Source organism: Lissotriton helveticus, chromosome 1_1, assembly GCF_964261635.1.
Source record: "Lissotriton helveticus chromosome 1_1, aLisHel1.1, whole genome shotgun sequence".
Classification (NCBI taxonomy): Eukaryota; Metazoa; Chordata; class Amphibia; order Caudata; family Salamandridae; genus Lissotriton; species Lissotriton helveticus.
The window spans coordinates 836,038,580-836,615,295 of record NC_136057.1 but is presented as its reverse complement, the minus strand read 5'-3'; the positions used below and the strand labels follow the sequence as shown (position 1 = coordinate 836,615,295).

General features: G+C 43.8%; 1 protein-coding gene across 1 annotated transcript; it reads left to right on the top strand.

The window, feature by feature from the left end:
• Nucleotides 1-90,933: 90,933 nt before the first annotated feature.
• Nucleotides 90,934-501,153, top strand: LOC144762956 (tyrosine 3-monooxygenase-like). The gene is made up of 12 exons (XM_078648265.1): nucleotides 90,934-91,242; nucleotides 135,943-136,117; nucleotides 169,976-170,064; nucleotides 214,654-214,721; nucleotides 218,892-218,942; nucleotides 310,634-310,779; nucleotides 315,756-315,891; nucleotides 453,865-453,934; nucleotides 469,547-469,603; nucleotides 472,023-472,118; nucleotides 480,749-480,882; nucleotides 500,976-501,153. The coding sequence occupies exons 1-12, from the start codon at nucleotides 90,934-90,936 to the stop codon at nucleotides 501,151-501,153; spliced, it is 1,509 nt and encodes a 502-aa protein (XP_078504391.1).
• The last annotated feature ends 75,563 nt before the right edge of the window (nucleotides 501,154-576,716 follow it).

The window sequence follows — 576,716 nt, the reverse complement described above, 5'->3', positions numbered from 1 at the left end:
TGAAAACTTATACAAAGCAAAAGGCAGCGTTATTAAACCGTGGATAAGCCACGTTGCAGCAGTGGCTTCAGCCACGGAAAAAGGTAAAGATTCTAACCTTTCAATATGTAACTTAGAAAAGGAAGCATCACGCATTGAAAGTAAGCGTTGTTTGTCAGTCAAATTAAACGGTGCAAATAAAGAAGAAACGTTCATGTACCCCCAGGGAACTTTACCCATTTTTAGAGTTTGAAGGGTCCATGCAAACTGCATGATTGATCGTAATTGATTTTGACCATGGTATAATACTGACACTTCATCATGTACAATATCGACGACTGACGACACAATATTATCCAACGTGTAAATTCTAGAGGAAAGCACATTAATGCTATTGTCGACAACTGCAAGCACTTTCTCAAGATTTGCTTGATCAATAGCCCTAAGGCGTGTAGCAGCCTCAATCTGTGATAACTTCCAAATTTCATTGTAAACCCCATATAACCACCTTTTCGACCTGCCACTAGCCGGGCCTTTAATGAAATCATTCAAGTCCACGTCTGCATTTAGTTTAGAAAGGTGATTCTTAACCGCAGGTAAAGTTGAATGTTTCAGCCAGTTTTGACACAATTTGCCTACAGAATACGAAGTGACAGTATGACCTAAGTCAAAACGGGGATCAGATCTAACAGTTTTAAAACCGTCAGTTAAATTCAAAAATCTATGTTGGCAAGAATCAGCACTACGGTGCCAAAGCAGCCAACCCTTAGGATTCACACTGGAAATGTTAAAGGAGGAATTAAGAAGTAGAGTCTGTAATTCTCTAATGGACAACTGAGTAAAATTACTCCAACCATCATATTCCTCCAACTCCGGGAAAGAAGGAGCGTTTAATTTTTTAGAAGTAGCCAATCCAAAGCATGTGGTCTGGGAAATTGTTTCATTCAGAAACAGCATATGATTCGGGATGAGACATGCACGGTGCAAAGCCTCAGTGCCTTGTACCTGCCAGGCCTTTGAACCCCAAACTGATTTAAGGTCTATTGTATCCTTCCATAACTCATAGCCTCCAGTAACTAATTGATCAAGGAAGGACTTCGAATACAACAATTTAGTATCGGTAAGTCTAACCTTGGACATTGGCATTTTTCGAAACTTAAAATAAAAGGACTCGGGATTGGACTGATTAAAGTCAGTGAAGTAAGTATACTTTCTCAGAAATGTTTCAGAACTCCCCTGATGAGGCGCTGGGCAATGTTCCCACTGAGTAAAGTTAACAGTATCCTTTCTGGATGATGTTTTGTGTAAGAAGTGATTGCCATAATGTTGGTAACAGAATAATTCACCATAATTAGCAGATTCTAAATATAAATCCTCGGCATCAAATGCAGCATAGTACTGCAAATCAGAAAATAAACTTTCTACAGCATTGACATCCCAGTCATCAGAACGAATGTTTTGTTTCACCACATCCCCCATATTCACTCTAAGTACATTAGGGACATTAACGACTTCCGTTGGGCCATGAATCTGAAACCGAACTGCATCCCACACGATTCCATCAAGGACAGGCCATGCTGTGATGTTAACTAAAGTCAAGTCTCTTTTAAAACGGTGTGTAGAATGGGACGAGGACAGCGGGGCCAAAGTTCCATTCAGATGAGTAATGCAAGTTCTCTCCTCGACATAGTGTCCATTCATGATTCGAAAAAAATAAAACACAAAACCAATTGACATAAAAAGGTAAACTGAAAAAAGGACCAGCCAAATGTATGTCCAAGGGGGTATCAAAAAATGTTTTTTAAACAGGCTAGCATAAACTGCAATTCGAGAGGGTTTCTTCGAGGCAAGGGAAGCAGAGTCAAATGAAAATCTGGATTCAGTGGCTAAACGTGCTTGCAGGTCAGGCATGGACAAATCAGTGGGGTAGGTATAGTCCATCTCATCAATGTTAGTTCCGGGTAAATTATGTAATAACGGACTGGAAACAGCAGGTAACTCGATGGCCACTTCAGGTTCAATATTAGAAGCAGTGGGCATAACTGAATTTCTCACAATTGAAGGACAGGAAACAGCCGGTGTCATGCTAAGAAGAATCGGCCACTCTGTGTATCTTGACATTGTCAATTGAAATAAACCTGTTTTCCTTACGACCAGGAAGTGGTGGTAAAATGACTGTTCTTGTGCCCTTCACTCCAAGGACAGGAACCGGAGCTCGATAGGAAGGACCAAATTCTTTCTTGTTATCGATCTTCTCTCGAACTAGTTCGCCAACTTGGGGTAGCCAGCCAACTACCGGGATCTGCAACGCATCATCCGACGTGGAAGGCAAATGTTCCTTTGCAAGACTGTCTCTGGTCTTTTGTAGATTCTGTAAAACATTGCAATGTTCATCTGCGTCAAAGCTAGTGGCGCGAACCACACAGTCTAGACCGTCAAGGTCAGGGACCTACATCTTGATGCCAAAGAGCATTTCGTATGGGGTCCGCCCACCCAGAGACCTTCTAGGGAGATTATTAAGAGCACGCTGCACGCCATAGAGGTGAGCCAGCCAGTTTCTGCCAGTGCCTATAACTCGGGCTGTCAAAGATTGCTTTAAATCACGGTTCATTCGCTCAACTACACTGTTACCCTCAGGTCTGTAGGGAGACGAAAACTTGACTTGGACCCCCAACAAAGACATGGCATCCTTATACGCCTTAGAGGCGAAAGCCGGACCCTGATCCGAATGGAAGGTACCACAGGCAAAAATCCCTATAAAGATACGCAAATCTCTAATGACAGTCCGTGAATCAGCGCTGCGATGTGGCCATACCCACACAAAGCGTGTGCATGAGTCAACTGCTACTAAGATGTACTTATACGCAGTATCAGATGAAAAAGGACCGCAGTGATCTAAATAAACACAACCTAGTGGTTTATTAGAAATGTACAACTGAGTCTGTGGTGGACGCGTAGCAGTTGAAGGTTTAATCTGCTGGCATATGTCACAAAGAAGGACATAATCACGCGTCTGTTTGTACAGTCCCCGCCACCAGAAACGTTGTTGTAATTGAGCTACAGTGGCCGAGACGCCCGCATGCGCAGACGCCACACCTTCATGTGCCGCTGTAATCAAGTCTGCTCTGCGATCCGAGTTGGGAATCAGCCGTTCCCCAACGTCAGGAATTGTCACAAAAGGAACCTTTTCGGGACTTAAGTGGTATTTGTACTTCGAAGGGAATCCCGCAGGATGTTTACTTCCCTTCTCAGAGGCAGCAACTGCCGCCAAGATGTCGCTATCAATCTTGGTTTTTGATCTAGTAACCGCTGCAACTAAGTATGTAGATACTGCTGATTTCGCTGCTTCATCAGCAAGCGAATTGCCAACAGCGTGTACTCCCACGCGCTGATGACCGAGAGTATGAATCACATAAACGAGTGGCAACATAGCCTTAAGCTCTGCCACTCGAACCCAGATCATTTTATGTTTTATTGTGCTACCCTTGGAATCATGAAAATCATTTTGAATCCAAAAGAACAAGTTCTCATTGTAAGACTGGACACAGTAGTAAGAATCACTTACAATCAGAGTAGTAACACTTGGATCTGCGTACTCCAACGCTAGTAAAAGAGCACGAAGCTCAGCCAATTGTGCAGTGCAATCGCCAAGGGGCAACGTGTGTACTTCCCTGGAAGTGAACTCATCGTTCAACATAGCACCAACCACAATAGCGCATGCGGAAACGTAGGCATGTTTAGAGCCATGCGCAACCTGCGCCGACCCATCAGTGTAAATGATGCAATGGAAGTCCTCCAAAGGTCGCATAGCCAGAGGAGCAGGATGAACGAACTCATACTGCAAGTACTCTTGCGACCGTAAGGAAGCGTCAAAAATAAACGTGACATCCGTGGATGTCAATGACGCAGCCCACTGAATCCACCGAGGGTGCAAAGCTTTTGAATTCGGTACACTGGCTTTCGTGACTGCCTCCAAATGAGGACAGGGTGTTACCACTAACATGCGCTTCCCCTGCGACAGTGCTCGTTCTTTAAGAATCGCCATCTGTACAGCAGTTAAAACTTTCTCCACAGTGGGAAACCGCAATTCAGCCGAAGTGTACAAGTGTGACTTGTAAGCAATAGGTACTGTGTCACCTTCATTAAAAGTCAGGTACGTGAAACCCACTGCCCCTGGAATTATTCTTATCACCAGGTTGGTGTGGTTATCACGAGTCAGTAAGTATTTAGAAGCGAGCAGATCAGCCTGCAAAGATTGCAAAATGGCCGAATGCTCAGGCAGCCAGCATGATTTTGAAAAAGTTGGTTGTATCAAAGCATACAAAGGCTTGATACGCTGGGCATATTCCGGAACATAAGTTCTGCCGAAATTCAAGAAGCCCAGCAAAGACTGTAATTTTTTCAGTGTTGTAGGAGCGCGCAACTGTGCGCATTTCTCCAGGAAGTGAGGAGCCAATCCTCGTCCTTCATTGTTCAGCTCATAGCCGAGGAACAACACTGTGTGTTCTGCAATGTGCGATTTTGCAAAATTAAACTTGTAACCCATATCTGCAAAGTTACAAATTATTGAATTCACTCGACACAGATGCATCCAAATTTCGTCGTCTGTGAGATATATGTCATCCACATAAGAACATGCATCTGGATCGATACTCTCCAATAGAGTGACTATTCTTGAGGTGAAGACTCCAGGACTATTTTTGTAGCCCATCGGGAGTCGCCGGAAGCGTTTTTGCACACCAGCGGACGTAAAACTTGTCCATTGGGAGCTGAAGCTATCCAGTCTGTGGGCATAAAAACCGTTGGATATGTCAAGCGTTGTCTGAGTATTCTGTACTGCACAGTTACGGCAATGCGAGTTCAAATGCCGGTAATCCAATACCAAACGATATGACCCGTCAGGCTTGGTCACAGTAAAAAGGGGATTATTCATCGGTGACACACACGTTTCAATAACTCCCTGATATTCCAATTGTTCAAGGATTTCTGCGACTGCAGTTTTAGCTTCACGCCGTATAGGATATTGAGGCTGAGGCTGCGGCTCAGACCGCAAAGGAATTTCGTGGCAAGGAGACAATTTATCCCAACCACATTGGTTGCGGTACAGAGCCGGCGCAAGAGCCCGAGCCCACTCTTCTGCAAAATGCTGCGCATGCTCAGTTGAGACAGTGTGCGCGAAACTGGGAAGGATTACCTCCTCTCCTCGCGGCGCTGCGAGCACAAAAGGTGGGGGCCAGTCAGCCTCAGAAAGCAAAATGTCGTACGTAGACGAAAGGTTCTCCCAAAATACCCCTCTGACAGTACGCTGTATGTCACCTTCAATTAACAGGACAATTTCAAAAAGTCTTTCAGGGGGAGCTAGTCTTGTATCGGCTGTTTCTATCACAACGAACACTTCAGTCGCTGGCACCCTCAGTAGTGGACGGAGCGCCTCTCTGACTATGGTTATCTCCGCCGCGCTGTCCAGCAAGGTCAGAGCCCACGTCAGATTCCGAAGCCGCGTTCTCACTATCTGTGGCATATCGATGCGCCGTTAAGGCTGCGACTTTCTTTTTCGCAAACTGCGGTCTCTTTGGCGTAGAATCCTCCTGCTTCCATGCGCCTTCTGTCTGGCGGGGCTGGCCACGTCCCTGTTGGCCACCACGTCCCCGTCCGCCTCCTCCTCCACCGGTCTTCTGGGCCGATGAGTCCTGAAAGGAATGAGGAGAGCGTTGATCAGAAACCTGAAATCGATCAGGTGATTTAATCATCGCGCGATCGCGCAAATCATAAACTTTCTCAGCTGGCGCAGGGACTTGTGTTGTAGGATAAGATTCCTGCATTTGCTGCTGTTGCTTCCCCTGTTTCTGTTTCTGAGGCCAATTTTGTTTTTTGGACTTTGGTTGTACATCTGCCGTAGCAGATTGCACTTGTGGTTGTTTCTTCTCCTTAACCGCGAAGTACTTCAAACCCTTACTTGTGCGACCGATAGTTTTATAAGCGGCCACCACAATCTTCGCCAACTGGCGGGGCTTTTCGGCATCGGGTAACGCTGCCAGTGCATTAAAAACCTGGAAGTTCACAGCATCTCCCTTGATGTTGGAGAGTATGAGATCACTTACAATCTCAAAAGAACCACACAGGCGCATACCCAATTCAACCGCTGCCTCAGGACCGTGATCATCCTGAACACGTTTTATGATCGTAGGCAGTACAGCCATAGATGGGGTGCCGAAACACCTCGCATAAACAGCCGCAAAAGTCTTACCCCAGCTTTCACAGTCAACGAGCTCGGGAGTGATATCCTTAGGTAAAGTAATCGTCAACATTCTATGTTTGTCAGCAGGAGAAGAATTGGGAAACACGGCTTCCAGTTGGTCAAATTTCTCGGCCAGCCAAAAAGGAAAATCATCTTTATTATCAGGGCGTTGACCAAAAACCGAATTTACCATAACTGGATTGAGCCGTAAACCACCACGTTCCGTCTGAGCGGCCGTACCCCCCGGGGGACCACCCGGGAAATGACGACCTATGTATTGCACTAGTGCTCGAATCACGGAAATAGATACAACATGTAACCTGCGAATTTCCTGAAGGGTACAAGCGCCGTGATTCGGGTGCGGGGTAAAACCACCCAACGCAGGCCAGTTAGTACCTGGAATCGAGAGTGGACCTAACCTCGCAGCGGACAAAGAGTGGGGGAGGGCGCCATCAAACCAAACTCGATGCTGCCAATGATCAATAGGTATTTCCAGTGCCCTGTACGGTGTATATTCAGCCGGGACAGCCGAGGCGGTTTAGGAGTGGAACAAACCAGAAGTTGCGTCCACAGCCGGAAACGTAACCCAAGAGTAAAACAACTCGTAAGGGAACGCCGGATCTGCACACACCACGAAAATCACAGCCATCCCATCCACCGGGACTTGGTACGTCTGAAGATGGTTGCGCACCGCCACGCGACTATGCTGCGCAATGGCCACCGCCGCCATGACAACACTGGAAACAAGAAAATACAAAGAATACTTTGTAGCACAACTGGGTAGTAATTCAAAGAAACCGTTTAAGAAAGAATCAAGCTTGAATAAGACCTATTTCAAAAAATAGGTAGGTTTCACCGACACCCCGCTTTCCGGAAACGGAGGTGAAGGGGTTAAGGTTAGAACGATATACTACTCGAGTGTAATGATATAAGACCACCGAAACCGTTGGGCGCCATGTCGCAGGGTTTCTGTTCTCACACAGAACTGTGCACAGAGGAGTGGAACCTCGGCGAATTAGGGTGACCCAAAACACACCTTAGTACCCAACTCACCCCTTACCGAGCTAGCTACAGTGTCTCATTGGACATATCAAACTCCCAATGTTTAGACAAACCAGAACATGAACTTACAGTACCTCAGGGTACGTGGAACTCATGAACACTCTTTCGTTATATTATCATTACAAACCAGAACATGGAGTAAAGAAGACACATGTGCATTTGAAATGTTTATTTACTAATGCCGTCTTCTCAGGCGCAGTATCTTAGATAATACAAGTATACTTATTATCAGTAGCAAAATTACCAGCATAGTTACTAAGACATAAAAGGCGAATGGTGACAGCATGTCAACATACTGTAATGAATAAGAGTTAACAACACTTATATCTCACCCTCCCTAACACATATATTATATTATTAGCTAAGAAGGTCTCTTTGGGTTGTTTTAGGGCGGGCCCATACCTTAGTGTCCTAGCATGAAGGAATCACATCAGCATACACCAGCTCTCTCTGCATGTGCACCGCATCAAGTGTGTTCTATGTGCCTCGTGCAAAGCAATATCAATCCCGCCTGAAGCCAGAGTTGGCAAAGGCTGCACTTGTGTTATGACTATGAAGGCGTGAAGATCAGACCTCATAACAATTCCATATCGTGTTGTTCCTGAAACTTCAGCACTCTTCGTGCAGACATAGTTTATTAAGCAAAGCTGATATCAGAGCAATAACATATTATTCTCACATACACCACGGCAAACTACTAGGTTGAAAGCTAAGTCAACAATTAAGTGTTGTGTGCAGAAGTTGCAAGAAAGAAAAATGGCGTTTAAACCTCAAATGTACCTATGCTAACTTAACACGATATAAGGATATACAGGAGCTATATGACAGACCCTCGAGGCGAATTTTGCAGCAGTTGGCTGGACAAGGGCTGCCCAGGAGGTAGGCAGGGGAAGAAGGGCGGCGGCAAAGATTACATTGAGAGCTGGTGGCGGCCGTGAAAGAGGACTGGAGCACACGCATGACTTGAGTGTTAAAGCAGGAAATAGTAAACCGGCTCCTCTAGGTGAAGATACCAGTAGCACGAAGACGAGGGTCGACTCAGGAAGAGCAACATATGCACTAAGAAGCGCAGGTTTGGCTGTAGTAAGCAAGGTGGGGGCGGGAGATTTGCAGAAGCAGCCAGAAATTCCTAAAGAAAAAAAGGGGCAAACTCGAGGCAGATCATTAAAGCGGCACAATGCAGCTTTGAGTAAGAAAGCGAAGCACAAAGCAGTCCCTTCTCCTTCTCTCAACACATATTTCAAAACAATCCCAAAAACGCTAATTTTGCGACCAAACATTGAAAAGGAGGGTTTTGAGCAAGGCCAGATTCTTCCATTGAGCCCCAATAGGTATCAGGTTTTAGGGGAGGATTCAGGAAGCCGAGTCAGGGAGAGGGAGAGGGATAGGAGAATATGGCTGACGGAGGTGAGGTAGACAAGGCTGAAATAAATATATCAGGTAATGAAGATAAGGAGCCTTCTAGGGTGGCTGTAAGTAGTGTGGAGGTTATAGGGGGGACACAGGAGTCCTCAATACAAGAGGATGATTTGCACTCTGGGGAAAATACAGAGACACCTAAGCAAGATAAGGATACCCCAGAAAACACAGACAACACAGATATGCATATAGTCACCCTTTTGAAGAAATTAGATAGAGACATGAAAGAAGGATTTTATGTTGTGAAGGCAAATCAGGCAAGCATTCAGGCTTCATGTAATAATTTAGAGGCCAAGTTTAGTGAACTAAATCAGCGTACAGAGGCTCTGGAGTTAGAGGCGAAGAAACTTCGAGAAGAGGTTGTGATTAATCAAAAGGAAATTGAGGACATTAAATTTCTTGGTAGAGCACAGGATGAAAGGATGGAGCGCCTAGAAAATATGCAGAGGCGCAATAATTTAAAAATCTTGAAATTACCCGAAAATAGTGAGGGCGCAGATATAAAAAGATATGTGGCGCATCTTTTGAGTACAGAGTTAGAGCTAGAAGAAGATGAGGAGACTATTTTTTCCGATATACAGAGGGTACATCGAGATCCTTTCAGGTTGAATTCGAATAGGACTAAACCTAGAAAAATTTTAATTAATTTTTTGACATATAACCTAAAAGAGAATATCTTATCAGTTGCCTTGAAAAAGAAATTCTTAACAGTTAACGGAGTAAAAGTAGAGATTAGATCAGACCTGTCCCCCGTAACGGCAAACAGGCAATGGGAGATGGCAAAACGAATGGAACCCCTAAGGAATTTGGGAGCCACAGTTCAACTTAAATTCCCAGCATTTCTTAAAGTTATGTGGCGAAATAAGATGCACTCCTTCCGTACTGTTGAAGATGTCGATGATTTTATTGAGAGATGCACAGAGATGTCACGCAATGCATCTGCTCTAAACCAGGGAGTGTAATGGTTCCTTTTTGTAACAGGTCAAAGACAATAAATACATAAACTTATTTGAATCTAGAGAAGCACCACCACCTTATGCACTCATAAGGCCAATGGCCATGGATAGACAGGAAGGGTTTTCCAGAGGGAGGGGGGATGGGGGGATGGGGGGGAGGATAGGGGGTGGGAAGTGGGGAGGGAAATTTTTTTTAAAATAATCCTCAGAGGACAAAGGGCCACCAGCAATGTAATGATCAATTGGTTTTTTTAAAGAGAATGACGGGGGCTAATAAAAAAGAATTAAAGATTTTGTCCTGGAATGTGAATGGACTACGAGTGAAAACCAGGAGAAAGATCATTTTCAAATATTTAGAAGACTCATTGGCTCATATAATTATTTTGCAAGAGACTCATTTAAGTGAGGTAGAAAGCAGGGACTTGTTTGGTACACAGAAGTGGATAGCTTACAAGTATTATAAACCTCAGACTATGGTGACTAAAGGGGTTGCAATTTTAGTTAGGGAAGGAGTGGAATTTTCTTTTGGTGCTATGGCGGCAGATCCTGGGGGGAGGTGGCTCATAGTACAAGCTTTGGTGGCTGGGAAAAATCTTGTTTTGGTTGGATATTATGGGCCAAACATTGATGACTTGGTTCCTTTGGATAAATTAGCAGCCGAATTATTAAGTTTTTCTGGCGACATTGTCATGGCAGGAGATTTTAACACGGTCATGGATAAAGATCTGGATCGTTCAGGGAAGAGAGCGCAGAAGAATGTTAAGATGTCTAACAGAGTAAAAACGCTGTTAAAAGAATATGGATTGTGCGATATTTGGCGTATTAAATCGGGCCAGAGGATGGGTTATACATACTATAACCAAAAGTATAGACATAGGTCGAGGATAGACTTTTTTCTGTTAGATCTAAGGATGGTGGAGTTCGTCACGAATATCAATCATGTAGGTGTACACTTATCAGATCACTCAGCCATCCATTTACATCTGACACTTGGCCAAAAAGCGCACAACTCAGTCTGGAGATTGGATCGTACGATACTGTTAGACCAAGAAGCTATAGAGACTATAGAAGGTGAACTGGATGTCTTTCTGACCGCTAACATAGATTCTGCCAAGATAAATGTGATTTGGGACACGTGCAAGGCCTTCTTGAGGGGGAGGCTGGGAGCTTTAGGTGCAAAGAAGAGAAGATTATATTACAGTAGAATATTTGACTTGGAAGAAGAGATTAGACAAAACGAGGCAAAGATTGCGGGAGAAGAAGAGCAGCAGTTAAGAGATCAGGCCATTTCTGATATTCTAAAATTGAAGGCTGAACTAGTTACAGTTCTCGCAGCTAGAAACAAAGAGAAGTGGGATGCTAGTAGTTTGGCACATTTTAGCTATGGAGAAGGATGTGGCAAACTTTTGGCATGGAAAGCAAAGAAAGACCGGGTTCGAAATTTTATTAAGGAAATAAGAGTAGACGGGTCCGAAGGAGATACAGCCATTATAGATAGTGGAGAGATTGCAGAAGCGTTTTTTGAGCATTTTTCCACGGTTTACAAGGAGGAGTTAGTACCAGACCCACAAGAGATAACAGCATGGGCACAGCTAATAAGTCCACTCCCAATCCAATATAAACAGATTTTGAATTCAGAAATTTCACTGACGGAGGTGGAAAAAGCCATAAAGAAGGGTAAGAGGGGTAAGGCCCCGGGGCCAGATGGCCTTCCTCTGGAGGTCTATAAAACCCTGATTAGTTCAATTGCTCCTTTTCTACATCGAGTCTTTAACAATATTTTCAGAGGAGACATAGCGATGCCGGAGTCATGGAATGAGGCGGTAATAGTCTTGATCCCAAAACCCGGCAAATCACCTAAACACGTAGATGCATACAGGCCAATATCATTATTAAATAATGACTATAAATTGTTTACTAAAATTATGGCTGATAGATTAAGTCTAGTCATTTCACACCTAGTCCAGGACGACCAAAAGGGATTTATGAAGGGTAGATATTTAAAAGAACTCACCTTCTCAGTGGTTGGCGCAATAGACATGGCGACAGTTTTTAATCTTCCTCTTGCCCTTATTGCTCTCGATGCCGCCAAGGCATTTGACCGTGTGAATTGGCTTTATCTGAAGAAACTTATTCAACATCTAGGATTAGGTCCAAACTATACTAACACACTGCTATCACTGTACAGCGCCCCTACTTCTAAGGTGCTGGTAAACGGCATTTTGACACCCTCCTTTAAAGTAATGAGGGGTACACGCCAGGGATGCCCGATTTCTCCTTTATTATTTAATTTATATATAGAGCCGCTTGCGAGTAGGATCAGAGCTATGGATACAATAGCCCCCTTTAGAGCAGGCGAATGGAACAAGAAGATTGGTCTTTATGCGGACGACATTATTATTTTTACTTCAAATTTGAAAGAATCAATGGGAAATATTTTTAAGCTTACTAAAGAATTTGGCAAAGTTTCAGGGTATGAAATTAATGAGAGCAAAACAGAACTAATGGCATGGAACTTGGACACTAAAGACATTAAATGCAAGAAGGAGATGAGATATTTAGGAGTGATAATAACGCAGAACATAGCAGAATTAACAAAAATTAATTTCTCTAGGGTGAAGAAAGAAATAGGGGTGATATTGCGAAGTTGGAGTTATCTACCTCTCACTCTGTTCGGTCGCACCAACCTGATTAAAATGGTGATTTTACCAAAACTTACTTTTCTGTTTGAAACAATTCCCTGGGACTTTGACAAGAAGGGGCTTAAGAGATTACAAAGCGAAATTTGCTCTTTTATTTGGGCCTCGAAAGGATCTCGCTTATCCTGGAAGAAAATTAGAAGAAGATGGGACAAGAGTGGGTTATCAGCCCCAGATTTTTTGTTATATGACTGGGCCTTTCGTTTAAAAAATTTGAGAGAGTTTATGGGAGTACCGAAGGATACAACTATCGGGCGTATTTTCTTGGCTATGTTAGGTTTGAGCAACTATGATGAAGACGGATTTATGTATAAATTTTCTGACCCAAAATTCTTCAAAAAGGTGAAATTAAAAACTCTACGGGAAACAGCAGAGCTCTGGTATAAAATCAGAAAACTAGCAAAGCTGAGCTATTTTGGATGTAGGTCGTCTATTTGGGACACACCAGGATCACCGTCGTGGGCTGAGGATGCATTGGCTGTCCCATTGAGAACGGCAGGATTAAAAACTTGGGGAGACCTATTTCCAGAGGGAATATTGATTGGATGGATAGAAGGGGCACAGGTGTGGGGCAAAGGGTTATCTAAGTTCAAATACTTGCAGATGCAAAGCTGGGCAAATAAGTCGGATACTGTTATCGGTCTCCAAAATTACTTTGAAGACAAAATATTTTCTTCACAACTATTCAAGAAGGAAGTTGCGATGCGGTATTGGAAAATGGTGGAGATGGAAGATGGCCCGTTCATACTGCCGGAACTGTTGTGGAGAGAATGCTTGCCGGACATCGCTACAGAAAATCAATGGCAAGTAATGATGACTATTCTTTATAAAACAGTAAAATCTGCAAATTTAAGGCGAAATGTTCTGTTTACCATCCATAGAGCCTATTGGACCCCCCGCAGATTATCGAAATTTAAAGCTGGAGGACGGATTGAGTGCCCAAAATGCGGAAAAATAAATGTGGACGACCTGCATATGTTTGTGGAATGCTTAAACATCAGGGAATTTTGGGAGGCGGTAAGCAACTGTCTATCACAATCAATTGACTGCATGATAGAGGTAAGCCCTGAACTAATCATTACCGGGAGATACGATTTACATGATAACAGAATGAATGATAAAGTAAAGTTAGTATTTTATGGGGTTCTGCTAGCTCGTAGGCAAATTTGCAAAGTATGGGTAGAAGCTACGACACCGACACTTATGGATTGGTTAAAAAGCATGAGATACTTTGCGACATTAGACTCCAAAGGTCGGAAGAATAGGAAACATAGATTTTAGTTAATTTTTATGCAACATTTTGGGTAATAAGTGGGTCTTCGCCTTGGTATATTGTAAGAGATTAGGACATAAATGAAAAATCCTATGATTAAGGCCTTGGCCTATCTTGCAGGCATGTGAAATAGGTCCGTCCTTCGTGAAGGCGGAGTAGTGGCCTCCGGCGTGGCTGGGCCGTCATCCACATAGGGTGGCACAGAGGGTGGTGGCCAGGTCCGGGCCGGAGAGCCGCACACACTTGAATTCATAGCCAGCATATGAGATAAAAGCCCAGGGCGGAAACTATCGAACATGGGTGGCGTAAAGGCTAATGAGGATTAAAAAAAAAAAAAGACTGGCGCTGCAATGTCTGACATGAGAAAATCTCTCCATCTGGCGCAGGTATATCGACGATATCCTGATACTATGGAAGGGGGACACAGACACATGTCAAGCATTCTACCAATGGATTAATGCGCAGAACCCCTTCCTCAGGTACCATCTCAGACACCAACAATCCCTTCTTGGACCTCAGGATCTGGCTCTCTGACAGTGGGTTGAGCATGAACTTACACAGAAAAGAGACAGACAGGAATAGTCTTCTTCTTTATAACAGACACCACCCCAAATCCTTGAGGGACAACCTACCCTTCGGGCAGTTTCTCCGAATTCGGAGGAATTGTTCAACCATGGTTGATTTAAAAAAAGAAGCGAAACTACTTCAACACAAGCTTCTTGATAGGGGTTACCCTCACAGACAAATTAACAACTCATACAAAAGGGCGATGAAAAATCCCAGAGAGACTCTCCTTGAAACAAGAACCAAGGAACAGTCTGAGATGGATGTATGACGTTACAACGCATACTTTTACCACGCCTACCATTACCACGCAATTTTTACAACGCAGGATCCATTACAACGAATACCATTACCACGCATGTATTTACAACGCAGATACCTTTACAACGCATACAATTACAACGTAAGTATTGGTAAGTATATAATATTTTTTTAAATGTGATTTAATTAAAATTAATATAATGTAATTTAATTTAATTTAAATAATTTAATTTAATTTAATTTAATGTAATTTAATTTAATTAATTTAATTTAATTTAATTTAATATTTTTTAAAATGTAATTTAATTAAAATTAATATAATGTAATTTAATTTAATTTAATTAATTTAATTTATACCCTGTACCTTTTTACCCAAAACTGACCCTGAACCCAAAAAATACCCCTTTACCCAAAAACCCAAAACTGACCCTGAACCCTAAAAATACCCCTTTACCGAAAAACTCAAAACTGACCCTAAACCCTAAAAATACCCCTTTACCCAAAAACCCAAAACTGACCCTGAACCCTAAAAATACCCCTTTACCCAAAAACCCAAAACTGACCCTAAACCCTAAAAATACCCCTTTAACCAAAAACTGAAAACTGACCCTAAACCCTTAAAATACCCCTTTACCCAAAAACTGAAAACTGACCCTGAACCCTAAAAATACCCCTTTACCCAAAAACTGAAAACTGACCTGAACCCTAAAAATACCCCTTTACCCAAAAACTGAAAACTGACCCTGAACCCTAAAAATACCCCTTTACCCAAAAACTGAAAACTGACCCTGAACCCTAAAAATACCCCTTTACCCAAAAACTGAAAACTGACCCTGAACCCTAAAAATACCCCTTTACCCAAAAACTGAAAACTGACCCTGAACCCTTAAAAATACCTCTTTACCCAAAAACCCAAAACTGACCCTGAACCCTAAAAATACCCCTTTACCCAAAAACCCAAAACTGACCCTGAACCCTAAAAATACCCCTTTACCCAAAAACGCAAACTTATAATATTTTTAATAAAATAATATACTTACCAATACTTACGTTGTAATGGTATGCGTTGTAAAGGTACCTGCGTTGTAAATACATGCGTGGTAATGGTATGCGTTGTAATGGATCCTGCGTTGTAAAAAATGCGTGGTAATGGTAGGTCGTTGTAAAAGTTGCGTGGTAAAGGTTGTATACCGTCTGAGATCATCACCTCTGTGACATCCTTCACTAGAAACTCCACATACATTAAGAAGACCATAATCAAACATTGGGACATCATCAACTCGGGTGACCTTTCACTTCCCCGCCCCAAGTTTGCTTTCAATCGTTCAGCTAATCTTAAAGATCAGCTGATACACACCAGACCTAGGAATAAGGAAGCGGTCACTCAGAGAACCCTCTGGAATCTGCCCCCAGTGACAGGTCACTTTCCCTGTGGCGGGTGCGCCATCTGCAATCAAACTAGCCCTAGCAAGAAGCTAAAACTCACTGAGACCTTCACGTGGAAACAGAAGCGACACACAAATTGTAACACCCCTAGGTGCATCTACCTCCTTACCTGCCGCTGTGGAAAGAGATATGTAGGCATGACCATGAGACAGGTCAAGCTGCGTATCACTGAGCATAGGAGCAACATCTGATGCCACAAAACACACACAAGACTTTACAGCCTCTACATGGAAATGAATCACCCAGCGGACAGCCTTCGGTGGACAATTCTGGAAGCACAGCAGCAGATTACTCATCAGGCTCTCTTCAGGAAAGAGCAGAGGTGGGTCCACCGTCTAGGTACTGATTCCAATGGCCTTAATGACTCCATTCCTTGGGGGAGGAGGCCAACTCTTCCCAGCCTGGGAGGCAAGATGGCCGCGGGCGGGTTGTGGTGAGCAGTCGCACCAAAACCTCTCTCCCATCCGGACGCTATAACATGGAATAGCTGGGCGCTATAATGATAGTGCGAGACCCTCCGGATGGAATTTGCCGGTGAATTTGCTTTTATGAGAGCCGGGTTCAGTACTGAGGAGTGCATGGTACCCGATCCTGGTTTGGTTCCTGGTCAGTCGATTACTAGTCAGTTTAGAAGTGAACTGCTGACTGAATTTGGCAGGCTTACACAGAACTTGAGAGCTCTCGCGGGCAGTCTGCTGAAGCAAATTAAGTACATATCAGTACTTGGACTCAAGGATCTAAACGATTCGTGGCGCGCAAAAATGTCAATAAGATCCCTGAAGGCTGACAAGATGAAGTCTAGAGAAGGGGTGGAAATCGATAAATCAATCCCTATTGCACCGGAGACACCCGTTACACTGAAGGCACAAATGCCGGCGAAGAAACCGGGTGCTATTAAGAAAACGACGGCGCCCCCTACAAAAAAGAGACCGGATCAAAAAGGAAAACCACTGGGCGGAGAGGAGAGCGCCACGGTAAAAGGGCGCACCAAAGGAGTGGAAAAGCCAGCGATTCTTAAGAAGAACAAAGGAACCCCCCTTAGGCAGCCCACCTTACCGGAATCATTTACTCGTCCGGTTTGTGCGGAGACAGCGGCCTTGGCAGCAGGACCCCCCGGTGATGCAGAATCGGACCCGGGAGCTAGTCAGAGGAGCGTCCTCGTGGACGCAGCGGCAGCAGCAGCGACGGGAGCTGGAGACGTTACAGGCGCTGTGACAGACGCCGAGCCGGCTGTTGCTAAGCAACTGCTTTCTGAGAGCCTCGAACAGAACGCTGACAGGAGCATAGAAGAGAAGGCTCATGAGAATGTGGGACAGAGGGTTGTCAGAACTGCCGAGCAGAAAGGGGTGGAGGAAACTCTGCAGAGGACGATTACTCTGGACAAGGAAAGTGGTAAGGGGGAGCCAAGGGGGCAAGAAAATGCAGATATGTTGCAGGCAATCATGCAGGTGGAAGCAGAACTATTGACTAATTCCTCTAACCCCACATGGGGAAGTTCGATAAGCCTAGTATCAGAAAAAGCAGAAGCTGGACACCCCAGGGAAAAAGAAGATGTAGGCTCTCTGGAGGGGGAGCATTTCTACTCAGTAAACGAGGATTCCGATGTTATACAACAAGAGGGAGAGACAACAGATGAAGAGGAGGAAGAAGAGGCAGAGAATGAGGAGGATGAAGACGAAGATGAAGAAGGTTTATTATCAGCATCTACCTCCTCAGGAACTGACCTAGGCAAAGACACTACACAAAGAAGGAAGCAGATAAGGCGCTGCAGGTATGAAAAATCACCCACAAGAGGTGCTGAGAGGAAACTGGACTGGGACTATTCGGCAACATCGCAGACATATCAGGAGGAGCACGAAATAAATCCAAGGCAAGACGATGCATTAGGAATGGTATTTAACATGTTGAAACAAATACAATCTGAAGCGAGATCTACAAGTCGTAAAACAAGACAAGACTTTAAGAAGATTCAAATGACGCTCCGGAAAACAAATGACTCCATTCCTTGGGGTTGTCTGACTAGGGCCTAAATCCCGCTGTCCCATGTTAACCACACTGCCATATATCTACCTTACTCCTTAGTCTCATCATGGAGGGTTATGCAGTCCTGTGATACCATACTGGAGGTCACTTTTAGGGGGGTTGGATAACCACTATGCCCTCGAATACTGCCCCACTGGCCTTCTACATCCCTGACTATTTGCGGTCCCAATAGTCTTTGCCTGAGACAATTTATAAAACCATTATTGGGCACATAACACACATGGGAATCGTTGCCCCATATCATTAACATCCTTCCACGCCCATTCTATGAGTGAGTTGTGACATAGCGCAACCAGGCGGGTTGCAGTGATCAGCATTCACACACACTACAACATGGCTGCCACTGTGACAAGGGGCATCCACGGGCCTTACTTAGGAGCGACGCCCCCTTGGGCCACGCCCCGACATTGACGTAACCCCCATTGACCCTGCCCCCCACGTGACACGGGGTCACGAGCGTCCCGGTACAACGAGCTAAAAAGTAACGTTCCAGTGTGCCACAGTGCCCCGGCTTCTCTCTGACCCCAACGTATGGGTAGGTGATTCCTCATGTTCCGTACTTCGGACAAGTAAGAGGCCCCTCCAGGGCCGATCCAATTAAATTACCTTCTTTGCCGCCAGCCCGCAGCCTCCCAGTATTGAGGTGACGCTGTGGTTGCCTCGTGGGTGCGGGATACTTTATCTCCTTGATACCGCATGGACCAGGGAGCAATTGTCTACTGTGTTGTGCTGTGGGTATGCGTCTTCTACGGTGGTCCGTCGTCTCCTCTTCGTTGACCCTCTGGGTTGATGGGGGTGTGAGGTGCGGGGCCTCCAAGGTGGTGCGCTGCTTTCTGCCCACAAGGTCTACCAACGGTCCCCGCTGTCTCACCGTGAGCGGCTTGTGAGAGTGGTATGTCCGCCTTTCTGGCTTCCGCGGTGTACCCCCGGTGTGTGGGTCTGTTTACGACTATGCTTAGGGGGGCCTGTAGGAAGGTGGATATCTGACTATGGTTACCCCCAAACTTTTTGCCTGGTGTTTAGCTGGTTTTTGACGTTAGTTAGCCTGGGATCCTGCTATCCAGGGCCCCAGGCTAATTGCTCTCTCCTTAAAATGGACTCCATGTACCTTAGGTACATACACAATTGGAATTGGCACACCTTATTGGCCCCTGTAACAGTGTACCCAGGTACCCAGGGCATAGGTGCTTCCAAGGCCTACCAGGGGCTGCAGCATGTATTGTGCCACCCCTGGCCTGGCCTCCATATTTGACACAACTGGCTGATCACTCAGCTGGGGTAAGTCGGTGTAACCACCCCTTACTTGTAAATGTAAATGTACAGGAATTTATATAGCGCAAATCACCAAGCGGTTTCTAAGCGCTTGCTTAGGGAACCCGTCCTGGTATTCCCCTGTGAGATAACCCCGGCAGGGTATCCGCAAGGTGAAAGCCAGGCATCCCGCCGCGAGGGGCCGTTGTGGAGATTAAGCAAGCTATTGCCCAGAGTCGCAGAGTGTGAACCCATGAATCGAGTAGGCACCGGAGCGAGAATTGTCGAGTCCATGGACATTTTAGGACTCAAGACCCCGCCGAGCCGGGAATTGAACCCTGGTCCCGGGCTGACCTCTGCTTCCAGGTCTGCCTCCTCTAACCAGTGAGCCACACTTCTCCAGTGTAGTATGCCTATACCTAACCTAAAATGGACACATATGTTCCTATCAGCCACTCCTATGGAAGGCCTCATCAATCCTGGAGGCAGAGTGCTTGGACATATGTGAGATGGTGCTCTGGCATGAGCTGAGCCTGTCTGCAGCTTTCGGAACCATGTCCTTTAGCTGTTCCATGATATTGCCACACCATATACTCTTAAGTGCATTATAATCCTCGCGGTTAAATGCTATCTTAGGTTTGGCTTTATCAAAACATGTCGAGTAAGGTGTCATACGAATTGGAATACTACCCCCTCGCCAGTTCTGGCGACGGGGGTAGCATTCCACCCTTCTAGAGGGACACGACATGTACCTAGCCTGAACCCCGGTTAAAGTTAAACAGAGCCTTAGCATCACAAAATGGATGCTGCCACCACAGACACAAGTCTGACCTCCTGCTGCTGGGAGTCCTTCCAGCGAGGGCAGCTTTGACAAAGGGTTTCCTGCCTGGGGAGGTGCTAGCACCACCCCAGACAGGATTTTGTGTATTAGGTAGGACAGGGCTGAATAGAATCAGACATGCCTGGGGCACACAAGGTGTCCCTGTGCATAGGCCAGTTCAAACCGGTGCTGGGGCTTTCCAGCCCCAGTCCTGGCGCGAAACTGGACAAAGGAAAGGGGGTGTAACCACCCCCCTTCCTGGTTCCACCCAGAGGAGGGACCTAGTAGGTGATCCGGCCCCCCAGATTCGAATAAGAGTGGGAGCTGTGTCCTGAGACTTCAGATCATCCTGAATCAACTTGAAATAAAGAAGAAGACTGGACTTCGACATTCTGCTGCACAGAAGACGGAAGAGAATCTCCCTTGTGGCCAAGGAGTGACCACCCTGTGAACACAGGCACCAACCAGCAACTCGACGTCTGCTTTGCCGCCGCCTCCCGCCGGAGCCCCAGCCCAGAGCCTGGCAAGACCCAGACTCCCAGACTTCCCACAGTCCGATCCACAGTCCCTGCAAAGAAGGGACCCGTGGAGGCATCGAGAGACGTGGGACCGGACCTCTTGGAAGACCCCGAGACGCTGACTGTGCAGCATCAGAGGTACCCTCGACGCTGTGCTTTGGGGTTTGAGAAGCCCCAACCTCGAGCAGCCGTTGCACCGAAGATCAGCCGCCCAGCATCTCCACGATCTGCGTGGGGCCCTTTTGCATTGTGCCACTCGACGCGCCTTTCCGTCCACTTGCCACGTGGCTAGTGGCCATCTTGGCGACGAAACCTACAACTTTTACTGCGGGTCTGGTTGCTCCAGACTTGCCCCTGCTCCTGTAAAAAGGAGCCCCTGCTCTGACCTTGCTGGTCCGAGTAACAAGCCTTTTTCGATTCCTGCGTGGCTTGCATTAGCCAAGGCCTGTTTGCTTCAATCAAGTTGCCGACACTGCCAACCACGAGAAGCCTGCGTGGGACAGCTCGTGACCGACTCCTGGACGTCTTCGACCCCTCGTGTCTACGTGGCTGCAGAGAGAAGCTACACCTTGACGCCTGTTTGCACCCGACATCGCCTGGTTCCACTCTGGTTCCACGGTAGTCACTGGCTAGTGACTTTGAACACTGTCCCCTCTGCTTTCAGGTCTTCACCTCTTCAGATCCACCCTTGGATCCACCGGAACTCTTCACATCGAGCCGCCTGCAGCATCTTCAGCTCCAAGCACCATCGACCTGCGTGACGAAACCCGACACTAGTTCGACCCTATGCACCCGCTTCCTGTGGGTGAGGTAACTCAGCTCCGCCAGGGTTCCGACACTGGTACACACCTCTAGTGTCTGTGTCTGAAGTTTCATCCTTCTAGGTCACTCGGAAGGTTCCTTTCTAACTAACTTTGTACTTTTTACGCACCATAGACATTGCATTGGTAAAGCGTGCACTTTCCACACTGCACCCGAGTCCCGCGGGCCTATCCTGACTTCTTCACTGCTAGTCCCGAACAGCTCCAGCGATTCCCCAGGCCCTAGGCCTCTTCACTTTCCCCATAGTGGTTCTTATACCACTATTTTAGTATATGGTTTAGGTGGCCCCTAGGGCTCATCCAAAATTGTGCAACTTTTGTGTATTTAAACTGTGTTTTGTTTTAACGCATTTGCTTCTGTGCTCATAAAGAGTATCAGGGTTATTTGTAGAAATAAATCTATATATATTTTCAATATATATCTGTGTGGTGTCCTTTCATTTGGTATTCAAGGGATTGTGTATGGTAAAACAGCTTGCTTCACATGCCTTTACAGAGTTTAGCCTAAGACTGCTTAGTCCATTCTACCCCTAGGATAGCTTGTCTATAAGGTTGACTTTACAACCTGCACCATAAGGGTTGCTTGGCATGGTACAAGGTGATCACTAGAACTAGTGAGCATCATATACCAGGCCAACTTCTCACATTGGTGAGCAGCGGATTGGGATTTGAGCTTGCTGTTGTTTTACCATTACAATCTTTGAAAATATCATTTGAAAGATCATACAGGTACCTGATAGGTACACTAAAACAAGACTAGATATACTTAAGTTCTACTGAACTTAGTTGTTGTAGGGGATAGGGAGTAGCACACCCTGACTACAACTACTAGATAGGTTTTGTAGGAAAACACCAGTGTAGGTAGATTGCAACACATACACCACACTAGAGCAATGTCTGGAGCAGAGGGATCCACTGGACCCATCTCTGTTGAGAGTGACCCTCCAAGGGCACCATCCAAATTTGCTACTTTTCCATTTAAGGAACTGAGGCAACTGTGTTCCATGAGAGGAATCAAAACAGGTCCTTCTCCTACATCAGGACACCTCAGAGAGCTGTTAGACCAGTCTGAAGCTCTAAGGAACTCCAAACCAGGCCCCTCAGGGACTGGAGATGGAGGATCTCCCACTGAAGATGATAACCCTGATGCCCCTGCCCCTGTCGTCCAGATAGATGAGGAAAACCAGACCACTGGGAATACTCAGCCTGAGGAAGAAGAAGAGGGGGAGGAGGTAGACGAAAGTGAGTCTGATGATGATAGAGATAGCCAGGTGTTAGTCAGCAGGCTTAACCAGGCTAACCTAAGCTTATTTGGGACTGAAGGTGGGTCCAACCCATTCAGACCCCCAAATGGACTTAACAAGGAGCATAGGAGGAGGAGGAATCACTCAGGTGAGTCCAATACTTCCCATGTTTCTAAAGGTTCTCATGGCAACTCCAGAAGGGAGTTGACTAGCCCTCAGAGAAGGGAACATGAGGCCAAAATGAGAGAGGCTGAACTTAGGATTCAGAGGCAAGAGTTAGAAGTTGCCCTGGCCAAAGAGAAACTTGCTAGAGCAAGGCAGCCTAGAGAGAGTGGATTAGAATCCACTGGTGGCAGCACTATCCCTAAGGATAAAGACAGGTCCTATGACAATAGAAACCTGAGTAAGATTGTGCCCCCCTACAAAGTTGGGGATGATATCCACAAATGGATGACTGCACTTGAGAGAGCTTGCAAAGTACAGCAGGTCCCTCAGGAGCAGTGGGCAGCAATCTTGTGGCTCTCCTTTGAAGGTAGAGGCAGAGACAGACTCCTCACAGTTAGTGATGGGGATTCTAGAAACTACCTGGTCCTGAAGAGTGCTCTGATTGATGGGTTAGGCTTAACCACTGAACAGTACAGGTTAATGTTCAGAGACACCCAGAAGACACAGACTCAGGACTGGTCTGAATTTGTTGAATGTGCCACTAAGGCTCTGGAGGGCTGGTTGCTGGGAAGTAAGGTTACTGACTATACAGGATTGTATAATTTAATTATGAGAGAGCAAATCTTAAGTAATTGTCAAAATCAGCTTCTACATCAGCACCTGGTTGACTCTGATCTGACCTCCCCACAAGAATTGGGTAGGAGGGCAGACAAATGGGTCAGAACCAGGATCAGGCCTAAGAACCAGGGTGGTGACCAAAAGAAAGAGACTACCAAGCCTCAAGAGAAGGGTGGGGATAAAAGTAAGGAAAAGACTTCCCCAGGGCCCCAAAACTCCAAGGATGGGGGTGGGTCCCAAGACACTTCTTCAACCCAGAAAAAGCCTTATTGTCATGTCTGTAAACAGGTTGGGCATTACAAAACAGCCAGCTGTTGTCCCAAGAATGGCAATAAAGAGAATATACCTCCAAAGCCAGCTCCAACACCTCCTGTTACTGTCAGCAGTAATCCCCCAGGAAGTGGGAGCACACCCAGGAATCTGGGTGGGTTTACTTTTGGAGGACAGGTGGATTCTGGCCTAACCAGGTCCCCTACCTCAGATACTCTTGTCTATGAGACTGGCATGGGGTTTGCCAATTTCACTGCTTGCCCAAACACTTTGAGCAAGTATAGACAGGAGCCCCTCATCAATGGCTTGAAAGTTGAGGCCTTTAGAGACACAGGGGCTAGCATCACCATGTTGGCTGAATGTCTAGTCCCCTCAAGGCAACTTTTACCTGATGCCACATATCAGGTGACAAACATTGATGGAATAGAAACCAATCACCCCATGTCAGTAGTAAATCTTAGCTGGGGAGGTGTCACTGGCCCAAAGAGAGTGGCAGTGTCATCAAACTTGCCTGTAGATTGTCTACTGGGGAATGATTTAGAAATCTCAGCCTGGGCTGAGGTGGAACAAGAAACCCATTCTAGAATGGTAAATCTCCATGGAAAGGTTAGTGGGGCTGTGATGGCTACAGCTCCAATACAAGATGTCCTTCCTGAAAAGGTTGGTAGGGCTGAGCAAACCTCAGCCCCATCTTTAGCTAACTTCCCTCCTGAAAAGATTAGCAGGGCTGTGATGGTAACAGCCCATACCCAAACTGAGTCTCCTCCTGAAAAGGTTGGTGGGGCTGTGATGGCCACAGCCCAGACTCAAACTGATACATGTGTTGTGAAGCCTGAAAAGATGGATCACTCCACACAAACAGAGAGCATTGGGGAGGAAGAGAAATCTCCCTCCCACCAGACTTTAGGAAAGGATCAGCCTCCTCAGGGAACTGATCTTACCCCTGATGAAGGAACTGTCCCAGAGGTTGTTAGGCCGGCCTGACAGAGCCTCTGATGACAGTGGACCCTTCTCAGGTGGGACCCAGTCTGGAGCAGGTATCCTGCCCCTCTCTACCTTGCCTTACTCAGCCCAGGGCTGCAGAGGACAAGAAGGACAGTGCGCCCCAAAGGGCCCCCTGTCAAATAAAGCACCCCCATCAACAGATTAGTAGCCCTAGTGGGGTGAAAACTTTAAAAACTCCTGAGGGAGCCCCCTTAAAAGTAGTTAGGGACCTCCCACAGATGGATTCTGTTGGGCACAGCCAAACCTGGGGCCCCAAGGCCCCAAACCTGACCTGTCCCTCCAGTAAGCCAACAAGAGGGACCCAGCCTCCAGCTTTAGGTAGCCAGAGGTTGACCCTGAGAGCACAGTGCAACTCAGTCAAAGAAAGAAAGGCACACATGGTGGAGAGTGATTGGAGGAAGCTGAGTCCTACAGAGGGATCTCACTTCAGTACTCCATCCCAACACCAGCCTTTAACTTTGCAAAGACACACCACAGGTAGAGATTCCCTATGGTGGAGACCCTCAGATACCCTTAGGGTGAGGGATTGCTTAGTGGACCATGAGACAGGGGGTAACCAAGCCAGAGCTGGTACTTCCTTATATGGCTACTTGGGCAATATAGGCTTACCTGGTCAAGGATAGCCTTATCTCCTTTCGTTTGGGGGGGGTTATGTAGGAAGGTGGATATCTGACTATGGTTACCCCCAAACTTTTTGCCTGGTGTTTAGCTGGTTTTTGACTTTAGTTGGCCTGGGATCCTGCTATCCAGGGCCCCAGGCTAATTGCTCTCTCCTTAAAATGGACTCCATGTACCTTAGGTACATACACAATTGGAATTGGCACACCTTATTGGCCCCTGTAACAGTGTACCCAGGTACCCAGGGCATAGGTGCTTCCAAGGCCTACCAGGGGCTGCAGCATGTATTGTGCCACCCCTGGCCTGGCCTCCATATTTGACACAACTGGCTGATCACTCAGCTGGGGTAAGTCGGTGTAACCACCCCTTACTTAGGTGTAGTATGCCTATACCTAACCTAAAATGGACACATATGTTCCTATCAGCCACTCCTATGGAAGGCCTCATCAATCCTGGAGGCAGAGTGCTTGGAAATATGTGAGATGGTGCTCTGGCATGAGCTGAGCCTGTCTGCAGCTTTCGGAACCATGTCCTTTAGCTGTTCCATGATATTGCCATACCATATACTCTTAAGTGCATTATAATCCTCGCGGTTAAATGCTATCTTAGGTTTGGCTTTATCAAAACATGTCGAGTAAGGTGTCATACGAATTGGAATACTACCCCCTCGCCAGTTCTGGCGACGGGGGTAGCATTCCACCCTTCTAGAGGGACACGACATGTACTTAGCCTGAACCCCGGTTAAAGTTAAACAGAGCCTTAGCATCACAAAATGGATGCTGCCACCACAGACACAAGTCTGACCTCCTGCTGCTGGGAGTCCTTCCAGCGAGGGCAGCTTGGACAAAGGGTTTCCTGCCTGGGGAGGTGCTAGCACCACCCCAGACAGGATTTTGTGTATTGGGTAGGACAGGGCTGAATAGAATCAGACATGACTGGGGCACACAAGGTGTCCCTGTGCATAGGCCAGTTCAAACCGGTGCTGGGGCTTTCCAGCCCCAGTCCTGGCGCGAAACTGGACAAAGGAAAGGGGGTGTAACCACCCCCCTTCCTGGTTCCACCCAGAGGAGGGACCTAGTAGGTGATCCGGCCCCCCAGATTCGAATAAGAGTGGGAGCTGTGTCCTGAGACTTCAGATCATCCTGAATCAACTTGAAATAAAGAAGAAGACTGGACTTCGACATTCTGCTGCACAGAAGATGGAAGAGAATCTCCCTTGTGGCCAAGGAGTGACCACCCTGTGAACACAGGCACCAACCAGCAACTCGACGTCTGCTTTGCCGCTGCCTCCCACCGGAGCCCGAGCCCAGAGCCTGACAAGACCCAGACTCCCAGACTTTCCACAGTCCGATCCACAGTCTCTGCAAAGAAGGGACCCGTGGAGGCATCGAGAGACGTGGGACCGGACCTCTTGGAAGACCCCCGAGACGCTGACTGTGCAGCATCAGAGGTACCCTCGACGCTGTGCTTTGGGGTTTGAGAAGCCCCAACCTCGAGCAGCCCTTGCACCGAAGATCAGCCCCCCAGCATCTCCACGATCTGCGTGGGGCCCTTTTGCATTGTGCCACTTGATGCGCCTTTCCGTCCACTTGCCACGCGGCTAGTGGCCATCTTGGCGACGAAACCTACAACTTTCACTGCGGGTCTGGTTGCTCCAGAATTGCCCCTGCTCCTGTAAAAAGGAGCCCCTGCTCTGACCTTGCTGGTCCGAGTAACAAGCCTTTTTCGATTCCTGCGTGGCTTGCATTAGCCAAGGCCTGTTTGCTTCAATCAAGTTGTCGACACCGCCAACAGCGAGAAACCTGCGTGGGACAGCTCATGACCGACTCCTGGACGTCTTCGACCCCTCGTGTTCACGTGGCTGCAGAGAGAAGCTACACCTCGACGCCTGTTTGCACCCGACATCGCCTGGTTCCACTCTGGTTCCACGGTAGTCACTGGCTAGTGACTTTGAACACTGTCCCCTCTGCTTTCAGGTCTTCACCTCTTCAGATCCACCCTTGGATCCACCGGAACTCTTCACATCGAGCCGCCTGCAGCATCTTCAGCTCCAAGCACCATCGACCTGCGTGACGAAACCCGACACTACTTCGACCCTATGCACCCGCTTCCTGTGGGTGAGGTACCTCAGCTCCGCCGGGGTTCCCACACTGGTACACACCTCTAGTGTCTGTGTCTGAAGTTTCATCCTTCTAGGTCACTCGGAAGGTTCCTTTCTAACTAACTTTGTACTTTTTACGCACCATAGACATTGCATTGGTAAAGCGTGCACTTTCCGCACTGCACCCGAGTCCCGCGGGCCTATCCCGACTTCTTCACTGCTAGTCCCGAACAGCTCCAGCGATTCCCCAGGCCCTAGGCCTCTTCACTTTCCCCATAGTGGTTCTTATACCACTATTTTAGTATATGGTTTAGGTGGCCCCTAGGGCTCATCCAAAATTGTGCAACTTTTGTGTATTTAAACTGTGTTTTGTTTTAACGCATTTGCTTCTGTGCTCATAAAGAGTATCAGGGTTATTTTTAGAAATAAATTTATATATATTTTCAATATATATCTGTGTGGTGTCCTTTCATTTGGTATTCAAGGGATTGTGTATGGTAAAACAGCTTGCTTCACATGCCTTTACAGAGTTTAGCCTAAGACTGCTTAGTCCATTCTACCCCTAGGATAGCTTGTCTATAAGGTTGACTTTACAACCTGCACCATAAGGGTTGCTTGGCATGGTACAAGGTGATCACTAGAACTAGTGAGCATCATATACCAGGCCAACTTCTCACAGGGCCCATTACCTTTTCCCTGACGATGTCTCCCCTTTCCCTCCAAGGTAACAACCACTCTGGTGCCATGCTTTACAGAGAAGACCGGAGACGCCCATGTCGGTCTTAGTAGGGTGAGACATCCGAACAATGTGTGACACTTTTTATTGTTCACAATTGAGTCATTGTATTATTCACAATTGAGGCATAGTAATCCATAGTCTCACTGATTGCCACTGCTTATGTCTCCCTTTTATTAGATTGTTTAATACAACCACTGTGTACTTTGAACCTCATGGTAAAGGATGGGTAACCCCACGCTCCTTACCCACTGCCATAAACACTGTAACCGAGCTGTGGCGACCGGCACCAACTATAGAGCCTATTGAAGGTTAACTCTTTTCCCCTTATGTCACACTTTCTTCGGTCCCACTTAGACTGAGCAGGACCATCTGGCCTGCAGTCCTACTTCTAGAGGAAGGTAGTATTTTCCCTTCCTGTTTGTGTAGCACTTTTTTATTTTATATTGTAGGTCCTGACGAATTGCTCTCAAAGCATGAAACATGTCCATGTCGACCTTTAGGTAAGATAGACACTACTGGATCCTTGCACCAGCGTGTGCTGTCGCCTCACTGTTTTTAAGAAGGTGGTGTACCACACCAATAAATATTGCCGTGGATTCACTAACCTTTTTTAATCGTCACCACTCTCACTCACGTCTACACTTTTCCTGCAGCCCTCATACCCACATGCACCAACTGGCAGGAACAAAAGATCTCTGATAAAGAGCCCCTTTATGGGTGCCCGTCAGACATTGCAGCACCAGTCTGATGAGGAGCAAAACCCATATAATGAAGCATGACACCTAGCTTGCTGGGTGTGTGAGGGTATCAGTTCCGAAAGGGGAATTTCCCCCTTTTTCTCTTCCCCCTGCACGCTGCCTTTTTTCCGCTTGGTTATGCCGTTTCAGTACCTTCTCCTGGGGACCAGTGTATTTCTTATGTTTGTTGTTATGGTTCAAGGGCATATACACTGGACCCCGTAAAATATTGCCCTTCTAACTCCCTCCTTTGTTGATACATTTTAAGATTGGTGATATGATGAGAATTAAGACTCACAGCTCTATAAACAAGCATTTGCAATGCATTAGGTCTCGCATTAGGAAAGTTTGAGCTATTGGTATTGTAAATGACAATTTTTGTATATATATGTTGGTTTTTTTTAAAATGGCTAAATTAAAAGCTTTGTCATTTACAATTCCAATAGTTTTAACTTTCGCAAATGTGACACCTATAGCATTTGTAATGCAATATGTGTTGTATTTAGGTGACTTAGATGTATTGATATTACAAATAACAATGGCTTTTAATTTTTTTAAATAATTAATACTTAAATAAAAGTTATTGTAATTTATATTGGCAATAGCTTAAACTTTTGTAAATAGCTTTTGTGAAGATTATGTTCAGTGTATTTTATTGTGACGAAAACCCAAGACCGAAGTGAAATATTAACATCTTTTTGTGACATTTGTAATAAAGCTTGAAACATTGAGAGAACATGTTTGAACCAGTTGTTGTTGATTGGTTGCACAGATTGATGCTGTAGTGGCGCTGAGTGATGTTGTAGTGGCGACGAGTGATGCTGAGGCATTCAGTGATGCTGTGGTAGCGCATAGTGATGTTGTTGTGCCCATGAGTGAAGCTGTGGTGGTGCTGAGTGATGCTGTGGTGATGTGATAGATAGAGTGAGTGCGATAGATAGAGTGAGGGCGATAGAGAGAGGGCGATGGATAGATAGAGGAAGGGCGATAGATAGAGGGAGGGAGGGTGATAGATAGAGGGAGGAAGGGCGATAGATAGAGTGAGGGAGGGTGATAGATAGAATGAGGGAGGGCGATAGATAGATAGAGGGAGGGCGATAGATAGAGAGAGGAGGGAGGGTGATAGATAGATAGATAGAGTGAGGGAGGGCGATAGATAGATAGAGTGAGGGAGGGCGGTAGATAGAGTGAGGGAGGGCGATAGATAGATAGATAGATAGAATGAGGGAGGGCAATAGATAGATAGATAGATAGATAGATAGATAGATAGATAGATAGATAGATAGATAGATAGATAGATAGATAGATAGATAGATAGATAGATAGATAGATAGATAGATAGATAGATAGATAGATAGATAGATAGATAGATAGATAGATAAATAGAGTGAGGGCGATAGAGTGAGTGAGGGCAATAGGGTGAGTGAGGGTTAAAGAGTGAGTGAGGGCAGTAGAGTGAGGGCGTTAGAGTGAGGGCAGTAGAGTGGTAGAGTGAGGGCAGTAGAGTGGTAGAGTGGTAGAGTGAGGGCAGTAGAGTGAGGGTGGTAGAGTGGTAGAGTGAGGGCGGTAGAGTGGTAGAGTGAGGGCAGTAGAGTGGTAGAGTGAGGGCAGTAGGGTGAGGGTGGTAGAGTGCTAGAGTGAGGGCGGTTGAGCGGTAGAGTGAGGGCGGTAGAGTGAGGGCGGTAGAGCGGTAGAGTAAGGGCAGTAGAGTGAGGCGGTAGAGTGGTAGAGTGAGGCAGTAGAGTGGTAGAGTAAGGGCGGTAGAGTGAGGCGGTAGAGTGGTAGAGTGAGGGCGGTAGAGTGGGGGAGGTAGAGTGAGGGCGGTAGAGTGGTAGAGTGAGGGCGGTAGAGTGAGGGTGGTAGAGTAAGGGCAGTAGAGTGAGTGCGGTAGAGCGGTAGAGTGAGGCAGTAGAGTGGTAGAGTAAGGGCGGTAGAGTGAGGCAGTAGAGTGGTAGAGTGAGGGCGGTAGAGTGGGGGAGGTAGAGTGAGGGCGGTAGAGTGGTAGAGTGAGGGTGGTAGAGCGGTAGAGTGAGAGCGGTAGAGTGAGGGCAGTAGAGTGAGTGCGGTAGAGCGGTAGAGTGAGGGCGGTAAAGTGAGGCGGTAGAGTGGTAGAGTGAGGGCGGTAGAGTGAGTGTAGTAGAGTGAGGGCAGTAGAGTGAGGGCGGTATAGTGGTAGAGTGAGGGCGGTAGAGTGAGGGCGGTAGAGTGGTAGAGTGAGGGCGGTAGAGTGGTAGAGTGAGGGCAGTAGAGTGAGGGCGGTAGAGTGGTAGAGTGAGGGCAGTAGTGTAAGGGCATGAGGGCCGTAGAGTGGTAGATTGAGGGGGTAGAGTGAGGGCAGTAGAGTGGTAGAGTGAGGGTGGTAGAGTGGTAGAGTGAGGGTGGTTGAGTGAGGGTGGTAGAGTGGTAGAGTGAGGGCAGTAGAGTGGTAGAGTGAGCGCGGTTGAGTGGTAGAGTGAGGGTGGTAGAGTGAGGGTGTTGGAGTGGTAGAGTGAGGGCGGTAGAGTGGTAGAGTGAGGGAATTAGAGTGGTCGAGTGAGGGCCGTAGAGTGAGGGCGGTAGAGTGGTAGAGTGAGGGCGGTAGAGTGAGGGCGGTAGAGCGGTAGAGTGAGGGCGGTAGAGCGAGGGCAATAGAGTGGTAGAGTGAGGGTGGTAGAGTGAGGGTGGTAGAGTGAGGGCGGTAGAGTGAGGGCGGTAGAGTGGTAGAGTGAGGGCGGTAGAGTGGTAGAGTGAGGGCAGTAGAGTGAGGGCGGTAGAGTGGTAGAGTGAGGGCAGTAGTGTAAGGGCATGAGGGCAGTAGAGTGGTAGAGTGAGGGGGTAGAGTGAGGGCAGTAGAGTGGTAGAGTGAGGGTGGTAGAGTGGTAGAGTGAGGGTGGTTGAGTGAGGGTGGTAGAGTGGTAGAGTGAGGGCGGTAGAGTGGTAGAGTGAGCGCGGTTGAGTGGTAGAGTGAGGGTGGTAGAGTGAGGGTGTTGGAGTGGTAGAGTGAGGGCGGTAGAGTGGTAGAGTGAGGGAATTAGAGTGGTCGAGTGAGGGCCGTAGAGTGAGGGCGGTAGAGTGGTAGAGTGAGGGCGGTAGAGTGAGGGCGGTGGAGCGGTAGAGTGAGGGCGGTAGAGCGAGGGCAATAGAGTGTTAGAGTGAGGGTGGTAGAGTGAGGGTGGTAGAGTGAGGGCGGTAGAGTGAGGGTGGTAGAGTGGTAGAGTGAGGGCGGTAGAATGAGGGCAGTAGAGTGGTAGAGTGAGGGCAGTAGAGTGGTAGAATGAGGGCGGTAGAGTGAGGGCGGTAGAGTGGAAGAATGAGGGTGGGCGAGTGAGGGCGGTATAGTGGTAGAGTGAGGGTGGTAGAGTGGTAGAGTGAGGGCGGTAGAGTGAGGGCGGTAGAGTGGTAGAGTGAGGGTGGTACAGTGGTAGAGTGAGGGCAGTAGAATGAGGGCGGTAGAGTGAAGGCGGTAGAGTGGTAGAATGAGAGCGGTAGAGTGAGGGTGGTAGAGTGGTAGAGTGAGGGCAGTAGAATGGTAGAGTGAGGGCGGTAGAGTGAGTGTAGTAGAGTGAGGGCGGTAGAGTGAGGGCGTTAGAGTGGTAGAGTGAGGGCGGTAGAGTGAGTGCGGTAGAGTTGTAGAGTGAGGGCGGTAGAGCGGTAGAGTGAGGGCGGTAGAGAGGTAGAGTAGTAAAGTAAGGGCAGCAGAGTGAGGGCATGAGGGCAGTAGAGTGGTAGAGTGAGGGCGGTAAATTGGTAGAGTGAGGGCGGTAGAGTGAGGGCGGTAGAGTGGTAGAGTGAGGGCGGTAGAGTGGTAGACTGAGGGCAGTAGTGTGAGGGCATGAGGGCAGTAGAGTGGTAGAGTGAGGGGCGTAGAGTGAGGGCAGTAGAGTGGTAGAGTGAGGGCGGTAGAGTGGTAGAGTGAGAGCATTAGAGTGAGGGCGGTAGAGTGGTAGAGTGAGGGCGGTAGAGTGAGGGTGTTGGAGTGGTAGAGTGAGGGCAGTAGAGTGAGGGCGGTAGAGTGGTAGAGTGAGGGCGGTAGAGTGAGGGCGGTAGAGCTGTAGAGTGAGGGCGGTAGAGTGAGGGCAGTAGAGTGGTAGAGTGAGGGCGGTAAAGTGAGGGCGATAGAGTGGTAGAGTGAGGGTGGTAGAGTGAGGGCAGTAGAGTGGTAGAGTGAGGGCAGTAGAGTGAGGGCATGAGGGCAGTAGAGTGGTAGAGTGAGGGCAGTAAATTGGTAGAGTGAGGGCGGTAGAGTGAGGGCGGTAGAGTGGTAGAGTGAGGGTGGTAGAGTGAGGGCGGTAGAGTGAGGGCAGCAGAGTGAGGGCATGAGGGCAGTAGAGTGGTAGAGTGAGGGCGGTAAATTGGTAGAGTGAGGGCGGTAGAGTGAGGGCGGTAGAGTGGTAGAGTGAGGGCGGTAGAGTGGTAGAGTGAGGGCGGTAGAGTGGTAGACTGAGGGCAGTAGTGTGAGGGCATGAGGGCAGTAGAGTGGTAGAGTGAGGGGCGTAGAGTGAGGGCAGTAGAGTGGTAGAGTGAGGGCGGTAGAGTGGTAGAGTGAGAGCATTAGAGTGAGGGCGGTAGAGTGGTAGAGTGAGGGCGGTAGAGTGAGGGTGTTGGAGTGGTAGAGTGAGGGCAGTAGAGTGAGGGCGGTAGAGTGGTAGAGTGAGGGCGGTAGAGTGAGGGCGGTAGAGCTGTAGAGTGAGGGCGGTAGAGTGAGGGCAGTAGAGTGGTAGAGTGAGGGCGGTAGAGTGAGGGCGATAGAGTGGTAGAGTGAGGGTGGTAGAGTGAGGGCAGTAGAGTGGTAGAGTGAGGGCAGTAGAGTGAGGGCATGAGGGCAGTAGAGTGGTAGAGTGAGGGCAGTAAATTGGTAGAGTGAGGGCGGTAGAGTGAGGGCGGTAGAGTGGTAGAGTGAGGGCGGTAGAGTGGTAGAGTGAGGGCGGTAGAGTGAGGGCGGTAGAGTGGTAGACTGAGGGCAGTAGTGTGAGGGCATGAGGGCAGTAAAGTGGTAGAGTGAGGGGGTAGAGTGAGGGCGGTAGAGTGGTAGAGTGAGGGTGGTAGAGTGGTAGAGTAAGAGCATTAGAGTGAGGGTGTTGGAGTGGTAGAGTGAGGGCGGTAGAGTGGTAGAGTGAGGGAATTAGAGTGGTCAAGTGAGGGCCGTAGAGTGAGGGCGGTAGAGTGGTAGAGTGAGGGCAGTAGAGTGAGGGCAGTAGAGCGGTAGAGTGAGGGCGGTAGAGTGAGGGCAGTAGAGTGGTAGAGTGAGGGCGGTAGAGTGAGGGCGATAGAGTGGTAGAGTGAGGGTGGTAGAGTGAGGGTGGTAGAGTGAGGGCGGTAGAGTGAGGGCGGTAGAGTGGTAGAGTGAGGGCGGTAGAATGAGGGCAGTAGAGTGGTAGAGTGAGGGCAGTAGAGTGGTAGAATGAGGGCGGTAGAGTGAGGGCGGTAGAGTGATAGATAGAGGGCGGTAGAGTGAGGGCGGTATAGTGGTAGAGTGAGGGTGGTAGAGTGGTAGAGTGAGGGCGGTAGAGTGAGGGCGGTAGAGTGGTAGAGTGAGGGCAGTACAGTGGTAGAGTGAGGGCAGTAGAATGAGGGCGGTAGAGTGAAGGCGGTAGAGTGGTAGAATGAAAGCGGTAGAGTGAGGGTGGTAGAGTGGTAGAGGGAGGGCAGTAGAATGGTAGAGTGAGGGCGGTAGAGTGAGTGTAGTAGAGTGAGGGCGGTAGAGTGAGGGCGTTAGAGTGGTAGAGTGAGGGCGGTAGAGTGAGTGCAGTAGAGTGGTAGAGTGAGGGCGGTAGAGCGGTAGAGTGAGGGCGGTAGAGTGGTAGAGTGGTAGAGTGAGGGCAGTAGAGTGAGGGCATGAGGGCAGTAGAGTGGTAGAGTGAGGGCGGTAAATTGGTAGAGTGAGGGCGGTAGAGTGAGGGCGGTAGAGTGGTAGAGTTAGGGCGGTAGAGTGGTAGAGTGAGGGTGGTAGAGTGGTAGACTGAGGGCAGTAGTGTGAGGGCATGAGGGCAGTAGAGTGGTAGAGTGAGGGGGGTAGAGTGAGGGCAGTAGAGTGGTAGAGTGAGAGCATTAGAGTGAGGGCGGTAGAGTGGTAGAGTGAGGGCGATATAGTGGTAGAGTGAGGGCGGTTGAGTGTTAGAGTGAGGGCAGTAGAGTGAGGGTGTTGGAGTGGTAGAGTGAGGGCAGTAGAGTGGTAGAGTGAGGGCCTTAGAGTGGTAGAGTGAGGGCCGTAGAGTGAGGGCGGTAGAGCTGTAGAGTGAGGGCGGTAGAGTGAGGGCAGTAGAGTGGTAGAGTGAGGGCGGTAGAGTGAGGGTGATAGAGTGGTAGAGTGAAGGTGGTAGAGTGAGGGTGGTAGAGTGAGGGCGGTAGAGTGAGGGCGGTAGAGTGGTAGAGTGAGGGCGGTGGAATGACGGCAGTAGAGTGGTAGAATAAGGGCGGTAGAGTGGTAGAATGAGGGCAGTAGAGTGAGGGCGGTAGAGTGGTAGAATGAGGGCGGTAGAGTGAGGGCGGTAGAGTGGTAGAGTGAGGGTGGTAGAGTGGTAGAGTGAGGGCGGTAGAGTGAGGGCGGTAGAGTGGTAGAGTGAGCGCGGTACAGTGGTAGAGTGAGGGCAGTAGAATAAGGGCATTAGAGTGAGGGCGGTAGAGCAGTAGAATGAGAGCGGTAGAGTGAGGGTGGTAGAGTGGTAGAGTGAGGGCAGTAGAATGGTAGAGTGAGGGCGGTAGAGTGAGTGTAGTAGAGTGAGGGCGGTAGAGTGAGGGCGTTAGAGTGGTAGAGTGAGGGCGGTAGAGTGAGGGCGGTAGAGCGGTAGAGTGAGGGCAGTAGAGCGGTAGAGTGGTAGAGTGAGGGCAGTAGAGTGAGGACATGAGGGCAGTAGAGTGGTAGAGTGAGGGAATTAGAGTGGTCGAGTGAGGGCCGTAGAGTGAGGGCGGTAGAGTGGTAGAGTGAGGGCGGTAGAGTGAGGGCGGTAGAGCGGTAGAGTGAGGGCGGTAGAGCGAGGGCAATAGAGTGGTAGAGTGAGGGTGGTAGAGTGAGGGTGGTAGAGTGAGGGCGGTAGAGTGAGGGCGGTAGAGTGGTAGAGTGAGGGCGGTAGAGTGGTAGAGTGAGGGCAGTAGAGTGAGGGCGGTAGAGTGGTAGAGTGAGGGCAGTAGTGTAAGGGCATGAGGGCAGTAGAGTGGTAGAGTGAGGGGGTAGAGTGAGGGCAGTAGAGTGGTAGAGTGAGGGTGGTAGAGTGGTAGAGTGAGGGTGGTTGAGTGAGGGTGGTAGAGTGGTAGAGTGAGGGCGGTAGAGTGGTAGAGTGAGCGCGGTTGAGTGGTAGAGTGAGGGTGGTAGAGTGAGGGTGTTGGAGTGGTAGAGTGAGGGCGGTAGAGTGGTAAGTGAGGGAATTAGAGTGGTCGAGTGAGGGCCGTAGAGTGAGGGCGGTAGAGTGGTAGAGTGAGGGCGGTAGAGTGAGGGCGGTGGAGCGGTAGAGTGAGGGCGGTAGAGCGAGGGCAATAGAGTGTTAGAGTGAGGGTGGTAGAGTGAGGGTGGTAGAGTGAGGGCGGTAGAGTGAGGACGGTAGAGTGGTAGAGTGAGGGCGGTAGAATGAGGGCAGTAGAGTGGTAGAGTGAGGGCAGTAGAGTGGTAGAATGAGGGCGGTAGAGTGAGGGCGGTAGAGTGGAAGAATGAGGGCGGGCGAGTGAGGGCGGTATAGTGGTAGAGTGAGGGTGGTAGAGTGGTAGAGTGAGGGCGGTAGAGTGGTAGAGTGAGGGTGGTACAGTGGTAGAGTGAGGGCAGTAGAATGAGGGCGGTAGAGTGAAGGCGGTAGAGTGGTAGAATGAGAGCGGTAGAGTGAGGGCAGTAGAATGGTAGAGTGAGGGCGGTAGAGTGAGTGTAGTAGAGTGAGGGCGGTAGAGTGAGGGCGTTAGAGTGGTAGAGTGAGGGCGGTAGAGTGAGTGCGGTAGAGTGGTAGAGTGAGGGCGGTAGAGCGGTAGAGTGAGGGCGGTAGAGAGGTAGAGTAGTAAAGTAAGGGCAGTAGAGTGAGGGCATGAGGGCAGTAGAGTGGTAGAGTGAGGGCGGTAAATTGGTAGAGTGAGGGCGGTAGAGTGAGGGCGGTAGAGTGGTAGAGTGAGGGTGGTAGAGTGGTAGAGTGAGGGCGGTAGAGTGGTAGACTGAGGGCAGTAGTGTGAGGGCGTGAGGGCAGTAGAGTGGTAGAGTGAGGGGCGTAGAGTGAGGGCAGTAGAGTGGTAGAGTGAGGGCGGTAGAGTGGTAGAGTGAGAGCATTAGAGTGAGGGCGGTAGAGTGGTAGAGTGAGGGCGGTAGAGTGAGGGTGTTGGAGTGGTAGAGTGAGGGCAGTAGAGTGAGGGCGGTAGAGTGGTAGAGTGAGGGCGGTAGAGTGAGGGCGGTAGAGCTGTAGAGTGAGGGCGGTAGAGTGAGGGCAGTAGAGTGGTAGAGTGAGGGCGGTAGAGTGAGGGCGATAGAGTGGTAGAGTGAGGGTGGTAGAGTGAGGGCAGTAGAGTGGTAGAGTGAGGGCAGTAGAGTGAAGGCATGAGGGCAGTAGAGTGGTAGAGTGAGGGCAGTAAATTGGTAGAGTGAGGGCGGTAGAGTGAGGGCGGTAGAGTGGTAGAGTGAGGGCGGTAGAGTGGTAGAGTGAGGGCGGTAGAGTGAGGGCGGTAGAGTGGTAGACTGAGGGCAGTAGTGTGAGGGCATGAGGGCAGTAAAGTGGTAGAGTGAGGGGGGTAGAGTGAGGGCGGTAGAGTGGTAGAGTGAGGGCGGTAGAGTGGTAGAGTAAGAGCATTAGAGTGAGGGTGTTGGAGTGGTAGAGTGAGGGAATTAGAGTGGTCGAGTGAGGGCCGTAGAGTGAGGGCGGTAGAGTGGTAGAGTGAGGGCAGTAGAGTGAGGGCGGTAGAGCGGTAGAGTGAGGGCGGTAGAGTGAGGGCAGTAGAGTGGTAGAGTGAGGGCGGTAGAGTGAGGGCGATAGAGTGGTAGAGTGAGGGTGGTAGAGTGAGGGTGGTAGAGTGAGGGCGGTAGAGTGAGGGCGGTAGAGTGGTAGAGTGAGTGCGGTAGAATGAGGGCAGTAGAGTGGTAGAGTGAGGGCAGTAGAGTGGTAGAATGAGGGCGGTAGAGTGAGGGCGGTAGAGTGATAGATAGAGGGCGGTAGAGTGAGGGCGGTATAGTGGTAGAGTGAGGGTGGTAGAGTGGTAGAGTGAGGGCGGTAGAGTGGTAGAGTGAGGGCAGTACAGTGGTAGAGTGAGGGCAGTAGAATGAGGGCGGTAGAGTGAAGGCGGTAGAGTGGTAGAATGAAAGCGGTAGAGTGAGGGTGGTAGAGTGGTAGAGTGAGGGCAGTAGAATGGTAGAGTGAGGGCGGTAGAGTGAGTGTAGTAGAGTGAGGGCGGTAGAGTGAGGGCGTTAGAGTGGTAGAGTGAGGGCGGTAGAGTGAGTGCAGTAGAGTGGTAGAGTGAGGGCGGTAGAGCGGTAGAGTGAGGGCGGTAGAGTGGTAGAGTGGTAGAGTGAGGGCAGTAGAGTGAGGGCATGAGGGCAGTAGAGTGGTAGAGTGAGGGCGGTAAATTGGTAGAGTGAGGGCGGTAGAGTGAGGGCGGTAGAGTGGTAGAGTTAGGGCGGTAGAGTGGTAGAGTGAGGGCGGTAGAGTGAGGGTGGTAGAGTGGTAGACTGAGGGCAGTAGTGTGAGGGCATGAGGGCAGTAGAGTGGTAGAGTGAGGGGGGTAGAGTGAGGGCAGTAGAGTGGTAGAGTGAGAGCATTAGAGTGAGGGCGGTAGAGTGGTAGAGTGAGGGCGATATAGTGGTAGAGTGAGGGCGGTTGAGTGTTAGAGTGAGGGCAGTAGAGTGAGGGTGTTGGAGTGGTAGAGTGAGGGCAGTAGAGTGGTAGAGTGAGGGCCTTAGAGTGGTAGAGTGAGGGCCGTAGAGTGAGGGCGGTAGAGCTGTAGAGTGAGGGCGGTAGAGTGAGGGCAGTAGAGTGGTAGAGTGAGGGCGGTAGAGTGAGGGTGATAGAGTGGTAGAGTGAGGGTGGTAGAGTGAGGGTGGTAGAGTGAGGGCGGTAAAGTGAGGGCGGTAGAGTGGTAGAGTGAGGGCGGTGGAATGACGGCAGTAGAGTGGTAGAATAAGGGCGGTAGAGTGGTAGAATGAGGGCAGTAGAGTGAGGGCGGTAGAGTGGTAGAATGAGGGCGGTAGAGTGAGGGCGGTAGAGTGGTAGAGTGAGGGTGGTAGAGTGGTAGAGTGAGGGCGGTAGAGTGAGGGCGGTAGAGTGGTAGAGTGAGGGCGGTACAGTGGTAGAGTGAGGGCAGTAGAATAAGGGCATTAGAGTGAGGGCGGTAGAGCAGTAGAATGAGAGCGGTAGAGTGAGGGTGGTAGAGTGGTAGAGTGAGGGCAGTAGAATGGTAGAGTGAGGGCGGTAGAGTGAGTGTAGTAGAGTGAGGGCGGTAGAGTGAGGGCGTTAGAGTGGTAGAGTGAGGGCGGTAGAGTGAGTGCGGTAGAGTGGTAGAGTGAGGGCGGTAGAGCGGTAGAGTGAGGGCAGTAGAGCGGTAGAGTGGTAGAGTGAGGGCAGTAGAGTGAGGACATGAGGGCAGTAGAGTGGTAGAGTGAGGGCGGTAAATTGGTAGAGTGAGGGCGGTACAGTGAGGGCGGTACAGTGGTAGAGTGAGGGCAGTAGAATGAGGGCGGTAGAGTGAGGGCGGTAGAGCGGTAGTATGAGAGCGGTAGAGTGAGGGTGGTAGAGTGGTAGAGTGAGGGCAGTAGAATTGTAGAGTGAGGGCGGTAGAGTGAGTGTAGTAGAGTGAGGGCGGTAGAGTGAGGGCGTTAGAGTGGTAGAGTGAGGGCGGTAGAGTGAGTACGGTAGAGTGGTAGAGTGAGGGCGGTAGAGCGGTAGAGTGAGGGCGGTAGAGTGGTAGAGTGGTAGAGTGAGGGCAGTAGAGTGAGGGCATGAGGGTAGTAGAGTGGTAGAGTGAGGGCGGTAAATTGGTAGAGTGAGGGCGGTAGAGTGAGGGCGGTAGAGTGGTAGAGTGAGGGCGGTAGAGTGGTAGAGTGAGGGCGGTAGAGTGAGGGCGGTAGAGTGGTAGACTGAGGGCAGTAGTGTGAGGGCATGAGGGCTGTAGAGTGGTAGAGTGAGGGGGGTAGAGTAAGGGCGGTAGAGTGGTAGAGTGAGGGCGGTAGAGTGGTAGAGTGAGAGCATTAGAGTGAGGGCGGTAGAGTGGTAGAGTGAGGGCGATATAGTGGTAGAGTGAGGGCGGTTGAGTGGTAGAGTGAGGGCGGTAGAGTGAGGGTGTTGGAGTGGTAGAGTGAGGGCAGTAGAGTGGTAGAGTGAGGGCCTTAGAGTGGTAGAGTGAGGGCCGTAGAGGGAGGGCGGTAGAGTGGTAGAGTGAGGGCGGTAGAGTGAGGGCGGTAGAGCGGTTGAGTGAGGGTGTGTGAGAGCGAGGCAGAGAGAGGGAGAGAGAGAGAGCACGAGAAATACAGAACACGTAGTTATTGACACTACTCTAGCCTCAATAAGCCATATACCAATAACGAGCAGGTTATAAAAAGCTGAAAAACTTTGACTTCTAAACTCATAAGTCACGCCAGTAATGCATTATTGAACTGAATTAATTGATTACGAGAAGACGTGAAACATGGAAGAGACAGAGGACAAAATAAAAAGAGAGATGGCAAATGAAAAGCGCATGCGAAAACAGGAAACTAAGGAAACAACGAAAAGGGATAGAGGACAAAAAAGATTAAAAAAATAAAGAGCGCGAGGAAAAAGATCAGGGCCGAAAGCGAGGTGAGGTGTATGGTGCTCGAGATATGGTAATCAGAACTGATTCGTTTTGCTTGTTTGCTGTGTTCAGTTTTCTTTGGTGCCGCTGGATCAACTTATCATATGAAAGGAATACGAATCAGAATATCATCCAGAAAATCAAGAAATGCAATGAGAAGGGAAAGAAAAGCGGGGAGCCAGGGACAGAAAGCAGGAGAAAGACAGCTGCGCAGGAACGAAGGAGCGTAAGTAATTAAATGAAGTCTGATGGGGGGGCGGGGGAGAGGATTCCTTTGAAGTCTTATGCCGAGGCTCAGACAAATGGTGTGGGATGTGGCTGGCAATGGTGTGGGATGTGGCGGGCGATGTGCACGCGCCTGGCTCACATGAACTGTATCCGATCCGCAGCAGTTGAGGTAGACTTTTGAAAGCCTAACTATAATCTCGACAAACAAGCATTGCTAAAGCAATGCTGTAGGTCGAGGCATAAAAAAGGGATTTTTTAAATACAGTGATCCTAAAAGGGGCAAAATGGTGGACTAAGAGCCTGCTTTAGATCCCTAGGGACGGGTTACTCTGCCACAATGGTGACGGATATCCTATCCTCCGAAATACAAATCCCATTGGATATAATGGAATATATGCTAGACCAGACGGGATATCCATCCCCGTTGTGTTGGAGTATCCCGTCCAACAATCTCTAAATCAGGCTCTAAGTCATTTGAAGCACCCATTCATTCAAATGTTGGTTTTGATTAAAGGCTGAGAACGTTGGATAAGACAAGACAAAGTGCTACTGATTCTTCTCTGCATTTTAACAAAGAAGAGACCATTCCTACATCTAATTTCAAACGGTTTTTTTCCATCAGGATTCACCTAGGCATGACAGAAGCAGTGAGTCACTTAACACGTATAGAGCAAAAGATCACAAAGGAATATTGCCTTACTGGATGAAAGATTATGTATAACATTATAACAGTTTTTTAATATTATAATTTTTCATTTCAATGTTTTGAATGACATGGGCATACACTGCCTCACATCCCAGCACTCAGTTCCCCCCAATGCATCACAGTAAATGAAGTGCATGATAACACTTACTTCAGTAACAGTTTTTAGTTTTTCTCCCTTGTTGGTGCAGTCAGTGCTGTGTGTCTCTAGACATGTTTTTCAGGATAGTTATCCTTCTTCAGTAGAGAGCAACACATTGTTTGGGGGTGCTGGAAATGCGGACTAACCTCTTCTCAGGCATCTGTACCACTTATGGGTACCGGTGTATCAGGCAGAGTTTGACAGCTTATTAGCTCAAGGGAGCCTTTTCAAACAAAAAGAGGATTGGAGCACACTGCCTCACAACCCACCACTCAGTTTGCCCCAGTACATCATTGTAAATTCAGTGCATGATAACATTTAGTTCAATGACAGTCTTCAATTTCTCACCCTTGTTGTGCACCCAGTTTGGGTATCTCTAGACATGTGTTTCAAGATAGTTGTCCTTTTTCAGTAGAGAGCAGCTGTACATTTTGTGGGTACTGTAAATGTTGCCATATGTCTTCTCAGGTCTCTGTGCCACTCACTGGTCACAGGTGCATCAGCCAGAGCTTGTCAGATCATTAACTCAAGGGGGCCTTTTCAAAGTAAAAGAGGGTGGGAGCACACTGCCTCACATACAAGCACTCAGTTCTCCCCTATGCATCATGGCATATGCAGTACATAATCACACTTTCTTCAGTGGCAATCTTTAGTCTTTAGCAGCATTGCCAGCACCCCACAATTTCACTTGTTACTCTCTGCTGAAGAAGGACAGCCATGCTGAAACATATGTCTAGAAATAAACAGCAGTGACGTCACCAGCAAGGGTGAAGACTAAAGACTTTCAACTGAAGTAAGTGTTATCATGTACTGCATTTACTACAATGTGTAAGAAATAGGTTCTTTGTTTGACTAGGGTGTGAGCTCCGGTCAAGCAGCAACTACAATCCTTGTCAGACTTAACTTACAGCCAATTTGAAAAGTATTTGTGCAACACTTAAAACAGTAATATAGTAACAACACAACATAAAAAAGATCCCACACCAACTTACGAATTAGAGTCCACTTTAATAAATTAAACAAGGCAAAAATAACAAAAATCCAATCAGTAGAACTGGAGATGCGCAATTTTAACGATTTCAGTAAAAATAGCACATAAAAGTACTGTGGATATCTGGTTACGCCAGACAAAGTCACAAGTTAGGTTGACCGCAATGGAGCATGGGCCGGGCTGCAGGGACCAGGTTAGGCCCGCTGAACAAAGTACCATCAGTCCTTGTGCATGGTCTGTGCAGCATTGCGTTACGTGGCTCTGCATCGTCTTTCATCAGTTCTGAGGAAGCTGAGCTGTGAAGCTTTGCAGGGCTTGAAAACACTTTGCATTGGTCCAAAGGGCTGTGTGGCAAAGCTTGGCAGGGCTCTGGGTTGCTTGTCATTTGGTCCTATGGTGCTGGCAGCTGGGCAGTGAGGTTTTGCAGGACTTTGCATTGCTCTGTGTAGATCCCGGTGAGGCTAGCAGCTGTTCAACGATGCTTTTAGGGCCTTTGCATCTCTTGAACAAATAGGGGGACTGGGGCGGGGCTAATGTTTAACGGGGTCCAGTGTATAAGCCCCTGAAGTAGTCAGACAAAAAGAATACACTGTTCCCCAAAGGGTGGAGAGAGAGAAAAGAACCAAGAGAGGTGAAAGAGGGGGAGGCCCCCTTTCGGAACTAAAACCCTCACACACCCAGCAAGCTAGGTGTCATGCTTCATCATCTGGGTTTTGCTCCTCGTCAGACTGGCGCTGCAATGTCTAACGGGCACACGCGAAGGGGCTCTTTATCGGGGATATTTTGTTCCTGCCAATGGGTGCATGTGGGTATGAGGGTATTAGGTGAAGTGTAGGCGTGGAAAGTGGTGCAGTGGTGCAAATTTAAAAAAGGTTAGATAATCCACAGGGAATTTTTCATAATGTGGTTGGCTACCGTGTTAAAAACAAAACAGGAAGGCACACACACCGTTACAAAGATGCGGTAGGGTGTGCTTTACCTAGTGGTCGACATGTTTCATGCTAAAACTAGCAATTCATCAGGACCTAGACAAACTGTCCTACACTTGTGCGGAAAGGGCAAGTATTACCTTCCTCACGCAACTGATGGCAGGCCAATTGGTCCTGCCGTATGTCAGTGGAATCCTACTGATGGAATGTATGGCGTCACCGGACTTCTCCCGGGCGTAGGCACCCCTGTTGTTGGTACCTGGCCGATGGACGGACTCTCGTTAGACCTACCCACATGCTGGCAGGAAGGAGAAGAAGCCGGAGCATTGCATCTCTTGGCATAGATTCCAATGGGAACCATAGCTGTTCTTGGGGGAGGCACCTTCATGCCCACTTCCAAGGGTCCAGGAGTGGTGATGACTCCACTTGAAAGGGCAGGACTTGCAGATGGCAGAGCCCAGGTGCTGGGTTCCAGGTTGTTGGAAGCCTGCTATGTCCCTGAGGCTAATGATCAGGAGACCAGCCAATTAGCCCTTGGAGTCAATCTAGGTTCTGGGTTCAAGAGTTGGAGGTCCAGTCCTTCTCACCTAGGTAAGAGGGCAGTGGGCCAATACAGCAGGCAGCTGTTCCTTCAGAGCCACAGAAGTGTACTGAAGATTTGGTGTCTGAGGTCCAGTATTTATACCGAGTTGTTCCTTTGAAGTGGTTAGAGAATCTTCTAGAGGCATGCCTTTGGAGTGTACAGGTACCCTGCCTTCCTGGCACTTGCTCCAGACTAATTACAGATGGTATGCTGCCCTCTGTGTGTAGACAGGACATGGCCTATTTAAGTGGAAGTGGACCTGGGCCCAGCTCCTCCCTCCTATCCTGCCAGTGATGGTCTATCTAGTCACACCTAAGCTCCCCATTGTATGTGGCTGTCTAGGATATAATACACAAAGCCCAAGAGTTACCCACACACAGTCATGTGACCTAGAGATAGGCTGCAGGCACCAAGGGCCAGATGTAGGTAGCCCTTTACCGGTCGGTAACGGCCGAAAATCGATATTTTCGGCCGTTACCGACTGGTATTGAGCATTTGGGATGTAGCAGACCGAAAATCGTCCGATTCGGTAAATTTACCGAATCGGTAAAGTTACCGAATCGGTAAACATTCCGAATCGGTAAAATTACCGAATCGGTAAATTTACCAAATCGCAACGGTTTGCGAATCGGTAAATTTACCGAATCGGTATTTTTACCGAATCGGTAAAGTTACCGAATCGGTAAAATACCGAATCGGTAAATAAGAAGTGGTAAAATTGAACATTGAGATGTAGGTAAGCTCTTAAATACCGAATTTGCTTGAAATTCGGTATTTAAGAGTCGGTATATACCATGGATTGTAATCAGGTGGTAACCAGGTGCAGCCTATAAAAAAGGACCCAAAATGCAATTCTTTTTGCACAATGGCGGCATTTTATGTCATTGCAAGACTGCTACGGCTACAGGAGGAAGGAGAGAGGGAATGGCAGAGAGAGGAGCAGGTCTACAGACAGAGGATCACCTTGTTCATGCTCACTGAGGCAGAGATACTCCAGAGGTACAGTTTGGCCCCAGACACCATCTTGGACCTCATCAGGGACCTCCAACCACAGTTGGAGCACACTACCCCAAGGGCACACGCTATTCCACCCCACGTGCAGGTGCTGTGCAGCCTACACCTGCTTGCGTCTGGGAGCTACCAGAGCGTGGTTGCTGCAGTAGGTGGGGTGACCCAGAGCAGCCTGTCACACTTTTTCCACAAATTCCTTGACACCATGTTACAGAGGATGGAGCATTCTATAACTTTTCCTGCTACCCATGCTGAACTGGTCCAAACCAAATCTGACTTTTACCAGATGGCGCAATTCCCGAATGTCATTGGCTGCATTGATAGCACGCACATTTCCATTTGTCCCCCTGCTGCCACTGAATATATATACAGGAATAGGAAGTCCACCCACACCATCAAAGTGCAGGTGATTTGCAATGCCAAGTGCACCATCACTGACCTTGTGGTAAAATTTCCTGGGAGTACCCACGACTCCTACATATTTCAAAACTGCGGTATATATGCATGGCTGACAGCAGGGGAATTTGGTGAAGGATACCTGCTAGGTAAGACACAGTGTACGACACCATTCACACCTATTGCTGAAAGATGTACATGTATGCATGTGAGTAATGTACTTCCATTTCCTTTTAGGAGACAGTGCATATGCCCTACGCTCCTTCATACTCACCCCCTACCTCAACCCTTCAACACCCAGCCAAAGGAGATATAACAGGGCCCACAAGAGCACAAGAAATATTGTGGAGCGTACCTTTGGTATATGGAAGAGCAGGTTCAGGTGCCTGCATAAGAGCGGAGGTGCACGGCAGTATACCCCCATCACCTGCTGTAAAATCATTGCTGCCTGTGCCATGTTGCATAACCTTGCTGTTAAGAAGGGCACAGAGGTGGAGTTGTCAGACTATGAGGATCATGACGACAAGGTTGCTGTGCCTGAAACACAACCTGCTGGAGTGTCAACACCAAGTGATGGCAGATACAGACGTGAGGAGATTACACGCAACTATTTCTAAGTAAGTAATGAGACTGAGACCTATGTTGAAAGCACAAAAATATGTTTAATTTCTTATATATATAGGTATGTTAAAGAACAAAAGTGCACCACTAAGCATTTCAATGCAATGCTCACAGTGAGTAAACACACACAGACAGGTGTTGAATGCACCCACCGTAGTTGTATATTGTCACTACACAGGTTTCAAAGGCACAAATGTGCAACACAAACTTTCTAATTTGTAAATTGTTTGTGCAATGGCAGTAGCCCATACTATTAACTGTTCATTTGCGGCCACGCTTCGCGCTGCCAGATGTATGTGGCTCACTCTGTTCACTGGGTGTTTGGCCTGTAGCCTCACCTTGTCGCCTGCTGCTCCTCCTTGTCTCTACAACAAGGGGGCTTGCCATGCTGCTCCTACTGGTGCTACCTTCACTCTCCAGCACGTCAATAGCAGCAGTTTGTGCAGTTTGAGCATTAATTAGAGCCTCTAGCGCACCGGCCATTCCGGCTATGCCCCTTGTCAGGTGATTGCTGTTTTGAGTCAAGACCTCCTGACTGTTCATGCTACGCCTGCATAGCAGGAATGTGGCTGTTGCCAGGCGGTGAATTGCTTGTCAGCTGCTTCTCCCTGCGCCTTGATGTTATATCTGAGTCTAGTTTTGTGCACAGTTGCTGCATGGATAGGGTCATGTCACGTATCCCTGTAGACATGCTCTTGTTTACTTCCACCAGTTCCCTGATGCCCTTATCAATTTCCTTCATGTTGATATTGAGGTTGCGCATTTGTCGTTGACAGGACATGATGCCCTTACCCTGCATCCTCTGAATCTTGACCATGGATCCCTCCAGGCCTTGGAAGACACTGGACCACTCCCCATGTGCACCTACACTCCTTCCTTATACTGTGCGGCGTCTAGTGGTACTAGGGACTGGCTCTGCGCTGGGCTGCAGTGTGGCAGAGATGTCATCTCCAGGCAAGTTGTGTGAGTCTTCACCCACCATTTCACCAGCAGCTGTCTCCATTTCCATCAGTGGGGGAACAACATGCCTCCTGCTAGGTTGTGCTGCAGGTGTTTCAATATCCAGTGATGCTGGCATTTCTGGTGACGATATCAATAGTGGGGACTTCGAAGGTCTTGGGGATGCTTGCATTTCTTCAGTGATGTCAGGTTCTTGGGAAGGTGGCTGCCCACTCGGTACACCTGTGTCCTGTGATGCACTGGGACCTGGCTCATGACTTTCATCCCTCTCGGGTGCCGTGCCTTCTGCCTCCTGTGACTGCCTTCTGGATGTGTGACCTGTGGACATATGAGCGCATATCAGCTAGGTGCAAATGTCTCACAGCCACTACAATTAAAACTTTGGAAATTGCAATTATTACATGCTGCCTGCCCTTCTTTATGTCTGAAATCATTTGCCAAACATGGTGGTTACTGTGCTGTATGACATGGTTTTTCATTAACTGACTACATGTACCATGATGCATTGCTACTGTTTGGCGCAGACACACTGGGACTGGGGTAACTTAGCTTAAAGGGGTGAGGGATGGATGAGGGTGTGAGGGGGATTGCTGTGCATGCATCTTACCTTTTCTACTTGCAGCTTTCGCCGAGCTGTCCACTTCTCCCAGTCCGCAGACGCGTTCAGGCTCCAAGGTTGTGGCCACCATCTCCTCCAGGTCAGTGAGGGGGGTGCTGTGTTCTTTCCTCCACCTGTTTGTGAGGCCTGTTTGTGATGGTCTGCTAATTTATTTTTTGCGAGGCTCCTCAGGTCATAGAACCTATTTTTTAAATCTTCTGTGACTCTGGTGGTCACTCCCACTGCATTGACTTTGTCAAGGATATCATGCCAAATCTTCCTTTTTGCTGATTCAAGCACAGAGAGGGACTGCCTTCCAAAAGGTTTGTGGTGCACCTTTACCACCTCCTCCACAAGGACCTGGAGCTCCAAACTGCTGAATTTGAGCTTTCTTTTTCTTTCTGTCTGCTCTGTGTCCTTGCTGCTTGCCATGTTTAAGGTTTAAAACTGCACAAACTCTGTCTGCTGCTGCTCCCAGTCTCTCTGCTCCAACTGCCTCTCCAGAACCTTCTAATTAGTTGCAGCTGCCTCTGTAGCCACTTCCTGGTAGGGAGGGGGAGAGTGTTTGCACCTGATTGGCTGTTGTCTTAAGTTTTACTTTTGCTTGCTTTCCGATTCGGTATTTACCGAATCGGTATTTACCGATTCGGTATTTCCCATTCATTCCTATGGGCCTTTTGGTCCATAGGGATGAATGGGAAATACCGATTCGGTAATTTCCGAAAGTCCGATACCGGATTTTACCGATTCGGTAATAAATACCGATTTTTTCCCTACATCTCATTTAGCGATTTTTTAATACCGAATCGGTAAAATTCGGTATTTAAGAATCGGTAAATGACATTTACTTACATCTGGCCCCAAGTGCCTAGGGAAAGAAAATGCCAACTTTCTAAAAGTGGCATTTTCAAGATTGTAATTTAGAATCTGACTTCACTCCAAATTAGGGTTTTAAATTCCAATTGCAGAGACACCAAACATGAACTGGTTACCTATAAATATAATAGGGTAACTCCAATGTTATCCTTCCGGGGAGGTAGACCTTGCAATAGTGAAGAATTAGGTTTAGAGTTTTTCACTACCAGAACATTTAAAACTTATAAGTATATATCCTACTTTTTAAATATGTTGCACCTTGTCCAGGGTCTATCCTAGAGGCGCCTTATGTGTATTAAAAAGGAAGGTTTGGGCTTGGTAAATGGTTTACTGTGCCAGATCGACATGGCAATTCAAAACTGCACACATACAGGCTGGAGTGGCACCTCTGAGACATGTTTACAGTTCTATTTAAGATGGTGGCAAATTCAGCACTGCAGACCCAGTAGTAGCATTTAATTTACAGGCCCTGGGCACAGGCAGTTGCACAAAATCCAGGGGCTTACAAGTGCCAATTGGGTACAAGTTGATGTAACATGTTTAGGGAGAGAGCACAGGCACTTTAGCACTGATTTGAAATGGTAACGTATGCAGAGCCCTAAGACCAACAAAAACAAAGTCAGCAAAAACAGGAGGTCTGAAAGCAAAACAAAGTTAGGGGGAAACTACTCCAAGGATGGCAGGTCTTTCACATTGCATCTGGGCTATGTGTGTGCTGGTATGTCAGGCAGTGTGCTCCCTCCTTCTTTTGTGATTGGCTCCTTTCTGAGTTAGTGGGCTGATGAGCTCTCTGATGCACTTGTGCTCTGGGAGTGATACTAAACCTGAGAAGACTGTGAGCATCTTTGCCAGCACACCCACATTTCATATATGGGTATATGGGATACCACTGTACAAGGGACTTATGGTTAAATTAAATATGCCAAACAGGTGAAGGCCAATCTTACCACATTTACAGGAGAGAGCACATGCGCTTTAGCACTGATCAGCAGTGTAAAGTGCCCAGAGTCATAAAACCAACAAATACAGGTCAAAGAAATGCAGGAGAAAGGTATAAAATGCTGGGATAACCCTGCTAAAAGGCCCAGGTCCAACAGTAACTAATGATGTGTGTTAATACAGATGAACTAGAAACTTTAAGAATTCCAAACTAGATCAGTCACCCAGTTGCCCCTTGCTTTATGAGATAATATCTGACATAATCACAGCTACCCTGCTTGGCCTCACAGTGTGGTCTTGCGCAATTCACTTATCTTTACTGTTCCACACTTTTTTTATTTGTCAAAGCTAGAAGCTGCTGCTGTCTGATTTGCCAGTTATGGTCTAAATACATGCTGGTCCCTCACAAGCACTTCTGCACTTGTCCAAAGTGTACAGGGCTTTGTGGGGGTTTCTAGTGTGCCAATTGTCTTACGCAATGTCTGCCTGGATTTTCTGTCTCCCGGACTCTTTCAAACTTCAGAAGCACCTGTGTGGGTCAGTGGTTGTTCACCTGTACAACCTCTGACCCTCACAGATGCTTCTGAAGTTGTTCACTGTTTGCTGGGCCGCCTTGTGGCCAGTGCTATGTGCCCATCCGGGTCATAATGGAATAATTATTATGAGGTCAAAAGCACTCCATCAACTTCTGTGGACTGACGTGCGGAAACGGCCATTGGTGGTTCTTTGGAGTAAGTGTGACTACATCACAACGTTCCCACGAAGGTCCCGGGATAAGAGAAGTGCTTTTGAACTCATAATAAGGATTCCTCTCTGCAATTATTGGAGAGCGTGTAACTGGATAATTTTCTTTTTTTAATTGATGTTAACAGCGAGTGGGGGTGAAGACCAGAAAGACAAGGGATCCATACCCTGACAAATGCCATTGTGACCCGGATGGGCACATAGCACTGGCCGAAACATGTTGCTTCCTGCAGTGGGGATATAAGGGCATTCATCTCCCCCAAATATCCCAATTCTAATTTTGTAATCCTATCAATGGGACATAGGAATAAAGGTAAATTGTGGTTATCCCCTTAGTCTTAACCACACACAACTGCACCTTCTGATCCCTTCTTGAGGGAATACTTTTTTCTCTGAATTGTTTCTTTTATCCTTTCTCACTTACTTCCCTCACCACTCTTCTTCATAAAAAATATCGCGCTCCGTCCAGTGTGTTGGTCTGCGCCTGGACATTTGATGCGGCCCTATGATGAAGCATGATACTGCAAAGTGTGTGAGGGCAGTATTAAGAAAAGCTATATCTTTTCCTTCCCCTTTTGTCTCTTGCATTTAATTTTGGAATTATCCTATTGGAGGGTATGACAGCGGATGACCCCCACCACTTTTTTGGTGGGTACTAGTTTGTTTTGTTATTTTCAGTCCTTCTTTCCTGAGTGAGTTTGTAGTTTTGGTTGGGGTGTCAGAGAAGGCTCATTCCCTTGTCTCTTTCTTTTGTGATATACAGCTAAATTACATGTCATGACCATACATACACATTCCAATTATTGTCCTGTGATATAATAAGTTGCATACAAGTTAAAAGCAACACTACACCAATTCAGCCCTGACATAAGTGCAACCAGAATTCCAAAGTAGTAACCATTTATTATTAAATTAAAAAAAGACCCTGACTAAACACTTAGCACTAATGCAACTAACCTAATCTAAACTAACTAGACAAAATTGAATAGATAACTAAACTTAAACACGCAACAGCATGTCTAAGACATGAACCCCTCTCCCACCCTTAAATCACATCAAGAGACAGGACAAAGACATCAAAGCTATACATAAGCTAACTATACAGTTATCCTACACAAATACATATTCTTTTATTTTTTATTTTTTATATGACAACAAAGACGTCAACCCCAACCCAAAGGAAACGTATCCCCAAAACTCTAGAAGAATAAATGTCTAAAACTACCTTAAAATCTAACACTAAATATACCTACCCTACACATACACTACCTAACACTTTAAATACTTACCTAACACTAACTAAGAACAATAAAGAACATTGGGGGAAGGGAGAAGAGGGGGATGGGGCTCAATATGTCCAGTCAACATGGGAGACCCAGGGCTGCCTTCATACCCTGCAGGTGCCGGGCATGCTACGCTATTTCCCTCCGAATTTCTGCCAACAAAACATTGTTGTGCATGATTGAGCGCCGGTCCTGCACAGTGAACGGCACCACTTGATCTGTTGGGGCAGGTGGCATTGTCCCTTGTGTGCATGGTGTTGAAGGGGGATGTGTTGCTGCCTGTCCATTCCAGGAGCCACGCCTGTCACCAGAGGGGCCAGGGATGGCCTGTATGACACTCTGCCTACTAGTGGGGGGCAATACTTTGGGCACTGACTTCCAAAGCCCAGATGCCCGAGCTTCTTGGTACCTCCGTACCATGTTGCGATATCCCTTGGCAATCTTGCGGATATGGAGGTACCGGCCCTTCCACACCTTGAAGGGGTGTGACCCCTCTGGCGAAATGTTATCTGTCAAATAAGACAAAATGTGAGTCATTATGACTATGTAAATGTTCTCCATTGAACTCAGAAACACAAGGCCAGTGAAACATGGAAGCCTACACTCTAACGTAACATTGTGAAGTGAGAAAGAGACCTGGTCAATGAAATGTTGAATACAAGATCAGTAACGACATGCAGGGGAGACTGACGTGACAGTGCATGGCAAGTGACATGTAGTGTCACAAGCAAATGACACTGTCATTGTCAAATGATGGTGCTGTGACATACCTTGTCTGAGGGTGATAAGTACAAGGAATTTGAGGAGTGAGACATTGGCCCTCCTGGTGTAGCACCTCGCTCATCATCTTCTGTAACACACTGCTGCATCATATGTAGTATAATCATGTGCAGCCCTGCCTGTCCGCCAGCGACGGCGTGAGGTTCATCAACTCAGCGCCAACACAGGCACCCTTGTACAAGAGTTCCAGGCATGTCTGTGTGCATGGAAGGCTTATTTATGTGTATGAAGGTTACTCTTCCTGCACATGAGCCATCCTGGAACTGTCCTACTTATACTTACATTTGTGCTGCAACAAGCAGCACATGTGGAAATATGTTAGGTGGTTGAACACTGACTTGTACATGAGGTGTGGTCCCTCTCTCCAACACAACTTCACAAAAGAGCTGGCAAGAGGGGGAAACCAACTTTACTCACATTTTTTTAATCTTCATGTCTTTGATCAACCATTTTTACTTAACTGGCAATTTTACAACGCAGGGCTTCACAGCGTAAACTGTTACAATGCATTCCCCAAAGTAACGGGCCCCTGGAGTCATAATGGTAATTGTGTTAGAATGTGGAATGCGTTTTAACGGATACTGTTGGCGAGGCCTGCGCTGTAAAATATATTGTGCAGAAATGCCTGCAGAGCAAAAGCCTGTGTGGTAAATTTATGCGGAGTAATGTCACAAATTTGTCGAGAGTGGCTTGTACATTTGCCCCTGAGTCTACCAGGGTAATGACCCCAAAGAGATAGCTTGGCGACACCGTTGAATGGGTAAAACATGCCAATGAGATACATAGGGCCATCTTAGCTAGGTGTATGTGGAGAATAGGACACGTTACAACGCAAACTTTTACAATGCATACCTTTATAAAGTGTTTTTATATCGCAACATCCATAACAATGAATGATTTTATAACGCATGCCATCACAACGCATTTTTTGAAATTACACTTACAACGCAACGCATTCCATTGCAACGCATATCATTACAATGCGTAATACAGTAGTGTAAGTGTTGGATAGTGTAGGGGTAAAAATTACTATTCCCACTCCAGTAAGTGCAACAGTAGGGTAAGTTTCGGATAGTGTTGTGGTAAAAATTATTATTTCCCATTACTTATCTTAAAATGCGTTGTAATGGCATGTGTTGTAGTGGCATGCGTTGTAATAGCATGCCTTGTAGTGACATGCGTTGTACTGACATGCGTTGTAATCACTGTTCCCAATAAGCCGCGCGGGTGGGCGCGCGCGCACGGACGTCACCCCAAGCGCGCAGTGTGCTGAATTTAGCGCGCACAGAAGGACATCTAATCCTTCAAGACCGCCGTATTCATGTTAATTTCGGCGCCCGTGTGCGCAGCAATTAACATGAATTCTACCTCAAAGGGCTCACAATCAGACCCGCAGCTTGCACTGTTAAGAAAGGAAAAACAGTGTCTCCAAAACGACGTGTGCTTTAGCACACGCTGTGTTGGAGACTCTGCTTTTCTTTTCTTAATTGTACAGCCTCCCGCCGGAGCGAGACTGCTGGAGTGCAATCGATTCAGAGACACTGCAGAGGAATTCGACGCTGAGAGACCTCCGGGAGGTCGCTGCGCACAAAAGACCGGGAGTATTGCAAACACCAAAAGAGACGACAACTGTCAACAAGCATTGAAAATGCAATAGGTCTCGCAATAGAAGAGTTTGACATTTTTCGTTTTGCATATAGATGAGTGGCGTTGCGTGGATGAGTGGCGTTGCGTGGATGAGTGGCGTTGCGTGGGTGAGTGGCGTTGCGTGGGTGAGTGGCGTTGCGTGGGTGAGTGGCGTCGCGTGGGTGAGCGGCGTTGCGTGGCTGAGCGGCGTTGCGTGGCTGAGCGGCGTTGCGTGGCTGAGCGGCGTTGCGTGGCTGAGTGGCGTTGCGTGGCTGAGTGGCGTTGCGTGGGTGAGTGGCGTTGCGTGGGTGAGTGGCGTTGCGTGGGTGAGTGGCGTTGCGTGGGTGAGTGGCGTTGCGTGGGTGAGTGGCGTTGCGTGTGTGTGTGGCGTTGCGTGTGTGTGTGGCGTTGCGTGTGTGTGTGGCGTTGCGTGTGTGTGTGGCGTTGCGTGGGTGAGTGGCGTTGCGTGGGTGAGTGGCGTTGCGTGGGTGAGTGGCGTTGCGTGGGTGAGTGGCGTTGCGTGGGTGAGTGGCGTTGCGTGGGTGAGTGGCGTTGCGTGGGTGAGTGGCGTTGCGTGTGTGAGTGGCGTTGCGTGTGTGAGTGGCGTTGCGTGTGTGAGTGGCGTTGCGTGTGTGAGTAGCGTTGCATGTGTGAGTGGCGTTGCATGTGTGAGTGGCGTTGCATGTGTGTGTGGCGTTGCGTGTGTGTGTGTGGCGTTGCGTGTGTGTGTGGCGTTGCGTGGGTGAGTGGCGTTGCGTGGGTGAGTGGCGTTGCGTGGGTGAGTGGCGTTGCGTGGGTGAGTGGCGTTGCGTGGGTGAGTGGCGTTGCGTGGGTGAGTGGCGTTGCGTGGGTGAGTGGCGTTGCGTGGGTGAGTGGCGTTGCGTGGGTGAGTGGCGTTGCGTGGTTGAGTGGCGTTGCGTGTGTGAGTGGCGTTGCATGTGTGAGTGGCGTTGCATGTGTGAGTGGCGTTGCATGTGTGAGTGGCGTTGCATGTGTGAGTGGCGTTGCATGTGTGTGTGGCGTTGCGTGTGTGAGTGGCGTTGCGTGTGTGTGTGGCGTTGCGTGTGTGTGTGGCGTTGCGTGTGTGAGTGGCGTTGCGTGTGTGAGTGGCGTTGCGTGTGTGAGTGGCGTTGCGTGTGTGAGTGGCGTTGCGTGGCTGAGTGGCGTTGCGTGGCTGAGTGGCGTTGCGTGGCTGAGTGGCGTTGCGTGGGTGAGTGGCGTTGCGTGGTTGAGTGGCGTTGCGTGTGTGAGTGGCGTTGCGTGGTTGAGTGGCGTTGCATGTGTGAGTGGCGTTGCATGTGTGAGTGGCGTTGCATGTGTGAGTGGCGTTGCATGTGTGTGTGGCGTTGCATGTGTGTGTGGCGTTGCGTGTGTGTGTGGCGTTGCGTGTGTGGCGTTGCGTGTGTGAGTGGCGTTGCGTGTGTGAGTGGCGTTGCATGTGTGAGTGGCGTTGCGTGTGTGAGTGGTGTTGCGTGGGTGAGTGGCGTTGCGTGGGTGAGTGGCGTTGCGTGGGTGAGTGGCGTTGCGTGGGTGAGTGGCGTTGCATGGGTGAGTGGCGTTGCGTGGGTGAGTGAATGGTTAGCTGTTGCTTATGCGACGTATAGCACTTAATACTAAAGTAGGCAGACCTTCTTAGCCTTTGTGAGAATAATAGCAAAATAAAAATAAAAACCAGATCAAGTCAAGGACGCAAACGGCACCATGCTATTGTTTATTTACTCAGATGATTTGCATAAAAATGTAACTTGTGAGCACGTTTCTCTAACTCTCCAATAATCCCATTACAACACTTTGTACAAATGAGATTGGGACTCATCCTTCCGAAGTCGAGAAAAATGTGCAACGCTGTGTTGAAGTTAATTTTTTTAATTAACAAAATGCAAATAATGTGGAGAGATTTCAAGTGATTCAGGAATGGGCGCCCTTGTAAAGAGAAAGTACGGCCGGCCTGGGCAGTGATAGGGGAGGAGGGAGGAGAAATGCGAGTCACGGCAGCAGCAGCCTTTGATGTGCCTGCCGGCCGGCCGTGAATAATTAGGGGGTGAGAAATGCGCTCGGAGGGCTGCCTTTGATGTGGTAATGCGAGGCAGGCAGGCAGGCGGCTGGTGGCATTGTGCACGCGCTTTTTAGGGCTTGCGCAAGCGCAATGACCTAAAAAGCACATGCACTTGAAGGAATCGCCAGTGGAATCGCCAGTGGATAAACACTGGATAAGCCCCTATAGAGCTTCGCCAGCTATGCGCTGAAGCGCATCAGCAGGCGAGCCCTAAAAATTGGAACATAGCTGAACAGGAGTAACTTCAAAGCTGCAGACAGCAGGGAGGCCGGAGCTTCGAACACCAGCCCTTTACTGGCGTCTGCTAGACTGCGCCTTACCATTGTCAGAGAGACTTAGGCGCCTGGAGCTAAGCGCCTCCAATAGTGGGCGTCGGGAGAGACAGGTTCACACTGACGGAGAAAGACTTTTCACAAGAGTTCTGAGAGTTTTCACACAATCCTGATGAGCTGTGACTACTACCACGTGCGGGAACAGTCAGTAGTATCATAGCAAGTGCACGACTATAAAAGTGTTGTTAAAATGCTGAGGTCGAAACACATGTGGAATTGAACTGAGGGGATGCAGGGTTATTGGTGAATATATCTGCACCAGGAAAGGGCAAAGGTGCAAAAAGAGAGTCCGTGCATGATTTCACTAGAGAAAACAGTTGCCGAAGGGGAGAAGTCTCGCATATGTTGTTAGAGGCAAAAAAGGCGCTCAACTCATGGAAATAACCTTTAATTTCTGAGTCCCCTGAGAACTTTGGGAAATTCACACATCTCCTTCACACCTCCAGCACTGAATCACCTCCACAGGTGCGTACCTTTACCATGCAAATACATTTATTGTAGTGATGGCATTATGATTTACAGGAAAATGATTAGTTTGTATGTAGCGCCAAATACTGCATCTAGAGAGCCGATGCCGAGACCCTGCCCCGCCCACACATCATTGCCATTGAGCATGAAGCAGAGAAGGGAGAGGATGTGGCTTTACGGCTAGGGCAGCCGATTTTGTAGCTGGGAAACCAGAGGTTCAAGCCTCGGCGATTGCTTATCTGTGCCATTTGCAGCTAAGATCGGGCATCAAACCTCACGTAGCTCTTCTCTATTGAAATATGTGAACCGGGATTAGAGGGAAACCAGAATTAGTTTGCTATCATTGGTCCGCACTCAATTTGTGTTTGATAAAGAACGGACAACAGCCAGGCTTGATATTTGAGATTGCGTGAAACTGCTAGTTTAACAGTTTCCTCTCTGGTCCGTAAATAATGATTGGGTGTAACCGTAAACTGCAAAAAAGTTTGGGATTTAAGGCTTTCATTATCTAGCTTTATTTATTTGTTGTCGATCTGGAATAAATACATTTGATTTATTTAAATTACCACATTGAGGCTTGTTATTAGATGGTGTTCTTGTCTAATGAGAGTGCCTACTTTCCGGTACTCTCTCTGGTCCGTACAGAGTAATTGATTGCATTATAAATGTTGATACAGGGGTACGGACTGGTGGGTTCTAATTTTTGGATGCAATAATTGATCACATGGCTCAATAAATACTTTGGTAACAGCACTTTGGCGGTACAAGAAGAACACGTGTGGATGGAATTTTGCATCCTTCGACATAGTTGTAGTATTGAGAGTTTGAGCTAAAGTTCTCAACTTTAACAAATGATTGTACTTGGAGTTTTATAGATACATCACTATGCTGCAATGGTATATGCATTGAATTGGAGGTAATAGCTCTGTTTTTGTACAAATGTTGTGCCTTAAGGGCTAGAGCTGCCGACTTTGTAGCTAGGGAACCATCTTCGAGTTCAGTGGGAAGCTCAAACACCCTGTGATTCTGTGCAAATACTTAATCTCCCCGTGCCTAAAGATGAATGTGTCCGTCTGTAATGCAACTGGTGCTCATGTAAAGCGCTCTGATACCCTTGCGTCGAGATAGCGCTATATAAAACTGCAAAAATAGACTTTCTGCATCTGTCCACTCCTATTTGTCATCATCAGCCTCCCCTCCTACGCTCCTCCTCCAGCCTCATTTGCTCCAGAGTATGTTTTCATGTGATGTTTACTTTTAGTTTTCTATATAGCCTTGACTCGACCGGAATGTATTGGAGCGTTCAGCACTTTAAAGAAACACCACTTACATTGTACAAACGCACGTTCGTTTTGCTTTAGGCACTGGGAGAATAAGTGACTTGCCCAAAATGACAGGGTGATTGTACTGTTTTTTTATACACGCCTATCCATGCGCAGTGCCTGTCGGCTGACCAGACAGCCGGCTTTGTCTCCGGCGCTCTCCTCCTGTCTGCCCTCATTGAAGCAGCCGGCTGTGCACAGAGCATAGAAGCACAGGCTGCCTCTATGCACCCCCTGGCACTGCACTCCTTGCGGCAGACACTTGTTGCAAGCTGGCTACGCGCCACACTTTATTAGGTTAAAAAAATCAAGAAATCAGCCCGACTGATGACTGAAAAGAAGATTCCGAAATTATCAAGTATTATTGGAGGTATGAAGTTGTCCTTGCTGTATGGTACTTTTTTATTGGCTTTCGTCCAGGGGGGGGATGCTTTTGGGCACCTATCTTATGCAACAAAAATGGGCCTGATAATTTTAAACTTATGCTGCCAGCGTGAATAATGTCTGAAAAAATCGACATTTAGACCTAATTCCCTTTATGAGGAAACTTGGAAATGAAAAGTTATAGCCCCATCATTAACTCAAGACAGCTGACTGACAGGCGTGGGAGCTCCTTGTGATGCTGTGCAGTCTCGTTAGTAGATACCGGCTTAGGGAAACACAATGACGGCCTACCCCGCATGCAGACATTGCTTGGAGACATTCATTGATTAATGATGGACTTCAGCAAATTCCATAGAAAGTCACAAACTCAACCTGCTACATAAAATGCACATCTCGCGCCCAAGGGCACAGTCTTATTCCAGTAGTCTGTAGTGATTTCTGTAACTTTGAGACAGAGAGCTTCCTCCTCACACATTAGCTTTTGGTCCACAGCCCACAAATATCACACATGTGGCTCTTGTGCCTCAAGTTCTTCGTGACAGTGAAAAGAAGCTTCTGCTCTAAGTGGGCCAGGACCTGCCTACTATGTACAGTGGAAAATAAACAACTATTTGCAATGCAACAGGTCTCGCATTTGCAGGAGTTTGAGCTATTGGCATTGTAAATGGCAATGCCTTTTATTTAAGTGTTTTGAAAACCTGCAAGCTGTGCGTGAACACGCACTTTGTAGTTATAGTCCTTGCTTACGAGAAGCAAGACTGGCAGTAAGAGCCGAGCAGTTACTGCCAGCCTTGCTCCTGGTACACAAGAACTAGAAGTACAAAGTGCGTGTTCACGCACAGCTTGCAGGTTTTCAAAACACTTAAATAAAAGGCATTGCCATTTACAATGCCAATAGCTCAAACTCCTGAAAATGCGAGACCTGTTGCATTGCAAATGCTTGTTATTTTAGGGTTTTAGTACAGACCTAGAACATGTCGCTTTGTGGCTACTTCGGAGCACTGGCTGGGGTGCGGCAGGTGCTGCAGCATCAAAGGGCATAGAAGAGACTACATTTCTTAGGGGACACGGACAGCCTTGGGGAGAGCTGAACCTTGGTCTGGCCTGGTTCTAAGAGCCAGATCATGAGCCGAGCCATACAAGATGTAACTCGGGTAACAAATGTGAGGAAAATGGTAGAATAGAAAATAGAAAAACATGGATTTTTCATCATATTAAAGTGTTTCAATGGTGAGTAGACGATTATTTAATGGAACTGAGTGATGTTTATTGAAAGTAATATTTTTTTGAACATGAAACATTCAAGAATACCGTTGTAGCCGTACCATTTTGCCACAAATTATCCAAACCTTATCAGCTTCGGGTGAGGTCCTGCTATAAATTGAACCGTAGCCTGGCCCCATTGCTTTGTACTAGTCATCTTCAAGTGAATCCAGTGATCCCACGCCCAGCAGCACTAATTTCTGAGGACTGTTACATATTTTTCCTCAACAAACTTTCATCCAGAGCCACAGACAGAAAACCATGCACATCTTTTGAGCTAAGCTTTGAGCCCCGGCGCTTATTGTTTTACAAATTAAGCACTGTTTTCCGCAGTATTTGGCAACTGTTGAAGTTGCCAAATGAAGATGAACGCTGCAGTCTACAGCAAGAAGATTCCATCTTTTCACAAAAATTAACTTTGAGAGGGTGACACAGCTGTACATGACCAGCTGTCGCGGGGGGCACCCGGTGCACCATTTTTGTTTTGGTGCCCTCCTCTCATAGCTCTCTTTTCCACAAGTTCACCCACTGCCACTCTGCAAGAGTGCCCCTCATCTCTCCATAGACCCTCTCTCATATATATTTCATTTATTTTATAGTGCTTCTCATACCAGTGTAGGATGTCGGATCACTTTACATCACACATATATTACACAGACATGAAGGCTTATACGTGTGTAAATCAGAGTACAGGAAATGTTACATAAAACAATGGGGATTACAAGGTGTAGGAATACAATGTCATTCATGCTAGCAGAATGTATGTTTTTAGAGAGTTTTGTCTAGAGAAGAGCAAACTCAGGATTCTCAGTCAGTCATATTCACTTTATTCAGTTAATAAAAACGATAAAAGTACACTCCAAACATCTCCTACAACAATATTAAAACATATACAAAGGTCATATTAGAGTAATGGTAGGCACCATAAAAATTCAGCAAGAAAAAGGTCCTCAGTCTTTTGGTTGTTTAAAAACTCAGGATTTTGAAAGCACACATCATGTTTGAGACTCTGTATTTCTTTTGTTAATAGAACACAGCTGCAGGGCTGATAGTGTGCCTTTCAAAAGTATTCATGTGCAGCACCTTGTACATGCAGCAAATAGCATAAATACTTTCAAAAAGGCTCACAATCTGCCCCGCAGCCATGCTCCTATTAACAGTGATGGCACTTGACTTGTCTGAATGCCCCTCTTCTACACTACATTTTTACCTGGATGTGCTCGAGTTGAGGATCTTTAGTAAGATCATATTACGGTACCACCATTGGAGTCCTGTGCTTTTCTGAACCCGAAATGTACTTGCCTGTGTAACCAATTCATGTCTTGGCATGTGTATCTAAATTGAAAACCTGCTTTAAGACCATTCATGTGGTGCTACATGTGTGGAAATGCACTGTCTTTTAACTTTTTTAAGCAAAAGTTTGGAGTGATATTTGGCGCTGCACCCCCACGCATGGTCTGGTTCCTGGCGCACATAGTCTTGGTTGCAGCGCACAGAGACCTTACACTGCTGCACACAGAGGAAAAAAATTAGAGGGAACATTGGTTGTAATAGCATGCAGTGTGATGGATGTTGCGTTGTAATGACTGTGTTGTGGTTGTTTTCCGTTTGTGGAACATGCCATTGATATCCTTGGCTTAAAGCTACACCATGCTACTTTTTTGAAGCAGGTATGCAGCATACATACAATAAGATTGTGCAGACCTGTGTTGGACCACGCATGGCCTGAAAACAAATACTTCCTTGATCATGATCAGGCCCACTTGCACAGTCATCTCATTCAAGGATGTACATGCGTTCCATGTCTTGTCATACCCGTCAGCAACACCACTCACATGTCTCCGCTCATATCTGTATGCTCTGTAATCCACATGCATGTGCTGTAGTGACAGAACCCATATATATCACTTGCATGTGTATCACTGACTGGGAATGTGCAAAGTAACATCTTGAAGACATATGCATTCCTCCATCTTCACTTACTGAATTGTACACACGTCACACTTCCCCAAAACATCCTTACATTAAAGGAAATGTACATGTGATGCACACCCATACTGCATACTGCAAAGTCAATGATTTCACACAGACATTCATCACATCTCACAATGCCTATATTTATTTGCTAAAGTCGCTAGTGGCGTAGGAGTCCTTGAAAGTGTTGATATCTCCCTGTGTGATGAGTTGTCTTCCAGCTGTGAGACATGAAAAGAAATGTGTGTTGGTATCAGGGGTAAAATCATGTGTTGTATTCATCATACAGTTCATCACCATCACTGACAATACTCTGTGACTGTACTGTTGCAGTCCATGTTGAGTACATGATTGTGTCTACTTAGCCTGTCATTCCCGCAAGAGTCAATGCTGAGTCAAGCCAATAAGACAATGATGCTGTCAAATGTGCACATAATACTTGATTGACACATTCCCAGACCCCATTTCTCCACACAAAATTATGTTATACATGCTCTGTGGATGATAGCATTGCTGCAGATCGCACAAGGCTGAGTTATAACTGTTGGTGGTCTATGACACTCTGGAGATGTCCTATTTCAATAGAACAATTGTTACTATATCATCCAAAGTAACACAAAGCCTATGTACAAGGGCAGCGCATCTAAATTAGCAAAACAATGTGGGATGCATATTTACTCTTCCTTTTGTGCATCACACATGCCCAAAAAACAATTTCTTGGATTTTTTATGTACAATCATCCTGCCTGTACATGAACAATCTTTGCCCTGAACGCACTATGGTGCAAGGGTGCCATCATTATCACTACAGTGCTAAGTGTTGTGCCAGCGCAGGGGGAAATGCAAGCCTGCACCCTATGCTTGTACAAATGGTGCAACAAAATGTAACAAGTGCCAATACTGAGCAAAACTTCAAAAAAGACTGTTTATACCAGAACCTAGGAATAAAACATATAGGTCCGCAGTTTTCATTATTGCACCATCAGTTGCTTTATTTGACAACTCTCTCTAACATCAATTTGCCAAACTATACCTTCTACATGTGTATCAGTAATTAATACAAAATAGAGGGATAAAGCTTTATACAAAAAACTACATCACATCATACACGACACAAACAAAACAATCAATGCAAACCTTCATACATACCTCATGCAGATTTGGCCAGACACTCATACCAAGCACTCACACCATCCAGAGAAACCACAGAGCGGGTGGAAAATAATTTTGTGTATCCCCAGCTCTAGTGGAGAATGATCTTAATCCCAACGTCAAACGACACAAAACATCATATATATTTCTAATGAAATGTAGAACTGATGCAATGTAATCAATGTTTCCTACATCTCCCGTCCCAATCGCTATGACGATGAAACAATTATATTGCATGATTTGTTTGACACGGGAACCAAAAGGGGTCAATGAATTTCAAACCCAACTGTTCGTCGGGTTCTCATCAGGACCATAACATTCTAAAAAAGAAAGAAACAAAAACAACGTTCATATTTACAAGACTTCCAGCTAAAGTTGCACAAAGGAAGACCCACCGGAACACACCGCCTACCATAATTCCTGGTCTGAGTTAAATCTGTTACCTCACACTTAAAGATGATAGCGTTCTAGAAGTGCAAACAAAAAACACAACATGCACAATAAACCTTATGTCAGCATCTCACAAAGAACTCCCATTCTTGAGAGGCTCACTCGTGTCCACTTACCAATTAATGAACTCAACTCTGTGAGCCCTGTTGTTTTAGGTGCCAGGGTGGCCTGCCAGGAATAATGAACTGTTAAAACATGCCAGTACACAGCGTATGGAAAGGAGGAGACCTCTCGGTCACTCCAAACGTATGGCTGGGTGCCCCGACCCCTGGGAAACCCCCTTTGCAGGTGGGGGGCGTGTCCCCGGCCGGTATGCCCAAAGTGGCGCGGTTGGAGCACGCCCCCGCCGCTTAAGAGGGTTGTCCTATCTCCGCCCGGAAGTCCGTGCACTTTTGGGTGGGAGGGGGATGCCGCCCGCCTCCCCGTGGCAAGATAAAAGGCGCGGGAGTCCAGGCAGGCGTCCTCTTGTTCCCGCGCTCTGAAGGTTGCACCACTCGTCGCTCGTGAGCCCTCAAGGAAACAAGCAGCAACTTTTTTAACGTGGTAATCGTTGTTTTTCTGTTTCAGTCATCGGAGCATATCTGGGATCCGAGGAGCCGCCGGTACACAGGCAAAGAGTAAAGCAGAACGTCGGATATGCCTGGAAAGAAGACTGGGAAGAGCTCCGAGATGGAACGGATGCTTCGCACATTGGTAAACAAAGTGTCGGCGATGGACAGTAAATTTGGTAAAGTGGATCGACTGGATCGCGGCTTAGCGGCGCTCCAGAAGAAGGTGGACGCGCAGGCGGGGCCCTCAGGGAGACCTAAGAGGGTTGTGGGGCCTGCTTTGCCAAACGTTATTCCGGGGAGGGATAAGGGGAAAAAGAAGGAAAAGAAAGGGGGTCCCAGCGAGGCCCCGGTCCCGATGGAAGTTCCACCGGTCCCAGTGACCCCAGCGGCCTACCCAGTGCCCGCACCGGATGGGGGATTGCCAATCCCAGTGATTATCACACCGCTGGATAAGGAACAGGTACCCCCCGAACTGGCGGTGCATTTAGCGGCGGTGTTGCCTTGGTTGAAGAAGGGAGCGGGTGGATCCGCGGCGGCGGACGATCCGGCTGAGGAGGCCAGGCAAATTATAGACCAGCTCAGGCAGGCGAGGGGTGCTGGGGCAGGAGACATGCCTTCTATTCCACTGCAGGTGGCGAACGTGGTCGAGACCGGAACAAGGCGACGGACACGACCGGAGGTACGACGGAAAACGGTAAGAGGTCGCTCCCAATGATGGGGGAGGGCGCTGTGCCTTCAAGGCGGGAATGCTTGGTGCAACATGTTCCGTTGGCCACGAAAGAGATGGTGTGGGCCAACAAGTATATTAATATATTTTCATTGTTGACAGACAATCGAGAATTTGAGTATGCCAAAACCCAGAAGGAATGGTTACACCCAAGTGAATGGAGGGCCAAAATGGCGGAATTCAGGGTGGAGGAGTCCATGATGAATTGGATTAGGGCTTTTTCTGTGTTTGTGGCAATTATGGGTGAGCAAACACCAGACTTGTTGGGAGATCTTGCTTGTTACCAGAGCAGGATCACGGGCTTCCATGAGAAATATGGTGGGGACGCATGGAAAGGGTACGATGTGTCGTTTAGAAAAGCGAAAGAGTTTAATGAGTCATTGACTTGGGATTGTTTGGACACTGTATCTTGGCATGCGCAGTTCACGCCAGGCTCAGCGGCGGGAACAGGGTCGAGTGCGAATGGTTTCAGGGCTTTTCAGCAGAAACAACCGCAGCCCTTTCGATCAGCCCAGGGGGGTGAATCTCAGGCGAGATCGGGTTGGAATGGGAACAAGCGGGGGTATGTTGGGATTTTAACAAGGGAACGTGTAGTAGGCCGCAGGGGACATGCAGGTTCAGGCATGCCTGCGCAGGTTGTGGTAACACCTCCCACCCCGAAACTAGCTGCGATCCAGAGGAAACGTTAACGGCGGAAAAGGGGGTACCAAGCAGGATTGACACGGTGGCTCGTATGACTAAGCAATCGCCCATTGACATTCTAGCTATGACCCCCTGGCTGAGCAGATACCCTGATCATGTGTCCGCCGGGATCCTGCTGGATGGCTTCTTGTATGGCTTCAGGATCCCGGCGGGTGATTTTCGGGGGCAACCCGTCTGCAGGAACCAACTGTCCGTTACGCACAACCCGACTGTGGTCGCCACAAAAATTGAAAAAGAGTGCAATTGGGGCGGGTTGCGGGACCATTTGGTGAAATACCAGCTGCCAATTTTGTGTGTTCCTCATTGAGGGTAGTTCCCAAAAAGGAGCCGGGCGAGTTCAGGCTTATACATAATCTGTCTGCGCCGAAAGGGGCTTCCGTGAACGAGGCAATCGATGCAGGCATTTGCAGTGTGAGGTATGCTTCGTTCGATCACGCAGTGGTCATGTTGAATCGCCTAGGTCCCGGGGCACTGTTAGCAAAATCGGATATTGAATCAGCATTTAGACTACTGCCGGTCCACCCCAAGGATCAACATTTGTTGGATTTCGCATTCCAGGGAAAGTACTACATGGATATGTGCATGCCAATGGGTTGTTCGATTTCCTGTGCTTACTTTGAAATGTTTAGCTAGTTTCTGGAGTGGGCATTATCGAGGGCCTCAGGGCACCAACATGTGATGCATTATCTCGATGATTTCTTGTTTCTCGGCCCAGCGGGCTCTCAAGACTGTGCACGGGCATTGCAGGAATTTTGCGTGCTCATGCGGGGTTTCGGGGTTCCGTTGGCACCAGGTAAGACAGTGGGGCCGACTACCTCATTGGAGTTTCTGGGTATTGAACTATACTACGTGGACGGTTGCTTCCGTCTGCCGGCAGAAAAAATCACCAAATTCAGGGCCTCATTGCTACAATGTCTTAAGAACGACAAGGTGACACTGCACCAATTACAGCAAACGGTGGGACAGCTAAATTTTGCGCTGAGGGTTATACCGATGGCTCGCTCTTTCTCCCGATCCATCGCCCAGGCCATGGTTGGCCTCAAGGAAGGGCACCATCGCACGAGACTGTCTGCAGAGGTTCGCCAGGACATGCTTACTTGGCTGGCATTCCTGGCGGAGTTCAATGGCTGGGTAGTCTGGAGCGAAGCCCCGGCCTCATCAGCAGAGTTAGGTTTATGGACTGACTCTGCGGGCAGTGTGGGGTTTGGCGCGATCCTGGGTAACCGATGGTCGGCTCAGAAGTGGCCGGCATGGTGGGCGGCGAGCGGTTTGACGAGCAATATTGGTTTCCTAGAGTTATTCCCGATCTGGGTAGCATTTTCTGCCTGGCCAGAAGAGTTCCGAAACCGCTCGGTGATATTCTGGTCTGATAAATGACTGTGGTGGAATGCATTAACCAGCAAGCAGCACGCTGCAAGTGGATATTGCGATTGTTGAAGGAAATTGTGTTGAAATGCTTGAGGCTAAATGTACAATTCAGGGCAAAACGTGCCTGGAGTACTGAATAACGCAGCTGATGCGCTCTCTCGTTTCAAAATCCAGGCATTCAGGGAGTGTTTACCATCAGCGGAGCTAGTGGCAGCGCCATTTCCCGAAGCACTATGGCAAGTCGGCGCTCCGGACTACAAAACCTCGTGGCAGCCAGTCTAGTGCCCAGGACAAGAAAAGCTTATGAAGGGGCGTTCCGCTCGTACTGCGCCTTTTTGGGCCCTGCATGGGAGCATAGATGGTGTCAGGAGGGATCCTTTACCCAATTTTTAGTGGTACTTCATGAGGAAGGCCGGTCGGCGGCGACCGCCAGTCAGTATAAGGCCGCCATATCGTTTAGGGCTCAGCTCCAAGGGATCAGGGATCCGACGGATTTCTTTATTGTCAGGAAGGCGCTGAGCGGCTGGCGGCGCCTAGAGAGGGGCAAAAAGGATACCAGGCATCCGATTGGATTTGACAGGTTGGCCGCCTTGCTGGCTAAACTAGAGGAGACATGCTCCTCACCGAGTGAGGTTGTCCTATTCCGGGCAGCATTTGCACTGGCATTCTATGGGGCCCTGCGGGTAGGCGAACTAGTGGCTGCCAATAAGAGGGATACCGAGGGGGGTCTGCGTAGTGACCACACACAAGTGAGGGGGGATTCCCTGCTCCTCACGATTGCCAGGTCAAAGACAGACCAGGAGGCCCAGGGGAGTAGCATTGTGTTGCAGCGCGCTCCGGGTAGTCCCTGTTTTCCAGTGATGCACGTTGAGGCCTACCTACAACAAAGGGTGGCGACGTGGGGGGATGCCTTGCTGCGGCATACTGACGGCACCCCGTTAACAAAGTTTCAGTTCTGAAGGGTGCTGGCGATCACGATTGCAGCGGCGGCCTTGAACCCGAGTGATTTTGGTACTCATTCTTTCAGGATAGGGGCCGCTACAGAAGCGACGGCCGGGGGTCTGCAGGCAGACACGGTTAAACAGTTGGGGTGATGGTCTTCAAACTGTTTCAGACGTTACGTGCGGTTGCACATGTTGTAATGTATGGAGGATGGGCACTCACGCTTGTTGTCTTTTGTTTGGATTACAGTTTCACGAGCCTGTGACGCAGGGCGGAAATTGGGACCGGCCCAGGATCAGCTAACCACGTCTGGAGCAAGGAAAGGAAGACGAGTGGTCTGGGTCGTGGGCCACTCATACGTGAGACGGGCAGCGGACATATTCAGGGCAGGTGATGCGATTCACACATCTGAGGAATATGGTTTCAGGGTGTCCTTTCATGGGAAAGGCGGTTTGAGTATTGACCAACTGCAACATTTTGTTGAAGAATTGTTAGGGCGGCACAGGTCACCGCCATCGGTAGTCATAGTGCACGTTGGGGGCAATGACTTGGTGAGGTTGGGCAGACGGGCGTTAATGGAACACGTACTTTCTGCAGTTAGTTGGTTGGCAAAGACACTCCCGGGGTGTACCATAGCTTGGTCACACATGATTCCAAGGAGGGTGTGGAGGGGTGGATGGTCCACGACAGCGTTGAACCATTCGGTAAAGAGGGTCAACAACAAAATGGAGAAATTGTTTCGATCTAACCACCTTTCAAAGTATACCTCATGGGTTCATCTGGGGGGATCACTGTTATTCAGACGATGGGTTACACCTGTCCAGGGGGGGAATGACCTATTGATAGGAGACATCATAGCTTGGCTAGTGGGATTGAGGAGGCATGACCTATAGGAGTTGTGGGGGGGCCAGATAGTCGGTCAACTATCTGGCCCGTGGCGGTAAGGTCATGATCGGTGAGCAGTGATTTCAAGGTCCCTAGTGGTGGCGCCACCCATTATGGATGGGAGCGCCCGGGGGGAGGCGGCCATTGGCCCCTCCCATGGGGGGGCGACACCCAGTACGGATGAGATCGCCCAGGGGGAGACGGCCATAGGCCCCTCCCAGGGGAGACGGCTATATGCCCTTCCCACGAATTTCCCGGGGGCCGGATATCCGCTGCGGCGGAAGAGAGTGCGGGGAAAGGGGGGGAGTCCACGCTGTCCTCCTTACGGTTACCCCGCACGGGAACTTAGATGACCTTAAGATGGCACCGAGTGGAAGGGGGCCCCCATGACAAGGGAAGTTACGGTTGGCTGCAAAGGGTAAAGTCCTCTGCGCATGCGCCACTCACACGTGAGGGCGGGAATTTGGTGATAGGGATCTGACACCGGTTAAGACCTTGCCGTTGGCCCTTAACGATAGGATGTACAAAATTCGTATGCAATGCATGATGTCATGATGTTAGACTCGGTTAGGAAAATCTTTGTATTAGAGATTTGTTAAGGTTAGCCTGCATACCTGTCTTCATCAAGTGTAATGAAAGTGGAATTTTGTACATGATAAATGAAACGTTTTTAATTTAAAGTTTTACATTTTGTTTCATATTTTAATAAATACGGCCGGGGGGTCGCGAGGCCCCCCTGCCTTCCAAAGATTCAAACTGTGTCTGCTGTCTCCTACCATTGGGATTGTTGGTGGGAGGGGTGGCGGGCATCCCGGACCATATGGTCTTATTAGTTAGACAAGATGAGGCGGGGCTCACCTCAATCACACGTCACGGAGCCCGTTGGAGTTGACAACAAACTGCCATTTTCCTCGGTGACTCTAAGGAGACGAAATACCCGTTTTCACTTCAATGAATACCATCAAACTGTGCAATTAGACGATTATTATAGTGCCGCACGTCATTTACCTGAAAATAGTCTCTCTCGCTCTTGAACAAGCCACAAACACGTCCTCCGAGTTTGATGTGCAGCGGGCGTTCCCGCAATGGATACTGGGATAGCCGGGTGCGCGGGAATTGTAGTTTTAAGGCTGACTCATATACATAACCACGTGTTGCTGGGCCACATTGTCATAGTGATGATCGTGAAATAGAAAACTTTATTGTTTGTTCGCGTGCCCGTATTGGGAAGTCGATGGCTGGATGGTTTAGATTTACAAACTACCACTCAACTATTTCCGTGAAACAATATACTGTAAGAATTCGGTCCTCCTATTCATTATAAGCATTCGCACAAAATTGTCGGGTTGCTCATCGCATGCTGGTAGAATATTGCATACTCAATTTAGTTGATCTGATCACTTTTACCATAGTTATAAACTTGGTAAGAAACGGGAGTGGATCCTATTTTCAAATACATTAGTCCTCAGCCCAATTTGCAAATGAGGATTGAAAACCCTCGTCCAGCATGGCAACACCTTCTGTCCACTGGGCTTTTCTGGCTATTTTAAAAGAAAGGGCAACAGCCTCAAATCGATGCTTATGTCAACCAACAATAAACCACTTGGCAGTTCATTGCTTGAAAATTTCGGACACCTCATTTAATCCACATATTGCTGTGTTAAACTTCATGATTAACAGGGCTTCACGTAGGCTTAATTCACCCTCGACGTCGCCGCCTTGAGTATCCATCTCGATTTTGGAAATCACAGTTCATCTCAAGTCGTTCTCAACGTGCTCCTTGGATCTCCAATGGTTGACTAGAGGGGCATTCAAAACATTCCTTCTCAGTCTTGACTTATGTTGAGTAACTCGTTGGCGTACTTCCTGACTTGTTTTGCCCACCTACAGTTTCGGACATGGACAAAGGATTCCGTAAACGACATTCTTTGATTTGCAATTAGTGAAAGTTTCGTGTCTCCAATGAATATCTTCATGTAAGAAGACTACTTCTGCAACTGTCTGGTCACAACAAGAACAAGTCCCGCATTTATGGTGGCCTATGACTGGTGCCAGTCCAATCATGCTCCGTAGAGTTGCTCCTTCCACTTTGGGTAATGCCGCCTGTACGATATGGTTTGCAACGCTTTTTTCTTTCTTAAAAGCAAATAGTGGGGGCTGTGACAGTGCCTCATCCAGGTTTTTAACCAGATGCCAATTTTGGGTAATAATCTTCTTAAGCTTGTTTGCATTTGGACAAAACGTGGTAACACATACCATTCTGTTTATTTGAGGTTTTGTTTTGTTTTCTAGTAGAGTCTCTCGTGGGACCCACCAAGCATGAGGTAGAGCGTGTTTCAATAGTTTTTTTGGGTAGCCTCGGTCTGTAAATGGTCCACTAGATTATTCGCATGCATAAAATACTCATCCTTAAAGGAGCAATTACGCAGAATCCTAAGAAATTGCCCAAAAGGCAGATTTTGCTTCAGGTTTTTAGGGTGATTGCTTTTGTAATGGAGCGCTTTATTCAGATCTTTCGTTTCCTGAACAATGTTGAGGCGGCGACGTCGAGGGTAAATTATGTCTCTGCATTAAGAGCATTAGCAGTTACATGTGACTTTGAACATATTAACTAAGGGATCAGATTCTTATGCGCACTAATAATAAAAAAATACAACAAAGGTTATGGACCACTACTGACATGTCGCTCAATGCAGCTATTGAAATAGCAAAGTCAATTGAACATTCTGAGAAATTCGTGGATGAAATTAGATCAAGCGATAAGTCAGATGTGCATATTGTCAATAAGGAAAATGATTAAAAAAAGATCTAGATAAACAGAAAAAGTTTATAAATCAAAAGAATGACAACCAATATAAATCAGGAAATTGGAATAGATGGCAAAAACCAGATTCAAGAATGAACAATTGGCAAAGGCCAGACTCAAGAATGTATGGTACTTATTGTTTCAGATGTGGAAGTGGTTACCACTTTGGGAATTCTAAGTCATGTCCAGCTTTGGAGAAAGTTTGCACAACATGTAACAAAAAAGGGCATTCTTCAAGAGTATGTAGATCAGCCCCAAGGAGAATCAGTTTCATTTATGGACAAGAGTGAGATGATACAAGTGACTGTGAATTTGATGTTAACACTATAATGTGTGTAACTAAAGAAACAGGCTGTAGGAAATTTCCCTTGTGTGAAATCATTATTGATGGTGTTTCAACTAAAGTATTTGTTGATTCTTTTTCATGGTATACTATTCTACCTTGCACTTTAGTTGAATCTAATTGGCCTAATGTCAAACTAATACAACCTGATATAACACCTAGTACCTGCACTGGTCATAAGTTACAACTTAACGGATATTATAGAACTGAACTGAATTTTAAGAACCGCAGTACACGAGGAAAAATTGATGTTACAAAAGCTGGAGAGTCACTACTGGGTTGGCCACATCAGGAGCAACTAGGCATTAATCTAGATCCTTATGCTGATCCACCTGTGTACTCCATTGATGATTCTATTATGTCAATGAGTAGTGGGAATTTATTGATTTCAGAGATTAAAAAGAAATTCCCTACACTGTTTTGTAATAATTTAGGCAAGTAAAAGAGATTTGAACATCGTATAAAAGTTCATCCAAATGCTTTACTAATACGCCACAAAGTCAGGAATGTTCCACTTTCATATAGGGTGAAATTGAAGGAAATGCTCAATGATATGTGCGAAAAGAAGATAATAGAACCTATTGAATCATCTCCCTGGGTTTCTCAGTAGTAATTTCAATTAAATCCGGAGAAGATCTTCGTTTGTGTATAGATTTACGCAGTTTAAACAATGCCAACCTTGTGGATTCGCTTCCTCTACCAAACTTACAAGCATCACATTTGGAAAACATCAGCAAAGCGCCTATCCCTCAGAACAAGGATCAATTAGTAGCTTTCTTAGGATTAGTTGAATTTTACGCTAAGTTCATTCCAAACTATGCTACTGTAATTGAACCATTTAGGTATCTTTTTAAAAAAAATGCAAAATATCTATGGACAAACTCTATGACAATGATACTCAATACTGTGAAGGAAATGATTGTTAAAGCCCCTTGTCTAAAACCATTTGTTATTGGAAAAGAATTTATTGTGATGGTTGATGCAATTGATTGTGGGTTGGGGGCTGTCCTGATTCCAGAGGAATGGGGTAAAGAATGGATAGTTGCATATGCATCTAGGACATTAAGAGAGTCTGAACGTCATTATTCTGTGATTGAGAGGGAGCTCTTGGCGTGTGTTTGGGGAGCTGAGCATTTTAGACCATTCTTGTGGGGAACTAAATTTGTTATTAAGTCAGATCATAAGCCTTTGGTCCACATACTATCACCGGGTGGGGGACGTAAGCTTTCATCTAGATTAGCTAGACTGTCTTCAAGACTACAAAACTGTCAGTACTCTTTAGAATATATTCCTGGAAAATCCAATGTTCATGCTGATTGCATGTCAAGACTTCCTTTGTCATGTAAAGATTCTGACAATGTTGATAAGGATGAATGTGAAGTAGCTCATGTTATAGGCGATGTGAATTTAGTATTTGGTGAGAACACTGTGGTACAAGAACCAACATGGAACGATGAAATGGATAAAGATTTAGAATTTAAGGAAGTAAAGAAATTTATTTTGGGTAGCTGGCCAGAAGGGAGAGTATTTGAAGGAGGTTTGATGAGTTATCATAAAGTTAAAGATGAGTTGGCCGTGGAGAATGATATCATGTTAAGGGGGGATAACATTTTACCACCTTTTGGTCTTAGGAAGAAATTTGTTGATCTAGCTCATAAAGGGCATTTTGAAATATCGCTTACTAGGAGACGGTTGAAAGACGATTTTTGGTGGCCAGGGATCAATTCATATGTTGAGCATCAGGTGAGGTCATGTGAATTAGGTGCGAATAGTGACAAATCGGCAAAAGCCTTGTCCACTATCCCACAACCAGTGGAATTACCTGTATCACCTTGGAACAAACTTGGTATTGACATTATTGGACCTTTTAGCATTTTACCACAGCAATATTAATTTGGAATAGTACTTATGGATTATTTTTCGAAATGGCCGGAGATTAAAATGGTCAAAGAAGTTACCAGTGATGTTATTATACAATTTATGGATGAGATTTTTTGTAGCAAAGGTATTCCTCATGAGGTTGTAACGGACAAGGGGCCTCAATTTGTTAGCAAGCAGATGGAGAATTATTTCTCAAGATGTGGTATTTCTCATAAAAGGATTGCAGTGTTCCATCCGGAAGCGAATGGTCAGATTGAGAGATTTAACAGGGTTGTCAAGGAGGCAATTCAATTGGCTTTCAAAGGAGGATTATGTTGGAACAAAGCTATCCAATCCATGTTGTTGTCATATAGAACTGCTCCTAATGCTGTTACACTTTTAACTCCTTTTGAGCTGCTAAGAGGGCATAAACCTAGTACACAGTTGGTACCTTGGTGGTTGAAAAACAAGGATAAAGGTTGTATTGATTTTGCTGAGGTTGATTTCAAAGAAATTCATAGAAAAGTTGATGCATATAAAATAAAGATGAGGAATGATTTGTTAAAAATGAAGACAATTAGGGAGGTTTCTGTGCAAGTAGGAGACCTGGTGCGATTGAAGAAAGGAAGCTTAATACACAAGGAGTTAGCAAAATGGTCTGATCCCATTAAGGTAATTGAGGTATTTAGGAATGCTGTAAGGGAAATGGATGGAAGTGTTTGGGTTGGGAAAAAAAGATGGCGGATTGAAGACGCCGCTCGGTGCAGCTCGAGTCCATAGCTCCCCCGCCTCGATGAACAGCTGATGATTATACCCCCCTTGACGAGATTAGGCTACGCTAAACCCTGAGAAACAGCGGGCCGCAAAACAACTTTTATATACTTGTATATTCAAAGCCCGGTGGTGACTACCTTCAGGAAAGCCGGTATCTGTGTGCAGAGGAGCGGCAAATGAGGCTTCTGATTGTGGGCGGATATGTCAGCCGGGACCTTTGGTCAGAGGCAGGCTGAGCTCGCTGGTCACTGCTCTCTTGGCTGGGCTCCTCGGGTCTGGGCCACGGTTCTCATCCTTACACCTGGAGAGTAGCTAGCGTCGCTGGCTTGGACACACGAGAAAAATTTTGTCCAGCATCAAAGAGCACGGCGTGTGCAATGGCTCTGAAGAATCCGCCGCGGGGTACCAGGACTGTGAAGGGTGCTCCGGCTGCAATAGCGGAGGAGAGCAGCTGTCAAAGAAACATCGCGGCCGCTGCTGCAAGCAATGTAACGGCTGAGAAACAAAAGACAGCTGAAAAGCAAAAGACTCCTGCGAAGACCCTTGAGAACGGGTTACTGGGAGAAGGAGCCGGAACGAGCTCACAGAACCTGCATATGACTGGGAGACAAGACAAGGCTAAAATTGTATCGGGTAAGCAGCAGATTATAAGACCTCCTTTGTTTACTGTGGGAGATAAAAATACCACTACAAAGAGGAGACTGATTACTGTAACCACTGCTTCCGTTGCCTCTGAGACTAATAGCGTTAAGAAAAACAAAATAGATGCTATTGACCAAACAAGCAAAGAAGCGGAAGATAAAGAAGAGTTAATAGATAATGAGCAGATTAAGGACACCACCAGCGATGAAAACGTTAAAAACTATGAAGGGGTTATAGAAGTCCCAGAGGCAGATAAGGTTGACAAAGATATGGCGCAGGCGCTGGATTTAGAGACAATGGAGATAATGGACGCGGAGCCAGATTTAAGTGGCGTTGAACCGAACAATGTACTTGATATCACGAACTGTGAGACTTTGGAACCTGATATTAACACTCTGTTGGTAACGGTGCCAAATGCTATTGAAGCTTACGAATTAAGTGGGCCCTGCTGCGACTCAGTTATGGAAAATAGTGAGAAACTGGGTTGGTCAAACGATGAATATGAGGAATTGATAGATGAGAAAGATAATGGTGGGGTGGACTCTTCCCAGGATGTGATGAAACCACTCGGTCGAAAGAAAGGGAGGGGGAAGGCCAAAAACAAATCAAAGAATAAGAAAAATACTAACCCGTCCACTCTTTCCACGGCTATAACATATGCAAATACTAGAGTCAAACCTATCATAGATGAGAACCCACTGCGTAAGTGGATCCAGGCTAAAGGCGGGGTCAAAACTATGGCCTTACGACTATCAGGAAATAGCTCTACGGGGTTGCCCATCCCCCCACAAGAAGATAAGATAAGAACAATGCAATCTCCTCTAAATCCTTAAATCAATCACTAGTGGATAGATCTTTGGGGGGGTGAGCTCGCAGGAAGCGACGGGTGATAAAGATGAGACAAATGGAAATGCCATCACCCATACCCATTCCACTATAGATGTTACGGTTGAGGGGAGTGGCCACTCTGTAAAGGACACACATATTTCCTCAAACCTATCTCCTGAGACGGTCCCTTGCATGGATGTATTGCCTGATACACCATTGTCGGAGATTCCTTCTCTAGCCTTAATTCTACATACGTTGACCGAACAACGGCACGAAGCGCAACAATACTTCTTACAACTGAAAGAGGACAATACAAAGACACAAAACTATCTGCTTGAAGTTAATAGTAAAATGAGTAGTATAACCCAAGAAGTAGAAGAACTACAGTAGAGGGTTGTGCAAATTGAAGAACAATCGGCAAATACTGAACAAAAAATGTCCATCATGACAAAGAGATCCGTGCTTTACAATACAAAATCGAGGACATGGAAAATAGGCAACGAAGACAGAACCTTAGACTTTTTGGGATTCCAGAAGGGTCGGAAGGGTCAGACCCTCGTGCTTACATTGTTAAACTTTTTCAACGTGATTTTCCGGATCTGGCGGATTGGGATTGGGACTCTCAATTACAGAGAGTTCATAGACTGCCGCTAGTGAACAGAAACAAAGGAAACAAATTTCCTCGTCCTTTCTTGATTTTTTGGGGACATTTTTTACTGAGGCATGCGGTTTCTCTGAAAGCAAGACCTAATTCCCCAATCGTCACAGAAGATGTAACTTTTTTTGTTAGGTCAGATCTTTGTAAGACTACTATGGAGAGACGATGGAACCTACGTCAACTAATTGATTCTTTCAAAGCAACAGGGGCACAGGTTTTTCTTCAGGAACCGGCCTGCTTAAAAGTCATTAAAGCTGGTCATACGTATTTCCTAAACCAGGTCAAAGATGCGGAGATGGTTCTAGCCAAAATCACTAATGTATAGGACTTAAAGGGATTAGATGTCGATATTCTTTGAATCTCAATAATGTTTTGATAAGATGATGACAAACCGAAATTGCATTTGGGGGGTCTAGACTGATACACTTAAAGGTGAAGGGGAGGGGTATACGGATAGCTGCACCCACAAGAGGCTGCCTACCCAACGGCAGCAGGTGCTTAAGGGGGGATTTCCCTATGGTACGGGGGGATCATAGAGTAGGGGGGGAGAGAGTGGGAGAGGGGTATGGAGGGGGAAAAATTAAAAAATGACATGACAAGTCTAAACGAGAATAATTTGGCAGCTATAAGATGCGAAGTTAATAAGAACGTTAAGAAAGGGATAGAGATTTTTTACTTTACTTACATCCGAAATGGCGTACTGTAGTTGTTAAGCTTGGAATGTGTCACGCTTGAATAATAAGACTAAAAGAAGCCTAGTTTATGAGGAACTGAAAATGTATGATGCACAGCTGGTTATGTTAACAGAAACACATATTTGTTTTAAGGACAAAAAACTTCTGACCCAATTGGGATGCGAGATGGTAGTTTGTACTACTTTAAATGCCCCAATACGGGGAGTTGCAATATTGAAGAAGAGACAAATGCGGGGAGAAGTGATTAAAACTGCTGCAGACAATGGGGGGCAATAGTGCAAATGCGGATAGAAAACTGCAATTACGTCTTCTGTGCTATTTATGGGTCAAATAGAGATGAACCACGCATATTCGATTGGTTGAATGTAGAATTATTGGTATACAACCTTTACCACGCAACTTTTACAACGACCTACCTTTACCACGCAATTTTTACAACGCAGGATCCATTACAACGAAGTACCATTACAACGCATGTATTTACAACGCAGGTACATTTACAACGCATACCATTACAACGTAAGTATTGGTAAGTATATAATTTTATCAAAAATATTATAAGTTTGAGTTTTTGGGTAAAGGGGTATTTTAAGGGTTCATGGTCATTTTTGGGTTTTTGGGTAAAGGGGTATTTTTAGGGTGCAGGGTCACTTTGGGGTTTTTGGGTAAAGGGGTATTTTTAGGGTTCAGGGTCAGTTCTGGGTTTTTTGGGTAAAGGGGTATTTTTAGGGTTCAGGGTCAGTTTTGGGTTTTCGGGTAAAGGGGTATTTTTAGGGTTCAGGGTCAGTTTTGGGTTTTTGGGTACAGGGGTATTTTTAGGGTTCAGGGTCAGTTTTGGGTTTTTTGGGTAAAGGGGTATTTTTAGGGTTCAGGGTCAGTTTTGGGTTTTTGGGTAAAGGGGTATTTTTAGGGTTCAGGGTCAGTTTTGGGTTTTTGGGTAAAGGGGTATTTTTAGGGTTCAGGGTCAGTTTGGGGTTTTTTGGGTAAAGGGGTATTTTTAGGGTTCAGGGTCAGTTTGGGGTTTTTGGATAAAGGGGTATTTTTAGGGTTCAGGGTCAGTTTTGGGTTTTTGGGTAAAGGTGTATTTTTAGGGTTCAGGGTCAGTTTTGGGTTTTTGGGTAAAGGGGTATTTTTAGGGTTCAGGGTCAGTTTTGGGTTTTTGGGTAAAGGGGTATTTTTAGGGTTCAGGGTCAGTTTTGGGTTTTTGGGTAAAGGGGTATTTTTAGGGTTCAGGGTCAGTTTTGAGTCTTTGGGTAAAGGGGTATTTTTAGGGTTCAGGGTCAGTTTTGGTTTTTTTGGGTAAAGGGGTATTTTTAGGGTTCAGGGTCAGTTTTGGGTTTTTGGGTAAAGGGGTACATGGTAAAAATTAAGTACAATAAAATGTAAATTACATTAAATTAAATTGATTAAATTAAAATAAATTAAATTAAATTAAATTAAATTAATTAAATTAAATTAAATACAATTAATTAAATCAAATTAAATTAAATTAAATTATATTAATTTTAATTAATTTACATTTAAAAAAGTATTATATACTTACCAATACTTACGTTGTAATGGTATGCGTTGTAAAGGTACCTGCGTTGTAAATACATGCGTTGTAATGGTACTTCGTTGTAATGGATCCTGCGTTGTAAAAATTGCGTGGTAAAGGTAGGCGTTGTAAAAGTATGCGTTGTAACATCATACATCCATAATTATTATCCTGGGAGGGCGAACTTATTTTGATGGGGGACTTTAACTGTGTATTAAACTACGAACAAGATGTTACAAAGAGAAGAATATTTCCACGCATGCGTAAAACGAGAGCTGCAATCCTGGAACTAGCAAAGATACATAAGGTGAAAGATATATGGCGTAGCCTTTATCCAGGCATACCAGGGTATACTTATTATTCATCCCCCCATAAACTTTGCTCTCGAATAGACCTGGCCTGGGCTTCAGATGCACTAATGGACTCAGGACATATGGCGATTATTCCAAAAATATCCTCTGATCACAATCCTCTTATTTTTACATTTTGTTTAGTTCAAAGGTCAAAAGAACTACGCCCCTTTACGTTTCCAAGATATCTACTATCGGATGTAGTTTTTGTAGCAGCTCTTAAAGAACATATAAAGGAATTTATCACAAACAATATTAACACTGCCACTGTTTTATCAGTATGGGATGCTTGCAAGGCTTCTATTAGGGGGCTAGCACAACAATATGTATTCAAACAAAATGCATTATGAAGGAAAGAGACTAAGGCTGCGACTGCAAATATTTTACAGATTGAGAATCAACTAACTGATAATCTTAAAGCCGAGGTGTTGAGTAGATTAGATATAGCTCAATTGGAAAACAAACTTATGACTTTGCGTTCAATCATAAAAAGCTCACTTAGTGAAAAAAATAGCTGTAAGATACTTAAATATAAACTTTCTCAATATGAATGTGGAGACAGAGTAGGGAAGCTTTTGGCTTACAAAGTTGCTGATGACCGGACATCGACTTTAATTAAAACTATAAAGGGCCCTAACGATATTTTATATTCACAGCCAATACAAATTATGGAACAATTTGCCTCTTATTATGAAAACTTATACACTCCAGAGAGCAGGTATACAGAAGATCAGATTCAATCTTACATAAATGATAAATTACCAGTAAAACAATACTTAGATCAGGAAAACATTGATAAATTGTAAGAGAACTATACGTTAGAAGAACTACACTTAGCAGTGTTTTCTCTTCCATCTAACAAAGCGGCAGGAGAAGATACACTTCCAATTGAACTATATAAAATTTGTGCAGATGAAATCTAATCTCTTTTTTGCTTAGTTGTTAACTCAATTGGTGTTACAGGCAAGGCCCCGGACTCTTGGAAAAGCGCCAAAATGATGTTCTTTTTAAAAAAAAAAAACACCTACAGAATGCAGGTCTTACAGACCTATATCTTTAATAAATGTCGACGCTAAGGCCTACTTGAAGCTGTTATCAATGCGATTGGCACCCCTTATGCCATATTTAGTAAATGAACAACAACATAGCTTTGTAGTAGGAAGGGATACTACTACCCATGTTAATATGGCCATTACAGAATTTGATGTGGCAGCAACTAATCTCACCCCACTCGGTATGATACTTCTAGACGCAGAAAAGGCGTTTGACCGAGTGGGGTGGGATTACTTGTGGAGGGTTCTGAAGCAGTACGGTATTAAAGAGAGGTTCCTGAGAAGCATACAGGCTTTTTACAGAGATCCTAATGCTAAAATTACTTATGCTGGGTCACTTTCACCAACATTTGCGATCTTAAGGGGGACTCGGCAGGGGTGTCCGCTTTCACCCCTGCTTTTTGCTCTCTCTATGGAGCCCTTTATTAACGCCTTGAAAACCCAAGATAAGATCGTACCGATGCAACATGAACATAAAATCCTTAAAATAACTGCATACGCGGACGATCTAGCTATCTATACTACCAATGTGGTGGATGCATTAATTGGAATTACGGAGGAAGCTAAAAACTTTGGAGCTATTTCAGGTTATAAATTAAACCTTAATAAAACACAAATTATTATGAATTATCAAGCTAACTATGTAGTCCCAGGTTTTTGCAAATCTGCAGCTTATTTGGGGGTAAAAATCTCTTCTAAGATTAATGAAATAAATATGTTAAACTGTGATCCCTTACTAAAGGAGGTGACTACATTGCTTAAAAATGGCACAAAATCCCACTTAATTTACTTGGTCGAATTAATTTGATCAAAATGAATATCTTGCCGAAATGTTTATATTTTTTCCGTTCTATTCCGCTGCGAGTTAACAACTTATTCTTTAAAAAATTAGATGGAATTTTTAGCAGTTTCATTTGGAGCTATAAAAAGGCTAGAAGATCCATGTCCATACTAAAATTACCACTTGAAAGAGGGGGTCTGGATTTTCCGGACTTTAAAGTTTATTTTTTGCATCATTTTTAGGCCGGCTTTGGAGTCTGTTAGCTAAAAACCAATATTTCTTTTTCTATCAGTTCATGCTTGGCACTTACTCAAAACAGTTTTTAGCAAGAGTGCAAGATCCTAACTATTTTACGCGAGTAAGATTTAAGACCGCAAGAGATGCTGTACGTATTTGGAACTTGATTTTGACTTATTGTGACACTTCCTTTTTTCATATTGAGTTACCACTTTGGGACAATCCAGGGCTCCCCGATATTTTCAATGATAAAATTGGGAGGGACTGGGCTAATTATGGAATTAAGACGCTAGGAGATCTGTTAGACCGGTCAGCCTTAGGGTGGTCTCCCCTACATTTTTGCCCTTTTTGCCTCCCATTTTTATCCTATGTTTTGTTGGACTTAGGACTCTGGGCGCCTCACCACTGCTAAACAGTGCTGAGGTGCAGGTGCTCTCCCCTAAAACCTTGTGAGGCTGGCATATGAGCCACAAGCCACTGCTACCGCAGTAAGGCTTAATCCTCCATAGGCTAACATTGGGAACCTCCCCTCATGGACTAACTTCTGACAGGGACCTAATAAGTCTATCATGTCTGGTCTTGTTGGACTCGGGGCGGGGAACCCTTTCCAATGATATATAGGGTTTGGGCATTACTACGCTAGGGATCCCACTTTTATAAAGGGGACCTTTTCCTGCCTACACTTAGATTAGGCTGCAGACTCCCCCCTCCCCTCTGCATACTGATAGCCTGCCTGGGTTGGGAGGTGGGAGTGGTGATTCACACCTTCTTCCCTGGGATGAGCTGTGATGGGCTGTCCACTGTAGCCATAACGGCCTGTCTCTCGTCACTTTGACAGCTAGGTCAGGAAAGGCAGGGAACATACCAGAACTCCCTGGACTCTCCCAGAAGCCCCTGCCCCAGACCCTTCCAGAGACTTCCATCACTTTCTAGCCCCTAGACTAAAAAGATATATAAGGGAGGGTCCTGGCCTCACATTCTTGTTACACTGCTGGACCTGGAAGAATCCCTGCTGGAGTGAGGACTGCTGCGCAAGAGGATTGCCACTGGGAAGGAGGCTGACTGCTCCAAGGAACTGCTTCCCCACAACCTGCTGAGCTGCCCTACTGCCTGCTGATCCTGCCCTGCATGGGAGACTGCAACATCACCACCAGAGTGTCTCCGCAACATCCCAAAGGAACTACTTTTCTTTGAACAACATTTTAAAGAGTCTTCAACCTTTTAAAGATTGCCTTTTTGGGACTGCACACTTTTTAAGCTAAAGGAAACTACCTGTCCTTGGACCACAGCGTTTTAAAGACTGCCCTTTGGAACAGCAACAACACTCTCAAGATTTGCCCTGCAACGCTGTGCCTGCCCTCAGCACTGCTTGGCCCGTGAACCTCCCGAGGGCTCTGTGATTGCCTCTGCTTCTGGCGCAAGCCGACTGAAACTGGCCCTGAGATCACCGCCACAGGGACCGGAGCGCGCTGTGTAGCGCTGAGAAGCGAAGTGCTGTGTGGCAGGAGGCTCTGTCGTTGCCCTGGACTTGGAGGCACTGTTAAGCGCTGTGCTAAAGGAGCGCTTAGTGGCCGTGACACCCACCCGTGCAGCGCCTGCTGAGCCCGAGGCCCCAAGGGGAGAGAAGCCTCGCACCCGCACCCGCATCCACCACCCCAGGTAACGCCTCAGTGCAACCAGGCTGCTGCGAGGGGGCGGGGTGCGGGTTGGCCGGGTACCTGGAGTGTGAGCTTTGTGCTTGGCTGGGAACCGTCCTTCGCTGACCGGCCTACGGGGGCATAATTACTTGGTAATTGACACTGGGGCATTTTTAGCATTACCAGCAGCGCTTGGGCAGCCACACTTCCTACGCTGGGAGCATCATTTCTATGAGAGGTACACTTATTACGCTATAAGGGAACTTTGGCCTAAGAACCTTACCCCAGTGAATTTTGACCATAAGTACCTACCTCAAGTGAACTTTTGCCATCCAAGGACACTGTGAGAAAGACATTACCAGCAGGAGCCCTTGGCACACATGAGCTTTTGGTGATTTGATCAGGCCTGGGAACTGGATTCATTCTTATTGGTTATTGATCTTGCTTGGAAACTGGAATCCTTTTTATTATTGATCAGGCCTCGGAACTGGATTTATTCTTATTGATTATTGATCTTGCTTGGAAACTGGAATCCTTTTTATTATTGATCTTGCCTGGAGCTGGACTTACCTGCTTTTGGTTCTCGCATAATTTTTAGATAAAGAAATTCTTATTCTTATACAAAACTGGTGTGGTGTTCCTTTTGTGAGTCTTTTTACTGTGTCATCGCCGTTGTGTGTTGCACAAATACTTTACACATTGCCTCTGAAGTTACGCCTTTGCTGCTCTGCGCCAAGCTACCAGGTCGGAAGCGGTGGTCCCTCCTTGGACTAGGGTGCATACCCCTGCCAACTAGAGACCCCGGTTCTAACAAGATCTATATGGTTCAGAGGGCTTCTTACAGTTTGCAACTTTACAAATTTTGTATAACCTGCCAGAAGTAATGGTGTATAAATATCTTCAAATTAAGGACTACTTAATACGGAAAATGAAGTTGAAAAAAATAATCAGCTCAGACATCTGGTCCTGTTTATACACCACGAAAAAGAAGTCCCTAATTAGTATGGGTTATAAATGTCTTAGCCAAAACAAATCGGATGACTGCCCAAGATTGGCGTCAAAATGGACTGTGGACTTAGGAATTAAAGTGACAGCACAGAATGTCTCAATTGTTTTTGTTACTATTAATAAACTAGTCCATTCCTCTAGCTTGAACTTACAACTATATAGGACGGTTAGCTAAATATATCATACTCCATTAAAAATATCTAAAAATATTTTAAGCAGTGACCGTACAAAATGCCCTAAATGTGATCTGGTGGCAGCAGATCTTACACACATAATCTACTCGTGCCCTATGCTTACTAAATACTGGCAAGAAATTGAAAATGTCTTACTTCAAAAGCAATTAATTAATACTTCAATCACTGCACCTCTGGTATTACTATCTTTACACCCTATGGGCATTAATAGTAGAAGATGGCTAAGTATAGCTTTGTCCTGTGCGAGACTGGTTGTAGCTAGGGCTTGGATCTCGCAGAACCCTCCTCATACGATTGAGTGGTGGAATCTGTTACACGAAACACATACTATGGAAAAAGCTCTTGCTAAGAGTAGAAGCTTAAAAGCTGTTGCTAAATTTGAAAAGATCTGGGTTAACTTTTTGTAATTCATAAAGGAGTTAGGCTGTTTTTCTTGCTTTATATGATATTACAGAATCTAGGACAAGAAATGTGGTTTATGATTTGTCACTGATCTGTTTTTTCTTTTTATATGTTGAACATTGATCTGTTCCTGTATTGAATGAAAAAAAAAAATATTTTGTATATTTAAGAATTATACTGTATTTTTTGGACTTGCTTGTCAAAATAAAACATAAAAAAAGGAAGTGTTTGGAACTTCACCAGAGTGTCTAAATTCAGTAATGGGAAAAATATTTCTGTTGATGATTCTTCAAACATATTCTTGGATGTTACAACTAAGAGTACAGAGGAATCTGAGCCATTGACGTCCTTCAGTGAATCATGTGATTCTACTTCATTCGATTCATTGAAGAGTTCAAGGATTAGCAGACCTCCTGCTAAATTCAAGGATTTTGTACTTACTTAAAAAAAAAAAAAAAAGTAGGGAGGTGTGTTGTATGTTATTATTCGTAGTTGACGCGCACGCAAAGCACGCGCATCAACGACGAATAATATCCTTGTTACTGATTGTTATTTGAAATGCCGCCGCGTGTGTAAGGATGTTGTGTGTCGCGTGTGTGGTTATGTTTTGAAATGGAAGGAGTGGATGTGGTTATGAGCGGAGCGGTTTACCGGCATTCAGAGCTGGAAAGACTTGGGCATTCACACGAGAATAAAGTGCTCTTTTACCTGGACAACTGGATTGTGTATTTCTTCATTTTATTGGCAAGGAAACGAACATTTCTACAGGACATGTGTGCAGTCAATTGCCCCAACACCTGCGGGAAGCCAGCAATGGTATAAAAGCCTTGCTTGGTCTCAAGCTGTTCCTGCGCAGTGTTGGGAAAGCATAGGTGCTATGGTGTTAGGCTGATGCCATCCAGAAAAGTTGTGAGGAACCTTGATAGGGCTGACTGTGAGACTCCACCAACTCTGGCAGTTGTTGGTTGGAAGGTACCAGAGGCAAACATGTGCAGCACTGCCAGCAGCATTGTCTGCGGAGGGATGTTGGTTTTCCGCTCTGTTGGTTCCTGCAGCCTGTGGGTTATCTGGGTCAGGATGTGCAGGATGGCTGACCTTTTGAGCCTGTAGGGGGCGATCACATCCTCTGGCGTTAGGTCTTTGAGGGTGAGGTGTGAGCGAGGGACCTGTTGTCTTCTTCGGCGCTGCCTCCGTGGTGGTCCTGGGGGCAGTGACAATGGTTGTTGTGGCCTTCTTGGTGCTCCAAGCTGCATGAGTAGTACCTCCATGGCATCAGTGGAGCTTTAAATGAGGTTCTGGGCTAGTCTCCCCTATGTACTGTTTCTTTTTTCTGGTTTTAAGTCCCAGCCGCTAACACGCTTCAGCTGGTGTTTCCTGAACGTATCGTAGGCTTGGGCGATCATTGTAAATATCGCAAAGTGGGGCCATCGTGCCTTTTTGCAAGGGAACGCCTATCTTGAATATCATTAGCAATAGCTCTCGCTAACATAAGGGGCGATGTGAAAAACTGATGTTTTCACAGGAAAACTGTCACTAACGGCTGTTAGCAACAGCTTGTTAATAGGGCGATAACATGTCCACCGAAAAGCGCTGTTAACGCTGAGTTATCTCCTTGAACATATGCCCCAGGATTGTTTAAAAATCTATGGGGCTCTGTGGAGAAATGTTCAGTCACATAGCAGTGACATGTTTCTTCACTTACTGAAATTAACAGCAGGTTTTATAACCGAAAATATTTACTCTTTGACATTTTTTTTTGTGTTGCTACATTCTCCGACCGCCACAATTTGCACGTTTCCTGTTTGTTCTGGGGAGGTTTTGGCTCGAATGTGCTGTCCGTCTATTCTGTGCTCGAAATGGAAGCATCTTAGTGTAGGCGCTCACCAACCCATAGTTCCCCTTTGTGTCTGTAAAGTGCAGGTGCTTTCCTATTAAAAGTATTTTAGCGCTGTGAAGAAATGCGAGTATTCTCATATTTAAAGTATTTTAGGGCTGTGAAGAAGTGCGGGCACTCTCCTATTCAAAGTATTTTAGCGCTGTGAAGAAGTGCGGACACTCTCCTATTAATAGTATTATAGGGCTGTGAAGAAGTGCGGGCGCTCTCCTATTCAAAGTATAGAAGAGTGATACTGAGCACCTGTGAACATCTGCCCATTTACAGCACTTCGTCTACTAAGTGCACACCTTGCATTAGGGTCTTAAATTCATCGGCTTCTTTCACTGAGTCTGCCGGGAATAAATAACAGTTGTGGCAGCAGAGGTATTCAGCCCATACAGGGTTGACCCAGCCCTCTCCCCCAGCCCCTGATAATTGCACCTTTGCTGAGGTGCCACCAGCCTCGTGCCGGCCGCCGCTGTGGTACAGACGTCTGCTCGGCACACAGTGCAGTGTGCCCTGCGTCGCTGCCGCTTTTGTCACTGGGAATGAATGAATGGTGCCCGGCGCCGTCGCACTTGGAATGTCGGGGACTTCTACAGGTGGGGTTGTTTCTCCTGGAAAGTCTCAGATGCACCTCATTTTAATGAATGAATACAGCAAGGGACTCTGGGCGGGAGCTCCCAAAGTGGATCCGGCAGCAGCTTCAGCGGAGACCAGGGGACGAATAAGGAAAATCTTCGTGTAGTAAAGAAAAGCCCACAGCATTGTCGGTACAAAATTCACACCACTTACTCCCGTGGAATCTTCGTCTGCGGTGAGTAAAAATGGCAAACTGTTTTGCTGCCTCCGTTCTCTTTTGTTCTAGTCACTTCGAAAGCTGTAAACACGGTGAATGCTATCATTGAGTGCTGAGTTCATTGGTCGTACTGTTGTGTATTATTACATATAAACCGGGCGCTGCTTATACGAATTTGTAGGCGATGCAGGAGTCCAATTTACGGATGCGGAATCGCACGTGCTGCCCCCACGCTGTGCGTTGCTATACAGAGATTTATTTCGATGATCACATCTGGGAGTCCGGGTTGCCGTGTCGAGCCTCAGGTACTCCTGTGCCAGTTCACCGTCTGCACAAGGGATGCTTTCATATTGGTAGCAGTGACATGTTTCTCCAAAATCAGAAAAGCTTCTCTTTCCATCTCATCTGGCAGTTAGCTCCACCGGCAAAGAACTGAAAAACGAAAACTCTACATTGTAATGTTTTAATCTTGCGTCTATATTAAAACACACCCACCAGAAATACCCACATGCCCTCCGAAACACTCACACACCCACGTTTGCAGGTACCATACACATACTATAGATGCACAAGTGACGTGGAACACTTGCAAGTCACGCTCCGCGCGTGCACTGCCTATTACGCATACGCCCAGGACCTGCGTGTCACGCGTTGTTCATTCGTTCTTCCTGCCTCTGCGTCTTACTAGTGGTTAGAGGCCGCTACACCTGCCGGACGCAGCAGACCGCACCTCTCTCTGTTCAAACTTTAGCTCCTGAAAGGATCCCGCTTGCTCTGAAAATACATATTAACAAGAACAAAACACAGACCTGCTAATATATAGCCTTTATATGTTTTTTTGAATGTGATGAGTTTAGCACGCATGATCTCCAACCGTCAAACTAACCAGAACCGAATGTTAACATACCGTGGCATAATTCTCTACAAGTTAGTTGTGAATCCGAGTTTTCTTATCGTGACTTACTTTATAAGTATGTGTTCATAAACACACCAGAAACAGATGTAATTTAATACGTGCGCCGCTAATATTTCTTTTATAAATTGTATATTTTCTCACCGTTGTTTCCCCCCACACGGGTTTTACCACACACCACCGGTTTTACCACACAGCGAAGGGCCGAGGCATTTGCAGGACCACGCGGAAGACAGACTAAGGAAAGCGCTGACGGTACAACAGTGTGCCTGGCAGGACATTTCGTTGTAACATATTGCATTTGTTGATCTAAATTATATGATAGCACAGATTTCTCTAATATCACAATTCCACTAAAAGACATTTTTGAAGCAAGTGGTTTGCCGGCGCGCCACTCCCAAACATATGTTATATACAAAAATGTATTTCCATTTCCCACAGCCTGCTCCCTAAATAACGTGTATGAGGAACGTGAAGATAGGGAAATATGTAATGTATTGAATTCATATTCGCCCTGTGAAAGCGATACAGGTGGAAGGATGTCTGTGAAACCCAAGTATGTGCCCTCTTTCTTTAAAGCGCAACTCGTAGTGTTTTGTGTCAGTCTGAGCCTCGTGGGGTGTCCCCACCTCTCATTACTGCGCCCCTTCTTACCTGTACCCACAATGTAGAACCACAACTCAGTGAGGGTACCGCCAAGGTGTCAACCGAGTCAATATGCCCGGTTATGACAGACGGCCCGTGGGGAGAAGCGCGTTACACCCCGAACCCCAAGAAATAAAACACCTGGCTCGCTCTATCTCAAAGACATTTTCTGGATCCCCAAAATGTGGACGCAGCCTGAAAGTGCGCCCCTGGAGTCCCCTTCGCACACTCCTCCGCCATCTACCCCTGAACTCTTGGACACATCCGGGTTTGCACGCTTCTTTAACGAAAATATACTCAAACGTGTAAATCAGGATAGATAGCACGGGAAACTTGGGAGACACGTGAACGAAAAACGCAACTTATAAAACAGAGACACAAAGAGCAAGGACTCCCTAGAATGGCGAATCCGATTAAAGAAAATAACATAATATCATATAGTGCAAATATCTGTATTTAAGTTCGTTTTTGAAGCGGGTGGGTCGGGTCATCATTAATACACATGAATGCACTTTGTTGTATCCTTATTCCATTGTGAATGATGCTTCACCTTCAAATAATGCCGGTGGCGGCGAAACATGGCAAATCGCCTCGCTAATGTGAAAATGTGTCCATTAAGACTAGAATATTATTTGTTTGCATTCGAACGACTGCACAATTGCTATAAACAGAAAATAGTATTTAGTTATTTTCTACAAGAATTAGACTTTTCAATGGTATCTCCATATCCGGTTCGCTGCAAAGAACGGGAATGAAAGACCACTGTGTGGTGTGTGTATGTGCCTCAGAATTGTTCAATTGCGTCGTTTTAAACAAAGTATGTCTCAGAAATCTCAGTCGTTTAAAATTTGTTTTTCATTTTCAAATAAGTATGCTTTTGTTTTTTCAGTGCTATGTTCTACTTCGACGGGCTATAAATTAAACGAGGGTTGTTTTTTAAACATTTGTTTTTTTTTATCTAACTCCACATACAAAAAAATCGTTGTCCAGTCACTGAAATAGACAAGTCTGACTGAATCCAGCATGCGCTATCTATTCGGTGTGGGCGTAGACAGACAGACAGACAGGCGCACTGGAGGTGGGGAGGGGGGAGGAATAAGCGCGACCCGCACCGGAAGACAGTTCAAGGCGGGTAGAAGTGAGTGGACATGCGTGGGAGGACTGCAGGTGCTTCTACCTTAAACACAATCGGACATTTTCTTTATGACAAACGAATGATGCACGCTTCCAAAAACAATGCACTCCACAAGGAAGGACTGACGTCTGTGGACATGAATATGCACGGGGCTCGTGCCCTGCGTGGATGCACGTCAAGCATTTCCATCTTTTCCGTGGGTGGGCGTCTCCTTAAATCCCCTGATGTCTGCATCTCTCGTCCGGTCTTCGCCCGGCCTTTCCTTCGGCTCCAGGTCTTTGTGGGGTTTCTAGCGTTAGACCATCACTGACTGTGAGCAGATTCCGTCGATATCCACCTGACTGGATCGGTCCTACCCCGCGGCCTCCGAGAATAGCCCCGTCTCTCATCCCTGAGGAGAGAACTCGGTGATCCAAGTCTGCATCCACCCCAGCATGCATCACTGACTCCACCTCAGAAAAGCTCACGGATGCCCCGCAGTGGCGCCGTCCCCGTCAGGTAGTTGGGGATACCCTCCTGCCCTCTGAGGAGAATAGCGCTTGCTGTCTTTTTCGGAAGTTTCTCGTCCCTCTCAAAAGAGCTTGACTTTTCCCTGCCCGTTCCGAGAGTTGAGTCGGACCCCCAGAGGATTCTTTTCTACTACTCTCTCAATCTAGTTTGGTTACTCACCTCCCATTTAGAACATTTAGAAAAACATTGAGGAGCCCCGTCCAGAGAGTTTGATGGCGCATTCTCCGGCAGGAAGTTTGTGTTCCCCCTCCGTCAACGTTATTATTAAAATTCACTGACCTTCTCCCCGATAACCCCCCTTCGAGCAGGGCACTACACTTTTCTTCACTCGAATAGTTTTCTGAATCTCCCGCCCCGCTCATCCACGGAGTCCCATAACCATCTCCACCCCATCCACACTGAAGCCCCCATCAGAAGCATTTGTCGAAAAATCCTATCCGTCGTGTTCGGTGAGTGCCCCCCCCCCCCCCCACGCAAATTCCACCCAAAAGAGTTTGCTGATCCCCTTTTGCGCCTCTAAGAACAGACACAGAGGTCGTGACCTTGGCCCTGTGTACCTGGAGCCACCCTGATTGGAACCCGGTGCGCTCTGCTGTCTCAGCCTCTCTATGTCGCACCATTTGATGTTCCACCAGCCTAGGGAGGGAAAGGTATTCCACCTAATGTCCTATCAGTAAGCCAGACGCCATCTTGTCATCACACACACACCTTGGAGATGAAGGCAGAGGCCGGTGTCCCTCAGTCCCCGGGGGTCCAGAGTCAGACCATCAACGATGATGCGCAGGGGAAGCAGGAACCACGAGGACCCCAGGGTGAGCTGCACCCAGGCACCCGGAGGCAAAGCCTAATCGAGGATGCGCGCAGAGAAAAGGCGTCTACAAGCTCCTCTGCCGCGGAGGAGCCGCGGAGCTGGGGGACACCTGCGTGCGATGGAGATCCAGAGGGGAGTACACACCTGAGCCTGCACATCACCCCGAGGGTGGGCAAGAAGGGGGGCCTCTCCAGAGCCTTCAAAGTCTTCGAGGTATGTACCGGGCAAACATGATGTCATTGGACTCATAATGATGAATTATTTTAGGGTTATAGTTAACGTGCCCTATAATCACGGCATCATGTACGTTCTCGGCTTCAGTCTCCGCGCCTCCATCATTGTCTCATTTCCTCTTTGGCTGTCCCTTTCTCCCTACTCTGATTTCTTTTTATCTAATCCCTCCTTAGACCTTTGTCACTCTCACTCCCCACTTTTGTCTACTTTCCTTTCGAGACCACCTTTTCTCTGTAGAAGTTCTGAGGTCAGGCAGAGCGCATATTCGAGGCAGGTTAGACATATCCATATTAAATATTACAGGAGCCATCATTTCAACCAGAGTTTCTGACTCTAGGAGATTACCACAAAGGTAAACTTACGTGTGAGTAAGTCTATATGTCTAAATTTACTTTTAAACTTGAAGTAAATATACTACATTTGGTTATACATTCATCTATGAGTGTACATTTCCTCCAGAGTGTAGACTTACATTTAAATGTTAATGTACATTATTTTTTTAAATATTTATTCTATATGTAGAACGTTAAAACAGCTACAACACTATTAACTTATTTTAAAGTTTAATGAATTTAAATATATTAATTAAAATTACAATTTTGAATATTTAGCACCAAAAACAAAATGCTTGTATTCATTTATCACATAAAAAAATAAAAGATATGTATAGAATGAATTTATATTATTTATTTATTTATTAAAAATAAAGTCAAATCTGTTTTCAAATAAAACAAAAGTTATTTGAGTATTTTAAAATACACACATATTTTTAATTTATATATTTATTTAACATTAATTAAATGCATTTATATTTTTGAGAAATCAAAATATATTAATTTACTTCAAAATTATTTCCTCGGAGTGTCGTTGTAAGTCCCCATCTCCATTGTTTTCTATGCAGGGCTGTTGCAGAATCTGTAGCTGGCTATGTGTGGTGCTAGGTTTACTTCCACGACTCGGGTGGAGTACATTTACTACTGTTTTTGGGTCTTTTTTAACTGTAGGAACTTTAGAAGCACAGTTTGTAAAAAGCAATGGGCTTATTCTTTTGTGGGTGAGTTCATATCCCTCCTTTAACCACTACCTAACCTCGTCCTTAACCCCCCTATTTAGTATTTATTTTATAAAGCGCAAAAATGACCCTTGCGGGTATCAGAACGCTGTACACACGGCGAATGCATGAATAAACTCCATGAAAACATTACAAATGGACACTACACCAGTTTAGAAAAATAAGTAATCTTTATCTAAACAAGACTATTCCCAATTTTCCAGTCACTCTCCGCCCCACTCATAATTCCTATTAAAACGTAGGCATATGTCAGACCTGCCTACTCACATGATACCACTGTGTGTCACACAATTTCGGCTCCCTTCACTTGATCACCTGTTGGAGACTCAAAATCAGACAGTGGTAGGGAAAACAAGCTAACAGATACAGTAAACAATGGAATTCCAGCTCGTTTTCAGAGGCAGTATGCAGTCAATGTCCATTATGAAGTGTAAAAACACCCCAGGACATCGATGACAGCCTCAACGACCCTCTCTTTTTTTGTTTCGTTTGGAAGAAGGATTGGGGCTTGGTGAGAGGCAGAGTGCCTCATAGTTAGCTCTCAGCAAACACAAGGAGAAGATTTTCTTTTCCTCATCAGCCAGGGCAGCTTGAATGCCATGGCAAAGTATGCAAGGTACCCATGTCTGGGGATACCCTGCCAACTTAGAGCAAACAAGCAAACTCAAGGAGATGATGTTTTTTCCCCTCATCAGCCAGGCTAGCTTAAATCCAGTGGCAAACCAGTCCTAGGAGGCTTGTTTCCAGTTCGGAGAGGACCTGGCTTGGCAGTTTGGGATGGACTGTTCCCATGGGGAACAGGGCCAAGAGTGATTTGCATGTGGCTGGGTTTAAACTGGAATGGCATGGCGAGTACAAAGCAATGAATTTAGGCCCTAATCTATGTACTGGGGTGAAGGTGTGGCATTGTTCAGCATTCTGTCCATCTATTGTTCTTTTTCATTTGTCACCCAAGTGGGACGGGTATGCCCAGACGTGGGTCCCCTGCTCCCCATGCCACTTGAGTCAAGCTAGCCTGGCTGATGAGGGATGCTTGTTTCTGATCCAGGAAAGACCTGGCTTGGCAGTTCGGGCTGGACTGTTTGCATAGGGAACAGGGTCAAGACTGATTTGCATATGGTTGGGTTTGAACTGGGGTGGCAAAGTGAGCTAAAGAACAATTATGGATTCAACCCAGATCTGTGACTGGCTGATGTGGGAGAGTAGGGTCAGCTTTCTATGGGCACCCACACTTTTTGCTGTGATTCTCTGGTTTTTCGACTTTAGTGTGGCTGTGGGCCTGCTAATCAGACCCACAGCCCAGCTGTTCTCTCTCTAAATTGATACCATGTACTTTAGGTACATACCAGATTGGTTACTGGGTCACCTTTGTGAGCCCCTGTATAGTGTACCCTAGTTACTCAGGGCATAGGTGCACCTTAGGCCTACCAGGGGCTGCAGCATGTATTGTGCCACCCCTGGTTTGCCTTCCAAACTGACACCACAGGTCTGTTCACACAGCCTGGGTAAGGTGGTGTAATCACCCCTTACTTAGATATATTATACTTATATCTACCTTTACATATGGACACATATGCACCTATAAGCCACTCCTATGGTAGGCCTCGACAATCCTGGAGGCAGAGTGCTTGGTTCTATGTGAGAGGGTGCCCTAGCATGAGCTGAGCCCCTCTGCAGCTTTCGGAACCATCTCCTTATAGCTGTTCTATGACATAGCCATACCATATACTCTTTTAGTGCATTATAATCAAGGCTTCCGGTTTTCCGTTTAACCAGATTTGTACATATAAATACCGGCGGCAAAATATTTTCCTTCCGTCTGTATTTATAAAATTAAAGCGGAAAAATACGACCAAATCAGATTCCGAGAATTGTTTGGCAATCCGTGCTCCAGCCCTGAGCCCAGGGTTAGCTTACATGACCCTCTTCCTGACTGCGGGGTATGTCTGCCCACATTAAAACCTGCTGGGCCATTAATCTCTGGCAGGGGCCTAGTTAACACTTAAATGGTCTTTTAAAGACCTTCGAAGTACTCGATGCGGCTGAGATAAGCTCATGTTTGAGTGTCCCTGGAAGCTGTCTGAGCCCGGGCTGACACACAAAGGGGGCTGGGGGGGGGCTGAAGCCCTTTGAGCACAATGGGCGTTGCGCGCCAGTCTCTAGCACTTCACCCAAAAGAGAGGCAGCCAGGTGTGCGCACACTGCAAGAACGAGTGATTCACACCTGATCTTGCACCCACAGCGTTGCTGCCGTGTATTTTATTGAGAGTACTCAAATATGCCCCCCACGGACAGGTGCACCTTTTGCACCCACTCACCCAAAAATGAGGTGACCGGGTCTGTGACCAGCAGCCTTGAAGAGTAACGCCTATTTCACCAGGGCATTCATTTGCACACCTGAAGGCAAAGCCTGTGCGCCCTACGATCGTGGTCGGTGGCTCCAGGGTCAATCTGCTGCTACCCACCTAGTAACTCCTCGGGCAGGTGCCTCGTAGTGCCTTACAGCAGCATTGCTCTGGAAGTGCAGTGCTGACAGGCACGCGTGTTGGCTCCCAGCATTGCACACTTTCACTGATGCCAGTAGTGAGCAGTGGTGCACACAATTACGTGTTCTCTTCTAATTCACAGTTTAAATGCAATACATTTTACCTAAATGTGCCCTTTTGGGTTCATGGGTGCAGAGGTCGAAGCTGCTGATATGAGGGGCCCCCTCTGCTTGGCTCAAGGGGCCCTTGAACTAGTGACAGCCCCCTCGCTTTGTGAATGTTCAGCCTTTGCTTTCTGAATGCAGACGTCCAACGGTGTCAAATGTGAAGGCGATGAATTGAAAGCGCCTTTCAGCACATCTAATCCTGGCCAAAATGGGAACTCATATTGTGTGAGTGCTCCGTGCCCCAGAAGGCAGGTGCTTTCTACGCTCGTGTGCAAGTAGCAAAGAAATTCAGAGGCGAAACTGCAGTCATGTCATGTCCTCTGCAGGCCACCGGAGTTGGCAGAGGCGCAACTAGAGCCAGATTACAGGGGGCGGGGCTAATTTCAGGTCACTGAAAGTGCATAGGTGCACTTGTCTAAATTTTAAATGTTTTTACATTTAATAATCATGGCTAATGACAGTGTTTTCAATATTGTAACACAGCAGCAGCTCACTAATTCTGCAAGTAATTTCTGTGGCAAAGTTTTCAGCTGACTGTATTGTGTTTACTTAATTTGGCACCTATATACATATAGCTAAACCTATAACAACCGTGTGCAGTCTATTTAAATAAATGTGGAAAAATACTAGCTGAAACGCCTGTTTTTGCTTGCGACAAAAATAAATACAGATATATACAGATAAAATGACAAAAAAATAAAAAAGGATAAATACAGCCGGAAATGTTAAAAAAATAAATACCATAAAACCCGGAGCCCTAATTATAATCCTCGCGGTTAATGCTAACTTTGGTTTGGGTTTATCAAAACATGTTGTGTAAGGTGTCAAACACTTTGGAATACTGCCCCCGCCAATTCTGGCGGCGGGGGTAGCATTCCACCCTTCTAGAGGGAGAAGACATGTAGTTACTGCTTTACCCGGTCAAAGTTAAACAGAGCCTCAGCATCACAAAATGGATGCTGCTGCCACAGACACGAGTGTGACCTCCTGCTGCTCGAAGAAACTCTGGCAGGGGAGGCCTGGACAATAGGTTTCCTATCCAGGGAGGTACCAGCACCTCCCCAGACAGGGTTTTGCGTATTGGGGCAGGGAGGGCTGCATCAGCAGATGCTTTTTCAGACACTGACTGGGGCACACCCGGTGCTCCATGCATAGCACTGTTCAAACCAGTTGCTGGGGCACTCCATCCCTGCTCTGGCGCAAAACTGGACAAAGGGAAAAGGGTGTAACCACCCCCTTCTCAGGTCCACCCACAGGAGGGACCTAGTCAGGTAATCCAGACCCCATTCTTAGTATAAATATAGGAGCTGTGTCCCCAGGGCTTTAGATTATCCTGGATGAATCTTTGAAAGACATTTCTTGGACCTTCAACATTCCATTCTGACTGGAAGATGGAAGACATCTCCCTTGTGGTCAAGGAGTAACCACCCAGTGCAAACAGGCACCAACAGCCACTTGGCTGGTCTGCACTTTCAAGGCTCCCGTCAGAACCCAAAGACTCTGCGATACAAGAACTGGACTTCCAGACTTCTCTGACCCCGACCTACATCCACAGCAAAGCTGAGACCTGTGGCAGACACGAGAGACGTGGGACCAGACATCTTGGACATCCTGCATTTTGCTACCTGCACTTCTTTCCCGAAGCCTCAGTGAGTTGTGCATTGGGGTAGGAGAAGCCCAGCGCCGAGCACCATTTGCACCGAAGCCCAAGCAACCACACTCCGTGAGTCTCCCGTGGGCCCCGCCTTTGCATTTCAGCTTGACGCGTCTTCCCAGTTCCTTTCCCGTTGGCTAGTGAGCCCCCTGAAGACTCTATTTTGAACCTAACTTGCTTTCCTGGTTGCTCCAGGCTTGCTCCAGCTTTCCTGAAAAGGAGAAGCGCCACAGACCTTGCTGGTCTGCAACAGAGGCAATCTTGACATCCTGCCTTGGTTGCGGTTGCCAAGGCTTGTTGGGTCCAATCCGGGTACCAACACCGCAGTCATTTAGATCCATTGTGGGACAGGTCATCGTCAATGCCTCCTGGACCTCGTGGCTGAAGAGACAAACTCACCTTCTTTACCTTCAAGCACCCAACATTGCCTGGTTCCTTCCTGGTCACTGGCTAGTGACCCAGACTCTGTCCCCTCTGCTTTCAGGTTCTTCACATATCCGATCCACCCTTGGACCCACCCAGACACTTTTTCCCTGGTCGCCAGCAGCACTTCTTTGCAGCTCTCCATAGAAGATGACAACGGAACCCGACATGAAAAGACACCTATGCACCAGGCTTCCCTGAGTGAGGTAACACGAGTACTCCGGTGCTCTCGTGGGTCTTGACTCTCCAAGTGTCCTAGTTTAAAAGGGTTCCATCCTAGTCCATCCGGAAGTGACCTTAAATTGCATATTTGTAACTTCTTCGTTTCACGTAGAAAGTCAATGGTAACCCGCGTCTGTGTTTAGACACTGCACGCGTCTCCCGTGGGCCTACTACTTCCTAACCTTTGGTTGTTTAGTGTAGCCCCAGCGATTCCACAGGCCTGCTTTCTAACTCTCACGTGGTACTTATACCACTTTCTTAGTATATGGTTTGTGAGGCCCCTAGGGCATAACGTATACTGTGCAACTTATCGTATATTAACTGTGTGAATTGTATAGTATTTTGACCTCTGACCTCATAAAGAGTGCAGAGGGGTTGTGTTTAGATTAAATGCATATATATCTGATATATACCTTGTGTGGTGTCCTTTCATTTGGTATTCAAGGGATTATATATGGTAAAACAACTTGCTTAACTCGCCTACTGAAATCTTAGCCTGAAGACTGCTGGTTCATGCTACCACTAGGATAGCTTTCTATAAGGTTGACTTTACAACCACCATCAATAAGGGTCGATTAGACTGGTACAAGGTGCCCACTAGAGCTAGTGGACATTATATGCTAGGCTACCTTCTCACAGCGGAGAGTGTCTCAAAAGTTACAGCAATCCGTCCTTCATCTCCTTGTGTTAGGTATGATAAGTGTACAGAGATCTCTGCAGTAAGAGTGGAGATCTCCACTATTAAAGATAGGAGAGATGACGGCAGAGACCTCTGATTGTAGGTTTGTAAACATTATTTTGCAGTACTATAGTAATACTACTAAACATAGTATAAAATGAAGTTTGTGACTAGAACCCATCGTCTTTACTCAGCATGCAGATATACATTGTTTCAATGGCTGTGTGAAGTTGTAAAATCGAATAATTTGCAACATTGCATATGAGTTTTAAACTTCAATACCCTTGCTAAGTGTGCAAAAGCCAACATTTAAAAACACTGCGAAAAAGTGGCCACATGTTGAAGTTATGACATGTCCAGTACTACACAAGGCTGCAGTGGCGCCGATCTCCATCCACCCTCTTACCATGTTCCCGGACGAACCACATAATTTAGATTATGCTGAAAGTCAGAGAGTAAGGATTTCAGCGCAGAGGAAAAGATACTGCATTCCTCACTGGGAAGCAGCCATTGTCTTTCAGAGATAACAGCCTTAGATGACATCTAGAAAACAAGCATTTGCAATGCAATAGGTCTTGCAATAACAAGAGTGTAAGCTATTGGCAATGCAATAGCTTAAACTCTGGCAAATGCGAGACCTATTCAATTGCAAATATTTGTTTTTTTTTACTAGCGCCTATGCGTCACTTTCACGTTCATGAAGGCCCGCCCCTTTCTTTAAACAAGCCGTATCTGAAGAAAGGGGCGTGTCTGACATTAAAGTGAAGATTTCTTTTGTTGGTAAAAGCTCCCATGCCGTGCTTTCACTTTAATGTTGGCTGCATATCTTTCTTTAGATGTGGTTTATGTAAAGAAAGGGGTGCAGCCTCTATGAATATGAAAGCGCCGAATGGATGCTAGTGAACAAAATATATAAATGAATAATTAAGCGTGGCCGCTATATGCGGATCGCGCTGCTAAAATAAATAAATAAAAAAGCTCAGCGCTATAGTTAAAGTAGACCGCCTTTGATAAAAATGTAAATAAAAGTGGGCGGAGTGCTGCGGGGTTATAGGTGGAATAGGGGAAGAGAATTAAATAAAATAGTGCTCACCTACTTATAAATCAGACCAATTAACAACACCAGTAAAAGGTCCAGTCATTATGGGAGGTAAAAAATGTAGACAAGGCGGTACCAAGGATAGACTAACAAGCCTAATAAAAACTCGGAAGCCAGCGTTTAGGAAGGACAATGGCACAAACCAGTTGCAAATATGGGCGGGGAGTGGGCGGGGCTTCAAAGCTATACTTGACTGCATGCATTGCCCAAGCTCTATCTAAACAACTCTCTTCTGATCGATATCCGCTGATTTCAGCTGCCTGGATTTGTTAGGAGTGACATAAATTACTTCACCTCAAGCAAAGTTGGAAACCTTTGCCCATCTTTGAAAAGATTTCTCAGTTTTTCGAATTATATAAACATAGATAAAAAATTTCAAACCCCTACTTTACACAATTGTTTTTTAAGGCCACGGTGGTGCACGCCAATCCTAAGAATGCCATTCGCTTTGACTTTTTGGATTGCCATAGGAAGGGCTGGAGCAAGAATCCATTTTTTTTTATTGCTACAACATTTTGTAGTTTAGATCCTATATTCCCAATAGGCTCTGCGCATTGGAATAACATAAACGATAGTTTAGACGTAGGACTTAGGTCGACTAGGTCTCTATTGAATATGTTAGACTTAATTATGAATGCCAGCTAGCTCAGAGGTCACTAGAAACTTTCTCAAGTACACAAGAAGGGATTAGTGTCTGACAACCGCATAAACATGACAACTTTGCTCCCTCCAGAATAAGGAGTATACCCCCAGAGTCATGGAAACAATAGATAGCTATTTCACTCAGTCAATCGTGCATGCTTAGTTTCACCAGAAGTGCAGAGAAACAGAGAGATGGGCGTTTTCAATAAAAGAGGTTATTTATTGAGCAGTCTTCTTTCTCATGCAAGAGAAGTGAGTTACCACAATTGCAATACTTGTCATAAAGTAAAGTGCGTACAGTAAAAGGAGTATTATGAAATAATACTGTAAAAGCATGGTATGGTTTCTAAGCCATACGGTGTTTAAAATAGATAAAATATATACATAGATAAAATCATTACTAAACGTACTCAACTGGTGCTTCTAAGATACGCCTACCCCGGTGTACCTAACCTAAGCCTAGTACGTGGGAAGAGTAAGTGAGCTGCAGTTTTGAGTTAAGATAGTTTCTGCCAAGAATCTGAATCAAGAATTCTCTAAGGGTCTAATCAGCTTCGTACCTTGGTTATAGAATGAAGGAGGTCTTGTATCTCTCTCTCAGGACTCGATCTCCCAGCAACCCGCAAGGGTGACAGGGAAACACTGGAGCTGGATTTCTCGGCAGGAGAAAAGACAGCGTCTCTCTCAGTGCGTCAACGGGAGGGTCGGCTTCCTTCAGCACTCGCTACAGCAGGGCGTCGGGCAAGTAGATAGCCGATCTGCTCCAAACCACCATGTGTTTTGCTAGGGCAGATGCTGGTATATTTATACGTGGAAGGTGACGAGTTTGACGTAAGGTTGGACATAAGACGTTACTAAGAACCCGCAGTTCTTTCATGACTCCAGGAGTTCTAGGACAAATCAATACAGAAGCAGGGGGAATTGCCGGGCTGCTGGAGGCTTGGTTTGTTTAAGAACACGTTGTGCTTTCTAGAAGTCTATGGGAGTAGCCTTGCCGCATTTGGACTGCATTGGCTATGACTTAATATGGGTATGATTCTTATGCCTTTATAAGGATATGATTTGATATAACCACATAAGGGCATAAATCGGAAATATTTAAATAGGGTCCTAGATTCGTTAACAAAACCCACTGCACGTATAATGTCCATCATTACTAAATACTAAGCAATTTTAAACATAACTATGCATGTGTTTTCCATCCCACCCCAAAATACATAAAATGCATTTGAAATGGTATATACACGAAAAAACGAGTATTATACTGTACGTTTTCAAGCAGTGGTATCATTCAGATAATGCATATATTGTACATTGAAACGGCGACTGAATGAATCACGAAATTTACATTTATGAAATGGCTCTTAATACAGAAGAGAATGTCGAGACCATTTCATCACATATTTATACAAGACTGTACATGTGCTAGAGGCTAAGTCAAAATATTGTCTCTAGAGTTTTCAAAAATAGAAATCTTGTTCTCTAAGAATAGTTCTACTTTAAGCAGAGTATCATGTGCCAAAAAAAGGTAAATATTTTGGGAACGGGAAAAGAATTTTGCTTTCAGGGAAAAATAGTTCCAATCGTTTTTTTGAAGTTCTGTTTATCAAAACTGAAGGTTGAATTCAGAGTTCAGGGAATGCTATGTGCTCGTGTTTTCAAAAGTTATTCTCGTTGTTAGGAGAGAACATTAACTCAGATAGGCTGGCAAAGAATTTGTCTACAACAGTAGGTGAAAGTTGGACCATGTCCGAAAAGGTAGAAATAGTGCATATGTGAGAAGCATTGCCGTCATCGGTGTCTAGATCAGCAATGGTCACAGAAGGTTGTACCTGTGTGCCGCTTACATCTCGTACCTCACCGCCACCTAATCGTAATGGTGAGGTCTCAACGAATGCCGTCATCAGAATAGGTAGCCGCTGGGGACAACACGTTGCATGAGCCGTTACTGAACCAAGCAAAGTATCGATATCCATAGGTACTGCTGATGGTAGTGTGAGACAGATGTCCAATAGGCATTCTTCTCCGCAGAGCAGGCATCGTAGAACAGGTAGGATGCAATCTTGCCAGAGTGGTCCGAATGAAAGAAACCAGGTAGTATTTGGATCCCTTAGCCGAGCCAAGCCGAGGACTTTAGTAATCCGGTCTCGGTATCTCATTGCTAGGAGCGTTTCTTCCATGGTAGCCTGAGTTTTGTTTGTGGCTGGACTTGCCATATCGGAGCAGAAGGAACAAAAATAAGATTCCTGCTACGAGTCCCAAGATGAGAGGCAGGCCGCCGAACACAGAGTGCACAAAATTCGGGAAGATGCTCAGGACTGCTTCAAAGGGTGCTAACAGTCCCGAAAAAACTGTCTTAAATACATGTGCGATGCCACTGGTATCAGACATGTTTAAGATTTGACTTAACATTTCTACAAAATGCACGGGGCAATTTGTCGATAATAATGCATGTATCTCTGCTGCTGTCCTTGCAACTTGCAGATCATACGTTTCTCTAGACTAGGTTAAAGGCACAGTTGTTTGTAAAAGAATGGATTTCATTCTGCTTAAAGTATCAATTCGAATAGAAGAGATATTCAGAGAAGGCCATATCGTTGCCTCCTTGTCTGGTTTGCTGTTTGGATACAATACTTGCATACAGCAAGTGACCCTGGAAGTTACACTGACGAGATAGACCCTTCCTGGCACCATGCCACAACAGCTGCGGTCACTTATTATAACATAACTGCCGTTGGAAAGTTGTCTGAAAAAAGGATCTATTTGTGTAGTAGGCGTGCTGTGCAGATGGCATGAAAGGTTATTTGATGAACCTTCACAGGCTCCATGCAAGTTAATTCCTTGACACAGAAGTGTACCGCTCAGTGAATTTTTACAGTTGTTACCACTAAGAAATACCTCTTTTTTCCCCCCCACTGTAACATCTATGTGTATAAGGTAGATTCCAGGTTGACTTGATGTAACCTTTGCCCAACCTTTCATACAGGCCCCCTGGTATGTGCTTTTGGCAATATTGAAACTGAAAAGTCGTTATTGGAATTGTGATTGTGCCATGTATTATCCATTCAATGACAGGTCTTTCAGAGACTGTCAATGGCAATCTTTCTAGTTTTTCAATGCTCAGCACCATATAGTCTGCTCCTTTTTGTGCCAAAGAGATTTGTTTATCTGTAAGGTTAAAGATAGAAAACAATGACGTGTTGATTAGACGCCATGGCACGTAGCCTGAACGGAGGTTTTGTAACGTCCAGCCTAACTGTACAATAGAACGTAATTGGGACTGGCCATGTTGTAACATTAGCATATCCTGTTCTATTATATCAATAGCAGATGATACAATGCTGTCCAGTGAATACATTCTGGAGGACAGAGCCATTAACCCATTGTCCACTACAGACAGTGATTTTTCCAAATTAATACGATCAATTTCTCGTATTTTTTCTGCAGTTTCAATTTGCGTTACTTTCCAAGCTTCATTGTAAGAAGCGTATATACCGGCGTATATGAAACGTTTTTGACGCTGTTTGCGAGGTGTCAATAAGAAATTTCGCAAGTCAGCACCTTCTTTAAGTAAAGTCAAGTGTTGCTTAATTTCAGGCAGTGTGGATTTCTGTAGCCATTCGAGGCATAGTTTTCCTGCACTGTATGTTGTAATTATCCCTGGATGTTGTCTCTGGGAATATCTTGGGTCTGCCCTGTTCTGTTTGAACCCCTGTGTTTTGTTCAGGAATCTATCTTGACAGGTATTAGTGTCTGTGGGCCGGATCAGCCATTTTCTCCAATCAGGATTACTTCTGTTTTGGTGTAAAATATGGGATACGTCTATTTCCGCATCTGTAGAGCTATTACTATCAGGTATGGGGTTTGGTATGGACGGTTTGTTTAAGTCCTTTATTTTGGCTAGGCCAAGACAGGTTGTTTGTTGAATGGTGTCAGTCAGGAACATTATCTGTTCTAGGATCATGCAGGGTGTGAATAATGATTCTAAACCTTGTACCTGCCATTCTTTAGTACCCCAGACTGTTTTTGTCTCAATGTTGTTTTTCCAAAATTCAAAACCAAATGTAGAAATTTTTTCATAAAATTTTGAAGAATATATCAATTTAGTATTTGTCAACATGTTTTTCATTCCTGTCTTATTTAAAATTTTAAAAAAAAACCTTTCTGGATCAGTGTTATTAAATCCTGAGAAGTATGGGAATTTATCATAAAATGTTTTCGAGCTGCCTTTTGGCGGTGTTGGACAATGTTCCCATTGATTATGAGCAAAATAATTTCTAGGATTAGCAGATTTATGCAAATAGTGATGCCCATAATGATTAAAGCAATACATTTCTTCATAATCTTATGAACCTTCTAAATAATCATGTTCTGTAAATTTTGCTGACATTTCTAAATCTGACATCATATTATTAATATTTTCAAAGTACCAATAATCAGAGAAAGTACTAGGTGATACAAAGTCACTTAAAGAAACTGTGAACTGGTGCGGATATTTCAAGAGTTCAACTGGGCCATAGATGTCGTAATCAGTAGCGTCCCATGCTACACCACCAGGTATAGGAATGGCTGTGATGTTTACTGATGATAGTTCTCTTTTTTCAATTTGAGAAGATCTGTGAGGCTTTAGAACCAAGTTGATGTTCCGACTTGCTGTGTCCATTGTACTGTATTTTCCATCAATCATTCTTCCCTAGCTTAAAACCAAAATGAGCCAGAGTAGGAGGAAAAGAACACCTAACACAATCCGTAATTCAATCCATGGTGAAATCAGATATGTTTCTCCAAGTTGATGAAAGAGTTCAGTTGTTTTTTCTTTGAAAGTTTTATTTGCTGGCTTTTCTTCACGTTCACTTGGATCTTCAGAAAAGTCATCAAAATTGATGAAGTAGCCAGATGCAGTTCTGTCAATTGTTGGATTTGCTTCCGGATTTTCATTAATCTTTGGATCTGTATAGTCAGAGGCTACATCATTGTAGATTGGTGTTTCTTGACGAGCTGTTGCAATTTGGGTTTCAAGAGGCACAAGTTCCATGGCTTTGTTGCATAGTCCTTTTTTATTCACTGCAGGTTTATCAAATGTGATTAGTCTCTCAGTTTGAACCTCTTGAATTGTAGCAAGGTTTGGTCTTCTGCTACATCTTGGGAGTCCACTGGGCTTACTACTTACTATTGGCCACATGATTCTGGTTTTACCAGGTCGATTGATACAACTCTGTTCTCCTTTTTACTGGCAGGGGGCGGTAGTACTACTGATCTTGTTCCGCTGATTGCTAAGACAGGTACAGCTTTTCTGTAAGAAGGCCCAAATTCCTTCTTCACCGCGATCTTTTCTCTGACCAGATCCCCAATCTTTGGAATCCAGACAGGCCTTGCTGGGACAAGTGGTTTTTCTTCAGTGGCCGTTGGCTTTAGCTTTGTGTTATTTAGACTTCTTCTTGTTTCATTTAAGTCCTGTAAAACAGACAAACGATCTTTGATATCAAAGGTTTTTTGTTCCACCACTGAAGTCTGACTATCGAGGTGTTCGATTTTCATTCTAGTGCCAAACAAAAGTTCATACGGAGTGATTCCACCCAGAGAATGTCTTGGCAGATTATTAAGACTACGTTGGACACTTATTAGATGTTTGACCCACCCATCACCCGAACCTAATACCCTCGCTGTTATAGATTGATTTATGTCACGTTTTTTTCTCTCCACTACCGCATTTCCCTCAGGATGGAATGGACTAGAGTACCGCAATGCAATGCCCAAGCTGACCATGGCCTCCTTGTAAGCTCGAGAGCTAAACGCAGGACCCTGGTGGGAATGTAGCATGCCAATTGCGTATGTGCCGATAAAGACTCGCAAATCTTTTATAACAGTTCTGGCGTCAGTTGAGCGCTGGGGCCACATCCAAATGAATCTCGTCTTAATATTTATGGGATAGCATTTTTCCGTGTGGATGTCTGCGTGTAGATAGCCTAATGCTGTCTAATAGAGGTGTCTGGGCTGATATCTGGTCCGGTTCACTACTGCGATCTCTATTGCAGTCCTGACAATCCTTTGCAAAGTTATAAATTTGCATGCTCATCCCCGGCCTCCAGTATTGTGATTGCAATTCTATTAGAGATTTCAAGATCTCTTGGTGCCTTAGACCCATTCCCATGTGTGCTTCTTGAATCAAGTAAGCCCTCCGGTTCGTGTTTGGAATTACTCTGTCCCCCACTCCAGGGATTCGAGCAAAAGGAACGGAGTTCGCATCAATTATGTATGTATTGTTGAGTGGAGAGTTGAGAGGTAATGCCGCATAGTCGCCTTTTAATGAGGCTTTTACTGCCAGCATGGTTTCTCCATCTATTTGTTTTTTAGAATGCTTTTTTGTAGCTACGGAAGCCGGTTGAACAGCTGCCGTTGTGGCTTTGTTAGCCAATGAATTCCCTGCAACGTGAACGCCATCACGTTGAAGACTCTGCGTATGTATCACATGAGTCTTTCGTAGTTCGTTCCGTAAAAGAACTACTTGTTCCCATAGTTTTTTATGCTTTATTGTGACACCTGTCTCATCTTTGTAACCGTTTTCAATCCAGGTCTGCATGAAATTATTATCAGAATGGACGCAATAATACGAATCGCACACTATTAGTGTGGGGAATTCGCGATCGGCATTCTCAAGCGCCATCTTTAAAGCTCGTAGTTCAGCTCGCTGAGCTGTACAGTTTTTGAGTGATTCAGTTTTAGTGACCATTGGTCTGAATTTACCTATGCGCCAGCGACCTTTAACCATCGTGCATGCTGCATTGTAAACTTGTTTATGCACAACGTAGTGTTGTGCAGATACGTCTGTGTAGATTCCACAGGTGTACTGTTCGAGAGGCAGAATTTCGATTGACAGAGGACATTCATGTTCGGATTCTAGATGTTTCAGTTTTTTCATTTTGGGATCAAATGTGTGTATCACGTCTGTTGCAGCAAGAGAACTAACCCATTGTATCCATTTTGGATCTAAAGCTTTAGCATTCAGAATGCTCGGTCTTGTTACTGCCTCAAGGGCTGATACTGCTGTTGAAAAAGATATGCTCTTCCCTTGGGCTAGGGCTCTTTCTTTTGCTACAGCAGTTTGGACAGCAGTCAGAATTTTTTCAGTAAAACTGAATTTCATTTCAGCTTGTGTGTACAAGTGTGATTTATAAGCTATTGGTACCGTTTCTCCCTCATTAGAGGTCAGGTACGTCAATGCGCATCTTCCTGGCATGACTCTGATTACAAAGTTGCGTTAGTTTGCGCGTGTTTGCAGTTTTGTTTTAATTAACATGTCTGTGTATTGATCGTAAAATTTGTGTGTGTTTCTGAGTCCAATTAATTGGTTTGAAATCAGGTTTTATTAATTCGTAGAGAGGTTTAACCCTCTCTGCGTAGTTTAGAATGTAAGTTCTTCCAAAATTCAGGAAACCTAGAATTGATTGTAAGTTTTCAGCGTTTTTTTTTCATAACAGTAGTAAGTTTTCAGCGTTTTTGGAGCTTAGAGTACTGCACACTTCTCCAAGAAGTTGTCTGCTAGGCTTTTGCCTTCACTTGATAACTCATATCCTAAAAATAGGACAGTGAGGTGGGCAATTTGTGACTTTTTAAAGTTGAATTTATACCGTTCAGATGCGAACCCAAGTATTATGGTGTTCACTCTTTTCAAGTGTGTCTCTAGGTCATCGTCTGTAAGATAGATATCATCGACATAAGATAATGCCTCATCATCATACATTTGTAGTATTTCTGTTACCCTGGCTGAAAATAATCCCGGGCTGTTCTTGAATCCCTGGGGGAGACGACAGAATTGCCTTTGGGCCCCAATACTGGAGAAAGCGGTCAAGTACCTACTTTCTGGTGCAATGTTTTGACAGAAGAAACCATTTGAAATATCTAATGTCGTTTTATATTTTTTGCGCACAATGTTATTCATTAGTGCTGCACTGTGTGAGTTTTGTACTGCAAATGTTTTGCAACAAGAGTTTAGGTGTCTGTAGTCCAAAACTAGACGATATGAATCGTCTGGTTTGGAGACAGGAAAGAAAGGGTTGTTCATTTGTGAGGTGCATGTTTCAATCACCCCCCGGTATTCAAGTTGATCTAAGATCTCTCTGACTTGTCTTTTAGCTTCTTGCTCAACAGGATACTGCCTCTGTACAGTAGGTTGTTTTTTTAACTGAATTTTATGGCGAGGAGAATCCTCCTCCCATCCTACGTGATTTTTGTATAATGCAGGGGCTTGAGCCACTGCCCATTTTCTAGCATATGTGTATTTTTTATGAATTGGAATGTGATTTGAGAAGGCAGGCATAATCATTTCTTCACCATGTGGGCACTCCCTGACAAACTCAGGTGGCCAGTCTTTCTCTGCTAGAAGGATATCATAGCCTTTAGATAGATTCTCCCAAAAGAGATCTCTTATTTTCCTAGTTTTGTCCCCTTCTATACTTATTGTTATTTCATATAATGTATGGGGTACACTAACTCTGGTGTCAGCAGTTTCCACTTGAATGTATTCATTCGTGTCCACTGTCTCCAGAAGATTCATCAGGATCTTGCGAGCTATGGTCACTTCTGCTGCGCTGTCTAGCATTGTCTAGTCCCATTCTCCGTTCTTGAGTTGTGTCCTAAGAATCCTCGGCATCTTTTATTTTAATACTAGCTACCTTCTTTTTGGGAAATTGTAATCTTTTACTTTGATGAGCAGGTTCCTTGTCTTTGGACTTGACTCGCTCTTCTTTATGTTCTGACCGTCCTCTTCTTTCCGATTTCTGTGAGGAAGTCTGAAAAGATCCAGAGGGACGTGTATCATTATCTTGATATCTGTCAGGTTTTCTTAAATTATCCATATTTCTAAGGTTGTATCTTTTTTCAGAGGGCTCCCGTTGTGGAGACCTGTCCCCTCGTCCTGGAGATCTATTTCTCCGTTGGGGAGACCTTCCTCTGGACTGAAACTGTTTTTCTCTGGGAGTGGTTTGTTTATTACCCTCCCACTTCTTTTTTGGAGTAATGAGATTATTCTTAATAAAGCTTTTTTCAGGATTTTCAGTTAGATGTGGTTTTAGTGGTTTCCCACCCAAACTATCTCTACCTAATTCTTCATAGGATTTTTCAATTATTCTGGCAAGTTCAAAAGGTTGTTCTGCTATATCTGTTTCTTTCAATTTTTGGCGGATCGCCACGGATGCTGCTTCTCCTATTATGTTGCCTAGTTGTATAGCCGAGACTTGCTTAAAGTGTTTCAGTAATTTCATACCTAGATTTAAAGCAGGCTCTGGACCGTATTCATTTTGAATCTGTTAGTACGTCTGGAATAACCGCCATAGACGGAACACCATGTGTTTTTGTGTATATTGAAGCAAAGACTGTTCCCCAAGTGTCACAGTCCTCCACATGTGGTGCGATCCCCATTGGTAGGCAGATTGTCAGAATTCTGTGTTTTTCATGAGGTGTAGTATCAGGAAATACTGCCTCTATTTGAGTAATTTTTTTAGCTAACCAGAACGGAATTTGTTCCCGTTTTGCGGGTAATTTGCCAATGACTGATTGTATAGTCTGTGGTGTTATTTTGTTTGTGTTCCCCTGGTGAGGAGTGTGCTGTGGAATTTATATTGCTGGTTGGACTGTTAAAGTCCGCATGACATATTGGACCAATTGTCTATGTATTTTCATTAATTGTTTTATCTGAGCTAAAAGTTCTCTGTCTGACATTCTTTCAATGTCAGGATGTGGTGTATAGCTGGCTAGAACCGGCCATGTGGCTCCTGGTCTACCTAGTGGACCAAGCCTGGTATTGTGATTTTGATGTTTTAGGGCGCCATTAAACCAGAGCTGATGTTCTTGGTAAATTAGTAGAATTTCAACGTCATCGAAAGGGACGTATTCCTCTAGAGGTTCCTCTGTTTTGTAGTAGTGGAACTCGTGTGTCACAGTATTTGCTGCTGGTAATGTTATCCATGAATAGAATACCTGTCTGCCGATATTCATGGGCCTCTACCACAAATATGACTGTACCACCTCTTGATGATACTCCATTTTCTATAAGTTTTATAGTTATTGTTTTCCTTACATTTGCCGGGATGAATATAGCATCCGGGTCATTTGCTTGGAGAGCTGTGTCATCTAAGACCACTTAAGCTGCTATTCTAGCTCTTTCCCTTTCGTCGTCACTATCCGTCATTTTTGCTGACAGAAAGAAAGATTAGGTGCACAATATTTTGGAACACTGTATCCTTCAACGTTGACTAAACCAAAAACTAATACATAGGATTCTCGTCCTACTAAGTTTTGGCGGATATTAACCTTTCACCCACTCCAGACGTTTATTGGAGTCTTTACGGGAAAAAGGGGTCTGTGTGAAAAGCACGACTGAGTTACTCTAGTATCTAGCGTTAAATTATAGCCTTACCAAACGTTGGGCACCATGAGGTGTAGTTCCCATATTCCCAATAGGCTCTGCGCATTGGAATAAAATGAACGATAGTTTAGACGTAGGACTTATGTCGACTAGGTCTCTATTGAATATGTTAGACTTATTTATGAATGCCAGATAGCTCAGAGGTCACTAGAAACTTTCTCGAGTACACAAGAAGGAATTAGTTTCTGACATCCGCATAAACATGACAACTTTGCTCCCTCCAGAATAAGGAGTATACCTCCAGAGTCGCGGAAACAATAGATAGCTATTTCACTCAGTCAATCGTGCATGCTTAGTTTCACCAGAAGTGCAGAGAAACAGAGAGACTGGCGTTTTCAATAAAAGAGGCTATTTATTGAGCAGTCTTCTTTCCCATGCAAGAGAAGTGAGTTGCCACAATTGCAATACTTGTCATAAAGTAAAGTGCGTACAGTAAAAGGAGTATTATGAAATAATACTGTAAAAGCATGGTATGGTTTCTAAGCCATACGGTGTTTAAAGTAGATAAAATATATACATAGATAAAATCATAACTAAACATACTCAACTGGTGCTTCTAAGATACGCCTACCCCGGTGTACCTAACCTAAGCCTACTACGTGGGAAGAGTGAGTGAGCTGCAGTTTTGAGTTAAGATAGTTTCTGCCAAGAATCTGAATCAAGAATTCTCTAAGGGTCTAATCAGCTCCGTACCTTGGTTATAGAATGAAGGAGGTCTTGTATCTCTCTCGCAGGACTCGATCTCCCAGCAACCTGCAAGGGTGACAGGGAAACACTGGAGCTGGATTTCTCGGCAGGAGAAAAGACAGCGTCTCTCTCAGTGCGTCAACGGGAGGGTCGGCTTCCTTCGGCACTCGCTACAGCAGGGCGTCGGGCAAGTAGATAGCCGATCTGCTCCAAACCACCATGTGTTTTGCTAGGGCAGATGCTGGTATATTTATACCTGGAGGGTGCCGAGTTTGACGTAAGGTTTGACATAAGACGTCACTAAGAACTCGCAGTTCTTTCAGGACTCCAGGTGTTCTAGGACAAATCAATACAGAAGCAGGGGGAATTTCCGGGCTCCTGGAGGCTTGGTTTGTTTAAGAACACGTTGTGCTTTCTAGGAGTCTATGGGAGTAGCCTTGCCGTATTTGGACTGCATTGGCTTGACTTAATATGGGTATGATTTTTATACCTTTATAAGGATATGATTTGATATAACCGCATAAGGGCATAAATCGGGAATATTTAAATAGGGTCCTAGATTCGTTTACAACAATGTTGAAAAGATGACTTTGCAAGTGGCAAGGTTAATAGAAAAAAAATAGTGGTAAGCAGAATTCAGGAATGAAGAGTGAGGCTTTTGGTGATATAGTGAATTACTTTCTGTGCAGGTATAGCATAATTAAATGTTGTTAATATCTATCTATCTATCTATCTATCTATCTGTTTGTCTGTCTGTCTGTCTATAAGACTTTGCATGTGGCAAAGCTAGTGGAAATTAATGGGGTGTGGCTTTTGGTGGTATAGTGAGGGACATTCTATGCAGATATAGCATAGTAGAATATTTAAAAATATCTATCTATCTATCTATCTATCTATCTATCTATCTATCTATCTATCTATCTATCTATCTATCTATCTATCTATCTATCTATCTATCTATCTATCTATCTTTTTACGGAAAAAAGTGGCTCCCATCTTTGGCAATGTGAGAAGGCTCAGGGAGGGGGGAGACATGGCCCTCTCCCCATTTTGAATTTTTTTGTCCACTGAAGTGGGCTACAATAGGCCTTTAGAGGTTCAGGGAAGGCGGTCATATGCCCCCCTTTAATAAAAACAAAAAGGTAAACGTCCCTGGAGGATGCGGTCCCCGCGGTCAAACAAGGCTTGGGGAGTTGGGCTACGTGCCCCTCTCCCCTTAAGTTTATGTTGAGATCCTGGGGGATGGGGTCGCAGGGGCCTAATAAGGCTCAGGGATGGGGGCATTCATCCCTCCTCCCTTTAAAAAAAAATGGCACTGGGAGATAGAGTATGAAAGAAAGTACTCCTTTTTAACATGGTCACTCCAACTTCGTACATGATGTGATTTTGACTGGAAGTGGACTTGGTTCCTGCTAACCAGGTCTCCAGTGCAGATCTCTTTCCCAAAACTGTACAATTGTTCCCCCAATTGGCAATATCTTTAGCACCCTCTATAAGTCCCTAGTAAATGGTATCCATGGTACATAGTGCCTGAGGTACTAAAGAGGGTCCCTCAAGGGCTGCACCACGAATTGTGCCATCCTAAGGGACCCCTCAACAAACTCATGCAGGGCTGCTATCACAGGCTGTGTGTTTTAACGCAGACAAAAATGAAAACACGACCAGACACACATCTCTGTGTTCCAGGTCCCTTCGTTTTGCATGTGGTACTTGTATTCACCCCTACAGCAGGCCTTAGAGCCCCAATGCAGGGTGCTTGGTATTACATGTGAGGGCATACTTACATGAACAGATATGCAGTTGTGTTGGTCAGTTCCATTACTGCCAGTAAAAGTGAACAGGGAAGCCATTTTAGAGCATGTGCTGGACACTGGTGAAAACAAGCTCCTCAGCTACATGATGGCTTCACTGAAAATACGGATGTCTGGTATCAAACTTCTCGTATTTTCATACTCACTCTGATTCCAGTGGTGGATTGAATTTGAATTTAAATCATTTCTAAAGCGCACGTACACCTGACGGTTTCATGGTGCTATGGTTCACTGAACCTCAATTAGCGGGGGGGACCAGGGGGCAGAAAGAGGAGTTATTGAGGGAAAGCCTGTGAGAAAAGAAAGGTTTTTAATGCCTTTCGAAACAGAGAGTATTGGGTGAGGGATCTGAGGTGAGGCGGAAGCGAATTCCAAAATGTGGGGGCGAGTGTGGAGAATTTAGAGCCTCCCCATTTTTTTCGCCGAAACCGGGGAACGGTCAACAGGTGTTGAGAGGAGGAACGCAGTTCCCTTACTGGGGCATAGGTTTTAATCTCAGAAGAGATAAAGGCAGGGGCAGATCCTGACAGAGCCTGAAAAGTAATGCAACCCATTTTGAATTGGGAGCGTTCACGAATGGGGAGCCAGTGCAAGGATTTTAAGAGCGGGGTGACATGATGGAATTTTGCCAACTTATAGACTAAGCGAGCGGCCTGGTTCTGCACCAGCTGTAGCCTTTGAATATTGTATGCGGGCATACCACAGTATAGGGCGTTGCCATAGTCTAATCTAGATGTAACCATAGCCAGTACAATACGTTTTAGGGCGGGGAAGGAGAAAAAGCGGGATACCTTGCGAATGGTGCGGAGAGATAGGAAAGAAGAGGACACCACTGAGCTCACCTGGGAGTGCAGAGTAAGTTGATCATTGATCTTGAAACCAAGCGTTTTAACGTAGTGGGAGGGAGATGGCGGGGGACCAAGGGAAGGGGGCCAAAAAAGAGGAGACCAGGGACTGGCACAACCACCTGTCAAAACCAGTTCGGTTTTGTCTGGGTTTAATTTCAGGTGGTTGTGATTCATCCAGTCCCGGATAAAGATCATAGTGGTTTGGAAGTTGGACATAGAATCAGAGGAAGAGGATAGGGAAAATATGAGCTGGAGGTCATCCGCATAATTAAATACGGAGACCTCCATTTGTTGAAGGGCAAAGATGAGGGGGGCAATGTAGAGATTAAAGAGTAATGGGGAAAGGGAAGAACCCTGAGGGACTCCACAAAGCACCTTGCAGGGCTCAGCCGAAAAGTCGACCTAGCGCACCGCTTGGGTGCGGTCCCTTAGGAAGGAGGACAGCCAGATCAGGGCTACCCCACCGACCCCGGCCGCCCCGACACGGGAAAGTAAGATGGAATGATCCACCGTGTCGAAGGCGGCGGAGAGGTCGAGGAGGACCAGGGCCTGAGGACGGTTAGTGTCCATGCCTTCTCTAAGGTTGTCAAGGACGGATAACGCCACCGACTTGGTGGAGTGAGCGGGGCGAAATCCGGCCTGACGGGGGGCTAGTACTTGGTTTTCTTCCACATAGGTGGTGAGAGCTCTGGTCACATGTCGTTCCAGTACTTTCCCTAAGAAGGGTAGTAAAGAGATGGGCCGGTAGTTGACAGGAGCAGAGGGGTCAGCACCAGGTTTTTTGAGAATGGGAAGGATTATGGCAGTTTTTAAAGTTGGAGGGACGACGCCCTGAGATAAGGAGCCATTGAGAAAGGAAAGTGGGGGTGACACACAGGTCGTGAAAATGAGCCTGAGGATGTGTGCGGGACACGGGTCTAGAGGGGAGCCTGATTTAACCAAGGATAGAAGGGAAAGAAAAGATTCTACTGTTAAAGGAGGGAATGAATCAAAACGAGCCTTTGCAGGGTGACTGGTGGGATTGAGAAAGGAGGAGGAGGGGGGAGGAATATTAGCTTTGATTTTTACAATCTTGTCCAAGAAATAAGTGTTGAAGGAGTCACATAGAGAATGTGACGGAGGAGGTTTGGGGGAAGTTCTGTCGGAATAAGCGAGATTGTGGACTATCAAAAAAATTTCTCTAGGCTGATTCTCGGCAGTTAAGATTTTCGAGGAGAAATAGTCTGATTTAGTGATTAGGATGTTTTTTTTAATATTGCAACAAGAGTGAGGTATATTGGGCTTTAAGGCTGGGACAATAATGACGTCTCCAGGCTCGTTCGGCATGGCGAACTGAAAGTTTTAAAGCCTTTAGTTCCTCGTTGAACCATCGGTTGGAGTCGTTAGGCCTTTTAGAGGAGACTCGCCTGAAAGGGGCGATTGAATCGCAGCCTGACTGGAGCCACGAGTTGATGGAGTCCGCTTGTGTTGTAAGGGATAATCCAGATAAGTCTGGGCAAGAGGGAAAGAATGTGGATGCCACTGAGGACGCATCAATCCGACCCCAAGAACGTGCCCAGATATTTTTGGAAAGTGGAAGCTTAGTGGTTAAATCAAGAGGTAAAGAGAAAGATATCAAAAAGTGGTCGGACCAGGGACAGGGGGAGGTAGTGAGGGATATTATAGGACAGTTGAGGGACCAAATCTGATCTAGGATGTGGCCCTGAGTGTGAGTGGGGAAGTGGACATGAGGAATAAAGTTGAAAGAGCGAAGGGTGTCAGAAAATTCTTTTGAAGTAGAGCATTCTGCTGGGTCAGAGGGCCAAAAGTTGAAATCCCCTAGCACCATGATGGAGGAGTTGTTAACCGCTAGGGTGGCCACCAGCTCTTGAAACCCAGGGAGAAAGGCTTGAGAAGGTTGGGGGGGATGGTACATAAGTAGGCAAGTAAGAGGGACTTTGGGGGAGAGGGAACGGACAACTAGGAAATCAGAGGTACCAATAGGGGGAAGGTAAGAGGCTGAAGAGGAAGTTCTTTGCGAACGATCAAGGCAACACCCCCGCCCGCTTTATCAGCGGGTCGATCGGCGCGAAGCGCGTAATAAGTAGCAGGGAGAGCTGCTAACAAGGAAGGAAGGGAGCTATCACGAAACCAGGTCTCTGTAAGGAATAAGAGATCAGGTTTGTGCAGGTCTAGTAGAACAAAAAGTTTGTGATAGTGCTTGACCGCGAAGCGCGGATTAAGATAAAAAATGGAGAGAGAAACTGGTTTGGGAACAGGAAGGGGATCGGTACAGGAAGCAAGAGGAAAAGAGAGGGAGTGAGACGGGGAGGGGAAAGAGGAAGGGGGGATGGAGGCTGTGAGACCCAGACTATCAATGTGAGAGATCACAGAATCCGTGATCGGCCAGGGGCCTTGAAGCCCGCAAAGTTGGGCGGACGAGTATTGTCTCGTTAAGGCAAAGGGGGGTGGCCCTAGGCCCTGTCAGTCGCGGACGGGCGCAGACGGGCTTGCCTTAGGCGCGCCTTCGGCACGCAAACGTCGCGCCTGCTGCGCTCGTCCGCTGCGCTTCCGGGAGGGGCACATAATTTGTACAAGTAGGACGCTGTGAGCTTAATAAATGGGGCGTGGCAAGTGGGCGTGTCTTGCGGGTCGCGGGAATGGCGGCAAGAATATCAAAACACCTCACCCGCAGCAGCGATAAATCTGCTGTGCGGGGGTGTCTGTGGCTGGAAAGGTGTAAAAGCCCAGAGGATCAGGAAGTAAGTAGTTTTTAAAAACACAAGTTATACACAGTTAAAAATAATGGCAAAAGATCGCTGCTCCCGGCTGTGCCTCAGGAGGAATCAGGATTTGTAAGTACAGGCACACAGAGGGCACCTGAGAGGTGCCCCCTGAAACCTACCAGCCTCTGATACATTTGCTGACTGGTCTCTGCGAGCCTGCCATACGAGATAGATTTCTGATCTCCTAGGGCGAGGGCCTCTCCTCAGGAGGCCAGAAACAAAGCCTGCCCTTGAAGAGAGTGTTCACACCCACTCCCTTAAGATGACCTACTGATCAGCACTCTTAGGCTGGCGAGTTACAAAGAAGCCCTGGCCTTTGAAATGCAAATCTGGCTGCCCCCACAAGAATGGAGGCTGACCCTCCCCCTTTGTCCAAAGCTCTTTGGCTCCTGGACAGGTGAAAAATAGCTAGTCACATAGGCGCGCCCATGCCTCAGGCTCATACCACCCCTAACCTGATATAGGTATGAATTTTCAGAAGTGACCATCTTTGTGTTGGCACACTTAGGAACTCTGGGACAGGGTTATGTCAACTTCGCGCAGAAAGTGTTCATATGAGGGCCATAGTGACCCCAAGGGTGTGTAGCCTATTGACTTCTACCCTATACCTCCCTAACACCCCAAATTCAGTATTTAGAGGAGCCCCTGACACCAGGAAATCATATCCCACCGAACTGAAGAAGGACATGGACAGTCACATCCTGCAAGAACTGAATGACCAGCAGCTGACCTAGTACCAACACTGCTGGCCTGCTGACTTCAACAATTATGCCAAAACTTGACTTGTCCTGCAGCTACTGAGATCCCAGCATCCAAGGAGACCCACCAGTAATTCACCCAGAAACCCAGACCTCCAGAGAAATAGCGGACCTGCTTCGCTGTAAACCTGCAGGCATCCAAAGACTCCCGCGAGGACTTCATGACTGCAGAAACCCAAGGCCTGAAGACACCACTGCACCCTTCGCTCTAAGCCCAAGTTGAAGTGGGCCAATGGTGTCATTGTGGTCCCCCAGTCCTCCAGAGACCGAATCCACAGCAGTTTCCCCCCCAGTGAACTCTCTAAAGTTGCCTGCAGCCTCTGCATGCATGCTCACTCTACAGCGACTGCTCCTGGTAAGAAAAACTTAATGCCTAAAAACTCCTCTGCTCCTATCTCTCCTGGGCCATTTAGAAGAGTACCATAACGTTTCCCTACATCCCTGAGCATTGTGAGACCTGTGCACGCCTGTTGGTTCAGCCTGACTGGCCTCCCAGTCTAATTCTGCAGCCTCTTTAGGCAAAGAACAATCCCCATAGAGCAACACTGGGCATCCGATGCTGTTTTGCACCTCTGCACCCAGCTGCACTAGTGCTGCTGGTTGTGTTCTGCTGGTGCTGCTTTGGACCTTGCCAACCACTCACCTTAACTTCTGGAGATTGGTCCCATAAGCCACAGTACTGTACCTGAATGTCACATTAACTTTTCCTCTCATATAATAACATTGCATCTTCTAAAAAGTGTAGTGTCGACTTTTTGAGATGAAAAGAATTCCTATTTAAAAATGTACTTGCCTGAACAATTTGCTTCTGGTGCCTAAACATATATAAAGATATGTGTTATGTTTATAAATTGGCATGGATCTCCTTATTGAGTTGTGTGGCTCATTTACTGTCTGTTGTGTCTATTTGTAGATGTCTTGCTCTCCTCTTTGATGAGCCTAAGACTGCTTGACAAGATTACCCCCTAGAAGAGCCCCTTTGGGATTGTCATAGCAAGCCCCTGCTCACTTATAAGGGAACCCCTGGACTCTTTGCACGATATATCTCATTTTGATATAACATATAAAGAGCCAGCCTCCTACATTGGTGGTGCAGCGGTGGAATACAAGACTTTACACCTGCTGTACTACTTGGTTAATGCATGAGTCCCCTAAATCCAAAATTGTCATTAGGTAAAAATATTTTTGTCGATTTTGAGTTTTTTCTAAATTGTTTATAACTGTCTGTTAGGGCCTTGAGTTAAGTCCCACAGTAAAACTGTTTAGAATGTAAAAAGTATTAAAGTCAGTCAGGCCTTTAGAAGTACTTAGCATTTTTTTGCAAGTTCCAAAAATGTACCCAACTACTTTAATACCATGTCTGAGACAGGGCCTTTCCAGGAACTCAACCTGGTACCTTATCAGCACCTTAGGTTGTCCCAACTTAAGGAGCTCTGCAAAGCACAGAAAATTGCCATGGGGCCCAGACTCACAAAAGCTAATCTGCAGCAATTGCTGGAAGAAAATGACAGGGCTCTGGCACATAAAGGAACCCATCTTGGGGAGGAGACAGAGGATGCTAAGGTGGATGAAGTTGATGATGATTCCACCAGCAATCCTACAGAAAGCAATACCACTTGGAGAACTACTGATAGGACCCAGCCGAGATAGAGAGTGAAGATAGAGATATTCAAAAACTAGCCAAGAGGGTAGCATTAGAGGCTAAACTCCTGGCTATAGAAAAGGAAAAAGCGGAGATGGGCCTAAGACCCATCTCTGGTGGCAGCAAAATCAAAAATAGGGAGAAGGATGACATTTCGACCCTAATATCTCCAAAGGGATTGTCCCCAAAATACTCATTGGGTGATGAATAACGCTCCCTGTTTTCCATTTTTATGGATTTTTACAGGTGAATACAGACAGAAAACAATGTGTTTTCTGTCTGCATTTATTTTTAAAGGGGGATAACTACAAAAAATGGTGCTTCTTATGTGAACCCACGTGTTGTCTTTCATGAATTATAGCCCAACAGCTGAGCAAATAGACGGCATGGGAAATGAACAAACAGTATGAAATTTCTTTAAATGATGGCATATGTCACCATTAATTTGTGGTATCATGCTAATATTTACCAGTGGATGTATTGTTATGTAATATTTGGCAGCTTAAATAGCTAAAACACAACAGACATCAAAGTACGAGTGTGCGTCGATCAGTTAAATAAATGTGGAAATGTACAGTTTAACAACTTAATTTTTTACTCAAAACACAAAACAAAAATGGATAAATAAAGATAAAATGGCCCAAAAACAAATATGGATAAATACAGACGGAAATATTAAAAACATAAACACCATAAAACTGGGAGCCCTAGTGATGATATCACCAAATGGTTTACAACCTTTGAGAGGGTTTCTAAAATAAGGCAGCTCAGTAAGAAGTATTGGGGTTCTCTTCTCTGGGAGCTGTTCTCAGGAAAGTGTATGGATAGACTCCTGACACTGAAAGAGGCAAATACTGAGTCCCATGCCCTCACAAAGGACTCCCTGATTGGAGGCTTTGGACTCACCACTGAAGTGTGCAGGATCAGGTTCAGGGAGACAAAAAAAATAGAGTATGACCTTGGTAGTCTTTGTAGACTTTTCAGTTAAGACATTAGGTGACTAGTGGAAACGTAACAATGTGCACGACTATGATAGGCTTTGTAATTTATTTATGAAAAAGCATCTGTTGAGCAATTGCGTTCCAGTGAAGTTACATCAATACCTGAAAGACCTAGTTCCGCTTTCTCCTCAAGAGTTTTGGAAGACCATTGGGTCAAGCAAGACAAGAGTGACCAAAACTACCACCAGTGGGGGTGACCAAACAAAATGGGTTGCTAAGCCCCCCATCCCCAATGGAAAGAAAGTGATCATACAAAAGTCAAAACCAAAGTCTTCTAAAGGTCCCCAAAAACCTGTTCAAGAGGGTGGGCCCCGAACCAATAGACATTCTAAGGGTGGGTACCAGGGTAAGAACTGGGATCCCCAAAAGGCTTGATTCTTTGATTGGAAAACAAATGGGCACCGAACTGGACACCCTAGCAGTACAAATAAAAAGAATGCCTCTAGTACTTATGCAATAAATGTAGTGGTAAGTCTCCAGGTGGGAGCCCAGGTGAGCTCTGACCATGTCAGAGGGCTCACTGAGGAAACTATAGTCTCAGAGGGTGGGGTAGATGTAACTGCCATGGCTGTCTGGTTTATTAACATGGCGAAATATAGGCAACAGTCACATATTAATGGGGTGAAAGTTGTACCACTGAGGGATACAGGTGCATGTGTCACCATGGTGACTGAACAACTGATGTTCCCCAGGGCACTACCTGACTGGTGAGCCATTCACAGTCCTATATGCTGATAATCAGGCTAAGGAACATTCCATGGCAATGGTGTCCTTAGAGTGGAGAGGGGTTACTGGCCAAAAAAGGGTAGTGATATCCTCTACTATTCCTGTCTAAAACACAAGTTCAAAACCAATGGTGAAAAAGAAGAGTTGGAGCCTGGAATAATGGCCCAACCTTAAAGAGAAAAGGCTAGCAGACTGGGAAACCAGCTTCTTGTTAGACACAAGCTCAGGTCCCCTCTCCTCAGGGAGAAGACCTTTCAGCCCCAGAGGAAACTGAGCCCCAGGAACTTAGGCCTTACACGGTAGAGCTCCTGGGCTCAGATGGGCCCTCTAGGGAAGAGCTGTGCCAGGGACAGAGGACCTGTACCACTCTTGAATGCCTGAGACAACACGTTGCAGATCAGGAATAGGAATAGCTCCAAAGCTCAATGAATGAGCGAAATACAATTGGATCCCACTTTACAAGAAGTTATTTCATTGATAAAGAAAGGTGCTTCCCGAGAGAGTATGGTATCTATTCCTGTCAGACCTTTTTGGAAACTGCTAGACGAATTTTCTGTTTCTGGCACTGATGTTGTTATGAGGGGAGATCGATTTGTGCCGCCATGTGGTTTGAGATCACACATTTTTAATTTGGCACATGAAGGCCATTAGGGCCAAGGTATGACCATCAGAAGGATTAAGCAAGAGTTTTGGTGGCCAGGGATGGACGAACAAATAAAAAGGTGGATAGAAGTTTGTAATTGTTGCAAAGTGAGTGAGAAAAGATTGAAAGTCGGTATTCTTAGTAGCATGGGTCAAATCACTGATCCTGGGAAACCTTGGTTTAACATTTGTTTGGATTTTAATAGATCATATATCTGCTTTGCCCGGGGACATGCGTTTTGCTGCTGTTGCTGTTGATGTTCATTCAAGATGGCTTTGTGTTGAATTCATGAAAGGCATCACGACCATATCTACTATTGAAGTGTTAGAGAATCTTTTTTTGCAAGAAGGTGTAACACATATGATATTGACAGACAATGGCACACAGTTGACTTCTAATGAAATTAAGTGTTTTTTGAAAAGTGGGGAATTAAACATTCTTGCACTTTGCTTTATAATCCCATGGGAAATGGTCTTGTAGAAAGGTTGAATAGATTAATTTAAAGGCACCATCCAACTTGCTTTGGCAAATTATTTGTCTCCTAGACAAGCTATTGAGGATATGATTTGGTCATACCGAACTACTATTCACAGTGTTACTCTAAGGTCACCTTTTCAACTGATGCGAGGACGTCTTCCAGGTTCGAGGTTAGTACCTGCATGGTTGAATGATTAGGTACATACTGGAGGTGAAAGTTTCCCTGAAGTTGTTGGTGGTAAGATTGAGGTAGGTGATTGGGTCAAATTGAAGTCTGGCAGAATCAAAGCCAGTTTGAACAAATTTAAGGGACCCTTCTGTGTTGTTAGTATGGAAAAGTTTTTTATTGTTATCGAAGGTGGTGAAAAGTGGAATTTACGGAGAGTAGCTTTGTATCAGAAAGGAGGTTCTTGTGTGAAGCAAGCTTGTGAGGATGACAAATGTTCTGGTGCCATGTTTATTTCTGATTTGTCTTCCAAGAATTGTTCTCAACAGTCCAGTGAAGTTTTTTCTCAGGTTTCACACGGTGGTGACAAGAGTAGTGTCAACAACCCTGAGAGTGGAGGTGGTGTTAGTGTTGAACAAAGAGTCCGTAGACCGCCTATGTATCTTAAAGACTATGTTACCTCTTAAATTGCCTTTGTCTTAGTTTTTTTGTTTGGCTTATTTATTTTTTTGTTTTTCTCTTTTGTTTACTAAGAAAGAGGATGTGTTATGATGTGAGTTACTAGTCTTGTGAGTATTGCATGTGAGCTACATTCCAATTCTGTTCTTTTACCGAATGTCAGGCTGACGACACTCGACAGTTGGCAGTTGCTATGGACTGTAGAGGTGGTCGGATGCCAGGTTGTGTATTGGTAATAAACTTACCTTAAATCTTCCTGCTGCGAGTCTCGTTTCTCCATGAAGGTTCACAACAACCATCCATACAATTATCCACAATGCTGGGTCAATCTGAGCCCCGCTGTGTGAACTGGAGCGCTGTTGGTCCTTGTACTGCTGTTTGGTGCCCCTGTAGTAGGCCAGAGACCACCTGTGCTGAGTTAGCTGTGCAGACTGCGGACCGCCTGGTGTAGACTTGGGGGCAGACTGGGTCCGAAGGTTGGCTGTGGTTGTGATTGCATGCCTCCCTTGGCCTGGACCTCTAAAACGAGACGGGACCAGCCTCTGGTGATTCCTGAGAGCATTGCAGGCACTGTGGAAAGGCTCCGTTTCACGCAGATAAGGGTGAGACTCGCAGCCTGCGATTGGTCTAAGGCATGTTGGGAACATCGGCAGGGCAAGTGGCAGTGGATACACAGTGTTCTGTTATGCTATAGAAACTTGTATAGCGCGCGTATACCCGTGGGTGTCTTGCCGCTTTCAGGAACATGAACGTACTGTGCCGAGGTATAGCTAATTTCTAAACAGCCAAGTTTTGAGTTCCTTTCTAAAGGCAAGAAGGGTAGGTATAGTACTGACATGTAATGGAAGAGAGATCCACAGCTTTGGCTGTACTGCTAGTGAAACTCCTTCCTCTCCAGCTCACTTTTCTAACTCTTATGGTGGTAACCAATCTAACCTCAGCCAAACAAAGATTTCTACTAGGAGTGTACCAGCTAAAAGCCTTCCATAGAAATCTTGGTCCTTCTCTGTGCATGGCTTTATGAGACACACAGAGTGCCTTAAATTTAATTTGCTGTCGCACCGGAAGCCAATGAAGATCCTGAATGCCTTCAGATATTGGCTGATCTTTTGGAATATCCAGGATCAATCTGAGGCAGCATTCTGCACCTCCTGGAGCGTACCAAGTAATTTAACCTGGCGATTCATATATAAGCCGTTACAATAATCCAGTGGCAGGATTCACACTGTGCGAATCCAGTTTGAGAGAGTGGGCCTGGGGGGAAGGAGTGCAGCCACACGTAGGAGTACTGGGCTTTCTTTTCACGTGCTCCTATCCTGTGCATCACTCACTTGTCGTCCACTGCCTGTACAATAGCGCCAAGTGAGGCATATAGTCTGGCAATAGAGGCCACTGCTTGGAGTTGCCAGCAGGGATTGGAATGATGTGCTGGAAGGCCAGGGCCTCTGGAGGGCTGTTGGACACTGACTGGGCTGTAGGCACCTGGGCCCCTCTGACGATATTACAAGCACAAAAGTGGGGAGATGATCAGTAAATATCTGAGACTAATCTGGCCTTGAACCCAGATGTGAAGTCGCAAGAGATCTTCCGGCCTACAGATTGACAACACCATGGCCTGCCTTCTCTCGTTTTACCCTCCAGGTCCCTTGGAGGTCTTTAGCTCCCATGTCCAGATTGGGGACCCACTGTATTTTCCCAGTAGTGCAACTTCTGGGGCTGACTGCGAAGTGTAAAGCTAGACGCTTTGACAGTTGATATCAATCTCTTGTGGGCTAACCTCAAGAAATTAGTGAAAAGGTGACAGCCATAGAATCACACATTACTTTGCTCCAAGCCACCATAAAGAGACCGGAATTCCAGGTGCAGTCTCTTATGCAACAAACCCCTGCAATGGTGGTGAAGCTTGGCATCAAGAATAGAGAGCAAAGAGAAACAACATCAGGATGGTGGGGATACCGGAGGGGGTTGCGGGCCATAGTTGGACATTTTTTCTAGAGGACCTTATTGTTAAAACTCTCTGTCCCAAACGCCTGTCTAAATTCTGAGAGAGCCCACAGAGCACCAAATTTTCAGCCCAAGTAGAGTACCTCCCAATGGACAATCATCGCCCGGATCTTCAACTACCAAGATAAAGACACGATTCTCCAGATGGCGTGTTTGCAGGGAGATCCTCACTATGAAAACACCATTATTCCCTTCTTCATAGACTTTACCTTGCAGGTCCTACGACAGAGGCTTAGCTTTGAGGAGGTGAAGAAGGAACTCAGGGCACGAAACCTCAAGTACATGATGCTATAGCCTGCTATACTGAGGGAGATTGCGGAGTGTAAAACATGCATTTTGAGTTGCCTGAGGAGACCTGGTAGTGGCATTCTCCTGGTTGGAGCAATGGTCGGGGGACTCGGGGTGCTCAGTGGAGGGATCATCGGACAAAGCAGCTGCTCATTTTCCACTTAGGTGAGTCAAGGAACGTGCACCGGAGGACTCTCGAATGAGGCGCACAGATTTCTTGCTACCTACTTACCTATGTGTAGACAGTGTGAGAGGCTATGAGGGATTTCTTCGTGTTAACAGGGGGAATTGGCACCCTGGGCCTAGCAGCTATTAGATATTACAGTGGTTTGGGGTAAGGTCCAATTATCTCTGTCAAAAGTATTAGGCTCACTGTTATATGGCTGTGCCTCAGGATATGGATTCACTGTACTGTTGCCGAGGGGCTACAATAATAATGCCCTAAGTTAGATCCATCAGTCATGCCCTGCAGAGCTGGCCAACCTCTTGTTTGTTTCTTGCATGACACAGTTAGGGTGACGGGCACGCTGTAGGTTGGGGTGGTGGGCAGTTCAAAGCCCACATAGCAGGGTAGGGGGCTGCTTAGTTGGGGTTCAAATTGTTGAATTGTATGTGCATTCTTCTGTATTCTGTGTGCTTGATTGCAGTAATATCTGGTAGATGTTAACCCCCCCCAGCAGAAAACACAAGGGGAGGTGCGCAGAGGTCTTTTTTTGGGGCTCATGAGATCACATTGGTAACCTTTCTAAAACCCAATGGGAACACCCAATGGGAACACCGCAGTGCAAAACACTTTGGTCAATTTGGACATGGAATATAAACGTATACATAGAGAGCCCCCAGTCTTGATTCTTTTACAGGATACTCACCATAAAGGAAATCACTGTAAGGCCCTGGATAGGTTTGGATATACTCTGCTGGCACACGCCGGTTACTCCACTGGCTCTAGGGGAGTTGGTATCCTATGCAGGAAATCCGTACTCTTTACCCCCACTCACACATGGACCTACCTCCTGGGCAGATATGTGTCTGTATATATACCCCCTAGACAGCATATACCGAAGTTCCCCATGTTGGGTCTTCTGCTCTTGAAGCTACCACCCGGGACTTTGGTTTTGAGGGAGACATGAATGACGTGGTAGACCCGGAGCTGGATAGAAGTAAGAGGGCCTTATTGGGGAAGGTCCCTGGCCCATTGCGGCACTTTATATTGGACTGGCTGATATCTGGTGTGAACATCAGCCAGGGGCAAGACACTACAAGCACCTGTCTGCAGCACATGGTAGTCTAGCATGCCTGGACTATCTCCTCACCCAAACCTTTGATGTAGGTAAATTTAGGGCCGCTACACACAAAGCACAGGGTATCTCTGTTCATTCGGTGGTGGTAGCACAGCTTTGATGGCCCTGATTTTATCTTCATGCTTCCCCCTAGGGTTGATCTGTGGTATTTGAAAGACAAAACATTTGAATATAGTATAACAAACCGAGCGGACCACTAATTTAAGGAAAATAGGGGGTCGGTTAATTCAGTCTGCACACTGTGGGAGGCATTTAAGGTGATTCTAGGCCAGGCACAGGCCTTGATTGGGGGACTAAGGAACTGAAGTGCGAGGCTCTGGAGTGTGAATGTGCTCACATGAAGACTCACCTGGTAAATGGGGAGTCAGTCTCTCCCACACTACACCATCAATTGCATATGAAGCATCACGAGCTGAGGGTGATGATGGAAGACAGTGCGCGCGCCCGGGCATTGGCTACCCAGCATCATCTGCATGATGCCGGGGACAAAGCCAACAAGCTGCTTGCATGGCTAGAGGGTTGAATCCGGGAATGGTGTTGGGTCCTGGAGATCCTTGACAATAAAGGGCCATTACAAATGATTTGTGAAGCCTTTCCTGAGACATTTGCTACCTATTATGAGTCCCTGTATACCGCTACGACCACTTTGTCAGGTGAAGATTGCACTGACTTTCTGAAAGACCTGGCCCTTCCAAAGCTCACAGATGAAGACCAAATCACATCAAGACAAGACTTGACTTTAGAAGAAATAACTGTGGCGATACAAACCTTGCAGTCATGGAAACCGATGGGGCCGAATGTCCTCCCAATAGAATTAGATAAATGCTTGACTGATAAAATTGGGGAGCACCTCTGTAATATTTTTCTGGCTGCCCAATTAAAGAATGGAGTACCCCGGAGGACCAAAGAACTGCTGTTTTAGTAGTCATTCCTAAGAATTGCAAACCAGCAACTGAGTGTGGACTTTATAGACTCATGTCCCTGCTCAACCTTGAGAATAAGGTCCTGGCAAAGGCCTTGCATTCAGATTGCAGATAGTATTTTCAAAAGTGGTCCATCCGGACCAACCTAACTGCATGTCGCATAGGTGACAAGCCTAAATCTCTGACATCTATATAGAGTACTGCATGTGACTGGGGCCTCCTTAGCTGAACCAGCACAGGTGCTGTCCTTAGACACTAAAATGGCATTTGGCAGTGTGCAATGGAATTCTTTATTCACCAAGCTGGAAAGGTTGGGCTTTGGACCCAAGTTTATTAGCTGGGTCAGACTCCTGTATGTGGGCCCTCTAGTGCACGTACGCATCAATAACACAGTGTTGCAAGTCTTGCCCTCCAAAAAAGCACGAGACAGGTATGTCTGTTGAACCCTATGCTCATTTCACTGGCACTTGAGCCCTTGGCTGCCTGTGTTCGCCATGACCCCCTTATATGGTGTATTCCAGTTAATCAGAAATAGGATGAGGGAATCTCCCTCTACGCCGATGATGTTTTGTTATATGTCACAAAGCTACCGTTCTCGATTGACAGAATCCTACAGACCATTCAAATATTTGGAGATCACTTTGGATATCGGATCAATTCGGAAAAGTCCTTAATATTCCCACTGGTGGAAAGGACACCGCGGTTGCCCTCAAGATGCACAGTCCCAGTGGAATGAAATGGCTTAAATATCAGGGCTGATAAGTCACGAGGGAATCCCAGGCCTTCCTTGACAGGAATCTTCTCCCACAGTTAAACCGCTTCCGTAGGGACACTCCACATTGGAGGCTTGATTTAAAATGATGACTCCCCCGTGCCTCCTGTACATCCTCCACAATACGCCCTTTAAGATCCCACCAGATTTCTTCCAAAAGATAGACAGCAAAATACATCACCTGTTCTGGGATGGTGGCACTTCACACATAGCCCTGAGTAAGTTGCAAAAGGGCATTTATGAGTGATGCATGACATTCTTAAATATTACTGGGCCACCCAGCTAGTGGCAGTCAATGATTGGGTATTGGCGAACTGTGAGGAACCGGCTTATTGAGTAGACAGAATGGCCATGGGCATAAGAGGCTACATCCTTACTCTGTATCAAAGAAAGCTCAAGCAAACCCTACCTACCCAAACTCAGACTGTGGGGAGGTTGTGGAGAGAGACCACCAAGTATTTGGGCTGGGAGGGTAATCTGGCTAAAATGACTTCACTATGGGACAGTAATCTCTCATGTGAAGTGGGAGAACTGAAAGGCTTCACAAAATGGGGTTGATTGTCCTGGAATGGTTGGGCGATCTGTGGCGTGTACGCATTTGTGTCCTTCGAGGTTCTACAACAAGAGTATGAATTGGTAGACTTAAAACGGTTCCAGTATTTGCAGGTAGGGCATGCTTTGCTAGGTCACATCCGGGAAGGGGAACATATGTCTGAGGCAGCCCCACTGGAGGACTGCCTACTAACTGATCCCCTGGATCCTTTGGTGACATTGAGGGCAGCATGGGAGAGGGACCTAGGCACACTTGATGATTATGACTGGTTTGAGGCCATTCAGGGTCACAAGGAGGTGGCAATAAGAACTTGTATTCATTTAGTCCACCTAAAGATCTTAAATAGGACGTACAATTCCAGAACATTGTTGTACCTAATTGGGCGATCTGCCACCTTTCTTTGTGTAAGGGAATGCTGGCAGAAGGGAACCTTTTTTCATGGGATGGGTGGCTGCTCCATAATTCAAGGCTATTGGGAAGAGGTCACACGAATATTGGCCTGGGTTATTGGACTGGAGGTCCACTTACATGTCAAATGGCATCTCCTTAACATCAGCGGTGAGGTAACCTGGCCTCGTTATCACAATATATTGCTGGCTTTGGCATTGACAGTGGCTAAGTGCAATATTGTGAGAATGTTGGGAGCCATTCGTGTAGGAGACTGGGAAGCGGACCTTGATTGGTTTCGGGCGGTGGCCCACACAGTGTATCATAGCAGGGGTTGCCCTCGCAAATGGAAAAAGGTATGGGAGGATGGCAGGGTTACTGGGGTATGTGACTGGCTATGGAGTTGTGGATGTTGAAAGTGTACCTTTCCTGTGATCCAGTTATGTTTGGGGGAAATTGGCCACTAACTACTGATAGATACTATGTTACTTACTTTATTTATGCAGATATTGTGTTTTCGGCCTAATGATTTAAAGCATTGTCCACTGTTTTGTTTGTCACAATACAGTTGGTTGAGCACTTGTTCAATAAAAAGAGTTAAACAAAAGAAATATATATATAAACACAAAGGGTCAAACCGGTGGTACACACTGAACCTTGTCACACAGTGATCATATTCAGAGTCCATCCACACAAAATTGTGCAAACTATGTGGTTCCTCTTGGACATGAAAACTACCCAGTCTCAAATTACAAATGAAGGTGGCACTTTAAAATACCCCAAAGCAATTTTTAAAAGAAGTCGACATTTCGGTCTCGTTTGTCATCAGTGCATGAGGCTATTTCCTGGATCTTTTCCCGAAACACCAAAATAGCTAATTTAGTTGATTTGTTTGCTGTTTTTTTTAACAAATGAACTGACGCTTTAAACTACTGTATTTTCTTGTATTTGGTGTTGTACGCTTTGGTAGCAGATGTTGGATTGAAATCCGTCTGGCAGTTTGTTTATCTAGCCACCTCCAGAGATAACGTCTGCAGCCAGAATCAGCTGCTCCATCATATGTCATGCTACACTACGTGCACAAAGATATATATTTACAAGGATTTAACACCACCGTAGTGTCAATTTTTTGACATTGCCGCAGCTATTTTTTTATCGCCTTATTTACAAGTTACCTCTAACTGGAGTTAGCGGCACGTTTCCGACAAAAACGTGAATTTTAAAGATAGCCACTTCCGTTAGTGAGAGTGAATGAAAATTAGATGCAAGGTGGACGTTCCCGCACAAAAATTGCTGCTAACCCCACTTCACGATATTTACATGGTGCAAAACTCAAAAAACTGCCTCTAAGTTCAGTTAGAGGCTGTTTTTTAAGACCAGAAAATAGCTGATCTTAAAATTGGTGCAAACACTTGGGGTCTCATTTCAGGGGTTTTGGTGCAGGACAGCGCAGCAAAGATTATTGCTGTGCTGCCCTGCACCTAAACAAAAGCTCAGAAATGCACCCCACAATAAGATAGGCTGCAGTCCTGGGCAACCTTCATGAAAACTTTTGCATCGCTGCAACAAAACAGTGTTGGCGCACTTTTCAGTGCACTCTCCTTGCGACACCATGGATGCACCAGCTTAGACTGTATCGCACGCCATGTTAAATATGTTAGTATTCCTGATGTATCTCTTGGCTCTAAAGTCATGCATTGCTGCAATTTTGTTGCAAACATGACGCAACTCCAGCAATGCATGGGGCTGTCCTTACGCCCACCATGAGGCAGGCGTGAGGTTTTGACTCGGTGGCAACCTAGAATTGTCGCAGTGAAATCATATAGATTTCACTGCACCACTCCTACGAGGCTTTGTTGCATCGGAACGCCCTCCCTGCATACATCCTACCTGATGCAGGTGATCCAGCACTACACTTTATCAGGGATCGATCCTTTTTGACTATTTCATACAAATGGCCCATACACATTCACCCAACTCACAAATCCCTGTTGCGCTGGGGGGTCAAGTTTTAATGACGTGAAAATTGTTTCTTTCACAGATTCATGTTTAACATTTCTAAGTACATAACTAGACCTGTATATCAACTCTCTTTCCTCTTGGTCAACGGACCAATTAGTTGAGTAGTTGATGGTAATATTAGTACTATTTAATTGGCTAAATAATTACCGACTCTCGGTAAGATTAATAAAGTTTATCTCAAGTTTTTGTGAATAATTAATGCTCATCGCATACAGGTTACAATGCAAACAAAGAATCTCACAAAAGGAGAGAAAAACAATCAGCAAATGCAAACAGTGTCAAACTCATCAACAAAATTGTATGATATGCATATGAAGGAGTTGATAGATAATGAGATATAAGTTTCACCAAAATAATGCAAAACAATATTCATTTGATGGAGTGGATAGATGAAGAGACATAAGTTTCAGAGACAAAAATACATTTGCAAATAAGTATGCAAAGTACGAGTCAGAATAATAATACAAACCCAAAGGATCTGTAAAATACCACCACCCTAGCCAAGGAGATGGTGTGGCTTCCCTGAAATAGTCAGGGAACAAAGTTTCCAGGTATCAGGAAAGGGACAGGGACAGGGACAGGAACAGCTAGATCTCTTGGCAAACCGACGGACAGCGACAAAATCATCCCTCTCTCCTTTGCACTTGACCTGAGCCAAGCTAAGCGACCAAGCATAAAACCACACCCCCAAGGCACTCCAGTTATACCCTAAAAACGACATTTCCAAACCACATTGTTTGAAACAATTCACAGTATTTTATGTTTCATTAGACGATTTGGCAGGTGGTGCATCACACCACCATGATTTCATTCACAATTTCACGTGCTCATTGTTCTACATCCTTTCACATTACATACATTTTGACCAGTTCATACAATTTAGTTTCTTGTTACATTTCATTATTTTCACACAGGTTTTTTAGCCACGTCTGTGTAAATAGTCTTGGTTCCCACGGCCAGTCGTATCTTTTGGCAGGCAAACAATGTTCTTTGAGCTGAGCAACCTTGGCTTTTTGTGCCTCTTCTGCAGCCCTCAGCACTTCTGTCTGTTTTGTCAGGTCATTCTTGCTCACTTTTCCAGCCCCTCATCTATCCGGTTAATTTAAGTAACCGTAGGCCCTTTCAACTCACTATGGCAAATTAAACATATACATTCATTAATTACATGGAAATGCACTTTTCACTGTTTACCACCCACCTTTGCACTATCCCCTGTTAATTTATTTCCTAGCACAAGCTTAGAGCAAAAGCGACATTATTCATTAATATTTTTAAAGCAAGATGCGAAATGCGGGCTAGGCATGTACTCATTTTGTTTCTTTCGAAACGAAAATGTAGAACGTGGCCTAGTTCTTTCATGCCACCCCTCCCTTTCAGTCCAAATTCCATCCGCTGGACCTGGGGGTGCCTCAGGGCTCCTCGCTGAGTCCCACGCTTTTTAATCTGTACGTGCAGCCGCTGGCTGAAGTCGCCAGGCAATGGGGCCTAACCATGGTTTCCTATGCCGACGACACTCAGCTGGCGGTTACGATCAGCGGGGATGCCAAGAAGGATGCCCTCAGGTTCCGCAGTGGACTGAGAGAGGTGGCCAGCTGGATGAATAACAACTGTCTCCAGCTGAACGCATCAAAAACGGAGGTAATGATCGTTGGAAGGGATGCGGACCTCTGGGGAGATGGATGGTGGCCTCCTGAGCTGGGAATAGCCCCAGCCCCTGTCCTGGAACTCAGGAATTTGGGAGTATGGCTTGACCATACGTTAAGCTTTGTGACCCACACGAAGAGAGTGGCGGCCTGCTGTTTTGGAGTATTACGCGGGCTAAGACCCCTGCTCAAATTCTTCGATGCTCCTACAAGACAGCTGGTCATTCAAGCGATGATTATTTCTCGCCTGGACTATGCTAGTTCACTCCTTTTAGGAGTGAACCAAGCTGAGATACTCCGTTTACAGCGAGTCCAGAATGCTGCGGCTAGGGCGGTGGTCGGCTTGCCCCGGACCTGCCCTACCTCTAACACTCTGCGGTCCTTACATTGGCTCCCGATGAATAAGCGAATCCAATTTAAAGCCCTCAGCCTGGTTTTTAAAATCCTTCGTGAGTCGGCACCTTTGCTACTTAATAATTTGATCTCTCCCTATGTGCCAACTCGCTCACTTCGCTCCCTTGGACAATCCTTGGTGGTTGTTCCTCGGTTCAGACTCAGCCGGATGGGAGGACGCTCCTTTCGAGTGAAAGCTGCAGCTCTCTGGAATGCGCTCCCCCTGGAAATCTGTCTTTTGAATGATCTAATATCCTTCCGTAGGGCCTTGAAAACTTTTCTGTTTTAAACTTCCCCTGTTTTAAGTGCTCTGCTTTTGCTGCTGGTTTTAGTGTTGTGTTGTGTCCGCCTTTCCCTGCGCCAGGACGCTCCTTTGCTGGAACATCTGTGCGCATTAAAAATGTTACATAACATAACATAACATAACATAACATAACATGTATTAGTTCACATTAGAGCACGCATGCACGAAGCAGTTTCCCCGTGTTCATGTGATTTGAATGTTATTTTACCACTGCACACTGTTAGTATGTATTACAGGGGTGTTAATTCAAGCAGGTTTCTTTGTGAAAAAATCCTGCTCCATCACAGGTATAATGTGACATGGAGTTCACACGTTCTCGCCTATGCCTAGATGTGTCACTTTCTACAGAGTCTAGTTTTGCATCAAGGCTGTCTGCTGTCACCTTCCCTGACAGCCAGCAACCCCAGGGGCTCAGTCCACTGACACGCAGAAACTGCAGGGTGTTAGCGCAGTTGGAGCTCCATCGGTGGAGTTTGCATGCTGCGGTGTTGGCGTCTGTAAGCATTGGCAGAGTGGTGCTGCTGAGGGAATTGCTGAAATGTTCTTTGATGGCCTTGATACAGCTGCGGCTGAGGGGACGATGATGGCAGTGGTGTACGGTGGGTGTGGTGAAGACGTGATGTATACTATGATTGTCGGTCCAGGAGAGTTTGGTGGTGTGGCTGTAGTTGAAGTTCCCACTGGCGGAGAAGTCGGGGTCGAGCGTGTGACTGGCTATGTGGGTTTGTGCTGGCTGCTTGTGTCCGATGTTGTCAAGGTTCGCTAGGAGGGTGGTGATGCTCTGGTCACTGGGGTTGTCCAGGTGGAAGTTGAAGTCCCCAAGTAGGATGTAGTCAGTGGATGGGAGAGCTTGGGGTGCGATGAAGTCTACAATGACATTGGTGAATGGGGGTTCATGGGCCGGGGGGCCTGTAGATGAGGGTGCAGAGGACAGTGGGGTTGGGGCTTGTCCAGATCTGGAAGTGGAGGTGTTCCATGGTACCTGTCAGATCATAGAGTGCGTGGCCAGTCAGAGTATGGTTTTTTAGACAATGGCAATGTCTCCTCCTGGGCACTCGGGGTGGGCCATATGGGTGAATTTGTAGCTGTTGTGAATGGTGATGGCCATGTCTGGTCCAGAGCAGAGGATGGTCCAGGTTTCCGTGAACAAGGTGATGTCTGAAGAGTTGGTGTCGAGGAGGTCCCAGATTTCTGTGGTGTGTTAGTGGAGGGATCGCACATTGAGGAGGATGCAGTTGCGCTGGTGGGCTGCGCTGTTGGTCGGCTGGGTGGCAGGAGACACTGGTGTGCTGATTTGGCAGAAGGTACGTTTGCAGTTTCAGGAGGCGCAGGGTGCAAGGGAATTCAACAGTGATGTTAGATGGCAAGCAGTGTGGCATCCAGGGCTGATGGCGAGGAGGATGCTGGCGTCGCAGAGGTGGAGTAGCTGAGAGAAAAGGTCTTTGATTCTGGGCGCAGCCAGGAGCGGATGGACGCTGACGAGCATGCCTTTGGCACACCAGTGGTATGCCCACTGCACATGGCTGCACAGCAGCCGCCATTAAGTAGTGCTGCGGGGGGGGGGACTGGACAGCTGCGAGGCGGGGAAACATGGGAAAGGACACTGGAGGGGGTGTGGATGCGGGGGAGAGCGGGGGTTGTAAATATATAGTTTTTTAAAATCAGACTTCGAGGCCAGGTCCTGTTTCTTTTGTGCTCCTGCTCTCATGAGTCTGCCAGGAACAGGAAGCAGACAGCCAGGCTCCCTCCCTAAGCCAATCACAATGCTGGAATGCAGTGTTATGATTGTTTTTGCATGACAAGGCATTCAGCCAGGAACTGGAGGGGTGGGCATGTTCTCCATGCAGGCAGTAATGCAGCCTGCATTACGAACAGGTAAGTGTGCATGACCGATTTTTGCAGCCTGAGAGGGCCGACCAGACAGTCATTGCGCACCTGAATGGGCATACCACACTGCTCCTGCACTGCTCTTTAAGTAGCAATAAACAATAACACTCCAATACTGATAACCTATTTGACCTTATTTAACACATCACATTGAAACCAAACAAAGTGACCAGTAGACCTTTTTCATCTCTGTTTTTGAATCTATCAAAATGTATTGATTCACAAAATCATTTAAATGGATTATTCAAGATCATTCAAATAGTTCAACATACCAAATAAATCCCAAACTACACAATTCAACATCTCTCTCACACTGCCAATCATACCTTTAACAAACTTACTGTTCTGATTTTTTCGCAGTTTTCTAAACTAACCCCAATCACTCTAGCAGCCATACAACCATTCTTCCTATTACACAACCACCCTATACAAAAAATAGCACTTTTTTTTACACAAAAATGTTTTTGAAACAAAAATGTTTTTGAAACAAAAAGACCAAAGGTGCATGAATTTAACAAATAATGCACGAGTCGAGAGCAATTCAACAATTATAAACACTCAATGGGTCACAAACAACAGATTGATGCGTTTCAAACACCAAATTCAATTACCGGTGTTCTCCTCAGGACCGACAAGCTTGATTTCCTAAAATAGATCAGCCAATCTATTTATCTACTGGAAAACTGATTCATTATTCTTGAACCAAAGATGGGCAGTTTTTTAAAAACGGGTGATTTTGTGCGAGAACACCTTTCTCAGAGTGAAACAAACCAGAACATATTCTTGCCAAAGCGTTCCAAGATTGTGCTCCCCTTCGGAGTAAACGGACCATTTTCTTTGTGTCCATTCTTTTTCGCTCGGGGAAATGGTCTCTTCGAACTCCGTGGTTCTTGACCACAGATGTCCATAAAGTTGTCGAGTTTGGGTGCTACAATAAAAGACTGATCCAGTTAATATAATAAACCGCCTACACACAAAATGTTGCCTCTCCCCAGAGGTTGAAATACAATTAGGATTTAAATCTAATAATGGCAATAACAGACATTGTCGGAACTAACATTGCAAGTGAGGGATCAGGTTTAACTCCTTTAATAACCAAAGAAACGTATAAATATATTTACACAATTAAACGAGTAGCACTGGTAAATGCCATTTGTGAATTCCAAAAGTCATAAACTTAGACGTTTGGTTTAAGTTAACACCAAATGTCTAAGTTTGTCTTTGTGAACTGGGCCCAACATGTGCTGCTTTGTTGAAAAATATACCCTCATAATGAATGTTATAGTTAAATGACTGTTAAATGTAACAGTGGCAACGTTCGTAGTTGTGAACATGTGGGTTGTGTCTTGCAGGCATATGGCGTTCGGATCCTAAACATTGAATCGAGACCTTCAAAGAGATCAAAAAACCAAGTCAACGGTTTAGAGGTATTTTTGAGATGTGAACTCCATCGTTCTGACGTCAGTATCCTTCTGAACTCGTTAAAGAAAGTAACAGACGATGTTCAAATAAGAAGAGATGAAAAAGGTACTAGTTAAATAACTGGCTCTATATATTAATATACATTGGGTAAGGTTTAATTGAATAACTCTAACCTGGTATTACCGTTTAACTAATAAGAGATGGCAACACAAATTTATTATAGAATATGAAATAATTTAAAGGTTTTGTTGGTAGACACATTCTCATAACATCCCTAATTCTGTGTTGTGTAAGAGGAATATTAAAACGTAGCTTCCCATGGCTGTCCTTAATGTGTGTTTCCCACAATACTTGCGTTGCACAATTATCTATCATTTTCTTCGTCTCATTCGGTTAACCTTCCTTTGATTTTCCCATGAAAAAATATTAAATTTGGCCCTGAGATCTCAAAGTGAAAAGTCCCAGGCTTTTTCTGATAGTGCTTTTCCTATGTTAATCTCAACCATTTACCATGAAGGACACATTTCAGGAAACCTACATAGTGCCTTTCCTGTTCTTTTAAACCGCCCTATGTGAGAAATGTTTTCAAGACAGAAAAAGTTCTTCAGAAGATGGGGAGAATTTGTGATGGGACATGAAGATGGAATTTGTTTCAAGTCCTCTCTTCATGCAGGAGCTGGTGGAGACAGAGCCACACTTCTCCAACACAGGAGGCATGTTTCAGAAGCAAGTAAGAGAAATTATTGTTTTCCCCCTCTTATGGGCTAAAATCGTCCAGACATGAACCTGCCAGTGGTCCTATATTTTTGTGTATCTTTTCAACATAGCTTAGGCATTTTCAGACCTTTCGGGTCCATGGTTATGAGCCGCATTAGGTAAATGGATCTTTACGATCGCCTCATAGGCGATCATATCCAAATTCATCAGATGGAACCACCGACTGCTTGTCGGTCGGTTTCCATTCCGACACAATGCTGGTCGGATACTCATCCAACTGGCATCATAATTAGGGCCAACGTGTGACTGAGCGGCCCAGATGTGGGGCACATCCTCACCCTGCCACAGGAACCAAGCTTCACCTGGCCTGACTGTGTTCAAATTGGACTGGAATTGATTGTGTTTCTATTCAGAAGGGACCTGGCCTGACAGTTAGATCTGGCCCTCTACTGCTGGAGAAGAACTGTGGGAAATTGTTGTATTAGTTGAGAGGATGAGGACCTACCTCAAATTGCAACCACAATTCTTGTCAGGATGAACCAATAAAGTAAGTAAATTAACATGAGCTCAACCTCCTGATAGATAAGGCACAAAGAAGGCAGGCTTAACTAACAGCAAACATGCAAAGTATTTATGCAATACTCAAACAGTAATAAAGTCAAATACAGAGCAAGAAAAAACCTTGAGCAATATTGAAAAATAGAGTACATTTTAATAAATAAATTCCCAACAAAATGCCAAAATAACAAAAGTCCAAAAAGTAGAACCAAATTTATGGATTTGTAAAATTTAAGTTCTCAATAGTGCCAAAAAGCATAAAATGGCAAGTACAATCATTTGGTTGTGCTTGACCGTGACGTGGGTAAGGGTTGAAGCTGACCACAACGGAGCACAGATCGGATACAGGGACCAGGTTCATCCCGGTAACAAATTTTCCCTTCTGATTTAGTCTCTGGAATGGAAGTCCAAAATCCTCTGCAGGGCAAGGAAGCAGACTGTGGCCACAGAGAGCTCCACATTATTGCATAGCAGCTGGATGAGGTTTCAGTGAAGCCACTGACATTTGGCAGGAAAGCTCAGAGCAGGAGAAATTTTAATTCCATTCCCGGATATGGTCCCTCTCTGGACGGATACTTCCCATGCCTTCTCCCGTTGACGATTTTAACCTTCGGCCATAATCACTTTTTTAGAGCTCAGATTGTTCCAGTGGGGCAAGGTTGCAGTCTGTGGCTGAAGAGGGATCCATGGGGCCACATACCTTATTCTTGATGTCCAGCTGAATTGGATATGCTGCTGTGGAGAAGAGCATAGCAGGAGCAAACTGAATCTTTGGCCCAGATGTGATGCACCTTCATTGGATTGTCCTGCCAGTTTGGTCTCATTCCCTCTTTGGTTCTCAGAGCAAAAAGTTGACAAAAATTTCTAAGTGCCAGTTTTCAGGAAACATCAAGAGGAGCACACTTTGACTCCTGCAAAGTTTCCAGGAACTTGGGGTCAGCACTAGGGGATCACGACCGAGACTCCAGCAGGGTCCAGGGCATGTCTAGTTGGAACTAGTCAGCTGGGAATGTAGGAAAAGGGCTCATGAAGTTTGTGTTCTTGTAGTCCAAAGAGGGGGTCAGCCTTATGTTCCTTAGGGCCTACTTCTTTACCTGAGTATAAGAGGAGAGCAGGTCCAGTCTTCAAGGCACTTCTCAGGTCACAGACAGCAATTCCAGTCCTCTTCTGTTTTTCCACAGTGCCAAAAGTGATCTGAGGAGATGTATCAGGGGTCCACTTTATGTCCTCTGCCAGCCGGTGGGTAAAGGCAACACTTTGTCCACCCCCTAAACCAGTTCTTTGTCAGTTCTTCCCCTCACACTCGGTTTGGAGCCAGCCTGACTAGAGAGACAAAAGGGAGGCAGGCCAAGGTGTGAGCTTCACCTGACAGTGAAATGGTAGGCATTTAATGAAGCTCAAAAATAGGCTGATGCAAAAACAACAGGTGATGGACAGAATGCAGAACAATGTCATACATTCACCCCAGTACAGAGATCTGGGCCTAAATCCATCGTTTTTTTGCTCACCATGCCATTCCAGTTTGAACCCAGCCATATACAAATCAGTCTTAACCCTGTGCCCCATGGGAACAGTCCAGCCCGAAATGCCAAGCGAGGTCCTCCCTGGACTGGAAGCAAGCATCCAAGGACCGGTTTCGGGCTTTCAGCCCTCTTCAGCCTGGATAGCTTGATTCCAGTGGCATGGAGAGCACGGGACTTACGTCTGAGCATACCCGTCCCACTCGGGGTGACAAATGCAAAAACAACAGGTGATGGACAGAATGCAGAACAATGTCATACATTCACCCCAGTACAGAGATCTGGGCCTAAATCCATCGTTTTTTTGCTCACCATGCCATTCCAGTTTGAACCCAGCCATATACAAATCAGTCTTGACCCTGCGCCCTGTGCCCTAGCCCTAGGCCATCCTGACAAGACAGGAGCACTCCTGCCCACACCCAGAGCTTTCTATCCACTGTCAGAGAGCCATTCACAGATTACCACTGGAGAGCCATTTGCGGTCAGCTGACAGCTGAACACTAGTATGAAAGTCTTTTGGTTTTAGGCAGGAACATGACGACTAAAAGTTGGATTTAAATATTCAGACTCAATATACACATAGGTATAGTGTATTCAAACTAATTTTCTTTATACTTACGAAGCATATCCCGCTGGAGCGTAGGGTAATAGGTTTTAAGATCTTGTCCTGAAGAAATGCCACAGATCCCGCTGGGCCAAAAAGCTATGAGACATGTCGACCTAAATATAAAGAAACTCCAGTATCAAACACGGTGGGAATATCACAGGTCATAATTTCCCTGATAGATAGCACCCACATCACATCATGGACTTTATCCCTACCAAGAGTGCAACCAGAACAAAGAGTATAGCGCCCTCCTTAAGTAGTTTGAACTCACTATATCACATACTACTCTACGTTCATATTCCTACACCCATCAAAACGGCAAACAATGAAGATCTCTGATAAAGAGCCCTCTAGTGGGGCCTGTGGTGCATTGCAGTGATGAAGCATGACACCCATTTGGGTGTGTGAGGGCTTTATGGTCCAAAGAGGAAGACTCCCCAGAATCATTTAAATCCCCAATCTTTCTGACCCTGACTTTTCCCTCCCCAGAAACAGCCTCCCTACAGTTGATTTTAAAAATATTAATATAAAATCTGACTTGATCATTAAGTTGGATTTAAAATTATGATTAAAATGAGTCCTTGAATCATATTTCTAGCTAATTCCAAACTAATTGTGCACTTGTTAAATGTAATAGTGTGAAATAGTGTTGACCAATTGGAGTGCCAGCCTTGCCATAATGAAAAACGATGATGGAGGCTTCTCACTGCCAGGACATGACAAATACACATTTCCTATGTTTTAGTACCAATCACCCTATCTTATGGGCTTTTAGGGATTGCTTTTGGGGTGACTTATAAGTAACAAAAAGGAAGGTTTAGGGCTGGTAAAAGGTTTATTGTGCCAGGATGAAATGGCAGTTTAAAACCGTACACCCAAGCTGCATTAAAAGGCCTACTGCAGTGAGTAACACAATTAGTGCTGCAGCCCAATAACAGCAGTTAATTTATTGGCCCTGTTTACAGGTAGTAATATACTAGGGTCTTATAAGTAAACTAATGTGCCAATTAGCTGTATACCAATCTTACCATGTTTAGAAAGGAGGAGCACAAGCACTTTACCACTGGTTAGTAGGGGAGTAAGGGTAGAGAGGTTTATAGCCAACAAAAATAGGTTCCAGCAAAATGGCCAAAGCAATTTGGGGTGACCCTGCAGAAAGGAAAATCTTCAACAAGGACCAACATTAATGTGAAAATGGCTGATTCAGTGATTTGGGTCCTACTGGGTCACAGACCCAAAATCAACTTGGAAACAGGTCCCTCTCCGTATTTAGAAGCTTAAGTTTATTGGCAAAAATAATTTTCAATTTTTCAGCAATAACTCTAAAAGCCCTTTATGCATTCCATGTCAGCAATCCCTGTTATCATTTGACATGTATTAGAATTGGGGGTCTCTGGTTGGCGCAGGTATGTACTTGCGACAAGCAGGGACCCTCTCCTCTAAGTCAGGGAAAAGGTTTACTCTCAGGAAATAACCCCTGCTCACCCTCTAGGTAGTGTGGCGCAAGCAGTCAAGGCTAATCTCTGGAGTACATACGGTTAAGCATTTGCAATGTCCCACAATAATCACCAACCCAGCACACAGAGACACAAGACTGTATTTATAACAATATACTCTTTATATAGAAGTGTTCAAGCAGGCTTCAAATACAGTCTTTATACTTTGGGAAGGGTTCCAGTTACTTGCAGTATGCCACAGTACTTAATATTCAAATGTCCAGTCTTTAAAAGGGTGGAATACTGTTCAAAACAAATTCACTGTACTTCAGATACTGTTTTTAAGGTTAATGTACTGTTCGTTTGAGGTCTCAGCCCTCCTTAGCGCTCCTGTGCGCCTCGTACGATCACCGGCCAAAGGCCCTACCAAATCTCACGCATCTCGCGTGAGACGCGTACACCGCGGCTGATCAGGACAAGGGGTACTAGTCGTACTAAGCTTGTGCGACTCGTACCTTCAGTCGTAGGGGCACAAGAACGTTTACAATTACCAGCAGGATGTGTGCACAGCTCGAGGCGTACTAGGGGCCTCTGGTCAAACAGGCAGTGCGAGGCGAGACTCGCACAGCGCACAAGTCGAGGCGTACCAGGGGCCTCAAGGCACACAGGCGGTGCGAGTCGTAGTGATAGAATGCGACTCGTACCGTGATTTGATTTACAGTACCTTTGGTCTCACTTGCAGGTTCGGGGCGGACGGCTCTATGCTGCGGTCCGACGTTGCGGTGCTTTCCCTGGAGGGCGGGGTGGCGGGGAGGCCAAGGGGTCGCTTCTCTATCGGTTGGCGGTGCTTCGGGGGACACAGGCTCACAAGTGCAGAGTCCTGGGGTTCTGAAGGGGAGTTGGGGCTGACGGCGAGTCTCAGTGTGGCCGGACGCACTTTGGCAGGCTCACGGCAGGGAAGCGAAGCAGCCAGTCGTCCTTCCTTGTGATGCGATCTCTGACGCGGGGGCCACAGCGTCGCGGTACTCGGACCAGACAGGTCCTCTCTTGCTGCGTGAGCTACGGCTCGGCTCTGGGCGGCAGATACGGTGTGCAGGCCAGACGGGGCTGGTCTTTACTTTGCGGCTGCATCTTTTGGGCCAAGTTACTGGTCACTTTGCTCGGCGGGACCAGGGATGCATAGCTTCCTCAGAGGGCACGGTTACACAGCGCACTCAGCTTCTATTCGGGGGCACTGCAGGACAGGCAACACCATTAGCAGTTCCTCCTTCAGGGAGGGGGGTAGCGCCCAATGTTCCTGGGGCACAGTTCAGGGGGCAGGCTCACACGCAAGCCCTTGGAGATTGTTCACAGCAGAGGCACAAGTTGAATTTAAAAGTCTTTCTCAGTCTTCTCTCCTTCATGCAGCAAGGCACCCACCACAGGCCAGTCTCTCAGGAATAGAGGCAGAGTTTCCTCTTGGCGTAAACAGGATATGATTTCTTAGGAGCAGGGCTCCTACTTTTATAGGACATTTCTTTTGTTCTTGCAGGCCAGGGGGGGCTTTTGCCTAATCCAGTCAGTCTCTGAGCACTTTGTTTTGCAGGCTCTGGTTTCTCCTTTCAGTGTGCAGGGCAGGGACCTCAGACGCTCCGCAGGAGGTGGAGCCAGCATTGTGATGACAAGTACAGCCAGGAGCACTCTGTTGACAGTCTTCTCTCTTCCTGGGCCTGGTGCAGGGCAGAGACATCAGTCGCTCCCCATGGGGCGGAGCCAGCATTGTGGTGGCAGAGCACAGCCCTATTCAGAGTCAAGGGGCACTCCCTCCACCCCTCCTGGTGTACTCCCTCTATTCACCACCTGTCTTCCCCAGCCCTGTCACTCACACAACCCAGACAGCAGATACACATCCTGGCAGAGGTGGGCTGAAATGGTTAGGCAAGCAAATGCTAACTTTCTAACAGTAGCATTTGCAAACACAGGATATTAAAATAAACTTTACTAAAATAAGTATTTTATTATTCTGAGTTCAGCCATACCAAACTTGACTTTCTACCATGTTCCCTGAGCCTGCTGGGAATATAGAGTGTAATAATTCCAGCAGCCCATTCTGGCCTATGAGAACAGGTAGCCTTACAATAGTGAAAAACGAAAATGGCTGTAATTCACTATTAGGACATGCCACACACATCATGGCATGTCCTACCTTATGCTTACAATGCACCCTGCCCTTGGGCCTACCATAGGGGTGACTAATATGAAGTAAAGGGAAGGTTTAGGGGCTGGCAAGGGTGTGCACTTGCCTAGCCAGCATGACAGTACCAGACTGCACGCAGGTCTTGCAGTGGCAGACCTTAGATACATTTTACTAGGCCGCTTCTGTGGGTGGCACAACCAGTGCTGCAAGCCCACCAGCAGCATTTGTATTTACAAGCCTTGGCACTTCTGGTGCACTTTACTGGGGTCTGACAGTAAACCAAATAAGTCAATCATGGAAACCAATCACATATAGCAATTTATAGCATATGCACTTTCAGCACTGGTCAGCAGTGGTAAAGTACCCAGAGTCATTAAACCAACAAAACAGGTCAGAGAGAATATTGGAGGAAGGCAACAAGTTCAGGGATGACCCTGCCAAGAGGGCCAAGTCCAACAACATGTTTTACTTCATATTCCATTCCCTATGAGTATTTGCATTTTTAAAGAAGTGTTAATATGTTTTTTTTCATGCGACACACAAATGTTGAGTAGTGCACACTTTGAAGAGAATAGCCTCTAGGTGTCCAAGTGAGTTCAGTACTGGATGGGTGTTTACGAGAGTGCACGATCAAATGTTCTTGAAGTTGATAGGGAGGGCACTGTGAATTTCACACAGTGCCTGTCAGTGGGTCATAAAGGTGTACAGACTACATGCGCATCCAAGCATTGACTTCTCTGCAGGGCACATAGAGTGATGAACGCAGTTGAAGTTGTGAGTAAGAGTGTAATGGGGATACGCAGTACCAAATGAAATTAACTGAACTGAAACTGCAGTGCTTACAGGTGAGTGGTTGGGTTTTATGCATGGGGTAGGTATGGTGGAGTGGAGGAGTTGAAAGATAGTATGTGCAAAAGGAGAGATTAGAAAGAGTGCTGAAGAGGGAAGAGATGAAGGAAGAGTTATGCAAATGGAGGATTTCAAAAAGATGTATATAGAAAAAGGACCCAAGTATCTAATAAATAATAATAATAATAAGGAATTTTATAAAGCACCTGGGTACGCCAAATCGGCCTGTCCCCGCGCTAGTATAAGTGGGAGAGGCAGAGCCACAAAACCTAGGCCGACGTCAGAGCATAACTATTAATGTGAGAACAGGTAAGTTTTGAGATCCTTCCTAAACTTCATCTCAGATAACTCCAACCGAAGGTTAAGAGGGAGTTTATTCCAACTCTGGGCCGCCAAAAGCCGGAAGGACCTACCACCCATCCTGGCCTTCTTAACCTTAGGGACTAACAGCAGGCCAGTCCCACTAGATCTAGAGGCCGTGCAGGCATATAGGAGGTAAGGAAACTCCGCAGGTACACAGGGCCAGTGCCCTGGATAATGCGATGGCATGTGCAGAGAGCCTTGAACATCACTCTCTTCCTAACAGGAAGCCAATGTAGGGTGCTCAAGGCTGTTTTGGAGGCAGCCCTTCTGGGTTGCATGAGGAGCAGCCGTGCCGCTGCGTTCTGCAGCACCTGAAGTCTGTTTAAACATTTAGCAGTGGCGCCCAGATAAAGTGTATTGCCATAGTCTAAACAAGAAGTGACAAGTGCATGCACCAGCGTCTTCCTGGCCTCAATAGGGAGGAGATCCATGATTTTCCGAAGGCCCTTAAGGACTCCAAAACACGTCCCCACTACACGTCTAGTGTGCGGTTCAAATGTAAGGTTAGAATCCAACCATACACCCAGGTTCTTCCATTGTGTGCACGGTATAGGAATGGAGCCCAGGCTTGAAGGCCACCACGCCGACGACCACACTGATGGACCACCTCCTACCACAAGCACCTCGGTTTTAGCTCCATTAAGTTTCAGGCAGTTGTTTGCCATCCAGGAGGCATGCTCCTGCATGCATGCCCTGAAATTGGAAGCTGCCGAATACGGTGCCTGCGATAGGGAGATCACCAGCTGGGTATCGTCGGAGTATGACACGACCCTGATTCCAAAGCCCTCGACTATTTGCGCCAAAGGGTATACGTAAAGATTAAATAGGGTGGGACTCAGGGCCGAGCCCTGTGGCACACCCTGTTCCAATTTAATTGCCTTGGAATAGTAGGCGCCCTGTCTGAGCTGAAAACTGCGCTCCACCATAAAGGATTGCAGCCATTTTAAAGCCGAACCTGAGACACCGTCCTTATTCAGACACTGCAGCAAGGTGTAGTGAGCCACAGTATCAAAAGCGGCGCTCAGGTCCAGGAGAACTAGAGCCAATATTTGCCCATCATCTGCTCCCTGTCTTATGGCCTCCGTGGCCATAAGTAGAGCGGATTCAGTAGAATGTAGAGCCCGGAAACCAAATTGAGAGGGATGCAGGAGACCTGCTTCTTCCACATGAGCCATAAGCTGTTGATTTACTACCTTCTCTGCCACTTTAGCCAGATACGGCAACAGCGAGATAGGTCGTATATTGTCATGCTTATCAGGGCTGATATTCGGTTTCTTCTGTAGTGGAAGAACAATTGCATTCTTCCAACTATCAGGCACCATATATGTTCTAAAGGATACATCCAAGAGATATCTTCTGTACGGCTCAAGGATGGCAATACTCTCGCCAAGCAATTTAGGTGAGGCAGGATTTCTGGGCAAGCCAGACTTAATGCTTAGGCAGATTCTACAAAGCAGCTCGGGGGGAGGGATGGTGAAACTATCCAACCTCCTACTTTCCCCGGCTCCTCCAATCTGCTCCACAAATTCTGTACCCGTCTTTACAGTCCCAGGAAAGGAGGAATAGATTTTCTCCACTTTCTCTGAGAAAAAGACTGCAATACGGTTATATGATTCCACCGAACCCTCCATTGGAGCGACTGACGCTGCCAAGGAGGAGATCTCCTTATAGATCATAGATAGTTCTTTGGTGGAGTTTCCTGCTGCTCCAATCCTGTCCATATAGTGCGCGGCCTTGGCCCGTCTAATAAGCCCATGATACCTTTTACATTTTCCAAGATATTCCAATTTGTCTTGACTTGAAAAACCCTTTCTCCATTGCCTCTCAAGGTGCTTACACTCTGTTTTAGCCAGACGCAAAACAGAGATAAACCAAGGTGCTGATTTCTGTGCCCTGCCTGGGATTTTATTAGGTAGCAGCGGGACCACACTATCAAATGCTTCTGTTATACACCTCTCTAGATTGAGGGAAGCATTTTCAATGTCAGTGCCCCCAAGAGACCCACATAGGGCCAGGGCTTTGTTGAACTCGTTCCGTGAGAAACCCGCCCATTTGCAACAAGGGCGGTTCAACGTGGGTTGAACATGGACTCTAGGTTCTAAGAGCTTCACCATAAAGGGGACCAGAAAGTGGTCTGACCAAGGGACAGGAAGGGGGGTGGTAACTTTTACACCCTCCCAGATGGCAAACACAGGATCCAATAGGTGGCCATGCTGATGGGTAGGCGCATAGGATTTCAGACTTAGCTGAAGCGTCTGAAGTTCCTGGCAAAGGTCAGCAGCCCCCCTATTCAGGGGGTCCTCCAGATGGAAATTGAGATCACCCAGCAGTAAAAGTTTGTCATTTCGTAGGGCTAGGTGCGTAATCCCCTCCAGCAAACTGGGCCCACACCGTGTTTGTGGGCCAGGTGGTCTATAAACCAAGAGCCCCTTCACCGTAAGGTTAGGACTGACCTAATCGTGAATGAGCCCACCTTACTATCGGCTATAGTGAAAGGTTCAAAAGAGCATCGGAGCGGGTGTTTAAAAATGATGGCTATCCTCCTCCTCTGCCTGTCATCCTATCAATCCAAGTTAGCATATACCCAGAAGGTAATGCCTCTAAGATTTCTGGCTCAGAGTCAGAGTCTAGCCATGTCTCCGTGAGAAACACAAGATCGAACTTCCCATCAGCGAGTAGGTCAAAGATGTCCAGTTTGTGCTTGCAAAGAGATCTGCAAATCAGCAGACCACAGTGCAGCCCTAAGCTCCCTGGCTGCAGCTTTCTTACCTTATTATAGTTAAACGAGCAGCACTTACAACCACCATCCTGGTAAGCCGTCATGCTGTGTCTACACGCACTAGCTATAATGGGGCGCATATCGCGTAATTGTGCCAAATTCAGCTGGATTCTTACCCCTGTGTGACCAGGGGTTCTGGCCCCGGTCCCCGTACGGCCACGGACGGGCGCAGACGGCTTGCCTTTGACGCGCCTGCTGCACGCGTCCACTGCACGGTCGCTTTTGCATGTGACCTTTATCCCTGTTCTCCTTTAGCCACTAGACCGCTAACCGTCCCACCAGAAGTGCCTTGGCTCTCCCTTCCTCTCCCTCCGCGCAACCGCGCTAATCGCCGCGTCGGACCGGGGCGGGCAGGAGGGAAGATTGAGCACAGGCCACGGGAGTACGCAATAGAACCCCCAACTTCAAAAAAATAGGCGGAAGGAGTGGCGAGCAAAAAGCCCCCAAGTACGTTTACCTTTTGTTAAAAATGCAATTCAGATTAAAATAATAAACACATCAGGTAGCATGCAGCGTGCCAGCAGTTTACGGGCTCTGCCACCGCCCACTCACCACAGCGCAGCCGCTTTCGCATGCAACCTTTATCCCTGTTCTCCTTTAGCCACTATACCGCTAACCGGCCGACCGAAAATGCCTTAGCTCTCCCTTCCTCGCCCTCGGCGCGACGGCGCTGATCACCGCGTCGGACCGGGGTGGGAAGGAGGGAAGATTGAGCACAGGCCACAGGAGTACACAATGGAACCCCCAACTTAAAAAAAATAGGCGGAAGGAGCGGCGAGCAAAAAGCCCCCAAGTACGTTTACCTTTTGTTAAAAATGCAATTCAGATTAAAATAATAAACACATCAGGTAGCATGCAGTGTGCCAGCAGTTTACGGGCTCTGCCACCGCCCACTCACCACAGCGCGGCCGCTTTCGCATGCGATCTTTATCCCTGTTCTCCTTTAGCCACTACACCGCTAACCGGCCCACCGGAAGTGACTTGGCCCCCCCTATCTCGCCCTCCGCGCAACGGCGCTAATCGCCGCGTCGGACTGGAGCAGGAAGGAGGGAAGATTGAGCACAGGCCACAGGAGTACACAATGGAACCCCCAACTTAAAAAAAATAGGCGGAAGGAGCGGCGAGCAAAATGCCCCCAAGTACGTTTACCTTTTGTTAAAAATGCAATTCAGATTAAAATAATAAACACATCAGGTAGCATGCAGTGTGCCAGCAGTTTACGGGCTCTGCCACCGCCCACTCACCACCAGTAAGAGACTGCAGATGAAAATGTGTGAAAGGGGAAAAGGGAGTGATTGAGTCACTTTGAAGGGCAACATCTCTTCCAAAGACTGCAGAAATGTTTAATTCACAGTCTCATATTTTCAGAATTGAAACATTTTCAATTCTAATTATTCAGAACAAAATCATTGCTTTTATTTTTTGATACAATTTTTAATCAGTGAAGTCAATAGTTCTGGCTTGTTTTAGGTAGATGTGTTGGTTCATGTGTATATGTCTCCATGGAATATCAGAAACATATAGAGAAGCTCCCAAATATTGCTCAGGTGGCAGGCTGTGTGAAGTACAGTAATTTAGTTTGCATATATTACGCCATGACTTTAAGCCACACCTATTTGAAAGTGTTCCAAGTTACTCTTCTTTGACCAAGCCCCTTAGAGAAAACAACCCACCATTTTCTTCCCACTTAAAGCACTGGGCTGATTCCTGTGTGAGGTGGCATGGTATGCAAAACAGCGAGGGACTAGAACATGGCCTGAGTATTTACCAAAACCCGGAGGTTAATTCCCCCATTCCACCCATCACCTTTTTCTTTTCCTCAGTTCTCCAGTGGTATTAAAGACTGCTCCAAGGTAAAGGCTCATTTGGTGGGATGTATAGATAAAGAGGGATTGCATGTAGAATTGATCCATGCTCTGTTGATGTCTCAAACTTGAGTGGCAACAAGGAGAGCCTGCAAAATTCTACTAATCATGGAATTATAATGAATCAGAATAAGATCTATCTGGTTTCATTGCAGACATTAGAACTCCTTCAAGCCCTTTTCAGGACAGCACTGGCAACATTCTTTCATGCAGTTTATAGGATACAGACATCACAGTCTGTGGAAAAACAGCCCAATTTACAACCGATGCCCAGGCTGCTGGCACAAGACGCCTCTTAGTTCCCATTTTGATCAGTTACCAAATGAAGAGACGGGCGCTGGAAGCGGGAGTGCAAGAACAGATTTTTATTTCTCATGAGGAGAGCCTGTCATTTCGGACACGCGCACAATGTCTTCAAGAGGTGCTCTAACAAGTTTCTCTGAGGCTCCGTCTTTTATACACAGGTTTATGATGCACAAACATTCCTTATTGCAATAAAGAAACTTTGAAGTACGAAAAGGCACGTTTGGAATCCCAGCTTCAGGCCTATTCCCATGCCTGTCGCTCGGATGTCGTTTCCCCTCCCAAATGTAACATGTGATTGTAATCTTGCAGCCGGACATTCCAACAGGACACGAGGGCAAGAGGGGGTGGTCAGATCTAAGGTTGGGCAGGCGATAAGATCGGGTACTTCGGTTGGTGTATCACGTTTTGCTATGCGGGGCCAGGGGGGGTACATCCATGAGGCTTTGTTTTATGACTTGGGACCGAGTTGAGAGGCCAGGTGTAGCCGGGGGGGGGGTCATCAGAAGAGGGGAAGGGTGTTCCTGGGAGGAATGCAGGGGGGTGTCGGTCAGGCAGGGGTGTCACTTTTAGAGCGGGGTCGCGCAGAGGGAGAGGGTTTTATGGCCTATGCATGAGAGAGCGGGGGTGTTCAATGGGGGGGGTGCTGGGGATTTAACAAACGGGCAGAGAGGCCTTGGTGCCTAAAATGGCTGTCGTGTACGTGCGTGCATGAGCCTATGCTGGCGGGATGATGCGGTCAATGCTTTGCGGTATTCGTTCTGCTTACAGCGAGGGGTATGGTGAACACAAATGAACGCCGCTTATGTACATATACATTGTCATTTTCCACAGTTGCCGCTTTTTAACATAAGTTAGTTCATTTCCGTGTTTATCATAACTGACGGGGTGTACATATAGCCATGTGTGGTCAATGAAATAGCGTTTGTCAATACTGGCGGATTGCATATAACTATGTGCAGTCGATGCGATAGACGAGGTGCAATACAGATGAATTTACATTTGTCGTGTTACATATACGAGTCTAGAGATCGGTATACTACTCAGTCGGAGTCAATCAAGGAAATGTTCCGACACATTATGGAACCATGTTCTGACTCTCTCTCCGGCGGTATCAATGTACAGTCAAAAGTGACCGATGAAACATTTTGAAAGCAATACAAAGTGGTTGAGGGAGGAATTCAGTTCAATACAAGCAAGTAGTCAGGGGGGGGTAGAAAGTTCAGAAAGGGGAGGGGGGTCTTCGCCACAGTGTCTTTTTAGCAGCGAACCATCACTGGTAGGCTCTAGTAGTTCGTTTTCTTCCGTTGGCGCTGTTGAGCACCGGCGGTGGAGCTATAGGTCCAGCTCGGATCCATCCTTACACGTCGCAGGGTGCGATCTGTCCTCTGCTGTTAGACCACAGTCCTGTTTCCTAACTAATCTTTTTAAGGGTGCCTCATGCTGGGCACCTGCATTTCTTTCTCCTTCCGTGGCAAACCCTATTCTACCTAAATGCTGTTCTTCTTCTCTGAGTCAAAATCCATGTGAAAAAAAGGGGGGGGTTGTCAGATAGTCCAGGGAAGAGAGGGCGGAGTGGGATCAGATCTTTGAGACAAACCAAGGGAGCAAAGGATAACGAGCAGGCAGGCCCATCAATCGGGCTCAAAGGGGCGGGGACTTCTGGCACGCGTGGGTCAGCAAGCAGAGGGCTTCAAGGCAGCCCTCCATCCTTTCATTTTCCGTGTTTGAGAGTGGTGCCTCGTCCCGCGTCTCGTTGCTCTGCGGCTCCACCTTTGGTCGAGGTCACATGTGCTTCATGATCTGCGGCTAGGCTGTGCGTCACGTCCGGCCCCTCTCCTCCGGTGATTGTCTATCTTTGAATGGGTACAAAACAAGCTTTAGAGAACTGGCAGGAGAAGACATTTATACATTTCAATTCCGCCCCCAATCTTAAGTAGTTGGGGATACGTTCATCGCTCACGGTCAGAAGTTATCACTATGGAGTATGTATGCGGGCATTTCTACTGAGGTTGTACTAAGTCTATTTGGCGTTCATTCATGACGTATATGGAGAGAAGTCAGACTCCTATCAACTGCGTATTCCATCAAACTCGCAATCGGATCCTTCGGTAGAGACTCGTCTTTCTAACCCAAGCCCTGGCAGTCTTCTATCATCATGAGAGAGGGACAGAGGCTAAACATTCTTTTCTCGGGGAGCAACGGTTAATCAGGGTCATCAGTTATACTTCGGGATATGGAGCTGGGGTCAATCGGGCGAAACGAGGACGCTTTGGACATCCGTACTTGGGTGCAGAGAGGTGGGGCAATCTGGGCATTGGGGATTGTGTTTCTAACGAACTGACTACAGAAGGCCACTGACATATAGTCCCCCTATATAAAAGGCCAGATTAGGGGACATCAGTCGTCTTACCTGTCCTTTCCTTCTTAGCCAATTCAAGTTCCATCATTTTACAGAAAGGAGAGGTAGTAATATGGCAAATTACAATTGTTTTAGTTTCTGTCAATTTTGCCGAACACCTTTGTGTTCAAAAACCAATTAGGCTTGTGCCGGCGGGGCACAACGTTACCACACAAAGGAAGAGGGAACAGGGGGACCCTCAGAGAGAGAGAGAGTTGTCCGCATTTTAAACGAACTATTTGGTACACGTACGACATGGAGAGAGAGAGAAAGAGAGAGAGAAACGTGTACAATAATAGGCCATTTAATGCGCACACAACACAGAACAGCAGGGGTCAAGTTATATAGAAACACAGGCTGAGGGACGACGTAGATCCATACATTACGTACACATGAATTCAGGCGGGGGGGAATAGTACATGCATTATATACAAGAATCCAAGACAAAACATAGAATAGTACTTGGCCAAAAAGATTTCTTCCTGCATGCTGCGCATCCTTAGTATCCTACTTAATTCATCTGGCTGCCTTTGCTGGTGGCCTCGGTTGCAAATACTTACACCCTTGTCAATTGTTCGGGAACTAACCTGGTCGGGCTAATACTCACGGTGGGATCTTCGAATCATTTTTAGCGAATGGGTATCCAGGCTGAGGCAACGGAGGGTGTCAGTCGGGAGAGCAATGGGGCAGCTTTGAGTTTCATGTCTATGAGGGTGCAAGAAGGAGGTGGTACATCTTAAACATTGACAATATTCCTAGTCTTCCAGGAGGAGGGTACTTGGGTAAAACCTCACCCCGGAATATTCCTAAACCTTTCCCTATTTAGTTACCGTATGAATTTATTCATGGGTGCACGTCATTCTTGGTTGCATTATTTGGGGTGCCGGTTGGAGTCATATTTTGTCATACTGCAATAACCCTCCAAGTTTCTGCTTCAGGCCACCCTCCCAGTCGCTGGGTTCAGAGAGAGAGAGACAGTCGTTTCTAAGTAAGGGAGTGCTATATCTTTGTTTGTTCGTCGTGTATGGGCACCATGTTCAGACCCCTTTTCCCCATTCCATGGGCCGTTCGATCATCACTTAAGTCATACATAAAACATTTCTCTTATCAACCCAAACGTGTGCAACGTGTATTCAGTCGAGCTATACACATCAGGGCATACACGCGTGTATTCATATCACACAAATTCGTCACGTTCTCAGGGGCAGTCCCCATAGACAATATACAATTTTTCCGTGCGGAACCATGGCGTGTTGCTTAGATCTTCTCCATACTCTAGTCGACGTTCCGATGTGACCTGCAGAAAAGAAGGGAAAAAAGAAGGGGTGGGGGCAGCGTTTTAAAACACATCAGCGCATAAACCCGAAAATGCTTTTACTTACCACATACTCGACCTATCTCCGCGGGATGCAGTCCCTTTCATCTCGGCGTTTAAGCCCAGAGGGACCGGCAGTGCGGGAGAGATAATCATTGATGGACTGTGTATTGCATAGATCGCCCAAGTGTGGTATTACAGATCGTGTGTAGGGAAGGGTCAAAACAAAGGACAGTCAGTGTAAAGGGGGGGTGAACTCGTGCTCTCCTTCGAGGAGGAGGGATGGTCTACAGTGGTACAGGGTCGTTTTTGTTCATCAGGCACGGAAACTAGAGGGGCTAGGTGGCATTCCTTCGGAGTGGCTTAGGGGCATCTGAAACGACTTCCCTGATACATGTGGCACATAAAGTAAAGGCTAAATACCGGGACCTTTATCGATTGCTTTACGTTGCACAAAAATAAAAATATATATATATAATATATACATAAAAAACACACACACAACAAACCTGGACCATTTACATTTGCAATATTTCTGTGTACTTTGCTTTTTAACCTTTAAGTAATCGAGTTACTTCATTTCACCTGTATTTTACTTATATCGGAAACAGTGGCCATTTATTCGAAACTTACCAATCGAAGCGCTACAACTATGTTTGCTTTTCAGAAAAACCTTTATTTAAAAATGTTGGCGCACAAATGCGGGCCTACAACCACGTGGGCCAGCCACGGAGCAGACTGGAACTGTACATGAGGGGATATTTATTCGAGGAAAACGTAACGGAGTCGGTGGTCGTTGATTTCATGAAGGTGCGACAAGTGCAATAAAATCGTATCGAAAATTCATTGTGGGCAAGTACCATAAGTGTCGAAAATTCGAACTTTCAATAATACGATAATCAATGACGCGTCAGAACTTAATATCAATTCATTGTCCGAATGTTCAATCAGTACCCATCCCCTCCCGCCATGCGCTTCAAAAACTGCATACATATCTCATGATATCAAGGCTGAGCAACCGGAACACAACTGGGAGTTGCGAGTTTCATTTGTACAGGCGCCATTTTGGGTGAGGTCAGGCAGGTCCAAGTATAGTCAAAATGTCTCCACCAACTCGTGGTTGGACCAGAGCCTCTTTCGGCAGTCCAAAAGTTTCGTTAAAAGGCAACAGAAGGGGCCGTTGACATGAACCATCAGTCAAAGGGGGGAGGGAGGCAACAATCTTTCCTACCGGGTCATACTGGCGTTCCACCGGAACTGATCAAATTGGTAGTCTGCAGGATTTTGGTCATTCAAACTGAGGCTGGCTCCAGCATGAGAGCGCCGACGTCTCGTGGCTACTTCTTGGTCGTTCCGCGGGGTCGGGGGCCCCTGCAGCTCTCATAGAATCTTCAAAGCTGAGGAGAACGCTTCTGGACGGGGGACTCATTTTCTAGCTGGCAAGCGACCTGGCCATCTTTGCACGCCAGGCACAATCTCCCAAGAGTCGACCGTTATTTTATGAGTTCCACGGCAACCGGCAGTCGCTGGATCGCAAGAGTAGACGGACTCCAGCCTGTCGGGCGTGGCGTTGCACCGCAAGAGTGGACGAACCCTTGTCGGGTGAGTGGAGCGTTGGGGGTGCAGCTGAGGGGCCTCCACCTGGGGAGGTGGGAGAGGCTCGTCCGCGCCGCCTCTCCCTCCCAGTGCACCCCACGCCGTCTCCTGGCGCTGACATTCGTGAGGCCGGACCAGGCGATGAGAGAGGGGGGGGGTCGGGGGCATAAGCAAGACATCCCCCCCGTGGCCTGCAAGGCGCCAGAAGAAGGGGATGGGAAGACCAGTACATTCCGGGCCATCCACCCCACGACCTCTCAGGCCGATGGCGGCCAGCCGGGCCCCGCCCTGCACGTGTCGAGGCCTCGTCTTCCGGATGGGCGTAACCGTGGACCTGTTGCACTTCGGGAGCTTCCGGAATGGGGGTAGGTATCTGCTGACTTGTATCTATCTTATGTTACCGTTATTGGGCGTGGCGGGCGGTGGGACAGACATGTTTGGAGCAGTGAGGGGCGGCAGAGCCTAGCTACCTCGTGGCTGCCGTGATGTCAAGCTTGGCTTCTCTCACCACTTTCATGTTTCTTATTGCGGGATATTTCTAACGTTTCTTATTTCTAGCGAAGTAAAAAAAAAACTCATCAGTGGCCTACTGATTTTGCTCGATTTCTTTTTCCTTCCTTTTCTAGTGTGTTTTTGCGCTAAAGTTTCTGTTAACAGTATACGGTGGTTACTTCGTATTTTACATATGTCCTTTTTATTAGGGGCGCCCTCCGGTTGAGCCAGATGATCTACCTCTAATAAATGGTCCGGGTGGAACTAGTTTACCAATCAGTGGGGAGTAGATAGGCATGACAGATTACAACGGGGGACAAAGGTCCGCATTACCTACCCTTCACTACTTGCAAAGACTAGACAGAATATTTCTATTCCACGTTATTTGCAAACAGAGAATACCTCAAAAGAACTATTCCTTGAACAATAAATGTCCAGACAATCAATCAATCAGTGGGGAGAAAAACAGGCATGACGGATTACAACGGGGGACAAAAGTCCGCATTACCTATCCTTCGCTATCTGCAAAGGGAGGCAGAATATTCCTATTCTTCTCTGTTTGTAGACAGGGAATATCTCAAAAGAGCGATAATCGATAAAAATCGATAACAAACAATCAGTGGGGAGAAAGATAGGCATGACGGATTACAATGGGGGGAGGGGTGAAGAATTGGCTTGGTAGTTTGGTCTGCCCTGTTCCCATGATGCACTGGGCCAGGGACAGACTAATTTGCATATAGCCAGGTTCTGAGCTGGGATGGGGCAGTGAGATAAATAACGGTGATGGATCAAGCCCTGATCTTTGGACTGGGTAAGAGTGGTCTGCTTAATTCAGACACTCTGTTCATCACCACCCCCTTTTCTGAATCGTTTTTGGCCACTATAGGTGTGGCAGGGTATACTCAGACATGAGTCCCTTTCTCACTGCTCCATCAGGATTCAAGCAAGCCGGGCCGAAGAGGCTGAAATGCCAGAAACCGGTCCCCGGTAGCTTGTCTCCTTTCTGGTGAAGAATTGGCTTGGTAGTTTGGTCTGCCCTGTTCCCATGATGCACTGGGCCAGGGACAGACTAATTTGCATATAGCCAGGTTCTGAGCTGGGATGGGGCAGTGAGATAAATAACGGTGATGGATCAAGCCCTGATCTTTGGACTGGGTAAGAGTGGTCTGCTTAATTCAGACACTCTGTTCATCACCACCCCCTTTTCTGAATCGTTTTTGGCCACTATAGGTGTGGCAGGGTATACTCAGACATGAGTCCCTTTCTCACTGCTCCATCAGGATTCAAGCAAGCCGGGCCGAAGAGGCTGAAATGCCAGAAACCGGTCCCCGGTAGCTTGTCTCCTTTCTGGTGAAGAATTGGCTTGGTAGTTTGGTCTGCCCTGTTCCCATGATGCACTGGGCCAGGGACAGACTAATTTGCATATAGCCAGGTTCTGAGCTGGGATGGGGCAGTGAGATAAATAACGGTGATGGATCAAGCCCTGATCTTTGGACTGGGTAAGAGTGGTCTGCTTAATTCAGACACTCTGTTCATCACCACCCCCTTTTCTGAATCGTTTTTGGCCACTATAGGTGTGGCAGGGTATACTCAGACATGAGTCCCTTTCTCACTGCTCCATCAGGATTCAAGCAAGCCGGGCCGAAGAGGCTGAAATGCCAGAAACCGGTCCCCGGTAGCTTGTCTCCTTTCTGGTGAAGAATTGGCTTGGTAGTTTGGTCTGCCCTGTTCCCATGATGCACTGGGCCAGGGACAGACTAATTTGCATATAGCCAGGTTCTGAGCTGGGATGGGGCAGTGAGATAAATAACGGTGATGGATCAAGCCCTGATCTTTGGACTGGGTAAGAGTGGTCTGCTTAATTCAGACACTGTTCATCACCACCCCCTTTTCTGAATCGTTTTTGGCCACTATAGGTGTGGCAGGGTATACTCAGACATGAGTCCCTTTCTCACTGCTCCATCAGGATTCAAGCAAGCCGGGCCGAAGAGGCTGAAATGCCAGAAACCGGTCCCCGGTAGCTTGTCTCCTTTCTGGTGAAGAATTGGCTTGGTAGTTTGGTCTGCCCTGTTCCCATGATGCACTGGGCCAGGGACAGACTAATTTGCATATAGCCAGGTTCTGAGCTGGGATGGGGCAGTGAGATAAATAACGGTGATGGATCAAGCCCTGATCTTTGGACTGGGTAAGAGTGGTCTGCTTAATTCAGACACTCTGTTCATCACCACCCCCTTTTCTGAATCGTTTTTGGCCACTATAGGTGTGGCAGGGTATACTCAGACATGAGTCCCTTTCTCACTGCTCCATCAGGATTCAAGCAAGCCGGGCCGAAGAGGCTGAAATGCCAGAAACCGGTCCCCGGTAGCTTGTCTCCTTTCTGGTGAAGAATTGGCTTGGTAGTTTGGTCTGCCCTGTTCCCATGATGCACTGGGCCAGGGACAGACTAATTTGCATATAGCCAGGTTCTGAGCTGGGATGGGGCAGTGAGATAAATAACGGTGATGGATCAAGCCCTGATCTTTGGACTGGGTAAGAGTGGTCTGCTTAATTCAGACACTCTGTTCATCACCACCCCCTTTTCTGAATCGTTTTTGGCCACTATAGGTGTGGCAGGGTATACTCAGACATGAGTCCCTTTCTCACTGCTCCATCAGGATTCAAGCAAGCCGGGCCGAAGAGGCTGAAATGCCAGAAACCGGTCCCCGGTAGCTTGTCTCCTTTCTGGTGAAGAATTGGCTTGGTAGTTTGGTCTGCCCTGTTCCCATGATGCACTGGGCCAGGGACAGACTAATTTGCATATAGCCAGGTTCTGAGCTGGGATGGGGCAGTGAGATAAATAACGGTGATGGATCAAGCCCTGATCTTTGGACTGGGTAAGAGTGGTCTGCTTAATTCAGACACTCTGTTCATCACCACCCCCTTTTCTGAATCGTTTTTGGCCACTATAGGTGTGGCAGGGTATACTCAGACATGAGTCCCTTTCTCACTGCTCCATCAGGATTCAAGCAAGCCGGGCCGAAGAGGCTGAAATGCCAGAAACCGGTCCCCGGTAGCTTGTCTCCTTTCTGGTGAAGAATTGGCTTGGTAGTTTGGTCTGCCCTGTTCCCATGATGCACTGGGCCAGGGACAGACTAATTTGCATATAGCCAGGTTCTGAGCTGGGATGGGGCAGTGAGATAAATAACGGTGATGGATCAAGCCCTGATCTTTGGACTGGGTAAGAGTGGTCTGCTTAATTCAGACACTCTGTTCATCACCACCCCCTTTTCTGAATCGTTTTTGGCCACTATAGGTGTGGCAGGGTATACTCAGACATGAGTCCCTTTCTCACTGCTCCATCAGGATTCAAGCAAGCCGGGCCGAAGAGGCTGAAATGCCAGAAACCGGTCCCCGGTAGCTTGTCTCCTTTCTGGTGAAGAATTGGCTTGGTAGTTTGGTCTGCCCTGTTCCCATGATGCACTGGGCCAGGGACAGACTAATTTGCATATAGCCAGGTTCTGAGCTGGGATGGGGCAGTGAGATAAATAACGGTGATGGATCAAGCCCTGATCTTTGGACTGGGTAAGAGTGGTCTGCTTAATTCAGACACTCTGTTCATCACCACCCCCTTTTCTGAATCGGATTACAATGGGGGACAAAAGTCTGCATTACCTACCCTTCACTATCTGCAAAGGGAGACAGAATATTCCTATTCTTCCCCGTTTGTAGACAGCGAATGTCTCAAAGAGCAACAGAGCAACCAATCAATCAGTGGGAAGAAAAATAGGCATGACGGATTACAACGGGGGACAAAAGTCAGCATTACCTATCCTTCACTATTTGCAAAGAGAGAGGAACGTTCCTATTCGTCGCTGTTTGCAAACAGAGAATGTCTCAAAGAGAACCAATACTTCAAGTAGCAACCAAAGCTAAATGAACCAATCAATGAACAATACCAGTATTTAAATACCGATTCCAATATAAACAATCAATCATTCAATCAATCAGAAGGATAAAGTCATCCTATCAATCAGACGTAAAGACGTCCTACTTAACCTTACCCGGACCGGACCGTGTGGACAGTTCTTCGCCTTCCCTTTCCAGCGCCCGATCGTTCTCTTACTCCATGTTTTTACCGCAGCATTCCTGTGGGATCCCAGTCAGGACAGTAGGTCGCTTGAGAGAGGTCCGTTCGGAATCGGTGAAGTTCATTCAATCGGCAGCCGGACGAGGGCCCTCTCAAGGCAGGTATACTCCAATCGTTCAGATGTTCACCCCATCGTCTGGACCTCTCTTACCGGACCTTATGTCGCTGATGGGCCCGCGTTGGGACGCCAATTGTGGAAAAACAGCCCAATTTACAACCGATGCCCAGGCTGCTGGCACAAGACGCCTCTTAGTTCCCATTTTGATCAGTTACCAAATGAAGAGACGGGCGCTGGAAGCGGGAGTGCAAGAACAGATTTTTATTTCTCATGAGGAGAGCCTGTCATTTCGGACACGCGCACAATGTCTTCAAGAGGTGCTCTGACAAGTTTCTCTGAGGCTCCGTCTTTTATACACAGGTTTATGATGCACAAACATTCCTTATTGCAATAAAGAAACTTTGAAGTACGAAAAGGCACGTTTGGAATCCCAGCTTCAGGCCTATTCCCATGCCTGTCGCTCGGATGTCGTTTCCCCTCCCAAATGTAACATGTGATTGTAATCTTGCAGCCGGACATTCCAACAGGACACGAGGGCAAGAGGGGGTGGTCAGATCTAAGGTTGGGCAGGCGATAAGATCGGGTACTTCGGTTGGTGTATCACGTTTTGCTATGCGGGGCCAGGGGGGGTACATCCATGAGGCTTTGTTTTATGACTTGGGACCGGGTCGAGAGGCCAGGTGTAGCCGGGGGGGGGGTCATCAGAAGAGGGGAAGGGTGTTCCTGGGAGGAATGCAGGGGGGTGTCGGTCAGGCAGGGGTGTCACTTTTAGAGCGGGGTCGTGCAGAGGGAGAGGGTTTTATGGCCTATGCATGAGAGAGCGGGGGTGTTCAACGGGGGTGGGGGGGTGCTGGGGATTTAACAAACGGGCAGAGAGGCCTTGGTGCCTAAAATGGCTGTCGTGTACGTGCGTGCATGGGCCTATGCTGGCAGGATGATGCGGTCAATGCTTTGCGGTATTCGTTCTGCTTACAGCGAGGGGTATGGTGAACACAAATGAACGCCGCTTATATACATATACATTGTCATTTTCCACAAGTCTTAACTTTGTTGCCATCTTCACAGCAGGAAGGTCCAGTTAAGTCATAGCTGAAAATACAGGGACAGGTGGCAAATACAGAGTTTCTTTTATCATGGGCATGCCACCATTTGTAGCCTCTACTCTATCATCTTCTGAAACATTGGAACTCAAGATCAGAACAATATGAGAAGTTACTGCCACTACCTGTCATTGCCCATTTATAGATATGCTAGTAGCTCTACTCATCCAGTCTGCAAAAGAGATTGTCTCTGGTTCATCAGGCACCTCGGATATGGAAAACAGATGCAAGCACAATGGGAATGAGAGCTATGCGGGTTGCTGGAGACCATTCAGTGTCTGTGGTCCAAGATGGGCTATGCCTTTCCTCCAGTTGGAGGAAACTAGAATCCATTTGGAAGGGTCTAGAAGCCTCTTCTCTACTTCTATGCTCTAGGGATGTAATGGTCCAGACAGAATACACTGTGCCTAAGGCCTGTATCGAAAGAGGGACACAACATCTTTGGCACTGGCTCTGTTGGCAGCAAAACCTTTTCAATGGTCAAAAACCCATCTTTCTTCACTGACAGTGATATACATCAAAGGATAACTTAAAGGGCAACATAACCTGAGGGTGTATCACCTTAGCAGGGAATTCCCATCTTCACACCACTTATGTATTACTAAACAGAATTACAACAGACATTCCAACAGGTCTGAAGGAGGTTCTCGATTTCATGCATAGAATGTTTTGCAGCAAGGGGCAATCAAGTAGTTCCTGGATTCTCTTCAAGGTGCTAGGGCAGCATGGCCTGAGACATAAATGCTTTACTGGTCAGATGGCCCAAAGATATTTTCTTGGCTTTTCAACCTTTTCCTCTGCTGCCAAAGGGACTACTTAAGATTCAATAGGTAAGGTTTAATGTACTTCTGCTAGCACCACATTGGACTGGACAAGTATGGTTCCTCTTTTTGATGGACATGGCTGTGGCCAATACATGAATACTATTCCAGTTTCTGTTCTTATCGCAGTGCCCTCTGAACTCTCAACTGTGGCCTCTTTGCGGTTTGGCTATTGAAAGGTTAGGTCCACAGGCATTAGCTTGATTATTAGAGAATGTATTGACTGTATAATCCTAATGAAGACAATTCACTTGAAGGTCATGTGATATGCATTGGGCTTTATTCCTTATCTTGCCCTTCAAGGCGCTTGATTTTCTGTTGGAAGGTTTTCATTTGGGCTTGGGTTTGCACGACTTACAACATTAAAGCCTGACCTATTGTCTTTGCAGTTCAAGAAAAATGTTATTGAAAAGAATAAAGGTGTCTACATATAATACAAATAATTGAACTCACGTCATTACATTGCAAGTCTGCCCCAATAAGATTACGTGGATCGGACTTATTAGTAAAAATAGAAAAAGCAAAGCGATATAAGTGGAACATGAATAACATTAGAATATAAGTAACTTTTAGGAACAATTGGGGGAGTCAGGGTGGTTAGAGGACTTCCTGCTGAGATGGTTGCAGCAGGGTACATCGTTTGGCGCTTGCATCAATGTACATTGTGACGGGTGACCACAAATTTAAATGCTTTGTTGCAATGTGTATGGGATAAACAAAAAAAGTGTCTAATCTATGATTATGGCACACAGCATACCAACAAGTTTTATAAGAAATTTTTGTAAAGTCTTTCCAATTTGTGGTGATTTGCTGAAAAAAGCAACCGCTAATAAAAAATCAATTATTTTGACATTCAGCATAACATTTTCCCAAATATGTTATAAACTTCCTAAAAAAACATGGATAAAGGAAAAAGTAAACTTAGTACCGAAAACTAGGTTAATTTGGGTCCATACTTGTTTCCAGAAAGTATACATAAATGGATAATAGAACAACATATGGATTAAATCAGCATTTGGAGACGAACATGTCCAACAAGTATCTGGTACAGTTGAAAAAATGTTAAAGTGGTTGGTGTTAGTAAGAGCCTATTGTATACATAAAATAATGTTTGTATTGTGTTGGCTGCGCAGGTAGATCTACGTATCTTGATCCATATGTTTGTCCAGAGTGATAACGGCCATGATGTCATGAAATCACGTTCACACATCTCTTCTACTTTGGACTTCTGTCTGACTACGTCTGTGCTTTGTAAGAAGTTATAGATAGTGGGAGCTCTTTGCATGGTTCGTAACAGAGCGTGAAGTTGTAATGGGGTTTCTGGAATGCTAGAGGTATCAGATATAGTAGAAAGTTGGATATATGTACCCATCACAGCTTTCTTAAGTAAGTTATATTTATGAATGGGTGAGGCAGGCAAATTGGATGACTTGCTAAGTGAGGTAAATGATAGATCATCCGATCCTGAGAATAATTGATGGACCCATAATAGTCCTCTTTGTCTCTTCCAGTAGAAGGGTTTATTCTGAATAAGCAAGTTTTTGTTGTGCCAAATTGATGAATTGAGGAAGGAGTATGAAATACTATGAGGGGAAATAGAAGTTGATTCAAGGAGTTTGGAGGTGAGTTTAATTTTGGGAGTAGAGAGGGACTGAGGTTTGTGTGAGAAGGAAAGATATTCACGAAAGGAAAAGGGAGATAAAAATAGACATTCAAGTGCGGTCCAAAGAGGGCAGTCTTCAGTGGAGTCAAGCAACCAAAAAGAGGCTTGACGTAAAAGGAATGCTTTCTGATATGCCAGAAAGTCTGGAAAGTTAACTCCACCTTCTGATTAAGTTTGGGTTAATTTTAATAAAGACATTCTGGACTTCTTTTTGCTTCAAAGGAAGGATGAAAGGATAGAGTTAATTTTCTTAAATAAATCAGCGGAAATATGAACTGGGATGTTGGAGATAGTATATAAGACTATGGGTGACATCATCTTCTTTATGGTGTCTAAGCGACCCCACCAGGATAAGTAGAGGGGATGCCATTTAGTGGTTAACTCTGAGATCTTTTGAATACACTTATTCATGCATAATACTACTGTGTCTGAAATTGAAGAGGTGAAGTGTAATCCTAAATACTTAGGGGCTCATTTATGAGTCCTTGCGTTACTTTTGCGCCTCTGGTGCGTTACTTTTTGTGACGCACCAACGAAAGTACGCATTGCTGGAGTTGCGTCCCTTTTGTGACACACTCCAGCAACGCGTCACTTTTACGCCATACAGATACATCAGAAATACTGACGTATCTGTAACTCCTTGCGACATGATGCGTCCTACAGTAAATATGACACATCAATCATGTCGCAAGGAGGGCGCACTGATAAGTGACGCATCGTCACTTCTCATAAATTAGGCCCTTAATATGTTCAGGACTCCATGTGAAATTAGAAGTGCTAAAGTCTGACTTAAAAGTGTACTTGGTGGAAGGACGAAGACCCTCCAACCCACCAGGCATGGCATGCCAGACGTTTTCATATATATAATTTGGAGTTGGCATTGTATAAATGTAAAGGCAGAAGTGGGAAGGCAAGCGGTCGGCTGATCTAGGGGCCATTGATGGAACAGTAGTGGAAATCGGAGGATATTTTGTTTGTATATTTCATGGTTTTGTCTTTTTGTATATATGTGCTCTTTTGGTATGAAGTTTGTTTTTGGTGGGTCTACTTAAGAATTGGTATGTCGTATAGAAAAGAATGTAATCATTGCTTCCTGGAAATAAAAATAATAAAAAAATAAAAATAAAAGTGTACTTGGTTAAGGGCAAAATCTCACATTTATCGTTATTCAATTTGTATCCAGATATAAGGGAGTATGACTTTACTTCCGCTAAAAAAGCAGGAATTCAGACCTCAGGTCTTGACATAAAAAGCAAACTATCATCAGCATAAGCTGCAAGTTTAATGTGGGAATTGAACGTTTGGAAACCATGTAAATTTGGATTTTGATGGAATTTGCTGAGAATTGGTTCCAGAGCTAAATTGAAAAGAAAGGGTGAGAGAGGGCAACCTTGGCATACCCCTCTGCCTAAATCAAAGAAAGGGGAAATCAGGCCATTAGCACAGGCTGCAGTACGAGGATTTGAATAAAGGAGTGATATCAAAGATGTAAATTTAGAGCCAAAACCGAACCACTTGAGAGTATAAACAAGTAAGTCCATTCAACTCAATCAAACGCTTTTTCCGCGTCTAATGCTATTGCTGCAAGGGGTTGTTTTAGGTGGGATGATTTAGATAAAACATTCAAGAAAAGTTGCGTATTGTCTGTTATGAAACGTCCTTTAACAAAGCCAGATTGTTCTTTGCCCAACAAGTTTGGTAAATTGGAATCTAAGCGTATAGCTAGCGCTTTAGAACATTTTTTGTAATCGATGTTAACCAGGAAAATAGGCCTATAATTTTTACAGTACTTAGAATCTTTTCCCTCTTTAGGTATGAGGGAGATGTGCGCTTCTGAAAAAAGAGCCAGAGGAGCTATTTAATGAACGAAAAGAATTTATCAGAGCATATATACTTTGGGCATTAAAAGTTTGGAAAAGTGAAGATAAAAATGTCTGGACCTGGCGCTTTATTTTTTTAGGTATTGGAGAGCCTTGAGGAGTTCTTGCTGTGTTAGGCCCAACTCCAAGGAAGATAGATCGGTAGTGATGCGTTGGGGTTTTGGATGTTAGAAAAAAGTGTGAAAATGATTGGTCTGTAGATTGTGTTTCGGATGTATATAAAGATTTATAAAAGAGAGAAAATTCATTCAATATCTCAACATCTTTAAATTTTAAAGCAGAATGCTCATTATAGATAGATTCGATATTCAATTTGTTGTGCCACATTTTTAAATAATTAGCCAGTATTTTCCCAGCTTTGTTTTTGCCTCCATAGAATTTTGCCCTGGATTTTAATAAGTATAATGAGGCATTATCTATAGATTTCTTGTTAAATTGCAATTTGGCACTCATAAGAGCTGTTAAACATTCCTTTGAGTGTGACGTGTAGTATGCATGCTCCAATCTCTTAAAGTCATGAAGGAGATCGTTTGTAAGTTTGCATGCATTTTTTTGTTTCTTGGCAACAAATCCTATAATGAAATCTCTTGCCGAAGCTTTAAAATCATCCCAAACAGTTGAAAATGACATGGGCTCACTTTGGTTTATCACATAGTACTCATTGAAGAAGGTGGTAAAGGAAGCTGTGAACACTGGATCTAGAAGAAGAGCATTATTAAAACGCCACCTTCTAGGAGCATTGACTTTAGGTAATATGTCGAGGCCAATTGAGAGAGGGGCGTGATCTGACAATAGAATAGGGCCAATTTCTGCGTTCATGAGGGCTTGCGAAATATTATGACAGACGAATATATAATCTATTTGTTACTGAGTTTGATGCGCTGGGGAATAAAAAGTGTATTATCTGGTAGTCGGATTGCACAAACGCCATGCATCAATGAGCTTTTGCTGAGTGATCGTGTAAACAAAAGATTTATGAGGCTTATTAGGGACAATAGAAACTTTGAAACATCTGTCCACAAACGGGTCATAAGTCTTATTACAATTGCCAGCTAATATAAAAATATCTTCAATACAATGAGTAATTTGCTTGGCCATTGTATGCCAAAAAGCAGTATCACCTCCAGTGGGGGCATAGACATTGTAGAAAGAGACATGAACACCCTTAAGAGACAATTTGACATTCAACCATCTACCATCAGCATCTGAGTCTGTGATAAAAGTTTAACTGGGAGTGATTTACGACAAAGTTTCATGACTCCATCACGGTTACCATCTCCTTGAGAAAAGAAAACTTCCCCCACCCAACTTTTTCTTAGTTTTAAAGATTCGACATCCGTGAGATGTGTTTCTTGTAGAAAAACGATATCAGCACCTAATTTAGCTAGATGAGTTAAGACTCTTTGCCTTCTGATAGGAGAGTTTAATCCCCTAACATTCCATGAAATCAAATTTAAAGACATAAAGTTTCAGAAAAAGAATGAAAAAGGAGCATGACACATAAGTCCGATTCAATGAGGCTACCATAGAAGATATGGAGAGAGAAGAGCTCAAGATGAATGATCAATTCATTCCTGAGAGAAAGAAAGAAAGAAGAGTTAGATGACCTGAGCCTGGCATGAAGATTAGCGATAGCAACACAAAGGAAGACGAGTATGATAGTTAAGTAGTATAAAAAGAGAAATATAAGAAGGTTTAGATATGTAATGACAAATATATCAAAAAACATAAATGTGTATAGAGAAGTGGAAATACTAGAGACACCAAAAGAGAAGAGAGTAAGGAAATGCACAACGGATAACACAACTTAACACGACAAATAACAAAAAACAAAACAAATAACATACCTACAAAAAGGGAACGTGGATGCGGGGGTGGGTGGAACCACATGGAGCAGACTGACGTCTGGGGATGGCTCGATGTCATGTGGATCACATCATGACTTAGACATAGCTGTGAAGCAAAGAATAACATACTTAAAATTAATTTATAGAATGAATGATGAACATTGAAACAATGAAACACAATAACATGAACTTAAGGCTATCAAAAGCAACAAAGAAAGAAGAAGAGAGAAAAAAAAAAGAAAAAACTATAGTGTGGTTGAGGAGAAACTACCAGCATGAATATGAAACTAACATCATAAAATCTGCAATCAAAAGAATAATGGCACCTCACATATACAGTTCAAACAAGTCATGTAATATGTGATGAGGAGGAGCCTGAAGAGTCCATATGATCCGTCTTGTGCGAATCGATGAAACTTTGCAGACGTACTGGATCGTCATATGTTGTTGTTCTGTTGTTGTAAGCAACTTTAAAAAGACATATGTGGAAAAGACCATATCTAGCTCCCATGGAGCGAAGGTCAGGTCTCATGTTTAGAAAGGCTTTACGTATGTGTGCTGTAACCTTAGAATAATCTTGTGCAAAGAACAGTATGGAGCCAGACCACGAAATCCGTTGAATAGCTTTAGCTGCTGCCAGTATACTCTAGAAAATAAAGAATGACTCCTCTTGGTCATCGTGACGATGAAGTTGTAGTGGGAGCTCATCCCAACCTATGGGCGCATTGTATGTTCAGCGCAGTGTCTACTGGCATATGAAGAATTTTAGGGAGGAATGATTTAAAGAATATAAGAGAGTCTGTACCTTCGGCCCCCTCCACCAGACCATAAATACGTATTATGTTTCTTCTATTATGATTTTCAAGGTCCTCAACTGCTTTTGAAGTGTTGAGGCTTGAGAGTGCAGAAAAGTAACACCCTTGGTGGTAGCATTAAGGGAAGAGACACTATGCTCTACTGCTGTAAGTCTTGTATCTAATTGTGACCAATTGTCGGAAAGGATTTGTAATTTAGAGTTGGTCTCCTCCACAAAGGGTCTGAGGGCTCTTGTCTCCTGTAGTAATATCTCCATTGAGACTGGAGAAGCTGGTTTAGGTGGCGAGGGGGAATCTTTTTTCAAGTGTTTCGCATTGGACTTTCCTGGCCATTATTGTGTTAATGCTCTCTGTCATGATTAATTCTGAGTCCTACAGTTTGGAGAGTACTGAAAAGAGTGTTGAATTTTTAATAAAAGAGCGTTGTGGATTTGAAGCGTTATGAAGAGATCCCTTCTTTCTACCCATGAACTTGAGAGGTAGGTAAAGCAGAACGTCCTGAAAGTGGATTCAGAGAGAATTTAACAGAAGAGTTAAGAAATGAAGAATTATATTCAGCCTGGAATGTGCAACACCTTAAGTAAAAGCTGAGCAGCCAGGTGGAGTGATGTAGCATACAATGGACTGTGAAATAATTGCAGCCTTTAAGGGACAAGGACCACTACAACCACTGTTGCAAAGAGAGTCTTTATACTCCTTAAGATGCCTTTTCCTTCCTTTTCATATACGTCATATAAACTGGTACGTAAAGCATGGGAGTAGAAAATGCAAAAATAGCCCCTTATTGAGCGGATATTATGAGAAAAAATATATGAAAAACACCCATTGACCAAATAAATGCTTGACAGTTCACCGTATTGCATTTGTAAATATTCCTCAAAATGGCAGTCATGTGTTCATTTCCTCAGCAATTGTGGAGTAGTGAGGTTATACAGAGTAACTGTACCACATTAAATTACCGCTAGAAAGGGGCAATAGAGTTATTTTATTCCAAGAAGCAAGGGGCACGATGAAGTAATTCATTTTTGCTGCTGTGAGTCAGTGCAGCGCGGACCCGATATCCAAAATGGCGGCAGCGATGACGTGAAATCACATCCGAATGTTTACCTTAAAATAAACTGTTCTGTGGCTGTGAGCTTTGGGCGAAGGCGCATCCATGCTAAGCATGAGCGGATTTTGCGTATTGGCAATCCGCGGATCTGCGGATTTGCGTATTTGCGGATTGCGACAATACGCAAAATCCGCGGATCCTAGCGTATTTTTTTTTGCGTGTTCGCACGGGTTTCTGCAAGTTCGCGAGGGTTTTATTGTACAAAACGCTCGCGAACGTGCAGAAACCCGTGCGAACACAATGTGCCTACTCATGGCCAAACGGACGGGGCTTCCATGCGAGTGCACATGCCTCTTGTGTGTATAAAAGGTCAGAGGCCGATCAGAGCAGCAGATGAAGATACAGAGACTCCAGGTCACAGGAACAGCACAGGGATTGTGCTCGTGAAAGTCAAGGATGCAAAGGCCTCTATCCAGCATCACAGCTGACTTTCGACGGTAGATGTGGTAAAGAAGGCACATTGCCCAGCCTCGACGACGCTCTCGATTGTTTCTGGGCTGATGAATGAGTCACTGCATTTGAGCTTCAACTAGTTCCAGCGACCATGTGTGTGTTTACAATGGCGCCAGCAAGCTGCCAGCGCCGTTGTAAAATAGTTACAAAGTTAGCTTGCACAGGAAGCACTTAGATAAAATAAAGCAGCACCTGCTTCGTTTTATCTAGTGGTTCCTGTGCAAGCTAACTTTGTAACTATTTTACAACGGCGCTGGCAGCTTGCTGGTGCCATTACATGAGTGGGTGGGGGTTCAACTTTTGAACCCGTTACATCCGCGGATTTTTTCGGATTTTTGGGAAAATACGTAAAATACACGAATTGCGTATTCACCAAAAATCCGAAAAATCCGCGGACGTAACGGATTTGCCGCCCATGCTTAATCCATGCGCATGACGGCATTCACCTGTGCGGCTTCACGCAAAGTATTCTTCAATCGGGAATCTGCCGCACCGGTGCGGGGAGCCTCACAAAACGACGCCATGCTCGCTGGGCACCTGGCCACGCCCCCTGACCTATTGTTTTGACTCTGCTTGTTTTTAAAGTCCTTAGTGCTGGTCTTAGTGTATGTGGGTTGGTGCTGTGTTTTTCAACCAAACTCTATATTGTAAACTGAACAAATAATTCTGAGGAGGTTCATCAGGAAAATCATTTGCTATAATTGACAGGAAGACGGAATAAATCTGGTACGTATGCAAAAAGGATAGTCCTGTGTTTATATTTTTTTTATCTGTGTGTGCTCATCCAGTTTCATTGGAGATCATAAAGAGTCTTTTATAACCACATATTAAGAGTTTTAGAACTATTGTACATCAAATGAACTTACAAAATGCTTCAAATATTACAATTGTAGAAGGTACAGTAGTTTCTAAAAATATTTTTAAAGAGAAGGAATCACAATATGTGGCTCTTATGCTTTTGTAGCCCTTGCCAGCACTCTAATATCAGTTTTCACATTTTCCATGATTATATTGTGATTGTTCTCCGACATACCATCTTGGGCACTCTCTTCCACCAACTTGGACTTGGGTTTAATTCTCTTAACACTATTCACTTTGTATTCTTTCAACAGTTCTCTGGTTTCCAAAGAAAATATGGGACCTAGACCAATGCAACCATTTGATTTCAAATTTTGAGCCTGACTTGGACAACAATCACCCTGTAAGTATAAGTTAGCAAATGTGTTGTGATTGCATTGTAATAACAATACCTGGCTAATTTAATTAGACTCGAAGCAGAAAGACTACTCCGTCTCTGCCAACACTACAAAATAAACGCCATCAGAGGCAGACATCTAATTCCCCCTACCTAATTTAGATGGTTGGAATAAGGAGTCACTTTCCACTGCCCATCACCGCCAAGAAAAACTGCTGGTAAGTGGCAGTAAAAACTTCAGAATTCTCCACACGAGGAGAGAATTTTATTTTTATTTTTGAAAAAGAAAATCTTGCTTCTGGATTTCTTTAGGTGTATGGTTTCTGATGACTAACAGAATATAGACAACTGAAATGTCAAGCTACAAAAATATTGTGACAAAAATATCATTGTCAAAAATATCGACCTCCTATCGTCATATCTTCATAATGATAAGTACAAAAATATAGAGAAAAAAAATATTGTTGTTAAAAATATCGAAGTAGAAAATAACACTTTGTGTATAAAAAATAATGTAAAATAAATTAAATAATAAATGTAACTAATCTTTTTAGATTTATTTGTATATGTTAACAATTATAAGTAATAAATGTAATGTAAAAATAAATTAAACATACGTATTTAAACTGTAATATATATATTTACTTAAAAATAATTAATACATAAGCATTTTAAATAATTATAAAATATTTGAAATATATTACAAATTCTAAATAAATATATAGATACATACACCTGTAACATAAAAAATATTATAAATTAAAATATTAAAATATGTAATAATTTTTAAACCTACATTTTACACTACATTGACTGCAACAGTAGGGAAAGTGTTGGATAGAAGAGGAGAAAGAATTACTATTCCCACTGCCTTGGTCTAGGTCCACTCTCTCCCCTCAGCTCTGCTGTGCCGTCTTTTGCCTCCAGACCCTGACCTCCGAGGCTGCTGCCCGCTCCTGTGCCTGCTGCCTGATCCACCTGGGACCAGACTGCCTGCAACAACCGTAACCTTTCTCAGCTGTTTTTGTCTTAATGTTTCCCTGTTGTGCCACTGTTATTGTGCCACTCTGTGTCTTGCTCTAATTCCACCACTGTTTTTATTTTCTCATGATTGTTGTTCCTTTCTCCGCTGCTCCCCCTGCGGCCTCTTTCCCCCCGGCATTCTCCTTGGGAATTCCCACTCTCAATCGCTCCCACCTCCCAGCTTCTCCTCCCTCCCATTTCCGCTACTTAATGGCGGCCGCTGTGCGGTCGGGCAGCGGAACCACGCAGCTGGTGTGGCGAAGGTGCGTCAAAGGCACCTATCCGCGACCCGACCACGGGCAGCGCCAGGAACCCTGGACCTCCCACTGCCCATCGCTATGACACCACCACCCTCCTCGCACTCAACCTTGGAAGACTTTGAGAATGATTTGGACAACAATCACCCTGTAAGTATAAGTTAGCAAACGTGTTGTGATTGCATTGTAATAACACCTGGCTAAGTTAATTAGACTCGAAGCAGAAAGACTACTCCGTCTCTGCAAGCCCTACAAAATAATGGCCATCAGATGCAGACATCTAATTCCATCTACCAAATTTAGATGGGTGGAATATGGAATCACTTTTCACTGCCCATCACTGCCAAGAAAACCCTGGTGGTAAGCGCCAGTAAAAACTTCAGAATTCTCCACCCGAGGGGAGAATTTAATTATTTTTGAAAAAAAAATCTTGCTTCAGGATTTCTTTAGGTGAACGGTTTCCGATCACTGACAGAATATCGACAACAGAAATGTCAAGCTACAAAAATATTGTGACAAAAATATCATTAGTAAGCAAACAAGGGGGACAATGGAGGACAATTTTTACCGGGGTCCAATGTACGTGTCCAACAAGGAGTTATCAAAAGGTGTACAAAGTTCCCCAAGGGGTGAGTTCACTGCGGGAAGGGAAAGAAAGAAGCCGCTCTCTCTAGGGAAGATAGCAATTTGCAGCAGGGAATCAAGTGAACCCTTAACGGAATAAAGGATGCCTCACACAATTAAAAGGCTGGACAACAGTAGCCATCCGACCTAATAACTGTATTGTGTCATCATTGGCCTCCTGCTCCAACGACAAGCTGGCGGTGCAATGCCTGCCGGGTAGCACGTAGTGCTACTCTTTTGGTGGAGTTCTTTTATTCCTGGCCAATGGGTGCATGCGTGTGAGGGACCTAGGGAGTGCAATTGTGAGCGTGAGTGAGAGTTTAAAATAAGTCAGTAGAGTCCATTAGGACAACTTTAATGGTGTGGCTCACTGCTTAGTTAAAATAGGTAAAGGGAGGGGTAGCGAAGCGCAACAAGTAAGGTAATGTGGCCTCGTTCAACCCTCGCCTATGGTGTGGTCGACATGTTTCATGCCAGTAATGGCAATTCTTCAGGACCTCTGGTAGCTCATCAGTTAGTGCAAAGTCTCCACCTAATTGAAGAAACTTTCATATACAACCTGTGTATCAGGGCAGGGAATGATCCTGCGGTGGTCCATGCCCTAAAAGTGGAGGAGAAATGGACACATTCAGTCCTGGATGCAATCAGTCAGGATCTTACATGCAGAAGCGTACTCAAACATCTACTGTGGTTCAAAAAGTATAAATCCACAACCTGGTGATAGAAAGATTGCTAGGAATACATAGGTTAAGTCTATACCATTACTTATACTCCATGCTATGACACCCAGTCGTGTTTTACAGCTTAGCGGTAGTATAAAAGAAACATTTGAAAAAGGGAATTCTGAGGATACAGAGAAAACAAAGCCATACGTGTTTCATTAGGATCGTATTGGCGAGGTCACCGGGCTGGTGACTCTCGGTAAATCCTTACCCATAACCCCTAGTAGCCGGGCCCCACGAACTGTCCTTGGGAAGGCCTGAGCAGCGAGGAGTCCCCTACATAAAAGGGTAGACAGAATATATCTATTTGTCATAATCAGCGTGATCGCGGAGGTGGATCTCACACTGTTGGTACATGATAACGTGTCCCGATCATTCAGGCATTCATTAAGCCCGTCCCTGACACCTTACCTGGATGGCTCTAGGCAAAGCGGGTCAGCACTTACCCAGCCCACGGCGGCGGTAACGCAGGACAGCCGGTGGATCGCTGTGCTTCCCGCGAGGTATAAATGCCGGTAACCGCGGGCGCCGTGGGTGGGCGTGTCTCGAGGGTGTGTTGCTAGGAGACGCGAGGAAGCGTCATGTGAACAGGGAAGAGGGACAGTCAGGCCTGCAACAACTCATGCCGGCCGATAATTCAGTGCCATCTTAGAGTGGGGAATTTTTAAGTGTGCATCAGCCTAATCGGTACCGAGTTTGAGAGATACCGACGAGTGCTCAGGCTCGAGGGGGGCGGGCGGGGGAAAAACAGGAGAAAAGAAAACCAACCGGCATCTTGCGGGTACGGTTCAGTAGTTGATAATGGGAAAGGCTAAGTACGATTTATCTGGCAAGCACATTCAAGGGATAGAATCGTTGAGCCCCTGGGCATCAGTCTGAAGGCGGTGCACCCACCGCTGTTCCATTTTGTACAGTGCCTGCTGACTGATAGAGGGATGGCATTCGAGAATAGTCCATTGTACATCTGTAGGCAGGTGATTTTGTTGTCTACAGTGTTCGTATAATTTGATGTGTGTCTTCTTACAGCGGATGTTGCTGTAGTGCTCCATGATGCGCAATTTGACAGTGCGCATCGTCATCCCGATGTAAAGTAATTTGCACGGGCATATAAGCATATAAATACATTTAGCACTGTTACAATTTGTATGTTTATTACGGTGCCAAGTGAAGTCATTGGGGAGTTCAAGAGTTTTACCCTGGAGAGTCTGAGGGCATATCACGCAGGAGCCACACCGATGATGACCCACGACAGGGGGCAAGTCCCACAGGGTTTTCAGGGGGCGTGTGCTAGACCTCTTAGGGCGGGTGTGGATTAGAGTGTCCTTGAGGTTGGCTGTCCTTTTGAAAGCAAAGCGGGGCCGGGGTAGATCAAGGCCCGCTGTATTTAGGATACCCCAATGTGAGATCACAGCTTTCTTTATGAAAGTGGAATTTCTTGTGTAGGATGTCACGCAGGTGATCAAGTCATCCTTCTCCTTGGTGTGGGTTTCCAGAAGTGAGTCTCTGTTGTTGTTAAGGGGTCTCTTTGACGAATTCTTTAGGAGTTGCGTGGGGTACCCCCTATCCAAGAGCTTATGCTGTAGAATATTAGCTTCTTGTTTGTAGTCTGATAATGAGGTACAGTTCCTGCGGAGCCGTAGAAATTGCCCGAACGGCAGGTTGTCTCTCAGAGATCTAGTGTGATGGCTCTTGTATAGGAGCAAGCTATTGCGGTCAGTCTCTTTCTTGAAGAGGGTAGTAGTAATTTCTGTAGGGTCCAACCTGATTGTAAGGTCTAGGAAGGGGACCGATTTATCAGAAATTGTGCCTGTGAACTTCAGAAAGGGATCTTGTAGGTTAATCCATGCACAAAAGGCCTCACAGCTTGTTCGATCACCTTTCCAGAATATTAAAATGTCGTCAATGTAACGACGCCAAAGGGTAAGGTGTGCCCGGAACGGGTTCTGTTCGGGTGGGTAGATGGGAATCTTTTCGAACGTTGCCATGTAGATACAGGCCAGGCTGGGCGCGAAGGTAGAACCCATAGATGTCCCGCTCACTTGATGGTAGAGCTGTGACTCGTACCTGAAAAAGTTCTCTGTGAGGGCTATGTGTGCTAGTTCCATGATGAAAGTGATAGGAGTAGGAGAGGACCATTCTTCCAGTCGTAATGTGGCTTCCACGGCTTCCAGGGTGGCTTGTTGAGGGATGTTGGTGTATAGTGCCTCTACATCCAGGGTTAGGAGGAGGTCAACATCCTCTCTACCATCCACTTCATCAATGAGGCGCAGGACATCTCTGGTGTCCTGCAGATATGAAGGAATTTGCTTCACCAGGGACTGAAGGAAGGCATCGCAGAATTGGGATAGTGGCTCTAGGAGCGACCCAATCCCGGAGACAATGGGTCTTCCCGGGACCGGGGTGGTCCCCTTGTGAATTTTGGGGAGGGTATAGAAATAAGGTGTGATCGGTTCCGTGATGGTCAGGAAATCCGCCTCTTTCTTAGTAATCCATTCGTTGGTTTCTCCCTCAATAATTAGGCTCATGATAGTTGTAGTCAGTCGTTTAGTAGGATCCTCCGTGAGAAGTCGGTAGTGATTGGTGTTAGACAGTTGTCGTCTGCATTCACGGTCATAGTCCTCATAGTCTTGGAGGACCGTTGCTCCCCCCTTGTCTGCCTGTTTTATGACGATAGATTGGTCCTGGCCCAGATTAGTGGATGCTTGTCGTTCTTTGGACGTAAGGTTGTGGAACTGTTTGACTGTTGGTTTGTTCTTCAGGCTAGTCAGCACCGCACGTTCGAAGGTCAGGATCTCCGGGGGGACCATCCCATCAGTGGGAGTAAAGGTGGATGGTTTTCTCAATCCAGTATCATCATTGATGATTTCAGGTTTGTTGTCAAAAAAGGCACGGAGACGTACTTTCCTAAAAAGTTGCTGGATCTCAATCATCTCCTGGAAGCTATCTGGGGTCGGGGTCGGGACAAATCCGAGTCCCTTCTCCAAAATGCTGGTCTCCACAGGTGAGAGTACTTTCTTCGAGAGGTTGACGATCAGGGTCTTCTCCCCCTGGATGTTATGCTCCTGGTTTCCATCGAGGTTGATGGGGTCGCCTGGTCTTGCCACTGCACACCTTTCTGCCCTCCTCGCTTTCGCCCTCTTTCTCTGCCCCAGCCTCTGCCTTGAAAAGGTGGCGGATTAGGAGGGTAATATTGTGGGGGGCCTTGTTGGAAGAACGGATATTGCCACGGTGGGGTCATATGGGAGGGAGGACCCATGAAGGTCGGACCTGGTTGGTAGCCCTGTTGCCAGGTGGGGCGTTGTTGGAACCGAGTGTTCCTGCCCGGGTGGCCACCACTGGAGTCACTGCTAGTGGAACCTCGTCTGCTCGTGTTACTATCCGAATTCTCATCTGAGGAATAGCTAGTTTTCTTCCCTTTGAAACCATCCTTAAGGTAAGGGTAGACTTTTTCCTTCTCGAATTTGGTAATGTCTTTCTGGAGTTTGATTGTTTTTTGATTAAGGAGGAAGTCATGGTGATCTGACATCTCTTGATTTATTTCAGCTAGCTTGGTCGTAAAGGCTGCTTTATTATTCTTACTGATGGCACTTTTCATAGTAGCTTCTATGGCTGAGATTTTATCCTGTAGGGCATCAGCAAGGCGCTTCGCTGTTTGTGAAATTAAGAAGAGTAGGTCTTTGGTGCATTTCCAGGACACCTGGCACCAGTCAACTTTGAATAGTTTGTCCTCCTAAAATAGTCTTGGGATGATGTTCACAATTAAGCCTTGTGGAGCTATATTGCTTCTTAAGTATTCAGTCATCATCCTACCATGTAGCGTGATTCTGATGAGTTCTTTTTTCATTGTCGTTAAGGTGGACCAATCGTCATTAGACGTGCCAGAAGTGGGGGCAATCAGATCGGTAAGCAAAGGTGGAGCAGCTCTTAATGCTTCCGCTATAGCATCTTCATCGAAACTGAGCCCAGGTACGTCTTCCATGTTGTAGAGGAAGATGACACGGGTATTGGAAATGTGCTTGCCAGAGAAACGTAGGCTTTGTTTCTGAGATGGTCAGAATAAGGGGTTGGAATGGGCCAATCAGTGAGAAGATTTTCCACTGTTGGTAACCTGTAAGTCCCGTGGGTGGGAGCCCACGTGTGGAATAGTAAGCAAACAAGGGGGACAATGGAGGACAATTTTTACCGGGGTCCAATGTACGTGTCCAACAAGGAGTTATCAAAAGGTGTACAAAGTTCCCCAAGGGGTGAGTTCACTGCGGGAAGGGAAAGAAAGAAGCCGCTCTCTCTAGGGAAGATAGCAATTTGCAGCAGGGAATCAAGTGAACCCTTAACGGAATAAAGGATGCCTCACACAATTAAAAGGCTGGACAACAGTAGCCATCCGACCTAATAACTGTATTGTGTCCCGCAGTGAACTCACCCCTTGGGGAACTTTGTACACCTTTTGATAACACAAAAATATCATTGTCAAAAATATCGACCTCCTATCTTCATAATGATAAATACAAAAATATAGAGAAAAAAAATATTGTTGTTAAAAATATTGAAGTAGAAAATATCACTTTGTGTATAAAAAAATAATGTAAAATAAATTATATAATACATTTAACTTTACATTTTTTTTAGATGTATTTTTATAGGTTAACAATTATAGGTTATAAATGCCATGTAAAAATAAATTAAACATACATATTTAAAATGTATTATATATATCTACTTAAAAATAATTAATACATAATAATTTTAAATAATTATAAAATATTTGAAATATATTAAAAATTATAAATAAATATATCGATACATACACCTGTAACATAAAAAAATTATAAATTAAAGTATTAAAATATGTAATAATTTTTAAACCTACATTTTACACTACATTGACTGCAACAGTAGGGAAAGTGTTGGATAGAAGAGGAGAAAGAATTACTATTCCCACTGCCTTGGTCTAGGTCCACTCTCCCCCCGCAGCTCTGCTGTGCCTCCAGATCCCCGACCTCCGACGCTGCTGCCAGCTCCTGCACCTGCTGCCTGATCCAACTGGGACCAGACTGCCTGCAACAACTGTAACCGTTCTCAGCCGTTTTTGTCTTAATGTTTCCCTGTTGTGCCACTGTTATTGTGCCACTCTGGGGGCGATTCCAATCTGGCTCGGAAATCACTCCGACCGAGCTGGATCCGGGGTGTTTTCTGACGTATCCGGACTCCTGCAGTCCAACCGAGCGAGTACGATGCGGCTGTATGCTGGCAGACTCGTTTCGGTCGGACTCCCATTGAAGTCAATGAGAGCCGGTCATACAACGCGTACATGGGATCCCATTGACTGAATTGGTACGTTCCGGAAAAGAGCGCCCCCTACAGTGTGTACGCGTCGGTGCCATCCACACCGTAGTTGCCTGTGTTGGGGAGACCCATGGGTCCCCCCCCTGTGTCCGAGCCGTCAGCTCCGGGAGCTACTGTGAGCCGGAAACTCTGACTCGATCCGGCTGTCCGAATCGCGCATCGTACTGGCTCGGTCGGAATAAGCCTACATTGCACGCCACGGTTAGCTTACAGCTGAGACGTACGGAGCAGTTCCGGCCTGGAAACGATTCGGCCAGAGATTTCGCGCTTGTTCGCATCATACTTCGTTGTCTGGACCCATGTACGAACCAGACGGAAATTCAGCCTATGAATCCAACCAATTAATCCCGAACCCTATTCGGAGCCCTTCCGACCGAGATCGGAATCGACCCCCTTGTGTCTTGCTCTAATTCCACCACTGTTTTTATTTTCTCATGCCTGTTGTTCCTTTTGCCGTTGTTACCCCTGTGGCCCCTCTCCCCCGGAATTCTCCTTGGGAATTCCCCCCCGGAATCGCTCCCACCTCCCAGCCTCTCCTCCTTCCTATTTCCCCTACTTAATGGCAGCCGCTGTGCGGTTGTGCAGCGGCCGTGAGCGTGCTGAAGGTGCGCAAAAGACAAGCTTGCCCGCGAACCGACCACGGGCAGCACCAGGAACCCTGGATCTCCCACTACCCATCGCTACAACACCACCACCCTCCTTGCAATCAACCTTGGAGGACTTTGAGAATGCCAACAGGCATCGCCGTACACAAGCCATGGCCAGTTCTCCTGCCTCCACTTCTGCCAGACCCTCACCGCCTTCCCAGCCTCCAGCACCGCCGAAGCAAGCACCGGCGACACCCTAAAATGCATCCTCCTCAACGTAAGCTCCGTACACAAAAACACCATGGAAATCTAGAACCTACTCGACTATCTCTCGCCCGACATTGCCTTCTTCACAGAGACCTGGACCAACGCATCCTCTGCCCCTTACATCAGCAGAGCCATCCCAGATACAAGATCCAGAGGAAAGACCTCCCCAACCACCCAGGAGGAGGCCTCACTGTTGCCCACAAGAGCATCCACCACCTCCAGCGAAGCCTTCCCCTCCCCTGAATACCTGCACTTCCAAATCAGACCACCCCCCAAGCCACACTTTGAGGAACCCTCGTCTACAGACCCCCCGGCCCGAACACCCTTCGCCACCATCATCACCGACTACATCTCACCCCACGCCATCGCCTCAACTACATACTCATTGGAGACATGAACTTCCACCTCAACAACCCCAGTGACCCCAATTCCAATATGTTTCGTGACAACCTCGCCAGCATCGGACTTAAACAACTCGTTAACACACTGACCCACCGAGCAAGACCCACCCTCAACCCTATCTTCGCTGCAGGAAACAGCGTCCAATTCAGCCACACAAGGCAGCTGCCATGGACTGACCACCACTGCGTACACTTCACCATGAACAAACCCAAGGCACCCAAAACAGCCCCCGCCCACCACGAAGGGAACTGGAGCAAGGTTACCGACGAGCAACTTAACTCCACCCTCACCCGAGACAACCACACCTGGGCACCCGACGCAAACGACGCAGCCAGAGGACTCCACACCTGGATCTCCATCTGCGCAGATAAGCTTGCCCAGCTACACAACCCCGACAGACAACGCCCAAGGAAAGCTTCCTGGTTCACCACCGCTGTCCAAGAAGCCAGACGCCTGGAGAAGAACTGGAGAAACACCAAGACAACCGAAAACCTTACCACCTACAAGGATGCCATGACGGACTACCACAACCAGATCAGAGCCACCAAGAGGAACTTCATCCACAACAAAATCCTGGCCAATTCCAAGGAACTTTTCAGTGTCATTCAAAAATTCACCAACCCACGCAGTGAAGCCACAGACATCACCCCATCCCACGACCTCTGCGACAAGCTTGTAGCCTATTTCCACCTCAAGACCAAAAACCTCTTCGACAACTTCATTGACCATCGACCTGGTGCCACAGACGGCCCCACACCCCTCAGAAACACCAGCCAGCCCACCAACTCCAACAGGATACCGATCACGGCTGAAGACAACACCTCGACCATGAAAAGCATCCACTTGGGGGCTCCCACTGACCCCTGCCCCCTCATATCTACCACAGAGTCGGGGCCGCCATCGGACCCGAACTACAATGCACCATCAACACCACCTTCAAAACAGGAACCTGTCCAGACGACTGGAAGCATGCAGAAGTCAGACCCCTGCTCAAGAATCCCACAGCTGACCCCTTCGACCTCAAGAACTATCAGCCCATCTCGCTCCTCCCCTTCGCTGCCAGAGTTGCAGAGAAAACAGTCAACAGGAAACTGACACGAATCGTTGAAGAGAACGCCATCCTTGACCCGTCCTAATCCGGATTCCGAAGCAACCACACCAGTGAGACCCCCCTACTTGCCACCACAGACAACATCCCCACCCTGGACCAAGGCCACTCCGCAGCACTCATCCTACTCGACCCATCAGCGGCCTTCAATACCATCTATCACCGCACACTAGTCGCCAGACTACATGACACAGGCATACAAGGAAAAGCCCTGGACTGGATTCGATCATTCCTCACCAGAAGAAGCCAAAGGACCAGGCTCCCACGAAAATCACCTGCGGAGTCCCACAGGGTTCATTCCTGAGCCCCACCCTCTTCAACATCTACATGGCTCCCTCGCAGCCATCATATGACAACACGGCCTCAACATCGTATCCTACGCCGATGACACCCAGCTCATCCTCTCCCATACCAAAGCCCCCAACACCGCCAAACTCAACTTCCAGAAAGGAATGCAAGACGTCGCAGTCTGGATGACCAACAGCTGCCTGAAACTCAAAGCTGAGAAGACAGAAGTCCTTGTCTTCGGTACCACCCCTTCTGCATGGGACAGCACCTGGTGGCCAACTGCCCTCAGAAGCCCACCTACCCCCTCAGACCATGCCAAGAGCCTCAGCATCGTACTCGACTCTCACTCACCATGAACCAACAGGTCAACGCCCGTCACTTCCAGCTGCTTCAACACCCTCCGCATCCTCCGCAAGACCTTCAAGTGGATCCCCCTGAGTCAAGGAAGACAATCACCCACGCACTCATCACCAGCAGACTGGACTATGGAAACGCACTCTACTCCAGCATCAACAAGTCCCTACTCCGCAAACTCCAGACAATACAAAAGACCTCTGCCAGACTCGTCCTCGGCATCCCCCGACACAAGCACATCAGCCAACACCTACGAAGTCTCCACTGGCTCCCCGTGGAGAAAAGAGTCACTTTCAAAATCCTCACTCACACCTACAAATGCCTACACAACAACGGACCCAAATACCTCAATGCAGAATCAATTTCCACGTACCCAAAAGAAACCTCCAATCTTCCAACCCCGCGCATCCACAGAGCCAGGGCAGGAAGAAGATCCTTCTCTCACAATACAGCCAAGACCTGGAATGAGCTACCGGCAGACATCAGACGTGCCCCCTCCTTGAACACCTTCAGGAAGACCCTCCCCCTCAGCGCCTTGAGACCCTCACGGGTGATTAGCTCACTTACAATTCCCTGATTGATAGCGTTGGGGAATAATTTACTATTCCCACTGCAATGAGTCCAACAGTAGAGAAAGTGTTCGATAGCGGAGGGGATAAAATTACTATTACCACTCCAGCAAGTGCAACAGTAGTGAAAGTGTTGGCTAGCGTAGAGGTACAAATTACTATTCCCACTCCAGTGACTGCAACAGCCGGGAGTGTTGGATAGCGTACAGGTAGAAATTACTATTCCCACTCCAGTGAGTGCAACAGAAGGGAAAGTGTTGGATAGCGTAGGGGTAAAAATTAATATTCCCTCTCCAGTGAGTGCAACAACAGGTAAAGTGTTGGATAGCATAGGCGTCAAAATTACTATTCCCACTCCAGCGAGTGTAACAGTAGGGAAAGTGTTGGATAGCGTAGGGGTAAAAATTAATATTCCCTCTCCAGCGAGTGCAACAGCAGGGAAAGTGTTGGATATCGTAGGCGTCAAAATTACTATTCCCACTCCAGCGAGTGTAACAGTAGAGAAAGTGTTGGATAGTGGAGGGGTAAAAATTACAATTCCCACTCCTACTAATGCAACAGTAGGGAAAGTGTTGGATAGCGAAGGGGTAAAAATTACTTCACATGTAAAAAAACAGACATCTAAATGAAATTTAAAAGTTTACCTCCATAATTAACACAATTAATTATCAATTAAAAAAAATATTAATAATTATAAAACATATTTTAAAAGGTCAAAATTATTGTAGTAACCAAACCTTACAGCTATACAGACAAAATAAAAAATAAAAAATTACCAAAACTATTTATCAATTAAGAAATAAATATTAATGATCAAGTAATGATTAATTAATGTAAACTAAATTACTTTCCACCAAACTGTACTTTCCAATAAACATCAAAACACACACCTAAAAATATTTACACAATTTTACATTAATAAATTCATATCAATGAACAACAATTAATTAATTAATTATTAAAATATTTACTTCTCACCATTTACCACTATGAACACCACAACTTACAAATCAAAATTATGACGCAATTGACAAAATTAAAATATAATTCAGTAATTAGCATCACATAACTAAGAATTAATTAATTAAAAATAAATTACCTCCCACTATATTCCCCTATAAATGCCAATACCAATTTCGTAAAACAGGGCACAATTAACATAATTAATTAACAATTAATTAATACATTATTAAGAGTTACACATCAAAATATAAATACTTATAAATAAATTAATTCACACAATTTATACTATAGAATAAAAATGTATAAATATTATATGAAAATTATTAATTATTGCATTAAAAATAAATTACTCCCCACCCTACTCCCATATCAACACAAACTGACACAATTAACATATTTACCAATTAATTAATCAATAAAAATTAACAGCCAATTATTAACTAATTAAAAATAAATTAATAACCATAATTAACACTATGAAATAAAAGTTAAATAAATACTAATAAACAATAATTAATATTCAATGTATTATAATTAAATTACTTCCCACCCTATTTCCCTATAAACCCACAACCTAATCCTAAAAAATGACTACATTTTACATATTAACCAATTGGTTAATCAATACAATTTAACAGCCAATTATTAATTAATTAATGATAAATTAATTATCATAATTATCACTATAAAATACAATTAAATTAATGCTAATAAACAAAAATGTCTATTCAATTTATTATAATTAAATTACTTCCCACCCTATTCCGCTATAAACCCACAACCCGCTATGGAACTAAAACGCAAAATGTAATTAAAATAAAATTGATAACATCATACAATTTAACACATACATTAAAAAAATGCAATACTTGGACAAAAAATTTAGCATATACATTTAAAATACACAATAAAATACATAACACTAACTAATAAAACGATATTTTTTAACAACTATATTTTTGCAAACGATATTAATAACTTCAATATTTTTAAATACTTTATTACTTACCTTTAACTCGATATTCTAGACCACAATATTCTGGCAGTTGATATTTCTCTATCACAATATTTTGCACTCAATATTAGTGCAAGTCGACATTTCCTACTCGATATTCTGTCTGGAATTTTTCCAGGCTCCATCTGAAGAGCATTTCATCAATGTAGCCCAAAGTATCACTTCGGGCTCCCCCCGGGACCCCCTCCCGCCTAGAGTCTGGAAGGTCTTTCGACGGGAAACTCTCCCTTGGATGCGGATAGTTTGTAACCAGTCCTTGGCAGCGGGTGTCTTAACGGAGGCCTGGAAACAGCCAGTAGTCACTCCTCTACTCAAAAAGCCCTCCCTGGACCCTGGAGTCCCGGCTAATTTTAGACCTATCTCTCTGCTACTGTACCCAATTAAGATCTTGGAGAAAAAAGTTAGCAGGATTTTGTCAGGCTACTAAGAGGACAACCATCTATTAGACAGGGATCAATTTGGCTTCCGTCCGGGCCATAGCACGGAGACTGCCCTGGTCACCGTTATGGACAATTTAAGGATGCGGGCTGACAATGGAGACCAGTCAGTGCTGGTGTTATTAGATATGTCAGCCGCATTTGATACTGTGAACCATACCATACTGGTAGAAAGACTGAATGGCCTAGGGGTCAAAGGATGAGCCCTGCAGTGGCTGCAATCCTATCTATCAGGGAGACAACAGGAGGTGACAATGCCGCTGTTTGAGTCTAGTAAGTCCCCAGTACACCATGGGGTGCCGCAGGGGTCTGCAATAAGCTCCAACTTGTTCAACATCTACCTGCGCCCTCTGCTTACCCTGGTCAAGTCCTTTGGAATTGAATTGATCAACTACGCGGACGACACCCAATTGGTGTTTTCCCTAGAAGGGAAAAAGGAGGTGTCCATTGATAAGTTCTAGGAGTGCATGTGCCAGACAGTAAGCTGGCTCAAACGAAACTCCCTACAATTTAATGGGGGGAAGACAGAGGTGATATTCTGCCCTACTCCCTATAGCTTACAGCTAAGATCGATACCAGAGTTTAGGCTTACCCCTGAAGAGGATCCCCTTGTCCCCACGAAAACGGTGCGTAACTTGGTGGTATTGGTGGACGGGTGTCTCCAAATGGAATATCAGACTAATAAAACTGTCAGCGTCTGCTTCTCTCTGTTGCGGATGCTGCAACAGATTCTTCCTTTCCTGCCTATAGAAACCGGCTCACTGGTAGTGAGGAGCATAATACACAGCGGACTGGACTACTGCAAAGCTCTAGACTTGGGTGCCCCACAATACATCTTACAGAGCTTGCAGAGAGTCCAGTCTATGGCAGCTAAGTTGGTGCTAAATAGGCCACGAAGGTCTTCTATAAGTCTAGCCTTAAGGAAACTACACTGGTTGCCCATCAAAGAGAGAATATGCTTTAAATCTCTCTGAATTGTGTATAAAGCAGCACATGAGGAGTGCCCTATTCCACTGCAGGAGAGGTTTATATGGCATAATCCAAAAAGACAGCTATGCTCCTCGAACGCAAACCTGATCAAGATCTCTAGGTTTAGGAAAACCAGAATGGGGGAAGAGCCTTTGGGGTGGCTGCTGCACGACTATGGAATGATCTGCCCCAGACCATCAGACAGGCTAATTCATGGACCTGCTTCAGAAAGAATCTGAAAACCTGGTTGTTTCCTAGCATGGAAAACAAGTGCTCTCACTGCCTATTACGGCCTGGTAACGTGCTGACCATCACCATTTCTAAAAGCGCCAGAATACCCGTAGGGTGACAGTTTTTGCGCTATATAAGTGCTTTTTACATTACATTACATTACTGTTTACCTACGGTTTCATCATGTTAATGAAGACGTGCACCACACTCTAAACAGCATTGACTGGAGCCGTTGTGACGACTGTTGCTGCCAGTAGTTTATAAATGGCCAACTGTTTGGCATTAATTTCTAGATTTGATGGGCAGCACTACCTTCAGGGTGACAAAGTTATTTAGTCAGTCTCCCTGACAGATAAACGAGACGCCCACCCAAAAATATCTCAGTTCCTAAGTCCTTAACTCCTTAAAACAAGGAATAGAATTAAAAATGTTCTTGACAAATGCATTTTTGAGAGATAACTGAGTAGACACATGAATTGAATACTCCCCAAAAACTACTTACAGTACACCAATTTGATATTAGAGGAAAATGCCACTAATTAGCTTTGTGGTAAATTAAAATGGCTTTCTGATGTTTAATCTACAAAACAAATGCATGCAGCCAATAGAAAAAAGAATAGTAATGCACATTTGGAAACAGTTTAGCAAAATGCAAAGGGCTCCTTAACACTTATTTCTGCCAACTCCTTGTCTTACACTACAGAAATGATCATTTTGTCATTTGGAAAATCTTGTTAAAACTTTTCTTTGATGAATTTGGTTCTAATGGCATCTCAGGCCATAGTACCATTTCAATATCTACATAATCTGTTAAGACAAAAAAACAAGATAACAGTTCAACTCATTCCTCCTATCCAAAGCAACTTCATATCACATCTGAGACGTTTGCTCCATGAACTCTTTCATATTATTGTTAGATGATACATTTCTGTGAGAAATTGTGGTACTGGTTGAGGATGGTGAAGCCATACTCAAGCAGCAAACCCAATTCTCATGAGGGTGGAACACAAGCAAACCTCAAAGTATCCTGTGTTTAACCATCTGGTAGCTTGGCACAGCAGCAGTCAGGCTTAACTTAGCGGTAATGTGTGAAGTATCTATGCAGTACTTCTTGAAAAGTTGGTTGTTAGTAGTGGTAAATATGCGTCTACCACTGGCAATAAGGCCACCAACACAGTCTAGGGCTCAGAACAGGTCCAAATAAATTATTTCAATTCTCAATCCTTGGTAGCTTGGTAGCTTGCCTGCAAGCAGGAAGGCTTAACCTAGGAGACAGGTATGTAAAGCATTTAAAAACATCAATTCAGAAAATAATTAAGGCACAACACATATAAAAAATCCCCCACCAACTTATAAACATAGAAATAATTTTATTTTGAAAATGACATAAAAACTATAAAAATCCAAGGAAGGGAATCGGAGATATGTTTTTAAACATATTTTGCACTCTATAGCATTTAGAAACCTAAAGTGCCACATTGGGACATCTGGTTGCCCTTCACATAACAAAGTCAAAGTTTCAGGCTGACCACGATGGAGCCCTGCTCGGATACCCCTTGTGGTAGGACTCAGTCAAGATTTTACCTTTGTACTTAAAAACTTTTCTGGAGCTTTTTCTTCCTGGGTCCATCGATGCTCTTCACCAGTCTAGGTTGGTGTGAATTGGCCAACTTGCTTTCTAGAGAGCACCCAGTCAAACTCTGGAGGTTGGACCTCCAGAGCTTTTCAGCGGGACAAATGAGCAGGGCAGGCTGGTTTGCAGTTGAAGGTCACCGGCTTGGCTCTAGCGATTTAGTCGGTCCCACTCTGGAGCCTTTTTCCAAATGGTTACATCGAAGTTCTCCCAAATTCTTTAACTTCTTCTGGAAGTTCCTCTGCGGGTTCCAACGTGTCCAAAACACAGTCCAAGGGTCTGGGATATTCAAGATGGTCCTTGAAAGTTTGGGTCTTTAGTTCCCACAATCCACTTGAACAAAACCATTACAAATCCACTGGACACACTCCAGCCTGGGGATTCTCGGTGATGTTGGTCCAGGTCAGATTTTTTAACCTGTAGCTTGCAGGGAGTCCACTCTTTATTCCTCTTGAAGCAAGGTACATCCAAATGGCTATAGTCCCAGATAATGCAACAGGCGCAGTCAGTCAGAATATAGGACCTGATGGTGCAAATCAAGTTTCCAGCTTGGTAAGCCTCCTTCTTCTCTTAGTTTCAAGTAGCAGATCTCTGGTCCTTTGCCCATCTCACATATGTATTCAGTGTTCTCTGGGGTCAAGCAGGAGAGCACTCCTGCCCAATGAGGTACAGGCCCACACCCCAGAGCATGAGCACTTCCTCCAAAGTGAGGGATGTTCCTCTCCCCGAAAGTTCTATTCTTCCAAAATACAATACGGCTGAACTTGCAGCGGAGAAGCAAGAACCATTAAACCAACCCCCAGTATGGCTAATTTCCATAGCTCTCCTCCCACAACTGTCTGCTATTCCTGCCTTAACCTTGACATCTGGCTGGGTCAAAGGGCTGGGGGTAGATGGACCTGGTATTCTCTGCCTGTCCAATCTCCCTTTGAACTCCATGGTTTATGACCCCCTCACCCCTGCTCTGGCATTCCTGTGTCACAGAGATCTCTCTAAGAGATAGCCTCTCCTTGGGTGAGCCACTTATCTCTTCATCAAAGCAGCCAGGCTAATCCTCTTAACTCTGACCAATCAGGTGAGATCACAGAAAGGTTGAATTTGGCTTACAGACATAACATTCAACAATAGCCTATTGTTGGATTTCTCAATCCCTTTCTACGAAGTCCTTGAATGATATTTTTGGGAGTTCCTGGTGATAGTTTTTCATTAATGAACTATTGCCATGTTAACCTATGTGGCTGGGGATCTAAAATTGGGAAAATAAAATCTACAATTTCTCCAACACCAGGGCCTATTAAACATAATTTATAAAGACCCCGCTTATAGCTACATGACCCTCACCTCTGGGACACCTAGGGTAGACTTTAGGGGTCCTGAATCTGTAAATATAGTAGAGAACCTCTCTTCACAGTGTGCCTAGCACAAAAGTCAATTTTGGGAAACGTTTTACTACTGCAATGGGAGAGGTGAAATGTGCAATGTTCTCTATCCCCAGGACATATAAAACCTCTTTATAAGTACCTGACCCCCCCCCCATCCATTGGACACTTAGGGGAGACCCCAGGGGTACCTAATATGCCAAAATATTTTAGTTTATCTCTTTTTAAGTGCCCCTACAACCAAAGTCGGTTTGGACACAATTTACATTTAAAAGCAGTGCTGCAACACAGGGCTACTTTTAAAATGACTTCAGGCTCTTAGCAGTGCTAAAAAAAAGGCACTAAACTACCATGCCCTACTATATTCTAGGCACTTAAAGGTAGTTCTGATTTCCCTCCCCTAATATGTATTAGGGACTTCTGGGGTAGGTCATGCTAATTATAAGTATACCCTAATATATAGTTCACCCTAATGGATTTTGTGTTTCTCGGTGTTTTCACCGTAACACTGGCCCTGGCTAGGCAGAGCCCATGGACAGTTAAAGTCAGTTACCACCATTACCAGTCAGCAAACAATAAAGGTGCAGATGACTTTGCAACAGTACTTAAACAGTAATAAAGGGAAAACAGAACAATAGAGTACATTTTAATAAATAATTTGACACTGAAGCGACAAAACTCCAATTAATATAATTGAAGATATGCAATTTTAAAGGTTTTGAAGAAATCAAGAGCTAAGAAGCAAAAGCACCATCCATGGTTTTCTGGTCACAGTGGGCAGGGTCCTAGTCACAAGCTCAGACATGAAGATGCATCACGCATCAGCGGTGTCAGTGGAACCATCAACGGGAGCTTGCGATGTGAGATCTTGCTTCGTTGTTCAGGATGCCATTGGCTGGAGCTTGCAAGGATTTGGGCTGAAGACAAGATGCGTTGCGCTGGGGCGATGCCAGGGTTGAGCTGAGTCATCGTTGAAGAAGCCACCTGGGCTTGTGGAACCATCCGCTGAGGTAGGTTGACATCAAGGATGAGATGCATCGTGGTGGGCCGGTGCCAGTGATGAGCTGTGTTGCACTGCATCAAGAGGAGAGGGGTTGCTTTGGCATTGAAGAAGCCTGTTGTGTCCCTGTGGCCTTGAACATGAGGCCAGCCAACTGGAGAATTCTTGGAGTCCTGTGTCCTGTGTCCACACTAGGAGGCTGGGTTTAGAAGGGCAGCACCCAGGAGCAGAAGAGTCCTGCAGCAGCAACAGCAGGCCCTGATCAGCAAAGCAATCCTTGATCAGCAAATCAGAGATTGGAATGCAGGACAGACTTCACAGCTGGGCAGTCCTTCTTCTTAGCATAGTCTACAGGTACAGAAGTGATCTAAAGAATTGGGTCTGAGGGTCAACTATTTATACCTGATGTCTAATTTGAAGTGAGAGAAGCTTCTAGAGTCCTCCCCTTACAGAGGTGTATATAATTCCCTTCCTCGCTGCCTTGGCCCCACCATGTCTGGGGGTACAAAAGACTAGTTTGAAACCCTTTGAGAGTATGCTAAGGCAAAGTCATTGTGATGTGCAAGAGTGATACGTTACAGCTCCTCCCCTTCATCCTGACAGTGATGGCTCATTCTGACATATCTATTCCCCCTTTGTCTCACTGTCTGGGAGTAATGCACAAAGAACAACTGCCAGAATACAGGCTGCAGGCACCAAATGGTCAGGACAAGAAAATGCCAACTTCCTTAAAGTGGCATTTTCAGAATAGTGACTTAAAATGCCACTAAAGAGTTACAATTCTTTAGAGACCAAACTCAACTTTCTTACCTGTTCCCAACTGAAAGCTATCACTTCGGGTAATTTGGGTTACTGGTTGAGGGGCGTGAAACCCTACTTAAGAAGCAACCAAAGTCCTCATGAGGGTGAGGCACAAGCAAAGCACACATTAACCTGTGCTTAACTCTCTGGTAGCTTTGCACAGAGTAGACAGGCTTAACTTAGAGGCAGAGTAAAGTATTTATGCAGTATTTCTAACAGTAATAAAGTGAAAGCACACACAAAATAATCCCACACCAATTAAAAGCAAACAAGTACATTTTAATAAATAAATCAAGACCAAACTGACACAAATCCAATGAGTTGAACCAGGGATTTGCAAATAAAAAGATTTCATTTAAAATAGCACCAAAAAGCACAATGCGCTAGCTGTGGATATCTGGTCTAGCCAGAATGGGACAAAGTCATCAGTTTAGTCTGACTGCGATGGAGCACGGGACCCTCCAGGGACCCAGTTAGGAACACTGATCAAAAGTACCTTAAGTTCTTGTTGCAGAGCGTTATGAAGTCCTGTGTCAAGGATGCATTGCACAGCGCAGGCATTGTGTCAGTTGCGAGGAGCTGCAAAGCTGCAATATGAGGTCTTGCAATGTCATTGAGGATTCCACTGACGAGATGCAATGCAAAATTCAGCATCAAGGATGTGTTAGGCAGTCTGGGTAATTTATTGGTTTGGAAGAGCGGTGAGGCAGTAATGTGAGAATCTGCATCATCGTTGAGGCTGCTGTTTACAAGAGATTGCAATGCAAGGGCCTGTGTCAGGGAATGCCTCACACAGTGGCTGTTCTGATGCGGGCTGTGAAATTGATGCACTGGAAGAACCCTTGTAGGAGTGGTGAGGCAGCTATTCTGCTTGGGATTGCGGCACACAGTAGAGGTGATGTGACGGTTCTGTTGTATCCACAGATGGGATGGTGAAGCACCTTCAGGCCCACTACCAAGGGCCAAGACTAGGATTGCACCACTTGGGAGTCTAGGACTCATATATGACAGAGTCTAGGTGCTGAGTTCCAGCTTGTTGGAGCCTTCTATCCCTGAGGCTTAGTAAGGATGCCAGTCAATTAACCCCTGGAGTCACTCTGGGGCCATGGCTTCAACAGATGCAGATCAAGTCCTTTTCACCCACACAAGGGGGCATCAGGTCAGCACAGCAGGGCAGCAGTCCCATAGAGTGGCAGTCTTTTCAGAAGCACAGCAGTCCTTCTTCCAGGCAAAGCATCCATAAGCCCAGAAGTGTAAGAATTGGTGTCTGGGGTCCACTATTTTTTAAATCCTGGCCCTTCCTTTGAAGTGGGGGAAGCTTCTAGAGGTTTCCATTTGAAGTCCCCAGGCATCCCGCCTTCCCTGCCAAGGATCCAGACTAAATACAAGGGGTATGCAGCCCTTTATTGTGTGGAGGTAGGACATTATTCTAGCATAATTAGGGCAATGCCCAGCTCCGCCTTCCCATCCTGCCAGTGATGACCCATCCAGGCACACCTAAGCTGTCTATTGTGTGTGGCTGTCTAGGAGGAATATGCAAAATCCAACTGTCAGCTACACATAGTCATGAAACATAAAGACAGTCTGCATGCATTAGATGCCTAAAGCAGAAAAATGCCAACTTTCTAAAAGTGATATTTTCAAAATTGGAATGTAAAATTGAACTTCACCATGAGAGAGGGTTTTTATATTAGATTTCTAAAGACACCAGATATAAACTGGTTACTTGCTTCAATTTGGAAGTGATCATATATTAAGTGTAATAAGGAAACTCTAATGTTATCCTATGGGAGAGGCAGGCCTTGCAGTAATGAAAAATGGATTTAAGATGTTTTCACTACCAGGACATGTAAAACTAAAAGGTACATGTCAAATATTTTAAATACACTGCACCCAGCCCTCTGGGCTGTCCAGGACCTACCCTAGGGGTAACTTATATGTTTCAAAAATGGAGGTTTGGTCCTGGCAAAACATTTAAAAACTACACACACACAGGCTGCAATGGCAGACCTGAGGCATGTTTAACACCTTGTCTGCTAAGGCAATTCCCGCTGGGTGCTAAACATCATCAATTCCCATTGTTCATGTCAAGGTCAACTCGTCATAAGCACAGCTCCAGTAAACTGCATGACGAGCTGACCTTGTCATTAGCATGGAAGTGGTTAAAGTGACACTTCAGTGGTTGGCACAATCAGTGCCACAGGCCCACTAATAGCATTTCATTTACTGTCCCTGGGGACAGGTAGTGCCACTTTACTGGGACTTACATGTAAATTAAATATGTCAATTAGGTATAGGCCAAGTCTACTAAGTTTTAAGGAGAGAGCACTATTTAGTCCTAAAACCGGAAAAAATTAAGTCAACAAAACAGGAATGTTGATGGCAAAAGGTTAGGGGAAAACATCAACAAGGATGTCAGGTCTAACATGTGTTCCCCCAACTGATCACTAGGGACAAAAAACCTAGAGAGACCATCAGCATTGGCGTGGTCCCTTCTAGGATGGTGTTCCACTGTAAAGTCCATTCCCAGTAGGGAGATAGACCACTTCAACAGTATGGGATTCTCACCCCTCATCTGCATTATCCATTTGAGGGGTCTGTGGTCTGTCTGAATCCACAAGTGAGCACCTAACAGGTTTGCTCTCAACATCTTCAGTTCCCTGTCCTCCGCAAAGGTTTCAATTTCGATTACACTCCACCTCTGTTCCCTGGGAAGTAAAATCCTACTGATAAAACCTACAGGTTGACCCTGGCCCTTTTCATTTAGCTGCATAAGCACAACCCCTGTGCCATGCTCTGAGGCATCTGTCTGCAAAATTAATTATCTGGAGAAATCAGGGGCCTTGAGCACAGGTGCTGTTCACTTGGCCTTCTTCAGGGTGTCAAGAGCGTTCTGGCATACCTCCATTCACATCACCTGTCTGGGCTGCCTCCTAGAAGTCAGCTCTGTCAAAAGAGCAACAATGGTGCCATACTCCTTGACAAATCTCTTGTAGTATCCGGTGCGACCTAGGAAGGCTCTCAGTTCTGTCTGGATCTTGGGGTTGGGGAGGGTACCTAAGCCAGAATGGATTCGATCTTGGCGTATGGAGGCTGCACCTTGCCTTATCCCACTGTCCCAAGTAGTCCACTGAACCCTGCCCTATCAGAAACTTAATGGCCTTGATATTCAGGTCTGCCCTCTGCAGAGCCTGAAACTCTTCCCTGAGGTGGCATAGGGGGTCATCGTAGCCAGAGCTGAAGACCACAATGTCCTCTAGCTATGCAGCACTGAGGGCCCGATTCACAGAACTAACTTAAGACAAAATCCTAAACTTACTACCACACTTACTCATTTTGGTATTCACAGAAGTCACTTACTCATTTCGGTATTCACAGAAGTCAGGAGTCCTAACTTTAGGACTCCTAAATGCTTTCTTTGAATACCGAAAGTCTTAATTTAGGATTTTTCTCAGTTTAGGAGTAGTAAAGTTAGGAGTCCTAACTTTACTACTCCTAAACTGAGAAAAATCCTAACTTTAAGACTTTCGGTATTCACAGAAGACATTTAGGAGTCCTAAAGTTAGGAGTCCTAACTTTACTACTCCTAAACTGAGAAATATCCTAACTTTAAGACTTTCGGTATTCTCAGAAGACATTTAGGAGTCCTAAAGTTAGGAGTCCTAACTTTACTACTCCTAAACTGAGAAAAATCCTAACTTTAAGACTTTCGGTATTCACAGAAGACATTTAGGAGTCCTAAAGTTAGGAGTCCTAACTTTACTACTCCTAAACTGAGAAAAATCCTAACTTTAAGACTTTTGGTATTCACAGAAGGCATTTAGGAGTCCTAAAGTTAGGACTCCTAACTTCGCTGAATACCAAAATGGGTAAGTGCTTTCTGTGAATACGAAAATGAGTAAGTGCTTTCTGTGAATACAAAAATGGTAGTAAGTTTAGGATTTTGTCTTAAATTAGTTCTGTGAATCGGGCCCTGTGTTCTCCAATCCAGCCGGGACCTGGATGACCAACCTCTGGAAGGTGGCAGGGTATTTTTATAAACCCAAAGGGCATTACCAGGAACTGAAAGTGTCCTTCTGGGGTAGGGAACAGACCTCTCCATGGCCCCCTCGGTCAAGGCAATTCGCAGACGTCAAGTAAGGAACGTAGCAGCTAATAATCTATCTATGAGCTCATCAGCTCAGGTAATGGGGTCTGCATCAGTCTTGGTGTCGGCATTGAGCCCCCAGTAACCCACACAAAACCTAAGTCCTGGGGTGGTACCTAGGGGGCGGATTTAGGGGCGAACAACACTGGGCTGGACCAAGGACTGTTTGAGGGCTCAATTATCCCTAACTCCCGCATCAGAGACTTTCTCATTTATACTGGCTCTCACCTTGTGAGCTAGCCTGTAGATTGTGCCCTTCACAAGCAGACTGACCCAAGTTTTAATATCATGGGTGCATTATGTAGTGAGTCCTGGTCAAAGGGAGAAGAGAGTGGCAAATTGCCTCAGAAACTTGCAGCAGTCCCTCTGTTGGTCTAGGGTCATGGTAGTGAAAAAGGCGTTCTTCTCCCCCATAGGGCCGAGACTAGCTGTCTCGTAGGCTTGTGGGCTCTACAGGATCCATCAACCAAACCTATTGGCCAGACTGAATTCCGACCAGAGTGGCCTTCTGGTCATACCACCATTTCATGACCTGCTGGCTGACACCTAAATGCTCTTTGGATTTCTTTCAGAAATGTTTCATCCGGGTTCAGAGTGCCAGCACATAACTGACTACATCCTGGGGAGCTTTCTTGGAAGCTTACTCCCATGTGGGACCCCCTTCCTTTTGCCAGTTGGTCAGTAATGATAGGTTCCCCAGAGTGACAATGTCCTGCCCTGTAGGATCAAGGGAGTCACCTTCAGGCTGAGTTTCCCCCCCAGACCCTGGGAGTTTCAGGAGTGGACTACGTCGGCCAATTGTTCTTCCTATTTTTGGCAGGCACCTGGCCCATTTTTTCAGGCTTCAGGTACTCCTGACTACCGTCACGGGCAGCCATGGACCCTGTGGTCAGGTACACCCTCTCCGGCACCCTGAACATCTCCAGGTGTGACCTGGACTCCACCTCCTACCAGTGGTTTGCTCCAGGTCAACTCCAAGCAGCCAATCCACAGGCATGAATGGAGTCACAGTTACCCTCAAGAACCTGAGACCCCCCCTCAAAGGGAACCAAAGCCACTGGGTAGTGACTGTCATGGCTGTCGGCTGCAATAACCCTGCAGAATGCATTAGACACTACCTGCTCTAATATCACAAGATGACATCTGCTGGATCCAGTGTCTCTTTGAGTCTCCACCCTCTGCCTATTGATGGTGACCCACTGCCTGTATTCCCTGTGGTAACTGGGCACGTGAGCTCTCTGCACCATCTCTCTTTCACTGAAAGACACTAGGGTAACCTCTACATGGATCCCCTACTATCTGGAGCAATCTCCTCCTCAGGCGCCAAACTGTTGGCACTCATACTACTCAGGAGGTGCCTTCCCTGAGGACCTATTATCAGGTAACCACTTATTTTTCTGTTCAGGTGGAGATTGGAAGTTCTGAACCTTAGAACTAGTTTGGAGACCTTTAGAGGACTCCTTATTTTTATGATTGTCCCACCCTTCTTCTTCTGGTGGGTACCCTGCCCACCCCTGTGGTGTTCCTCCCCAGATACCTTCTAGTGGACCCTGGTGCTAAACCAGTGGTCTGTCTCCTTAGCAAGCTTCCTGTAAGCTCCTTAGCAAGCTTACTATAAATAAGGTGCTGGCACAGATCTACAAAACAAAGACTAAACATCTGCTCTATTGCAATCAGATTGTACAGCCCCTGGTAATCCTTTACTTCACTGCCTTCACTCAACCATGCAGTGCCTTGTAAAAGGAATCCACACAATAAACCTAGGACTGCTGGGGCAGCTTCTGACTGTCCCTAAATTTCTTCGGCTTGTACTTCTTAGAGATGAGGCTATTTTTCCTTACAAGAGTTTCCTTCATGCAGGGGTCCCTCATCCTGTCCCCTTTCTCTAGGGCCAGTAGGATGTCTCTCCCCTTGTTAGGGATGTGCTACTCTTTGGGTTGGGGAGCCAGCCTCTGCTAGCCCCCAATTCCTCCTCAGGGGTCTTATGCATCTGTAAGGTCACCTCCACATCATAAGCTTCAAACCACTTATCAATGTTATCCCCCACAACAAAGTCAGGCCTATGGAACCTCTTGTTTCCAGAGGGCAATTTGGATACGCTGCCATTATCAGTGCTGGACCCTGCCTGCCTGGGCTTGTTGTCCAGTTTCTTAGTGCTACTCTTGTGTGTCAACCACTCCAAAGCAATTTGTTCCTCCTTGGCCAGTTTTTTTTTACCTCCGTGGCCATTACTTTCTCCTCTATTTTCAACTGGGCCGTCTGCACCCCAAAATTCCTCTCCACTGTGTAGCTGTCCCATTTGTGCAGATGAATTCCCAGGCAGAAACAGTCAGGTAGCGTAAGGGTGGATTTGGAAAAACCTACATTTCTAGTGAAGGAGAATTTGAAACTTGAATTGATCTCAGTTTATTTATCTGGCTTTTCAATGTGACACAAAGTTACTGCATAGTACTGCTCAAACACAAGTCCTAATGCTCACCGCTTACCACCAACATAAGAAATTGAGTTACTGGTTGAGCCGCAACTACACTCCTCATCAAGGTGAGACACGAGAAAACAACTAATTAACCTGTGCTCAATCCTCTGATAGCTTCGCACAGAGCAGTAAGACTTAACATGGAGGCTGTTTGTAAAGTATTTATTTGTGTAGCACTTCAAACAGTTATAAAGTGAAAACACACTCAAATAAAATACCACACCAATTTAAAAAGTAAAATGTAATAAATCAAGAGCAAAATGATTAACATCCATTTAATGGAACCAGAGAAATGCAATTTTTAAGATTTCTGTGAAAATAGTGCCAAAAAACACAAAGAGCCGACTGTAGGTATCTGGTCATGTTGGACCAGGACAAAGTCACACATTTCTTTCTCGCAATCTTTATTACATTTTTGTGGCTTACAAAGAAAGACAGGGAATACGATCAATGAAACATATAGTGATTCATCCCAATACATTAGTATGCATGCATGTTATATTGAGCACATGATGGTTGCTTGGGTTGCAATCTCAAAGGTCCATTTTAAGCAGTCCAGATTTTGGGTGCGTCGGTGAGTCCGAGGCCGGGGTAAACCCTGCAACCCCCCCCAAGCCCACCCTGAAGCCCTCAGTGGGGCAGGCTGTTGCAGGAAGTGGAGACAGTGTCCCCCACTGATATGTGGGATGGATCCCCGCCAAGACACTGAGTTAGGTCTGCCCATCCCACAGCCCACCTGCCAGGACTTGGACATGCACATCAGGCACCAGGCTGCACCCCCTCCCCCGGCTTTGGCCTGAACCGTCAATCTCTCAGGGTGGTTTCCCATACAGGTCAGGTTCTAGTGCTACCACAATGATGTCCCACTGTGTGATGTGGCTAGGGTGCCCTGTCTGCTTTCCAAGACACTGTAACCTGTCGTCCTATGCTATCACCAAGTTGCATACATCTCCACGGAATGCCACAAGCAGGGTCACTATGACTGCCCTCCAAAGTCTCACTATTGCTCTTTTTACCAGTGTCAGGTCTGAAAACCTGCTGCCCACCTTGGGCGCAGGGCATCAACCACAGCAGGCATGTTTTGGTCGTGTGTATGTCTTGCTGGCCCATGACTTGCGTATGTATGCACATACCACTGCCTAAAAGGTCCGAAGCCCTGCGCACATGTGGTAAAAATTGGCATTGTCTACCCCTGCACCTGGGGTACCATGCTGAACATCCGGTAGAGGCACAACAGGGTGAGATACATGTGGTGAATAAAGTTAAACTTCAGCAACTTCAGTTGCGTGTTTCACGAGACGCAAAGGTTTGGCTCAGGACTTTGATTCAGTCCACATCTGTTAGTTAAATCTGCACATCCTGGTTCCGGCGCTCCCTCAGGCCATCTAGGGCTCCTCCAGTCATCTGAGTTAGCGCCCCTTATTTGTTAGTAATCCTGTAGCAACCCGGGCTCTATGTCAACAGTACCGGTAATACTGGGTGTGCATCTCATTCCTTACTCGTGTCACCCCATGTCTCACTGAGGGTCCCCTTAAGTGTATTGTGCATCAAAAACTGCCCAGTTGGGATTGCATATATCTCTTGGAGTTCTGAGTGAGGGTAGTCCTCTTTGAGAACAGCTGACCAAGGTCCTCTACAGAGGCGTGTCACCACCGCATTTGATGCACCATTTGCACGATCCTGGTGCAGGCCAGTATACACCACAGGAGCAAATCGGGTGCACAAACTGCACCCGTGCTCCAACACCATGTGTAGCAGACCCAGCTGTGCCGAGTCACTCTAATCAGTATTAATATATGTCCCACATTGCAAACCCTACTCAGAAAGTCACTGAGTATGTTCTCCCACATCCTACGGGTTCATGGGTGGTCGCCTTGAATGATGGGTCTGGGACTATTCATTTCATAAAGCATTGTAGTTGGCATGCCAGATAGTACAGTTCATAGTCTGGCATGTCTAGGCTACACACTGCCATTGGCAAACATAGCTTCTCCAAGACCACATGGTGGTGACCTGTGGCCCACATCAGCTCAGCGAGCCAGCCATTCAGATCCGTGAACACCTTGCAGGGCAATAGTAATGGCACATTGACAAGCATATATAGTAATTGCGATAGGGAAATCATTTTCCCCATTGCGACACTACTGATGGCCAAAAGTGGCAGCATACACCAAAAGGCAGACATTCCTCAAAGTGAGGCAACTACTTTGCTCAGATTGCCCTTGCGGATGTCCTCAGGGTCCCTGTACACCTGGACCCTATGCACCGGGACCCCCCGATACTAAAAGGTGTATGTGGCTCTTTGGACCATGCAGGGTAATGTTCATACGCAGTCCGGACACTGAATATGTCTAACAGTTCCGTTGGGGGTTTCAGTCCATCTGCATCATACAGATATATAAAAATTAGGGGTGGGAAAAATATTCCATTCTGCTGGTGAAATTGGTAGACCTTTGGCAGTTCTGCGTTACATTCCAGCCAATTCCATGACTGCATGGTGGAATTTTCTTTCACGTGTGACCCAAACTGATAAGTTGGCAAGTGAGATTTGTCATCACCTAGCACCATTTTTGGTTGCTAGCAGACATCCATCAAGATGTTGCCAATGTGGACAGTCACCCACGTTCAGAAGGCTGCCGCTCTTGTAGAAAACCTACTTGAGCAACAGCAAAATCAACTTAAGTAGCTGCCCCCTCTGTTGTGCTGCGTGATGCAGTTTTCTGATTTTTAAGCACAGAATACATTCCTGGTGCAAAATCACAACATGAGCAGCTCAACATGCCTATTTCTGCCCATTGGCGGAATTCCACAGAATCTCGCTGATTTTATTGTAACTGCGTGGAAATCCAGGGATTCAAATTCCGTGAGTTCTGCCCACCCCTATTTAATCTGCGTATAGGAAGACCATATGCAGTCTGCCTTCCACTTGCAGCCCATGGTCCTTTGCCCATGCTCACAGTCTGCTCACCAGTGGTACCATGGCAAGTGTGAACAGCAGCGGTGACAGCGGGCCGCCTTGACATGTGCACCAGTGTATCTGCCACTGGGCTGAGTATTCACAACCCACCCAAACACATGCTGTGGGGTCCGCGTATAACACACAAATCCAATCCTGCAGCTCTGAGCCAAACCCCATCTGGTGGAGCACTGTGAAGAGGTAGGTCCACGAAAGGCTGTCAAAGGCATTCTCCAAGTCAACCGAGAATGTCACTGGCTTTCGTGGCCAATCTGGCAGGCAATCTATGAGTGGAATGAACACTGTATGTTCACAGAGGTGCTCCTCCCAAGGACAAACCCACCTTGGTCTTCATGGACCAGTAAACTAAGTTTGGCTGAATGTGGTTCCTTTTGATTATCCCTAAGATTTTGCAATCCAAATTCAACAAGGATAGAGTTCTGTAGGCACCTCTGTCAAGTGGATTATCACCTTATTTCACGACGATTGCAAAACTTCTCAGGAGTCGGGTAATTGTCCTGCTTCTTGTGCTTCTGCATACGTCGCTGCCAGGAGCTTTATAAGGTGCGTCTGGCATTTCTTATAGAATTTCAGGGGTAGCCCATCACTGCAGGCCGTTTGCCTGTCACCATTTGTTTGATTGCAAGAGCTATATTTCTTCCATAATGGGGCCCTCCTTCTGCTGCCTGCTGTCTAGAGTGAGGGAAGTCAACTGTGTCTCTGCCAAGAAAGAGGCTAGTTGGTCTGCTTCCATTACTGATGTGGGGCCATAGAGAGTTGCGTAGTAATCCGAGAACACCACCACAATGTTGCTTATCGATACACGTGGTGTCCATTCGGAATGGCGGGTGACTGCTATTATTGCTTGGTCAGTTTTCATACGCAAAAGATTTGCAAGAAGGCATCTCACTCTTTCCCCCTCTGATTGAGCCTCTGCCAGTTACGCCCCTATATTTGTGCGGGGCCAATTTGGCCCCCGTCTCCACATGCTCTCATCTCTGTCACACAAGTTTGGTTAACGCCTTCACCTCTGAGACCGTGTGAATCCCCAGGCATCTAAGCTTGACCTCTACATGGCACACCTGGAATCACAGGAGCGCAACCCCACTGGAGGCTTTAAAACAGATCCCCAAATATACGCCTTAAAGACATCCCACTCAAACAGTGGCTTTGTAGCCGTGCCTGAGTTATGTTCAGAGTAGAGTGTGATCTCTTCCTGTAACAGACCGTGGAATGCTGCATTGTCTAGTGCTGATGCTAGTCACCAAGAGGGTATGCAGATCTGCAGCAGGCCCCACCTTAATGTCAATATTAGGGGGCAATAGTCTGAGTAAGTCTTTGCTAAGTATTCCTTGTTGTGCGTTGCTCCAGCTAAGTTTCAGGAAGTGAGAAACAAGTCGATCCTCATGTGCAGTGCATTTATAGGGGAAAAGAAAGAACAGTCCCTCGTCTGGGGGTGAACCTGGCACTAGGCATCCAGCAGGAAATAATTTGTCATACAGTTGTGCAGCTGTCTGCTACTCTGTACACGATGCACCCTGCAACAGTGGATGCGAGTGATCTAGCCCCATATCCACCATGCTATTTAAGTCCCCACCCACCACAGCGGGCTCAGTGAGTGTACGTTCCCTCAGCTCCTCGGGGGAGCGTAAGTATGCTGTTTCCTCTACGTCCAGCAAGTAGAGTCCCATTAGGTGCAACAGGGACGCATCTAGCTTTGCGCTGACAAAGACATATGTGCCTTTGGGATCGGCCCTCTGCCACTACATTTGGAAAAGCACTCAAAGTGCCACCTATATGAGGGCCCTCTGGGGATAGTGTAAAAAGAGTTGGCCCCTCCATCTGGCCTGTAGGCACCTCCCCTCCTGTTCTGTCAAGTTTTTCTCTCGTAAAATGGCTACATGCACCATGCGCCTGCCAGCTATCAGTAAATACTGTGTTGCTCGGGAGGCGTCCACATACCATGAACATTCCAAGTGAGGAAGTTAAATACTAAGTTTTGTGGTGTGTGATTCACAGATAGGGTTCAGGCTGACCGCAATGGAGCACGGGCCAGCTACAGCGACCAAGTTAGGTCCCGCTGGATAGAAGTACTTTGTCATTGTTGTGGACCATTGTGAGTTCCTGCATTGAGGATGCATCACATAGCCGAGGTGATGCATCAGTTCAGAGGAGCTGTGTAGCTCCGATGCAAGGTTGTCGTTGAGGATCCCATCAAGGAGGGCTTGTGATGTAAAGTATGTAAAGTATGGTGTTGAGGATGCGTCATAGAGTTGGAGTCATTTCAGCAACACAGCAGCCCTTCATACTGGCAGATTATCCACAGGTCCAGAAGTGTACTGAAGAGGTGGTGTCTGGGGTCAAATATTTATATGTGAGCCTTCCTTTGAAGTGGAAGAAGCTTCCAGAGGTGTCCCTTTGAAGGACACAGAATCCTGCCTTCCCAGGCCCGACTCCAAACTAACTAGAGGGGGAATGCAGCCCTTTGTGTGGAGGCAGGACATAGGCTATTCAAGTGTAAGTAGGGCTGTGCCCAGCTCCGCCCCCATCCTGCCAGTAAAGGCCCATCCAGGCACATATAAGTTCCTTATTGTGTGGCTGTCTAGGAGGAATGGACAATGCCCAATCGTCAGCTACATTCAGTCATGTGACCCAAAGACAGGCTGCATGCACTAGATGACTGAGGCAGGGAAATACCAACTTTCAAAAAGTGGCATTTCAAAATTGTAATTTAAAATCCAACTTCACCATGAGAGAGGATTTTTCATTACAATTCTAAAAAACAAAACAGACATGAATGGGTTACCTGCTCCAATTTAAAAATTATCACTACCAGAACTAGTAAAAGTAAAGACTGCATCCTTCGCCCTGGGCTCTCTAGAGCCTACCCTAGGGGGGATTTATATGTATTAAAAATGGAAGGATTTGGGCTTATAAAAAAAATTATTTTGTCAGATTAAACACTCTACACCCAAACAGGCTGCAATGGCAGAACTGGGACATGTTTAAAGTGCTACCTAAGTGGTTGGCACAATCAGTGCTGCAGGCCCACAAGTAACATTTAATGTGCTGGCCCTGGGCGCATGTAGTGACACTTTGCTAGGGACTTAGAAGTACACTAAATATGTCAATTGGGTATAAGCCAATTCTATCACATTTTAAGGTGAGAGCACAAGCACTTTAGCACTAGTTAGCACTGGTAAAGTGTGCAGAGTCCTCAGGCCAGCAAAAATGAAGTAGGCAAAGAGGAAAACCTCAAGGATGCCAGGTCTAACATTTTTTTAATGCCCAAAAGGTAAAGAAATGTTATCCTATTGGAGAGGTTGTCTGTACAGTGGTGAAAAACGAATGCAAAAGTTTTTCACTAGTAGAACATGTAAAAATGAAAAGTACATGTCCAACTTTTTAAACACACCGCACCCTGCCCTGTTTAGAAATGATAAAAAACAAGGACCCCTTGAACAATGGATAGTTCAATTCCTAGGACAGGGACTTAAATGGTAGTGAAAAAAACTCCTAGGCAATGTCAATAAAGCAAACAATATGCACAGTATCTATGACATTAAGAAGATGAAGGAAGACGGAAAAAATATATTCAAAGTTGTTACCGTTTTAATAATTTCTTCTCATATTATCTAAACAAATGATATTGATAAAAAACATTTAAAAAATGAAACACAATATGTAACACATCACATTTAATCAATATGTATAAATAAAGGGTTAAAAAGTGGCAATATCTGTATTAACTCGACGCGCGTTTCGACGTATACAACGTCTTCTTCAGGAAAGCCACACAATTATCTAAAAATAAAGAAGAAAAAAGAGAACATACTCAGATTTCACAAATTGTTATCCGTATCTTGACATGTTTTCTCAAGAAAAACATCTATTTAAACAATTCGTATCTCTTTTTACATATATGCTAAAAAAACAATGTGTATCAGTAGCAACAATCTATGTACATAATCTGGCGTTATTCCTATGTATCACACATTACAATTTTATATTTATCTACGGTGCTATATCTGAGTGCTCAAAAATGAACCTTAATGAAAGAGGCCTATTAGATAGTGAAGGCCTGTAACATTATATAGTCCAGAAACAATTAGATAGAAAATAAGTATCCAATCACTCACAGATCCTGTTTCAATGTGATTAGTTCCTAGTGATTAAAACCTGCAACTCCATAGTTGGTGGATGATCTTGATTCTAATAAATGGCTGAAATAAATGTATATATCACCATTATTATGGACCTGTATAATGGGGTCTGATCATCATTAATGTACATGGTAGCTGCTGTTTGTATAAGCTATCTGTATAGTTCCATTTAAAAAAATTAATTTATCGAGATTTTAAATCGTAAAATTGCAATTGAAACCAATGAATCAATGCTAATAATTCAATAAGAAATTAATAAAACGGTAAACACTTTGAATATATTTTTTCCGTCTTCCTTGGTCTTCTTAATGTCATAGATACTGTGTATATTGTTTGCTTTATTGACATTGCCTAGGAGTTTTTGTCACTACCCTGCCCTGTTTAGGGCATACCCTAGGGGTAACATATAAAATAACAAGGAAGGTTTCGGACCTGCAAAAGGTTTATTTTGCCTTGTCAAAATGGCATTCCCAAAACTGCACACACAGTCTGCTATGATAAGCCTGAGACATATTTATAGGGCTACTTAACTGGGTGGCAAATCAGGGCTGCAGACCCACTAGTAGCATTTAATTTACATGCACTGGGTACCTATAGTAGCACTTATCTAGGGACTTCTAGGTATATTAAATGTGCCAATTGAGTTTAAGCCAATTTTATCGTGTTTAAAGGAGCACTTTAGCACTTTAGCACTGATTAGCAGTGGCAAAGAGTGAAGAGTCCTAAGCCCAACAAAAATGAATTGAGCAAATCAGGAGGAGTAAGACAAAATGTTTGGGGGAATGATCTCCCTAAGGCAGACAGGCCTAACAGTTCCTTACATTATCTGGGCTGACCTTAAAACAGTTTTAAGAGGAGGAATCATTGCTTTAATTGCTGCTACGAAAACTGAAAGTAATTGGATAATTAGTTTGGCAAGATCTGCGACCTGCGCAACTAATAGGTGCACATTATTCCCTTACTGAGAATCAAGCACTCTATTATATCGCTTGACTCTCAGGGTAGCGAAGCAGAAAACACCTACTCCGGGGAAATGGTGTATGCTAGCAATCACCATTTGCTGGCACACAATAAAATAATAATACTCATTATATGATTGTTCAGTACGTGCTTTTACTTTGAAAAGTTCTTTGAGATAGGAAAAGTAGATTTACTACACACACACACACTACTAAATGCTAAACATTGATTTACAAATATATAGGTCAGACTGATAAAATTACCTTTGCAACACTCTGAAATCACTTTTGACTACCACAATTGTATTACCCCCCTGCCCCCCAGCTATATCAGATAAAACACCACAAAACACGGTGGTATTATTCTAAATAAAACAGGCCTATTGGCTTTGTCAAGGGTCATCACAACACAAAATAAGGCAAGCTTATTGTCTTTGTCAAAGGTTCACCACATTAAAAGTCAAATAAAACACATTTTTAAACCACCATCATATCACTGTAATCCAATACAATGTGTAAATGTAATCATTAATTGTCAAGAACGCACCTCTATATTGGTCAAACGTCACTGTCACTTTATACTATCAATAAAAAATTTGAAATAAACATTACATGTGTCTGTGTATTTTTTATACACCTTCAGACCACATAAAACCAACATAAAGACCACATAGAATCACCTCAATAGGACACTGCTCCAGCCTTGGAAGTACTTTAAAAAATAATGACAATCCAGGGCACTAATAATGGATGTATGACATTACAACGCATGCTTTTACCATGCATGCCTTTACAACGTGGTATTTACAACGCATGCCTTTACAACGCATAGCGTTTTGGGGTGCTGGATAGTGAATAGTTTAATTTACTATTCCACCTCCAGTCCCCGTGGATAGTAGGGAAGGTGTTGGATAGTAAATTAAATCTATTCCCTATCCTAGAGCGCCCGCCAGCGCAATGCGTTGTAATGGTTTGCGTTGTAAAAGTTGCGTCGTAAAGGCACTGCGTGGTAAAAGTTGCGCTGTAAAGGATGTTTCCCCTAATAATATCTTTGGCCTTGCAGACATAGGGTCCCTTTTGAAAACTCTTTAAGGGCGGACTGCATCACTCCTACAGCACCGCCATACTTTACTTTTAATGTTCATGGTGCCCCAGTCATCCTAGGGCCACCACAAGCAGCAAAATTAAATTCAATATGCCCCAAAGGGCATTACAGGGCACTCCAGTGGGGAAGCAGTGAATATTTTAGCAGTGGCTCCCTGCTGCACTCTTTTCTTTCATGTTATTTTTCGTTTCTTTTTTGTTTGGGGGTGCCTGGTCCCACCTGGGCACCCTGCCAACTTCATTTTGTTGGGGACAGCGTGGGGAGCCCATTCCCATGTTGCCCAGCCAGCTCCTTACCTGGCCGGTTCCTGTGACTGCTGACACGAGAGCCGGTATCTAGCTTCTCCTCTGCCTCTCCATGCTGGCAAAGATCTCCAGGCAGTGGCTGCCCGTTTTCCCCAGTCATGGTTACGGATAGCAGAGGTGAGCCCTCCACCATTGGGGGTCACAATGGAGCTCACCCTTCCTTCTCCGGTTTTGGGAACCGGAGATGGGGTCCCAGGCTTATTTGTTATTTCTTAGGAGGGCACAACACCACTCCCCTTTCTCTCTTTGGTGTCGGGGGCCAAGAGTTGGGGTCCCCGAGCACCCTTTTGTTAATAGCCAACCCACGCAATGGGGGTTTCTTGTTAGAGCTCAGTGGTAGAATCCCCATGCACGTTCCCTCATGGGCTTATTAATAAAGAGCTTTGCACCCACCTCAAGTCCCCAGCCCACTCTGGGAATATTACATGGTATTTTGGTGGAGTACCACGCACTTGTTTTTTTGTCGGAGGAGTCCAAGATCAAGAATTTTTAGATGTGGCTATCGCAGGCCCCAATGGGCTGCTTTTAAAGATTTTGGGTGAATTTGTCTCCCGGTGGCAAGATCTAGCCACCAGGAGCAGTTTCAGCAGACCTCCTCACCTCCAAAGTGGATCATTCTACAGGGAGCTGGTTTTGTTCTGTTCTGTTATGTTATGTTATGGAATCTTGTATAGCGCATGGCTACCCCAGCAACGGGGCGTCCCAGCGCTTGCGGACATGCCTACAACTAGTGCGACAGAGGATGTACTAGATGGACGCAAACAGCCAGGTTTTTATAAGTTTGCGAAATAGCAGATGGTTTGAGGTGGCTCGAGCTTTTAAGGGGATGGAATTCCAAAGCTTAGGGGCCAGATACCTGAAGGAACGGCCGCCGGCTCTGCTCCTTCGAATCTTAATGGTACGTGCTAAAGAAAGATCCGCTGAGCGGAGTGCGCGTGTGGGGATATCGAAGGAGCATAGTCCTTGAAGAGTTTGGGGGCCAGCGCTGTACAAGATTTTGTGGGTTAGACAGAGGGTTTTGAATTGTATGCGTTGCTTTATAGGCAACCAATGTAGTCGCCGGAGAAAGGGGGAAGTATGACAGGTTTTGGGTAGAGCAGACAAAACACGGGCAGCGGCATTTTGCGCTCTTTGCATCCTGTTTATTGTGGTCGTGTTGGAGCCTAACATGAGGGAGTTGAAATAGTCCAGATGAGAAAGGACTGATGCCTGGACTATGAGCTGATGGGTAGGGGGCTCGAAGAACCCCAGAATGGGTCTGAGAGAGTGCAGATGCCCGTAGCAGATGCCCGCCACTTTTGTGGCATGGGAATCCAAATTGAGCGAGTTGTCGAGCATCACTCCTAGATTTTTTACCAACTCCTTAGGTATAGGAGCTGGTCCCAATGCAGGAGGCCACCAATGCTCGTCCCATGTCTGTGTGCCATTGCCAATCAGAAGTACCTCTGTTTTGGAGGAGTTTAATTGAAGACAGTTGTTAGATAGCCACTTAGATATGGCCATAATGTCTTCTTGAAACTTCAATTGGTCTATCACATTGTTATTGGAGAAATTAAAAATAAGTTGTGTATCGTCTGCATATGATATTAGTTGTATCTTACGTTCCCGGGCCATCACGGCCAGGGGGCGGACATACACATTAAACAATGTGGGACTGAGCGCAGACCCCTGAGGTACCCCACATTCAAGGGGGAGCCTGCTGGATGAGTACGGAGGGGCGTGCACCTGGAAGGAACGGTCAGATAGAAAAGACGCGAACCAATCCAGGGCCGTTTCCCTGACTCCGATCTCCCACAATCTCTCGAGCAGTATCTTGTGGGAGACCGTGTCAAACGCCGCACTCCAAATCCAGCAGAATCAAAATAGAGGTTGCGCTCATATCCAGTGAAGCTTTTAGATGTTCTGTAACTGTTAGCAAGGCAGACTCCGTGCTATGGTTCGCACGGAAACCATTTTGGGACTCATCCAGGATCCCATTAGACTCCAGGTAGGTAGTCAGAGTGTGATTGACATGTGCTTCTGCCACTTTTGCAAGGTAGGGAAGCAGTGAAATGAGGCGGAAACTATCAGGCCGAGAGGGGTCTAGTGATGGTTTCTTCAAGAGTGGCACCACTTTGGCATGCTTCCATGATTTAGGGATGGAGGCTAGCTGAAAGGACTTATTTATCAGCTCCCGTCCTGCCTGCAGGGCGGAATCACGAAGAGATCTAAACAGTTCGGGTTTAATAGGGTCATCTGGGGTCATTTAATGGCTCCCTGCCCCAGCTTTGTTCCTATTTTCTACCTGTGGTGCTCTTCTCCTCCTATTGGGGCAGAGCAGTCCAGATCATCCCCCAGCTGGTCCTTAGGGGTTATAAGGGAATCAGCTTCCCTGTTCCTGGAGAGACCCACTGGTCCTGTGGTGAACTGTAGGCAGATTATTTAGTCCATTAGGGCATCAAGGGGCCTGTCCTTCCAGTTGTCCATGGCTGCTGCTCCCATCCAGTTCCAGTGTCCAATTCTAGCAGCAACTACTTCCCCTTTTGCAAGTGTTTTTAGACGGAGGAGGAACGTTCTAAAAGCCAGGTATGCCTGGCCAATAGTAGGGTGCCACGTCATCCCTTCACCTCTGGTCCTGCCCCTTCTGCACATCATGCTGGGAACAATCCAAAATGGTGCAGTCAGATAGTCAATTCCCACATCTCCTCTGGGGATCTCAACTCCACCCTTCGCTGTCATCACTGCAAGGACTTTCCCCCCAAAATGTCAGAGGCTAGCCCCCTCCTGTGTAGGCTCCAGAAGTATGGCCTTCCTGTTCATCGGCCTGGACTGTCCTGCATAGTACAGTATGACAGCTAATTAGCAGATACAGATTTTCTTCCCTCCCCTTCCTCCTCATGAGTTGAGGGAAGAACTACCATTCTTTTTGTATTTGCCTGTGTGCAGTTACAAAGTTGCATATACACACAACCCGCATACACGTGCACACATTCACATGCATTTGCACACATGTTCACGTGTAAAAAGCCAAGTACCCCTTACTCTAGCCACATAGCAGTGGACTTATCTTAAAAGGCTAATATTACTGTGTGATTCATAGTGGGGGTGGGATGCACACCATGTAATCCATGCTTTTCTTTAGTTATCCCAGTATTCCAAGAATGCATGCAGAATCGAAAACGCTAAAAACGAATGCATTGCAAACAACTTGGCAACCACTTTCCAAGAACTTCAGAATCTCAGGTTTTAATAAAAAAAAATAGATGATTTGGGGAAACCATGAATAGTTTTCTCTGGATCAAAGTTGAATTTCACGGAGAAATAACAATGTTGGTAAGCAACTGGGCAAGTACGTTAAAGCAAGAACATACAACTGCAAGAACCAGAGATAAATCTAGAGAATTAAAGGCCCGAGAGAAAGACATGGCACATTTATACAAGCAAGAGGCCAATATTCTTCTCCCCTCCCCTCCCCTATAAAGATGCCCCATGGATATGATCGTTTTAAACCTTCTCTTGGCACTCAATCCAGAGAAAACGTATAGCAGATTTGGATGAGTTTTTCTACATAAGGCTCTAAAGTGAGGGCCACAAAATATCTATTTCTTTAGTCCAAATATTATAGCCTCCTCCAAAGGTTGATATCTTTGATAATGGAAATATCTCCTCTGCTTCACCTTTGCTTTAGAAAACATTCTCCACAAACTCATACCTAAAATCCAAGGAATTTATGTTCAAAACTCTGAATATAAAGCAAAAGTGATTGACAATGGCTTCTTCTTACCTCAAATTATATAACATCCATATCTGACTCATAATATCTGATTCATATATACGACAGCCAATAAAGCTACAACCTCAAACATGTAAGATAGCTACCACTATCAAAGGCACCACAGCAAATGTGCATGCCATTTATTCCTTTATATTGTTGACTAGTGCTTTTATGCAGCATGTCTCATACTCATGTGGGTGTCAGTCAACTTTATATTCATTATCTGCTTTACAATTAAATCTATCAAGGAAAGGTGTTTTCATGCCAGAAAGCACTAACTCTGTAGTCTGGATCCAGCAAGAGTGATGCACACTTCTACCCCTCACCACATCTCCCATCCACCCCATACTATATCAATGTGCATGATAATAGTGAAAAGAGGGAAAGGGAATGGAATAAGAAAGATAACAGAGATCTCCACTCTGACTTGTTACTCTGCTAGCAACTGACATCTGCAGGTCAAGGTGGAAATCTGAAGACAAATTAACCGCATGCGCGCTAGCGGTTTTCCCGCTGATCGCTGCGTTTTTTTAAAAACCGCGTTACATGACGAGCTGAGCTCGTCATGAGCGGGGAAGGGGTTAAATAGCTTTTGTTATTTAACATTCAAGTAGAACAACCTAGCCCTAACAGTGGATAAATATACCTATAGCATATATCCAACACTATCATCTTGAAGTCAAGTTGATATTATTTCAAACTGAAACATAACAATAGTTAATGTTTCTTAACTGATAAAAAAAACCTTAGCCTTTATTGATACTTCTGCCTTCTACTTCACAATTGTACATGCTCGTGTAAATATTGGGTTCAATTTCTAATTGATATGGCTCTGCAGCTGAAAGGCAATTAACATTTGTCAGTTTCCTGTGATCCTAATATGCAGAAAAATATAGGTTACTTGACTCATCTGGATGTGCCCAACTTTTCTGCTCTCAATCAAGCCCTTCTCACTTTAGGGCTTTAATAATGCATCTCTAACCCTACCCATGTGGTATAACATTCCTACACCCCTATCTTCACTGACTGCCCCATACTAATGACCGAACCACCATTCCCCCTCACGTCAATCATTATGCTGCGTTTTTCAATTTATTCTAAAGTAAAAACTTCAGCGACACTCTAGCTCACACTAAGCCCAAAGCACTGACATTTTACTCAACTAGATGACATTGGGCATATGTAGGTAAAACGTTTTTTGTGATTCTCTAATTGTGATTTTTAGGAAATCGTAATTAGAGAATCGCAAAATGCAATGTAGGTAGGATTTGCAAAATATTCTGCAAATCCTACATATTCCTTATTTGAGAATTGCAAATTGAGATTCGCAAATAAGGAATATCTACCCTTTCATTCCTATGGGCTAGAAGGCCCGTAGGAATGAATGGGAAGACATTCTCAATTTGCGATTCCCAATTAGAGAATCACAAATTGAGAATGCAATTTCAAGGTTGCAAGGGTGTCAATAGGAAACCCTGTTGCACCCCTGAAATAAGCATGTGTGCACATGTGGCGCACATAGATGCGCTAAGGGCACGTATGTGCGCCACATGGCACTTTGAAAAATGCAAAAAAGTGAATTTTTCAAGGAAATCACAAATTACCACCAACCTGAAGTCGGTGGGAATTTGCAAATTCTTAAGCCAAAATCGCACAACTTGGGTGCTTCCTACATTGAATTTAAGGAATCGCAATTTGGGATTCCTTAAATGCATTCGCAAAATCGGAAATCGCATAATTTTGCGATTCCTTATTTTGCAAGTGGGTTTTGTCTGCTACATAGCACACTGCCCAAATTGCGATCGCAAACGGTGAAATTCTGCGAATTCCAGCGTTTGCAATCACAATTTGGCTTCCTACATATGGCCCATTGTTCCTATGGAGACTTCACGCTCTTAGAGCAAGGCTCCTTCTGCTTGATGGTTCTCAGGTGACCTGCTGTGAGCCAAAAAACATACATTGTAAAATTTTGGAGAGTATTTGCCACACATCTTTGTGCTCATTAGACAAACACGATTGGGGTACTGTCTTATGCAGTTATAAACTGCAAATTAAAATAGTCACTTCTGCTTTCTTTGTAAATTAAATTACGAATACCAATATCTCCGCATGCAAATTTTGTATATTTCTAATCGATCTTTGTGTCTCACCTGCCACTACCAGCTCCCCTGTTGCCTTTCACAAACTATGCTCCTCTCTTGCTGCTTTCTTTCAAGACAACAAGATACGTAAGCCCTTTTTGAACCTATTGTTACAGGCTCGAACTCTCAATCTAATTCCTATTTTTTAGCTCAGTTTAACTTCCCTACTATCCTTTCATGCTTTGATCCACACTTCATAAGTACTGTCTGCTTTTCTCTGAAAACCATCTCATCAGTTTCCCCTTTCCACCCTTTCTTGCCACAGATCCTGTCTCTCAACTTCGATACAGTAGCATCTGGTATTCTTCAGGTCTGTGACTTCCCACTTATCTCTAACACCGTTCACAGCAAATGGGAACATGCTCAAGTTATTCCATTTCTAAAATAGCACCTATTGATTTGACCACCTTGAGTAACTACAGACCAGTATCCCTTCTATTTTTTTCAAAAGTTCATTAAAAGGAAGCAAAATCAAATATGTTATTTTACTCAGCATTTCTCACTGCTTAACACTGATCAGTTAGGCTTTAGAAGTTTCCCCGACACCCTCTATCAGTGACAATTTGCGTGACCTCCTGGATCTCTCTGCTGCATTTGATACCGGTTCTCAGAAGGTCCTGTTACCATGCCTTTGTCTATGGCCATTACCATTTAAGCTTTTTATTGGTTATGATCCTTTCTGTTGGACAAAACTCAAATGGTAACTCCTCCACTATTCTGCTCTGAAGCTCTAAAAATATGCTATGCGGTACCCCAGGATTTATGCTTGAGCTGAAATTTTTTTAACATCTACATTACTCTCCAGATCCTAATGATTCAGTCTTTCATTTTTAACATCATGTCCTACGTGGATGATAACCCAATTATAGTCAGTATTTGCAACAACATTGTACATGCACATGAGAAATTCTGCTCCTGCGTTTCCGCAGTCTCTGCGTGTATGCAAGAAAAGTGCGTGAAATAAAAAAGGAGATACAACCAGTATTGGCTTTAGTCCCCCACCATCTATATGCGCTGCTGCCTGGTGGCCTTCCAAGATTAAATAAACACCTACATCTGTCACTACTGTCAAGAACTTCCACTCTTGACTGCTTTATAAAATCATCCTTTTACTTCCATCCTCAGCTAGAAAAGGAGCTTTGATGACCATAATTCTCTCCCATCTAGAATATGCTAATTCTCTATGTCTTGGCCTCCCTAGTTAACTCTTCAATCGTCTTCAGCTTTCATAAATAGTGCAGCATGCCTGGTTTTAAATCTACCTCCTCGCTCTTGTTGTTTCATGAATTTATAAATGTTTAACCCCACTCATACATTTGCTAATGCAAGCTATTTAATAGTAAGTTTAGCTACAGATTTACACAACACTTATTATGGTGCTACAAGACCACACAACACGAGTTGTTATGAAACAATCTGACAATAAAACTGTTAATCGAAGAACTATTCAATTCCAGAATCTTATAAGAACCTATCAACAGTTTAATGTGGGGACAATGTTAAACTGTGTACCCACACGGAAACTGCAAATTACATACTCAATTACCTGATTACTCAGGACTGAGATATATATACACGAAAATAACCAAGTAAGCTGGTTACAGTTAATATGTCAGTTACCCACCCTAAAAAAGCTGGATTTCATAATGGTGGCAAATCGTCTTCTAATCCTTACAGGTCCTTTGCTGCTCTTGAACTTGATCTGGAAAACACTTTTAATTATTTGTTGTTGGACTTTTCATTTTTAAAACATGTTCACAATTAATTTTGTGAGCATATCAATCTTTATGACACAAGCTCTATTGAGTTACTCATTGGTGACTACCTACGTGAATGAGTTGGCTTCTCGACCTTAACATTGTTTTTGACAAATGAAACAAAGCTCTCTCCTTTCCTCCTTGCTATTCGTGGTTGCCGTTCAACAATAGCTTATTCAGTTTGGACTAATAACCGATTCCAGGGGATCCCACTTGGGCCACATACATTAAGCTTACACCTGTGAAGATGGCATTTTACTACATGCCCACTTCCCGGAAAACTCCACCTCAGCCACCCTCACCACCATAGTTGTAACGCAGCCTTTGCATAGTTCTGCCCCCTAACACAAGAGCCCGATTCACAAAAAAAGTAGCAGTTTGGCTTGAAATCTCCACCTCAACTTACGTTTCATGTATTTTCATAGTCACCATCACTCCCAAAATATGCCTGAAAAACTGTGCCAGGTACAGGTTTTCAGGCGTACTTCTAGGAAGGTCTGGTGACTTTTCCTGCGTGATCTATTTGATACAGCACAGATTTCTGCGCTGCGGATAAGTCCATTCAGGGGGAATAGACAACTATAAACACTCCAGTAATGACTAAATATGTATGCTTAATACATGTTTGTAATGTTTTTGTACTGTTTTATCATCACTTTTCATCTTTCTCATGCCTATCATTATCAGTATGCACCCAACAAAATCAGTACCGACGAAGGTAGCGTTTGATACGGTTCTTGTGTATAGCATTGCTTGTCAAAATCCTGTTGCTGCTGATAAATAAATGAATAAATAAATACATGCATAACAAAAACAATTGGTTGGTTAATGGAACTTTTCCTATCGTTTCCTGTGCTTAGGGATTTACTGATTTGGAATACAGGAAGCGGCGGGCTTTTATCACAAAGATGGCTTATGAATACAGACAGTAAGTAAATCGATACATACGAACCAAATTAATATTACTCCAGTTCATTGTGGTACTTCTGCCTCTTGCTTTTGTGTGTGATTTTTTGTCACGTATTTGTCCAGTGAACGAGCACTGAACATTACAGTTTTCATTTCCTATTAATCATTGTGCTAAGACGAACAAATATTATATTATATAATATTAGAACATTGGAATGTTGGGAGCTCCATTGAAAACAATGGAGTGCTCCGGGCTTATAATGGCTGGTATAAGCCTGGAGCTCCAACATTCCAATGTTTCTTTGTTCACTGCTCTGGCTGTGAACAAAGGCTTCAGGGAGCCTGAGGGGATTCCAATCCCCTCACGCTCCCATAAGGCTTTGTTTTTTTTTGTTAGAACATTCTGCCCTCTAGTGGCAGAATGTTCTAATAGCCTTATAGCCCTTCGTAGTCGGGCTATACCGGCTATTAAAGTCCCTCTCCCTTGTTAAAGGCCCTCGCCTTCGGCTCGGGGCCTTTAACGCTGGAGAGGGTCTTTAATAGCCGGTATAGCCCTCTACGGCGGGCTATAAGGCTATATTATGTGGCTCGAATCGCGGACCAATGCCAGGTACTGGTGGGTACACACAAGCAGCTGTCATAACCCAGAGAACAACATCTTCAAGCAGTGCCATCAATGTCACAGCCAAGAAAACAACACAATAAAATCCCAAACCCAATTAAAAAATGCAGAGAGAAAATGAATGAGCAAAAATACACCAAGATCATTAAATTTCAATAAGGAGAACTAGGGCTAAGATTTTTTACACATGTAATGCAAAATTAAGTAGAAAAGGTTAAGCCCCATGGAAAAACAACCATTTATATCTCACTGGGACTAGGCACGATTTCATGATAACTGAAATGGAGTGGAGGTTGAATAGACTGAAGAGGTTGCCAAGATTTTAACTTTGGAATTAGTCTATGAAATGAAAGCCACAATTCTTCTGAGGGTCAGGGTCCAAGACTGAGGCTGGCGAGGATCCTCAAAGTCAGATATGTCATAGTTGAGCTCAGTTTTCACACCATTGGTTTTGATGGACACAGTTTGAGCAGGACAAAGATGATTTCAGAGATGTCTGGGTTGCTTCGGGGGTCGAATAAATTTGCCAACTTTCCACAGTCCAACGTTTTATCCTTTTTGGTTTTCACAATCCTTCAACAGTATATGGCTTGGACCTTTTTCTGAGCAGGGCTCCACAAGGCTAGCTGTCTTTACTGCAGAGTCTTATTAAACCTATTTTCAGCAAAAGCAAATCATTTGAGTGGAGCAAACCTGGGTTTCTTGCCCACCTTGGGTGTGACCTCTCTGGGCAAGACTTAGCAGTACATGCATCATTGTAGGAATTTGCGATTCCTAAATTGCGAAAATTAAGGAATCGCAATTTAGGAACCGCAAATTCCTATGCATCAAGAAATCGCAAAAGTTTTAGCGATTTCTTAATTTTCCTTATTTGCGATTCCTTAATTGCGAATCGCAATTAAGGAATCGCTTTACATTGATTCCTATGGGCCTAGAGGCCCATAGGAATCAATGGGAAGGCATTCTCATTTTGCGAATTCGCAATTAAGGAATCGCAAAATGAGAATGCAATTTCAAGGGTGCAGGGGGGTCCAAAGGACCCCCCTGCACCCCTGAAATGTCACGTAAGTACATTTTACTCACACACATGTCCCAAGGGCATGTGTGTGTGTAAAATATAAGTTTCAAAAATGCACTTTTGTGCATTTTTGAAACTTTTCGCAAATTACCATGTAGGTTTCCTTTATGGTAATTTTTCCCTTCATAATTGCGAATTCGCAATTTCAAAAAAATAATGCATAGCATTTAAGAAATCGCAAAATTTGCGATTTCTTAAATGCTATCGCAATTCAAGAAATCGCAAAAAATTGCGATTTTCTTAAATTGCGAAAAATGGAAAAAAACATGATGCATCCCAAAAAATGTTTTTGCATTCGCAAACGGCCGAATTTTGCGATTCGCACCATTTGCGAATGCAAAAAAGCTTGATGCATTTGGCCCTTAGAACCTTGTCATGGTACTTTCGAGGTTGAAAGGATGAGAAGTTCCCATTTTCTCCAACTGTTCAACTGCTAGGAATGCTTCTGCTGGTCAGTTCTTCAGTCCCTAGTTTCTCAGGGAAGGCTTCTAGGCACATGTCTATCTCTACTGCCAGGTATTTTGCAGGGACCAGGCCTCTGTGGACATCCAGGTCCTCTTAAAGTCAGTAGTCCTTCTGTATTTTTGTGCTCTTGAAGCAGGCAAACACGAGACCAACCACGTGCCCTTGGAGAGCAGTTCAGGCCTCTTGATGCCAGCAGGAGTCAGGCGTCCATGAGTCCTTGGGTGAGTCCTCTACTTTGTGTAGAAGTCAGGATTCTTCTTTCTGCCACAAGGGCTTTCTTCTTTAGGCAGGTCTTCCCATGTGTAGGAGTGCTCCGTGGAGACGGTGGTGAGGTATCAGTAGCAATCTATGATCTATACTGTGATAGGATACATTTTCATAATCGGTCCTGACTAATTTTCGTCCTATGCCAATCTCCTTTTGCAACTCTTCTTCTTTACCTTATTGTAAAATGGCCCATGAGCCCTTGTTCTGAAAAAACAGAACACTTCTGCTACCAGACAGGTCTCCCTCCATTTTTCCTAGTCACTCTTCCACTTAGATAAGCTCTCCTCCTACTTACCAGGGTCCCCCCTGGTTCTTTCCACTCTGACTGGAGCCTGGATATCTACGAGGGCCTGGGAATGAACAGAGGAAGGCCTTTTTGGCATCTCCAACTGAAGAGATGAAGTGCTAGGCTAGCTTTGGTTCTGCTTGCTCTCCCGCCCCCCTCTTAGATGGCTAATTCCTGCTACATGGCCAGCAGTTAACAACAAACTCTTCTTCATGGGCTGGTTATCTGTCCTTGACAAGAATGTATTTTACGACTTCACATGTTTGATGAATTGCAGAATTGGCTTTAAGTCAGTTCTCACTCAGGCAGCCTTAAGTAAATTTTTATGAAGTTACTTTTCAACTAATCTTATCAAAACCTGATTACACTATTAGATCAGATTATGAAAATTAATTGGAACATCATTTTGAATTACTTTTCTCACATTTTCCAAATTGAAGATGGGAAATAAATACTTTAATCACATCTAGGCCTGTCTTATTGAAATGTACCTGAACTTTCACATGAAGATAACTTTTACACCTTCAGTCACTGTGAGATGCACACTTTCTAAATGTATAGTGTTACACATTTTTTAGGCTTTTTGGGCCCACAAGTTACACTTAAGGGATAACTTATTAATATAAAAAATAAGGCTTACTGTATGGCAAAAGTAATTTCCTTTGCCAGGCTTTATTGCAGTGTCCTAGCAGTTAGAACTGGACTGGTCCTTCTGGGGTCTGATCCAGACTGACATGTATATGGCAGGTCACTGTCTAGCATCACTTATAGGGGGAAAAGATGTTACATTGCAGACAAAGTAAGTAACAGTGGCTGAGATTATTTAAGAACTAGATCCACACCTGTTTGCTTTGTTATAAGTGATCGACCTGAAGTTAATTGCGTATGCCCAGATGTGGCTCTCATGCTCACTGTGCCATGAAGACTCCAGTTGCATGTCACTGATGAGGTTTGATAGGCTCAAACCAGTTGAGATTGCTTATTTGTGGGACATGAATGTCCTCTGCATGGTAAATTGGCAGCATGAAAAAATTAATTATGCAGCATACTGCAGCACATTTTGTGATAGTATTACTTCATTATTATGCCAGTTTTACACCTAACACCTTCTTGGCATACGTTGCATGACATTAGTATCAGTTTAACTTTCAAAGTCAGCACTAAGCAACAAAAAGTTGGCCAGTCAACTTTTGAAAGGACCCTTCAGCTAAGCGGGCACACATGTTGCTGCGTTTTTAGTAACTTTTGAACTATTTGAGCTAGAAACACATTATGCAGCAGATGGTAGACTATGTGGAAAATGTGCCAAATCCAAAATGATGTGAAAAACGCCGCAGCTGCACAATTTCAGTGGCCCTGATTAAATGTAACCTGATTATATGCAACATATATGAATATATGTTTGAATTCCAGACACTGGTGTTTGTGTTTTTGAAATATATAATACATTAGCATTAACTTGTTTTTCTAGTGGAAACCCATTACCCAAGGTGGACTACACAGCTGAAGAAATTACAACTTGGTGAGTTTCGATTTGTACATTTTTGTAAAAGTTAATCAAAGTAATATCTACATCACTGATCATTATATAGTTGTATTTTCTGAATAAAATATTGACATTCTTAATAGGCACACTTTCTTCAAATGTAAGCTTGTGGTACATAATGATATAATACTTGGGAGTCTGCAATTCCTGTAATAAAAGTCTGTCTCAATGTCCTTGTTACAGACGAGTTGTGACATGTATAGTCACCTGTAACAATTAAATCATGTAGCTTCTCAAGATTTAAAGTTATTACAATTTAGCTGTGAAGTCATAATAACTACTGCCATGAGTCAAGTTGAAAGGCAGTGTTAGAAATGGGATCCCTGGCTGGCCAGGGCTTGCGCCAAAGTCACTCAGAGACTACCACTTCCACGTCAGGGCAAGGGAGTTACACGCCAAGATAACCGCTGCTCACCCCCTTGGTAACGTAGCACGAGCAGTAAGGCTAAACTCGGAGGCAATGTGAGTTAAATGTTTGCGCGCGCACCCCCAGCAACAACATCCAAGGCCCACCACAAAGGAAACTCCACACAAGGTTTATATATAAAAATAGCCTTTGTATTACACCAAAACACATTAGATAAAACACACACTTTACAATGTGACAACAGGCATGAGCAGAATTTACAGGGGATATGTACAAGACAGGGCCACATGGACCACTGTCAGGAATCAACACTTTTAGAACTTAGCACTTGGTATATCACTTAGAACATAGAATGTAAATTCACTGTAGCACAAATTAGCACACAACCAGTCACTACTGGTAAATGTTAAGTACCACCTACGCAACCCTAACCACTTTAGGAAAAGGTCACGCAGGGAACCAGGACCTCACTAGCACCACCTGTACTAGGAGAAAAACAACCACCTAAGTATCACCATACATTTTAGGGGTATAAGCATAGGAACATTACACATGATGCATAAACATTCAGAGGTGTGAGGAAGGAAAACACATGATGCTTCAACAACACATTCAGAGGTGTAAGAACAAGGCACATGATGCATAAAAACACATTCAGAGGTGCAGGAAAACACAATTGCGCCAAACTCACATAAGTAACCAGCTGTGACTGTCCCTAGGCCAACTGGCCTTGTTGGGGCTAGGACGCCCTATGTCGCAATGTCAGGACAGGCTGCAGGTAGCCAAGAACACCTAAATGTGGCAGCTGCCCACGAAGTGCTGGGCAGCTTTAGAGGATGGGGCCAACGTGGGAGCCTCTCAGGCTCTGAACAACTGGAATGCCCCCCTGAGCCTCGTGGGCTCTTCAGAAATGCAGCCAACGTTGGAGCCTCTCAGGGCTCGAGAACAATGTGGGGGCCTTCGTTGGAGTCCCCCCTCTGGGGACTCGACATGGGCAAAATGGGCAAAGAGCCTCTCGTGGGCTCGGAAGCAATGTGGGGCCCAGGGGAGCCTCTCAGGCTCGTGACTCAAGGTAGGGGTAGGCGGAGTCCCTCTCGGGGGACTCGGTATCACTTGAGGCCTCACGGGCCTCTCCGCACAAGGAGACTCGCTCTGGAGGGGAGAGGCGGGGACCGGCAATGTGCCCCGACGCCCCTCCTCTCCCTCAATGCACTCACCGGGTTTGGCGGCGCCTCTCTCTCCCAGGCGGCGGTAGCGCATGGCGGGGCTCTCCCTCCTCATGGGAGCCCCGCCTTCACAAAGCGCCCGCTTCGCTGTTCACCCGGTCCCCATCTCGGGACCGGGACTCGATGTGGAGCCTTCGTGGCTCCAAGGCACCCCGTCTCCTCTCTCAGCTGGGCAGCCAATCGCAGCGCGGCAGCGGGCGGGACTTCCTTGAAGCAAGCGGAAGTCCCGCCCCGCACCAGGCGCCCGGCCGCCTGACTTCGGGTTTTGCGGCCATTTTCTTTCCCGGGGCCGCGGCGGTGAAACGAAGGGCAGAAAGGAGGGGTGGGCACCCTCGGTATTAAAATAAAACATACCAGCGAGGTGGGCACTTGCAAAGAGGCCTATAAACGGGAGAATAACCGTAAATATAAAAATAAAGTGCACACGAAGCACTCGGGGCACACAAAGGGCAGGAGCGCTTCCCTCAGTGGGAAAACGACAGCGCTCTGCCCAGAAATGGAAAATAAAGTTCTCCCTGGGCGCTAGGGGCACAGAAAGCACCAAGGGCCCCAGGAAATGACCTCCACAGCCAGGAGGGTCCCAGCAACAAGCAGGACATCACAGGGCAAGGCTTCCAGTGCCACAAGGAGTCCATCAGCAAGCCAGGGGCTGGGCAGGGCCCAGAGAGGCAAGCATTCCCCTGGGCCCAAGCAGCAGCATGCCCCTGCTAGATTCTAGTCTGTAAACAAGAACATTTTCATGGGGTCACAGCCCCTCTTTTATACACCTTTTCCCTTTGTCTTCAGGTGCAGGGTGGGGGGAGAACCAGTCGCAGCTGGTTGTGGAGCACTGTGATTACCTCAGCCACCCTTTGCATTCACCAAGCAGGCTAGAGTCATCAGTCGCACCACAGGGGGCGGAGCCAGCATTGTGTGGGAAAAGCCCAGCCCTATTCAAGACCCAGGTGCATTCCTCCCCAGCCATCAGCATGCTAATCTCTCCATTCACCACCAGGGCAGACCCACACAGACTCCGTGAGCCAGGCTCCCCAGCCAGCTTCAGCCAATCACGCGCCAGCATACTCACTGCACAGACAGGCACATGTCTAAAAGTGGCACTTCCATACTAGACACACACACGCCGCATATATCATTTCGCAGCATTCAATCACACGAGTCCGCACATACCAGACTTGAGCCTGTACACCCCACGCATCAGGAACTACCAGGGACACATACATTCCCCATGCATTCCTATGGGAGGGCAGGCCTATCTCACCACATGCACTCAAAGTGCGCACTCACTTTCCACTGGGACACAGTGAAAGTGCGCAGAACCCAAAAATCACCATCACCAGGTCACCATTAAAAGCAAAAAGTTTAGGGGTGAACCTGCCAGAAGGGCCAAGTCCAACACTACCCCCTTCCAGCCAAAACGCGGGGGAGACCAATCACCACCGTGATGGACTTCCCTGCTTGGGGCGATAGAACACGGACGGGGCCCGCAACTGCAGGGACACCCTCCTGTTCTATGCCACGGTGAACCCATGGGATTCCTTCTCAAACCACTGTCTGGACCAACTGGGCTACCCCACTGGTACTCCGGAGCTATCCACGGCCAGGACCAGGCCCTGGGCCACCCAGGTGCCACTGGTCCTTGCCTATTTGCAGAGCGGGGGTAGTAACCCTGGCACATAGTAGCCATTCTCCACTCTTCCTGTCTGCAAGACAGGACTAGACTGCCACTGGTTCTCTGGCCTAGGGTCTACAACCTCAGGCGGACCAGGAGTCTCAGGGAAGGCTCTCCTCCCCCTAACTCTTCTTCTAGGGTTCCTCCACCTCCGACGGGGGGTACACCTAGAATGCCACTCACCCAACCTAGGGTTTAACCCCTCAGGTTGCACGGGGTCAGAGGTGGGCTCTCCCACCCTCTGCACCCCCTTCCAGAGGTCTGCCCTCTCCCAACTGGAGAGGTTCCTCTGGACGAAGAACCGGTCAGGACACTGGTTACAGTAGTCCTACCCTTCAGGTCAGGCTGATCTTGAACCTGGCCTCCCAACCTCTGGTCTAAAACCTTTGTTGGAACAATTGCCTGGCACTCCAGGACTTCTGGGGATTCACACACCATCCCCCTGAGGATAACAAATGACACATATGTTGTGTGCCTGTCTGTCTGGTGCAGATCTCCCGTCCCCTGTTCACCTGACAGTGCGTGAAGATCCCCCAAAACAGAAGTGGCGCCACCCGGGTCCCCCCAAGAAGATCTAGCCCAACTGGCTAGTCCCTGGTCCACTGGTGCATCCACTGGGAAACTCATCCCCCAATCACTCCTCACGCTGGACTCCTGTACCCTCCCTACCGGAGCGGTACTGCCAGACTCTAGAACCACAGGAGCTCTGGTTACAGACACTCCAGGTCCTCTACTCACTAGGAGATCTTCCTCAAATGGACTAACGGGACAGCCTAGGTCCCAACCTGGTGTTCCCTATAGAAACCATCCAAGTCCGGAGGCAGGGCTTCGGGCGTCTGGGGACCCTCGGTCTCCCTCTCACTCCTGCACCACTGAGCCAGGCAGTGAGCCCCTACACCCTCCTCGCTATCCTGGGACCTACCTGGGCTACACTGAGCCTCTTCCACCACGCTGGGCTGGTAGATACCTGAACCACTACTTTTGGAGTCACTCACTAATGACCCTAGAGAACCTCTAGCACTTTCCCAGCACGCTGCTTCCTCTGCAAGCGCCCAAGGACTAAAGTGCTCAGACTTCAACAGGTGTTGGCGCAACTCTGGATAACAAACACTGAGCAACTACTCTTTGAGAAACATATTCACTACTCCGTCTATCTCATCATCCGAGTTAGACCCCAGCCAAACCCACATTGCCTCCCAACAGTCATCCACAAAAAAAAAACAACTCTGGTGAGGTGATTTCCTAAGGTTCCTGAACTTCACCCTGTTCTCCTCCTCTTGGGAACAAGGTACCATACGTTGGGAACTGGGACTGGGACTTCCTGCACTGAAGTCTAGATAGCTGCCACCACTGGACTCAACCCTCCCTGGGGAATCCAGAAAATCGCAATTACGCGCAGGGGATAGTCTACCTTCTAGGGTTATCTTCTCCCTGGACAAGGCCCTCTCAGCCTCTACCCTCTCCTGCGCTAAGACCCTCTCAGTCTCTAGCTGTTGCTTCTTAACCTCCAGCTGCGCCATAGCCTGGGCATGCTCTAACCTGAGCTTCTCTAAGGCCAGCTGGTGCTCCCTTTCTTTCCTCCTATCCTCCCACTCCTCTGGGGACAGGGAAAGGGATGAGACGCTGCCTCCTAATGTAGTTGAGCTTATATAGCGCACAGCTACCCGCAGTGGGTTTCCCGGCGCTTGCTTAGGGAACCCTTCCTGATATTCCCCAGTGAGATAGCAGGGTATCCACAAGGTGAAAGTCAGGCATCCCGCCGCGAGGGGCCGTTGTGGAGATTAAGCAAGCTGTTGCCCAGAGTCGCAGAGTGTGAACCCGTAAGTCGAGGAGGCACCGGGGCGAGAATTATCGAGTCCGTGGAATTTTTAGCCCAAGACCTGCCGGGGTGGGGAATTGAACCCTGGTCCAGGACCGATCTCAGATTCCGGGTCTGCCGCCTCTAACCCCTGAGCCACACTTCTCCACACTGGACCCAGCAAGGGACTCCCTACCTATTGGGTCTTCACTCTCTACTGGCGTCCAGGTACTGACATCTTCTCCCTCCTCTTCTGAATCTTTAGGGCTCCCTACAGACCCACCACCCTCATGGTGTGAGGCCCAGGCCCTTTCCTCACTGCGCTCAAGATCCCATTGATCCTTTTGCCATCTGACCATGCAGTCCTTAAGTTTGTACCAGCCTGCCTTATCCGCCCCTATGCCTCTCTCTTCACAGAACCTTCTCAGCTACCACACACCTTATGTGGCTAGATCATTGAAATCAAAAACAGGCTCCATCTTGGCAGGACGTTACAGAGACAAGATTACACAGGGAACCTAGGGGTCTGAGCTTAACACAGGAGTACACAGTTCACAAAGGATTCAGCAAGCTCTCTATCCCAGAGAACTCACACTCACTTGTCTAGTGCCACACACAATTCATCCACACACAACCCTCCCCTCGGACTGGTAAGGGAGTTTCTAACACCCCTGATTCCTCAACCTGACCACACGTGACACAGGTACCAAACTCTGGGCGCAGGGCGGGGGACAAATGTACTTGACACAATTACACAATGATACCTTCAGGAGAAGAAATATGGAACTTCAAAAAAACATTAATCCCCTAAAATGTGGTCATCTAAAATGCAGAGTTTTGTAGTGCGGCCATTTGCTACTGTGGTACAATGCAAACACAAATCCGGATCCCTTACGCTGCCAGCCAATGTTAGAAATGGGAACCCTGGCTGGCCAGGGCTTGCGCCAAAGTCAGTCAGAGACCACCACTTCCACGTCAGGGCAATGTAAGCTTGTGGTACATAATGATATAATACTTGGGAGTCTGCAATTCCTGTAATAAAAGTCTGTCTCAATGTCCTTGTTACAGACGAGTTGTGACATGTATAGTCACCTGTAACAATTAAATCATGTAGCTTCTCAAGATTTAAAGATATTACAATTTAGCTGTGAAGTTATAATAACTACTGCCATGAGTCAAGTTGAAAGGCAGTGTTAGAAATGGGATCCCTGGCTGGCCAGGGCTTGCGCCAAAGTCAGTCAGAGACTACCACTTCCACGTCAGGGCAAGGGAGTTACACGCCAAGATAACCCCTGCTCACCCCCTTGGTAACGTAGCACGAGCAGTAAGGCTAAACTCGGAGGCAATGTGAGTTAAATGTTTGCGCGCGCACCCCCAGCAACAACATCCAAGGCCCACCACAAAGGAAACTCCACACAAGGTTATATATAAAAATAGCCTTTGTTTTACACCAAAAAACATTAGATAAAACACACACTTTACAATGTGCCAACAGGCACGGGCAGAATTTACAGGGGATATGTACAAGACAGGGCCACATGGACCACTGTCAGGAATCAACACTTTTAGAACTTAGCACTTGGTATATCACTTAGAACATAGAATGTAAATTCACTGTAGCACAAATTAGCACACAACCAGTCACTACTGGTAAATGTTAAGTACCACCTACGCAACCCTAACCACCTTAGGAAAAGGTCACGCAGGGAACCAGGACCTCACTAGCACCACCTGTACTAGGAGAAAAACAACCACCTAAGTATCACCATACATTTTAGGGGTATAAGCATAGGAACATTACACATGATGCATAAACATTCAGAGGTGTAGAGAAGGAAAACACATGATGCATCAACAACACATTCAGAGGTGTAAGAACAAGGCACATGATGCATAAAAACACATTCAGAGGTGCAGGAAAACACAATTGCGCCAAACTCACATAAGTCACCACCTGTGACTGTCCCTAGGCCAACTGGCCTTGTTGGGACTAGGACGCCCTATGTCGCAATGTCAGGACAGGCTGCAGGTAGCCAAGAACACCTAAACGTGGCAGCTGCCCATGAAGTGTTGGGCAGCTGTAGATGATGGGGCCAACGTGGGAGCCTCGCAGGCTCTGAACAACTGGAATGCCCCCCTGAGCCTCGTGAGCTCTTCAGAAATGCAGCCAACGTTGAAGCCTCTCAGGGCTCGAGAACAATGTGGGGGCCTTCGTTGGAGTCCCCCCCCCCCTCTGGGGACTCGACATGGGCAAAATGGCCAAAGATCCTTTCGTGGGCTCGGAAGCAATGTGGGGCCCAGAGGAGCCTCTCGGGCTCGTGACTCAAGGTAGGAGTAGGCGGAGTCCCTCTCGGGGGACTCGGTATCACTTGAGTCCTCACGGGCCTCTCCGCACAAGGAGACTCGCTCTGGAGGGGAGGGGCGGGCACCGGCAATGTGCCCCGACGCTCCTCCTCTCCCTCAATGCACTCACCGGGTCTGGCGGCGCTCGGCGGCGGCTCTCTCTCCCGGGCGGCGGTAGCGCATGTCGGGGCTCTCCCTCCTCATGGGAGCCCCGCTTTGACAAAGCGCCCACTTCGCTGTTCACCCGGTCCCCCATATCGGGACCGGGACTCGATGTGGAGCCTTCATGGCACAAAGGCAGCCCGTCTCCTCTCTCGGCCGGGCAGCCAATCGCAGCGCGGCAGTGGGCGGGACTTCCTGGAAGCACGCGGAAGTCCCGCCCTGCTCCAGGCGCCCGGCCGCCTGACTTCCGGTTTTGCGGCCATTTTACTTCCCGGGGCAGCGGCGGTGAAACGAAGGGCAGAAAGGAGGGGTGGGCACCCTCGGTATTAAAATAAAACATACCAGCGAGGTGGGCACTCGCAAAGGGGCCTATAAACGGGAGAATACCCGTAAATATAAAAATAAAGTGCACACAAAGCACTCGGGGGCACTGAAAGGGCAGGAGCGCTTCCCTCAGAGGGAAAACGACATCGCTCTGCCCAGAAATGGAAAATAAAGCGCTCACAGGGCGCTAGGGGCAGAGAAAGCACCAAGGGCCCCAGGAAATGACCCCCACAGCCAGGAGGGTCCCAGCAACAAGCAGGACATCACAGGGCAAGGCTTCCAGTGCCACAAGGAGTCCATCGGCAAGCCAGGGGCTGGGCCCAGGGAGGCAAGCCTTCCCCTGGGCCCAAGTAGCAGCATGCCCCTGGTAGATTCTAGTCTGCAAACAAGAACATTTTCATGGGGTCACAGCCCCTCTTTTATACACCTTTTCCCTTTGTCTACAGGTGCAGGGTGGGGGGAGAACCAGTCGCAGCTGGTTGTGGAGCACTGTGTTTACCTCAGCCACCCTTTCCATTCACCAAGCAGGCTAGGGTCATCAGTCGCACCACAGGGGGCGGAGCCAGCATTGTGTGGGAAAAGCCCAGCCCTATTCAGGACCCAGGTGCATTCCTCCCCAGCCATCAGCATGCTAATCTCTCCATTCACCACCGGGGTAGACCCACACAGACTCCTGGAGCCAGGCTCCCCAGCCAGCTTCAGCCAATCAAGCCCCAGCATACTCACTGCACAGACAGGCACATGTCTAGAAGTGGCACTTCCATACTAGACACACACACGCCGCATACATCATTTCGCAGCATTCAATCACACGAGTCCGCACATAACAGACTCGAGCCTGTACACCCCACGCATCAGGAACTACCGGGGACACACACATTCCCCATTCATTCCTATGGGAGGGCAGACCTATCTCACCACATGCACTCAAAGTGCGCACGCACTTTCCACTGGGACACAGTGAAAGTGCGCAGAACCCAAAAATCACCATCACCAGGTCACCATTAAAAGCAATAAGTTTAGGGATGAACCTGCCAGAAGGGCCAAGTCCAACAGGCAGGTCCTGGTGCATACTTACAGCTGCATTTTGAATAGTGAAAATGAGAACTGCCTTTTCATTTTTCCGATCTGTTTTCCTGAAATTATATGTTTATTGCAGTATCTTTACTTAATTCCATGATATTAGTCCCTATAGGACAGATGACATATCTCTGCATGTTCCTACATATTCTTAGCTACAGCATTTTTAGCCTGATTTACATTAAACTGATTCTAAATTCTATCAAAGAGTAAGGCACCAAGGTTTTAAGCAGATTATATGAAGGATGGTTTTTTGACCATGAATATAAAAATAAAATACGCTGTACAAAAAGCATATTGCAAAACCCCTTGGAGTCCCATAACCTTACAAAGGAACTCTGCCTTCTGCATTGCTCCTCTATTGGTCATGGTAATCCTTGATGATTTACAATATCCTTATAATGTACAGCACTCTGTACTTTATCCCATATATATGACTCATCAGAAAATATGAACTGATTCAACTAGATGAAATCAATTTGCGTCTTGATATGGAGTATATCATGGAGGTCTTTTTGCACCACCCCTTTTTCTCCACCACTGTGCAAACACGCGGCCTGGTGCACTATTAGTTGGGAGAGGAAGTCTACCTGGAGGCTGGCGGTCCTTATGGGAGAACAACCTCTCCTCTTAGTTCCAGTAAGTTCCACACAGTGGGATTGCTAAGAGGGCTTCGAGGCCACACACCCTTTCTCCACCACTCTTCAAAGGCACCTCCAGGTGCACTACTAATTGGAGAATGAAGTCCTCTTGGATGCTGAGGGGCCTTGGGGTCCCAGAGGAAATCTGGGTACCTTCCACAAGTTGGACACAGCTGGATTCCTGAGAGGTGTTCAGAGGCTCTGCCACCTTTCTCCACCACTCTGCAAATGTGGCAACGCCTTAAAAAACATAGAAATTCACTGAAAAACCAAAGGTTAAAAGGATGTTATAGTTAGGAATTAGCATTTAAAAAACCTTAGAAATGAACGGAAAAAAAGAAAGGTTACAGGGATGTTATAGTTAGCAATGAAATTTAAAAAAACTTTAAAATTGACTGGAAAAAACCAAAGGTTACAGGGACGCTATAGTTATGTTCAAGTTTCAATCGTACAAAACCAGTGCAATTCTGCAAGTATTGTTACCAGAGCTAACTATAACGTAGGCCCTGCAATACACAGCTTAGGCATGGTTAGAGATGTGAATGTCCAAGGACAACCAAAAATAAACAAAATAAAGGAATACATGAGTGAATAAATGAGTTACAGGAGCCACAACACAAAATAAAAAAGTGGTCCTATTGGCTAATCAATTTGTGAGCATGTCAACATATATATATATATCCTGTACACCGTTTGTCTCCTCACGCGCTCGTACAACACAGCAAGCAGACTCCGGACACGGATATATATATATATACATATATAATAATAATAATAATACTGAGCTTATAAAGCGCCTGTTTACACTAGCCAGTGTGTCCCCGCGCTGTGCCGATGAGGAACCCGTCCTGGCCTGTTCGTGTGAGGTGCCCACTCCTGGGCACCCCAAGGTGAAGCCAGGCATCCTAGCGGTAGGGCCGGTGTGGAGATTAAGCAAGCTATTGCCCAGAGTTGCAGAGTGGGACCCATGATTAGACTAGGCACCGAGGCGAGAGAATTATCGGGTCCGAGGACATTGACCCCAAGACCCTGCCGCGACGGGAATTGAACCCTGGTCCGGGCCAGACCTCTGCATCAGAGTCTGCTGCTCTAACCAGTGAGCCACACTTCTCCATATAACGTGGGTTAATGATCTTTGTCTAAAAATCACCAAGAATTTTAATCAAATATATATTTCACTAAGTTACACAATGCAATGTTTAATTAAAGTGATTTTTCTAAAAATGTTTAATAAAGTTTTATTTTAAAAAAAATCAACTTCATTTTAGGCCTGCAAATTGCAACCATAAAACAATCACAAAGAGCCTGGTAGTTGACCTAAAGAGCATAGAACTTCACGTAGGAGTGCTCTAAAAATATATGTTATATGCTCCAGGGATCATGGAATTAATGACTCAGGAGACTTACTAAATGTTTTTAATGTTGCCTGGTGGCAGCTGCACTTCCTGTAGCCCCCCACAACAAAAATGTTTGGTGGGCCCCTTCCTCTTCTAGCTTCACCAACAGCAAGAAAATATTTATTGTAAAAAAGGACTAGGGCATTATGGGCCTGCTTTGCCTGAACAGTGAATGATAAATGGGGAGCTCTTGATGCTGATTTATTAGTCACATTTTAGTGTATTTTTTTGTGGGTGCCCACACGGAACACTCACATCTTTAATTTTGGTTGAGGGTGATTGAGTGTGATTAAGGGAGCCCCAGTACTCCTGTGCCCCAGATGGGTCCCCAGCCCCCAACCATCGTGGGTACCGGTGAGAGTTAGCATTTCTATGTTAATTAGGTGCCTCCGAGCTTACCTGGGGCACAATTGTTGTCAGGGGCCTCAGGGGGAGTCCCTGGGGCCCCATGTCCCAATCTGGCACCCCGGTCAGAACCATTCTTGTGGGAGCCAGCACCTTTGTTTCGCTCTCTCCCGGGAGCAGCATTTTCCAACACCTTCCACCTGAAAGGAGCAAAGTTCTATTTCCTGCCCGGAAGAATGCCCACAGGGAACTTGCGGGAGCCAGCACCTTTCCTTTGCTTATACCTGGGTGAGAGAAGCATTTTTGTAACTGCTTTCACAGGACAGTAGCAAAGTTCTGTTTCCTGTCTGTGAGTGTGGGCAGGGTATGCCTGCACTCTTCTGGGCAGGGCACCATAGTGTCCCGGGGGTGTGTTCTATGGGATACTGCACATTTTCAGGCCCCTGGGAGATGGGGTGTACAGAGCTGATCTTGTGGAGGTGATCTGGATTCTTGAATCCCCTTCCCTTATTAGAGTAATTGACCCCGGGGATGAGGGATGGCATCCCTGGGACCTGAAGAGGCTTGAAGAGGAGGGCTTTGCACCCTTATCCTTTAATCATTTCATTCCCCTCTTGGGGATTGCGTCACTGGGGCCTGAAGAGGTTTAGGGAGAGGAACTGCACACCTCCTCCCCTTATCATTTAATTCGATTCAACTGTATGGGGTAAGCAGTGGCTGAAGATTTGGGGAGGGGGTTTCATGCCTCCCTCCCCTATAAAACCCTTTACACTGCCTTCCTGGGCCCAGCCCTACACCATGTGTTTCATTTTTAAATATTTGTTACTGCAGGTTTGTGAGTCCACCATAAATTTGCTGTAAAATGAAAAATAAAAATATGTTTTTGGCCACAGATTTGTGGGTCCACTGCAAAAACTCTGCAAAATTTTAAAAATATATTTGTTTTTGGCAGATATTTTAGGATCTACCACAAAATTGTGTCACACTTTTAGTTCCAAGGGAGTACTCCTGGCATGACATATATACAGAGTTTGAGACTTAATTTCTCAAAAAATGGAACTCAGATTTACACCAAATTACAAACATCATGTTTTCTGCGCCATGATCTAGCTTTCTGCTAAAAAAATATGTTTAATTCCATTCAGCAGTTTTTGCTTTATGCATTTCAATTTTCCTATGGTAAAATAAAAGGGAGAAAATGCAGTTCGGAACCCTGCTCCCTTTTTCTTGGCCTCTGCATAACAGATCACCCCAAAACGTTCCTGGAAGAAGCTGAGGTGGATAAGACGTTTTTGGGAAAGTTGGGAAAGTTTAGTGAAGGCTTGTCACACAATGCCAATGTTATAAGGAAATAAGAACCCCCCCAAAAAACTCCTATGGAATGCAGACATAAGTAACTACCCAATGGTGACAGCCAAGGGGAAATACATTTTATATGCCATCGCTTTTAAAACAAAGACCTAGAGCAATACCCTTTGGAGTGCTGGGTTATTTTCGTTCAAGATACGTAAATTAAGGAATTGGATCTATATATATATATATATATATATATATATATATATTTCCACCAAAGCGATCCTTCAGCAATAGGAGCGCTCGACAGTGTGTGCTTGCCCCAGGGCTGGATCAAAGCCCGATTTTCAATTATAACCACAAAGATGGGCAGCACAACCGGATACTTCAAGAAGCTTTATTTTTCTTTGTTGTAAAGAAAAATAAAGCTTCTTGAAGTATCCGGTTGTGCTGCCCATCTTTGTGGTTATAATATATATATATATATATATATATATATATGTGTATGTAGATATATATATGATCAAACCATGGTTACAATTGATGTAACCTCATTGTATACATCGATACTCCACAAAGAAGGCTTCACAGCAATCAGCAGCTTCCTGAAAACTACATCTTTGAGCTTTTTGGAGCCCTCTGGGATGATCCTGGACATGTTTAGCCATTGCTTGACCCATAATGTTTTCTTGTTCAATGGGGAGGTGTTTCTCCAAAGGCAAGGCACAGCAATGGGGATGTCATTTGCTCCAACGTATGCAAATTTATTTATGGCAATCTGAGAAGAAGGTATCCTACAGAGCAAATTCAAGTCAAACATCAAATCTTGGATGAGCTATATACTTATATTTAATTTGGGAAGGAGATCAGTCGAGTCTCGAAGAATTCATCCAAAGTCTTGACCAGAATGGCTACAACCTGTCATTAACATCCACCTGTAGCAAGACAAACGTGATTTATTTGAATGTGGAAGTCTTTGAACAAAAACAAAAACTCTGTATGAGAATCCACAGGACACCAACTGCCACAAACAGTATCTTGCATGCAAACAGTGGACATCCACAACATCTCAAGTGGAGCATCCCGTACGGAGAGATGCTCCGTACTAAAAGGAGCTGTTCAGAACCTTCTGACATCAAACACAATCTAGAAGAAACAAGCACTAGATTCATGGCAAGAGGCTATCCCTTGGATGTTGTTGAAGGTGCCAAAAACAGAGTTATGGAGAAACCAGGATCTGAACTACTTTGTGAGAAAGAAGAGTTGGAAAATGAAGATATAACCCGGATCATCCTGGACTTCAATGTGGAAAATAGTTGCGTACAAAACATCATCAGAAAGCACTGGAATATTCTACTACTTGATGATTCCCTAAAGAAAAAACTACCATCGACTCCAAAGATAACGTACAGGAAGACTGCCTCATTAGGAGATTTATTGACACATGGTCACCTGGAATCAAGCAAAAAAGAAAAAGGAACGTGGTTAACAACTCCTGGATTCTGGAAATGTTCCAAGTGTAAAGCTTGTGAATATGGACATAATACTCAAACATATCCACTGTTGAATGGAAAGAGAGAATTGATTACGGCTCACATTACGTGTGAATCAAAATACGTAGTATACGTATTAGAATGCCCTTGTAAGAAAATGTTGGTAGGGAGTACGAGTAACAGAGTCAAATTACGGATCCTACAATACCTTCGAGCCATAAAGAATAAGGATCTAGGAAACCCTATGGCCAAACACTTCTCAGAGGAACATCAGGGAAACACCCAAGGATTGATATAATTTGGTGCCAAAATAATAAAACAGAATGAAGGACAGAACCCTGGATTTAAGAAGAGCAGAGTTGTAATTTATCTTGGCACTGGGAACAGAGAAACCACTTGACCACAATATGGATGCTGAGCTGTATGTTCATCTGTAAAATCTATGAGACTTGCGCACAGTTTCAATTGCTCAAGAAATAAAAATATCCCAAACAGTACAAATACATCAGAATTACGAATTAAAGAGCTAGGGGGATCAACAAACAATAAATGCTCATTAGAAGATTGAAGAATGGTTGTTTAGTCAAAAAGAGAAGACAGCAGGACTCTAAAAAAGATTACTGAAAATATCGGAATAGATGTCCCGAATGATATTCCATGAAATGTAATTATTAATCCCTACTTTTAAGGCATCTTAATATCAACTAGCGAGAGACATATTTAGAAATTGCGAAATTTGCACAACTAGATTGCACATTGCACTGGTCACTTTATCCTTCATGGGAATTAAGAACAACTGGAGAAATGGTCCAAACTTGCACAACATTTTTGTATTATGAATTTGTTAGCACAATATCAAGCTCCAAGATGGAAGAGAAAAAGAACAAATCCATCCATAAGAACTATGAACAATTGGAGACAGATTTTTTGAAATACCAAAATTTGCACAATGTATTTGCACAATGCACCAGTCACTTTAAAAATCTGACTCTAAAAGAGGAATAGAGATATAGAAAAAAGACATTTTGAAATTTTATAAATGGACTTTGGTATTAGATTTGGCATAATATGATTATTTGCACAATGTACATGTCACTTTAAAACTCCAGGGGACGTGATGGAATGTGGAATAAGAACTGGAATAAGTGAAGATATACAATAGCATTTTTTAGTATAAACATGTCATTTTAATAGCTAGTTAATATTTTATATATATTTTAGAAATATATTAGAAATGTTTTTTAAGTTGGGACACATTGGGAATCCTTTTTCTGACAAAATCACATGAGAGAAAACAATATTAAGAGTCTTGCTGCTTGAATATGACTGAGGAGCAGATCCTCCTGTCTACAGTAGAGCCTGGATATGTGATGATTATGGAAACAATGTACTTTACAGTTAGGAGTTTGACTTCATCCTGCTCAAAACTCTTCGCTTTCCCTTTCCTCCCATTTTCTCTTCTTTTTCTCTCCCCAATACCTCTTCCTTGTTATCATTCTTCTCTATCCTAAAACAGTGGATTGAACCAAAACTTTATTGAGTTTTTAAAACATCTAGATCTAGTACTTTACTGGGTATACTTTTGAGAAAATAGAAAACAAGTGAAAATATATTTTAAAGTGAGAAAATGTTTTTAACTATTGTTAAAAATTGGCAAATGTGAAATTGAAAAAAACACTTTAAAAACATAAAGAAAAAGGAAAAATGGCGGCCACTTTTGGGCAAAACATGAAAACATTGTTGCGGGTTAATGGTCTAGTCTATTTTTTAACTAACAGAAATGAGGGATCCATGCACTGAGTCACTTTAAATAGACTGTTTAGACGGTGGGACTCCATGGTTCAGTTGAAGGCAACAGCCGAAACGCGTCGACTGTCCTGTTTGTTTTGCACATGGCGGTTGATGAAATAAATTACCTGAAAAGAAAAAGGCTGTGGACTCCCTCTGTGCTGTGGATACTCTGGTGGGGATCTTGCTGAGTTGTTCTTGAGGATATATATATATGTTGTTTACCATTGCTAGCACACTTGCATTTAAACCGGAACTGCATGGGACCGGTAAGAAACACCGAGGAAGGCCATTGCCGAAACGTTTGTTTGCTGAAATAAAACACTGTATTCTGCTATCTGCCGGAGTACTGTCTTCCTTTCCCTAGCGGATGAGGATTGTGAGCGAGATATATATATATATATACATATATATATATATATATTACCTACTGGCGGTCGCCAGTAGGTATATATAGTTAGGATTTTTTCTCTATGGGATTTTTGAAAATTCTATGTCTAATAACTTTGGCGTTTGTGGACGGAATTGGCTGAAATTTTCAGGAAAATGGCACATTTTGTTTCTGAGCAGCCCCTGAAAATTTTGGGGGGGTTCGTCAAGGGGGGGCCGAGAAAAAAGGGGGGTCCCAAAACGCGTTTTTCCCATGTTAATTTCCATAGGGCGGTTGGCCTCACTTTTAGCCCGAACGGCTGAATGGATTTGCACGAAACTTGGCAAAATTGTAGGGACTGGTAGCCCGATGTGCCTTTTGTAGGTCTCAATATATGTGCTCCAGTGGATTTTGAGAAATTAACGTTTAAAAAAAGATATATATCTGTAACAGCGGACTGGGCAGCGGCCCAGGACGCGTACTTGTCGCGCAACGGAGCTTTGTGAAGCGAAGCTGATTGGTTCTCCGGCGTCTGTCAACATTCCAAACAGTCCGTAGCGGCCGCCATCTTGTCTCTCGGTAGGATCGAGAGACAAGAGGAGGTCAAAACAAAGGGGGAAATAACTATAAGGGGGCATAGTAGATCCTCGCTGACCCCCTAGGTTTGATGTGGAGGTTTTAAAAGGGCCCCGCGGGGCAAAAAAATAAAATAATAATAATAATCGAACGGCTGAATGGATTTGCACGAAACTTGGCAAAATATTAGGGACTGGTAGCCCGATGTGCCTTTGCTAGGTCTCAATATATGTGCTCCAGTGGATTTTAAGAAATTAACGTTCAAAAAAAGATATATATCTGTAACAGCGCTCCGCTTCGCGTAACGGAGGTTTGCGAAGCTGATTGGTCATTCCGTCACTGGGCTATAGTTGGGCTACATCTGGCTGATATTTGGGCTACATTTGTTTTTTTGTGTGTCTGGCGGCCATCTTTGGGCTACATTGGGCTACATTGGGCTACATTTGGGCTCCAACATATATATAGGCCAATGTAGCCCAATATATATTTTTCAAAGTTAATTTTCGTAAAAACCACTGGAGCATATATCTTGAGACATAGCAAAGGCACATCGGGCTACCAGTCCCTACAATTTTGCCAAGTTTCGTGGAAATCCATTCAGCCGTTCGAGCTAAAAGTGAGTCCAACCGCCCTATGGAAATGAAGGAAATGAATGGGTAATTTGTAATTAGCAAATAGCTCATCGCAAACTAGGAATGGTAAAGAATCGCTATTTATTCCTCAAAGTTCGCTATTTAGGAAATGCAAAAAACTTTGATGATACATATGGCGGTTCATCTCTAACAAGATAAGAAGCATAGGGATACATTTATGATGACTGGCGCATCACCAGGGATGTGTTAGTCATTCTGTGCCGCTGTTCCGTCACCTATGGTGTGCTGCATTTACAATGCGGCGCATCATGGGGCAAAAACAGCACAGATGCGTGATGTATCTGTGCCGTAAAGGTGGCGCATTGCTGGAGTTGTATCGCAAGTGTGATGAAGCTCCAGCAAGGGTCGGGGGTGCCCCTGTCGCAGGGTTTCTGTTCTCACACAGAACTGTGGACAGAGGATTGGAACCTCGGCGAATTAGGGTGTCCCAAAACTCACGTTAGTAATCAAAAACTCCTTAGCAAGCTAGGTACAGTGTCACATTGGATATAACAAACTCTCAATGTTTAGACAATCCAGAATATGAACTTATAGTACCTCAGGATACGTGGAACTCATGAACAGTCGGTCGTTATATATTTCTTAGAAACCAGAACATGGAGTTAAGAAGAACACATGTGTATTTGAAATGTTTATTTACTAATGCCGTCTTCACAGGCGTAGTATCTTAGATAATACAATTACACATATTATCAGTAGCAAATTTACCAGCATAGTTACTAGTAAATAAAAAGCGAATGGTGATAGTATGTTAACATGCTGTAAATGAATAAGAGTTAGCAACACTTATAAGCAGCCGCGGGCCGTGGAGGGAGTTACGGTGGGGCAGGGAGGCGGGGAGGGGGAGGGGCAAGGTAGAGAGGGCTCCACCCTGCTTCTCCCCCTCCCCGCCTCCCTGCCTCACCGTAACTCCCTCCACGGCCCGCGGCTGCTTATATCTCACCCTCCCTAATACACATATTATATTATTTGCTAAGAAGGTCTCTTTGTGTTGGTTTAGGGCGTGCCCATACTTTAGTGTCTTAGATTTGAAGGAATCACATCAGCATACACCAGCTCTCTCTTCATGTGAGCCGCATCAACTGTTGTGTATGTGTGTTCGGCAAAGCAATATAAAACCCGCCTCATGCCCAGAATTGGCAGAAGTTGCACTTATGTTATGAGTATGAAGTCGTGGAGATCAGACCTCATAACAATTCTGTATCGTGTTGTTCTTGAAACTTTAGCACTCGCTGTACAGATATAGTTTAACAAGCAAAGCAGATAGTAGAGCAATAACATATTATTCTCATGTAAACCACGATGAACTACTAGGTGGAAAGCTAAAGCAACAACTAAGTGTCGTGTGCAGAAGTTGCAAAAAAGGAAAAATGGCGTTTAAACCGGTAATGAGCCCATGCTAACTTAACACGGTGTAAAGATATCCAGGACCTAGATGACACCTCCCCATGATCCGGAAACGAACTGAATAAGATAATAGAAGTGCCATCTCATGAGAGCAGATTGCAAGTTTATATGTGGACGGTCCGCAAGGTAAAGCATTAAAAACTAGGAAAATTTAATGCTAAAGAAAAATAAAACAGCCAAGTACTTTATCGAGTCTTAAGCCAATAGGCAAGGTAAATAATAAAAACTTGACAAATAAGTCAATGAATTGTCAATGAAATGCTAGTACTCAGCATATCAAACATGAAAAAGGTCTATGACATAACTGTGTATGCAAAATAAGCTGCAACAGCCTCCAATAGGAAGTCACCGTCTTCATCCGAAAACAGTTCAGCCATCCAATTTAAAAGCGGAAAAGAACATACGTGCTCTCCCAGCACCGGATCCTCTATCACCATCAGAGGACAGCTCGGTGGGTTTTCAAGAAAGCTCTGTTCCAAGAAAGACTGTGCTGCCGCCAGTAAATTCCAGGGACCAAGTAGTCCATGCATCAATGCCACAGCCATAATCCTTTCGCCAGGACAAACCAACTCGTGAGTAATGATAGGAGTCATCAGCTGATTAAAGTCGACGTCAGGAGAAACCGGTCCGCAGAGACACAAATCAATGGCCCAATCGAAATCACAGGTCAGGCAGTGAAATACAGGCTGGACACAGGTGAAGTAGGAGAATCGAAAAGATAATCCATATGCCGTGCTTAATATCGCCAACGGCATTGTGCCATAATATTCTAGCATGCGATTGCGGAACAGTGTCAGCAGCTGCAGGGTGGGAGGTTGCATAGGAGGGACATCCATATTTAAAAATGTAAAAAAGCACAAGAGCGTCCGCTGGTAATGCAAGTAAAAATGCCAATCCACGAACCAGAGTGGAGAAAATAGAATGAAAGGAAGCAGGGATGAGTCCAAAGATTTTCTCAAATGAAGTCACAAGACCCCTGGTAACAACTTTAAAAAAGTGCGCCAGGGACTTTGCGGAGGATGCGTTAAAGATAGTCGGAACCATCTTGCTGAATTTGAAAGGCAAATCTGAATTGAAAAGTGTGTGCACCTCTGTACGGGTGTTCGCTATGTGAAGCACGAAAGTTTCACGGGCCGAACTCAAGGCCACCTCTCTCTGAGACAAAAGAGCTCTTATTCTTGCCATGCCGTTGAAATCTGTCCCAAGGTTGGTATTTGTGGCCAGATTGAAAACTCCCTATGTTCATGTGTGGGAGGAAATAGAACATTTCTGCAGCAAATAACCCGTTCACTTACTGTTACGATAAAAGGAATACTTTTAATTAACTCAGAACAATCTTCATTATTGAGCATCAAATAACTACCATTTTCCAACAACTTGAACGTGGGGATGATAGCAGGAACTGGCGTGCCTTGCAACACGCAAGCCATATTTGGTCGGTGTTTGTTGCATGAACCGTGTAACTGTATGTGCCTACACATTAGTGAATGATCTGGCGTCTCAGTGCATTCCTCTCCATTCAGATAAACTTCTTGATCATCTTTGAAACATCTGTATGTGTATGGAAGCGACCAGACCTCATGAAGAAAAGCACTACCTAAAGGTTCATAACGACCTATTGGTATATATTTCATACAATTTGAAAACTTATATAAAGCAAAAGGCAGCGTTATTAAACCGTGGATAAGGCACGTTGCCAAAAAACCCGCAATCCTCTGCTGATGATGTCACTGAGCATGTCATGAATGATGTAATATGTGACATCATCAGCAGTGGATTACGGGTAATAGTATCTCTAGTTTACTCCCCTATAGCTGTCTTTCTTTTAACATAAGTGTCTGTTTCCTTCCCTTATACTTACTGTTTTTGGTTCGCTTCCGGTTCGCGTACCGGGGAGCGAACTGGGAAGCGAACTAAGAGAAATAGAGGTTGGCACAGTTCCAAATATTGTACCAATTTTTTAATAACGGGGAGGTAGTTCTGAAAAGAACTTTTATTTTTATTTTTCAGAACATTTTTTTACTTTTTTTGAATTTTTCTGAACAGTTTTATATTTTTTTGGGTTTTTCTTGGAGGGGGCAATGAAAACGATTCATTGTAAAGGGCTCAACAGGAGCAACAAAACAAAAAAAAGAAGTATTTATTATTTTGGGCGTTTCGTACAAACTTGCATATGATAGTCAATAGCTCTGTTGATCAGAGTGATGCTTTTTTCTCCGTAGGAAATGAATCCATCGCAAAATACGCAGATGTGTTTTACATCACCAAATCTCATTTGTATATTTGGCACCATCTCCCTGCCCTCTGGTCCCGTTACTTCCGGTACAACAGATCTTCTGGCCATAATAGGGAGATTATCTAGGTCGTTCCGAAACTGTGCAGCACTGTAGTTGTTAGGATGCCACCTAGTCATATGGCGATGCATTGTGTAGTTTCCGAAACTGCATTTTTTGTCGGTCCCTCTGGACAGTCTATCTTGACATATAAGGCAAGTTACGTATCTTGCATTTACTTTTTTCTGACCTTTGGGAATTTTAAAAAATTGCCAAATGAAGTTTTCTTTCCGGTGAGACGTCCTGGGCTGCTCAGGCAAAAACTGCCTCTCTTCGTGCTCGTCCTCCTGTTCCTCTTCTTCCTCTCCTTGTTGAATTATAACTTGAGCAGGTGGTCCACTCTTCCTTGGATGTGGTGGAGGTGGTGGGGAAGCACCAGCTGAAGCTACTAAAGAAGCCATTGCTCAGTGATCACAAAGGGTCTTTCTCTCACAATGATGAAAGTCAGAGTGAGGAAAGAAGGAGGGATTTTCATCATTTGGGAAAAACAAGAGTTCTCAACCAATCAAAAGTGTTCATTTTAGATTATATGACCTAGTCTTACATCATTAGGAAACCAAAAGTGAAATGAACCAATGAAAAGTGTTATTACCAAGTCACATGACTTGCTGTGTTTACGTTAAGCGCTTTGCAGGGCCTCCCGGTTTGCTTCCAGAAACCTGCGCTTTGCGACTCGCTTCGCGTACCAGTTCGCTAACGTTGTACGTCATATGACGTATCACGCGACAACGTGAAACGTCATGCGGACGGGAGGCGTCACGATGTTGTTTTCTAACGCGGCACTTGCGGTAAAGAAACGTTTACCGGCTCGCGGTCTATTTCGCGGCATCAAGGTCAGCTAACGGGAAGCTTCCCGATTCGCGAAGCGGGAACGAAGAAAAAAAAATATTTAAAAAAAAAAATTATTCATAAACATATAAAATATATTTTTGGATTTAAAGAAGAATACATTTTACAGCTACAGATATTAGCTGTTAAAAAACCAATGAAGTTCACAGAAAAAACCATAGGTTATAGACCATATATAGTTAGGAATTAGCATTTACAAAACCTTGAAAATTCACTGAAAAAACCATAGGTTATAGACCATATATAGTTAGGAATTAGCATTTAGAAAACCTTATTTTACTCACACAAAACCATTGAAATTCCGTATATAGTTAGTTGCACTAACTATATATCGCGCACCCGCAATCCACTGCTGATGATGTCACATATTACATCATTCATGACATGGTCAGTGACATCACTGATGACATCACTGATGACATCTCAAATGACATCACTGATGACATCACTGATGACATCTCAAATGACATCACTGATGACATCATGACACACCAATACCAGTTACTACATAAGCACTCACTGATTCCTACGTCTACACACACATTCACTCATTCACCCATACAATCACTCATACATACAGTCACTTATTATTACAACACTATCATATGCACTCATACACCTATGCAGACAGTCACACACTGCCACTCATCCATGGAGTTACTCACACACCAAGCCAGTCCTGTAAAGAATCAATCACACTTCCATTTCTTCATCTATACAGTTAAACACAGAACACCATACTTCAGTGACATCACTGATGACATCACTAATGACATCTGAAATGACATCACTGATGACATCTCAAATGACATCACTGATGACATCATGACACACCAATACCAGTTACTACATACACACTCACTGATTCGTACGTCTACACACACATTCACTCATTCACCCATACAATTACTCATACATACAGTCACTTATTATTAGAACACTATCATATGCACTCATACACCTAGTCAGTCCTGTGAAGAATCAATCACACTTCGATTTCCTCATCTATAGTTAAACACAGAACACCATACTTTTCACACATATACTAACACATACTTACTCTCTTATACAATCACTGATACAAGTACACATTGATATGCACAGAGTCACACACCTCCCAGCCAGCCACACACACACTCAGTCTTCCATACATCCAGTCATTCTTCAATATGTAAAACGTATTTAAACTTTACAAAAACACACAGACACTAGATGATGTCATCAGTGATGTCATTTGAGATGTCATCAGTGATGTCACTGACCATGTCATGAATGATGTAATATGTGACATCATCAGCAGTGGATTGCGGGTGCGCGATATATAGTTAGTGCAACTAACTATATATGGAATTTCAATGGTTTTGTGTGAGTAAAATAAGGTTTTCTAAATGCTAATTCCTAACTATATATGGTCTATAACCTATGGTTTTTTCAGTGAATATATATATATATATATATATATATATATATATATATATATATATATATATATATATATATATATATATATTACCTACTGGCGGTCGCCAGTAGGTATATATAGTTAGGATTTTTTCTCTATGGGATTTTTGAAAATTCTATGTCTAATAACTTTGGCGTTTGTGGACGGAATTGGCTGAAATGTTCAGGAAAATGGCACATTTTGTTTCTGAGCAGCCCCTGAAAATTTTGGGGGGGTTCGTCAAGGGGGGGCCGAGAAAAAAGGGGGGTCCCAAAACGCGTTTTTCCCATGTTCATTTCCATAGGGCGGTTGGCCTCACTTTTAGCCCGAACGGCTGAATGGATTTGCACGAAACTTGGCAAAATTGTAGGGACTGGTAGCCCGATGTGCCTTTTGTAGGTCTCAATATATGTGCTCCAGTGGATTTTGAGAAATTAACGTTTAAAAAAAGATATATATCTGTAACAGCGGACCGGGCAGCGTCCTAGGACGCGTACTTTTCGCGCAACGGAGCTTTGTGAAGCGAAGCTGATTGGTTCTCCGGCGTCTGTCAACATTCCAAACAGTCCGTAGCGGCCGCCATCTTGTCTCTCGGTAGGATCGAGAGACAAGAGGAGGCCAAAGCGAAGGGGCAAATGACCATAAGGGGGAATAGTAGATCCTCGCTGACCCCCTAGGTTTGATGTGGAGGTTTTAAAAGGGCCCCGCGGGGCAAAAAAAAAAAAAATAATAATAATCGAACGGCTGAATGGATTTGCACGAAACTTGGCAAAATTGTAGGGACTGGTAGCCCGATGTGCCTTTGCTAGGTCTCAATATATGTGCTCCAGTGGATTTTGGGAAATTAACGTTCAAAAAAAGATATATATCTGTAACAGCGCTCCGCTTCGCGTACTTTTCGCGTTACGGAGGTTTGCGAAGCTGATTGGTTTTTCGGCGTCTGTAAACATTCTAAACAGTCCGTAGCGGCCGCCATCTTGTCTCTCGGTAGGATCGAGAGACAAGAGGAGACCAAAGTGAAGGGGCAAATGACCATAAGGGGGCATAGTAGATCGTCCCTGACCCCCTAGGTTTGATGTGGAGGCTTTGAAGGGGTCTCGCAGGGCAAAAAAAAATATACAGTTTTTTTAGTTTTTTTGCGTGGAGTGCGCCCGGTTCGCGAACCGGGAAGCGTTCTGGGGAGCGTACTTTCTTGAAAATTTGTGAAAAAAGTTAGAGTAAAATAATAATTGTGAGTGATCAGATGTAGGGTAGCTCTGAGAAGAGCTTTTGGGTTTATGGTACATTTAGGTACTTATAAGTAGGTACCAATGCACATTCTTAAATTCAGAGTGAAAACTCTGTTGCCCTCATCTGAGAAGTGAACTCCATCTCCTCTGTAGATATCTTGCATGTAGTAACGCAAGTTATTGTTGTACAGGGAGCCCATTCCATGGTCTCTCATGTAAGCTGAAACAGATTTGTTTACATGCTTCCTCGACTTCTCAATTTGTGGACAAAATTGGTTCGACCACCTCCATTTCTGTCTTTGGCATATATTTGAATATACCAAGGCAGTCTGAGGAAAAAGTGCCATCAATTGCTCAAAGGTGTCCTTTAAAAGCATTTCCAGACCTACCCCAGTCAAAGTGCCCAAATCATTACCTCCACAGTGCACAATTAACAGGTCAGGTTTTGGCAAATGCATAAAGGTTTTCACCAATGGTATCAATTGGTGACATTTTAATCCTCTGTGGCCAAACCACTTAATTTCCACATCTTGTAAATTGAGGTTAGGTAAATTCCTGTTTTCAGCGTACCTTTGAGCCCAATATATGTAACTATGTCCAACAATCCAGACAGAAAACATGGTGAGAGAAGGTTCTGCTGCAGTCAGATGAAGTGTGGCAATGAAATGGCAGTTGAAAAAATGAGAGTGTAAAATGAAAAAAACTGAGGAGTTTCTGTGTTAATGAAGCACTAAGAGTGATTGGTGGATTTTGATTGCTGAAAACAGAAAGTTAGTGTGCATGGATGAGTTCGTTGAAAGATGTATTTTGAGTGGCGAAGAAAAAATCATTAAATGAAAGAATGCTCTGGATATGCAGGTGCACTGAGAGTTCAGAGTTCAATTGCAACATTGTTGTGTGAGAGGTCTTGCAAGAGGTGGTTGCTATGCAGAAAAAGCAGAGAGGGGGCAGAGGGGGGAAGGGTTTTGCTTTGAAAAAAAGTGAGGGAAGGGTTTTGATTGGGTGACATGAGAGATATGTGTGAGGAATTACAGCATTTCTGTGCTTTTGATAGCTGCAGACTCTGGAGTGCATACCTTTTGCTCTGCTGAAGACAAATTGGTGTGTTTCTGAGACTGTTTTGAAACTCAAAGTATTTGCTAAGGTGAGAAAAGATTTCTTTAATTTAGATAGAAAATAGTGTGCTTTAAGGAGAAAATTATGAAGAAAGTTGTGTTTTTCAAATGTTGCTTTGTCTCAAGTGTTTCACAAATAGATTTTGTTTCTTTGAGAAATTGTAATTGGAGAAAATGTGAAGTATTAGTACTGACAGGGCTTTTATGTGCATAGGAGCTGTGGAGTGTTTTCAAATTATGACTTGTAAATCGTTTTTGAGAAAAAGCAATGGTTTTAATATTGATGAGAAGGACATAATGGTGTCTGCTTCTTTATAAGGTAATTGAGAGTCTCTGATGTTATTTTTCCCATTTCAATGTAAGAAGTTTGTCTGTGGAGCAAATTGCTTGTAAATATGCTCCCACCTGTGCATGGCAAATTTAGATTTTGAATGTTTCCGTTACATAGGCATGTTAAAGGTGACTGAAACATGCTGCAAAGGCAATCAAAAAATGCTTTTATGTGTCTTAAGGACATTTTAAGTCATTTCCCCATGTGCAGTGTTTTCAAATTATGAGTTGAAAATCGTTTTTGAGGTAAAGGAATGTTTTCAAAATGTATGTGCGCCATATGACCCCAAATTTCTTTTTCAGGGGTGCAGCAGGGTGTTCTTGAGACACCCCTGCACCGTCGGAAAAATTCGTAATTTGCGATGAGGTAATTGCTAATCGCAAATTGCACCTTCATTCCTATGGGCCTCCTGCTGCATGGAAATGAATGGGTAATTTGTAATTAGCAAATAGGTCATCGCAAACTAGGAATGGTAAAGAATCGCTATTTATTCCTTAAAGTTCGCTATTTAGGAAATGCAAAAAACTTTGATGATACATATGGCGGTTTATCTCTAACAAGATAAGAAGCATAGGGATAGATTTATGATGACTGGCGCATCACCAGGGATGTGTTAGTCATTCTGTGCCGCTGTTCCGTCACCTATGGTGTGCTGCATTTACAATGCGGCGCATCATGGGGCAAAAACAGCACAGATGCGTGACGTATTTGTGCCGTAAAGTTGGCGCATTGCTGGAGTTGTATCGCAAGTGTGATGAAGCTCCAGTAAGGTTGAGGGGTGCCCCTGTCGCAGGGTTTCTGTTCTGACACAGAACTGTGGACAGAGGATTGGAACCTCGGCGAATTAGGGTGTCCCAAAACTCACGTTAGTAATCAAAAACTCCTTAGCAAGCTAGGTACAGTGTCACATTGGATATAACAAACTCTCAATGTTTAGACAATCCAGAATATGAACTTATAGTACCTCAGGATACGTGGAACTCATGAACAGTCGGTCGTTATATATTTCTTAGAAACCAGAACATGGAGTTAAGAAGAACACATGTGTATTTGAAATGTTTATTTACTAATGCCGTCTTCACAGGCGTAGTATCTTAGATTATACAAGTACACATATTATCAGTAGCAAAATTACCAGCATAGTCAATAGTACATAAAAAGCGAATGGTGACAGTATGTTAACATGCTGTAAATGAATAAGAGTTAGCAACACTTATAAGCAGCCGCGGGCCGTGGAGGGAGTTACGGTGGGCAGGGAGGCGGGGAGGGGGAGGGGCAGGGTGGAGAGGGCTCCACCCTGCCCCTCCCCCTCCCCGCATCCCTGCCCCACCGTAACTCCCTCCACGGCCCGCGGCTGCTTATATCTCACCCTCCCTAATACACATAATATATTATTTGCTAAGAAGGTCTCTTTGTGTTGGTTTAGGGCGTGCCGATACTTTAGTGTCTTAGATTTGAAGGAATCACATCAGCATAGAAAAGATAATCCATATGCCGTGCTTAATATCGCCAACGGCATTGTGCCATAATATTCTAGCATGCGATTGCGGAACAGTGTCAGCAGCTGCAGGGCGGGAGCTTGCACAGGAGGGACATCCATATTTAAAAATGTAAAAAAGCACAAGAGCGTCCGCTGGTAATGGAAGTAAAAATGGGAATCCACGAAGCAGAGTGGAAAAAATAGAATGTAAGAAAGCAGGGATGACTCCAAAGATTTTCTCAAATGAAGTCACGAGACCACTGGTAACAATTTTAAAAAAGTGCGCCAGGCCCTTTGTGGAGGACGCGTTAGAGATAGTCCGAACCATCTTGCTGAAATGGAAAGGCGAATCTGTATTTAAAAGGGTCTGCACCTCTGTACGGGTGTTCGCTGTGTGAAGCACGAAAGTTTCACGGGCCGAACTCAAGGCCACCTCTCTCTGAGACAAAATAGCTCTTATTCTTGCCATGCCGTTGAAATGTGCTGCCAAGGTTGGTATTTGTGGCCAGATTGAAAACTCCCTATGTTCATGTGTGGGAGGAAATAGAACATTTCTGCAGCAAATAACCCGTTCATTTACTGTTACGATAAAATGAATACTTTTAATTAACCCAGAACAATCTTCATTATTGAGCATCAAATAACTACCATTTTCCAAGAACTTGAACGTGGGGATGATAGCAGGAACTGGTGTGCCTTGCAACACGCAAGCCATATTTGGTCGGTGTTTGTTGCATGAACCGTGTAACTGTATGTGCCTACACATTAGTGAATGATCTGGCGTCTCAGTGCATTCCTCTCCATTCAGATAAAGTTCTTGATCATCTTTGAAAATCTGTATGTGTATGGAAGCGACCAGACTTCATGAAGAAAACCCCTACCTAAAGGTTAATAACGACCTATTGGTATATATTTCATACAATTTGAAAACTTATATAAAGCAAAAGGCAGCGTTATTAAACCGTGGATAAGGCACGTTGCCAAAGCAGTCAACCTTTTGGATTTATACTGGAAATGTTAAAGGAAGAATTACGGAGTAGGGCCTGTAAATCTTTAATAGACAACGAGTAAAATTACTCCAACCATCATATTCCTCTAACTCCGGGATAGTAGGGGTGTTTAATTTTTTAGAAGTAGCCAATCCAAAGCATTTGGTCTGGGAAATTGTTTCATTCACAAACCACATATGTTTTGGGATGAGACATGCACGGTGGAAAGCCTCAGTGCCTTGTACCTGCCAGGTTCGTGAACCCCAAACTGATGTAGATCCTGGATATTTTTACTCTGTATTACGTTAGCATGGTCTCATTACTGGTTTAAACGCCATTTTTCCTTTTTTGTAACTTCTGCACACAACACTTAGTTGTTGCTTTAGCTTTCAGCCTACCTGCGTCAAGATCTATGCCTGCTTCAAGCAGGCGCAGGGTTTTGATGTAGCTTTGTCCTATCTGATTGTAAATGCGGCACACCGTGGGTGGCAGAGCAGCGGTGCACGTTAACTGGTGCATCCCTGGGGATGTGCTAGTTAATATAAATCTGCCCCTTTACATTTAATTATGTGCAGGGTACACAGAGTAGGTGAGGTTTATCCAAGGTTAAGAAGAGATGAGTCCTGTTCAGTGAAAAATTGGAGATAGGCTTCAGTATATTATATACTTAAGTAGTGTGTTAAGTTTTTGATGACTGTTATTAATTTACTGTTGGGTAATAGTGGTTAATAACATTTTTTATTATATTTTACCACAGATTCAACTGCAGATTATTTCAAGATTTTAGGATGCCTAGCAAAGAAAGAGTAAGAAAGGCTGCAAAACGTCAAAGACAGCAGGACCATGGAATAATGCAGCAGTCCTCTAACAAAAAGATTTGTCAAGTCACCAAGAAAGCACCGGGTAAGAGTCGAAAAACAGTCATAAGAAATATGTGTAGTAAAAAAAATATTACTACAGAAAATGTTTCAGTCCAGAAAAGGAGAAATAATTCAAATGGTAAGGAAAGGCCAATGAGAAATGTTACTGCTAGAGTAAGAGATAACTCTATGCATGAAAGTAGAAGGAAACAACAGTTTAGGGATATTCGTAAACGAATGTTCCGCAACAGGATAATTGGGAATTTGTTAAAAAATATTAAGAAAGGTCCGCAGAAAGTGGTTTTTTATAAGAGAAAAAAAATTGTTGAGAAAGTTATTGATCAGGCATTTGAAATTAAACGTAAGTTATTTATTTTGACAATCAATAGAATTAGGAAGCTAAACAAGGTAATTTATGATTTCAAAAGAAATAGTAGATGGAAGAGAATAGTTAATCGTAGTAATTTTTGTGAAGTTTTTTCTGGAGAATGGATGCATAGTTCAAGCTCTGAGGCATTTTTTAATGAGGAGAGTTATTTCCAGGATAATGATTTGGTGCATGCAGTTGACACCAGTGGTCGAGCTTATGAAGTGAAAGATGGTTGTCCAGTTGAAAAAGAAAAACTTGTGAGAACAGAGATAGAAGAGGTGTTAGGTAATGAGGTTTTAGGGAGACGTCCTAAGGGTCCTGTGTACACCTGGAAGTGTAGTAGTATTTGCAGTGTACGACAGGATTCCATCAATTTGCTTTGTGATTTTATACGGTCATTTAGTAAGAAAAGTTTGAAGCAGAAAATGAAGTTGTTGCAAGAATTAGATCCTTGCAGAGTGAGAGAAGTGATAGGTTTGCATGGTCATTCACTGGCTTGTCTTTCCAGGAGAGTATGCCAGAGTGTTTTTCATCATTTCAGGATGCTAGCAGTGCATCATAATAAAGTGAGGAAATTAGTTAGAATGTTGTATTATGCTAAGAGTCCAGCAATTATGCTTAAACAATTATGCGCTGCTCTTTTGCATGGTTCTGAAATAGATGTGAAGAATATATGTGAAGAAATTGAGTTTTGTTACTTTGGAAGTAAAGAGGAGAATGTTGAAATTGACCAAGAAGAAGAGAGTAATGTGGAAGATAGTGTACAGGTTTCCAGTACAGATAATTTCCAGAGGGAAATTGCGACGTTTGAGGTGAAATCAAGTGAGAGGCCAAATTTCACTTGTGTGTGTTGTCGACGCACTTATTATAAGAATCAGACTAAGTTAGTGGATTTATATGGAAAAAGTGAAAGGGAAAATAATAGTGAATGGAAGGATTTTACAACATACTTGATGGTAGAAAATTGTTTTGATTTGGGATTGGATCAACGTGTGTGTACTTATTGTTGTAACAAATTAAATCAAAACCAGATGTCTGCTAGAGCAGTTCATAATAATCTGGAATTGGTTGAGATTCCTTCTGAATTGAAGGATTTAAATACTTATGAATCTATTTTGATTCAAAGTATCCATCCCTTTCAGGCTATTGTAAGAATGGAGCCAAAGACAGGGAAATTGCCTCCATCAGATTTACAGAGAGGATTAAAGGGAAGAGTTGTTTATTTGCCTCTAGATTTGAAGAAAAACATTAACACAATTGGAGTAGAAAAAGTGGAAGAGGAACCTCTTGTTATCTTAGTTAATGGGGTTCCGACAAAGAATAAGAAAATATGGCAAGATTTAGTAGATGTTAGGAAAGTCAAAAGGGCAACATTGTATTTGAAAAAATATAATAAATACTATAAAAATGTATATGTTGCAGAAGAGGAAGTAAGTGAGGAAGAGGATAGCGATTTGTGTGCTGGTCAAATTGAGAAAGTAGAACCCTGTACTAGTGAAGAAATATATGAACATTATAGTGTTCATCCTTTGCATTCCAAGGAAGTCATGGGGAATGCTATTGAGTTGTTTCAAATGAAACAAGCGAAAGGGAGTCCCATTAGTGTTTGGGAGGAAAGTTTGGAAGCTCGGTGTTTCCCACAGCTTTTTCCAACAGGTCAGGGAGGAAGATATGATGAGCGACCTCATCAAATTCCTGCTTCTGAATACCGGACTTTGCGATTGTATGCAGGAGATCCTAGGTTTCGACAATGCATTCCTTATTTGTTTCATCTCCTGTTTGAAAGCGATCTGTCTGGACTGTCATATGCAGTGAACCACATCTTGAAAAGTGGTATACACATGCAAAACATCTCGGCAAGTGACTTTATGGATAAAGTCAATGTCCAAGACAGTATTTTGGATTCTCACCTGATTAATCTCATGGCGTGTCAGCGTGGTACTAATGAGTACTGGTACCGTCGTCATGGTGATTTAAAATGTATGCTGAGGAACTTAGGAACTCCCACATGGTTCCTCACTTTGAGCTGTGCTGAGTATGGCTGGGAAGACTTACTTGAATTTCTACGAGAGGCAAATGCTAACGTAGAAAACATCGAATTCAAGACACCCGGAGAACTGTGCTCTTTGGATCCAGTCAATGTATGTAGGTACTTCAATCATAGATTTGAAGGTATGATGTCTTTCATCATGAATAAGAAGAAGCCACCTCTTGGAGAGGTGTTGGATTTCTTCTGGAGGAAGGAGTACCAAGCAAGAGGTGCTCCTCATATACATATGTTGCTGTGGATCAAGGATGCACCTAAATTTGGAACGGATGCAGACGACTCAGTGATGAGTTTCATAGAACAGTATTCTACGTGTGCTGTTCCAAACGCAAAGGAGAAAAAAAGCCTAAGAGAAAAAGTTCTACGTTTCCAAAGCCATCGATGTGGAAAGTACTGTCGTCGTAAATTCCGGAACAAAGACAAGTTCTACACCAAATGTCGTTTCGGCTTTCCACGATCGGTGATTTCTAAAGGAAGAGTGAACAGTTTGATGTCTTCGCTGCGACATAATGTGATGAAGAAATCACCTAAAAACACATACAATTTGAAGAGGAACGAAGAGTCTAAGTACATCAACGACTACAACCCGGTGATTTTGTCCATGTGGAATGCTAACATGGATATACAGTTTGTGGCTGATAACTGTATGGCTGTGGCTCGGTATGTGACATCTTACATCACCAAAAAAGAGAAGACAGAATTGAAGGATATGTGGGAGGACATTTCCCATGAAAAGAGCCTCAGCAAGAAGTTGTACAGTTTCAGTCTGAAGATGTTGTCGCATCGAGAAATCGGAGCTTACGAATGTTCTGACCGGTTGTCTTCAGCAAGTCTCTATGCCAAGTCCAGGAGTATCGTTTGGGCGAGTGTTGGTCTTGCTGCAACGCGTAATCGAGTTCTGAAACCTGTGCGGGAAATTGAGTATTTGGCAGAAAAGGAGCCAAACAGTACCGACATTTTGAAGAGCAACATGTTGGATACATATTATCCAAATCGAAGCAGTCACCTCGAGAATGTTTGTCTGTATGAGGTTCTGCAAAATTACATATTCAAGAGGAACATCAAAGAAGATACTGAGAAAGGAGTGTATGCTGTAATAGGAAGTGAGGGATGTCTGGTCAAGCAAAGAAAATGCCACTTGATAAACCATCGAAAATTGAGTGGCGAATCTCCTGAAAAAAAGGAGTTTTTCTATTTAGCACTTTTGCAACTTTTTAAGCCTTGGCGTGCAGAAGAGGAACTGCTTGGAGATTTCCTTTGTTACGAAGACTCATTCAATGCTGCCAAGGAGACCATAGAATGTCCTGCTTTTCCCAAATATGTAGAAATGTTGAATGTGGAAATTGAGCAGGAAGCAACGATTGCAGCCGAGATTGCCAGAGACAGTTCTCAGGACAGTCAGAGTTCTGCTTCATTGAGTCAGGATCCACTAGGAGGACCTCTTATCGAAAATGAAGCTGCCACTGCTATGAATGAAGTGGAAAGAGCCATGGCACATGCTCAGGAGGATGTGGTTAACTTAGAAGAGTTGGAAAGACAACTCAACGTTGAGCAGAGGAAAATATATGACGAACTTACCATGCAAATTGATCATGGATTAAGTCATGACAAGAAAGAGTGCTCATGTACGTCGTTGAAGCCTGTCCAACTGTACGTGAGTGGAGAAGCGGGAACTGGAAAAAGTTTCCTTATTAAAGCAATTTCATGTTATTTGCAGGAAAGGACAGAGTCATCGCTGTCTTGTGTTGTCACCGCTCCAACTGGACTGGCAGCACATAACATTAAAGGGATTACTTTACATCGTTTACTGATGCTGCCAGTGGAGCATGACAACAAATTAGAATATCACAAGCTATCAGGAGATGCTTGTTTTGAAGTTTCAAGAGTCTTGAGGAAAATGAAACTTCTTATCATTGACGAAGTAAGCATGGTTTCCAATGTCATGCTTGCCTTTGTGCATTTGAGAATGCAAGAAGTTCTCAAAACAGAGTATGATGTGTTATTTGGTGGCAAACACATCATTGTTTTCGGAGATCTTCTGCAGCTGACACCAGTGAAAGGGCAACCTGTGTTCAAAATGCTCACGCATGAAGATACCAGGAAGTGCTTAGGGAGTATTGGCAACGTCAATATATGGTTAAACTTCAATTATGCTGAACTGCATGAAAATATGCGTCAGGCAAAGGATGAAGTTTACAAGACTATTCTACAAGATGTTAGAATTGGAAAAGTGACCGAGCATGGGAAAGAAACTTTACATGCACGATTACTGACAAATTTATATCCAGACGAAGATGTTGTGCCTGAGAATATTTTTCAGAAAGTTACTGAGAAAAAATCTGGAATATGTTTGATGCCAACTCTTGCAGAATGTGCCAAATTCAACAACAAAATGTTGCATTTAGAAAAGCAAGAGATTGTGAAATTGGAAGCTATTGACAGAGTAGAGCATATGGGATCAACAATTATTTTGTCTGAGAATCTGAAAACAAAATTGGATTCATTAGAGAAGAGTATATCTAAAACTGCGGGTTTTGAAAAGACTCTGAATGTGTGCTTGAACTGCCGTATAATTTTAAGAAGGAATTTACATGTTGAAAGAGGTCTGGTAAATGGATCAATGGGTAATGTTGTTGATTTTGTGAAATACAGAAATAGAGATGGAATTGAATTTTTAAAAATTAAATTTGATGGCATTGAGGAAGTACAGCTAATTGCTCGTTGTTCTGCTAGATTTTTGCTTGTAAAAGACTTATATGTTCGTCGTAAGCAGTTTCCTGTTTGCTTGTCATATGCGGTGACAATCCATAAATCGCAAGGTTTAAGTGTAGATTGTGCATTGGTGAATATTGGCAGTTCTGTGTTCAAGGAGGGTATGGCATATGTGGCATTGTCACGAGTTAGGACTTTATCGGGATTGTACTTGATTGAGTGTGATGTCACAAACATTTGTGCGGATCTAGATTGTGTTAAGGAATACAATAGGTTGAGAAGAGAGTATGCGCCACATTTGCCTCAGTATCCTTTGTTTGAGAAACGTGTGGTAGGCCGAAAACGAAGAAATGTGACCAATACTGGGGAGGTTGTAGCAAAAAGACGAAAAGTCGATGAACCTGAAATTATAAGCAGAAACAAAAAGGATTCTGTTGAAGATGTTGTTGGTTTTCAATTTGAAAACAGTTCTGGTGTCAACTGCTATGCTAATGTAGTGGTTAATGTTTTGTTTTCTCTACAAAATGTAAAAGAAGAGATTGTGGTCAATTCTGATCAAAGATTTTGCAGTTTGTTAAATTCTGTGTTAGAGAAATGTATCACTGATAGAACAAACATAGAAAGTGTGTCTGAAATTCGAAATCTGTTAGACAGATGTTCAGGCCAAACACAATTCTCTCAAAATAGTCAGCAAGATTGTCAGGAGTTTTTAATGTATATGCTTGATGTATTGCATGATGAAGGTGTAGATGTAGATCACCTGTTTGGGCTTTCTTATCAATGGCAGCATGACTGCGAGAACTGTAGGGTATCAAGTACTACTAGTGTAGACTCAGAAAGATTTATATATTTAACTTTGCCAGACAGTAAATCAGTCTCTTTTAATAAGCTAGTAAAAGCAGCTGATCACAACATGGAGTGTAGCCAATGTAAATCTGAAATGATGTCCACATTATTTATACGAACATATGGCCAGTATGTCATTTTAATGTTCCAACGATGTAGGCCTGATGGAACAAAATTGACAACTTTAATTAAAAATTTTGTAGCTTCGCAGTTGTCAATATCAGGAAGGACTTTTGTAACTGCAGCAATTATATATCATGATGGCCCTTCAATAACATCAGGACATTACACAGCTTATTTAAAGTCTAGAAATGGCTGGTCATTCTGCAATGATTCTGTTTTAATTTTCAAAAAAAAATTGCCATATGACCTTAAAAACTCTTACCTGGTGTTTTTAAAACCAAAATTTTAGGGAAAGAACTCGGGATGTGCTCTGAGGAATTTCAAGAAGTTCTCATGGCTCCTACACTATTTGGCCTTGAAGATAAGTGTAGTACAGAGACATAACTTTTTACCATAACACTGGACGTTATTGAGAAATACGTGCACTTTAAATCAGTTCAGAAAAACTATTTCTTTTTATAAGCTAATTGAAGCAGCGAATCAAAACATGGAGTAGAGGGAATGTAAGTCTGCAATGCTGTCTACTGTTTTACATTGCTTTGTGATTAAAAGTGATGTAGAGAATTAAATAATTGTACTAGTCATAAAGGTAGTGTAAGTCTGCTTCATAGTAAGCAGTATCAGTGTGATAGGAAATGTAGAACATGATTGAGCAAGAAGGCGAAGATATTACTAGTCCAGGATTGTGTAAATGATCTTCAACATTTTAATTCTGAAAGTTGCGGAAATGCGAAAAGACGGGATTGGCTTACAAGAAATCCAAGAGTTATACATGGCTATGACAAGATTTGGCCTTGTGGAATCTTGTGGTAGAGAGCAAGAAGTCATCTATTGTATGTAACATGTTTTTGAAAACGATGGAGGTTTTCTTTCAGAAAGTGGCGGGTTGAAAGTAATAACAGCACAACAGAGTGTAAGCTGTTCATAGGACATCCTTGGCCGTCATGTAAAGTAAGTTAACTTTAAGGAGTTCTGAATTCTGATTTGTAATGTATGGGTTTTTTAAACACAATCATTTTGATAGTGGGGTTTTTTTTTCCCCGCTGTTATATGATGAATACCTTCAAGTCACTGTTTTAGTGAAATTTGATACATTCTGAGAACAGCAAAAATAAACCATTTAACATGTATAATTAATTCTGTTCTGTTTGCATTTAGGATGTATATGTAGAACTGTGTAGGAGGCATGGAGAAGGTGAGGCTTCTGTAAGTGTCAAAGTTGTTGCATACAGTGCTCATATTCTACGTAGTCTTTTATATTTCATTACTTTCACTGTTTCTGACTGATCTAAAAAATTTTTTTAAAAAAGAACAGTAAGTATAAGGGAAGGAAACAGACAGTTATGTTAAAAGAAACACAGCTATAGGGAATAAACTAGGGATACTGTTACCCGCAATCCTCTGCTGATGATGTCACTGAGCATGTCATGAATGATGTAATATGTGACATCATCAGCAGTGGATTACGGGTAACAGTATCTCTAGTTTACTCCCCTATAGCTGTCTTTCTTTTAACATAACTGTCTGTTTCCTTCCCTTATACTTACTGTTCTTTTTTTTAAAAAAAAATTTTGGGTTCGCTTCCGGTTCGCGTACCGGGGAGCGAACTGGGAAGCGAACTAAGAGAAATAGAGGTTGGCACAGTTGCAAATATTGTACCAATTTTTTAATAACGGGGAGGTAGTTCTGAAAAGAACTTATTTTTTTATTGTTTTTGTTGTTTTATATTTTTTTTTATTATTTTTCGGAACATTTTTTTACTTTTTTTGAATTTTTCTGAACAGTTTTATATTTTTTTGGGTTTTTCTTGGAGGGGGCAATGAAAACGATTCATTGTAAAGGGCTCAACAGGAGCAAGAAAACAAAAAAAAAAGAATTTATTGTTTGGGGAGTTTCGGACAAACATGAGCATGATTGTCAATAGCTCTGTTGATCAGAGTGATGCTACTTTCTCCGTAGCAAATGAATCCACTGCAATGTACGCAGACTTGTTTTACTTCACGAAATCTCGTTTGTATATTTGGCACCATCTCCCTGCCCTCTGGTCCCGTTACTTCCGGTACAACAGATCTTCTGGCCATAATAGGGAGATTATCTAGGTCGTCCTGTTCCTCTTCTTCCTCTTCTTGCTGAATTATAACTTTAGCAGGTGGTCCACTCTTCCTTGGATGTGGTGGAGGTGGTGGGGAAGCACCAGCTGAAGCTAGTAAAGAAGCCATTGCTCACTGGTAACAAAGGGTCTTTCTCTCACAATGATGAAAGTCAGAGTGAGGAAAGAAGGAGGGATTTTCACCATTTGGGAAAAAAAATAGTTCTCAACCAATGAAAAGTGTTCATTTTAGATCATATGACCTAGTCTTACATCATTAGGAAACCGAAAGTGAAATGAACCAATGAAAAGTGTTATTACCAAGTCACATGACCTGCTGTGTTTACGTTACGCGCTTTGCAGGGCCTCCCGGTTTGCTTCCAGAAACCTGTGCTTTGCAACTCGGTAAGCGTACGAGTTCGCTAACGTAGCACGTCATATGACGTATCACGCGACAACGCGAAACGTCATGCGGACGGGAGGCGTCACGATGTTGTTTTCTAACGCGGCAGTTGCGGTAAAGAAACGTTTACCGGCTCGCGGTCTATTTCGCGGCATCAAGGTCAGCTAACGGGAAGCTTCCCGATTCGCGAAGCGGGAACGAAGAAAAAAAAATATTACAAAAAAAAGTTATTAATAAACATATAAAATATATTTTTGGATTTAAAGAAGAATACATTTTACAGCTACAGATATTAGCTGTTAAAAAACCAATGAAATTCACTGAAAAAACCATAGGTTATAGACCATATATAGTTAGGAATTAGCATTTACAAAACCTTGAAAATTCACTGAAAAAAACATAGGTTATAGACCATATATAGTTAGGAATTAGCATTTAAAAAACTTTATTTTACTCACACAAAACCATTGAAATTCCATATATAGTTAGTTGCACTAACTATATATCGCGCACCCGCAATCCACTGCTGATGATGTCACATATTACATCATTCATGACATGGTCAGTGACATCACTGATGACATCACTGATGACAACATGCAGTGATTATGTGTTTCTGTAAAGTTTAAATATGTTTTACATATTGAAGAATGAGTGGATGTATAAGTGTCTGAATGAAGGTTTTAGTAGGTGCGTGATTGACTGTATGAGTGAGTGATTAAATGCGTCTTACTGAATGCACGGGTTAGTGACTAAACTGTCTAAAAGTGTGCATCAGTATGTCTGTTGTTGTGCAAGCTGCTGCATGTGTTGATCAGTAGCTATATAAGTAGCTATATGGGTTATTGATTGGTTGCACAAGTATTTGTATGGGAGACTGAGTGTGTGTATGGCTGGCTGGGAGGTGTGTGACTCTGTGCAGATCAATGTGTACTTGTATCAGTGATTCTATAAGAGAGTAACTATGTGTTAGTATATGTTTCAAAAATGTAAGGTGTTCTGTGTTTAACTGTATAGATGAGAAAATGGAAGTGTGATTGATTCTTTTCAGGACTGACTAGGTGTGTGAGTAACTCCATGGATGAGTGGCAGAGTGTGAGTGTCTGTATAGGTGTATGAGTGCATATGATAGTGTTGTAAAGATGAGTGATTGTATGTATAAATGATTGTATGAGTGAATGTGTGTGTAGACATAGGAATCAGTGAGTGCGTATGTAGTAACTAGTATTGGTGTGTCAATGGTTTCAAAAATGATACTCTCTATTTAACACTGGGTGTAACGGAGGTTATATTAGAGTGTGAGGAGATGCATTGTATTATCACATGAATGATATCATCAGTGATGTGATCATTGATGTCAAGTGAGATGTCATCAGTGATGTCATCAGTGATGTCACTGACCATGTCATGAATGATGTAATATGTGACATCATCAGCAGTGGATTGCGGGTGCGCGATATATAGTTAGTGCAACTAACTATATATGGAATTTCAATGGTTTTGTGTGAGTAAAATAAGGTTTTTTAAATGCTAATTCCTAACTATATATGGTCTATAACCTATGGTTTTTTCAGTGAATATATATATATATAAAAACATTTTTACTTACTGCCTGTCACCAGTAGTTAGTTGTGAGTAGGACCTAGTTTCCATAGGAGCAGCGTGTACTCGGCTATATCGTTGGCGGTGTTTGAAGAATCTTCAGAAAGGTTTCACCAAAAAGTATGCCGGTGGGGCTTTTCGTGCATGGAAAGTTTCGGGGTGATCCATCAAGTAAAGGCCGAGAAAAAATTGGAGTCATAAAATGTGTTTCCCATATTAATTCACATATGGATTTTGAACACGACTACAGCCTGAAACTCTGGGCGGCATTATACCAAATTTGGCAGAAAAGTTTACTCTTGGTCCAGAATACACAGTTTTCAATGTTTGGTGTAAAGCCATTGAACAGTTTTGGAGATATTAAAGAAAATACAAATTTGTATCTCTAGAGTCAACTAATTTGTGAATACTACCGATCTCGTGCAGCGTTCTGATTGGCTGCCAACACTTCAATCAGAAAATGTTGACAGCCATTTTGGGACTCGACCGCAGCTCAGTCACAAATAAAGTGCAAAAATAAAGAAAAGGGGGCAGGGTAGAAATACCTGAACCCCTTAGCCTTAGTGCTAGGGTCCCAAAGGGAACCCCGCCAGGCCAAAAAAGCATTATTGAAAAATTCTTCACAAAATTGCTATTATTTGCAAATTCATGGCAAAAGTTTTTGAAAAACAAGCACAGGTCCCGGGGGGCATACATATTATTAAGGAATCAGGAAGGGGCGCATGGGGCCCTCCTCCCCAAGGCCAATTTGCCGCAGATGCTTTGCTTGTTTAATGAAATACAGCACACAAGTGGGGCATACTTTGCACATTTGTTGCACTTCTAATCTGGGATTGTAGTTCACCTTATCAGCTCTGCGCATCTGTTAGTCAGAGTGTTATATGTGTGTGTGGACGTGCCTTAACTGCTCGGCTGCCCTTTAATCTGATGCTCCAGAGGGGCCTGCAAAATGTGTTGGGCTCTAATCTGGATTTTGTCTCTAGAAATAGATAGCCTGTCTAGGTTAAGGGCTGGTGACAATTGACTGACCCCAGTTGCCCTTTAATAGCCTCTAAAAGTGTGTTTAGGAATAGAAATCCTACAGTGCAACTGCTCTCTAAATTACCATAGTGGTTTACACTCTGCATTTAATCAATATAAAAATGTATGAAGCAGACAGTCTTTTCACTATTACCAGACGTGCCTGGCGCCCCCATTTATCTTTCTTATTTATTTTACAAACTGATGACGGTCACTTGACCTGTTTAGGCATTGTGGATTAATGAAAAATAATATTAACATAACCAACATCTTCCTTACAAGATTGCATACCTTAACCACTACATCGCATTAATATGCCTTTCCGGCTATTTTCATACTGCCATCTTCTTTTGACCATTTTGAGAATGTCTAAGACTCATCGAAGTATTGCTTAGCAAACCATCTTCCAAGCCACATCTTTTCTGCACACCTGTGTCATTCTGTGGTCTCGGCGAATAGTAGCTTTCTTAGCCACAGCACATACAGAATCCTCACACTCATGCATTGTGATCTGTGTGTGTTGCTTTTTTCCAACTTACAACAGGAAGCCTTTTGCTTCATGTACTGGAAGTAACCATCTTGCTGAGTATGCGCAGCCAAGCACTTACTTGCCGTACAACTTAAGGTTTTTCCTAAAGTGCGGTTGTGCCATCAAATGCTCCACTGTACACTCACAGGGCCTCATTAATAATGTTTTAACGTAGGGCAGCGCCCCAGGCCTTCCTGCTGCTCCGCCCTACAGTAAAAGGTGCTGCGCATTCCTGTCCTTTTCCCCTTCACTGACTCACAATGGGCTGCCGTGCACCACCACAGGCACCTTGGTGCAAAGGTGCCTGCGTTGAGGGGATGATTGTTTTTGTGCAGGAAGGAAAACCTTCCTGCACAAAAACAATCACAAGAGACTTTTTCCTTTATCTATGTGTGCTGCAGAATGAAGGAGAAGTAAAGATATTTCTCCTCGTTGTGCCTCCCTTACGCCTCCCCTGGGGAGGTGAAAGTTTATGGTGCTGCCTCCGGTTTGTAATTTCCATAAATCTGGAGGAGTGTCAAAATGCCATGTAGGTTGCTTGGAAAGCCCCCAACAACACTCATTGCACACCTCTTTAGGGCAGAAAACTGTGTTAAATGGTGCAATATTTACGAGGCAGCATTAAGCTTAAAAAAAGTGGCTTAGTGCTGCCTCGTATATATGGAGCAGACTCCTGCGCCACGGGAACATCATGAAAAATGACGTTCCGATGGCGCAAGGGGCTTCATAAATGTGGCCCACAATGTTATGTTATGTTATGTTATAAAAGTTTTGTATAGCGTACGGCTACTCAGAAGAGTGTCCCGACGCTTTAAATTGCACACTAACACAACAGGGAGATAACATAAGAAGAAACCAGAGAGGAAGAAAAAAAACCTAACTAGGGGCCAGAACTAAGAGATAAAAAGCCAGGTTTTGAGTCCTTTCCTAAAGGCCAATAGATTGGGAATGCTGCGCAGGGGCAAAGGCAGTTTATTCCAAAGCTGAGGCGCTAATAGTTTGAAAGAGCGGCCACCGATGCGGGCTCTCTTCACACGAGGAACCACCGCAAGGGACAGGGCTTCAGACCTAAGCGACCTGGCAGGACGGTAAAAGGTCAGCCTTTTCTGAAGATATATTGCTCCGGAGGCGTGCAAGGCTTTGTGTGCCAGAGTGAGAGTCTTAAAGATTATCCGCTTCCGGACAGGGAGCCAGTGCAGGGCCTCCAAGAGGCCTGAGGCTCTAGCACGGCGAGATAGTCCAAAGATAGCACGTGCTGCCGAATTCTGGACAACCTGTAGCCGTTGAAGCAGGTATTCTGGCAGGCCGAGATACAGGACGTTGGAATAGTCAATTCTCGAACCTATAATCGCCTGCACCGTGATCTTCCTATGTTCCTCCGATAGCAGGGGAAGGAACTTGCGTAGCATCCGGAGTAACCCGAAGCAGGTCCCAGTGAGACCGATTACCTGTGAGCGTAGTGTGAGGCCATTATCGATCTTGATCCCAAGGTTTTTAGCTACCAGGGACGAACATGCTGGTGGAAACATGTTCTCAGGCCACCACACTTTCCAGTCCGGATCCGTACTGCACCCGAAAAAGAGGACCTCGGATTTATCCGAGTTGCACTTGAGGCTGTTGTGATGGAACCATAGAAATACAGCCTCAAGGCAACCCTGGATCCTACCTCCATCGAAGTCCGCACCCCTTTCGCAGGTGAAGAGGAGCTGGGTGTCATCGGCGTAAGAAACGATCTGGGCCCCAAAAGACTCCGCCAGTGCCGCCAGAGGGGTCATGAAGATGTTAAATAAAGTTGGGCTCAGGACAGAGCCCTGAGGAACTCCGACACCCAATGGCAACATCTCGGCGGAGCAAGCCGAAGCCCAGACCGTTTGTCGACGGCCTGCCAGGAAAGATCGAAACCACTGGAGCACCGTCCCTTGGAGACCAATCTCAGAGAGTCTTGCAAGAAGACCCTCATGAGGGACGGTGTCGAAGGCCGCCGACAGATCTAACATCACCAGCATCGCTCTCCCGCCCGAATCCAGCACCTCCTTTATCGCCTCCGAGACTTCCAGGAGAGCCGTCTCGGTGCTAAGATTGGTGCGGAAACCCGACTGGGTGGGGTGCAGTAGGTCGTGGGACTCCAGGTAATCGGCAAGCACCTTATGGACATGCTTTTCAGTGACCTTCGCAAAAGCCGGCAGAAGCGATATAGGTCGATAATTCGCCAGCACCTCCACATCCAAGCCAGGCTTTTTCAGCAGGGGAATAATCATAGCCTGCTTCCAGGACTGGGGAACCACACCCTGTGCAAGAGAACGGTTCAGCAGGGGGTTCACGAGTGGATTAATGACAGCTGCCATTCTAGCCAGAAATTTTGCGGGACAGGCATCCCGAGGGGAGCCTGATTTGAGCCCGGCCAACAGGTCAAATGAAGCGGTCAACGAGATAGGAGGGAAAACTGCCAGAGCCCCACCTGCATTCGGTCGAGTAACAATGGCATTCTCCACCCGACCTGGCATCTCAGACTCCAGCACCTGAAAGGAGTCCTGGATCCGCTGGATCTTGGAGGTGAAAAAGTCCGCAATCGCCCTGACCCAAGGCTCAGGGGGGGGGTCTGGGTTGGTGCAGCGCGAGATGTTGTAAACTCCCGCACAATGGCAAAAAGCTCCCTACAGGAATTGGAGGCCGCTTCAATTTTTCTCGCGAAATAGACCTTCTTCTCCGCGAGGATGTTCCGATGGTAAGCTTTCGCCATAGACCTGTAGGCGAGTTTCGCCATCGCGTCGTAATTCACGCGCCATGCTCTTTCCGCCACCTTGCATTGCCGCCGTGAAGCTGCTAATGCTTCCGTAAACCAAGGGGCAGATGCGCCTTTTCCAGGTTTGCGGAAGGGTCTCAGGGGAGCAAGATCATTAAGTCTCTCTGAGAGCCAAACCTGCAAACGCTCCACGTCCTCCTCCAAGTTCCCAGTTAACACACAGGGATGGTCTGCACAAGCCTGCGCCAACAGTTCCGGAGTAATCCGATGGAGTGCCCTAAACCCTACGGAGGTCTGCCGGGAGGCAGCGAGAGGCTTCCTTACTTCTGGGAAATAAAATTTCACCAATCTGTGGTCAGACCAAAGCACCTGGATAGGAGCCAACATCTCTATAGGGAATGAAGAGAAGGTCAAGTCAAGAGTATGTCCCCTCTCATGGGTCGGACCAACATGATAGGGAACCAGTCCCAGCGGGGCTGTGACCTCCAGCAGTTTAATTGCATCGGCATCCGTGTCCACGTCCAATGTGTAATATTGTATGCTTTTACATGGCCCAGAGACCTGAGAACTATTACATATTATTTATTCTGCAGAGAACCTCGTGTTTAAAGTTTTTTAATTGTACTGTACTGTTTCTATTCTGCTGCAGTTCCAAGAGCAAACACTTCTTATAAAATGTTTTCAAGTGTTTTTTCATATTTTAATATCTGAGAGCGCTCAATATTGTGCTCACTGAAAATGCCATGTTAGGGTTTCCTGAACGCCAGATAAGCAATGTTCTTTCTTTCCGATATATTTGACCAGCAGTTTCTCCTACTGCGTGATAATGTTAACTCATTTCTACCTGCAAATACTTTGTTCACAGTACATTTCTTCAGCTACTCCTTTGAAGTGATTTCAAAATTAGAAACAGAGGGGCAGATTTACAACAAACTAACACAGCAGAGTGCAGCAAGTCATTTTGCTGCACCGTGCTGCATTAGTTTGGAAAGCATAGAGATGCAACATATTTACAACATTATGTTGCATCTCTGTGCTTCCCTCCTGCTGGTGCACAAACTGCTGCCATGCGCTGACGCAGTCACCCTTGCACCATGGCGCAAGGATGCCTGCGTTGTAGGGATATTGTTTTTGTTCAGGTGCACAAAAACATTCTGAAATGCCATTTTTCAACTGCATTAACACACATAGAAGTTGAAAAACAGCATTCTTTCAATGTTTATGTGCAGGAAGGGAACCCTTTCTGGACATAAACAATTATTAAAGGTGATTTCAATGTGTGCAGCAGAATTCAGCACACATAGAAACAGGAAACAAAAACAAGGAGAAATGAATACTTTTCTCCTCGTTGCGCCTCCCTACGCCTCCCCCGGGGAGGTGTAGCATTCACACGCATTTCCAGATTTACTATTCCTCGTAAATCTGGAAATGTGTCTCGTTCCATGTGTGTTGCGTGGAAACACCCACAGCAACACCCATGGTACGCCCCTTTCACGCAAAGTGCTGCGTGTTAAGCTGCCATATTTACAAGGCAGGAAAGTCACGCAGGGTAGCTTTTCCTTTCCTTGTAACTATGGGGCGATGTATTGCGCTGCCATTGCGTCACAAAAAGTGACATACTGGCAGAGCAAGGGGCTTGTAAATCTGCCCCAGGGTTTATCTTAATTCTATATTCTTTTATGTTTCACTCTGAAAATAACCTAGTGCTTTTTCCAGCAGGGGTCACTGTTGCACAAGTTATTCACAACACTGCTCAATAAATATGAAAACGCTACTCAACCTCTACCTATCAGTACACTGCTTGGTCAAATAGGCATTCATATTCATGTTGGCAGAACTCCCATGGAAACGTGCAGTGGGTTATTATGACCGCAGGACAGAAAGATACCTACTTAGACTTTTTAGAGTGTTGAAAAAGTATCAGGTCAAGCTGATAAGACTGGTTTGTAGATATTAGTGTAAAAAAATCAATTGATATTTTAAACAATTCCTATCTCTTATGCTCATAGAAAGCACGTTTTACCAGTACTATGATGGTGTTAACATTTTAATGGGAAAACAAATCTTACTATATACTTATGTGTTGTATTTAAAAAAAAAAATTCACACATATATCTATATACATAATGCATAAGACTAGAAAATAAAAAAGTCCATAATAACAAATAGCCAAGGTAGATTGTTTTATTAGGTATATAATTTCCTTGCAGGCCTGCTTACCGCCTCCCACAGATCTTCTTGCTGTAACTTGCACAAGTGTAGAAGGATCCTCGGTAATGACGCTACTGAGGGGCATATTTACAATGAAGTGAGGGATTGCAGAGTTAGCCTTCCTGGCTCAACGTCGCACTCCACCACTTCAGAAACACAAGGCTGCACCATATTTACAACAATATGGTGCAGCCCTGCGTTTCCTCCTGCGCTGTCGCTAAACTTAGTAGCCTAGCGCCAATGTAGGACCACCTGCACCATAGTGCAAGGTTGTTTGCATTAAGTGGCTTAAAGCTGCCCTGTAAAGTCCCTTTCGCCATCGCATCTTCACTGAAAGTGACACTTTGGTGGCAATAGGGGCTCGTAAATATTCCCCTAAGTGTGGTGTGGTTCAACATATTGCAAAACAGGAAGGAGCGTTGATATTCGAAGTAAAATACATAATTTTCTTATTTTTACACTGCTGTTGCGACCAGTGTAGATACAGAGTTAATTTGAGAGGGAGAGCCCTTTTCAGCAACGGTGAAATACTTATAATGGGAGAGTTTCAACAATTCGGAGCAGTAAACAGGTACTGTGCTATAGTTGGTACCTACACTTCTTTATTAGCATTTCAAGCACTGGTTGCAGCCACCAGGCTCCAGTAATTCTTAGCTTTCTCGTGAACAATGCCTGTAGCCTCAAATACACATGCCCAGGGAGGGATGCCACGTGACTTCCCTCCCTGTTAAGTTTTGGCTGGGACGTTCCGGCCCTGATGGTCAATTCACAGAAATTAAACCTCAGTGGTAAGCACTTACAAATATACACATAGCAGGTGCCCCAGTTGAAGCTCCACTTCTGTAAAGGACAAATGATCTGAACTTCACATCTGTAAAGGACTAATGATCCCAACTTCCTGGGCTTGGTGAAGGCAAAGCAAGTGTGCACTCTCGGCAATTCTACATTGAAAAGATCTGAAATCCTTGGTAAGTTGAATGCATCATTGATCTATCGGAGTGCAATCTGTAATGACTGTGATGAGTGGTCTCTCTCATGTCCTCTCCTGGTGAGAGCAGAGTCTATAGTTCTTCCTTTAAATGACCATATATATTTAAATGTGCAAAATACACTGAAGCTATGCCTGAAGCTCTGCTCTGCCTGTTGGGGCCCGCCCCTTTCATATTAGTAGAAAGCTATGCTCTTCCCGCCTTTTGCCAGGATGATGGAAAGTTTATCAAAAGACTCCCGCACGTTTTTCAATGATTTTGGTTATGCGTTCTTGAAACCGAAGAAAATGAGGATATCTCCACCAAACAAAAAAAAACTTACTTCAAACAATTAAGAGGAAGTACTTCTGTTTGTTGGAGATTTACCTCTTTGTAGTCTAATTGTCTTCTCTATAGGAGGATTCACTTTATCAAAGATTTTTGGATGAAGAGTCCTGAAACGCATGGAAGGTCGCTGGAGACATTTCTTCTTGGTTCCCTACGCAGCTGTAGTGTAGAATGAATGCGTGACAGAATATCGACTGACAGAAAATTGACCTGCAAGAATATCGACACAGAAATATAGAAGTAAAAAATATCGCGATCCAATCTACAGAAAGGTAAGTACCAACATATCAAAAAAATATATAGTTGTCAAAAATATCAAAGTTAAAAATATTGTTTTTTTAAATGTTCTAATAATAATGTCAAATTAAGTAAATATATTTAAAAAATATATAGTTAAAAATATTAAAAGATATTTAGAAATAATAACTAATACATTAAGGGGAATATGTATGAAGCCCATTTCCCTTTCGCAAAAGGGCCGATTCTCAGAATCGGCCCATTTGCGAACGGGAAAAAGCCTTTTGGGATGTATCATCCCAAGAGGCCCTTGCAAAATAGGGAATCGCAAAATTTGCGATTCCTTATTTTGCGAAAGCATTTACGAAATCGCAAATTGCGATTCCTTAAATGCGATGTAAAAAGCACCCATGTTGTGCGATTTCTCCTTAGGAAATCGCAAATTACCACCAACTGCAAGTTGGTGGTAATTTGTGATTTCTTTAAAAAATGCACTTTTTGGCATTTTTCAAATTGCAATACAGCGCACACATGTGCACATATTCACATTTCAGGGGTGCAACAGGGTGTCCTTTTGACACCCTGGCACCCTTGAAATTGCATTCTCAATTTGCGATTCTCTAATTGATGCGCCATGGTGCGGGGTACTTACAAGTTGACGCATCTGGGAGATGCATCACGTTGTAAAGCCCTGCGCTAGAAGGAGGCGTTCCAGCGCAGGAACTCCTCCTAAAAGTGGCTGAGTGAAATCTACAAGATTTCACTCAGTCACTTTTGGGCCCTTGCTGTGTCAAACCCCTGTGCCTGCTTGAAGAAGGCGTAAGGATTGACGCAGCATTGTAAGAATAGGGCCCCCCAGAGCATTGCTGGAGCTGTGTCGCGCTTCCGACGCAACTCCAGCAATGCGCCGCTTGTACGGCACAGATGTGTCACGCATCTGTGTCTTTTTTGCCCCATGGTGTGCCGCATTGTAAATGCGGCGCAACCATGGTGGCGGAGGCATGGCGCACAATAACTGGCGCAACCCTGCTGATATGCAGGGATGCCCAGTTATTGTAAATCTGCCCCAGGATCTTTTGCCAAACAAGCGGAGAAGGAGTGCTTAGTCAAAAGGCACAAAGGACAGGGGGCTAGACAGACTAGAAGGCAAGGGGAGAGATTCAGGGGAGAGGGGATAGTAGCTAGGGACAAAGAGAGAAAGAGTACTAAATGGGAACATATTAAATCAATGAGTTATTATATAGCGCTGGCTAGACCCGAAGGAATCAGAGTGCTTTACATGAGGAACAATAATGTTGCAGTTAACATCAGTTAAAAGTTACATAAGTATCAAGAAAAGCATTTAAAGGACATAGTGGACAAGGTGAATGGAGCAAGGAAGGGTAAGGGGATAGGGTAAAGGGGTAGGAGGAAGATAAGACATAGAGACGAGAGGAAAATCTGTCCAAGGTCAGGCTGGGTAGGTGACGGCGTGGGGGGAGTGCACAACCCATCTCCTCTTTAGCTATCTGGTAGCTTCACCGGGCATCAGGAGACTGCAGAGGAGGGAATCCACAGCCCTTCTGTCCAATAGCTATTGGATTAGCTCCACCGGGCATCAGTCAGAATAGCAAGGTCTCAGTCGAGGGAGGGTTCCCAGAGTAAATGTCCTTGAACAGAGAAGTGTGAAAGGCTTCCCTCATAAGCAGCAGGTGTTCGATAAAGGCAAGATAAGTAGTCCTAGGCTGGTACTCCATATTCTCTTGGGCAGCTCTAGTAGAGCAATGTGTCTCTTGCCTCCTGTTGTGCTCCCCATTTCCTATGCACTGCCTGGTGGCGAAGGGTGCCATTTTAGGGTCAGGCATCCAGTTTCTGGGCATGGGGGGCCTGGGTGGAGGGAAATAAAATGGATGGTTGGGGTGTGGAAGCAACACAGAGGGCACACCGGATAGTTAGCCAGTAATCCACAGTAATTCAGTTTAAAACCCCTAATCACCCCCTCTGTGGGCACATTGTCTGAAGGGACAATAGAGCGCTGAATCTTCGCCAAAGTACGCAGCCGACCCCATGTACACACCACAGTGTTGGTAGTATAGGTCCTGCTCCAGGTCAGCCGTAGCTGGCAGTCCCAATAGTAAGCAGGCTAGGTAGAGTCCGACTGAGGCCTATCACACGGCTCGAATATTCGAGCACGCAGGAGCTATTCACAGCAGTTTTAAGCTGCCCGCCTCGCTATCCTCTTTTACACTGCCCGGGTACTCACGGCATATGAGGTGGATCCCATGTAGCTCCAGATGTATGCCTTCGCCGGTAGCACGCACGGCCTCGGTGTCCGCATGTGCCCAGCCGAGTCTCAGGTGTCGCAGCATGAAGGCCTGCCAGCCGGCAGAAGAGGCGGTGCAGCCCTGCAGCGCTCGCACCATCGCTGTCGCAGCACAGGCAAGGTGGCCCGCAGTCTGCGGCGCGATCTCTGGGGAAAGCCCAGAGAGAGTGTGTGGAGGAAAAATCGAGGGCTGTTCCAGAGAGGCGGGGGCAGCCATTTTAGAGCTTTCATTATTGCCGGATTTCAGAATTACAGGAGACATAAAATCGCGGGCTGTTCTAGAGAGGCGGGCGGCCATTTTAGAGCTTTCAAGATTGCAGAATTGCAGTATTGTGGGAGACAGGGACCTGACATCAATCATGGGGCACTTATCCCAAAATCAGCATTTGGAGATTGGAGTATGAGGCCATTCATCAACGATCCTCTGAATGAGAGCCAGACAGCTCTTAGGGACGGGATCCTTGATCCCCTCAGCAGCAGGGGGCGGGTGCGATCGATTGTGGGCACCAGAGTCACAGTGCCGAAGCCCAGGGCCAAACGGCATGTCTCTGAAACGTCTGGGGGCATGCCAGGGGGCTTAGTGCTCAGAGAGCGTGTCAATACCGGCGTGGGGGCAACCGGGGGCTGGGACATCGGTGGGAACAGCGCTGTCCTTGAGTCTCACAGATTAACAGGGGAAGGGGCTGGTGGCTCACAGACCCAACCGCACAGCTCGGCTTGTTGTATAGCGTTTTAGGACCCTAGTGTAATTTTCCCGATTCATACCCTTATATAGGTATAAATCACCTTGTCCTTATATAGGCATAAAAGTAATAACCATATTTAGACATCGCCCATGCAGTCCAAATACGGCATGGCTACTTCCACTAGTTCCCAAAAAGCCACAACGATTTCTTGGAAAACTCGGCTTCAGCAGTTAGTGACTTCCCCTTGCTTTAATATTGATTTGTCCAAGAACTCATGGAGTTTTCAAAGAACTGGGGCTCTCTGATGACGTTATTATGTCCACCTTTACGTCAAACTCGGCACCTCTAAGGTATAAATATGCTCACACTTGCCCTAGCAAACACACAGTGGTTTGGAGCAGTTCGACTATCTACTTGCCCGACGCATCCTGCGAGAGACGCTGTCTTTTCTCTTGCTGAGAAATCCAGCTCTAGTGTTTCCAAGCTCCCCTTGCGTGGTGTTGGGAAATCGAGTCCCGAGACAGAGAGATACCAGACCTCCTTCATTCTAAACCAAGATTCGGAGCTGATTAGACCCTAAGAGAAATCTTGGATAGATTCTTGGTAAAAAGAATACTAGATTTATGCTACACCTCACTTACTCCTTTCCTCGTACTAGACTTAGGTTAGGTACATCAGGGCAGGCGTATTTTAGAAGCACCAGTTGAGTACTTTTTAACCTTTTGTTATTTATGTATGTATGTATCTATGGTCTAGAAAACACACTATGCTTTTACAGTATTAGTTTATAATACTCTTCTTGCTGTACGCATTATACTTTACAGCCAGTATTACGATTGTAACAGTTCATTTCTTCTGCATGAGAAAGAAGACTGTTCAATAAATACTCTTTTATTGAAAACGCCTGTCTCTGTCTCTCTATTTCTCTGCACCTCTGGTGAAATGAAGCATGCATGATTGACTGAGTAAAATATCTATCTATTGTTTCCATGGCTCTGAAGATACGTTTTATCTTGGGGAAACAAAGTTGTCATGTTTATGTGGTTGTCAGAAACTAATCCCTTCTTGTTTATTCGAGAACGTTTCTAGTGACCTCTGAGCTAGCTGGCACTCACAATTAAGTCTAGTATATTCAAGAGAGACCTAGTAGACATAAGTCCTACGTCAAATCTATACGATATATTATTCCAATGCGCGGAGCCTATTGGGAAAATCGGAACTACACTACAGGCTGAGGGAACACAGGGGGTAGAGCGTCGCGGTGATGTATAGGTGACGTCACACCATTGGGCAAAGCAAGCGCCATCGACCTTTGCTCGGTGAGGGTCAAATTAAATAGTAGAGACCAAACTCAGTCTCCAATGAGAAGTGGAGATCCGGAAAGCATCAGGTCAGACACGGAGTGATCCTCGGACTAAGTCTCCACGTAGTTGCAAGGGACCAGAGAGCAGGCCCCTGTTGGGTAGACCTTTTATGCAAAACTGTGAACTCTTGTTCAATAAATGGGCAGGAGAGGTTCTGTTCTGACCCAGTCCCTCACAGAGCTAATGACACACCCATACTGACACTCACACACCTACTGACATACTTATTCAGCCCCTCTCTCATCCACGCCCCCAGAGCCACTCACACACCCATACAGCAACTAAAACACCCACACATAGGCCCATTCAGCCACTCACACACCTACTCACAAACACAGAAAACTACTCACACACCCATAAATCCCCCCTACTTTACTTTTAATGTGCAACCCTGGGGGGGTCCCTAGGGGCCAGGAGGTCCATGGGGCTCCCCATTAAAAGTTTAATTTCAGCACCTGGAAAGAAGTGGTCCCAGGAGCTTGAAACTGCTCCAGGACAGAAGGCTGCACCCCCCTCCATTTAAAAAATAAAGCCTTGGGGAGGTAGTGGTCCTCAGCGCTCAAAAAGCCCAAAGGAGGTGGGTTCTTGCAGCCCTCCTTCAAAATATTTAAGTACGCTCCAGTGAGTTGGTGGTCCCTAGAGCTGAAAATACAGTCGGAGGGGGCCGCGTGTGCAACCCTCATTCTTTTTTTATGCCCATATGCCCCTGGTACCTGGTGTACTCAAGGGCTTTAGTGTAAACAAGCACTGAGTCCGAGTCCCAAAATGGATGCTAACACTTCCTGGTTGAAGTGTTGGTAGCCAATCAAATTTCAGTACTGGGACTTTTGGATCCACAGAGTATCTGCCCCTTAGGTATACACATTTGTTGTTCATTTAATATCTCTAAAACTAATGAACAGATTTACATCAAATCATAAAAATCACTCTTTCAGGACCAAGAGTTAGCTTTCTGCTAAATTTAGTGGAATTTCATCCAACAGTTTGGGCTGTAGTCATGTACAAAATCCCTATAGTAATAAAAATGGGGAGACTACGTTTTAGGACCCCCCATTTTTCTTGGTCCCCTTTTGATGGATCACTCTGAACCTTCCAATACTGCAGCTGAACTGAGCATCATATTAGTTTTGAAAATTTCATGTGTGTATATTCACAAAAAAACAAAGATTGCAGGGATGTTATTTTTAGAAAATTAAATAAAAAATACATTGGAAATTCAATGAAAAAACCAAAGGTTACAGGGACATTATAGTTAGACTCACGTTTCACTAATACAAACTCAGTGAAATTCAGCAGTTAAAGTTAGCTGACCTAACTATAACATGCGGTCCCGCAATGTACTGCTTATGACCTAACATATTAAATCACTCATGACATGGTCAATGACATCACTGATGAAATCTCAAATTACATCACTGATGACATCATCCAGTGACTGTAAGTGTTTAAAAAAGTTTATGAGTGTTATATATATATTGGGGTATTGGTGAATCAATGGGTATGAGTGCCTGTATGGATGATTTAGTGGGTGTTTTTTACTGACCATGTACGTGAGTGATTTTGTTTTTTAGTGAATGTATGGGTGATTTCTGGTTGTGGTAATGTCTGTACCAGTCTGTCAGTTGGTGTCTAAGTGGCTGTATGGGTTTGTAAGTGGGCATGTGACTGACTGTATGGGTGAGTGATTGGTTGTCTGAGTACCTGTATGGTTGTCTGAATGTCTGTGTGGATGGGTGGGGTGTGGGTAACTGCCTGTATAGATGAATGAATGGGTGAGTCAGTGGTTTTATGAGTTAAAGAGTGCCTGTGTGAGGAGCTGTATGGGTGAGTGAGTGAGTGTTTGTATGGTGATGTAGTTGAATGAGTGTATGTGTCAGTGATATATGGGTGAGTAACTGGATATGTGGAAGGTAGTTTAGGTAGGTGATGAAGTATATGAGTGACTGTATGGGTTGAGCGAGTGAATTTGAGAGTGTCTGTATAGGTAAGTGTGTGTTTGTGTCAGTCACTGTATAGGTGAGTGAGTGTTAGTCTCAGTATGAGTAAGTAAGTGGGTGTGTGTGTGTAGCTGTATGGGTGAGTAACTGGCTGTGTGATTCACTGTATGTGTAAGTGAGTGTTTGTGTTAGTAACTGTATAGGTGAGTGAATGTGTTTTAGTATCTGTATGAATAAGTAAGTGGGTGTGTGTGTATCTGTATGGGTGAGTGGCTGTGTTATGGACTATATGGGTGAGTCACTTGGTGTGTGAGTAGATATATGGATGGCTGACTCAGTATGTGAGTGGCTGTATGGGTATATATATGTGGCTTTGTCAGTTGTTGTATTAACGAGTGAGTGGGTGTATGAGTGGCTGTATGGATCAGTGAGTGGATGTGTGTGTAGATCTATGATTCAGTCTGTGGGTGTGTAAGTACTGGTATGGGTCTGTGAATGTTGGGATTAGAAGCATGAAAGGTTATATGGGGTGTGAGTGGGTGTGTCAGTGATTCTGTGCATGATGTAATCATCGATACAATTTGAGATGTAATCAGTGACGTCATCAGTGATGTCACTTACCATGTCATGAATGATGTAATATGTGAGGCCATAAGCAGTGCATTGCGGAGGTGTGAGTTATTATTAACTCAGCCAAATATAACTGCTGGATTTCACAGGTTTTGTACAAGTTAAACCTAAGCCTAACTATAATTTTCCTGTTACCTTTGCTCTTTACTGTGAATGTCTCAGATTTTTTTAAATGCTAATTCCTAACTATAATGTCCCTGTAACCTTTGGTTTTTTTCATTGAATTTCTAAGTTTTTTTTTAACTAGTCATCACATTTGCAGAGTGATGGAGAAAGGTGGTGCGGCCTCCGACAAGCTCCCATCAATCACGCTGTCTGGGACTTATTGGAGGTAACAGAAGAGATTCCTGGCCCCCAAGCATCCCCCAAACAGCAGTACGCCAGGTGGTGTATTCGCAGAGTGGTGTAGAAAGGGTGTGTGACCTTCGCTACCTCTCAGCACTCCCGCTCTGCTGGAATTACAGGAGGTAACAGGAGGGATTTCTGGCCCCCAAGGACCCTCAGAAGGAAAAGGGACTTCATCCCCTAACAAGTAGTGCTCCAGGACGTGCATTTGCTGATTCGTGGAGAAAGGGGGCATAGCCTTCGAAGACCTTTCAGCAGTCCCTCTGGACTTACTGAAGGAACATAAGGTCTTGTTGGCCACTAAGGACCCTCAGTAGCCAAAGGAACTTCATCACCCAACCAACAGTGCACCAATAGGCGCATTTGCAAAGCTGTGAAGAAAGGGGGTGGGGCATCTGGCGACCTGCTGCTCTTTTAAAAATAAATTGTATTCCAGAATGGGGTGCCATGTGGCCCGCTTCCCTGGGCCCAGCATTTTTTATGTAAAATATTTTTTAAGTAAAAGGGAGGGCAGCCTCCTGGGTTGATTTCAGCCCTGGGGACCCTGTGCTCCAGGACCCACCTCTCTTTTCATTTAAAAAAAATAAATATTGGGAGAGGGGCCGGGTGGCTCCCCCCCTCTCAGACTGATTTCTTCCCTGGGTACCCCATGACCCAGGGCCTGGCCTCCAGTGTGAGTGCCCTGGTCCCATCCAGGGCATCCAATTTCCAGTGTTGTGGACAACGGGGGAGCCTCAAGGCCCTATGGTCTCTGCCGGCTCCCCACCTCCTGTGGCAGCTGGCATTGCTTTCACACATAGGGAGTTGATTCTCCCACCCAAAATGGGGGACAGAACTGGTGGGAGTCAGTCACTGGGGGAAGCAAAAAGCAGGGTCTGCTCACAAAGGTGGGAGGCCTTTGAAGCTTCCCCTTCATAGACCCAGCCCATCCTGGGGGAGGAGGCATGGCACCTCTGCCCAGGGTGGGCTTTGCTTCTGGACCCAGAGGGTGGAGGGATACAGAGACCTGTCTAGTGGTGGATAATGGTGGGTAGCCATTCAGGAATCACAATAGTTATAGTCATTTTTCTGAGGGCATCTCTAAGATGCCTTCTGAGTGCATTTTACATTAAAACCCACACTGGTATCAGTGTGGGTTTAATGTGCTGAGGAGGTTGCTACCAAACTTCCCAGGTTTCAGTAAAGTCATTATGGAGCTGTGGAATTCGTAATGACCAACTCCCAGACCATACACTGTTGTTGGATTTACTGCACTTCCAATGTCTTATAATGGACTTAGACACTGTATGGGTAAAGTGCTCATGCAACTGTACCCTCACCTAGTATACCCTGCTGGAGGGGTGACTTACCTAGGCCACAGGCAGTGGATTGCAGGCATGGCACACAGGGGTGTGTGCCATGTTGACTTTTTACTCTTCTCTGCAACAAAATGCACAGCCTGCAATGGCAGTGTGTGGCTGGTAAGGTAGAGGGCCCCTAAGGGTGGTACAATAGGTGCTGCAGCCATTAGGTGCCTTTCCTGTTCTCAGTCCCCTTGGTACCCATGGCACCTGTTAGCAAGGGCTTACCTGTCGCCAGAGATGTGCCAATTGTGGGTACAAAGGTACAGTTTGGGGAAAAAATGCAGGCCCTGGGAACCTGATTGGCAGGGATCCAGGGAACATCAAATCAAAGTTCATCAAATCTCAGGTAAAAAGTGAATGGTAAACATGCAAAAAAGGGCACTTTCCTACAACACCCGATTGACAGATCACCCCAATACTTTCAACACAGCAGCTGAACCAAAAAGATGTTTTTTGAAAATGTTGTGACGTTTCGTCAAGCGGCACCAAAGTTTTTGACAAAACAAAAAACGCTTTTCTTATGGCAACTTTCGTCCTAACTGTAACTACCTCTTGGCGACTGCCAGTAGGCTATATATATGTATATTCAGTGAGAAAAACAAAGATTAAAGTAACGTTATAGTTACATAGAATGTTCAGTAGCAATGTAACATTTTAAACAAAAGCACGCCTAGAAATTCACGTTATAATTATACTTATCTCAAGTAACTATAACTCGTGCACTAAGATAACTGTTACTCGCAACCCCAATATGCACAGTTTTCTCATCAATAATTTAATTGCAAATGTTGCAATGATTTTATCAGTGATGTTATAGAAGAAGCAAGGAGTAATGTGATATGTGGGATAATTAGTAGTGCATGACCATGCAAAGCAGGGAGTTGGCAACAGTGGCAAATCCACCCAGATGCATCCAGCCCCTCCACTGGCATCCAATCCCACGCCACGCACAACCTTTGGTTGTGTGTTGCATGGGGTTAGCCGCAGGGCCTGCCTTGCAGCCAAGCCCGGTTTCAAACTCCCTGTAGCCTTTAGTCTTGTGCCGCAGGGGTTGGCCACAGTGCTTGGCCTGATGCCAGTCCCTGTGGCCAAACCCCAAGCAGGCTGCCAACCCCACAGCATGGACAGACTTTGGCAAGCACAGCATAGGGTTGGCCTCAGGGCCTCGGGGACTCACTCCCTGCAACCAAAGCATATATATTAATGATAGGGGGACCTACTGTACACTCCCACCCCATGTCTGGCCCAGGGATCCCATTCCCCTGGGGCAAGTGTCAATAAAAAGGACAAGCCTTAAAAGCAAGGAGACTCCACCCCACCCCCCCCGGGGCAAATACAATTTAGAAGGAGAGGGCTTGCAGCCCCCTTCCTGAGCCTTAATAGGCCCACAGACACATCCCCTGGGTCCAAATGCATTAAATAGAGGGAGGGGGCACCATCATTCCCAAGCGTTCTTGGCCCCCGGGACCCCATTCCAAGGGGCCAAATATAATAAAAAAGGGTAGGGGGCTGTGAGCCCCCTCCTTGAACTTTCATAGACCCTGGAAACCCCATCCCCTGGGCTTTATGTGTTTAAACGAGGAGGGGGCTGCATGTTCCCCTCCCCAAATCCTATCAGGCCCAGAGACCCAAATCCCCCAGGGACAAAAGTCAATTAAAATGGGGAAGGGGCATCAGTTCTCCTCCTCAAGCTTTGTTGGGCCCCAGGGATTCCATACTCGTAGCCAAATTTCTTAAAAAAGGGGTGTGGGCCTGTGACCACCTCCCCAAGCCTTACTAGTCCCCAAGTACCCCATCCCGAGGGGCAAGGTATTTAATAAATCGAGGGGTGCTCACGGCGCACTCCCTGAGCCTAATTAGGACACAAGGACCTAAACTTTCAGGATGGAAATATAAATAAATGGAGAGGGAGCCATGTAGCCCCCCCTCCTTGAATCTTATTGAGGAACCTCTGTCTTTTCAGCACCAGGATACCCGTCGGGTGATAAAATGCTTTATAAATTCTGAGTACATTACATTACATTCATCTTATTGGGCCCCGGAGACTCCATCCCCTGAGGCCATACCTTTTTTTAAAGGTAATGTGGCCCTCATGGACTCCCTCCCTGAGTCTTGTTAGGCCCTGGAGACCCCATCCCAGGGGCTGCATTCCATTATAATGGAGAGGGGTGCTGCAGTGGCCCCCTCCCCGAGCCTTTGTAGATCCCGGGTAACCCATCCCCTGAGGCTGTACCCTTTTATGAAAGGGAAGGGGGACCAAGTTTGCATAGAAAAAGCGTTTTTTGTTTTACCAATAACTTTGGCCCCACTTGACGAATCTCCACAAAATGTTCACAAAACTTCTTCTTGGTGTAGCTGCTGTGTTAAAAGTATTGGGGTGATCCATCAAGCAAGTGCCGAGGTAAATGACGGTCCCAAAACACATTTCCCCATGTTATGTCCATCGGGATTTTCCATTTTTCGAACATGCCTACAGCCCTAACTTCTGAAATGAATTACACCAGATTTGGCAGAAAGCTAGATGTTGGCCCAGAAAGTGTGCTTTTTGTGATTTGGTATAAATCTGTTCAGTAGTTTCAGAGAAAATGCAGTTAAAAAATATAAATGTCTGGGGCGCTAGTCCTTGCGGTGGAATGGCGGATCCTACTAAAATTGATTGGCTGCCAACACTTCAACCAGAAAAATGGAATGGTGTCCCTTGGGCCAAAATTGCCACGCTCTGTGACTTTGCATGTATTGAAGTCACTTGTCTACAGTCCACTTTTGCCAATTTGTTTTTGTGTGACCCACTGACCTGTGTACTTGAATGAATGTGAAGCACTTCAAAATGTTGTTTATCAGAATTTCGTGATTCTTTTCACTTATCATGTGCCCGAGTTAGGCCCGGTAGGAATTAGTGTCATTCTTACATGTACATGATCCTCTTTCCTAAAGTTGTCTCCTCTTTGCCACATTAATGTTTGACACACATTTTGCATTTGTGACACTTGGACTGGTTTAGCAGAAACACTGACCTTGCTGGTGTGGAACACTTCATGAAAATACTAACACACTGCCTTGGCTTTTGTGCAAGGCCTTTCACATGTGTAATGCAAATGTGTTTTATTATTACATCCATATGGCTACACAGATATCTGTAGAACACAAACAATGGCTGCTCAATCACAATCTCGGCCTAAGACAAGGATGCCATTTTCTATATATACCCTTGTGTTTCCTAACATAATCAGAGGAGACACTTCAGCTGACTTCGAGGGCTTCCTGCATGCTGAAGCTTTCACCCCGCAGCTGACTGATATCTACTTGAGGGTTGTCCACTTCATGACCAATACGGGATCATACAATCTTACCCACCAGGTAAAGGGGTTAGATCCTTCAAACCATGGTTTTCTTGGCAGATCGTACATTCACACCCATAACACGTAGGTTGGGGTTAGCAGCATAGAAGTACGCTAGATTTTTAAAAATCTTTTATATGTATGCATATATAACCCGTCTCAAAAGAATTGTGAAACTCTGTTGTATTCACTGCGTTGACACTTATTATAACTTTTATCTGCCTCTGTCTATTAATCAATTTAATTTCAAAAAGGGGGTGGTGATGGACAGAGTATCTGAGTTAAGCAGAACACTCCTACCCAGTCAACAGATCAGGGCTTGATCCATCACCGTTTTTTAGCTCACTGCACCATCCCAGTTCAGAACCTGGCTATATGCAAATTAGTCTGTCCCTGGCCTAGTGCATCATGGGAACAGGGCAGACCAAACTACCAAGCCAATTCTTCACTGGAAAGGAAACAAGCTTCCGGGGACCGGTTTCTGGCATTACAGCCGTCTTCGGCCCGGCTTGCTTAAATCCTGATGGTGCAGTGAGCAAGGGACTCATGTCTGAGCATACCCTTCCACACTCATGGTGGCCAAAAAAAATTCAAAAAGGGGGTGGTGATGGACTGTCTATTAATCATCGCAACCCATATGCTTTATGCAAGAATCACTACAGTTAAATAAATATAGAAAACAGCTCTTCTTGTTTTCTTTGTACCTTTTCTCTGAGCACAAGAAAGCACGAGTTACTGAGTGAAAACTATGGTGTCTGTCACCATGGTTCATGAGAGAACAGAGTTGTTATGTTCAGTGGTTTGCCACAACTGTTCGCTCGCTGGTCAGGTTTAGGGGGGCTAACAGTGGCACTGCGAGCTCGCTAGTCTAAGGTACAACATATCCTACGGAGGTGCATTGAATCAGTCTAGCACCATCCTAAGTTTATGGTGTCGGCAAACGTGCAGTTCCTACTGATTAGGGGAAACTACATCACCCCTACCCTTAGATGTACACTCTCCACCTTAACACCAATTCCTCTTGTGGGAGCCAAACCCCAATAATTGTCTGAACCCCAATATTTTATGTACCCTGATTTTTACCGGAGGCAGTTTAGCGCCAGGATCTCTTAGTGGTAAGAGACTAGCCTCCCCATCAAGACAAACTTTAATTTAGCAGATGAAAGTCAAAACATAAACTGGGATCATTAATAACTGAATTATAGATCAGAAATAGAGTTTAAATGATATATTAAAGAAGTATTAATATGATCAATACAGGGAAATGTATACATTTGCCATAAAGGATCAGATGCAGAATGTAGAATCATAAAGCATAATAAACCCCCCTATTTAGGGAATTATATCTTTCAAAATTGTGTCAATCTCATAAAGGGTACTGATAGCCTCTCAAGGGAAGAAAAGACAACCTCAAAATAATCGAGCAGAGTCTCGGGAAGTAAAGGAGCGGTCACCCGTAGACCTTCAAAACCAGGGTTTTTATGTAGAAATTATGCATACCAAATAATAAAATGTAAATTCCGAACATGATCATGGTTAGGTCACATTGGCAAATCAAAAACAAATATGTAATTATTAATGTTTCATACCACTAAATGATTTCTTAAGGTAAGAGAAATCGTCCGCTTGCTGCCTCAGCAACTGCACTCTGGAGATTTACAACATAATATAAAACATTTCTCAGACAATACCTCATAGAATTATGTTCTTTTGCATGCCTTAATCAGAACTGTCACTGGAAATCGTTCAAAATGATACATCAAGTACATTATGGAAAGTTTAATTCCACAATGTATGCTTTCTAATATAGTTTGTGACCTACGTCATAACATCCTGAACTCCATGGAAACTAAGGGGAGAGATGACTTGCAGTGGGACACTGATTAGGAGTGGAAAGACAGGAGCAAGACGAGCTAAACTCCAGAAACTGCATCCACTTTAAAATAATGGTAACACACATAAAAATGTGCCATAATTATACTGCGTTAATAATCACACTTCCGAACAAATAAATCAAGTTAAGTGTAACATCATAAACTCATCGGTTACGACTTTATGCATCATTAAAATTATTATTTTGTACTAATTTGTCACCCAAAATTGCACATCAGGAAAAACTTTAACACTCTTTTCCTTAATGCTTATTGCACACCTATGCTACCAATTGTTGCAAAATACTCTCAGAGTAACATCATTCCCACCCTCAATGACATTGATTACGTATATCTCTATGTGTTACTCTGCCTTCCAGGATGGCTGGGCCTTTTTGCTTTGGGAGTACGGCTGATTCTGACAGATATTTAAACCAATTCTGAGCTACTGCTGTCATGTCATGTTAAGGACAAGATGTGTACATGATATGAGCTGGCACAACAGCTTTACCGCAGACTGCTGCTACCCCATCTAGTGTACTGCTCGGGTAGCCAGTGATGTGTGGCAGTACGGTAAAGTGTGCCTATCTCAAGGAAAGTGAGCAAACAGCTACCATCTGCCATTCTGCCATTGCACTGTGGCTCCTGAGGTAGTGCCTGATAAAAGGCAGAGTGCTGCAGCTTATATTAACAAGCATTTACAATGCAACGGTCTCGCCTTTGCAAAAGTTAGAGCTATTGGCATTGCAAATGACAATTTTTTTATTTATGTGTTGGTTTTGAAAACTGATAAATAAATGACATTGTCATTTACAATGCCAATAGCTTAATCTCTCGCAAATGCGAGGCCTATTGCATTTGCAGCCACACACACACACACACACACACACAGAGCCACACACACACACACAGTGCCACAAACACACACATAGATGTGGTGGATGTGGTGGTGGTGGATGTGGTGGTGGATGTGGTGGTGGATGTGGTGGTGGATGTGGTGGTGGTGGATGTTGTGGTTGATGTGGTGGTGAATGTGGTGGTGGATGTGGTGGTGGATGTGGTGGTGGTGGATGTGGTGGTGGATGTGGTGATGGTGGTGGATGTGGTGGTGGATGTGGTGGATGTGGTGGTGGATGTGGTGGTGGATGTGGTGGTGGTGGGTGTGATGAATGTGGTGGTAGTGGTGATGTGGTGATGGATGTGGTGGTGGTGAAGTGGTGATGGTGGATGTGGTGGTGGTGGATGTGGTGGATGTGGTGGTGGTGGATGTGGTGGTGGATGTGGTGGTGGATGTGGTGCTGGATGTGGTGGTGGTGGGTGTGATGGATGTGGTGGTGGTGGTGGTGGATGTGGTAGTGATGGAGGATGTGGTGGTGATGGTGGATGTGGTGGTGATGGTGGATGTGGTGGTGGATGTGGACACTTCCAGGGCTGCTGAGCAGGGGCCTCTGCCCCCTTCGAGGCATTTTCTCCGCATTCCTGTCAGGACCTCTGGCAAGCCCCGTCCCTTTCAGACTGGGGAGCAAATTTCCAACACTAGGAAAGTTAAACCAAAATCGTATCTCGTAGTTGGTCTAATTCTGCCTCGATTAAACCAGTTGGCTACTACAGACCGTAACAATTAATTGTTAAAGGAGAGTCAGTTCTAGTAACTGTTCCCGAATTTCTGTTAGAGGGTGGCTCTACGTGCTACCCCCTCGTTCCAGCGTCGATCACATATCACCCTCATTTCGTTTGTTAAAGTTGGCGGGTAGCAGGGATCGCACTCCCACTGCGGCCCTCCTCTCCTCGAGCACCGCGTCGTGGTCCCGCTCTGCTCTCTCACCACAGCAAGCAGTGCCGCGTGAAAGCTGTAATTTACTCAGATTTAATGTGTCCTGGTGTATCAGAGAGCCAGCAGTGTCACCCGATAGCTGGAGACCTCGCTGTGCTTCCTTTCTTGGGAGATATTGTTAATTAACATTTTTATGAGGGCGCTGAGGCTCGAGGCGCGGTGAGCTCCTTTCCAGCAGAAATGTAGCAGGCAGCTCCCAATGAGACATCACCCGCTCTCCTCACTATGAAAATAAATTATTGTACGCACGTTCCATCGCTTTCCTCCCCTCCCCCCTTCCCTGAAATGGCCGCCACGCAGGAGGGATATTTACATCCTGTAATAACAAAAGTCAGCGACAGCTCCTGTCGCTGTATTTCATTGTGGATTCACTATTTTATTAATGAGTTGTTCGATTATTCCTATTGGATCGCGTGCACCAGCCACCCTTCTATTTGTGATATTCTAATTGCTATCAAACTCATTCAACAACTCCTAATATATATAACGCGGGCAAAAACACATAATGTGTATACATCCCAAAACGCACCCGGTTTACATACAAATACGTGGGCAGACGGGCAGCAGGAGTCTGTAAGCCCCGTCCTGTTCGGATTGGGGGGCTTGTTTTTCTTTTGAAAAAGAAACGAAAAAAACACGCCCCTCAATCCGAAAAGGACAGGGCTTACAGAGAAAAGAGATCGTCTCAGAGACCTCTTCTCGAATGGCTGGCCGCCTTTTAGGAGCCCTACCAAAGGAGAAGAGGGGCGGCTTTAAGCCTTGCGACTCTGAGACATAAGATCTCGCCAGTGAGACTGCGCATGCGCAGCCTACGCTAGCCAAGACCTAAAAATGGAGGCCTGTGGTTTAACAGGCTGGCCTATACCCACTCTGTAACAATGGCCTTGGACATTAATGCTTTCGAAAAGAATAAAGCATGGAAGGTGATGCTGACACGATTTATCTACCAGGAGGATCCGGGAAATCCCACTGCATTTGTGTTCATTAAAATCTTGGCTCTGCGGCTCAATCATTTTTTGCTAAGATATTGTTGTTGAAATGAGGGCATGCAGTCAGAAGAGAGTGTGGAAGGATTTTAAAGTCAAATTCATTAACACCTCTACCAACTTCAACTAATTTAATAGACTTGTGTGTTCAAACCAATGAGCCCTTCCTGGAAACAGCAGTTGACTTCTAGCATGCCCGGGATCTCTCACTACCCTGGATGTCACCACAATGTTGGGTCTAAGGGTCTAAGGAGAGGAGGAGCACTGGGGCTATAAAATTATATGCAGTGGTCAGAGGGGCATGATTTCACCTTCACAGCATCGCACCTGGCATCCTATTTGTACACAATCTGAATCTTCTAGAGTTACCAACATTTAGATGTATCTGAGAGTGGGTAGGGTGGCTGAATACTACTCACCACAGAGGCTGTCCTCTGCCCTCAAAACAGCTGTGTCAGCAGCACTTTGCTATCACTTTACTCAGTTCACAGATAGCACTAGAGTTATACTGCTGCTTTAAGCGTACACGAATGGGCCGGAGGCATCTCAGGTGGCACAGGGGGTCTTATCAGAATGCCTTTTCTGCACCTCGGTCTACAAGATGGAGGATTAAGTAACTCATGAGCACTTCTAATCAAGGGCTTTTGGGGGAGAAAGGAGCAACAGTGAAGAGGGTGCAATGAGTGCAGCACCTTTTTGGAGGGTGCAGCTCCATGCCCTATAAGTACTGCATCTCTGCAGTTCCATAGAATGCACCCAGGACCTAATACGGAGTGCAGGGGGCAGCAGGCAGGTGTGCAGGACACCACCAGATACTGTGTCTGTGCCACTGCCATTCCTCAGTGAAGATTTGCTCCACTCCGGCACCACTAAGGCTGCCATGTTTTCATTGCATAGGTTGACCAAACAATCTCATTGCATAATGAGTAAAATATTCTAATGTAAAATGGACACAGCATGATCACATTGACCTTTGGCTGTTTTGGAGAAAATTCCATCACAATACACTCAGGCTGTTACATTTCTGTGAGCATTACTGTATTTATTGTGTAATTGGCCACAATGGGTTTGTGCTGATCTGACACTGCGTTGCCACTTTGCTTCTTTAATGACCTCTTTCTATGTATGTGTTAGAAATTGGGTTTCTTGTTGGCTTGGGTAAATACTTAAGTCAGGCAGAACCCACCACTCTAGTCAGGGTAAGAGAGTTGCACACCCAAGATAACCCCTGCTCATCCGCATGGTAGCTTGGCAACAGCAGTAAGGCTATCCCAGAGGCAATGTGTAAAGTATTTGTGCAACACACTCCCAGCAGTGATGCAATAAGTGGACCACCAAAAATACTCCACACAATATTACATGAAAATATAGGCTATTTTATACATAAATCATAGACCATAAAATCATAAAGCAGTGATTACTTTGCCAACTAGGCAATTTTCACAAAGAGTGCAATCAAAGAAAGATTTCTAGGTCGCACATGTCCCAAAAACACCATACTTGTTATGCAGTCACATTATACATTACCCATTGATGAGGCAAGGCATAAATGACCTACAACAGTGAACACAAGGGAATAAAATGCAGCAGACAATGAATGAGGACACAGAATTCCTCAATGGTCATCATGAGCTCCGTAACCAGAAAATATTAGCATAAGCGTGGTTACGGTAATCTAGGTGATTCCTGGGGAGAAACGATGGTTTGCTGGTATCCTCATAGTCCCCCCAAGATGTAGGCATGTCTTCAACGGGAATTATGGTACTATACTGCTGAGGACTTCGTTGTGGTCTTCTCCCAACTGGTGTGGTACAAAACCCAGCATCTAGGCAGTCACGACCCCCTAATGACCAGTATGAAAATGCCCCAAAATACTTGGTGAATACACAATAAAACAAAAACCTAACTTTACAATGCATAAGCCTACATTTCAGGTTCACCCACCCAATTCAGGAGTAATTCCTCAAATGAGGATGGAACCCATCCTCCTTACCAAATATTACTTTATCTCAAGGGCATTTATGAAAAAGTAACAGGATGGCCTCAACCCCCCTCCCCCCCGGGTGTCATGCGTCATTATCGGTCATTCCACACTTGTCAAAGCATACTCCAATCGTGGGTAGGCCTTTCAATGGAAGCTGATGGGAATCTTTTTTTGAAGGGAACTGAGGGATGGGTAATATCCTATACAAATCCCTACCACCTACCAAAAAGACTATCCCGAGCTTTTTAATGGTGGGAGAGGGATGGTTAAAACAGAAACAGAACAGATGAGGCTCAACAATGGAGCTCCTGTTCCAATTAGGTCGACATGTTTCAGCTCTTAGCTGGCCCTAAATTGAGTCCAAAGCTTTCTTCAGGACAACAAATAGACCCTAAGTGACCCTATTATATTTCCCTATCTGTATGCACACACTTTGTGCACATGCATACAATACCAGATCTCGATTTTCTAGTCAGTTCAGTCAGGATTTTTTTTTAACATGGATCCTGTGGAAAAACATAGAAAAGCCATTTAAAATGTTGACATCAAAAGGACAAAGCATAGTTTAGATACATTGTAGCTAAAACAAGACACTTAACTTGCCGCCGCCACCGCCGAGAGTCAGCAGCAGGCACCAGCCGCCACCGCCAAGAGTCACCTTATTCACAAGGTCCGCGCCGCCGCTCCGGGGACTACAACACCCGGCAGGCCACGCGGCGGCGCACTGCACGTGGCGAACGAGGCGGGGAGAATGCGCCAGGAGGCGCTACAAATCCCCGACACCCCGGCAGAGCGGGGGAGACACTTAACTTGCCGCTGCCACCGCCGAGAGTCAGCAGCAGGCACCAGCCGCCACCGCCAAGAGTCACCTTATTTACAAGGTCCGCGCCGCCGCTCCGGGGACTACAACACCCGGCAGGCCACGCGGCGGCGCACAGCACGTGGCGAACGAGGCGGGGAGAACGTGCCAGGAGGCGCTACAAATCCCCGACACCCCGGCAGAGCGGGGGAGACACTTAACTTGCCGCCGCCACCGCCGAGAGTCAGCAGCAGGCACCAGCCGCCACCGCCAAGAGTCACCTTATTCACAAGGTCCGCGCCGCCGCTCCGGGGACTACAACACCCGGCAGGCCACGTGGCGGCGCACAGCACGTGGCGAACGAGGCGGGGAGAACGCGCCAGGAGGCGCTACAAATCCCCGACACCCCGGCAGAGCGGGGGAGACACTTAACTTGCCGCCGCCACCGCCGAGAGTCAGCAGCAGGCACCAGCCGCCACCGCCAAGAGTCACCTTATTCACAAGGTCCGCGCCGCCGCTCCGGGGACTACAACACCCGGCAGGCCACGCGGCGGCGCACAGCACGTGGCGAACGAGGCGTGGAGAACGCGCCAGGAGGCGCTACAAATCCCCGACACCCCGGCAGAGCGGGGGAGACACTTAACTTGCCGCCGCCACCGCCGAGAGTCAGCAGCAGGCACTAGCCGCCACCGCCAAGAGTCACCTTATTCACAAGGTCCGCGCCGCCGCTCCGGGGACTACAACACCCGGCAGGCCACGCGGCGGCGCACAGCACGTGGCGAACGAGGCGGGGAGAACGCGCCAGGAGGCGCTACAAATCCCCGACACCCCCACGTCGCGGGACGCGAGCGGGACGCCCGGGGCGAAGCCCGGCCAAAGGGCGGGCCCTCTACGGCCCTCATCGGCAGGAGGAGGCAGGGGCAGGGCCAGAAATGCTGCAGGATCCATCTGTGCAAGTAAGACTCACAGTTGAAAGAGTTTTTCTATTAGTTATTTTAGTTTTAAAAATTAAGGCTGTGAATATATTGTAAATATGTCTACGAAATCGAAGGATGCTCCACAAAACACTCTTGACAACTACCTTGTCCAGACTGTGAAAAAAATAAACACGCAGAGGAGAAACTCTCTTGGGTTAAGCCAATCCCCAGACCTTCGTTGTTTGTCCCCGACTGCATCTATCTTGATTGATGATACAATTTTGCAGGAAGCCAATCAGGAGAGCATAATTAGTGGCCCTATGTTTCAAGGATTAAGCAGCGCTCTTGACAATGTAGTCCCGGCCTCTGAGGCTTCCAATATACAGGCCGAAAGTGACATTGACATTGACTCTGACCAGGAGAAACATACACGAGCTTCATCTGATGGGCAGACACCCAAAGGGCGCGCAACAAGGCCAAAACGACTATGTACTAAAAATCCACCTAAGTTGGGTGGACTACGTCCAGGGTCAAGAAGAAAGAGGGCTACTACCCCAAAGACAAAGCAAGTAAACACAGTGGAGGATAAACAAAATCATATTTTTGAGGACGCTTTTTTTGAAAGGATTGCTGACTTTCTTGAGTTAAAAATTAATGCCATTGTAAAACCATTAATATCTAAAATTGATAAATTGCAAGCGGAGATTAAAAGATTGGGTGGTCTCCACACCACGGTTGCAGGAGGGGTAGAAAATATTACCACAATAGTTACAAACTTGAGCAATAATACAGGGGGAAATGTGGTTAACGAGGTTGTAAGCGATGGTTCAGGGATTCAGTTGTCTGTTGAGAATTTACCGCCCCAACCAATAACATCATTGACCACCACTATTGAGGGCCCCCATTTAGTTAACATCCCAACAGATAATATTCCCCCTGTCAGCTTACCCCCAGTAATTGCTCATTCTACGGACCCCCTACAATTTTTAGTCGAGGCCACACCAGTGGTTCTTGTTTTAGCGAATGTCCCTCCTTTGGAAGGGGGAACAGTGGAAAGCCCTACCTCCCTTGCAAGTAAGGCTCTGCACTGGCTAACCAGTAATATGCGGTTAGCTCCAGGGGGAAAACATCAACTGGCAAACGTAATTAAGTCAGCAACCAGGGTCCCCTGGCTGGGAAACTGGCCGAAAAAGTTTAAAGGGGACTGTGTGGCAGTGAGCCTCTCAAACCAAGATGTCCTTCCTAACATACTTGCTAATTTACTTCCTCCTCAACGCAGACAGGGTACTGTTGTTCCACTAACCCTGAAGTTTTTCTATGGAGAGCAACAGAACGTCACTTATCCAAGGACTCCTGCGCCAGGGTGGGATAGATTTTGGGACTTTAATCCTAGACAGGGGCAAGAAATAAGGCATAATGCATTGGTCCATTATCCCCTTCTACCACAGCAAAACTCTTTCGTAGAACCCCTTCAATTATTTAATCGCTATGCCCCATTATCCTTCATGGATCAAAACGATTGACTCTCTCTCAGAAAAGATTCGCATGATGAGGGTCCTTTGCCTGTTTTCGGGCCTTTAGATCCAAAACTCACAGATAAGAGGCCCTGCAGAATTATGAGCTGGAATGTTGCTGGTATCAGATCTAAATTCAACGAAAAGAACTGGTTGGAGATGGTCAGATCCAATGACATTCTTGCCTTTCAAGAAACTTGGGAGACGTCAGACAGACTTGTTCTAGACGGCTTTTCCCATTTCTTTGTACCTGCAGTACCTAGTAACTCTGGAAGGGCAAAGGGGGGCTTGGCTATATATATATTTCCTTAGATATTCAAGGAAAGCCAAGACAGATTAAAACCAATTCAACAAATATCTTAGCGGTTGAATTAACCACACAAAACTCACAGCCTATATTATTTGTTAATTTTATAATTCCCCCGTCAGCCAAATCTTGAACGACCATTTGGTAACTCTAGAGGATTTCCTGTCCACCCACGGTGAGAATAGTGCCCATGGTTTCGATGTGATTCTCATGGGAGACTATAATATTCACCCATGTAATATGGATTGCCGCGTGGAATATGAGGATTTTCCCCCTTACCTCTCCACCCCGCATTTCGAACACTCATCACGTGGAGAGGCTCTGGAATCACTCTTAGCAATTTTTAATCTCTATGAATTTTACAGTAGCAACACTTGTTTGAGGTTACCAACATACGTGGGTAACAACACCGGCACAGTTGTGGATTATATTTTTTTATCGTCTAGTATTCTGTCTGAAGTGTTTAATTACAAGGTAGAAACTTCAGTTTTTAGTGACCATAACCCAATAATTTTAGAGATTGTATCTCAGGGAGTTTTGGGAAAGAGAGAAATTGAAGTCTTATGTGTGACTGATTTAGTTTTGGGAGATCAGAACCGCAGACTGAAATGGGATCAAGTAACCCCAATTACCTTTATACAGGATACCCTGGCTAAAGTTGAGGGGGAGGTTGCAATCTGCTTGGATTATAATAACTCTGTTACCACCTTGATAGAAGCGTTTAATGTCATTTGCCGCCAGGTCAATCTAGACCTGACTGTAAAGAAAAAGCCCCATATATATAGGGGCCCAAAATGATTCGATTCAAATTGTTCCAAGGCTCACTCAATCCTCTTGAAGGCTCTAAAAAACAAACCTAGAGACAAAGAACAGATAGCATTATTGAGAAAAAAATATAATTATGCTATCAGGATGAGAAAGTCTGAGATCAAAAAGGAGGCCTGGAACGACTTATTGTCGCCCGATACACAGAGAGATAGTTCTAGATTTTGGGTGATAATAAACCATCCATTTTTTGTGGGCTTAGAGAAAAAGAGAGCAGATTGCACCATACCCGATGAACAGTGGGTTACACATTTCAGTAATAGTTATAGCTGCCCTGATAACACTCCAGGTTGTGAAATACAACCAACACAAGTAGTAGCTATCATTCCCCCTTTTAGCATTGAGGAGGTAAAAAAAGCGATCAGTGACACACACTCCAAAAAGGCACCGGGCCCCAATGGGGTTCCCGCAGATTTCTTTAAGAGTGCCCCCGAATTAAGTGCCAACATTCTCACTAATATTTTTAATGCTACAAGAGATTTTATTTTTCCTATTAGCTGGTCTAAGTCTACCATAATACCGATTTTTAAAAAGGGACAAAGAACAGACCCGGCCTGTTACAGGCCAATCTCCCTTATTGATTCTAGTGTTAAAATCCTGGGGAGAGTCCTTTTAGGAAGACTGACTCAGCTTTTAGAAGGGAAGGGTGCCTTATCAAATGCACAATATGGTTTTAGAGCCAAAAGAGGAACTCTAGATCAGTGTTTAACTCTAGACCTGATCGTAAATAAATATGTAATTGCCAAGGGGGGCTCTCTGTACATGGCCTTTATGGACCTCTCCTCAGCTTTTGACCTGGTTAACAGGGCTAAGCTGTAGGGGGTCCTTCTGTCCATGGGCATTGATGCTCCCTTGGTGGGGTATCTGGCGGAGCTACATAGAGACCTAAAGACCTCAGTCAGAGTGACTAAGGAAGCAAGATGTACTTGTCACTTTAAGTCAGAGAGGGGGGTTAGGCAAGGATGTATCCTTGCCCCCCTCCTCTTTACTCTCTACATAAATGACCTCGAGGCAATCCTGGCAGATTCCCATACTGACATCCAGCGTGCAGGTGAGATAAAGATACCTGTCCTCCTGTACGCGGATGATGTTGTCCTCTTAGCACGCTCTGGAGTGGCATTAAATAAACTCCTTTTATCCTTTGGGGATTTCATGTCCTCGTTGGACATGAAAACTAATGTAGAAAAATCCCACGTAATGATAGCAGGAGCCGCAGGCAGGAAAAGAAAGACTAAAACTTTTTTCTGTACTGGGAAAGAGGTTAGGAGAGTCCCATCCTTTTCTTACCTAGGAGTGACCTTTGATGAAAAGGGCACGTGGGGTCCCCAGCTTTTGGCTAAAAGCAACGCTGTAGCAAGAGCGGCTGCTGGGTTGCTTGGTTTTGCTAAAAGACTTGGAGCCCGTCCCATGGAAAGCATTATAAAGGTCTACAAAGCTAAATGTTTGTCGGTTGCTCAATACGGCTCTGTTATTTGGGGGTACACAAGTCATGAATATGATAAAATCCAGAAAGTAGAAAATACATTTTTGAGAACCCTGCTTTCCGTCCCTCAATCGACTTCCACATATATAGTACATACAGAGCTTGGACTGGGCTATATCACCGACATTTTAAAATCAGCCCCAGTTATTGGATGGTTGAAAGTTTGGCTCAACCAGGAGCTTACTTTAAATCATAACATCCTTAAAGACTGTTTAGCACTGGATAGAGCACATAATATTCCATGGTTAAAATACGTTCAGACGCAGTTAACTTTAGTTGGTCGAGCCGAACTTTTTTCTTCTCCACATTTGATAACTCAGGAAGACATAAAAATAGTTAAAAATCTCCTGACAAATCATTATGTTTTGGAGAGGGAAGCCACAGAGTTAAACAAATCTACGGTTAGGAAACATTGCACGTTAAGATCTGCCCCAGGTATGGAACCATATCTTTTTTTGGTAAATAAACCATACCACCGTTTCCTTCTAACGAGATTTCGTCTTGACCTGATTCCCTTCATTCTGGGTAATTTTAAAAAGTGGATTAGACCTCAAAATGCTGAACCATGTGATTGCGATTATTTTTCCATCCAGGACACGACTCACTTTATCTTGTTCTGCGGCCATTATAAAGAGATTAGGAAAAAATATTTGCTGCCTATACTGTGCAATTTGGGTTTTACACAGGTAAAACCAGCTATGATGTTCCTGCAACTTCTTCCGAACTTAAAAGTAGCATTTCATGTTGCTAGTTTTTTGGTTGCAGGAGTACGTACAAATAAGCATCGTTCTAGAATTAGGCACCTTGTCCCAGACTAATGTTTACCTTTTATATTTTAGTGATTTTACTCTTTTTAAATATTCATGTATAAATTATTCTGTATAATGTGATTTTAGGGTTATTTTTAAACAAAATATTGATCTATATTATTATGTGTCTTGATGAAATGTTGTCATGTATTATTGCTCGCTCTTTTATGATTTTTAATAATCGAATAAAGATAATTGACTGACTGGCTAAAACAAGACAATACATGTGTAATCGCCAGGACATACATACACTTATTTAGCAAATACAAATATGGTTGAAATCACCATATTTGGGTGACCACATTGTGTCTTCCAAGTAGGTACACTGCACACTGCAACCAACTCATGCTTGTGCAAGCCCCACAACTAAATCATCCTTGAATGTGCATCATGTGAGCAGTGGATTTTTTCATGTAAGCACTTAACAATTCTCACCCTAGCTGTGGGAGAATCCTACTCCATGGAAGAGGAGAGAGGGTAAGCCTTATAGTCACATACTGTAAATACAAAGAAGGTTAATAAAAAGGCATGTCTAATATGTGGCCCGTAGCCAGTTGAGAAAGACCAATCTTTGTTCAAGGCAATCAGACTTATTTCATCAAAGGTAAACAAAAATAATTAGTAACTGAAGGTACGCACACTCAGACTTGAATGATGTGAGGGATTTGCCATCTGGTTGCAGTGAGTTCATGTGGCTAGGTGTGCGAGTTGAACAGTGCCAAATAAAGCCCCAAAGTGGACAAGCACAGCAAGGCACCTGACGCTGCAGTTCAGACACCCTTGGTAAGTAGTACATGTGACCGGCTGGTCATGCAATCTCACCCAGTCACAACAGAGGCTACCTGCAGCCACCCTCATACATCTCCTTCTCCCTGGCCCCGCTCCCAGAGGGGAAGAATGCTACACTCCTGATGCTGAAGGGAGCACAGCCAAGAGGGAAAGCTGAAATGCTGCACGACTTTTCTGGTGCAAAGGCATCCAACCCGTGCTGATGGCTGACATATGGGGAAAGGAGACCACTGAAGCGCTCACCACACGCTTCTCTGTAGGGGCCAAAATCAATCCCCAGTGAAGCACTCTTCTCATGCTCTGGCAGGACTCATAGACCCATGGCCACCTCTGGGCAGTTACTGGTCTCAGAAGAACAATGTGGGGCACAAGAGCAGGGAACTAGCAGCAGGCCAGCACCTTAGGCCCCTTGTAGCTAAGTGGCAGTCCTTTTTCTGGCCCAGCAGGCCATGGGTCAGCACAACAAGCAAGTCAGTCCAATGGCTGTTCTTCCTGGCAGCATAACAGTTCCTTCTGGCAATATGCAGTCTGTAGAGCCACCAGCATCTGGTTAAAAGTCCATGCAGTGTCTAAAATCGGGGAACATCCTTTACAAAGCAACTTTTACCACGCAGTGCCTTTACGACGCAACTATTACAACGCATGTTAGTACAACGCATAGCGCTGGGGAGTGCTCTAGGATAGGGAATAGATTTAATTTACTATCCAACACCTTCCCTACTATCCACGGGGACTGGAGTTGGAATAGTAAATTAAACTATTCACTATCCAGCACCCCTTAACGCTATGCGTTGTAACAGCATGTGTTGTAAAAACTGCGATGTAAAGGCATGCGTGGTAAAACCATGCGTTGCAATGTCATACATCCTCTAAAATCATGTGGTTAAAGCACCTGTACTTATACTCAAAATGTCTTTGCTGTGAAGTTAACTTCAAAAGAATTTTAGAAGTGCACAACACCCCCATTCAGTGCCGCACCTGGCTCCAGACTTCAGAGCCCAGCCTATACAAATGTAAGTGCACACCACCTTCCTCTCTCCCAGCCCAAAAAGAGCAAATGAATGCAGATGCAACAATGTTATCTCACCCCTTCCTGTGTGAAGTCTGTCTGGAAAGTATGGGCAAAGCCTAGCTGTCACTCTGCCCTAGATGTAGATTGGAGTCACGCTGCATAGCACAAACAGTCATAAGCACATAGAAAGGCCCAATTTCTAAAAGTTTTATAGATAAGACAGGAGTATAACCCATAAACCAAGCCAGGACTGGGTAGGTAAGATACAATTATCACACAATGTCCTGAAAGGTAAAAGTCAATAGACAGTTATAACTAGCATGCACATAGCATTGCTTCGGTGGACAAGAAGGAGATTACTCATTTTTTTTAATCCAAAGATAATTATTCATCTTTATATTGTAACATTCATTTCATGGTTGGAAATACACAGTTAAGAACAGCACTGCATAGAATGTAATGACAACCATACGAGACTTGGTGCAACAAACGTGAATAAATACTGCAAGTGGCGACGCAAGTGAAAGGAGAACAGAGAACAGCGTGGACGGCGCACTATGTTTGAAGTGAAAATTATATACAGTGAGTGGCTAAAAACGGCGCGTGTGACATAGTGATATCACAGAGGGCACAATTAATTTGATAAATTTGGAGCCACTAAGGAGAAGTGCGCCTATTAATTAGGCTGTTGGGTCGACGGCGTTTCGATCCGGACCATTTCGGATCATCATCAGGACTGGTTGTCTGAATTGAATAGTGCCTGAAAAATCCTTGTAAATTGGAGTATTTGTAACCAACAGGAAGGTACGACTTGAAAAAACCGGAGGATCACCAAAGGATCGGATTGCTGGAAGAGGCAGGAGGAGGCTCGCTGTCGATTTCAATGCGTGGAACGTGCCTGTAACTCAGCCGAGTTTGATTGAGTTGTACTGAAAGATCTCAGCGTTCTGGCCGGCCGCGTTAGTCCGCCATGCTTGGTGGGCGCTGCATGAATCAGCGCGTCCGTCTTGCTATCGGGAAAGATAATTGTGCGGCGGCCCACTTCTTGTCCACCGAAGCAATGCTATGTGCATGCTAGTTATAACTGTCTATTGACTTTTACCTTTCAGGACATTGTGTGATAATTGCATCAATTTCTAAAAGTGGCATTTTTATAATATTAATAAAAAAATCCACTTACAACAGCAACCAGGATTTTTAACCACTATTCCGAACATACCAAACATGGCAATGCCACTCCTTTCAGATCAGAAATGACCACTGAAAAACATATCAGGGAATTCCCAATGCAAACCTATGGGAGGAGCAGCACTCACTGTTGTGAAAAATGAAATAGAGTGTTTGTCACTAACAGGACATAACACAACAATAAAGGCACATTTCCTGCCTTTTACCTGCATGCACCCTGCCCAGAGGGCTACCTAGGGCTTACCTTAGGGGTGACCTATGTGTTATAAATGGGGTGTTTCCGGCTTGGAAAATAACTTTAAATGCCAAGTCCCTAGGGTAGCAAACTGCACACACAGGTCCTTCAGGGGCAGAGCCCTGAGACAGGACCAAAGGGTTACTTCTGTGGCTGGAGCAAACAGCACTATAGGCCAACTAGTAGCATTTCATTTACAAGCCCTGGGTTTATGGAATACCACTGTACAAGGGACTTACATGTACATTAAATATGCTAAATAGGGGCAAGCCAATCATACCAAGTTTAAAGGAGAAATCACATGCACTTTAGCACTAAATAGCAGTGCTAAAGGGGCCCTGAGTCCTAAAGTGAAAAACAAAGGATCAGAAAAAATTCAGGGAGAAGGCAAAACATTTGGGGATAGCTCAGCAAAAAGGGCCAAATCCAACAGTATGCTTTCCAATAACCTCCAAATAATTATTTAATGTGAATGTCTTCATTATTCCCAAAACAAAGGCCAACAGCCCGCGCCCAGTCATACAACTACTTACTAATCAAATGCTGAGCTGCTGAAAAGAGGATGATCAGTATAGAGCCGAAACCAAAAATCCCACTCGTTAAGCTCCTTTTTATGGTCTGACTTGACAGCCCAGCTGTCACTAGACAATTATGTGAAGATTGATAGAGAGGGCATTTGGACACGCCCACATGTTGGGAGCCAATAGTACATGTCTTGATTAGCCAGAAGTTGTGTGCTTCCACAAAAAAGAGCTTGCCCTCCAAACAGCTGTGATTGTTTTGATTATTTATATAGCTTCCTGAGCTTGCATTTTCAGAGGCACTCATGGAGTCATTATGCCATTAAAGAGTCTTAGAAAACTAGATAATTTATGTTGCTTTTCTGCGGCAGCAGCGCAGATGGGAGGAGGGCAGGTATTTACCTACATGGATGTTCAGGTCTGTCTTGAAATTGCAACTGTCACCTGACCTTGTAACCGTAACCAATATTATTCTGTTGTTATTTGCTTCCACTCAAATCCATATTCATTCATCTACTATTTACGTGTAATGCTTCACATTGCCATACAAAATTACTTTAAGCCAGACCTATTGACATTTCCAATGCTTGTTTCTTTCTTTTTGGTGAGACATGAGCCAACGCAGTCCTATAAGGACAGTTAAAATCCAAAGTGATACATTTGTGAGAAATGGAATTAAAAAAAAAACCTCAGAAAGGATTGAACGGCTGCAATCTACCCTAGTGCCGCAGGGAGGCAACCCTACTACATAAATTCGATTTCTCTTGCCGATACGTATAACATTGTCACACTTCTTACCGGCGACCTTCGTGTTTTTTTTTGTTAAAATCCAAAACATTGAGGATATCTTTTATGCGCAGACACCAGACCCATCGCCTCCAATACCTGTATGTTTATGAGCGTGAAGCTCTCTTGTAAGATCGGAATGCAAGTGATTAAAAAGTGTACCTTTCCCAAAAAAAAAATCCCCTGGTCCTGATGGTATCCCTGCAGAATTTTATAAAGAGTTCCAACATCATCTTTTACCTTTTTTGAACCAGATTTTTTCTCATTTTTCCTCATCAGGTACTATTTCAGGTTCTTTTTCTGAAGCCTTAATTGTTGTACTTCCCAAACCTGATAAAGACCCTACCCTTGTTGCTAATTACCGTCCCATCTCCTTAATCAATCAAGATTGTAAACTATATGCTAAAATTATCGCTTCCAGGTTAGCCCCTATCCTTCATTCAATTATTCACCCTGATCAATCTGGTTTTATGAAAAATCGATATTCTGCTAATAATACGAGAACGTTATTACATGTTATTGAGCAAAGTTCCTCTATCCTTAACCCTGCTGGTGTTATGGCACTAGATGCTGAAAAAGCTTTTGATAAAATCCATTGGCAATTTTTATTTAAAACTTTGTTATCCTTTAATTTTGGGCCTTCCTTTATTCGTATGATTTCTGCTTTATACTATGCTCTCACAGCTCGACTATTTATTAATGGCCAGATTTCTAACCAATTTTCTCTTTTCAGAGGAACTCGACAGGGTTGTCCCCTCTCCCCTCTTTTGTTTTTACTTGGTATAGAACCATTTCTTAATTACATTCGTAAATGCGAAAACATTCAAGGGATTACTGTTTGTGATATTACTGTAAAAACTCTAGCGTATGCTGATGATGTGTTACTATTTATTAGTAATCCTGTTTCCTCTGTTCCTTGTCTGCTTGATATTATTTCTAAATACTCTATTGTGTCAGGTTATAAATTAAATGTTACTAAAACGGAATTTTTTCCACTCAATATGTTGTGTACTCCTGATATGCTACCCTCACCAGACATAGTTTGGCAAAAGAGCAAATTGAAATACCTTGGTATATTATTTTCATCATCCCTTCATGCTACCCTAAAATTAAATTCTGATTTCATTCTCGAATATATTAAACAAAAAACTTCCAAATGGTCCTCCCTTCATCTTTCCTGGTGGGGGAGAATGGAATCTATTAAAATGACTATTGCACCTAAAATATTTTATTCTCTTGCAATGATCCCAACTCAATTCCCACTCAAATTTTATAAAGATGTTGACAAACTTTTATCAAAATTTTTATGGAATAATAAGCCTCCCCGTATTGCTTATAAAAAATTAAAAATTCCCAAATGTAATATTGGTTTTGCCCTACCTGATTTTCTTCTATATCATAAGGCATTTATCCTTAAACAGAGTTCGTTATGGTTTAATATAGCTCCTAAGATTAATCCCCCTATTTGGTATCATATTGAGACTTCCCTTGTTAAACCTTTTCCTTTATTATCCCTATTAACCATGTCTCCCGTATCTAAAATTGTACACTCTTCTTCCATAATTAAGTCATCAAGATTAATTTTTAACGATTTGGACTCCAATTTTGAATCCCCTTTACTTTCAATGGTACATTTGTCCTTATGGCATAGTGCCTTGTTAAAATTAAATAGGAATATTTCCTTTTGGTCTTCATGGATTGCAAAAGGTATTTTTTATCTTGGAGATGTGTTCATGGATGATGCGTTTATTCCATTTATTCAACTCCAATCAAAATTTAATCTGCCTTTAACTGATTTGTCTAAATATCAATTTCTTTGTAACTCTATTTTAGATTCTTTCCCAAATGGCATTCCTTCTAAATCGACAGCTGATTTTATGCTATATGTTAACACTGTGTCTTTATCCCCTAAAGCGGTGTCTGTATTTTATAAGAAACTCACTGTAGCCTTAGGTTCCAATATTGATACAATTTCCACCTTTTGGAACAATGAGTTATCTTTATCTCTGCCAAATGATTCCTGGTCATTAATATGGACTCTTTCTATTTCTGGTTGTTTACCAGTGTCAATTTATCAAACTAATGCTTATATTTTATTTAATTCCTTATGGACACCACTGCGTTTATTTAAAGCTCATTTATTACCATCTAATGTATGTTGGCATTGCAATTTGCATCCTGGTTCCTTACGTCATATGTTATTTGACTGTCCGCTTATTTTGAAATTTTGGTCTGAAGTATGGACTGTTATACAGAAAATTCTACCTATTTCTGATTTACCCTCTTATACTTTAATCATATGCAAATCTGTTGTGTTGAGTGTACCCCTTGATGATAATGAAGCTAAATTATTTAATTTTTTGGTATCGGCTGCATTAAAATCCATCACTTTTTGTTGGAAGGATGTTACTTCCCTTTCAGTCCATGCTTGGTGGTCTTGGATTATCTTTACAAGAAGAGGTGCTCAATTGTCACTACAAGGTGTTCATCATAATTCTTCTACTTTTCAATCTTTCTGGTCTCCTATAGATTCATATGTACAGTTATAACTATTGTTGTTCTTTCCTTAATACTGTATCGTATTGGTAACTCTACTTGTGTAAGTATTTATACTATGAAATGTATATTCCCCTTCCCTGCTCCCTTCCCCTCCTTATTTTCTCCTTAGAATGTCAAATTTTTTCTTGCGATGTAATTTATTAATGACTGTATTTTTTATGATTAGTCTTTTTCGCTTCTTTGTACTTTAATGAATTCCTTCTTCACTTTTTTGTATGTACTTATGTGCTTCATCATTCTTAAAATTTCAATAAAGTCTTACTGAACAAAAAAAAAAAAAAAAAAAGTGTACCTTTCCAAGATTGGGCATTGACTTCATAGTAACAGTACCGGTCCAGTACACATCATTCAACAGTAGGACTCGGCTATGCGCGCGCATTTGTGTGTTCTACATCACTCTTTTGACATTGCAGTAGTGTTTACCAAATAAAGCACATTTTATTCTTAGTTAGAGCTCAATTCTAAAATATTTATCGATGTTTGAACATGTATAGGCAGGTGGATGACAGGGCACCTCCATTGAATTGATATGATTTTGTTCATAATGGCAAGTATCCTAATTTGAACGAAATAACCAATGGCTACATGCACAGGGAGATTTAGTTCATGTGCCTAGAATCACAGGAGTTCCAGTCAGGTGCAGAGGTTGGGAGTTGGCTTCTAATTCATAAACTCAATTAGAAACCATCAGTCTTGGAATAGTGCACAATAAGCCCATCTCTGCCTAAAGATGTGTGGACCTTACCTCATTTGAAACATATGACAATATTAATTGTATGTACTGTATTTCTACAGATTTGTACATCATTATTATGAAATTCCATGGGGGGAAAACACTGAAATCACGATATGAAAATCATGATATTTACAATGTAGTGCAAATATCATGAATTTCATGGAAAATATGTAGTGGACCCGGGTGTAATAGATGGAGAATTATACACATAAAAATACAAACACACATTCCTACAATTCCTAAGATTATAGGAAAAGTAAGAACATATCATTTAAAAAAAGTGTAAAAAAATACATGTAATCACACAAAGTCTGTTTTTTCAGTGTAAAGGCACCCAGATTAGGAGGGGCACCAGAAGATATGTCAGAAAGTAAAAAAAAAAAATCTAAAAACAAGTAGCAAAGCATGGTGATGGGAGGAGGTGGCACCCGGTGTAGGGGGTACAGCAGTAGGGGCCATAGAGTTAAAAATTTGGAGGAAAAAGAGGCATCTCACCAAGATGAAGGTGTGGGATGGGCAGAGGAGGCAGAGGGGCACTGAGAAGTGGGGCAACAAAAAAAAACACAAGTCCTTATAACAAGAGGCAAAAGTGCAAACAGGAGGATGAAGGGTGTAAAAGAAGGTAAACAGAAAAGGGATGGGAACTAAGGGGCTTATTTACAAGCCCTTTGTGCCCCTTTTGCGTCATTTGTAACATGGGAAAAGTGACAGATGGGTTGGCAACAGGCTTGTAAATAAGCCCCATAGTGGCTAAAAACAGGATGAACAAGTAACATTTGTGGAATAACAAGCTTGGCACATAGTGAGTGTTCGGCTGGAAGGGCTTTCTTTAGGTATGTTTTTTTCTGCCTGGTGAATGCCATTCAAAGTGAATATTTCAAGAAAACCAGTGTGATGGAGAATGGTTGGTAGAATCAATTCTGTCAGGTTTGCTTTTCCTTGAATTTACATACTATTTATTTGGGGACCAATAGAGCTCTGCTTGTTGCTGTTGGGCTGGCATGGAAACTACCGTATGTGCACCCCTTCAACCATGTATTCACAACATCAGAGGTATCACATTATAATTACCACTATTGACGATCCCTCTACATCAAATTTGGTAGCTTTAATATCTTTATTTGAATTTTGAGATAATTTAATTATGTATGAGGAAAGGCTTTGGATGATGTATTTTCATTTAAATGAATTGTTATGTTTAGATTGCGAATGTGGTAAGGTTAGTTTTTATTTATTTAATTGATAATTAATCCAAAGAATAGGATTAGCATCAGGGTTAGATTGAAGCATTTTGGGGCATATTCTCAAGGAGCTATCGCAGAGTTAACAGCACTTTATCGCAGCCAAAGTCGCGATAAAGTTATCGCCCCATTCACAAGCTGGTGCTAACAGCCCATAGCACCAGTTTACCTGCGATAGCAGCTCCCAAAAACATTGTCACAGATCGCTAATGAGATGCAGAGTAGGCGTTCCTGAGCAAAAATCAGCGACAACACCACTGCCAGATCGGCGATAAGATCACAAAACATGCGATAAGGCGCGATAGCAGCAGGAAATTAACATCTGCTCTGACCTGGTGTAAAGTCAGACCACAGCCTGCACCACAAACAGGAGCCCAGCCCAGAACCACACCTGAATAACAACAGATAACATGGAGCCAACGATCATGCAGCCCAGACACCCAAGAGGGACACAACACCCACCGCCACCACCTACAGAACCCCCCTCTCCGGGCCCCCCCACGGACAAAGACATGCCACATCAACTACACGGAATCATGTACCAAATATCCTGCCTGATGTTGCACAATCACATCTGGTTACATGCATGTGTCGACACAAAAATAAGCATCACACATTCACCTTCGAAGGAACAAATGAAATGAAGACACATGGCGGAACCCCTCGGGACTCTCCGTAAGTCACAACCTGCAAGACAAAAATTATGATGAGAAGGTGTATCCTGCACACATCAAGGGACAGAGAGAGAGAGCAAAGGAGAGAGAGAGAGAGGGAGTGAGAGATAGGCGGAAAGAGAGGGGGAGAGAGAGATAGACAGACAGAGTGGGAGAGGGAGAGATAGACGACGAGAGAGCTTGAGAAAAGAAGAGACGGACAGGGAGAGGCACCCAGGCCACCCAGGCCACACTGCTCACCTGCTACCACCGGTGTGTCTCCAACCACGTGCCGGTATGTAGTGCTGTTCACCAGGTCCCACATCTGAGACAGACCCATCATCTGAAACAGAGCCCAGATACTTGATTGGCAAAGTACATATAATTGCACGCGACATCATCACCTGTCCACCCCTGCGCACCCAGGCAGCTGCACCCCAGCCCCTCCTGCCACCCATCGGTGCATTCCCGCCCATGCACCCAGGCCTCAATGCTCACCTTCTGCCAACTGGTGTTTAGAAAAGAGGGCCCACCACGTGCCGCTGCAAGCCACAAGCCTGGGGCCTGCAGACATGGCACCCTCCACATCATGCAGCCCCGCTCCGCAGGCCACCAGGTCTGACATTTGGTGCTGGGTCTTGATTTCTCCATGGCTGAGGACATACCAGTGCAACCGTCATCATCACAGGCTGCACACCCGCTCAGACCCATAGGTGCCACTAACTCTGTGATCCAGGAGGTGGCACCACATGGTGGTAGGCCCGCGCTGCCCGCTGACTCAGGCCTACACTGCCGGTACAGCAGGGCACACAAAAACTGAGCCGTTGGGACCGCCGGGACAGGGCATCATCGTAGGCGGCACACCCGCTCAGAACTTAAGGTGCCCCTACCTCAGTGGACCGAAAGTCACCGTCCCATGGCGGTGTGCCTCTGCTGGCAGCAGTGTATCTGATGCCACCAAGTCTGTGCCCCAAAAGTTATTGACCCTCTATGATTGGGTATCGTGGTGCAGACACCATCATGTCACCTTTGGGCCTGCGTTATGTGATGTTGCAGGCCCCTAGGCCCCTATGCCTGCTTGCACACCACACGGATACACCCTGAGAGAGGTTGGAAATGGCGTTGTGCACGTGCACCCGGCCCTTTTTATTGGCCGGGTCACATGTGTTGGGACGCGTGTGCTGGATGGGTGTGGTGTGGGTGCAAACCAGCCATGAGGGAGTGGCCTTGGCATGCTGACAACTAGACCTGTGATCGGCAGAACAATACAGGGAAGTCCTGGCACATGCAGCGTTGTTGTGTCCCCCCCCCCTGGAATGGAACCGTAATGGGCTGGCCTGGCATATGCCAGTTCAGTGTAAGGGTTTGAACAATGACCCCGGGGCTCTGGGTGTGGTTCCGTACGGGGCTGGATAAGGAAGTAACTGATTGGTGTGTCACTGTTGTTGCGTCGACACCACCCGGACAATATTTGGCAATGTGTCACCCTGTGACCCAAGTCCAACGACATGAGCCACATGGACGTAGGGAGAATTCACTGACCCTACATTCATCAATACTACCACACATGAAAGACCATAGACACAACACATCTGTATGATTCAGAATGTTTAATGCATATTCAGTGGAGTGTTGCATCTGGAGCAGTACAGGGCCATGCAAACCCCACTTTACATTGTTGACCCGTAGAGGGCCAGCCAGAGCCCTTCAGGGAATGACATGTTCAAAGGAAGGGGAAGAGTTGAGTCCGCAGTCTGTTTGCTGAATCAATGGTGATCAAACAGAATATGGCAGTCCAGATCGAAGTCCAAGGTGAGTGTTGCAGAGTGTATCGGGTGACAGTGGAAGGTGATGATGCAGAGAGCAGAACCATGCTGAGACACGCACTATGGCGGAAATGAATGCTACATCGTCCTTCTTACCACGATGGCGCTTTCATCAGCCTCTTCGTCCTCTGCTGTTCCATGTGCCTCACGTGTGGGTGATGCTGGCCTTCCTCCAGCACTGTGTGGCAGTGACACCTCATGGGCGGGAGGTCAAATGTCTGCTGCACTGTGTGGCACTCACACTTCAGGGGCTGGAGATGTGGATGTAGTGGTAGGAGCAGCATGCATCAGCGCCAGGCCTTGTGGCAGCAATTCCATGAGAATGGTTTTGTGGTCATTGAGGAACCCAGCTACCACTCGCTGGTGTGCAGCCATGGCAGCCGCTCTTTCTGCATTGGCCAGCTCCATGGTCTCCATGAGCCTCCGCATGATTCCCTCCTCCCGGGCGAGCTCGATGGAGCCACTCTGACTAGTCGGTCGTTCTTGTCTCTGAGTCAGGACTCTGGCGATGTCAGCCATGGTTCGTTGGAGAGCATAGGGACTGTGAGTGGTCCCTGATGGGACTTAGACACCCACGTATGGTATCTAGTATGTCTGCCATGCGGTCAAAGCCAACCCGCACCTGTTCAGCCAGAGTGCTCCTGGCATCCCAACACACAGCGTTGGAAGGCAATGTGTTCTGTTGTTAGGGGGATACAATTCAGGCTATCGAGGCGACATTTCCTTCTGGTGATGGTAGCAGCAAGGGGTCCTTGGGGGTTCAACCTGCTGCTTTCACCTGCTCTCTGTCCGCATTCAGATCAGTTGACCCGTTGGAATCTCTTAAAATTCTCAGGGGGCTTAAGTCTGGTTTACCTTTGGACTCCTGTTCGGCCAGGCTTCTGGAAGCAGTGACAGAGTGTGTAAATACAGAAGTGAACTTTATTATTAATTTGTCTCTCCCGACAGCGGCTGTTTCTCAGGTTTGGAAGCAGTCGAATATCCTGCCACTCCTTAACAAACCTTCTTTGGGTCCCCTCAACCCAGGGAACTATCAGCCTATCTCCCTTCTCCTGGCTAAAGCCAAGGTATGTGAGAAGGTGGTCAATAAACAGCTCACAGAGTATGTGGAGAGTGAGGCACTCCTGCACCCAGCTCAATCAGGGTATCGAGACTCTCACAGCACTGAGACTGTCTTAGTAGAGGTGGCGGGGGCCATTTGGGAGTGCCTCAACACCAGCGGGAGAGCAGCATTCATTTTGCTGGATCTCTCGGTGGCGTTTGATACGGTCCCACATGCACTTCTTTTGACCCAACTAGCAGGGATTGGTGTATCGGGAACCATCTGGGGCTGGCTTAGGTCTTTTCTGGAGGAGCGTGTGGAGCAGATTTGGTTCCCTCCTTTCTCCTCTTCCCCTCAGTTGGTAACTACTGGTGTCCTGCAGGGTTCCTCTCTTAGCCCTCTCCTCTTTAACATCTATGTCACTCCATTAATATATCTGGCAGAGGAGCTTGGGGCTAAGGTGATGGCCTATGCGGGTAATACCCAGTTGCTCTTTACCTGGGATAAAGTAACAGACTCTGTTCTAGTGGCACAACAGTGCTTAGCCTCCATTTTTAAATGGTTGGCGGACGCACAGCTTAAGTGCAATGAACAGAAGTCTGAGATCCTGTTATTTGGCAAATTCTCCTCTGATTTTCGAGAGCAGCTCTGGCCGCCTGACTCACCATTGCCCCTAACCACGGGACAGCCCGTAAAAAACATGGGTGTATGGTTTGATGAGAGTCTTTCTTTTTTGACATATATTAAGAAACTGTCTGGCTACTGTTTCGGCCTTCTTAAGACTCTCAGGAACTTTTTTTGTCACGTCTGGATTACGCTAATGCCCTCTATGCTGTCATTCCTGGCTACCTGCTGAAAAGGTTACAGGTGGTTCAGAATACGGCGGCTAGACTGTTATTGCGCATTTCGGCAAGGAACAGCGTGCTCCACCAATTGCGTTCTCTTAATTGGCTCCCCGTGGTGGGCAGAGTTAAATTTAAATCTTTGGTTCTGGCCCATTGTGCTCTCCACGGGTGTGGCCCCCTCTATCTTCAGAGGTGCTTTTCTTTTTATGTTCCTTCACGAGTTCTCCAATCCATGTCCCTTTGCTTTGCCCGGGTCCCTCGTTTCATGTTTCAGAGGCTAAGGGGCAGCTCTTTTGTGGTGAAGGCGAGTGCGGCTTGGAATGCCCTCCCCCTTGCCTTGCGATCAATACAGGACCCAGTTGTGTTTAAAAGGAAACTGAAGACCCATTTCTTTGCTTGAGCTTCCCCAAGTACCCCTTTGGCATCGCGCTGGGACACTCATGAGTATCCGAGCGCGCTATAAATGGATGTAACATAACATAACATGTGTGTTGTCACATTGTACATGTTTACATACAGAATGCATGACTGTGTAACTCGTGGCTGTTTGGGAGGAGCTGCCTATTTCATGGGGTACAGTGGATATTTTGACAACAGACGTGTGTGTGTTAGTACTTGTACATGGTCATCTCACATTTCCCTGCAATGCCACTCGTGATTGGCCAGTGTCTACACCCAGTCAGCACCAGTTTTGTCCTGTGTTCTGTTGTGGACGTGTTGCGGTTTCTTCCACATTGTTGTCAGTGTTGCTGTGCTCTGCATGTTATGTGTGTGTGCTGCATTTCAGGGGTGTGGCCCCTGCTGCTCTGTTTTGCTACCCCTTATCCCTTTTCTGCGATGTGCCTTCGCCTTCTGTGCTTATACAGTGCTGAGATGTTGCATACTTGTGTACATCGGTCTCTTGGTGGGAGTTGGGGTCTGGGGCATGGTTTGTCCCCAGATGTGCTCAGCTGAATTGTGCATGTGTGCCATTGTGGCCATATCCCCCCGTCCCCCCAGTCCCTGGTCGTTACTCACCCTGTTGCTGTTGTGTCCGGTCATGTTGGCCAGTGAGAGGTCCCCCTACTCCAGTCACCGTCTCCCCACTGATGACTGTTACACCATTTCCTCCATTTCACCCAGCTCCTCCTGTGGTGCAGGACTCCCACCTCCAGTCTGCATTGCTGCCTTCTGATTTTTGGCGAGTTTCAGCTTGGTTTTGCTCTTGACGTCATTCCAGAGCCTCTTGACCTCTTCCATTGTCCTCTTCAGCACTCCCACTGCATTCACCTTGTCCACGATGGACTGCCATAGTCCATTTTTAGTTGCCAATTACACAGTGGAGGTGAAGAAACAGTTGTTGATGGTGTTCTACCACTGGCAGGTCCTCTGGGGGGCTTGTGGGGTTCTGGTTCTAATCTGTATTTGCTCCAGCAACATCCATTGTGCTTTGCTGTTGGTTGGCATTTGTTTGTTTAGATCAATCCCATTAGCAATTGAAGATTTACTTTTGACATGGTTATCACACGTTCTTGAGAATATTCCCCTTTTGTATGGTCTAGAAGGGGGATTAAACTGGCAAATGAACTGGTTCAAGTCAATTGTTCCAGGCATCTCTCTAGATTAGGCATAAATGGGGTGGTGTATTCTCATAATCTTCCCAGAGAGTCAACAGTGTTCCCCAGGGGTTGCTACAAAGAGATTATCTTGTCCACCAGGATCAGGCAACCTAAAATTATGGCAACCCTCTAGTGCTACAGTCACCATTTCTACAAGAGGGTCACCACTCACATAGCACACAAAATCTGAGTGAGGCACGCTGAGTCAGTCACACCATAATCATTCAAAGGCAAATGATCACAGTCACATCACATTAATTTAAGGGCAAACAAAATGCCCCTCCTGTAGAAGACTGAATGGAATTTCCACATGGGAATGGTGGAACCTCTCCAAGCGGTACAGCTAAATGAACCTGTGGCCATCTGTACTATCAGCCGACTAACCATCACTGTCTTCAAAGCCTGGCAGAAGGACCACAGTCACAATTTCCTTTAGATTGTGGCACACATCTGATTTACCCCCGTTCAGCAGAGACATGCCCTGCTAGTTAATAACAAGCATTGGTATAGCCAATAGGTCTCGCCTTTGGGACCTTATAAGTATTTAGCCATGCACCACATTATCCTGAAGTTTCTTTCCCTTAAACTTCTAGATGCACTTTACATAAAAGTGTCCCCAAGGCTAAAACTGTCTATGTAGAATATTAAAGAAAATATTAACAGATACCAAACAATGCTATTGTTTAAAGGTAAACAGAATGACTGCAGTGAACCTACTAAGATCTTGGTTGTTAACGGGTCCTGGACAGGGTATATTATAATGTTATCCCTCGGCCACTCTGAATATTCTGTTTAAATGTTTACTATTGACGTTGCTAGCATTCCATAACAGAGGACCGAAGTAAAATGATTTTGTATATCGCCTTTCTAGATCTCAGAGACTATCCAATACGTTTTTGCTGCAAGTTTTCAAAATGTGGTGTGCCCTTCTGTTTTGCCGGTCTTTTTTTGTTCTGTCTCCCAAAGTGTGGAATGCTCTCCGTGTGGTACCCATGCTTCTACAACTGAACAAGCTTTCGAAAAATAACTGACAACTAGGCTATTTCAGTCTACCTAGCTGCTTCCTGTTGGCTGGACACTTCTAAGCAATTTGTAGCACCGGTGAACCTTTCTGTCAGCTGTTCACTGACTAAATGGTTCATCCATTTATTCATATGGCCAAGGGATTCGGATGATACAGTGGCTGGAGAGATGCCACAATTTACATTATTCATGTCAAGAGTGGGAATCATGAATGTCAAAAGCGTAGGAGCAGAAATGTGGTTTACTGACTTTCTACGTTAGAGGGATATGTTTTAGTGTCCAAACTTCATGGAAAGATGAATCCTTGTAGTAAAACGATGTTGTATGCAAACTGACCAATCCACACTGCATCCGTAACAAAATGACATGCCCCTACTTCCCTGGTGGATAACTGTTGAACTAATACCTAAACCTAATCCATTACAAAAGTAAATTCCTATATTTGCTCCAAAACTAAATTAGAATTTGGCAACGCCAATCTGTCTGACTTAAATGTCCTTTAAAGTCAAACTCTCATACCCAGAGGCAAATGCTTGAGACTAATCACATTTCTTTATCAACTGCACTCCCATCGAAAACCTTGACTAATAAAGGCAAATCAGCAGCGCCTACTAAAGAAAAAAAAAACATTAAAAAACTCCCTTGTGTCCCTTCTGGTTAGGTTGGTGCAGGTCGTCACATTCTCCCCAAATATCATCAGATCACACAAATTACCATTCATTGGCTCCTCTTTGAAGCCTACTCCATCATTCATAACAAATACCATCTCTGCCAGCAAATCATCTACCTAACTCACCTCTATAATGCACTCTTCACAAATCATACAAGTATTCTGACTGGTAGTCCTTGCCCACCTAAAAATAAAATCGTAAACCACTGCCAACGTCCACTGAACCGGTTACACTTTCCCATAAAAAACCTGCACCCCGTTCCCTCTTGCACCTTTTAGAATGCCTCTTTCCACATCCTCTCACACTACCTCCTCTCTACTACACTACCTCGCCCCCTCCTCAAGGTTGCCATTCCAGGGGTACAAAAGCTGTTCAAGACCTTCATCTTACTTGTTAAAAATGCCTGCATTTCCTCATTGTAAATATTGCATCCTTCGTATATACATATTAGACAATCTCGGGTTTGGCAGGCTAAGGCAACACAAAGCCCTTAAATAAACGTAATGAAATGAGCTAAAAACGTGTCCCAACAAACACCAAATTAAAGGTGTTCTGTTAGCTCCATCGACGGCAATCGTCTCTCTGTTTGTGTTGTCACTCGTTTGAATTCCGGTGGACAAACGCGGCCTTCATCCTACTCAGGTCGATGAAATCACGACCACCAGCTCGGTTCATACACATTTATCAGAGGTGCTAATACGTGCTCGTACTAAAGAGACTTATGCAACATTTCTTTGCCCATAATCTTGTGCTATGGAATGTCTGGAGGTAAACGTTTGATTCACACAAAGAGAAGCATACAATCAAGAAATCACTATTTCAATAAAATGCACCAATTTGCTAGGAAAAACTTCAATAAAATTGTCTTGTTATAGTGGAGAAAGTGTGAAGGAGCAGCACTGCTCCATTCCTGCAGGACAAGCCGCATTACGCAATCTGCCCGAAAAACATTTGAAGCCCATCTGACCACACTCCCGCCTCTGCTCGCCTCCACGACCCCATCATCCTTTGTGGGTAACCAGTTGAGCACTGCCAAAACCGACTTCCGCACGCCACGAGGCAAGGGCTGGGGGAGGGGAGAACCCCGAGGGTCACTCACCTCGCCACCCCCAACACTGCAACCACAAGCCAAAAGAACTGCCCTGACTCACGGCACCTAACACCGACTCGACCTGAGGTACCACAGGGCAGCAAGAGAAAGAGGGTGAGCAGTGGGTGGGAGACCCCGCCCCCTCTTGCCCAGAAGTGACGCGTGCATGGGGGACCATCGAGGGTCCCCAACACTGGGAGGTTGACTGCTGTCCCCCCACCCCTTCATGGGCCCGGGGCAGCCCTGCATTTTTTCAAGCCAACACAGGCAGCAACAAGTGCGCACGCCTCAGAACTGCCGCGCGTTTACAAAGTGGGAGGAACACAAAGCGTTTCCCTTGCGGGAGCGAGCTAGGGGCACCATGTGTTTGTAAGTTAACTACAAACATATGGTGCCAAGTTGCTCCCGCAAGGGAAACACCACATGTGCATGCGTTGCCATTGAAGGCAATGGAACGCGTGCACGTTTTTGGCTGAAAAGCCTAAGCGATGGCTTAAGGTCGTTTGCTTTTGCAGCGCATGCGCGCTGATAGGCAAGACCTAAAAAAGGTGTGTCTCAATCTTGATGAACTGCATGCGCCAAGATTATTGGGAGGAAATGCACAGAGTCTGTAAAAAAAGAGCAAAAATTGATAGGAAGGACCACTTCACTTGCATTTTGAGGACGTTCATCTCTACAAACAAGTTGTTAATTATTTGACTTTCTGGGTAGGGCGCAGGTAACTATTTTGGTTAGTTAGAACCTAATCAAATGTACCATTTGTTATTTCAGGCGAGAGGTTTACAGAAAACTGAGCAGTCTGTATCCAACCCATGCTTGCCGACAGTACCTCGATGCCTTTTATCAACTGGAGAAGTGCTGTGGATACAGGGAGGACAGTATCCCTCAACTGGAGGTTGTATCACGCTTTTTAAAAGGCAAGACATCACATGATGCTACTTGTCAGATTGTACTGACTATTTGGAATGGGTACGGTATTTTGTTTCAACAAACAATAGAAACCATTAGCTTTTCTTTTCTGTAGAGTCTATATAACAAAACATATTTTCAAAGCATAAGATACCATGGTGACTTTCATGCAGATGTTTGCCAATCAACAACTTCTAAAAAGCAATCGCATATTTTGTCTCATAGTTGGAAAACGTTAAAATGACTTTAATATCTGTAAATACCTTTATGGTTTTTCATTGACTGTTTTAGGTATTCTGCTAATTTTGGCAGTTTATGTACAACTTCTGAAACTTCACAGGCAACAAAATGTGTGCACAATCATGACTTCCAATTGAATCAGTCAACCGTGTGTAGAAAGTTTTAGCAGGGTACTTTCACAAATGTGCAAATCACTTGCTTTGGACATGGCATAATACACTGTAAATATTCACCCTCATTGTGATGATTCCCCTTCCTGACCTTCAGCGTGGCACATGTGACCTTCAGCTTGGCCCATGGGAATTGGGCAGTCAGACAAAAGCGAGTCCAAATATTTTTGTGACCATTTGTAAATGTGAGCGATCATTTTCAAGATAATGAGAGGAGTCAGGACCTCAAATGAAGTGAAGCTGAGAAGTCAGTACTTCACCACTAAGAATAAATTGCTTACTCAGTACTGTGGCTTCTTCTGTGGCTTCCTTTTACTCTCATGGCAAAATATAATGTTATCTCAAAACACTTCATACAACCTGCTTGTGAAGTTCTCTTATTGTAAGGGTTGTCGTCTCTGAATCAACTTGCCATCAAACTCTACTATATGCACACACCGAAAATGTCCTTGGTGAGTGGTACCAGTATCTTGCTGAGTCTGTGCCTGGATGGCGGACCTCAGAGGGCTGCGTTCAACAGTACCACCGCCTTCGAAGCAGAGGGAGTGATGGGTGAAAATGATTCAGTTGCACAACAAGAGGTTTTTTTTCTGACTGTGCTTATGAACTCATGCTCAATAGGGTTAGCCATCGCTGAAGCCAATCCCAGTTGAATTAGTCTTCCGGCACTGGATAGTGCTGCAGGTACCCCTACCTCCTATGTGAGTAGGAAGTCCAATAGGTTCAGCTGGGTCAGGCTAGTTAACTATGTAACAGATAGAAATAGCCTCACACATGTAACAATGAAGTTAAATATTTTTTGGACTGGGACAGGTTATAAAGGGCCACATGTATCAACATTAGGAATAGCAAATACTTAATTGGGATTTTCCGTGAATTGCAATTAGGTAATAGGTATTCTTAATGTATGAAATTCCAAGAGTTTCATTTAGCGAATCCTATGGGGTCTTAAATTAACCTATCTCATTATTACTAATGAGATAAGTCTCAACTTGCGACCCCCTAGCAATCTCTAAAATCAGGGAACTGGTTGCCTGCTGGGGTCAGCAAACTATTTTGTCTGTGATTGCTTACCAATAAACCAATCTTCTTTTTTTAAATACATCCCATTTCGCTCAAAGGAAAATGGGTTGCGTTTAAAAGAAAAAAATTAAATATTTTCTTTTAATTTTTTAAGAGCAGGCAGTGGTCCGTGGGACCCCTTCCCATTTGCAACTTGAAGTTGGTGGTAAAATGCAAATGATTTGCGACTGCATTCATGGTCACAAAACATTCATGCATACCACTGTGATTCGGGATTAGGAAGTGACGCCCTAAACACCCTCCTTCCAAATACCACATCACAAACCCACTTTGTGATTCAATAACAGGTTACCGAATCACAAAATAGGGTTGAAACATAGGAAAAGCTTTTTTTTTCATTCGCAAATGGTCCGATTCTGCAAATCGGCCTGTTTGCAAACACAAAATAGGTTCATACATATGGCCCAAACCCTAGAAGGGGAGAGTAATGGAGAGGAATGTTTGCTAGTGGGCTCAAAGAAACCTATTGTTTGTTTCTTCCACTTATGCAAGAGCAGCTCAATGTTAAATATATACCCAAGCCATTAGAAACAATAAAATTAGAAATGGAGGAGTGACAGATCCCTTGCGGCATCACATAAGTAGCTATGCTTTGAGGTGATGGGCAAGCTTATCATCAATTTTCGTTGGACAACTTCTCCACAGGCGTTCTTTTGGCCGGAGAGTAGAGGCCGGTAATTTAGCAGTAGAGTAGGTACACTAAGGAATATAAAGTACGGTAGCTCAAAGGGTTATACAATGAATTTAAAGTAACTGAAGAAGCAGGAGAACTGAGTTCTGATGTTGATTGTGTTCCAAGAAGAACTGCAGAGCACTCGAGAAAACCTGGCGCAGAGACCCAACACCGGACAACATGACTGCCCTCAAGCTCGCCACCCGAAAACACCACCAACTGATCCACACCACCAAGAAAACCGCATTCAGGGAACGACTGAACAACAACGCACACAACAGCAAGGAACTCTTCAACATAGTGAAAGAGCTCTCCAACCCCAACGCCGGAAACAACGACATCACCCCTTCGCAAGACCTCTGCAACTCCCTCGCCTCCTACTTCCACAACAAGATCGCGGACATACACAACAGCTTCAGCACTCATCCGACGCACGCCACGACCGAACCACCGCCCCCCACCACCACCCTCCGCGCCTGGACCCCGATCAGCACCGAAGACACCATCCGCACGATGAACTCCATCCACTCCGGATCTCCAACAGACCCCTGCCCTCACCACGTTTTCAACAAGGCCGACGCTGTCATCGCACCCCACCTGCAGGACATCATCAACACCTCCTTCGACACCGCGACCTTCCCGGAGAGCTGGAAGCACGCCGAACTCAGCGCTCTACTCAAGAAACCATCAGCCGACCCCTCCGACCTCAAGAACTACCGCCCCATCTCGCTGCTCCCGTTTCCGGCAAAAGTCATCGAGAAGACCGTCAACAAGCAACTGGCCGCCTTCCTCGAGACGAACGGCTCCCTCGACCTCTCGCAGTCTGGCTTCCGAGCCAACCACAGCACCGAGACCGCCCTGATCGCAGCCACCGATGACATCAGAGCCCTGCTCGACAACGGGGAAACAGCGGCCCTCATCCTCCTGGTCCTCTCCGCGGCCTTCGACACTGTCTGCCATCGTACCCTAGTACAGCGCCTCAGCAACGTCGGAATCCAGGAGAAGGCACTGGAGTGGATCACCTCCTTCCTCGCCGGAAGGACACAGAGAGTTCGCCTCCCCCCGTTCAGATCTGAAGCCAACGAAGTCATCTGCGGCGTTCCTCAAGGCTCCTCGCTCAGCCCAACACTCTTCAACGTCTACATGAGCCCCCTCGCAGCCATCGCACGCCAGCACAACCTCAACATCATCTCCTACGCCGACGACACCCAGCTGATCCTCTCCCTCACCAACGACCCCGCCACCGCCAGAGCCAACCTGCACGAAGGGATGACAGACGTAGCCAAATGGATGTCGAACAGCCGTCTGAAACTGAACTCGGACAAGACGGAAGTCCTCATCCTGGGATCCTCACCCTCCGCCTGGGACGACTCCTGGTGGCCCCCCGCCCTAGGCAGCGCACCCAAACCAACAGACCACGCACGCAACCTGGGCTTCATCCTGGACTCCTCCCTCTCCATGACCAGACAAGTCAACGCCGTCTCCTCGTCGTGCTTCAACATCCTGCGCATGCTACGTAAGATCTTCCGATGGATCCCCACCGAGACCAGGAAGACGGTCACCCAGGCCCTCATCACCAGCCGTCTGGACTACGGCAACTCCCTCTACGCCGGAACCACCGCCCAACTCCAGAAGAGACTCCAGCGGATCCAGAACACCTCAGCACGACTCATCCTGGACATCCCCCGCCGCAGCCACATCTCCGGACACCTGAGAGACCTGCACTGGCTCCCGGTCAACAAGAGAATCACCTTCCGGCTCCTCACCCACGCACACAAAGCCCTACACAACCAAGGCCCAGGATACCTCAACAGCCGCCTTAACTTCTACGCTCCCAAACGCCAGCTTCGATCGACCAGCCACGCCCTCGCCGCCGTCCCCCGCATCCGAAGAGCCACCACAGGAGGAAGGTCCTTCTCCTACCTGGCCGCCAAGACTTGGAACTCCCTCCCGACCCACCTCCGCCTGACCCAAGACCACCTCGCCTTCAGGAAGCAGCTCAAGACCTGGCTGTTCGAGCAGTAGCGGACCCCCTCCCCCCAGCGCCTTGAGACCCTCCGGGTGAGTAGTGCGCTATATAAATGCTGTGATTGATTGATTGATTGATGTTGGTCAGATCATTTATCTTCTTGCACTTCAGTTTGGAATTGGGATGATCAGAAATGCTTAGCTTATCTACATGGTATCCCGCTATTTTATGATCAATATAAAAACATGATGGTTGTGATTAAGGGGTCGGTGTTACCTGGAAAGTGTCCAATATTTTTGAAGACATGTTAAATACGGGATAGAGTTCACTGGCTGAATTTCCCTTCATATTCGTGGTAGGGCAGAAAGTGGAGAGTTTTCAGTTCATCTTGAACTCTAAACCAAATTTACATTTGCAAGAAGGCTAAATATAATTTCAAACACGGTTCCTCACTGGCTACCTTCTACATCTAGTGAACTGACAGACAATGTGTAGACCAAGGTGCTAAAGAGTGTGCAGACCTGCAAATAGTGTGTTTTCCAACTTTACTTAATGCAAATGAGGCAGACTAATAGAGTAAATATACACCTGCATGATCTTCATTGTCAAAGAAATAGTATGTGTTAAATGTTGTGATTACCATCAATGACAGGTGGAGGATTTTATTGTGTACTATCATGAATTAAGGGACAATACAAGACAAATTAAGAGGTTAGTGAATCCTGCTATGCTTATAAATGAAACATTATTTAGAAATTGACTTTACATGGTGGAAACTTGAATAGTTTTTCCTCAGTCCATAATTTTAAGGGGTCGCTTGGGCTTCTGACACGTATTTTAACTTTGCAGAGTGTTCAGGGTTCCAGTTGAGACCAGCAGCAGGACTGTTGTCTGCACGAGATTTCCTTGCCAGTCTGGCATTCCGTGTTTTCCAAACTACACAATACATAAGGCACCCCTCTTCTCCTATGCATTCACCAGAACCGTAAGTAAACATGTCATACCTGTAATTCGGATCAAATATTTCAATTCCGCACCCCCCTGACTCTGTGAGCTGCACAACTCAGTGCAGAAACGTATTCTTTTCAAATGTGTGACTTTTCTCTTTACAAGAAGATCTGTCAGTCATTCTGAAGGTACTGTACGAGCAAGGAGTAACTAAAAATGTGAGCAACATTGTTTCTCATTGTGAAAGATATAACTTAAGACGATTTCAGAATCCGAAAAGGGGAAGAACTCATATGCACTTTGGTTTTATTCTAACATTCATTCGTGGTTTGATTCTGAGGAATACATCATTCACAACTTGTCTGGTTTACCAACTGATCTGGGGATGGATTACATAGATCTCAATAGTATTTCTGAAATTTCTTTGCAAACTTTTCACCAAATTTCAAATTGACCCAAGCAAAATGTATTCACCTTGCATCTGTGCATCAGTCTTATTGACACTGCTTTTCAGGAAGTATAAGCAGGTTAGGGGCCTTCAGATCTTAAATCCTGATTTTGAAATCTTCCCAGGAGATGTTTCTAACTTTGTTTTTCTGCTGTTACCATGGCCCGTGGATTCTCCTGTTATCAGGCAGGTGCTGTTGCTTTAATCAACATCATATATAGTTTATTTTAGTTCATAAAAACAAACCAAAACATCATCTATGAAAACATCTACAAGTTTTAAAATATGCAATAAAATGGACAATATAAATCCACCAACACAGGGAGCCTAGACTCACTATTTCATCAGTGACCATTATAGCACAATACTAGAGTCTTCATCTGACGTGGCATTTCTTATTTTTATGGCCAAAGTAAAAAACCTCTCAACAGCTACACTTCAAATGTGACGATAATAATAAACATTACAACAAATCAGGCTTCAATTGGCTTCCTTTAAAACAGGGACAATGTATCTATTTGCCCGAGACTCTTTGTCACAAGTACTTGAATCACTAAGATCTGCTGGGCCCAACTTTTCAGAAAGTTTAGTTTGTTGTGGATAACGCCAAATGTAAGTATTGATAATAGAGTACTCTAATTTGTGTTATAAATCCAGTTCAGTTATGAATGCATTCGAGCTACTAAGGGAAAGTAAGACCTTGCGTTTCTTTCCTTAATTCAGCTGAATCTTTCCCTATGCTCCACCATGTTACAAAGAGTTTCGACAGCCATTTCCTATCTCCTCTGGGTCCTTAAACAATTCAAAATGACCTACTTACAGTTTATCCAAGGACCCCTGTTGCTGCTCCCTACAACAAGACAGTCATTCATAATTTCCCTGTTCAAAGATAACATGAGGGTTTTCCTTATGGGTGCTCATAACAACAAATTTAACATGAAGCTCTAAAAATTCCAATTAAGCTTTCTATAAGTTGAAAAAGAGGAAATGTGTTGATGTAAACCCAATAAACAGCGATTAGATGTTTTCTTCTCTCTGTGCATGGTAATTACATTTGCTTTATATAAATCCCATTAGCACCAAAGGCGACAGAGAGTATGCATTTGTCTTTTTAAACTACCAGAATTTGTGCCAATCACTATTGGCCAGGTGAGGCGGTGAAGTTAAGTATGCCACTTGAACATGGGCAAAATGTTGTTGTCTTAATGAAAGTAAAAAATCCAAATTTAATTGTGAGTGAAAAGTTGCACCTAAAAATGGACAGCCCTTCACAGATTTTATCAGAGTGCCATTGACATAGATGGTTTTAGACCACGTCCTTGGCATTCACCTCCAGAATAATGAAAGTTTTCTATGCATTCTTTTTCTAGAACATAATTTGATTCCCATGCATACATGTAGAAAATCAATTCTATTCCAGTGGTATCAAGATATTCCGAACTGTTGTCTAAGCTACTCGGTCAAAGGCATTGGTTAGGTCTATACAATTCTAAATACCGAGAGCCTTTTGGGTCCTAAATGATTAGATGTCAATATCTAAAGATCTTATCAGTATGCCTTTTCTGAGGCCCAGGTTTGAACCCATGTTATGAAAATTCAGCCAATGAAGCTGAAGGAAAAATCTACCAGAGGCAGCAGTGAAAAATTGAAAAGAGGCACGCCACATGACTGAAGATAGACTTTTAATCTACAGGGAGTAAATCAATAATGGCACCATCATATCACACAGCCCATCTCCAAATGACTCCCTTTACCCAACCTTTACACAAGAATCCGCGAACCTTCTACATCATGACTCGGTCCTGCCCAGGAGCCACGCCAACCCAACATATCTTCCCCCTTCAAAGAATATTAACACAATATATACAAGAAATGAACAGAAAGAAAAAGCACAGTGAAGCAATATACTTAGCTACAGAATAGAAATGGATTTGACATTAGATACAACATAATTTAGCATTCGACTACAAACCTAATGACAAATGGAAATGGAAGCTTCACATTACAGGTTTGGCTGATAGAACACAACAATGTAATTCATGTGCAAAACCAGTGTGTGCCTTTCATTTCATGTTCTGGTTACACATGGTTCCCTTAAACACTCATGCTGAGAGGTTTTCTCAAGGTGAGTTCACACAAGATTAACCTTACTACCAGACATAGCAGAGATTATGTTCCTGTTTCACACCTTGCCATCACTGGTGTGGCTCACACTTAAAGATAACTTGACCACTTGCCTGGGGGCATAAAACCTGGAATCACTTTTAAAAACATGTCGTGGCTTCTTGATTCTGGCACAGCTTCCCACTCTCGAATCATGAAAGTCTGGTTTCATGCTAGCATTCCCATACTTCTTTTGTACTTTTTTTATTATGCCCACCACACTCGCCAGAAACGCATCATCAATATGATTATGACTCATGCACTCGCTCTTGAGTTTAGAACAAGGAACTCTCCCCACAACAAGAAAAAAGGAGAGACCCAAATAGAGCAATTGGGGATTGCCCTGTTTGCCCACAGCATATCATCTATTACAGACTTTCAATTTAAGTTGTTAACAGTTGCAAGCTTCAACTGGTGGTTCAATGTGTGGTTGAAGTGTTTGACCAGACCATTGCTTCAGGGATGGTATAGGGAAGTCTTAATTTGTTAACTTTCATGGGAATCTAAGAATGACTTAATTTCCTCTGACATCAGTTGCATACCATTGTCAGTTGCAATCTTAGCCAGGTAACCCTCCCTTAAAAATACTTTGTGTGAGAACTGAATAATCGAAGTACAGGTAACACTATTCACAAACTTAACTTCCGCCATTTTGACATATAATCCATAAGAACAATAGCGAACTTGGAATTTTCACCGAATGGGGCCAGCTATGTGTAATGCCAATTTTGCACATGGTATTAAAAAGACAATCCACAGTGTTAATCGGGGTGGGTTGGGTCACTTAGGATTTGTCACTTACGACACAAGGATCACAGTATCTCACAAAACATTCTACAGCTTTGTCTACCCGAGGCCACCAAAAATCCACTTTCACTCTGTGCTTCATTGCTGTTATTCCAATATGACCCTCGTGTGATAACTCCAGAATTCTTAATCTCAAACTTGCCGGTGTTACCAGCTGTCCCAGCCTCCATAGCAGTCCATCATCACATGTCAATTCAGTAACCACATGGTCATATGGGGGAAATTCTCCTCCAATGGGATGAAATTCTCATCCAATGAGTTAGAGTTTGGCCACCGTTGCATATCCCACTGTATGACTTTACAAAAAATATGATCCAGGTGAAGCTCATCTCTCCATTAACTCTCTTCCAATGCCCCACTCAACACACTGTTGATTGAATTAGCCAAACATACAATTTTATTATCATCCACCACTTTGGGCATTCCGAATAAGAAGCCAGCAATAACATTCTTCTTGCCTGGAACATACGTATTGTTATAATGAAACTCTTGTACGTGAAGTTTTCACTTGGCAATCCTGGAAGTAGCCTTGTCTCCCTTTAGTGCTAAACAATTCAGTCAATGGTTTGTGATCTGTTCCTACACAATAAACTCCCCACACAAATACTGAGCTCCCCACCAAAGTGCCAAGGCTTCCTTCTCAATGTGTAAGTAGGTATGCACAGCAACTCTAAGTGCTCTGGAAGTCAAAGCAACTACATGCGCCCTTCCATTACAACTCTTCTGCATGAGGATAGCACCCAACCCAAAGTTACAGGCATCAGTACCAATGAAGCTACTGTCCGTTGGATCGAACATGATGCTACTGTCTCCTGGATCAAACAAATTAAAAGGACCTGCAATACAATATTGGAATGTACTTTGTCAAAAGCAGCTTGGCACTCCTCACTCCACAAAAATGAGACACCTTTTTTTATCAAGTTCCTGAGGAGACCAGTCTTGTTCACAAAAGGGGAAACACATTTTGAGTAATATTCAGCTAACCCCAGGGAGGATTTCAGTGGATCTTTATCACTCAGAAGAGGAGCTTGCTTAATAGTCTTAACCAACTTTACTTTGGGCCATCTTTGGATATGTGATGTCCTAAGTAGTCCACACCAGACTGTTCAAATGTGTACTTGTCTCCCCTCAAAGTTACTCCTTTTTCTCACAAAAAACACAAACCCCTGTCCAAATACACATTATGCTGTGGTAGATTTTGGCCAAAAATCAAAATGTCTTCCTGGAAATATTGGACACCCTCACATCGTTGAATATCTCCTTCATAAGCCTTTGGTATAAGATGAAGCAGATGCAAGTCAGAAGGGAATTAATTTGAAACAGAATACTCCCTCCAGAGTTGCAAATGAGGTCAAGTGCCTCGACTTCTCACACAAGACTACTTGCTGGTATACTGCTGAAGTGACTAGGGTAATAAATATGTAGCTCCCTCCAATGCACTCAGCATTTCACTGATGTTGGGAAAGGGTTCCCTATCCACCCAAATATTTTGGTTGAGATCACATAAATCGACACAGAAACGCGAGGCATTGTCACTCTTTTGTGCTAAAACAGCTGGTGCAAGCCATTCTAAGCTGTCTATGGGCTGGATTGCAACCAAATCACACAAATTATCTAATTCCATGCATACATCTTCTCTCAAAGAGGGATACTCTCTGCACTTTGTGCACTACAGGGATTTGACCAGTTTTCAATATGATTTTGTGTTTGAACCCTTTCAGGTTCCCTAACTGCACTATAATTTACATTATAGTTTGAGAAACCTATCAATCCATAAGTTTTGCAGGAGACACACTCATTCACATCGGCATCAACTTCACACAAGATCCCACAATCCGGGTGCTTATGGTCAAGAATCATGTCCAGCTCTCCCTGATCATGCCATCTCAATAAATTCAAACACTCCTTTGCGACAAACACCACAGCATGTGCAGATTTCCCTTCAAATTCTAACATGCCATCAAATTGACCTTCAATTAATTTCTTTTTCCACCATAAGCACACATCTTAACCTTGGACGGTTGAAGTTCCTGTGGTTTGAACTTCAAGAAAATATATAGGTCCAATAATGTGAAAAGTGACCCTGAATCTGCCATTAGACATACGTTCACACCTTTGATTATCACATTGCATAACAGCAGTTTTCTGGGTTCAGGTTTCAATTCACCCACGTAAATGCAAAGAAAAATGCCCCACTACTCCGAGACAGAGTTCCATCTTAGACTACCAGTCTTCCCCAAAAGATTTCCCTTGGAGATCGGCAATCAAACGCAATTTCTCACAAACCAATCCACTCGCCACACTTACATACATCCAGTCCTGAAAGAGCCAGAGGTTGAGAAACCTCTTCAAATTACAATTATTTTGTCTTTTGACAACACAAATTTTGACAATATGAATGTCTTATGTGTTATTTTTACTTTTTTTCTTTTTTTTATGTACTCGATGCTAGATAAGTATGGGTGAAATTTGCAAATTCGTGGTACGCGAATTCGTGCGAAAGCGAATTTCGCGTTCCGCATAATCCACAAATTTGTGTGAATTTGCGGAAAAAAAATGTGCGTGTTCGCGGAGCGCTTTGCGTGTTCTCGGTCCTCTTTCAGCGCGCCGACCGTGAAGTTACCCATGTGGTCGTACATGGGCGTGGCCATCTTGTTTGCGTTGCGTATTTCCGTTTCCAGGCACTAGTTGCATTCTCGCGTTGTGCATGGGGCGCGATTAAGTGGTCGCGTGTGTTTTTGCATGCTCGCGAGGGAAATATCCCGCGAACTTACCCACGCGGTCCTCAATGGGCACGGCCATCTTTGTTTTGTTTTTCATTCATTGCTATGGTTCTGGGCATGGTTTTTCAATCCTCCCCTAATCTTTGCAATCCTTTGTTTCTTTGAACTTTTTTAGGATCTTTTTTACCCATTATCTATCCCTCTCTTTTTCTACATCTATATTTTGTGTTTTTTTCTACTTTTGGTTACTTTAAAACTACTTTTTTAACTCTTTTCTTTTATTAACTTTTTCTCTATTCTCTTTCTATTATTTCCATTCCTGTCCAGGACCATGGCAAAGTGAGCCGGGAAGAACAAGGGGAAGGGTCCCGCACCCCGTACCTGGCTCTCTTGTGGGCAATTAAGGGGGGAGCAAGTAGTAGCCCGGGAGATCTTCAGCGCGGTGGAGGTGGCCGCATTGATTTTCTACATCCAGCGCCATCTCCCCAAGACCGTGGCAGCAGGGGGCAGGCCCGGTTCAGGGTATGTCCTCCGGGAGCGTCGCCAGCTCTGGGATAAGGTGTGCCGGGCCATGCGTAGGGAGTCGGGGTCCGGCGCACCTACCATCAGGCGACGCACCGGTGGGCTGACCTCCTTGACCGGGAGCAGGACCTGCTCCACCTGCTAGGCATGGAGATCCCGGGCCCTGGTGAGTAGCTATTTAATAACTACTTTGTTTTCTTCTGCTCTGTGTTTTATTGCTAATATATGTTTTTCCCCGAAGAGCAAGAATGCTGCCGATTCGATTACATTGCAGGTAAATTAATGTTTAAATAGCTTCTGTGATTGCAGGTGCTCGCCAGCTCTGGGATAAGGTGTGCCGGGCCATGCGTAGGGAGTCGGGGTCCGGCGCACCTACCATCAGGCGACGCACCGGTGGGCTGACCTCCTTGACCGGGAGCAGGACCTGCTCCACCTGCTAGGCGTGGAGATCCCGGGCCCTGGTGAGTAGCTATTTAATAACTACTTTGTTTTCTTCTGCTCTGTGTTTTATTGCTAATATATGTTTTTCCCCGAAGAGCAAGAATGCTGCCGATTCGATTACATTGCAGGTAAATTAATGTTTAAATAGCTTCTGTGATTGCAGGTGCTCGCCTGCTCAGTGGCATTGCTCCTATGCTTACTTGTTTGCAACTTTGTGCTCATTTACGCAGAACTGCCTAATGCTAGGGAGACTAGAGACTCAAGTCTAGTCCTTCCTTTGCCACTAAGAAGAGATAGTGGTGGATTGATAGGTTGAGAATATTATGACTTGTCATTTAGTAGTAGGACATTTTTTAGTCGTCTGCAATCATGATGACGGACTGTGTCTGTCACGTCGCGTGCTGCTGAGTGCTGGCAGTCGTAGTAGAACCTTTTTGTTGTTGGTTTAGTTAGTGATTTACATAACTTTCCAAGTCGACGGTCTGCGTATCCAGCAATACTGTACTATCTATCCTAGTTGATCAGATCAGATCAGATAGGTCATTCAATACATGTAGTGCAATTGTTGGTAATTTGTTTCCCCGATATCATTTTAGATTGTGGTCAAAGAAATCAAATATAAAAAAAAAAAACAATCATCCATGTTTGTGTTTATTTCATGATCATCAGCACCTCCCAGGGGCAAGAAGACCACACCTGAGACTCAGACGGAACAAGGTGGTCAGGATCAGTCCTCTGCAGGCTCTTCTGTTGGCCCCAGTAAGTTGTTCTGTTGTTAATATTAATAATTATCCTTCCCTAACTTTTACAGCTCCTATTCATTCCAAACTGTTTCCTAATTTTATTTTTTACAAAATACTCTTTGATCTTCTTGTAGACTGTTTCTACATTCTTATCCTGCCTCTACCATCACTCTCTGTGCTACTACTATTTACTATTTTTATTATGAGTCAGTCTGTGTAGGTAGCTAAGCTTGCCCAGTCGGCAAACGGTGTTAAAAAAACTCTGATCCAGCAATAGCTCTAGAGGCACTGAGTGCAGTCCTCTGGTTTGCCCTTGCTGTCTATTCCAGTCTTCTTAATGTTAGTGCTTTGAAAATTTCCAACAACAACATGTCAATGTCCACCAAGAATAAGCTAGTAGTTGGCTTTTTGATTTGATAGTAGCACATACCATACCGCTAGTGTTTCAGGGACTATTCTGCACATACGGAAGTATGGACAAGAGAAATAGGACATTGTTAATGATAGGTGCAGTTCGACTTTCCACATACCTCAGTCAGAACAGAAGTTGAACCCCCAACCCCCTGACCGATTATCTAGTGTGTCTGACCAATGATTATACGACCCAGAAGAACAGAAGAAGACTACCGAGTCCCGACCTATCAGAGTCACGGAAGCATGCTTGCAAAGTGCAGTAGTGCAACTGTAAACCCTTCCGCTCACTCACTCGTGAACAAAAACCACACAGTGTTTTTTAGTTTTAAAGTTTTATTTTCAAATAAGAAATAAAAAAACAATTTCTTTATTTTTAATAGCGCAGTATTCCCATCGAGCAGTGGTGATAGATGACGTTAAAGTTTAAACACACTTCTCTAGTATATACTTCAACTTAACACATCTAATTATTAATAGTAACTGTGCGGGACTCGGGAGCCCTCACCTTGTTGGAACTTCAAGTCCTCCTGGTGGTGATGAGGAATAGGTGGTTCTGTCTGTAATTAGAAAAATGTTGCACTTTAAAAAGCAAGCATTCATCAGTTGTGCCAAAAAGTGTTGCATGTTATGGCTAAGCATATAAGTTAACACCCTCCCCAAAACTGTGACTTTTTTCAGTCCCAATAATTAAAAATTGTTTAAGTATTAACATTTTCTCTTCCATTACGAGACGAAATAGGGGGTGGTGTATGGCATCTAAAAATATAACATGTTTTTTCTAGGCGTCATCACAACATCGGATGCGGATCTTCCCACCACCAGTGCCGGGGCCAGCAGCGCAGAGGGGTCCACTCCAGGGGCGGATGCGGTGGCGCCACAAGTGCCACCAAGAGGAGCTGCTGCGGAGGATGGCTCAGCAGCGGCAGACGGTGGTAAGTTATTATACTCCTTACTTATTGACATTTTAGAGTAGGCTCGCAAAGGTGTGTATGATGTACTGTACAGTAGACAGTACACTAGTAGAAGTACACTGTACTGTTATGAACTGTTTCTAATTTAGAACTACATTTTTGCCAATCACGGAGAAGACAGTCACCCTTGACTTAGCAATAGCATTAGTGGCGGTAGTTCTCGAGTAAGCAATGGCCCCCTCTATTTGACTTCAACTCAGCTGTGAAACTTTTATTGTGAAGCCAAGTCACATCACATGAACTTGAGGGATGTGATGAACTAAAAGGGAAAGAAGGGTGTAAGGAAGGACGAGCGAGTCGTAACATTTATGACTGTAAAGAATGATACGTGTTTTTGAATGCATGCATAGGTGGCCGATAGGAAGGAATCAGATGCATGGCTGCTTGAAGCAAGGATGGTTGGAGGAGAAAGAAAAGATGACTGCCTGTGTGGGTGAATCAGAAAATGCATGTGTGGTGTGCATTGCAATATATCATTTGGGTGAAAGTGAAATGCAAGTTAAGATGGTGGTTTACCAAATAAAATGAAAAGGGTGTTAGTTGGGTTTTGAGAAAAAGTAAAGTTGGTACAGTTGAGACATTAAGAAGAATGATAGACGTTTACTTTGGAAGCATGGATGGTATCTTCTTCCTCATAGATAGCAGAGGTGTATGTAGAGCAGACGCTCAGTGGATGAAGAGTGTTACTTTGTTTGAACAGCATGCCCATGCCATAGTAGCAAAGCAGATGAAATCCAAATACTAGAAGTTGTGATTGTTCAGAAATTCTCCCTTGGCTAACAGTACAGTAGTTTACTTTGCAAGCACAGCATATATTGTGTATGTATTGTATAGTTGACATTTTATCAAGTCAAGTCCCTTCCTCCGGCAATTATGGGTACCACACTCGCTCCCTATGTTAATAATTTTCTTTCAGCTGTGTCAATCATGGGTGGACTATCGCTGTTGTTCAATCAATCTATCACAACAAAGCACCTAAAGTCATCCATCATATAAGCAAAGATCATGTGATCGGCTGGATACATGATCAGAAATGAATAATCTTCATTTTCCCGGGGGGGGCATTGTGAAATATAAATTACATTGAGCAGTAGCCCTTGATGTAACCGAGTAAGGCCAGTGCCACCCCTATAAAAAAGTAAGAGCTTCCCTATACCCACCTGCATCTACTGCTTAAAGTAATGCAAGTCTGCGTCATCATGGCTTGTGTCTGTTTTTCTTGGGTGCAAGAGGACTGAGCTGGCATGATGCTGGCTATCACAAGTTCACGTACAAGTAATTTCTTTCGCAAAACTAGAGAAAAAAGAAGAAGACTGGTGTACTCTATGACTCTCTGACTATGTAGTGAGTCTATAGTGCTGCTACTAGAATTCCTGACACTCCCACTAATGTTGCAGGCCTCCAAAAACGGCAGAAAGAAACATGCCAACATGTAATACTGTGCTTGCAAGTTGCTAGTGTTACTGTGAGACAACTTTCTGTTGAATTATTTTGTGTTATTATTAAAGAGTATTGGTTACAGTATTTTTCTTTCTTTCTTCATATAGATGCTCCTGAAAAGCTCACCAGAAAGGAGATGGCTGTCCGGGCCTGGAAGCTGGAGGCCATTTGCCAGAATATTGCCGGCTGTGGGCTCCGCTACAGGAGGAGGAGGCGGCAACAGCTGCATCCTCCTCCAGTGCCCCCGGGTCCACCAGGCAGCAGCCTCCAGTACGGCGCCATGGTCCGACAGCTTCCCGCCGTCGCCGCTCAGCTGCAACAAAACCAGCAGCTGCCCCCCCAGAGCCTGGATGGCACGCCTGCGCCGGCTACGCCGCCGAGTGGACTACCTGGAGCGCACGGTGGAGAAGCAGAAGCACCAGCTCCAGGACCTCCGCAGAGAGCTGAGGGACCACCTGTCCACAGGACACCGCCGGAAGTGACTGTGTCCCTTGCCCCTTTTTTAAAGACTGTTGGGGGTGGGAATTCGGGATTCTGAGGGACTTTTTGCGGGACATTGAAATGGACATTTGTTGGGGTTAGGGAGGGGGGTGGTTTGGGTCTTTGGACTAGTTTATTTTTACATACTTCAACATAGTGTACGCGTTCATATTACTTTGTGGGGTGGTGGGCGGGGGTTACTGCACATTTGGTTTCCTCAAACTTACCAGCATGAATTATCTAAAACGTCCAAAAATGTACAAAAGTGCCACTAACAGACTTAGTGAATTCAATTGGCCTACTAGTACTTTACTAGTACTACTGTCAGTCTCTCCTCTCCTCCGAGTCCTAGCCCATTATTCTACCTCCTCAAAATGCTTATCTTACCTGTGATTCGTGTTTGAGAATAGAACTAGGATCAGCGCTGGATGCAAGGCAAATGGCGATTACGGTTGCCCATGACATTCATCCAGGACAGAAATTCCATTGTTGTGGTGGTAGTAGGAGTGGTACCACACTAGCAGTAGGAGCATATGAAAAACAAAGGGAAAAAAAAGAGACATTGAGTGGCCTAAGAGGAGTATTAGAAGGAACAGTATATTTGTAGCCTAAGCAATGCTGAAGATAAGTATGGGAAAAAAATGTGCATGGATGATTATGGCTACAACAAGAACAGTGACACAGCAGCGTAACAAGTCTTGACATGTAGGAGGATGATGTTGACGATTGATCCAATCGATGGTAGGCATAAATTCAGAATTTATTTGAAAATACTCATTGGTGTTTTTTTAAGCAGAATTACAATATCCTAGGATTCATCTAGCTGCCTTAAAATTGATTTGAGGTGGTTGCTTGCACCTTATCCTCCCCAGCAAGTGTGTGGAATTATTGCTGTCATTTAGTCACACCGCAATGAAAACCACACAGCCCCGGGGAAGAGAGTTAGGGTTTGAAAATTGGATGGGAGTGGGGTTTTTTGGGAAAGTTTTGTGGAGAGAGGAAAAAATCAACACAGCATGGACAAACAACAAATGAAGAAAAACAAATCTTTGGATACGAAGATATCCATAAATCTTTTAAGGGACATAAAGGAAGTGCCAAACTATTAGACAGTACAGGGCTGCTGTAATTATGCAATTTCACTCAGAGAGAGAATGACTTAATAGTACATTACATTAGTTTTAAAAATAGCAAAGAAAGTTATGAAATAGCTGTAGGAATGAATTTGAAGCAGAGAGTCGCCCTCAGAAGTTCACAACAATAAGTTATTTAAAAGATAAGGAGATGTGAAGAGGATACTGTAACTGTAACTGCATGTTGTTGTTGTCCTGTTGAATTTGGGAAGTTGCATGCATCCAGCCATTCCTCTTATTCGCGGTACTCCTCCATTCCATCTGACGCTCCGTCGATCAATCTTGGTGACCAGACACACTGTCCACTGCCTCCCTGGCGGATGCGAAATTGCGGATTGATGTTGTTCCCATGGCACAAGGTAAAAGCCAGCTTGCAATTATTGATGGAAAAACAGGAAGGGATATTAAAACAGCACTGAGAAAAAATATAAGGTACGGTGTGTAGTGCAAAAATAACACTTTCAGAGGCGACAGTATTACATACAGGCATAATTTCTAAAGTGCGTACTCTGAGTCTCCTTTCCAAGGATAGTAATTGCACACAGCAGGCCAGGGCCATGCAGACGGTCTAGGTAGGCACCACTGACTGAACCACCCAGATGATGTAGCATTCCTCTTTGACACAGACAGACAAAGCATGTCTAATTGTATGCAGCAAGCCACATAGCTACAATTTTACATGAACTGCTGTCTGATCTCTGGCATACACTACACTGGCTCGACCACTCCCATACGACGACTAGACAGACATGCAGGTCTGCTGTGGTTGTTGTTGACTTGTTTACCTGTTGTTTGCCACTCACGAAACTGCCATATTTCTTCCGTAAACCGACAATGATGATGGTCCATCCATCGCAGTGAGTGTGTAAAGAATAAAGATAATATGTAACTTTAATCATCAAGACTCATCATCATCATGGTATGTTATTGGCAAACTCAATGTTGTCTACCCACTGAGTCCAAGGACATTTTCCATATTGAAAAATGCAACGTAGTGGCTGGCCCCTGCAATAGAAGTACAATTTGTAATAAACAAGGTAACAGAGTACACTTGAGTTACATTTAGTGTGTAAAAGATTAAATAATAATAACAGAACACATAGATAGGCTTCACTTCATGCACAACAAACAAACAACAATTGCTTTCATCAGAGCCAGACAGCCAGTGTTGTCCACCACTGCATGCCATCTCATCATTCATTACCTGTTCCACTTGTCATCATCTTATTCTTAAGTGAAGGGCCACAGGGCAGCCTCTCGTGTCAATTTCAGAAGGTGCAGTCAGCAGCATAGTGAGTCATTCCAGCCCCACTTCTTTTTAGGGGACTCGTGTACGAACTGAAGCGACAGTTTCTAGATTCTGTGTAATCCGGCTATCTGCCTTGAGGGAAATGGATAGGGGGAGTCTGGAGGAGGAGGATAGAGTAGCATGACTGAGTTGCGAACTTCCGGAATGCAGACAGCGGCACCTTCAATATGGAAAAACAGACGAAGACAGTGCTGCTGATGGATTTGTTGTGATTAACGTTTTGTTGTGTTAAAGTTGCAAATCAAAGAAAGACACACAGAAATAAAAGTCAAAAAGGACGGAATAAAACAAAAAGTGATTTTTTCAAGCCTAGTTGTCAGGGAAGTAGAGCTCGTCCTCAAACTCTGTGAATTGAACATGGAGTAGGTCAGCTAACAGAGAAGAGCTTCCATCACATAAGTCGGTGTCCTCTTCTTGCTGCGTGGATTCACGTATTTTGTAATCTGGTGGTATGAAGTGCTGATTCATCTTGATCATTGTTAACCTCTCCGTATTTTTGGGCAAGAGGCGGGACCTTTTTGAAGTGACAATGGCACCATCAGCACTGAAAACTCGTTCCGAAGACACGCTTGTGAGTGGGCAAGACAAATAATTTATAGCCAGCCTGCTGAGCAGTGGCCAGTGAGGCCTTTTCCCATACCAATACACCAATGGGTCACGATCAATGTAGACCTCTGTTGGGCCATCCAGATAGGCCTGCACCATCCACTCAAGGGCCTCCCTGGGTGGTGCTCTACTTTGCATACCATGTGTTTCCTTTGCATCAACACTGGAGAGAGCAAACCCTTGCCGAGTTATCCAATCCGCTGTGATGTATTCCTATAGGTACTGTATCAATTCCCCTATTCCTGACCCTGGTCTGGTTAATAATTAACTAGCAGCCATCCAACGGTGCAAAAACCGTTATGTGAACGAGTATTGTTCCCGAACGATTCTCCAGACAGGGAGGCAAGTTTATGGCCCGATTTGAAAATTGCTTCTATTCGAATAGATACTTTAAGCAGAATGAAGACTGTGCTCCTACAGACGCCGACCAGGCTGACGTCATCAAAAGAAACGTATGATCTCCAAGTTGCAAGGACAACAGAAGAGATTCATTAATTATTATCAACTAATTCCCCCATACATTTCGCAGAAATTCTGAACGAAATCTTAAATATTTCTGATACCACTGGTGTCTCCAGTGTATTTAAAGCAGTGTTTTCGGGTGCTTTAACTCCATTCAAAGCCATCCTGGGTATTTTTCCAGACTTTGTCCATTCCATTTTTGGCGGACTTCCACTCCTTTTGGGACTAGTAGCGGGTATTCTATTTTTGATCCTGTTATTTCGCTATGGCAAACCCGGTCACAGACAAAACACCTGCGACAAGGGAAGAAATGATCCTAGCAATTGGCTACCGGGACCTGGTAACTAAAATCCTTGGACTATCCCGGCTTAGAGACCTGAACATGACTTGGTCTCTTTCATTTAGACCAATGTGGCAAAGTTGTGTTATGCCTGTATTAAGGTGCTTGCTATGCGGCGAAGAATGCGTGTTGGACACCTGTCTGGCACTACTATCGGATGTGCCAATGGACGCAGATACCTTGTTGGGTCCGGTAACGGCTCATGCATTGTGCTGTCCCCAGCGGCTACCAATCCTGATGACGGCATTCGTGGAGACTTCACCACTACGATTGAGGGGTAGTGAAGCACAAGATGAAAGCAGCATCGATCAGGTACGACCTTCAGTCAGCTATGCTGATCAAAACATCAATGGAGGCAATCATGCTCAGGCTCATGAATGCATGGTAACAACCTTTTCCGAATTAGTGGAACTTACGCAAGAAGCTGTTGACAGTTTTTTCAACAGTCTAAATGATATGATGTTTTCACCAGAGCAGCAGGAATAACTTTGAGAAAACTAGCACTCGGAGTTCCCTGCATGCTGAATTTGGCCTTCAACTTCTAAAAAAGCGATATGAAAAAAAAAAATTCTCATCATTTTTTCAGACTGCAAGAGTTTTTTTTCCCCAATTCAAAAATATTTACGATTTTTGGGACACTTATCTTCTGCTTAAAGTAGATATTATTCTTAGAGAACTAAATTTCTATTTTAGGTAGTCACGAGACATTTGCTATCCTCTAGCACTATTATACATAACTTTATGATTGTGATGAAATGGTCTCGCACCTTTTTTCTGTATTAAGAGCCATTTCATGTGTATTTTTCGCATTTTTTCAGGATAAATTTAAAATATGCGTTATATGTTTAGCATTATTAGACTGCTTGTGCATATAGTACATGAGATAGTACATGTGATTGTGTTTCGTATATTTCGTAGTTCCAAATTTTCAGGATACATATGAATGTATTTTGGGGTGGTACGATATACACAAACGCTACTGGTTTCACTATGCCTAGATTTGTAAATATGGACATAGTCTACGTGGAGTGGGTGTGATGTATTCCTATAGGTACTGTATCAATTCCCCTATTCCTGACCCTGGTCTGGTTAATAATTAGCTAGCAGCCATCCAACGGTGCAAAAACCGTTATCTGATTAAGCCACACCACGGCACAGAATCGCGTTATCTGATTAGGTCATAACGCATGCCATCTAATTAGACAAGCGATATTCCTCCAGCCCCTGATAAGGCATACGGAGTTCTCAAAACAAATCAAACCTACAGCGACCTGGGAAATTCCCATAGCCATTGTTTTGATTTCACCGAGAACTTCAGCAAAAGAATGTGCGAACGAGCCCGTTCATATGACATCCTTATTGACGTATATATGTCCATCCTTACGTCAATCTCGGCACCTTTCAGGTATAAATATTACCGACATTGCCTTAAGCAAACACATGCGGTGGTGACGAGATTGGAGCAGCGAGACGTGCCAAGGAGCCCAGCAGAGAGCGAAGCCCACAGGCGCTGCCCCGCCTTCCTGAGGCGCTGAGAACGAGACGCTGCCTTTCTCCTGCTGAGAAATCCAGCTCCGGCGCTTCCAAGCAGCCCTTGCAGGCAGCTGGAATATCAAGACCTGGGATAAGAGATACCAGCCCTCCATCATTCTAGATCTCAGGTACAGAACTGAATAACCCCCTGCAGAGAATTCTCGCATCAGTCCCTTGGCAAACAAACTTAACTTAAACTGCTACTTATCTACTCCCGCCCACGTATTAGGCTTAGGTCAGGTACACTGGGGTAGGCGTGGTTAGAAGCACCAGTTGAGTATGATTAGTCAAATGTATATATGTATGTATCTATTTTATCCATTTTAAAGTATCATATTGCTTAGAAACCATATCAATGCTTTTACAGTATTATTTTATAATTCTGTCTTTACTGTATGCACTTTACTTAACTATAAGTATTACAATAATAGCGATTCATTTCTCTTGTATGAGAAAGGAGACTGATCAATAAATAACATCTTTTATTGAACACGCCCGTCTTTTCCTTTTCTCTACAATCTGGTGAAACTAAGAATGCACTGAACTGACTGAGTAAAATAAGTTGTCTTTTGTTTTCACACGACTCTAGAGATACACTCTTGATTAGGGGAGAGCAAAGTTGTCATGTTCTATGGTTGTCAGAAACTAAATCCCTTCTTGTCTATCCAGGGAGGTTAAAATCCTCCTTGCCTATTCGAGAAAGTTTCTAGTGAACTCTGAGCTAGCTGGCAAACACAAAACTATAAGTCTAATATCGTCGGTAGAAGACCTAGTTAACCTCTGCCCTAGGTCTATACTATTGAAGACATTATTCCAATGCGCAGAGCCTATTGGGATAATAGGAACTACACTACATGGCGCCCGACCGTTTGGATAGGCGATAAAACTAACGCAAGACATTAGAGTAACTCAGTCGTGCTTTTTCACACAGACCCCTTTTTTCCCATAATACTCCAAAGACGTCTGGAGTGGGTCAAAGGTCATATCCACCAAACCTCGCAGGAGGAGACTCCTATGTATGGTTCTTGGTTTATTCAACGTTGAAGGATACACTGTTCCAAAATATTGTGCATCTAATCTTTGTTTCCATAGAAACCTGATCTGCAAACAAACAGAATAACCTTCCTGTCAGTAAAATGACAGAAAGTGAAGAAGATAGGGAGACAGTTAGACTAGCAGCTGAACTCCTAGTAGCAGACAATACTCTGCTGGAAAATGACCCGGATATTATACTAATCCCGGTCAACATAAGAAAATCTATAACCTTAAAACTTATAGAAAATGGACTGACACCAAGAGGTGGTACAGTCATATTCGTAATTGAGGCACACGAATATCGGCAGACAGAGGTATTCTATTCATGGATAAACTTTCCAGCAGCAAACGCTGTAACAAAGGACTTCCACTATTACAAAATAGAGGAACCTCCTAATGAGTACACTCCTTTCGAGGAGGTGGAAATACCACTCAAATTCCAAGAGCACCTGCTCTTGTTTCATGGCGCCCTAAAACATAATAATCACATCACCGGGCTCGGTCCACTAGGTAGACCAGGAGCAACGTGGCCGGTCCTAGCCGGATACACACCACATCCAGACATTAAAGAAATGCCTGCACCAGAGCTTTTAGCACAGTTAAAACAATTAATAAAAATACATAGACAATTAGTCCAATATGTAATGCGGACTTCAACAATCCAACCAGCAATTAAAATTCCACAGCTAACCACTCATCAGGGGAACACAAATAAAATTACACCTCAGAACATACAGTCCTGTCTAGGTAAAGTACCCGCAAAATGGGAACAAATTCCTTTCTGGCTAGCACAAAAAATCACTCAAATAGAGGCGGTGTTTCCAGATACCACCCCTGTTGAGAAACATAGGATTCTGACTATCTGTCTCCCAATGGGAATCGCACCACATGTGGAGGACTGTGACACTTGGGGAACAGTCTTTGCTTCCATTTACACAAAAACGCATGGTGTACCATCCATGTCAGTAATACCAGATGTGCTAAAACAGATTCAAGATGAATACGGTCCAGAACCCGCTTTAACTCTTGGTATGAAACTACTGAAAGATTTCAAGCAGGTCTCTGCAATATTATTAGCCAACATAAAGGGAGAAGCAGCAAATGTGGTGATTCGCCAGAGGTTAAAAGAGACAAATATAGCAGACCAACCATCTGAAATTGCCAGAATCATAGAAAAATCCTATGAAGAACTAGGAAGAGATAGTTTGGGTGGAATACCAGTGAAACCCCAACTAGTTGAAAGTCCTGAAAAGGTATTTATAAAAAATAATTTAAACACTCAAAAAAAGAGCTGGGATGGAAATAAGCAAACCAATCCTAAAGAAAAAAGATTCCAGTCCAGAGGAAGGTCTCCTCGGCGGAGAGAAAGATCTCCTGATCAAGGATGCAAGTCTCCCCAAAGGGAGCCCTCTGTGAAAAAATACAACCTTAGAAATAGGGATAATATAAAAAAAACCTGATAGATATCAAGATATTGAATCACGTCCCTCTCAATCTTTTCAGACTTCCTCGCAGAAATCGGAAAGAAGAGGACGATCAGAACACAGGGAAGAGCACGTCAAGTCCAAAGACAAAGAACCTGCTCATCTGAATAAAAAATTACAATTTCCAAAAAAGAAGGTAGCCAGTATTAAAGTAATTAACAATGCCGAGAATACTGAGGACACAGCTGAAAAACGGAGAATGGGCTCAGACAATGCTAGACAGCGCAGCAGAAGTGAGCATAGCTCGCAAAGTCCTTATGATTCATCTGGAGACAGTGGACACGAATGAATACATTCAGGTGGAAACTGCAGATACCAGAATTAGCAAACCTCATAAAATATATGAAATAACATTGCGTATAGAGGGGGATAAGACTAGAAAAATAAGGGGTCTATTTTGGGATAATCTCTCCAAGGGCTATGACATCCTTCTAGCTGAACGAGACTGGCCTCCAGAGTTTGTCAGGGAGTGCCCACATGGCGAAGAAATAATTATGCCTGCCTTCTCAAACCATATTCCAATTCATAAAAAATATACACTTGCAAGAAAGTGGGCAGTAGCTCAAGCCCCTGCCTTATATAAAAATCATGTGGGATGGGATGAGGACTCTCCTCCTCACAAAATCCAGTTAAAATCACAACCTACTGCACAGAGGCAGTACCCGATTAAGCAAGAAGCTAAAAAACAGGTAAAAGAGATCCTAGATCAACTTGAATACCAGGGGGTGATTGAAACTTACACCTCACAAATGAACAACCCTTTGTTTCCTGTCTCCAAACCAGACAATTCATATCGTCTTGTTTTGGACTACAGACACCTTAACTCATGTTGCAAAACATTTGCAGTACAAAACTCGCATAGTGCTGCACTAATGAATAACATAGTGCGCAAAAAATACAAAACCACATTAGACATTTCTAATGGATTCTTTTGTCAAAATATAGCACCAGAGAGCAGATATTTGACGGCGTTCTCAATAAATGGCACGCAAAAAAAATTCTGTTGTTTGCCCCAGGGGTTCAAGAACAGCCCAGGATTATTCTCAGCGAGAGTAACAGAATTACTACAAACATATGATGACGAGGCATTATCTTATGTCGACGACATCTATCTAACAGATGATGACTTGGATACTCACTTGAAGAGAGTGAACACCATAATACTTGGGTTCGCAGCAGAGGGTTACAAATTCAACTTTAAAAAGTCAAGGATTGCCCATCTAACAGTCCTGTTTTTAGGATATGAACTATCAAGTGAAGGCAAAAGCCTGGCTGACAATTTCCTAGAGAAATGTGCTGTAATCCAAGCACCTAGAACACTGAAAAACTTGCAATCAATTTTAGGCTTCCTAAATTTCGGAAGAACTTACATTATAAATTATGCAGAAAGAATTAAACCTCTCTATGATCTAATAAAACCATATTTTAAAAGAATCAACTGGACTCAAAAACACACAGAAATTTTGAGATCTTTACAAACAGATATGTTAATTAAAACAAAATTACAAACACGTGACAACACACGCAACCTTGTGATTCGAGTCATCCCAGGAAGATGCGGATTCACATACCTAACCTCTAATGAGGGAGAGAAGGTACCAATAGCATACAAATCACATTTGTACACAGAAGCTGAAAAAAGGTTCAGCATTAAGGAAAGCATTGTTCATGCGGTTCAAACAGCTGTAGCAAAGGAAAAATGCCAAGCAGACGGTAGACAGGTTACAGTCAGAACAGCAGAATCAGCTTTTGAGGCATTAACAACACCATGTAATTTACCGACAACTGCACTAAATCCAGAATGGGTACAATGGGTAAATTCTGTTGCTACAGACAAAGTAAAATACTATTTTGACCCGGAAATGAAAGAATTAAAATTTCTAAAATATGAGAGAGAATACCCTCTGCCAATCGACATTCTGCCTTTACGACAATACGCCTGTGTAATATATACAGACGGACATGCTCAACCCTCAGTTTGGGGAGAGCTGGCTTACAACGCCACGTGCGAAATTGTAAAAGAAGTGTGGCGCTGAGGCAAACTAAGACCTCTACTTACAAAAACACACTCAGTGGAAAATAATTCAGAACAACAAACTGAAATAATGGCATTAAAAATGGCGCTAGATAATGCCGATCGCGAATTCCCGACACTTATTGTGTGCGATTCGTATTACTGCGTCAAATCATACAATAACGATTTGCAGAAATGGATTCAAAATGGTTACAAAGATGACACAGGTGCCACAATAAAGCAGAAAGCGCTTTGGGAACAATTAGTTCTTTTAAAGAAAGAACTACCAAAAACTCACGTGATACATTCACTGAGTCATCAGCGTGATGGCGTTCACGTTGCAGGGAATTCATTGGCTGAGACAGCCACAGCGGTAGCAACTAAACCGGCCTCCGTAGCTACAAAAAAGCGTACAGTAAAACACATTGACGGTGAAACTGTGCTGGCGGTGAAAACGTCATCAAAAGGCGACTGCTCAGCGCTACCGATCAATTATCCACTCAATTATACATACATAATCGATGCAAACTCAGTCCCTTTTGCTCGAATGCCTGGAGTGGGGGATAGAGTAATTCCAAACACGGACAGGAGAGGCTTGTTAATAGCAGACGCACATATGGGTGAGGGTCTCAGACACCTTAAGCTAAAAGATTCTCTGGAAGAATTGCAATCAGTGTACTGGTGGCCAGGCATGAGCCTGCATCATCACATTTTTGTAAAAAACTGCCCACACTGCAATAGAGATCGCAGTGGCGAGCGAGGAGGACTATTGCCATGGCACTTCGCTCCAGAAAAACAACAACAATAAGAAAGTACCCATCACGAAAAAGCGTTATATTAACATAAAAAGACTCATTTTCACTTATGATGTAGACCCCAGCGCTCGGCTGACGTCTGGACTGTTATACAAGGATTTGCAAGTCTATAATGGCATATACGCTAGAAGCATGCTACGTTTTGAATAATGTATTCCCTTTAGCCCTCAGGCTTATAGGGAAGCATGGCCAAATGAGCATTGCATAGCGGGACTCTTCTCACTTCCTTCCTGAGGGATACGGGATGGTGTAAAGAAAAAACCAAGACATAAAGCAATCTATAACGGAAAAGGTATTAGGTTCGGGGGCTGGGTGGGTCAAACATTTAATAAGTGTCCAACGTAGTCTAAATAACCTGCCAAGGAATTCTCTGAAAGGGTTCAGTCCGTACGAACTATTGTTCGGGACTAGAATGATGATCCAAGATCTTGATAGTCAGACTTCAGTGGTTAAAGACAAAAGCTTTGATATCAAAGATCGTTTGGCTATTTTACAGGACTTAAATGAAACAAGAAAAGACCTGAGCAACATAAAGTTGAAACAGCAGCCAACAACCACTGAAGAGAAACCACCTGTCCCAGCAAGGCCTGTCTGGATTCCAAAAGTCGGGGATCTAGTCAGAGAGAAGATCGCGGTAAAGAAGGAATTTGGGCCTTCTTACAGAAAAGCAGTTCCTGTCTTGTCTGTCAACGGGACAAGATCAGTAGTACTACCGCCCCTTGCTGGTAAAAAGGAGAACCGAGTTGTATCCATCGACCTGGTTAAACCACAATCATGTGGCCGATAACAAACAGTAGGCCAAGTGGACTCCCAAGAAGTAGCAGAACACCAATGTTTGCTACGAATACAGAGGCTCAAACTGGAAGACTGATCACATTTGGAAAATCTACAGTGAATCAACAAGGCCTATGCAACAAAGCAATGGAACTTTAACCTCTTAAAACCCAAATCAAAGCTTTTCATCAAGAAACAACAACCTATGATGATGTAACTGCAGACTTTGCTAATGAAACAAAGCAAAATCCAAAAGCAATTGGAACAATTGACAGAACAGCATCCGGCTACTTCATCAACTTCGATGATTCATCTGAAGACCTGAGTGAAGCAAAGAAACAGCCATCAACAAAAACTTTTAAAGACAAAACTAAGGAACTTTTTCAACAGCTGAAAGAAACCTATCTGATTTCTCCATGGATTGAATTTTGGGTGGCCTTAGGTGCATTTATCCTCATTCTTTGGCTCATCATGGTACTATGCTTGGGACATTTCATTGAAGGAAAATATGCTAAAATGGACACAGCAAGCCAGAAAATCAACTTGGTCCTTAAACCACACACATCTTCACACATCGAGAAAAGAGAACTTTCTTCAGTGAACTTCACAGCCAATCCTATACCAGGCGGTGTAGCATGGGACAAAACTGATTATGAAATCTATGGTCCGGTTGAAATCCTGAAGTATCCACACCAATTCAAGATCTCATTGAGTGACTTTGTAAAACCGAGCTCATTTGCTGATGATTGGGACTTTGAAAGTATTAATGATATGATGTCTGATCTTGTGATGTCTGCTAAATTTACAGAACATGATTATTTGCAGGGTTCGTCTAATTATGATCAGATGTTCTGCTACAACCACTATGGTAACCATTATCTACATAAATCTGCACAACCTAGAAATGTTTTAAATTATAACCAATGGGAACATTGTGCTACTCCTCCAAAAGGTAGCTCGAAAACATTTTATGATAAATATTCATACTTTTCAGGGTTTAACACAAGTAATGCAGAAACATTTTATTTCAAATTGTCAAATAAGACAGGTATGAAGACCATGCTTACAAACACAAAATTGATATATTCCGATTCGTTCTTTGAACAAATGAATACATTTGGGTTTGATTTCTGGAACAATAATATTGAAGCAAAAACTGTTTGGGGTACAAGAGATTGGCAAGTACAAGGTATAGAATCATTGTTTAGAGCCTGCATGATCCCAGAACAAATTATATTCTTGAATGACACAATTCAACAAACTACCTGTCTTGGCTTAGCCAAAATCAAAGATTTGAACAAACCGTCTACTCCAAAGCCAACAGTGAACAGTAATAGCTCTATAGATGATGAGATAGACGTAAACCATATATTAAACCAAAACAGAACACATCCTGAATGGAAAAAATGGTTGATCTGGCCCACAGATACAAATAACTGTCAAGACAGATTCCTGAACAAAAAACAGGGGTTCACATTGACTAGGCCAGACCCTAGATATTCCCAAAGACAACATCCAGGGATAGTAACCACCTACAGCGTGGGCAAGCTCTGCCTTCAATGGCTACAAACGTCCACACTGGCTGAAATTAAGCAACACCTAACTTTACTTACAGAAGGTGCTGACTTGCGTGATTTCATATTGGGACCACGCAAACAGCGTCAAAAACGTTTGATAGCGGCCTCTATATATGCAGCTTATAACGAAGTTTGGAAAGTAACTCAAATTGAGACAGCAGAAAAAATACGGGAAATTGACCGTATTAATTTGGAAAAATCACTTTCTGTGGTGGACAATGGGTTAATGACTCTGTCCTCCAGAATATATTCTCTGGACAGCATTGTGTCTTCAGCAATCGATATAATATCGCAAGACTTACTGATGTTACAACACGGTCAGTCCCAATTGCGTTCTATTGTACAGCTTGGCTGGACGTTACAAAATCTGCGTTCTGGCTATGTGCCTTGGCGTTTAATCAACACAACGTCATTATTTAATATCTTTAAGCTTACTGATAAACAAATCAGTTTGGCGCAGAAGGGTGCTGACTATACAATTCTGAGCATTGAAAGACTTGAGAGATTACCATTGACAATGTCAGAACGACCTGTCATTGAATGGATAATACATGGAATAATAAATATTCCGATAACTACTTTCCAGTTTCAATTCTGCCAAAAATATATACAGGCAGGCCAGTATGAAAGGTTGGGTAAAGGGTACATTAAGTCAATATGGAACCTGCCCTATACACACGAATGTGTCAGTAATAAAGGCCAGAAAGTGTTTCTCAGTGGCAATAATTGTGCAAAATCACTAAGCGGTACACTTCTGTGTCAGGGTATTAGCTTGCATGGAGCCTGTGAAGGGACTTCAAATAACCTTTCATGTTACCAGCTAGGCACACCTGCAACACAAATAGAACCATTCTTTAGGAGACTCTCGAACAGGAGTTACATTCTTATAGTAGATCGCAGATGTTGTAGTTTGCTGCCCGGAAAACCTTATCTCATAACCGTGACTAGGAAGGTCATGTGCTGTGAACGAGTATTGTTCCCGAACGATTCTCCAGACAGGGAGGCAAGTTTATGGCCCGATTTGAAAATTGCTTCTATTCGAATAGATACTTTAAGCAGAATGAAGACTGTGCTCCTACAGACGCCGACCAGGCTGACGTCATCAAAAGAAACGTATGATCTCCAAGTTGCAAGGACAACAGAAGAGATTCATTAATTATTATCAACTAATTCCCCCATACATTTCGCAGAAATTCTGAACGAAATCTTAAATATTTCTGATACCACTGGTGTCTCCAGTGTATTTAAAGCAGTGTTTTCGGGTGCTTTAACTCCATTCAAAGCCATCCTGGGTATTTTTCCAGACTTTGTCCATTCCATTTTTGGCGGACTTCCACTCCTTTTGGGACTAGTAGCGGGTATTCTATTTTTGATCCTGTTATTTCGCTATGGCAAACCCGGTCACAGACAAAACACCTGCGACAAGGGAAGAAATGATCCTAGCCATTGGCTACCGGGACCGGGTAACTAAAATCCTTGGACTATCCCGGCTTAGAGACCTGAACATGACTTGGTCTCTTTCATTTAGACCAATGTGGCAAAGTTGTGTTATGCCTGTATTAAGGTGCTTGCTATGCGGCGAAGAATGCGTGTTGGACACCTGTCTGGCACTACTATCGGATGTGCCAATGGACGCAGATACCTTGTTGGGTCCGGTAACGGCTCATGCATTGTGCTGTCCCCAGCGGCTACCAATCCTGATGACGGCATTCGTGGAGACTTCACCACTACGATTGAGGGGTAGTGAAGCACAAGATGAAAGCAGCATCGATCAGGTACGACCTTCAGTCAGCTATGCTGATCAAAACATCAATGGAGGCAATCATGCTCAGGCTCATGAATGCATGGTAACAACCTTTTCCGAATTAGTGGAACTTACGCAAGAAGCTGTTGACAGTTTTTTCAACAGTCTAAATGATATGATGTTTTCACCAGAGCAGCAGGAATAACTTTGAGAAAACTAGCACTCGGAGTTCCCTACATGCTGAATTTGGCCTTCAACTTCTAAAAAAGCGATATGAAAAAAAAAAATTCTCATCATTTTTTCAGACTGCAAGAGTTTTTTTTCCCCAATTCAAAAATATTTACGATTTTTGGGACACTTATCTTCTGCTTAAAGTAGATATTATTCTTAGAGAACTAAATTTCTATTTTAGGTAGTCACGAGACATTTGCTATCCTCTAGCACTATTATACATAACTTTATGATTGTGATGAAATGGTCTCGCACCTTTTTTCTGTATTAAGAGCCATTTCATGTGTATTTTTCGCATTTTTTCAGGATAAATTTAAAATATGCGTTATATGTTTAGCATTATTAGACTGCTTGTGCATATAGTACATGTGATAGTACATGTGATTGTGTTTCGTATATTTCGTAGTTCCAAATTTTCAGGATACATATGAATGTATTTTGGGGTGGTACGATATACACAAACGCTACTGGTTTCACTATGCCTAGATTTGTAAATATGGACATAGTCTACGTGGAGTGGGTGAGATGTATTCCTATAGGTACTGTATCAATTCCCCTATTCCTGACCCTGGTCTGGTTAATAATTAGCTAGCAGCCATCCAACGGTGCAAAAACCGTTATCTGATTAAGCCACACCACGGCACAGAAGCGCGTTATCTGATTAGGTCATAACGCATGCCATCTAATTAGACAAGCGATATTCCTCCAGCCCCTGATAAGGCATACGGAGTTCTCAAAACAAATCAAACCTACAGCGACCTGGGAAATTCCCATAGCCATTGTTTTGATTTCACCGAGAACTTCAGCAAAAGAATGTGCGAACGAGCCCGTTCATATGACATCCTTATTGACGTATATATGTCCATCCTTACGTCAATCTCGGCACCTTTCAGGTATAAATATTACCGACATTGCCTTAAGCAAACACATGCGGTGGTGACAAGATTGGAGCAGCGAGACGTGCCAAGGAGCCCAGCAGAGAGCGAAGCCCACAGGCGCTTGCCCGCCTTCCTGACGCGCTGAGAACGAGACGCTGCCTTTCTCCTGCTGAGAAATCCAGCTCCGGCGCTTCCAAGCAGCCCTTGCAGGCAGCTGGAATATCAAGACCTGGGATAAGAGATACCAGCCCTCCATCATTCTAGATCTCAGGTACAGAACTGAATAACCCCTTGCAGAGAATTCTCGAATCAGTCCCTTGGCAAACAAACTTAACTTAAACTGCTACTTATCTACTCCCGCCCACGTATTAGGCTTAGGTCAGGTACACTGGGGTAGGCGTGGTTAGAAGCACCAGTTGAGTATGATTAGTCAAATGTATATATGTATGTATCTATTTTATCCATTTTAAAGTATCATATGGCTTAGAAACCATATCAATGCTTTTACAGTATTATTTTATAATTCTGTCTTTACTGTATGCACTTTACTTAACTATAAGTATTACAATAATAGCGATTCATTTCTCTTGTATGAGAAAGGAGACTGATCAATAAATAACATCTTTTATTGAACACGCCCGTCTTTTCCTTTTCTCTACAATATGGTGAAACTAAGAATGCACTTAACTGACTGAGTAAAATAAGTTGTCTTTTGTTTTCACACGACTCTAGAGATACACTCTTGATTAGGGGAGAGCAAAGTTGTCATGTTCTATGGTTGTCAGAAACTAAATCCCTTCTTGTCTATCCAGGGAGGTTAAAATCCTCCTTGCCTATTCGAGAAAGTTTCTAGTGAACTCTGAGCTAGCTGGCAAACACAAAACTTTAAGTCTAATATCGTCGGTAGAAGACCTAGTTAACCTCTGCCCAAGGTCTATACTATTGAAGATATTATTCCAATGCGCAGAGCCTATTGGGATAATAGGAACTACACTACACCGCTTCCGACAATATTACGGCTGGGCCTGGTGCAGGTGATGATGACGAGGATACTGTTGCTGCTGTCGGTAACGGCTGTGAGGGAAAGTGACTGCCTTTGGCCACAGAAGTGGACCTTGACGCTGGATGGCCTGCTGCTTCAGTAGTACTTGTGGTGTTTCCTTCAATTTCCTGCCGCTCTTTTTCAAACCGAGTGGCTGACACAGCTAGCCAATGTTTTTACTTTGAAACATCTTCTTCATCAAAAGGAATTAATACTTTGCTGGTCAGTGCCTTTTTGTACTGTGGATCCAGAATAGTGGCACAAATGTAATGTTGTTCTGAATGTATTTTTTTTAAGCCTTTCATTGACAAGTAGGCGGCTTAATAAGCTCTCCGCCAACCGATATGCGTCTTGTTTGTGAACATCAGCACGGAACGTTGAAGACACCGCCTTCAGTTGTTGCTCTAGCATGAACAACAATGGTATAGCTTTGCCCAAACTACAGTCCTCCCTGCTGACTTCACAGGTGAAGACCTCAAAAGGACGAAGCATGTATGTCAGGCTTTTAACTAGGTCCCATTCCTCCGGCTCTAGCCTCATGTCTTTCATAGCAGCAGACCATATGTTGATGCTATTGACATACTCATTGATTACCAAGTACTGCTCAAACAGACGTTCAAGCATGTAGAAGGTTGAGTTCCAACGTGTTGCCACCTCCTGGATGAGTCCTTTGACTGACACTTCACTGCCACGTTGAATGATCCTCATATCCTTCCGCGCCTTAAAAAAATGGCTGAAATGTGTGCAGATTCTTCGGCAGGTGGTCAGTAACTTGCTGACTGTGTTTTCTCTTTTCAAGAAATCTTGAACAATAATGTTAATGCAGTGCGCCAAACACGGCACTCTGAAGTAGCCACCATCATGCATGGCCTTAACTATATTACTGCCATTATCCGTGGAAACATAACCAATCGTGCAACTTCTTGGCACCAGCCATTTAGAGACCTTACTCTTAAACTCATTCAAAATGTTTAATGCAGTATGAGATTTCTCCATGGCAAACATGGCTTCTGTTGCATGTTTCCGACTTGCTTTAAAAATTGTGGCACGGTCAACACCTGTAGACATCTTTTCTCTAACCCCTGCAAAAGAGACCCAGTGTACAGTGATGCACATGTAATCCACGGCTTGGCAACTGGTCCACATGTCTGTTGTCAGGTGGATAGTGTGAACAGCACTCTTCTGCAAAGCTGACCCAATCACTTCCAGCACATCTTCATGTAGTGCTGGAACCGCAAATCTGGCAAAATAGGACCGGCTAGGAACCTTCCATTTAGGGCAGACTGTTGCCAAAAATTCTAGAAAACCCACCCCTTCCATGAAAGAAAAAGGGAGAAGGTCCTGCGCTAGCATTTTAGCCAGCTTTGCGTTATACAGACGTGCCGTTGGGTGGTTGCCTTCAAATGACGCCTCCAACCAAAACATGCTTTTAATGGTGGTCTGGACCATTTTCATATGTGATGATGATGATCCAGACTTCTTCAGTGCAGTTAGGCTCATTGATATACTTTTTCACATTGGTGTCTCTCCCAGACTCTTAGTGTGCCTCATACATGTTGCTGGGGTAGAGGGTGTGGGTGCTACCACTGCAGTGCTGCTGCTAGGGGTACTGGGTGTACCAGAAAAAATGTCTGTCGCTTCTTCACTTCCCCCCAGCATGATCAGCCCCTCGTCATCATCAGATGCAATATAAATGGATACATTTGGATTTGTTGTACTTTTGGCTTCCCGGATCTTCCTTATGTGTGCCTCCCAAATGATAGTGTGGTGTTTTTGGAGATGACCTCTCTGGCCTCCGGTACCATAGTTGGTACCAAGCTTACCCCGACTAACTACAGTTTTACAAATCGAACAAATGACCATGTTTTCTGCCTTTTTGCTAACACTAAAGAAGTCCCAAACTGGGGACTGGAGATGTCTGCTGGTGGTGGAGCTGCTACTTTCAATGCCAGATGAAGTGGAGGATGGGCGTGGCTGAATTTGACTCTGTTGTGCACTTACAGCACCACTACTTGAGGTAATGGAGGTCGAGCTGGAGAAAATATGGAAGCTGTAGGTCGTGTTGGTGTAGTAGTTAACTGCATTGGTGTTGGTACCAGTGCCACGCCGCCCACATCACGCTCAGCAGCAATTTGGGATAGGGTCAAAATGTCTGTCTGCTGCATGCCCGCTGGGCCTGTAGTGATTACTGTGATGACTGGGTCATCGTCAGACTGTTCATCAGCAGCAGAATACACCACTTCTTGTTTTTCGTCATCACCCATAAGTGGAAACCTTGCGGGAGCCTTCCTTTTAGGCTTAGCTACCTTTGTCGGCTCATGGCGTGCCTCACTCTCAGACTGCATTGGTGGGTTCCAATCAACATCAAGATGATCAGAAGGAAGGGGGCTTGAAGAAGAAGCCCCACCACATGGCCAGGACCTGCCTGGACCAGGCCTCAAAATGGCCCCCACCCACATGGCCCACATGGCCAGGCCCCAACAACACCCCAAAAAGTCGAAAAACACATACAAATCAACACAATCCAATGCCATTAATGCCCTCAATGATGTTTAAATTCAAGAGAACCCACAGAATGACTTGGTCCATGCACCACTGAGTACCCCTGGGCATAATGGATGAAAGCAAGGCAAACTGGGTGCAGGCCTGAACACACTGCCTGGCTTCAAAATGGCCCCTTGAGCCTTGACCCCCACCACATGGCCAGGCCCTGCCTGTACCAGGCCTCAAAATGGCCCTACCCACATGGCCAGGCCCCAACACCACCCCAAGAAGTCGAAAAACACACAAAAATCACCACAATCCAATGCCATCTATGACCTCAATGATGTTTAAATTCAAGACACCCCACAGAAAGACTTGGCCCATGCACCACTGAGTACCCCTGGGCATAATGGATGAAAGCAAGGCAAACTGGGTGCAGGCCTGAGCACACTGCCTGGCTTCAAAAAGGCCCCTTGAACCTTGACCCCCACCACATGGCTAGGCCCTGCCTGGACCAGGCCTCAAAATGCCCCCCACCCACATGGCCAGGCCCCAACAACACCTCAAACAGTGGAAAAACACATAAAAATCACCACAATACAATGCCATCCATGCCCTCAATGATGTTTAAATTCAAGAGACCCCACAGAAAGACCTGGTCCATGCACTACTGAGTACCCCTGGGTACAATGGATGAAAGCAAGGCAAACTGTGTGCAGGCCTGAGCACACTGCCTGGCTTCAAAATGCCCCCTTGAGCCTTGACCCCCACCACATGGCCAGGCCCTGCCTGGACCAGGCCTCAAAATGACCCCCACCCACATGGCCAGGCCCCAACAACACCCCAAAAAGTAAAAAAAACACATAAAAATCAACACAATCCAATGCCATCCATGCCCTCAATGATGTTTAAATTCAAGAGACCCCACAGAAAAACTTGGTCCATGCACCACTGAGTACCCCTGGGCATAAAGGATGAAAGCAAGGCAAACTGGGTGCAGGCCTGAGCACACTGCCTGGCTTCAAAATGGCCCCTTGAGCCTTGACCCCCACCACATGGCCAGGCCCTGCCTGTACCAGGCCTCAAAATGGCCCCCACCCATATGGCCAGGAACCAACACCACCCCAAAAAGTCAAAAAAACACACAAAAATCACCACAATCCAATACCATCCATGCCCTCAATGATGTTTAAATTCAAGACACCCCACAGAAAGACTTGGTCCATGCACCACTCAGTACCCCTGGCCTACTGCCAAGTGTGGCTTTACAGGCACCCCAAAATAAAAAATAAAATTCCACATATGACAGTGAGCTAAAATTCCATGACATAAATGAGATTTACGTTCAACCAAACTCACAGAAACAGTTGTATCATGCACCCATTACCAACCCTGGGCCTACTGGATACTGTGGCTACCCACAATATATTTTTTTTAAAGTTGTGAAAAAGTTTTAAAATTGTAGTTGCAGCAACTGCAATGCCCCAAACAAACAACACCAACTTACTTGTAAAATCTCAAATCCAAAAGTGATCCAAACTCCAAAGTCCAAAAAGTCCTCAAATACAAATATCCAGCAGCAGCCACAAAAAGTAATCCTTCCAGCTCCAGATCCAAATGAAAAGTGACCAGGACATGGACAAAGCACTAGGAGGAGCCTGCTGGACAGGAACAGGAAGTTGGAGACTCTGGGGCACTTCCTTCCCCCCCAAAACAATTGACTCCTTGCACAAAAAAGTGCAGCCAAATGTCAATCGGAGGAGTTATTCTGATCAAAATCATCATTTTCAGAAGGTTTATGCTGCCTGCGGCGGATTTCTTGTGCAGAAATGCAATTATTGCAAGTTCGGGAAAGCGAGCTGTTCAAATCTCCCGCCGGAAGCCAGCTGTGCGCCGCATCTACGTGTTCACAATTGTTTACTCCCTCGATGCGTGATCGCGTGCCCTTATGATGTACTCGCGTTGTCAAACTCTCACTGTGCAAGATGGCAGGCCGCGATGACGTACTCGCAGTCGAAAAACTCTCGCACGATCACGCAGTGACATTGCCCCAACCCCAGAGACCTTGAAGGTGGGCCCAAAGAGCATCGTGGAACATGGGACCTTTGTTACGACCCCTGAGGTGAAGTGTGATCTCAACCTCAGCCCTTGCCTGGATTGGCCGGGTTGAGGTGTACCATTTGTGCCAGTGCAGTGTGCTGTCAAATTGTCCCAGCGCTATAACAATCAGAGCCCCCTCTTTGCCTTTCTGACCTTTCTGAGGTGCTGGGGTGCCAAGTCTGATTGGTGTTGCTGTGTCGCCGGCCTGGGTGCTAAGTAGAGCCAAGCGATCCCAACATGGGGCGTGTGGAAGGCGGAGCGACGCGAGGCTCTGTAGAAGACGCTGAGCGGGGTCAGCAACCGGACCCCTGCCTAGTGCATCACCTCGCACAGTTTAAGTCGGAACTCATCAGAGAAGCGGAAGCTGCAGCGGCCCTCGGATGACCGGATCAATTCCCCGTCCGGTGCTCCAGTAGTTGGGAGTGGACGCACGGAGACCCGTCTTCTTTGGGGCCTCGGAAGCCTTCACATCACCGGTCAGCCGCCGCCCCTGCCCCGCCTCAGATGAAGCGGTAAAAAAAAAAACCTGAGCGGGAGGTTGGGGGAAGCGTGGCCTAGTCAACTTGCTTCCCAGAGGAAATAACGAGGGCGCCGATCGGGCGCACAAGTATCTGGGGAGAGGTACAGAGGAGGGAGGGGCTGAAAGGAACAAGACCTACAAGGAGGGGGCGAACTATGGAGATTGGGGGTGCCACAAACTTGCCCTAAGCAAATCCTCCCTCCAGTAAATCGTGACTGACTGATTCGAAGAGTAGGTCTCAGACTCTGATTTTACCCTTTGAAGTAAGCCTCCTAGAATACATCAGAGCACACTCTGTATAAGAAACTAGTAATTTCTCTCCTATGAATATATTCATCAGCTCGTCTCGGATTGATTCAGAAGCCGGCTAAAACTTAAATTCATTTATTAGCATGTTCCTATTGATTTATGGGTGATGTATATTACCGGCTAATTGCCTAACTGGATGTATTCAGAAACCTGGTGCTGACTACTGTGAGGAAGTGTGTTGTAATATTCAATTAATGTGATTAATTCTCCAAGTGAATTGTTGAAAGTCCTACATTATTGTACAGAGGAACTTTAATTTATTTTCTTCCTCAATACAATGAGATAAAGTCTCATTATTTTCTATCTAATAGAGAAGGTGTGGTGTCATTTTTGGTGGGTTTGCGCTGGTGTGCTGTAATCTGTGTGCACAGGTACATCACAATAGCCTTCTGGATTTAGCCTTCCCACTCAGTGCCATGCTACCCTAAGTGGGCCGGCAGCCCCGGTTCCAACATATTGGTGCTCAGTGGTGGGATCAGGATTTGTGCTTGCGTACACCCTACAGCAACTTAGTGTGCACCATGCACCTTACACCTAATTTCTGTTCTTTCTCTGTCTGGCAATTTTGTTTTCCAAGAATTAGTCTCTTCAATTGGCATTTTTGGTTTTTCCAAAATCTTTTCTTGAGGTGGCGGTTGTATGTAGCTCCTATTTGACGTCTTTCTATCAAGTATCCCATACAAATATCTGAGGGCCCGTCTGGCAAGATGGAGTTCGACCTGGCTGAGTTAGAAATTTACTCAGTGGCGCAGCTTAAGGAATTTCTTCAGGAGAAAGGGGTGTTCTTTAGGCGTGGTGCGAAGAAAGCAGAACTTCAAACCAGCTTGAGAGCATGGGTAGCAGCTTACCCGGATGGGGGGAGGGATGAGGCAGGAATGGAGCCTGACACCATCGCAGAATTAGACCTGCTGTACCAAACCGATGATGGGAATCTGTTACCAGGTCCTGGGACACCTTCGAGGGCGGGCAGTAGTGTGTCTGGAATGAGCCTGTCCTCAGCAGAATTAGCGGTCAGGAGGGAGAAGAGACAACTAAAATTGGAGCTAGCCCGAATGGAGAAGGAGCGGGAGGAAAGGAGGTTTATCCATGAGCTTACTTTAAGGGAACTGGATCTTAAAGCCCTACAGATAGGGACCCCCAGTAATCCAATTGTGGCAGCGTAACTAAAGAAGTTACCAGGGAGCCTAGACTTTACCTGCCCAAAGATGTAGTCACTAGTTTTAGCGTAGGGGACGACATTGGCAAGTGGTTGGCTGCCTATGAGGTCTCATTGCAAGCCCATGGGGTTCCTGAAAGTCACTTGGGGGGGTGGCCAGTATAAGTAGATGCCTCCCGTGGGGAGGGATGCCCTTTTAGCATTAGAACAGGAGGAACAGACCAATTACCCCACCATGAAGTTTGCCTTAGTCAGGAAGTTGGGGCTGACCCCTGAAAAATACCGGCAGAAGTTCCGGAATAGCCACAAACTCCCCACGCAAAACTGGTTAGATTTTTTGGACTATGCTAGAAAGGCATTAGAGGGATGGGTGCAGGGCAGTGACGTTACTGATTACGAGGGATTGTATGATCTGTTCCTAAAGGAGCACCTCCTTGAGAAGTGTTTTCCGGAGCTGCGCCAACACCTGGTGGACAGCAAGCTGACTAACCCTAGGAAGCTTGCAGAGGAGGCAGACACATGGGCTAGTACCAGAGTGTCTACAAAGGGATCTGGGGGGGACTCCCAGAGAGCTGGACAGGGGTCTACCCAGAGGATAGAGGGGGGAGATAAAAAGGAGTTCTACAAAGGCCCCCAAAATAGTTCACAAGGGAAGGAGTCATGTTCCCCAGCCAAATCTGGCCACCAGAAATCCACTTATCCTGACCGAAGTCAGCAGCCCTGAATTGTCCGATGGTACGAGTGCGGCGAAGTTGGACACTATAAAGGAGATTCCAAGTGTCCAAAGAGAGCGCACCCACCCACTGGAGGAAAAACCCCAGGGGTGGCGAGTGTAGTGCTAGGGAAGGAGCTGCCCCTAGACAAGGGGGGTGAGTGGGCAGGGCTAACCCTAGTGTCCCTGGCAGACAGCGAGATGGTTCCTAAGGTCCATGTGCCTCCAAGTACCACAAAGTATAGGCAATGGGTCAACATCAACGGCCAGAGAGGGGAGGCTCTAAGGGACACAGGTGCCAGCATGACCATGGTGAGAAGACAGCTGGTGTCCCCAGAGCAGGTGATTCGCAACGTACTCCACCCAGTTGTGAAGGCTGATGGCAGAATGGGTCACTTTCCCGTGGCTGAAGTTCCCTTTGAGTGGGGAGGGATTGCAGGCCTTCTACGAGTTGCGGTGAGCCCTGCCGTGCCAGTCGATTGTCTGTTGGGGAACGACCTTGAGCACAATGCTTGGAAAGAGGTAGAGTTCCAGACACATACGGAAATGCTGGGATCACCTGATTGGACCTGTGCAAGCACGCGGTCCGTGACTGCCAGGAGGGGGAGTTCGCAAGGGCTGGAGCCTGGAACAAAGGCACAGCCAGCTGCCAAGAAGGGGAAGATACGGGGACGGGAAAAACCTGCCTCGGCGTCCACACCCCATGAGATGGATGGGGCACCTGAGGTGGTGGTCCCGGAGTCCACGGAGGGGGATGTTGTCTCCCTGGAGGACTTAACTATCCCTGCGGAGTGGCAAGTGGAGGGAGGACCTACTAGGGAGGAGTTTTGTCAAGGGCAGAAGGAGTGCCCTACCCTTGAGGGTCTAAGGCGACAGGCCAAAACCGAGGCAGCAGGTAATACTTCAGGGAACTTTCACATCTACTGGGAGGATGGCGTCCTCTACAGTGAGCCCAAGGCTCCAGTGCACGGTTCATCCCGAGCCTTGGTAGTTCCCCAGCATTACCGAGCCTTCCTTTTGGAGTTGGCTCATGAAATTCCTTTGGCAGGACACCTGGGCCAAGACAAGACCTTTTCCCGGCTTGTTCCACACTTCTATTGGCCTCAGATGAGGGTTGCGTCCAACACTTTTTGTAGGACGTGTGTGTCCTGTCAAGCCAGTGGGAAAACGGGTTAATTTGAAGGCTCCCATGGAACCACTGCCCGTCGTTAGCAACCCCTTTGAAAGGGTGGGCATCGTGATTGTTGGGCCATTAGATCCACCCACTTCAGCCGGTCACAGGTTTATCCTAGTACTGGTGGATCATGCCACTCGGTACCCAGAGGCTATTCCTCTGAGGACTGTTACTGCACCTGCGGTGGCCCGGGCCCTGATGGGGATTTTTACCCGAGTGGGTTTCCCCAAGGAAGTTGTGTCTGACAGGGGGGCCAACTTCATGTCAGCATACATGCAGGCTATGTGGAAGGAATGTGGAGTCACTTACAGGTTCTCTACTCCTTACCACCCCCAGACCAATGGTCTGGTGGAAAGGTTTAACAAAACCCTGAAGGGCATGATCAGGAGTCTGCCTGAGAGCCAGCGGAGGAAATGGGACATCATCCTACCCTATTTGTTGTTCTCATACAGGGATGTGCCACAGAGGGGGTGGGCTTCAGCCCCTTTGAGCTTCTGTGTGGGCACCCTGTTAGAGGACCTCTCAGCCTGGTGAAAGATGGATGGGAAAAGACTCTCAGGAGGCTTCCCCAGGATGTGGTGAGTTACATGCTGGCTTTCCGTAGCCAAATGGCTAAGTTGTGGAAGCAAGCTTCTGACAACCTTGAGGCCAGCCAGGCAGTCATGAAAGAGTGGTATGACCACAATGCTCACCCCGTGGAGCTGGAGCCTGGACAGAAGGTGTGGGTCATGGAGCCTGGAGAGCTTAGTGCCCTCCAGGATCGCTGGACTGGCCCCTTTGAAGTGGTTGAAAAGAAGGGCAAGGTCACCTATTTGGTGGATCTTAAGACCCCCAGGCAGCCCCATCGGGTGCTCCATGTCAACCGCCTCAAACCCCACCATGAGAGGTCCGAGGTCACTTTGATGATGGTGACTGATAGGGCAGAGGAAGAGGAAAGCGAGCCTCTCCCTGACCTATTTGCATCCCAGGAGAAGGATGGTTCAGTGGAGGGAGTGGTCCTTGCACCATGTCTGACTCCCGAACAGCAGAGGGACTGATGCCAAATCCTGGAGCAGTACTCCTCACTGTACTCCCTTATCCCAGGAAGGACCCACCTGTGTACCCACGATGTGGACACAGGGGACAGCCCACCTGTGAAGTCCAAGTCCTACCGGCTGTCAGATAAGGTGAAGGCTAGCATCCATAGTGAGGTCACCAAGATGCTGGAGCTGGGAGTGATTGAACCTTTCGACAGCCCCTAGTCCAGTCCGGTGGTACTGATACGCCAGGACGCCCCTTTGCTGGGGCAGCTGTGCGCGGTACAAAAAACAAATAACATAACATAACATACCGAAAGCTGCCCCACCGGGCACCACACTGGAACTCAGGTTCTGTGTGGATTACAGGGGACTGAACTCAGTGACGAAGACTGACGCACATCCCATCCCAAGGGCGGATGAGCTCATTGACCAGCTGGGAGCTGCCCAATACCTGAGTACCTTTGACCTTACATCAGGATATTGGCAGATCTCCCTGACAGATGGGGTCCACCCCTGGGACATTACCAGTTCCGAGTGATGCCCTTTGGGCTCAAGAACGGCCCTGCTACCTTTCAGCAGTTGGTGAACCAGATCCTCTTTGGTATGGAGACCTTTTCTGCTGCCTACCTTGATGACATCGCTGTTTTTAGCAGCAGCTGGGAGGACCATCTGTGTCACTTCCGGAAAGTACTTCAGGCCCTGCAGCAGGCCGACCTGACGATCAAGGCCAGCAAATGCCAGATCGGGAAGGGGTTGGTGGTGTACCGAGGTCACTTGGTGGGTCGGGGGAAGGTGCAGCACCTCCAGGCCAAGAATAAAACCATCATGGCCTGGGAACCCCCAAGACACAGGCTGAGGTCCGAGCTTTTCTGGGCCTCACCGGCTACTACAGCCGCTTTGTCAAGGGATACGGTACCATTGTGGCTCCCTTGACTGAGCTTACATCCAAGAAACACCCTCGACAGAATATCTGGACCGAGGTGTGCCAACAAGCCTTTGACACCTTGAAGAAAGCTATGTGCACGGCTCCAGTGCTCAGGGCCCCAGATTTTTCCAAAGAATTAATCGTTCAAACAGACGCGTCTGAGCATGGTATCGGGGCAGTGTTATCGCAGCTCAATGAAGAGGGTCTGGACCAACCTGTGGTTTTCCTTTCCAGGAGACTACTCCCCCGGGAACAGAGGTGGAGTGCAATAGAGCTGGAAGCTTTTGCGGTGGTCTGGGCCCTGAAGAAGTTGCGGCCATACCTGTTTGGTTCGCATTTCCTCGTTCAGACAGACCACCGGCCCCTCCGGTGGCTCATGCAAATGAGGGGGGAGAATCCCAAGTTGCTAAGGTGGTCCATCTCCCTACAGGGAATGGACTTTAGGGTGGAACACCGACCTGGAGTGGACCATGCCAACGCTGACGGTCTCTCGAGGTTTTTCCGCCTTAGTGATGAGAACTCCCAAGGGATTGGGTAGCTCTCCCCACTTTCAACAGGGGGGACGCGTGTTAGACCTGTCAGCTTTTTGGGTGGTCTCCCCTTATTATTATTTTTTTGGTACCTTTCTGCCTCCCATTATTTTTGTCCACCAGCCCTTTTTGTGTGGCTTTAGGTCTCCAGGTGCCTCACCACTGCTAACCAGTGCTGAGGTACAGGTGCGCCTTCCTAAAATGGTGGATAGAGAGGGTTCCTAAGATGGATGCCTGTCAGGAATTACCTCAGAGCTATGGCCCATAGGATAGCATTAGAGGGTTCCAGAACCTTCCAGTCCACTCTAGTAACCTGGGCCTAGGCTATATAAGGGAGGACACTGGGCGGCTATTTTGTCACTGCTGGGCTGGCTGGAGTACAGACCACTGCGTCAGGGGGATTGTGTCTCAGGCTACTCTGACTGTTCCTAGGGGCTGCGAGATAGTTGTGGGTGCTGCCCTCCTCCCTGTTGATCTGGCCCTGCCTATGAGAGAAGATCTGTGAACCCCACGACCCAGTGTGGCCACTCATCAAGAAATCTTATTCATTTCAACCGCTGGTGAGAGTGACCTTGCCCCAAACCCAGAGACCTTGAAGGTGGGCCCAAAGAGCATCGTGGAACATGGGACCTTTGTTACGACCCCTGAGGTGAAGTGTGATCTCAACCTCAGTCCTTGCCTGGCTTGGCCGGGTGGAGGTGTACCATTTGTGCCAGTGCCGTGTGCTGTCAAAATGTCCCAGCGCTATAACAATCAGAGCCCCCTCTTTGCCTTTCTGACCTTTCTGAGGTGCTGGGGTGCCGAGTCTGACTGGCGTTGCTGTGTCGCTGGCCTGGGTGCTGAGTAGAGCCAAGTGATGCCAACATGGGGCATATGGAAGGCAGAGCGACGCGAGGCTCTGTGGAAGACACTGGGCGGGGTCGCTGAGCAACCGGACCCCCGCCTAGCGCGTCACCTCACACAGTTTAAGTCGGAACTCCTCAGAGAAGCGGAAGCTGCAGCGGCCCTAAGGACGACCGGATCAATTCCCCGTCCGGTGCTCCAGTAGTTGGGAGTGGACGCACGGAGACCCGTCTTCTTTGGGGCCTCGGGAGCCTTCACATCACCGCTCAGCCGCTGCCCCTGCCCCACCCCAGATAAAGCGATACAAAAGGGGATGATGGACGGAGCGTTTGAGCAAATCAAACACTCACCCCCAGTCAACTGATCTGGGTTTAATCCATCACCATTCTTTAGCCCACTCAGCCACCCCATTTCAGACATGGCTATATGCAAATCAGTCTGACCCTGTGCCTCATGGGAACAGTCCATGAGTGGACGCACGGAGACCCGTCTTCTTTGGGGCCTCGGAAGCCTTCACATCACCGCTCAGCCGCCGCCCCTGCCCCGCCTCAGATGAAGCGGTAAAAAAAAAAAAACCTGAGCGGGAGGACGGGGGAAGCGCAGCCTAGTCAACTTGCTTCCCAGAGGAAATAATGAGGGCGCCGATCGGGCGCACAGGTATCTGGGGGCGGTACAGAGGAGGGAGGGGCTGAAAGGAACAAGACCTACAAGGAGGGGGTGAACTATGGATATTGGGGGTGCCACGAACTTGCCCTAAGCAAATCCTCCCTCCAGTAAATCGTGACTGACTGATTCGAAGAGTAGGTGTCAGACTCTAATTTTCCCCTTTGAAGTAAGCCTCCTAGAATACATCAGAGGAGTGGGAGGGACCGCACACTCTGTATAAGAAACTAGTAATTTCTCTCCTCTGAATATATTCATCAGCTCGTCTCGGATTGATTCAGAAGCCGGCTAAAACTTAAATTCATTTATTAGCATGTTCCTATTGATTTATGGGTGATGTATATTACCGGCTAATTGCCTAACTGGATGTATTCAGAAACCTGGTGCTGACTACGGTGAGGAAGTGTGTTGTAATATTCAATTAATGTGATTAATTCTCCAAGTGATTTGTTGAAAGTCTTACATTATTATACATAGGAACTTTCATTTATTTTCTTCCTCAATACAATGAGATAACGTCTCATTATTTTCTATCTAACAGAGACGGTGTGGTGTCATTTTTGGTGGGTTTGCGCTGGGGTGCTGTAGTGTGTGTGCACAGGTACATCACAATTGCCTTCTGGATTTAGCCTTCCCACTCAGTGCCATGCTACCCTAAGTGGGCCGGCAGCCCCGGTTCCAACATATTGGTGCTCAGTGGTGGGATCAGGATTTGTGCTTGCGTACACCCTACAGCAACTTAGTGTGCACCACGCACCTTACACTTAATTTCTGTTCTTTCTCTGTCTGGCAATTTTGTTTTCCAAGAATTAATCTCTTCAATTGGCATTTTTGGTTTTTCCAAAATCTTTTCTTGAGCTGGTGGTTGTATGTAGCTCCTATTTAACGCCTTTCTATCAAGTATCCCATACAAATATCAGAGGGCCCGTCTGGCAAGATGGAGTTCGAGCTGGCTGAGTTAGAAACGTACTCAGTGGCGCAGCTTAAGGAATTTCGTCAGGAGAAAGGGGTGTTCTTTAGGCGTGGTGTCATTTTTGTTGGGTTTGCTCTGGATTAGATTATTTTTGGGTTAATAATAATTGTATTTCAAACCTACAGATTGAAAGGTTGCCACGTGTACTGGCTGATCATAATCCTTTGATTATAACCTTAACAGTGACATCATTGGCAAGGGGGGGTACAGTCTGGACTTTCGAGAGAGCACTCCTAGAAGATGAGATGTATATCCAGCACATGACGCGGTGGATTGAAGAATATTTGACAATAAATAGGGGCACTACAACTGAAGGCATGGTTTGGGATAGTTTCAAGGCTGGAGTCCGGGGGGAGACCCTAAGTTACAGTGTAAATAAAAGGAAGCAGGAGCAACAGAGAAATCAAGCTTTAAGAAGAGAGATACTTTTAGCCGAGGAGGAATTGAGTGAATGTGCAGCAAATGAGGCAATCACACCGACTGGTAATATACTAGAGCTTGCCATGATTAAATTAGTTAAGCTAAGAATGGAGGCAGAGGAATATATAGCATGCAAGGCAGCAAAAATATATGTGGTACACAGGGAGAAATGCTATGAGTTTAGCGAACGAGTAGGGCGAATGTTAGCTGTGAGAGCAAGGCAAAAAGCAGCGGTAGGGGAGATAACCGCAATCAAAGATAGGACTGGGAGGGTGGTGACGGGAACACAGGAGATTAGAGAGGTCTTCAGAAAATTCTATGTGAACTTATATGAAGAACAGCAAGGGAAGGATATAGGGGAAATAACAGCATATTTGAATGATACCCCAAGGGTGGTGCTGGAAGATCAAGAAAGATACCGTTAGAATTTTATAAGGTTTTTTGGAAAGTACTGGGGAAGGATATGTTGTGTACTATGCAACAGGCGCAGATGGGTTTATCGATACCAGCATCATGGTCCGGTGCAGAAATCATTGTCATTCTAAAGAAAGGAAAGTTACCCACGGATCCTGGGTCCTACAGACCAATAACGCTCATGAACACTGATACGAAGATCTATTCAAAAATATTAACATTAAGATTTACGAGCGTCATAACACCATTAGTCACCATCAGTCAGTGTGGATTTATACCAGGGCGCGGAATCACCCATCATATACGGAAACTTATAACCCTATTTGATAAAATGGATGTCACAGGGGACCCGATCACGGCATTGTTTTTAGATGCAGAGAAGGCATTCGATCGGGTCTCCTGGGACTATTTGTGGAGTGTTTTAATTAGGGCAGGATTCGGGGAGGGCTTTGTTACCGCGATAAAAACACTATATAGGGACCCGGTGGCTGTAGTAAGGATAAACTCAGGATTAACAAAAGCAGTGCAAATTAATAGGGGAACTAGACAGGGATGTCCGTGCTCCCCCCTATTGTTTGCCATGTATCTGGATCCACTGATTCGTAGGATGGAAATGAATGAGAATATAAGTCCAGTTAATACATATAGGGGGGATTGCAAGATACTCGCGTATGCCGATGACGTGGCTGTTTTAACACCAACACCCTCAGAGGCTATTAGGTATGTGGAAATGGAGGCTAAGACATTTGGGAAAGTATCAGGGTATTCCCTAAATACTAATAAGACTCAAATAATTAAAAATGACAAGGCAGTATGCCAGGATCAGCGGGTGGCGCAGTCAGGAATATACCTTGGAATAATAATTACTTCAGAATTGGAGAAGATAGTAGAATTGAATATAGGCCCTATTATAACGAGAGTTGGTAGAGATTTAGATAGGCTTGAAAATCTCCATCTCACGATAGTTGGCAGGGTTAATATTATTAAGATGCTCGTCCTACCAAAATTTTTATATATCTTTAGGGCAATCCCGCTTATGTTTGATAATTTTTGGTTTAAAAAATTAGAAGTTATGATTAATAGATGTATTTGGTCCAAAGGAAAAACTAGGAGAGCATTAAGATTCATGGCATTACCAAGAGAGCGAGGAGGCTGGGCATTGCCGGATATGAAATTTTATTATTGGGCTGCCGCTCTACAAAATATGGTTGGCTTGTTAGGCGGAGCAGAGGTGGAGGGGGATGATGAATTAGGAACATTAGCAATATATAGCCTTTTAATGGGGGAAGAGGTAAATAATATTTTTTTAAGACACTTTGATACAACTTATTTTAAGAGGACCCGATTTAAGACTATTATGGCAGCCTATATTATTTGGAAGGCCTTTACTAGAAAATATGGTTTGGGGAAAATTAATAGATACACAAGAATAAGAAACAATCCAGTATTCCCCGCAGATATTTTTTCTGATGCAGTTTTTGCGATATGGCTTACAAAGGGAATTACGAGGGTGGGAGACTTGATGGATCTGCAGGGGATGAAGCAATTTGCTGAGATTCAGGGGAAATATGGTTTAGAAACAAGACATTTTTTTAAGTATCTTCAAGTAAGAAGTTTCCTGGCAAATAAAAGGGGGGGCCCTAGTGGATTTGAGAAAAAACCCATACTGGAGGTGATACAAGAGGGAGCATCTTGCACTATTAAAAGGTTCTATGCTGAACTAATTAAAATAAGACAAGATGACATGGATAAGTGGGGGGAAAGCTGGGCGAGCAAGTTGGAGGCAGAACGGGATTGCTTTAAATTATCATTAGAATTGGGCCAAAATGTTCTGTGCTCTGCAGCCCTACAGGCACAGCATTATAAGACACTTTATCGCCTTTATTATACCCCGGCGAAACTTGCACAATGGGGGGCGGTTACTGGAATTAGTTGTCCAAGATGTGGAAGTATCCAGGCTGATATAATACATATATTTGCAACTTGCCCACATTTATCTACGATATTGAAAGAAATAAGGAATTTTGTACAAGGAGCGCTAAAAATAACAGTTAATTTAACCCCCTCGATAGCACTATTGGGGGTGAATTCAGATGGCATTCAGGGAGAAGGATGTTACTTTATCTTTGTAGCAATGGCTGTATTGAGATTATGTATCGCTTCAGCGTGGCTCGACCAGGCACCACCGATATTTCAACAGTGGCTAGCCAGGATTCTAAATATATATAATTTGGAAAAAGTAATTTATGCCAGAAAAGGAAAAAAGGGGAGAAAGCTTGGATTGAAAATATGGGAGCCAATATTTAATTGGAAGGAAGAATTATAATTTACCAAGATGTTTAGGGGATGGATTGTATACTCCGATATGAGGTAGGGTTTCTTAAGTTTGCAGTAGGACAGGTGTCTTGGTTTCTCTTAAATGTATAACAGATATTAGTTATCCTATGTATTTAATGTATATGTTGTTCTGTAGAAATTATTAGTGGTTTTGCTTCGTTTAGAAACTGTGATTGAATGTATATAGTGATGTGCTCCTCACCCCTGGTTTAGGGGGAAAAATGTGTTAAAAAATTGAATAAAAAATATTTTTAAAAAAATAAAAAAAATATCAAAGGGCCCGTCTGGCAAGATGGAGTTCGAGGTGGCTGAGTTAGAAACTTTCTCAGTGGCGCAGCTTAAGGAATTTCGTCAGGAGAAAGGGGTGTTCTTTAGGCGTGGTGTCATTTTTGTTGGGTTTGCGCCGGGGTGCTGTAGTGTGTGTGCACAGGTACGCCACAATTTCCTTCTGGATTTAACCTTCCCACTCGGTGCCATGCTACCCAAAGTGGGCTGGCAGCCCCGGTTCCAACAGGCACATTTAAGAAAAATATTCAATTTTCATTGGAAAAATGTGAAAAACTGATGCAAGATGGCAGTCTGTCTCTAGACCGTGTAAGCAGCACCATGTCTAAGCTCTGCAGGATGCCGATAGACTGAAGGATTACGATAAACCTTTACTAACCTCTGCTTACTACAAACCGAGTAGCTGGGATTGCTATTCACCTGTACTGAACTGCCCAAGCCGAAAGAAATCCCTATGCTTCTCTTTGAGATTCACGAACCTTGTGAACGGCTCCTGTCCTTTAGTATCCCGGGAGCTTTGCTCCGCTTCGCCGCAGCGCCCCGATCAGTCTCTCGGACACTCCCAGCCTCAGCTGCAGCTGACCTCTCACACTTGGACCTGCAGGGCGGGGTTCACCTACAATCTCTGACTCCGCTGCAGAGCCGACCTTGCTCTGGTCTTGATTGTGGAAACACTGTAGCAGCGGATTCCTTTACCGACTGCAACTCTCATTCAGTAACAGCGGAATTTTGTGGAGCGGTTCCCGTGTTTCAAATAACTAAACCGCTAAGCGTGAAGAAAGTATCCGATACTGAGTCGGGTTTGATTAAAAACATGCTGGCAAAGACTTCTGCCTCCGCCGCAGCAACCAGAGCACGGGTTGCCAAGGCAGCCAGGATTCTTCGTAAGGAAGCTGAACGCCAGCAGCATGAACAGCTCGAGGAGCTGCTTGATGAAGATGAAGGAACACATTTACTATCTAGCTCCGGTAAATCCAAGACGCGAAGCCAGCAAGCTATTTCAGACCTAACAGCGAGACAAGATCTTCATGCTGCCCGAAGGAAACTAAATTCAACCGGTGGCACGCTTTTGGATCTATTTCTCAAGAAAGGTCTTCAGAGTGGCTCCAAGAAGAAAAATACGACAAAAGAGACTTCTACTTTATCTCCTACCACCAACACCACGGAGCTTGGACAGTCTTCTGAAACTTCATTTGCAGAAACTTGTGTTACTCCTGTTTTACAACCTCCCTCAGTGAACACCGAAACTGTAAGTAACATTGAAGAGACAGCTCAGATTCCTCTCTCTGATATATTGGAGGCCCCGGTTAGCGCAAGTCAGATCTTAGAGCCAGTGCGAGAATCTATGTCTTTCTCAGGGGCTGGGGAAAATATTCTGGGGGTACAAATAGACTCAACCCCACCAGGGACTGCCCAATCCATTCAACTGTCTCCTACTAGGCTCCATACAACACCCTCTGAACTTTTGATTGCATCCCCTTCACAACAGACTAATAACTGTGCGGACTCAGATATGCTGGCTGGGAGCCAGTCATTGGGTCAAACAACAGTAGGGGAAAGCTCTTTAAAGACTTATTTACCTGAAGAAAAGGAGAAGGAGCCTAGTAAATTTTACTCTTTCTCTGATGAGAATGGTTTAAATGTACAGGAGGAGTGGTCGGATGAGACTGATTCTTTGGAGGGCTCAGTAGACCCAGAATCTGAGTCTGAACTAGCGCTCAGTTCCTATGGTGAAAGTACAGATGAACAAGACTCAAATATTAATACAATTAAAACCAGACCTAAAGCCACCACTAGGATATTACAGAAGGGCCCTAAGGATAATCAGACGGTCCCTAACCTACTTTCACAATCAGCTGTAACACCAAGTACCTCAGCAAATCTGGAGGTATCTCAATCAGCTGTAGAGACTATTCTGCAGGCCATTGCGGCTCATAGAGAAGAGACTGCTCAAGACAGTAAGAGATCCCGAGCCGCACTACGCAAAATGCAAGGAGTCGTTAGAAAACTCTCTAAATCATGTACTCTGATAGGTGAAAGAGTTACCGAGATAGAGGCCAGGGTTTTGACAAACGAAAAGGAAACTATTTTGAATGCCGAGCGAGCCAAACTTCAAGATGCCGAGCTTGTTGATATTAAGTGGAAGTTGGAGGAGTTTGAAAACCGGCAACGTCGGAATAACCTCCGTATTTTAGGAGTTCCGGAGAAACTTGAGGGGGGCGATACCCAAGCTTTTGTGGTTAAATTGCTAGAGGAGTCCCTTCCAGTCCTCAAGGATTGGAACTTGAATGCAGAGATTCAGCGAGCTCACCGGATGCCATTTAATATCCCTACGAAACCTGGGATATATCCCAGAGCTATTTTGGTTTATTTTGGGAATTTTTTGGTACGACAGATTGTTGCCGATAAAGCTAGACCTGACCACAAAGTCCAGTACAATGATTTTTCATAATTTTCAAGACGTGATTTCTGCCACGTTACTGTGGAAAGACGATGGCGGCTTCGATCTCTGATCAAACCGTTTCAAGATAAAGGCGCACAAGCATATCTCAACAACCCCGCAAAGTTAAAAATTGTACACGGTGGCCTCACAAAATTTTTTCAATCAGAAATCAAAGCAAAGGCTTATCTAGATCAGATTTCTTAAAAAAAATTCAGAATAGTAATGAAATAGAAACTATACTTGTTCTCTTTAAATATGTAGTAAATATGATTAAGGAGCCGCGTGTTATAGTCTAACTAATGGCTTAATACATCCTTACATGATGTTACATATGTTTATAATTTCTGTTTTATTATCACTGTCTATCACTTCTAGCTTATTCTTTTTTTACTCATATTATGCAAACTATTCGCCCTTCTCCTTCTCTCTATTTTTTCGTAATTCTATGAGTTAAATACCTTATAAAGCGGAAGCTTAGATGCTATGCTGTGACTACATCACCCAGACTCTGTTTGAGTCTGATTGCCTACTTAATGGGGGGGGGGCTCAAGGGAAGGGTGGGGGAGTTGTTAAGGGGGGACACGGGAGGGTCACCTAGGGGGGTAGAAACACAAAAGCAAAAAAAAGAACCAGGCTTTTCAGCTAAAAAGACACTTAAAAGGGTACTAAGCAGAACAGTAATAGAACTAGATAATTGCTGTATAATAAAGCTTTATATGCTTGAGGCGATGCTACTACTATTTTCTATAAATAATGGGTAGATTAAGTATCCAAACTTGGAATGTTGGAGGGCTCTTAACAGGGGATAAGCGAAGACGCTTGGCTGAGCTGCTTAAATTAAACCCAGTAGATGTACTCTGTCTTCAAGAAACCCATGTGCCATGGACTAAAAAATCGTGGTTAAATATAAATGGGTACAATCTACTGGCTGCATCCACACAAACCTCGAACATAAGGGTGGTTGCAATACTAGCAAAAAATAATCTTGGACCAGGGATACGACACCTTTCAGATCCTCATGACAGATAGGCAATTGCTGAACTCACTTGTGGTATAACCATTTGTACTGTATATGGTTCAAATCAAGATGACTCCACAATCTTTGAGGAACTAGAGATTGAATTAGCCACCTGGCAAGGCCCGTTAGTTTTGTGTGGGGATTTTAATATTTCATTAATACCACCATTATCTAACATTACCTCCAAAACAAAATATCGAGGTCATAAACCCAGAGTATACAAAGCTGTTAGGAGGCTTATAGGCAATCTGGGCTTAATAGATACGTGGTTACTTAACAATTCATACGATCAAGGATTCACTTACTTTTCTCATCCTCATAAAAAACAGGTTCGAATCGACTACATGTTTGTTACTGGAGAACTTATTCCACAATCAAAAATTAAAAAAATCCCAAGAATAATTTCAGACCATAATGCATTAATCCTTGCAATTACAATCACTCCTCTATTTACTCAACAACGATCTTGGTCGTTTGACAGGAAATTACTATCCAATAATACATTTATATCACACATTAAAAAATGGACTGAAGAGTTTCTTAATATAAATCGGTTCAGTGCTTCTAGAAACGTAGTTTGGGATACATATAAATCTGCCCTAAGAGGAGAGATCTCCAGTTTTCAATATGCCGCACGAACCAAATCAAGAAACTATCATGAAGCAAAGCTGTCTGAACGGGCTAAAGCTGAATTAGAGCACACCTCCCTGATTGATCAGGGCAAAGAAGCCAACAATCAATGGCTTCAGGTAGCGGTTTTAAAAGCTGAACTTAACACTGATCTTAGCCAGAAAGCCGCCCAAACCTATAGAGCTTATAGAAATAAAGCCTATGAAAGTGGGGAAAAAATAGGTAAACAACTGGCATTACGAACTCGCCAAAAAAATGCTTCTAATAATATTACCACTATTGTGGATGGTGGACAGACTTATGTCCAACCAATAGATATTATTCAACAATTCCAACGATATTATCAAAACTTATATTCTGAAGAAGTGACCAACTCGGAAGAAGATATTGATACATTTTTGTCTGGCTTTCTTAATAATTCAGCAGCCACCAGTTTATTAGACGACGCGACTAGAGAAGAACTTGAAGCCGAGATTTCATTGGATGAAGTAGAGGTAGCTTTATCGCTTTTATCTTCTGGTAAAGCAACAGGTCCAGACAAATTGCCAATCAAACTTTATAAAACCCTTAGTTCTCTACTAAGCCCCCTACTATTGGATCTGTTTTTGGGTGTTCAGTACAATGGCATTCCCCCTCGTTCTTGGGATGAGACTAGTATTATAGTATTTCCTAAGAAAGGAAAATCGCCCGAGCAGCTGACCTCGTATCGCCCAATCTCTTTGATAAATTTGGACTCTAAATTATATGCCAAGGTGATGGCTCTCAGACTCAGCGGGATCATTGGGCACCTGGTTTCTCCGTGGCAGCATGGCTTCGTTCCGGGAAAAGGGACCACCGATCATACCCGTCGGGCTATTGCCCTTTTTGATGCCATGTCGGTTACGGGGGGCCAGATGTCTATGATCCTGCTTGACGCTGAGAAAGCCTTCGATCGTGTTTCATGGAACTTTTTGTGGGTTGCCATGGCACGTCTTAATTTCGGCCCTAAATTCCTCAAATCTATAATATCCATGTATCTTCAACCTAAAGCAAGAATATCACTGTCAGGTTTGGAATCCGGATATATTAACATTGCTAGAGGTACAAGACAAGGGTGCCCCTGCTCACCTCTACTCTTTGCCCTCTATATTAATCCCCTTATTTTAAAATTGTTAGAAAATAATAATATCAAGCTAATTCTCTATAATCAATACGAAACTAAAGTTCTGGCATACGCTGATGACATCGCGGTATTAACATCTCACCCGATAGAAGCACTGCACGAAATTGAACAGCTGTCCCTGCAATATGGTAACTACTCGGTTATTCTCTTAATAGGGGAAAACCATTGTACTGTGCACCGATAACACTTTATGTTTGGATACAAGAAGAGCCAAAACAGCTACATATCTTGGAGTGATCATGTCAACCAATACCAAGATCCTAGTTAAAAACAACTTTGATCCACTTATAGATAAGATCAAGACAGATTTGGACAGTGTAAATGGATTATACCTTTCAAATATTGGTAGGGTGAACTATTTGAAAATGAATATATTACCGAGATGCCTATATCTTTTTCGATCAATTCCTCTATTTGTAGATCCTAAGATACTTATGTCAATTAACAAGCTTATATCTAAATTTGTCTGGCAATATGGGAAAATCAGACGTTCACTATCCTATCTATCCATTCCTTTCAATAGAGTTGGGCTTGCGGCACCGAATATTATTTTGTATCATTGGGCAGCCTTTTTAAAACATCTAAAACCAATGATCCTAGAATCACCCTCTGCTGTTGGAACAATTAATACCACAATCCCTACAATTTATGAACTTGTACTTGGCCAAGAAGCTAGCGGCCTTTTATTAAGAAAGACCGAAAATACCTATTATAAACAATTTAAGGGTGAAATCGTTAAAAGCGCCTGGATAATTTGGAATAAAGTACTCAAACATATGCAGATAGGCAAAATTAACCGATACACCCCTCTGTTCCAATCCACCATTACCTCTGGTCTTGATTTTGATCATACGGCTAAGAAATGGCAAAGATTGGGCATAAGAACAGTTAAAGATATATGGGTAAATGGTTCACACACTACATTTCAAGATCTAAAAATAAAATTTGGTCTTTCTGAAGGGGACTTTCTCAAATTTGCTCAGCTTCATTCGAAATTAAAAATAAAAAGGGACTTAATTAGTCTCCAGAAGAATGGCCTAATTGAAGCATGTACTACCTCAAAAACTAGGATCGGAACACTCTATGATATACTTTTAACAAATATTAATGATGATATAGAGAAAACAGAAACTAAATGGGCGGTGAAATTAAACAACCCTGATGTGGATATAGATAAAGTACTAGATATGAGCAATAACTTGTTTATGGCCAGTAATTTAAGGGCACAACTGTATAAAACAATATATGATCTTTATTTTACCCCTGCCAAACTATTCGCGTGGGGTAAAAGGGAGACCGATTTATGCCCACGTTGCTCACAGGGCCCAGCGACATTAACTCACATGTTTAGTACCTGCCCCGAACTTCTTCTCATTAAAAATATGATTGCCTCATTTTGGGAGAAAATTTTCCATCATAAACTTCCTGAATCTGACACCCTATATGTGCTGGGATATGATGGCTCGTTAAAGTTAACTAAATCTGAACAAAGATTAATATTTATAGGCACAGCAGTACTGAGATTAATTATATCTGCCCGCTGGAAGGATGATCTTCCCCCTAGTTTTCAAATGTGGTTAACTCGTTTTCTAGCCGTCTTTAATTATGAATCTGCAAATTTTGCCAATAGGGGATTTAAAACAAAACTTCGTGGTGAAGAACTATGGCGTCCAATTTCTATTTGGAAAGAAGGTTTATTTCCTAGTGGAATTGGGTGAGAAAAATGAGATTTAGTCGATTTATGTTATTAGCTTTTTGTTAAAATCCTCCAGCACATTTATTCTTTTGTTATCTAATTCTTGTATATCATTTCTGTTATTCGTTCTACCATTATTATTTTACTGGTCCTTAATGTATATATTTTATTCAATGTTCCTATGTTAAGTGTATTGTCTTATGCTGATACAGGTTCTTTAATAAAAACAAAATTAAAAGGAAAAATGTGATGTGTCCACGCTGTGTTTAGGGCCGTTTCCTGTCCCGGGCACTATGCCTACCTACATAAGTGAGGTACCATGTTTATTGGAAGACTTGGGGGAATGCTGAGTGGGTGGAAGTTTGTGGCTCCCCACATATACTAGAGCTTTCCATCACAGAAATGTGAGGAAAATATGCTTTTTTGACAAAGATTGAGGTTTGCAAGGTTTTTTGGGTAAGAGAACCTGGTGAGAGCGACACAAGTCGCCCCATCTTGGATTTCCCTAGGAGTCTAGTTTTTTAAAATGTGCAAGTTTTCTAAGTTTCCCTATGTGCCTGGTAAGCTAGGGTCCCAAATACACAGCTAGGCATCTTGCAAAAAGATGGGTCAGTTTACACTGGAAAAACGTAATGTTTCCACGCTGCGTTTTGGGTCATTTCCTGTCAATGATACTAGGCTTACCCACACAAGTGAGGTACCATTTTTATTGTGAGACTTGGGGTAATGTGGGGTGGGTGGAAGTTTGAAGATCCACGCAAATTCCAGGTCTTTCCATTACAAAAATGTGAGGAAAATTGTGTTTTTTGGTTGACAAAGTTTGAGGTTTGCAAGGGATTCGGGGTAACAGAACCTGGTGAGAGCCACACAAGTCAACTCATTCTGGATCTCCCTTGGTGTCTAGGTTTTAACAATGTATAGGTTTGGTAGGTTTACCTAGGTGCTGGATGAGCAAAGTTTCAAAATTCAACAGCTAGGCACTTTACGAAAAAATCATCAGTTTTCACTGGAAAAATGTAGTGTCCACGTTGAGTTTTGGGCCATTTCCTGTCAAAGCCTACCGCCACAAGTGAGGTACCATTTTATCAGGATACCTAGGGGAACACAGAATACTAGAACAAGTATTATTACCAATTGCCTCTCAATGCATTTCTGCCTTCCAAATGTAGAACTATGTGTAAAAAAGAAGTCAATTTGAAAAATTGCCTCTAATTCACATGCTAGTATGGGTACCCACAAATTCGGAGATCTGCAAAAGGCCATGCTTCTAAACTCCATATTTTGTTCCCATTTTGGAAATACATAGGTTTCCTTAATACCTATTTTTCACTCTTTATAGTTTTCAAAATAAATTGCTTTATACCTGGTACATAATGAAAAACTATTGCACGGCACAGCTCAGGTATTGTTTCTGGATACCTTGGGTTCTTAGTGAACCTACAAGTCTAATATATCCCCAAAAGCCCAGAAGGGTCCAGCAGACGCAACAGTATATTGTTTTGAAAAATGTGCCATATTGAGAAGACGTTACAGGTAAAAACGTAGTAACAAATGGCTGTTTTTTCAACTAAATTTCAATATTTTTTTATTTCATCTATTGGTTTCTATACAAATGACCCCTTGCTGAATTCAGAATTTAGTTAATTTGCAGAAATGTATAGCTTTCTGGGATCCATTATTGGTTTCATACCCATTTCTACTACTAATTAGATAGAGGTTAAAAGCACTCAAAATAGAAAAAACAGGCGATGTCCCAGTAAAATTGCCAAAACTTTGCAGACTATTTTGGTTTACTTGCAAAAGTCGCCTGTTCCTAAAAGCTGGTAAGATGGTGATTTTAGCACTGCAAACTCTTTGTTCATAAAATTTGCAGGGAAAAAAACAGCACTTTTTTCCCATTCCTCCCCCAAAAAACAATATTTGCTGTATTTTGACGAATTTCTCTGTCCCCTCTGGGGACAATCTGCAAACCCTGGAAACCTTTAGAATCCTCAGGATGTTGGAAGAAAAGGACGCAAATTTTGCATGGATACCTTCTGTGGACAAAAAGTTACAGGAGCCTAAGCAGAAACTAGCCCAAATTGCCAAAAGAAAGACATAGCACAGGGGTAGGGAGGCCTAGCAACAATCGGGTTAAAAACACTAGATGAACTGTGATAACATTCTTCAAAGTAAAAGTAATTTGTTATGAACCAATACAAAATAGCCACTTCAATTAAGTGAAGTGAAACCAATACAAAATGGCCGCAAGAGTTTGTGATTGGTCGAATTAAAACGTCCACCTTAAAATTATAACACAAAACCAATCAAAAAATAACCACTATTTTTTGCAGTGGTGTTTGTCTAATACCATTCCATGTTTTGAACAATGGGTATGAACCCAATCGAAAATGTTCACCTAGGTAAGGTCACACTTTAGGCCTTTGCAGAGACAGTGTTACCCACATCAAATATGGAGCCATTTATCGTGTCACCGGAGGTGGGATTGACTGCAGGCCTACCTCCACTCTGATGCTTGTGGTCTAGTGGTCAAGGTGGGCAGCATCCAAAAACTTTGCATTCTCCTCAAAAGCCACTGCAGTAGTTACAGAGCACCCAAGAACCTCACTCCTCAACAGCCACCGCCGGAGTCACCGAGCCAAAGCCAAAGCCAAAGCCACAGGTGTCCAGGATGCAGACACACACTGAAGGTGGTGAATGCCAGGTTGCTCACACCGCCAATCCCTGGCTGATGTGGAAAATTGTTTTCGAGCAATTGTGCTCCATACCCTCCATGTTTCCAATGAAAAGAGGCATGCTTCACAACTGAAGGTAAGTAGATTTTTTAATTAACAGGCAGTAAAGCAGTAACACCACCAGCACATCACACTATCCGACTGCAAATGACCCCGTTCCCCCAATAACCGTCCCAGAATCCACAAACCCTAAATATTCCACATTACAATTGGTCCTGCCCAGGAGCCATGCCAACCCAACAAAACACTTTGGGTCTCCCCTGTAACTCCTCTTTAAAACAAATATCATGATAGACTGGCTCGAAGACGCAGGGACTGATTGCTGCATGACTACTTTTAAATCCATTATTAAGAAGGAGTCCCACAGTTTGAGGTTAAGTTTAAAAAGATCCATGGAAAAGCTACAATGGCCAAGAATTTATTGCCTCTATTATTTCTCTGAGATTTAAAATCGAAAGTTCGTTAAAATTAACCTTAGGACAGCATTCCGTTTGAGAACTATGTACAGCAGAAAAAAAGCTTAAACCCAATGCCCTGACCTCTGTGAGACACAAGAGAGGTTTATTAGCGATTTTCAAGAAAAGAGTCAAGTTCTTGGGTTCTCATGTCTCAGTCAATTCCTCCCCAGCTTCATTTTTTTTAGCGTCATATTCTAATGCATTTATCATACGTGCCTCTTTGTTGCAAGACTTCGGTCAAGTCTTGAAGATATTGAATCAAACCATTTACGAATATACATCTCATCTTGGAAGAAAAGACAATACGTGTTAGTACGACTAAAAGGCAGTGAGAAAGAAGAAGCAGTCTGATTTGTATTCTCAAATCCTTTGATACGCAGGGTAGGATATTAATTCTTTGGAAACTGGGCAGTAGAGGACAGAAAGGAAAGACTAAATATTAGTTGATGGGTATTAACTCATTAACAGAATGAGCCTTCTCCTCTGGCTCAACGATGGCAGTATGAGAATTTAAAACTTCACCCTATTTCTAAGTGCCTAGCAACAAATTGTCTTGGTGTTTAGCTAATTCTGCCTATCGATTCGTTAGTCACCTAGCTCTCCATTACTACATTTTGTTATTTTGTCATCTCTCGGTTCCAATGTGTTTAATTGGTAGTTATTCGTTAACTCCCTCTCTGTTTTTGTGTTTGTCGGTGCTGGCTATTGTACAATCAAGCCTCAGGTTTACTACCCCTTGTTGTTCTGGGTTTCTCCACCAATTCCCAGTAGGCTCAAGGGCTCAACATAGTACCCACCTTGGAGCTTGATATGTTGTTAAATGTGTTATCATTTGGCTCTAGTTCTCACATTGTGTACCCTTTTCCCTTCTTGCTGCATCTAATTCGGAGGGCACCAAGGATTACTAATGACAAAATGGCCATTTTCACAGGGCACAACAACCTCAACTGTTGAGTCAGTACTTGGTGCTTTTCATTTTCATTCTACAACTTTTCTTTCCGTGTATATTGGGTACCTAGCCATACTGCATATTTGTTATTTTAAACAATATTGTTTTTTATTGAGCCAAAACCATTATTGTTTTCACTTATTTTAAATATTTTTTAGTTTCTTGTTTTATTTTTTAGATACATTTCATTTGATATTTATTTCTCAGTAACCATGGGACATATATTCAAGCTGGTGTAGCTGAATTCCTGTTCTGTTTTGTATTACCCATTTGTTATATATTTCTGCTTTACCCGATGGGCAAGCCTGGTCTCCAGGGCAGTGATCATCCCTTTTTCTTGCTCTCTCTAATATCTCTGATCGTGAAAAGGCTGATGGTGGTGCAACTTCCTCGAATTTTTTAGTAAGTAATCTCTGTGATAAGTTAGTGTAGCTTGCTTATTACTTTTCTTTCTATGTCTTTTATTTCCTTGTATTTTAAGGACCTGCTCAATTAGAGTCAGCAAATTATACAATGATTCTGAGATCAAAAATGCTATAATTATCTGCTGCAATGGTATTGATTTTGAATGGATGAAAGGCTCAGACGCTGTTGACAAAGTTTAAACATCATACCAGTAGCATATTCCATGGTAGTTAGCACTGAATTCACCAAACCTTTTAGAGTGGCATACATGATTGAGTCCCGATCTGAATAATGACACACATGTATTTAAATGCCATTCAGGTGAAGATAGTTTTGCGATATGACAAGTGGGAATGCTTCGACATGCCAAAATCTCCATTAACTCATCTCACATTCCATTATTTCATTATCTGTGGTTGCATTTACTTTGGTCGTCCATGGGCTATTTTGTATGGGGGAGTTAGTATTTATTTATTTATTACAGAGTTTTGAAAAGCCCTCTATGTTGCCTTTTTTGTTACTTTAGAGTGTTGGCAGTAGGAGCATAGTCAAAGCCAGTAGGTCTGGCTTGAAGGGGTCAACCTTTTCCTGAGACTAGCCCGGGATTCCCATCCATGTGTCAAGTGTGGTACAAGGCGGAGGTCCCTGGCCTTTCTGCTCTAAACCTTGGGATTCTAGGGATCAGCTTCACACTTGACATTTCCTGTCTATGATGACAACAAGCACTCACCCTACCTCCTTCATGTTTGTGTAGTGCTGTCATTACTCTTCCTGTGTTCGCTACATATTCCCATTAAAGTGCCCTTCATTAAATACCTGTTCTATTCTCCAGTACTGAACAGAAGTGCATGACTGCTAGATTTTCTTTTTGCTTCCTTGCAAAAATGGGTGGCACTATGACTGTTATTTACAAGGGTTAGTACACTATCACTTCTTTGGACCCCTTTCCATCAATTCAGCCAAAATTCTGCTATCCAACTTTGCTATATCACTTAAAAGCTCTTACAATTGCTGTTTAGTGTACAGCCTACAAAGTATCTTTCTAGACTTTAGAATTGTCCTTCTTGATGTTTGTTATGCTTTATCTTTCAGCCCTCTCATTTACTCCAGCTAGGAGATTTTTATGGCTGGATGGGTTTGATGCAGCTAACTAGTCAGCAGCATTGTCCCACTATTACTCTTTCGAAGACCAGCCATATGCACACTGCTGTTTTACATTGCTCTCAACGCTTCCCACCTATACTAGACTTTGAGATCCATAATGCAAACCCCTTGCATGATTCTTGGATAATTGCCACTCTTGACCACATTTCCTCCTCAAGTCTAACCCCACAAGATATTCTCTGTCATAGCTATGCAAAGAGCTCACCATAGGATGTCGGCAGAGAAAGGAAAATTGTGCACCTATTGCCCAATCAAGTGGCATGTAGTTGGCATCTGCCATGGCATCTCTGTGCACTTGGGAAGTTTCTGATGATTCCAGCAGGCCTTGACGTGTGACTTTTCTCGCAAGCACTCGTCAACTTCGGTGAGCCACTCAAGAGAAAAAAACTCTGCTTTGCGTCACTTCGCAGAGGTTTTCAGAACTCTGCGCTCTGCGTGGAGTGGGCAAAACTCTGGGAACTCTGCCGTCGGTGAGGAATTCTTTGCCCACCCCTAGATTCCAGTGTGTTTTCCATGAGCAGCAGAAAGTGTCATTTGGGAGAGTTTGTGATGGAGGTGTTGTGGATATTCTAGTAGATAATATGGGTGATTCCTATTCCTTGATGTTATGGAGAGTAATAGCCTAGCTTATCAGCTGCTACATTTATCTCCATCTTCAACCAAGAGCTACGAGGGATGTTTTTACCCTTGTGATTTTCTCTCTTATTTGGGACTTCCTTAAGTAGATATTTGACCCCTTTCATTTGTAATAATTAGTGGAAGGTGACACAGTGGCTAATTAGAGGAGCCTATCTTTCCTTCGACAATCAAGGGGGAAACTTAACAGACTTGTGACATGTGAAGTCCTTGACACTCGTTTTCTTACTAAGCTTCTTATTCTCCAAATCTATTTGTCTCTAACAAGGCCAGCACAAAGAGGTCAATGAATCTGTAATGAAAACTGATCCAAGTCTGCTAAAAATGGAACTTAACATGCTGCCTGACAAAGCACAGACATTCTCTTCTTCTAATTGCAGCCTTCAATTTGTGTTTGTATCCTTGGTACATGAGCACTGGAAGACTTTTGCCAATGAAAGCTGATTTGACCTCATTCATCTCGATCTTCCCACTGTTTTCAAAATTGGCTCTCACCCCACCTTGCTTTTTCTGTTGCCTCAGATGCGAGTGAGAGGAGGTGTCCCCTTTTGACCGGCTTGTTTTCTCTTTGATCATGCACAATCTGTACCTGTCCCAGCCAATCTGCCTTCAAGACTCCTCACTGCGGGACAGCAGTCTTCCTCACTTAATCCCAACTCTTTCATGCTTATGCTCTCCACAGTGCTCTGCTCATTAGCTCTTTTCGCTTCTCAAGCCACTCATATGACAGACATCTTCTTGTGAGGCTGAATGCTGATAATGCTGATACATCCTCCTCAGAGACTTAGTTGCAGTTATTTCTCATAACAATCAGTTACTGGGTTAGCCAAAATACTGTTAAACTAAATAACTAAATGAATTTCAGATTCACTGTTGTAATTCATCCAGATGTTCAGACAACTGATGACCTTCCTCCACAGGCAATGTCCATTTTACATCAACAGTAGTCTGAATCCTACTGTTTGATGACAAGCTTTCCTTCAAAGCCCTGGATAGCCTAAGTAACTGCTTCTGGCTTCCTTTGACCCTCAGGTAAATTTCTTCCCTAATTCCTCTTTATTTTTTAACACAGTAGTTCAGTCAATTATCTCTTCCAGGCTGGATTCCGTCATGTTGCCCATGTGTCAGAGTACCCAACTCAGGTCATTCAGAACACACCAGCTAGATTTATTCTCAGCCTATCACTCCACAATGTTTTCTGTACTTTTTTCCATATCTTCATTTGTTCCCAGTGGCCAAAAGAAGCAGTTTTTAAACTCTTTGTGTTTGTCGTCAGGGAACGTAGGGCAGGGGTCCTCTTCTCCGGCATTTCAGATTTCTCAACTACAAGCCTTCTCGTCTACTGATGTCCACCTTCACTACCCTAAAATGTGTTCCTCTCATTCATTGTACTCATCTTGGATGACACTTCTTATAACACCTTGCTGCAAAGCCCTAGAACAGGAAGTGCTTGCATCTTGACCAATGACCATCAAACTCCACCTTTTACAATAATCTCAAAAGTTGGATATTTTGTGACATGCCCTCCAAATGTCCTGCTGGTCGATCCTCCCTGCTCTCACTCTTTTCACATTTCTTCAGCACAGGGATAGCTTCCAAGTCCACCACATTCTCTGTAAATTCTTTTTTATTTTTTCTCATCAAAGCTTAAAAATAACACATTTAGTACTGTTTTCAACCCTGTCTTTTTGCTGTTGGGAACTCTTAATACAGCCATCGGTGAAATTTAAAATTTAGGTTGTTTAAAAGTATTTGTTGATGAAAGACCACTTTCAAGGCAATGTGCCTGACTGTAAGCATGACAATCTCTGCAAATATGATTCTTTTTTTAGGTCTCGGCTAGACAGCACATGTTATGCCCCGAAGGGACGTGTTGTGTTCTATCTGTGGGCTTACAGCCTTCCCCTCTCCTACCATTGGTAAACTTCAGCATGGCTTTCATTTTCTTTGATGCTATTCGTCATTGCATGTGGGCATCATGCCCTCTTCTTGTGTTTGGCCCTCTCTTAGCGCATGGCCCAAGTACAGCTCCTTCCACTACTCCCAGTTTTTGGAGCAATTTTTTCTATGTTTTCAAGCACTCCATAGCAGCTCTATTGTTTTCAGGCCGTCTCCCATATTTGTTGTGCTTCTTATCTCTTTAACCCCTCTGTACCTATATACATGTAAACACATAGCCCATGAGCGTAAACTATTCATGTTTGTACTCATACTCACATACCATTAAAATGCATGTACGTGTACTTAAACCAAAGCGTTTTTTAAGAAGTGGTTAAATTATGAATACAACTTGATGCCCAAATTGACATGGCAAGCTACATTTTACGTAGAACACATAGGTACCTGAATAGAAATGTTTTACTGTTCTCATTTTATATTTGTTGTTGATAGCACCCACTTCTAATTTTAGTTCCAACAATGAAACTTTCCAAAACTCCTCCAAAATGCAGCATTTGCTCAGAGCGGGTTTCCAAGTATACAGCGTGATTAGGCTGCATTATGTAAAAAAAAAAGTTCTTTTTCCAGACATGCTTCCTATTGCAAGCGTCTCGTGCCGTTTTGAGTGATGTTTGGGTGTAATTGCTTCTTTTCTTCATTTTTCTTTTACCACAGCGGAAGATTACAGTGGATTATTAGGAGTGATTTGCTGTAAACAGCTTTCCTCGCCCATTGTTTGAGTGTCGCTGGAGCAGCCCTCTGTGAGCTGCTGCCTTTTCAGAGATTCACAGAAGTTTATTGCCCTTGGCTGCACATTCAAGGCAGCGCTGCAAACAGGCTGGAAGTTGCAGTCGTACTTGTAATGTCAGTTTTGCCATCTCCCTTATCCGTGTTGCTAGTTTTCTCTTTCACCCCTCTGCCCCTGTCTGTTTCTTTTTCATCCTCCCTCACTCTTCCCTCGATTGTGTTCAGTTTCCCCCACTCATATCCCTGCCTTAAGGTTATCACTGTGTGAAGCACTTCCCTGCTATGCGACCAGCCAAGCCCAGTTTACAACAAGTGTCAATTATACCAGGCAGAGTCAGCTGTAAAGGCATGTTCCATACAAATGGTTAAAAAATATGAACATTCACAACACCAATAGGTTTTGGATTGCCAAGGCATAGTAGCTTTGCCAATGCTTGTTTCATGTAGGAACCTAGATTATTTCAGACAGTTTGTGTCTTTGATAGAACATACACTGCCTATAGGGCCAGGCCAATAAAGTTACATCCTCATGGAAAAGGCCATTACATCTACAAATGCAACAGCCAATACGTTTGCAGCTTCAGTACCCTTACAACATTTTTAATAGCGCTGTCCAGTGTGTACAGTAGTAGTTTTGACATATGTAGCGAAAACATCATAATTATAGCTAGATGCTATGTTCATCTTAATGATTTGCATCCTGCACCCTGTGGACCGTTGCAGAGAAGGCCATATTTTGAGGACTATTGTCATTTTATCAAGGAGGGGCTTTATATTATCATTTATCATGTTGACAAGGACAGTGTTAATGTAAATACCTAAATATTTCAGGTTAGAGTGTATCGACTAACAGTGTGTGTTTTGTACTGGTACACTGGGTGTATTAGAATTCATGACCAAGGCCTCACACATGGGACAATTTACCTTATACCCAGAGAAGGCTGAAAGTCTATAAGGGTCATAAGTGCTGGAATTGGTAGACAGACGATCGCCTTAGACAGATGACTTCCACAATTTATCATGCCAGTCAGATTGGTATATAACCACTGAACTTTCTTAATAAGATCATTCAACGCTGTGAAATGCTTTTTCAGGTAAGCGCTTTTAAGTTTGGGTGCTTTTAATTGCACAAAATGCAATGGGATAACAGCCATACGTCACAGACAAAGGATGTTTTTTACAGATATCTGTGAAATACAGAATTTTCCTATTGGGAGACCGGAATCCAGTCTGATTGCCTTTCTACTCCTTGCCCCTTTATATACCTCCATAAAGAAATTGTCGTCCAGAGATTTTCAATTTCGATTCGCGATTTCTATCATTAGAGAATTAATTTGGCTTGAGTAGATGTTGCTAATCCGGGCCCAATTTTTCTGGACATATTTTTTTTAAATGGTGGATGTGTTACAGTGATGATGCAATATTTCAGATACCACGAGACCTATATGCTTCATTTTGATGTCGAAACATAGGTTTTTGGGCTCAAGTAGTCTTATAGAGGCAGAAAATAACTCCTCAGAGCAATCCTTCTGCCATTTTCCAAACTGGTGGTTCTTTAATTCGTCGTTCTTGGTAACTTTGCTCTTTTTGTAATGCTTCAAAAAATTATAGAGGTTGGGTTCCGCTTAGTGCATAGTTAAAGAAGTTGTTCCACTGCATTGACCTTACCGCAGCTTTTGGATCGCCTCAGGGAGATAGGGGTCGGAGGCTCGGCTGTAAGTCTTCTTGCCTCCTTTGTTAGTGAGCGGACCCAAACAGTGAAACTGGGCAATTTCTACTCTGACCCAACCCCCCTTCTATGCGGTGTGCCCCAGGGCTCTTCTTTGAGCCCTACATTGTTTAATATTTACGTTGCCCCGCTAACAGAGGTGGTAAAATCCTTTGGTCTGGAAGTGTTATCATATGCGGATGATGCGCAGATCATGGTGTCCATCACTCATAACATCAGTGACGCAGCCTGCAATTTTAAAAACTGTATGCAGGCAGTATCAACATGAATGGCCAAAAACGATCTTAAATTGAATGGCGAGAAGACGGAGGTTCTTATTTTTGGGGACAATGCGAACATCTGGTCTGGGAAGTGGTAGCCCGAATCTTTGGGTACTTGTCCTGGCCCTGTCCGCCATGGTAAGAACCTGGGAGTCCTGTTGGATTACTCTTTGTCCCTCAATTTACAGTTCAGTAGGACAGTGGCTACCTGTTTCGGGCTTATGAGGATCATAAAGAAGATCGAGCAGTGTCTTTCACTCGCTGCCCGCAAACAAGTTGTTGTTGCTTTAATACTCTCCAGACTAGATTATTGCAACGCCCTTTATTTGGGTATTAATAAGGGACAGCTGCGGTGTCTGTTGCTGGTACAAACGCTTCGGTTAGGCTGGTGCCTGATGTGCCTAAGCATCATTCAGTCTCATCCTCTCTTCTGTCTCTGCATTGGCTTCCAATTGATCGTAGGGTCACGTTTAAAGCTCTTTGCCTTAGTCATAAAGCCTACTATAGCCGGGCCCAGACGGCATTAAAGCATTATTTCATCATTATGTCCCCACTAGGAACCTTAAGTATGCAAGTAAGCATCTTCTTATGGTGTCCAGAGTCAAGCGGCAGAGATGGGGCGGGAGATCTTTCTCAACGACTGCTGCTAAATTGTGGAACTCTCTTCCTGACGAAATTGCTGGACCATGTTCACACGGGAAACATCCTTTACAACGCAACTTTTACCATGCAGTGCCTTTACGACGCAACTTTTACAACACAAACCATTACAACGCATTGCGCCTGGGGGGCGCTCTAGGATAGGGAATACGTTTAAATTACTGTCCAACACCTTCCCTAGTGTCCACGGGGACTGGAGTTGGAATAGTAAATTAAACTATTCACTATCCAGCACCCCAAAGCGCTATGCGTTGTAAAGGTATGCGATGTAAAAACCGCGTTGTAAAGGCATGCGATGTAAAAGTATGCGTTGTAATGTCATACATCCGTTCACACACTCTTTTTCGAAAGATGTTAAAAACCTGGCTGTTTCCTCAGACGTTGGTGTAGGGGTGCCTCTGTTGTCTGCATGTATCTTCTGCTGTTAGCGTCTTGACGCTCTTGGGCAAACTTAGCACTTTACAAGTTTTATATTCATTCATTCATTGTTTGTTTTGGCTTCCTGTGCCATGGTGCTATCATAGACATTCCATAATGGTATTTGGAATTTGGGTTGGCATCTGTACTGCAGCAATGCAGTCTGCCAACCTAAGAGTCTTCAAAATAGTCCATTAGGGTCCTAAGTTTGTTTTCATGTTGTTGGTTGAAAGGGCTTTCTGGTAGTAAATTGTACTGGTTGGCTACCTCTGTGAGAGGGTCATATGCTATTGCTATCATATTTTTAATTTCAAAGGAAAATAGGTTGTTTGTAGAATATACTACATTTTGTGCAGATTTTTGAAGGTTTATCCATATACTTTGATTATAATGATAGTAACAGCTTTGTCTGACTGTGTTTGGGCAGATTTTTAGAATTGTTTGAATCATGGCTTACTCAATGTCTCTGATAATGTTTTGGGGGTAGCAGTTGTCTGTTTTATGTTTTATATGGTTTAAGAGGTCATTGTAAGTGCTGCTTTTTGTAATTGGTGGTAGGGCATTTATAAAAGGGATATTTGTGTTTTGATACTCCCTTTATATGGTGAATATCTGACTGAATGGCTTGGGACACATTTTGAAGGTCCAATCTATCATCCATATTTGCATTGATTAACTTTTACTACTTTATCTGCTGTTGAGAATATTAGAAGTCATTTCTCATTAATTAGGCTGTCATGTAAAAGGTAAGGTTGCAGGTTGCTCATTATGTGGAATTGCTAAATGTTCAAGTATGTGTATATCTTGGTATCTTCCTGGGGCAGGTGGGGTGCCCCTAGTGGCTTTTTTAGTTTGAGTTGTGCATTTACATTTTTAAAGTGGGGATAAGTAGTTATTGCCCAGTAATCTCTTCTAGGACTTAGGTAGTATGGGGCAGATTTACAAGCCCCTTGTGACACTTTTGTGCAGCCATTGCATCACTTTTTGTGATGCAGTGGCGGCGTAAACAACGTGCCTCATTGCAGCCCTGTGCATTGCTGGAGTTCCATAGTGTTTGCGACATAACTCCAGCAATGCATGACTTTTGTGGCAACAGAATCAGAATTTCTGATGCATCTGTCTATCCTTGCGCCATTGTGCGCCGTATTATAAATACGGCGCATCCATGGTGGCACAAGCGTTTCACATTGAGACGCAGGGGAACTGACGAATCTGTCCATATGAGTAGTTTTCTTGTAAATCTGCCACTGAATCCTTAAAGATTTTGCTTGTGGGTTCCTGAGAGCTGGGGCATGCCTCTCTTACATCCTGCAATATCTCCCTTCTATTTCTGTCACATTTGGAGATGGCTGTGTTATCTTAAACGAATTGGAGTATCATCTTGTGTAGTTGCCCTCCAGTAGCATGCATTTGACTACTATTTAGTACATTTCAGTTTATATTTTCTGATGATGTAGGCTGTAGGTGTAGCCCATGTAATTTAGTAACTGCTTTCCTTTCAGAGCACCAATATTTTGCAGCTTCTGTCATTGTATCTGCAAGTAGTGTATAGTATGTGTATGTGTATATATATTACCTACTGGCGGTCGCCTGTAGGTATATATAGTTAGGATTTTTTCTCTATGGGTTTTTTGAAAATTCTATGTCTAATAACTTTGGCGTTTGTGGACGGAATTGGCTGAAATTTTCAGGAAAATGGCACATTTTGTTTCTGAGCAGCCCCTGAAAATTGTCCAGGGGGGGTCGAGAAAAAAGGGGGGTCCCAAAACGTGTTTTTAACATTGAGTTTTCCATAGGGCGGTTGGCCTCACTTTTAGCCCGAACGGCTGAATGGATTTGCACGAAACTTGGCAAAATTGTAGGGACTGGTAGCCCGATGTGCCTTTTGTAGGTCTCTATATATGTGCTACAGTGGATTTTGAGAAATTAACGTTTAAAAAAAGATATATATCTGTAACAGTGGACCGGGCAGCGCTCCAGGACGCGTACTTTTCGCGCAACGGAGCTTTGTGAAGCGAAGCTGATTGGTTCTCCGGCGTCTGTCAACATTCCAAACAGTCCGTAGCGGCCGCCATCTTGTCTCTCGGTAGGATCGAGAGACAAGAGGAGGCCAAAGCGAAGGGGCAAATGACCATAAGGGGGAATAGTAGATCCTCGCTGACCCCCTAGGTTTGATGTGGAGGTTTTAAAAGGGCCCCGCGGGGCAAAAAAAAAAATAATAATAATAATCGAACGGCTGAATGGATTTGCACGAAACTTGGCAAAATTGTAGGGACTGGTAGCCCGATGTGCCTTTGCTAGGTCTCAATATATGTGCTTCAGTGGATTTTGAGAAATTAACGTTCAAAAAAAGATATATATCTGTAACAGCGCACCGCTTTGCGTACTTTTCGCGTTACGGAGCTTTGCGAAGCGAAGCTGATTGGCTCTCCGGTGTCTGTAAACATTCCAAACAGTACGTAGCGGCCCCCATCTTGTCTCTCGGTAGGATCGAGAGACAAGAGGAGGCCAAAGCGAAGGGGCAAATGACCATAAGGGGGCATAGTAGATCCTCGCTGGCCCCCTAGGTTTGATGTGGAGGTTTTAAAAGGGCCCCGCTGGGCAAAAAAAAATAATAATAATAATAATCGAACGGCTGAATGGATTTGCACGAAACTTGGTAAAATATTAGGGACTGGTAGCCCGATGTGCCTTTGCTAGGTCTCAATATATGTGCTTCAGTGCATTTTGAGAAATTAACGTTCAAAAACAAGATATATATCTGTAACAGCGCTCCGCTTTGCGGAGATAAAATTATATCTGTATTACCTAGCTGTTGCTAACACCAGTTAGCGACGGCTAGTAGGAGATAGCGACCATCTTGGGCCCCACTTTGCATGTGAGTGATATTTATCACTAATGACATGCAAAGTGGGCATGCCAAGATGTTAGCGACTGGAAACAGTCGCTAACATCGCTATCTCCTATTATCAACTTTTGGAAATATTCGAGATAAGCGCGAATATCTCCAAAAAGTAACAGCTGCCCTGAGCAGTTCTTAGCCATGTTATCCAATGGGAGGTGGATAACATGGCTAAGAGCATTAGCTCGGTAATGCATGAATATCGCTGAGTTTTCAGCGATATTAATGCATTGCGGTCGTTTTTTATCGTATTTGCGATAAACCTTGATAATAGCAAGGTTTATCTGCGATAATTTCTGACGGTAAAAAAATCTTTGCAATGCATCGTTAGGGATAAATATCGCTTAACTTTGGTAATATGCCCCAACGTCTGTTAACGTTCGATTCGAAGGAAATCAGGAAGTGTTGAAAAACATTGTCTGCGCCATCTTGTCTTTTTTCAAATGCCACACTTTTGTCGTGCACGGCAGCCATTTTAGATGCCTTGACCAGACCCACTCTGTGCACGCTGTCGATCCTTAGCATGGCTCCCCACACTCGCAAGCATCTCACCCAGGCAGTGGTCACCCCCGCTCTCTGTCTTATGCATGGGTAATAAACCTCCCCCCATCTGCGCTGCTCTTCCCTGAGAATCACACCCTGTGCCCGCCCGACACCTCTCTTTCGCCCTATTCACTACCGCACCCTCTGACACTCCTTTTCCTCTGTGTCCGATTGTCCAGGCCGGTCCTAGGCTATCAGCTAGCCCTGCAGATGTAGTTTATGGCCACAGCTGTAAAGAATCACCCCTCTTCAAAGGAGTTATAGTAGATCAAGGCCCACACTCGATGAGATCCGTCACAGCAGAAGCGTTGCTATTATCTGAAAACCATCCTGTATTGTGATTGGGGAGGGGACCGAGCGTGAAGCGGAAGATTCCAGGGATGACTCTTTGTACATCAAAGTTTTTACAATTATGTGTCACATTAAAAATATATAGCACTCCGACAAAGTAGTAAGATTATAAAACTTTAATAATTTATAAATATATACAAGAAAACAAAAATAGTAATAACATATAAACATTTTTAGGGAAAAACAACGAAGTAGCGGTCGGCTGTGCGAATAGTCCCAACGCAGCACAACGTCCAGATTTCCGGCGTGGGGCGTCGCGGGGGGTGGGTCATCAGTAGCAAACTGTTGTGCGAATAGTTCCAAGGCAGCAGAACGCGCCGAAATCTAGATGACACGAAAGTGATGTCTAGTAAGTTGCCACCCAGCAAATAATGGCGTGGGGCGTCGCGGGGGGTGGGTCATCAGTAGCAAACTGTTGTGCGAATAGTTCCAAGGCAGCAGAACGATGGCACCAAGGTGATGTCCAGTAAGTTGCCGCACTGGTTTTGGTATCCTACAATGCTGCTCCGAATAACGGCGTGGGGCGCCCCGGGGGAGGCGGCGTGAACGGGCCTCTCCAGGTGGAGTGTCATCTGTTGTAGTGGGGCGCCCCTTTACCGTTTCAGTTGCCATTCCGTCCGTTTTTGGTCCACTGTGTCAAAAGCCGCAATTCAGCTGAGTTGCGCCCACTCTTGCGGTGCAGCGATAGGCGGCTGTCACAGGACTCTCAAAATGGCGGCAGGCTCTTTCCTTTTTGGGCCTGGTCCACTGAAATGGCCCTGGGACACCTTGGAAATCGGACGCTTGTCTGCTAGGTCTTGGACCCCATTCTCGAAAGCGTCCCCTCCGCCTTGAGAATTCATCAAAAGTTTTGGGGGCCCCGACTCCTGCAGGCTTCTGGTGGGGAGCGGCTGCCATGATTGCTCGCGGAATGACCACGACGGAGCTACGAGATGGTGGTGCTCTCATGCTGACGCCAGTTTAGTCTGAAACATCCAGAAACAAGGTGGGGCTTTCATCGTTTGGGAAAAAAAAAAAGTTTTCATCCAATGAAAAGTGTTGTTTTTAGGTCATATGATCAAGCCTTCCATCATTAGGAAACCAAAAGTAAAATGAACCAATGAAAAGTTTTATAAACAAGTCACATGACCTGTTATGCGGCATAGGGTATAAAATGCGGAGAAAATACGTTGGCACGTGAGGCGGCGTCAGTAGCGGACCGATGTGCGAATAGGCCGAAGGCAATACAACGCGCCAAGATCCGGATGGCACCGAGGTGGTGTCCAGCAAGTTGCAGCACTGGTGTGGCCATCCTACAATGCTGAAAGTCGGCGTGGGGCGCCCCGTTGGCCTGTGAGTTTGCGTCAGTAGCGGACCAATGTGCGAATAGGCCGAAGGCAGCACAACGCGCCAAGATCCGGATGGCACCGAGGTGGTGTCTAGTAAGTTGCCGCACTGGTGTGGCCATCCAACAATGCTGAAAGTCGGCGTGGGGCGCCCCGTTGGCCTGTGAGATGGCGTCAGTAGCGGACCGATGTGCGAATAGGCCGAAGGCAGCACAACGCGCCAAGATCCGGATGGCACCGAGGTGGTGTCTAGTAAGGTGCACTGGTGTGGCCATCCTACAATGCTGAAAGTCGGCGTGGGGCGCCCCATTGGCCTGTGAGTTTGCGTCAGTAGCGGACCGATGTGCGAATAGGCCGAAGGCAGCACAACGCGCCAAGATCCGGATGGCACCGAGGGGGTGTCTAGTAAGTTGTCGCACTTCTGTGGCCATCCTACAATGTTGAAAGTCGGCGTGGGGCACCCCGTTGGCCTGTGAGATGGCGTCAGTAGCGGACCGATGTGCGAATGGGGCCAAAGGCAGCGCAACAATATTTTCTGACTGACACCACAAGGCGCTGAGATGCCAAGATCCGGATGGCACCGAGGTGATGTCTAAGTTGCGGACTGATGTGCGAATGGGGCCAAAGGCAGCGTAACAATATTTTTTGTATGGAAGATACCACTAGGCGTTGAGATGCCAAGATTCGGATGGCACCGAGGTGATGTCTAGCAAGTTGCTGTACTGGTGTGGTCATCCTACAATGCTGAAACTCGGCGTGGGTCGCCCCATTAGCCTGTGAGATGGCGTCAGTAGCGGACCGATGTGCGAATAGGCCGAAGGCAGCACAACGCGCCAAGATCCGGATGTCACCGTGGTGGTTTCATAGTTGAGAGGCACTTCATCTGCAGTGGGGCGCCGAGATCCGGATGGCACCGAGGTGATGTCTAGCAAGTTGCTGTACTGGTGTGGTCATTCTACAATGCTGAAAGTCGGCGTGGGGCGCCCCATTAGCCTGTGAGATGGCGTCAGTAGCGGACTGATGTGCGAATGGGGCCAAAGGCAGCGCAACAATATTTTCTGAAGAGAAGACACCAAAAGGTGCTGACATTCCAAGATCCGGATGGCACCGAGGTGGTGTCTAGCAAGCTATGCAGTTGAGTTGTGTGCGCACTTGCGGCGAATAGGTCGAAGGCAGCATAACAATGTTTTTTGAATAGAAGACACCACAAGGCGTTGAGATTCGGTTACCACCGAGGTGATGTCTAGCAAGTTGCCGCACTGGTGTGGCCATCCTACAATACTGCTCCGAATAACGGCGTGGGGTGCCCGAAGGGGGGGGGAGCCGGCGTGAATGGGCCTTCCTAGGTGGAGGCTCGTCTGCTGTAGTGGGGCGCCCCTTTACCGTTTCAGTTGCCATTCAGCTGAGTTTCGGCTGCTCTTGATGCTACAGCGACAGGCGGCTGCAAGAGGACTCTCAAAATGGCGGCCTGTTCTTTGGATTTGGGCCTGGTCCACTAAAATGGCCCTGGGACACCTTAGAACTCGGACGCTCGATTTTTTTTTCCTTTCCTGTACATGCAAAAAAAGGTAAATGCCCGGTACGTTACACGCTTCATCTGCCACGATGAACTCTCCAGAGGAACCGAAAAAAAATATAGTTGTGGTAACTATACCATGCATCGTCATATGGAGAGGTGGCACCAATTAATTATAGTGCTGCATAAAAGAGAGATTTGGAGGAGAACCCCTGACCTGCTAGTACATTCATCAAAGAAGTGGCACTGAGAGCTTCAGAGGCAAGGGAAACGGTCCCAAATATTTAGAAGAACTTTGGAAAGATTAAAATGACATGTTTAGATTGTGGCAAATTAATTTCATGTGGACAGATGAGTGTTACTCTAATAAATACAGCATATGAACATCATCATAGTCGATGGTTGGTAGAGACATTTTGACTATATCCTGGACCTGCCCGTCCTCGCCCAAAATGGCGCCGGAATAAATGAGACTCGTAACTCCTTGTTGTGTACTGGTTGCAGAACCTTGAAATCACGAGATACGTATGCAGTTTTGAAGCACATGGCGGGCGGGGACGAGAATTGATTGAATATTTCGACATCCCTATTGATATTAAGTTCTGATGTGTTATTGATTACTGTACTGTTGAAAGTTCGAATTAACGTCACCCATGGTACTTGCCCGCAAATGTATATCTAGATAATTTTATTGTAACTGGCCCTGTCGTATTTTAATTATAAAATGTACGTCCACCGATTCCGTAACTGTTAGACACCTTAGTTCTTGCAACCTAATGGCCCGCCCGTTACGTTCCTCTACAGTGTAAATGTCTATTCATCATATACGATTACAGTTTGCTCTGTGGCAGGCCCACGTGGTTATAGGCTCGTATTTGTATAATGAAATTTTCACAATAAAGGTTTTTAAAAGAAAACATGGTAGTAGTATATACATTGGTAAAGTTTTTAATAATAGTGACTGTTTTAGAATCATTAAAAGGCAAGTGAAATAAAGCAGACCAATTACATGAAGGGTAAAAGGTATAATACGAAGGAACGCAGTAAAGATAAATGGTCAAGGGCTGTTGTGTTTTCTATTCCTGCAACATAAAGTGATCGATAAGAATCTCATATTCAGGCGTATCGGCGACTAAGACAGCAGGTCGACCCTCTTTTGCTCAACGGCTCCGTCATGGGACGAAGAAACGCTCTTTTTCTCGAAAAAAGAATATATTTTACTTGCAGGACAGTTGTAAAATTTCCGGGAAAGTACATTAGCCTGGAACATTATAACATATATTTAAGAAAAAATAATGTTCGGAAGTAATTAAAAGCGTAATTTTTAGGTCATATGACCAAGCCTTTCATCATTACAATAAGAAAAGTCAAATGAACCAATGAAAAGTTTTATTAACAAGTCACATGACTTGTTATGCTTACGTTACGCGCTGCGCGCCCCGGATGACTTCCGGATGCGCTAACGCGGCGCGTCATATGACGCATTACGCGACAACGCAGGTACAGAATATAGTCAAAATGTCTCCACCAACCAGCGGTCGGAACACAACCCCTTTCAGCAGGCTAAATAGTTCTGTTAAATGACAACAGAAGGGACAGGCAACAAGAACCATCAGTCAAAGAGGGGAGGGCTAGTTCTTCTCTACCGGGTTACATTGGGGCGCTACCGGAACTGATCGAATTGGTAGTCTACAGTGTTTCTGGATGTTTCAGACTGAAGCTGGGGTTAGCATGAGAGCAGCACCATTTCGTAGCTCCGTCGTGGTCATTCCGCAACCAATCATGGCAGCCGTTCTTTATCGTTATTTTGGGCGGGGTGGGTGGCGGAGCCGAGCTGTTTTGCAGCCATCATTGTGTGGAGTTCAGTTCATCTCACTAGTTTTGTATTTGTCATGAGGGGTTGTTCCTAATGTTTCTATTTTAGCGAGGTCAAAAAGAGATCCCATTAGTGGCCTACTGATTTTGCTCGATTCCTTTTCTTTTTTTTTTACACGATTTTTCGTTATCTGCAAAGACTAAACAGAGTATTGCGACTCTGTGTTTGTTTGTAAATAGAGAATGAACCAAAGAGAACTAATTCTAAAACAGTAAATACTTGGATAACAATCAATCAAATGGAGAGAGAAACAGGCACGACGGATTACAACGGGGGCAAAGGCCTGCGTTAACTACCTTTCACTATCTGCAAAGAGAGAGTACTCCTAATAGAAATGAGGGGGGGGGGCACCATTCAAAGCAGATCAGTGTGCATAAACACGAAAATGTTTTCACTTACCACGTACTTGACATTCGACAGCTTATGATATTTGCTATTAAAAAACCATTGAAATTAACTGAAAAAAACATAGGTTATAGACCATATATAGTTAGGAATTAGCATTTACAAAACCTTGAAAATTCACTGAAAAAACCATAGGTTATAGACCATATATAGTTAGGAATTAGCATTTAAAAAACCTTATTTTACTCACACAAAACCATTGAAATTCCATATATAGTTAGTTGCACTAACTATATATCGCGCACCCGCAATCCACTGCTGATCATGTCACATATTACATCATTCATGACATGGTCAGTGACATCACTGATGACATCACTGATGACATCTCAAATGACATCACTGATGACATCACTGATGACATCTCATTTGACATCATTCTTGTGCTAATACGATAAACCTCTTCAGACTCTAATATAACCTTAGATACACTCAGTGTATACAGACACTCACACACTGCCACTCATCCATGGAGTTACTCACACACCCAGTCAGTCATGCAAAGAAACAATCTCACCTCCATTTCTTCAACTATACAGTTAAACACACCTTACTTATTGAAACATATACTAACACATATTTACTCTCTTATACAATCCCTGATACAAGTTCACAATGATCGATACAACCACTCACTCATTCAGTGGCTCTCATGCACAGTTATTTATATATGCCAACTCTCACATGTACTGTGTTTTACATATGTACTTACTATGACATGTAGCATTGAGATATCTATTCACTAATCAATACACTCATGCACACAGTCAACTGCCCATGTAGCTGTTTCCACATGCACTCTTGAACTCATACACCTAGTGAATAAACTGCTCACACATCTATGCATAGAGTCACACACCTTCCAGCCACCCCCACACAAACTCAATCTCCCATAGAAATACTTGGGCAACCAATTAATAACACATATAGCCTCTCGTATAGCTAATGATCAACACATGCAGCAGTTTACAGAACAACAGACATAATGATGCACAAATTAAGACAGTTTAGTCACTAACCCATGCATTCAGTGAGACACATTTAATCACTCACTCATACAGTCAGTCACGCACCTACTAAATCCTTCATCCAGACACTTATACATCCACTCATTCTTCAATATGTAAGACATATTTTAACTTTACAGAAACATACAGTCACAGGATGTTGTCATCAGTGATGTCATCAGTGATGTCATTTGAGATGTCATCAGTGATGTCATCAGTGATGTCACTGACCATGTCATGAATGATGTAATATGTGACATGATCAGCAGTGGATTGCGGGTGCGCGATATATAGTTAGTGCAACTAACTATATATGGAATTTCAATGGTTTTGTGTGAGTAAAATAAGGTTTTTTAAATGCTAATTCCTAACTATATATGGTCTATAACCTATGGTTTTTTCAGTGAATTTTCAAGGTTTTGTAAATGCTAATTCCTAACTATATATGGTCTATAACCTATGGTTTTTTCAGTGAATATATATATATATATATATATATATATATATTCACTGAAAAAACCATAGGTTATAGACCATATATAGTTAGGGATTAGCATTTACAAAACCTTATTTTACTCACACAAAACCATTGAAATTCCATATATAGTTAGTTGTACTAACTATATATCGCGCACCCGCAATCCACTGCTGCTCATGTCACATATTACATCATTCATGACATGGTCAGTGACATCACTGATGACATCACTGATGACATCTCAAATGACATCACTGATGACATCACTGATGACATCTCAATGACATGACTGATGACATCACTGATGACATCTCAAATGACATCACTGATGACATCACTGATGACATCTTATTTGACATTACTGATGACATCACTGATGACATCATTCATGTGATAATACGATGAACTTCTTCAGACTCTAAAATAACCTTAGATACACTCAGTGTAAACAGACACTCACAGACTGTCACTCATCCATGGAGTTACTCACACACCTACTCAGTCATGGAAAGAATCAATTACACCTCCATTTCCTCAACTATACAGTTATACATACCTTACTTATTCAAACATATACTAACACATATTTACTCTCTTTTACAATCCCTGATACAAGTTCACAATGATCAATACAGCCACTCACACATTCACGGACTCTTATGCACAGTTATTTATATATGTCAACTCTCACATGTACTGTGTTTTACATATGTTCTTACTTTGACATGTAGCACTCAGATATCCATTCACTCACCAATGCACTCAGTCAACCGCCCATACACCTGTTTCCACATGCACTTTTGAATCCATATATCTAGTGAATCAACTGCTTACACATCTATGCACAGAGTCATACACCTCCCAGCCACCCACACACACACTCAGTCTCCCATACAAATACTTGGGCAACCAATCAATAACCCATATACTTACTCATATAGCTACTGATCAACACATGCAGCAGTTTACAGAACAACAGACATAATGATGCACAAATTAAGACAGTTTACTGACTAACCCATGCACTCAGTGACACACATTTAATCACTCACTCATACAGTCAGTCACACACCTACTAAATCCTTCATCCAGACACTTATACATCCACTCATTCTTCAATATGTAAGACATTTGAGATGTCATCAGTGATGTCATTTGAGATGTCATCAGTGATGTCATCAGTCATGTCATTGAGATGTCATCAGTGATGTCATCAGTGATGTCATTTGAGATGTCATCAGTGATGTCATCAGTGATGTCACTGACCATGTCATGAATGATGTAATATGTGACATGATCAGCAGTGGATTGCGGGTGCACGATATATAGTTAGTACAACTAACTATATATGGAATTTCAATGGTTTTGTGTGAGTAAAATAAGGTTTTGTAAATGCTAATCCCTAACTATATATGGTCTATAACCTATGGTTTTTTCAGTGAATTTTCAAGGTTTTGTAAATGCTAATTCCTAACTATATATGGTCTATAACCTATGGTTTTTTCAGTGAATTTCAATGGTTTTTTAATAGCAAATATCAAAACCTTTACAATGTATTCTTCTTTAAATCGAAAAATATTTTTTACATGTTTTTAATACAATTTTTTTTAATTATTTTTATTGTTTCGCTCCCGGTACGCGAACCGGTTAGCTTCCCGTTAGCTCAATTCGGAGCCGCGACCCGGTCCGCGAACCGGTAAACGTTCCGTTTGCGCACCTCTCGCGTTAGAAAACAACATCGTGACGCGTCGCGTCAGCATGACGTTTCGCGTTCTCGCGTGATACGTCATATGACGTGCTACGTTCGCGTACCCGGAAGCGCAGCGGTACGCGAACCGGAAGCGATCCGTGGCGCGGCGCCGACCGCGTAACGTAAACACAGCAGGTCATGTGACTCGGTAATAACACTTTTCATTGGTTCATTTCACTTTTGGTTTCCTAATGATGTAATACTAGGTCATGTGATCTAAAATGAACACTTTTCATTGGTTTAGAACTTTTGCTTTTCCCAAATGATGAAAACCCCTCCTTCTTTCCTCACTCTGACTTTCATCTTGGTGAGAGAAAGACCCTTTATTTACACTTTGACATGGCTTCATTAGTAGCTTCAGCTGGTTCTAACCCACCACCTCCACCAAATCCAAAGAAGAGAGGACCACCTGCTGAAGTAATTTTGCAAGAAGAGGAAGAACAGGAAGAGGAGGAAGAGGAGGAAGAGCCAAGGTTTTTGCCAGAGGAGCCCAGGAGGTACAATCGAAAAGAGAATTACATTTGGCAATTCTATAGATTTCCTGAGGGGCAAAAAAAAGTGAATGCACGCTACGTGTTTTGCCGTATATGCGGTGATAGATTGTCAAGGGGAACTGAAAAAAAATACAGTTACGGCAATCACACTATGCATCGGCATATGAGTAGGTGGCACCCAAATAATTATAGTGCTGCCCAGCTACGTGATGAGCAACAAAATCCCCTCCCAATGGCAAGAAGATCGGTTGTTCCAGAGGTGTCGGGACCAGAGGCGAGGGAGATGATCCCAAACATTCAAATGTTGTTTGGGCACGTGAAGCAAGTGTGCGTGCACTGCGGCGATTTCATCTGCTACAGGGAAAGTAGCATCATTTTGATTATGAGAGCTATTCAGAATCATGTTAATGTTTGTCCGAGACGCCCCAAAAAATAAATTCTTTTTTTTTTGTTGCTCCTGTTGAGCCCTTTACAATGGATCGTTTTTGTTCCCCCCCCCCCAAAAAAAAACCAAAAAAAATATAAAAACGTTCAGAAAATACAAAAAAAGTAAAAAAATGTTCAAAAAATACTAAAAAAAATATAAAACAACAAAAACATAAAAAAAAAAGTTCTTTTCAGAACTACCTCCCCGTTATAAAAAAATTGGTAGAATATTTGGAACTCTGCCAACCTCTATTTCTCTTAGTTCGCTCCCCGGAGCGCTACCCGGTACGCGTACCGGAAGCTAACCAAAAAAAATATTTTTTAAAAAAAAGAACAGTAAGTATAAGGTAAGCAAACAGACAGTTATGTGAAAAGAAAGACAGCTCTAGGGAGTAAACAAGAGATACTGTTACCTACAATCCACTGCTGATGATGTCACATATTACATCATTCATGACATGGTCAGTAACATCATCAGCAGTGGATTGCGGGTAACAGTATCCTTAGTTTACTCCCTATAGCTGTCTTTCTTTTAACATAACTGTCTGTTTCCTTCCCTTATAGTTACTGTTCTTGTTTTTAAAAAATTTTTTTGATCAGTCAGAAACAGTGACATTAATAGAAACAGAGAGAGTGAACAAGAGTGAAGAACTATGGTCCTCCTCAGCCACCCTCAGAAAACCAAGGGGGTCAAGATACATCTACCGTGCCCCCTTCTACCCATTCTGAACATTATTTGCCCTCCATCTTGTATCTTGATTCGACCGAAACACAAAATGGTGGACTCCCGTAACGCTGCTGGTTTGCGAACCGGCCCACTTCTCGGGAAGCGGTCCAAAAAAAAAGGTGGGAAAGTAATTCACAGACACTAAGAGTAATAGAGACGGAGTGAGTGAACAAGACTGAGGAACTATGAGAACAGAGGGACTGAGAAAAAGAGTGGAAGGAGTTGAGTAAGTAGGTAATAGAGAAAGGAATGAGGAAAGTAGCAAAGGCAGGAAACTGAGGGTTAAAGAAGTGAAGCAGTGGATCTAATAGTAGGTGAATGTGATAGAAATGTAACGAAAAGAGTACAACTATTTACCTTATAATTGCCGTTAAATTACTCACTTTTTATTTTTATACTTTCAATCTGTGAAAGAGAGAACCAACATTTGAAAAATATTAAAACATGTATTTAAAAATTACAAAAGACAAGGGAAAAGATTGAAGGACAAATAGTTTTTCAACAACTTTGACACTGACAGAAGCTTCTGCTTCTCCAGGTCCCCTACACAGTCCTAAAGATATACATTTTAAACTAACAGTATCTTGATACAGATGAAGTGAGGCCTATCTTAAAACATGGTGCATCTTTTTCATTGCTCTTGTTTCAGAAAAGTGTCGCTTCAGGATTCCAATAACATGTCTCCTATCCAGAGGTTTGTTTGAGGTGAGGCCTACTCAGAGTTCAAGATGAGATTTACACTTGTTGAAGTGTACAGAGGAGATAATATCTGTGAAAGTCTACCAATGAAGTGAGTCATGTCCACTGCACTCTTCAACAAAGTAGAAACCTCCTATGTTTCCCTGGACAGACCTAAACTTGATCTGCACAATGTGATTCGTAATGATAGGAAACACAGGTGATGTAATTGAAATACGTGCAATTTATTTTGCTCATTTCTCAATCACATCACTTGCGTTTCCTTTGCTTAGGTATCTCATTGTGCAGATGTAGTCTAGCATATGAAAGAATACGCAGAAGTGCAGCACTGCATGCAACAACTTTGACACTTACAGAAGCCTCACCTTCTCCATGCCTCCTACTCAGTTCTACATATACATCATAAATGCAAACAGTACAGAATTAATTATACATGTTAAATGGTTTATTTTTGCTGTTCTCAGAATGTATCAAAATTCACTAAAAACAGTGACTTGAAGGTATTCATCATGTAACAGCGGGGAAAAAAAAACACAATCAAAATGATTGTGTTTAAAAAACCCATACAACATCAGAAATCAAAATTCAGAACTCCTTAAAGTTAACTTACTTTCCATGACGTCCAAGGATGTCCTATGAACAGCTTACACTCTTTTGTGCTGTTATTACTTTAAGCCCGCCACTTTCTGAAAGAAAATCTCCATCGTTTTTAAAAACACGTTACATGCAATAAATGACTTCTTGCTCTCTACCACAATTTTCCACAAGGCCAAATCTTGTCAGAGCCATTGATAACTCTTGGATTTCTTGTAAGCCAATCCCGTCATTTGGCATTTCCGCAACTTTCAGAATTAAAATGTTGAAGATCATTTTCACAATCCTGGAATAGTAATATCTTCCCCTTCTTGCTCAGTCATGTTCTACTTTTCCTATGACACTGATACAAGCAGACTTACACTACCCCTATGACTACTACAATTATTTAATTCTCTACATCACTTTTAATCACAAAGCAATGTAAAACAGTAGACAGCATTGCAGACTTACATTCCCTCTACTCCATGTTTTGATTGGCTGCTTCAATTAGTTTATAAAAAGAAACAGTTTTTCTGAACTCATTCAAAGTGCACGTATTTCTCCATAATGTCCAGTCCTATGGTTAGAAGTTATGTCTCTGAACTACACTTATCCTCAAGGCCAAATTGTGTAGGAGCCATTAGAACTTCTTGAAATTCCACAGAGCACATCCCGAGATTATTTCCCTAAAATTTTGGTTTTAAAAACACCAGGTAAGAGTTTTTAAGGTCATACGGCAATTTTTTTTTGAAAATTAAAACAGAATCATTGCAGAATGACCAGCCATTTCTAGACTTTAAATAAGCTGTGTAATGTCCTGATGTTATTGAAGGGCCGTCATGATATATAATTGCTGCAGTTACAAAAGTCCTTCCTGATATTGACAACTGCGAAGCTACAAAATTTTTAATTAAAGTTGTCAATTTTGTTCCATCAGGCCTACATCGTTGGAACATTAAAATGACATACTTGCCATATGTTCGTATAAATAATGTGGACATCATTTCAGATTTACATTGGCTACACTCCATGTTGTGATCAGCTGCTTTTACTAGCTTATTAAAAGAGACTGATTTACTGTCTGGCAAAGTTAAATATATAAATCTTTCTGAGTCTACACTAGTAGTACTTGATACCATACAGTTCTCGCAGTCATGCTGCCATTGATAAGAAAGCCCAAACAGCTGATCTACATCTACACCTTCAGCATGTAATACATCAAGCATATACATTAAAAACTCCTGACAATCTTGCTGAATATTTTGAGAGAATTGTGTTTGGCCTGAACATCTGTCTAACAGATTTCGAATTTCAGACACACTTTCTATGTTTCTTCTATCAGTGGTACATTTCTCTAACACAGAATTTAACAAACTGCAAAATCTTTGATCAGAATTGACCACAATCTCTTCTTTTACATTTTTTAGAGAAAATAAAACATTTACCACTACATTAGCATAGCAGTTGACACCAGAACTGTTTTCAAACTGAAAACCAACAACATCTTCAACAGAATCCTTTTTGTTTCTGCTTGTAATTTTAGGTTCATTGACTTTTTGTCTTTTTGCTACAACCTCCCCAGTATTGTTCTCATTTCTTCGTTTCCGGCCTACCACACGTTTCTCAAACAAAGGATACTGAGGCAAATGTGGCGCATACTCTCTTCTTAACCTATTGTATTCCTTAACACAATCTAGATCCGCACAAATGTTTGTGACATCACACTCAATCAAGTACAATCCCGATAAAGTTCTAACTCGTGACAATGCCACATATGCCATACCCTCCTTGAACACAGAACTGCCAATATTCACCAATGCACTGTCTACGCTTAAACCTTGCGATTTATGAATTGTCACCGCATATGCCAAGCAAACAGGAAACTGCTTACGGCGAACATATAAGTCTTTTACAAGCAAAAATCTAGCAGAACAACGAGCAATTAGCTGTACTTCCTCAATGCCATCAAATTTAATTTTTAAAAATTCAATTCCATCTCTATTTCTGTATTTCACAAAATCAACAACATTACCCATTGATCCATTTACCAGACCTCTTTCAACATGTAAATTCCTTCTTAAAATTATACGGCAGTTCAAGCACACATTCAGAGTCTTTTCAAAACCTGCAGTTTTAGATATACTCTTCTCTAATGAATCCAATTTTGTTTTCAGATTCTCAGACAAAATAATTGTTGATCCCATATGCTCTACTCTATCAATAGCTTCCAGTTTCACAATCTCTTGCTTTTCTAAATGCAACATTTTGTTGTTAAATTTGGCACATTCTGCAAGAGTTGGCATCAAACATATTCCAGATTTCTTCTCAGTAATTTTCTGAAAAATATTCTCAGGCACAACATCTTGTTCTGGATATAAATTTGACAGTAATCGTGCATGTAAAGCTTCTTTCCCATGCTCGGTCACTTTTCCAATTCTAACATCTTGTAGAATAGTCTTGTAAACTTCATCCTTCGCCTGACGCATATTTTCATGCAGTTCAGCATAATTGAAGTTTAACCATATATTGACGTTGCCAATGCTGCCTAGGCACTTCCTGGTATCTTCATGCGTGAGCATTTTGAACACAGGTTGCCCTTTCACTGGTGTCAGCTGCAAAAGATCTCCGAAAACAATGATGTGTTTGCCACCAAATAACACATCATACTCTGTTTTGAGAACTTCTTGCATCCTCAAATGCACAAAAGCAAGCATGACATTGGAAACCATGCTTACTTCGTCAATGATAAGAAGTTTCATTTTCCTCAAGATTCTTGAAACTTCAAAACAAGCATCTCCAGATAGCTTGTGATATTGTAATTTGTTGTCATGCTCCACTGGCAGCATCAGTAAACGATGTAAAGTAATCCCTTTAATATTATGTGCTGCCAGTCCAGTTGGAGCAGTGACAACACAAGACAGCGATGACTCTGTCCTTTCCTGCAAATAGCATGAAATTGCTTTAATGAGGAAACTTTTTCCAGTTCCCGCTTCTCCACTCACGTACAGTCGGACAGGCTTCAACGACGTACATGAGCACTCTTTCTTATCATGACTTAATCCATGATCAATTTGCATGGTAACTTCGTCATATATTTTCCTCTGCTCAACGTTAAGTTGTCTTTCCAACTCTTCTAAGTTAACCGCATCCTCCTGAGCATGTGCCATGGCTCTTTCCACTTCATTCATAGCAGTGGCAGCTTCATTTTCAATAACAGGTCCTCCTAGTGGATCCTGACTCAATGAAGCAGAACTCTGACTGTCCTGAGAACTGTCTCTGGCAATCTCGGCTGCAATCGTTGCTTCCTGCTCAATTTCCGCATTCAACATTTCTACATATTTGGGAAAAGCAGGACATTCTATGGTCTCCTTGGCGGCATTGAAAGAGTCTTCATAACAGAGGAAATCTCCAAGCAGTTCCTCTTCTGCACGCCAAGGCTTGAAAAGTTGCAAAAGTGCTAAATAGAAAAACTCCTTTTTTTCAGGAGATTCGCCACTCAATTTTCGATGGTTTACCAAGTGGCATTTTCTTTGCTTGACCAGACATCCCTCACTTCCTATTACAGCATACACTCCTTTCTCAGTATCTTCTTTGATGTTCCTCTTGAATATGTAATTTTGCAGAACCTCATACAGACAAACATTCTCGAGGTGACTGCTTCGATTTGGATAATATGTATCCAACATGTTTGTCTTCAAAATGTCGGTACTGTTTGGCTCCTTTTCCGCCAAATACTCAATTTCCCGCACAGGTTTGAGAACTCGATTACGCGTTGCAGCAAGACCAAGACTCGCCCAAACGATACTCCTGGACTTGGCATAGAGACTTGCTGAAGACAACCGGTCAGAACATTCGTACGCTCCGATTTCTCGATGCGACAACATCTTCAGACTGAAACTGTACAACTTCTTGCTGAGGCTCTTTTCATGGGAAATGTCCTCCCACATATCCTTCAATTCTGTCTTCTCTTTTTTGGTGATGTAAGACGTCACATACCGAGCCACAGCCATACAGTTATCAGCCACAAACTGTATATCCATGTTAGCATTCCACATGGACAAAATCACCGGGTTGTAGTCGTTGATGTACTTGGACTCTTCGTTCCTCTTCAAATTGTAAGTGTTTTTAGGTGATTTCTTCATGACATTGTGTCGCAGCGAAGACATCAAACTGTTTACTCTTCCTTTATAAATCACCGGTCGTGGAAAGCCGAAACGACATTTAGTGTAGAACTTGTCCTTGTTTCGGAATTTACGACGGCAGTACTTTCCACATCGATGGCTTTGGAAACGCAGAACTTTTTCTCTTAGGCTTTTCTTCTCCTTTGCATTTGGAACAGCACACGTAGAATACTGTTGGATGAAACTCATCACTGAGTCTTCTGGATCCGTTCCAAATTTAGGTGCATCCTTGATCCACAGCAACATATGTATATGAGGAGCACCTCTTGCTTGGTACTCTTTTCTCCAGAAGAAATCCAACACCTCTCCAAGAGGTGGATTCTTCTTATTCATGATGAAAGACATCATAGCTTCAAATCTATGATTGAAGTACCTACATACATTGACTGGATCCAAAGAGCACAGTTCTCCGGGTGTCTTGAATTCGATGTTATCTACGTTAGCATTTGCCTCTCGTAGAAATTCAAGTAAGTCTTCCCAGCCATACTCGGCACAGCTCAGAGTGAGGAACCATGTGGGAGTACCTAAGTTCCTCAGCATACATTTTAAATCACCATGACGACGGTACCAGTACTCATTAGTACCACGCTGACACGCCATGAGATTAATCAGGTGAGAATCCAAAATACTGTCTTGGACATTGACTTTATCCATAAAGTCACTTGCCGAGATGTTTTGCATGTGTATACCACTTTTCAAGATGTGGTTCACTGCATATGACAGTCCAGACAGATCGCTTTCAAACAGGAGATGAAACAAATAAGGAATGCATTGTCGAAACCTAGCATCTCCTGCATACAATCGCAAAGTCCGGTATTCAGAAGCAGGAATTTGATGAGGTCGCTCATCATATCTTCCTCCCTGACCTGTTGGAAAAAGCTGTGGGAAACACCGAGCTTCCAAACTTTCCTCCCAAACACTAATGGGACTCCCTTTGGCTTGTTTCATTTGAAACAACTCAATAGCATTCCCCATGACTTCCTTGGAATGCAAAGGATGAACACTATAATGTTCATATATTTCTTCACTAGTAGAGGGTTCTACTTTCTCAATTTGACCAGCACACAAATCGCTATCCTCTTCCTCACTTACTTCCTCTTCTGCAACATATACATTCTTATAGTATTTATTATTTTTTTTCAAATACAATGTTGCCTTTTTAACTTTCCTAACATCTACTAAATCTTGCCATATTTTCTTATTCTTTGTCGGAACCCCATTAACTAAGATAACCAGAGGTTCCTCTTCCACTTTTTCTACTCCAATTGTGTTAATGTTTTTCTTCAAATCTAGAGGCAAATAAACAACTCTTCCCTTTAATCCTCTCTGTAAATCTGATGGAGGCAATTTCCCTGTCTTTGGCTCCATTCTTACAATAGCCTGAAAGGGATGGATACTTTGAATCAAAATAGATTCATAAGTATTTAAATCCTTCAATTCAGAAGGAATCTCAACCAATTCCAGATTATTATGAACTGCTCCAGCAGGCATCTGGTTTTGATTTAATTTGCAAGAACAATAAGTACACACACGTTGATCCAATCCCAAATCAAAACAATTTTCTACCATCAAGTATGTTGCAAAATCCTTCCATTCACTATTATTTTCCCTTTCACTTTTTGCATATAAATCCACTAACTTAGTCTGATTCTTATAATAAGTGCGTCGACAACACACACAAGTGAAATTCGGCCTCTCACTTGATTTCACCTCAAACGTCGCAATTTCCCTCTGGAAATTATCTGTACTGGAAACATGTACACTATCTTCCACAAGACCCTCTTCTTCTTGGTCAATTTCAACATTCTCCTCTTTACTTCCAAAGTAACAAAACTCAATTTCTTCACATATATTCTTCACATCTATTTCAGAACCATGCAAAAGAGCAGCGCATAATTGTTTAAGCATAATTGCTGGACTCTTAGCATAATACAACATTCTAACTAATTTCCTCACTTTGTTATGATGCACTGCTAGCATCCTGAAATGATGAAAAACACTCTGGCATACTCTCCTGGAAAGACAAGCCAGTGAATGTCCATGCAAACCTGTCACTTCTCTTACTCTGCAAGGATCTAATTCTTGCAACAACATCATTTTCTGCTTCAAACTTTTCTTATTAAATGACCGTACAAAATCACAAAGCAAATTGATGGAATCCTGTCGCACACTGCAAATACTACTACACTTCCAGGTGTACACAGGACCCTTAGCACGTCTTCCTAAAACCTCATTACCTAACACCTCTTCTGCCTCTGTTGTCACAAGTTTTTCTTTTTCAACTGGACAACCATCTTTCACTTCATAAGCACGACCACTGGTGTCAACTGCATGCACCAAATCATTATCCTGGAAATAACTCTCCTCATTAAAAAATGCCTCACAGCTTGAACTATGCATCCATTCTCCAGAAAAAACTTCACAAAAATTACTACGATTAACTATTCTCTTCCATCTACTATTTCTTTTGAAATCAAAAATTGCCTTGTTTAGCTTCCTAATTCTATTGATTGTCAAAATAAATAACTTACGTTTAATTTCAAATGCCTGATCAATAACTTTCTCAACTTTTTTTTTTGTCTTATAAAAAACTAGTTTATGTTGACCTTTCTTAATATTTTTTAACAAATTGCCAATTATCCTGTTCCGGAACATTCGTTTACGAATCTCCCTAAACTGTTGTTTCCTTCTACTATCATGCACAGAGTTATCTCTTGCTCTAGCAGTAAAATTTTTCATTGGCCTTTCTTTTCCATTTGATTTCCTTCTCGTTTTATGGACTGAAACATTTTCTGTAGTAATATTTTTTTTATTACACATATTTCTTATAAAGTGTTTTGTGCTCTTACCCGGTGCTTTCTTCGTGACTTGACAAATCTTTTTGTTAGAGGACTGCTGCGTATTATTTTTCACCTGCTGTCTTTGACGTTTTGCAGCCTTTCTCTGTCTTTCTATTGTAGGCATGGTGAAATCTTGAAATGATCTGCAGTTGAATCTGTGGAAAAATATAATAAATAATGTTATTAACCATTATTACCAAACAGTAAATCAGTAACAGTGATAAAAAACTTAACACACTACTTGACATTTTAATTAGAAGATTTTTTAGTCGTTGGCAAATTTACAATACAGAAATACCAGAAAAGAAATGACATTTATATTTATGTTACCTATGCTATTTTATATGTGAATCTGATCTAATTTTATGAGCATATTTTAATATTTTATTGAAGACACTACACATAACCTGCTTTTGAAGGTGTCTTTATTTTTAAATTAAACGGTTTCCTTTTTACTTTTTATTAATTATAAATTTTAAAAATAAATGTTTATATTTCCAAAGGCTCAAGCAGGTCAGCTTCCCATCCTATATCATATAATTCGGACAAATCTGCATCCTCATCACGCTCTTCTTCATCCTCAGGATTTAAATCATCCAATGGATCAACATCCACTGATGTTTCAATTACAAGTTCAATGATGAGGTCAAAATCAACTGATTGCAGATTGTCGCTCATGTTGAGGTTGTCTTTATCTTTAAAGAAAGATAACAACGATGAGATGTTGCAGAGTAAGAGACAAATCTCACAGATTATAATAGTAAAATTGTTTAACAAGAGTAACATTTTGCAGCTATTATTTAGCCATGTCCAGCGATGCTGAGCAGGTGAAGCCTATGTCTAATTTTTCACTGAACAGGACTCATCTGTTCTTAACCTTGGATAAGCCTCACCGACTCTGTGTCCCCTGCACATACTTAAATGTAAAGGGGCAGATTTATGTTAAATGGCACATCCCCAGGCATGCACCAGTTAACGTGCACCACTGCTCTGCCACCCATGGTGTGCCGCATTTACAATCAGATAGGAGAAACCTGTGTCAAAACCCTGCACCTGCTTGAAGCAGGCATAGGTCTTGATGCAACATTGTGGAGATGGTGCACCCCTGAGCCTTGCTGGAGCTGCATCGCACTTGCGATACAACTCCAGCAATGCGCCACCTTAACGGCACAGATGCGTCAAGCATCTGTGCCGTTTTTGCCCCATGCTGCGCCGCATTGTAAATGCAGCACACCATGGGTGGCGGAACAGCGGCGCAAGATGACTGGCACATCCCTGGTGATGCACCAGTCATCATAAATCTATCCCTAAGCTTCTTATCTTGTTAGATATGAACTGCCATATGTATCATCAAAATATTTTGCATTTCCTAAATAGCGAATTTTAAGGAATAAATAGCGATTCTTTACCATTCCTAATTTGCGATGAGCAAATTGCTAATTGCAATTTACCCATTCATTTCCATGGGCTAGGAGGCTCATAGGAATGAAGGTTTAATTTGCGATTAGCAATTTGCTCATCACAAATTAGGAATTTTTCCAAGGGTGCAGGGGTGTCTCAAGAACACCCTGCTGCACCCCTGAAAAAGAAATTTGGGGGCATATGGCACACATACATGCCCTAAGGGCATGTGTTGGCGTCATATGGGACCTTTTGTTTTTTTAAAAAAAAGCTTTTTGAAAAGAATTCACAAATTACCACCAATTTACCACAATAGTTTCCAAATCCTTAATGTCATTTTTTACATATTTTTTGTTTGATACATTGCATTTAAGTAGTCACAAAATTTGCAAATCCTTCAGTGCAATTGCAAAATAAGGAATAGCAAATTTTGCTACTCCTTATTTTGCATCAAACTTGTTTGATACATACCATTTGTCTAATTAACATTCGCAAAGGCCAAAATTCATAGAATTTTGATCTTTGCGAATGCTAATTAGCTTGATACATATGGCCCCAAGTGAGGCCTGTCTTACGACATGGTGCATCTTTTGCATCACTGCTGCATCGGTTTCATGTGGTACGTTTTTTTTACACCATGACATATCTGCCTAAATGCATCAATTTGTAATGTTGTCGCCTCATAGCAAATCTTTTGCACCACCGCTGCATCATAAAAGTGACGCACAGTGGCACAAAAGAGGCATAAACCTATCATAAATCTGTCCCTCGCATTTTAAATGATTAATCCAGGATGACGATAAAGTGTGGCCTATCCAGAGGTTTGTTTAAGGTGAGGCCTACTCAGGATTGCAGATTAAAGTTACGCTTGATGAAGAATACAGAGGAGATAATACATGTAAAGGCCTACCAATGAAGTAAGTAATGTGCACTTTATTGCGCCAGTCATCATAAATGTATCCCTAAGCTTCTTATCTTGTTACAGATCAACCACCATATCTACCATCAAACTATTTTGCATTTCCTAAATAGGAAATTTTAAGGAATAAATAGGAATTCTTTACTATTCCTAATTTGCAATGAGCAAATTGCTAATTGCAAATTACCCATTCATTTCCATGGGCTAGGAGGCTCATAGGAATGAAGGTTGCAATTTGCGATTAGCAATTAGCTCATCACAAAATAGGAATTTTTTCAAGCGTGCAGGGGTATCTCAAGAACACCCTGCTGCACCCCATAAAAATAAATTTGGGGGCATATGGCACACCTACATGCCCTAAGGGCATGTATGGGCGTCATATGGGACCTTTTGTTTTTTGGAAAAAAATGCTTTTTGAAAAGAATTCGCAAATTACCACAAACTAGAAGTTGGTGGTAGTTTCCAAATCCTTAATATCATTTTTTACATATTTTTTGTTTGATACATTGCATTTAAGGAATCGCACATTTTGAATTAAGGACATTTTAAGTCATTTCCACATGTGCAGTGTTTTCAAATTATGATTTGAAAATCGTTTTTGGGGAAAAGTAATGGTTTGCAAATTTATGACAAGGACATAATGGTGTATGCTTCTCTATAAGGCATTTCAGTGTCTCTGATGTCATTTTTCCCATATTACATTATAAGACCTTTCCCCATGGAGCACATTCCTTGTAAATATGCTCCCACCTGTGCATGGCGAATTTAGATTTTGACTGTTTGAGTCACATAGCCATGTTAAAAGTGACCCAAAAAAATTACAAACGTTTTAAAAAAACACATTCATGTGTCTTAAGGACATTTTAAGTCATTTCCCCATGGACAATGTTTTCTAAGTGGCGCAAAAGAGGCATACACCTATCATAAATCTGTCCCTAGCATTTTAAATGATTAAATCAAGATAACAACAAGATGTGGCCTATCCAGAGGTTTGTTTAAAGTGAGGCCTACTCAGGATTGCAGATTAAAGTTACGCTTGATGAAGAATAAAGAGGAGATAATACATGTAAAGCTCTACCAATGAAGTAAGTGATTTCTACTTCATTGCGCCAGTCATCATAAATGTATGCCTAAGCTTCTTATCTTGTTAGACATCAACCGCCATATGTATCATATAACTATATTGCATTTCCAAAAAAGCAAATTTTAAGGAATAAATAGCGATTCTTTACCATTCCAAATTTGCGATGAGAAAATTGCTAATTGCAAATTACCCATTCATTTCCATGGGCTAGGAGGCTCATATAAATGAAGGTGCAATTTGCGATTAACAATGTGCTCATCACAAATTAGGAATTTTTCCAAAGCTGCAGGGGTGTCTCAATAACACCCTGCTGCACCCCTGAAAAAGAAATTTGGGGGCATATGATTTTCAAATCATAATTTCAAAACACTACACATGGGAAAATTACTTAAAATGTCCTTAAGACACATAAAAGCGTTTTTTGATTGCCTTTCCTGCATGGTTGGGTCACTTTTAACATGGCTATGTAACACAAACATTCAAAATCTAAATTTTCCATTCACATGTGGGAGCATATTTACAAGCAATTTGCGCCACAGAGAAAGGTCTTACACTAAAATGAGAAAAATAACATCAGGGACAGTCAATTGCCTTATAAAGAAGCATACACCATTATGTCCTTGTCATGAATTTAAAAACAATTCCTTTACCCCAAAAACGATTTTCAAATCATAATTTCAAAACACTGCACATGGGAAAATGACTTAAAATGTCATTAAGACACATGAAAGCGTTTTTTGATTGCCTTTCCAGCATGGTTGGGTCACTTTTAACATGGCTATGTAACACAAACATTTAAAATTTAAAATTACCATGCACAGGTGGGAGCATATTTACAAGCAATTTGCGCCACAGAGAAAAGTCTTACATTAAAATGGGAAAAATAACATCAGGGACAGTCAATTGCCTTATAAAGAAGCATACACCATTATGTCCTTGTCATAAATTTAAAAACAATTCCTTTACCTCAAAAACGATTTTCAATTCATAATTTCAAAACACTGCACATGGGAAAATTACTTAAAATGTCCTTAAGACACATAAAAGCGTTTTTTGATTGCCTTTCCTGCATGGTTGGGTCACTTTTAACATGGCTATGTAACACAAACATTCAAAATCAAAATTTTCCATGCACAGGTGGGAGCATATTTACAAGCAATTTGCGCCACATAATTCATAATTTTCTCCTTAAAGCACACTATTCTCTATCTAAGTTAAAGAAATATTTTCTCACCTTAGCAAATACTTTGAGTTTGAAAACAGTCTCAGAAACACACCAATTTGTCTTCAGCAGAGCAAAAGGTATGCACTCCAGAGTCTGCAGCTATCAAAAGCACAGAAATGCTGTAATTCTTCACACATATTTCTCATGTCACCCAATCAAAACTCTTCCCTCACTTTTTTTCAAATGAAAACCCTTCCCCCCTCTGCCCTTTCTGTCTTTTCTGCATGGCAACCACCTCATTGGAAGACTTCTGGTGTTTGCAAGTTCACACAACTTTGTTGCAATTGAACTCTGAACTCTCAGTGCACCTGCATATCCAGTGCATTCTTTCATTTAATGATTTTTTATTGACCATTCAAAATACATCTTTCAAAGAACACATCCGTGCACCCTAACTTTCTGTTTTCAGCAATCAAAATCCACCAATCACTGTTACTGCTTCATGAACACAGAAACTCCACAGTTTGTTTCATTTTAAACTCTCATTTTTTCAACTGCCATTTCATTGCCACACTTCATCTGACTGCAGGAGAACCTTCTCTCACCATGTTTTCTGTCTGGATTGTTGGACATAGTTATATTCACTGGGCTCAAAGGTACGTTGAAAACAGGAAATTACCTAACCTCAATTTACAAGATGTGGAAATTAAGTGGTTTGGCCACAGAGGATTAAAATGTCACCAATTGATACCATTGGTGAAAACCTTTATGCATTTGCCCAAACCTGACCTGTTAATTGTGCACTGTGGAGGTAATGACTTGGGCACTTTGACGGGTGTAGGTCTGGAAATGCTTTTAAAGGACACCTTTGAGCAATTAATGGCACTTTTTCCTCAGACTGCCTTGGTATATTCAAATATATGCCAAAGACAGAAATGGAGATGGTCAAACCAATTTTGTCCACAAATTGAGAAGTCGAGGAAGCATGTAAACAAATCTGTTTCAGCTTACATGAGAGACCATGGAATGGGCTCCCTGTACAACAATAACTTGCGATACTACATGCAAGATATCTACAGAGGAGATGGAGTTCACTTCTCAGATGAGGGCAACAGAGTTTTCACTCTGAATTTAAGAATGTGCATTGGTACCTACTTATAAGTACCTAAATGTACCATAAACCCAAAAGCTCTTCTCAGAGCTACCCTACATCTAATCACTCACAATTATTATTTTACTCTAACATTTTCACTAATTTTCAACAAAGTACGCTCCCCGGGGCGCTACCCGGTACGCGAACCGGGAGCTAACCTCGCGAAATTTTTTTAAAAAATGTTTTTTTTTCGCACATATGGGCCTCCTCAGCCACCCTCACAAAACCTAGGGGGTCAAGATAAGTCTACCGTGCCCCCTTCTACCCATTCTGAACATTATTTGCCCTCCATCTTGTATCTAAATTCGACCGAAACACAAAATGGTGGACTCCCGGAACGCTTAAGGTTCGCGAACCGGGGCGCTCAACGGTTCGCGTACCGGGTCGCTCCCTGGGAAGCGCACCATCAAAAAAGGTGGGAAAGTAGTTCACAGAAAAGCCACTGGAGACAATTTCACCAAATATAGATTAGCTCATACTACATACCAATCCCTACCATTTTCACAAATTTGATTGGAATTCCATTTAGTCATTTAGCCTGTAGACCTCTCTAAATACCCTGAGGTAAATTACTTCACAAAACACATCTGAAGTGTTGGAATTGACAACCAATAAAAATGTTACTTTCATTTTCTACTTTTTTTACCTGACATTTCATTGGTTATATACCTGAATATATATAAAGGAAGAGAAGAAAACACAGCCATTTTGACTACTACTTCTTGCTGTACATTTCAATAGTATTTTCACTAATTCCTTCAACTTCTTTCTAAAGGTAAGTTTTTATTTTTAAAACTGAAGTATATTGTGCACTATAAGTTAATATGGTAAACTTTTTCTGATAGATATATACTATCCCTCTGTAGTAGTTATAGATTTAGAGAGACTTCTCTGTTATAGTTAATGATGGAGTTAGGCTTCTCTTGTATAATTATGAATTTACTTACGTTAAATCACATACACATTTTTATATTCCTACTTCCACTCTGATACTATACACTGCCCAAAGATAAATTCACTGATAAAAAATGCCTATCTAAAATTATTCCCAACATTGCCCTATCTCTACTAATATATATTTTTTTAATTCAAATTTCAGGCAAAATGGAAGGCGAAAACCAAGTTTCTTTTGAAATGGACCTGCAAGACAGCAGCCAAGAATTGATTGATACAATTGATCAAATTGACATTGAATTTTTCGATGAAACTTGGGACAATGAACTACTGCAATGTGTACAAGCAGTAGATAACCTCCTTGCAAATGAGGACATTTTACACCCTCAGAGACTACAATGTATATTCCATGATAATTATGAAATTTCTGACAATGAAATGTTAGAAAGTTTAATAAATTATGAAACACAATCACATTAAAAAAAATGCTTAAAAAATAAAGAAAATAAAAAATAATCAACAAAAACAACAATCAATTAACATACAGCATTTGAAAAGTCTATCATTCATTTTTCATTGCAGTACGCTGCCCAGAACGCTTCCCGGTTCGCGGACCGGGCGCTCCCCACGCAAAAAAATAATAATTTTTTTTTTGTTTTTTTTGCCCCGCGGGGCCCTTTTAAAACCTCCACATTAAACCTAGGGGGTCAGGGAGGATCTAGTATCCCCCCTTATGGTCATTTTCGCCTTTGTTTTGCCCTCCTCTTGTCTCTCAATCCTACCGAGAGACAAGATGGCGGCCGCTCCGGACTGTTTGGAATGTTGACAGACACCGGAGAGCCAATCAGCTTAGCTACGCGAAGTTTTGGTACGCTTAAGGTCCGCGGACCGGAGCGCTGCCCGGAGCGCGCTTACAGATATATATCTTTTTTTAAACGTTAATTTCTCAAAATCCACTGGTGCACATATATTGAGACCTAGAAAAGGCACATCGGGCTACCAGTCCCTACAATTTTGCCAAGTTTCGTGCAAATCCATTCAGCCGTTCGGGCTAAAAGTGAGGCCAACCGCCCTATGGAAAACTCAATGTTAAAAACGTGTTTTGGGACCCCCCTTTTTTCTCGGCCCCCCCTGGACGAACCCCCCCCCCAAATTTCCAGGGGCTGCTCAGAAACAAAATGTGCCATTTTCCAGAAAATTTCAGCCAATTCCGTCCACAAACGCCAAAGTTATTAGACATAGAATTTTCAAAAATTCCATAGGGAAAAAATCCTAACTATATATACCTACTGGCGACCGCCAGTAGGTAATATAGAGGTATATATATACATACACAAGCACACACACATTCCTGCTCCAGATGAAGTCGGCATGTACACAAGCCTGTAAGGATACAGCATTTTTTATTTTCTTGGGTCTCCCTCGACCCTGCGACCAAAGAGACGCGTTTCGGATTAGCAGAAGCCTTGGTCAATCAAATTGGCGCCAATTACACATAAGTATATATAGCCCTTCCCACTCAAGGCACAAATAGACATAAAGAAAATACTTTTGCATTTAAAGTTATGCACAACAACAGATCAATTATGTTATTTGCACATTACCCTGACAGAATAACTGAACAGTGCGGCTGGTGTAAATGGTCAAACGTTATTGAATTATACATAGTTATTAAACTGCAAAGTGCAACCAAGCATATCTCAACATAATGCGTCTTTGAACGTGCACAAGAGAAGAGCAAATGGTACGCTTGTTACTGCTTTTAACAGTGCCAATCCCTCAGAAAAATAAAGCCCTCATTGTATAAAATAAACTATATAAATGTATTGGGTAAAAATCGTGGTGTTTATACCAACTTCACTTTGAGCTAATACCTTTTTGACCCCATGATGTTAAGCCTGATGCTGATTGGTTTTGGTGGTAAATGACCTGTGGTTTGAATTACATGCTCAAAGTTATGGTATGCTGCCTTTTTTCTTCACTCTACATCGCAAAAGGCAGGGAAATACAAAGGTTAACACTATAACCAGGGGCGAAACAATACATGAAATATGTGAAATGTCGGCATAAATGCCAGCCACCTAGTGAATGCTTGAAATCCCAACTAGACTGCAAGTCCCATAATTCCTCTCTGTGGTTGCAAGAATGTGTGGAAATCGTGAGCATACAGCCCGAGTACAAGTCAAAGTCATAGGCTCATAATTTTTGTAACCATGCGTCATGTTCAAACAGATGGTAAATGCAGAAACCGGAGAAGTGTCTCAATGCCACGCATGAAGCACAGCAATGTTAGTGAATCAGAAATGGGCACAAAACACAGTGTCGGAGGAGACCAAACAACAAAGAATTGAAGTATGCCAGACAGACATCACAGCATCTGCATTCTGCATCCGCGGTGCCCAGTCACAAAGGGGCGCCAGTATAAATAGTATAAATATATGTAATATATATATGCAGGACTGCTTGTACTAGCAAGTACAAAACAAAACAGCATAGGGGGTGCCTCCAGGGGTCTGAGTGAACAGACTCCAGAAACCACCCTTCCCTCGAGCAATGACAACCAGCCCACCATCACCACCTGGACCCTGGTCACCACCGAAGACACCACCACAACCATGAGGAGCACCCACTCAGGAGCCCCCACAGACTCTAGCCTTCAGCACGTCTTCCACAGAGCCACCGCCGCCATAGCACACAAGCTAATCCGCACCATCAATGCCACCTTCTAATCTGGCACTTTTCCTGATGACCGGAAGCGGGCAGAGGTCAAACCCCTCCTGAAAAAACCCTCTGCAGTCCTGACAGACCTGAAAAACTACCATCCCTTCTCTCTCCTTCCTATCGCTGCCAAAGTCACTGAGAAAATCATCGACACCCAGCTGACTACCTTCATCAAAGAGAATGCCATCCTCTGCTCCTCCCAGTCCAGATTCCACAGCAACCACAGCACTAAGACCGCCCTCCTTGATGCCACCAACGACATCCGCACCCTCCTCGACCAGGCCCACACCGCAGACCTCTTCCTGCTAGACCTCTCTGCTGCCTTCAACACTGTCTCAAACCACATTCTCGTAGCCAGTCTCCACGACATCGGCATACAAGGAACCATCCTCAACTGGGTCCGCTCCTTTCTTGCCAGTAGAACCCAAAGGATCAGACTTCCTCATTTCCTCTCTGAACCCACCAAGATCAACTGCAGAGTATGCCAAGGATCATTGCATAGCCCCACGCTCTTCAACATCTACATGGCCCCCTTCGCCGCCATCGACAGACAGCGTGGACTAACCATAGTATCCTATGACGACAACACCTAGTTCATCCTCTCCCTCACAAAGAACCCCAAAGACACCATACTCAGCTTCCAGGAATGAATTAAAGACGCCAAAGCCTGGATGAGCAGCAGCTGCCTAAAGCTCAACTCGAATAAGACTGAGGTCCTCTTCCTGGAACCCTCCCCCACTGTATGGGACAACACCTGGTGGCCCCCCACCCCTCAGAAACTCCCACCCTTATGGACCACGCCTGGAACCTTAGCATCATTCTCGACTTCTCTCTCACCATGACTCACCAGTTCAATGCCATCGCCCCACCTGCTTCAAATCCCTCTGTATCCTCTGCAAGATCTTCAAGTAGATCCCCCCGAAGCCTGAAAGAACATCACCCATGCATTCATAACCAGCTGTCTGGACTACAGGAACGCCCTCTATGCCATAATCAACAAACCCCTGCTACACAAACTCCAGACTATCCAGAACTCCGCGGCCAGACTCGTCCTCAGCACCCCACGTCAGGAGCACATGTGATAACACCTGTGAGACCTCCACTGGCTCCCCTTCGAGAAGAGATGAAGAACTGTAATTTTCGTTCTCAGGGAATACTTACTAATATAACAAAGAACTTGGCACAGAAGCTGTAATATGAAAAGACATCTTTATTAAACTTAACATAGTGAGGCCACGTCACACAGAAGCCGTAGCAACTGAATGAGGTAGTCTGAGGAATACAGAGGACAGAGGCCCTTTATATGTTTTAAGGTTACATGACTCAACACATAAGTAAGGGGCAGTCCTAGCTTTTGCAAGCATGCAAAAACAAATCCAAATTCCTTCCCTACAGTTTGACCATTCACATGTTTCCGCGACAAAAGCAGGATCATGATGACAAGCCCATTTTTCAGTTTGTCCAGCCCTTAATCAATCATTGGTTAAACTTAACATTTTTCATCAGACAGGTCGATCGGACCCATAATAAAACCGGGCACATCCCCATCGTAAATAGGCCATAAAGAATGGAGCAGAGACAGGTGTGAGTAAGATAAGACATAGTTGTATGCAATAAAGGTTTATGATGTCCTGTGCCTTGATGCTTAATCTTGATCAGCTACTGGGAAAAGAACTGGCCTAACAGGTTTGGCTTTAGGCAACGGAGTCAGCTTGCCCAGGTCACACAGGAGTCAGCAAAAGGTGTACGTGTCCATGGGCCCGGTCGGCCTTAGTCATCGGCCTATATGAGGGCAACCACAAAATGGCTGCCGTACACAAAATGGAACCCGAGGGTTCAGAACGGAATCCCTGATTTCATGGTGATCTCGCCACTCAAACATGACGAAAATACTCGCACACCTTACACTAGTCATTTTCGGTCTGATGTTACCAAAATCGTCATGATACGACGACTTTTATGACACGGGTGCAGAATTTCAGTACCACAGAGATTAACCTTCAAGCTACTCACCCATGCCTAAAAATCCCTCCACAACATTGGACCCAAATACCTCAACGACAGAGTCTCTTTCCACGTACCAGCGAGAAACCCTCTCTCCGACAACCTTTCCCTAGCAGAAACCCTGCCCATCCGCAAACCAGAGCAAGTGGAAGGGCCTTCTTCTACGTCACACCCAAGGCCTGCAACGAGCTCCCAGCCAACATCAGTTGCTCCCCCACTCTGCAAACCTTCAGGAAGAGCCTCACGTCTTGGCTTTTCGACTGACCCAGAGCTGCTCACCCCACGCACCTTGAGACCCTCGTAGGTGAGTAGCGCACTTAAAATCCCCTGGTTCATTGATTGCTTGAATTTAAAGTTTGTACAGTTGTTATTTACATGTAAAAATATACAACTGCTAATATTTTGTATTTTAACATTTATCTTTGATTATATATATTTTCAACATCATTTCAACATACAAATGTTCAGTCTATATCAAATAATTTTTTATATTTTATACTAATATTTAATATATACTTTACAATTTTTTACATTTTTTCACATATTTTGACACGATTTTCTTGGCTAAGCATTGTTTAAATTTTTTTATACATTTATTATAGTTTTTTTGTAATATTTCCCATTCATTTCTATGGGGAGAAAGACTTTTTTTGTTCATTTAGCTGCTATTTTTTTACAGCTACTTTCTATTTTATGAGCTATTTGTGTTATTTTTAGTCTATTTTATCTGAAACAGGTTGCGGTAAGGAGCTACTGTTTGTCGTAACAGATAAGTCCTATTTTAAGGATTTGTGTATATTTAGATGTATTAGTTTCACTGTTTATCACTAGTTTTACAGTTTTGAATTTTCATAACTATTTTAGTCATGTATGCCTATGTTATGTAGAATTGTGTTAGGTTATGCATAGTTTGATGATCAACTGTTATGTATTTTTGGAACTGCAAAGTGTTTTGCGGGTGGGTTTTTTCATTTACTTTACAGGTTTTTGTCTGTGAGCACATGTAAGTATTTTGTATACTTACATGTATGTTTGTTTAGTTGTTTCACACAGTTTAGCATCTTTTCTGTTGATGGTGTTATAATGTGGAGCAGGTGCTTTCTTTTCTGTTGGCTAAAAAAAAGAAGCAGAAGGTTCATTTCAAATGCTCATTTGTTGGTAGTTTTCAGAGCTTGAGGTTGCTAGGTTTATTTTTGTTTGCTATTTAGGTGAGTTTATATTGTTTGATTAATTTATATATACACTCTTTCCTAAATCTTTTTGATGGTTTGTGATAGTTGTTATTTTCAGGCAGTTTATCGGTTTTCAACATTGTAATTCTTTCTATTAGGAAGTGTTCTAATATTTTGTTTTCAGTTTCACCTTTTTAAGCTTAATAACATTTATGTTTTAGTTTAAATATAAGTTTTACTTACTTCGCTAGGTAGTTGCTTGGCTGTATGTATTTCTTCTTTAATGATCTGGTGAAAGAATCCGGCAGAGTTTCCTCGTCTTACAGCATTTGCCATTTTTGAAGTATTTAGTTGTTTAAATTAGAGTGCCTTTTAAATTGTTGATTTAATTGTTTGTTTGATTTTATTGGTATAGTTTTACTTTATTGGTTGATTTAATTTGTATTTTTTTATCAGTTGATTTCTTCTATGGTAACGCTATTTAAACTCCTATTTGGATGTATGATATAGCTTTATAGTTTTGAATATAAATGTATTTTTATATATATTTATGAATATTTAGGTTGGAGTTTAAATGTTTGTAGTTAATGGAGTTTTTGGAGTTGTATTGTAAATATTTTTTGATATATAATTTATTGGGGTGTATGGTAAATATTGTTGAGGTAATACATTTTTATTTTATTTAAATATATGTAAGAAATGTTTTGGGTTTATTTCAAGTAATATTTTTATGTTAAAATATTTTTTTTAATATATATTCATGATGATTTAATTATTTTGGTCATAATATTGCATTCAATATTGAGGGAATCAATATTTTTGACATATCATGACAATGATATATGTGTTCTCAATATTTGTGATTTTACTACTTAAGTATGGAAATTTGATATTTTTGTTAGCAATATCTAATTTCTGATATGTTTGTGATTTGATATTGCATATATATATATATATCTATATTATATCAGTGATCCATGTTGGAACAAGGTTTTCACATTTTTATGCTTATTGCTCTTGGCAAACTGCAGAAAAATGACCTTGTGTTCGAGCTTTTAAAAGGTGCTAGATATATAGTCTGGATGAGGACAAGCGAGGTTTGAGAAGTTGGAAATCTAGAGCAGAGAAGAAATTCAATCAGAGTTGTATATCGTCAGCATATTTATGGATGTTGATGCTCTTATCATTGATTAATGCCTCAAGGGGCTCTATATAGATTTTGAATCTGACAGGGGACAGAATGAAGCCTGGTGGACTAGGCAAGGAATATGGATCTTCTGGGAACTGGATGTTTCCGGGTGAACAATTGGGTACAGGTTGAAGATCTAGGAGGAGAACCAGTGAAGAACATTGACAGTGAATCGTATTTGAGTATTCAGAGTGTGGATGAGGATTGGATGGTCAATGATTTCAAGGTAGCCGATAGGTCTAGAAATATGAGGAAGCAGGGGTCACCTTCATCTTTGGCAAATAAGTGGATGTCTACGATGTTCAATATAGCTGTATCTGTCCTGTAGCTTTATCCGAAGCCAGATGAAGGGTAGATGAGTGATGGACCGGTAGTTGGAGAGGTCATTAGAGTCTAGTCCATGATCTATTTAGGGGTGAAAGGATCTAGATCTAGTCTCTCTTGAGATCTCCTGGAATATGTACTGAGTGAGAGGGCCATTGACAATTGTGATTAGATGTAATAGAGTTTCTCTAGAAAAAACCTTTAGGAGTAAGGCATCATTTTCATAGGGAATTTAGTATGTCAGCAAGATCTGTGAGAGATCGGGCTTTGAAGGATGACGATTGCGGGATGCTACAAGAAGGGGTGGGCCTAACAGGAGAAGAAGGGTTGTTGAATGAATGAGTGGAAACGTGGGATTCAGAGCACAAAAAACAATTGCCACAGTTATTCCCCATCCTCCAGGTTAAACCTTGTAAGGGTGTGGCAATTCCTCACCTGGTAATTGCCATACCGTGTGGTATTTGTAGTTTCTGTAAAGTAATAAAGAATTCAATTTGACATACCACTAATACGCACCATTTTCGTGAAATCCATGGTTAATCTTCTCGACCTCTGAATGTGATTCAGGTTGATTGATGTGCACTGGAAGCCAGTGCAGACGTTTGTGAAAAGTGACAATTTTCTTTAGCCTTAGTATCGACCTTCCTATAATGCCTACCTCTAGTTAGAGCTGATATGAAACTGTCCAAAACCCCTTTCTATGTACATATATTCTTGAACTTCATAAACATATCACAATACATTAACACAGTTGAGTGTAGGGATTAAAAGTCTTCCAAGAAAAAACAACACCATAAGTTAGGAAACCAAAACAATTGACAAAATGGCAAAATTCCCTCCCTGCAATTGATTTCCACAAATCCCAAAGCTTTTCCTACCGTATATTTAGGAATACTACCTTGAAGAAAAGTACCAGGTCTTTAAGAAATATGTTTTCGTGAGTTGCAAGGGGGCTCCATAATAGAGCTTCCAGGTCCTAACAAAATGTCCAGTATGAAGTAGTCAGCTGCTTCTTCTGTCTTTACCATTCTCCAACCTCAGAAGGGATTTTACACAGATGTAAACAGAGTACATAGGTGTTATCATGATCCCATTAACCTGTGTGAGTCAGTAGGACACTGTTGCCACCAGTAATGCAGCCAAAATCTGGAAGTGGACATTCAAGAAATGCCGTAGTCATTTATCTCCAATGGATTCTTTAAAAAAAAAATGTTTTCTCAAGACTTATTATTATTAACTTTATTTAGAATTTTCTTAGCAAACAAATGCGATGCACTGAGAACAATCACATTTTTACATTTGCGTAATTATATGGGTAAGTGGATTTGGTTGACTCCCAAGCACAGATGAGGTCTCAAGATCAAACATACATTAATACAGTAAATTCTGCACGGCCAATCTCAAACGTCGCACCATTTTCCATAAACATCCATGACAGTCCCATCAATCCCCCAACCCACCACAGGATAGCCCCCAAATCAAGGAGACTGCTAAACATAGCTGGTGCATTAATTGGTGTGTTTTCCCACACCCGTCTATCCCACTCCTGTCGGGGCAATGCCTTGCTCTTGTTGTGCGTAGGGATCTGTCTGCTGCAATGCTAAGAAGGCTCTGAAGGGACCCCAGATGTCTTTAGATCTCGAGGAGGGAGGGATGGTGTTGGCTATAGCTCACTCTTCATCGAGCAGGATGCCAAACTATGGATCCAACTCCTAACCATGGGAGAATGCCTACTCCCCCAGTGTAACGCGACTTCTCTTTTAGCCAACAATAGGCAGATAGCAACAAACCTACGGATTTTACGAGGAAATTGGACTACATATCCCAATAAGGCAATCTCTGGTAAAGGTACTATTGGCATCTTAATCATACTGCTGAGCGTCTCATGTATGTCTTTCCAGAAAGCTGTACACCGAGGCATGTCCACGCGAGGTGTGCAAAGTCAGCATGAGGAAGATACATCTCTGACAACTATGCGATCTAGTGGGGTCTATCCTGTGAATTTTGGCAGGGGTGATGTACATTCTTCATAGGAACTTGAAATGGATCAGTTTGGTGTGGCTGTTAAGGGAGACATTGTTTGTGACTGCGCAACAGGCCGCCCATGGGTCGTCAGTTATAGGATTGCCCAGATTAAACTCCCAGGCACTGCGTATCTTGTCGTCAGTAACTGGAATAATGTCAGCACACGCCTTGTAGAGTTGGGATATATTATGGATCCCTTTACTACTGTTTATCACTATCGTGAGGGGAGGGAAGGATGCAGGCTCAAGTAGATATTCCGGGAGATTAGCCCGATGTGCGGAGCGCAGCCTCTGAAGGACAAATCTGTCCATAAATGTAATGTTTGGACATGCGGACTCGTTGTCAGGGTCAAAGATGTGGCCCCCTGGATATGTCACCAACTTTAGCAATGTGAAATTTAGTGCAAGTTTTCTGCACTAGTTTTTCACCAGTGATGGGTAGCCATTTAGCATTCTGGAGTGGGAGTGCTGAGGAGTAGAGAGTCTGTGTGTTTGTGATGCGACCCAACTTAACCCAGCCCCAACTGGTGGTCGAGACCAGTTGAATGTCTTTGGGGTCTCTAGGTATCCCCGTGGGCAGGACAGTGGCCAAGGTGTCCGGGAGAACAAAGTCTGATTCCGGTCACAGGAAGGAGATCCTTGCATCAGGATGGTACCATGTTTGAGAAAAGCTGAATTGTGCGGTCAGATAATACAGTTGCATATCTGGGACTCCGTACCCCCCTCTGTTGCAGGGAAGTGTCATCACCTGCCAACGCACCCTGGGCTTTCTGTTTTTCCAGACTAGTTTGGGTAAATGGGAACGAAGCATGTTAAAAAAAACTGTTTGGGAATGGGATAGGTATGTTCTGGAATAAATTTAAAAATTTCGAAAGAGGGGGCGTGGCTAGCAGCCAAGCATGGCGGCAGCATAGCGTGAGAGCTCCTGAGGGCACTGCGTCCTAATCATAAATCCGGCACACAAATCCGATCCACTGCTCACCTGAAGAGGCGGCGTTCGGGTCCGGGCACGAAGCGGTGTCACCGGACCGACTTTCGGCGAAATCTTACGTCCGGAGCCTGACTGAATCCACACAAACGTGTCTGGGCCTACGTGCAAGACGTGAGCACCGGCCTTGCGTAGCGCACCGACCCCGGCGGAAGTGAGACCGAGCCGGCCTGGCTGAGAGGACGCATCCCGACACCCGCCAGACGGAGAAAAATAGCCGCCTGAGACTCAGCATAGTGGTGTCGCTTCACGGGACGCATGCAGGCATCTGCACACCGCTCGTGTAGGGCTGGTGTAGAAAGGGGAATCGAGTAAAAATCCGGTGCGGCCGAGGGCGCACTATGCAGCGGTGATACCCCACCCCCTCCCCCCCCGGGGACCTAACGAACTGCACGGGACGACAGGGGCGATCCCCACGCCTCAATTGACCGCGAAGGCGGAATAAGCACGGATTCAAGCCCTGACCAGAGGTGAGAAGCACAGGTACCCCCGGGGGACAGTGACGAATAGTGGATCCACGCAGGGACTCTCGGAGGGGGCGCAGGGATCACATACTACCCCAGAGGCATCAGCGGCCCTGGCACCGTGAGGACACAAGACATATACACCTAGTGAGGGTGCCTTCCGGCCTGCCTGGCCTGTAGGTGGTGTCACAGATACATAGAACGGACCCTCCGCCGTCCGAGAGACACGACTGATGTGGACCGGCCCAGGTGACCCAAGCTCAGGACGGGATCGTTGAGGGGCACGAACACAGGACACGTGGCGCGGCATGCGGTGGGAAGAACCGCGATCAGCGGAGATATCACACGCCACAAAAAGACTTGTCTGACCTGTACAGGAGGCGGGAGATAATACTCGGCGGATCGCGCACCAGCCATCTGCTCCCTGAATAGTGGTTACGAGCCGCGGAATACGACGAAGCGCTACTAACGACTCGGAAGGGAACGACTCCGGTTTCCTCGAGCCCCAGAAGCATGGCGGGCAAAGCCACCAGAAGTGGGTCCACGCAGGCCAAGCTGGATAAATTTGCCTACGGACAGCAGAATCAAACGCACAATACGGGGCGCAACTCCACGGGTGCTGCCCAAGACGCGGAGGGGGCCAAAAGAATAACGCTGGAGGACATTATGAAAACCCTCTCAGAGGTAAAGACTACGGTGGGCGCCATCTCCTCCGAAGTCACGCTGCTGCGAGCAGACTTCCACAAAATGGCTGAAAGAGTTTCCCAGGTGGAGGTGGTCACGAAATCTCTTGTGGAAGATACATCAGACCTGCAGGTAACCATGGAACGCATGCAGAAAGTCACCAAGCTCCTGCAAGACAAGCTGGATGACCAAGAAGGGCGCTCGCGACGCAACAACGTGCGCATCCTTGGACTTCCGGAGACGGAGGGGAAGGGGGCCATGGACCTCTACATAGAGGATCTCATTCAGAACGAACTGAAACCCAAAGGACTGTCCCACTTCTTTTCAGTGGAAAGGGCGCACAGGGGTCCGGGAGGGCCGCCCAAGACAGGAGCAGCACCACGGCCTGTGCTGGCCAGGCTTTTCAATTTTAGGGACAGGGATGCGATCCTACAAGCTGCAAGAAGCTCACCACCTATTAAGATCCAAAATGCAACCTTGGCTTTCTTCCCGGACTACACGGCAGAGGTGGCCAGACGCCGTAAATCCTTCACGGAGGTGAAAAAAGCTCTACGGGACAGGGAATTGCCGTACTCTATGCTGTTTCCTGCTAAATTGCGAATTGTTGCCGACGGTAAGACATGGTTCTTCGACACGCCGGAGATGGCACAAGACTGGCTGGATGGCTGGAGGCCGGTAGGACAGCGCCATCGCCCGCATCGGGATCGACCTGCTCATCGAAACGGACCGACCATGAATAGTCAGGCCTCTCACTCACCCCGTCAGGGGGGCACAGAAGAAACGGAATCGGACCTTGAAAGAGACCCTCTTGACTCTGGTCAACCGGCTCCGGTCTGAAGGCAGACTGTCTATGTACGGGACTGTGTGTGACACGAAGGGCCTTGGACCTGACGCAGCTGAGTAAGGTGGGCACAGTCAGTGCCCGTAAGGGACTCACCAACCCCACGAGCAAGTAAGATAGTTGGGGAAGGACTAAAGCACTCTGCAAAGTTGGGGAAACGGGCGGGGGGTTGTCCGTGGAGCAGGGTAGCAGGGTGGGGGGACGGGGATGAAGTTTTCTTGTTGATGTTCGTGTTTTCCTTCATAGTCATCATTTACCCATCACATTGTACTACCACCCCGAGTATCGGCGTACTCCTACACAATGTAACACATCGCACTACATGCACTAGCCAGGTGGATGCACTAAGTGCGACGCTCACACACCAACTCAATGGCTAGGCCACCTTATGACACACCCGCTGAGGGCTCCCCGGTGACTATGGGGGTGCCCCCGCTGCGCATACTAACCTGGAATGTCAGAGGCCTGGGGGACAAAATAAAAAGAGGCTTGGTACTGCAGGCCATAAAGCGGCAAAACCCTGACCTGGTCCTGCTACAAGAAACCCACCTTGCAGGGACAACCTGCAAAGCACTTGATAGGCGCGGATATGCCATGGCAGTCCATGCAGAATTCACTTCCGGCTCCAGGGGGACTGGGATATTAATGAAAAAATCATCGCCCTTTATCGTAACGCACCGCATGGCGGATGATCAGAGTCGTTTCGCTGCAGTGCATGGTCAGTGGGAGGGCAGACCTCTTAATCTAATATCTGTCTATATCCCCCCGGCACTACACTCTGTGGCCCTGCCTGCACTAGGCAAATTCCTCCTTGATCTTCCTGAAGGGGATACGATTGTGGGGGGAGACCTGAATGCAATCATTGATCCAATAATGGACACCTTGCCCGCTAGAACCCGATCACAGGGAACCACAGTGCTCTCGGACTTTTTAGAAGCCATGGGCATTATAGACATCTGGCGACACCTACACCCCGAAGATACTCAATACACTTTTTACTCAGCAGTTCATAATAGTTTATCTCGTATAGATTACTTTCTATCCATGGGGTTAGGTTTGGGGACGGTGGACAAAGTAGATATTCTGCCCAGAGGCATTTCTGACCACTCACCGATTGCTCTATCTCTTACCACCAAGGAAAAAAGATGCGCAAGAATTTACCCAATATACCCAAACTTTTTAAAAGTCCCGAAGATTCGTAAGAAACTTAAACTGGTAACTACGCAATATTTTGCTGAAAACACAGCGACAGTGGCCTCACCGTCGATCCTGTGGGAGGCATACAAAAGAGTCCTTAGGGGGGAGGCTATAGCAACGATAACGGGGCACAAACGGGATTCCCGGAAAGAACTCGCAGAGTTGGAACTAGCCCTCAACGACGCCAACACTGCGCACATGGCGAACCCATCCCCGACCACAACACACACACTCATGCTTCGGCAACAACAATACCAGGCTCACCTTACAGCGATAGAGAAGGGTTACATCGCAAACACTAAACATAGAGTCTATGATGTTGGGGACAAAGCGGGGAAGATGCTGGCTTGGTTAGATAAGCGAGGGGGTGGAGCGAAAGGCATCCAGAGACTACACACGGAGGAAGGACAGGAACTGACACACCCAGGGGACATAGTATGCGCCTTGGCTCGACATTATCGGACAGTGTACACCCCGGACCATATAGTCACGGAGCAAATGGCTGCGGCATCACTGGCAGACATTGCCGTCCCCAGCATTACGCAAGAAAATATGCAAGCCCTAGAGGTAGACCCGACAGAAGAGGAAATTCAGCTGGCAATTCAGACGCTACAGTCTGGCAAAGCACTGGGTCCGAATGGGATACCCGTGGAATGGTATAAGTCCATGGCCCCGGAGCTCAGTGCACCACTGCTGGCCATGTATTTGGAAAGTAGGGAAAAGGCGGAATTGCCACTGGACCAACGCACGGCCACGATTGTAACGATACCTAAGCCAGGGAAACCCCCGACTGCATGTACCTCATATCGCCCGATATCGTTGCTTAACGTTGAGGCCAAGGTGCTGGCTAAGCTTCTGGCGGCCCGTTTGCTGCCGCACCTGAGTACCCTGATCCACCCTGACCAGTCAGGTTTTATGCCTCACCGGAGCACGGCGCTGAATCTCCGGAGAGTTCATGGAGTGCTGGCCCGTTCACACCTCCTCTCGGAGAAGGCTGTGATTCTCTCCCTCGACGCCAAAATGGCTTTTGACCTCGTGGAATGGGAATATCTCTTCATGGTACTCACACGTATGGGGTTTGGGCCGAAATATATAGCTTGGATAAGACTGCTCTATACAAAGCCGGTTGCACAAGTGGTAGCTAATGGCCACATTTCACCAGGGTTCCGGCTGGGCAAGGGGACCAGACAGGGTTGCCCCTTGTCGCCCTTGCTCTTTGCGCTGGTGCTTGAGCCCCTGGCGATTCAGATCAGGACCACACCATTATTTAAAGGAATTCAGTGGGAAGAGGGGTGGGAGGATAAAATCTCCCTGTACGCCGACGACATGCTCATCTACATGACTGCACCTGACGACGGAATCCCAGCCCTGCTGGAACTATGTAACACACACGGGCACTCATCAGGCTATACCCTGAACTGGTCGAAATCTGTCATATACACTTTGAAAGGCCCGGCACCGAGATTGCCGGCTGACTGTCCCCTGGCCACATCAACAACCTCCTTCAAATACCTAGGTATTGTCATCACGGGTAATGAAACGGACTTCTTTACCGGTAACTTAAAACCGCCTATAGATCGCCTACGTGCGGACGTTAAACATTGGGCGGCCCTGCCCCTGACCCTACTGGGAAGGGCAGCCTTATACAAAATGATGGCACTCCCGAGGCTCCTGTACGTCTTGGAAAACACCCCACACCTAGTACCACCGCGATACTTTAAACAAATTGTAGCGCTGGTCTCTACCTTACTCTGGAATACTGGCCCGACACGCATAGCTTATGATGAATTGGTTAAAAGCTGGTATGAGGGTGGGATAGCGCTCCCTAACATTCAGCTATATTACTGGGCGGCCCAGCTTAAGGTAATTAATCACTGGATCCACACCCCAAAAGAGGACCCAGCATATCGGGCAGATTGGTCACAGCTTGGGACGGAATGTATGCTATCAGTACTATACAAAAAACCACAACTTAAAAGTCTAATTGGTCCAACACACCACACGGCGGCCTTATGGCACATAGCACAGGCACGACTAGGCTGGGCGGGAAAAATTACCAAAATGACACCATTGTGGAACACGAAAGCATTAGGAAACCTCAGAGGGTGTAAGGGGTTTGCGCGGTGGGACTCCATAGGCATTTCCACAGTGGGAGACCTCTGGGACAAAGACACGGTGGTACCATTTCCACACCTGCAGCAGCAATATGACCTCGGACCCACGGAAACATTCAGATACGTACAGATTAGGCATGCATTACTTCGGGCGATTCCTGAGGGCACTACTCTGCCGGAATCTTCACCATTAGAAGATAGACTGCTAACAGAATTCATGATCCAAAGCGCGACCTCACTTACATATAAAAAACTAATCAATAACCTGAAAGACCCCACACTGAAACTTAAAGAAAAATGGGAGGGGGATATAGGTGAGGCAGATGAATCTGAATGGAATGAGGCGTTGGCCTCCCCAAGAGAAGTTGGGATCTCGACTAAGTTCAGATTGGTGCAACTTAAAATTTTACACCGCATCTACTACACCAGGACGCTTCTCCACAAAATACAGAGAGCGCCACATCCCTTTTGCTTGAGAGGCTGCGGGGAGGAGGGGACACTATTTCATACATTATGGGAATGCCCACAGATTAGAGAATTCTGGAGGCAGATAATGCGCACGATCTCCCAGGCGCTTAGAATCTCCGTGTTGCCTGAACCGCGCAAATGCCTTTTGAACATATGGGACCCTAATGACCTGGGTAGATATGAACTACTTTGGGCAACATTGGCCATGACAGTGGCCAAGCGAGATATTGCACAGAAGTGGGGCGCTCCAGAACTACCTACCGCGAGCAGGTGGGCTAAAAACATGGACATTCTAATGGTTACGGAAAGGGCAGTATATGTCATACGAGCGGCGCCCCGCAAATGGAACAAAATATGGGCGGCGTGGATTGTATTTAGGGGAGAGATCTGTGACCCTTTGCCAGAGGGGGACGACCTAGATTCCGAAGGGGAAGATGAATGAAGGATAGCGGCGGGGGTATCTACCTCAGTGGACCGAATGCACAACGGTGTTCGAATAAGCCTGGCTAGGTAACGATGTAAGGACTAAAGGAATTGCTGATTGGGAAATGAGTAAGGGCGCACTGGTAATGATGAGACATGTTTTGGGGAAGGGGGGGAGGGAGGGTTGTTAATTCTATAGTATTAAGGAATGTTAATGTTGCACTAGGCATAACGGGGGGAAACTGTACAGAACTACATTGATTACGATTGGACCACACGGAAGCGTGTTTAAGAGTTGCCACAGATTTATAACGTTGCAGTTTATGCTTTTGGCAGGAATGCTGCCACATACGTAGAAATGTGTGTAACAAAACAACCCTATCCATATGACTGTAAAATACTAACTGCATATTATGCCTTCATGTTAATAAAGATAAAAAAAAAAAAAAAAAAATAATAATTTTCTCGAAAGAACGTTCATCTTTATGAGGGCAACCCTCCCTGCCATGGATAGTGGGAGTTTAAGCCACATGTCTATTTGTGATTCTAGTTTGGAGATGGCAGATATTTCACAGAGTCCGAGCACCATTCAGGGAGAACTCCAAATCCCAGCGTGTTGTGCTGTGAGAGGAAAAATCACTGACTTATGCCACTTAATGCCCAGCCAAGAAAAAGTACAGAATCTGAGAATTTCAATAATGAGGGCGTCTAGGTTTACCTGTGGCTCAGGAACGTATAAAATGGTGTCATCCGCATATAATGAAACTAATAATGGTCCTGTGGTGAATTGTAAACCGCAATGTAGGTGTCTTTCTTGAAAATGTCTGATCAGGGGGTCCATCGCCAGGATAAAAAGCAGCGGCGATAATGGGCAGCCTTGTCTCGTGCTGCGCAATTAAGAAAAAGGTGCTGAGAGGGTACCATTGAGCCGGAGTCTGGCTGTAGGTTGACTGTACAATAGGGCTGTGGTAGCGATAAACCCGTTGGGCATCCCCATTCACTGCATTATGGACAAAAAGAAGGGCCATTTTAAGGAAAAAAGCTTCCTTCGTGTCCAGAAGGATCGCAGGGGTATTTGGGTTGATTCTATGAAGGGTATTAAATAAAGTACGTAAGTTGAGCGCGGTGGAACGGTGGGGCACAAAGCCTGATTGTGTGGGTGATATTATAGACTCCATTAATAAGGAGAGGCGACAGGCGAGTGCTTTGGCCAAGATCTTGTAATCGACATTTAACAGCGACAAAGGTCGGTATGAGCCGCACAGTAGTGGATCCTTTCCAGGTTTGGGAAGCAGTATTATGACAGCTTCACGGAGAGTGGGTGGGAGGACCTGCCTCACCAGCGCTTCCGCATAGACCTCTAAAAAATGGGGGATCAGTAGATCCTTATACACCTTATAGAACTCGCCCATAAAACCGTCAAGCCCAGGGGCTGTAGAGGGGTTAATGGCAGAGATGGCCTCGTCAATGCTATCCTCAGATATGGGTACCGCTAAGAAGTCTTGGATGAACTTTTCAAGGTACACCAATGCAATTTCTGACAGTTATGACTCCTGGTCTGTACGATCCTGCCCTAGTCTGGAGGTGTACAATGTTTTAAAATAGGAAAGGAATTCGCTCTGAATTTCTAGAGGGTTAGAGGTTTGCTGACCAGTTGAAGATTGTAGCTTGGTGATGTATGCCTTCGCATACTGGGGCCTAATCATTTGGGCTATGACCCGACCCAGGCGGCCCCTTCTCGGTAGACCATGGCATTGTGGTATTTCCCCATAAAGAGTATCTCCCTCTCTGTGACCTCCCTGTATTCCAAGAGTAGAGATGCCTGTTGCTTGTCTATATCAGGGTTCAATGCCTGTATCAATCTCTTGTCGAGAGCCACAATCTTCTTCTCCAGGCGGGATAGGGACCCACAAAGGTCCCTTAGGACTACAGCGCTCTTAGAGATGCACACACCTCGCATGTAGGGCGTAATCCGCTCCTACAACACCGCCTCGGAGTCCACTGAACCTGTGTTTATGGTGAAATAGTCCTCTATTGCTTCCCATTATTTCCTGCCTGAACACCTCGTCTTCTAATGCGTGATTGGGGAAACACTTCCGGGCAGGGAACCATTAGGGATAGCAGGATTGGGGAGTGGAGCATTCGAAGGCCGTGAAACCAGCTGGAGATTTAGGGGGTGGCGAGCCAGTAGTCAATCTGTGTCCAGGTGTTGTGGGGACTAGTGTAATGGGTGTAAGCAGTGTGATCTGGGTCACGAGCTCGGCCCAGGTCCTCCAGGTATAGTTGATCACTCATGGATTTCAAGGCCTTGCACTCTCGAGGTTTGGGGTCGGGTGCGGTCGAAGTGCTGTCTGTCTATCGTTAAATTAAGAGCGATGTTAAAATTGCCCCCTATCTGCAAAGGCATAGGACCAAGTCGCATCCGTTTAGAGAGCAGCGAGTAATAGAAGTCTGGGGAGTCAATATTGGGACCATTGACACAAATTAATGCCATCCTGTGGCTCATTAGTGTAGCCACCACTATCACGAATCTGCCTTCGGAATCACATGTCTGAGAATGTTGGTGGAAAGCGATGCACTTAAGAATAAGAATGGTGGTGCCCCTAGCATGGTCACTGAAATTTGAAAAGCGGGCTGGGTCTCCAGGGGATAGGTGGATCTCTTGAAGAAAAGCCATGTCGACCCTGTGTCTGAGTAAATAGTGGGTAACTTGTCTTCTTTTGCGTGTATCATTCAAACCCCGAACATGTAGCAAATGTGACACTCGAGGGCCCCGAGTTATGACCTATCTGTGCCATGGTGGAAGACTAGAATGAAACCTGACGAATAGTAGGCGTGCATGTTTGCAAGCTGAGTCCATGTGGATACCTGCTATAATCTCAGTGCAAAGCAGCAAACAAAAACCATCCCCTCCCACCACCCCTCACCCAGCCTGCCCGCCCAACCGGAGAGGCAATACCAATTTTAACCAACCATCACATTGTACCGTGAATAAACCTAGGAAGGTGAAGAACCAATAATTTTGACACATCCTGTTACCTCCAAAAGTGATATAAGGTGAACACCAATAGGGGGGCGGACTCTCTCCAACGTCATAGTGACATATGAAATAAACAATAAGCATGGGCGAATTTTGCGAATTTGCGAATTTTGCGGATCGCGAATTCGCAAATTCGCGATCCGCAAAATTCGTGAATTTGTGCGCATTGCGGATTTTTATATTTTTGCGTGTTCGCGGGGCGCTTTGCGTGTTCGCGGGGCGTTTTGGCATGTTCGCTGGGCGCTTTGCGTGTTCGTGGGGTTTTTTTTGGGGCGAGACCGTGATGTGCCCTCTGGTTCATCACTGCCACCCTCTCGTTTTTTATGCCCTTCTGCCCTCTGTACCACTCGTTTTTGTGCCTTTCTGCCCTCTGCCCCACTCGTGTTTGTGCCCTTTTGCCCTCTGCCCCACTCGTTTTTGTGCTCTGTCCCACTCGTTTTTGTGCTCTTCTGCCCTCTGCCCAACTCGTTTTTGTGGTCTTCTGCCCTCTGCCCCACTCATTTCTGCCCTCTGTCCCACTCGTTTTTGTGCTCTTCTGCCCTCTGCCCAACTCGTTTTTGTGGTCTTCTGCCCTCTGCCCCACTCGTTTCTGCCCTCTGTCCCACTCGTTTTTGTGCTCTTCTGCCCTCTGCCCAACTAGTTTTTGTGGTCTTCTGCCCTCTGCCCCACTCTTGTTTGTGCCCTCTGCCCCACTCATTTCTGCCCTCTGTCCCACTCGTTTTTGTGCTCTTCTGCCCTCTGCCCAACTCGTTTTTGTGGTCTTCTGCCCTCTGCCCCACTCTTGTTTGTGCCCTCTGTCCCACTCAATTTCAATTTATTTTATTTATGATTACGGAACTCTTACGAGGTCCACATAAAAATACACAAGGTATACATTCAAACAAATCCCAAATAGAAATTTATAAGGGAAATACAGAGTATGATAAAAACAAACATCAAATAGGCAAAATTACACCAAATCTCTATTAATGCCTCCTTAATAAAGATTCAAAAAACATGTAAAGAATCTATATAATTTACAGCAAAATACTTCATTAGGGGGAATCATCATAGCAGAAATAAAATCACAGGCAGACAAGACATTCAATTGCAAACCAATAGATCTTAGCCATTTACGTCTAAATGACATTAGGTCTGGGCAAACAAACACTACATGCATTAAGTCTTGAGTTTTTACATGACAATATTCACAAACCGCGGAAGAGCCATACCATCTGGATTGGAGCGATTTCAAAGGGAGTAAATCTTGTCTTACTAGAAATATAAGGCGCTTCACACCATGGGGTATATTCCATTGAACATAGGGTTGAGCTTTCCTCATCAGACAAGAATCAATAGCTGGATTAATACCCTTTTTCAAAATTCGAAGCTCTCTATCTAATCTAAACCCTAGTTCCCACGAAGTAGCTTTCAAAAGGGTTTTTAATTGATATGACGATAAAGAGAATAAAGTAATTTCATCCAGTTGTAGTTGGCTCACCGCATATCTAAAATTCTTTATAATTAAAGAATAGTCAGTAAGGAGACCCAGCAACTCATTTTTTATTAAATGTCTTAACGTACCTGGTTCACTCTTTGCTAAGCAAAACACCCAGCGAACTATCCCCGTTAAACCTTGAACCCAGCAACTTCGTAGACCGAATTCCTGTCTGAGAGCAGCAGTAGAGCTAGCTGTATTGACAGACAGGAGGCTACGCAAGATTTTTCCTTCCGTGGAGTCTAAAAAGCTCCAACTTTTTATATCCGTTAACTCTATACCATAGAGTAGAGAGGCAGGAATTTTGGCTCGATAAACATCTAGTAATATCGAGAAATGTCTTTTGCCTGTGGCCTTATATAGGGATATCAGACTCTTACCCTGCACAATAGCTTTCCAGATGTTATTGGCTATATGGGCTTTTTCTGATAAATTGCACATAACAATTTTACCTAAAAAGGTATAGGACTTCACAACTTCCAATTTTTGACCCCCCACTGTCCATGAGAAATTGACAAATTTAGGTCTCTTCCTACCAGATACACACATCACTTTACTTTTAGTAATGTTTATTAGTAGATAATGCTTTTCGGCAAACTTATGTAAAGCTTGCAAACGATTATTCAGCCCAATAGGCGTTAGGTCAAGTATTAAAATGTCATCGGCATACATCAAACACACAATTGGGGAGCCCCCCAAGGATGGGGCAATACCTGTACTATCAGAGAGCACCTTAGGTAAGTCCGCTATATAAAGGGAGAATAGCAGAGGAGCCAGTAGGCAACCTTGCTTTAACCCATTCGCTGTGGGAATAATTCTGGATAATCCTCTTTCCCCACCCATCAACACTCTGCACCAAGTGTCAGAGTGCAAGGCCTGAATTATTTTAATAAGAAAAGGAGGCATCCCTAGATCATATAGCTTTCCCCACAGTAGTGTTCTATCAACTTTGTCAAAAGCCGTGGAGAAGTCGATAAAAGCTCCATAAACTCGACCTCCACGGATTTTAACATATTTCTCCGATATAACCTGGAATGCAGTTAAATTATCCAGTGTACCGTGTTTTTTCCTGAAACCCGTTTGTTCAAAGGGCAAGATAGAAGCCCTTGCCACCCAATCGTTTATAAGTTTAAGGAGACATTTTGAAAAGACCTTGCCTATGGCATCTAGTAAGGCGATTTGTCTGTAATTTTGAGGAAGAGCTCTGTTCCTATTTTTTAAATAACGGAATCAAAATACTCCCTTTCCAAGATAAAGGAACAGTGCCGGTAAAAAAGCAGCACCGAAACACAGGAAAAAGAATTTTGCTCCATAATTTACTCTGCTGTTTTAATACAGAGATGGGAACCTCATCCGGCCCCATCGCGCCGGAAGAGCGCATATCTTTAATAGCTAATTCAATGTCTTTTTCAGACGGGGGGTCGAATGGAGTAGAGGACGCAATAAAAGGGGTGATGTTCCGTTGCGAATTATTACTACTATATAAAAGCTCAATGTAGTGGACCCAGATTTGCTCGTCTATGGCAATTGGAGTGGAGCAAGATCTAGTGCCACAACCTTTGCCTATCAGGGACCAGAATAATCTGGCTTGACCCTTAAAGGATGACTCCCGGAGTTTGATCCATAAGGAGTCCACTTTATCTCTTCTCAATCTTGCCTTCATCCTTGATCTCCTTCTCTTTAACAGAGTTAATAAATGATGCCTTTCCTGATTAAAGGATAAATATTGACCCCTTATTAATTTATTTATTTCAGTGTTTAATTTCCGAAGAGGTTCAGGTGATATTCTTAGTTTTTTACTGGTAGGGGCTTTCCTTGCTAATGTGGTTACCAAATTCAGGAAATCTACAAAACTTAGAAACTCCCTCCCCTCCCAATGGGGCAGATTCTCAATGGTAGATATTAAGATTCTCAACAACCCATCACAAGTCCTAAAATTCCAATAGCATCTCTCAGAATTGGCACTAAAATTCACCGCATCGGAGTCTAGATGCCAAGGGTCAGCCAGAGGAGGCCTAAGAGCAGCTGTAATAATCAAAATCTTATGGTCACTTAAATCAGAGTCAACAACCAAGACATCCTTCATATAAGAAAAGAAGGAACTGTCTGACACTACATAATCGATTATTGACTCTCCATTTTTTGATTTATGTGTACAAGCAGCAGGAATATCCGAGGGGAGTCTACCGTTTATAATTAGACAATCCACCTTAGAGAGACCTTCCAAAATAAATTTTCCTCTCTTGTTAGTTTTGATATTCATAGGGAACTCGGCTTGGGGGATTTGGAGAGATTCTTCCCTAAGTTTATTTCTAAATAGGTCAAGACCACAATTCGAGATCTTACAATTAAGGTCCCCTACTAACAATATATATGGGGCGGGAGTGGCATCCATAACCTTAGCCAAAAAGGAGAAGAGTAACTTTAAACCCACATTGAATTTAGTATCCGGGGGAATGTAGATATTAATTAGAATAAGCAATTTATTAGGACAATCTAAAAACAGATTTTTCAAAGTTAATACCTGAAACATTTTATTTGGCTCTAAATAATAAGTAAAATTCCAGTTAATTTTATTAGAAAGTAAGAAGGCAATTCCCCCCTTTGCATGACCTCTCCTCGAGGGAACTGCACTGCCATCAAATACTAGGTAATCTTTATTTAACAGAAATTTTCCATCGACCCAGGTTTCTTGCAGACAAACTATGTCAACATCTAAGCAAGATAAATATGTCAGTTTTTCCTGTGCATTCTTGATGCCCGCAATGTTCCAGGAAATTAATTTCAACTCTTTGTTAAAAATTTGAATAGGGTTTAAGAGAGGAAGGGGGTTTACTAGAGAGAACGCCAGGCAACCAACTCCATTTAAAGTTGTCATCCGTTAACATTCGTTTGGTAGGAGAGGGATTTTTATATAAAACTTGGCGTTCATTTTTAGAGACCCGTATTTTTAAATCCTCAGTTTTAGCTGATGACCAAACAGAGGAATTCGAGCTAGCACCATAAGTTGCCAAATGTTTAGAAGATAGATTGTCATTCGGATCTTTCATAAAATGAGGTGACACATCTATCCCTCTAATTTGCAATTCCTCTGCCCAATGAAAAATATGGTTCAAAACTAATTTAGAGTGGAACCTGACCCTTGCAATTTTCCCTGTATTTGAATCTAACAATAATACTGAGGCCAAGCCCACAGTCTGAATTAGCCTTAAACTTTCAATCTCACTAAAACATTTCAGAAGAGCCGATCTATTTAAGATTAAGTCCGTGTCGAAAAGAGGAACAAAATCTAAAAAATCAGTATCTACATTTACTTTTTCTCGTTTAGGCAAACAAATAGGAAGTACATTTGCGGAAGAAACCTGAAAAGGCCCAGCTAGGGGGTCAAGAACAAGCGATTGCACCTTTACTGGTACTGCAGACTCTATGGGAAGAAATTGATTCTTAGATCCCTCAGAATCGACACCACCAGCAGGGTTTGCCTCAGAAGGAGGAACAGTTATATCATCAGATAGAATAATAGATGATTCACTGAGGCCGACAAGCTCTACCTGCGCCTCCAGATCATTTTCAAACACAAGCTTCCTCTGTTTTTTCTTAGAAATCCTTCGGATCAGTTTCCTTTTTTTTAATCTATTCTTTTTATGCTTGTTAATCTCTACTTTCTCACCAGTAGTATGTGAAACATTGCAAGCTACTTCAACTTTTTCAGTGTGGACATTGAATATAGGAAACATAGGAGGTACTTCCACATTTTGCATTTCAATGGGGACCGTAGAAGATACCTACAGCCTGATTCATCAAGCCGAAATCGGCTCGCAAAGGGCCAGATTCTGAGAATCTGGCCCTTTGTGAGCGCTATTTTTGCATTTGGGATTCATCATCCCAAATGCAAAAATCAGCAATAGCGATTTCGCTATTTTGCGAGGAATTACATTTAAGGAATCTCAATTTGAGATTCCTTAAATGCAATTCATCATCCATTTAAAAATTGCGAATTCGCAATTTCGGCCTGCTATTTACCGCGAGGTCAAACCTCGTGGTAAATAGCGAAAACTTAGAAAAATGCTTTTAAAAGCATTTTTCTAAGTTGCATGTTGCACACACACATGTTCTTTGGACATGTGTGTGCGCAACACCTGTTTCAATTTGCATTTAAGGGGTGCTACAGGGTGTCCTTTGGACACCCCTGGCACCCTTCAAATCGCTATCTTATTTGCAATTAGCTAATTGCTAATCGCAAATAAGGAATACTCCCCATTCATTCCTATGGGCCTTTTGGCCCATAGGAATGCATGGGGAGTTATTCCTTATTTGCGATTAGCAATTTGCTACTCGCAAATAAGGAACATGTAGGAATCGCAATATTTTTTGCAATTCCTACATGAATCCCGTTTTGCAAGTCCTTAATAGCGATTCCTTATGAATCGCTATTAGGGGCTCACAAAACGGGAGAATGATGAATCAGGCTGTATGTCTTCATCCAAGATAGCAATACAATTTCCCCCAGCACAAGCAACATTGTTGATATTAGGCTTTGCTAGAGTTGACACAGGCATTTTTATTATCTGACCATCAGGAATGGAAGGAATGAGAGGTTGCACCATTTGTACCGGTTCTAACGTCTCCATTTCACTTGAAAGCTTTTTAGTTTCCCTCGGATTTATAAAGGTTCTATCGGGCTCAGGAACTTTCCCAGACACTGGATCACCTTGGTTAAGTAAAAGCACTCTTAGGATATGAGTTACCGTATCCAAGACGCAATCAGACCCACCCACGAATTTTTCCAGTAAACGCAGAATTGACGATAATAAGAACTCCAGAGAAAATAAAGTTTTGGAGATCACATCATCGTCAATAGTGGGAGTACCCGCAGGAACATTATCCAAATTAGTGCCCGAACATGAGGTAAGATTTAATTGTTGAAAAAATAAAATCAGATTTATTTGAAGGAGTACTATTATGAGGATGATGATCAGAGACCAAAAGAACTTCATTAGAATTTGTTTTAATCATGCAATCGGCAGGACTAACTTCCAAGTGCTTTTTAAGGGGCATTAGATCAATGTCTGGTAAAGTAAAATCACCCACCGGGATTACCGGAGTAGAGGATAGGTCAGGAGCAATAGGAGACTGCTCTGTAATCAGATGCGGTGATTTTGGCAAAAGAGAAACCATCGTTTTTGACGAAACATTGCAAGTATTTGAAGTAAAAAAATCAGAAACCACAGGATGAGTAAGTATTTGCCTATGCAAAGTTGATATTGCCGGAGGCAGCTCCTTCACTATCTCTGGGGGACAGTTATCCTGATGGAACAAGGCAGAAACTTCCATCAGATTGTTCTTATCCCTAGTAAGGGAAGGAACTGCCTCGAGTATGTTATCAGTATTGGACACATCCAATACTATTTTTTCCTTTCCCCTTTCCCATAAACTGAAAAGTTGACATTGCCCTTTCAATTGCATAGAGGAATTAATTTTATTCCTCAGGGGATTCGATTTTGTCTTAGAGCCTGACCTTCCCATTATAACTCTGCCAGAGCGGAGTTTTTTTGCCGTCATGATAATTTAAAATTTACCACAATATATATAAAAACAATACCAATATTAAAACACTCTTACGATATTGAGAATAAAGTCCAGAGTCAAAACAGTCGATTTTGGGCTAATTATAAGGGGATAGGGCCCAGCCCTGGCCTCCTTCGGCCCCGGACGGCCACAGACGGTCCCGCCCTTGTCCCGGGCTTCTCCCGGGCACTTCCCGCGCGCTCCCGCGCAGCGGAAGTGCTGTGCGTGGTTTATAGGAGTCTAATGTCTGAGGGGCGTGTCTGACAGGGAGAGCCGCCCAGGTGACTCGGGCGGGTCAGCAGCAGGGACTCCTGGAACTTGGAGTTCAGCGACCAACATGCTCGCAGCCCTGCAGCTCCTATCGCCAGCAGAGTCTGTACAAAGTTCCCCTCCTCTGTGCACTCCAAACGACAAGCGCCACGAAGCGGGACCCGCGGAGCGGGTCCTGCGAGAAGTAGCGCTTCAAGGAAGTGGGCGCTCAAGAGTCTCAAGGCGCCAAGAAGACACACAGGTAACAGGAAGGTTCCAGCAGGCAAGTACGATTTTTTAAATGAATAAAACTCACGAAGGCAGCAAATCCGGCTTTAAGCTTTGACACAGGGGGCGTGGCTGACAGGGAGAGCGGCCCAGGTGACTCGGGCGGGTCAGCAGCAGGGACTCCTGGAACTTGGAGTTCAGCGACCAACACGCTCGCAGCCCTGCAGCTCCTATCGCCAGCACAGTCCGTACAAAGTTCCCCTCCTCTGCGCACTCCAAACGACAAGCGCCACAAAGCGGGACCCGCGGAGCGGGTCCTGCGAGAAGTAGCGCTTCAAGGAAGTGGGCGCTCAAGAGTCTCAAGGCGCCAGGAAGACACACAGGTAACAGGCAGGTTCCAGCAGGCAAGTACGATTTTTAAAATGAATAAAACTCACGAAGGCAGCAAATCCGGCTTTAAGCTTTGACACATGGGGCGTGGCTGACAGGGAGAGCGGCCCAGGTGACTCGGGCGGGTCAGCAGCAGGGACTCCTGGATTTGTAGTTCAGCGACCAACACGCTCGCAGCCCTGCAGCTCCTATCGCCAGCACAGTCCGTACAAAGTTCCCCTCCTCTGCGCACTCCAAACAACAAGCGCCACGAAGCGGGACCCGCGGAGCGGGTCCTGCGAGAAGTAGCGCTTCAAGGAAGTGGGCGCTCAAGAGTCTCAAGGCGCCAGGAAGACACACAGGTAACAGGCAGGTTCCAGCAGGCAAGTACGATTTTTAAAATGAATAAAATCCCCAAACTCGGGGTGATTAATGATTGTGTAACTTAATTTGACCTTCAACTCGAGCACCTGCTTTACTTTATCTATCAGTGCTTCCTGTTGAAGCTGACTTTGTAGGTATTTTAGAATGGCGCTGGCAGCTTGCTGGCAGCTTGCCGGCGCCATTCTAAAATAGTTACAAAAGTCAGCTTCAACTTTTGACCCAATCCGTTCCGCTCGCGGATTTTGTGGGGAAGTCGCAAATCTCGCGGATTGCGAATTTGCCGAAAATCCGCAAAATCCGCGAGCGGAACTGATTTTACGCCCATGCTTACAATATACGTTAAATCAATTTCTCAATTTAAACAGTGAGTGTGATTTGTGGTATGGCCTAAATCTCCAAAAAACAAATTAAGGCAATCAGCCAGTACCCGTGCCAGAAAACAAGTCCATGCTCGTGTCTGATCCACTGTGTGGGGGGGAGGGACCGTCTTTTTCTGAAGATTGTTTGTTACTGTGTTTATGGGTCCGACAAAACTCCTGCACCTCTGTGGGATTCTCGAAGATCCGCGCCTGGTCATTGATCTCCACTCTCAGCCCGGCCGGATATAGCATGCCGTATTTCAGCCCCAGGTTCCCAAGAGTTGCCTTTACCCCTAGATACTTCCTCCTGGCTTCCTGAACCATAACGGTAAAGTTGGATACAGAGACAGTTTGGAGCCCGGCCATATTGTTTTGCAGCACTCACGTGCCAGGCGCAGCGCGGTGTCTCTGTCTCTGACATTCATCACTTGAGCAATGATGGGCCTAGGTGGGCAACCAGGGTTGGGTCTAGGGCCTACCGATCTGTGGGTGCGTTCTATCACAAATCCCGGGGTGAAGGCGTGCCTTCCGAAAAAGTCAATCAGGATTGTCTCTAGTAGGGTGTCCATGCGACCCGCAGCTGTAGATTCATGCACTCCCAAAATGCGGACGTTGTGGCGGCGACTGCACACCTCTAAATCCTTTTTCTTTATAGCCGCCTCCTTGAGAATGTGGTCCATGAGGTCAAGTCTTTTTAAGGATTGCGCCATTCCGCCCTCTAGGTCCGAAGTGCTGAATTCCACCACATCGAGGCGTCTGTCGTGCACCGTGATCCTTGAACCAGGGTCTGCAATGTGTTTATCCAGCGAATCAAAGCGCACATCTAGTGCCTTGAAGCCTGCCCTCATTTCCTGCAGTAGCTGGCCCAGCTGAACGGGAGTGCCCTCAGGGATAGTGGAGGATTGCCGACCTTCCACCATGTCGCTGGAGGGGGTCAGTTGTGGACTCTGTGACTTTCTCAAAAGTGAGCAGTCGCTGCTTAGGGTCTTTGCGGCCCATACCACCGGTGTGTGAGCTGGCTTAGCCCTGCCCAGGCGTCCGTGTGTCTATGGGATCAGGCCTTACTTGATGAGGTCAGTGAGGCGGCGTGGACTCAGGCGGTGACACTGATGGGCTCAGTACGCGATGTGTGAGTGTGCCTAGACACACCCAGGCGACCACTCGGCGAATAGAAACAGGCAGTGATTGATGAGGGTAGCAAGGAGGAATGAACTCAGGCATCAGCCCTAGAGCAACCATGGAGGGGCAGGCTGCTAAACGTTGGCTCCCGGGTCTTTGCTTGGAGTGGGAGAGCCCGGCCGTGTCAGCAGTATTCAAGGCAGTTTTGAACTGCTCCTCAGGCTGCGGCAGTGGTGGGCCCACACTGCGTCTATACAGTAGAGAGGAGGGCTAGTGTACATTCTTCACGCTGCAGAGGAGGGGGGGCTGCATGGGTCAGCCCTGAGAGCCAGCACATTACTGCTTTATGACACCAAACTGATTTTCAGGTACCAAAAGAATCTTTAATGATGAATCCTTGTTTCAGCTGTAACTCTTCCTTGTCCCTGAGCTTCATCTGTATATTGTTAAGTGGGCCCCTTGCGTTTCAGATAGAAAATCCTTCCCTGAGCCAAAATTTGGAGTCCAGTGGGCTTCATTACTGAAGTGTGTTGTCACTCACAGATGTCAAGGGCCACAGGGATTGCCTACCTCTGATCCTGATCATTTGTGTGGCCAGCCTTTTTGAAGTGGCAACTGGAGACCAGGAACATGTAGGGGTATGATTGGTGTGAACCCCCAACAGAAGATGAATGCTTTTTTTGAATGAACTTTGGATGAGTTTAGGCATAGTATCATTTGTATCTCATCTTTGCATAGAAAATTACTACAGGAGTTTAAATACTTCATCACTGGTCTTTCTGCCCAGATGACATATATGCTTCAAGTTTGGTATTCAAATAAAAACTTATTGATTACCCTTATATTTGACAGGAGGTATGCCCTACAGTAGAGCATTCTAGGAATCATGCAATCCAACATCACACTTGGGCCTGATTACGATGTCGGTCGGATCGCAACCGACGGCCTGTTGGTTGTGATATCTGACATCTGTGCAGGCAGGGTGCAGAGAGAGCAACTGCTGCCTATCCGATGGGCTCAAGGAGCCCATCAAGGCAGCGGGCAGAAAATAATCCCCTACAATGGGGTGGTGCCTTCTCAGGCAGCCCCTCAATGGCGGCTCGACCCCCATTGAAAGGCTGTTGAAAACAGACTTTGGGGGGCCCTAGCAGGGGGACCATCTCTCTGAGGCCTCCACTAAGAGGCCTAGGGGGCACCTGTGATGCCTCCCAAACTTAAATATTCCTGTTCCAGGCAACACGTTTTGGTGCCTGGCAATAATGCGGGTTGTGCAGCAGCCCTTTTCCACCCGCTGTACAAGCCACATTAGGAAAATGGATGTTTATGGCCGCCTCAGGGGCAATTGCATCCAAACTCATCAGATGGAACTGTCGACTACTTTCGGTCGGTTTGCCCTCCGACACGAAGCCGGCCATTGTGTTTAAGAAGCATCTGTGATAAACATGTGTTCATTCCTCCTTTCAATGTCCAAAACATGTGCAACTGTGCATTAGGATCTGAACACATAGTATTACTAGAGTGGCAATTATGGCAATTTGAAATTAAACAAACCCCAGCAAACACCAGAGATCTTTGCAATTTTTGTGTGTGGTTTTGTAAGAAATGTATGTTGGGTCAGTTTGTTTCCCTTTCAGGAATCTAAAAAAATTGCTCGAAAGCAAACTTATTTTATGGTCTGCAGAAAACAGGCATTACTATAGTTGTCCTTGGCACCGAAGAGCACTATTTTGTGTGTGGTTGAATTCACAATGAAGTCAGTCAGTGGTTGAAGGTGACTGACTCATTGCCTCATGGTGCATGCTGAAGTGGGTGGACGAAAAATTACACAACAACAAGTTAATGGACGAAGTCTGACTGAAGGTCCCTATAGCTATGTATGCTACACACACACGTTTAGTAAAATCAGAAGGTCTTGGATAACACTAGGCCTCAAAAAAGCCATTTGATTTGCTGTTTGCTTCCACCCTTTTGGCTAATGCTTCTTTTGCTACGTTTTTGTAATCCTTACTACAAATAAATAAGAAGCATTGAAGAGATAGGTAAAAAGGGAGGCTTGCAAATACAGATAGGGAAGGTTGTATATTTAGGTAGGTAGCCAGTCAGATTTACAGATCGATCAGATAGATCAGACAAATATAGATAGGTTGATAGACAGATAGACAGACAGACAGACAGACAGACAGACAGACAGACAGACAGACAGATAGACAGACAATCAAATAGGCAGGTTGATAGATATCCAGGTAGATAGATAGAAAGGTAGGCAGGTAAACATGTAGATAGGTAGATTGGCATACATATGGATAAACAAACCAGAAGCTAGTCAGTCAGATGGGTAGCTAGACAGAAAGACAGACAGGGGGATATGTAGATAGACAGACCCACAGGTAATTAGGAAGACAGACAGGCAGGACAAGAAATAAGGAAAAGCAGCAGAGCTAAAATTGAGACCGACATACAAGAGGACTGAAAGTAATTCAGAAAGCAATCTAGAACATCGTACAAGCAGGACATACATTTGGTTTACAAATATAATGACATACGAGAGCACTGAAAGCCAGCTCAAAGGTCATTGAAGCATGACATACAGACTAAGGGGCCGATTAGGATGCAGTCATTATCAGCCCGTCGGATTCCTTTACGACCGACCCATCACGATGGAGTCGGTCGGAAAGGAATGCAACAGGCCATTCTGACAGGCTTCGGATGGGCTTGGAGAGCCCATCCGCTAGTCGAATGCTTTCAGTAATCCCAAGGGCGTCTATTTTCTACCGGGAGATTATGATGTCGGGTGGAGACAGCCTTTCTGTGCTGGCCTTTCCGACACAGAAAGGGTGTTGGAACTCGACTTTTAGGGCCCCTAGCAGGGCCCCCTTTGGTGCACGACCTGGATAGCGGCCAAGGGGGAACCTATGGTGCCTCCCTGTTGATCCCTTCACCTTGTGGCAGGCACATTGAGGTGTCTGTAACGGGGTGCAGGGATGAACTTCACCTCACAGTCAGACTGCATGCTCCCATTGTAAAGTATAGAAGTGCGACTGAACGGTGTTCGGTCGCATCATAATTAGTAAGTCGGGACTACCGACCGTGTGTCGGTCAGTCCCTTGTCCGAGACAATGACGACATTGTAATAGGGCCCTATATTGTTTTTCAAATATAACTATAGTTTTCAATTGAGATACATACCAACATGACATACAGGAGAGCAGTTATAAATGACAACTTCATGAAGAACAGTTTCAAATGGACACAATTAGGTATGTTGTGAAACAGCAGCAGTCAGATAAAAAGGACCCTACAAAAGTAATTTACAAGATAATCAGCAGGACAGAGGAACTGATAAAGCTGGAATATGCCCTTTGATTAACAAAGAGAGCTGATAGACAGCGTCCTATATCTGATCAAATTCTAAACACAAAGGCAATACCAAAGTAATAAAGGAAAAATAAAACCATTGGCACTGAAGAGAACTACTTTGTGTGTGGATGTGCTCCTTGTGAATGAGCAAAATGCTGTCTGTCAAAGTGAAGTTGTCCAGTGGCGAAAGTGAGCAGACCCCCTGCCCCATTCTATATGCTGTAGTCGGCAGAAGCAAAATGTTAATGACACCCCAACAAATCAATGAATGAAGACAGCTGGTTGAAAGCTTCTTTAAATAAGTATATTATAAATATATATATATCTTTTTTAAATTTAATTGCCTTTACTAATATCAGACCTATAAATTACTATCCCACTGTTATGTCCCAGGCTGATCTGGACTGTAAAGTTCGAATCACTAGTTATCTGAAGCAAGAAGACAAACAGATGGATTACTTTACTTTTACCCTGTGTTCTGGTTTTATGTTGCTTAATATGGTGCCACTTTAGCTAATGAAAGCTATATTGTTTATCTTCAACCTCCTGTTGTGATAACCAAATCTGCCCATGAACCCTCATTCTGCTCTTACAATTCCCTCTGCTTTCCACGCGCAATATTTTATTCTCAATCCCATTCTGCTTGAAAAGTATACAGATCACAAATCTATAACTGATGATTAGCTTCATTTCTTTCATGCTTAAATCACTTCTGGTTTAATTATTCTTGTTTTAATTCATCTAAACCCGTTTGGCATTCGGTTGACCTTTGTTCAAATGATATTACATGGAATCAAGATGTTGTGTCTGTTTATGGTTACGTGGTAAACATGTCCTACAGTACATTTGCAGCACTGTTGATGTGGGAGTAGAGGCATGAGGATTTTAAGGCAGTTAATGCCCTGCTGCAATCAAGTAAAGGTGCCAAGATGGAGGAAACGGCCCCTGCCGTAATAAAAAGAGCAATATTCTAAGATGAAGTCATTGTTTCATTTATAAACTGGGATGAGTAAAGCATACAGCTCAATAAAACCATCAAGTTATTCCAAATGAGAGACAGGTTTTCATGGATGACCTTATTTGTTTATATAGTTGGTCTTTCTTTTCTTTGGCAGAAAAGTGTTGTTTCAAGAAGACGCTCACTTGGGGTTATCTGTTTTGACACAGATGAGCATTTTATTTTAAAGCATATAACATAGTTGCTGCATCTTCCCATAATTTCTGCAAGATTTGCTTATTCGACTATACACCTTAAATGGCGATGAACTTGGTTTTAAGTGGGTGCTGCCATTGGAAAATACTCCAAAATGATACCTGCTAAGTGGTCAGTGTAAACAAGTGAACACATTAAAATGTACAAAACTTAATTTGTTCAATAGACTAGAATAGGACTAAACCTTGGGATTTCTATCACATGACACTACTGACCTGAAGCATGAAATTTATATTCTCAAAAAGTTGTTGCAAATTGTGCACTGACTGTTTGTTTGCTAATGGAAAAGAGTTTTGAGAACCGACCTTTGTACTGAAAGGTGTGTTCATAAAATTCCATATCGTAGTGGGTCTCAAACTGACTTACCTCATCCATATATAGATGAGGTATTTCATAAATTGCTACTCATTAGGACTGAATACCATTACAGAGAGTGTGGCCATCATGCCTGGGATCGCATTTTAAATAAAGTCAACTATTTTTCTTGTTTTGAGAAATGACATTGACCCCATTAGACACTGCCTATTCTCCAACAAACTTTCACAAAGGAGAAGGGATGCCAAAGGCACCCCTTCACATTTGAGAATGGGTTAACATCATCTTTGAGGTGTCAGTAAAAAGTGCATTGCGAACGGATTTCGGTCACGAAATATTGATATATATCTAATGAATCGTTATTTAGAAGGGTTGCCCTGAGCATGTTCCTTACAAATGCTTATTTATTATGGGTTTCTAAACCCGTTTTGCGTTTTGCTAGCAGGTTATTGAATCGGAAGGAAACTGTGTTTAGAGATAACAAAACGCCATCCTGGGGTTGCAGGCTTTTCTACCACAAAGTGGCTTTGTACATTAGGCTCCACATTCTTACTGCTAGACTGGACACGGGTCTTTGGTCAAAGAATGAGTTGAACACATTTTTGGAGTTAAAAGTCATGCACGTAGAAGACCTGTTCATGTCTACTATTTATTCAAATGTCTTTCATCAGTATCTAAAAAATAATTCAACTAAATACAAACTACTTATTAAGGATGAGCATGAATCGGACACTAAGGGCATTATTACGATGCCGGTCGGATTCCCGACAAGGAGTCGGCAGTCCTGTTGCCCTTATTACAATGTGACCGCCTTCACGGCAGTCAGAAAGTGTTAATTTTCTATTGGGGCTTGTGATGCTGGCCAGCACAAGCTGCAATAGAAAACGTACACTTCAAAAACATCCCTGCACCGCTTGGCAGGCACCATGCGGTGCCTACCACATAGTGCAGGGATCTTTAGCCCAATAGCAGACTGCTTGCTTTTTATGGCAGGCGAACTGACATGAAATGGCAGGTGTAAAGGGACATTGTAGACCCTACGACGGTGCCTGAGCAGTCACTGCCACAATTGTAGGGATTACTGACCCTCCGACAGTCTGACAGGCACCTTGAGCCTGTCGGAAAGTGTCTGACTGTCCCCTGCTTGATGCCTCTGACAACACGCATTGTAATACATCACTCAGACCGCAGCAGCAGATGGCGGTAGGACCGCATCCAGTGAGCCATAGAATGTGGTCCTACCGCCATTAGAATAGCCCCCTTAGTTTGGTGCAGTTTATTGCCATTTATTACCCATAGATCAGAACTATTAATAAATACCTTCATGTCCTCATTTTCTTTTAAAATTGATATAGTGTTGCATTGCAATTGATAGTCATTTACTTTGCAAACCTCAAACAGATAAGTTACATAAAAATTATGCTAACTTCTAGAATATAATTTGGTACTTCTAGTAGTTACTTGAAAAAAATATATATCCTGGGGTGATGCAACAGTACAATTTGATATAACTGCAGTTGTCCAAATAGAATAAACACCAAATACCAGCTTTAAAGGCAATCCACCTTTTATTGATTTTGTGTCACTAAAATAGGATGTTACACTTGATGAAGTGCATGGCTGGAAAAAAGACAATAACAGATACTCTGTTACTTAAGTGGCTTTTGGCCAGAGCTTTCTTGATTACAGAGGCACATCTTTAGTCTGTCTAGCCAGTAGGACATTAAAAAAGGGCTCAGTACCCCTCAATTGGTACTTTATAATTTTTTCAAAGCCATTCACTCACTTAGATCTCACCTTGTTCAGGAAAAATACTTTTACAGGGACACCAACAAGGCCTGCAATGTACTTTGGCTAAGTTACATGTAAATTCCTGCGTGCAAATCTCACAACATGATCCCTGACAACCTCTCACCCCAAGATATTAAATGATCTTTTGTTAAACAGGCTCAGGTGCTAGCTTCCACTTCAACATTTATGAGCAACTTTTCTTCCACATTATTAGATCTATGGATTTCCACCTAATCTAATGGATTTAAATGTTGGCATGCTATATTATGCGGTGATTTATGAATTCTGTGTATGGTATTCTGACATACAACCATGCTCATCCCATACATTTATGAATGCCTTATGCCATTTTAATTACACGTTTGGAGGTTGCTTAATGCACCCTTTAGTATATGTACATATGCCATCAAGTTGATATTCATGCTAACTTCAGCCCTCTGATCTGATTCTGCCAATTATTAGCGGTAAAGGCCCTATATTAACATAATTGTTAGGAATACCCAAGGAAAGAAATTCTGTCAATACAAGGATAACATAGTGCACTACTTACAAGTCTCATCTGGTGCTATTGCCAGCCACCTGACGGATTGCTTCTCTACCATTCATGCATTAATTATTGTTGGTCTGCTTGAGGCAGCTCCCACTTCAATGCAGTGTACAGCCAAAAGCTGCATACAAACTCAAGTACAAGGAAGACGCATGCAGTGATCCTTGCTGTGTTCAATGTTCAATTGTCAAACAGTAGAATGTTTTCCAGATTCCACATTGATTGCATCCTCAGCTTGAAAGTAAACATAGCTAAGAAGACCCAAACAGCTGGGCAGCAGCTCTCTCTGCTTCACAGAGTCGAGGTGTAACTCTTGAATTCTGAAATCTGTTACACTACTTGGCTTTTTCTACTTGGAAATTGGCAACAACCTGCGCAGCAACATCTCAGGTAAACACCTTCGAAAATTATCCTCCATGCTATAGTGACTCACCGTGGGGCTGAGAAAGTACAACTGGATCACACCCAGGCTTAAGAAACTCCATTGGCTCCCTCCACACTTGCCTCATGTTTAAGATGTGCATTGTCACCTTTAAAGCAGTGAATTTAAAGATGAATCCACGTCTGGCAGACACGAAGAAGGTCTCCAGGTGTCTGTGTCCTACACTCGGCAATGATATCACCAGGTTTGAGGCCATGAAGAGCAAGAAGTAACAGAGAAGAGAGACAATCTACTCGCGTGGATCCCAGATCTAGAGCTCCATCCTGACTCAGACTCACCCATCTTTATCAGTCCATCTGTTCCAAAAGGACAGACTTTGTATCTCACCCATCACTGTGCATTTAGTTCCTTTGCTTTCAGCTACGTTTACATGTTATAGTCAATTTTGTGCTCCCTATTAAACTTATAGTCAGTATTTCTTGAGAAATTTAGTCTTTGAAAATATCCTTAAAATTCCTAGCATAAGAATATGTAGGAACAGTGTGTAACTCAAATACCTCCCCACTGATTGGTGTCATTGTCAAGAACACATTTAAAGCGAAATAACATCACACAAAAAAATGCAGTGAAACCGAAATGATGAGTGGATGAATTAACATTGGAAGGAGTCCTAAATCAAAACTGCAACATGAATTCCTTTTCAACGAATATGAATTTCATTTGCCTTCTGGTAAATGATTTAACATTTACAACTAAGGGGCTTATTTACAACAAAGTGACTCAGTGTGGTGCCGCAAGACATTTGCAGTGCCCCTACAAAGCACAAGGATGTGTCATATCTACAAGGTATTGATGGATCCCTCTGCTCCCCCCTTCACTGGTGCACAATTGGCTGTCATGACCTGACGTAGACGCCCTTCCACCAAGGGTGCCTGAGTTGTGGTGAGTTTTTTTGTGCAGGAAGGGACACCTTCCTGCACAAAAACAATCATAAGAGGTGATCTCCTCTTTCATTACGAGCTGCAGAATGCAGCATGCATAGAAAGAGGAAAAATCAAGGAGAAATGGAGAAATGTATTCTTGTTGTGTCTCCCTATGCCTCCCCTGGAGGCATTGCATTCTGATGCATTCCCTGGTTCATGATTCCTCGTAAATTTTGGAATGTGTCAGGCTCCATGGGTGTTGCAGGAGAACACTCACAGCAACGCCCTTGGAACGCACCTTTCATGCAAAGTATTGCGCTTAAAGGAGCCTTATTTACAAGGACACGAACAGCTCCACAGGGTGGCTTTAAGTGTCCTTGTAAATGCGAAGCAGCAAAATGTGCTACCAGTGCGTCACAAAAAGTGACGTACCGGCGGCGCATAGGGCTTGTAAATAAGCCCCTAAATGTTTTTCCCAACAGTTCTTATTTTTCTGAGGAGCAACCCAAACTCATTTACTCTTACCTCTACAGTGGTAAGATTGTTTCTTCCTAATCATTTTCCTCCCCGGTTACTTCGTAAAGATGTTTTTCTGTTTGTGTTTCTCTGTAATTACATAACTGTCCTCCAATGTGTGTTTAAAATGTATCATGGCATTTAAACTGATTCATGGATCAGCTTTGGGGGGCAAGATGGCGGCCGTGTGAGACGGCCGGGAAGCAGCTCGAGTGAGGAGCGGTGCAATGCAGGAACGGTGATTTCAAGAAACCCTCGATCAATGATTGTGTTGGAGTGAAATGAATTGAATTAACAGCAGTCCGAACAAAAAAACGCGAGGCAGAAAGGAAGAAACGCGGATATCTTGGCAGAAACGGCTATATGAAACTGACCTGCCGTCAGCCGCTGAAGCGGCTGTTACTGGACGTGGTGCAGCTGACGCGGAGGCTTAGAGGCGGAGCAGCTATCGGTTTGCAGGTGGAGGTGGGGGCAACAGAGTTCGTGGAGTCAGCCTTCAAGAATGCAGTGATACGGAGCTTGCTGCTAAAGCGGTGCTCTCAGCGGAAAATCAAGTCCCGCTTGGGTGCGCACAGGCAAGCAGAGAAACAAAAACATTGGGGAATAAATCTTTCAAGAGGCAGGCAAGAGGTGAAGCCTTACGATCTGGAGGGCGCGGATGAGCGGAAGGTGGAGGTGGAGGACACTGACAACGAAAGTATCCCAGGCGGTAAGGAGCTATTTGGGCCAGAGGAAAGGAGGAGGGCAATCATGGCCCCCAAGATGAGTGCCAGTGCTAAAGCGGCGGCCAGGAGGAGGGCAGCAGCAGAACTAGCGGAGACAATGTTGGATATAGAAGGGAATAAGAGGAGGAAACAAGGTTCCCCTTCGGGTAAAAAAACGGCACAGCAGCAGCAGGGTATTAGTAAAGGGAATCCGGATACTCTGGGCACCACCCCAATCTCAGATATTTTTCAAAAAATGAGTAAAAATAAGGACTCAAAAGACTTGAAGGTAGATAACATACAGGCTACTCCAGAGACTGATGAGACTGATGAGGCAATCCCCGACCGCACAGAAGAGGGTCTTGCTGAACTGGTAAATACCATTGCAATTGCAGAGGGGGAAGAGCAGCAAACGGAGAATTCTGCAGCGGATCAGGTGGTCAATATAAAGGAAGTTTCAACTGAGGCATTCTTCTCTGTATCTGAGGGTGGCGAATGGTCGGAGGAAGGAGAGGATAGTCTGGGTCAAGAAAGTAGCGATCTAGACACTGGCAGCGATGTGGAACCTGAGGAAACCAGTCCCCCGACCACAGCAGTAAAAATGGTGGTGAGAACGAAAGTACATAGCCAGAAAAGAGAGCAACAGACTAATGCTACCCAAGACAGCCCAGATGGGGAATCAGCACAGATGTCCCTCCTGGAGGTAATTCACCAGGAGATACTGGCGCATAGGGAGGAAGCAAGACAGGAGAGTCGTAAATCTCAGGCGGCAGTTAGAAAAATGCAAGGTGTGGTCAGAAAGCTGACGAAGGCCTGTGTGAATCTGGGAGAGCGAGTTACCAATCTGGAAGACAGAGTGGTTTCTACAGAAGCTGAATCAGCGGCCGCGACCAGTAAAGTTGATACGCAAACGAAACAGCTTACCGATATTCAGTGGAAACTTGAATCATTAGAAAATAGATCGCGTCAGAACAATCTACGCATTCTTGGCATTCCCGAAGAGGCAGAGGGCACAGATATGAAATCTTTTGTTGTCAAGCTTTTTGAATCTGCCTTCACGGACTTGAAAGACTGGGACTTCGGTAGGGAGATCCAGAGGGCACATCGTACCCCAGCCACCGTCTACAAGAATGCGAAAGAGGGAGACAGGCCCAGAGCAATTTTAATTTTTCTGGGCAACTTCAATCTGAGACAAGCAATCTCGGAGAGGGCGAGACCTGATAAAAAAAAATCAGCTGATGGTTATACTTTTTTTGTTCGCCCTGACTTCTGTCATATCACGGTGGAGAGACGCTGGAGGTTACGGCAGATGATCAAACCATTTCAGGACAAGGGCATGCAGGCCTACTTGATTAACCCCGCTCAACTCAAGATAATTAAAGATGGAAAAACATTTTACTTCTCTTCGGAGATTAAAGCTAAAGAATTCTTGATGTTGTAGATGGAGTAGAGTAGCAGGATGGTCAAACCATCAACTCTAGTTGGGAATAGGGGCCGCGAAGATTTAATGGTATCTGTATTTGAATGGAGTATAGGGGTGGCTCTGATAAATATCATTCTGCTGTGTCTCAGTAAATTGGATAATGGATAATATATAATGTTCTAGTAGGTAGATAGGTAGTAAGGTGGAGGGCAATTGAAAAGGAAGGGAGTCACAGTGTGTAAATTCTGGTGGTAAAAGGGGATAGAGAGAATAATATTTTTTTTCTAGTGTAAGTGGGGAATGGGTTAAGTCTTAAAGGTTATATCTCCTCACATTGAGCTGCAACCATCACGTGCACAGACCAGCGGTCTGAGCGCCTCCAGACAAGGGGGGCGGATGAGGGGGTGCTCCACTCTGGAGCATGACAGGGGGAGGGAGAGAGGGCAAAGGGAGGAGAGGGTGGGGGAGGAGAGGGAAGGGGGGTTGAAAATTTTGGAAAATTACGAGATGGAATGGAACAGGCTTTGGGCTGATATCAGTTGTTTGGTTAATAGTCAATGTAGGAGAGGACAATACGATAAATATGTCAGACATTAGGATTTGCACTATCAATGCAGGTGGTTTAAACGATTGGAAGAAGCGGCAGAGATTGAGCCATCTGGTTAGAAGGAATAATATAGATATAGTCTGTATTCAGGAAACCCATATTCCCTGGAATAAAAGGAAGGTTCTGGAAATGTATGGGTATACCCTGATTGGATGTTCCACTCAATCATCAATGATCAGAGGAGTGGCTATATTAGCTAAAAATTATCTGGGTGGAGTGAAATGTATTAGAACAGATGGTTCAGGAAGATGGATACTAGCGGAAATGAGTATGGGATTCACTCTGTGTGTGATATATGGTCCTAATGAGGATGACCCAATGATCTATGATAAATTAGAAGAAAAACTGGCTAACTGGACCACCCCAATAATACTCTGTGGCGATATGAATATTTCTGCAGACTGGCAACAGGGAAGCAACTATACAGGTCGTAAACGTAAGGTTAATGTAGCTATACGCTCCCTGATCCAGTCACATGGCCTGGTAGAGGTATGGGGAGAAAAGATGCCCGGTGATCGAGGCTTTACATATTTCTCCCATCCAGCACAAAAGTATTCTAGGTTGGATTATTTTTTTGTTACAATAGGGTAAATTGGTATGGTCAATATTCATAAATTACCAAGAACAATTTCCGATCATAATCCTCTGATACTATCATATAAGGTTCCCAATATTCAAAGAAAAATATCTAGATGGACATTTGATAGGAAATTATTAAATGATGAAAGGTTTTTAAAACACATTAAAAATTGGACAAAGGAATTTTTTGAATGTAACAGATACAGTGCCTCCAGAAATGGTGTTTGGGAGTCTTTTAAAGCCGCACTAAGGGGGGAGACGATTAGCTGTGCAGCAAGATTAAGGAAAGAAGATAAAGGCAAGATTGATAAGCTTATGGTAGATCTGGCAGAAATAGAGAGACGTCATATTGATGAAATAACATCCGGTAAAGATAGTGGGGAGACTATTAGAAATATGGCCCGGGTTAAAGGTGACGTTTTAAAAATAATCACTCAGAAAGAGATATATGAATATCAGTCACAAAGAGCAAGGAGATATGAGACTGGGGAGCAGGCGGGTAGAGCATTAGCACTCCGTATCAGGCAAGAATCGAATCGAAATAAAATAGACAAGATTAAATATAATGGGAGAGAATATACTGATCCGAAAGATATAATACATGCGTTCCAGAAATTTTATCAAAAACTTTATGATCAGGAGCCAGATGTTGTACCATTCATACGAGACCAGTTTCCTATAACACCAAGGGTGGAGGAGGGAGATAGAGCTCGATTGGAACTGGATATAACAACGGAGGAGATAAAGAATGCTCTGGGTGAACTGGCAATGGGTAAAGCGGCGGGTCCAGACGGGATCCCAATTGAGGTGTATAGGGCTTTGAGTGATGAAATTCTCCCCATGTTTGAAGATCTCTTCAATGGCGTTATCTGTTCAGGTATCATTCCTGATACGTGGAAACAGACCAATATTGTGATATTTCACAAAAAATGGGAAAGCCAGAGGAGAATCCGGGCTCATATCGACCGATATCCTTAATAAACACAGATGCTAAGCTATATTCTAAAATATGGGCTAAGAGACTAGGAGGGATTATAGGTCAACTTGTTTCACCATGGCAGCATGGGTTCGTACCAGGGCGAGGTACTACTGAACATACAGCTAGGGCTATATCACTATTTGATGCTGTCACCGCTACAGGAGGAGACATGGCTATGATTTTATTGGATGCCGAGAAGGCGTTTGACCGTGTGGTTTGGGACTTCATGTGGGAGGTGTTGGACAAAAGGGGTTTTGGTGAAAAATGTAGGAAAGGTATCAAGGCAATGTATATGGACCCAGTAGCCAGAATCACGACAATGGGGCTTCAATCGGAGGAGGTAGTGATTAGAAGAGGTACACGCCAGGGTTGTCCGTGTTCTCCTATACTTTTTTCATTATATATCGATCCGTTAATTAGGAAGATTCTTGCTTCAGATAAAATACCCCCTGTTATATCTCACGGGCATACCACTAAGTTATTGGCATATGCGGACGATCTGGCAATTGTTACAGACAATCCGAATATGGCAATACAGGAATTAAATAATTTGGCATGACAGTTTGGGACCTATTCAGGATATAAGCTTAACACTGAAAAAACTATAATAATCTGTACAAAGAATATTCAGAAAAGGGATCAAAGATATGATGACTCTGCAATTTATTTAGGAGTAAAAATCAATGCTGATGTGGGTAAAATCATTCAGGAAAATTATTTGCCGTTACTTGCATCAATGGATAAGGATTTGAGAAGAATTGATGTATTACATCTATCTTTGATCGGCCGAGTGAATGTTCTTAAAATGACAATGTTCCCAAAATTGTTATATTTATTCCGTGCTATTCCGTTATTAATTAATGAAGGGCTGATGAAAAAAATTGAAGCAGTGTTTTCACAGTTTCTATGGCAATATGGCAAAGTTAGAAGATCGCTAGCTAGACTCTCATTACCATTAGAGAGAGGAGGGCTATCTGCTCCTAATATAAGACTGTATCATTGGGTCTGTTTATTGTTGCATATGAAACATTTATTGTGTTATGATACCCCCGTACTGTTGCCTGGTATTGTCAGAATGCCCACAATATATGAATTATTAATTGGTGAAAAAGCTATGGGGATTTTAACTCGCGAAGTTAACGTGCGGTATTATAAGAGGAGTAAAAGCAAATTGATGTTAAGTGTTTGGGGTGTATGGAAGTTGATGCTGAAATTCCTCAAGATTCCTAAGATCAATGGCACTATAGACCTTTGGAACTCAAGCCCATTCCTACATCTTGGACAGAACAGGAATAGCGCCCTTTGGAGGAGTCTGGGTATCCGATGCTTGGGTGACGTTATGTGTAAGGACGACCTGCTAGGGTTTGAGGTCCTACAACAAAGATATGGGGTCCCTATGAATCACTGGATGTTGTATAAACAATTAGAACAAACAGTTAAATCTTTAAGACCTAGGATTTCTATTCAGGAGTTAAACCCGATTGTTCAATATATAAGGAATGGAGGCAGAAAGATAAAAATAGGATATGCTCATCTTTTACAGGGCATAGAGGAGGATGTTGTGCAAACAGAAAATGCCTGGGCTCTTAGAATAGGTGATCCAAATGTAGACGTGGACTATGCCCTGGCACTAAATAAGAAAGTATGAAGAGCAACCAACTTAAAAGCACAACACTACAAGATGATCTTTAATCTCTATTATACCCCCGCGAAGCTGTTTCAATGGGGTAAAAGGGATACAGATAGATGTCCAAGATGTAACCAAGGTCCGGCAGATCTATGCCATATGTTCTATTCTTGCCAAAATCTTAAACCTGTTTTAACTGAAATAGAGAAATTCTTATCGGGGCTGCTAGAGTGCCAAATCGCTCTATCCCCAACTACTATTCTAATTGGCAGGGATGAAAATCTCAAGGTCGTACATGAAGCTGAAGCTTTTATTTTTTTGTGTGTCGCGGTGTTAAGAATTCTAATAGCGGCGGCCTGGAAAGATCCGGTAGCCCCCTCATTCCAGATGTGGCTGACTAGATTGCTTGGTATTCATAATATTGAGGAGGGTCTATATAATTTTAAGGGCAAAAAGAAGAAAGAGTATGGCAAAAAAATTTGGGCACCATTCAGTAACTGGAGGAAAACAAGATGTTGAAAGTGAAATGTCCTCGCCCTGTATGTAATGCACGTAATAATCCCAAATGTATTTTCCCTTAAGCTGATCGATTTAAGCCGCATAAGAAGTATTTATTTTTGTACAGGTGATTCTTTTTAATTCATATGTCTGTATATTGTTATGATATTCTTATCCAGCTGATATCTTAATTGTATTTATTATCTTTGTCTGTTTTATAATATTCTGATCCATCTCAATAAAAATAAAAAATAAAAATAAAAAAAATAAACTGATTCATGGATAACGATATGTCAACTAAAGCAATCATGTCAACATCAGAATGTGATTATCTTTCGCATCTACAGTCTCCAACTGAAATAATCTTCACCTGTATATATATATCTTTCAGTGACTGTTGTCATGAACTTTTGGGACATATTCCAATGTTGGTGGACAAGGAATTTGCACAATTCTCACAGGTAATTTTCAAACGTATGTCGAAACACCAGTGGGATGTGATGATTTTTTTCTTAACTTCAATTAGCAAGACGCCTCGAAGTGGACTCTACTTTAGTAAAGTTGCTTTTTTTTTGTTTTTCAAATCGAGGGAGAAAGAGCGTTCAAAAATTGGGTTTGCGGAAACAATTGTAATTTCTTTTTGCACATGAATTGAAGACATTCAGCAGTAGCATTGGGAAAGTAATGCTTATAAGACATCTGGTCCATTCTCTTGAAATGCCAGTTAACGATGGCACATGTAGAGGCGAGGAGTCATTTCCATTTCCATTCTGTATGGCAAAGGAGTGGTTACTTGATTATGCATATTTAATAATACCAACTTCTGCAATGTTCACATCACCTGTATTGTCTTTTATGGAGAAATGTTAGACCTGACTACCTAAAGATGGGAAACTGGTAGACGAAAAAGTCAGACTCTGTATGTGAATTTGTAATTGACTAATGCATATTTATTTATGAAAGGTGCCTTTTAAATTTAGACCAAATCCGTTAGTAACAAGCACTGACAAAGCTAATAAGTATGTCTGCCATCCAATACCAGACTTTGGCTTTGTCGTTTTGTCATGGTTTTTGTCACTGTAAAACTTTTTTGTTGGGGGAGCTGCCAGTGTACTCAAAAGGTCTATAAAACATTTCTTCCGTCTCAAAAAGCTCAGATTGTTTAGTGGTATATAGACATACTTTCTCTGTATGGTCAGTAACCAAATATAGATAGTAGCTTCGGTTGCACAACATTATCACACGTGTCAAGGGATATCGAGTGGGACCAAGTCAAACAGTCTTCAGCACATAGGATCAGGCATTTTTGTATGGGAAAAGTATAACGGAATAATTCGCAGAAATTTTGGGACCAATTCACACACTGCAATCTATGTGCTGAGGCTCTTTCTCCACCTACCATATCTTTGATGCAAATTAATTTGACAACACGTTTAATGTTTCGATAAAATGCAAGGCTTGTGTGTTTAATAAGGTGTTAAAAAAACATTTAAATAAGCAATTGTGCTCAAATAAATTGTTCACTTTTGTTGCAAGGGTAGTTTCTGGCACTGCCTGAACTACATTGTGTGACAATGTCCGCCTTGAAAAAGGGCAGAATGCTGTCACTCACACTCGCTGAATGGATGATGTGGCCTTTCCATTGACACATGCTACATACTGCAGTGGGCGGAATATAAATGTGAATGGAACAACACATACCAATGGAAGAAGAGGACTGTCTATAAGCCCTTATAGGCAAGAACATCACACATGTAATTTTACTAACATTAAGAGGTCTTGTCTAACACCAGACCTAAAAGTGTGGATAAAATAACAATACATCAATGGAAGAAGGTGGCAGTCTAAAATCCCTCATGATTAAGTCGATCATAATTTTTATAAAATCAAACGTTTTTGGCTAATGCAAGTCCTCATAAAAATGAGGGTAAGGACATACAAACTGAACTCCCTTTTATGGAGGTCAATTGTTAGAATTGGGGGTCTCTAGTTGGCACAGGTAGGTACTTGTGACACATAGGGACCCTTGCCTCTAGTCAGGGTAAGGGGGTACACTCCTAAAATAACCCCTGCTCACCCCCTTGGTAGCTTGGTACGAGCAGACAGGCTTATCTCAGAGGCAGTGTGTAAAGCATTTGTGACCACATACAGTAACCCAGGGACAACACTGCAGATGGACACCACACAAGGTTTTATATAAAAAATTAGTATACTTTATATAGATTTACCACAAGACCATGAACGACAAAAATACACAATACTGTTACTTTAAGATGGTAGACTTTGCATAAATGTACCTTAGGTTGCGTTGCGCTTCCACGACAAGCAATGTCGCAGTGAGGGAAATGCGGCAAAGTTCAAGTACAAAGAAATAAACACGTGATGATCTTCCAAATGCGGCACGCTTCTCCGGGGATGCGAGAAGTTCTTGGTTCGAAGCGTGGACTGCAGCAGCAACACCCTTGTTCAGAAGTGCGACGGCAACAGCTCCAACTGCGACACTCTTCTCCCACGATGCATGAAGCTTATGCGCAATGCAACAACTACAACGGTGACATCCTTGTTCAGAAATGCGATCGCAGCAGCTCCAACGTCGGTGCGCTTCTCGGGGATGCGAGACGCTTTCTTCGATGTGGTGCAATGTGACAGTTCCAGCAGCAACACCCTTGTTCAGAAGTGCGACGGCAGGCCCAGCGATGGCGACACGCTTCTACCTCGTTGCGAGACTCTTTTCTCGATGCGTTGCAGTATGACAACTCCAGCGGCGATACCCTTGTTCAGAAGTGCGACGGCAGGCAGCAGCGACAGCGCCACGCTTCCTCTTTGTTGCGGCACGATTCTCTCGATGCGGTGCAGTCCGACAACTCCAGCGGTGACACCCTTGTTCAGAAGTGCGACGGCAGCAGCAGCGACAGTGACACGATTCGATCTCGTTGCGTAGCGCTTCCAACTCCTTGCGACACACAGTTCCTCAGAAGGCCAGAAACAGCAGCAGGCACTTCCTAAAGAACTCTGCGGAGCTGGGGGTTGAAGTCTGTTGTCCCTGAGACTTCAGCATGAGGCAAGCTCTTTCCCAAGCCCTTGGAGATCCTTCACAAGTTAAAAACAAAGTTCCTTTCTCCTTCCTTTGGCAGTAAGGCAAGCACTGCAGGACAATCCCCCAAGCAGCACTTCAGCTTGGGAATAGTCTCTCCTCAGTTTCTTCAGGATCCGCTCCTCAGTAAAGGTTTCTTCTTGTAGTCCAAAGTGAGCTAATTTCATGGGATCAGGGTCCCAATATTTATACCTCAAAATCCTTTGTTCTCTGAGGGGAGAGGGGCCTTTGCCCAGTCCAAACCAGTTCTGAAGCACACTGTTTACCAGACTTCTCCTTTCCTTTCACAGTACAAGGCAGGCACATCAGACGCCCCACAGGAGGTGGAGCCAGCATTGTGGAAGGCAAGTACATTCCGGGAGCACTTTGTTTACAGGACTCCTTCTCTTCTTTCAGTGTGCAGGGCAGAGACATCAGCCGCTCCCCAGGAGGTGGAGCCAGCATTGTGGGAGGCAGGCACAGCCCTATTCAAGGTTCTGGTGCAACGCCTCCCTCCCATCTAGATGCAGATCTCTCTATTCACCACTGGGCTGACTCATCCTGTGTCTTGGAATCCCCCAGCCCTGTCACTCACAAAACCAGACAAAGGAATACACAGCCTAGCAGAGGCAGGCTTGAAAGGTTAGTCAAGCAAATACCTACTTTCTAAAAATGGTATTTGCAAACACAGAATGTTAAAGCCAACTTCACTAAAATATGTATTTTATCATTCTGAGTTCAGGCATACTAAACTCGAATTTCTACCATGTTCTCTGAGTCAGTTAGGATTATAAAATGTAATAATTCTAACAGCCCGTCCAGGCCTATGGAAAACAGGTAGCCTTGCAATAGTGAAAAACGAAAATGGCTGTAATTAGGACATTAGGGCATGCCACACACATCAGAGCTTGTCCTACCTTACACTTACAATGCACCCTGCCCTTGGGCCTACCACGGGGGTGACTGATATGAAGAAAAGGGAAGGTGTAGGGACTGGCAAGTGGGTGCACTTGCCAAGACAGCATGACACTACCAGACTGCACACAGGTTCTGCAATGTCAGACCTTAAACACATTTTACAAGGCTGCTTCTGTGGGTGGTGCAACCAGTGTTGCAGGCCCACCAGCAGCATTTGGATTTTTACGCCCTGGACACACTCAGTGCACTAGACTAGCATCTGACAAGCAAATCAAATAGCCAAACATGGAACCACTGATTAATATATCAATTTACAATAGGGAGCACTTGCACTGTTGCACTGGATAGCAGTGGCACAGTGGCCAAAGCATCTAACACCAGCACAAATACATGAGGCAACAGCAAAAATGGAAGGGAGACCCACGCCAATGGTGCCAGGTCTAACAGCAATACAGAGGTTTCTCCATCTTTTTTCACCTTCCACCTCGATAGCACGGTCCTCATCTGCCTCACTCCCCCATCTGTGGACTTGCATCTTAATTCATGTTCTATATTCACATTGCCTTTGTAATTAAAAACTTTCCTTTATTTGCTTAAATCCATGTTGCCTCCCTTTGCATGCAACCACAACATTCCATGTTGCCATTAACCTCTGGGCGTGTGTTCAGTGCTGTTTTAAAAAAAATAAAATTAAAATTAGGATTGTAAGAAAACGGTATTAGTTAGTCCCTCATAAGAAAAAAGTCAAACTCCTGTCAAGATAAACACGCAGGGCCAGATTCACAGAGGGCCTCTGCACTTGTGGCGGAGGCCCCTGAGTTGTGGAGGGGGCCTCCGCATTGCAGTTTCTCATTGCAGATGTTCTGCCACGACTGCTGGGCCCCTGCCACGAGCGCCGAAGCCCTTTGTGGATTAGGCCCACAGTTTCAATAGTTTAAACCTGGGCTTAGTCTTGATAGCTATTGCACAGAGCTGACATGCTTAAGTTAGGAAAGAAAAGTGTGTAAAGTATTTAACAGTACTAAAAATAATTAAAGAGTCAAAACAGATCACAATAAAAATCCCACAACTCATTTCTAAATAACAAAAAAATTTAATGAGAAATATTGAACAAACGTGATTAAAATCTAATAAGGTGAACTGGAGATGTACATTTCTTATGTTTTAGGGAAAAAAACACCTAGAAAAAGTATAGCACCAATCCAAAGTCAGTTTTATGTGTAGTGATTTATTTGAAAATTCACTTAAAAGAGTAGTTTCATAGTATAACATTTCATGTATTTTTCTTTACACAGGTGTGTGTGTGTGTGTGTGTTTGTTACTTTAACACAACCCAAGTGCCACCCACCCACTGTAACCTCTCTTTGACCTTTTCTTCTCTCTCCTCCCACTTGACGTCTTGAGGTCCCATGGCCAAAACTCGTGCTCCTTTCCCTTACCCTCATACTAATCTACCCCTAACCTCCCTCTAAAGACCATATACCTTCACTGCCCTAAAGCACTGAATTCCAGTGGGGTGTTTCTCAATGTCCTCTATAGAACATATTTCCTGGATGTCTGGTACCAGTATATTTCTGTAGCTGTGTTTCTGTCAGTTCTGATTGGGCTTCATTTTTTTTCCAACAATTTTATTTACATTTTGTATATATTCAGACATAACAATGGGAATCAACAGTGTAGTGAGACACAATAATGGGGTAAAATAAGATCACTGGCAACAAAGAGAGGCCTGTCCTAACAAGCCAACAACATCACTATAAAAACATTCCAGTGGTATAATGGATTTTCATATCTTTACGGATGATGTTAGGGCATGAATCCAACATTCAATAGACTGGACGTGCCATCAGTGTACGGGTTCTGCAAGCATGTACCGCTCCTATAAATAGGTTGATGAACATCAAACTAGAATGCATGTGGCACAAAATACAGAAGGAACAAAAAATAAGCCTTAGTCATGGAAGGTCAGGGTTAGCTTAAAGAATTGCAGGTTAGGTTGGGCCCAGGTATAGAGGGGTTTATCCATCCGGAGAGAGATTGGAACAGAATTGGAGAGAAGGAGGCTCAGAGCTGTAATGAGATAGGGATAGGAGCAAGTTAAACATTAAAGCAATTTAAAAAAAAAGCAAGCTATAAGGGGAGAGTGCCATCTTTGGGTGGGCACCATCAGATTCTCCAGCAATGTATCCCCGTCACCCACCATGAACACGTGAGTAGGCCTCGATTTATTCACTGTGCAAGGCTTTGCTCTCATCCACCACCCATTTTAAAGTGGCCTGTGGTAAGCTTCAAATGTGGGGGGATTGCACCAATTCATGGTGATGGTTTGCTTAACTAATAGAAGAGTGAGATCAACAAAATGGCCCTTGACCTTGTTTTTTGGATCATTTGTAAATGCCTGGCATAAGGGCTACCCATTCCAGAGGGATAGGCTTCTCAGTAAGGCAGGAAGGTAAGCCCAACTGGGTGGTCTCCATTGAGCAAGTAACCTAGCTGCTTGTAACCAATACATTTCAGCGTAAAAGTGCATCGCTACTCCTGGTTGACTCAAAGAGCACATGCCGTAGCTGCCTGTAAACAGTGCATTAATGTACATTTCTCCATGGAGTAGTCTCGAGAGCCTTACCCTGACTTTGTTTAACCTTTGTGTTCTGGTTGGTTGCTTGTTGAACATTGCTGGTTTGACCTCTGTCACTCCAGTGTGGATTTGAAGTTATATGTATACTGGCTTCGAGTAATTAGTGTATATCTGTGAGTTGCTCATCTCTCACTTTTGGAAAGACCTCTGTTGCTTGTGGGTGAACTCTACAGAGCAATAACATTGGTTGCCTGTAACAAGATGATTCACATGGGTTTCTATTATTTCGCTCTTTGGTGAACTGTACCCTAGGTGCCTGCAAGTGCTGCATTTTAGAGGGTTGCTCTTCTGTGGCTAGTAGATAGACATCTAGATCATTTGCCTTGTTGTCTGTACACAGTGCATTGTTCGGGGTTGCTCTCTCTCCCTAAAACCCACCCAAGAAGCAGAACCTATTCACTCTCAAGGATGGCAGACAAGACCACATGCGCAAATATCTCCCATTCTACTTCATTCCTCCCCAGGCTTCAACACACAATAGCATTGGCCTATGCATTACATTCTACCACCCATCATTCCAAAACCCTTCCTATTCTTATGCCAGGAGAGGTCTGAAAAAGAGTGAGAGATATTTGTTTATGAGGTCTTCCTATCATCATTGAGAATTGACAGGTTGTTCCAGTAAAATTGATAAATGCACTGTCTCGTAGCATGGATACCCTTCACTGGACCCCTTTCATGCAAGTGCTGTCTGTAGTCACTGTTACAAGATCTAGTGGCATCTATTAGTAGGCAATTGTAGTATTCTCTTTTTGGTCCACCAACATCCTTTACCGGGCCCGCTGATGGATGAATTATTTTGGATTTCTGATGCCAATTACTTGGTACATTGATACATGTACTCTGTGGGGCCAATGAGAGCCATTACAGGGCCTGGATTGTGTGTGGCAACTAATACTAGGCTCTGATGCATGCGCTCTGTGGCTGATCACATGTAGGTAGATCACACTGTTTCAGCTTGTAGACCTTGTTACTGGCCGTATTTCTGTTGCCAGTCCCATGGAAACACTCTGGCTACAAAATATTTTGACTGGGAAATTTGCAGGTGAAATGTCAGGATTAATTTTTGGCCGAAAATAGTGATTAACATGGAAAATTCTGCAAAAAAGCCAAATCCCGTAAGTGTTCTCCATCCCAGCTGAAAATCTGGGCTAGGCCAGTGCATGGGTGGGAATACTGCTATCAAAACCAGGCATGTAAATGTATTGTTTCACTCAAAGCTTGCCAAAACTAACCCATGTGAAGAAACGCATGCACTGATCACTCTCACAATAGTACCCCAAGATCGGCAAGGTGCGAATAGAACAGCTATGTCAGATAGCGATCCAGCTAAAGAGAAGGGCATCACTCACACAAAGAGGTTACCCAGGTAGGGAGAAATATCCCAACTAGACCCAAAGGCTCTCTGCAACCTTACCACAGCAAAGATTCCAAGGACCGTATTACGGATGGCCATTGCTTGCCCCTGGCGCCCCTGGGTGGAAACAATGACAATGCACCCCATTATGGTGAATTTGCTGCCCCCAGGGCAGCCACGAACTTCCGCTGCTCTGGGGACGGTGCATTCATGTGAAAACATGGAGCAGCCACTCCATGTTTTCACAGTGCAGGTGGCAACCACCCTGCACTTTTAACCCCTTCCCTGCAGGGCATATTCCCCAGCTGTGCTGGGGGGAGGGAGTGGGACAGGGCCCCCATGCTCATGACGAGGTCAGCTCATCATGAGGCACAGTACTTGTGTGCTCATGACAAGCTGAGCTCATCATGATCACACCCGTTTGTGTGGAACGCACGTACAGAAGGGGAATTAGCCCAGCATGCGAGCGTTCCAACGGTCATGATGAGCTCAGCTCGTCTTGAGCACACGAGCACCGTGGCTCATGACGAGCTGACCTCGTCATGAGCATGCAAGGTGTTAAAGGGGATTAAAGATGCTCTTGCAGGCAGGTGCAGTCAATGACTGCACCCGCTTTCAAGGGGAAGTCTGGGAGGTCCAAAGGACCCCATTTCTCCCTTCCAGAGGGCTGCTCTCAGGGGACATACTCACAGTACACAACCTAGAAGGTGGCGCCCTTTGAGTGCACACCTGAGAGCTCCTTTGCCTCTACGCCAATGTCTGTAATATGACACGGGCGCAGAGGCAAAGGAATTCCCTCATTTGCATAGTGCACACCCCAGTGCAAATGAGAGAAAGCCCCCTGATGGTAGCTCTGACGCTTTAAGTGCGGTATTGCTTTCAGTATTACTGAAGGGGACACTCAAAAGTCTGCATCCCCTCAGTAATACCAAAGTGCCCCCTGCAGCGCAAAGCGTGCACAAACGCCCCTTGCGCTCCCGCAGCACTTATTGTAATATGGCCCCAGGACTGACAGGCCAGCAGCCCAAGGTGAAAAATGATTTTCTTTGGTATTTTTGTTTTCATCTTAAGAAAATAAGAACATGAAAATTGCATGTTCACCATTTGCTTGTAGGCACTGAATAACAGATTGACACTTATCCCAATCCACAGGGAAAAGAACACATAAGAAGAACCATGACAAAAACTGCAAATGCTAGGGCAGGCAACGAAGCAGACAGTAGCCAATCCTTAAAATGGATGCAGTGGCAGGCACACAACTCTCCTTGCAGGGAACCGATCCCAGAAAGTGTGTAGCTGCATCTACTGGTACCCAAACTTAAAAGTAAGAATGGTGAGCCCAGACCCCTGGACCAAGTGAACTTTCCTGCCAAACTGTGAAAGTTTTGGATTGAAGGGCACCATAGCCAGCAAACCTGCACCAGAAAGAAGGGGAAAACACCAGCAGTGCTAGACGTGGTGGTAAAAATGCCTCAAATATTTCACCCTAATGTAAGTACAGTACCACCAAAGAAGATTAGGGCCCCATATATCCAATTCGTATTAGGATCCTTAGGACTCTAAGGATGGAAAACCTTCTAGCTGACCAGTGGGTGCTGAGAAAAAGATTGGACTTCACAAACCCGAGATGGGTACGATCAGGCAAAACATGGAACAAGTGTGTTTGACCTTCACCTGGCCTGGCTTTACCTACCTCAATAGGTCTGGAGTCCTCTAGCGGCCACTTTGCTCTACACTTCAATATGAGTGATAAGAGCTAGTGTCTGCAGGAAGGATTCCCATAAAGGAAGTAAAGCCTGAAAAGCTTTAAAAAAGACATCAGCAGCCATGGTACAGATCCAGGATTTCAGAAAGGAAGGATGAAGTCCAAAGAAGGGCTGAAGTCAAGTTCTAGGAGGAATGACACGAGCATTGCAGGGCAGATGGAGCACATATGACTGAACGTACCACCAACTCGAATTTAGAATGCAAAATTTAAAATAGGGACAAAAATAGTAGACATGGGGATGATGAACCTGTCAATACATGCACTTCAACTTCCTTGCAACGCAGTGTCTAAAAGTCTCTATGTGTCTTACAGCCTGATTCATGAAGCGAAATAGCGCCCGCAATGGCTGCGAAAATGCAATTGCAGGTGCAAAATACGGAATTGGCATTCAAGAACAAAATAGCGAATTCGCAAACACAGAATAGCGATTATAATAGCGATTACGCTATAATAGTCGCAGAGTCCCGGTAGTCGAGCATTAGCGATACGGAAATAGCGACCAACCACGGAATCTGCGAAATGAATAGCGAAACGCAATATATTCGCTATCGGCATTCATGAAAAATATACAATAGCGGAAACCCCCAAAATCGCACTTTTGCGCGGCGCAAATTAAGGACAACTCAAAGCAGGTGGTAACCATAAAAGCCATGATTAAGAAAAATTTGAAAAACAGTTGGCCAATCACCAACAGGTCCAGGCCTGACCAATCACACATAAGGACATTCAGCAGCAGCATTAGGCGTTCCACAATGCCAGGAATGTACATGGTGGTGAGGCGGCGAAGACTACAGCGAGCAGCACGGAGGAGACGCATGAGGCAGGAAAGGATTTACCGGCAGCGGGTCACCTTGCTGGGCCAAACCAGAGAACAGATATATGCTAAATACAGGCTGAATGGGGAAATGATCATCTGGCTGATACATGAACTTGACCCCCTCATGCAGCACCCAACAAGGCGAAACAATTCGGTGCCTACACATGTGCAGGTATTGTGCAGCCTGCACCTCCTGGCCTCTGGCAGTTTCCAGGGCATAGTAGCGGCTGCTGGGGGGATATCCCAGCCCACCATGTCACGCTGCCTCCACACTTTCGTTGACGCCATGCTCACCCAGCTCCACCGCCACATCACATTTCCCACGAGCCAACAGGAATTGGACCTGACAAAACTTCAATTTTACAATGTAGCCCATTTTCCCCATGTCCTCGGCTGCATAGACTGTTCCCACGTCGCCATATGCCCACCAGCTGCCACGGAGTATATGTACCGCAACAGGAAGTCCTACCACTCCCTCAACATACAGATGGTCTGCAATGCCAAGACCATCATCACTGACATTGTCGCCCAGTACCCAGGGAGTACCCATGACTCCTTTATCTTCAGGCACAGCGGACTCCACACACGACTGCTCAGGGGAGAGTTTGGGGAAGGACACCTACTTGGTAAGTACACTTTGTCGACAATGTCACATTGCAATGAAGTCACTGCGCTGCACAGGCAATCAACATCTGCTCCTCTCATTCAGGTGACAGTGGCTACGCCCTACGGGAATACCTCCTGACCCCTTACCTCAACCCTGCCACACCTCAGCAACGGCGCTACAATGTTGCGCACATCCGGACAAGGAACTGTATAGAAAGGACATTTGGCCTGCTCAAGAGCAGGTTCCGTATACTGCACAAGACAGGTGGGGCCATGTATTACAGTCTTGCTGCCTGCTGCCGCATTGTGGCTGTCTGTGCAATGCTTCATAACATTGCAACCAAGCGCCGGATACCTGTTGAGATCTCAGGCAGTGAATCAGAAGGGGACGACCGGCCACCAGCACATGCGCACCATGCACGCGGGGAGAACCCAGCTGAAGGCCACAGACGTCGCAACCACATCACAGCGAACAATTTCTAGCCCACCCTCTTCCCCCACCCCACATATCACAATTGCATGCAAAATGTAATGATTACACAAGGCAAATGTGTGCAGCAAAATAAATATATTTGTTTCATTCACAAGAAAAAGGTAATCAGTACAACTATTTACAACCAACAGTATTCCTTCATACTGCAGTGTGAAAGTACATTGCAGGCTTATTGTCAGCCTGTGCCAGTGTTTTTCGGACAGAGTCAAGTGCGCCTCCTGCGCGTTATGCCCAGCCGCCTCTGTGGCTCATCCTCCTCCGGGGCACCTGTACCAGGCGTTGCCCTGGTGCTGCGCCTAAGTGGCGGGACTAGTGTTGCAGATTGGCTGCTGACGCTTGAAGCCCCCTCACTGCCATCGTCACCCCCTACAGTGGCAGGTAGAGCTGGAGGGTGTAGTGCCGTTACCGCAGTGATTAGGTGCTCCAGGACCCTGGTGATGTCCTCACAGCACTGAACTAGTTGGTGCTGCTGTGTGAGTGACCGGCGCGACAACTGTGAGGTGGCATTTGCAGCCACATAATTTGACCTGCTGTAGGAGGCCAGCCGGCTCATGAGCTGGTGGTGGCGCCGGCTTGCTGCCCTGCGCTGCTTGCTCATCGCAGCAGTGTTTGCCTCCATGGCTGCAGTCATGCGGCCCATGGCCGCCGTCATGCGGTCCATGCGCTCTCCCACTCCCGCCACATTGCGCCCAATTTTGTGCAGCTGGAGCTGTATGGCACCTTGCTGCTGTGACTGGCGCTGATGGATCCTGAGCATGCGCCTCTCTACGCTCAAACAGGCATGGCGCTGTCCATTGCCCCTCCTGCTGATTGGAGCTGTGGTGTGACGGTGAGAACTCCCACGCCTGATCTGCTGGCCTGTCACAGTGGCTGGCCGCTGTGTTGCCGCTGTCGCAGGCCCAGATGACGAAGCACCAGCTGCAGGTGGTGTCACAGCAGGCGTTGCTGGTGCGGCAGGGACTGGAGGCACATTAGTGGGGTGCCTGGCTCTGGCTGCGGGTGGGACGGCTGATGCAGAGGCCTCAACGGTGGGGGGCCTGGCTTTGGCTGCGGGTGGGACGGCTGATGCAGAGGCCACAACGGTGGGGGGCCTGGCTTTGGCTGCGGGTGGGACGGCTGATGCAGAGGCCACAACGGTGGGGGGCCTGGCTTTGGCTGCGGGTGGGACGGCTGATGCAGAGGCCACAACGGTGGGGGGCCTGGCTTTGGCTGCGGGTGGGACGGCTGATGCAAAGGCCACAACGGTGGGGGGCCTGGCTGCTGGTGTTGTTGCAGCGGCAGGGGCTGGTGCCTGGGTTTCCGGTTGTGAATCCTCCTCCTGGGCCTCCTCATCTATCTGCAGCCTCTCGCTGTCACTGCTTTCTGCGTCACCTGTGAGGGTAAGTGGATTAGTTGCATGTGACTGCCAGACGTGCTGATGTTACATGCATGCTGGGTGACATTCCCTGGATGGCTGTGGATTTGCGTACTTTGGAACCTGTCTGGCTGCATTGTGGTACTACTACATTGTGGACATACTACATCTCCCACAATGCTTCAGGGCATTTCCTGATGCGCAACAAAGGCATGACTAAGGGCCATTATGTGAGCCTATTTGGTCAGGGACGGTCATAGGGGACAGGGTCGCAGTCGCATGCCACTTACCTTGGGTGTCTTGGGTGGGGCGGGAGGAGTCCAGAGGTGTGACGCCAACGCACGCCTCCCTCTCAAGGGTGTTCTCGACCTGGTCCTCCAAGGGTGTGTTGGGAGGGACTGTAGGTCCGCCACCTCCAGTGCCCGATGCCTCTCCAAGGCGCTCCGCCACCCTCTCCTTGGCACGACCTCGGAGGTCATACCATCGCTTCTTGAGCTCCTCCAATGACCTATCGGCCACACCCACGGAGTTCACGCTGGAGGCTATTCCCAGCCAGATCCTCCGTTTGTCTTGCTCTGGGACCTTCCTGGAGTTGATCCCGAAGAGTCTGTCGTGGTTGGCCACCACCCCTTCTATCAGGTTCTCGAGCTCCTGCTCTGAGAACTTCAGCTTCCTCTTACGCCCTGCGCTGTTGCTGGGGCCAGGAACAGGTTCCTCAGACATGGCAGCAGTTAGGTAGTAAAGTCGCTATCACTAGTTTAGCTGCTGCTTTCCGACTTGCTCCCTCGAGGTTTGCCTCACTGTGGTGTTTGGGGGTGGGAACTGCCTGCTTCCTGGTTGTGATGTCATCACTGTGCTCGAAAAGCGACTTCCCGTTTTCCCGATCGCGCGAGATTGCGAGTCGCATTCCCGATCGCACGAGATTGCGAGTCGCATTCCCGATCGCACGAGATTGCGAGTCGCTTTCCCGACGCAGGTTGCCGGAAATAGCGATTTTTCTGCGATTTAAGTTAGTCGCTAACGGATTTAGCGCCCGCGTGCGAGTCGCTTTTTTTCCCCGTAATGTACATGAATGCCGTTTTGCGTGTTCTCAATAGCGAGTCGCTATGAATCGCTATTAGGGCCACGCAAAACGGCCCGTACATGAATCAGGCTGTTAGATTCTCGCCAACAGCAACAAAAAACGACAGGAATAAGAAATGCAGAAAAAACACCACCCACAGTCAAGAGAGAGGCATGCATAATTTCTCCCTAAACCGAAATTAGAACAGAGGCTATGAATAAGGTATCTTTAATATTCTCCTGCCTGACCAGTGTAACCACGAGTTCTGTGGGTAACTCTACCTTACCAAACTCCCACACATTCCCTGTTAAGATAGGGATCAAAGACAATGAAGAAGGCACCAATTGGAGTGCCAGAGGAGTAACCACAGAAAGAGAACCTGACCTCCTTGATAGGGTCTCATCCCAAACTCAATTTAATGGGGCAAGACAAACACATCACCTTGGCAGATGGCAAAACGTGCCCAGAGGACACTTATGGGAGGAGTTTCCAAACAAGAGAAGTGATTTATGAGCCGCCTAGAACGAACCCACTACAGCATGGCCAGAAGGAGTCAGGCAATTAATTCAGTAGGAAACTCAGCCTCAATGTGCATGCCATGTTGCCTGCATACATTCCAACAGAACATGAACTAATGGGAGGCAGGGAAAAATCCCATTGGAGCAAAGCACTCCACTGCAACGAGCTTGCCATAACATCACTTTTACCACTCCAGCCATAGAAACTAAACGGGATGGGCCAGAGTCTGAGCGCAGTATCTATACCCTTTATTCTAATGCAGAGCAGGCAACAAGATATGATTTGAGTTTTGTAAAGCACAACAAATGCCCATAGGTCTTAAGGCGCTGTAGTCACAACAGCCTGCACAATCCAGCTGAAAATCAAACTGCTAGAAGGTCAAAAAGAAAGGCTAAGCAGTGTAAAGTCCGGTCTTTAATGCCTTTCTAAAAGACAAATGCCCCTTGATTGAAGTCAAAGACTGGGGGAGAAAGTTCCTAAGTCTAGCAGCAGCTACTGAGAAAGCTCTGCCCCCACCTCATCTTGTAGACTCTGGGCAAAGTGACCAACTTGTGATGGGCTGATTGTAGATCTCTACCTGGAGTGTACCACTGGAGCATGTCCCATATCCTAGCAAGGCTTATTTGGTAAATAGCATATGTACCATACAGATAGCCTTGAACTGAAAACAGTATACTGTGAAAAAACGCTTAGATAGTAAGGATAAAACACATACTTGGAAAGCATTGGTTACCACCTACAGATCAAGATACAAAATACAGGTGGCGTCTGGCCAGGTTATAGGTAAAGGTGGAGTTTCACTATAAAAATGCGTAGAAAACCCATCCACTGTGCTAGAGAGGGAAAACAATGTGCTTCCTGGTTGGGTAATATAGGGCTGTCTGTCTGTGAGTGTCCAGTAATCTGATCTGGTGTAAGTAAGGACTGGAACTCAGGGTAATGAAGATTACCAGTAAGTAATTAAGAGGTTAGCTATTGCATTCTGCTCAGTAATTGCAGCATCTACCATTGCAGTCTTACAATAAACAAAAGGCATAAAGAAGCCAAACATGCAAACATGGTGGCTTTGGCATTGTTTGTTTGTCCATCCATATTCATCATCAGCAACTTAGGAATCAAATCGGGTAAATTCATACAGTGAATGATTAATGGTCTGTAGTCGAAAAAGCAAGTTGCCAAAACATCGTATACAAAAGAAGTATTGTCCAATTGGTTTGGATTTTCAATTAATTACAAAGGGGCATGTTTTGTAAATTATATTTAGGACATGATATTAATGTATGACGATAATCTAACGATATTCCTCTATCACTTTATGATTTACATGATTTATTTAAGAAGTGTGTACATAAATATTAATGTGGTTTTACCTTTGTGTGTGAGCGTACATACCAAGACACATCAATAAATATACAAATGCATACGTAAGAAATTTTGCAATAAAACCTATTTTTTATTTTTTTACAGGAAATTGGACTTGCCTCACTTGGAGTTTCTGATCATGACATTGAAAAGCTAGCAACGGTAAGTGGCTGATCAATAGACAAGCAGACATTCCAAAAATATAAATATGATGGAAATAAGAATCATCATTTTCTTGCATATGCTGACTGACAATCTACCACTTAATGAGCATATCGAAGTTTATAATTTACTCTTGTCTTGTATAACTTTAATCTGCATAATAGAGAAAAGTCTGATCTGTTGTGGAAGTAGGCCTCAATCAGCTTACATACAAAAATATCCTTGAAAAATACTTAACACTATCCTTTCACATTTCTCTTCCTAAAAAGCAAGTGCAGGAAGGTTATTCACCAACTATACCCGCAACAAAAAATGCAATTGATTCATTCATTCCTTCAGTTATTCATTCATATGTTAGTGAATTCGTGTATTCATTTAGAAGAACAGTCGCATGATTCAATTACAATAGATATAGGCCCTGCACAGCATTTCATGTACATTTCATAAACCAACATAATTCACATTAGGAATTAAATGTATGTCAAACGGGTATGTTCGTTCTCGATCGTTTGTTCAATGAGGCAGGTTGCTTATGAAATATAATTCGTGCCATATAAGAACCAGTACCACCAGAGTGAGGAAATGCCAAACTGAACCTGATACTTCCTTTAGAGTTCTCAATCATCAAAATATTGATAAAGAATGGTATGTGCTTCAGCCTGCTACCCAAAATCCTTAATAGCTTCCTTAGCCTAAGTTTATTTGCCCTTTAGGCATGCTCTGCAGGATATTGCCCACATGAAACCGAAAATTATATCAGAGGCTGAAAGCAAGGGATACTGTTCAGAATTCTGGCTCACTGAGGCCTTGAAGCCCTGGTTTACAAACCTTTTTCCAACTAATGATTTTATCAATTTATCAGTGATTAATATCCAGTTTAAAATATCGTGCAACCTAAATATGGTAACAACATTGGTGACAAAAATATCGTCAAGGTAGGATAAAGCTACTTAAGTTTTCATTCACTAGCCTTGACTCCACATTTATGTACCATGAAGATATATTTGTATCCTCAAGTTTCTTGTAACTTTTTTTAATGTAAATTATAAGTTGGCTGCTGAGTGTGCATGTGGATGCAAGGGTGGGATTGTTGAATGGTTTGTCTTTGACAATACTGGTTCAGATCGCAGGTGACAGCTGGGTTTGGGGTCGGTGGGGGCAACATTCCTCAGGTAAGGGGAAGGTCGGATTGGGATTTAGGGGTGAGGCAAAAAGCCACAGGGGACTAATTAAGCCAAATGTGTCCTTCCACTAAATGCTATTGCTTTAAGTACAGCCCACCCAGCCAATGGCAACTTACAAAAAATTGCAACGGCCACTGGCTGAAGGAGCTGACCAAATTCAAGCATGATGTACTGTTTACATGAATGTAGGCATGTGTGTGTGTGTGTGTGTGTGTGTGTGTATGTGCGTGTGTGTGTGTGTGTGTGTGTTTGTGTGTGTGTGTGTATATCTAGGTGGCATGAGAGGTTACAGCTGGATATAGAGAAGATCTAAAAAGGTATGCTAAGATTAGAAGACACAATCTGGGCCATTTAAACTCCACGAGGTGCTGCAGAAAATTGGGAGATTTCATTTGGCTCGATGATATGTTAATGTTAATGTTAATGTTAAGAATGATTTGTAGAGCGCACTTACACCGATTGGTTTCATGGCGCTATAGGAAAAAGCAGAATTCGCTACTCGACAGGACACTAGTTGTAGGCTTGCTTATAGAGCCAGGTTTTAAGTGCTCTTCTGAATTTCATGAGGTCTGGGCAGGCTCGGATTTCCACGGGGAAGGAATTCCAGAGTCTAGGGGCGAGTATGGCAAATCTGCAGCCTCCTGTGCACTTCCGCCTGAAGGAGGGGGTGTGAAGAAGTGAGAGGTGGGTTGAGTGCAGGTTGCGGGTGGGGGTATGTCTGACTATCAGGTTGTTTATGAATTTAGGACTTTTGCTGTGTAAAGATTTAAAAATCAGACATCCCGTTTTTAAAGTGCAGCTTTGAGACATGGGGAGCCAGTGAAGCTTTCTAAGTAACGGAGTGGCTGAATGCCTTCTGGGTTGACTTAGGATCAGTCTGGCTGCGTGGTTAGCATTACCTCACATTAGGAGATGATTGGGCAAGCTGGCATCGCCAGGTATTACCTGTTTGGGATTGACCATGCAGACCTTTAGTGAAATGTATGGGAAAAAAGTGTTTAAAAAACGTTTGCACCTTATTCTGTATCACAGGGTTCACCCTCAGTTCTGCACTGATGTCATCTGTTTAGGGTTGTTTATTCTCCGGTATTGATGTGAGAGTATATGATTCAGTTTGCATTTAAAACTAATCAATTCAGTATAGCATGTCCTTCATATTACATATGGAAACCTGCCCAACAAAAGCCAGCTGTATTAACGAAGTATATTTTAAACACACACATTGTTTTTGACAGCTCTACTGGTTCACAGTCGAGTTTGGCCTCTGCAAACAAAATGGCACCATAAAGGCTTATGGTGCAGGGCTGCTTTCGTCATACGGAGAACTTATGGTAAGACCTCACAATCTGAAAGCATTCATTATTTTCTTTCTTAATCTTTGTCATTGCATAGTAATAATTTAATAGACCTTTAAATGTTTGAAAATACACTGCTTGGACAGTCATGCATATTCCTAATGAGTCCATTTTGTGTGTTCATTAATATTATTTTAAAGTGTGTGTTCATTTAACTGGGTTTCTTGGTACTGATAGCTGATGAACCCTAAACTGCGCAGATTAAGAGAGAAATATTGATCTGTCCTGAAGGAACAGTTTGATTTCCAGTTCCTTTCATAAAAGAAACAGGTGTAGGTTAGTTCACAAGTTAGTAGGAATAGTATTTTAATATTTTCTTGCAAGGACTGAAAAATGTCTCCTCCTCAATGTAGTAATCACTCCAGGGTGGTTGAGATGTTTCAGGAGTAACTATTGTGGATCAATCGTACATCAGTAAAACAGCCCCACCAGGCGCAGCCAGCAAGGCGCTCAGCCCGGCGCTCAGCCCTTCTCCAACTGTGGATTTCATACACCAACATTCTATGTTACATCATCTCTAGAGGGTTCCACTGGTGAAGCAGTGGATGACATGAAAAGCACAATAACCAAGATACTACATATCCTCCTTTCTTCCAGAAGGAAAGCAGAAAAAAGAAATATAGAATTAGATATAGAAGCTAGAAGAACAAAATAGAGAGGAGAGTACTAGAGAGAAACAAAGCAGAGGTAAAGAAAAAGAAAGCAACCAAAAATCTTAAAGAAACAGATAAACATAACTTGTTTCCCATCTTCCTTTTTATAAATGAGAAAAAGAAATAAAAAAAAGAAAGAGAAACCATCAATGAGTACTGTCCACCAACTGGCCAGGTAAGTATGCGAGAGAGCAAACCACATCAGGAGAAAAGAAGATGACAGAGAAGAAGAGAATTAACTTATAAAACTCATACTTCTCCATAATGTAATAAACAAATAAAAACAGGAAAGTACTGGGCTACAGTGTTAAGCATGAAAAGGAAAACAGAGTTGAGACAGAAAAGCCCAGTCTAACGTGAACCAATGCACTATAGTTAATGGACAAGAACCAAAACTATTCACCCATGTGGTAACAATATGAACCTGCAGAGGCAAACACAAGTGTAAGACCGTGAAATATACCTCAACTGGAGGTCTATTGATATGCACAAGAAACAGGGAAAAACCCAAAAACACATCTGGCGGAGAGGTCAAGAAATGTGCATGTATGTGCGGGACAACAATATGCACGTGTGAAAATTGAGGTAAAATTGTGCACTGAAATAGAAGACGTACCTCGTATTAGAGGTTAATGTTGTGCCAAAGAGTAGCGGGAAAACAACCCACGTGAAACACCCCATGAAGAGGTAAAAATAATGTGCACTATAACAAAAGACAAATACCTTGTGGAGAGGTCAACATTGTGCACTAGAGTAGCGGGAATACAACTCAAGTGAAACACCTCGTGGAGAGTTAAAACAATGTGCACTGTAACAAAAGACACATACCTCATAGACATTGTGCAGTGTGTGAAGGTAAAAACCTTGGACACCCTTTGTAGAGTGAAATGTAAACGTAACCCAGGACTGAAACCTAGACATAGTGTAGTGTGTGAAGGTAAAACATATTGGACACCATACAACACTAAAATGATTGTGCACAGTTAACTGAGTAAAACATTGTGCACTGTGTGAAGGAAACTGGAGGTCCATTGTTGTGCACTGTGGTGGCAGGTAAACCATCAATGACTGAAACCTAGAAGCAACATTTTCACATGCGCTGTAGTAAACAGATATTGTACACAGTGTGAGCTAAGTGTAAAACTAGAGTACAGACATCCTTGGTTGAGACAAAAACATTGTGTACTATAAAGATGTGACTGGAACCCTCACGATACCCTAGGTAGGGTAACAGTAAGACAAAAGCTTTGCAAAGGTCTCTTGCAGTGTTCCAGAACGTAAGAACTGAGACCTTAGTGTAAAAACATGTTGTTAGCGAATGCATCACACAAACGGAGTGAGAAACCCCAACTTGCACATACCAACAACAACCTGCAAAGTAAATTTCACTGTAAAACCCACTGAAAGTGTTGCCTAACGGTCATTTTAGCATATAATAAAACATACATGCATTGCTACTTTACGCAAAACTAAAGATAGACCAAAGGCAATGCAATAAAAATGTACCTCGTGCGAAAACAAATTTATGCGTAGACAAATGTCAATGCGTGTCCCAAAAGTTATAGGTGATGCGGCCAAGAGTGTCCATGTTGTGAAGCAGTCTGTGGCAAGAGTCATCATGTTCCCAGCGAAATGTCCGATGATATGAACAGAGCGGAGTGAAGTCAAGAAAAGATGGCGGCCTGCAGGGACAGCCATGCTGAGTGGCTTGCGGCAAAGACGTGCAGCGCAATATTGCACAGCAGCGAACTGTGGTACAAGGAAAACATCATAGAGGATCCTCGGATGTAAGAAAGAAGGAGCGTGAGCAAGACTTGCCCCTTGCCAAGTTGCATTTTGAATTAGAAGGTGCGGTTAAAGTCAGGTCTCAAAGTAGACCATAAATTAATGACAAAATAAAGATGACCTTGCCACGTGTGAACCATGCTGTGTGACTCCAAACCTGCACACCCTTAAGACTTCACTCTGCCAGACACCGCCAGTGAAGATATTTTCAAATCTCTGTCATTGTAAAAACGTAGAAAAACAATAGAAAGGACGCTCCGTATCTCCTCTCTGCTGCCGGTCTAAATCGTACATAAGAGGTAGAAAGGAGGCTCCGTGTACCCTCACGAGCAATGCTTCAACCTCCTACCCAGGTGAAATGTGCAAGGATGACCATCGCAGTGAGGGGAAGTTTGTAAGTAAGGCAACAGCTACTTTTTCTAGGAGCACAGGTGAAGATTGTAGGTTAGTTAAAAACCTTCACAGGGCCCAGGAGACACTGTAGGAACCGCAGGACCGGATCAGAACCGCAGGAATCTCTCTTGATGACTGCCAGGCACTCCCCAAGTAAGCGCTCTCCAAGCAGCAGAGACAGGGTAGAAACTGAATTCTTGGGGCGCTGTAGCGGCAGCATGCAGTACTTTGATCTGCAGTACTTTGAAAGCAGGAACAGACCTTTTGAGATGCTGTGGGAACAGCAGGCAGAGACTTAAACTGCGTAGAAGATGGAACTGGCACGTTTGCGTTGAGGGCGACCGGTGAGAGGTCAGTGGTGGGGCTGAAATGTGCCAGTAGTAGAGTAAGTACAGCTGCAGTTAGAGGAGTTTCTTTAACTTGACAGGAGGTTACCAGATGCTCAACACTTGAAGATGGAGGGCTTGGAAGGTAGACACGTGTGGTTATTTGAGGCCATCATCGCCATAAAAATGTTGTAATCACGCCAGGCTGGCTGAGATGTTTCAGGAGTATTTATTGTAGATCAATAGTACATCAGTAATACAGCCCCACTAGGAGCAGCCAGCAAGGTGCTCAGCCCTTCTCCAACTGTGGATTTCATACAGCAACATTCTATGTTACATCATCTCTAGAGGGTTCCACTGGTGGAGCACTGTATGACATGAAAAGCACAATAACCAAGATACTACACTCACCTTACCCTTTAGAGATGGGAAGCAGAAGCAGTACTCAGTTAGTTGGCCTCAAACCACGACAAGGGTGGTGCTGTACTAACGTATGCTCCAAAATTTCTTGGGTGGTCCCAAAACTAGACTGATGTACCACACGTATTGCTTTAAAAATATATTCTTACCCTAATAGGCGGCTAGGTCAATCGACTGAGTACAGCAGGAGCTGAGACATATTTGGAAGTAATAGAAAAAAGCATCCGACCGTCGTTTTCGGAATCATCTGAAGCTTAGGTGTATGGAATTTCCATACCCTAGGTGAGAGCCAACTTAAACTGTAATAGGAACCAAACCATACATTGAGTGATCTATACTGGAATAACAGATACGCCTATGCTCTGCTCTGCTGAGGTACTTCTCTTTCCACATTTGGAAGCTATAGATTCTTTGCCAGAAATAAAGCTGGTAAAGTCCTTTCTTATCAGTCTACCCTGTAGGCAGGTTCTGTACCTAAGAGCTCTGGTTGGAGAGCAGGACGGTAGAGTTTGTCCTGCAGTTGTCCTATACTGGAATACTCTTGGTTTTTCTAGACCGCGCTTATGCAGTTTGTGAAGAGGATGAAGAAGCAAATTGACTTTCTTTTATACGCTGAATACCCAGGTTGCATAGTCTTAAATCCTCTTCAGACAGCCCCCCCTTCATCTCACTTTCTCCCTTTGTGATGGTTTTTACGTCTTTTCCTTACTCCATCTTCAGATGTGTGTTTTTTTAATCTCTCTTGTGCTCAGTACTTATCTGATACAGGAAAATACCAGCTGGCCCTCAAAAATGAGTGCCAGGGGCCCCCTGCTAAAAAATAGTGCAATCACCAGCTCAGATTAGACACTGTACTTTTATTATGAGACCCCAGTAGGACCAGGGTGCTAAAATGGTGTCTGCAAAGGAACGCGCTGTAACACAAGATCGTGGGCTGTTTTTTAAAGCCTGAATGCCTCTGGATCATGATTTACTTAGAAACTTCCATGTCAAGATTTGTTATTAAGGATACTATCATAGACATAGGTATCATTTGTTCTGTAGAGAGTGAATAAGGATATTAAAATGCACCAATGCATAACGTGATCCTACTGTGTCTCTCAATTAGTATTAGCTCACAGTTAAATGCTGCATATAAATGTATGCGTGTGTGGCCTATGTGGAGTCGCTGATGGAAGAAGACAGTATTCCATATATATGTTCCATAGCATCTCCCTGCCACTACAGGCTTTCAGGTCCAGGGAGGACCCGGCTTGGCAGTTCGGGCTAGACTGTTCCCATTAGGAGCAGGATCAAGACTGATTTGCATATTCCCAGTTTGTCCAAACTGGGGTGGCATAGTGAGCTAAAAGAACGATGGATTCAACCCAGATCTCTTGACTGGGGGTGAGTTGATGAAAAGTTTCAGCACTCCATTCATCATGTTATTGTGTTTGCTATATTCTCCCTAATTGGCCAAAGGTATGCCCAGACATGGGTCCATTGCTCGCTGGGCAACTGGATTCAAACTAGCGTGGATGAGGAGGGGTGATACCCTGAAACCGGTACCAGGATTATTGTTTCCAGTCCAGGGAGGACCTGCCCTGGCAGCTCAGGCTGGAATGTTCCCATGAGGAACAGGATTAAGACTGCTTTGCATATGGCCGGGTCTAAACTTAAGAGGCGAAGTGAGCTAAAGGACAATGGATTCAACCCAGATCCCTTGACTGGGGGTGAGTGGTTGAAAAGTGTCAGCACTCTGATCATCATCTTGTTGTTCTCAACCATGAAATAAGACGCTAATTTCTGAGGATTTGATTTGGTCATGTGAATGTCTTAGAGCACATGAGGAGCTGGTCTGTTATCAAGAGGTAAACAAGCATTGCCAATGCCAAAAGGTCTGGACTTAGAAAGCTATATGATGGGTATTTATTTATTTATTTATTTATTTATTTATTTATTTATTTATTTATTTATTTATTTATTTATGTATTATTTTTGCATTCATATGCCAAATAAAGACAAACTAAATAAAACCTGAATATGGTGATCACATGTTTGCATTAAAAAATGTAAATAAAAAAAATAATCTATGTGGTTCATTTACTAGTGATGTTTTATACAACAAGCCTTTCAGTTGAGCTATGCGTTTCATGTTTAGTGATATTTTTTGAATGAGTCAAGAATAAACCACCATATAACCAAGCATTTGCATTGCGGACAGCTAAACGTTTACCTTAATACTTTATAACTACCTCCTTCATAAATAAAGGAGACAGAAAATAAATCACCTTCTAATTTGTCAACCAAAGTGCAGGCAAACTACTTAGCTAGTATTTATAATTAATGTACAAAGTAAATAAATAAGAGAAATTCTTAAACCCAGCTTTTTCACTGAAGATAGGGAAACTGTTTTAGGCAGAACTAAATAATGTGCGCTGGCTTTGTACTATCACTCAAAATGAAAGGATGCAATTGATAAAGTGGGCTGCCTCTTTGCCCATGCTGTATGCTGTAGTGGGCAGAAGAAACACTTGATTGACAATTTAACAGACCATTGAAAGCTGGAAAGGTGCCATTGTTAAGGCCCTCTTAAAGAAACCCCACCTCGACCCTATGGAGCTGGCCAACTTTAGGCCGATCTCCTTACTCCCTGGACTCAGTAAAATCACAGAAAGACTGGTGAATTTCCAATTTTCCCACTATCTGGAGTCGGACCAGCTACTGCGGAGTTCTCAGACCGGGTTTCGTCCAGGTCAGGGCACGGATACGGCTCTCCTCTCTGTCATTGAGGAAGCAAGGTGCATCTTGGATTTGGGAGGATCAGTGGCAGTGATCCTCCTTGATCTGAGTGCAGCCTTCGACACAGTGAATCACCATGTCCTTATCCAACGCCTAGCTGGGGTGGGAGTAGGGGGGGCCGCCTTGGCATGGTTGACATCGTACCTGAATAATCGCACCTTCCAAGTTTGGGATGGTAAGTCGCGATCTGCCTTAGTTCCCCTCCAGTGTGGTGTGCCGCAGGGCTCGTCTTTTCAGCCCCACATTGTTTAATGTGTATATGGTCCCCCTGGAGGATGTGGTGATCCCGTTTGGGATCAAGATTGTGAGTTACGCTGACGACACTCAATTGGTTGTCTCACTCTCCCAAATTGATCAGTGCCCTTACAGTTTGCATTCATGCATGTTGAAAATACATACTTGGATGTGTGACTCATCACTTAAACTGAACGGGTCGAAAACCGAGATTATGCTGTTAGGCAATAAGCTGTCCACTGTACCGACCACCATCTGGCCCGACTGTCTGGGTGAGCTCCCCAGCCCCAAGAAAGAAATTAAGAGCCTGGGGGTCTGATTGAAGCAGGATCTATCTTTCAAAACCCAAGCAAAAAAAACAGCGGGCACCTGCTTCGGCCTTCTGCGGTCTGCTAGGAAGGTCCTTCCTCTCCTTCCACAGCATTCGAGGAATTTGCTGGTTCAAGGCCTTGTCTTGTCCAGACTAGATTATAGTAACGCAATTTTTCTGTGGGCCCCTGAAGCCACCATCAATAAACTACAAGTCACGCAAAATGCCGCAGCCGGGCTTCTGATGGGCACCTCTTCCAGGAAGTAGACCAAACCAGCACTGAAAGCGCTCCATTGGCTCCCTGTTCTTAAGAGGATTACGTTTAAGTCCATGAGTATTGCCCATAAACTTCTTCAAGGCCAGGGTCCTTCTATCATGAAGAGTTTAGTCACACCTTACAAAGCCAACAGGCCCCTGCGCTCCGATAACGAGCACTTGGCGATAGTCCCTAGATTCAGGAAGGCACGCACGGGCGGTCGCCGTTTCTCTGTAAAGGCGGCCGCGCTTTGGAATTCCCTCCCACTAAAACTACGTGCGGAACCTTGCCCTTTGCGCTTTCGGAAGCTATTGAAGACCTTTCTTTTCCCCAAATGATCCTCTGTTTTCCCCCTTATTGTGTGAACCTGATTCAAGTGCAGCGCTGGGAGGCCTCCGGGTAACCATGCGCTTTATAAATCTGCTTACATTACATTACATTACATTGTAGTTTGTGTACTTGGAAAGTAATTAATTCAAGTTTGAAAATATGTAGAACTGTTCCTATTATTTTACCCATCGCTCTTATCTTTTTAAATCGTTTGTGAAAATAGTGGAAACAGGAGTGAATCATGAATATTTTTTTAAAGAATTGATGGTAAGGAGACTGTAAATTAAATGGAACAATTTTGATGTTATACATTGGTGTTTGAATATAGTTGTTTAATAATAATACTTATTGATATGGGGTCAAGTAACCAATGGAGTCCAAACATGGGCTGCCTAATTAATAATCATAAGGCAGGTCACAATTTGCAACCCACTCCGATTGTCTTTAATCACAGGGATTGGTGGCTTGCAAGGGACAGCAGACCAAAATCGCTGTGACTCCATTACAGAAGAACATCTTGTTATTGTTATAGGAGCCCATGTTGCTTAAAGAAACCAGTGAGGTGCTCAGCAATAAAATATCTTCGCTTTTGCAAACTTCAATGAGGGCAGGTAATAGTCCTCGGAACCACTGTCTGCTCCTCCCAAGGCTTCTACCCTGATTCACAAAGGCGAAAGGTTCCAGAGGGACCGTCCCCTCACCGATTCATCTACCACCCCAACTTGGGAGTCAGTAAATGTTCACTTTTTGCAAACCATTCAAACATTCCATAACATTCTGGACAGCCCATAGGAATCAATAGGAAATACCGATTCGGTATTTACCGAATCGGTAAATACCGAATGTTACCAATTCGGTATTTCTATTTTAAAAAATACCTACATCTCCCACCTTCATATTTACCGATTCATAAATACCGAATCGGTAAAATTCGGTATTTATGAGTCGGTAAATGTCCCTCACCTACATCTGGCCCCTAGTACGTCTGGCCCATAATAAATTCTTAATATAGTTTAATTTAAACTAAAAATAAAATATTGATAAAAAAAGACAATCCTCGTTTTAATGTTTTGCCTAAGGTTGTTATACACATGCAGTTCCTTATTATTATTTCACAGCATGCATTATCAAACAAGCCTCAACTGAAACCATTTGACCCGGAAGAGACTGCCATTCAGCCATATCAGGATCAAATGTTCCAGCCGATTTATTTTGTGTCAGAAAGTTTTGAAGAAGCCAAAATTAAACTCCGGTGAGTGTGCAAATTATATGAATTTCAGTGTTTGTTTAATTTTTAGACTTGCAATAAAAAGATACGATATTAAATAGGCACTCATCAATGTTCATTTACAACATGCATTAATTCATAGTTCTAGCAATTGTAATTCAAAATCTAATTATCATAGCATAGGTTTCAAGGTCATTCCCGGACTATCACAATCCATACACACATCATTTGTTTGGTTCTCATCCACAACACCTGAGGCTTTCAGGAACTGATGAGTTCCTTAATCTCAGCATAGATCTTACAAAATCGATGCAATGTTCCCCGCTTAAAGCACCTGTCAAGTCTAACAAATTAATCAAACCTTTCCAGTGGCATAAAACACTGCGAGGCATATTTACTAATATTTCTTGTCGTTATTTTGGGATGTACTTTCCAGCAAAAAACGCTGATTTGTATTGAAAAGTAGCCCTAAAGTAATGCAATGTAGTCCTTTGTGCTCCTTTTATCCAACATGTGTGTGCTATCGGTTGTACTTTGGCATTCCACTGCAACCCTATGGATTTTGACACAAAGTCCTGTTTACTTATAAAGGCAGCCAGGAAGCTATGCCATAAATGAATGCCTCCTTGAGGGAGATGTAAAGTTTGAGAAAAGTTTTCTTTTCTCAAAACATTTGCAACTTTGCATGTCTGCAGCAAAGTACAACACACATACAAAGTGGAAAAACATAAACTTGGTCTAAACATAGTATTTTCTACTGGAAACATACCTGTCCACTACATAATCTATGGAAGACATCATGCAAACTCACTTACAATATGGTGCAACGGTAGGTGCATTGGTGCATTGGTGCAATGCAACCGTAGGTACCTCATCACAGGTGGAGGGAGAAACAGTATCATAGCCTATTAGAAATGGTGCGGATTCACTCTCTCCCTTTCACACAATTTTGTTGCTGTACTGTGTTGCTTGGAAATTTAGTAAATCTGCCCTTCTCTGTCTGTGGATGAAGCAATTCCTTTTCCTGCATATATGTTCCATGAACTAGCAGTAAGAAAAACATGAATGATGCACCCTAGCTTATTTAATAGGGTTAAATCTGCAATTTGGGAGTAAAAAGTATACTTCTCACACAAGTACCTTTAAAAAGCTAGTACACTTGATGTAGCGTCAAAATCTTTAGTGTTTAGCATAAGGGATCGTGGACTCTGACAAAGTGATATTGCCACTTGAGAAATAGTTTACAGGAATCGACCCGATGGATGAACTCCCACTTTCAACTTGACCATGTCTAAGGAGGGTGGGATCCTATAACCAAGGGGTTTTCATATTGTGGGCAAATCAGATACTCATTTCAGCATCAATGAACAATGGGGATATCCTGATCCTTGTCACCATTAGTTATAGCCTAAACTACATACTCCACTTTTTATTACCATTCTTAGTTTTCAAAATGTTCCTAACTCTATTCCACTTGCTTTCAATTATGCTCCTTTTCTTGAATCCATAAATAATTTCCATGGCTTGCCTTCTTTGCTGTAGCAGGGTAATATGTTTGTCCTTCGCGCTACAAAAAGTATAAAGATAGAAAGTAACAGCAGGCTGGGGTGTAACACGGGCCCCTTTAGCCCCGTTGTGCAGTGGGACACCCAGCACTTCATGGATCACCTAAACCTTAAGGGAGCCCCAAAATCTGCCCAAAGCCTATTGATATTTATGAGACATTGGAAAGTCTGGGATCCCTTATCACATTCAGCCCCATCATTTTGCATTACACCACTTAGAGGAAACTTTGTTGTTGGTGCTTAATGCATTGTGATGTAGTGTTCTCTAAAGAGGTGATGGTTCATCTTTTTACTCAATTGGATCAGCGTTGGGGCAGCACTGATGGATAGGGGGATGTTGTTCTAGATCCTCAGTGCCTTGTTGAAATAGGCCTGCTGCCTTATTCTTTCTTTTTTACACTTTTTAGTCTACAGTCTGATGTGGTGTCCTGGCTACAGGTGTGCTGAGAACCACCAGGGTGGTGAGCTTGTCTGCAAGATAAGCGGGGGTGCTGATCATCAGGGCTTTGTAAAAGATGCAGCTGGTTTAGAAGATGGGGCAGGTCGGAAAGTGGAGCCAATAGAGTTCCATTAGGATTGGCTGATGTGATCATATTTCTTCACACCCTGAACGAAATTTGCTGCGGCCTGTCAGATGCCCCTAAGGGGTGCTCATTTGGAGTCTTGGAGGCCATGGAGGAGGGCATTATCACCATCCAGATGCAAGACTATGAGGGCTTGAACAGAAGTTCTGAAGTTGCTGTTTGGAAGAAATGGTTTGACTTCTTTAGAAGAGAGAGCTTGTACCAGGCTGACTTTGGTTTTAGGCAATGTGCTCCTTGAGGGTGAGGTTGAAATCTCATTTGTGTAAAAGGTTTTTACCTTGAACACACGTTGTTATCATGTGGTCACAGAGAAGTAATGTAATGAAAACAGGACTGTTTATACTGTATATATTAAAGACTGCACCTTCATCTTTTCTGAACTAATATTTGATATACTCGCACTTGAATATGCCATGACTATGCCAGCGTACCATTTCTTGGTCCCATCAACAGTACAATGCAAAATTACAGCATCTTCAAAATGTAGGTAAGAGTGCTAAACTAATCCCCAACTCCTTAATATCTCTTAGTCCTGCTTGATATTCACTGGTTCCTGATTCAAGAGCTTTTAAAGGCTTTAGGTCTTTCCCACCAGTTTTATATGGTATCAACGTACCTCTCTTAAACAACATATCTCCACCAACTTTAGTACATTACTCTTCTCTACCTTTCACTAATTCAGAATAGGAAATGGAGGTCCTGCATAACTTTTTATAGCTTAAATGATAAATGCATTCTGACTAGAAAGCTAAGTGTCAAAGAGACAATTTTAGGGCAGAATGTGCAATATATGTTACTTCAACATAGGAATTGTATGTTTATTATATGCCATTATCACTGCCAGAACCCTTTTAGGGGGCACTGGGCTAGCAGGATTTAGTAGTCTTTGGTCATCAACCAATACTTTGCAACTTATGTCCCAGGACATGACTTATTATGGCTCTGCAGACTGGGCACCAACTACATTCTTTCTGCACTAAAGTCTCAGGGTAGAGAGGGTGAGCAGTCAAACTCTTCTAAGGAATGCAGTGTGTCAAGGTAGAGACACAAAACAAAAACGGTTATGCAACAGATACAGTAAGAGCTGTCCAGTCCAATGTATTCCCTTATTGCAAAATAGAAATTCTTTTATTACACACACAACACAAAAAGAAGAAAGAAGGAAATCTTCCCTACATTCTACCAAAATCACAAAAAGTAGCCTCAGGAAACAAACCTAACCGTGACACATTCACCAAGCTTGGTGTGTACTTATAGTGTAACATTCTATATGGGCAGCCAATCTACGGTGTCTGGGGTGTCTCTTTCGAAGTATACTGAGCCCTCATTCATTCATGGGTGGTATTGTTTATCTTAGGGTTGTACCTCACTTGCGTCAGGTAGTGGAGACATGAGTGAATTCAATCTTAATATTACGGGAGTTCTTGCAGTGAATACGTCTTGTCTATCACTGTGTTCACATATAATGAGGAAGTGTAAAAATCGAAATGTCAAATTAAAGCTACTATGTAGTAAACCAATACTTTTATTTGGCTTGCTAGTGGGAAGGATAACAAATAAAAACATTGAGATCAGTGGGTCAAATTATGTCCTGGTTTCTTTGAAAGTGATTTCTCTTGCAGCAGATCCTGAAACTGGAGCCCTCAAAATATAGGCACAATGAAGAATGAAGACTCTGCACCAGGTTGCAATCAGGCATCCGAAGCAGCACAATTGGGAGTGTGAGAAAGGGGATTATTAGTTGAAGTGGGAGGTAGCCTCCTTCAAGTAATAATGGCACCATTCCTGACTAGGTTCAGTTGATAATAATATATTAATATTTGTATTTGTATAGCGCTCATATCACCCCCAGGGGGGTCTCAAAGTGCTGGTACGCATACCACTGTGGAACCCATCCTGGCTTTCCCTGTGAAGTGCCCACTCCTGGGCACCCCCAAGGTGAGGCCAAGCATCCCAGCATTGTTGGGGCCGTTGTGGAGATTAAGCAAGCTATTGCCCAGAGTTGCAGAGTGGGACCCATGATTAGAGTAGGCACCTAGGTGAGAATTATCGAGTCCGCGGACACTGAGCCCAAGATCCTGCCTCGTCGGGTCTTGAACCCTGGTCCCGGGCCTTACCTCTAATTCAGGGTCTGCCGCATCTAACCAGTGAGCCAAAATAGGTCTCAATAATTTAAACCTACGCTCAACTCTTAGTAGGTGTAGTGCAGAGCAGACAGGCTTAAGTTAGAGACATGTACTAAACATTATCCGCACTAAAGCAGTTACAAAGTAGAAAACACCACACAATAAAATTATAATTCCAACTTATGTAAATAGAGAAAAAGTGCGCCTTCAAATAGACACCAAAACGACAACAATCTGATGTAGAGAACCAGAAATATGATTTCTCAAAATTTTAGATGCTTCTAGTGCAAAAAAGGGGTAAGCGCTAACCATGGGTCTCTGGTCATTTTAGACTGGCTCAAAGTCAAAACATAAGGCCCACCACGATGCAGGGTGGGTCAGATACAAGGAACATGTTTGGCCCAGTGAAAATCTTTACCTCCTGACTAGGACTCTGAAATTAAAGTTAAAAATCCTCACAAGGTCAAGGCAGAATGCTGTAGCTGAGATAGATTCCACATGGCCGGATAGCCATCAGACAAAGTCCAAGTGGAGCTCCTGGATTTGATGCAAAACCTCAGAGTGGGAGAAATTCGAAATGCATGCACAAGGAAGGCCCCTAACAGACTGGATGCTTTTGATGCCTTCACCAGGTGACGATTCCTGCCTTCGGACATAGAAACAATTCTTGGAAGTCCAGATCTTTTTAGTGGGGCAAACCTGTGAGTTGAGTCTGGCCGGCTGTTTGACATACAGCTGTGGCTCAACTGTGATTTGGTTGTAGCCTCTGAATCTTTTGGCAAAAATCCTTGAAAGTGTTTTTAAGTTTCTGCTTTAGGGTTTGGCAGAAGAGGTATATTCGGACACTTCTCCAAGGGCCCCAGGACCTTAGGTACACCATTTGGGCGTTAGAACTCACTACAGGAAAAGCCTGAGTAAGGTCCAGGGTAAGTCCAGTTGGAACTGGTCAACTGTGCTCTTCAGGAAAGTGGGCCTCTTACAGATTTTGTGCTCATATAGCTTAACTGGAGGCTAGTCAAATAGCCCTGGGAGTCCACCCTTCTACCTGGGTTCAAGTGGAAGCGGGTCCAACCCTTGGGGGTTCTCTCCACAGTTTACAATAGATGCAGTTCTCTTTCTGAAGTCGAAAAATTTTAGCAGGTGCAGTTCTTCTTATGTCTTTCTCAAGTCCAGCAATATTCAGAAGAAGGTACCAAGGAGTGCCACATTTATGCCGGAAACTAGCTTGTGGGTGGGGGTGACCTCCTAACCAATTGGAAAAAAGTTCCCAGGAGCAACCATACCACCTCTGACATCATTTCATGGGGTTTGGCTCCAAACAATCCCACAGTTCTTGCTCTGCCAACAATCCAACATGACAGAATCATTCTTCTCCATTTGTTCCCTTTCCTGAGAGCAATTCACACCTCCCAGTAAGCTGCCGGGTGACAGTTGGAGATTTTTTCTCTGAATGAGCTACTAGAGGATTTGCCCGAAAAATGGCAAGTACTTTAAAGTGGCATCTTCAAAATAGGAATTAAATATCTGACTTTACTATCAGAATGGATTTTTTTTAATTCCTATTTATTTGTATCCTTAAATCTTGGTTCAAGCCATTTCGAAACTGAAGTTATACATTATATGGTGTAAGAATGTAATCCTGTGATTTTCGATAGGAAAGCCAGCCCTGACTCAATGACAAAAAAACTTCGGAGATTTTTCCATGACAGGACATGTAAAATGTAAGTACACATCCTATTTCGTAAATACCATGCACTCTGCCTTATGGGCTACCTTAAGGGTGAATTATATTTATTACAAAGGAAGGTTTAAGCCTGGCCTATTTTGCCAGGTAAAAGTTGGAGTTTTAAAACTGCAAACACAGGTGCATGGACAGGCCTGAAGACATGCTCTGTTTTGTCACCTTAGTCTGAGAAAATAGGTTCTGCTGTCCATTAGTGACATTTAACTTACAGGCACTGAGTACATTAAGTATCATATACTAGGGAATTACAGGGAAGTTAAATATGCCAATATAGCCAATTCCACATACCAGAAATAAATTGTAGCAAAAAAGAAGGGGGATGACAATGAAAAAAGGGAATTCCTTACAAGGAGAGTTAAAGGGGTAGGCCCTGCCTGGAACATTAACAACCGAAGGGAACCCACGTTTCACCTACCCACAATCAACATCAGCTAAATGAAGATCCCAAGAAGGGAGGAGCGCCTTGCTAAGAAAAGGCTGTTGCTGCATTTCCAAAGAACCCCTATTTCAATTCTTTCACATTCAGTGTCTGTTCTTGAATAAGAGAAATGGAAATTCGCTAGGTTTTACCAGGGCATCCTAAATGGATCCCACTGATCTTTGCAAATATACACCTAGAGTAACCATGGGGTCCTGCTAGCAGTCACCAAATGTACAACTCACACATGCAGGAAGAGTAGTGTCTGGGCGTTACATTCAAGAAGAACTGTACTCAAGTGGGGCCTGTAGACACCACACTCTCTTCTAACAGGGGACAAAATATTATTTATCAGAAAAATGTTATGCTGTCACCACTGCCTGATGTATATGTCCTAGTACATGGCTGGTAGTGCCATGTCAACTGTAGAATGTGGTTGGTGCACACCTCCAAATGTCAGGGCGAGGGCCACGGTCTCACGGTCAGTCACAAGGCCTAGGCCTCAATGCAAATGCCGAAATTCTGGTTGTATACTGGGCCAAAAAAATCAGTATACCAGATGACTTACTGCAGGGTTCACTCAGAGGAGGGATGCACCACTGTACTATCATGCAGAGAACATTCCATTCACAACAGATACCATCCCAAAACGGAATACCTTACTCCACCATTGGATTTGTTCTATCATCAGTTTGGCAGCATTGGTGGGAAAGTCCACCTTCATTCCTGCACTACCGTTTGACTTTATTTTCCACAGCAAAGTGCTGTCCTTGCTTGGAAATGGACCCTCCCTGAAAATAGACCCTCTCTTAATCATCAACCACTTGAGAGACATGGGATTTGGTGCCAAATCAGTAACACTGGAACCTCCTCAAGGCCCACAAGGCCCACAGTATTGAGAAACACTGCTTCTCAATGGCAGACTAATTATTTTCTCTAAGAGGCAGTCTTTGACTCATGCATGCAGCTGGGCACCCTTTACCCTTGTCATGTAGTTGAGCAAGAACTGATCCAAATCTCTTGTCAGAGGTGTCATTCTGCGCAACATATGGATGACTGTAATCAAATGCCTTCAACAAAGGACTATTGCATTGTATTGCCTTCTGGTACTCAAAGGCTTCTGACAATTCGTAATCCCAATCACCTCCTTGTACCGTTTCTAGTAAGTCAGGTGTATTAAGGATACACTTATAGTTCCATAGTTTGCTACAAAGTTCCAGTAGTACAAAGTGAGTCCTAACGAGGTATGCACTTGGGTTGTGTCATGGTAATTTTCAGCTCCAAACCACACTGGGCTTTCATCAAATGGGCAAATCTACTTGTCACCTTCTGATGCCTATGGTAAATTACTAAGAACTGCCCCACCTGGTTAGTTTGATAGTCAGTTTCACCCTCGTATCCTGACCAACACCTCTTCAGTTAGTCCTCTCATCAATTGCTAAAGACTGCAATATTGTCAAAAACACACAGAAGTCCTCAAGCCCATAAGCAATGTGGCTCACCAGGCACTGGAAAGTAGCAGACACATTCTTGAGCACAAAAGAAATGACCTTGAATGGGTACAAGCCCTCCTTCATATAGAACACAGTCTCCTTTTTGGCACTAGGTGCCAATGTAAACTGCTAGTCCCCAGTGATCAGGTCAAACGTGTTCGCAAAGCGTTCAGCACCTATTTCAACCACTTGTTAGTCAGCTTGTGGGATCAGATGTGCATTCATCCTGGTCACCTCCATGAGAACCTGATAATCCATGCGAAAGCATTGCTCTCTCGATCCTTGTAGAGGAACCGAAACCACTGGTCTGGACAATAGATAATGGGAGTGCTCAATCATTATCAGATCCAGCGTTGTGGTGACCTCTGCCTGGATGTACTCTTGGACTCAGTCAGACATCCTACATATCTTGTTCTTCAATGGCAAGCTCTCTCTGTGTCATGTATGCAGATGGGTATCAACTCTAGATCAGTGATAAAATATGGAAAATCATCCCAGAACCTCTCTAAACTCCTCATGATGCTTAGAAGGTAGGCAAGGGGATCTTTCACCTCTTCCACTCAGAGCCATCCTTCTCATCACTGTGTGACATCTCATGGGGTGGCACACTGTTGTCCTCAATCTCCTCTGCCATTTCCAGATTTTGGCTTTGGCCAGTTCAGATGGAACATACTCCTGGGTTCCCATGTGGCACATTGCATACCAGGTACTTCAAATTAGAAACCGTCCGTGCTACCTTATATATCCGCACCACATAGCCTCTAAATCTCAGGGAGGAATTGGCTTCAACACCTCCTCCTGGCCATACTAGTACACAATCAGCATCACTTTCAGGTCATAGCACTCCTTCAACAGCTCTTGCCTGGCCGGATATTTTCTTTTCACCTGAGCCACATTCTTTGTGGGTGACTCATTAGTTCCTGTTCAATATTCTCTAATGAAGGTGAGTGGACAATGAACTGGATACCGCAAAAGGAGCTTTAGAGGGACTGAACCTCACTTGTTTCTGTGGAACATACCTGCAGGAACATAAGAAACATTGCATGAAAACATCCCACTTCCTCCTGAGGCTCATTGGCAACACGTTCAAAATGCTCATAAGGGCCTTGCTAATGTGCTTTATCAACCCATTTAGCTATGGCTGGTATGCTGTGGAGAAGTGGTAGGTCCTACATTTCACTCATTTAAGAGTAATTAAAACGCGTTCCTCTGTCAGAAATCACTGTCTTGGAAAATCCAACTATTATAATGATTGTGAAGTGATTCCTAGGAGTGCCCTTAAAACTACCTTGACAGTTGCACTCCACCGAGGTACCGCAGAGGGGCTGTGGTCGTACCTCTTGACTTACCCCTCATCCGGCAAGTTGAAAAGGTTCTACAAAACGACTCTGTGTCTTGGCACATGCTTAGCCAGTAAAACAAAAGGTCCAACCTGTCCTGGATATCTTTAATAATAACAAGTCCACTAGCCTCTTGCTGGCCCCTTTTTCAGTTTTCACAGGCTCTCTGCTCTCTCAAGTGTAGGGCCTTTTAACATGGTGGAACAGTTCCCGGGTACGGCCTCCAACAGCTGAAAAATCTTGCATCCCTAACAGTGACCCAGACTCTGCAGTCTGGTTTAGGTGCTTATCTTCTGCTCTGCTGCAGCCTGTACCACATCAGATTCTGTCCTGATCCATTTAATACCCTTAACTGGTCATTACAAATATCGGGTGATCACAATCTCCTCCTGAGACGGAAGTGCAGCCTGTGTTCTGGTCATCACAGCTAATGTGGTTTCTAGAACTGGGATTCAATTAGATACTCGCCTAAAATACATCTAGCACTCTCTTTCTCCTACATCAACCCCAGCTATAATGCCATTGACTTCTACCTCATTCATGGTAAGTAAGATGCCTCATATACACTTCACTGGCTACCAAATGTCTGCAAGGGCAAATCTCCTAAGGTTTAAGACACTTCCTTTCAACCTTAGACCTGTAAGCACCTGCATCCCTGGGGGTAGGAAACCACTGGTCTGCTGTTACCAGCTTCCAGTAAAACCCCGAAGGTGTATGGGTAAATGTGCTTCAGGGAATCTTCGCCTCTCCCGCAAATGTTTATAACTACTAGGATGAGTGCCACAGGGTCCTCTCTAGTCCTGTCTTCCAAGGTTTACCCCTTCACTGCGCATGGAAGTACAACACATCTATGAGCTTTCTATGGCTCATGGTGCCAGCAGGCAATAAACTGGGTGATGTGCATTTTACCAATTTGGAAATCAGCTGCAAGCAAAATTCAGGTTTATGCTGCCTGTCATTCAGTCGCTATATCATCCCTGAGATGTATGGAAACATACAACAAGCACATATTTTTAACACGTACACGTTCTAAAGTTTCTACCACTGGGGCGCAGAGCTTCCCCACCTGGAGTAGCTGGCTGCAAAATTCAAAATTTGCATTTGTCATATTTTACCACTTTTCGCCAAAACATGATAGCAAAAAACTGGATGTTGTGTATTTTGGCAATTTGGAAAGCAGCTGCAAGTGAAAGGCCACTCTAGGGTACCTTTCTCTTGAGCACATATTTCACACCTGTATTGAATAGATATTTTTAACATGTACATATCTTAAGATTTCAGTTTTTGCTCTCCAGATAGGGATGTGTGAAACACATAATCTGGTATAGTGTATTTACACTAAATTACACTGTAAATTATTTGAAATTACAAATAATTACACAAAATGCATCTTGCACTGAAAAAAAATACCCAAGTGGTCTGTTTTGTTAAACATTCAACTCAAAAATGTAATTTCAGATTTAATTTCAGTTGCTTGTGTTCAAACACTGCCGTTTGCATTTGCATTTGTAGTTTTGTGGTCCGAAAATACCCAAATCGTCTGCTCACATAAAAAAAACTGTCTGAAATGCAGTTTGTATTAAGGAAAATTACTCAAATGGTATATCCTACTTTGAAAACTGTCCCTGAAATTACACACCGACATAATTAACATTTCTCCCAAGCCGTGGGCCAAACTGGCCAGATTGGCTGCCTGGGGCAAAGCGCCGAACAATAACTTTTTTCAGATTTTCTAAACATCTTCCCAAATCATCGTAGTTTTCTTCAGCCTTTCTCACACAGCAAAGTATCCCTCCAAGGTTGACCCTAAATCTGTGTTGCCGTAGGTCTTCATATTATGAGATTATCATTTATTGGTAGGCTTTCCATGGGTGTGAGCAGGGATCTATACACTAGACTAGATAATGTTTTTGTTGAGGTAGGACGTTCCATGGGGTATGTCTGCAGTATTTAAGTCCAGGATCAGACAGCACCCAGGAGAACCTACCAAGCCCAGACCTTATCTGAAGACTAAAGAAATAAGTGAATCCATTCTGATGTGGCTTTCATGATTCCCAATATGTTTTATTATCTATAATCCCCTGCAAAAATCAAAGTATGGACAAAATAATTATAGTTTCTTTCCTTTTCTGTGACAGAAAACTCAAGAACGCCTAGAAATTGCAAATATCTGACCATCCAATTTTCCTAGTCTATTTGTGACAAAAATGGAGCCACACGTGTGGATGGGTCTATTGTATGGGTCAGTGGTAGGCCAAAAGTGTGACTATGTGAAGACCATATTGACTCTACATTGACTTTTTAATGTCAAGTATTTAACTTATTTGTGGCAATTACTAAGAACTCATCCAGGCATGTGATGAACTGTTTATTTTGGTAGAAGTGTGGGAATACGAGTTGTTAGGAGTTTTGCTATTCTCCACACATTCCAGAACTTTTCATTGCAGAAATGTGAGGTTTTATTTTTAATGATGCACCTGTGCTGGGCATTCTAGGTAAGAAAAAGTTGTGGAATTCCACAAGCCACGCCACTAGGTGTGTAGTGGTCAGAAATATCTGGGGCAGGTAGTTTTGCCTAGGTGCCAGATGATCCCCTGATGTGTGTTTTTGTAACCCATCAAGACACTGGGTACTGTTCGAAGTCTTCCATAGGCTAAGAAAAAATCCAAACAATGGCCAGGCTCCTCGCTATAGCACAAATGTGTGTGTCTCCATCCCAACAAGGAGCCAGGCATTTCTGTCTCATCTCTTTGCTCATGACTATGAATCCAGTTCCTTTCCTGTCTGTATAGAGACCAGGTGAAGTGGGAATTACTTGGGCCTTCTCTTCTGGTTTGATACCAGTCTGTTTTGAGTTCTTCTCCCATTTTGGTGAAAAGTTGTGCTTCTCTTTCTCCATTTTAATCCCATTAGCTAAAGAAGCGCTGGAAGTTCTCGGATGCTTTTCAGTTAAAATTGGACAGACACTAAGTGTGGCAGATTGGCACTCTCTAAATTACTCTGTCACCATGATTTGGTTAAACACATGAAAATTTCACACTTTCGTACCTCTCACACACGCATTGCAATCAAGCAACTAGGCGTAGGCAGAGTTCATCTACCCCAAAAACTCTGTTGTGCTAAGCAGAGTTCCATAAGAAGCGAGTGCTTTACGTCACACTGATTTTTAGCGCCGGGTGTTTGTCCCTCGCTATAGGAACAATGTGAATGGCACCATGTGCAGCCAAGAGGGAGTTGCTTCTTTCTTGTGCTCGAGTAGATGTTCTACTTTAGAGGCAATTTCTCAATGCGAACAGAAGGTTTCTCAATGCAAACAGTAGCTACCATTCGCGACCGCCCATGTTGAGAAATGTCACCAGGATGTGGTCTGGAGTAAGAAAGAAAAACTCTTCGTGCTATGAGGAGCGCGGAGTGGGAAAAACTCTGCAAAGTCCGCGAGCAGAGCATTCAAGCATAGGCCTACAAACAACACATCATGAATCCAGGACTCAATGGAACTCTTGCTTTCCGTGACGCTCTGTGGGCATTAAGCTGGCTTCAGCCCAAACCATCCCCTTTGGCTTTTTAGAGCAGTTGCTTTAGAAAAGGCTGACACTTACAAGCAATATCAAACCTCACAAACAATTCCAAAACATATGTGCCTTCCACATACATATGTTGAGTTGGAGAGCAACTTACCATTCCCAGAATCAACTTTTTATGCAGCAATTTTAAGTTTCACACATTATAAAACCATCTCTCGTTCTCTCTCCTTTTAGCTTTCCTTTTCTTGTACCTCTATGTTAGACCTGGCATCCTTGGCCTGATTTCCCCTAACTTTGGGGCATATTATCAAGAGAATTATCACCACTTTATCGGATGTTTTCGGCCGAAAAGTGGTGATAATTATATTGCATTATAAACAAGGACACGCTAGCGCGTGTATCCTGGATTTATCTCCCGTTTCTGTCATCACTCGCTATTCATCAATAATGAGATGCAAAATAAGCATGGCTGACAGAAACAACATGGGAAAATATATCGAAGGCAGCAAGGAGGGGTAGCGATGATCATAAATGCGCTAACTCTGGCATAATTTCTGCTAAATTCCCGTGTTAGGCATACCTAACATCGGAGGTGGATTATGACGTTAAGGCCACAGGGCCTTATCATCAAGATCATCGCCGTTTTGGGAGGGACATTGATGTTTTTAGGCTATGTTTTGCCATTTGCCTGCTATCGCTGGAATATTTATCACCATAGCGTTGAGCGTTGGTAATACAACGCTAGCTTGGCGAGATATTCCAGCAATATCCGGCCATAAAGGAAAGCGCGCTAAGCGCACTAAGCGATTAATATCGCCAACCCTAGATAATATGCCCCTTTGTGCGCTATCAGATCCTGTTTTGCAGACTTCATTTTTGCTGGCTTTAGGATCATGGGCACTTTACCACAGCTAACCAGTGTTAAAGTGCACAGGCTCTGTACTCAAAATATGATAACATTGGCTGATCCACAATTGGCGTATTTAATTGACTTATAAGTCCCTAATAAAGTGCACTCTATGTGCCCAGGGCTTGCAAATGAAATGCTACTCGTAGGCCTACCTCACTGACATTGCCACCAACTTCAGTAGCCCTTTAAACATGTCTCAGACCTGCCACTGTGGAGCCTGTGTGTGCGGTTTTACACTGCCATTTTGACCAAGCACATTAACCTACTTGACAGACCCATATATGCTCTTTTATTGAATATGTCACCCTTAAGGCAGGCCCTAGGCAACCCTGTGGGCATGGTGCAGTGTATTCAAATCCAGTTTTCACTACTGCAAAGCCTACCTCTCCCATGGGTTAACATGGGGATTGCCCTAAAACTTCTTTTAAGTGTAATTCCCAATTAGGAAAAGATAGGGATGTGGACTTTGATGTTTCTAGACTCACAATGTAAAATGGTGAAGTCGGATTTTAAATTGCAAGTTTGAAAAAGCCACTTTTCTTACTTTAACCATTCTGTGCCTCTGTCTGTCTCTGTAAACACATGTGGGTTGGGTGATAGCTGGACTTTGTGCATTCCCCCTGGACAGTCACGCAAAGGGAACTGGGGTGTGACATTTGCATCCTGATGTCCTATCACCAGGCTGATAGGCCTTTCTGAGGTAGGTTGGGATGGAGGAGCTGACAAGTGTACCTGAATAGGGCTGTGCCTGTCCCCACACAAAGAGCTGTATACCCCTCTGTTGTGAGTCTGGACTCAGAGTGAGAAAGCGGGGAACTTGTCATCTTCAAAGGCCTCTTTGATCTCTCTCCAAATTCAAAGGCACAACTGAGTATAAGTACTGGACCCCTGACGCCACCAAATTCGAACTTTGCTGGAACCAAGATATTCTGCTAGGAAGAATAGCTGCTGTGCTGTAGAAGGAACTGCCACTCTGCTAACTGCTTTGCTGTGTTGGCCTTTTAACTGCTGATTGCTGTGATGCAGGCGGGACTGCCACAATGCTACCTGATTTGCTGTGTTATCCTGCAGCTTCTTACATTGGGATTGAGAAGGACTGGACTTGCATTCTACATCCTTGAACCCATGTTTCTCTAAGGGCTTGCTGGCTTGCCCCCTGTCAGGGCCATCACAGACTTCCTTCAACTCTGTTTCAGCTGCTTGACTCTACCAACTGTGAGTTCTGCCCTGCCAAGAGGTGCCAATCCAGTCCTGGGCATTAAAAGTTGGCGCTGCAAATGTTTTTCTGCAAGAATTGATGCAGTGATGACTTTGCACTAATTTGAACTTACGTAGTGCTCTTTCACGCTGATGCATTGTCGATTCGACAACAACGCGGGTCCCGACAACGAGGCTCGACAACGACGCATTGCTGATCCAAAGACATCACTGTGAGACTTGAAAATGATGCAGCACCTGCATTGTAAGTGGCTCAACGACGACAAGGGACCGACTATGTGAATTGGAACCAATGCATCGAGTCCTCGACGCGGACACTTGCTCCATCCAAGGTACTTTTTTTAGTGGGCCATGCATGTGTCCTGTAGCTGGCATGTCCTCTATTGCCTTAGCCTTGAAACTTTGGATTCACCCTGGTCTACTGCAACCTCAAGTAGCCCCTAAGCTATTGACTTTAAGCACTATATTGCAGTTTATGATTAAAAAATTCATGTCTAGAGTTCTACTTATTAGAATTTGTAGTTGTGGTCCTATTTTACTCAGATAAATATTCTCTATTCTTCTAAACTGGTGTGGAGTCTTTTTGATCTGTTTTCACAATGTTACTGTCATTTAAGTGTTGCACAAATACTTTATACATTGCCTCTTAAGTTAAGTCATAACTGCTCTGTGCCAAGCTACCGGGTCGGGAGCACAGGTTATTCTATAATGTGTATCTGCCTTACCCTGACTTGGATTGTGGTACTTACCTGGACAGGGTGCATACCTCTGCCAACTAGAGATCCAATTTCTAACACTCTCCTTTCCAATTATTTTCCTCTCTGACCCATTCCTTCTCTTTCTCTCCTGTCTCCTTCCTCTAGTTCCTAGCAACTAATCCCAACTTCTCCCTCTCAAACTCCATGGCCTTCTCTTCTTCTTCCTTAGTCTTAGCATTTTTTAGGGCTAGCTTCAAGACTTAACCCACCCAAAGGTCGGTGATTCCAGGTGGGATCAAAGAGGGGGGCATGGTGTATCCTGGGAAAATTATGCAATGTAAATTCAAGGATACTGTGTCTAAGGATAACCTGTGCTATGGAACTAATAGAGCCTAACACCACAGCACACCCTCCCCTGTGCTATGGGAGTAAGAGAGCCTTACGCCACAGCACTCCCTCCCTGGGATTCTATATTAGACTTCACACTTGACAGTTTCTGTAACAGGCTCTTTAAAAAACCCACAAGGATCTCCCTATCCTTGTTCTTGAAAGCCAGCCAACCTCTTTCTAAACACAGAATCCATAAGTGAAATAAGGACAGAATGTCGAAGCGATGTCTCTCTCCAACCTCGTCTCTGTCATTTGTTTTTTCAGGTAGTGGAATGCTCATATTGAACTTATTGCTCTGTTCTCAGCATTGTAACTGGAATTTAAAGACCTCACCACTGCCATCAATTGTTATTGCATTGTACATAACACATACAAAGTGGAAAAAAATGTAAAGTTAGTTCAAGAATAATGTTTTGCACTGGACGTTTACCCTTCCAGTACAAATCTATGCCAGACTCATGCACACAACTTTGAACTATGGTAGAATGGTGAGTGCATGGCGCAACACAGCCTCATTGGGTGACAGCTCTCAGGATGACAGAAATCCTGCTCTCTCCCTTGCACACAACGTAGCACAACAACTTTGGCTGCTGCACTGCATTGCATAACATAGTAGTAAATGTGCCTTAAGGTGTCTGACTACTCAGTGCAGACTTTCCAAAGCTAAGTGAAATGGATATGCCACTTGACAAAATGTTTGTTCTCTGTTAGAGATATCTAGATGGTAAGTGATAGGAATCACAGTCTTCTGCAGCAGAGGAAGTGGGTCTCATTTGCTGTTTTCCATAAGCAAAGACTGGGAAGATGAGTGAAGATGGATGTGATGTCACCAGGAATATGCTATTTTGAAGGGATGGGGCAGCAGGATGTCTGCTATTGGCCTTATACCGGATTGGGGAGGTGCACTGTTTGAAATGGGGGTCTCTCGTTAGCAATGATTCGCACCTTTGTCCAAATAGGGACCCTTGCTTCTAGACAGGGTAATGAGGATACACTGCTAAAATAACCCCTGCTCACCCCCCCTTGGTAGCTTGGCACGAGCAGACAGACTATCTCAGAGGCAGTGTGTAAAGCATTTGTGAACACATACAGTAACACAGTGAAAACACTACAAATGGACACCACACCAGTTTAGAAAAATAAGTAAATGTATCTAAATGAAAACAAGGCCAAACAACGAAAATACGCAATACAGCATTAAAAATAAAACTTTCAAATGGTAGAAATAGTTCAGTTCAATGCAAGTTGTAAATGCAACACTTTTCTCAAAAGTACCTTAGATGCGTCACGTAAACCAAACAAATGGCCGCAGGGAAGGTGATGCGTCGGTTCCTTAAACTCATCGAAAGTGATGCGTCGGTTCCTTACTGCAGAGCAGGGGAGGTGATGGGTCGAGTCCTTACTGCGTTGGGAGTTAATGCGTCTGTTTCTTACTGTGGCCCCCAACGATGCGACAGTCTTGGCGCTTTGATGTGAAGCTTTGACCCGGTACGAGGCGTGGCTTCATGCAGCTGCACAGCAGGCTTGCGTTGGGATCCGTACGGTGATCTCGAACTTCAGAGATTGTTGCACCCAATGTGTCGTGCGGCGAATTCTCAAGCCGCGGCAGGCGCTGCAACGGTTTTCTTTGGTGATGCGTCAGAAAAAAGATTCGGATGTGACACGCTTCTTCAGTGTTGCTTCGATTTTCCAGCTCACAGTGACAGACAGTCTCCAGAGGTCCAAAACCGCCGCAGGCACCGCTTTGCAGGTTGAAATTCACAACATGGAAATTCAGGGGAGCTGGTGGTGAGGTCTTTGTGTCCCTGAGACTTCAGTACAGGAGGCAAGTTCAGTTTCAAGCCCTTGGAGATCTTCCTCAAGATGACAAAGCAAACAGCAAAGTCCTTTTCCCCTTTCCTTGACAGCAAGCAGCCACTGCAGGACAACCCCAGACAGAAAACAGCACAGCGGCAGTATTCCTCCTTAGCTTATAAGGCTCTTCTCCTTGGCAAAGGTTCCTCTTGATTCCCAGGAGTGATCTAAAAGTCTGGGCCCCTCTTTTTATACCCAAAAACCTTTTGTTCCCTGAAGGCAGAAAGCGTCTGTACCCAGCCAAAACCAGTTCTGTGGGGCCCTTTCAAGTGCACAACAACCTACATTGTCAATGTGAACCCTGACTCCAGAAACACCACAGGGGGCGGAGCCATGATTGTGGAAGGCAGGCATAGCCCTATTCAGGTACAGGCGTTACTCCTCCCACTACTCCAAATGTATACCAGGCCTATTCAGCCAAGCCCTTATTCATCAGCCTTCTGGAGCCGCTGCCCCTCTGCAGCCCCTGTCATCCAAAATCCAGACATGCAATACACAAACCTAGCAGAGGCACACTGGATGGTGAGGCAAGCAAATACCTACTTTCCAAAAGTAGTATTTTCAAACACAGAATGTAAAAATCACCCTCACTAAAAGATGCATGTTAACATTCTGAGTTCAGGTATACTAAACTTTATTTTTCTACCTTGTTTCCAGGACCAGTTATGTTTATAAGATGTTATAAACAAACTCCCCATTCTATCCTATGGGAACAGGCAGCCTTGCAATAGTGCAACATGAAATTGGCAGTATTTCACTATCAGGATATGCCACACACATCACAGCATGTCCTACCTTTCACAAACAATGCACTCTGCCCAAAGGGGTACCTTGGTCCTACCTTAGGGGTGACTAATATGTAGAAAAGGGATGGTTTAGGGATTGGCAAGTGTGTGCACTTGCCAAGTCGACATGGCAGTCCTAGACTGCACACAGGCTCGGCAATGGCAGGCCGAGCTACCTTTTACAGGCTGCTTCTGTGGGTGGCACAATCAGTGCTGCAGCCCACTAGCAGCATTTGATTTACAGGCCCTGGGCACACACAATGCACTATACTAGGGTCTGACAAGTTAATCAAATATGCCAATCATGGAATCAGCAATCCATAAATACAATTTACACAGACAGCATATGCACTTTAGCACTGATCAGCAGAGGTAAAGTGCCCAGAGTCATAAAACCAACAACAAACGGTCAGAAACAATACAGGAGGAAGGCAAAAAGTTCTGGGATTACCCTGCAAAAAGGGCCAAGTCCAACATGCACGTTTAGAGGAATAGTCTGCTTTGGATATGCTGGCAGCCTAGGCAGGTTTGTGTGTTTTTGTATGAGGGGAACAAAGCCAGGTTTGGGAGATGCTTGGAAGGGAGGTGGAGTATAATTCTAGATAAGGGGTGACAAATCCTCAGGTATGAGCTTATATGGTGGGAGTGGTGGTAGAATGCCAGATATGCTAGGTGTACACAAGTTGTGGATAATTGTTTGATACAGGATGCCATATTTGTGTGTTTGGGAGTGGGTATTAAGCCAAGTATAGAGATTCTTTGGGGTGGTGCCAGGAGCAGGATACCAGTCATAGGATATGAGTGGGATTTGGCAGGTTGAATAGAATGCAGTTTTTTCCATTGGTTTGTTCACAAACTCCAAGCATTAATTTCCACAGCATCAGGTTCAAAGATGTGCTGCTGGCAGCAGAATAAGACACCTCAAGAGGAACAATAATGTAACTCAATGAATCACTGCAGAGCAACTGATCAGACTTACGTGTGGGAGCTGAAGCAAAGTTTTAGGAAGATTTACCATTATCACAGTAATTCTACTTCCTATTGCCCATACGATGGTGTAAGCTGAGGAAACAGTACATCATGGTGATAGTCTGGCTATGTTTAGAACTTTTAGGGGTAGACCCTGTTTGAAACCAGTGTACATAGGTCCTCAATATGTTATAGGCTAAAGAGCTTCACTTATGGTCTTGGTTCATTTTGATGTCTAAGCGGTAGTAATATATTTCCACATACTGACTGCAGTAGCATTTAACTGCTGGAAACATTGGTAGGCATTAACGATATCTCTGTGGTCACACGTTTTAGGGATGTCCACACCTGTTTCAATGAAATGACTGGCAGGTTGCAAATGGGCCCCCAAACATACATGGGGAAGGGGCACAGGAGTGGTCAGCTTGTCTTTGTTTGGGTTCTGTTCACCAAACCAGTGTCCGCATCTCACTCTCTGCTTTTTTTCACTCTTCCGCAGGGAGTATGCAGTGAGGATAAAAAGGCCTTTTTCGGTTTCTTATGATCCCTACACCTCGAGTATCCAGGTCCTTGATTCACCACGGGCGATCAAAGGGGCTCTTCTTCAAATGAAAGAACACCTAATAAGTCTCTGCGATGCCTTAGGGAGCTATCCTGAATGTAATGGAAACACGTGACTCAAGCCAATGTTATGTTGAATCAGTAGCTCAATGTCAGTAACAATGTCATTGTAGAAACTTATATTCACCAGGGAATGGGGAAGCGTGGAGTTAAGCAAACAATGCTAACGTCACGCTCCGCCATTCTGAAAATGCAGGGATGCAAGAATGAGGCGCAGCCGTGCGCTTCTCCTAGCACTGGTGCTAAATCTTGTTGCCTAGCATCAACACAGACACCCTTGCACAATAGTGCAAGGGTATCTGCGTTGGGATTAATGATTGTTTATGTTCAGGAGGTGCCCCTTCATGCACATATACAATCCAGAATGGCGAATTGTAACTTCCATGTGTGCAGCATTGTAGAGCACACATAGAAGTTGCACATCGTCATTTTTTAAATGATTGTTTATGTGCAGCAAGGTACACCTTCCTGCACATGAACAATCACTCATGGTGATTTGCTGTTTCCATATGTGCTGCATGGTGCAGCACACAGAGAAACAGGAAAAACGCCTTTTCACTATGTTAAGACCAGGTTTTCCCTGGTCTTAATTTTGGTGCAGCCTCCTATTTACGCCACCCTTGTAAAGAGGGGGCAGCGGCAAAATCAATTGGTGTTGCAGCAATTCGCCCACCCCAACACCCATTGCACCCCCTTGCAACGCTAAGTGTAGCAGGAAAGGGGGCCTTATTTACAAAGCAGCGTTAAGCCACGTTAAGTGGCTTAATGCTTGCTTGTAAATAGGGTGAGGGTTTTATCATAAACGTGATGTTCCTTTGGCAATAGGGGTTTGTAAATATGTCCCACTGTTACTCTATGAGGCCTGCCTGTGCTTGCATTTCTGTATAGCGTCATTATGTGATTGGCCTGTATACCCTCTCCATGTCCTGTAGCCTTTGATCTAGTGGCAGGCGACGGTCGGTCTGCTTGGGAGGTCGACCTGGTAGATTTACATGCTTATCTATCACACAATTTACTCAATGATTCAGCTTCAACTGCAATGTTTCACTGTAAACGTATTTAGTTTGTACTTTATGAAGAATATTATCTTGATTCTATTGTTTTCTTTCCTGACAAAATATGTTTCATTTGTCCCTTGATATTTGTGTTAAACTAACCAGTACGGTTTTACAAAATTGTGTAGAACATTGTATTTCAGAGGTGAATTCGAAGTTGAGTAGAGGTAGCCTGAAAACACAATCACAAGAGATCCACTAAAGAATGCTGCTGTTCAGTAACATACTCAGTATCTGTAATTAATTGTGATAGTTTTCTTGGAATAGGCGCATACTCATCAGAACTGTTATGCCATGTAATAGTCTTAGGTTAAAAAATAACAAATGTTGAGATAAGGTTCGAAAATAAAATGTGCAGCTAATTAGTTGATTTGTGGTCTGAGTTTTTATCCTAAAATCTCTTGTGGCCATCATCACTGATGTGTGAAGGGAAGGAGGAAATCCTCACGCATCCCCCCAGCACCTACTTTATGTTCTCATCTTGGAGAAGATGGTGCATGTGATATGTTCTAAATATATATATATGTATATCACCCCCCTTTCTGCCCATGATGCTCTTTTTTCAGTTACACTTTCACAGCGCCAGGATGCCCGTAGGGTTGCAGAGCGCTTTATAAATAATATAAATAAATATAAACATATATATATATATATATATATATATATATATATATATATATATATATATATATATATATATATATATATATATATATATATATATATATTCACTGAAAAAACCATAGGTTATAGACCATATATAGTTAGGAATTAGCATTTACAAAACCTTGAAAATTCACTGAAAAAACCATAGGTTATAGACCATATATAGTTAGGAATTAGCATTTAAAAAACCTTATTTTACTCACACAAAACCATTGAAATTCCATATATAGTTAGTTGCACTAACTATATATCGCGCACCCGCAATCCACTGCTGATGATGTCACATATTACATCATTCATGACATGGTCAGTGACATCACTGATTACATCACTGATGACATCTCAAATGACATCACTGATGACATCATCCAGTGACTGTGTGTTTCTGAAAAGTTTAAATATGTTTTACATATTGAAGAATGAGTAGATGTAGAAGTGTCTGGATGAAGGATTTAGTAGGTGCGTGACTGACTGTATGAGTGAGTGATTAAATGTGTCTCACTGAGTGCATGGGTTAGTGACTAAACTGTCTTAATTTGTGCATCATTATGTCTGTTGTTCTGTAAACTGCTGCATGTGTTGGTCAGTAGCTATATGAGTAACTATATGGGTTATTGATTGATTGCCCAAGTATTTGTATGGGAGACTGAGTGTGTGTGTGGCTGGCTGGGAGGTGTGTGACTCTGTGCAGATCAATGTGTACTTGTATCACTGATTGTATAAGAGAGTAAGTATGTGTTAGTATATGTTTCAAAATGTAAGGTGCTCTATGTTTAACTGTATAGATTAGAAAATGGAAGTGTGATTGATTATTTACAGGACTGACTAGGTGTGTGAGTAACTCCATGGATGAGTGACAGAGTGTGAGAGTCTGTATAGGTGTATGAGTGCATATGATAGTGTTGTAAAGATGAGTGATTGTATGTATGAATGATTGTATGGGTAAATGAGTGAATGTGTGTGTAAACATAGGAATCACTGAGTGCGTATGTAGTAACTAGTATTGGTGTGTCAATGGTTTCAAAAATTATACTCTGTATTTAACACTGGGTGTAACAGAGGTTATATTAAAGTGTGAGGAGATGCATTGTATTGTCACATGAATGATATCATCAGTGATGTGGTCATTGATGTCAAATGAGATGTCATCAGTGATGTCATCAGTGATGTCATTTGAGATGTCATCAGTGATGTCATTTGAGATGTTATCAGTGATGTCATTTGAGATGTCATCAGTGATGTCATCAGTGATGTCATTTGAGATGTCATCAGTGATGTCATCAGTGATGTCACTGACCATGTCATGAATGATGTAATATGTGACATCATCAGCAGTGGATTGCGGGTGCGCGATATATAGTTAGTGCAACTAACTATATATGGAATTTCAATGGTTTTGTGTGAGTAAAATAAGGTTTTTTAAATGCTAATTCCTAACTATATATGGTCTATAACCTATGGTTTTTTCAGTGAATTTTCAAGGTTTTGTAAATGCTAATTCCTAACTATATATGGTCTATAACCTATGGTTTTTTCAGTGAATTTCAATGGTTTTTTAATAGCAAATATCATAAGCTGTCGAATGTCAAGTACGTGGTAAGTGAAAACATTTTCGTGTTTATGCACACTGATCTGCTTTGAATGGTGCCCCCCCCCTCATTTCTATTAGGAGTACTCTCTCTTTGCACATAGTGAAGGGTAGTTAACGCAGGCCTTTGCCCCCGTTGTAATACGTCGTGCCTGCTTCTCTCTCCATTTGATTGATTGTTATCCAAGTATTTACTGTTTTAGAATTGGTTCTCTTTGGTTCATTCTCTATTTACAAACAAACACAGAGTCGCAATACTCTGTTTAGTCTTTGCAGATAATGAAAAATCGTGTAAAAAAAAAAGAAAAGGAATCGAGCAAAATCAGTAGGCCACTAATGGGATCTCTTTTTGACCTCGCTAAAATAGAAACATTAGGAACAACCCCTCATGACAAATACAAAACTAGTGAGATGAACTGAACTCCACACAATGATGGCTGCAAAACAGCTCGGCTCCGCCACCCACCCCACCCAAAATAACGATAAAGAGCGGCTGCCATGATTGGTTGCGGAATGGCCACGACGGAGCTACGAAATGGTGCTGCTCTCATGCTAACCCCAGCTTCAGTCTGAAACATCCAGAAACACTGTAGACTACCAATTCGATCAGTTCCGGTAGCGCCCCAATGTAACCCGGTAGAGAAGAACTAGCCCTCCCCTCTTTGACTGATGGTTCTTGTTGCCTGTCCCTTCTGTTGTCATTTAACAGAACTATTTAGCCTGCTGAAAGGGGTTGTGTTCCGACCGCTGGTTGGCGGAGACATTTTGACTATATTCTGGACCTGCGTTGTCGCGTAATGCGTCATATGACGCGCCGCGTTAGCGCATCCGGAAGTCATCCGGGGCGCGCAGCGCGTAACGTAAGCATAACAAGTCATGTGACTTGTTAATAAAACTTTTCATTGGTTCATTTTACTTTTCTTATTCTAATGATGAAAGGCTTGGTCATATGACCTAAAAATTACGCTTTTTATTACTTCCGAACATTATTTTTTCTTAAATATATGTTATAATGTTCCAGGCTAATGTACTTTCCCGGAAAATTTACAACTGTCCTGCAAGTAAAATATATTCTTTTTTCGAGAAAAAGAGCGTTTCTTCGTCCCATGACGGAGCCGTTGAGCAAAAGAGGGTCGACCTGCTGTCTTAGTCGCCGATACGCCTGAATATGAGATTCTTATCGATCACTTTATGTTGCAGGAGTAGAAAACACAACAGCCCTTGACCATTTATCTTTACTGCGTTCCTTCGTATTATACCTTTTACCCTTCATGTAATTGGTCTGCTTTATTTCACTTGCCTTTTAATGATTCTAAAACAGTGACTATTATTAAAAACTTTACCAATGTATATACTACTACCATGTTTTCTTTTAAAAACCTTTATTGTGAAAATTTCATTATACAAATACGAGCCTATAACCACGTGGGCCGGCCACGGAGCAAACTGTAATCGTATATGATGAGTAGACATTTACACTGTAGAGGAACGTAACGGGCGGGCCATTAGGTTGCAAGAACTAAGGTGTCTAACAGTTACGGAATCGGTGGACGTACATTTTATAATTAAAATACGACAGGGCCAGTTACAATAAAATTATCTAGATATACATTTGCGGGCAAATACCATGGGTGACGTTAATTCGAACTTTCAATAGTACAGTAATCAATAACACATCAGAACTTAATATCAATAGGGATGTCGAAATATTCAATCAATTCTCGTCCCCCCCCCCATGTGCTTCAAAACTGCATACGTATCTCGTGATTTCAAGGTTCTGCAACCAGTACACAACAAGGAGTTACGAGTCCCATTTATTCCGGCGCCATTTTGGGCGAGGACGGGCAGGTCCAGGATATAGTCAAAATGTCTCTACCAACCATCGACTATGATGATGTTCATATGCTATATTTATTAGAGTAACACTCATCTGTCCACATGAAATTAATTTGCCACAATCTAAACATGTCATTTTAATCTTTCCAAAGTTCTTCTAAATATTTGGGACCGTTTCCCTTGCCTCTGATGCTGTCAGTGCCACTTCTTTGATGAATGTACTAGCAGGTCAGGGGTTCTCCTCCAAATCTCTCTTTTATGCAGCACTATAATTAATTGGTGCCACCTCTCCATATGACGATGCATGGTATAGTTACCATAACTATATTTTTTTTCGGTTCCTCTGGAGAGTTCATCGTGGCAGATGAAGCGTGTAACGTACCGGGCATTTACCTTTTTTTGCATGTACAGGAAAGGAAAAAAAAATCGAGCGTCCGAGTTCTAAGGTGTCCCAGGGCCATTTTAGTGGACCAGGCCCAAATCCAAAGAACAGGCCGCCATTTTGAGAGTCCTGTTGCAGCCGCCTGTCGCTGTACCATCAAGAGCAGCCGAAACTCAGCTGAATGGCAACTGAAACGGTAAAGGGGCGCCCCACTACAGCAGACGAGCCTCCACCTAGGAAGGCCCGTTCACGCCGCCTCCCCCCCCCCTTCGGGCACCCCACGCCGTTATTCGGAGCAGTATTGTAGGATAGCCACACCAGTGCGGCAACTTGCTAGACATCACCTCGGTGGTAACCGAATCTCAGCGCCTTGTGGTGTCTTCTATTCAGAAAACATTGTTGTGCTGCCTTCGACCTATTCGCCGCAAGTGCGCACGCAACACAGCTGCATAGCTTGCTAGACACCACCTCGGTGCTAACCGAATCTCAGCGCCTTGTGGTCTCTTCTATTCCAAAAATATTGTTGCGCTGCCTTTGGCCCCATTCGCACATCGGTCCGCTACTGCCGCCATCTCACAGGCCAACGGGGCGCCCCACGCCGACTTTCAGCATTGTAGGATGGCCACACCAGTGCACCTTACTAGACACCACCTCGGTGCCATCCGGATCTTGGCATCTCAGCGCCTTGTGGTGTCTTCTATTCAGAAAATATTGTTGCGCTGCCTTTGGCCCCATTCGCACATCGGTCCGCTACTGACGCCATCTCACAGGCTAATGGAGCGCCCCACGCCGAGTTTCAGCATTGTAGGATGGCCACACCAGTACAGCAACTTGCTAGACATCACCTCGGTGCCATCCGGATCTTGGCATCTCAGCGCCTTGTGGTGTCTTCTAGTCAGAAAATATTGTTGCGCTGCCTTTGGCCCCATTCGCACATCGGTCCGCTACTGACACCATCTCACAGGCCAACAGGGCGCCCCACGCCGACTTTTACCATTGTAGGATGGCCACACCAGTGCCACAACTTGCTAGACACCACCTCGGTGCCATCCGGATCTTGGCATCTCAGCGCCTTGTGGTATCTTCTATTCAGAAAATATTCTTGCTCTACCTTTGCCCCATTCACACATCGGTCCGCTACTGACGCCATCTCACAGGCTAATGGGGCGCCCCACGCCGAGTTTCAGCATTGTAGGATGACCACACCAGTACAGCAATTTGCTAGACATCACCTCGGTGCCATCCGGATCTCGGCGCCCCACTGCAGATGAAGTGCCTCTCAACTATGAAACCACCACGGTGACATCCGGATCTTGGCGCCTTGTGCTGGTTCCGGCCTATTCACACATCGGTCCGCTACTGACGCCATCTCACAGGCTAATGGGGCGCCCCACGCCGAGTTTCAGCATTGTAGGATGACCACACCAGTACAGCAACTTGCTAGACATCACCTCGGTGCCATCCGAATCTTGGCATCTCAACGCCTAGTGGTATCTTCCATACAGAAAATATTGTTGCGCTGCCTTTGGCCCCATTCGCACATCGGTCCGCTACTGACGCCATCTCACAGGCCAACGGGGCGCCCCACGCCGACTTTTACCATTGTAGGATGGCCACACCAGTACCACAACTTGCTAGACACCACCTCGGTGCCATCCGAATCTTGGCATCTCAGCGCCTTGTGGTGTCTTCTAGTCAGAAAATATTGTTGCGCTGCCTTTGGCCCCATTCGCACATCGGTCCGCTACTGACGCCATCTCACAGGCCAACGGGGCGCCCCACGCCGACTTTCAACATTGTAGGATGGCCACACCAGTGCAGCAACTTACTAGACACCACCTCGGTGCCATCCGGATCTTGGCGCGTTGTGCTGCCTTCGGCCTATTCGCACATCGGTCCGCTACTGACGCAAACTCACAGGCCAACGGGGCGCCCCACGCCGACTTTCAGCATTGTAGGATGGCCACACCAGTGCTGCAACTTGCTGGACACCACCTCGGTGCCATCCGGATCTTGGCGCGTTGTGTTGCCTTCGGCCTATTCGCACATCGGTCCGCTACTGACGCCTCCTCACGTGCCAACGTATTTTCTCCGCATTTTATACCCTATGCCGCATAACAGGTCATGTGACTTGTTTATAAAACTTTTCATTGGTTCATTTTACTTTTGGTTTCCTAATGATGGAAGGCTTGATCATATGACCTAAAAACAACACTTTTCATTGGATGAAAACTTTTTTTTTTTCCCAAACGATGAAAGCCCCACCTTGTTTCTGGATGTTTCAGACTGAAGCTGGCGTCAGCATGAGAGCACCACCATCTCGTAGCTCCGTCGTGGTCATTCCGCGAGCAATCATGGCAGCCGCTCCCCACCAGAAGCCTACAGGAGTCGGGGGCCCCCAAAACTTTTGATGAATCCTCAAGGCGGAGGGGACGCTTTCGAGAATGGGGTCCAAGACCTAGCAGACAAGCGTCCGATTTCCAAGGTGTCCCAGGGCCATTTCAGTGGACCAGGCCCAAAAAGGAAACAGCCTGCCGCCATTTTGAGAGTCCTGTGACAGCCGCCTATCGCTGCACCGCAAGAGTGGGCGCAACTCAGCTGAATTGCGGCTTTTGACACAGTGGACCAAAAGCGGACGGAATGGCAACTGAAACGGTAAAGGGGCGTCCCACTACAACAGACGAGACTCCACCTGGAGAGGCCCGTTCACGCCGCCTCCCCCGGGGCGCCCCACGCCGTTATTCGGAGCAGCATTGTAGGATACCAAAACCAGTGCGGCAACTTACTGGACATCACCTTGGTGCCATCGTTCTGCTGCCTTGGAACTATTCGCACAACAGTTTGCTACTGATGACCCACCCCCCGCGACGCCCCACGCCAGAAATCTGGACGTTGTGCTGCGTTGGGACTATTCGCACAGCCGACCGCTACTTCGTTGTTTTTCCCTAAAAATGTTTATATGTTATTACTGTTTTTGTTTTCTTGTATATATTTATAAGTTATTAAAGTTTTATAATCTTACTACTTTGTTGGAGTGCTATATATTTTTAATGTGACACATAATTGTAAAAACTTTGATGTACAAAGAGTCATCCCTGGAATCTTCCGCTTCAGGCTCGGTCCCCTCCCCAATCACAATACAGGATGGTTTTCAGATAATAGGAACGCGTCTGCTGTGACGGATCTCATCGAGTGTGGGCCTTGATCTACTATAACTCCTTTGAAGAGGGGTGATTCTTTACAGCTGGGGCCATAAACTACATCTGCAGGGCTAGCTGATACCCTAGGACCGGCCTGGACAATCGGACACAGAGGAAAAGGAGTGTCAGAGGGTGCGGTAGTGAATAGGGCGAAAGGGAGGTGTCGGGCGGGCACAGGGTGTGATTCTCAGGGAAGAGCAGCGCAGATGGGGGGTGGTTTATTACCCATGCATAAGACAGAGAGCGGGGGTGACCACTGCCTGGGGGAGATGCTTGCGAGGGTGGGGAGCCATGCTAAGGATCGACAGCGTGCTCAGAGTGGGTCTGGTCAAGGCATCTAAAATGACTGCCGTGCACGACAAAAGTGTGGCATTTGAAAAAAGGCAAGATGGCGCAGACAATGTTTTTCAACACTTCCTGATTTCCTTCGAATCGAACGTTAACAGACGTTGGGGCATATTACCAAAGTTAAGCGATATTTATCCCTAACGATGCTTAGCAACGATTTTTTTACCGCTAAGCATCGTCAGAAATTATCGCAGATAAACCTTGCTATTATCAAGGTTTATCGCAAATACGATAAAAAACGACCGCAATGCATTAATATCGCTGAAAACTCAGCGATATTCATGCATTACCGAGCTAATGCTCTTAGCCATGTTATCCACCTCCCATTGGATAACATGGCTAAGAACTGCTCAGGGCAGGTGCTAGCTTTTGGAGATATTCGCGCTTATCGCGAATATTTCCAAAAGTTGATAATAGGAGATAGCGATGTTAGTGACTGTTTCCAGTCGCTAACATCTTGGCATGCCCACTTTGCATGTCATTAGTGATAAATATCACTCACATGCAAAGTGGGGCCCAAGATGGTCGCTATCTCCTACTAGCCGTCGCTAACTGGTGTTAGCAACAGCTAGGTAATACAGATATAATTTTATCTCCGCGAAGCGGAGCGCTGTTACAGATATATATCTTGTTTTTGAACGTTAATTTCTCAAAATCCACTGAAGCACATATATTGAGACCTAGCAAAGGCACATCGAGCTACCAGTCCCTACAATTTTGCCAAGTTTCGTGCAAATCCATTCAGCCGTTCGATTATTATTATTATTTTTTTTTTTGCCCCGCGGGGCCCTTTTAAAACCTCCACATCAAACCTAAGAGGTCAAGGAGGATCTACTATGCCCCCTTATGGTCATTTGCCCCTTCGCTTTGGCCTCCTCTTGTCTCTCGATCCTACCGAGAGACAAGATGGCGGCCGCTACGGACTGTTTGCAATGTTTACAGACGCCGGAGAACCAATCAGCTCCGCAAACCTCCGTTACGCGAAGCGGAGCGCTGTTACAGATATATATCTTTTTTTGAACGTTAATTTCTCAAAATCCACTGGAGCACATATATTGAGACCTAGCAAAGGCACATCGGGCTACCAGTCCCTAATATTTTACCAAGTTTCGTGCAAATCCATTCAGCCGTTCGATTATTATTATTATTTTTTTTTTTTGCCCCGCGGGGCCCTTTTAAAACCTCCACATCAAACCTAGGGGGTCAGCGAGGATCTACTATGCCCCCTTATGGTCATTTGCCCCTTCGCTTTGGCCTCCTCTTGTCTCTCGATCCTACCGAGAGACAAGATGGCGGCCGCTACGGACTGTTTGGAATGTTCACAGACGCCGGAGAACCAATCAGCTTCGCTTCACAAAGCTCCGTACCGCGAAAAGTCTGCGAACCGGAGCGCTGCCCGGTCCGCTGTTACAGATATATATCTTTTTTTGAACGTTAATTTCTCAAAATCCACTGGAGCACATATATTGAGACCTAGCAAAGGCACATCGGGCTACCAGTCCCTACAATTTTGCCAAGTTTCGTGCAAATCCATTCAGCCGTTCGGGCTAAAAGTGAGGCCAACCGCCCTATGGAAAACTCAATGTTAAAAACACGTTTTGGGACCCCCCTTTTTTCTCGGCCCCCCCTTGACGAACCCCCCCCCAAATTTTTAAGGGCTGCTCAGAAACTAAATGTGCCATTTTCCTGAAAATTTCAGCCAATTCCGTCCACAAACTCCAAAGTTATTAGACATAGAATTTTCAAAAATCCCATAGAGAAAAAATCCTAACTATATATACCTACTGGCGACCGCCAGTAGGTAATATATATATATATATATATTCACTGAAAAAACCATAGGTTATAGACCATATATAGTTAGGAATTTGCATTTACAAAACCTTGAAAATTCACTGAAAAAACCATAGGTTAGAGACCATATATAGTTAGCTGGACATTTTATTGACATAAAACCAATGAAATTCCATATATAGTTAGTTGCACTAACTATATATCGCGCACCCGCAATCCACTGCTGATGATGTCACATATTACATCATTCATGACATGGTCAGTGACATCACTGATGACATCTCAAATGACATCACTGATGACATCACTGATGACATCTCAAATGACATCACTGATGACATCATCTAGTGTCTGTGTGTTTTTGTAAAGTTTAAATATGTTTTACATATTGAAGAATGAGTGGATGTATGGAAGACTGAGTGTGTGTGTGGCTGGCTGGGAGGTGTGTGACTCTGTGCATATCAATATGTACTTGTATCAGTGATTGTATAAGAGAGTAAGTATGTGTTAGTATGTGTGTGAAAAGTATGGTGTTCTGTGTTTAACTGTATAGATGAGGAAATCGAAGTGTGATTGATTCTTCACAGGACTGACTAGGTGTATGAGTGCATATGATAGTGTTGTAATAATGAGTGACTGTATGTATGAGTGATTGTATGGGTGAATGAGTGAATGTGTGTGTAGACGTAGGAATCAGTGAGTTCGTATGTAGTAACTGGTATTGGTGTGTCATGATGTCATCAGTGATGTCATTTGAGATGTCATCAGTGATGTCATCAGTGATGTCATTTGAGATGTCATCAGTGATGTCATCAGTGATGTCACTGACCATGTCATGAATGATGTAATATGTGACATCATCAGCAGTGGATTGCGGGTGCGCGATATATAGTTAGTGCAACTAACTATATATGGAATTTCATTGGTTTTATGTCAATAAAATGTCCAGCTAACTATATATGGTCTCTAACCTATGGTTTTTTCAGTGAATTTTCAAGGTTTTGTAAATGCAAATTCCTAACTATATATGGTCTATAACCTATGGTTTTTTCAGTGAATTTCATTGGTTTTTTAAAAGCTAATATCTATAGCTGTAAAATATATTCTTTATTACGTGACGTATCACGTAGCCACGTGAGACGCCTCATGACGCGTCGCATAACCGTGACGTATCGGCTCTGCAGCGCAAACAAAACCCGTAACGTAAGCGTGCCAGAGCACGCTTACAGATATATATATTTTTTTTAACCTTAATTAGACAAAATCCACACGTCCACATATCTTGAGGCCTTGCAAAGGCACATCAAACAAACAGTCCCTACAATTTTGCCAAGTTTGCTGGAAATCTATTCCCTTAATTTTTTTTTTACTGTTTCTCTTGGTTTTCCCCTTGTTACGCTACCTGGTACGCGAACCGGACGCTCCAAAAACACAAGATGGCGGACTCCCGTTACGCTGCCGGTTAGCTGCCCGGTTCGCGTACCGGGAAGCGCCTCTACCGCGAAAAATCGCGGGGGACTTTAATATCCCCCTCATCAATCCTAGGGGGTCAGGAGGGGTTTACCTTGCCCCCTTTCCTTCATTTCCCCCTTCTTTTTTCACCACATCTTGTCTCTCGAACCTACCGAGAGACAAGATGGCGGCCGCTCCGGACTGTTTACAATGTTGACAGCTACGCTGCCGGTTAGCTGCCCGGTTAGCTGCCCGGTTCGCGTACCGGGACACGCCTCTACGGCGTAAAATCGCAAAACATTTTTTATTTTTTGCCCCGCGGGGCACTTTAATATCCCCCTCATCAATCCTAGGGGGTCAGGAGTGGTCTACCTTGCCCCCTTTCCTTCATTATCCCCCTTCGTTTTTCACCACATCTTGTCTCTCGATCGTACCGAGAGACAAGATGGCGGCCGCTCCGGACTGTTTAGAATGTTGACAGACACCGGAGAGCCAATCAGCTTCACTTCGCGAAGTTCCGTTACGCGTCAGGTACGCGAACCGGGGCGCTAACCGGAGCGCTGTCACAGATATATATATTTTTTTAAACGTTAATTTCTCAAAATCCACTGGAGCACATATATTGAGACATAGCAAAGGCACGTCGGGCAAACCATATCTACAATTTTGCCAAGTTTCATGTAAATCTATTCAGCCGTTCGAGCTAAAAGTGAGTCCAACCGCCCTATGGAAAAATGAATGGGAAAAACGCGTTTTGGGACCCCCCTTTTTTCTCGGCCCCCCCTTGACAAAACCCCCCCAAATTTTCAGGGGCTGTTCAGAAACAAAATGTGCCATTTTCCTGAAAATTGCAGCCAATTCCGTCCACAAACGCCAAAGTTATTAGACATAGAATTTTCAGAAATCCCATAGAGAAAAAATCCTAACTATATATACCCACTGGCTATCGCCAGTAGGTAATATACATATATAAACATATATAATCTGCATATCTATATAAATATAAATGCATGCATACATATACATATATGCATACATATGCATGTTATTTACATGAAAGTTTTAAAAACACTAATAAAAGCAAAGCTAAAAAGCCACCTCATTACAAACAGAATGGCTTTAACTTAAACGAGGGCGAGATCTATTGCATTTTCAATGCTTGTTTACTTTGGTTCTATCAAGAAGGCATTCAGATGTGTCACACATTTGCCATAAATTCTGAATGTTAGCACTCTAGTTGCTCATTAGATCACTGTAGTAAAGCTAGTGCTCACCAGGGAAGTCTGCTGCTAATCATGGTTTGCAGCCATTTTCCCGCATTTTTTATCCCGCAGACTTTCAGTCCGCATACCATTATCCCGCAAGGTCATTGACCTCGCATACCATTATCCAGCATTTTTTCAAAATGCATGTGCATTTATCGCGCATGCCTTTACAAAGAATTACGTTTTAAAGGCATGTATGGTAAATGCATTTGCGTTGTGAAAACCACGATGACGAGAGAGGTAAGTGGGTTTGTGTTAATTTTTTCGTGGGTTAGTGATTGTGTAGTGTAGTGTAGTGTTGTGTAGTGTAGTGTTGTGTTAGTGTAGTGTAGAGTTGTGGTGGTTGTTTAGTGTAGGGTCATGCTGGGGGTAGTGTTTTAGGGTTTAGGGTTGTGTTGTAGTGTTTGCGTAGTGTAGGGTCATGCTGGGGGTAGTGTTTTAGGGTTTAGGGTAGTGTTGTAGTGTTTGCGTAGTGTAGGGTCATGCTGGGGGTAGTGTTTTAGGGTTTAGGGTTGTGTTGTAGTGTTTGCGTAGTGTAGGGTCATGCTGGGGCTAGTGTTTTAGGGTTTAGGGTAGTGTTGTAGTGTTTGCGTAGTGTAGGGTCATGCTGGGCGTAGTGTTTTAGGGTTTAGGATAGTGTTGTAGTGTTTGCGTAGTGTAGGGTCATGCTGGGGATTAGTGTTTTAGGGTTTTGGGTAGTGTTGTAGTGTTTGCGTAGTGTAGGGTCATGCTGGGGTGTAGTATTTTAGGGTTTAGGGTAGTTTGCGTAGTGTAGGGTCATGCTGGGGGTAGTGTTTTAGGGTTTTGGGTAGTGTTGTAGTGTTTGCGTAGTGTAGGGTCATGCTGGGGGTAGTGTTTTAGGGTTTTGGGTAGTGTTGTAGTGTTTGCGTAGTGTAGGGTCATGCTGGGGTGTAGTGTTTTAGGGTTTTGGGTAGTGTTGTAGTGTTTGCGTAGTGTAGGGTCATGCTGGGGTGTAGTGTTTTAGGGTTTTGGGTAGTGTTGTAGTGTTTGCGTAGTGTAGGGTCATGCTGGGGGTAGTGTTTTAGGGTTTTGGGTAGTGTTGTAGTGTTTGCGTAGTGTAGGGTCATGCTGGGGGTAGTGTTTTAGGGTTTTGGGTAGTGTTGTAGTGTTTGCGTAGTGTAGGGTCATGCTGGGGGGTAGTGTTTTAGGGTTTTGGGTAGTGTTGTAGTGTTTGCGTAGTGTAGGGTCATGCTGGGGTAGTGTTTTAGGGTTTTGGGTAGTGTTGTAGTGTTTGCGTAGTGTAGGGTCATGCTGGGGGTAGTGTTTTAGGGTTTAGGGTAGTGTTGTAGTGTTTGCGTAGTGTAGGGTCATGCTGGGGGTAGTGTTTTAGGGTTTAGGGTAGTGTTGTAGTGTTTGCGTAGTGTAGGGTCATGCTGGGGGTAGTGTTTTAGTCTTTAGGGTAGTGTTGTAGTGTTTGCGTAGTGTAGGGTCATGCTGGGGGTAGTGTTTTAGGGTTTAGGGTAGTGTTGTAGTGTAGGGTCATGCTGGGGTGTAGTGTTTTAGGGTTTTGGGTAGTGTTGTAGTGTTTGCGTAGTGTAGGGTCATGCTGGGGGTAGTGTTTTAGGGTTTAGGGTTGTGTTGTAGTGTTTGCGTAGTGTAGGGTCATGCTGGGGGTAGTGTTTTAGGGTTTAGGGTTGTGTTGTAGTGTTTGTGTAGTGTAGGGTCATGCTGGGGGTAGTGTTTTAGGGTTTAGGGTAGTGTTGTAGTGTTTGCGTAGTGTAGGGTCATGCTGGGGTGTAGTGTTTTAGGGTTTTGGGTAGTGTTGTAGTGTTTGCGTAGTGTAGGGTCATGCTGGGGGTAGTGTTTTAGGGTTTAGGGTAGTGTTGTAGTGTTTGTGTAGTGTAGGGTCATGCTGGGGGTAGTGTTTTAGGGTTTAGGGTAGTGTTGTACTGTTTGTGTAGTGTAGGGTCATGCTGGGGGTAGTGTTTTAGGGTTTAGGGTAGTTTAGTTGTTTAGTGTATGCTAAAGGCATATTCGTTCTAAAAGTTTTCGTTATTTTAATTTGCGGCCTAATAGTACATGCGGGATTTTTTTTGCGGACTGATGGTATGCGGGATTTCGTCATATATTCGCTAATCATACTTTCTATGGCAAAATGAACCCCCTCATTTTGTTCCTTTTTAAATTAAATGTTTTAAGAGGTACCACTTTATTCCAATCAAGATGGCTTCAGGTGTGCCATACCTTTGTAATAAGTAGGACTGTTAGCACTCTAGTTGTTCTTTAGAACACTCTGGGACATTCTGTCATTGGGCTATAGTTGGGCTACATCTGGCTGATATTTGGGCTACATTTGTTTTTTTTGTCTCTGGTGGCCATCTTTGGGCTACATTGGGCTACATTGGGCTACATTGGGCTACATTTGGGCACCAACATATATATAGCCCAATGTAGCCCAATATATATTTTTCAAAGTTAATTTTCGTAAAAACCACTGGAGCCTATATCTTGAGACATAGCAAAGGCACATCGGGCTACCAGTCCCTACAATTTTGCCAAGTTTGGTGTAAATCCATTCAGCCGTTCAGGCTAAAAGTGAGGCCAACCGCCCTATGGAAAATTGCATGGGAAAAACACGTTTTGGGACCCCCCTTTTTTCTCGGCCCCCCCTTGACGAACCCCCCCCCCCCCAAATTTTCAGGGGCTGCTCAGAAACAAAATGTTCCATTTTCCTGAAAATTTCAGCCAATTCTGTCCTCAAACGCCAAAGTTATTCGACATAGAATTTTCAAAAATCCCATAGGAAAAAAATCCTAACTATATATACCTACTGGCTATCGCCAGTAGGTAATATATATATATATATATTACCTACTGGCGGTCGCCAGTAGGTATATATAGTTAGGATTTTTTCCCTATGGGATTTTTGAAAATTCTATGTCTAATAACTTTGGCGTTTGTGGACGGAATTGGCTGAAATTTTCAGGAAAATGGAACATTTTGTTTCTGAGCAGCCCCTGAAAATTTTGGGGGGGTTCGTCCAGGGGGGGCCGAGAAAAAAGGGGGGTCCCAAAACGTGTTTTTAACATTGAGTTTTCCATAGGGCGGTTAGCCTCACTTTTAGCCCGAACGGCTGAATGGATGTAAATGTAAATGTAAATGTAAATGTAAATGTAGTATACTTGTAAAGCGCACAGCTGCCCCAGCAACGGGGCGTCCCGGCGCTGTATAACTCTGGGGAACCCGTCCTGGCTTTCCCTGTGGGATGGTCCCTTGCTGGGAGTCCCCAAGGTGGAGCCAGGCATCCCCGGAATTGGTGGGGCCGTTGTGGAGATTAGGCAAGCTAATGCCCAGAGTTGCCGAGTGGAACCCCTGATTAGAGTAAGCACCGAAGCGAGAATTATCGAGTCCGCTGACCAAGGTCCACAACCCTGCCGCGTGTGGAATTGAACCCTGGTCCCAGGCTGACTTCTGCTCTCAGGCCTGCCGCCTCTAACCAGTGAGCCACACTACTCCACAGCCACACTACTCCACGATTTGCACGAAACTTGGCAAAATTGTAGGGACTGGTAGCCCGATGTGCCTTTTGTAGGTCTCAATATATGTGCTCCAGTGGATTTTGAGAAATTAACGTTTAAAAAAAGATATATATCTGTAAGCGCGCTCTGGGCAGCGCTCCGGTCCGCGGACCTTAAGCGTACCGGAACTTCGCGTAGCTAAGCTGATTGGCTCTCCGGTGTCTGTCAACATTCTAAACAGTCCGGAGCGGCCGCCATCTTGTCTCTCGGTAGGATTGAGAGACAAAAGGAGGCCAAAACAAAGGGGGAAATAACCATAAGGGGGCATACTAGCTCCTCCCTGACCCCCTAGGTTTGATGTGGAGGCTTTAAAGGGGCCCCGCTAAGCCAAAAAAAAAAATTTTTTTTTTATTTTTTTTCGTGGTTAGCGCCCGGTACGCGAACCGGGAAGCGTTCTGGGGAGCGTATCACAATGAAAAATGAATGATAGACTTTTCAAATGCTGTATGTTAATTGATTGTTGGTTTTGTTGATTATTATTTATTTTTTTTTTTAAAGTTTTTTTTATTGTGTTTCATAATTTATTAAACTTTCTAACATTTCATTGTCAGAAATTTCATAATCATGGAATATAGATTGTAGTCTCTGAGGTTGTAAAATGTCCTCATTTGCAAGGAGGTTATCTACTGCTTGTACACATTGCAGTAGTTCTTGGTCCCAAGATTCATCCATAAATTCAATCTCATTTGGATCAATGATTTCTGTGTTGGACTCTGGAAGGACAATTTCAAATGAAATGTTTTGTTCACTTTCCATTTTTCCTGAAATTTGCATAAAAAAAATATATATTAGTAGAGGTAGGGCACTGTTGGGATTAATTTTAGATAGGCAGTTTTTAACAGAGAATTTATCTTTGGGCAGTGTATAGTATCAGAGTGGAAGTAGGAATATAAAAAAGTGTATCTAAATTTATAAGTACTACAGAGGGATAGTATATAACTAACAGAAAAAGTTTGCCATATTAACTTAAAGTGCTCAATATACTTCAGTTTTAAAAATAACAACTTACCTTTAAAAAGAAGTTGAAGTTATTAATGAAAATTCTAATAGAAATGTACACCAGGAAGTAGTAGTCAAAATGGCTGTGTTTCCTTCTCTTCCTTTATATATATTCGGGTACATAACCAATCAAATGTCAGGTAAAAAAAGTAAAAAATGAAAGTAACATTTTAATTGGTTGTCAATTCCAACACTTCAGATGTGTTTTGTGAAGTAATTTACCTCACGGTATTTAGTGAGTTCTATAGGCTAAATGGCTAAATGGAATTCCAATCAAATTTGTGAAAATGGTAGGGATTGGTATGTAGTATGAGCTAATCTATATTTGGTGAAATTGTCTCAAGTGGCTTTTGTGTGAACTACTTTCCCACCTTTTTTGATGGTGCGCTTCCCAGGAAGCGACCCGGTACGCGAACCGGTGAGCGCCCTGGTACGCGAACCTTAAGCGTAACGGGAGTCCACCATTTTGTGTTTCGGTCGAATTATGATACAAGATGGAGGGCAAATAATGTTCAGAATAGGTAGAAGGGGGCATGGTAGACTTATCTTGACCCCCTAGGTTTTGTGAGGGTGGCTGAGGAGGCCCATATGTGCGAAAAAAAACCATTTTTTTTTTAAATTTCGCGAGGTTAGCTCCCGGTACGCGTACCGGGTAGCGCCCCAGGGAGCGTACTTTGTTGAAAATTAGTAAAAAAAGTTAGAGTAAAATAATAATTGTGAGTGATTAGATGTAGGGTAGCTCTGAGAAGAGCTTTTGGGTTTATGGTACATTTTGGTACTTATAAGTAGGTACCAATGCACATTTTTAAATTCAGAGTGAAAACTCTGTTGCCCTCATCTGAGAAGTGAACTCCATCTCCTCTGTAGATATCTTGCATGTAGTAACGCAAGTTATTGTTGTACAGGGAGCCCATTCCATGGTCTCTCATGTAAGCTGAAACAGATTTGTTTACATGCTTCCTCGACTTCTCAATTTGTGGACAAAATTGGTTTGACCACCTCCATTTCTGTCTTTGGCATATATTTGAATATACCAAGGCAGTCTGAGGAAAAAGTGCCATTAATTGCTCAAAGGTGTCCTTTAAAAGCATTTCCAGACCTACACCAGTCAAAGTGCCCAAGTCATTACCTCCACAGTGCACAATTAACAGGTCAGGTTTGGGCAAATGCATAAAGGTTTTCACCAATGGTATCAATTGGTGACATTTTAATCCTCTGTGGCCAAACCACTTAATTTCCACATCTTGTAAATTGAGGTTAGGTAAATTCCTGCTTTCAACGTACCTTTGAGCCCAGTGAATATAACTATGACCAACAATCCAGACAGAAAACATGGTGAGAGAAGGTTCTCCTGCAGTCAGATGAAGTGTGGCAATGAAATGGCAGTTGAAAAAATGTGAGTTTGAAATGAAAAAAACTGTGGAGTTTCTGTGTTCATGAAGTAGTAACAGTGATTGGTGGATTTTGATTGATGAAAACAGAAAGTTAGGGTGTAGAGATGTGTTCTTTGAAAGATGTATTTTGAGTGGTCAATAAAAAATCATTAAATGAAAGAAAGCACTGGATATGCAGGTGCACTGAGAGTTCAGAGTTCAATTGCAACATTGTTGTGTGAATTTGCAAACACCAGAGTTTCTCCAAGAGGTGGTTGCTATGGAAAATAGGCAGAAAGGGCAGAGGGGGAAGGGTTTTCATTTGAAAAAAAGTGAGGGAAGAGTTTTGATTGGGTGACATGAGAAATATGTGTGAAGAATTACACCATTTCTGTGCTTTTGATAGCTGCAGACTCTGGAGTGCATACCTTTTGCTCTGCTGAAGACAAATTGGTGTGTTTCTGAGACTGTTTTCAAACTCAAAGTATTTGCTAAGGTGAGAAAATATTTCTTTACTTTAGATAGAGAATAGTGTGCTTTAAGGAGAAAATTATGATTTATGTGGCGCAAATTGCTTGTAAATATGCTCTCACATGTGCATGGAAAATTTAGATTTTGAATGTTTGTGTTAAATAGCTATGTTAAAAGTGACCAAACCATGCTGGGAAGGCAATCAAAAAACGCTTTCATGTGTTTTAATGACATTTTAAGTCATTTTCTGATGTGCAGTGTTTAGAAATTATGATTTTAAAATCGTTTTTGGGGAAAAGGAATTGTTTATAAAATCATGACAAGGACATAATGGTGTATGGTTCTTTATAAGGCAATTGACTGTTCCTGATGTTATTTTTCTCATTTTAGTGTAAGACCTTTCTCTGTGGCGCAAATTGCTTGTAAATATGCTCTTACATGTGCATGAAAATTTTAATTATCAATGTTTGTGTTACATAGCCATGATAAAAATGAATCAACAATGCAGGAAAACCAATCAAAAAATGCTTTAATGTGTTTCAATGACATTTTAAGTCATTTTCTCATGTGCAGTTTTTTGAAATTATGATTTGAAAATCGTTTTTGGGAAAAAGGAATTGTTTTTAAATGCATGAGAAGGACATAATGGTGTATGGTTTTTTATAAGGCAATTGACTGTCCCTGATGTTATTTTTGCCATTTTAATGTCAGACCTTTCTTTGTGGCGCAAATTGCTTGTAAATATGCTCCCACCTGTACATGGAAAATTTTGATTTTGAATGTTTATGTTACATAGCCATGTTAAAAGTGACCCTACCATGCAGGAAAGCCAATCAAAAAACGCTTTTATGTGTCTTAAGGACAATTTAAGTAAGGTTATGGATACATTTATGATGACTGGTGCAATGAAGTAGAAACCACTTACTTCATTGGTAGGCATTTACAATAAAATTTTCTCCTCTGTTTTGTTCATCAAGCGTAACTTTAATCTGCAATCCTGAGTAGGCCTCACCTTAAACAAACCTCTGGATAGGCCACATATTATTGTCATCCTGATTTAATCATTTATAATGCTAGGGATAGATTTATGATAGGTGTATACCTCTTTTGTGCCACTTAGAAAACATTCTCCATGGGGAAATGACTTAAAATGTCATTAAGACACATGAATGTTTTTTTTTTTTAAACGTTTGCAAATTTTTTGGGTCACTTTCAACATGGCTATGTGTCTGCAACAGTCAAAATCTAAATTTGCAATGTACAGGTGGGAGCATATTTACAAGGAATGTGCTTCATGGGGAAACGTTTGCAATTTTTTTGGGTCACTTTCAACATGGCTATGTGTCTGAAACAGTGAAAATCTAAATTTGCAATGCACAGGTGGGAGCATATTTACAAGGAATGTGCTTCATGGGGAAAGGTCTTATAATGTAATATGGGAAAAATGACATTAGAGATACTGAAATGCTTTATAGAGAAGCATACACCATTGTGTAATTGTCATAATTTTGCAAACCATTACTTTTCCCCAAAAACGATTTTCAAATTATATTTTGAAAACACTGCACATGTGGAAATTACTTAAAATGTCATGTACATATGGTGGTTCATCTGTAACAAGATAAGAAGCTTAGGGATACATTTATGATGACTGGTGCAATAAAGTGGACATTACTTACTTCATTGGTAGGCCTTTACATGTATTATCTCCTCTGTATTCTTCATCAAGCGTAACTTTGATCTGCAACCCTGAGTAGGCCTCACCTTAAACAAACCTCTGCATAGGCCACACCTTATCGTCATCCTGAATTAATCATTTAAAATGCTAGGGACAGATTTATGATAGGTGTATGCATCTTTTGCGCCACTGTGCGTCACTTTTGTGACGCAGTGGCGGTGCAAAAGATTTGCTATGAGGCGAGAAAATTACAAATTGATGCATTTAGGCAGATGTGTCATGGTGTAAAAAAAACGTGCCACATGAAACCGATGCAGCAGTGGATGTGCCAGTCATTTTGCGCCGCTGTTCCGCCACCCATGGTGTGCTGCATTTACAATGCGGCGCAGCATGGGGCAAAAATGGCACAGATGCGTGACGTATCTGTGCTGTAAAGGTGGCGCATTGCTGGAGTTGTATCGTAAGTGCGATGCAGCTCCAGCAAGGCTCAGGGGTGCCCCATCTATACAATGCTGCGTCAAGACCTATGCAAGCTTCAAGCAGGCGCAGGGTTTTGAAGCAGCTTTCTCCTATCTGATTGTAAATGCGGCACACCATGGGTGGTAAAACAGTGGTGCACATTAACTGGTGCATGCCTGGGGATGTGCCATTTAATATAAATCTGCACTTTAACATTTGAGTATGTGCAGGGGACACAGAGTCGTTGAGGCTTATCCAAGGTTAAGAACAGATGAGTCCTGTTCAGTGAAAAATTAGACATAGGCTTCACCTGCTCAGCATCGCTGGACATGGTTAAATAATAGCTGCAAAATGTTACTCTTGTTAAATAATTTTACTATTATAATCTGTGAGATTTGTCTCTTACTCTGCAACATCTCATTGTTGTTATCTTTCTTTAAAGATAAAGACAACCTCAACATGAGCGACAATCTGCAATCAGTTGATTTTGACCTCATCATTGAACTTGTAATTGAAACATCAGTGGATGTTGATCCATTGGATGATTTAAATCCTGAGGATGAAGAAGAGCGTGATGAGGATGCAGATTTGTCTGAATTATATGATATCGGATGGGAAGCTGACTTGCTTCAGCCTTTGGAATTATAAACATTTATTTTTAAAATTTATAATCAATAAAAAGTAAAAAGGTAAACCGTTTAATTTAAAAATAAAAACACCTTCAAAAACAGGTTATGTGTAGTGTTTTCAATAAAATATTAAAATATGCTCATAAAATTAGATCAGATTCACATATAAAATAGTATAGGTAACATAAATATAAATGTCATTTCTTTTCTGGTATTTCTGTATTGTAAAAATGGCAATGACTAAAAAATCTTCAAAATAAAATGTCAAGTAGTGTGTTATGTTTTTGATCACTATTACTGATTTACTGTTTGATAATAATGTTTAATAACATTTTTTATTATCTTTTTCCTCAGATTCAACTGCAGATCATTTCAAGATGCCTACAAAAATAAGAGAGATAAAGGCTGCAAAACGTCAAAGACAGCAGGAGAAAAAAATAACGCAGCAGTCCTCTAACAAAAAGATTTCTCAAGCCATGAAGAAAGCACCGGGTAAGAGCTCTAAATATTTCATAAGAAATATTTGTAATAAAAAAAATATTAGTACAGAAAATGTTTCAATCCATAATATGACAAGTAAATCAAATGGAAAGAAAAGGACAAATGAAAATGTTACTGCTAGAGCAAGAGATAAATCTGTGCATGATAGTAGAAGGAAACAACAGTTTTGGGAGATTCGTAAACGAATGTTCCGCAACAGGATAATTGGCAATTTGTTAAAAAATATTAAGAAAGGTCAACAGAAATTAGTTTTTTATAGGAGAAAAAAAAAAGTTGAGAAAGTTATTGATCAGGCTTTTGAAATTAAACGTAAGTTATTTATTTTGATAATCAATAGAATTAGGAAGCTAAACAAGGAAATTTTTGATTTCAAAAGAAATAGTAGATGGAAGAGAATAGTTAATCGTAGTAATTTTTGTGAAGTTTTTTCTGGAGAATGGATACATAGTTCAAGCTGTGAGGCATTTTTTAATGAAGAGAGTTATTTCCAGGATAATGATTTGGTGCATGCAGTTGACATCAGTGGTCGTGCTTATGAAATGAAAGATGGTTGTCCAGTTGAAAAAGAAAAACTTGTGACAACAGAGGCAGAAGAGTTGTTAGGTAATGAGGTTTTAGGAAGACGTGCTAAGGGTCCTGTGTACACCTGGAAGTGTAGTAGTATTTGCAGTGTGCGACAGGATTCCATCAATTTGCTTTGTGATTTTGTACGGACATTTAACAAGAAAAGTTTAAAGCAGAAAATAAGGTTGTTGCAAGAATTAGATCCTTGCAGAGTGAGAGAAGTGATAGGTTTGCATGGTCATTCACTGGCTTGTCTTTCCAGGAGAGTATGCCAGAGTGTTTTTCATCATTTCAGGATGCTAGCAGTGCATCATAACAAAGTGAGGAAGTTAGTTAGAATGTTGTATTATGCTAAGAGTCCAGCAATTATGCTGAAACAATTATGCGCTGCTCTTTTGCATGGTTCTGAAATAGATGTGAGGAATATATGTGAAGAAATTGAGTTTTGTTACTTTGGAAGTAAAGAGGAGAATGTTGAAATTGAGCAAGAAATAGAGGGTAATTTGGAAGATACTGTACATGTTTCCAGTACAGATAATTTCCAGAGGGAAATTGCGACGTTTGACATGAAATCAAGTGAGAGGCCTAATTTCACTTGTGTGTGTTGTCGACGCACTTATTATAAGAATCAGACTAAGTTAGTGGATTTATATGCAAAAAGTGAAAGGGAAAATAATAGTGAATGGAAGGATTTTGCAACATACTTGATGGTAGAAAATTGTTTTGATTTGGGATTGGATCAACGTGTGTGTACTTATTGTTGTAACAAATTAAAACAAAACCAGATGCCTGCTAGAGCAGTTCATAATAATCTGGAATTGGTTGAGATTCCTTCTGAATTGAAGGATTTAAATACTTATGAATCTATTTTGATTCAAAGTATCCATCCCTTTCAGGCTATTGTAAGAATGGAGCCAAAGACAGGGAAATTGCCTCCATCAGATTTACAGAGAGGATTAAAGGGAAGAGTTGTTTATTTGCCTCTAGATTTGAAGAAAAACATTAACACAATTGGAGTAGAAAAAGTGGAAGAGGAACCTCTGGTTATCTTAGTTAATGGGGTTCCGACAAAGAATAAGAAAATATGGCAAGATTTAGTAGATGTTAGGAAAGTTAAAAAGGCAACATTGTATTTGAAAAAAAATAATAAATACTATAAGAATGTATATGTTGCAGAAGAGGAAGTAAGTGAGGAAGAGGATAGCGATTTGTGTGCTGGTCAAATTGAGAAAGTAGAACCCTCTACTAGTGAGGAAATATATGAACATTATAGTGTTCATCCTTTGCATTCAAAGGAAGTCATGGGGAATGCTATTGAGTTGTTTCAAATGAAACAAGCCAAAGGGAGTCCCATTAGTGTTTGGGAGGAAAGTTTGGAAGCTCGGTGTTTCCCACAGCTTTTTCCAACAGGTCAGGGAGGAAGATATGATGAGCGACCTCATCAAATTCCTGCTTCTGAATACCGGACTTTGCGATTGTATGCAGGAGATGCTAGGTTTCGACAATGCATTCCTTATTTGTTTCATCTCCTGTTTGAAAGCGATCTGTCTGGACTGTCATATGCAGTGAACCACATCTTGAAAAGTGGTATACACATGCAAAACATCTCGGCAAGTGATTTTATGGATAAAGTGAATGTCCAAGATAGTATTTTGGAATCTCACCTGATTAATCTCATGGCGTGTCAGCGTGGTACTAATGAGTACTGGTACCGTCGTCATGGTGATTTAAAATGTATGCTGAGGAACTTAGGTACTCCCACATGGTTCCTCACTCTGAGTTGTGCCGAGTATGGCTGGGAAGACTTACTTCAATTTCTACGAGAGGCAAATGCTAACGTAGAAAACATCGAATTCAAGACACCCGGAGAACTGTGCTCTTTGGATCCAGTCAATGTATGTAGGTACTTCAATCATAGATTTGAAGCTATGATGTCTTTCATCATGAATAAGAAGAATCCACCTCTTGGAGAGGTGTTGGATTTCTTCTGGAGAAAGGAGTACCAAGCAAGAGGAGCTCCTCATATACATATGTTGCTGTGGATCAAGGATGCACCTAAATTTGGAACGGATCCAGAAGACTCAGTGATGAGTTTCATCCAACAGTATTCTACGTGTGCTGTTCCAAACGCAAAGGAGAAGAAAAGCCTAAGAGAAAAAGTTCTGCGTTTCCAAAGCCATCGATGTGGAAAGTACTGCCGTCGTAAATTCCGAAACAAAGACAAGTTCTACACCAAATGTCGTTTCGGCTTCCCACGACCGGTGATTTCTAAAGGAAGAGTAAACAGTTTGATGTCTTCGCTGCGACATAATGTGATGAAGAAATCACCTAAAAACACTTACAATTTGAAGAGGAACGAAGAGTCCAAGTATATCAACGACTACAACCCGGTGATTTTGTCCATGTGGAATGCTAACATGGATATACAGTTTGTGGCTGATAACTGTATGGCTGTGGCTCGGTATGTGACGTCGTATATCACCAAAAAAGAGAAGACAGAATTGAAGGATATGTGGGAGGACATTTCCCATGAAAAGAGCCTCAGCAAGAAGTTGTACAGTTTCAGTCTGAAGATGTTGTCGCATCGAGAAATCGGAGCGTACGAATGTTCTGACCGGTTGTCTTCAGCAAGTCTCTATGCCAAGTCCAGGAGTATCGTTTGGGCGAGTCTTGGTCTTGCTGCAACGCGTAATCGAGTTCTCAAACCTGTGCGGGAAATTGAGTATTTGGCGGAAAAGGAGCCAAACAGTACCGACATTTTGAAGACAAACATGTTGGATACATATTATCCAAATCGAAGCAGTCACCTAGAGAATGTTTGTCTGTATGAGGTTCTGCAAAATTACATGTTCAAGAGGAACATCAAAGAAGATACTGAGAAAGGAGTGTATGCTGTAATAGGAAGTGAGGGATGTCTGGTCAAGCAAAGAAAATGCCACTTGATAAACCATCGAAAATTGAGTGGCGAATCTCCTGAAAAAAAGGAGTTTTTCTATTTAGCACTTTTGCAACTTTTCAAGCCTTGGCGTGCAGAAGAGGAACTGCTTGGAGATTTCCTCTGTTACGAAGACTCTTTCAATGCCGCCAAGGAGACCATAGAATGTCCTGCTTTTCCCAAATATGTAGAAATGTTGAATGCGGAAATTGAGCAGGAAGCAACGATTGCAGCCGAGATTGCCAGAGACAGTTCTCAGGACAGTCAGAGTTCTGCTTCATTGAGTCAGGATCCACTAGGAGGACCTCTTATTGAAAATGAAGCTGCCACTGCTATGAATGAGGTGGAAAGAGCCATGGCACATGCTCAAGAGGATGCGGTTAACTTAGAAGAGTTGGAAAGGCAACTCAACGTTGAGCAGAGGAAAATATATGACGAAGTTACCATGCAAATTGATCATGGATTAAGTCATGATAAGAAAGAGTGCTCATGTACGTCGTTGAAGCCTGTCCGACTGTACGTGAGTGGAGAAGCGGGAACTGGAAAAAGTTTCCTCATTAAAGCAATTTCATGCTATTTGCAGGAAAGGACAGAGTCATCACTGTCTTGTGTTGTCACTGCTCCAACTGGACTGGCAGCACATAATATTAAAGGGATTACTTTACATCGTTTACTGATGCTGCCAGTGGAGCATGACAACAAATTAGAATATCACAAGCTATCTGGAGATGCTTGTTTTGAAGTTTCAAGAATCTTGAGGAAAATGAAACTTCTTATCATTGACGAAGTAAGCATGGTTTCCAATGTCATGCTTGCCTTTGTGCATTTGAGGATGCAAGAAGTTCTCAAAACAGAGTATGATGTGTTATTCGGTGGCAAACACATCATTGTTTTTGGAGATCTTCTGCAGCTGACACCAGTGAAAGGGCAACCTGTGTTCAAAATGCTCACGCATGAAGATACCAGGAAGTGCCTAGGCAGCATTGGCAACGTCAATATATGGTTAAACTTCAATTATGCTGAACTGCATGAAAATATGCGTCAGGCAAAGGATGAAGTTTACAAGACTATTCTACAAGATGTTAGAATTGGAAAAGTGACCGAGCATGGGAAAGAAGCTTTACATGCACGATTACTGTCAAATTTATATCCAGAACAAGATGTTGTGCCTGAGAATATTTTTCAGAAAATTACTGATAAGAAATCTGGAATATGTTTGATGCCAACTCTTGCAGAATGTGCAAAATTTAACAACAAAATGTTGCATTTAGAAAAGCAAGAGATTGTGAAAGTGGAAGCTATTGATAGAGTAGAGCATATGGGATCAACAATTATTTTGTCTGAGAATCTGAAAACAAAATTGGATTCATTAGAGAAGAGTATATCTAAAACTGCAGGTTTTGAAAAGACTCTGAATGTGTGCTTGAACTGCCGTATAATTTTAAGAAGGAATTTACATGTTGAAAGAGGTCTGGTAAATGGATCAATGGGTAATGTTGTTGATTTTGTGAAATACAGAAATAGAGATGGAATTGAATTTTTAAAAATTAAATTTGATGGCATTGAGGAAGTACAGCTAATTGCTCGTTGTTCTGCTAGATTTTTGCTTGTAAAAGACTTATATGTTCGCCGTAAGCAGTTCCCTGTTTGCTTGGCATATGCGGTGACAATTCATAAATCGCAAGGTTTAAGTGTAGACACTGCATTGGTGAATATTGGCAGTTCTGTGTTCAAGGAGGGTATGGCATATGTGGCATTGTCACGAGTTAGAACTTTATCGGGATTGTACTTGATTGACTGTGATGTCAGAAACATTTGTGCAGATCTAGATTGTGTTAAGGAATACAATAGGTTAAGAAGAGAGTATGCGCCACATTTGCCTCAGTTTCCTTTGTTTGAGAAACGTCTGGTAGGCCGGAAACGAAGAAATGAGAACAATACTGGGCAGGTTGTAGCAAAAAGACAAAAAGTGAATGAACCTAAAATTACAAGCAGAAACAAAGAGGATTCTGTTGAAGATGTTGTTGGTTTTCAGTTTGAAAACAGTTCTGGTGTCAACTGCTATGCTAATGTAGTAATTAATGTTTTGTTTTCTCTAAAAAATGTAAAAGAAGAGATTGTGGTCAATTCTGATCAAAGATTTTGCAGTTTGTTAAATTCTGTGTTAGAGAAATGTACCACTGATAGAAGAAACATAGAAAGTGTGTCTGAAATTAGAAATCTGTTAGATAGATGTTCAGGCCAAACACAATTCTCTCAAAATATTCAGCAAGATTGTCAGGAGTTTTTAATGTATATGCTTCATGTATTACATGCTGAAGGTGTAGATGTAGATCAGCTGTTTGGGCTTTCTTATCAATGGCAGCATGACTGCGAGAACTGTATGGTATCAAGTACTACTAGTGTAGACTCAGAAAGATTTGTATATTTAACTTTGCCAGACAGTAAATCAGTCTCCTTTAATAAGCTAGTAAAAGCTGCTAATCACAACATGGAGTGTAGCCAATGTAAATCTGAAATGATGTCCACATTATTTATACGAACATATGGCCAGTACATCATTTTAATGTTCCAACGATGTAGGCCTGATGGAACAAAATGGACAACTTTAATAAAAAATGTTGTAGCTTCACAGTTGTCAATATCAGGAAGGACTTTTGTAACTACAGCAATTATATATCATGACGGCCCTTCAATATCATCAGGACATTACACAGCTTATTTAAAGTCTAGAAATGGCTGGTCATTCTGTAATGATTCTGTTGTAATTTTCAAAAAAAAATTGCCGTATGACCTTAAAAACTCTTACCTGGTGTTTTTAAAACCAAAATTTTAGGAAAATAATCTCGGGATATGATCTGTGGAATTTCAAGAAGTTCTAATGGCTCCTACACAATTTGGCCTTGAGGATAAGTGTAGTTCAGAGACATAACTTCTAATCATAGGATTGGACATCATGGACATGTATGTGCAGTTTAAATGAGTTCAGAAAAACTGTTTCTTTTCATAAGCTAATTAAAGCAGCCAATCAAAACATGGAGTAGAGGGAATGTAAGTCTGCAATGCTGTCTACTGTTTTACATTACTTTGTGATTAAAAGTGATGTAGAGAATTAAATAATTGTAGTACTCATAGAGGTAGTGTAAGTCTGCTTCATATTAAGCAGTATCAGTGTCATACGAAATGTAGAACATGACTGAGCAAGAAGGGGAAGATATTACTATTCCAGGATTGTGAAAATGATCTTCAACATTTTAATTCTGAAAGTTGCGGGAATGCCAAATGATGGGATTGGCTAACAAGAAATCCAAGAGTTATACATGGCTCTGACAAAATTTGGCCTTGTGGAATCTTGTGGTAGAGAGCAAGAAGTCATTTATTGTATGTAACATGTTTTTAAAAACGATGGAGATTTTCTTTCAGAAACTGGTGGGCTGAAAGTAATAACAGCACAAAAGAGTATAAGCTATTCATAGGACATCCTTGGACGTCATGGAAAGTAAGTTAACTTTAAGGAGTTCTGATTTTTGATTTCTGATCTTGTATGGGTTTTTTAAACACAATCATTTTGATTGTGTTTTTTTTTCCCCGCTGTTACATGATGAATACCTTCAAGTCACTGTTTTTAGTGAATTTTGATACATTCTGAGAACAGCAAAAATAAACCATTTAACATGTATAATTAATTCTGTAATGTTTCCATTTATGATGTATATGTAGAACTGTGTAGAAGGCATGGAGAAGGTGAGGCTTCTGTAAGTGTCAAAGTTGTTGCATGCAGTGCTGCACTTCTGCGTATTCTTTGATATGCTAGACTACATCTGCACAATGAGATACCTAAGCAAAGGAAACAGAAGTGATGTGATTGTGAAATGAGCAAAATAAATTGCATGTATTTCAATTACATCACCTGTGTTTCCTATCATTACGAATCACATTGTGCAGATCAAGTTTAGGTCTGTCCAGGGAAACATAGGAGGTTTGGACTTTGTTGAAGATTGCAGTGGACATGACTCACTTCATTGGTAGACCTTCACATGTATTATGTCTTCTATTCTCTTCAACAACTCGAAATTTCATCTGCAACCCTGAGTAGGCCTCACCTGAAACAAAACTCTGGATAGTAGACATCTTATTGGCATCCTGAAGAAAATATTTTAAATTTTAGTGTCTTGCGACACTTTTCTGAGACAACAGCAATGCAAAAGATGCACCATGTTTTAAGATAGGCCTCACTTCATCTGCATCAAGATAGTGTTACTTTAAAATGTATATCTTTAGGACTGTGTAGCTTCTGTAAGTGTCAAAGTTATTGAAAAACTGTTTGTCCTTCAATCTTTGCCCTTGTCTTTTGTAATTTTTCAATACATGTTTTTATATTTTTCAAATGTTTGTTCTCTCTTTCACAGATTGAAAGTATAAAAATAAAAAGTGAGGAATTTAACGACAATTATAAGGTAAGTATTTTGTACTCTTTTCGTTACATTTCTATCACATTGAACTACTATTAGTTCCACTGCTTCATTTCTTTAATCCTCAGTTTCCTGCCTTTGCTACTTCCCTCATTCCTTTCTCTATTACCTACTTACTCAACTCCTTCCACTTTTTTTCTCAGTCCCTCTCTTCTCATAGTTCCTCACTCTTGTTCACTCACTCCGTCTCTATTACTCTTAGTGTCTTTGACTGATCACTGTATCACTATTTGTTCATAATGCTTTCTCTGTGTAGTTGAAGCACACTAAGGGGCATATTATGAATGCAGCCAATAAAATTATTGCTCTTTTTATTGGCAGAAAACTGGTGCAAAAGCGGCTTTAGCGGCAGTTTTCTGCCGCAAAAGCAGCTTTAGCGACACATTTCTGCCTATAAAAGCTGCAAAACTTTTATTGCCTATGTTGATAATATGCCCCTATGTTATTTACATTAGGGCTATATTGTCCAGTATAACAATCAAAATTGCTCTCCAAAGACACCAGGCAAAGCAGACGCTCCCTCAAACAGATCACCAAGCGCAATTTACCCTACTTACAATCTAGCCTGTTCTCTGTCGAGACTTTAGCAATCTTTAGAGCACAAGATAAGATTTTTTTACATGGAAGAGCCATACGTATTGCAATTCTACTTAAGAAACAAGCATTGGCATAGACAATAGGTCTCGCCTTTGGGACCTTATACGTGTTTAGCCATGCAACAGTTGATGTTGCTGCACCAAGGATATTATGCTGCATAACTAAAGACTTAGAAGGTCCAAAAGTCGATACCTATTGGCTATGCCAATGCTTGTTTTTCTTTCACTTCGTTATCTATTTTGTTTTTCACAATTATACCATCTTCTGTCTGTTCTTTGGTAAATAGATCTATTAAATAGTATCTCTTCTTTACTCCCTATAGCTGTCTTTCTTGAAACATCACTCTCTGTTTACTTTCCTTATACTTACTCTTTTTTTTAAAAAAGTTTTTTTTTTGGTTAGCTCCCGGTACGCGTACCGGGAAGCTAAACCGGAAGCGAACCAAAAGAAATAGAGCTTGCCAGAGTGCTAAACATTCTAGCAATTTTTTTGGAAAGGGAAGGTAGTTCTGAAAAGAACTTTTTTTTTTATATTTTTGTTGTTTTATATTTTTTTTGTATTTTTTGAACATTTTTTGTTTTTTTTGTATTTTTTGAACGATTTTATATTTTTTGGGGGTTTTTTTGGGGGGGGGGAACAACAAAAAACAGGCGTTGAAAAGGGCTCAACAGGAGCAAAAAAAAATTACTGGGGGCGGTTAGGGCAATTATGATTGTCATAAGCCAGGTTGATGGCATTAATACTCATGTTACCACATGATATCAACGCACCACAGTGCATACAAGTATGTTTCATGTGCCCAAAATTCTCTTGGATGTTTGGCACAGTTTCCCGTGCCTCTGCTGGTGTCAATGATATTGACGATGTTGACCTGGCCACAGGAGTTGCTGTTGGGTTTTGTTCCATATCCCGTATTTCCGCCCGGCTGTAATTAAGTGGATGCTTCCTGGTCATGTGCCGATGCATGGTATAGTTCCCATAGCTATACTTTTTATCAGTCCCTCTTGATAATTTCTCTTTGCAGATGAGGCAGGTCACATACCTCGCATTCACTTTCTTTTGCCCTGGAGGGATTGAATAAAACTGCCAGATGAAACTGGCTTTCCTATGGGAAACCCGGGGCACCTCTTCCAAGAACTGTGGTTCTTCTCTCTCCTCTTCCTCTAGTTCTTCCTCTTCCTCCTCTGTGTTGGTGATCACCTGGGGAGGTGGTCCTCTCTTCCCATGAGGAGGTGGAGGTGGTGGTGGGGGTGCACCAGCTGAAGCAAGTACTGAAGTCATTTCTCAAGTATTAATAAAGGTCTTCCTCTCACAATGATGAAAGTCAGAGTGAGGAAAGAAGGAGGGGTTTTCATCATTTGGAAAAAACAATACTTCTCAACCAATGAAAAGTGTTATTTTTAGGTCACCTGACCTAGCCTTCCATAATTATGAAACTAAAAGTGAAATGAACCAATGAAAAGCTTTATTAACAAGTCACATGACTCTAACTTTCATGTTACGCGCTGCGGAACGCTCCCCGGTTAGCTTCCGGTTCGCTGCGCTTCGCGCCTCGGTCCGCGCCCGGGGACACTTCCGGGTGCGCTAACGCAGTACGTCACAAGACGCATTTCGCGGCAACGCGATACGTCGCGCTTTCGCGCCGCGGATCGCTTCCGGGGAGTTGCGTTTCGCGCCTCGGTCCGCGCCCCGGGGCACTTCCGGGTGCGCTAACGCAGTACGTCATAAGACGCATTACGCGGCAACGCGATACCGTAACTATGTTGATTTGTTACCGGTTCGCGGACCGGATCGCGGAATCGAATTGAGCTAACGGAAAGCTTCCCGGTTCGCGGACCGGGAGCGAAACAAAAAAAATATTTAAAAAAAATTATTAATAAACATATAAAATATATTTTTGGATTTAAAGAAGAATACATTTTACAGCTATAGATATTAGCTTTTAAAAAACCAATGAAATTCACTGAAAAAACCATAGGTTATAGACCATATATAGTTAGGAATTAGCATTTACAAAACCTTGAAAATTCACTGAAAAAACCATAGGTTATAGACCATATATAGTTAGGAATTAGCATTTAAAAAACCTTATTTTACTCACACAAAACCATTGAAATTCCATATATAGTTAGTTGCACTAACTATATATCGCGCACCCGCAATCCACTGCTGATCATGTCACATATTACATCATTCATGACATGGTCAGTGACATCACTGATGACATCACTGATGACATCTCAAATGACATCACTGATGACATCACTGATGACATCTCAAATGACATCACTGATGACATCATGACACACCAATACCAGTTACTACATACGCACTCACTGATTCCTATGTCTACACACATATTCACTCATTCACCCATACAATCACTCATACATACAGTCACTCATTATTACAACACTATCATATGCACTCATACACCTATGCAGACACTCACACACTGCCACTCATCCATGGAGTTACTCACACACCTAGTCAGTCCTGTAAAGAATCAATCACACTTCCATTTCCTCATCTATACAGTTAAACACAGAACACCATACTTCAGTGACATCACTGATGACATCACTGATGACATCTCAAATGACATCACTGATGACATCATGACACACCAATACCAGTTACTACATACGCACTCACTGATTCCTACGTCTACACACACATTCACTCATTCACCCATACAATCACTCATACATACAGTCACTCATTATTACAACACTATCATATGCACTCATACACCTAGTCAGTCCTGTGAAGAATCAATCACACTTCGATTTCCTCATCTATACAGTTAAACACAGAACACCATACTTTTTCACACATATACTAACACATACTTACTCTCTTATACAATCACTGATACAAGTACACATTGATATGCACAGAGTCACACACCTCCCAGCCAGCCACACACACACTCAGTCTTCCATACATCCACTCATTCTTCAATATGTAAAACATATTTAAACTTTACAAAAACACACAGACACTAGATGATGTCATCAGTGATGTCATTTGAGATGTCATCAGTGATGTCATCAGTGATGTCATTTGAGATGTCATCAGTGATGTCATCAGTGATGTCACTGACCATGTCATGAATGATGTAATATGTGACATGATCAGCAGTGGATTGCGGGTGCGCGATATATAGTTAGTGCAACTAACTATATATGGAATTTCAATGGTTTTGTGTGAGTAAAATAAGGTTTTTTAAATGCTAATTCCTAACTATATATGGTCTATAACCTATGGTTTTTTCAGTGAATATATATATATATATATATTTTACCTACTGGCCGTCGCCAGTAGGTAGATATAATTAGGACCTAGTTTCCATAGGAAATCAGCAACATTCTATTGGGAATAACTTTGGCGCCGGTGGACGAATTTTCGCGAATCTCTAAAAGAAGATGGCCCGCTCCGCTCCGCTCCTTCCCTGACAGTTTTGTGGGGATTCGTCAAGTGGGGGCTGAGAAAAAAGGGGAGTCCCAAAACGTGTCTTCCCCATGTTATTTTCCATAGGACCTTTAGACACGGCACAGCCCGAACGGCTTAACGGAATTCCCAAAAATTTGCCAAAATGGTGGAGTCTGATTCGCAGATCCCGCTTTTGCTTAAATGGTGTAAATCCCTCCAGTAGTTCCTGAGAAAATCAAAAGAGAAAAAATATATATATCTATAAGTGCGCACCGTACGCATACCGTACGCGTACGGTACACGTACCTTCGCATGCGCGAGCTGCATGCTGATTGGCTGCCACTGTCTGTCAACACTGCAAAACAGAAATTGTTGGCAACCATCTTGTGCCTCGGTAGACTGAGGCACAAGAATGCAGAAAAACAAATGTGTAGAACTCAAAAAGGGGGAAGGGTAGAAGGGGTACCCCGCGATTTAAAAAAAATAAATATATTTTTGGGGCCTTGGGGGTCCTTGTGGGACCCCCTGAGCAGGCCTAGGGGGTCAGGGTGCTTCTACCCTGGCCCCTTTTTGAGTTCTACACGATTGTTTTTCTGCTTTCTTGTGTCTCAGTCTACCGAGGCACAAGATGGCTGCCAACAATTTCTGTTTTGGAGGTTTGACAGACAGTGGCAGCCAATCAGCATGAGCTGCATGCTCATTGGCTTTCAACACTTCAAACCAGAAAGTGAATATATATATATGGCTCATCTACACCCTGGGGGCCCATTCAGGACCCTTCATGAACAGTAATAATAGGTGCGACCATCAAGGATTAATAAAGTTAGGCACTACAAGACCCACGAGACATTGCGTTCTACTCATCTGAGTTTAATTAATGTGGGTGTGTCTACTAACGCACAATCTCTTCGTCGAAGCCTCTGATGAGGGCGGATGCCCAGAAACGCGTCAGGCAATAATTGTCGACATGAGGACTGTAATTCGACAGAGTGCAGATCGAGCTTTTACCCGGAGACGTTGTTGGCGGGTGCTGCCGCGCCTGAGGGCAACGTGGAGCGTGAATATGTATGCGGTCAGCCCGGCCGCAGCGGCTTGCACCACCCCGTGAGGACTGGGGGCCATGGGGCCTTGAATCCTCTGGGCTCCGGTTGTGGGCCAACAACAGGGATCTATGGCTCATCTACACCCTGGGGGCCCATTCAGGACCCTTCATGAACAGTAATAATAGGTGCGACCATCAAGGATTAATAAAGTTAGGCACTACAAGACCCACGAGACATTGTGTTCTACTCTTCTGAGTTTAATTAATGTGAGTGTGTCTACTAACGCACGATCTCTTCGTCGAAGCCTCTGATGAGGGTGGATGCCCAGAAACGCGTCAGGCAATAATTGTGGACATGAGGACTGTAATTCGACAGAGTGCAGATCGAGCTTTTACCCGGAGAAGTTGTTGGCGGGTGCTGCCGCGCCTGAGGGCAATGTGGTGGAGCGTGAATATATATATATATATTACCTACTGGCGGTCGCCAGTAGGTAGTTATAGTTAGGATTGTTTTCCATAGTGAATCCGCAACATTCTATTGGGAATAACTTTGGCGCAGATTGAGGGATCTGCCTGTAATTTTCCTCAAATTTGCCTCGCGGTGGTCCGCTCCTTCCTTGAAAGTTTGGGGGGATTCCTCAAGCGGGGGGCGAGATAAAAGGGGGGTCCTAAAACGTGTTTTTCCCATGTTAATTTCTATAGGGCGGTTGGACTCACTCTTAGCCCGAACGGCTGAATGGATTCCCACGAAACTTGGCAAAATTGTAGGGACTGGTAGCCCGATGTGCCTTTGCTATGTCTCAAGATATGTGATCCAGTGGATTTTGAGTAATTTAGGTTCAAAAAAATATATATAGCTATAGGCGCGCCCCGGTACGCGTACCGGGGAGCGCTCCCGGCGCGCACCGCGAGTTCGCGCGCGGAAAGCTGATTGTCTCTCGGGTGTCTGTCAACATTCGAAACAGTCCGGAACGGCCGCCATCTTGTGTCTCGGTAGGATCGAGATACAAGAGGTGACAAAAACAAAGGGGGAAATAACTAAAAGGGGGCAGGGTAGACCCCCCCTGCCCCCCTAGGTTTGATGTGGGGGCCATAAAAGGGTCCTGCGGGACAAAACATTTTTTAATTTTTTTTCAATTTTCGCGGGTGGAGCGCCCGGTACGCGCACCGGGGAGCATACCGGGGAGCGTACTTTGGTGAAAAATAGTGAAAAAAATTACTGTAAAATAATCATTTTGAGTGATCAGAGGTAGGGTAGCTCTGAAAAGAGCTTTTGGGTTCTGTGGCTGATTTAGGTACCTGCAAGTACATCCCACACACACCCACATGCACACACCCCACACACACACACCCACACACACCCACACACACACTCCTCACACACACACACCCACACATCACACACACATACACACATCCCACACACATAACCCCACACCCCCACACCCACACACTCCCCACACACATCTTACACACCCACACCTCCACCGACACCCAAACACCCCACACACCCACACCGACACCTTACACATCCACACCCACACCCACACCCACACACCCCACACACCCACACTCACACACACACCTCACACCCCCCCACACACACACACACCTCACAGACACACCCCACACATCCCACACACACACCTCCCCCCACACACTCACACACACACACCTCACAGACACACCCACACATCCCACACACACACACATCCCACACACATACCCCCCACACCCACACCCCCCCACACACACACACCTCACACACCCACAACTCCACCCACACCCAAACACCCCACACACCCACACACACACCTTACACACCCACACCCCCACCCACACCCACACACCCCACACACCTACACCCACACACACACCTCACCCCCCCACACACACACACACCTCACAGACACACCCCACACATCCCCCACACACACCTCACCCCCCCCACACACACATACCGGGGAGCGTACCATGGGGAAAACCCAGTGAAACGGTAAAATAATAATTTAAAGTGCTTAGAGGTAGGGTAGCTCTGCATAGAGTTGTTGTGTTGTGTGGGTGATATAAATACCAGCATGTAGGTACCAATGCAGAGTTTTAAATTCAATGTAGATTGAATCCATACCATAGTTTGTCAGGAAAGTAGAAACAACATTGAGGCAGGAGATGAAAAAGAGATGTCAAATACACATTGGAGATAATATAGTGGGAGAAAGGAAGTAACTATGAGGAAAATTACTATGTAACATAAAAAAGTTGCACAGTATACTATAAGTCTCACATTATATTATATTCATTTTGGTAATATTTCATGAATTACATATAAAAAAGAATAATGTCTGGAACAATTTTTAATTATTAAATAAAAATGTATTGCTCTGATTTTTTTAAATTTAATAACACTTCCAACATTATTTCGTCAGGAATGTCCTCATTTGGATTACATGATTCCATTTCTTCCACATATTTAAGAAACTCTTCATCAAGAGACTGATCCAAAAAGTCTAAATCATTAATCTCTTCCTCTGGGTTGTTCTCAAGATCAATTTCGAATGAAATATTAAATTTCTTTTGTTCTCCTTCCATTTTGTTGCTGTAAATTGCATAAAAAATAAATATATCAGTAGAGATAGGGCACTGTTAGGTTTAAGTTCAGACAGGTACTTCTGAGTTTTTAACAGTGAAGTTATCTTTGGGCAGTGTATGGTATCAGGCAGGAAGTAGAACTATTAAAAAGTGCATGTGATGAAGACTAATTAAAATCATAATTATACTAGAGAAGCCCAACTTAATCCATAAATATAATAGAGAAGCGTATCTCAAGCTATAACTATAACAGAGGGACAATAAATAACTATCAGAAAACGTTTTTACTAATTAATTTAAAGTGCTCCTTACAAATTAACAACTTACTTTTGAGAGAGGTGAAGAAGAAAAAATTTGAAAATCCTTTCAAGATGTACCTCAGGTAGTTGTAGTCAAAATGGCTGTGTTTCCCTCTTTTTTCATTTATATTCATGTACATAACCAATCAAATGTCAGGAAATAATACTAGAAATTGAAAGTAACATTTTAATTGGTTGTAAATTCTAACACTTCAGATGTGTTTTTGTCATGTATTTTACCTCAGGATATTTAGACAGGGCTACAGGCCAAATGGCTCAATGGAATTCCATCAAATTTGGGAAAATGGTAGGGACTGGTATGTAGTATGGCCTATTCTATATTTGGTGAACATCTCTACAGAGGTTTTTATGTAAATTAACTTTTACATTTTGGGGGGAGCGCTTACCGGTGCGTGCCCCGGTACGCGTACCGGCAGCGCAACGGGGGTCCTCCATCTTGTGTTTCGGAAGAATTGAGACACACGATGGAGGACAAACAACATTGGGAATGGGTAAAAGGGGGTACGGTAGACACCCCCTGACCTCCTAGGTTTTCTGAGGGGGTCTTAGGAGGCCCATATAGGCTAAAAAAAAATCAAAAATCGTGGGGGGAGCGTACCGGGGAGCGTACTTTGGTGAAAATTAGTGAAAAAAGTTAGAGAAAAGTAATCATTTTGAGTGATCAGAGGTAGGTTAGCTCTGAAAAGAGCTTTTGGGTTCTGTGGCTGATTTAGGTACCTACATGTAGGTTCCAATGCACAGTCTTATATTCAGGAGGAATATTCTATTCCCCTCATCTGAGAAGTGCACACCATCTTCTCTGTAGATATCTTGCATGTTGTAACGCAAGTTATTGTTGTATATTGAACCTATTTCATAGTCTCTCATGTAAGCAGAAACAGATTTATTCACATGTTTCCGTGCTTTCTCAAATTGTGGACAAAATTGGTTGGACCACTTCCATTTCTGTCTTTGGCATATATTGGAATATACTAAGGCAGTTTGTGGAAAAAGTGTCATCAATTGCCCAAAGGTGTCCTTTAAAACCATCTCCAGACCTACCCCAGTCAAAGTGCCTAGGTCATTTCCACCACAGTGCAAAATATACGGTCAGGGTGTGGCAGATGGTAAAAGGTTTTCACCAATGGTATCAATTGATGACATCTCAATCCTCTTTGGCCAATCCATTTTATGTGCGCATTTGGTAAATCAAGGTAGTGAACATTTCTGATAGCTGCATACCTTTGAGCCCAGTGAATATAGCTATGTCCAATAATCCATACAGAGTACATCGTGAGAGGAGGTTCTGGTGCAGTCAGATGAAGTGTGGGAATGAAATGGCAGTTGGAACAGTAGGAGTTTGAAAAAAAAATGTGGAGTTTCAGTGCTCTTGAATCACAAGCAATGATTTGTGGATTCAGATAGTTGAAAACTGAAAGTTAGGGTGCATGGTTCTGTTCTGTGAAAGAAGTAATTTGAATGGTTAAGAAAAAGTCATTAAAAGAAAGATTGCACCTCATAAGCTGGTGTATTGAGAGGTCAAACATCCTTGCTAAGTTCAATTGCAACATTGTAGAATAAACATTTAACCCTGAGAGGTGAGTGAGGAGGGAGTTGCTATGGTAACAGGCAGAAAGGGCTGAGGCGGGAAGGGTGTTGGTTTGAAAATAGAGAGGGAAGAGTTTTAATTGGTTACCATGAGGGATATGTGTGTAGAATTAGAGGTTTTCTGTGCCATTCATGGTTGCAGTGCCTGGAGTACATACCTTTTGCTCTGCTAAAGAAATATTGGTGTGTGTATCTAACACTGTTCTCAATCTCCCAAAGCATTTGTAAGGGTGAGTTATGATTCATTCAAAATAGATTGAGAGTTCACATTAGGAAGCATATTGAGTTTCTTTGCTGTTGGTTTGTGTGATGTTTTTTGAAAATGCATGGTATCAATATTTGCAAGATAGAGGAAATGTATTTTGTAAAATAGTGAGTTTTCAGAACTGAAATGGAATTCTAGTACATAGGACCTGCGCTGTGTTTCTAAAATGTTATTCAAAAAATGATTTTGGGGCAAATCAATGGTTTTACATTTTTGAGAAGGAATAAATAGTGTGTGCATGATTACATAAAAATATTTGAACCTTTCACAATCATATCACCTGTGTTACCTCATATTAGGAAGCAGAATGAGCTTCTTTGCTGTTGGTTTGTGTAATTTTTTGGGTAATGCCTGGTAGGAATGTTTGCAATAGAGAGGAAATGTATTTTGTAAAATAGTGAGTTTTCAGTACTGAAATGGAATGCTTGTACATAGGACCTGTGCTCTGTTTCTAAAATGTTATTCAAAATACGATTATGGGGCAAATCAATGGCTTTTACATTTTTGAGAAGGAATAAATAGTGTGTGCATGATTACATAAAAATATTTGAACTTTTTACAAACATGTCACCTATGTTACCTCAGATTAGGAAGCAGACTGAGCTTCTTTGCTGTTGGGTTGTGTCATTTTTTTGGTAATGCTTGGTAGGAATGTTTGCAATAGAGAGGAAATGTATTTTGTAAAATAGTGAGTTTTCAGAGCTGAAATGGAATGCTTGTACATAGGACCTGCGCTGTGTTTCTAAAATGTTATTCAAAAAACGATTTTGGGGCAAATCAATGGCTTTTACATTTTTGAGAAGGAATAAATAGTGTGTGCATGATTACATAAAATATTTGAACCTTACACAATCATGTCACCTGTGTTACCTCCGATTAGGAAGCAGACTGAGCTTCTTTGCTGTTGGGTTGTGTCATTTTTTGGGTAATGCTTGGTAGGAATGTTTGCAATAAAGAGGAAATGTATTTTGTAAAATAGTGAGTTTTCAGAACTGAAATGGAATGCTTGTACATAGGACCTGCGTTGTGTTTCTAAAACGTTTTTCGAAAAATGATTTTGGGGCAAATCAATGGTTTTACATTTTTGAGAAGGAATAAATAGTGTGTGCATGTTTACATAAAAATATTTGAACCTTTCACAATCATGTCACCTGTGTTACCTCAGATTAGGAAGCAGAATGAGGTTCTTTGCTGTTGGTTTGTGTCATTTTTTGGGTAATGCTTGGTAGGAATGTTTGCAATAGAGAGGAAATGTATTTTGTAAAATAGTGAGTTTTCAGAATTGAAATGGAATGCTTGTACATAGGACCTGCTCTGTGTTTCTAAAATGTTATTTAAAAAACGATTTTGGGGCAAATCAATGGCTTTTACATTTTTGAGAAGGAATAAATAGTGTGTGCATGATTACATAAAAATATTTGAACCTTTCACAATAATGTCACCTGTGTTACCTCCGATTAGGAAGCACGCTGAGGGCCTTATTTATGAAAACAGCGATGCGTCAGTTTTCACGGCGCACTCTTTGCGACACCAATGATGCGTCATATTTAAGGTATGACGCATCATGTCGCAAGGAGTTACAGATAAGTCAGTATTTCTGACGTATCTGTAAGCGCAAAAGTGATGCATTGCTGGAGTGTGTCACAAAAGTGATGCAACTCCAGCAATGCATCTTTTCAAATGGGGAAAGCCCCATGTGAAAGGGTTTGCGTCAGTCTTACGCCTGCTGTGAGGCAGGTACAAGATTTTGACATAACAGCGTCCTAAAAGTGACGCAGTGAAATCTCATAGATTTCACTGCTTCACTATTACAAGGATGTTTACGGGGGAACGCCCCCTCTGCATACATTATACCTGACCCAGGTATAATGTGGCGCAGGGGTTTAAAAAGTGACGCATCTACCTAGATGTGTCATTTTTTAAATATCGCGCAACAAGGCACATGTTTTATGCTGCCGATGCGTCACAAAAAAGTGACGCATCACCAGCGCAAAACTGACGCAGGGCCTCATAAATGAGGCTCTGAGCTTCTTTGCTGTTAGTTTGTGTCATGCTTTTTGATAATGCTTGGTATCTGCATTTGCAAGATAGAGGATTTTTATTTTGTGAAATAGTGAGGTTTCAGTAGTGAAGTTGAATGCTTGTACATAGGACCTGTGCTCTGTTTCTAAAATGTTATTCAAAAAACGATTTTGGGGCAAATGAATGGGTAACTGGACATAATATCGACTACATAATATCGAATGGACAAAATATCGACGGAAAAATATCGACATTAACAAAATATCGACTATAGGAATATCGTTGAAAAAAATATCGACTGCAAAAATGACCCAAAAATATCGAATACAAAAATATCGACTTAAAAATATCGACTAGACAAAATATCGAAATATAGTGAAAGTAAAAAATATCGAGAAAATGTTAGAAAATATTGATTTTATAAAATAATATATATATAATATATAAATAAATAGTACCAAATGTTTAGGAGCGGGTTGTGGGTTTATAGGGGAATAGGGTGGGAAGTAATTTAATAATAATTAATTAGTTAATATATGTGTGGTAATTGTTTTTATTAGATTTTAATTGGTAATTAATTAATATTAATTAGTTAATTGTTTAATTGATTAATTAGCATATAATTTAATTGATTAATTGATTAATTGATTATTAATAATTAATTTTTTTTAAAAAATTTTGTATATGATTTTCATTGATACATTGGTTATTAATTAAGAAAAATTAGTTATTTATTAGATTAAGAATTAGTATATTATTTACATTTATTAATTGCTAACACATTAATTATAATTAGTTAATGATGTAATTAATATATTGCATATCATTTAAATAAATTAATTGGTAATTAATTTATAATAATGACTTTATTACATTAATTATATACATTTAAATGTAATGTGTTAATTAATGTTGATGTTAATTAATTAATTGGACTTAAACAATATTAATTAATCTAAATTATTATTATAGCTAATGTGATAATATATTTTATAATAGTTTTTTGAAAAATATTTGTTTTTTGTATATATTTATGTTTAATGTTGTGTTCATTATTATTTATAGTGTTCTGGCTTAGTTTCATAGTTTTTGTTATAGGTTAATTGTTTAGGGTTCAGGGTAATTTTGGTAGTCGTGAGTGAAGGTGTATTTAGTGGGATTTGGGAAGTTTTTAAGTTTGTGGGTAAATGGGTATTTTTGAGGTTGAGGGTCAGTTTTCTGTACTTGTGTAAAGGGCTATTTGTAGAGTTCAGGGTCAGTTTTAAGTTTGTAGGTAAAGGGGTATTTGTAGGGGTCAGGGTCAGTTTTCAGTTTGTGGGTAAAGGAGTTTTTTGGAAGTTCAGGGTTAGTTTTCAGGTTGTGGGTGTAGGGGTATTTGTAGGGTTCAGGGTCAGTTTTCAGTTTGTTGGGAAAGGAGTATTTGTAGGGTTCAGGGTCAGTTTGTAGTTTGTGGGTAAAGGGGTATTTGTAGGGTTCAGGGTCAGTTTTCAGTTTGTTGGGAAAGGAGTATTTGTAGGGTTCAGGGTCAGTTTTCAGTTTGTGGGTGTAGGGGTATTTGTAGGGTTCAGGGTCAGTTTTCAGTTTGTTGGGAAAGGAGTATTTGTAGGGTTCAGGGTCAGTTTTCAGTTTGTTGGGAAAGGAGTATTTGTAGGGTTCAGGGTCAGTTTGTAGTTTGTGGGTAAAGGGGTATTTGTAGGGTTCAGAGTCAGTTTTCAGTTTGTTGGGAAAGGAGTATTTGTAGGGTTCAGGGTCAGTTTTCAGTTTGTTGGGAAAGGAGTATTTGTAGGGTTCAGGGTCAGTTTTCAGTTTGTGGGTAAAGGGGTATTTGTAGGGTTCAGGGTCAGTTTTGAGTTTGTTGGGAAAGGAGTATTTGTAGGGTTCAGGGTCAGTTTTCAGTTTGTGGGTGTAGGGGTATTTGTAGGGTTCAGGGTCAGTTTTCAGTTTGTTGGGAAAGGAGTATTTGTAGGGTTCATGGTCAGTTTTCAGTTTGTGGTTGTAGGGGTATTTGTAGGGTTCAGGGTCAGTTTTCAGTTTGTGGGTAAAGGGGTATTTGTAGAGTTCAGGGTCAGTTTTCAGTTTGTTGGGAAAGGAGTATTTGTAGGGTTCAGGGTCAGTTTTCAGTTTGTTGGGAAAGGAGTATTTGTAGGGTTCAGGGTCAGTTTTTGGTTTGTGGGTAAAGGGGTATTTGTAGGGTTCAGGGTCAGTTTTCAGTTTGTGGGTAAAGGAGTATTTGTAGGGTTCTGGGTCAGTTTTTAGTTTGTGGGTAAAGGGGTATTTGTAGGGTTCAGGGTCAGTTTTCAGTTTGTTGATAAAGGGGTATTTGTAGTGTTCTGGGTCAGTTTTGGCCTTTAGGGTCAAGGGGTCTTTTTAGTGTTTTGGGACAATTTTGGGTATTTTAGAGTGCTGATGTATAGTTTAACTTAACAGTGATACATTAAATTTATTACACGAAAATAGATATTATTATAACTTTACATTAGTATACTTTATTTACATAAAAACAATTTATGTATTAGCATGTTTCCAGACAGTAGCTAGAGTGGAGTTGGAATTCTAATTATTAATTGGTTGGTGTCCAGCAACATCAGTAATATTACCAACACTGGAGTTGGATTAATAAAAATACATTGGTTAGTCTCCACCACATTTTATGGTATTACCTTGAGTGTAGTAGGAATAGTAAAAATTTTTTTGCTAGTGTCCTGCAGCTTCTATGATTTTAGATTGACTGGAGTAGTAACAATACATATAAAATTGGTCAGTGTGCAGCACATTTGTATACATTTGTTCATTACTGTATTTTAATAATAAATAATTATGCAACATAGATGTTTTCAAATTAGTTTATTAAACAATTTTTAATTTTTTTATTGTGTACTACAATAAAATCAAAAACAAATATAACATCACATTTTTTTTTACTTTTATTATTCACACAATAACATATTTACATTTATATACATGTGGTAAATGTAAACAATAATTTGGATTACTAGATTCTTTCTGTAAATTTTACATATTCCCATCAGTCATTTACAATTTAAAGTATTTATATAGAAATAAATTAAACAATGATTTGTTATATATTTCTTACATTAATATTTAATAATGTTAATATTAAATATTAATATAATAAAATATATCATACATATTTCTTTTTAACAAGTAACATGACTATTATTACATTTCTTAGGATAAATTGAAAAACCAAAATAAATTTTCTTGGTGTATATTTTACACAATGTTGTTTTTACATAAAACATATAAATTGCTTTGGTTATAAAGTTTATAATTGTATAGGGAAACAATATGTTTAATTATAATATCTGGTATTTATCAAATATTAGTAAAGCAATTATATAATTTTGTTATAATTAGAAATAATTATATAATATTTTTTTAATAATTAATAAAAATAATAATTATTTTAATAATTATTATTATTATTAATTAATAAACATAAACATTCATTGATTATTAACAAAAATATATATATTCACAGATAAAATAGAGACTTTTTTCAGGGCATTCTTTATGTACTAAATGGTTCTACTTGTTATATTAATAATAATAAATAAGTTATATTATTTATCATTATTAATTATTCCCATAAACATTTATAATGTTTTATAAAAATTATACACAAAATTATTCATATAAATATACAGAATAACTAAATATTTACATCTTTTATTCAAAGTTTTACATAATTATTTTATATTATTAATATATAATACATATTATATATTAATTTATATTAAATATAGTATTTTTTGTTAATAAAGGAAAATTGTCATGAGTATAGTGTATTCATTTGTTACATTATACATGTGTATGTATTATATATTTTTTATTTCACATTGTTTATTCTATTATCCTTTTACACAAATGGGTTAAGGGGACTACTTTTTTACCGCGTAAGGTTATTGCGCTCCATTCAGGACTGGAGAAGCTCGCGGTTGGGAGTTGCTTCGCGTGGAGAGAGGTAAGGTTATTTTTTATTACAAATTATAAGTAAGTGGTCATGTTTGAGGGTGTAATCAAAGTCTGTAGTGTTTTTTGGTGTATGTATTATTAGTTTAAGTAGCGTTTGGGTGAAAAGTCTGCGTTATAGATGTGTCGTGCTTTTTTTCCTTCAAGTGTAATTTTAAGTGTTCGGAAATGTCTTCTTACATAGTTAATGTTAATTGTTAGTATATTTACAAATGTGAAGGGGGTATTTGTGGGTGGCTTTCGTTATGTATGTTATTTTACAGGTTTCGGTTCCTCGCATGAAAACTACATGGAAGGAAGCGTGTTTTTTAACGGAGAAACAAATGTTTAAGTTATTATGCTTATATTTTGACTTTTATCTCCTATTTTTCGGGTTTGCCTGGAGCGGTTTTTTCACTTTTAAAATCTTTTTCGGGTTTTTTGGAGGGTTTCGAATCGGATTGATACTTTGATATGCGTGACCGTTTTTTTAAAATTGTGTGTATATAACTTTAAATCCTAACGTGTACACACTACTGTTTTCGGGATTTCCTGGAGCGTTTTTTTACGTTTTATAATTTATTTTCGGGTTTTTGAGGGTTTCCCATATTGGAATAGTAAGATATTGGATTGGATTGTATGGATTGATTTTTCCTTGATTGCGTCTCTCAATTCCAAAAATTGTAAGTATTTATTTTACAATTTTGATTGGGTGGGAAATGTCTATTTCTAATGTTATGTGTATGTTATAAAAAATTATAAACATTGCATATTTGTTACGAATTTTTTAACATGTTTTTAAAAATTTTGTCAAACAAATATGTTTTATTTATAATTCTTTATATATGTTTATGACATGTTATTTTTATTAGTATTGTAAGAAGACATTCGTATATTTACTTGACATTTTTATAGAAGACTTTTTGCTATTATTGCCAGGTATTCTAAACCTCTAGTTGTAGGGTATAATGTGACTTGACTTTGAAGCAGTCGGAACATTTGTTGGGTTTGTTTAGTGAGTTTGGGCCCTATTTGTGACACTGATTGTTCCATTCTTAGTTCCTGATAGCTTTGTTCTTTTTTCAAAGCTTCAAGAAGGTTGTGGAATGTGGGTTCGCCTTTCTTTGTAGTTGCTTGGAAAGCATTATGCCACCCTTCAACACTGTTGTTTGTTTTCGCCTCCTGGTTTAAAGTACTGAGATAGACATTCCACCAAGGGATTTGGAATTTGGGCTGGCGTCGATGTCCTGATCTGTGCAACCTTCCCACCCAAGTGTCTTCAAAATAGTCTAGCAATGGTGTTAGCTTATCCTCATTCCTCTTATAATATGCGCTGTCAATTAATAAATTGTAATGTTCAGCAACATCTGTAACAGGGACGTAGGCCAGGGCTATTAACTTTTTAACTTGATAGGCAAAGGTGCTATCTGTAGAGTATAGTACACTTAAAGTAGATTTTTGGAGATGCCTCCATATACTCTGATTAAAATGATAATAGCAACCCTGGATTGCTGTGTGGGGAAATGTTCTCAAAATGCTATTTATCATAGCTAATTCGAAATCAATAATTATTTTTTCGGGAAAATAATTATTGATTTCCGTTTTGAGAACATTTAAAATTTCGGTGTATGTTGTTTGCTGTTTGTTGGGTAGCAAACAGTAAATGAAAGGTATGTTAGAATGATGGTATAAACCGTGGATGGAATACAGTTGGTAAAAAGGTTTTGGGCAGGGTTTAAATGTTCCGTCCATCATCCATTGGGGACACTGTTGGATTTTTCGTAAATTACTTGCAGTTGCAAACATAATTATTCTGTTTGTACTGCTTTCATTATCAAAAAGAATAAATTTATCTTTATTGTGTGTGATGGACATTTCGGGTGAAATAATAATTTCTTCAAAACAAGTTGGGTTGGGTTGGGTTGTGCTAGTGAGTCGTTTGGTGCGTGCAATTGTGCGTTTCAGGGAATCAATAGAGGGTAGTTGACCTGAAGCATGGTGAGGTATTTTTACCAGTTCTTCTTTAAGTATTTGGGTGGTGGGTTTGTCACTTTGTGTGCTAGCACTTTTAATACTTTCTAAGGCATCTCTAATTTCAATTTCGGTGACATTTGGGGGATGATTATGTTCTCTAGTAAATAGCACATTAGTTTCCTTGGTAGTGGCCCTCCCATAACATTTGTTGGAGTAATATTGTGTACACTTCCAAAAAACCTTTCTACCACTTTGTCTCTCCTGATTATACACATAACCCATGTAGCATAATAGCAATTTATTTTTCTGAGACATGACAAATTCTGCACCTTCAGTCATTTTGATTTACTTGTTCTAGGAAAGAGTAGAAAGAAACAAAATCAGTACACATTTTTTTACTTATGTGGTGCTAACATCATTAGTGATGCATTTATACTTACAGTTAATCAAAGTAGTAGTCACAGAAGCAGAAATGTCTTTTGAATGATGTTCTTGTATGTATGTCTTTATTTGCTGTTGGTATGAAAATATAGAAAAACAACGTTAATGTTTATATATAACAAATGTATTTCCTACTCAAAAGCAGTTGTCATTTTTGTCTACTAGTGCATTTGATGTAAACATTACATATACTTACTTGTTTAAATAGTAGAATAGTAGTAATTGCTGGAGTTCATCAATTTAGTACAGGTATGATCTGTAGAGTAGATAGAAGAAATAAAAGCAAAATATTATAATTTTAATACTGAACCGTTTGGAAATGTAACAGATTTAAACGTATACTAACTTCTAAATATGTCGTTTTCTTTGTTGTAGGTAGAATAGCTGTATGATGTATTCAGAATATCTGTAGAGGAAATATAAAATAGATAAGATGTTGTTAAGAACATAGACTGTGTTATTTTAGGCAGTTTTAGAGAAATGATAAATATACTTACATTTTTTAAAAGGCGATTCTTCTATATTGGTATATTTTGTGTACGATGTTTTCATATGATATGTAGAATAGATGTATGATGTTTTCTGAATATCTGTAGAGGCAATTTAAAATAAATAACATGGTGTTAAGAATATAGTTAGCGTTTTTTGTGCCAACATTTTAGCAAATAACAATTATACTTACATTTTTCTGAAGGGTATTTTTGTGTTTTGTTATAGTTGATTTTGGATTTTTCAAATGATCTATAGGGAAGATGTAAAAAGCAAGATATGTTGTTTAAAAATGTGCATTAATGAAATTGGCAGTTTTATAACAAACACATCTATACTTACATGTGTAATTAGGTTAATTTTATCGTTTTTGCTGTAGAAATAGAACCATTTCTGTATATCTGTAAATATAATGTCAATTAAAAATAAATACTCTTGTAAATTAGTGTTTAAACAAAGCAGTTGGTGTGTAACAGAGAATTATTATATACTTACTATCTGATTTTGCACATGAAGAAATATGACCATGTAATAGGAATTGTGTTGGAGCAGTTTCTATCAGAAAAGTAGGAAGACATGAAAATAAAATAAGTCTAAGAGTTAGGATATGTAAGGAAAATAGTGCACTTCTAATGTAGTTTTCTACTAAAATGCTGTGTTACTTACTTTATTAATTAGCTAGTAAGCTGGATCTTTAAAGATGTTTATTCTGCAGCAAAATCTTCAAAGTGTTGGCATCTACTTTCCAGATAGGTAGCAGCAACAAATGGTAGAATGCATGTAGCACTTTTATAGTATATGTGTTATGTGTGCTTTGATTTGATTGGTTTTAGGATGTAAGGAAGCATAGTATAGGCTAGTTTAAATTTTTTTAAGTTAATTGGAGTGTTTGTTGATGTGAGAATGGTGGTATGTGGTTGTTCCCGCATTAAAGCAGGTTCGTGTTTAAATGAAATATATTTATATGTGAAAATAAGTAATGAAAATGTTAGTTAAATGCAAATAATAATAGAAAATGATAAAATGCATGTAATAGAATGTATAGTAAATGTGGATTAATAGTAATTTTATGTAAGAAACAGGTATTATATGTGAAATTTTTTTTTTACTGAGAAATGACTTTTATTGATGATAAAGATGGTATTTTAGAAAGAAAAGTGTGCAAACATGAACTCGATATTATTTTTTTAACGATATTGTGGTAGTCTATATTTTTGTAGTCGATATTTTTGTAGTGTTAGGGCTAATTTCATGTCCAACGATATAATTGTAGTCGATATTTTTTTAAGCGATATTTATGTATTCGATATAGTTAGTACTCGATATTTTTTACTCGATATTTTTGTAGTTTGTGTAATAAGTATAGTAAGTCGATATTTTTGTTGTCGATAATTTGTCAACGATATTTTGGTAAGTCGATAATGTGTCCGTCGATAATATTTCAGTGATCCAAATGAATGGCTTTTACATTTTTGAGAGGGAATAATGAGTGTGTGCACGATTACATAAAAATATTTGAACCTTTCACAATCATGTCACCTGTGTTACCTCAGATTAGGAAGCAGACTGAGCTTCTTTGCTGTTGGTTTGTGTCATTTTTATGGTAATGCTTGGTAGGAATGTTTGCAAGAGAGAGGAAATGTATGTTACCTGTGTTTCCTCAAATTAGGAAGTGGATTGTACAGATGAGGTGAGGCATGTCCAGGGGCGCAAAGGAGTTGAGGCCTGTGTCCATGAGTGCAATTGAGAGGACTTACCTCCTCTGACCCTTAGACAAACATTATCTAATCTGTGGCCCTTCGACAGGCCTCAATACATTGAGTATAATTGATGGTAACAGGGTGCAGATGAGATGAGGCGTGTTCGGGGGTGTAAATGAACTGAGGCCTGCCTAATGGTGCAGATGAGTTGAGGTCTATTCTGGGTTGCAGATAAGGCGAGGATTGTCCAGGGGTGCATAGGAGGTGATGCCTGTGTTGAGGAGTGTAGTGGAAGAGAGGTCTGTCCAGGGGTGGAAAGGTGTGAGGGCTGTGTCTAAGAGTGCAGTGGGGGATAGGCTTCATGAAGTGCAGTCCAGTGCACTCTTAGACACCGGCCTCACCACCTATGCTCCCCAGGACAGTCCTTACCTCATGTGTACAATCTCCTTACTAATCTGAGGAAACACAGGTGATATGATTGTGAAATGTGCAAATATATTTTTTTAAACATGCAGATACTATCTAATCCTTGTCAATAATGTAAAAGTAATTCATGTGCCCGAAATATTTTTTTAGAATTATATTTAAAAAACAGAGATAAGGTCATATGTAGAAGTATTATAGTGTTTATATTGTTTGCTTATTGTCATTGTTTAGTTGTTTGGTAATAGTGGTCTATAATGATTTTTTTTTTGTTTTCCACAGATTTAAATCAAGATTTCAATAGTAAGGAAATATGCCCTCAAGGGAAAGGAGACGAAAAGATTCTAAGCGGAAAAAATCAAAAACAGCAACGGAATTAAAGCAGTCTCCTACAACAAATACTTCAAAAAACAGGAAAAAAGCTCCTGGTAAGACAACTAAGTCTTTCTTACGGAACATATGTGGATCAAAAAAAATGTTGGACAGAATGTAGAAAAAGAGAAGGAGAGAGCAAATTTGAAGAGGAAGGAGGGATTCCGAAAAAATGTTAGTACTTCAGCATGAGACAATAATATGTATAGGAATAGAAGGCAAAATCAATTTAGGGACATTCATAAACGAATGTTTCGCAATAGGGTGGTTTTAAATTTGTTAAAAAATATCAAAAAAGGTAAACAGAGATCTGCTTTTTATAAGAAAAAGAAAAGTGTAGAGAAGATTGTTGATCATGCTTTTGAAGTTAAGAAAAAATTATTTATTTTAATAATCAATAGAAATAGGACACTTAACAAGACAATTGATGTTTTCAAATCAAACAGTAAATGGAAAAGAGTAATTAATCGGACTAATTTTTGTAAAGTTTTTCTGGAGAATGGATGCACAGTACAAGTTGTGAGCCATTTTTAATGAGGAGAGTTACTTTCAGGAGAATGATTTAGTGCATGCAGTTGACACCAGTGTCGAGCATATGAGGTGAAAGACGGTTGTCCGATTGAAAAAGAGAAACTTGTGCCTAGAGAACTAGAAGAGGTGTTAACTGATGAAGTTTTAGGGAGACGTACTAAGGGTCTAGTGTACACTTGGAAGTGTAGTAGTATTTGTAGTGTGCGACAGGAATCAATCGATTTGTTTTGTAATTTCTTACGTACATATAGTAAGAAAACTCTAAAACAGAAAATGATGATGTTACAAGACTTAGATCCTTGCATAGTGAGAGAAAACACAGGTTTGCAAGGGCATTCACTGGCTTGTCTTTCTAGAAAAGTCTGTCAGAGTGTTTTTCATCATTTTAGGATGTTAGCAGTGCATCATAACAAAATGAGGAAATTAGTGAGAAGGTTGTATTATGCAAAAAGTCCAGCACTTAAGCTTAAACAATTAAACAGTGCTCTTTTGCATGGAAGTGAATTAGATGTGAAGAAGATTTGTGAAGAAATTGAGATTTGTTATTTTAGTGAAAAAGAGGACAGTGTAGAAATTGACACAGAAATTCAAGGTAATGTGGAAGACAAAGTACAGATTTCAACTACAGAAAAGTTTGACCAGGAAATGATCAGGTTTAAGGTGAAATCAAGTGAAAGGCCGAATTTTACTTGTGTGTGTTGTCGACGAACTCATTATAAGCATCAAACTAGATTAGTTGATTTTAACGTAAAAAGTGAAAAGATAAATAACTATGAGTGGAAGGATTTCGCAACTTATTTGTGGGTCGAGAATTCTTTTGATTTGAGTTCTGATCAGCGTATTTGTAAATATTGTTATGATAAATTAAATCAAAACAGAATGCCTGCTAGAGCTGTTCATAATAATCTTGAGTTGGTAGACATTCCTCCTGAATTGATGGATTTAAATACATATGAGTGTATTTTGATTCAATGTGTCCATCCTTTTCAGGCAATTGTTCGCATGGAGCCTAAGATAGGGGAAATTGCCTCCTTCAGATTTACAGAGAGGATTAAAGGGAAGAGTTGTTTATTTGCCTCTAGATTTCAAGAAAAATATTGATACAATTGGTGTAGAGAAAGTGGAAGAGGAACCTCTGGTTATTCTAGTTAATGGGGTTCCGACAAAGAGTAAGAAAATCTGGCAAGATTTAGTGGATGTTAGGAAAGTCAAAAAGGCAACGTTGTATTTGGTCAAAAACAATGAGTACTACAAACATGTATGTGTTGGAGCAGAGGAAACAGCTGCAGATGAAGACAGTGATTGTTCAGCTGGCCAAATTGAAAAAGTTGATGTGTCTAGAAGTGAAGAAATATATGAACATTATACTGTTCATCCTTTGCATTCCAAAGAAGTAATGGGGAATGCAATTGACTTGTTTCAAATGAAATCAGCAAAAGGAAGTCCCATTAGTGTATGGGAAGAAAGTTTGGAAGCTCGTTTTTTTCCACAGCTATTTCCAACAGGTCGAGGTGGACGATATGACGATCGACCACTTCAAATTCCAGCATCTGAATACCGGACTTTAAGATTATATGCTGAAGATCCAAGGTTTCGTCAATGCATCCCATATTTGTTTCATCTACTGTATGAAAGTGACTTGTCTGGGCTTTCTTATGCAGTAAACCATATACTGAAAAGTGGAGCACATCTCCAAAATGTTTCGGCGAGGGACTTTATGGAGAAAGTTAATCTGCAAGATAATATTTTGTAATCTCATCTAATCAATCTCATGGCATGTCGGCGTGGTACAAACGAGTATTGGTACCGTCGTCATGGGTAATTGAAATGTATGCTAAGAAACTTAGGAACTCCTACATGGTTCCTCACTCTTAGCTGTGCCGAGTATGCACGGGACGACTTACTTCAATTTATACCCGAGGCAAATGCAAATATACAAAATATAGAATTCAAAACACCTGGAGAACTGTGTTCTTTGGATCCAGTGAATGTATGCAGATATTTTAATCATAGATTTGAAGCTATGATGTCTTTCATTACCAATAAAAAAAATCCTCCCCTTGGAGAGGCTTTGGATTTCTTTTGGAGAAAGGAGTACCAAGCGAGAGGTGCTCTTCACATACATATGTTGTTGTGGATTAAAGATGCACCCAAATTTGGAACAGATTCGGATGAGACAGTGATGAGCTTCATTGAAGAGTATTCAACATGTGCTGTTCCGAAAACTACTGAAGAAAACAGTTTAAGGCAACAAGTTTTACGCTTTCAATCCCATCGTTGTGGAAAGTACTGTCGTCGAAAATTCAGAAACAAGGACAAGTTTTACACAAAATGTCGTTTTGGTTTTCCACGAGCAGTGATTTCTAAAGGAAGAGTAAATAATTTGATGTCTTCTCTGTGACATACTGTGACGAGGAAATTACCCAAAAATACATACAATTTAAAAAGAAACGAAGAGTCCAAGTACATCAATGACTACAACCCAGTGATTTTGTCCATGTGGAATGCTAACATGGATATTCAATTCGTTGCTGACAACTCTATTGCTGTGGCTCGATATGTGACGTCTTACATCACAAAAAAAGAAAAGACAGAACTGAAGGAAATGTGGGAGGACATTTCACATGAAAAGAGTAAAAGCAAGAAATTATACAGTTACAGTCTAAAGATGTTGTCACATCGAGAAATTGGAGCATATGAGTGGTCTGATCGATTGCCATCAGCAAGTCTATATGCCAAATCTAGAACCATCATTTGGGTGAGTCTAGGTCTTGCTGCAACACGAAACCGAGTTTTGAAATCTGTACAGGAAATAGAGTATTTGGCGGAGAAAGAACCAGAAAGTACATATATTTTGAAGACAAACATGTTGGATACATACTATCCAAATAGAAGTCCTTATCTTGAGAACGCTTGTCTCTATGAAGTTCTGCAAATATATATTTATAAGAGGAACATCAGAGAAGATATTAATAATGGAATATATGCTGTCATTGGATGTGAAGGATGTCTAGTGAAACAGAGAAAAGGTCATTTGATTAATCATCGAAAATTGAGTTGTGAAAATCCAGACAAAAGAGAATTTTACTATTTGGCTCTTTTGCAACTCTTTAAACCATGGTGTACAGAAGAGGAACTACTTGGAGATTTTCTCTGTTACGAAGACTCTTTTAATGCAATGAAGGATACCATAGAATGTCCTGTTTTTCCAAAATATCTGCAAATGTTGAATGAAGAAATAGAGCAAGAAGCAACAATTGCTGCAGAGATTGCGAGAGACAGTTCTCAAGACAGCCAGAGTTCTGCTTCATTGAGTCAGGATCCACTAGGAGGACCAATTATCCAAAATGAAGCTGCCACTGCCATGGATGAGGTGGAAAGAGCTATGGAGCAAGCTCAAGAGGATGTAATTAATTTAGAAGATTTGGTGAAACAATTAAACCTTGAGCAGAAACAGATATATGACGAAGTCACAGAACAGGTTGAACATGAATTCAGTCATGAGAAGAAAGAGTTCTCATGTACATCATTTAAGCCTGTCCAACTGTACGTGAGTGGAGAAGCGGGAACTGGAAAAAGTTTTCTGATTAAAGCAATTGCAACTTATCTGCAGAAAAGGACTGAATCACCGCTGTCTTGTGTTGTTACCGCTCCAACTGGGCTGGCAGCACATAATATTAAAGGGATTACTTTACATCGTTTACTGATGCTGCCAGTGGAGCATGATAACAAATTGCAATACCACAAGCTATCTGGAGATGCGTGTTCCGAAGTTTCCAGAGTCCTGAAGAAAATGAAACTTCTTATCATTGATGAAGTAAGCATGGTCTCAAATCTAATGCTTGCTTTTGTGCATTTGAGAATGCAAGAAATTCTTAGAACAGAGTATGATGTGTTATTCGGAGGAAAACACATTATTGTTTTTGGAGATCTACTGCAGTTGACTCCAGTGAAAGGACAACCAGTGTTTAAAATGGTCACGCATGAAGATACCAGGAAGTGCCTAGGAAGCATTGGAAACGTTAATATATGGTTAAATTTCAAATATGCAGAACTACTCCAAAATATGCGGCAGGCAAAGGATGAAGATTAAAAAAATATTCTACAAGATGTAAGAATCGGAAAAGTAGGTCAGCATGGGAAAGAAGCTTTACATGGACGATTAATTTCAAATTTGTACCCAAATGAAAACATTCTTCCAGAGAATGTTTTTAAGAAAATTAACGAGAAGAAATCTGGCATATGTTTGATGCCTACTCTGAAAGAATGTTCCATGTTCAACAACAAAATGTTAAAGTTAGAAAATGAAGAGATAGTGAAACTGGAAGCTATAGATAAAATAGAGCATATGGGAGCAACAATTATTTTGTCAGAAAATTTGAAATCAAAATTGGATTCATTAGAGAAGACTATATCTAAAACTGCTGGTTTTGAAAAGACTCTGAATGTGTGTTTAAATTGTCGTATCATTTTGAGAAGGAATTTAAATGTTGAAAGAGGTCTGGTAAATGGAGCAATGGGTCATGTTGTTGGTTTTCTGAATTACAAAAATAGAGATGGAATTGAAATTTTAAAAATTAAATTTGATGGCATTGACGAAATAGAACAAATTTGTCGTTGTTCAGCTAGATTTTTGCTTGTGAAAGACTTATATGTTCACCGAAAACAGTTTCCTGTTTGTTTGGCATATGCGGTGACAATTCATAAATCTCAAGGTTTAAGTGTAGATAGTGCTTTGGTGAACATTGGAAGTTCTGTGTTTAAAGAGGGTATGGCATATGTGGCATTATCACGAGTCAGAACTTTATCAGGATTGTACTTGATTGAGTGTGATGAAACAAAGATTTGTGCTGATCTAGATTGTGTTAAAGAATACAATAGGTTAAGAAGAGAGTATGCTCCACATTTCCCTCAATATCCTCTGTTTGAAAAACGTGTGGTAGGCCGAAAAAGAAGAAATGAGAATAATTGCAGTGAGGTACTAGCAAAAAGACAAAAAGTAGATGAAACTGTAATTGTAAGCAGAAAGAAAAAGGATTCTGTTGAAGATGTTGTTGGATTTCAGTTTGAAAACAGTTCTGGTGTCAACTGCTATGCTAATGTAGTGGTTAATGTTGTTTTTTCTCTTCAAAATTTACAAGAACAGATTGTTGAAAATCGGGATCAAACATTCTGCTGTTTATTGAATTCTGTGTTTTGAGAAATGTAGCAGTGATAGAGCAAAAATAGAAAGTGTTTCAGAAATTAGAAATCTTCTAGACATATGTTCTGGTCAAAATCAATTTTCACAGATTATTCAGCAGGATTGCCAGGAATTTGTAATGTATATGTTTGATGTATTGGAAGATGAAGGAGTAGATATAAAAAATCTTTTTAGCCTTTCTTATCAAGGGCAGCATGACTGCGACTACTGTAGTTTATCAAGTAGTACTAGAATAGACACTGAAAGATTTATATATTTGAGTTTACCAGACTGCAAATCAGTGCCTTGTAATAATCTAGTTAAAGCAGCTGATCACAATATGGTGTGTACCCAATGTAAGTCTGCAATGCTGTCCACATTATTTTTAGAAACTTATGGTAAATATGTGATTTTAATGTTCCAACGATGTAGACCTGATGGAAGTAAATTGTCAACTTCTATTAAAAATGTTGTGGCTACTCAGTTATCAATTTCAGGAAGAACCTTTGCAACTGTAGCTATTATTTATCATGACGGTCCTTCAACAACATCAGGGCATTACACATGCTATTTAAAAAGTTGTAAAGGTTGGACCCTTTGTAATGACACTCGTTTGACTTTCAAACAACGTGTGTCTTTTGACTTAAAAATTCATATCTAGTGTTTTTAGAACCAACATTTAAGTAAAGGTAATTGGCTTATGAAGACAGGAGCAGTTAATAAAGGTTAGTTTGCTGTTTAAAATTGTATTCTGAGTAAAAGTGATCAAGATAATATAAAAAATTGAGTTGTCATATAGGTACTGTAAGTGGATCTCATAGTAATTGATATCAGTATTATAGGAAATGATGAACATTAGTGAGTCAGAGATGGAATTACGAAAATTTAAATATTGTGAAAATGTTGTTTGAGCCTTTCTTTCAGAACGTCGGAAAAACGGTAATTTTAGAGTTTGTTTTAATTAATTTGAAAATATACTGATACATCTGACACTATTTGGCCTTAAGGAATGGTGAAGGAATGAGCAAAGAGTTATGACTGAACAGAAGGAGTATATGAAAATAATGAAAATATTTCAGATGTTCTTCGAGGTTTTCTTCTAGAAAGTCGATGAAATGGAATTTTTAGAGAACAGCAGAGTACTTTCCAACGAAAAGGACCTTCATGATATACTATTTGGCCTAAAGGAAAAGTAAGTGAATCAAAGATTAGTGTACATTTGTTATTTTTAAGTTTAGATGGGTTTTTTTAAAACACAATCTTTTTGATTGTGTTTTTTTTCCCCGCTGTCATATGATGAGTAGTTTGAACTCACTTTTTTAAGTGAAATTCAATATATTCTGAGAACAGCAAAAATAAACTATGTAACATGTTGTACAAGTTAATCTATAATTTGTATTCTGTAATTTAAATTATATTTCCATTGTCTCACACTCACTTTCTTTTTTCCACCCTCTTTCAGCTCCTTTTACTCACTTATAATGTATTTCTTTCACTCTCTTTCAACCCCGTTCTTTCACTCCACTTCTTTCACAACCCCTCATTCTCATTTCAACTGTCTGCATCCCCTCTCTCCCTTGCATAACAATTCAGCTTTCAGTCTGTCTGCTTTACTTTCCTTTTCCGTGTTTTCCTCCTTTGCTCTTTTAGTAATTCCTCTTTACTCACTCACCAGTATTGTCGCACTCTATCACTATAAATCATCCACTCTCCCTCGCTTATCTTTGTTTCCTCCTTTCTTTTGACCTCTTCTCTCTATTTTCCGTTCATTACCTCTATGTTCTCAGTCCCTCACTCTCCTTGTGTTATGTTCACTTATGTTTATCTACCTTCTATCATTTCTCTTACAACAACTTCACTGCTCCTCTCTCATCGTTCATCAACCTATTTCTTTTAGTCCGGTTTCATTACTACCCCTCATTTCCTATCTTTCAGTGTCCTTCTCTTTACTTTCACTACCGAATCACTTTCTCTCAGTACCACTGCTTTAGTCCTCTTCTCCTCTCTTTCCTTCTTTTGCTCCCTCACTCATTTTTCTTTCCTCACTCATTGTACTCCACTTCACTCAGTCCTTCCCTTAGTCTCTCTGTCTACTAACTTCCTCACTCCTTATCCTTCAATCCCTCTACTATCCTCTCTCCCTTCATCCCTTCACTCTATGACTCTCCTTCACTTACTCTCAGTTATCTTCCATTCCTCATTCTTCTAAAGGCATCCTTTATTAGACTCCTTTCCCTCTCAGTCATTATCTTTTTTACTTACTCCTGTTTCCTGATTTAGTTTCGCTAACTCATATTCTTTTAGTCTCTTTCTTACCTTCAGTTCATTTTTCTCTACTTCTCTTCCTTTCTGTCAGTGAATCTATATGCCTTACTCTTAGTAATTTGCTCTCCTTCTATTTCTTTTTCCCTCTTTTTGTCCTTCTACCTTACTTTATTTCTAAATACACTGTTATGATTTTTAACCTCTCATTTGTATCTTTAATTTTAAATACATATTTTACTAATTATAACTTATTTTTTCTTCTCTCTTTACAGATACAAAATGTAGTAAAAAATGTAATTAAAGTTACATTTATTATATGGTAAGTGTGACTAAAAAAATGTAGTTTGTCATGACCCTTTGCTTTAACCTCACTACTATTTTCTCAACCTACCTCAGTCCTGTTTCTTTACTCTGCTTCCCTCACTTATTCATATTCTCCAAGTTTACTCCCCTTTCCCTATTTCCCCTCCTACATTCAACTTCTTTCAGTCCCCATTCTTTACTTCCCTTACCCTCTGTTCCCTTCCTTTGCTCACTCACTCATTCTCTTTCCCTTAATCATTTACTTCACTCCTACACACACACCTCCCCTCCCCCAACACACACACACACCTCTGACATACACCCCACACACACACCACACACACACCTCACACACACACAGCCCCACACACACTCCCCACACGCACACACCCACACATCCCACACACACACACTCCACACACATACCCCCCACACCCACATACCCCCACACATATCTCACACACCCACACCTCCACCCACACCCAAACACCCCACACACCCACACCCACACACACACCTTACACACCCACACCCCCACCTACACCCACTGACTCCCTATAAGTCACCCACACTGCCTTACTTACCTTTCTTTCCTGTTTCACTCAGACTCTTTCAGTCTCTCCTTCCTTTACTCTCTCTCTCTTTTCTCTCTGTCACTCCCCATGTCTTAACCTTGTTCACTTTTATCCACCCTCTTTCACCCCTCTTTACTTACACTCACTGCTCTTTTCTCACCCTCCCTCACCGTTGTTCATTTATTCCGGTTCCATCACTACCCCTCATTCCCCATTCTTTACTGTCCTTCCTTTTACTTTCAACACCCACTCACATTCTACCAGTACCTCTACTTTAGTCTTCTTTTTCTCTCTTCCCTTCTTTCGCTCCCTTATTCATTTTCCTTTTCTCACTTACACCCTATTACACCTTCTCTGTTTTGTACTATGTAATAAACAATCCCTCTGTGTTGCTCCCTCTAGCTCTTTTTCTATTAACATTACTCTCTCTGTGTTCTTCCCTCATGCTCAGTCTTTCTTTATTTTATTTTTTGGGTGCGCGCCCCGGAGCGCGCCCCGGTGCACGTACCGGTACGCGTACCCTAAGGAAAAAAGAATGACAGAGATTATTTAAAAATATAGGTTTATTTTTATAAATTAAAGGTAGTTCTAAAAAGAACTGGTTTTTTTAATTCTTTTTGTTGTTTTATATTTTTTTATTGGTTTTTTTGAACATTTTTTACTTTTTTTGGCTTTTCTGAACACTTTTAAATTTATTTTGTATTTTTTATGGGGAGAACCAAAAAACAGGGAATTGTAAACGGCTCAACTGGAGCAAAAAAAAAATCAGGAAAAAATTAGGGGTTTTTGGGGCAATTGTGGTTGTCACCAGCAAGAACGATGAGCTTTACGCTCTGCTCACCATAGCTGATGGTCTTACCACAAAAAATACAAGTGACCCTGAATTCACCAAACCGTGGTTGGATGATTGGCATCGTCTCCCTTGTGTCTGGTCCCGATGGAGTGGGTTGCTTTCTTTTGGAGGTGCTGGATGAAGATTGGGGAAGGTTACTGGCCATTTCTCTCATCTCTGCAGCAGCATAGTTCCTGGGATGCTTGCGCTGCATATGCCTAATCATGGTGTAATTACCAAATGAATATTTCCTATTAGGGTTCCCCCTTGATAGTTCCATGCCACAGATTAGGCAAGTCACCTTTGGTGCACTGACTTTCTTTTTGCCCTCTGGAATAGAAACAAAACTCCCATACTATGTGCTCCTTTGGCCCATATGGGGTATTGTCTTCTTGGAGGAATGTCCTTCTCCCCTCCTCATCCTCCTCTTCCTCTTCTTCTTCCTGACCACCAAAGTGATGTTGTGGTGGTCCTCTTGGTGGTGGTGGTGGTGGTGGTGGTGCAGATGCTCCAGCTGCTGCTGCTACTGTAGCCATTTTAAAGTAGAAAAGATTAGAGACAGATCTCCAAACAGGTCTTCCTCAGTCAAAGGACAAAGTCAGAATAAGGAAAAAAGGTGGGGGTTTTCATCATTTGGAAAACAAAACTGTTCTGGACCAATGAAAAGTGTTATTTTCAAGTCACATGACCCGACGCGCTTACGCTACGCGCCCCGGGGCGCATAGCGTAAGCGCGCCAGGACGTTGCACGATCGTATGCGCTCGCGTGCTTCCGGGTGCGCTTACGCAGTGCGTCATATGACGCATCACGCGGTTACGCGAAACGTCACGATGTTGTTTTCGTTCGCGAGAATATCGCTAACGGGACGCTCACCGGTACGCGCCCCGGGGCGCGCCGCAACATTGCGCTTACCCGTGCGTTCACCGGTACGCGCCCCGGGAGCGCTCCAGGGCAAAAAAAAATACAACTATTACATAATTATACAATACTAGCAGCCCGTCCCGACCTTGTCCGGGAGCAATCAGGCTTCCCCGACCCCCGCCCGCCCCGACATTGTGCAGCAGCCCGGGCCCCCGCCCACCCCGTCCCCCGCCTGCCCCGACCCCCGCCTGCCCGAAACCTTACCTCAGCCGCCGCTCCTCCCCTGCGCTCCTCATTTCACCGCACATTGTGCAGCAGCCCGGCCCCCCGCCCGCCCAGACATTGTCAAGCAGCCCGGGCCCCCGCCCGCCCCGTCCCCGCCTGCCCCGACCCCCGCCTGCCCCGACCACCGCCTGCCGGAGTCCCGCCTGCCCGGAGCCTTACCTCAGCCGCTGCTCCTCCCCCGCGCTCCTCATTTCATCGCTCCGCCGCTCCTCGCCGCTTACCGCTCCTCCCGCCTGTCCGCCGGTCCTCACCGCCATTCCGCAGTTCGTCATCGCTCCTCCCCCGCGCCATGTCCGCCGCTCCTCCTCGCGCTCCTGGACGCCGCTCCTTCCCGCGCTCCTGACGTCAGCATGCAGGTCGCGGCCAGCGCTACTTCGAAGGGACTACTTTTTTTTCAATGTTAATTTTTTAAATAACGCATATTTTTATACTTTATATAGCCTATGTCCATCTGCACACCCTGACGATTACAATGATGTATCGGGTGTGTGGATTGGCGCTGTGGTTCCAGAGTTTACCCGCCTCAAATGTGTAAAGTTCTTCCTTTATAATAGTAGTATAGATAAAATTCGTTATAAATTTTTTTACTTTTTTTACCTATAGAGATTTGCTATTAAAAAACCATTGAAATTCACTGAAAAAACCATAGGTTTCACACCAGTTATAGTTAGGAATTAGCATTTAAAAAACCTATTAAATTCACAGAAAAAACCATAGGTTTCACACCTGTTATAGCTAGCTGGAAGTTTTACTCGCATAAAACCATTGAAATTCCCACGTTATAGTTAGTTGGACTCACTATAACTTGCGCGTGCAATGCACTGCTGATGACATCACATATTACATCACTCATGACATGGTCAGTGACATCACTCATGACATCACTGATGACACCATCCTTGTGACACAGTGACAGACCTCCTTTCACTGTAATGTAACCCTTGAAACACATATTCAAAAATAGAAACTATAATTTTCAAAAAAATGGAGATACCCATACCAGTTACAACAACCAATTCAATAATTCCACCATCTATATACACATCCACTCATTCACCAACAGTTCTATATAATCAATCATACGTATACTCACTCATCAGATGTAGTGATACACCTACACATCCTGTTACACACCGACAGTCATCCAAAAGATACTCTCACACATACTCACACATGCAAATATACTATTGAACATCCATTTATTTGCATATACAGCTATACACAAACTACCACCTTACTTCTAAGGAACCTTACACACACTTACTCTCTTAAACAATCACTTATAGAAACACATACTTATTTAAACAGGAACTCTTATAATCCCTTACTCTCACATATAGTCACTTATATACATCAATATTCACATATACTACATTAAAACATATGTAGTTACTGATAAAGACACTAGTGAGACAGTCATTCAGTCAGTAACACACACATATACACAGCCATCCACCCATACAGTCCTGCACATATGCTGTCTTCAAAACACATACAGAGAGTCAGTCACTCATGCATATATGTTCTAAGTAATACCCCCACCAAACATATAGACACTCATATTGATATTAAAAAAAACATCTAATAACCCATATAAATACACATGTAGCTACTCACCAACCCATGCAGCCACTTATACACGAAGTGAAACACTAATCCTTATATTTAAATATTTAAACATTAGTCTCTAATATATGTATACACTAAGATACACTTAATAAGCCAGTGAACCAATCATTTTTTTTAAAACATCCATGTAAACCCTTATTTAAACATGTATTCTTCCATCAACTTTTACATATACATATATAACACATATTTATTTTTTAAAAATGCACACATTCACTGGATAGTGTCATCATTGATGTCATGAGTGATGTCACTGACCATGTCATGAGTGATGTAATATGTGATGTCATCAGCAGTGCATTGCATGCGCAAGTTATAGTGAGTCCAACTAACTATAACATGGGAATTTCAATGGTTTTATGCGAGTAAAACTTCCAGCTAACTATAACAGGTGTGAAACATATGTTTTTTTCAGTGAATTTAATAGGTTTTTTAAATGCTAATTCCTAACTATAACTGGTGTGAAACCTATGTTTTTTTCAGTGAATATATGTATATATATATATATATATATTACCTACTGGCTCCCTTGTGTCTGGACAAAGCTATACCTCTCTGAAGAGCTCTAATTAGAGCGAAACACTGTGTCAGGGGTTGCTTTTATTAATTTCAGGTTGGCTTGAGCTGGTATTTTACCAATTCAAAGCTGTAATACTGTGCCTGGAGTGATAAATAGCTTTTGTCATTTTATAGCTCGGCAAGGACAGCACTGTGCTAGTCCTAGGCTTAAAGACTTTGCTGTAGAAATGGCAAAAGTCTTTGTCCTTTTCTATCTCGGCATGGATGGCACGGTGCTAATCCTATGCTTACAGACTTTGATAGAAAAACAGACATTTGAGGTGAGCAGATCTAGAGTGTCGCTGGTGTTGAGAGTGCTCTAACAGGAGAAGTGTGGCTCACCGGTTAGAGGCGGCAGACCCAGAAGCAGAGGTCGGCCTGGGACTAAGGTTCAATTCCCGACGCGGCAGGGTATGGGACCAATGTCAGCGGGCTCGATAAATCTCGCCTCGGTGCCTCTCTAACCATGGGTCCCACGCTGCAACTCTGGGCAATAGCTTGCTTAATCTCCACAACGGCCCCCTCGCTGCTGGGGATACCTGGCTTCACCTTGGGGATGCCCAATAGGGACCATCTCCCAGGGAAAGCCAGGACGGGTTACCCAGCCGTTAGGCCAACTCCTCTATACATTTAAAAGATAAAAGAACGTGCCAGCAAAGTAGTCCCTTGTGGCCATGTCTGCGTTGTGCTGTGGGCGTGGGCTGGGGGCGGGACTAACGCTGGGGGCGTGTGGTACGGGCATCACATCATGGGCTGTGGGCGTGTGCTGGGGGCTTGACAAACCCTGGGGGCTTGACAAATGCTGGGGGCGTGTGTCCGCCCTTCATGCCATGTGAGTCGTACATACAAGCACCAATTACGTTGCTGCGCAGCATCAAGGGGCTTGCTGGGGGCGCGAGAAACGCTGGGGGCGTGTGTCCGGCCTTCATGCCATGTGAACGCAATTACGCCGCATCAAGGGGCACACTGGGGGCTTGAGAAATGCTGGGGGCGTGTGCTACGTTCCGCCCTTCATGCCATGTGGGTCGTACATTAATCAGAAGATCGTCTGCTGTGGCCGTGTGCTGGGGGCGTGACAAACGCGTTCACCTGGAGGCCTGATAAGTAACGTTACTGCAGCCTCTCCTGCGCGCTGTTACTGAACTCTCTCATTCAACGAAATTACAAGCGCCTGCTACCATCAACCAGGGCTCTAGCCGGGCTCAGGCGGCGGATCAGTACACTAATTACACGCGCCTGATAACATCAACCAGGGCTGCAGCTGGGCCTCAAGCGGGAGAACACGCGCCTGCTAACATCAAACAGGCCTGCATCTGACCTCAAGTGGGGGAACACACAAATGAGCGTGTCTGCGGGGACAATTACTGCAGCCTCTCCTACTCGCTTTCACTAAACTCTCTCATTAAACGGATTTACCCGCGGCTGATAACTCTCTCATTCAACGACATTACACACGCCTGCTAACATCAACCAGGGCTGTAGCCGGGCTCAGGCGGCGGATCACTACACCCAATTACACGTGCCTGCTAACATCAACCAGGGCTGCAGCTGGGCCTTCTCCGTCCCTATTCTAATGAAACAAAAAATGTTGTCTACCGCAAGATTTTAAAATAAATTTCCCTTGCCAAATACACACATTACACACATTCTATTTCATACCCGGACAACGTCGGGACTGGCTGCTAGTATATATATTTATATATTACCTACTGGCGCCAGTGGGTAGTTATAGTTAGGACCTATTTTCCATAGAAAATCCGTAACATTCTATTTGGAATAACTTTGGCGCTGGTTGATGAATGTTCGTGAAATATTCCAAACTAATTATCAGCTCCGGTCCGCTCCTATCCTGCAAGTCTCAGGATGATTTTTGTAGCAGGGGCCGAGAAAAAAGAGGGTCCCAAAACTTGTTTTCCCCATGCAATTTTCCATAGGACCTTTTGACGCAGCTACAGCCCAAACTGCTGAACGGATTTACACCAAATTTGGCAAAGAGGGTGTCCTCAGTTCAGACTCGTGCCTTTTGCTTAAATGGTGTAAATCCGTTCAGAAGTTCCTGAGAAAATGACATTTAAAAGTAATTATATATCTATGGTCGCGCAGGATCCGCACATCCTAAGCGCACCCTGCCGTGCACGAGCTGTATTCTAATTGGCTGTCAACACTCCAAATCAGGAAGTGTTGGCAGCCATCTTGTGCCTCGGTAGAAGTGAGGCACAAAAACCTAAGAAACAAACGCGTAAAACGTGAAAAGCGGGCAAGGTAGAAACACCCTGACCCCCTAGTCCTGTTCAGGGGATCCCACAAGGACCCCCAAGGCCCAAAAAAACATTTTTTATTTTTGAAAATCGGCAAAATCCGCGCAAGATGTGTGGATCCTGCCGATCAAAAAAAAAAACAAAGCGCGGGCTCAAGGATTAGATCAATTTATTCTGAGGAAAACACGTTCGCTCGTCTACTTCAAAGCACTGCCTACTTGTTAATTCATCATGTCAGCCATGCTAGAATAATTATGTTGCAGCAGCAACAGTGGGCGGTGGGGAGGTTCACTGGAACATTTTAAACCGAGCACAAAGAAGGCGCATTTTGGCGCTCCCTCAGCATCAAAGTGTCTGCGGTGAACTATAATAAGGCTCGGGCTGCGGTCCCGCGGGGGCTCTTCCCTGCCTGCTCTGCGCGCGCTAGATGCAGTCTGCGCTCGGCTGATTGATAGGCATGGCCATTTGGGAGGGAGGGCGAGGGGTGAGAGAAACGTAGACCAGAATTGTTTTGAGTGTGGAAAAGGCCGCTTTATTAGGAAACAGGTGCACATTACAATTATAAAACCTTGGCAACGCCTTACAAAACTATCTCTCACTAAATAAATAATTTAGCTACAAACCCCGCCCCCCACCCCCTCCCCTAAAATTCTTTGACCCCTCCCCCACCCAACAATACAGCATAACAACATTACAACAACATTATAAACATAACATCATCAATAAACATTACGTCATTAATTTAATCATTACGTCATCATTTAACCCCTTCTTCATCAAAACCCCAATCACATATTGAAAGCCAGGCCCTCTTTAACCATAAACCCTGCCTGACCCTTCACTCCTGCCAATACCCCCCAAAACCTGAACGGTCAAGCAATGACCAACTTCCCCTGAACCTGTCAATCAAAGAATCAATCCAATACTCATCAAACAATCTACCATAAACAGCACCGGGGCAACCAAAAACCCCGCCAGCACCTGTTCCTAGCGACAATACAAAGCACAAGAAAAAAAACCCTGCACACCTATATCTAAGAAAACAGCCTTTAACAAATTAGCAATAAAGGAGAGAAAAAATTCTAAAGAGACAAAAACCGGAATAAGAAAAAACCCAAGACGGAAGATAATAATAATAAATGGGCGGGAGGGAGGGACAAAAAGCTAACAGCCCTCCTAGCCACCAGGTCACCAAACCTAAAATGGTGGCTAGGGGGCGGGAACAGGGAGATTTATAATTGGGCTGGCCAGTCCTACTAGGCCAGCCCAAATCCAGAACCTTCTGGTAGTTTCCCAGATAGAAACCCCTTGTGACCCTCCCAAACAGCCCGGGGAGGAGACCTCCCTGCGGTCAGCTCCCTCCCCCAAGCCCCCCTTACCGAGTTGTGCGGCCCGCCCTCGCGCCGCACTGATGCCTTCTCCACCTCTTCTCTTTACCTGCCCCGAGCACTGCGGTGCAGCCTCAGCACTACTTCTAAGGCGCAGCACTCCTGACGTACCTGTAACGTGCAGAAAAGCCTTCACCTAGGTCCCAGCGTTCACCTTTTCTCCCTGCTACATATGCTCACCCTATACCGAGTGTTGCAGCATGACCATCCCATAACTCTTATTTCTGTATCTTCCCCGCAAATGACTCCTCTACCTGTACCAAGTAATGCAGCATGGCCTAAACAAGGCACATCCTCTATCTACCTACCTTGTACATGACTCCTCTGCCTGTGCCGCGTACCAGCACGGCATAAACAAGGTACATCCTCTATCTCGACCTATCCTGTACATGACTCCTCGGCCTGTGCCGCGTGCTGCAGCATCGTCTTTACATGACACCTCTTCTATCTGTACCCTCTCTGCCCCCCGGCCTGTTCCCAGTAAAATCAGCAGGTACTTTACGTGATACCTCTTCTATCCATACCTCCCCTGTATATGACTCATCTGCCTGTACCGAGAGCTGCAGCACTGTCTTTACAAGATACCTCCTCTATCCGTAACTGTCTGTTCCGAGTGCTGCATCTGTCCTTCAAAGAATTCATCATATCATTGTACTGAACATTTACCTCTCCTCCTTTCCTCTATTAATATCAAGTTCCTCAGCCCGGCCTCTACATGGCTCGGCTTCCACTGTGTTGAGTACCAAACAGCATCTTTACACTTCGTGTTCTTTACGTAGTGCTGGAGCGTGACATCTATTCTATACCTCTTCTAACTGCACTAGGTAATAGTGTGAGTATTTATCAACCTCCTCTACCTGTGAGCAGTGCAATGTGGCCTCTGCGTGTAACATGCTCCACCTTACCTGAGTGCTACAATGCGGCCTTCACAGTGTTGATTCAGTTGACACGGATGCTGCAGCTTGGCTTTTACACCACGCATTCGCATCCGGTACTGGGGATGCAGCACGTATTAATTCACGTCATCTGGCTCTATTGAGTGATGCAACATGGTGTTTACATGATACGTAGTCTGCCTTTACTCAGTACTACAGAAAGGCCTTTACACCTTTATATTACACCTACTATACCGTCACTTAGTGCCAACTCGTGTCTTCCTCCTCACACTTGTTGTGCCAGTACTGTGTGCAATACTGTAACTTGTGTATCGTATCTCCTCCCCCAGTACTGCATGTTATACTGTGGCCTTAACCAGGGCTTTAAGTGGGATGAAAAACTGGAGGGTCTCTCAAAGGGGCTTGGCTAATGCAAGTAAGAGCGTGGCTTAAAAACATCCAGGCTAAACATCTGTGCTTAGCATAGTACACCATCGCCGTCCAACTGGTATTTTGCTGCTTCTGTCATTGCATCCAGATATATAATACACCAAGTGACATTACACCTACAACAAGCCAGGACTATTGACTTTGTCAATGGTTGTTATTTGCATAAGATAAATAAGCAACAACTACAGCTTCGTTGCATATAACATTAAAAGTGCTTCAGTTCTGACTTAATGAAACATCATACCTTCTGTACCTGTAGATGCCTGCTTTTCTGTGGCCTCCACATCAGACGTCACCTACCAGTACTGCATGCTGTACTGTGGCCTTCACATCTTACCTTCTGTATTTGTAGAGCGTGCTATAATGTAGTCTTCATTTCATGCCTCCTCAACCAGCAGTGCTGCTGTTCTTCACATCATACGTCACCTGCTAGTACTGCATGCCGTACTGAGGCCCGCACAGCATTCCTCGCCTACTATCATATCTCCGCTGCCTGTCCTGCATGCTCTGCTCTACTATGGCCTTCACACCATACGTCACCTACTAGTACTGCATGTTGTGCTGCGGCCTCCAAACCAAAGGTCACCAACCAGTACTGCATGCTACACTGAGTTCTTCACAGTATAGCCTTCCCCAGCACTGCATGCTATACTGCAGCCGTCTCCTCATACGTTACCTGCCAGCACTGCATGCTATACTCTGTGTGCCACAACATGGTCTTTTCAGTACCATCAGTCAAACAAAAGGTGCCTTGACGATGCTTGCACACAGTCTAACCCCTGGCAATGCCTCTGGGTAGCATTCCAAGCTGTTGTTTTACAGCATCACACCACGTCCCACTCGATAGACGCGTCCCTGCCTGCGTTGAGTCCTATCAAGCGGCCTTTTTCGTGACGAGCCCTCTTTTGCTTGTTCTGATTGACACAGCACGCCCTTTCCATGATAGTGCATGTGCCTGCCCTGGGTGTGAGAGCACGGCCTTCGCAGAGGGCACGCCCAAATCTCAAGGCGGCGCCCTATGCTTACTCTGAGACGACTGGATGGGGCTGTAAAGGCCTCTTGTATGTTATCCGCGGGCTCCTCCGAAGCTTGAAATGCGTCTGGGTGCCCAAACTCCTTACTTAAGCGCCCCCACAGCATGTTCGCTGTCGAGTTGCAGGCACCACTCGGAGGCGCAGAGGGTGGTGCCCCTTGACCAGGGACATTTTAAGAATTTTGGGGGCCCTGGGCCAAACGTATTTTGGTGGCCTGGCCCAAATGTATTTTGGGGGCCCCTGTTGTGAACAGTGTTGAATTAATGATTACATTTCAGCTCTTTCATGCAGTCTTTGGCCAGATCACTAACAGGCACACTTGTCCATATTCTAAATGTGATTAAATCAAATATTCAGGGATAGTGATATGTGTTTTCAATATTGTAACACATCAGCAGCTCACTAATGTTGTTGCAAATAATCTCTGTGACACCCTCCCATTTCTTAAATGTGAGGTCCTGTTTTGATGTAAAATAAAGCTTTTTATATGGCTGTTGCATGAAACATAAGCACAATATTTCTCTATGTCTGTAATAGACTCTCACATATCACCCACAATAAAAATAAATTAAAGGAAACATGGTTTTTAAAATAATCTGTTTAAGAATTAGTAAACGTCATTAGGGAAAGACTCTGTGCAGAACAGAGCTGGATCTATCAGGGGCCCCCTGAAAGACTGGGGCCCTGGGTCAGAGCCCACTTTGCCCATGCCTTAAAACGTCTTTGCTCTTGACTCTGTACTTTGCAATGGACTGGGGATAGCACGTTACTTCGACAAGCTGGATGTTTCTTATGTATACTAATCAGTCACTGCAACACCAGGTCTGGCTACACCGTCCCTCGGAATGCTTGTTAAAACATCTGGCATCACACCGAACCAGCTCCTACATGACAGCTAGTCAAAAAAGTGCTATATATAGATGGCAGCCACAACTGCAGATGGCTTGTTCAAGCAGCAAAGTATGCCAGAGTGTTCCACGTGCATTTATAGAGCAGCACTACCTTCCTTCACTATACAGACCCCACCAATGGATGCGAGAGCCGCCCCATGAATGCCATCTACTGTCTGGGAAGCCAAGGAACGCCACTGTGCGAATAACTACTGAGAAACTTCCCATACTATGTAGAGACTGCCCCATAGCCATGCCGTTGCACTTACCACACCCACTGCTTTTTCCAATTTGCCCTGTCCACTGCCACCTAATGGGGCTTGCTCTGTACCGAGAAGTACAGAATGGCAGCCGGACTGGGTCAATTTCTGTCACCTCCAAACCCCAGCCTTCGAATTTTGATCGACCAAAGGCCTGCAGCCGCTCCAAGAGTATAAACACGTTGCGGTGACCACGGTGTGCCAAGAAGCAGAGCGCAGATTGTGTTTACAGCTGAGGGCTGTGAAAAAATCTCTACTCTATATGTGCCATTTCATGACTGGACCTGGCCTTTGACAATGGTCAACTGCTGTCGGATCCACTGCATGAACCGCTCAGAGAGGCCCCACAGTGCCTTCTACGTATTATTGATCTCAAAGGCCAGAGCCAAAATATGAGGAAAAGAAGGGGACACACAGCCCCCCTTCTTAAACCTAAAAAAGAAGAAAAAGACCGGCATTGCACCGGAGGCCACCCCCCCTACCAGCATCACTCTGCAAACGCGCCCCTGGCGCGTTTGCATAGGGGGAAATAATTCCCCTTGAATACTGGGGTCCCTGGGGACCAACTAGCCCATCAGGAACCTCCAATATGCACCAGGGGGCTGGGTTGCAGAGAAGTGTTCTGAGGCCACGCCCCTTTTTACACCTCTCTGCAACGCAGCTCTGTGGCGCTTACTGGAGGTAGCTGGTGGGCTAGTTGCACCCCAGGGACCCTCAGTATTCAAGGGGAGTTAATCCCCCAACTTAAAATGCGCCACGGGGCACGTTTGCACAGTGGTGAAGGGAGGGGGCCTAAGTTCACATGTGTGCAAACACACCCTGTGGCGCGGTTTAAGTTAGGGGATTAATTCCTTGTCAATCTTGAGGGTCCCTGGGGGACAACTAGCCCAACAGGTACCTTCAGTAAGCGCCATGGACTGCGTTGCAGAGTGTTGTTAAAAGGGGCTTGGCCTCTGAACACCTCTCTGCAACGCAGCCCGCTGGGGCATACTGGAAGTATCTGGTGGGCTAGTTGGCCCCCAGGGACCAACAGGATTGAGGAGGAATGAATTCTTTAACTTAAAAGGCACCACAGTGCGTGTTTGCAGACATGTCACCTCATGCCACGCCCCCTTCCTTCACCACTGTGCAAACGCGCCCTATGGCACATTTTAAGTTGGGGAATTAATTCTCTTTCAATACTGAGGGTCCCTGAGGGCCAAATAGCCCAATAGGTATCTCCAGTATGCTCCAGGGAGCTGCGTTGCAGACAGGTGTTCAGAGGCCACGCCCCTTTTTACACCTCTCTGCAACGCAGCTCTGTGACACTTATTGGAGGTATCTAGTGGGCTACTTTGACCTTAGGGACCCTTAGGATTGAAGGGGACTTAATCTCTCAACTTAGAACAGCCACAGGGCTCGTTTACACAGTGGTGAATGGAGGGGACGGGGCCTGAGGTAATGTGTGCAAACACGCCCTGTGGCTCGTTTTAAGTTGGGGAATTAATTCCACTTCAATCATGAGGGACCATGGGGGCCAGCTAGCCCACCAGGTGCTTCCAGGAAGCACCACTGCGCTGCGTTGCATAGAGGTGGTGCAGGTCGTGCCCCTTTTTACATCTCTGTTATGCAGCTCTGTGGCACTTACTGGATGTACCTAGTCAGCTAGGGACCCTCAGGATTGAAGGGGAATCATTTCCACAACTTAAAACGCGCTGGAGGGCGCGTTTGCACAGTGGTGAAGGGAGGGGATGGTGTATGAAAGTGGCTCTATGTATACTGGGCCGAAGTGAAATCAGCCGTACTACGAATTCTAATTTACTCACCTGTTATCAGGAGAGACCTCAGTGCTGAGTCTTTGAACCCAGTACTGATCCTGAAAAGTAATTTTAACCGTACTTACCAGTACCTTGAATTTCCTTCCATAGGATATCATTGCTTGCTTTTTGCTGAAAACGTTTCTGTGTTGATTTTTTAAACTTACAAATATTCCTCTAAAATCAACTAAACTACGAATTCCGATTTACTCACCTGTTGTCAGGAGAGACCTCAGTGCTGCATCTTTGAGCCCAGTACTGATCCTGAAAAGTCATTCTAATTCTAACTGTACTTACCAGTACCTTGAATTTCCTTCCATAGGATATCATTGCTTGCTTTTTGCTGAAAACGTTTCTAAGTGTTGATTTTTGAAACTTACAAACTTTTCGTCTAAAATCAACCAAACTATGAATTCCGATTTACTCACCTGTTATCAGGAGAGACCTCAGTGCTGCTTCTTTGAGCCCAGTACTCATCCTGAAAAGTAATTCTAACCATACTTACTAGTAACTTGAATTTCCTTCCATAGGCTAACATTGACTGGTTTCACTTGGAAATTCTTCTACATGTGGAGTTTTGGAACTTTAAAATATTCATCTAAAAGCAACCGAACAAAGAATTCCGATTTACTCACCTGTTATCAGGAGAGAACCCAGTGCTGCATCTTTTAGCCCAGCACTGACCATGAAAAGTAATACTAACCATACTTACCAGTAACTTGTATTTCCTTCCATAGGAATCCATTGTCTTTATTTTTACAAGAAAAGTTTCTAAGTGTCTATTTTCACAAACTGCAAATATTCCTTAAAAATCGCCTGTATGACTTAAAGGCATTCTTTTAACTGTTTACAGGAAATGCACCAGTGCTGGATCCAGGATCCACCACTGAGTAAGAAAAAGTAAGGATAACACTACTTACCTGCTAAGTGAATTTCCTCCCATAGGATAACATTGGTGATTCTACGTGAAAAAAAATAGTTAAAAAAATGTAGTAAATCAGTATAAAAAAATAAATATAACAAATAATACATTTAAAAATCGGCATTGAATAAACCCTTGAAATTCACTGACAAAACCATAGGTTTCAGACATGTTATAGTTAGGAATTAGCATTTAAAAAACCTTCAAAATTCACTGACAAAACCATAGGTTTCAGACATGTTATAGTTAGGAATTAGCATTCAAAAAAACTTAAAAATTAACTGAAAAAAG

Coding starts and splice junctions, on each gene's coding strand:
- LOC144762956 (XM_078648265.1), top strand. CDS start 90,934: ATGAAGGCAGAGGCCGGTGTCCCTCAGTCCCCGGGGGTCCAGAGTCAG. Junction 214,722..218,891: donor ATGGCTTATGAATACAGACA/GTAAGTAAATCG, acceptor TTGTTTTTCTAG/TGGAAACCCATTACCCAAGG. Junction 310,780..315,755: donor TGTATCACGCTTTTTAAAAG/GCAAGACATCAC, acceptor TTAACTTTGCAG/AGTGTTCAGGGTTCCAGTTG.